Source organism: Perognathus longimembris, chromosome 5 (assembly GCF_023159225.1).
Source record: "Perognathus longimembris pacificus isolate PPM17 chromosome 5, ASM2315922v1, whole genome shotgun sequence".
Lineage (NCBI taxonomy): Eukaryota > Metazoa > Chordata > Mammalia > Rodentia > Heteromyidae > Perognathus > Perognathus longimembris.
In genome coordinates, this window is record NC_063165.1 from 27,184,657 (window position 1) to 27,690,483 (window position 505,827).

The 505,827-nt window shown below is 34.1% G+C and overlaps 1 protein-coding gene across 2 annotated transcripts; it reads left to right on the top strand.

Moving 5' to 3' along the window:
* The first annotated feature begins 193,841 nt into the window (after window positions 1-193,841).
* Window positions 193,842-482,460, top strand: Epha3 (EPH receptor A3). Of its 2 annotated transcripts, none has more exons than XM_048346456.1 (17): window positions 193,842-194,057; window positions 214,195-214,259; window positions 275,336-275,996; window positions 380,125-380,280; window positions 381,006-381,341; window positions 416,798-416,922; window positions 419,733-419,895; window positions 422,276-422,378; window positions 423,066-423,133; window positions 429,435-429,560; window positions 434,746-434,931; window positions 444,521-444,582; window positions 446,108-446,317; window positions 462,457-462,606; window positions 463,311-463,504; window positions 473,971-474,126; window positions 482,211-482,460. In XM_048346456.1, exons 1-17 carry the CDS (start codon window positions 193,970-193,972, stop codon window positions 482,314-482,316), a joined length of 2,955 nt encoding a protein of 984 aa, XP_048202413.1. In that variant the 5' UTR covers window positions 193,842-193,969; the 3' UTR covers window positions 482,317-482,460. The 2 variants fall into 2 exon arrangements, with proteins under 2 accessions (XP_048202413.1, XP_048202414.1); XM_048346457.1 differs by having other exon boundaries at window positions 419,736-419,895.
* The last annotated feature ends 23,367 nt before the right edge of the window (window positions 482,461-505,827 follow it).

Below are 505,827 nucleotides of genomic sequence, written 5' to 3' on the forward strand. Positions count from 1 at the left end.
ATGTTGAAGTTGATTGTTGAAGGGAGAGTCAGTGTTTTCCTATAATGTAAAGCAATTTGGTTTTGGACTCATATTGCTAGAACCTCTTTAATGCTTATATAGTGAGGATAAGCTTTTTAAATCTTTTTTTTTTTTTTGGCCAGTCCTGGGCCTTGGACTCAGGGCCTGAGCACTGTCCCTGGCTTCCTTTCTGCTCAAGGCTAGCACTGTGCCACTTGAGCCACAGCGCCACTTCTGGCCGTTTTCTGTATATGTGGTGCTGGGGAATCGAACCTAGGGCCTCACGTATACGAGGCAGGCACTCTTGCCACTAGGCCATATCCCCAGCCCCTTAATCATTTTTTAATTTGGACTAGTTTGCTACTTGACTTTCAGTAACTCCGAAGCAGGGACACCTTTTAAAAATATTTTATACTACACTACAAAATGTCTCCTATTTTGCTGAACAAAATCAAAAATTCAAGTGATAATTAATAATTTTATATTATAGATCACACACAATCTCTTTCCTACATAGATATCACATATACCTAAATATAAATCTATATGTATACATGTTTTCCTTAAATATTTATATTATAAACAAAGTAATATGTACTATCAAAATATTATGTACTATAAAATATCATTATTGTTTATAAGTTGAATCATTTGAATCATTTGAATCATTGAATCATTGAATCAGTTGAATCATTGAAATTTTTATATATATATATATTTTTATTATCAAACTGAATTACAGATAGGTTACAGTTTCATACATTAGGCATTGGATACATTTCTTGTACTGTTACCTCCCCCCTCACTCCCCCCTCCCCCCTCCCCTTTTCCCTTCCCCCTCCCATGAGTTGATCAGTTCATTTACACCAAACAGTTTTGCAAATATTGCTTTTGTAGTTGTTTGTCTTTTTTTACCCTGTGTCTCTCGATTTAGGTATTCCCTTCCAATTTCCTAGTTCTAATACCATTATACCCGGTTTCCGATATACTCAGATAAGATACAGAGAAAGTGTATGTACAACCATAGGAAGGTGATACAAAATCATCAATAATAGAGGCTACAATTACATATTGCACGTTGAAAGTAGTTACAACAATCGTTTCCATAACATGGAGTTCATTTCACTTAACATAATCTTATGTGTTCATAAGGGTATAGCTATTGGGCTCTTGTGATCCTCTGCTGTGACTTGACTAAATCTGTGCTAATTATTCCCTATAAGGGAGACCATAAAGTTCATATTTCTTTGGGTCTTGCTCAATTCACTTAGTATAACTTTTTCCAGGTCCTTCCATTTCCTTACAAATGAGGCAATGTCATTCTTTCTGATAGAGGCATAAAATTCCATTGTGTATATGTACCACATTTTCCTGATCCATTCTTCGACTGAGGGGCATTTGGGTTGGTTCCAGATTCTAGCTATGACAAATTGTGCTGCGATGAACATTGTTGTGCTGGGGGCTTTAGTGTGTTTTTGTTTGTGGTCTTTTGGATAGATACCCAAAAGTGGTGCTGCTGGGTCATAGGGGAGTTCTATGTTTAGCCTTCTGAGGAATCTCCATACTGCTTGCCAGAGTGGCTGAACCAGTTTACATTCTCACCAACAATGAAGTAGGGTTCCCTTTTGGCCACATCCAATCCAACAGTTGTTATTGTTAGTTTTCTTAATATAGGACATTCTTACTGGGGAGAGATGGAATCTCAATGTTGTTTTGATTTGCATTTCTTTTATGACCAGTGATGTAGAGGACTTTTTCATATACCTCTTGGCCATTCACATTTCCTCATCAGAGAAGTCTGTTTTTAAGTCTCTAGCCCACTTGATGAGGGGGCTATTGGCTCTTTGTGGTTTTGTTTTGGAGGAAGGTAATTTTTTTAGTTCTGCATATATTTTAGATATGAGGCCTTTGTCCGCCAAATGGCCAGTAAAGATCTTCTCCCAATCTGTGGACTTTCTGTTTATCTTGTGTTTTTATGGTGTCTGTTTTGATTTCTTGGTCTTTGAACCATTTGGAATTTATTTTGGTTCAGGGTGATATATAAGGATCTAGTTTTAGTTTGTTAAATGTGTTGAACCAGCTTTGCCAGCACCATTTGTTCAAGAGGCTATCTTTCTTCCAGACTATTGTTTTAGCTCCTTTATCAAAGATTAAGTAGGCGTAGTTCTGTGGGTTCATTTCTGGGTCTTCAATTCTGTTCCATTGGTCTTCAGGCCTGTTCCAATGCCAATACCAAGCTTTTTTTATTACTATAGTTTTAAAGTACAGCTTGAAGTTGGGTATTGTAATTCCTCCAGCACCGTTCTTTCTGCTTAGGATTGTTTTTGTTATTCTAGGTCTTTTATTGTTCCATATGAATATCTGGTTTGCTTCCTCTATTTCATTAAAGAATGGTGTTGGGATATTAATGGGTATTGCATTGAATTTGTAGATAACTTTGGCAATATTGCCATTTTGATTATATTAATCCTCCCAATCCAGGAGCATGGGAGGTTTTTCCATTACGTTAGTTCTGACTTAATTTCATTTTTCATGTTTTTAAAGTTCTCATCATAGAGGTCTTTCACTTCTTTGGTTGAGGTCATTCCTTGGTATTTTATGTTTTTTGAGGTTATTGCAAATGGAGTTGCTTTCCTGGTTTCAGCCTCAGCATTTGGGTCATTAGCATATAGAAATGCCATTGATTTTTGAGGGTTTATTTTATATCCTGCAACTTTGCCAAAATTTTGGATCAGCTCTAGTAGCTTGGGGGTAGAGTCTATGGGGTTCTTTAGGTATAGGATCATATCATCTGCAAAGAGAGAAAGTTTAACTTCAACTTTTCCTATTTGTATCCCCTTTATATTTTCTTCTTGCCTAATTGCTCTGGCTAGGAATTCTAGTACTATGTTGAAGAAAAGGGGAGAGAGTGGACATCCCTGTCTTGTTCCTGATTTTAAAGGGAATGGCTTTAGTTTTTCACCATTTAGAGTTATGCTTACTGTTGTTTTGTCATAAACTGCCTTGATTATATTTAGGAATGCTCCCTGGAATCACAATTTTTCCAGGGCTTTTAGCATAAATGGGTGCTGGATTTTATCAAATGCTTTCTCCGCATCGAGTGATATAACCATGTGGTTCTTTACCTTGCTCCGGTTGATGTGGTGAATTGCATTAATTGACTTGCCTGTATTGAACCAACTTTGCATCCCTGGGATGAATCCAGTTTGATCGTGGTGTATGATTTTTTTGATGACCTGTTGAAGTCTATTGGCCAGAATTTTGTTGAGAATTTTTGAGACTATGTTCATCAGGGAAATTGGTCTATAGTTCTCTTTTCGTGATGAGTCCCTGCCTGGTTTTGGGATGAGGGTTATACTGGCTTCATTGAACGTATCTGGTAGTGAACGTTCTCTTTCAATTTCATTGAAGAGTTTGAGAAATATTGGTGTGAGGTCTGTTTTGAAGGCCTTGTAGAATTCTGCTGTGAATCCATCTGGACCTTGGCTTTTCTTGGATGGGAGATCACTTATTGCCGTTTCTATTTCAAAACTGGATATGGGTCTTTTTAGAAGGTTAATCTTCATGGCTGAGTTTGGGGATATGAATTATTTCTAGAAAATCATCCATTTCTTCCAAGTTCTTGAATTTGTTGGCATAAAGGTTTGCAAAATAGTCCCTTATTATGGTCTGAATTTTGGTTGTTTCTGTGGTGATGTTACCTGATTCATCTCTTATCTTGTTTATTTGAGTGTGCTGCCTTTGTTTTTTGGTCACGTTTGTCAGGGGTCTGTCTATCTTGTTGATTATCTCAAAGAACAAACTCTTTGTTTTGTTGATTCTTTCAATGTTTTTTTCATCTCTAATTGATTTAATTCTGATTTGATTTTAATTATTTGCTTCCGTCTATTGACTTGGGGTTTGGCTTGTTGTTCTCTTTCAAGTAAATTAAGGTGTTTCATTAAATGATTGAGTTGCTGTTTCTCCAGTTTGTTGGAGTATGCATTCAGAGATACAAATGTTCTTCTGAGTACTGCTTTTGTTGTGTCCCAAAGGAGCTGGTACTTTGTGTCTTCAACTTGGTTCAGTTCCATAAACATTTGAATTTCCATTTTAATTTCTTCATTGACCCACTGATGGTTCAGCAGTGTGTTGTTTAGTCTCCATGAACTGTAGGATTTTCTGTCGTGGCTGTTTGAGTTGAGTTCTAATTTTATTCCATTGTGGTCTGAGAGAATGCAGGGAATGGTTTTGATACTTTTTAATTTGTACAGATTTTCTTTGTGACAGAAGATGTGATCTATTTTGGAGAATATTCCATGTGCCGCTGAGAAGAATGTGTATTGTGTTGTTGTTGGTTGGAATATTCTGTAGATGTCGATTAAGTCTAGTTGGTCTATGCAATTGTTTAGTTCTGGGGTTTTTTGTTCAGTTTTTGGCGTGTTGATCTATCCAGAGGTGATAGTGGAGTGTTAAAGTCCCCAACTACCAATGTGTTTGGGTCTATGAGTGTTTTTAGAGTCAGTAGTGTTTGTTTGATGAAGTTGGGTGCTCCTGTATTTGGTGTGTAGATATTTAGGGTGGTTATATCTTCTTGTAGGAGAGATCCCTTTACTAGTATGTAGTAACCTTCTTTGTCTCTTCTTACCATTTTAATTTGAAGTCAATTTTGTCTGATAATAGGATTGCAACTCTGGCCTGCTTATGGGGGCCATTTGCTTGATAGATTTGATTCCAGCCTTTCACTCTTAGAAGATGTTTACTTTTGCTAGATAGATGTGTCTCTTGGAGGCAGCAGAAAGATGGATCTTGATTTTTGATCCAACTTATGAGCCTATGTAGTTTGATTGGTGAATTAAGTCCATTAATGTTGAGAGTTAGGATTGAGAGCTGATCATTTGTTCCTTTCATTATCCTTATCTTGTTAAAGGCTGAGTCTTCCCATTTGTTGATCTGTTATTCTGGTTTACTATTTAGGGTTCATTTCTCTGTCTGCATTGGGATCTTGATTATTTCCCCTGTATAGTACATCTTTGAGGATTTTCTGTAAAGCTGGTTTGGTGGAGATATATTGATTCTGTTTTTCCTTACTGTGTAAGACTTTTATTAGACCTTGGGCTATGAATGAGAATTTGGATGGGTACACTATTCTTGGTTGGTAGTTATTTTTATTTAGGGTTTGGCATACCTCATTCCAGGCTCTCCTTGCTTTCATGGTTTCTGCTGAGAAGTCTGGGGTAATTCTGATGGATTTTCCTTTATATGTGATTTTTTTCTTTTCCCTAACAGCTTTAAGGATTCTTTCCTTGGACTCTATTGATCCTGTTTTGATCACAATGCGTCGGTGGGATGTCCTGTACTGGTCTGGTCGGTTTGGGGTTCTAAATGCTTCTTGTATCTGTATAGGCCTATCCTTCTGGATATTTGGGAACTTCTTGTCTAATATTCTGTTAAATAGTTTACCTATTCCATTAACTTCCTTCTTCAGATTTTCCTCAACACCTATTATCCTTAAATTGGGCTTTCTGGTTGTATCTTGAATCTCCTGGAGCGATCTGTTTTGTCGATTGGATTGGTTTTCTATTGCTTTTTGATCTTTCTCCATAGATTCTAGGGAATCTTCAGCTCCTGAGATTCGATCCTCTGTTTCAGTTAGTCAGGACTGTAGGCTAGCTACTTGATTTCGAATCTCTTTTCCTTCTGACTGGTCTTTCCTGATGATTTCCATGTCCTTGCTATAATTATCTCTTAGGTCCTGCATGGACTTCCTTACTTCATTAACTTCATTAATTTGGTTTTGAGTGCTGTCTTTCAAATCTTTTAGCTGGGTAGTTATCTTTTCATTTGACTCTTGAAGTTCATTTATTTATTTGTGGAGGCCATGAAATTCTCCATTAATTTTTGTCTTGCCTCCACACGCTCTTGAATAATTGTCTGAAGAGATTCAAACTTTTCATTTATCATGTTTATCAGTAAACTTGTAGAGCATTTTGAGGGTTCTCTTCTATGTCTTTGATTGACTGCTCTGCTTCCTGCTTGTTTTGAGTGGGAGATAATACTCCATTTTTTGCCATCTTTCTTGTGTTTCTTCTGTCCATTTGGATTGGGAATGCCAAACTACAAGCACCTGTGAGCACCTTTTATGACCCAAAGCAGACCTTACCAAGCATTGTTGTGTAAATCTCAGAAGTTCACAATTATATATAGATACCTTTTATACCTGTGTATATCATTATATTTGGTATTCCTAAATACAGTTTCAATATAACAATCAATCCTGAGACCTGTAATCAGTAGTTACTTATTTACTGTTACAATCCTATGAGCAATTCTTGTTCTTATATTAAGTTCTTTTTGGACTGGCTTTCTCTATGAACCCCTTTGATTCACTTGGAATAAGCAGGGATACCCTTTATCCAGTAACCAGGAGTCAATGGAATCTGGAGGTCCTAGAAGTAAGTCAGGAGGGTAAGTTAGAGGTAGTAAAGAGAATTGAGTAGAATATATTGGGGGGGGGGTGATGATTTTGGTTTAGTTTCAGTGACATGGAAATGTGGAGGAGGGTAGAATCAATAGAAAGAACAAGGTTAAAATGATAGACAATGGAGAATTAGCAGTAAAGAGTGGAGGTGTTATTCATAGGGAAGTAATTTTTAAAGAAAGAGAATGCAAAGAGAGAAATAAAGAAAAAAATACTGAAAGATGGATGCACCCTGCAGAGAAAAATTATTTTAAAAAAATAGGAAAAAAGAAAAAAAAAAACAGGAAAAAACAAACAAAAAAGAAGTTGATAGAACCAATGGGTAAAAATGGAAAACAAAAACTATCCAATGACGTTTCAGAAATGAAAATATAAAGAAAAAAAAAGAAAGCTTAAAAAACGTTTGAGGAAAAAGAAAAGAAATAAAAAGGAGTCTTCCTTGTTTGGGTGGGCTTTCTACAGTCTCTGGTTTCCTTGTGATGGTCTGCAGTCTATTTTGCCACTTGGCTGGTTTGACTTGCTTTCAGTTTGCAGTGCGTATAACCGCTCTGCCCCTCATCCCCTGTCAGTGAAATCCTGGGGCTCTGTGGTTCACACAGCTTGCAGGTATGACTTGGGCGTCCTCTGTTGATGGGGTCGTGAACAGTCTTGGGAACCGTGGCTCCACCCGTCTGCTGTGGGGCCGCTGCCTTTAATGCCTGGCTTTGAATTGCCTGTGGACTCAGCAGGACTGGGCCGCCTCTGGTCTGGTTCACCCAGCTGAGGCTTGCTCGCCTGGGGGAGGTTCCTCCCTCCTGGGTAGGGTGGCCTCCTGGGTAGAGCAGGGTATGGAATTCAGCTCTGTTTCGGGCTAGGAATTGGGCTTCTAAATGGAACCATTCTCTGTCTCGGGAACTGTTTGATCTCCCGTGTGGCTGTTTTGTGCTGCCGGTACTGTAGCTGCTCGCCATTTTTGCTTTTAATTGAGGAATTCCGGCGTTCTGGGTAGGCCACCTCTAGCTGAGCCGAGGCCCCGGACAAGCCACCCACCCCCAACCTGGGCAGGAGTCATACTCCTGGGTGGAGCTGGCTCTCAATGGTGGGTCCCTCTTGCCCTTCTCAAAGATGGCTGCTTTGTCCTCACTTTCCCCAGGCGGGCTTTAGCTCCATTCTGGTCTGACCCTATGCCAGTGTCAAAGATGGCGCTTTGCTCTGGCACTGGGGGAGGAGCTGCTCTGTGGGCGCGAATGAGAGTGACTTTTGTGGGGGTACTCACGCTTTCTCTGCGATTTCGGCCCGTCAGTGCTCAGCCTGCGATCTGTCTGAATGCCACGGTCTGGAGGATTTTTCCCCAGTCTCCGTTGAGTGCTTGAACAGTGAGGAGTGCGGGGTGCTGTGCCGGCACGGGCACTGGTGTGGCGGTGGAACGCTGCTTGGAGCTCAAATCTGAGTTTTCAGCCAAGCAAAGTCAATTTTTTCTTCCTGGCCAGAACCCCTGTACTGTTATAACTTACTTTTGCTATCTTTCTAGGGGTAAAATTTCTGTTGGATGGGAAAACTGCAATGTCGGAGGGAGCTCAGCTAGGGCTCTGCTGCTCCTCCGCCGTCTTCCCAGAAGTCTGAAATTTTTATATATTAAAATATCTAAAAATAAAATCCTGACTTTTATTTATTCCTAAAAATAAAATGACACTTTGAAATTTCACTGAACTGTGATTATTGTTAATTTATTCTAAGTAGAGAAAGAAGAATGGAGGCCTAATTTTCTTTATGTCTCTAAGGGAAGAGAGATTTTTCCTTTTTTTTTTTTTTTTGCTGGTTCTGGGGTTTAAACTCACGATCTGGATGCTGTTCATGAGCCTCTTTGTGTTCAAGGCTAGTGTGCTACCACTTGAACCAGAATGACACCGCTGGCTTCGAACCACTGTTCTCATATCTCAGCCTACAAAGTAGATAGAATTACAGGTGCGATCTTACTTTTTTTTTGCAGGTTTTTTTTTTTTTTCTATCTTGGATCTTATTTTTATCTTAAACCTCTCATATAATAAGATCATCTTATGATCTTACCATGTATATTATATTTCAGAAATACATTTACAACCACAAATCTTTATGGGCTTTTGTGTTTGGACCTCAGTGATATTAGGATGTTTGAATTTTATTTTTTGACACACTGTGTTAGAAACAATGAAGCTGTGTCAACAATTCTTTCTCCTTCACTGTTCAAGTTTGGCTGAGTCTACAAATGAGCCAACAATGGGCCAACAAGAGTAATAAACTGAAGAGGTACAAAGATGCGGTTTGGTTGATTGTTTGCTATGAACAGCTGTGTTTGGATATGGTGTGCTCTTTGAGAATAGTTTTACTTATTTCATGTGTTTTGTTGGAAGCATAAGGGAATAATAAGGCAGACAAAAATAAGATTGAAAAAAGTCATTAACCATATAATTGCAGTGACAAAGTTAAAAATGAAATCTCTATTCTGAGAAAATGCTTTAAAAATACCTTTAAACCAATTTAAAAACCTAGAGAATTTTTAATGTGAATAATTTGTATCTGTTTTTAAGTTTTAAAATACATTTATTATTAGAAGTATAATAAAGGAAGTTCACAACAAATGAATGTCCTTGTAAACTTTGCAAAGATTTTGAATAGTAAGACAAACTGCAACTTTGCAAATGTAAGACTTGTTAAACATTATCCCACTGCCCCCAACTCTTGTCAGAGATTTTGTGATACAAATTCCTTCAGAATACTTAAATTGTCATGTCATTGGAAATCAAAGAGGCATACTTGTTTTTCTTGCCATTTCCTATGGATGGAGCATTTAAGTAATAAACTCCAGACCCATATACTTAGAAAGTCTTAGAATAAAGTCCAAAGTGGTGATACACATGGAAACAAAATGTGGGTAGTACAAAACAGAGTAAGTGTATATGGCTTAATTCAGAGGCAAGTGCTTGAGAGACTCTTTTCAGGCAAGGTCCCTTGTTAGGCTTTAATAATAATGGTTACAAGTAGCTGTAGAATGTCCGTTCTGTGTACAATCATTAATTCATGTGGTCAAATGTTGTTGCCAAGTCTGCAGATACGATCCCAAAGCCTGACTTTCATAACTCTGGTAATGATCAGTGGGGTGCATAAGTATCTTCAAGTCACATAATTGTGGTGATGTCAGTGTGCTCAGTGCTTGTGGATGGTTGCCCATACCACTAAATCAGTAATCGCAGCACTCTGCACATATGGCCCAGTTGGAGTTCAGTGGGGTCCCGGGACTTTGTTAGTTTGGGGGCCAAGTCACTCTTAACCTCCATAAAAGGCATCCCTTTAAAGAACAGGGTAAAGGTCAGTGAAGCTCATGCCAAGTGTAAAAATGAGAACTACAGACAGGAAACACTGTTCAGATGTTGTAGGGCTTGTAGGCCTGTTTTATGTCTGCTCTGAGCCCTCTGCAGCTACAGGAGACCAAAGACATATTCACCGTCCCCATTTATACCAAGTCAGCAGCCAAATGAGCCCAGACATTAAAAGCAGGACAAATCCAGCAGCTAATCAGAAATTGCTTGTCTCAAAGGTATGACATGAAATACTGCAATAGGACACTGTGTGATTGGACTTGTGATTGTGATGTGTTGCTGTGGATTGTTGATTGAGTGTCCGACATTATGACTATGTGACTGCTGGAGTAGGCTGGAGCATGGCTGCGTAACTGCTTACCCCCAAGTCAGTCATAAAATTGAGATGTGCCTCTCCCGAGGATATCAGGAAGCAAAAATTGTAAATAAAGTAAAGGCTTGGTGTGTCTGAATTAATGAGCATATATTAGGATCATATATAACTTGAGGAAATAAGGAAACAGTACAACTGAGATTTCCATGAGTAATAGGGAGAAATACAGGAAGTTATTTTTATTATCTAAATGGTTAAAAAAAAAGGTCCCCGATTTTTCTGTCAAAGTTTATAAAAGAAAAATATGTACAGGTTCCAAGGTGGGGGAGACTTAATGTTGCAAATGTGGGGAAGGACATTTGTGGGGAAAGTAGATTTCATGCACAAAACTAAAGATCATTTGAGACAAAAGTTGAAATAAAAAACAGATTTATATAGCATGTTTTTTTTTCCAGATACATTTCACTTGTTTGTTAAACTAAAAATGATAACCAGTTCAGTGAGGAAATCAATAGCATGGCTTCTGTGGTTTGATGAACCAATCTTGTGGCAGTCTGTCTACAGACATGCCAGATTCTAGTACCCAACCTTCTCAATTTCATTGTCTTTTCCCTTTTGTCCTCATTCCTTCCTTGCCTTCACCTCCTCTTTCCTCTCCCCCCCCTTTCCCTTTCCCTTCTCCTTTCCTCCTGTCCTGTCCTTTTCCCTCCTCTCTTCTCTTTCCCTCCTGTCCTTTATAACCTCTCCTCCTCCCTCCTTCCTTTCTCTCTCTACCCTTTTCTCTCTTTTCTTCACCATCACATTCTCTTCTTTTCCTTAAAATTCAATAGAAACAAGAGTATTTTTAAATAAGAGAGTCTACTTTTGCTATTCAAAAGTTGAGGGACGATGGGATATATGAATGTTTAAAATGGAGATAGGATATATTTTAATAACTGATTAGTTTGTGGATTGAAATGAAGAAAGTTCACTTCAGCCAAGCAGAGAGGCAGGTGTGTGAATGCAATGCAATTCTAGCCAGCAATGCATCTTCATACGCGACAGCCACACCCTGAAGCTGTGAGGGACAGATACATATTTATTAAAAATTATTTTCCAGCTCACAGACTCATGAAATATGTATACATTTGGGGGAAGAAAGGTTGGTATGCAGTCTTATAACAGGAGATTTTATGTCAGGCTAAAGACATAAGGGATATTTAGTCTAGAGTGAGGTTATAATAGGCCTTCCACTTGTCAAATTTGGTTTGGGTAAGTGTCCTCCTCACACCTATCTCCCTATATGTCTACCATAATCACTATACCCATTATGAAATACTTGAAGATATATTTCAGTTCTTTATTTGTATTCATGCCATATAATCATTATACACATTCTTGATTTTTGAATTCATCAAGAAATTCATTTGAGATTGGGCATGAATATCTCACACCTCCTACCACCTTGGATGCTTAGACCATGATGATTATGGTTTGAGTGCAGTAAGAGGATATATGTGAGACCCTTCTCAACCAGCAATTGCTTGTATGTGGAGCATGCCTATCGTTCCTGCTATTTGGGGAACTGATATCAAGAGCACAGAAGGAAAAGTATATGAAACATCTCAATCAAAGAAATTGACTACAATGGCAGGTACCTGATATCACATCACAATTTTAATAAGAAGCCTATATTATATGGACAAAAGCTCAGTGCATGCTTGGATAAAAAGGGAGATTGTATGTCATATACAAACAGGATTGTGGGTGTGGCCCAGTGGTAGAGCACAAACCTGAGTCACTGAGTTTCAGCCCCAGTACTGCCAATGGAAAAAGAAATGAATACAATAAGAAAGACATTTCATATCATATCACAAAAATATGTATTGTTTGTAATTTATTTACATATATACTAATTTTAAAAGGAGAAAGCAAATAATTATGCATTGTTCTATGTTTTTTCATGCCCCTCCTACTGATGTTAAATTGTGAAACATACTTCAGCTGAAGTATCGCTCAGAACTCTCTATAAGGACATGGAACACAGTGGCCAAGCAACCCACTAGGGCACTTCAAGTCAGCAAAAGCAACTTAAGATGGTTTTGTTGTTGTTTTTGCTGATCCTGGGGCTTCAACTCAGGGCCTATGCACTGTCCTGAGACTCTTTGTGCTTAAGGCTAAAGCTCCACCACTTGAGCCACAGGCTCAGTTCTAACTTTTTGTATGATTAATTGGAGAGAAGTCGCACAGACCTTCCTGCCTGGGCTGGCTTTGCACTGTGATCTTCAGATCTCAGACTCCTGAGTAGCTAGGATCACAGGCTTGAGCCCCTGTCACCCAGTGTAGGATGGTTTGAAACTAAGAGATATGGGAGTCATTCACAGCATGACCTATTATGACTGCTAGAATTGTGGCCTCCGGGGGTTCATGAGATGATAAGATATGATATGACATGATATGATATGATATGATATATATGTATTACTACAACTGATAAAACATATAATATAATTATATTATAGACATAACTAAGATTGTTTTGCAAAAACTATTTTATTCAACTTCATCATTTACAGATAAAGGTAAGGAAAGATAGCATGACTCCTCTAAGACATGTAGAAAATACTGTAGTAATGAAGTTAGAAACCAGATCCTTTGACTTGTGGTTCAATTTTTTTCCATCACTACTTCTAACATATGTTAGTCATTTTGTAGTCAAACATTGTATGCTTCAGTGTAATGTAAATTTACAAATTATTTTTCTAATCTGTGGAGTTTGTATATCACTTTAGTATATCACTTATTTTTATTACTTTTTGTATAAGAGGAAAACGCTATATTTTGATTAAAAGTTTTCATCAAATAGAACATGTACTCAGAAATATTTTTCACTTACATATCATCTAATATACACAAATCTAGACTTCCTTCTACAGAAGGAAATGTCTTGAAACAAAAAAATAAGCTTCCTGGAAATCAAATAGCACTTGCACAAAAAGTTTGATGAGCTAAGTGCATGTTAATCAGAAACATCTGAATTAAATTTCCCTTGAAATATACATAAAATAAAGAGGAACCACTATGGTTTGCAGATTATATTTCAGGTTCTACTCCACTCAAATATTTTTTCCAGCCCCAAATAACTCTAGTTATTTTTTTCCTACTTGGAAGTTTATAAAAATGCTTAGTACACCACAGAAATAAAACAGAATCCATAAGAAATCCAGTGTGAATATTAGACTGATAATAACTGACCTAACTCTTCCTGTTCATATAAAGTATTAGAGATTTTCAAAAGAAGATAATTATATGAAATAGATTATCTCTGAACTATTTGAGGGACAAGGAACAAATACCATGGGTAAATATTCACAACTGTTTCATAATTTACTTGCTAATTTTTATTATATGGATCTCAGAGTTAAATCTTATATATTTCTGTGATTTGTAAGATAGATAATAATTGTGCGGATGAATTCAATGCTAGAGAATAGTTCAAATGGCTAAGATGAACTCATATCTGTCATTTAATGACACATAAAACACTATGATTCTAATTTTGTATTAAAATGATTGCTTGAATTAAGGTTGTCACTTGAATTGGCAACAGCTCACAACAGTGGGAATTTGAAATTTTCTGCAATATAGCATGAAATTTTTAAAGAAACAATAAAACAAACTTAATTTCTCAGTGAAAAGTATATTTCAGTGAAAGAGAATATTATTCACAATGTTTTTTTTTAATTTCTGAGAATTTTTTATTTACATATTTTATCTTATTTTCTCGTTACTTTAATACACCATCAGACATAATCCATGGGAACATTTAGCGTAATTTGATAAAAGTCCATCAATATGAAAATACTTAATATAACCTGATAAGCAGAAGTCCTAGTTCATTTCTAATAACTCTAGTGGCAGCTGAATTTTATTGCCAAGGGAGTTGGATATGTAAATCTGCCTGTTTAAGGCCTGGCTAAATTTTATAATAGCAGAAAACTGTAGAACTTAACATAGTATCTACTGATCTTTGTGCTACCATTTTAACATTGTCTAGTTCTAAAGTTTAAAAATGTGTGTGTGCGTGTGTGTGTGTGTGTGTGTACAAGAAAAATCTGTGTACAAGAAAAATCCTGAGTAAATCTTGGCACTGAAATATTCAAATAAAAAATTGAAACATTGAGTAAATATTATTGTCATGAAAGTAACAAGATCCATAGCCTTCATGAATACAGAAATATAAATTTGTAGTAAAGCCTTCAAAACTAGAAGTGAATTTCACAGACTTACCTAGAAGAAAATCTCATACATGAAATTGGACTAGAAGAATTTCTTCTAGTTGATTATTAAAAACATTAAGGATACTGTGTTTGAGTTTATACATACAGAAAAATCCACTTTGTATTTGTTTAGAATCTGGGGCACAAATGCATGATTAAGAATTTCTTGTTGCTGCAAGATATTAAAATATTTTAGTCTCTGAGTCTCTCTCTAGAATTAATTCTGCAAGTTCTTATAATTTTACAGCATAACAACACTGGTGTATTCTTAGAATATTTATATATATGTATGTATTGTGAAAATGTATGTATTGTGAAAATGCATGTATGTATAAACACACATTGCAGCTGTGTTTAGTATTTGTTAAAGATGATGTTAGTTAACAGAGTGATAATGAAATTATCAGCTCATGACAGTCCTAATATTTCCTTGTTTTTCTTAAAATTCTAAAGACTAAGAAATCAATCAGTCAAATTTATAGAGTAAGTTTGTCCAGATATCTCTTTTCTGCACCTTAGTTCAAAATTAACAGACACCATCAGGAAACTCAAAAAAGGTAACAAAATAATTAAATGTTGCATTTGGTCCTGGTGAGAAGAAAAGGTTTATTATACAAGATTTGGTGATTCCCAGTATTTCCAAAACACAATTCCAGAAGTCCTATCTACACTTATCACTTAGATTAAATGTTTTCTCTGTATTAAGATAGAAATAAGAGAAATCCTAGATGTGGGGAGAGTGAGTTTCCTAGCTGAAAAAATCTAGAAGCATGGTCATGAAAATCACAACCAACCCTTCTCCCCTTTTCTACATATAGAATTTCTTCCCAAATAAGATATTCTAAACCTGTTAGTATTAACCACTTTTGCACTGAGTGATAAAGAAGAAAATAAGTATTTTCATGAAAACTAAAAGGAATTGTTTTTAAGAGTTAAATATTTTTCTTATGGGCCTTTTTCTGTTGTAGAAACAATTGTATTTGAAGTTACAGCAGATGATCAAAGCGGGATTCCAGGGCCCCTGAAAAGAAACTTGCCAGGGTGTTTGTTCATCTTTTTGATAGACAATCAGTAGTGATAGAGACATACAAAGTAAAATTTCATTTTGCATGTGACACTGAAGTCATCCTCGACAGGGTTTTTAAGACTTTATCAGCAATAGACTGTAATTTGGTCTCACCTACTTCTTAGCACTAATTCTTTCTCTGGCTTTCTGAACATTTTCCACTTCCCAAATCACCACTCGTTCTTACCATCCACCAGAAAATTTTGTTTTAAAAATTGTTTTGAAAATGGAAAGTTTTTCAAAAATAAAAATACAACAAACAATAGTTTCAGTGAAATATTTGGAGCAATATTCTGTGTTTGCTTATTGTTTTCTCCTTGATAAACACCAAATGGATGAAGAAATCTGTACTCAGCCAAAACCTAGGACATGACATAAAACATATACATGTGTATACAACTCAGTCCACCAATGTGTTACTTGCACACCCATCATTAGTGCTGTTATCACTTCCTGTTCACTTTCAGATAACACTCTTTCACCATTTCACTGCTGCAGCCTTTCTGAAGGTCAATTCCAAAAGCAAACTTTTGGTCTTTGCTAAGTGTCTTTTTTGTTGTAATATATTGCAAATATCTTATGTAGGTCTTAGTTATTTTTACGTTGTGTTTTCACTATGTATTTATTTTGACATTTATATTATTATATTTATGAATGGCTTAATAGTACTGCAATCTTGGTTGTAGCCCTAGGTGGTTTTCTTTTCCTTTCTATTATCTTACTGGGGGAAAGATAAACTTTTTGAATGTTATAACTTCAGCTACATTTCTTCTGTAAGTGCTTTGGAAGTTACTGTGATGGTTGGCATTAACACATTTTTAGGAATGTATTGGTCTGATGAATACATGAATAGATGAATACATGTCTCTTTGTTATTAGCTCTTTGATCTGCTACAGGTATAGACCATTTCACTGAAACTGATAGCCCATGATTTCCCTTGGCCACACAAACCAGTCCCCATTATTCTTCTGAGTGTTCAGTGTCTATTTTTCACCATTACTTACATAGCTTGACATGATAATACTGAATATCTTTCTACAGACAGTATCTTCTTAATTTCACAAGGAATAGAAAAAGAACCTGTCATGTTATTTTCCTGATATGGTAGGATCAGTCAGAAGCCTGACCAGTTCTCATGCCAGCAGAATCTATTGTATAAACACCTGTCATTGCTACAAGTATTATAGCCTGTGGCTCAAACAAGCAAACAAACAAACAACAACAACAACAACAACAAAAAACAACCCAGATGTCTCAGGAGATTTGTGTTTTGAAGCAAACCAGAGATTTTCTGCATTCACTTATTTTTCCCCACTTAAAAAAAGTGGAAAATGTCTTTTTTTCAATAAATATTCTGTCTGATTGCACTTACATTCCAAAGATTAGTCATATGTTGCATTTAGTCAAATGTTCCCTGATCATCACAGCTGGACCTGATCTGGAACTCCTCTCTCTAAATACAAATTTCCTGCAACTTGAGAAAATATCCAATCTATTTGCCACTTAAAGAGGCTGAGGAAAATAAATACATATAAACAAGTACAAGACAAAACTTTAGTTACTGATTGCAGATCTGGTGATTGAAAGTGGACTTGCAAACAGTTTTGTTTTGCTTTTTTGATATAATAATGAATACAATAATTTGGTTTTTTGAGACAGTAATTTGTTTTTATGTAGTCCAGGATCTCTTGGAATTCACAAACCTCTTATCTTTGCCTCTCGAGTACTAAGATTGCAGGTTTGTACCACCATACCTGTCTTATTATTGCATTGGTTGTTGTCTCATACATATTTACTCTATCAGATATCAGAAGAGCTCTTTTATAGAAATCTGAAAATAATCTGCAGTGACATATCTCAAAAATGTTAATGATTTACATTACAAGCAAAAAGGCTTTCCTCATGCTACAAATTTCACTTACCATTTTTTCTTAATTGTATGACCTCTGGAATAATAGTAATGTATATTACCACTATCAGTATGTAAGAAAAAAGTTCCTCCCCTAGATATAACCTATTTTAATAAATTATTTCTAGATTGAAATGTGAAAAATCAAGTTGACTTTCATTCAGACAGAAATGTTTCCAAATCTTGGCAATGTAGGAAGATTTAGGTGTTGAGGATCTCATTGTTTTACAATGAAATGAGCCACTTATAAATCAAAGGCTTTATTTTCCATTTTGTTAAGTGAAGCAATTTCCCACTTACCACACTTGCTTACTTTACTTGTAAAACTTATGATCTATGTAGAAATAATTCTAATGAATCCGGAAACTCTCAATTATAAAATGACAGACAATGACAGTCATACTTATATTTATGAAGCATATCATCACATTGTGTGTATGATTGCTACTTTTGCTTTGACCCACTTAGATTATGCAGTTGTAGCTCTGATGGTAAGTTTCCAAGTTTAACAAAACATTCAATGTAAAAAATATGAAAGCAGTTATTTTCAAAAGATTGATGGTTCTGATTTATGAGTCACTGGCAAAACAACAAAACCTCAACAATCATACTTTGTCTGCTCATGGCTCATTAACCATAAACATGGATTAAGTCAATAGACAATAAAAATAGAATCTGGAGCCACATTCAGTAGTTATGCTTTATAATTTATGAAGCTATCAAAAGATTTTTTTGACTTTCAAAGAGTTGTTCTTCTGCTAAGCAAATGTAGCCTTAGAGATTATCATTATTGAACACTGAAGTAACTATAAACATAGGTGTCATAGCACCTAAGTTTTATATACTTTCAGTATTTGAATTCTTCTTGATAAATTGACTTGCGGCCAAAAAGTAAAGCAAAAGATGAGAAAAGAAAAGAGAACCTGATTCCTTATTTATAAGAATGTTGAATTGAATACTAATATAACCACTTTAGTGATGATAGTGCAATCATTTTTTAAGAATTTCATCCATTTCTACCATAGGTTTGGACAGTATGCTTAGTTTGTTAATAAAAAAAAATAGCTTTGTCCTTCTTTCCTACCAGTTATCTTCACACGATTAACTAATAATAGTCTCACAATGGCTTCCAGATGTTCCTGACAATGTACGGAGTGCCCTCTTATCTTCCATACAAGTCAGTGTGGGAATTGAGACTCTCTGGCTGCTGTAAGTAGGAATCATAGTAGAAAACACTTCCCACCCAGAATCTGAAAGCCTAAGTGAGAAGAATGATTGCTCATAACTCAAGTAGTTTTTGGATTTAAGGGATTTTAGAGTTAATTGCTTTAGGCTTAAATTCTTGATATGCTAAAAAAAAAAGAGTTGTTTAACAAATATCTTAGAGGAATGCTTCAAATTGTGTTGATTTCCTTTCTAAAGTTTGCATTGTCTTTGTGATTTAAAGACAGCAAGAGATAGCAAAAGATTCCTAGAGGAGAAGAGGGATGCAGGTTCAGACCTGAGGACCTTAATACAATCCTTCCCAAATACAAATTGTGGTCATTAATTTACTGGAATTAACATGTTTTCATTCAAAGATATTTTGAAAAATATTTCACATAATCTTAAGAGGGTGGATGGAGCATGATGGTGCCTGAGTAAAATCTTCTGCTGATCTCTTCCCTACAGATATACCAAGATTAAGATCTATTTATACAATGAAAGATCAAGACAGAGGCTTAGGAAATCTAGTGATAAACAATACTACTTGCTTTTGATATGCCAGAATTAAGACATGTTGCAGAAAGCAGAAGAAAAGAGTTGGTTATATTATTACTCTTTCATCTCCAAGCAGCCCAGCACTGGGGCACTGAGGTAGCTCCTTTTTGAGAATAGGAGGGAGGAAAGACAGAAGAGAGGAAGAAATGGAAGAAAACTGAAATCTACACCTTTGATTTAAAAGTCTAGGACCAAGCCTGTCACAGTGAAATACAGGTCTAGACAAAGATCTAAGACCTCTACTGCCAGATAACTACCTGTTGACTGAGCCCCTGCAACTGAATTAAGTCAGGTGGCAAAGAGATTGCTTCCAACACCTTGTCTCCTCCAGCATGTGGCATACAAGTGGGATTGTAACTTCCTTCTGGGGAACAAGAGATGAAATTTGGGGAAATCTTTGTTTCAGATCCCAGTGTCAGGCCTACCATTGTCACGTATAGCACTCAGTAGGAATTGAAAACTCTATATACACACCAGAGCTACAGACATAACACATGGATTAGCTCCAGTATCAGACTGTGAACTATAACTGATAAGGATGGTAGAATTGAGTTTTGTCCACATATCTTTCAGCCTTTGAGTTGATCTGGGGAATATGTTTCATCTTCCTGACATTTTACAAGCTTCATAGCTATGTAACTCAGAAATTACCCAGCTTAGCATCAGTCTTGGTAACCCAAGGATATTCTCTACAACCCATACCACAACCACTGGCAGAACAGTTATTGCTGAGCCAATACTCTCAAACAGTTTTTAGTACAGTCTCAGCACCAGGCAGAGACAAACCAGTGGCCCAATAGGAGACACTTGTTTTGCCAGTGCTAACATGTCCTGTGCCATGGGAGTTCGTGTATCCCTGAGATTCTTTCTGTTCATGCTGTAGTGAGAATCAGGTTCAGTATCATCTCGAGTAGTCAACTGTTTGCTGTCCCCAGTAACAGTTCAACCATGGGCAGCATACCATAGTGAAAGGTCTCATTCACTGGTATATAGCAAAGGTTAGTAGACATGCAACTTTACTCAAAAAATCAGTACTGAGCTGGTGAAACTTAACGATTAAGACACTCTAGCAGCCTCTATTTTCCAGGACTTCTAAGGCTAGAGCCTCTGGAATATCTCTCTCTGTCAGAGAAAGACTCACAAATTCAGTATATCAGACTTCTTTTCTGGGTATCATATACATATCCTTTATCTGTTCATAGGGATCTTGGCTCATAAGTCCCCATAGGCTATGGGTAGTCCATAAAAGCACAGACATTGGGCTACCCCAGCACTAGGGTGGTCTTCTTGGGCTTAGGAAGTGACATAGCTTTGTGGCTCTGGGAATCACAGGCAAAATACAGGAGCTTAGAGCTGGCAAAGCGATGATAACTCTGACTGGAGGAAGACAGAGTCTTATACTAACTGTAACCAGTAACTGGAGACAACTCATGTGGGCCAGGGAGAAACTTATGGTACTATTTTGTTTCTTTCTGAATAATACAGTAACCAAGTTTTTGAAACAATCTTAGGCTTATATTTCCCTCTCGTATTGAAACACTAGCATTCCTGAAACACTAGATTCCTGAAAACTCCAGATGTGGAGACGGTCTACTTTTTAAATAAAGTAAATGATCATAGGTTCAGGGAAAATTTGCAGCCTATTTAGTATTTCTGGAGCCAAAGCAGATGAGGAAGAATGGATTAAAATCTGATCTTTCGGGGGTTGGGGATATGGCCTAGTGGCAAGAGTGCTTGCCTGGTATACATGAGGCCCTGGGTTCGATTCCCCAGCACTACATATACAGAAAACGGCCAGAAGTGGCACTGTGGCTCAAGTGGCAGAGTGCTAGCCTTGAGCAAAAAGAAGCCAGGGACAGTGCTCAGGCCCTGAGTTCAAGGCCCAGGACTGGCCAAAAAAATAAAAAAAATAAAAAATAATAAAATCTGGTCTTTCAATAGATATCTGACATTGCATGCCAATATGTTTCAAGAGCTTTCAGGTAAGTGAAATTTGAAATACTCAACAGGAGATGCTAGAAGTCGATCAACCAATAATTAATATGGGAAACATATTAAAGAATTTTAAATTCTGGTTTTAAGGAAACTTATTGAACTTAAAGGTAACACAATGAAAATTAACATAGACAAGACAACATTGTGAAAACTACAAAAAAGTTCTTGACCTGACAAATACACACAGTAAAACCAAATCTATGAGAAAATGCATCAATAATGGGATAATTTTTTAAAATAAGTGATCTCAAAGGCAAGCTATGTGAGAATATGCAGTTACAGGGATAAAAGGAAAAATGAATGAAAAGGAATAAGTTTACTCGAATTTAAAACAGTATTAAGAGGAAAACAATTTGGGTTATTGCAGTTCAAGAAGGATATGAGGATATCAAAGAAGTATATGATTCCTTTCTTCAAAGAAATAAAAATAGAATTTCCTGAATATCAAGAATGACACAAATATTCAAGTAAGAAAGATTAAATATAAAACTTAATAGCCAAGTTAACCCCAACACATTTTATATTCAATTAACATAAATGAATGATTAGAAAAAGATTCTTGGGACTGGCTTACTTCACTTAAGAAACATAAGATGTGTGGTTTCCCTCATTTGTAATTAGTAATATATGTCTAGGATAGTCCTAGCAGAGGATTACAATATCCCAATAGCTATGTACATATGACCTGTAAGATGATGGTAATTGAAGTGAACTCCAAGACATGGAAACAAGAGAGTTTTTTTTAAATGTACTGTGTGAAGTTATTTTTATTTTCCTTTCATCCCCCCATTTGTTTTATCCCCTGTTGCCATTATTTTTTTAAAATTTTGATACCATTTGTCATACATTTGGAGAAAGGAAAAGGAACAAGAAAATGGTGAGACAAAGGACAAAGGGTGAAGAAATGCAACAGTGATACTCACAAGATATGGTGTTGGAAGTGAACTTTATCACTTGTGGGGTGGAATGGGGAGTAGGGAAAGTGAGACATAAATGACAGAGAGGGTAACAATGTTCAACAAGAAATCTACACATTACCTTACTATGCAACCGTAACGCTTCTGCACAACACCTTTAGAATAAAATTAAATTCAAAAAAAAGATTCTTAGGACAACAAGAGAAGAAGAGCAAATACATAATTTTTTTTCTACGTCACTTGAAAATTGACTTCTCAGCAACAACCTTACAAGTGCAGAAAGAGTGGCATGAGATTTTCACAAGTACTGAAGGAAAAGATAAAACTATCAACCAATATATTTGATATTAGTTTTTTTTTTCCAAATCAGAATCAACTTTACTATGTTTTGAGAAATGCAGGAAATACAAAAATTGTAGCACATATTTATGTCTGTTTGTAATGCTTTACCAGTCACCCAAAGTTTTTCACATAAATACCCACCTCACACACACGGTTGATTTCCTGTGAATATTAGTTACTTTTGTACAATATGGCCATGCCTTCCAGTAACTATAAGAGATAACCATATAAATACAAGAACTAATCTAAGAAGTATGATTTTTGATGTAAGTAATGTGGAATTATGTGTGGAACTTACAGTATAAGTATATTCCATTGTAACTGTGGTCTTAACTGTTCTGGTGGATCCTGAGCTCTTTGCTTTCCATTTTAGATGCAAACATCAACTTACTAGTACTTGCCCTTGTGCTAAGTTATGGATTAGTGATTCCCCTAATGGATGAGAAAGGGGATATTAATAAGATTTCTTTCACTTTGAGCTTTTTCCAGTCTGGTGAGTTCATTGTTTGGAAAGGGGCATGGATTATATTAATTTCCGATGTGACATTAAAATTCAAGATATGGCATAATGCTTACTAAATGTGTTAAAATATCAGATCCAACAGTTCAACACTTACTAGCACATGGGCTTGAGCTTGAATTATGCATTCCTCAATTTCATTTTACTTAAATAGAGGATAATGATCATACTAACTGTAAAGAATATGAATTTGAAAATGCAATATATTGCATGAAGCCTGGTACTCAGAAATTGTTTAACAAATTATTAAGATTTGATGAGTCATTTGAAGATATGTTATCTTTACCTCATTTCTAGCTATTTCTCTGAATCATTGACTCAAATGTTCTTAGAAAATATTTGCCAATATTCTAATAAATGCCATTTTAGTGTAGAATGAATGATCTTTTGTAAAATACCGAAATCACAACATACAACAAAAAATATCAAGTTAATAGTTATCGCAAACTTTGAAGAATACTAATAAACAATGTAGCTACATGATTGCTACTCTTTATATTAATAATGTAAATATTCTTCACTGGCTCATAAATGTAGCTTACTCACATTGCACATAGTATAAACTGTTCAAAAACATATGCATATTTTTAGTTTTAAAATTCAACTTGACTTCCCCCTTTTTTATGTTTCTTGTTCAGCATACATAATTTATTTTCTTGAGTGTCAATTTACTTCAAATACTCTTTCTAACTAGCATGTGTGTGTTTGTGTGTGTGTGTCTGCATAAAAACGTGCTATCATTGCTTATAGGTTAATATCTGACTTAAAACTGCAATTCTCAGTATCTTGTTCTGAATTAGTTACTGTCATTTTGCATGACCTTTTCAATCTTAGCCATGTCCTTCCTACAAATACAGCAGCAAGAATTAAACAAAGTAGTCAAATTATAGTCTTCTGAAAAGTTAAGAAGTTATGTACTGGTGGGATGACTGTTGAGATTTTTCACTTTGAAATAAATAAACCAAGGACATTTTCACTCTAACCTTGACTTTGTTTCTGTTATGCAGGTGCCTGAAAAAAAAATGCATCTCTGCTTTTAATAAAGTATTGAAACTTTTAAAAGTAACCAAAATGAGTAGAGAGGGTGCTTTTTCAGAAGATAGTTTATGAGCCAATGGGCTGAGAGGATAAGATCCACCATCAGAGTAGATAGGTAGTGTACATTTTGCTCAAAGTGGGAATGTAACAAAGAAAAGGAAGAGGTAGAGGGACGGCTGACCGACTGATTGCATCTCATAGAATTTGGTCACCCTCTGTGCTTCCTTGCGTTAGAATGAAGGCTTTTTGCCTTGGGACTAAAGGACTCTCTCCAGCACCTCTGTTTCTATGGTATTCACTTAGCACATTATAGGACTTCTGACCATTCATAATCATATAAACCTAATATCCTAATAAATCTTCTTTTATATATACTTAGCTTTCTATATCTCTAGATTCTACAACCATGGAATCACTGGCCATGGATCAAAAATAAGAAAAAAAATACATCTGTATTAAAAATACACAGTTTCCCCCCCAAATGTAAACAATCATTTTCAGTGAATTAGGGTTATAAGTAAACTCATAATGATTTACATTGGATGAAAGGATAAATATAAATTATCCACAAATATCCTATCATGTTCTATAGGGGATATGAGAAGATTGTGGTATCTGGGGGTTATGGAATTAATCCATCATTGATATGTCTATTTCTATCTTTATCAGTATAACCTATCTTTCCATCCATGTGTACCATATTATTGGTTTTGTGTCTCTGGAAAATCTTGACTAATACAAATAATCTTAATATTTCTATGACAAAGAATCTTAATTCATTCTTACATTCCAAGCTAGCCATTTGCAAATATCATAGTGATATCTTTCATGAATCACAAACTTAATATGAAACAATGTGATCCAGTTACCTCCAAACCATTTTGAACTCTTTAGTAAATGAAGTTCTTCCAGTTATTCATCAGAGATCTGAAAAAAAAAAAACATGAAATTTGTACATTGCCTTCATTATATCTCTACTTTCTTCTGCCACCATAAGCGCTCTCTGTTGTTCTCAATATCATTATCTTGCCTATTAACCGGATTTCTCTTTTATATTTCAGCTATCATCCCTTAAGGTGTCCAAATGTGACTATGAACTTTTATTCTACAAGATAGAAGAATGCTTAGAATATAGTAAGACTTAGTACATTTAGGGAATTTGAAAATAATTGAATAAATGAGTGTAAAATTCAAATTTCAAAATATTTTACTCATATATGGAAGTTTTCCATATTTATTAAAACTGTTTTTCCCCATTTTTTCAGGAATAGATTTTGATTAACTTCCTAAGGACTTTGTTATCTATTCCAACATTTGCTTTGTGCTGAGTAGTAACATCAAATAGAAGTTAATTTTCTAAAGTTATTCAGTCTGGTCATCTATAATGTTAGAATGATACCAGAATTGATTTTTCTTTGTTGATATAGTACAAGCTGATTACTTAGAAAATTATATAATATTGTGCATTCAGCCTTTCAGAGTTCAATCTTGTAGAGTCAGTTTCAGCTTTAATTTGTCAGCCTTTGAAGATAAAAAAATATAATGCTAGTATGGTGGACCAGACAACCAGAAGGAATTGTACACACAAAAATCATAATAAATACAAAGTAAATGAGAACAGTAATGACATAGTTTTAACATTTCTTTCTTTTTAACAAATACTAACAGCAAGCATTCCTGTTTTGTGAGTTAAGGTATTTGTGAATTAATATATAAAAATGAGTTACAAAATGCTTTTATATTTATTTTTATTGTACAACTGAAAGTCCATCGAAAGTAAAATAAGGGAGCCAAGTAGAGACTGCATGCTTGTAGAGGAATTACTACTTACGTGGGAAAATATTGAACCAGGCATATTGGCTCATGACTGTACTTCTTGCTAGACAGGTAACAGAGATTAACAGTATGACACTGGGCAAAAGGATAGTAAAACTCCCATTTTAATATCAAGCCAGGCATGGTAATTTAAATGTGTAACTCTAGCTATGTGGAAGGCATAAATAAAGGGAGCAGTCTGTGGCCAGCAGGGATATAACCATGAGACCCTCTCAGAAATTTAATGGAAAGCAAAATGAGTAAAGACATTAGTTCAAGTCCTATGTAAGTCCGAGGCTTTTAGTTCAAACCCTAGTTGCTACCAACCCCTCAAAGAAAGTGTGAATGTCAATTCCTATTTTTAGTCTATGAAAATAGGAATTCTTCTCAATACTTATAAGCATTTAGCTATTCCATTACCCATTTCATTTTAAATTCGTTACAAATTGTGTGAAAGAGACCTAAGACTTGTCAATAAGTATAAGAGCTCAAATAATATTTATACAATGTTTTAGAATATTTCTATAAAGCTAAGAATCAGATATGAGATACTTGGTTAACAGTAAGGAGTTTTAATTCCAGCTGTTGTTCATCAACCTGAGTGGTATTTGAAATAGGAGTGCTCTTCTGGCTCATATTTTGCTATTATTTTAAAATTCCTTGTTCTGAACATGAATTAGATGTGAGAAAGTACTTTTTGGCAGCTTATAAAATGCTATCAAAGATTCCAATGAAGTCTTTACAGAAGTTTTAGAAAATAAATAGGCTAAGATTAAGACAGCAGATAAGAATAGATTAGTGACCATTTTGTAATAATTTTTCTTGTATAGGTTAAAATACAATGACATTTGGAATTTTACTCTAAAAAATTCCATAACCACCCATCAACTGCCAATTCATTGCTATTTTTCACAAAAGCCTTGTTATTGTTTGTAATGTATGTTAACAGTATGGTTTATATCAGGTTCATGCCAGTTTTAGTATGTAAAATCAGATAAACTTTTCAGATCATATCCACAAATTAACATACATTGGCTAATTTTGGATGAGAGCTGTAGGTAGAAAAATAGTTGAAAGTCCCTTGGTAATATACATACAACAAATCCACACAACAAATATAAACAGATACATGTGAACCAATACACAAACAAGAGCAAATATAAATTCCATCAGAAGTATTGATAAGGGAACAGTACAAATGTGCCTTAGCTCTTTTATCTGAAAGGAAATTTGTATTGCACGTCTACTGCTCCCATCCCATATTTTTTTTTTGGGGGGGTGGTATGTACCGAGGCATGGACAGAGAGTTTGCATTTTAGTACTTGGAGAAATATATTGAACCTTATTGTGCAGAGACTCTGAAGAGTTCCTACACACTGGTTCGAGTCCAGGATCTTAATGAATGGATCTGTGAGTTATATCCTATGGGAGAGAGAATGGATTTATTTGTAGACAAAAAAGGAAGAAATAAAAGAACAGAGTAGGACATGTTTGCCACTGCATGCTGGGTTTTTGTGACTCAAAAATGATTATATATCTCACCATTTTAGTTCAATTATTCTATCTATGAAATATGAATGAAACTAAGATACAGATTGTTCTGTCTGACACATACTTTTCTGAAGCATTTTTTTCTCTTAGGAGTAAAATATCTAGACACCCAGAGCTGTCTAGAAATCACATGTAGATGGTAGTAGAACCCTTCTCTCTTCAGTACCTGATAGAATGCATAAGGACAAAGTGGCTTTGTTGCCCCACTCAACATGGGCAACTATCATCCTATTTATACTTCCTCATCGCTGGAATGATGACAAGAGTATGCTATTATGTGCACCTTTTTCTGATTTTTTTTTTTTTTAACCAGTGCTAGGGTTTGGGACTCAGGGCCTGAGCACTGTCCTTGGCTTCTTTTTGTTCAAGGCTAGCACTCTGCCACTTGAGCCACAGCACCATTTCTGGCCTTTTCTATATGTGTGGTACTGAGGAATCAAATCCAAGGTTTCATGTATATGAGGCAAGCACTTTACCACTAGGCCATATTCCAAGCCCAGATTTTTCAGTTTTGATAATGTTTCATGAACTTATTTTGGGCTCTAAAATAGTGTATATAACACTAAAATCTTCAGGGGTTCGTGGCTGTAAAAGGATCACGTTTTTAAAATATGACACTAGTCAAGTTATATAATTCAGCTAAAATTCCTTAATATGTCTTATTACAAGTGATATCATATTGATACTAATGATCTTGGAGTTGATCTTTAAGTATCTTCTAGTGAAAAGATTTCAATTACAAAGCAGAGCTGAACCTGTTTTAGAGGAAAAAATATTCCGATGTAGAGAGCTAGTTACAGTGAGGTACAAGGTACAGGAAAAAGCAAAGTCTTGTTTTGTAGGTCTTCAAAGTGAAATGTGCACATCTCTCTGAGCTTCGTATCCAAACATCTAAGGCCATCATGAGAGCATGTTATTTTATATATACAGATTTTATTTCTTTTTGCAGTATCATTTGTAAAAAACTACTTGAGGAGATTCAAATAGGAACAGAAATTAAAACAATATAGTAATATAGAGAGCCTTTCAGTTTTAAATGATCACCATATTGAATAATTGAATATAGATGTACAAGCCATGTTCTTCACACTATTTTTTTTTTGTTCAGCACTGTTTAGATATTGTTTCTTTTTTTATAAAAAAAGGAAGATAGAAGTAGTCAGGAAGGTTAAACTGCCTTAGGGAAACTGAGGTGGATACCTACCTATCTTTACTTAAAGTGAAACTACACCATGTATCAGCCAACACGTTCTTCTCCAAATCTGTTTTGACATATTATAGTTCGAATGTCAGGCATGTGGGAATATACCTCTGTGTTGTTCATGATGTGTATGTACGTGCTGGGACAGCATCAGGGATGGGGTGAGTAATGATACTGCAAATTGAAGTCATCTGCTTACTATCCACATGCTTTCTCAGAGCAAGCAGCTGCACTGGAATTTCTCTCATGTTGCTTTGCTCATGACCTTGACCCCAAGGGTACCATCCTTCAAAGGGAATACAGCATCTCTTGAGACAACTATATTACTAATTTATCTATGTTACGATCCACTAAAATAATGTTATATATTTTATAGTTAAATATCAGTACCATAGTCACATGCTTTTCTTTATCCATGCTATAAATTGGTGTAGGGAAGATAAGGAAGAACAAACATTAGCTCACTTTTGTATGAACCTATTTACCGAATAAAAATGAATTTTGACACCAATCTAAGGAAAAATAAATAAAAGTTTGTTTGGATATTTAATAAATACTTGAGGAATCAAAGATCATATTACTCTCTAGTCCACTGTATTATCAAGGGAAAAAAAGGAATGCAAACATAATTGCCCAGTTCCATTTTTAATTATTCTTTTTCCTTTAGAGATAATAAACTAGTTTCTAATGATCCACAGCACTTGCCAAACTAAATTTCCACCACTGCAGTTACCATATAGGCTATCAGTGAATTAAAAGTGTAAATCTTCATTTGAAAATCATTTAAATAAGGTGAGAGTCTCTGTACCATCTACTTATCTACATATTTTTCTACATTTCTATTGACATCAATTAGATATACAAAGGTGGTTTCATGTTGCTCTGTCCATATAAACATACAATGTACTTTGATCAGACTCACTAACTCCATTGGTCTCCCTTACCTTCTCCCATTCCCAAGACAATCTTAACAAATTTTATTATTCCATTTTCACATATGAGCATAAAGTGTTGCAAGATTTCCATCTTCACTGTCAGCTCCTACCACAAACAATGACTGCTTTACATTCTTTTGTAAAAGTATATTTAGATTATTTAAAGGGATTTCATTATGGTATTTCACTTGTGCATATAAAGTCTTTTAATCATATTGATCACCTTGATTAATAGCTTTCAGTGAGATTAAAAACTGATGATACTTATACGTGTATTTGATATTGTACTGTGTTTTGGCATATGTATATATTCCACCTATTTTAAATATATTACTGATTTTACATAGTTAGTATACTTTACAGACAATTCAAATGAATAGAAAGTTTTGGTTCAGGCCAACTTTGTCTTGCCAAAGACATTTTGTGACCAAAGTAACATTTACCATGCTGTACTATAAACAAAAGCAGTAACATTAAAATGTTTCCTTGCTAATTTGTTTTATGTTTCTACTCTGACCTATAAAGATGTGTATTTTGACTTGGAGTAAGTCTTTTGAACTCTCTGGTTCTCATTTTTTGCCAGTGCATAAATAAACTGGTCATTCTTAAGGTCATTTGTGATGAAACACTTCTATTACCCATTATAACTCACTATAGGGCTATAAATATTTATTTGTCATTCATAGAGAATGAAATTATAATGTATGCTGTCTTATTTTCATGACACAATTTGAAGTAAATTTTGTACTTGTTTATAGAAACACCAAAAGGGTACTGACAAGATATTAAGTTCTTTCTGAATGAATATCATCACTTCTATTATGCCATCACTTCTTGACATTCTGTCTTTGGAAGACTTCTTACAAGGATGATTTGACAGTTCAGCAGGAAGTGCAAAGTTTCTTGGTATTTGAATATTCGCCGAATACATTAAATCCACACACACATATATATGTGTATTATCTGTGTGACCTTGTGATGTTTACTTGATATATCTATTCTTTTATTTTATATCCCATTTCCTTAACTTTTAGTACGTGAGATCATATGAAATATACAAAGATAAGAACATCATTTTTTGCTAAAATTTTATGGCAGGTTTTCATAATAGAAATACTGCCTACTTCTTCAGTGTTCAAGTAATACAACCTCAAGTATCTATCATTCATACTCTATGAAATCATCTGTTCCTGCTTATTCTCAGCCTACATAGATGCTCATCAAACCTGTGAAATCTTTATCATCTTTGAAGCAACCTCACACTACAAAGATAAAACTAAAAATAATAACCACATAACATATAAGATATTACTTCATCATCTCTCCTCTGTCAGTTTACCCTCTCACCAGCCAAATAAAGTCTCTACATTATAGTTTTAATTTTTTTGGAAACATCATCTTGAAAATATACTAATGACATATAGAGTAGCCTACTTCAGCCCAGTGTCATATTTCTGTAAGTACTCTTGTCAGAACACAGTACCCAACCTTTCCCCTAGGAGTAGTTCTATATATGCCATTACTGCATGACAGAGCATGCTATAACATTTGTTCCTATTCTGGATTGTATTATAATGGTTGATTCAAGTTCCCTTAAAGGAAAATTTTATTATTTTATATTTCAGCAGCTTAGGGCATTTCTCTGCCTTTAGTCTGTCACTGATCAGTTGATTCAAGCCTTCAGAGATACGTGCATAAATATCTCATAATTAGATATATTACAAGTCAGTGATTTATTTAAACTGTAAGGCAGGTTTCATTTACTTGGAAAATATTTTAGGCTGGTCAATAGAAAGAAAAAATTAATATAAAATATATGAGTAAAAAATCTATCTCTTACTGAAATCATTCATTTTAGAATCAGCTCACTAATAAAAGAAGGAGACAGGAAATTTCTCACAGCTTTACAGCCCACGAATTGTCATTTGTAAATGACATAGATGAAAAATTCTTCCTGCAATAAACTATGGATATAACCAGTCGTAATGATATGAAGAACATGATAAGTTAGCATAAGAACAGCCAAGGGTCTATTTTTTTCTATGAATATGAATAAATCAATTACTTTTGTTTCTAGTCAAAGTGAAAAAGATATTGACCTAAGTTGTCTTTTCCTAATATTCACATACACATCTGTGTTTGCTGTAGAAAGAGTAAATGAAATGAAAAGCTCTTGTATTCCTTTCCTGTGGTTGTACCCCCACTATCACTGTATCTCATCTGAGTACCCTGGATACTGTATATACATGTATTAGGACCAGGGAAGGGAAAGGGAATATCAAAATTGAGAGACAAAGGATGAAAAGACAAATGATTCTGAAAGCAATACTTACAAAAACATTTTGTATAAACCAACTGTACACTTCATGGGGGGGAGAGGGGAAGAGGTGGGGAGGCAGGGAGGGAAAATGAGGGAGGAGGTAACAAGTTGAACAAGAAATGTACTCACTGCATTACATATGAAACTGTAACCCCTCTGTACTTCACTTTGACAATAAAGGAATACAACACACAAAAAATCCACTATGAGAAGTTGTAAACATCAAAAAAAATTAATTTAATACTAATTGCTAAAAGATATATGAAAATGTTAAAAAAGTGACATTAATAAAGGTACATCATATCTGGGAACTGCTTTGTTAAATAGCAATTCTTTTGTACAACTATTTAAAGTCATTTTTAAAAATTGCTAATCTAAAATTGATCTTAAAAGTAAAAGCAAATGACTATCATTCTGTGGTTTCCTAGAATATTTTTATTTGTTTATTTTTTGTTTGTTTTATATATATATATAGTTCATTTCTTTAGATGAACTGACTACTAATTTTCCGTATCCAGAAATACTTTTGCTCTCTCAGTATATAGTTTAAAAATTCTTAATAAGGCATTATGTCTTTAAAGCTAGTTATCTCCTAATACCTACTAATTTTTTTGTTTCATTATCATATCATCTTGTGTTTTAACCACACTGGAGCTTGAACCTAGAGACTGCACACAGAGTGAGCAGAAATTGGACTATGCCCAAGTTCTATTTGAGAATATTATTCAGCTGTGTTCATTTATTGTTCTTGCTGTTGCAGGTTTTCTAGACTCATTCCCTCTCCTAGGATAGTCCAAGTTTGTCTGAGAAAGATTTTTGTTAGAAATCTCTCTTTTTTCAAACATATACACAGAGGAGATTCTGAGAGGAGCAGCAATGGTGAGAGCATTTATATAGAAAGAAAAAAGAGAGTGTCTATGTTTAGTGAGAGAGAAAGAGAAAGTGTGAAGGTCTATGCACTAACAAGTTCCAAGGTATTTTTTATTTTTATTTTTAATATCAACAAACTATTCTGTTCTGATAAGAAAGGGAAGAATGAATTAAAGTTCAGATAATCCTAAAACCAAGCATGGTCTCAAGTTAATATTTATTAATCATTGTATATAAAGCTTATAAATTGTAAGATTGTATTATATCTATCTGAAAGATAAGGTTGTTAGTGAATAATTTGAGTTTATTAAGGGGTTTGTATGACAATTGGTCCCACAAAAGCCCCAATCTACAAATTATCTTTAAGTCATAGTTACTGTCCACTCAGAAAGCAACAGGCAGGAAAATAAGCAATAGTAATATATATATGTCAAAAGGTAAAGCAGGCTTATACCCAAGAGGCTGTGAAAAACAGTCCATGGGGTATCTACTACGCAGAGAGTTTAAGAAACTTACAGAAACAACCATAGCCAAACTATTTCACAGAATAGCACTGTGAAACATCTTGTATGCATTGCTACTCATAGTCAAGTTAAATTGTACTGTGGTTTTTAATTTGACTTCAATACAGAATGTATTTAATATCCCTTCAAAGTCTATGAGCAAAGCTAAAGAATACATTTTTTTAAATTTTGGAAGCTATATAAGAACTCAGTGAGTTAATTCCCACAGAATACCAAATAATATATAGCACAATGTAGGTGTTCAGTACATATAGAATATATTTCTTTGCAGTCTGATATAAAGTTTTAGATTTATATTCATATTGCATTATAATACAAACAAGATGTATATGCTTATTTTAATATGGGAATAGTGTTCACAATTATTTATAATTTAGAAAAATGAAGTGTCAGGATGCTTAATCATACTTCCTAAGAAGAAAGATATATGGTTTACCTATGCTTCCATTTACTATGTATTTACTATGTTTATTTGAAAGACATTGTTTTGAATTTTGAGAGTATAGCAATGATAAAGAGGTGAACTTATATCTCAGTACAAGTAGAAGTTATTAATTAAATCCTCATATTAATAAATGTTCATTTTCAAACTCATACACATTTTCTGAAGTCAACCATGCTAACAAATATGTAAACACTTTCTAAGGTAGCTGAAGGGATAGAATAAAGGAATCCTGACTTAGAGGAGAAAGAAAGGCATGTGGAGCAGTTTAAAACAGGATAGCCATGGCATAAATAAGTATCATTCCAGAATCTCTGGGAGATATTATTAGTATGATTGAAGTATATCTACAAAAGGAACAAAGAATACTCTGGACTTTGTGAGCTAAGTAAAAGCCTATTATCTTCAGAGAACAGGGAAAGAGGGCTTATGAAATCAGATAAAATTTGAATATGAAAAATGTGACATGGAGTTAGGGAGATGGCCATAGAGTACTTACTAATGAAATAATAAAGGCTCCATCCAGAAAGAAAATGGGCTGACATTTCATGTTATATAATGTATTATCAACAACAGTTCATTGAGCATATATTTTTATCTCTATATTAGAAACATAAACATTTGGACCTGGGAAGGCACAGTGAATCACCTAATGTCACTTTGTGGTACAGTCCTAAGGTATTAGGAATATATGGAATTTATGAAGCAAAAAGTAAAATGTTAAATAAACATTTACTTTTTGCCTATTTGGTTTTGATGGGGATATACATACTTTCTGTTCACTAGTTAATTTCTTTTTGGCAAATTATATTAATATTAGGAAGATCATCTTTAGCAAAAGATGTTATTTTTTAATTTAATTTTATTGTCAAGGTGTTTTACAGAGGGGTTACAGTTATATATGTAAGGTAGTGGATATTTAGAGGATAATGAATGTTCAGTCAAAATAACAATAGTTATGCCTGTAACTACTTTAGTGCACTTACATGATTGCACCCAAAGTTTTCCAGATTAAGGTAAGATTCAGACAAGTCAGAACTGTGTAGAGAAAACATTGTCCTTTCATATACAACTTTATTATTCGTGGTTAAGTGAACATGATATCTATAATGTATTAATCTAGGATTCATTAACACCTAGGAACTTAATGACTTTTTAAATCTATTTTAAGAAGATAGTATTGTCATATATAATTTTGTTCATTCCTTTATTCATCTATGGTGTCTGCTATGAGGAAGGGCAAATGCATATAGCTGCAATTTCTAAAAAGAATTTATCACTTTTCTCCAAAATGTTTCCTTTTTTCTGACTATTAAGGAGATTAATATCCTCCTAATTATAAGATGTAAAGTCTTGCAATTGTCTTTCCCCGCCCCCCACCTTTGCTTCATTTGCTCTATACCCACTCATTGACTACTCACTGTCATTTCTGGCAGGCTGTCATAGCTCCAATTTTGCTGGGATTTTCTTATGCTGCAAGAAAGTAGACTATCATTATATTTTCCATTGGAGACTGTATTGTAGTTTGCCTAATTTCTCTGCCTTGATTTTCCTCTAATAAAACAATCAGTGTAGTTAACAGTTAATTTTGGTAACCTACAACAATTACTGCAGAATAACCAGTACTTGTGTGGAAGTTTCTTCTCAGTCCAAGCACCAAATTTTCCTTTGTCTCCACAGTACACTCTAATTAAGAATTGGAATTTTGCTAACCATACTCTCCTGAAATTCAAGGAATGTGGAACTAAGTAGTGACTCTTGTAGTTTTGTTGGGAATAAACATCTTCCTTCATTTGGCCCACTTCATTCCTCACATTTCATGCCGTATATTCACCCCATCTCAAAATCCCACATTGCCTCTATTTTAAGCACCAAACCCAAGGTCAGTTGCTCCACAAATGGTTCTACTCTCCAAGCTAAATGCTCTCACCCATCCCGTCTGCAGTGCATTTTCCTTAGCCGTCATAGGCAGGCATGTTTATCATTGCAAACACAGATGCTCTTTGACTAACAGTGGGATGATGTCCCTGTGATTTCATTGTAAACTGAACATATTTACAACTGAAAATCTCATTTAATACACCTCACTTGAAAATATAGTCCCCAGCCACACAGAAGAGAAACTACTTCTCCTCATGGTAGCATAGCTGACCTGGAGTTGCAGCTCCTGCTTCTGCCCACCACAGCTCACTAGTGTAGGAGATGAACATCCAGAATACAGGGTCTTCTGAATGTAAATCTATTTTACATGATTGTAAACCCAAAAAGTTATGTAAAGCTTCTACAAGTTCAGGATCATCTGTTGTTTGTGAATGTCATAAGCTTCCAACTATGGTAGGATATCCATGAACAGTGAATCTGAATCTGTTTCATTAATGTTCTCCTTCTGATCTGAACACTTAGTGGCTCACATAGAAAAATTACCCACCGACCTCTACCAGGGTAATGAACTATTTTTCATTTCACACAATAGGAGTGTGTCATTTGTTTATTTGTGTGGATCTGCATTACAATTCAATACACCTATATATAACTGTTTCCTCTAAGAAAAATAAATAAAATTATAGAAACATTTTCAGGAAAAAGGGAACCATTACAACACATGTGGTTCTCAAATTGTTATCAGTTGGGCTTGTTTGTATTTCTTTTGCTATTTCATGCTCAGGGAGAGTGCTTACAGTTTCAACTTATAGTCTTATTCTTCAGAGGAAAGATATTGGAATAAAATCCACTTAAATTCTCAATGGCTATCTAGTTTTAAATCATTTCATTTAAATGCACTTAGAATTCCATGTAGCATGAATATTAAGAAGATTATGTTTTCCCTCAAAGTAAGCTCATCTTCTTCAGGGCAGAACCAATAATCAGCTATCATGGTTTTTAAGCTTCCTAAATTTAGAACGTTTTAAAAGGACCATTTCAGGTTTCTGAAAGATTTATTTTCTAGTAAGAAACCATATATCCCATTCCAATGTTATTTGGAATTATAGTACCAAGAGAACCACTGCAGAATAATAGAGATTTTTTTTTTCATTTTAAAAAGAAACAGTGATGCACATAGGTTAAGTTGTCCCATAAGATTTTGATGTAAACTTTTTAACACTAGCCCCTTGGTACTCTGGTTATGGAAGTGGCATGAAGTATTTGAGATAAACCTGCATAATACAAGATCTATTTTATCCTAAAGCAGGAGCAACTTTAAAGATTTACATATTATGAGAGGGGTACTATTTGCCTTTTTTTCAGTTACAAGATTCTACTGCATATTTTGCTCAAAACATCTAAGTGTTTTCATATTATTATTTATACAAATATTCAGCCGTGTATGTGTGTGAAGAATACTAATGACATTTTATAAAGTTTAAAACCATATTCATTTTTATGGGAATACTAAAAATGATTAGGAGTTCTCCTTTAGGGTTCTCTTCAAGAAATCAGGTGTCTGGATTCTCAGAAATTGGTCCTTAAGGGAAGATCTGTCTGTGGAACGAGAACAAGGTTAGAAAATTATGTGAATTTTATGTCTTCCTCTTCTGATCAGCTGCCAAGATAGCTTCATAAAACTCTGCTAAATAAGCAGCATTAAAAATGCTAACCCTGAGGAGAATGAATTGAAAAGACAGACTGAAGTTATCTACATTAAGTTGTCGAACAATGCAAATATTAGCAAATGTGTGTAGAACTGACATTTACAGGTTGTTCATATTTCTTAATATCAACAAAGCAAGACAGCAGCTACCCCCCTCCCCGCCCCATCAGTCCTGAGGCTTTAACTCAGAGGCTGGGTGCTGTCCTTGAGATTCTTTATGCTCATGGCCAACATCACAAGAGCCACAGAGACATTTTTTTTTTTTTTTTTTTAGTATTTTATTGGAAAGAAGAGTCTGAGAGAGTTTGCTGCTCAGGCTGTCTTTGAACAGTTATGGTCAGATTTCACCCTCTTGAGTAGGTAGGACTACAGGCCTGAGCCATCAGTGCCCATTTCAGTAACTGAGCTTTCTTGTTCTCTACATGTGATATAATACTAATTCAGATGTCCCAAACAGATGTTTGTGTACATGTAGTAACAATAATTCTTCATATATTAAAAAATACTATAGTATGACCAATATAAGCATATCAAAATCGCAAGCTCTACTTAGCAGTACAGTGTGGTAGGGTACAAAACAGAACAGTAAACAAAAATTTTAAAGGTACCCTCTATCATGAAGAATTAAAAAAAATATTGTCAAGGTGATGTACAGAGGAGTTACACTTACATTGGTATGGTAATGAGTATATTTCTTGTCATACTTGTTACCTCCCCCTTCATTTATCTCCCACATGCCTTCCGCTCCATCTCCCCTCTCCCCACCCCCCGCCAGGTTGTGCACATAGTTTACAACATACTTTCTTGTAAATATTGCTGTTGTGTTATTTCACCTTTTACCCTTTTTCTCATCATTTTGATGTTCCCCTTCCCTTCCCTAATTCAGACAAACATATATACAATTTCCATGGTTCCAATAACAAATACCATGACAACAGGGTATAAACCATAGGGAAGATAAACAAAAGAAAAAAATTCATATAGTATGTTAAAGATAACAATAACAATGAAAAACTGCTTGTTTCCACATCTTGGAGTTCATTTAGACTCATGTGGTCATGTGTGCATAGTTATTGAGCTATTGTGATCATCTGCCAGGACTATTCTAGACTTAAAACTAATTATTACCAATGAGGGATCCCATAGAATCTATGTTTCTTTGGGTCTGGCTCACTTTCCTTAGTATGTTGTTTTTTTTTCCAAATCCTTCCATTTCCTTACAAATGAGGTAATGTCATTATTTCCGATAGAAGCACAGAATTCCATTGTGTATATGTATCACATATTCTTGATCCATTCATCTACTGAGGGGCAGCTGGGTTGGTTCCATATTTTAGCTATAGCATAAAGAGCATTAATGAAAGTTTTTTAAAAGCTACTATACTACAAACTAATGATAAGAGTACTCATAATGTCATGCATTTCTTTTTTCTTTATTTTCTATAACATAGTTTTATGATACAATGTATTTATCTTTTAAACTAAACTTAAAGTAACATAAAATCCATGTCAAGAATGTAAGAGACTTGATCATGATGGTATGTGTCTGTGCTCCTAGCACACAGATGGCCGAAGCAGGAAGATTAGGTGTTCAGGGATAATCTGGGCTACATAAGAGGAATTTGTCTAGGCAATAATTTTTTTGAAATGTTTAGGCACTTTTTCTTCTATGTGTTTTTATTTTCAATAATAAAATAATCTCCTCTTGAGAACTAGTTGTATTTCAATGAGAAAAACTTAATCCAACTATATTATTAGAAATTATTTGTAAACTAGGCACAGTAAGTATAACCTAGGCATGAATTTTCTAATAAATATTTGTAAATTGAAAGCTAGCAGTTACACAACTGTGAAATTAATAGAAAACAAAAATATTAGCAGGTGCTATATTATGGCTCAAGAGTAAAGTCTAAAAAAATATGCCCTGACTTGAAGACCTGGAAGAAGTCAGAGAAACTGACCCTCCCACACACACGTGTGTGTGTGTGTGTGTGTGTGTGTGTGCAAGTACAAACATATATTCTATATATTCTTTAGCATCCTACCATTTTAAGCCACAGCTCCCCTTCTGGTTTTGTGGTGGTTAAAGTCTCATGGACTTTCCTAATGGCTTCAAATTGTGACCCTAAGATCTCAGCCTCCTAAATAGCTACGATTACAGGCATGAGCCACCAATGCTGGCTCCACTTTTTTTTTTTTTTTTAACATATTGTTCAGGTGTATACTGTGATCTTCTGAACTTAGAAGTAACCAACCTCCAAAAAATCAATACTATATCAGATATAAGAAACAGAAGTGTTGGTCTGGAGGGAGATGCATGATGCAGTAGTCAAAATCTGAGATCAAAGTGCTTTGTCTCTAGGATGTTGCTAGTTACCACCACCAGAAACAAGTGGTCCCCAGTGACAAAGAAGTATGGTTTCCCATTGCTGCCTTTTCCTTGGTGGGACATGAACATGTGTGTGCATGGTGTATGCTTGGCATCACACCAAGAGTGTTCAGGACATTAGGGAAGAACTTCCCAACTGAGCTATTTCCAGAGGAAATTTACCTTATATGTCTGCCTCAGCCCTAAAATCAGTCATTTTTTTCAAGGAGCCCTAATTTTCTTTCTTAGAAACTGGTATAAGAAAAATTATATAGTCTAGGTGTGCAAGGAAATATGGGTTTAGAGAAAACATTTGTATAAATAAATTTTAAGAAAACCTAATATCCATTTTTGCTTGCCTATATATATATCTTTATAACTCTAATAATAAATCCTAAGGCCTGGAGTCATGTAGACTTTTGTTCATATATTTTCTTTTTTAGGTTTGTGTTTTATCTTTAAGACTATCAAATTAATTGTTTGAGGGTAAATACAGCAGGTCCTTCCTACGTTCTTTTTAAGACTTGTTTGCAAATGGCATGTGACATTATGATAAGGTGATCAACATGTTGACTCACAAACTCATTTCTAAAAATGATAAGGAAAATAATAAATTGCTATACAGTGATATTTCTGAGTTCAGGATAAGGAACTCTGACACAGCTCACACTTCAAAAGACAGGCATTGACAGGAGGATATATAAAATAAAATCTGTCAATCTTATGTGTATGGATACTATAGATAGTTTGTTATATTTTAAAGAATCATAAACCAAGTCAAAAGAATGGGGAAAAGTTGGTTAAACAGTACTGCATTTTAAGTTGCAAAGCGTATTCCAAAGAATATAAACAGTGAAGGCTGAAAGGAACCACAGATTGATAGTAATGACATGATAGAAGAAAAGAATATTAAGCATTAAGAGAACTGCTATTACAGTCATTCAGTGCAGTTGATATGCCCTGTCAGAAGGGAATGCAAATTGAGAAAATGGAAACACAGATAATAAAGGCAAGTTGGTTGATGATGTTAAAATTTAGTCAGACAATATTACAGCGAAATTTGGGGATTATTTACTGAAATTGGAAAGAAAAATGAGCCAGGAATCAATACAAAAAAATTAAAGACAAAAGTATGGAAAATAAACCAATATTTTAATTCATTGAGTTTGAGTTCAGCTCCTGTTTGTTCAGATAACAGGCTATGGTTTAATGATTGAGAGCTCAATAGTACATTGAATTTTTCTGAAGGAACTCATACCATATACACATATATCCAAATAGTATAAACTATGTATCAAAACAGGATTTTCTCAACAGAAAGAAAATGACAGCTCATGGAAGAATTTATGAGCATAATAGAAGCATAGTTGAGGCAGAAAAACGGAAGTGATATACACAAGTGTGAAACTGCACTTTGTGTTCAGAGGTTTATAGATCAGTCAATTTTGAAATATAAAATATAGCAGTTTTTTAAAAGCTTTTTTCCTAATTTTATAATATTTTACAAATACATACCTATGAGGGTCCTTATATCAACGCACCTACAAAAAGAAGTTGCAATTTTCTATTTTAAAAATATGATCACTAAAATACATTCAATGCACTTTTATTTTAACCAAGAAATTTTAAACAACAACAAAAAGATACTTCTGTTTCAACTGTCCACCTCTTGGGAACTTAAAGCTCCAATGAGTCTATTCAGATTTGTTTCTACCCCTCAATTTTAATGCCTATCACATACCATACACAGCTGAAAGACACTGGTTAAAAATTAAAAGAAAACATAAAAACATAGTTTACACATAAATTATTTCAACCATAAAACTGGCATTTCTTCAATGACAACTCACTATAATTACAGTATATTAAGCACCATTATGTGCCATCTACACATTTCTATAACATCATTCATCCAAGTGAAGGATTATCTTTGAGAAGGAAGCTATTTTATAGCACAATGGTACAAAAAGCAATATGACATTGTCAGTTTTTTGCTTGCCAGTACACTTCATGGAAGTCAGTCAGTTATATTCCTTTCCTAACTCAGCCTTTGGTGAAGGCGACTTGAAACTGGTCATAAGAAATGTCAGTGCACCCAAGAAATCAGCAAGTCCAACATATCATTTTCTTTTTCATCTAGAAAAATTTACTGAACATTTATTTATTTATTTATTTATTGGTACTGGGGAATTGAACCCAGGACATTGCACTTGCCAGGCAAACGCTTTGCCACTGAGCTACATCCCAGCCCTTACTGAACATTTATTAACACACTACTAAACCTCACTTTTTAAATCATATACCAGTACTTTGAATATTGGAAAGAAAATTATTTTATCAATTAGATGATGAACTGAGTACATCTTTAGAAAATAATATATTAACATAAATAAAAATGACTTGATTTTTTATCGATTAGATACCTCAGAAATTACTACAACATGTAAGAATGGGAAACTTTCTTCCAACATGAATCCTCAAAGTAGTGCAAGTTTTTATATCAGCCAAATATCTAAAATAGCCATATTCACTATTGTGCTACTTCGATTTTGAAAGAAAATGAGATGATCACATCAAGTCCCTTAATATGAACTCCATTGAGCATCAAAATTAAAGGTAGTATGTATAGGAAAAGGATAGAAAGTCTGTGAATTTCCACCATTTGTCTGTACTTTGTGTATTAAGCTGTCAGGGACTATCTAAATCACTTCCTTTTCTGTCACTCTGTCTTCAGGACAACATCCTTGGAGACACAATAGCATTCAGTAATGACGACCCCCATCCCCAAAGTCTCAAAATGATATGTAAATCCTGCAATTCATCATGCTCTGTGTAGTACAGGTTTAATTCTTCCTCCTAGGCCTCAATCTGCTGAAACATTACTCTGATATACAGTACAAAAGCATTAACAAAGATGTTCATATCAGCCCATTGTGAGGTAGTGGCAGGCAGAGAAATCAATGAAGCCAAGGGGACAATAGCTGGAGTTTAAACAGGCTGTTGAAATTTGCTAAGATGCAGACAAAGGACCCATGCTGAAAGGGGAGCTGCTGTGGAATTCTTCGCCCCCATTATGTGGCTGAAACAATCCTTACTCAGAGAGTGGATTTGCATCTCTAATAGAGTTCAGGCTCTGTTTGTGAAAGGCTTTCCTAGGCCTGACCCCATGTCTCAGGAGCACATTGATACCCAGCACCTAGCCTGTGCCTTGTCCCACACTACAGAGAACAGTATCATGGGAAAATGCACTAACTTAAAAGAAAGCAAAGGAAGGCAAGAGGAAGGGAAAAAAAAATTAAAGGCTTGAGGCAGTTTTGGTGGTACTTAGCAGTGAAAATTACGTTGGCAAATAATAGAACCTACTGCTGGTAATTACTGCTAACAAGCTTCCCCCAGCCCAAATGTGACACTTGGGCTGATGTGAGAAAAGCTGATATTGGCCAAGCTTATTAAGTTTGAATGAAAGGAACCTTTTTTCCTATGAAAATACAGCAACTCCCGGGCTCGAAAATCATGTAATCTAGTGTTACCAATTATTTAGTAAAACAGAAAAATGGTGCTGCAATATTTAAAATCTGCCTTGGACTTAATTCAGTTCAGTGGCCTAATCCCAAGCGACTGTAATCATGAACATCCTTGGTTTTCTAAACATATACTCTTGGTTCCAAACAAAATATTGTGGGTACTTAATGCTAACAATGTTAAGTAGACTTTTCATACTTGATGCCCACCAAGTAACCTGGAAAACCATTTTTCCCCTCTGTGGAAAGAATATATATATATATATATATATATATATATATAATGAGTATATATACTCATAATAAAAATAAAGCAATAGAGTCTTGCCTCAAGTTTGGAGCACAAATTTTCACATTAAATTCCAGTCTTAATTTCAAATTAAATTTAGAATGGTATGATATAATCATCTTCAATCCATTCATTTAAAAATTTCCTTAATTACCATGACCAAATGATTATATGAAATTATAGCATCTATTAATTACCATAAATAAAATATTGTGACTTTTTGAGATTAGATTCATATTTTATAAGTAAAAATGAGCATAGAATCAAAAGACTCTCTAAATGTATTTTATGTATTACTAGTATTGACTACATATAGGAAAAGATCTCAAAACACAGGTAGTTGATAAAAGATATGTTTTCCATTTGTGCAGCAATAATTACATGAAAGAAATATTTCAGCATTTTGAGTTGAAATCTTTAAAAATCTTTTTTTTAAAAGTTTTTATTATCAAACTGATGTACAGAGAGGTTACAGTTTCATACATTAGGCATTGGAAACATTTCTTGTACTGTTTGTTACCTTGTCCCTCATAACCCTCTCCACCCTCCCCCTTACCCTTTCCCCCCTGAGGTGTTCAGTTCACTTACACCAAACAGTTTTGCAAGTATTGCTTTTGTAGTTGTTTCTCTTTTTTTACCCTGTGCCTCTCAATTTTGGTATTCCCTTTCAATTTCCTAGTTCGAATACCAGTATACACGGTTTCCAATATACTCAGATAAGATTACAGAGATAGTGTAGATACAATCACAGGAAGGTGATACAAGAACATCATCAATAGTAGAAGCTACAGATACACATGGGACGTTGAAAGTAGTTACAACTGTGATATAACAATCATTTCCATAACATGGAGTTCATTTCACTTAGCATCTTAAAACACTATTTTCACAGTTTTTGTTATTACAATTGGAATCAAGATTAAAAAGTTTACCTCTATTATCTAGAAAATTGCAGTTATGTTAATTATAAACTCATTTAAGTCAGTGAAACAAAATCATGAGGTTATTTGGACCTAAAAGTTTAATTATGACAATGTTTAACTTCTCTACATGGCTTTCACTTTTTAAATCATCATTAGTTCATTTGCTAACTATACTATTTGTATAGTTCTCATAATTTGCTTTTCTGTATCATAATTACATTGCGTATATAGTAATACCAAGAGATGCTATTCAATTGTACAATTTTAGCTACTATGGAAGATATCAAATCTGTATTTTTAGAGGTAATTTTTTGCAAAATTCTTTAAAATATGTATCTAAACTGTTGAATTAAATAGTAAGTCTCAAAAGCCCTGTTTGTTTAATCGTTTATTTTGAAATATACATTTACTTCTGAAACTCTTCCTTTCATGGTTATAAAGAATTTAAATTTATAGTGTTTCTAAACTAAAATATTGATTGCTTAATTGAATATTAATAACTGATAACTGATTCCTCACGGTAAATTAGAACCATCACTCTGCAATTAGGAAATAAAAACTGAAGTTTGAAATTGTATATTTAATCCCAGGAGCATTTTCAGGCTTTCTTACATAAAACAATGAATTATATATGAGTAAGATGTTTAAGCTGTTTGTTTTGGCTATTGTTGTATACTGTAAAATTTATTTTTAAATATTCTGCATATGACAAACTTCATGTAATGTATTATTAATATAGTGAATAGGCTTAATCAAATCACTTCATAACTCACTAAATGTAATAGACACAGAATTATTTAGTACTTATACAAATGGTTTTCCCCTAAATTAAACAATGTTAGGTATGAAAACTTTCGAAGGTAAATAGAGGATGTGTACAGGAAAATTTTTATAATCAATGACATAAATTATGATATAATATCAAACTTCACAGATGATAAATAACATTTTATAATATAATTATTACGGGAAAAAATCTGTTTTCTTTTCAGTAAGCACTGAGTAGAAATCCACCACAAGCCATACTAAAGAAGTAATACAAATGAGTTTAGGTTTTCTTACTTAATTTTTATTGAATGTGTGTTTTGAAGGAAGATTGTGTGGAATTGGGGGTTGTATAATTCTCTTTGACCTAATGTTTCCTTTGGAGCAAAATAGGGACATTGTTAGTATTTACTTAGATATTTGTTTATTTATTTATTATTCTTGTAGGAGAGTCCTACTAGCCAGTCATTCTACCACTTGAGCTACCTTCATCTTTTTTTTTTTTTTTTGAGGGGGCTTATTTTAAGATAGATTTTTTTTTTAAATGCCTGAGTTACCCTGAGGTGTAATCTTCCTAATTGCCTCTTCATGATTTTGGGATAACAAGCACATGTCACAGTAACTGGCTACTCATTGAATATTTTTGCCTCTTGAATATTTTTGCCTGGACTGGATTCATTCAATGATCCTATCATCTTTACCTTACTACTGATTGAGATTACAGGCATGCAACACCATATCTGTCCAAAATCTACTTAGAAATTAGATGAAAAATCATGCTATAATTAGCCCATATAGTTTCTGCCTAAGGAATTAATAAAATAATAAGACATAATAAAAGCATGCCTATGATCATAGTGGCATTCGATAGTAAAAAAAAAATCATCTAAAAGGAAAGAAGATATTAAAATTAAAAATACAAGCCAAAAATCTCAAAGGGTACTTGAGAAGAAAATACAGGCTAACAAGTTGAGAGAAACAGATGTGGCAAGGGTAGGAAGAAAATCCAGTATATAGAAATAAAGAGAGATAATCCTACACATCGCCAGTATTCAATTTTACTTCATGATACTTCCATAAATGTGTATTCAATACCACAATGATAGAAAAAATATTTTTATTTAGCAATAATTCTTTCTAGATTTAGTATTAAGTATTGTGAAATAATACCAAGATAAAAATGAACATACCCACTACTTCACATATTTACGTGATATCATTATTTCCCTCCAAGAATTCATCTAATACTTTTCACAAAACATTTTTGCTTTATCTCTGGGAAAACTTTTTGTTGAATATAGACTGTATACAAAAAAGCTAACTTTTGGGCTGGGGATATAGCCTAGTGGCAAGAGTGCCTGCCTTGGATACACGAGGCCCTAGGTTCGATTCCCCAGCACCACATATACAGAAAACGGCCAGAAGCGGCACTGTGGCTCAAGTGGCAGAGTGCTAGCCTCGAGCGGGAAGAAGCCAGGGACAGTGCTCAGGCCCTGAGTCCAAGGCCCAGGACTGGCCAAAAAAAAAAAAAAAAAAAAAAAAAAAAAAAAAAAAAAAAAAAAAAAAAAAAAAACAACAACTAACTTTTCAAAACCTGTTAATACATTTCTATGGAGAAACAAGGCTTAATGGTAGACTGTGAAGAGTTTGAAAACTCTGCAAATACATTTGATTGCTCATCATATTCTTGTTCCATACGTTATTATATTTAAGCATATGATAGAGAAGAATAAGGGAAATAATCCAGTTTATGCAGGAGTATTTGGAAAAAGAAATAAAATGTTTTATTTTGTAAAAGCTTATTTCCACATGTGTATATAGATATATATATCTGTATATATATGTTTCTATCCGTATTATATATTATTCATTTTCATATAGAATTATGTATGTGACATATTATATATATGGTAATATATATATACATATATATATATATATATATATATATATAATTCAAAGGTAGGAAAATGATACCGGAAGACATAATAGAAAATTATCAGTGAAAATGGTCAGTCTTTGACCACCTATTTTGAGTTATGTTAAGTGTCATGACTATTATCAGGAATGTAAAGCAACAGGACTAGAATATATCTTATTTCAACAATTTAGGTATCGTGTGTGTATTCAGCAAATTCCTTTATCATGAGATGAAAATACTTTCATTTGAATTTATGTGATCTCTATAAAACCAAGTTAAATTATAGTATGAGTTTCACTACTAGGCTAAGAGAGACCATCTACTAAATTTCAATATTTAACAAACTGCCACAAAAATGTAAGTACTGAAAAAAATCAGAATAAACTTTTCACATTTAAAAAACAGTATTAGAATTCTTTGTGCTCAATAAAACCGAGAGACTTTACTATTTTAATTCCAAGTACAACAGCAGTAATTGAATGTATTATAATAAGAATATAAGGAAGAATGCTTCCTGTTCCACTAATAATTTAAGTTCCCTCTCTATTGAGGATGTCTCATCTGTTCTCACACAACAAAATACATTATGCACTTAGTTTCACTGTAGTCAATAAAAGAGGGAAATACATTTCTGAACTTGAAAATTTCAGACCATAATAGCATCTTGTCTTCCTGGTATTTTTTTTTTTTCTTTTCTCCATTGTCTCAACTGGGTGACTTGTTGAAGGGAATAAAGAGAGAGAGCTACATACAGGGGAAGCCACTGATATCATTGGCAAGTGAAGCTTGCGACAAATGAGATATTGTACAGGCAAACACAAAATGAGCTTTCACGCAGGGCTCTGTCAATGTCATTCAGCTTTGCCTGAATGGATAACCCTCTCATGATTTATCTTCCATTCATCAAGTCAATGCGTGGTATCTTTTCAGTTGTGATGGATAAGACCTTACTAAATTGACTACTGCCTGCTGAGCATTGTGGAGCCTGAGAACTGAACAGAATGGGGAATCCAACCATATTTCATTCATATCGTATGTTAACCATGTTCAGTAGATCTAGCAACAGAATTATAAAGGCCTTGTTTCAGCCGGCCCCTGAGTATGGACCACTGACTGGTCAGGGATACATCTTGTTTTCTGGACTTTATAAAGTAGAAATATAGACCATTAAGGGATGTTACAACAGCCAAAGGTAAAAACTGAAAACCAATTGATGAGCAAGGAACCACTGTTCCTCATACCTTGTCCTAAAGTGTTAATACTTCCCCAAATCTTGCCAAATATCATATTTATCTTCCACAAAAAAGGACTGTGTCATATGTACTTTACTGCCTATGTCTGACTGAAGGAGGCACAAATTTGTTCAGCTCCATCCTTAACACTGCAATGATTCAGTTATATATTCCTCCACTTATAAAGAAAATTATCCCATTCAGTCAATGTCTGTGGGCAGAATGAGCATGTACAGAGTGGTACAAGAAGAAATAGAGGGAAGAAGAAACAGATAAAGGTGGAAAGGTAGAAGAAAAAAATTGAAAATTTCTCAATATTGATTATTAAATTATGGTAATAAAGGTCTACTTGGAAACTTTCTGACATACCTGCTTGAATGTGACATAAGCAAGCATGATGTATGTACCTAAGATTCCTTTACACACACTACAGCTTTTGATTCTCTAGCAAAAATTGTTTTTCCTTTCTGCCTCATAGTAAAAGAGATACTGATGAATTGTTTCATTCAGAAGTGAGGATTTGTAACACAGGCTTTTTAGTAACTGCTTTCTTCTTTGAAGATATCATTTATTAGGCATATGTAACTTAATAGAGTTTTCACTTTAGGAAATTTTGTTAAAATACATTATCAAGTTTGCTTTGCCAATTGCATCATGACTTTAAACTGTTGGCAAATGTACTTAACATTTGTCATGGTATACATACTAGAGAGCAATTCAGAATGCCAATACGAGGATACAAGATATGGATAGCATCTTCACTAAACAGGAACTGTTACTGTGCTGTTGTGCATTGCACAAAGCAAAGAATAAGCAAACAAATAAATACATATATAGCATGAATTTTATCACTAAAAGTGTACTTCAATATCAAGAGATTGAGAAGTTTGACATATTATTTATCTTCTGCCTCCACCAATGACTAAAATGTTAAGTTGAATAGTAATATATATTTTGATTTTTTAAATATTTTGTTTGGTTTTAAGTACTAACAGATATCCTGAGGTTATCTTAGCATATCGTAAAAATTACTAGAAGTTCACAATGCTCACAATGAATTTATATGTATATCACATGTTTCTAAGAACTAATCATGTCAAAATCCTTTTACAAATGGATGTGTCCTCTCTTGAATCTACCATATTTCATTTAACATATTTGTAACCCCTTTCATTCTACCCAGTGTATTTTCGTATAGGGTTTTAGGATAATTCTACCTACCACATATAAGGGAAACCATGCAACCTTTGTCTCTTTAGGCTTGACTTACTTCACTTGATCTATTTTCCAAGTCTTTCCATTTCCAAGTCTTTACAAATGATAAAATATTGTTCCTTTTAATGATGAGTAAAATTCTATTAAGTCAAGTCCAACAAAATAAACATCAGGACAAAGGTACTTTGCAAGAGGGGGCTGGAGTATAGGGAAAAGGAGTAGATGGACGAAGAGGAGAAGGAGGGGAAAATGGAGTCAAGAATTCAATGTATACACTACAAAAATAATAAAAATAAGGCAAGTGGTGAGTTGAGAATGGTGGGTGGGTGAGAATGTTTGGAGGGGTAACATTTATCAAGATGCATTGTATTTATAAACTAATTGATTAAATGTCTACTTTTTTGTTCAACTACCCCAAAATAATTAACAAACAATAAACACATAAATAAAATAATACATACTCTAAAAATGTGTGTGTCCTTTCCCTGTGAAGTTAATCTTCTAAGCATGATACTTATAACCTTTCATTGTATGGGAGACAAGAGTCAAGGACATGAGGAATTAGCAAAAAAATATATCCAATCTTACTATGAGAAACATCATGAGAAAGAAAATGAGTTCTACAAACAGCGGTGTGAGAAGCAAAGTGAAAAGTAAGTACTAAACTTGTTTGTATTTTTTAAAATATTTTCTGGCTAAACTGTCCTTAAATAGATACATTTGCTTTGAATTTTCACCCTTTATTTTTTGGACAAAACCAAATCAAATGTACTTTGTATACCAAGTAAAGTAAACAAAAAATTACCCCCTGTGACAGCTTAAAGCAAAGGAACATTTCAAAATTGTTCAAATGTGTAAGGAATGTCTATAGACAGTGACATGCATGCACATACACATGAACACATAATGAAGAGGTAAATTGAACTGCCTAATTCTTATACTTCCTTTTCCAGTTGGAAAATCTTATTTCTTCATCTTGTTAACTTTTCCAAAGGAATGGACAATAAATTCTATGAAGAAATGAACAACAACCAGCTGTATCCTTTGTGTAAACAATAAAAGAAATGCAGAGAATTTCAACAATAATTCAAAGCTTAAAGTTTTAGAATTGTTTTAGTAAACTAATTCTGCATTCCTCTTCATTATGTTATTAAAATAGTGGAAAATTAGTTTTGTTTTATTACAATGGCATTATAAGAAATTATTGTTATAATGGTATTTTTTCCTAACAACATCCATTGGTAAGGAGAAAAGTGTTAGTGGTCTAAGTTCGTACTTGTGCTCTATTAAAAGAATTAAACTGCTAATATTCATAATTACCAAAAATACACTAAAGATCAGAAACAAGTTTTATTAAAACTTGTTACCCCAAATTTGCTGTTTCCTGTGTGCCAAGTGTTATTAAAGACAGTGCGGCTATATACAAATAAAGATATTGTTCTGAAACTTATACTCTAGGGTTCAAAAGTACTGTAAACTGTGGTGCCTATAAAAACTACATTGATACTATTTCCAGATTTGGAATGTCAGGGTCTGTCAGTATGTCTGGTCACTTATTGATGCATCTGCTCTTCACAAATACTCAGATATCATTTTTCCAAATAGTTCAATTGGTAGCCCTGAACAGTTAAATAATCTGATTGGCCAAATTCACAATTTTTCAAAGTTACTAAAGAACAACACCAACAAAAATATTTCAGACCTAAAGAGATATCATTTCACTGTTTTCTTTCAAGCTCTGTGTAGTGATATAGCTCCCCTAAGTTACAATGGAAAAGTAAATGAGCATTGATATTATTTCTGACGCCGACAAAGTGTTATTATTATCTGTGCAATACTTTTCTTTCTCTACGAAGATGTACGCACCTAGCTTGGCATCTTGATCATAATGACCATACTCACTGAGTACTTCAGATATATAAATGAAATAATGCAAATATTCAGCATTTTTGTACCCTTCTTCAATGAGCCCTGTGGTGAGTATAGTATTTCAACCCAGGCTTAGTTTTACCCAGTGAAAATATCAATTTATTGCAACACTTCAAATAGAACAATGTTTATATTCTCTAAATTCAACTGAGTGCTTTTAGTAAAGTAGTTTTGTTTTAATAAACAAAAACCTAGGCATTCATCATAATTAGCATATTGTTTATTAATTGTGCTAATAGTTTTGGCTTTCATACTTGTGATTATTAAATGACAATAACCAGGATGCTTCTTGAGTACTGTTAGTTCTGCAAAGAGGCTTAACTTGTATATTTCTTAGCATAAGTATCTTTCCATGTCATGCATTCAGAATAAATAAGCAACTAAATTTCGCAGCAGGTAAAAGATTAAAAGTAACACAAAATCTCCATGCAGGAAGGTGCAAAATAAATGCTTCTTTTGGTGTTCTGGTTTTATTTTATGTAAAAATTTAGCCAGTGCGACCAAAGCTTACTACTTTACCTTTGGCTTGCTAGAAGTGAAGAATTAAGTAATTGTTGAGAAATACTTCATTTCCCTAATCAAGTCTCTAAATTAAAAAGACATCTTCACAGAATGGAAAATGGAAGATGGAAAAATCCAGGCTTGGATGCACTGTCACTTAGCTTCAGGCTAAATCTCAGTTATGTGATCAACCACGCATGTGAACAAAAGAGACATTCTAAAAGGGAGGAGGGGTTCTGATGGAAATCACAAAGAAAAAAAAAAAGGAATATAGTTTTGGGGAAAAAAAAGCAAGAAGATGTGTGTCAAGGCCTTGTGAGTTTTACTAAACGGGTAGACGCCCACATGCTCTTCACAACAATTCTTCTCTTCTTAATCTCCATCTTTCTTTTTCAGAGTGCATTAACCCAATCCCAGAATCTCTTATAAAGGAAAGTTTTGTATATTTTTGATGTCTGTGGGAAAGAGGTGCCCCTGGGGAGGCTTTTTTATGAACACACTTTGGGAGAACTTTCAGGGAGGAAAAAAAAGCTTTTAAGGGAAGGCTTACTTTGTCATTTGGCCTGGAGTTCTGGGCCTATGCATTGGATGCTTTTCTTATCAGAAGTAGTATCTGTGTCATTCAAACGATCAGCTCTCCATCTCTCCACCCAGCCAAAAGATGGCTTTTCAAATGAAGCACCATGAACAAAAATGGTACCAGGTTCTTTTGTATTTAGGTAAACTTGTAAAGTAAATAAGGAAATATACTATTGGTAAAAATATTAAAAAAATGTATGGGAAATGTTGAAATTGAAATGATACTATAGATGCATGATCAATTTAACAATGAGAAAAGAATCATACAAAACTAAATAAATTTAGAAATGAGTAGCTGAAAATGGAGGGATATTTGAAATGGAATATAGTTCATTTACTCTAACAATCAACTTAAAGTAATTGGTGTATGTTCATGCATTCAATGTATAGGGTAAAGTAGAATAATATCAAAATGTCAAATGTCTAATTCAATTCTTTCCATGTATACTCAGGATTAGGGTTGGGGACAGTCATTGAAGGACTAGAAACAGGGAAAAAAGGAAATTTTTTATCACTTAGTTCAAGCATACACAACACAAGCACAAAGCATTCTCTATACTAGGTCACTTAGCTATGTGAAATGCTGATTGTAAGATAATAACTTCCCTTTTATACATTAAGAATAAACAATAAGGAATGTTAGCTCATACTAGTCAGACCAAGAGAATTAATTTTTATCTAAACTTTCAGTGTCTTTTAGCTGAGAGCTTTAAACAAAGCATTCTCCATTATCCATTTGTGTACCAGACTAATTATAAGTTTTAATGCTAGCAACCTAATTAAAAATCTTTATAATAGTCTTTGGATAAAAATATTTTTTCACAATATTAAAATAAGCTTGGTTTTATGTTTCAAATCATTTCAAGTTAAATTGCATGCAACTTATTAACAACAACAACAAAAAATCCCAAGGTTTATGTCCAGAGGACAAAAAATTTCTGCGAATGCCATTTGATAAATTATAGTGGTGTTGAAAAACTGAAAAACTGATCATCTTTCTTAGACTTGTCTATGTGGCAAACCCAGACTTTATCTCTTTTCTATAAAATCTCAACTTGTTTCCAAATGAAAGGAACAAATGTAAATACTATTATAATCTATTTTGCATAGTAACTGAGCCTTCACATCCATGTTTATAATTGTCAGGTGAGGATATCTATTTCTTTTTAGAATTTTTAAATTTATTTATTGTCAAAGTAATATATAGAGGAATTACAATTTCCTATAAATCTTTCCTACAAATCTTTGATTTGTACTGGTAAATGCTCTTGTCACATGCCCTGTCAAATGCTCTTGTTAAAATTTTGAAGATGATGATGACATAATAATAACATATTGATTAATGTATGTTCTTTTTTGGTTTGTAAATCTATTTTTTTATTTTATTGTCAAATTGATGTACAGAGAGGTTACAGTTTCATACGTTAGGCCTTGCGTACATTTCTTGTACTTTTTGTTACCTCCTCCCTCATTCCCCCCTCCCCCGTCCCTGGTTCCCTCTTCCCCCATGAGTTGTTCAGCTGGTTTACACCAAATAGTTTTGCAAGTATTGCTTTTGGAGTTGTTTGTGCTTTTATCCTTTTTCTCTCGATTTTGATATTCCCTTTCACTTCCCTAGTTCTAATACCAGTATATACAGATGTATTCAGATGAGATAGTGATAGCAGGAGTGCAACCACATGAAGGGATACAAGAGGATCATCAACAAAAGAAGCTACAGTTTCACAGGGCGTGTTGAAAGTAATTACAACAGTGATAAAACACTTGTTTCCATAACGTGGAGTTCATTTCACTTAGCATCATCTTATGCTTTCTTAGGGGCATAGCTATTAGCCTCTTGTGATCCTCTGCTGTGACTACCCTAAACCTGTGTTAATTATTCCCTATGAGGGAAACCATAGAGTCCATGTTTCTTTCGGTCTGGCTCACTTCACTTATAAGAAGGAGTAGGAGAAACATTTGGGCTCCTTGGCACAGGATGAAACTTCCTTAATGCAGGCCCAGAAATGCTACAAGTCAAAGAAAGGTTGGACAAACGGGACTGCATCAAACTGCAGAGCTTCTGCAGGGCAAAGGACATAGCTTGCAAGATAAACAGAAAGCCCACAGATTGGGAGAAGATCTTTACCAACCATACAACGAACAAAGGCCTCATACCTAAAATATATGCAGAACTAAAAAAATTAAATTCCTCCAAAACAAAACCACAAAAAACCAACAGCCCCCTCAACAAGTGGGCTAAAGACTTAAAAAGAGACTTCTGTGGTGAGGAAATGAGAATGGCCAAGAGACATTTGAAAAAGTGCTGTATGTCACTGGCCATAAAAAAATGTAAATCATAACACCATTGAGATTCCACCTCATCCCAGTAAGAATGTCCTTTATCAAGAAAACTAACAATAAGGAATGTTGGAGGGGATGTGGCCAAAAGGGAACCCTACTTCATTATTGGTGGGATTGTAAACTGGTTCAGCCACTCTGGAAAATGGTATAGAGATTCCTCAGAAGGCTAAACACAGAGCTCCCCTATGACCCAGCAGCCCCATTTTTGGGCATCTACCCAGAAGACCACAAATAAGAACACACTAAAGCCACCAGCACAACAATGTTCATCGCAGCACAATTTGTCATTGCTAAAATATGGAACCAACCCAGATGCCCCTCAGTAGATGATTGGATCAGGAAAATGTGGTACATATACACAATGGAATTCTTTGCCTCTATCAGAAAGAATGACATTTCCCCATTCATAAGGAAATGGAAGGACTTGGAAAAAATTATACTAAGTGATGTGAGCCAGACCCAAAGAAACATGGACTGTATGGTTTCCCTCATAGGTAATAATGTATGTTCTATTCCAGTATTACAACCACTTACACATATTGAGTAATAAAATCTCCTATAACACAAATTAGAGGGTCAACTAGTAATCCCTGTACAATGTGAACAAATAATACTTTCATTTTTAGAGACAGGAAATTATAAATTAGTCAGTTTCATATGGTTCCTCCTATGATGTAGTTTGTGTTTATACTTTATTTTGATTATTAAAAGTATATCATCTACGGAGATAAATATAAAATGAATCATATTCTAGTAAAATTTTATAAGTATTGAAAGTTAATTAGGCAAGAGTTTTATTGACCAATAAATTTCTGAACTTTTTATTTTTGTTTAATGAGATATTTTTAAATACATGATTTTATTGGCTTAAATACAAAACATACGGTATCTTAAATATAGGATTTTATTAAAAAGTTTACATACATAACATATTAATATGAATGATACTGAACTAACTCATTATCCTTTCACTATGTGATAAACACATTTCATTGGATATAAATTTGCAAAATGTCCTCACTAGTTAGTAACAAAATAATTGTCATTCATATTTTCTGTAACCTGTTAATAGTTTGTGCAAATAAACAGATGTCCTGAGTCAGAGAAGAAAATCAAGTAATTAACACATGAATTATCTTACTGTTCTGATAGAGTACTGAAAAATGGACTTCCTTACCAGATAGTAATATTGACAGGAAAGATGGTTTAAAAGAAAGAAAAAAAGGATATTGATTTATTTTCTTCTCAGTCTTTTTTTTCCTTTTCATTATTCATAAATATAAAACCTTTACTTTGTTTTCAGTACATGTGTTTAATTGTTTGTATACAAGCTACTATTTCACTCTGTAGCTAACATCAAAACGATAGCCTTTAAATTCTTCTAAAGAATTATTCTAAGTTGATAATTAAAAACAAAGTCATAAGTGGTTGACTAAACAAAATTTACGGATATTTTAAAGGATTAGATCTGATCTTCTGAGCAAAGGTATTTCAAAAGAAAAAATTGGTTCTAAAGAAAATTTAATACTTTTATTTAGGGAAGAGAAATATTTAACTTTTTAGCATACTCATAAGTTTCAAAAGACAGTATTTTCTATCTTCAATCATTCTCTGTGTTAATGATGAGCCATTTCTAACCATAAAGTTTATATCAGATTTGCTGCCCTCACTTCGAAAGTTTCAGGTTCTTGTCGTGCAGTGATTACAGTATTACCATGCTTAAAGGGGAGGTCTTCAAAGAAAAAAAAAAACAAAAAACAAGGATCCATTAATCATGAATCATTACGTTTTGTCAGTTGGCAAAGAAATACTTTGCTCATTTATCCTTTGAATGAAATTAGTTCTGGCTCAGGCCCCATCGAAGGAAATTCTAAATTGTCTTGGCATCTTCCTATAGCAGTTTGTATATGTGCCATAAAATGGCAGATGGGGTTTATTAATGGCAGATGAGTTTAGTTTGCAAATTTTTTTTTTTTTACTTTTCCTATTTGATCATTTTAATATTGAATCCCAGATAAGACTCATGGATTATTACTGGATATTTATCTATAGATAGATGTTTTATCTGATTTATGAGAGAAAAAGAGGAAGTCTGGCTATGTTTACGTTTCCCAGATAAAGGCAAATACTTCATGCTCCATACCATGCAGTAAATTGCCACACTTTTCCTAAATTTAAGTTTTCTAGCAGAACTAAACAATAAAAATTATTGAAAACATTTGTAATAATATATAATTATATTCATTTGTAATCAGCAATAATCAAAAGTGTTATAAAATTGTAGTCATAATGATTATTATTTAAAAGATATATGATAAAGTCTTGGCAAATAAGATTCCTTTTGTGAATAATAACTATTAAGTTTTACTACCTTTAATCAGTCATGTTAGATAAAACTTGTAAATTTTAATCCTAAATGTTGAAAACTAATCTATATGACTGAGATGAGTGTATGTTACAGGAGTACAAATTAATACTTTAGCTATAACCTATATCACTTATATTATGTTTCAAAAAGACACATATTTTTCTTTTGACTATATTATTTGGCTGGCAGCAATCTATAAAATGAAATATGAGGTCTGTGAATTACCTCTCTAAGCACCTAATTTCACAGAAGCAACACTAGTGGTGGAGGGCATTCATATATAAAAGTGTTTTACAACCTTTTAACATCTATAGACATGAAAGCTATCATTCAGATAGAAGATTTTACCAGTTGTTAATAAAAAAGTTTGTACTGTATATCCATATGTGAGACTAGAATTGATGGTGAAATGTTTATTTCAATGACTTAAAACATAGTTTTGCTGTGCTTTGGGTAAGATTAAAATAAATTAAAAAATCATAAACTGTGTGAAAAATTTCAACCAAAAAAGAAAAAAGAAAAAGGAAAAAAGAAATTGTATTTCTAATAAAATAATTGTTAAAGAAAATCTATGACTTTGTATAGATAACCATATAGGCAAGGACATGCAACATATTTTGTGTTTCCTAGAAAGGGAAAAAAATATGCTATTTATTTTCCTTATGCTACCTGGAGTAGGAATTACTACCTATGATAGAATGCTATTTGTATGGAAATCTGTTTTTATTTTGTAATTTAACTTACCATTAACTAGCTATTTTACTGAGTTTCTTCTTTATCCCTTAAAACAGTTTTACCATATACAATTATTATTTTTTTTTGTTTTAACATAAAGGAAATAGCTAACTTTAAATTTTTTATTCTGATTTTCAAATATCTCTTCTTTTGCACAAGGCCTAAGGATATTAGATTCAATATTTTGGCATTTAGTATAAAACCTAACCATTGGTCACATTAATAGAAAAAGATAACTAAAATCCAGAATTTATGTCTAAATGATAATAAAGCAAATACAACTCGCTCAACAGCATCTTTTTAAAGTTTTTTCTCCACATATTCTGACAGTTTCATGGTGATCAAACACTGTCTGGCTTACCATGGATTGCATTCACAGTATTTCAGTGTAAGAAAGGTGAAGAAGTCATACTTACCCAATAGAAACTGTTTTAAATATTTAGATCTATTCCAGGCAGCAAAACATACAATAGGATATTCCTTTGATATTAGGTCATGGCAGTTAACCCAATGATCAAAACTAGTAAATAAAATAAATAAAAATTTGACAGATTTGTTCAAATAAGTTAATTGTGTTAATCTTAACTTATATTATCTTTTCCTTAAGGCTTATCAGGATGTAACCCTACTATCTGTAAAGGAGCATCTTCATTAATAAAATGACATTTCTTCAATGAGAGGTAGAAATCTAAAAAAAAAAAAAAAATGTAAACATGTGTTCTCTAACACCCCACAAGAAATGTGTCTCTGAGACTGGTGTCTTAATTACAGACATTGATTTAAAGAATGAGAAAAGATCATAGCTTTTTGACATTATTTTATCTCATAATCTCAGAGTGGCAGAAGTCAGATTTTTTTGCTAAAAAAAAGAAAGACAAATTAAACACCAAAAATGTCCCAAGTACTACTCAGAATAATACCATAATAAAGGCAAATGATGATATTTATTGGTGGCATTATAAAATTAGTGACAACTAAACATTACTTTTTCTAATATTATTCACAATGTAATGGGATGAAAATGTTAAAAGAATAACTTACAAAATTCCCTATGAGTGCATGACTTTTTTTAATCGTAGATGTCTTCCTTGGTGTCCTTCAAATCATACCAGATTCATGTTGAGCACATATATAGAGCATCTACGATGAAACATTTCTTACTGAGGATACCTTTGTGAAGTCCAGACCTACAGTGGTAGGCTGATGTGTGCCTGGGTAAATCAGACCACATCTTGAAAATTCAAATGAAGGATCAAGAGGGACAAATTTTTCATGGGATTTTTCCAGCTCCTAAAAGTTAATATGGCCAAGCTTTGACACTAAAAGTAGAAAATGGACTGAAGGGAGTATAAGGGACAAGGAATGGGTATTATTTCTTGTCTTCCCTCTGAAATGGTTTTCAAGTATTATGCTTCTATCAGAAAATAAAAGAACAATAGTTGTTTTAAAATAAAATTTCAAATTATTTTTTTTCTTTTTTAAATTTAATTTAGTTTTATTATCAAGGTGATGTATAGAGGGGTTACAGTTACATACATAAAGTAGTATATTTCTTTTTTTTTTCTCAAATTTTTATTATCAAACTGATGTACAGAGAGGTTACAGTATCATACGTTGGGCATTGGATACATTTCTTGTACTGTTTGTTGCCTTGTCCCTCATGCCCTCCTTCCTCCCCCCTTTTCCCTCCCCCCCCAGGTGTTCAGTTCACTTACACCAAACAGTTTTGCAAGTATTGCTTTTGTAGTTATTTCTCTTTTTTTACCCTGTGTCTCTCAAATTTGGTATTATGTGTTGGAAAACTTGCTTCTTGAAGTATAGAAAGAACATCCAAAATAAAGCAATGTAACAAGAAATAACAAATAATATTAACAATATTACTACTAATAATAAACAACACACCTGTAGTTCACAGGCTGCTAACAGGCTTCTGTCAAAAGGATCAGTGACAGGCTGGGGATATAGTCTAGTGGCAAGAGTGCCTGCCTCGGATACACGAGGCCCTAGGTTCGATTCCCCAGCACCACATATACAGAAAACGGCCAGAAGCGGCGCTGTGGCTTAAGTGGCAGAGTGCTAGCCTTGAGCGGGAAGAAGCCAGAGACAGTGCTCAGGCCCTGAGTTCAAGGCCCAGGACTGGCCAAAAAAAAAAAAAAAAAAAAAAAGGATCAGTGACATTATACTTTAATTTAGATATTTACAATTTCAGCTACACATCAACAATTCATGTCTCTTACACCATCTACCTTTGAAGCTACTTGTAGGAGGCCAGCCCAGACCAAAGGATTAAAATGGAAGTTCACAAGATCCCTCTAGACCAAAAACTGGATGGTGTAACATGGGTCTGTCATCCTACCCCCATGGGAAACCTTCATAGGATGATTGTGCAATCCTAAACAGAAGGAAGACTGAAAGGAAAATTATCCCAGAAGAACCACAGACCATAGGCGAAGACACATAGAGCAAAAGAATTTATTACCAGCAGAACCGGCAAGGCCAAGTTTCCACAGAGGAAAGAAAAATGGCGCCTGAACTGTCTCTCAGGGGTCTTTATACCCTCATGCAACTAAGGTGGGAGGTGCTGCGCCTACCCCTCAGGTATCATCAGCCAAGGGCAGACCTTATGTACGAGCCGGGGGACATTCTATAAGTTTACAAAGACTCTCAAAAAGAACCAGTGCAAAAGAGTCTGGAGTCTTACTGAGTGGTCGAGCTCCCATGCAATATAAAGTATTATTAATACTTAGTATATTACTAATAAGTAGAAATACTGTAGGGACAATGGGCTTATGTAACAATTTGTAAGAATTATGGCTACATATATATATATATATAATTTTTCTGGTTTGAATTTTTGTTTGTTAATTTTAAGGCCTGTGCATCCACTGTGCAGTATCTTCTATTTTATTTATATAATTTTTATGATTTTATTTATGTGTAATAATACTGTGGATTTCTGGGGTTGGTTATATATTTTAACTTTTATCTTCTAGGGAAATTAAATTTTCTAGAAAAATAATTCCTATGAATAAACTACAGGAATACTAAAACAAGAAGATGAAAATTATAAAAGAAATATATATGTATGCATATACATATATTATACATAGTATAAGAAAAAATAAATTATTGTTCATATATGTATAAGTACATTAACTATACATCAACAGTCCAAGATCAGTTGATCCTAAAAGAGGAAGTACAACATTAAAAGCTGTGTTCTTAAATGTAGCCAGGTTATTCATTAGACACTCTATTACAAATGAAATATACAACTGTGGGTGGAGATAGAATGGAAAACTGGGAGAGAGGGAGGGAAATGGTGAGTGTTCAAAATGAAATGTGCTCTTTACTTGACTTATGTAACTTGTAACCCCTATGTACATTGCCTTTGTAATAACTATAAGTAAATTTTAAAAAGCATTGTGTTCTTGCTGAGCACCCGTGGATTACACTATAATCCTAGGTATTCAGGGGGCTGAGATCTGGGGATCATCATTAAAAGTCAGCCCAATGAGGAAAGTCCATGAAATTCTTATCTATGATAAACCATATAAAGCCAGAAATGGAGCTATTGATCACTAGACTTGAGCAAACAGCTCAGGCACAGTAATTGGGTTCTGAATTCAAGTGCTGAGAACCAGAACAGCAACAACAACAATAAAAATTTCATTCTTGATGTCCTCCCCTCTTTCCCAAATCTCATATAGGATATATTCTCTTTTAGGCACGAAAAGGGGAAACATATGTAAATTAACTACCGTTACGTAAATATATTCTTCAATTTCCTTTGAGTTCTATTTTAAAGATTGAACAAAACTCTTGTCTCTAATTGAATGGAGCATTCAAGTAACCTATATTATATCACTGTTGATACCTTCCAATTTAATTATGCAAGTGTAGTGAAGTGTTTTATAGATTTACTGGGTATTATTATAAATGTCATTTGAATCTGATGTTGGACATTAAAATGTCAGTTATTTGCTTTTAGGTTAATAAAATGTTTTACAGGAACAAGGGTGGTGATGTAAAATGCAATGTATAAACCAAGCTTGATATGCACAACGTGTACTCAAACAAGCAACTCCATAAGCAATCTATTTAGCTTGCTGGTTTTGACAAAATTGTCCTTACAACCATTTCCTCCATAATATTCAACCAGATAGCCTTACCACTAGTTTATTCAATATGAGGCAATTTTAAAATCTTGGAAGAATATCGGACGTTTTCCTTCATTTCTAATTCAGCAATCAGATGTTATCATTCATCTGATAGAATGGCTATTATATGGGATAGCAAAGTGGCAAGGGTATCTTTGAGGATGATAAAGCAGAGTAGCGTCAGATAGTAGCTGAACATCATTTTACAAAATTGGAATCCTATACCCCAGAGACCTCTCAGTTTATCTGGCACATATTTATGCCTTCCAGCAACACTTACTTTCCAAATAGGACAGAAAGCTTCAATCAGCCAGGTTATTACAGATTACTTGTGTTTCTGATAAGTAAGCAAGTTTGAGTGCAAACACAACACCAAAATGACAAAGATATTCAAATTCCAAAGAGTTCTGGATTTTGGCGAGCAGTCTCCGTCTCCTTGGGCCTCATTAACTCTCAGGTCAACAATGATTTTGGAAGAGTTAGCCATAACCAAAGGACAGAAGAAGGTGCTATACCAAAGACAAGACTGTAGGGTGGGTAAATACTTTCAAAGAAGGAAAAAAGTGAGCATACTAATGAATATTGGAAACATGTGACAATTAGTGTAGTACATGTGGAGAGAGAAGTACTCTGACCATTTCTTAGTGGTAGTCTTGTTACTTGATGCCCTCGCTTTATGCTTGCTAGCCAGGTATTCTATCACTTCAACCATGTTTCCAAACCCTTTTTGCTCTGCTCAGTTTAGAAACAGGGTCTTAAAAAATCAGGCATGCTTGGACTGAAATCCTCCTATTTGGGCTTTTTTTACTTGCTGATATGGAAGGTGTGCACAACTGTATCCAGCTCTTTGCTGAAATTAGGTTCTCATGAGTTTGTTTATTTATTTTCAAAGTGATACACAGGGGTTACAGTTTCATACATAAGGCAGTGAGTACATTTCTTATCAAATTTGTTAACTCCTCTCTCATTTTTCTCCCTCTTTCAACCCTCCCCAATCCCATCCCATGAGCTGTACTGTTGGATTATGGCAGATAGTTTTGGAAGTACTGTTCTTGCATTAGTTTGCCTTTTACCATTTGTCTCTCCATTTCCATGTTCTCCTTCCCTTCCCTAGTTCCAATAAACATATATACAATACCCATGATACCAAAATCAATAGCAGTGACATCAGGGGTAAAACCCCAGAAGGAAAAAGAGCAAAAAAAAAAAAAAAAAAAGTAAAAAAGTTGCATACCATGGCTGAGATTGAATCGTTGAATTGGATTGTCCTGATCTCTGCCTCCCAAGTAGTTAGGATTGAAAACGTGATCCACTGGTGCCCACCCCATTTTTTGATGACCGTTTGTTGATGACATTCAAGCCTTCTTCCTTTATTCCCTCCTCCTCCTGCTGCTACTGGAAAACCTACCTTAAGACAAAGTAAAGGAAAACAATGAAATGAAACAAAACCCAGATGCTTCCTGGAATGGCAGAAGATGCAAATAACAAAGGTCCCAACTAACCAAGGAAATGGTCATCTACTTCTCAGTCATTTAGAAAACCATATGGCTAGTATTCTGGTTTTAGTATCAGAAAAAATTTGGACCAGGCTGGAAGTCTTCATGGTTCTCCCAAGAAATTGTCATTACATAAATAAGTACGAGCCTTTTGTTGCTCATGGTATGTGCGTAGAATCCTCCTTCCACACATCTAAACCACATTTAGGGCAGGAGGAGGCATTCTAATTACTTTATTATTATTAATTATACATTCTTTTATTATCAAGGTGACTTACAGAGGGGTTACAGTTACATACATAAGGTAGTGAGCACGTTTCTTGTCATACTTGTTACTTTCTCACTCATTTTTCTCTCACCTTATCCTCACCCCATTTCTACCTTTCCCGGGAGTTGTACAGTTAGTTTACAACAGATTTTCTTGAAAGTATCACTGTTGTATTCGTTTGCCATTTATCTTTAGAGTAGCAACAACAGACACAAAGGCTTATGTACAAATGAAATGACCAGAACTAGGTAGACATTTCCTTTAGTGATAAAGGATAGATGATGCCTAAATTATAAATTTCTACACTATTGTCTGTGTACTTAAATGAGTCTTTCCCACATTTCTTTCCAATTTCGGGTAACACTGTTTCATAGTAGCCATACCGGTATTTATTTATTTATTTATTTATTTATTTATTTATTTATTTATTTATTTATTTATTTTTGGCCAGTCGTGGGCCTTGGACTCAGGGCCTGAGCACTGTCCCTGGCTTCTTCCCGCTCAAGGCTAGCACTCTGCCACTTGAGCCACAGCGCCGCTTCTGGCGGTTTTCTGTATATGTGGTGCTGGGGAATCGAACCTAGGGCCTCGTGTATCCGAGGCAGGCACTCTTGCCACTAGGCTATATCCCCAGCCCCTGGTATTTATTTTTATTTATTTATTTTTTTTTGCCATACCTGGGGCTTGGACTCAGGGCCTGAGTACTTCTCTTGGCTTCTTTTTGCTCAAGGCTAGCACTCTGCCACTTGAGCCACAGCACCACTTCTGGCCATTTTCTATACATGTGGTGCTAGGGAATTGAACCCAGGGCTTCATGTATACAAAACAAGCACTTTTGCCACTAGGCTCCAGCCCCTGGTGAGTATTAAAATAGTATCATAAACTAGTCATACAACTTTTAGCACAATGACATTTTTTCTTTCTTTTTCTTCACAGTTTAAGGAGAAAATTTGACATTTTTTCTGCTCTTATTAGTTTTCTAATGGTGCTGTAAGAATTTACAACAAATTTGCTGACTTACAAAAAGGAGTTGTATAAACCAAATGTCCTATGCATAGGCAAGGTTGCTAGGTTCCCAGAGCTATCTAGCAGGAAGAGTATTTCTCCATTGTTTCTTGTAGTTATTAGCATTATTTGGTTTATGAGTCCTTTTTTATATTCATTTTTAATATAGAGATGTCAATTAATACACATATACCTTTGTAACTATAAAACTTACCTTTCCTATTTTTCCCATTTGTAATCCTCTTGAAACTGCTGATACTCTCTGAGCAATTCCTGTATTCTAGCATTCAAAGTCTTTTAAAACACTTTCTTTAGCTCACATTGTCCTTTGAATACTCATATTCTACTAAATTGAGTGGTCTGTTAAAATGTAAATGATCATCAACTTAGTCTAACTAAGCTAGAAATAACCTGAGATACTAAACACATACTGTCCAGTACCAACATAATTCATTTTATATATATTATATATAAGTATTGGGTCAAAAAGTGAATTTTCTTTTTGAAGCTATACATTTATTTTGATTATTAGATCCAAAAGATAAAGGACATTTTATTTCTATTCATGAATACTGAAGTCATGGCATTATTAATTTTATCTCATACTTGTGTTTAGCTTTACTCTTGATCTTAATGATGCTAAATTATATTATTAAAAGTTTTCCTTTTCAAATTCATGTTGTCTGTTGCTATCAAACATTAAGCCCAACTCTGTGAAACTGTGATCTAGTTCATTTAACTTATATACAAGAAGACTTTGAGGCACAAAACTTGCCTGGAATGTTTAAGTGACCTGACGAGACTAATTGTCCATTATCACAGATTCATTTTGTCAGAATTTAGCTAGCTATAATCAAGAATAATAAGTAAAGTACAATAAGGTATCTTACCTCACATACACACAAATGGGAGATAAATAATACCAATTTATTACAAAATGTTTTATTTTAGAAAATTTACAATTGTCCTTGATCTGTGTGTGTGTGTGTGTGTGTGTGTGTGTGTGTGTGTGTGTGCAAATTAAACAATACCATAGTACATGACTTTAGGAAAGCTATAGTTCATGTAAGTTTCAATACTATCCTTGGTTTAAAGAGTCTACCAAAGGTCTTTAACATAACTTCTGAGGATAAGCGGAGAAGACTGTATATTTATTTGAATTGCAACAGGAATGTAATGGGTGTTTTCTAATAAACCAAAGAAGGGACACAGTGAGAATCCTTTTGAACTCTCCCAGGGAAGCAAGCAAACATTTCTAGGCAAGAATTGATTATAATTTGGAAGTGAGAGTAGCAGTGGAGATGGTGACAATTAGTTACATTCTGAGTATATTTTGAAAGTTAAGCCAGCAGGATTTGCCAGTTACATTAGAGGTGCAATAACACCTTTTCTGCTAAATGTGAAGATGCCATGGAAAACTAAATTTAAAGTTGTAGACCCTAGAGAAAGAAAGAAATAGCTTAAAAAATATGATGCCACCATATAAAATAACCTCCTCTTCAAATATAGCTTTGTCTTTGAGGCAAATAAAGTCAATCTGTAGAAATAGATTAGAAACAAAGAATATGGATACAGATGAAGATGGCGATTGAATAGATGAGAAGTGGTCAGTTGGAAGGAGTTATCTTCTGATCACATCCCTTCCCCTAGTAGCATAAGAGCAGTCAGTATTTGAGAGTAAAGACAGAAAGTGGCAAGAAATAAAAGAAATGAAATGATCTAGAGAAATGGGAGAATTAATTTAAAAAATGTAGTATGTGCTTGTTGTGCTGTTGATAAATGTGATAAAAAAATTTTTCTGTACGTGAAAAAAAGCATGAAATACATAAAAGCAGATGTAAATAGAATACAGCACATTCAGGCAACCAGGAAGATGGAAAGAGTAGCAGAGTAATAAGGGCATATTGAAAGAGTAAGAAATAATACTTCATAGAAATAAAACTTTATTTTTACAGGGAAGATATACTATCTTTAAGATAAAACAGTAAAATGGTACCAGATTACTGAATTTCAATCCCTATGGATTGAAATGTTGATGAGGTGAAACACTGGAGGTAGCATGCTGAAAAACTCAAAGAACTTTGATGAGAGTTATCTGGATGACAATCTGTGAATATGATTGGACAACACTCTTTAGAAGGGAACATTTTAATATTCCATATTTCTAGTCTGAATACCTCTCTTCCCATAATGTAGCAACCCTGAAAATATGAGTTGATAAAAGTATGTCTTATAGAGAAGTGACCTAGAAATTTTCCTGAAGACATATAAAAATATTTGTGAGAAATGAACACTTTTTTGCTTAAAAAATATGAAACCTAGGAATTGTTTGTTACTGAATCTAAGTTTGAGTGACATGGATAATGAGTTAGCAGTTTCAACCATGGCAAGTTAACGTTGGAGAAGCATATTATTGGAATAATAGAATTAAGTGGATTGCAACAGCGTGAACATTACAATGCTTATTGAAACCACCAATAACTGAGAATACTGAACAGTTAAGGATATATCATCAATGTTATCAATGAATGAATGGGAATTGTTAAGCTACAATATGGTATGTTGGTAGAAACATATATATGTATATATATATATATAATATGATGAAGTTCAATGTGTCATGAGTTTTAGATAATCCAAATTCATGTCTATATTTAGAAAGATTGTGAACAAAAATATAGAAATAACTTTTGAGAAAAATATAAGGGAAACATAGTCCTCTTGGAATCTCAGTTAGCTAATGGAGATTAAAGGAACTTTCAGAGAAGATGCTGATTAAGTGTTTTATTAAGTTTCAGAGAATAGAGCAGAAAATTTCAATAACAAGTGTAGAGGAGATGACAGATAGTAGACTAGATGTGCATAATTAGTTCAGAAGTTACAATGTGGTATAGTAGACACGAGTTCCTTGGGAATCTGTGGTTTCTTTTAGTGATTGTTAAAATGAGCATAAATGGTACAGTTTTTGATTAAGGCACATGATTTTGGTGAGTGTCAAAGTTTGAGAGGAAAGGTAACATTGATCAAGATGAATTTCTCACACATACATTGATGTGTAGAATTATAGTTCCTTTCTACAACTATTTAACATTCATCAAAATAAATAAAGAAATTTAAAAAATAAATCAATGTTGAGGACTTTCTTTAATTGTTGCAAATAAAAAGAGCTTTTTAGCTGAGAATGGACAATGTTCTATTAAGGCTGAGGGTTCCCCACTTGATCCTTGTGGGTGGACGGTAGAAAATGTGAGACACGACCATGCCCAGCATAGCCTAGATTTTTACAGGTGAGAAAAATGAAGATAACAAACATCCTCAGAGCTGACATTACAGTGATCTTTTTATCCACAGGACTAAATCATCCACAGACAAAAAATAATCAAAAAGGAATCTGTACTGAGGAAGAGCAATTTCTTAAATCATTATTCCTTAAGCTATAAGGTATGGCAACTTTCTCCATAGCATATACATTAAGTGCTAAAAGAATATAGATATGACATAAATATGTGGGAAGATGAGCGTAGATCATAAGCAAACCCTGTGTCATTTTATGTGAGAAATTTGAGCATCTTTAGATTTTGGTATATACGGTAATTCCAGAATATAACATATGGTTATATGTATCTAAGCAAAGAAACCAGGAAGGAAACAATCTACTCTCATTTTGCATATGTCTATACCTCATAATTCCTCCCAAATCATTTATTTTTAGAATAAATTCTGGACATATGCTTATTTCTTAGTTAAATAAAACAATACACCATCTGAGCCTTTATACAAAAAACATTAGATCGATAAACATCTATGCCCTTGTGTACAAAATATGCTCTTCAGTGACCTTGTGGTACAGTTCATAAATGTGAAAGTCATTTGCACACAATATCCTACCTATTCTTGCTGGTTGGCACCAGAGGTTTGCCTAATAATTAAATTGAAAATGTCAATAATGAGTTTCACTGGTTGTAAGACTATAAAAGACAGAGAAAATTAAACAGAAGGCCAAATTTCCCCTGAGTGTGATTAACCCATGCATCAGAGGCTGCAGATAGATACAAGCCAGGACCAAAGCAAGAAATCAGTGTCATTCTAAGCATTGAAATGAACTGTAAAAGAAAAGGAAGACAGTGAATTGTGACAATTTCCCCTAGGATAATTGTGACATTATCCTACTTGGTGTTTTTACAACTCCATGTTCTGGAACTGTACATTACTGCATTACTAACAGCCGTAGACTTGTTGGTGAATTGGTCTTTGAGAGTAGGAAGAAATATTACTAATATTTCAGGCCACTTAGGTTTCCATGACAGTTATCTAATTGTACTGTGCTCAAGTTTTATACAATACTTAAGCATATAAAATAATATTTACTGGGATAGGTTGCTGGGAAAAAGAGAGAAACTTGTGTTCAAATTAAGATGCCAGATAGTGAAGAAAATGATGCAAACATCCCTTTAAACTGAAGTACGTTCTCAATGAATGTATCTTATACTGTCTGTCACATGTTCAATCTTCTTACCATCAGCACTATCCTCAAAGGTTTATTACCACTTTAGTAGGTCAAATTACTTTTACTGGAAATATATTAAATACATCACTCAATTAATATGAAAATGTTCACAAGGTATTTCACTTAAAAAAAGTCTTATAGTTCCCACATATGTATATTTCTTTTCCTCGAAACCACTGGGGGAAAAAATCACTTTCATTAGAAACTTTTAAATTGTTTTTTGTTTCCGAAAGTTCAATTAACAAATCGAGAGTTAAGAAATTGGAGGTAATTTAAAATCTTTTTCAATTTCTGTGTATATCATTTGTGTAAAATAGTGGGTTTTATTGTAACATTTTCATTTATGTAGGTAACACTGTTAGGATTACATGTATCTAGCAATGTTTTCAACACATATTTGGAGATAATTTGAAATTTCAGTGTCCTAATAAGTTGTGAAAATTGTCTGTGTTTCACACACTCAAACACTGATCAAGGAAGCCTTATCTGCTGAAGCTTAGATATCAGCAGTGCTTGCACAATCCTATGGCCCTCCTCTCCTTTCCTCTCACCTCCTCATTCCCTTTTTGTGGTAATGTGGTTTAAACTCAGCGCTTGTTACTTACTAAGCAGGTGATTTACCACTTGAACAACACAACTCAAATCTTTTTTAATTTGTTATTTTTCAGATACTGTCTCAAGTTTTTATTTAGCATACCTCTGACCATGATCCTTCTACCTATGCTTTCCATATACCTGGAATTTAAGTGATATGCCAAAATGTAAGACACTTGGGCCACCCTTCAGTTTCATGAAACAGCTTAGCTGTACATTGTCCCACTTAAGGAGGAAGCATGGTGCCTGCTTTTCCTGAATGAAATCAAGAAATACAAAATGTTCATGGACCAACATGGGAATAGTACCTATTTTAATATGAGTCTCTAATTCACCATTCAACATTTTGATAGAAAACTACTGCTTGGAGAATTCCTCCCGGGGACTAAGCAAAAGTTGTGTCATGAACCAAAGCTATCTTATTCTCAATGAAATCAAGTGCAGATCTCTAATCCCTCCATCAAGAGACTCAGGGAAAGAATTTGCACAAAGAAATAGAACTTGATGCTCTATGGCTGATTTCAGAAAAATGAAGAAATTCTTGGGAGAAGAAATGATATGAAGTGTGACTTAAACATTTTAGTGAAGGGGGAAAGTAGAGTGTCTCATGTGGAAAATGTCCACTTAGCAAGCACAAACTGAGTTCAAACTTCAGTATAGAAAAGTGAAACTTACAGTGAAAAGTAAAAAGCTGGAAGAGGTGGCTACTAGCAGAAAGAGGCACCCCCCCCACACACATATAAAATGCTAAATGTTACAATTAGAATTCTTACCAGTTCCAAATGTAATGCAGTCTTTTCCATTTAGTTATATTTTTTAACAGTGGCACTCATTTTAAGAGAAGTAGTAATTAAATAAAGGGAAAAAACAAAGAGGGAATCTAGAACTTAGTAAAATAACAAGAAAAATAAACTCTGTGTGTGTGTGTGTGTGTGTGTGTGTGTGTGTGTGTGTGTGTGTGTGTGTGTGTGCTGGTACTAGGGCTTAAACTCTTGATTGCTTTAACTGAATTTCTTTTGCTCAAGGCAAATGCCCTATCACCTGAGCCACTGATCCACTTCTGCTTTTATTTTTTTTTTTTTGGTAATATAGTAGTGGAGATAAGAGTCTCATGGACTTTTCTGCCCAGGCTAGCTTTGAACTACAATCCTTAAATTTCAACCTTCTGAGTAGCTAGGATTACAGATGTGAGCAATGGCACTCAGTTTACAAAAATAAAACTTCTAAAACGAAGATTCACGGTACAAGCTGAGAATGTAAGTGAGCTAGATCACTGGAATAATAATATGAACTGAAGAGAAATATAAGCTTTTTTTTCTATTATCAGCAGTATTGGATGGTCAGATGACTTTTTATAGTATATGGAGTTTTGGCTAGTATATCAAAGGCCCACTGAATTCCTACACATTTTCAATAATACATCATTTGAGTCACAGTGATAATTCGACAAGCATGGTCATCTATAAAGCTTTTAGGTATGTTTTTAAAAATTGCATTAGGGAAGATTTCCAGAACTTGAGTTTCTTGTGACAGACAGGAAAGAGCTTAGAAAATCCTGCAACTTTGATGTGTATTTTCTAAATGAGACCCCAAGTTCAATGTCCATTGGATTTGTAATTCTGCCAGCATGCAACTAATCTTTGTTACTTCTAGAGGTCATTTGAAACAGAGATTTTAAAAAAGTAAATCACTAATGATAAGAGGTAATTTGGAACAAGGAGAAAAAATATTAGCTAGCTAGGCTAGAAGTAGAAATTTATGGAAATTTACTTTGTAGTTATGGAGCAGAATTTATACAACCCAAAGTATTTTTCAGGTACAGATTGATACAAATCTCCTTATAAAATGCAAATAAAATTATAGTACAAGAAAGCTAGTTGAATACGAAAAGAAGAGCAAGATATACTTAGATAAATAACATACCTATAATTTATAAGGATTTAAGAAAAACCAACTATCTCTCTGTCTGAACTTCCTGAGCTTTACTGGTTATTGGTACCATTATATAAAATGATACCTCTTCTTGAATAGGATATGAAAAAAGAGAATAATTATTATTTACATTTTTAAAGCTATGTTTTGTTTTTATCCTATTTCAATAGTCAGTGAATATTACCTCTGTAAAGTCTGTTCAGTATACCTGTAACCTTAATGAGTTATTTGAGAAAGCAATGACTTTTGTCATTAAAGAAGCCTAGGTAAAAAGAAATAGATTAAAAATATGTACCTGTTTTTCTTGAAAACAACAATAATACATAAGGATATCAATAGTTTAGCAGCAATATTTCCTAAGAGTATTGTACTGTACTGTGTGCTTGATTAGATAAATGACGCTAGAGACCCATGTCTGTCCATTGAAGGAGGTCAGAATGTGCTTCTCCTCTATTTTTTGTTCGCTTTTGCTCATCTGTGAATTTCTGAATCTCCTCTCTCCTTTCTTACACGCACACACACACACACATGCACACACTTATCTTACACCTACAGAAGAAAAAGAAAACTTTCCTCACATAGGGAATCTGGGTTAAAACCAAATGCTGCACTGTGGAAGTGAGATAGAGTGTTCAGACAATTCCTACGCAGCTGTGACTGTTCAGTAGTGTCTTTTACAGTTATAAAATGCAGTAGTTTACAGCCTGCATTATTCTTATGATCCAAGGTATAATTTTACAAGATAATTACCCCCATAAAACCCTGCACTATTTTAAATTATAGGCTGTTGTATGCTGTTGGGAAAAATATTGAAATTTTTGAAATGAGTCTTTAGGTTAGTGTTTTTAGATCATGAAGAAGCCTGGTTTGAAAAGTATTTAACAGTGATGCCAACTGCAAAGGGCTTATCACAACAGGCAGTGGTGACAAATTATCCTGAAAATAAAGCCTTGAAAATTATTTTGTATCTATGAATGTCTATAATTAGATATTGACCTGACTTGAATATATAAACCTCTGATAGTTTGGCTGTAGTGACCTATGAGGCACATATGCTACACAAAGCTATTCCTCCAAACTCTTGATTTGAAATAATGACTTCAGATTTTATTGACTTCTAGCATTGTTCAGTGTTCACTGAGTGACTGGCACTTTCCTTGTGCATTTACCATGAGATGGAAGTATTAACATGCTGCTTGTCTAGCAAGGTGGTACACTCAGAAATTTTACAATAACCAATGAAGAAGGGCAAATCCTATGAAAGCAAATCACTAACCTTTCATGTCTCTTTCAGCACTCTGTGTGCAGCAATGTTCCCTAGATATTAAAACAAAACAAAACAGTTTATCAAATAAGACTCTGTGCTCCAAGAGAAAAGATCAATAATTTTTTGTAACAGGTTTCTACAGATAGACAAAGAAAACCCACACAGTATATTTTTATATGAATCTCTTAACAGCAATAAGAATTATTTGAAGGGAATATGTGCCCTAAACATTAAGCATTTTGCTTTATATTTCAGAAGTTAACAAGTGATTTCATATATTAATATAGCTTTGGTAGCAAGTTGAAATAGCTTCAATGCCATTACAACATATTACAATTTCATGCACATGTAAAATATTTTAATAATCAATTTTACAACTATTATGTTGAAACAAAGTGTATTTGCTACAGAAAATCCACCATTTTATCCCTGATTTCCTTTCTTGTACTTATTACCTTTACAGTTGTATGTGAAAGAAAGTTTCTATCACTAAGGGTTTAATTCCTTTGGCGTTACAGAAAAAAATGTACTGTTTATATGATCATTTTGCTATACTCTTGTAAGATTGTATAGAACCTGAACTCAGAAATAGCTGTAGGCATAGCATAGAAAACCACGATAAGGTTTCAGCAGCACCATATAAGAATGCCTTGGGTTGGTGACAAAGGCTTTGGCCAAAGTAGAAAGAACTCAATCCTAGAACAAGTTTAGAAAGAGGAAGATGCTTTATAATCTTTGAAAAACTGTTTATTTTCCCTGGGCTTCTTTTCTTTATCTAATGGTGTTGGATGACAGAGTATGGGGAATTGTTTTGATTTGTTTGTTATAACACCTGATTTGGGGAAGCACGAAACATTCTCGGACACAAAAGTACAATTTGAACATTTCCTCTTTCCCTCTTTTGGTGTTAGAAGACAGTGTCTCGAAAGGGAATAGCAAAATCGAGAGACACAGGGTAAAAAAAGACAAACAACTACAAAAGCAATACTTGCAAAACTGTTGGGTGTAAATGAACTGAACAACTCATGGGTGGGCGGGGAAAGGAAAAGGGGGAGGGGGGAGGGGGGAATGAGGGACGAAGTAACAAACAGTACAAGAAATGTATCCAATGCCTAACTTATGAAACTGTAACCTCTCTGTACATCAGTTTGACAATAAAAAATAAAAAAAGAAAAAATAACAAACAATAAACACTCTTCAACATTGCTTCCCCTATTTTTGCTAGAAGACTTTCCATATTCTGGAGCAGTTAATCAAGTTACGGATAGTTTTAAGGGAGGATTTTTAAATTGATAGGTGGGTTCAAGCATTTGGAAGAATACAGTATAATTATAAATTTATTCAGGCACATATTCAGGTGCATATGCATTTTGTATCAGAAACAGTTCCAACACCCGGAATTGCACAGGGAAAAATAGTTATTTAGAGAATGAGAGTCTCTTGTATATCCCCAGCTTCATGTCTATTGGCTGTAAAATTGTAGTGGGCTCAGATTTTTTCAATCTTACAGTCATATCCCAAGGGAGCATTATAGAAAGCCCCAAAGATAAACTATTAAGCTACATTAGTCTGATTTTTGAAAAATGAGTCAAACCTCTTCTCTTTTTGAAACTCTCTGTCTTGACTAGTTTTCAGTTCCTACCAGTCCAGCCATTAGTCTGGCAGAAGAGCACCACTTGAAATATCTAATAATGTATTATGCATACTAAGGCAATATACATGAGACAGCAAGAATATAAAATAATCAGAAATATTAATGAACTTTGTTCAATAAGCTATTATCATTTAAACATTTTTACATGTTCTTAAAATATATTTAAATTGTCTTACTGGAATCTATTTGTTGTACAGGAGTATATCATTGTGATATTTGCATATGTACATACAAACCCTCCAACTCACTTCATCTGTCACTCTCCCTTCTGCATTTAACTCTTCTTAAAATAGTTTCAACAAGTTTCATTGTTCTATTTACATATATTCATATGAAGTACATTGATAATATATATTCTCATTTATGTTCTCTCTTAGCCCTCTGCCATTCTGCTGGTAGCTGTATCCCAAAGCATTTGTTTTTTCTTCTCTGGTATTTATATTTATCAGTTTTTCCATGAATATTAATTGAACAATTGGAATTCTCCTTTCGGTTTATTATAACCATCTCAATTGTCAACAGTAATATGTAGGCTCTCCTCACCTAAGAAAATTCTGGTTATTGTTCTCTTTTTCCTCTCTCACTAGCAGTTCTTTCATCTTAATTGCTGTTCATGACAAGTATGGAAAGTATTATTCTTTGAATTTTGTTTAAATTTTGTGTGGGGAAGATAGTCTGAATGTAAAACTATCTCAATCTCAAATGGAGAAGTTTTAAAATGATCTCTGTGAATTTCAGAATTCACATATTTCCTTTTAAATGAATAACAAGGTAATCTTAGCTTTCATTGTTAATAAATGATACAGGTGAAGAAGTATAGTTCAAAGGAAGTATAAAAATATTCTTTGATTCAAGTTATCTTTCCATGAGTTGTTTTAAGTGGGTTTTCATTAGACTGTTGATGCATTGTTGCTTATCCTTATGTTCAAAACCTAGTAATAACTATTGCAGGTCCGGAGACCTGAAGAACATCATGATAATGGTGGAAGTGACATCATAGATTTGTTTTATAAAACTCCTATTTCTTAATAATAGAAAGCCTCTTGCAGATTATAATGAACACCCAGCCAAAACAGGGAAGTGTTGAAATAAATGATGTTTTAGAAATCCTTCTCTTTCCTCAACACAGAGGAATGACTGCCCCATGTTGGTATGTGCAACCTCAGAAGACAAAATAAAGATGTGGCCAGGAAATAGATAGATCTGGGGAGCTGCTGTCTTTTGCCCTTTCTCAAAATACAGACATCACCGAAGTGTCAAGAATAGAACTGACAGTGACAGTTGAGCATCTGACAGTCCAACACAGCTTGTTTGTCAGTCAGATGCTGCCAGGCTGCAATGGCAGGATTCCACAGTATAAACACATCTGTTACCTTGGGGTTCCGAGGACAGCATTTTGTCTTCATGGGAGTTATAAGCATAACTTAATAACTTCATAAGTATTAAGCATAAACTATCATTAAATCTCCAGCTTCAGGGCCAATATTCAAACTCTCATTTCTCCAAATATATAGGATTCATTTGTAATTTTTTCTCATTTGAGCATAATCAATATGTATATAAATATACATAGAGATATTTTAATGGGTAAGGAGGACTGTATTTCAAAATACTTTTGAAATCTGTCATGTTTCTTCATTTGCAATGCTGTGTACTACAAAATCACGTTTTGGATTCTCATTTTCTGGCTCACTCAGTTGATTTAAACCTGTGATGTCAGCACTTCGTGACGCTGATGCCAAGTGTTGTTTATGCCTTCCTGTCCTCAAGGGACTCGTAAATCTATCCTGCATCCGCAAGCTGTCAGAGGAGAAGAAAAGCACTGGTCACTAATCTTGTCATGATCAACATCATTCTCCGCACTCTGGTTTATGTCTTAGCCTGAATTGGAATGAGCCAGTAATACAAATGTGTACCTTGTATATCCTTTCTGTCTTGGCCATCAATTGGTCTTCCTTTCTTCTGACATTCTCCTAAACTATGTTAGACAGGTGTTACACAAAGTTGAAAACATATCTCTACTAAAGAGTTTTATGTCTCTCTGTTACACAGGCTATTGAAAATTTTATTCAAGTTTCACAGGAGTAAGAAGTCCCTCCAGGTGGCATTTTTCTCTCTGAATTGTACTTTAGTTAACAGGCTGTATATAAAGGAGAAACCATTGCACATTGTAATGTGAACAGCAATATGACTGAAAGTTCCTGGTTGAAATGGCCCCATTAAACCCACCATTGCTCCCTTGATGGTCCATGATGGTTCATTTCTTTCAGCAAAGAATACTTCTAGTGCCAATGGCATGTTCAATAATTTTGGACTGCTGTTCTGGGAAAACGAATATGTCTTTCCCAAACAGTGAATGTTGTGCTTTCAGTATTTCAGAATGTTACTTTCAGTATTCTCAAGCTCAGAATGAATAGACAGATAATTTAATATCTTTTCATTTCTATACTTTTTTATTAGTATACACTCCTGACCATTTTGTCTTTGCATAAAACAATTTGTTTCAGGGATATGTAGATAAATACATTTGTGTACTCACAGATTTATGCACAATTTTACTAGAAGAAGTTTCTATTTTAAAGAAACCAAAAGCATATTTTGTAAAATACGCTAAAATTATTACTTCAGTCTCATTTACAGCCTGTATCACATTAGATAACCTATCTAACTTCTTGCTACTTGGAAATTAATTGTTGGGAGACTTTCTCTTTTTCTACTTTACATTGCTCTGGCATCAAAGAGCTGTGCATGCTTCTGCCTTTATCATGGCAAAAATATACTGATGTTTTGAGATTACTCAACCATTCATTTGTACAAAAGCAAATTAAGAAAAGAGATTTGATGTGTCCCTTCCCTTCGCTAATTCAGATAAACATATATACAATACACAGGGTACCAAAATCAAATACAGTGACAACAGGGGATAAACCATAGGGAAAAAATGAAAGAAAAAGAAAATAATATGTTGGAAATTAATTTTAAAATTTGGGGGGGGTTGTGGAAAAGGGAAAGTTGGAGGAAAATTAGGTAGGGAGTGACAATGTTCAATGAGAAATGTGCTCATTACCTTATGTATGCAACTGTAGCCCATCTGCCCATTTTACCTTAACAGTAAAATTTTATAAAATAATGGTTAAAAAACTTTAAAAAAAAAGGGATTTGGTAAAATAGATTTCAGATGATTTTGAACAAAACAGTCCTGATCACTAAGCCCATTTCTAGTACTTTATAGACAGATGTATTTATACAAAAGACATTTAAAATCTATATGTTTCAATTCTTTCACCGTAATAATAGCAATAATAATATCAGTAAGGATGTAGTATTTTTAAGAAGAAAAGACATTCTATGTAATTACCTAAATAGCCCCCTGTACACAAAAATCTCTACCTCAATATATAGTGGTTATATAATATAGAGTATATATAATAGCAATGTATAGCTATAATGTATATATAGTTTATAGTATATATATACATATATAGTCTATAAGTTTTCTAATAAAAGAACTGTCTTAACCACACATAGAAGCATTCATTCCAAAATCTATGAATCTATCATCTTCTATCTGTCTTCTGGCTGTACTTGCATTGTACTTAGGACCTTTCTTGCTGGACTCAGGATCTACAATTTAAGTGATGCTCCAGTTCTACTTATTTGGAGATAGAGTTTAGCAAATGTTTCTTTTTAGGCTGGCCTAGTGAATCTGTTAATTTGTTACTTAATTCATTAATCCAATCTCATCCATCAATATGATCAGTGATCCATTTTGGTAAGAATATATGCGTTGTTGTTTGAGTTTTTCTTTCCTATTAAACATGAAGATTTTTTCAGGGGCATCTAGTTAAAAAACACACCTCCTTGACGTTCTTCCCATTCATTGTGACCTATTTCAGGCAAATCGGGATTACTTTACCAGTGACCATTCCAGTTTAGTATAGGGTGCTTGAAAATTAAATTTGTATGATTGTATCTTTTCCAACTCTTTTGTTTTCAACCACTAGCTGCATTAATTTCAATTGAAGTGACTCGAAAAGGTAATAATACAAAAGTAACACGATCCTGATTCTTCATGGGCTCACTCAGTTAGACTGAGGCAAAAAGAATGATTTGGGAGACACTATGACTGTAGTCTATTTTGAAAGGTGAAAAAGTTCAGATCATGTAGAAGTACAAACAGAACCGTTGTACTTGCTGTTTCTGGCTTGCTCTCTGATTTTTTGGAGTCTTCTCTCTAAGTTTTCTTCTTGAAAAGAAGCTAAGTTCACCTTATACTGACCACAGTTCAGGTACAGAGTTCACTGTAACATTGCCAGAAAAACCCTTCAGAATATAAAGAGTTTTGGAGAGTTTCTCTGTTTTTCTCATATATTGAAAATAAATGTGTCTATCAGAAAAGACTGAAGAGGCCTTTATGACAATAAATCTGGTGGTTCACAAATATTCATAGCTGTGGTTGCAAGCTCCGGATATGTCATTCTGAGTATAGCTGTCCAAATAAAGTAGTCAGAGCCTGGCATATTTTCTCTGTGTTTCTTGTGGATGCTTTCCTATTGACCTTTCCTTTTTGCTCCAATTTAGAATCAGTTAATCTGCTACTCCTGGGAGGTATGAAATTTCCATATTGTCCTTGATTTATATGGATTTCCTGTAAACTGAAGACTGCAGGATGAAATCAATCACAGGATGCTTAGAGGAGTGGCCCAGCAAAGGACTTAAGAAACACCTGATATTTTCCATTCTTATTAGCAATGAAATGAGAGCACATGATTTTTCCTTATGCTTCTGGTGCTTAGGAGCTTTTTTTTTTTTTTTTTTTGCTAACTTCACACCAATAAGAGAAGAATAGAAACATGCCATTTTGTACCATTAGCTAATTGTTTCTGATACTGATAAAAGAATATCTGAAAGTTTTATCTGACCTTTCCAAGAATTCTTGAGTTTATAAGACTTCAGCAGTTAAGAACATAACTAGGATACTATAATGTATTTACAGATTGTATTAACTCTGTTTAGATACCCTGCCAGTATTCATTAGTAAGTATCATGATTCTGAAATTCTGAATTGCATTCATTTGTTGCAGGGAGGGCTGTTATGACATTTAATTTCTTTTTATTTATTATTTCTTTTATTTATTTTTCTTGAAAATGTGATGAACAGGGAATTACAGTTACATGTAAAGTAATGAGTACATTTGCTTTTAATCATTGTTACCCCATCCCTCTTATCTCCCACTTATCCCTCCTTATTCCCCTCCCCCGTAAAGTTATAAGCTTCACATCCAACATAGGGTCAAGTGAGTACCAATGTTGCATTTTTCTCCTGCTGTTTCTGTGACTTCCCTTCTCTTCCACATATCAAATAATCTTATATGTAAGACCCAAGAAAAATGAAAAAAAAAAGAAAAAGTAAAACACCTGCACACAGGACCTTATGTGTTATTTTTTAGTGTTCTTTTGTACATGAGAAATATTTCATGTGTATTCAGTTACTAGATTCAATTTCCATGATGAGAATCATTTTTGAAAGAATATTGGAGCATTGGGACAGTAGTGTCTAATGTTACCTATTGATGGTTAATCTGTTACCTGTCAAAGAAGAAAAGAGAAAGGAAAATCCTGAGAGAGTCACATTTTGGGCCTTTTCTTTGTAGTTGAACTTTATTTCAATCTTCTTTTTTTTTTAGTGTCCAAATTCCCATTTGTCATGGAAATTTAAAATTAAGCCTTTCCAGTGTGCGCATTTTAATTTAATATGAAGGAATGTAATTTATTATTTGGCACAGATTTATTGTTGTAAAAAGTTCTCACTGATGTCATGGTGAATTCTGTGCATGAAATGAGGGCAAACAAATGATTCATTTTCCATGAATAATAACAATCAGTATTACGTTCTCCCCAAACTGCAGTATAAGGTTCTTTATCAAAATGCTTCACTATATATTATCAAAATGCTTTCACTATATTTGGCTATATTTCTTTTACTGAGGCAGGCCATGAGACTGGGAATATTTTAAAGTAATAATGTGCTTGGTAACAGCATGGTAAATGCTACAGGTTACAAAGTTGCCAAGTCAATTTTAATACAATAGATTCATGAACTTCTATTAGAAAATGATGATAAGAACATGGGTGTGGTCATGGTGTAACCTGTGAAATATTACAATAGATATGTTGACATTCACCTCTATTAGAGAGATAATGTTAACTCTTGTATTCGCATATATTGCATCAAATAAAAAATATCTCTTTTTCATGAATCCTTTCATTCAACAAAACTTATTGAGCAGTTATTATATGCCATGGCTTATAGTAGTACTTGAGTTATAGCAAGAAATAAGATTGATAATGTCACCTATATTTTATCAAGCTAATATTCTACTTGTATTTACTGACAATCAGCAAATTAAAAAATGATGCTTGTAGAGTGTAAGTATTGGAATGTTATATTTCTTTCCTATATTACCTATAGGAATCTCCACCTAATGTGATTAAAAGAGAGAAATGTTATTAAAAAAATCAGGAACTGGTGTTATGAATTATGTTTCATTTAACTCACATACACACACTATCTTTTTAATCTGTTTTGGTTTTCATGTGGGTGTGTTAATAAGGAAATGCTGCATGGATAAGTTTACCTCATCTCTGAGATACATGATCTGCAAGGCAGTTACTGGTTTTTGTGGATTTTTTTTGGTGGGGTGTCATTTTAGACTGCCACAAACTATGTGATTTTAAACAATTGAAGTTCCTTATTTCAATGTTGCAGAAGCCAGAAGTCCAAAATCAATATTAGCAAGGTTGACTATTGCTACTCTTTGTGAGAGAAATTTTGTTCTGTTTCTTTTTCTTAATTTCTGGTGCCCAGAGGAAATGTTAACTGCTCCCTGGCTGATAGCCTCTATCTGTTTACTTCCCAACCTTCTTCTATGTTGCAAATATCCCTATACTTACTCTTATAAAGACAACAATTCCTTGATTTAAGGATCTTCCTAATGGTGATAATCTCATTGAAGTCATTACCTAAGTGAGTACTGAAGATATCATTTCAAACAATATCAAAATTTGAAGTTCTAAATAGATATATTTTCAAGGGAAGATAACATTCGATTCTCGACGTATAAGTCTCAACATTGTTGATTCCTGAACAAAAGACAGGTCCCTATGTTGTTGTTTTTTTAAATATTTATTGTCAAACTGATGTACAGAGAGGTTACAGTTTCATACGTTAGGCATTGGATACATCTCTTCTACTGTTTGTTACCTCCTCCCTCCTTTTCCCCTCCCCCTTCCCCTTTCCCTTCCCCGCCCCCCATGAGTTGTTCAGTTCATTTACACCAAACAGTTTTGCAAGTATTGCTTTTGTAGTCATTTGTCTTTTTTAACCTTGTGTCTCTCGATTTTTGTATTCCCTTTCAGTTTCCTAGTTCTAATACCAGTGTACAAAGTTTCCAATGTACTAGGATAAGATACAGAGATAGTGCAGATACAACCACAGGAAGGGGATACAAGAAGATCATCAACAATAGAAGCTACGGTTACACATAGCACGTTGAGAGTAGTTACAAGAGTGATATAACAATCGTTTCCATAACATGGAGTTCATTTCACTTAGCATCATCTTATGTGTTCATAAGGGTATAGCTATTGGGCTCTTGTGATCCTCTGCTGTGACTTGCCTAAACCTGTGTTAATTATTCCCTGTGAGGGAGACCATAGAGTCCATGTTTCTTTGGGTCTGGCTGGCTCACTTCACTTAGTATAATTTTTTCCAAGTCCTTCCATTTCCTTACAAATGGAGCAATGTCATTCTTTCTGATAGAGGCATAAAATTCCATGGTGTATATGCACCACATTTTCCTGATCCATTTTTCTACTGAGGAGCATCTGGGTTGGTTCCATATTCTAGCTATGACAAATTGTGCTGCTATGAACATTGTTGTGCTGGTGGCTTTAGTGTGTTTTTGTTTGTGGTCTTTTGGTTAGATGTCCAAAAGTGGGGCTGCCAAGTCATAGGGGAGCTCTATGTTTAGCCTTCTGAGGAATCTTCATACCACTTGCCAGAGTGGCTGAACCAGTTTACATTCCCACCAACAATGAAGTAGGTTTTATCTAAGGTCCTATTTTATCGGGAAACTGAGATCTGAAGATCTTGGTTCATAGCCATCCTGAACAGGAAAGCCCTTGACATTTATCTTCAATTAACTACCAGAAAGCCAAAAATAGAGCTGTGGCTCAAGTGCTAAAGCACTAGCCTTGAGCCCAAAAGCTTAGGGACAATACCCAGGCCCAGATGGAGACTGTCAAGTTCTAGGATGAGTGTGTGTAAACGTGCATGCACACACACGTGTGTGTGTGGGTACTCACACACAGATTTCCATAAATTAAGCACCATGAACTGGATCCCTTTATCTTAAAGTATGCATTTACAGCCGTTTGTCCATGGGCAAAGAGTCTCTCTACATATTCTACATTCCCCATGGATATCATAAAAGGAAAATTTTAAAAATAAGAGATTAAAGACTCATTGGGAGAAAATAGAAACCAAGGCTAAAGAAATGTACCATAGCATTATTCCTAATTTTTTATTTAAGAAAAATCTTCCAAATATTTGTTTATAATGATACTTTCAGAACACCATTTCTAGTCCACTAATACTACAACCAACTGTTGCAGATTGGATTTCTTTGGAAAACATTCTGACCCAAAGATTCAATTATTATTGTAATTATTTTATGAAAGCTCATTAGTTCAGCTTCTTTGGAAAGAAGTGAAGCAGCTGAACAGAGATGGAACTTGAAGACAAATCATCCAAACCAACTGCGTTAGACTCTAAGGTGATTCCCATATTTCTGTTGACTTGAGGTGATGGCATTATATCATTATAGGGATGCAATGATTAAAAAAGAAGATCCCTAAAGGAAGGACCTCTGACTGAGCAAGGCACTTGTCTACAACACACATCATACAGTCCTTAATTGACAGATGGTGACTACCAACACACTGACAGCTCTTCTATGAGCTTTAGTCTTGAACAGCACATGACAAAATTTCTTCTACAAATTCAAAGAAAAATTAGAAAAATTAGGTCACGTGTATCCTGTGTTTCTCTGGGGAAACCTTGAATGAAGAGGATTACTGAAAATAATTACATACAACTATGGCAACTGATCTTAGAGCTGTGAACATTGTTTTTGCTTTCTGCTTGTGCTATATATTCTTGATTCCCTTTAACATCAAATATTTCTCTCATCTCAGTGGTGGAAAGTGCTTCATAATGGCTGAGAAATTTCAGCTCTTATTTCTTATGTTCTTAATGAATGAGAATTGTACCATCAAAACGGAACAAGAAAGTATCAGGAGATCATGGTCTTTCTTTAATGTAAACTGTATTTTTTTTTTGTCTCCCTTGTGTAGCCATAGAATCATAGATTCTCTTGTTAACCAGATTAAATTTACAATTCCAAAAACACTGGTTTTCCTTCTTGACTCTTCTTCCCTTAAGTTATGTTTCTGCTTTCCATCCCAAGCAAACTTACACTGACTGAGCCCTTTGTCCCATTGTCCATTTCCTTCATTATCAGATCTTTTACGTTCTGTAGCTCAGTTATGCCTTAATCCTAGACGATGAGAGAAAATGGAACATGAAGTTAGAACACATGTACAAGAGATAACTCTTCATCATATTTGAACAAGGAAGGACTAGTCTTTCTAAATAAGACAAACCAAGCCAGTATTGTCAGACTTCATCAGAATTTACAATTTGAAAGTCCATAGGTTCAATTGATCTAGATGTCTCCATTCTATGTGTCAAGAGCACCCTTTTTTCCTTAAATAGAACCTTGGTATTACATAGCATACCTGTTTAGGTTACAATTGAAACCATTTTTTGTATCTCTGTTATACCTGTGGTTAAGGCTTGGCCACAAATATCTATTGCTATCTAGAGGTCAGTCATGTTACAAGTTACACATCTTTCTAACTTTAACACTTGGCTTTCCTTTGTCAATTAATTGTTCTGAGTATTTTGTTTCCTTAAGGAAATAACATTTCACATATTCATGGAGATATATGTCCTTATAACTACTTTTTATTTCTCACACATTTCTCAGCAGCCCATCTTCCATTCTCTCATCACATTATACCACATCAAGTAAAAATTTCAACAATTGCCTTGGTAAATTATGCTGGGAGTTATCTGGATGCCTACTAGTTTTCAATAAGGAATCATTTCTAAATGGCTAAAGAACAAGTGATCCAGTAACAAAACCCCCATCCTAGTCTGCTTTCTCATGTGAATAATGGCCCCTGTCATTCTTGTTTGAGATTCCTAGAAAGCATGCTTTTTAGATAGTAATTTGGATAAAGGGAATTTACTAACAAGTGCTCTTGAGATTAACTTACTGAGAAAATTTTTAAACAAGTACAAATAATCAAGCAGACAGAGATGTTGAATACTACCCAGCGTGCCCCCAATAGCCCACACCTGGCAGACTAGCCTGTGTTGGCTGTTCTTAGTTACCCTGAGTGGGAGGAATAGACCATTGTAGAAGAACATTAATGAGTCATTGCATTTGAGTAGTGCCAAGTAGGGGCTACACAATGGAGACATGGACTATGTTCAAGCAGGATGATACACAGTGGAGAGTGTGAGTTGAAGTCACCAAGTAGACAGAACAGAATAAATCCATTCTTACAGGACGTTCTGGATGGTATATCATAATGTCCACGAAACTAGTGTATAACATTGCTATTCAGGTTTACTGCCAAAATGAATCTCAGAAAACCCACAAACATGTCATGCATTCTTTTTCTGTCTCTCTTAAATCCTTCACTTGGAAATAAAACATTGGCTTACTCTGATTCTTACTTATGAAACACTTATTGCAGAATATGATGAGCTCGAGTAATCTAATATCGTCCACTATTGCACAAATTAATAGAAGTTGATTGGTTTTGCTCAAGATTATGTTGCTTTTTCAAAAGGAAAAGTTGTAGAAGCATCACTAAATCCTTGACAATTCTATTCTTTTGTTGTTGCCTGATGAAAAATGTCATAAATGGGCACATTGCTCAGGGTTATTATTTTGAACCCCCTTTTGCTTCTGAGTCACTGAATTGTTTCATTTAATGTTCTAAGCTATCGATTATCATTTTCTGCTTTTTAATGGGTAAGAAGAAAATGAGAAATAGACAGTGTTATTGAAATTTTGGCTAAGACAAAAATATAAAGTTTATAAATACTGCATTTGTACTTTGTTGAAGTGGCCATTGCTCAAAGTTAATGATTTTGGCAGTCCTAGAGGGTCCAAAGTTGAGTGAGTGGCATAAAGGTCAACTGTTCATTTATAAGCTGTTCCTCCACAATACAGACACTGGTGCTGACCTGCTGGCAGGGGAAGCTGTCACAGACACAATTGATACAATAGTGATGATAATTTAAAAAGAATCCGCTCACCTTCTTTTGATCCTTGCTTCTTATGATCAATGGCACTTAAGCCAGGTCAGGATCAGGAGTGAATGCCTTTGAGGCTATAGGAAAAAAAAAGTGAAGTTGCTAAGAAGCATTATTAACTTCCTCTGTATTCTCTTTTAACAAACTGAACCAGACAAACATAGATAATTATGAGCTGCCACTTGGACCACAGACAAACTCATTTTCTATGAGTTTTATTTTTTTATTTTTTTCATATTTTTATTATCAAACTGATGTACAGAGAGGTTACAGTTTCATACATTAGGCGCTGGATACATTTCTTATGAGTTTTAAACTGCTCAAAAATGCATTCACTCCACAGATGAAAAATTATTTTAAAATTCCAGTTCTGAAGTTGTTTGTTGAACTATATTACAAGTCCTACTCAACACAGTTTGGGATATTATTATGGAACTGGTTTGTATAATTGGTGGGCAGTGATTAGTAGAACTGTATCAAATTTAATTTCCTGACATAGGAACATAGGTCTGAACTTGTGATTTCTATGTCCAGTCACTAGTGGTATTTTGGTCTAAACAATGCCTGTTGTAGGAGATTGTGCTGTGCATTAAAAGACATTTAACCCTGTCTCTGGCTTCTACTCACTCTGCCAGTAGCAAACCTCCTTAGTTATGGCAACCAAATATGTTTGGAGATATTGCCAAATATCACCATAGGGACCAAATTAAATCAGGCTGGAGCCTACTGATTAAATTGGTCAATATTATGAATTTTATCTTTCTGACAGGAAACGAGTTATGCAGATTCACATTGAATAGAAATGTAGCTTATAAAACATGAACCTTGTAAGCTGGTAAAACAATTTGAATATTTGTAAATACAACCATAAGTTATATATGACTTCTAAAAATTCTATGACTCAAAAATATTTTGTTTAGTAAGACTGTATGTGTTGGACAATTTATTTATCATTAATAGGCCGGATCATTTCTTGTAGAACTTTTTTCTTGAAGAAAAATAGAGAGAATAGAAACGTCATGGGTAATTGATGAGAAATAGAGGCCATGATGGAAGTAAGGTTGAGATGACTAAATAGGTGTCTGAAACTTGACACCTTAGTGTGGAACAAAATCTAATGTTTGAGAAAGAAAGTGATGTTTCTGTCAGGATATTTTATCATTTCAGAAAGGTCTTCAGTGTAAATTTTCAACATCATTGAAATCAAATCTTATGTAACATATATAATCTATATATACACATATTCAATAATATTTGACACATAATTTTTACTACAGAGTCTTCTCATGATACCTTATTTACCCGAGGGTATGAAGCAGACTTTACTGCCATAAGTATAATTACCATCCTTCCTGCCATGTTTGTAAACTCCAAATTAGAAGTCCAACTAAAGCAGTATTTTCCTGAAACTAAGAAAAATTATAAGATAAACTCTAGGAACGATACACAGTATTATGCCAAGGCTGCTGCCACATACCAAATAGATAGGGATGGGTTTTATTTAAAAGTCATGCTTGGAAGGCAGTCGAAACAAATGTAGTGGAACAAGACTAAGCTGAGCGAAATCATCAAAAGAAACCTTTTAATGGAACACACAATTTCTGGTTGTGACAGTTAAATTGAATTAGTACTTGTTATATGGTGAGAAATGCTACTTAATTCAACCATTTTGGGACACTGTCCAGAAAAACCACAAACACGTGCAATTCTACAATAGAAATCAGTAAAATCTATAGCAGATCCCTGTGTGAAGAATCATCATAGTAACTCACCACAAGTCCTAGGATCTGCTCAAGACAGCAGTGAGTTATGTTTAACTGAAAAATTCCTATTTTCAGTAGCAATTAAAGTACACATAGGCAGAGAATAAAGTTATAACTGATACAGAAATACATAAATTATGTGAAATGTAGTATTTTAACTTTAAGAAATGCTACCTAATTGATTGAAAAAGAAAAAATACCCACCATAACAATGTCTATTTTGATGAGCAACAAAATTTGTGAGATCTCAAACTGTGTTTATGAATAGATTATTAAAATTTATGATTAAGTTCAGGTACTAAATGTGAATCAAAGTTAATAAAGAGAAAATCGTTTAATGTACCAAGTAGCATTGATTCCCCTGTCCCTGAATCAACTGAGACTCAAGGATTTAAAAGTCTAAGGTACTTTAGATAGGGAGAATCCACTTTCACCATGAACAACAGTTTTACAAATTGAAGGGGTCATAGTTCAAGCTGAATTCAGTAACAAGCTGCCTTGTCTCCTTGCTCAAGCTAGTTATAAATGGAGATATATCCTTCCCAGGATTATTCAAAACCTGCTAAGCACAAAAGGAAAAGAAAATGAATAGACAAGCTGACAAGTGACCAAAAAGATAATTTTCCCCTTGATTTAAATCAGTTTATGACTCACAACTTAGGCAGCTCTGTGTGAGATGACTCAAAAGTTTTCCAATTGGCATTCACTATTATTTATATATTTCCAACTTAGGAAGATAAATACAGAAGAAATGAATTATAACAGCCTTCATTGAAATACTATTACTATTACTGTATGTATGTATGTATGTATGTATTACTTTATGCATGGAACACTATGGATAATACAAGGATGTAAAATGGAGTTCCCTTTTTCTTAGTTTAAACAGGCATAAGAATTTAATGTATATGTCTAAATTCGCAAAAGTAGACTAAAATAGCTTTATTTTTGTTGATTATTCCATGTTCTTAGTTATAAAGAACAGAAAGCACCCTTAAAAAATGTGTGACTTTGTAAAGGGTGCTTTGAAAATAGTTTCTCTTTTCTCTTTCAACTATTTGGACTTAGCCTAATATTTCCTGTGAAGTTGGTGGTGTTCCAATCAACATTTTAGAAGTATAAGACCAAATGCTAAACATGTCCCAGATGTTATACTAGAAAGCTAAAAATGAGCTCTGTGTGTGTGTCTGTGTGTGTGTGTCTGTGTGTGTGTCTGTGTCTGTGTGCCAGTACTGGGGTGTGAACTTGGGCCTGGTTGCTGTCCCTGAGTTTATTTTTATTTTTTTTTAATTAAAATTTTTTTCTTTATTGTCAAACTGTGGTACAGAGGGGTTACAAATTCATATGTAAGGCAGGAGTACATTACTTAATTCAACTTGTTACCTCCTCCTTTTTGTTCAAGGCCAGTGGCTCTACCACTTGAGAAACTGCTCTACTCTTGGCTTTTTTTAGTGGTTGGTTGAAGATAAGGAAGGATCTTATGACTTTCTTGCCTGGGCTGTCTTGGAACCAAGATCCTCAAATCTCAGCCTCTGAGTAGCTAGGTTCACTTGCATAAGCCACCAATGACTGGTGCCCAGATAAGCATTTTTTAACAAGAATATAGCACAGCAATAACAGCCCCCCAAATTAAGATCCATATGTAATGCAAATTTCTTATATTTATTTCCATACATTTTGTGTGTACATGAATGTGAGATATGAGCTGTGAATGGGCATGTGTTTAATGACACACAGGTTTCAGATTAACAGAGCTGAAAACAAGGGATTCTGTCTATATACTCCATTGGGCTTCCCTTAAATATAAAACAGACTACAGAAGACATAAGAGCATTTTCATTCCAATTCGTATTTTTATTATTGTAATTTACAACAATTTACACTAATCCAATTATTTATTATTCACTATTTTATAAATTTTGATTTTTATGCATTACATAAATTTCAAATAAGAACTCACAGAAATTAAACTGACAAACTATTAAAAAACTGAATAAGTAACTAAAAATAATTTATCTGGGATTTAAAACACATCAAATTAACGATGCCTATTGAACCAGTGTTATTTTTGCTTTCCAGTTCTTAATATATGGCAATTTATATGCCAGAGGATAATCAAGAGGCCGAGATCTGAGGATTCTTGTTCAAATCCACCCCAGGAGGAAAGTTCATGACTTATTCATCTCCAATTCAAAAAACAGGAATTGGAGCTATATCTGAGTAGTAGAAAATCAGCAAAATAGCTAAGAGAGAATGTTCAGTCCCAGAGTTTAATCCCCCAGTAATGGTGTGCACACACACACACACACACACACACACACACACACACACACAAACACACAATATGCTATCCTCTAGGGAGAATTACATAGTGAAGTTTGTAATAGATTATTAAGTTACTGATTTATAAAATTACATGAAGCTTCAATCTGATTTTCTGCATGTGAGCACAGTGTACCTTTTGACTATCATAATTTATCCATAACATGTTTTAAAAGTGAAATAAATGCACTCATATATTTACTAAGAGAACACATTCTAAACACAATCAGTAAAATACTGGGAATGTGCATGAAAAATTCATCCCAGTAGGACTAGGTCCCTTAAGTGACCGTAAAATGATTGACTAACTTGTTATAAGATTCTAACATATTTCCATTTCATTATTAAAGTGAAATCTTTATATCATGCTTGGTCATGGCAATATAGCTAAATATATTACTCAGGGAATTGATACTAAGTGAAATGTTCATAAAGCTGATTGGTCTTTAACCAGTCCTATTTATAAAAAGAAATCAATTGTGGCATAGGAAAAATACCTATGCTACTTTATTGCTGTAGGAAACTGATGTTGTAAAATAGTAATCATGTGTCCACAGACTAGTTTACAAAAACTGCATTTTAAACAATGCTGTCATTATAATAATCATCCGTACACAAAAGAAACATAAATGATCCAGTCATTTCAAATACACACAAAGTGGAATTTTATGGTAGAAATTGCATTGTATTCACATTTTTCCTATTTCATTTTATGCTATTCAGGGAAATAGATTCACCTTAGCAGGTGCTAAATAATAGGCAGAAAATGAGCATTTCTATTAGACACACCTGGGTATTCACAGCAACGATAACAATAACCCAAAGAAAGGCAATCAGTATGGTTTGTATGCAATGAGGCTCTGCTAATCTTCCTTGGAATATTTCATTATTTCATGTCCTATTACATCTTTTCAAATTAAATTGAATATAATTTTCAGTTTTTATACTATGATCCAAGGTGCTGAATATTTATGTATTTATTACTTGTGAAAGTAATTCTGTAGTCCTCTACTAGATACAAAAACACATATTACAAAGACGATTATAATTATTCAGTGACTATCACCAAGTACATTACAAATACTAATTGTTTACTTAGCCTATGCTAGTAAGTTTTTATAGAAATGTTGGCCTTAAGAAATTCCTGGGAGGTATAGTGCACTGAATTTGTGGCATTTCATGCAAGAAGGTAAGCAAAAAGCTTAGTTTGTACATTTTTAACCAGGCAACAAAGAAAGTGAATTTACAGTACAAACTGAGTAATAAAAGAAGATACTGCTATTCCTAGTTAAAATGTCATATACACTACATATTCAGTACATTGAAAATTTGTAAAGTCTACCCTGCTGTTAAGCATTTTACTGGTCTTTAGCAAGTAGTAGATGATAAACAAAGATTTTCCCCCCATTTCTGTTTTGTTTGTTTGTTTGTTTTTTGCTAGCACTCTGCCACTTGAAGCACGGCTCCACTTCTGGCTGTTTTCGATATATATGTGGTGCTGGGGAATCGAACCTAGGGCTTCATGTATATGAGGCAAGCAATCTTACCACTAGGCCATATTCCCAGCCCTCCCCCCATTTCTTTATGGTAAAATTTTCCCTTCCCGAGAAAATGATATAGAGAATCTCAGGGATAATATTCAAGGATCATGTTTTTTTTTTTGGGGGGGGAGGTTGTTTGGTCAGAGAAGTTGAATTGAGCAGAGTAGAGAACAGAGAAAAAGAAAAATAGGATGGAGAAAATGATTGAGATAATGAAAAGATAATGATAATGAAAAAATCAAGTCAATATTGAAGAAAAGTCTAGCTCCCATTTCAGGATATATAGAATGCAGATAAAAAAAATAATAATATAATTATTATATATAATATATATATAGTTTATTATATATAATAAATATATTATAATGTTATATAATACAGTATATGTAATATATATAATATATTGTATTCAATATGTTTTATTACACAATTATTATATAATTATGGAACATATTATATATTGCATGCGATACATATATAGTCAATGCAATATAATAAGTTAATATAATGTACAATTTATATATATTTTAATCTCCATGCATTATATATGTATATTATATTATGTATTATATATAATATATGAATACATATTAGATGTAATATATATGTATGCTAAGGAAACACTAGAAAAAAATCACACACCATATAACTTTCAAAAATTAAAGAAAAACATTACTTCAAAATGAGGAGAGTATGAGATAATTGGAAAAATGAAAGAAAAAGTATTTATAAATTGGTATCAAATTGAATATACATTTATTTGAACTAGGAAAGAGAAAGGGGATACCAAAATTGAGATACAAAGGATAAAAAGACAAACCAATGCAAGAGCAATATTACAAAATTATACGGTATAAACCAATTGTACAACTCATGGTGGGGAAGTGAGGAAGAGGAGGTAACAAGTTGGATAAGAAATGTATTCACTGCCTTACATATAAAACTGTAACCCCTCTGTACTTCACTTTGACAATAAATAAATGAAAAAAATATATCAAATAATAGAGAAATTAATAAATAGATAAATAAGTGAAGATCATATCTGTTTATCCTAGTACTTAGAGAAGAATCTAAACAGAGATTAGATTCCAAACAAAGAATCTAGTCATGTTATTTATGAAATCTAATCTTAAGTACACTTCTCCTCAATGTAGAGAGAATTTAAATAGACTCCATGAAAGTACTCCACAGAGAGAAACTGAAGAAACTTCATAATCAAGAGAATCACGGACAGTGAAATACAGGTAAACACACTGGAGGAAAAAAAACAACTTACTAATTGCTAAAATAAAAATGTAGACAACAAATTCATCAAGGGTGAAGGAAACCAAGTCAACCAAGTCGACTATGGGAATGATGAATGAAACAAGAAAGATAGTTAGAAATGAGATGAGAATGAAGGGGAGCCAGTAGCAATTAGGAAACTGAAGAATGTCTATATAAAAGGATTACATTCCTACGTGCCACAGGCAAGAAATGGACTCGCTATTTGTACTCTAATGAAATGAAGAGGGCATGGAGGCATGGCTCAAGTGGTAGAGCATATTGCTGGCAAGCATGAAGCCATGTGTCTGATCCCTGTCACATACTACATACACATACATGTGCGTGCGCGTACGAGCATACTCTCTCACACACACACACACACACACACACACACACAAAATCATACAAAGGAATAAAAAGAACAAGAGGAGAGTGTTAGAGTTTTTTAAGGATACCAATGTGAGTTGGAGTCAAGTCTCCAAAGAAAAGGAAAAGGAACAGAAATTTCATCATTAGGCAAGCCACCATTAACCTATAAAGCAGCTAAAAGACATTTTGGAATACATGCAAGTTGGGAGATTATTACCTGCAGAGAAAATCTTCACATAATTTATACAACTAAGATAACAAAAACAATGAAATTCTGGGATAAAAACTATCATAACTATATGAAATATAAATGCACAAATGACATAAATTCACTAATAATTTAAAAAACATTATTATTACTTTGTTTCTGTGGTACTGAGGAACTAAAACCAGGGCCTCATGCATGATAAGCAAGCAATCTACCACTAAGCCACATTCCCAGATTCCTCCACCCCAAAAATGTTTTCTTTAAAAGAAAAGAAGCCAATGTTAACATGTATGTTTAAAGTGACTAAAATGAAAAAATAAGTGAACAACATGATTATAACAGATGAATAAATCTCATATAAAACTAAATCAGAAGATAAAAGTATCTGAAAGTGACCCTCAAGAAAAATGTTATCTAGAGATGAGAGATACCATCTAAAAAGAAGACATAATTGTCACTAATATGATTCAAATAATATAGTACAATATATTTGTTAAAACAGATATAAAAGAAATTTAAAATCTAAAATAGAGTCTGTATAGTTATATGAGTATGGATTTCAATCAGTTTTTGAATAAGCAGAGCAAAATAAATAAGGCTCTGACAATGTAATTAATATGGCTGATTTAAAAGAAATGCACCTCATATTTACTGGACAGGAAATACATTACTTCCAGGATCCATGAAATATTTACTCCAAATAGGTTTATATTGACATAGGCAGGGGAGAAAAATAATCTAATCAGAATTATCTAACAACTAAGTAACTGAGAGATACTTCTCTTGAGTTAACTAAACAACGACTAAGAGAATTCCCGAGATGGTCTACTTTATTTTCATAATTATTTCACGCAATAAATATTTGAAAGCTTTGAAAATAAGACATTCTTACCTGCTCGTTTAGTTCTATTGTTTGAGGTTGGTTCAAGTGAGGCATTTGTAAAGAATTCTTTCCAGAATTTAGATTCAAAATACTTGCATATGAGTTTCAAATTCCTGGAAGCAGGGTGGAATGTCAGTGATTGATGAGCTGGTTATTTCAAAACTCCATTTTATGACATTACTTCAGACATATGAAGTCTTATGGCACTTTTGCCAGATCAGAAGGCCATAATTTAGGGAGGACAATAATGCTGGGCAGTTAGTTCTGGCCCTGGAGTTTGATGTCATCTTTATATCTCAGATCAATCCTCCATACACCACTCTCACATAAAAAAAAAAAAGCACACCCAATTGCACTGTACAATTTGTACTGATTGCCTAAGAGGCTTGGATTGAACTGGCATTAATTAGCTATGTCACGCTATTATTCATTCTCCACGAATTTGCTCTTACCATTCAGGTCAGAAATGAATTCACTAGCACAGCAGTATGTAGAAACAATATACGATCCACTTGCTTATGTTTGGTTGAGTGTTCTCCATGAACAGGAAAGTCAGGGGCTGCAGAATTTATAGCTCTGCAAATTTTATCTCATCATTCTTACCCTCTCCTCGTTTTCAGCACAAATAATTCACACATTGCAGACAATCTTCAGCTTAAAAATTGCAAGAAAAGGTCTATTCCTTTTTGCTCTGATTTTTTTTTTGTGTGTCCACTGTGACAGTTCCAGCTCATTCTTTTTTTCAGATTTTCCCTTTACCTATCACATCCTCTTATCTGTCAAAGACTTCTTTTCCTAAACTCAGATATTTGAGCAGTATTTCACCCTGGTTTCTTAGACAAAACTGGATATGTATATCTATTTGTCTTGATTTGAGAGGGAATCTACCTTGTTGATGGCTGTGCATTTAATCAAATAATACAGAAAAATAAGTACTCAGTTACATAAAGCTCACAAAGTGGGCATGTTGGCAATATTTAATTGCCTCTTTTTAAGTCGATGTTTATTTTTAATGTACATGGTTATTGCTAGCAACTAAAATTGATTCTTTTAAAAACTTGTCTAAATTCAGCCAAGACTTTAGGATAGAAATCTTGCTTATAAAATGGTTGAAAGCCACATATTATTTTTTTCTTCTATTGAGTCTGAAATATATTAAAAGCAAAAAAATTCTCCAGAATGTTAAAATGTATTTAGTAAGTAGTATAGCTTAGGTTGCTGGCTCATGCCTATATTCCCAGTTAATGAGGAGGTAGACGGGATGATTAGACATAAAATAGCCACTACAAAAAGTTATCTTGCCCTATCACAGAAAATAAAACTACCTTGTTGACACATGCATGTGATCATAGCTATGTACTAAAGGTGAGTTTTTTCAAACTATTATGCATTTTTCTGAGTTATATACCTATGGACACTTGGTTTTCAAGATGAAACTGGGCTTTCTTTAAAAAAAATCTTACACTAAATAGAAAGTTGATATAAGAAGAGGACCCGAATTTGGGATGGATTAAAACAGGAAATTTCACCTACTCTGCCAGCCAAAATAGCCAATGATCAATTGTAAGGATCAAAGGTGTAACAAATTCTTCAGCTGGCTTTCCAGAAAAGCTATTGATTATTTCGGTGTAATATAGAGAAAGTGCTATCCTTAAACATAATTTTCAATCAATCACTGTGTATTTTTCAGGTCTTTGATGGCTCATTCTTCTTTTATAATTTCTAGGAAACTAACATTTGCTACCTGAGTTATGCAGGTTGGATTTCCTTCATAAAGAGAACAAAATCAATGACTTTGAATCTCCTCTTCATATCCCCATCCTTATACTTAGTTCTCTTAGGTCCACGATAGGTTCCAGACACTGATTGGCAAATTAATTTACGCACATATGTTTATGGATGACAATAAATTTGTGCTAAAGGTTATATAAACTTCAATACAAAGAGAGACATTGAAATGTACCTGGCTTGTGTAACTGAACCTCCTCCATACATGTCCTTTGCAATAAAAAAAATAGATAATTGGAAACTTCAAAAAAACAAAACAAAACATGTAAGTCATGCTTTGGGGAGACTGTGGATAGTAAAAAATTAATTTTTGTTAAGCTTCTGGGATTTCAATGATTATAAGTGGCAATTAAAAACAAATGTATTCATTTTTTGATACTTCAAATTAGTGTTTGGCCTATGAGTTATAAAATGAAAAGTATTTTCTGATACAATTAATTACATCTGTCTGGAGTGGTCCAACTGAAGCCAGGATGCTTGTCCAAATGACTTTTTGGCATCGTTTCCCCACTAAGTCCATGATTTTAATCACAGGCGTGTACTGTTACCAAAGGAATTGCCTGTTCTCTACAGCACATTATTATTCATTATTGATACTTAGTAATTTTTCTGTAAGTCAGCTCCAGTATTTTAGGAATTTTGTTAAGTCTCTAAAGTTAATTATTGAGCAATCATCATGCAATAAACCTTGACGCAATCTTCAAAGAAAGAGACAATTTAAGTGGGAGGATCTAAAGACTGGAAATTACAATAATCAAATTTTATGGTTAGGAGACATTAGCTGTTGCTGTGAGGTCTTCAGAATATAAACATGGCTGAAACCCACACTGGATGAATAGCTGACATCAACAAGTTTTGTACGAGGTCCTACACAAACACATTGGGTGGGAAGAGAAATCATCCAAAATTAAATTAGTTCATCATTTCCAGACAACATTCTTATAATCCTACCACTATTCAACATAGAAAGGAAGTAAAGATGGAAACACTGAAACACTGATAAATCATTTTTCAACCACCAAAATGTCATCTTCTCTTGGTTTGGAATTAAGTGGGATTGGCTCATTTAGCCAGGAATGTTTCTTGGAGTACCCTGGAATATAATAAAAGACCTGGAAAATCTTTTAAGTTATTGACTGATTTTGCTACTATGTTCAGGATGGATTAAAATACTTGATAAAATGTTTGTTTCCATTTTAGTTTTGAAAGCAAGAATTATATAAGTATGTATGTCATGAAAACATGAAATCTAATGTTCATGTGTGAGATAACTATTACAAGCGTAATCCTGTCAGAGCACGTATTCTATGTATATTTTGATAGTTAATGTTATTGAATCCTTTGTTTCACACAAAAATATTGGAAACATCGACGTGCTTCAAAATGAAGGGATGAAAACTTCTCTATAATTTAATACTTACATTAATTTCTCTGTATAAATAATGGAAATATGACCCAGTCCACTAGCTAGAAGATACCCCACTAGGGATGTTTGATGCTCAAGTGATTACCTAATCTAACTAATAATACTGACTAAGGCCAAATTGTTGCTTAAGACATGAAATAAAAATTCCCTACACATGCACATTTCCCCCTTTTCAAGACAAATATTTCTGTTTAAATTCCATTTTTGTTTAATTTAAATATTTATGTAAGCAACATTTACATGCTAACAAATCACAGATTTCAGAATTATGAGAAAATGAAATAACCTTTACTTTGCCTTTCCCTATTACTAACCTAGTTTATTTAAAATCATCAGATAAAAGCTATAGATTTTATTTCATCAGAGTGAAGATTTCTGTGTAATGAAGGATACTATAAGCAAAATCATTAGCTACCTCACAGATAAGAAAATATTTATAATTTACAAATTATTTAAAGTGTTAACACTTATGATATAAAAGGAATTTTTGAAAAATTTACAAGTCACAAATTTTTTTAAAATGTGGAAAAAGGGCTATAGGCTCTCAATAGATGTGTTATATGAAAGGATATTAGAATATCTAAGAAGTAGATGAAAATAGGATTACACTCAATTTTGGTGTGATTTCATTGTTCATTTAGTGCCTCCTCTTCAATTTAGAAACTTACAACAAAAAAATGGAATTTTTTGCCTTCTGTGTTACTGGCTGGAATTCACCTGTATGTGACACATGTCAGAGTATCAAAGCTTCTTCTCTCACATAGCTGAACCATCAGCTAGAGTGGCTTGAACAGCTAAGGGCTGACTGTACATTTGTCTTTAGGTAGTTTCTCTGTGGAAGTAGATAAAACCCTATGTGGTTAATAGGGGTACCAAAGTGCAAGCAAACTTCCAGTTTTCACAGTTTTGTGCAAGTTTTGCATGAGTGATTGGCTGGAACAAGCACAAAGCCAAAAAAAGAGGAGAAGAAATATTGTCACTTTCTTTTTTCCTAGTATTTTTGAATGTTAATATTATGTTTAAGCAGTTACACAGAGGAGTTGCATTTTAACAAAGTAGTTTATGAATATAGTGGGTTTTGATCAATGCCTCCCCCCCCCCCCGTTTAACATTCTCACTCACACCATCCAGTCCACCCCTACTGTCAATTTGGTTAACTTTTTAAGATATTTATTGGGTATTTTTTTTTTTTTTGCCATTCAACAAGGCAGCGTATGTATACAATTCATCTTGATATGTGTCATCCTTTGAGATTCTCAGTTTCTTGATACCAGGAAAAGTCAAAAGCTTGTAATCCTATTTAGCCGAAATAGCAAGTAACTTTTAAACACTTTGTATACTACTTTCCAGCCATCAAAGAAAGCAAAAAAACTTAGGCGTGTACATATATAGTTTATATGAATTGTAGCAACGTTCTGGTGATGAGAAGTAAATACATAAATTCTCTATGACTCAACATTTTAAGTTATATATTTGAGATTTGGAAAACCTTCTATGAAAATATTCATTCTGGGCTGGGAATGTGGCTTAGGGGTAGAATGCTTACCGAGCAAGCATGAAGCCCTGGTTTCAATTCTTCTGTACCACATAAACACAAAAAGCTGGAAGTGGCCCTGTGGCTCAAGTGATCAAATGCTAGCTTTGAGCAAAAGAAGCTCAGGGACAATGTCCAGGCTTTGAGTTCAAGTCTCAGGACTAGCAAAAAAACAAAAAGAAAAAAAAGGAAGGAAGAAGGAAGGAAGGAAGGAAGAAAGGAAGGAAGGAAGGAAGGAAGGAAAGAAGGAAACATTCATTTTGATGTCATTTTTGTAGCATTGTAACAATGAGGACATCACATATGATCATCCCTGTGGAACTAACAAATAGAGCAAAGATTATTTATATAGAATTTCAGGAATCTAGTAGATACTATGAATTAAATACATTTGCAGAATCATGTGACTAGTTTTAAAAATATAATGTAAAACTTTAAAGGCACAAGTGACATTATCACCATGGAAATGGAAAGTAACAACCTCTTAATACTTGTGTTTGGATCTATTGATTTATTTTATTTAGGATTCACTGATAGCACAAGAGATGCTTGTGTGGATTACAAAGATGTCCAGTGTATTCTGAGAAAGTTCACCTTGCTATTTTATTCTGTCCTTCTTCCTTCCTATTATAAATGATATTTAGTAGGTTTCTGTATACCATACATATATTATTTCAATATTCTCCTTTTTTCCTCTCTTGAAAGACAATGTTTGGTCATTTTTTTAAAATGCCTTTACCTCCCAATTTACTCTGTATTTCCCTTTCTGCATTCTATTAAACCCTCCTATTAACAGTGACCTTTATTCATTCAAATATCACTATTTTAGGTCTTGATTTTGTATTTAATAAAAACAAGCAATATTTTTTAGGTTAATTCATATATGTTGACTTCAAGTCCCATTCATTTTCTTCCAACTAACAAAATTTTATTCTTCTTTAGGACTGTTTTGTAGATTGCCACATTTTCCCTCACCATTCATCATTTGCTACATACCTAAGCTGATTTCCCACCTTGGCTGTCGTGAGCAGAGTTTGCTAAATACAAGTGTGCAGTGATTTTTCCTAAATATTGACTCACAGTCTTTGGTTACCTCAAGTGACCCAGCCAAGTGATGTGGTAGTGTTCCTTGTGTGTGTATACACTTTTCTTGTTTAATTTATTTAGTTTTTGTTTGTTTGTTTTTCTGTACTTAATTTAGAACTCAGGGCTTCATGTTTTGTGTGGCAGGTACTGTACCACTTGAGTCAACACAGTCTAGCCATTTGGGCTCTGCTCCATTATGAAATAGCATCTTGCTTTCTTGTCTGGGACATGGGTTGTGATCTTTTCATATACTTTTCTTGCCTTAGCTAAAATGACAAATGTGTATCACTGTGTTGCACTTACTTGTGCCTTTTTAATTAACATTGACACGAATTGCCATAGTGATTGTACTAGTTTACAATACTAAGAACTATGTATAAGAGTTTTTCTTATTCTTCCCCTTCTGCATCCTCTACTGCATTGATTTATTTTCTTGATGATAGCAATTTTGACTGGGGTAAGGTGGAATCCTAATTCTATTTTGATTTGCATTTTATTGATGCTAAGAAATTTGAAAACCTTTAGTGTTGTGTCTATTTGCCAATTTTACTAGTGAGAACTGTCTAGTATGTGTATTCATTTAATGACATTAGTTAATTGGATTATTTGTTCTTTTTGTTTCCTTTCTTTGTGATATAGTGTCTCAGTATATGAATATAGATATAAATATTAGTACCTAGGTCGACTATTTTGCAGTAAGGTATGTATTTTGGTGTGGCGTCATTTAGACAGCTGGCGCCCAATGTGGGGCCCAAGGAAGCGTAGGTTTAGAAACATCCAGCAAGCCGAGTCAAGGGAGTTCCAAGAGGTAAGGGTATCCCCGGAAAAGATGGGGCAATATCAAAGTCAGCATGGTGATCCGGAACTTCGGTTGCTAAGTTTCACGCAGACCATAGGACTATACATTTCAGACTCCCAGACCGAAAGGATCCGGGAGGCCTTGACAAACACCGTGCCCAGGCTGGCGGCTGCCAGCCTTTTCAGCCTGGCTACTTGGGAGGGATCTGCAGGGGAACGTCTTGGATGGGAGGGAAACAGCCTTCCCTCTGCCCAGGAGGAGAGGGGCTCAACACCTCACTCTGATGAGCCCATAGACAAGCCTTGTCCTGATCCCCCAGATCCTGGGCCAAGTGCCTCGGACCCAGGACATGTGCTGGACGAGCGAGGTGCGGGGGGATGGGGAGGGGGCGGTCTCTGCCGCCTCATCACCCCACCTCCACCGGAGGCCGGGGGCTTCCCACCAGCTTGTGTGGACCCGGGAGAGGATCACCCTGGGGACAGTAAAGGCCCTTTTAAGACACTCACTCCTCCTGCTTCTGAGGTGGCCTTAAAGAACGGTGGGAAGCATTTGCTGAGAAATGGATGGAAGGGAGACAGCCCCCTGGCTGCCCAGGAGGAAAAGAGCTTATTTGCTTAACATCTGCTTTGAAAGAGACAAAGAAAGGCTTTCGGTTCTTGTTGTTGATGTTTGCTAAGTTTGGAGATTCAGTTAAATTCTGATTGTTGTTGGCTAAATCCTAAGCTTTCTGTGGAAGTTTTTGGTTGCTGAAAAAGTTTTTTGCTTTCTAACTGACCATGTGGTTCTAAAATATGGGCAAAATAATATCATTTTGCCACTGGAATTCCAGGAAACTCACATGGCCAATTCAAAAAAAGAGGATTTTTCTGGGTGCGCCCAAAGCTTTTGCACAACTGTCTGTCTGTATGTCTGTCTGTCTGTCTGTCTGTTGGTAAAACATGTAAAGACTGGCATCATGGTTTCAAAATTACTTGCTTTTGACTACTATTTTAACTTGCTTTTAAGTCTGATGTTAAACTGTTCCTAGCAGCCTGTGGGTGGAGTCTCAGTGAACAGCCTGGAGGCAATCCTGACTCTTACTGTCAGACTCCAAGGCAAAAAAGATTTTACTTCTCCATTGTTCTCTCCTGTGCTCTCATAAACTTTATAGGATCAAGGGACCAGAGTCATTTTGGAACGAGTGCTCAAATGTGGCTACTAACCTCAATTTTCCTGACCCAGGATTAATATTTTACTCTATAGGATCCAGGTCGACATGTGTGTTAGCTGCGTGGACTGTGGCGTTCGGGGCCACAGGAAGCTGCCTCCACAGTCTGCTCCCAAACTAATATCTTTAACCAGTCTGTATAGAAATTTGCAGGAAACCCAGCAGGAGGTGCCCAACCCATCTCTCCCGCCTGCCTCCATCACACGTGACTAACGAGGCCTGCTGATTTGGGATGGAAGAAGCTGAAGATTGTCCTGACCCTTTGACCGCTTGATTGTTATTCATTTGTGATCTCTAACACCTGCCAGTAAGGTTAAATAATATGATATGATTTGATTTGATGGCACCTATACTTTGGTAGAGTTACGAAAACTGTTAGGTGAGATTAATTGGTGAAGGCCTTGGCTTCACCTGCCTATGGAAGATCTGTTTCCGCTTTTTGACTCTAAAGGATAAAGCCCCCACTGATGTTATTACAATAACTTCATCACATCAAGTAATATTTCAAAAAGTTCAGGCGGCCTTAAATATGGCACAATTGGCTCGTTATAGGCCCGAATGCCCCCTTTGTCTCTGGATCCTTCCCAGCTCAGAGCTTTCCTCAGCCACCATTACTCAGGCGGGCAAGCCTCTCCAATGGGTGCATGCATCAGTAGGAGGGGCTCCCAGGGTTTATTCCCAGCTAGACCAGCTAGCTGACCCGGTAATTAAGGGCAGGGATACTCCCCTGAGACATTATGGGCGGGATCCTGATGTGCTAGTTATTCCCTACCGGCTTTCAGATTTTGAGTGGATTAAAAGAAACCATAACTGGGTGTCTAGTGCCTTAGAGGGTTTTATGGGGAAGTTGGACTGCCATTATGGCACTTCAAGATGGGTAACCTCATTTTCTAGGTTACAGTGGACTCCCCCCATACTTTTCTCTACCAAACCTCTTATTAAGGCTGTAAATGTTTTTACTGACAGAGGAAAAGTGGGATCTGCTGAGGTGATATACTCTACCTCCTCCTCTGCCAATGGAAAACAGGGCACCCACTACTTGGAGCCAGTCACAGGGTCTGCACAGTTTAAGGAGCTGTATGCAGTTGCCCTGGCACTAACCCATGTTCAGCAGCTGATGAACCTGTTTTCTGATCATTTGTATGTAGTTAATTTGTTACCAACCTTAGTGTCCTCATCCATTAAACTAGATAAAAATCTAATTATTCCCTTAATGATCCAAGTTTGGTCTCTACTAAAGGAACGGGCTGAGGCTGTTTTTTACAGCATCTCCGAGTACACCAGAAACTGCCTGGGAATCTGGCACGAGGTAACCAAGGCTGATCACCTGGCCACTAATGGGACTATTGTAGCCACAGCCACTGCACAGTCTCAAAATTTTCAAATGGTTTAAAGACTCCATGAGCTTACGCATTTAAATTGGAGAGGGTTACATCAAAGATTCCCCCTGTTTCCTATAAAGGACTTAAAAGAAGAGATCATAAGGACATGCAAATCATGTATGCCACTTCTGCAGGTCCCGCCTCTGCAATCTCCTGGAGTTAACCCCAGAGGCCTTAAGCTTAATGTTATCTGGCAAGCTGATGTAACCCACTATGCTCCCTTTGGAAAATTAAAATATATATTTATGTACATAGACACCCACTCATATGCTTGTTGGGCAACTGCCCATTTAGGTGAGAGGGCCCAGCATGCTGAAAGCCATTTTCTACAATGTTTTGCCATCCTGGGGCTACCCCTACCAGTAAATACAGACAATGGGCCTTGTTTTATAAGGAAACCATTGCAAACATTTTTTTCAAATATGGAATATTAAACACACCACTGGAATACCGTACAATCCAAGGGGTCAAGCCATAATCGAGAGGCATAACAAGACCCTAAACATCCAATTAATAAAAACAAAAGGGGGAGGCAGCCCCCATGACCAGTTAAGGACAGCCATGCTTACATTAAATATTTTAAATTTCTCCAAAGACCAACCTCTGACAGCTTTGTAGAGGCATTGGTCAAATCAGATACCTTTTTTAAAGGTGGAAATCCTATGGAAGGAACCCCTTACTGGATCATGTGAGGTCCTGACCCACTTACCAGCATGGGAAGGGGCTTTGGATGTCTTTTTCTGATTGGGGAACCAAGCCCAATTTGGATACCTGTTAGAGACTTAAAATACTGTTCACCAGAATAACTACCCAAGAGCACTCTCTCTCTTGAGGTATGTCTTCTTACTTATTCTCTCTAAGAATGAGAAAGACCATGGTGGATTTCTTCCTGCTCCTTCCTGGAAATACAGGAAACCTGTCTGTGTGTATCAGCGGTGGACAACAACTGAGACAGCCAGCCTCCCTTCCTTCCAGTGCCCGGCCCTGCTTGCTTCCTGGACTCTATCTCAACGTCTTTTATGGCACAATGTTCTCCGTGGCGATGTGTCGCCTACAGCTTTGCCAAAGAACTGGAATGGAGTTTGCACTGTTATTTCCTTTTTGCCTTTCCCCTGTTGCTGAGCTTAGGGGTTCCCGTTTGGGGTTGGGGGGTATAGGCATTGAGGGTTTTGGCACCTTGCTTCATGTTTATGATGAACTGTTTACTAACTACATGCATTAAGTTGCTAGCATCTTGGCTGTCGTGGACCTCCAGAATTGCCAGGAGCTGGACCTGCTTCTACCTCACCACCAGAGAAGGGGGAAGCTGCCTGCTTTATCCTGAGCTATGCCGAAACGGACTGAACTCCAATTTTCCCTGGACTGTGCTAAATGGTGGCTCTCTCACCTTATCCCCCTTGTGGGAGAGACCTCCCATGATCCTTGTGTTTACATTTGCCTTGTGTTTACATTTTCCTCTGTGTTTATACTTGACCCTTGCAAGGGTAAATAGGCCTCCCCTATTTCTTAAGCAATGAGCCAGAGCTGTTCAGTTAATGGTGCCTTTAGCTGATCGGGAACCCTGTGAGGTTGGTCACAGCCCCTACCAGAATGTGCAGCTTACCAGGGTGTACAGGCATGAGGCAAAATAATAACAGGGCCTCCTCTTGAGTGTCAATTCTTCCCCCCCCCCAAGTTCTTCCACTGGCCTGGCAAGCTCTGCAGGTAGGTTTGCCTGAAGAGCTAGAGTGGTAGTCAATGACGGGTAAGATTCTCAGAGGGAGACAATCTAAGACAGGCACACTCTCAAGTAGGGCAGCCACCTGATAATAAAAAAAAACAAAAGGGGGAGATGTTGTGCATGCCCAGCTGGCCCCACCTGTGTGTTCCCGCCCTGAGGTCATGTGGGGCGTTTACATGGAACTGGAAAGGTGGTTCTAGCTGGTCCTGCCTCCCAGTCTTGGGACCAAATGTGGTCAAGATGGTGCCTGAAGGTGAATCCTGAGGCAGTCCTGTGGGCTGTGACATACAATTAGGCAGATTGGTCCCTTGGCCCTCCACCCTTGACAGACAGCTCAGGCCGCTTCTCATAGCCCCTAGCTAGGTGCATGCACACCCCTCCCCCTCCTGCTGTTTTAAGGCCGAAGTTCCTCCCAATAAAGTGAGACTATGCCTGACACTCTCCCGGGCTGTCTGATTGTCCTCCAGGGAAAGGGGGGGCTGGGTGCTGGTGGTCCTTCGACTCTTCAACTTTTCTTGGCCCGCCTCGGTCTGGGCGTGCTTCCCCACCTCTCCCACTGTCCACGAGAGCGCTGGGGGTGAAGGACCCCGACACTACCTTAATTCTGTTTTCTAATTTTCTTTCTCTTCAGGATAGATTCAACAAGTACTTTGTAGTAATGACTGTGTTGCCTTCAATTTTGGAGTTCAATAGTGATGTTAAAGATTAACTATTTGGTCTTATTGAAGCCAACATAGAGCTTGCTGCTGTTGTTTTTTTCTTCTTCAATGATACATATAATACAGAATTTGAAAAAAATATAGTTTATTACCATATTAAAATATACTGAAAAGATAATTCCATGCTACTTGAGCTAGAGAAAGGAGGTTCAATATAGATTCAAAGTCTATTCAACTTTCCATTCGTAGGCTACCAATACTTAAGATTATACTACATTCCAATTTGCTCTGTATTTTCCAGTCTTTCATTCTATTGCCTTTTCTTTTTCCTGGGACTTTTGATTGTGTTTCTGTTGGTTGAATTAAAGAAACCTTACACTTGAATTGAGCTTTTATTCCTAAGAACTGGATTTTATAAAATAGTAACTCTATTGGCAAATCTAACATGTCATTGTCAACATTCATTGTATACATACTGCCAAAGACAGAAATAGTCACATGGAAAATATTTTTGGATGCAGAAATAGAAATTAAGTTTATTATTTTTCTAAAAAATAATCTCATCTAAGAAAGTTTAAAAAATATTAGAACATATTAGGAGTTATGAGAAATATTAGAAAATATGACAAATTCATGATTTAGAAATATGAAAAATATTTTAAACCTTTAACACATATGAGAATACAATTTATCATGTTTATGGATATGTATATATGCAGTTATATCATATTATATTCACCTCAAGTGATAATCATTTTGAAATATAACTAGGTCTTACTCTGGATATTACCAGTTCAGGACTCATATACTGAGAAAAATTTGATTTCACCTTAATAATACATCTTTAGAAAATCACAGATGAGTAGTACAAATTAGTCAATTCATTAGGTCAAGAATGCTTTATTCAAGCAGGACATGCACACAAACACATTACGATGCTTGCTGCAATTGAAGGAGCAATGAGTTGGTGGTGACCCTGCAGAGGCCATCACATACTCTTCAGTCATTACTTACTGTTGTCATCTTTTTCTTTGTTGTGGCTCTAGGTGTCTGGTTCTATACTCTAGAATGTATCCACAAAATTATTTTCAATAAATCAAATTATGTGGTATAAAGTGAGAAACATTTTCCATTTCACATGAAAAATTGATTTTGTATTAATCCACAAACTATTATTCCCTAGTTTTCAATTGGGCTTTGGTCTAGCTATTCTACTTCATGTTTCAAAAGTAGGCATGAATCTATGGTTAGTCATCCAGTCATTTTTCTTACACTTTCTCCACAGGATAAGACACGAAGTAAGATGGATGAGCTGCCATTTTCCTCAGAGGGATGCCAGTGAGATACAGACATTCCTGATGTAGATTTTGGCATTAGATCTAGATTGGCATTAAACTCTTCAATGTTTCCTTAAATAACACTGATTAAGGTTTTATATTCTGTGATGAGGCCAATCTCTGCTTCTGAGGAGAAAACTCCTTTGTAATGGATCTCAAATCTTGAATTTAGTTTTTATGTGGCGCTTTCTTCAACCGTAGAAAAAGCAGACCATCCCCCCCATGCATTCTTTCTTTCTCCAAGTCACCACCATCCTCAAACCTCAGAAGGTCATTAGCTTGGGTAACAATCAAGTTCCTAAAAGCAAATCTTAAGAAATAAAAATCAATTTTTCACAGTGATTCAAAAAATGCATAATAATTTGGGCTTTTTTTTTTTTAGGAGGTATTACTTTCACAACCACATGTTCCTTCTCTTTTGCTTGCTCTCCTTGTTAGGAAGTGGGGCATAAACCTTGGGTGCACAATATTATTGAGGTTTACTCTGTGTGAAAGCACAGGGAGAGAGAGTCTTGTCTAAAGTAATTGTTCTGTATTCCTTCGGGAATGACTTTCTTTGTACTTCTTCTAAACTGAAATTATGCTCGAAAGCTTGGTAATTTGATGAATCTTTTAATTGTGTGCTGTAAGTTGTCAACTTGCTTTTTATTTTGGTTTTAACATTATTTGCTCTCTGTGTGATGAGCACAGGAAACGATTAACTAGAAAACACCCTGTCAAAATGGTGGTGATCTCTCTCATAGCATCTTCTCATAACAGCTGAAGAGTATAAGCATTTTGCCTTTATTATAGGAGGCAAAGAAAGATGAAAGACTACCACATGCCTGCTAAGGATCAAACGTCCATTACTTATCTTAAAAACTGGGTTTGTACATTGCTGCTGCTTTTAGGTGTTTCAATCAAAATCAGCATGTATGTTCTTTCATTTCTTGCATATAGTGATGATTTGAACACCATAGAATTTTATTTTCTTTCCTTATGTTGTTACAGTGAGATTCTTGTGTTGGTTCTAATAAGAGATGGTGTTACCTTACTATGAATGTTTTGAAATCAGAGCAGAAATTCTCAACAGGGTGCCACACCAGGGATTTGTGGTGTCCATCTAACAATAGATAAAATATTTCTTCCTGGTACTTATGTTTTCAAAACAGGACTAATATTTTTGTCCAGTTATTTAGGAAAGAGGCCAAAGGCACTTAAATATCCTGGAAGAGTCCCAGGAGGGAGGTTAGGTTATATCATGGGTAAAAAGAAAAGATTTATGAAAACCCCTAAAGCACTTGATATTACATCATAGAAACATCATGCTTAATTTAAATTTATTTAATTTCTAATATTTACTTTTTAACCTTAGTTTATAATATAAGCACAAGATTTTTTTCCAGGAGGCCTTGCACTTTACTTTTTTTTTTTTTTTTTTTTGCATCGAAGACAAACTTTTCTGAGCCTTGACATTTATTTCTTTGCATTCAGTAATACTCTCATCAGTTTCCAAGTGGTGCTATTTTATATCATTTGAAAACTCATGTAGAACAGTTTGTAGTGTGTTACTTACTATTGCTTTCTAAAATTTGTTTCCTTTGTTATAAAATTGACTATTACATTAATTGTGATATTTTTAGTAGTCACATGAAATAATGTGTCAGAAAGTAACATTATATCTAAAATTGTCACATAAAACATAAGGACCTTCTTAATTAAACCTCAAATACACATTCAAGATATAACACAAAAACTAGCCAAGCTTACAAACAGCAAGTAAATTTGTTTGCAGGTAGCTGTGCAAGTAACCTTACTTTCATATCTGGTAATTACAAATAAATTTTTTGAAGAATACAAATAGTCAATTATTCTCAAACACATTTCTGATAGAACATTAGAAAAACTAAGTTGTTGTAATGGTGTGAGCAGATTTATGTCTTTGGTATTCATTTATATTGTTACTATCTACAAGTTTGCTTTATCAGAATGAAAATCGGGTAAAATCTTTTTTCATGGGAATTACTGTATCTCTATCCTCCATAATTGTTTTCTACATGATGTAAAGAATATTATAAATTTCAGTAAAAATTTGAAAATTACCTGTTTAAACTCAACAAAGGACAATAAGTATGCCCTGATGTCCTTTCCCTTCTGGGATTTGGTTCTGTTTCCTAAACTTTGCTGCTACATATTCTTATATGTTCAACACATGTTTCCACAACACAAAGCTGCTTTCTTTATCTAAATATGTCTTGAGTATCCCTACACATTTTTCCTTCAGCCAGACTTCATAATGAGTAATAACTCTACTGAAGATAAAAACCATAGCTTATTTTTATCTGTTTCACAGAATTAGTGACCTTCTTATCCAGCTCAAGTGTGATAAGTTACACAAACATGATCATGATCCCTTATGATCCTGAGATGTTATCCTTTTTTTCCTCTGTGAAATCCACATCTCCTTCTCCCTATATATTGACAAAGGTATGTGTATGTTCTTTCCATATACACACTTGTGTAACTACATATAAGTATAGTCAGTTCATAGAATGCAGCTGATTTTCATATTTTGCATTATTCTTTTTCTAAAAAGATCAAATTAGATACAATATAGTATTTAAAAATTAAATCAATTTTCAAGAAGCAATTAGAGACATAATTATAAATATAAATTCACAGAAATAATAAGTCACAAGTGATATTTCTTGTTAAAATTCAAATTACTTCATATGAGGCAAGTTTTATAATTAATATTCTAAATATATAGTTAATTCAGTTTTAATATATTGTTTTCCATTTAAATCATGTTTATAAGTTATATCTTTATCTTAGATATATGCAATTTGGTATAATCTCAGGAAATAGGATATTCAACACTATTCTCTCACCTTTAGCACGAATTACTGTAGCAAACCCAATGATTTATGAAATAAAATTGGTCAAAAGAAGGAGATCTTGAAACCTTATCAGGGAAGTATCATATTGATTTTTTCCCCAAGTAATTTAGTCCACAACATAAAACTTTCTATATTCTAACCTATACTGTATTAACCTTTAACTGCTTTGGATGAATAAAGAATAAAAATTCAAAATTAGTAGTATTATTTAAAAGACATTGTCATAATATGCCTGAAGTGAATGTAATGAATACAGTGAGATCCTACAAAGGAAATGATACAAAATTAAATGTATGCCCTTATTTCAACTGAGAAGTCTTTGTGTTTGTTGGGAAAGGGCTTGTCTTCTTGTTTCTTGAGTACTTCTAAGGCCTGTTCAACAACAACAACAAAAATCCTGTCAGTATTCACTCTGCTGAAGTGCTATAATTAGAACTTGCTGGAAGCAAAATTACAGTGATAAATAATTATATTTTCTCTACTAACAGCACATGTGGGAATACAATAGAGATACAAACAATGAGAGAAAGAGAGAGACAGAGCACACTGTCTAACATCCTTGATAAAGTGGCACCAGAGACAAGCAATAAACTTAGTATGCAAGTAGTAACTCACTCCCATGAACTCAGAGTTTCCCAGTTTGTCAGTGTCCAGAAAGAAAGAACCCCTGGTATTCAAGGAAAATCAATGACAGTGCCATGCTAAATGCTCCTTTGTGGGTTATTACAGGTCAGTCTGAGAATCCTTTTATCCTCATTCCCATCACTTTGCTATTTTCCTTTCCAGTTTTTAGTTTTCTTTATTGGCACAGCATGATTAAACAAACATCAGAGCTGCCAGATAAATGCAGGTGGATTAAATGGGTAAATGTGGAAAATAGCACGCACTACAAATACTATAAAGGACAAGTTATATAGAATGAACTCCTTCAAAGCAAAGACAACCGACAAAGGCTGAACTGACAATTACATAAAACTATTTTGTGCAACTTGTCTAGGAGAATTACATTATGTGAATGGAAGGCTGTGTTGCTTTTTCTAGAAAGAGTTGTGCCACCAACTCACAGTTACACCCTGTCCCAAAGGTCATCACTGGATCTGTCCAGCATTCCAGCATCCCTGCCCTGCCAATTCATGCAATATGCATTTATGAAGCCTGTTTCCACTAAAAGAAAGTCAAATCTACCAGTAAGGGAATGTTGTTAAAGCTGGAATCTTGGACTCAAGGCTGAGGCTAGATCTAAAGTCATTACTATTATTATGAATTATTATTACATCATTCTGTGTGGAAGATCAAAGTTGTGTAATAACACATGCTAGATGAGAATTTTGCCACTGAGGTGCAAACCAAGCCATAGATCTGAAGTATAAATAAAACAAACGAAGTAAAAGCATCCAAATTATACAGTTTTGAGGACATGGTTCCCCTTTAACTATCTGTGCTGGCTGAGAAATAAAGCGAGAGTAGGTCTTGACTCAAGTCAAGATCTATTAAGATTATTTTAGGTATTAAATGGTAATACTAAAATAGATGTACAATACAACTCCCACTTGTTTAGAAGAGGAATGTGTGTGTGTGTGTGTGTGTGTCTGTGTGTGTGCGTGCGTGTGAAAGAGGGACAGATACAGAGAGGTATAACTGAAGCAAAGAAAGTCATATTACATGATTATAATTCTGTTTAATCAGACAGCAGTAATCTACCATTATATTCTCCAAAGCAATACAATTGGAGTTAATCACTTCAGGAGTTTATCCAATCACAAAGGCAATACTACATTAAATGGTAATGACAATCATCTGGGAGAAGTCTGAGAGACCATTTTCCCTTCTACCACCTGAGGACTCAGTGATAAGTACCCTCTATACATGAGAACATGGAACCTCACCCAGACAGAGAAAGTGTGATGCCTTGATTTTGAACTTTCCAGCATCCAGTACTATGAAAAGCAAGTTCTGTTATATCAAATTCACCCAAGTTAAAATATTTTATTACAGCATCATGAATGGACTACAGCTATCTATTAGAAGTCAGTTATAATTTCAGCCTTATCCTGTGGAATGGGGAAAATTCCTGTTTGCCCACAAGCATGCCAATATAAAAGACCCTCAATTCTGAAAGTTTCGAATTGCATATAGTTGATTGAGGTTACAGAATCCACCAAAACCCAGTACTTTGCAGAGGTTAGAAGAGCTTTAAATCTTACCTGGAAAGAAAAATAGAGGCCCCTCATTAAGAAGCATGGTCTATCTCATCCCTCAAAATACCTTTCTTAAAGATGATAACTTTCCCTAGTGAACAATTATTTCTCATATGATTTTTGTAGTCACAAGAGCCGGAAATATTGCACTCCATATAAGTTATATTCTAATTCAAAGGTTTGGTCATCAATTGAGAGTGGAAGTAGGAAAAACATCTTTGAGGATAAAGAAAGAGAAAGGGAATGAAGTATTTATTTAAGGTATCATAGGCACAGCTGGATTAGGAACTGAAGTCTTGCTTTGGGCAATAGAAGACTATTTACAAACTCTTATCTTGTTTTCATAGTTGAATACATTGATGGTGCATCTTTCTCCAAATATATCCAGTAACATGGGCAAAATGAAGGCCAGACAAAACGTGGAGTTAGGATTACATATGCCCCAATTTATGCTGAATTACTGTCAAAAAAATAAAACAGAGCAAATAACCATATGATGCAAGTGCTGTTTTCCAGAGTTTTTTAGCTTTATTGTTACTTATTGAACTTATTGTTCAATACTTATTGTTACTTAATGGACACTCTCAACTAGTTCTCTCTCTCTCTCTCTCTCTCTCTCTCTCTCTCTCTCTCTCTCTCTGTCTCTCTCATTCTTAACCACACAGTCACATTCTCCTACACCTATACAGTTCCCTCTCTCCACATCTTTCTATTTCTTTCCCTATCATGTGCACAACAAAACATTTATAAAGTTGAAAGCAATAAACTCCCATGTCATTCATCATTCTCCTTCTTTGAAATTAAATGTCTAAATCATTATGGAGCATGCACCAGTTTTTGTTCATCACTTTAGTCTCAGTGCTTAAGATAATGTGTGGCATAGAATAGATAATATTGGATATATGCATGCAATAGATAATGCTAGATAAATGGGATAAATGACTTAAGAAATACATATGAGGAAACATGTTAATAATAAAAGAAGAAAAATACATGGCTATATTATATCAGGAGCTAGAGAAATAAAGTTTGTTCCCCATTAAATCTAAACTACAGTACATAACAATACAAAACTTTATTTTTTAACAATATTTGTTGCTGGCAAATAACTGTGTCAACAGTATTATCATTATCACTAATACTATGCTAGTATGTGGGAATTTAAGCCCTAAGTTGAGGCGATACAACCTGTTATTTTCATCTAAACTGCTTCATGTGAAATGATAATATGATGTGAATTTTCTTTCATTTTCTTCAAGTTTTAAAAAAATTTCTACTGTGGGAAAATCAAACCTACTTTCCTACAGCCTAGGCAATCGAGGTTTTACTCACTTATTCATAGCATAGAGTAAGTGAAGCTTGAAGAACACTTTGGCTTGACTATTCATCGTGATTCAAGTTAGAGAAATTTCAAAACCAAACTCATCTAGATAATTGCCCCAAATTTCTATTTTTTTTTCAGTTTGTGGACACAGTCTATAAGACATTTTGGAAGAGATTGTTCATTTCATTTTAAAGTAGCTGATTCCCAGGATAACTTTAATAAAAGTCATTTGTCATCACCACTGATTCATTGTAAGTGGCTATCCTGGGAGCTTGCCACTACACGCTAGACATTGAATTTCACAAAAATGTATGATTGTTACCTTCAGCAGTTTATCCACTGAAATACATGATGAGAAACTTTTCAGTCTTGGATGGATGATCAAGCAACAGTAATGACATAAGCAAAGACATAGAGAAGACTGTTCGTGGATTACATCTTCGTGAGACTGTTCTTAAAAATATATTCCTAAAAATTATTCAGTATATATGGAACGGTTTTGTTTTATCATTCCTAAATTGTTCTAATAGATATATTTAGAAGAAAAAATATTCAAATAAATTTATACAAATACTTCTTACACATTTCAATCCTGATGGAATTATGCTTTTCATGTTATTATTACTAATTTGTAGTTATTAAGTCATTGTTGAGGCTAAATGAGATGTTGAATTTCACAGTTCTTGAGCTCTTCAGTACAGTGTCTCCAGGAAGTAAGTATGCTTTGATCTTTTCTCAAGATTTACAATCACCATAGACTACAAGATCTGTACACCAAAACACCATGCACTTTGCCAGACTTTGTAAATGGGACAAAGCTGAGGAGAATTTTTTTCTCTTAAATTGCAAAAGGAGGTTTCTTAAATCAAAACTTAAAAAGAATAGGCTACTCCTTATGCAATATTCTTCAGATATTAAGCGAGTGGAGAAACTGAACCCAAACTTCTGTTGAAATGACTGAAAAGATAATGTAACAATTACTAGGAATGTATTAGGAATATATTCCTAATAAAATAATTACACCAGAAAATGATGACAAAAGCAATATCTGTCTGGTAAAACTATTTTGTTTGAGAGTGTATGAAAAATTGATGATTGCCATAGGAAGATTTGTTCAATTAATAGCAGTTAATTTCATTCTTTTCATAGTTAGCAGTTACCAATCCCCTGTTCTTGCCACTCCAATGGTCCTATATCAGACGGATGGGTTACATATATATTCCTAAGGCACCTAGCAGGTATCTACTGGAATCAAGATGGGGCCATCACAAATAAGCTCTCCAAGTATGTGGTGTCTAACTCACATTTTTTATTACTATACAAAAATATTTAAGAGTCAATAATGAGGAATATATATTTTCTCTCAAGTGTTTGAGAAGATTAAATCCATAGCATTTCAATCCATAGCCTTTGTGTCTATGACAAAGAAACAAATCCGAGAAGCCCAGAAGAGGTGTTGCTCTCACTTCATATGGGACAGAAAGCACAGTAGGACAGGAAGGAATCAAGGTCCAAACATCTTCAGAGTTATTCATCCAGGAGCCTACCTTTGTCTCAGGAAGCTCAATTTTCTAAAGGCTCTATCAGTTCTCAGTAATTCCATATGGTGATGTGCAAAACTTTCACATCAACCTCCGGGAAGGCAGCGATACAAATCATAGAGCAAAAATATAATTTGGATATTGCTGTGTTTGGTCACAGATATAGGTTATTATACCCAGTTTATGCTTGCAATTCCTTAACAATATAGCTAACATAACATCTAACATCTGAACCCCTATTTCTTTCTACTACTTTTTTAGTTTTCTCTTGTCCCTGGGTGCCAGGTATTAGGGATCAAATCCCTTAAAAATTTTCACACATACATAGGAAACTAAAAATGTGTATTACTAGGAAAATTACCTAGCTTAGAAAAGAACTGTGAAGAAAGTCTTTAAGTGTACATGAAAAAAATAATAGCAAAATTTGTAAATATGTAAATTTGTAAATATGAAAATATTTGTAAGTACGTAAATTTTAAAACTGAATAAAAACTGCAATATCTGCAGAAAAAGTAAGTGTTGACAGAAGGGAATAATCTAACTTCCAGTTTCCACATTGATAGATAAAAATATCCAGAATTCAATGAATTGAAACTGTCACAAGGCATATGAAAATTAGGGACATTCGGCCCAACTATGAGGAAAATATGATTCGACAGAAATTGCCATATAGAAAGGCTTGATGACATAATTACTAAATACTTAAAAAAATTGTTTGGGGGGCTGGGGATATGGCCTAGTGGCAAGAGTGCTTGCCTCGTATACATGAGGCCCTGGGTTCGATTCCCCAGCACCACATATACAGAAAATGGCCGGAAGGGGCGCTGTGGCTCAAGTGGCAGAGTGCTAGCCTTGAGCAAGAAGAAGCCAGGGACAGTGCTCAGGCCCTGAGTCCAAGCCCCAGGACTGGCCCAAAAAAAAAAAAAAATTGTTTGAAAGCTCTACATAGATTTAAAGGGAGCTATGGAGAAAGTTAAGAAAAAGATATATGAATGCAAATATGCTACATGAAAACATAAGCAATTATTAAAAAATTACTAAAAAGAAAGGAAGGAAGGAAGGAAGAAGAAAGAAAGAGGAAGAAAGAAAGAAAGAAAGAAAGAAAGAAAGAAAGAAAGAAAGAAAGAAAGAAAGTAAGTTTCAGTAAAAAGAACCAAGGAAAATAGAATGGACAGAAAGAAATCTCAGTTAAGTTGAAGAGAGGCACAGGGTAGGCTAAGAATATTAGTTGTGAAGAGAGACTTGAAGAATCTCAAGACTTCTGGGAATTTCAGAGAGTAACTGGTTATTATTTTATTTCCATATTTGGTTTGATTACATGTTGTTATTATCACAGGTTGTCAAAAAGAGTTCTGAATATTGGGGACCAAACCTATGCCTCTGTTTCTGCACAATACCCCCATCCTAGATGTGAGGCTAAACGTCAATCCAACCATAACTTAGTTTCCATTCAAATCTTAGGATATATTCCAATTATGAGAATAATGAGAGACCAAAACAACTGTATAATGATTCAACTGCAGATGTGTAATTCTCGAGGTAGAAAGAGATATGAGTGAACAAAGCCATAAAATGCTTTAAGAGTTAACAATTCCATGGTTAAACTGAAAGTCCTTATGGGTCTATTCTGATTCTAGACCTTTCCATAGCATATCTCACCCGTAATTATCTTACAAGTGTTTTAAATATTTTAGATACCCGCTGCTTCAATATTCTGAATATTGAAAATGCTTCTCTTGTCTGAGTAAAAATACAAAATACTTCCCTTACCTGTCCAAACATCTATTTCAACTTGTTTCACTGGTTACCTTGAATGCCTTTTACAAAACAGACAATAGAAAAGAGAAAATTGTGTTTAGTCTTTTTAAAGGCCATGTGACTTGGGTCTCTGCTTAGGAAATTCTTGTCTTGGATATAGGCAGGGTCATTGTTTTCCTTTATATATCTCTTCCCTACTGTCATCTCAGTGAGCTTTTACCAATCTTCCTTCTTTCTTTTCTTCCTTTTTCTCTTTTCTTTTCTTTTCTTTTCTTTCTTTCTTTCTTTCTTTCTTTCTTCCTTCCTTCCTTCCTTCCTTCCTTCCTTCCTTCCTTCCTTTCTTTCTTTCTTTCTTTCTTTCTTTCTTTCTTTCTTTCTTTCTTTCTTTCTTTCTTTCTTCTTTTTTCTTTCTTCCTTTCCTTTCCTTCCTTCCTTCCTTCCTTCCTTCCTTCCTTCCTTCCTTCCTTCCTTCCTTCCTTCCTTCCTTCCTCCCTCCCTCCCTCCCTCCCTCCCTCCCTCTCCTCTCTCTCTCTCTCTCTCTCTCTCTCTCTCTCTCTCTCTCTCTCTCTCTCTCTTTCTTCCTTTTTGGCATGAGAATTCTCTGAGCAAGTCACTCACTGCTTTCATGATTTTTCTTCTTAATTTTCAACCCTTTACACTAAAGCACATTCATCTTTTTTCTTTATTACATATTTCCCAACAAAACCAGAATCTTTTGTGATTAGGTACTGTTCATTTGTTGCCTCAAGGAGAGAGAACCAGGGACTCAATAATGATCTACTGGATAAATTAATTGCATAACCAATGCATGCACGTACAAGATATTTCTGCCTGCTTTGTGTATTTAAAGAAAGAATAATTTATTAACAGAATGCCTCTTTTCTTTCTTAGTATATCTTGAAATTATATTTGGTAGTAAAAGGTTCAAGTAAAAGAAAATTTTTTTTCCTCAGAAATATGAAATATCTTCCATAACTCAATTTTGGTAACTGACAATGATACAGATGGAGCGTTTGCATGAGACAGTGAATGAAACAGAAGCAATTGCAGTAAGTTAGCTCATTTGCACTTTTTTGTTTTCATAAAACACAGCCATCAATCAAATGAACCAGCTGTTCAGTTCTCAGAATCTCTGGGTAAAATTCTTTATTGTAAAGGACAATAAGCTAAGGATAAAAATTCACAGAAGTCAATAATTTAAAATTGATCTGTCAAGTTTTTAGTAAATTATTACAGAATAGAATAAAAACTTCCATTGCATTTTCTAAAAAAAAAATTTCCAAGGTTTTAAGTACCTTCATTGTTTAGAGAAAAGAAATCTTGTTTGAAACTTTTATTGCGCACACACACAGAGACAGACACACATTTGAGAAGAATTAATTTTCATGTTAAAAATAAAATTTTAATTACAAAAATATATGCCAATGATTTTTTCAGCTGTATAACTATGCTACCCTGTAAACTTTGTGATTCAGAGAGCACTGTACCTACCTACCTTACATCCCACCTGGTCTTCTATTTATTAACTGATATACCAAAAAATTTAAATGTTCTTTTACTATAGCTTATCATCGCACCCTGGATTCAATGGAGATTTAGAATTTTTTTTAATCATTTTAAGTGACACACGAATATGACTAAGTTATATCAGGTTACTACTATGTAACTCACAGAACTCTGGTCTTTGTAAATAGTCTACAATCACAGCTTTAGATAAAAATTTTCCTATACATTCTGACTTATTCCCAGATTGTGAGAATGGAGCATACTGTACCAATTCCATGCCTTACTCTTCATTTATACAATATAATGCATACGGAACCAAACAAAAGTATCCTCTTTCTTTATCCTAGACTTGGATTATCTTTACAGTAGCAACAATCTCCTGCTTTAGATCGTTTTCATATCAAAAGATACTTTATTTAGTAGCACTAATTTGTCATCTAGATTCACATTTTTCTTAAACTAAGTCATTCTATGATGTTGATGGCCCATGTCTAAAACTGGATGCATTATGTTCATTTTAATATATAGACTGCAAATCTCCTTTCTACACAGGGTTTTAGGAATAATTTCATTTTAGCAGTAAATGGTTCTACTAATGTATATTGAACCCCTTGTTAAATATCTGTTGATCTGAAAGGAAAATGCAAAAGTATCCTTGGATTGACATTTTGTTTTATCTATCAGCTTACCATGTAAGATGTCACAAAATAATCGAACAACAGAATAAATTTCAACGGTCAGATCTGAAAGGAATTTGGAACACAAAGTTAATATACAAAATGAAATACACAAAAGCTACATATAAACATTAGTAGGTATTATATAGGATAATGGTATTAACTTAAACTGAAATTCATTGCCCAATAGTAAATAAACTATCTATGAAGAAGGAATAGAAAAAGGAAAGAGATAAGAATATAAAAGCAACTACAAAGTTTGTAGAGTGAAAAATGGTTTTATTTAGGATTGGATCATTGACTAATACTGATACTGTAAATTGTTGTAGCAATCAACTACAATGCAGTCAGGAAATCGATGCATGTCCTACAAAATTAAGTAAAATAAGGGAGTAAGAAATATACATTAACAACAACAACAATAACACAGGAAACTGTCATTTGGATAGTGCATTAGACTGCATTTCCCAAAACTTACTAATCTCTTTTCCAGTGGCAATGGTCAGTTGGACCGACATGACTTATAACAAGGCACAAGGGTGTGTGTGTGTGTGTGTGTGTGTGTGTGTGTGTGTGTGTGTGTGTGTGTGTGCGCACATACCTGAATTTAGGGCATGGTATTGTCCTAAAGCTCCTTTTGCTCCTGGCTAGTGCTCTGCCACTTGAGCCACAGCTCTACTTCCAGCTTTTTGTGTCTGAGTGTAGTTTATTGGAGATAAGAATCTTACAGAATTTCCTGCTAGGTTGCCTTTGAATCATGATCCTTAGATCTCAGCCTTCTCAGTAGCATGGATTCGAGGTGCCTACCAGGTACCTACTTGGTCCTGTTCTAATCTCTCTCTTCAGGCTCCTCTGTAGCACTCACTCAAAATCCTGGGTTATATACACACTCCAAGTAACTTGAGAGTGTATCTATGAGTTAGTCCCACGGTCCCAGTACTAACTCAATGAGGCCATTGTAAGATGGTGATATCATAATAGAAGTGGCACACAGATTTAAGTTGACATGTCACACAAGAATGTCAAACTTTTCAGAATACCCACAGCTCTTACACATAGGCTTGAGAACACTCTATCACTTTATCACCTTTGAGAATTGTGCATCATCAGAATATGACACACAAATTGGCAAATGTGTTGACCTTGCATATACCTCACAACTGAAACCCAGTGAGGGTTTCTCATCACCTCAATCACACTTGCTCCACTAATCAGCAATTCTTTATGAGTAGTCATGTGTAACTTTAAAATATCACTGTGTTATTCTGAATGATTTCTTCTCTTTCTTTACTTAATATAGTCATCTCATACCCTTCTTTGCCACTCTTCACTCATGTCAGTACAAGGATAGAAATTTCAAATATTTCTACACAACACAGAACCACAGAATTACTTGTATCATTGTACTGATTGATTTTCAAGCATAAAGATCATTTAACTCCGAAGTCCTACTTTCAAGACTATCACACTTCATGAGATAGAAACACATTATAAAAAAATAAAAGTGTGGTAGTACATTTTCAAGAATAGAAAGTACAAATCACCAGGAAAACAGAAGGGTGATTAATTCTTCTTGGTTTAGCATTTAAAACAACTCAGGATGTTTTAATTATTCATTCCTTCCTTCCTTCAAACAGTAAAAGTTTTGTGAATGTTTGCATTGTGCCAAAAAATATAGCAGTCACTGAAGATAAAGAATACTGTCAAAGAATGACAGGAATGACACAAATTTACAAACAGACACAAATTGAAAGGCAATTGAACTTTCAGCTGTGGGTTTCCTTCAGTATAACTCTCATCTATTGATTAAGACAAAGACTTTTTTGTTAAGATTGCCGAATAAATAGAAGACTGGGTATCTAGAATTTTTTAAAATAGCATTAACCTCATCTCCTTACTAAAGAAAGAACTCAGCCTTTTGTCTTGAGGTTAGTTTCTTCCTAGTTTCAAGCTACATGCAGGAATTATATGTAGAGCAGGTTCTTGGCCAATACATTTCCAAGTGTCTTGACAAGGTTAGACAAATGCAAATAATTTTACTCTTTTTTAAAGATATGATTTTGCTATGTAGCCAAAGTTGGCCACTTAATTACAACTTTCCAATCTGAGCCTCCTCTGAGTGCTAGGAATACAATATTGTGTCTACTTGAGATATAATCTTAATGACCAAAATCTGTATAAAATACTACTTAAGACCTTGAAGCTTTCTCTGAATTTTGTTGTCAGTGTTTACAAGTCTCTTCACTGAACCCTACATAGGAATGTTCTTGTCATTTTAGTTGATTAACTGTTGGCCTATGTATTATCCCATCATTCATAATTTAAAGGAGTAATTTATTGTACTCATATGTAAGGTCCACATGTCAGTTGGAACCTGAGACGGTGCATATTGGAAGTCATAGCAAGTATTATTTATACTTATAGTATTTTATTTTGTAACTATATTATCCCATGATCTTAGTGTCACAATCAAAAGACATCAGCAGTATCATAGATTTTAGAGCCCTTTAATAATTTACACTGTATGTTTTTCTAAGTGAGATTGTAATGTTTAAAAAATATTGATGGCCCATTTGGATGACTTATGGATCAGAGGATAGAATATACTTGATATGCTAAATTTTTTAATTGAATTAATTTAAGCAATTGCTCTTGATTCATTCCTAAAACATGTGATAAATGATCATGCTTTAAAAAGTGAGACATTTATTTAATGCAAACATGTGTGGAAACCAAAATTATAGTTATGATATAGTATCATCAAAGTCAATCAAGTACAGAATTTGTTAACGATGGTTAGTAATAGTCTTCCTGAAATATTACCATTTATAAGCCTATATATACTAAATGGCTTGCTATTTGTGTGCACAAAGTATGTTCATGTGTATTTCAGTGTATGTCTATGTGTACCCTTCAAGCTTTGGGAGAAAGTTATGTTATACTTTATTATTATTATTAATTTTTTTTCCAGACCTAGGTCTTGCACTCAGAGCCTAAGCACTGTCCCTGGCTTCTTTTTGCTGAAGGCTAGCACTCTGCCACTTGAGCCACAGTGCCGCTTCTGGCCGTTTCCTCTATATGTGGTGTTGAAGAATCAAACCCAGGCTTCATGTATAGGAGGCAAGCACTCTGGCCACTAGGCCATATTCCCAGCCCCAGTATACTATACATATATATGTATATATAGATATGTACATATATATACATATATAAACAAAAAACAAAAAAATTCATTGACTTTATCATTTATTTTCTTATTTATTGTCAAAGTGATGTACAGAGAGGTTACAGTTTCACAAATTAGGCATTGGGTAAATTTCTTGTACTGTTTGTTACGTCCTCCTTCATTCCCCCCCTCCCCTCCCCCTTTCCCTCTCTCCCCATGAGTTGTTCAGTTGGTTTACACCAAACAATTTTGCAAATAATGCTTTTGTAGTTGTTTGTCTTTTTATCCTTTGTCTCTCGATTTTGGTATTCCCTTTCACTTTCCTAGTTCTAATACCAGTATATACAGTTTCCAATGTACTCAGATAAGATACAGTGATAGTGCAGGTACAACCACAGGAAGGGGATACAAGAGGATCATCAACAATAGAATCTAGGGTTTCACATGGCATGTTGAAAGTAATTACAGCAGTGATATAACACTCGTTTCCATAGCATGGAATTATTTCACTTAGCATTATCTTAGGCATTCATAAGGGCATAGGTTTAGGCTAGTCACAGCAGAGGATCAGAACAGCCTAATAGTTAAACTATGACATTTTTCCTTTCTACTATAAATGATCATTTGTGGTTTGATCAGAAAGTACATATTAGTAAAGGCACATATTAGTAAAGTCTTCAAGTTAGCCATTATTGATTAATGTAGAGAGCACAGAAATCTTAATCATCTCAACATTATCACACTAAATTATTTGTGTTAAGAAAAATTGGCATTTGTTTTATTCCAGAACTCTTTAAACACTTTAAAGCAAAGGTTTGTTTTATCTCTCAAGAATCATGTAGGTTTTAATGGATCAGGAAAATGTGATACATATACACAATAGAATTTTATGCCTCTATCAGAAAGAATGACATTGCCCCATTTGTAAGGAAATGTAAGGACTTGGAAAAAATTATACTAAGTGAAGTGAGCCAGACCCAAAGAGACATGGACTCTATGGTCTCCCTCATAGGGAATAATTAGCACAGGTTTAGACTAGTCACAGCAGTGGATCACAAGAGCCCAATAGCTATACCCTTATGAACACATAAGATGATGCTAAGTGAAATGAACTCCATGTTATGGAAGTGACTGTTATATCACTGATGTAATTACTTTCAACATGCGTTGTGAAACCGTAGCTTCTATTATTGATGATCCTCTTGTATCCCCTTCCTGTGGTTGTACCTGCACTATCTCTGTATTTATATGAATACATTGGAAACCGTGTATACTGGTATTAGAACTAGGAAACTGAAGGGGAATACCAAAATCGAGAGACACAGGGTAAAAAGACAAACGACTACAAAAGCAATACTTGCAAAACTGTTTAGTGTAAATGAACTGAACAACTCATGGGGGCGGAAGGGAAAGGGGGAGGGGGGAGGGGGGAATGAGGGAAGAGGTAACAAACAGTACAAGAAATGTATTCAACGTCTAAGGTATGAAACTGTAACCTCTCTGTAAATCAGTTTGACAATAAAAATTTTAAAAAATGGGGAAAAAAATCATGTAGGGGTCTATGAAGCCACTTTGATCCTTGCAAAGATTATGGTCTATTTAGTACAGAGTAAAACTCTGCTATGCTTTGAGATACATTTCCCCATGGTGAAGAGATTTAATGATTAGAACCTAAAATTATAGTGTCTCTTTATATCTGCTGGTAAAATGAATGTTTCCTTGATTAGTAGTCCATCAATTTCATTAATCACATTAAATTCTGGATTTGAATTATGGAGACCAGAGTAAGATCCAGATATTCAAGAGACAATGGTAATACCTTGAAGTATAAGAAAGGATTGGAATTTGAACTTAGAAACATGTTAGTTTTAAATATTTATACACACATACACAAAGGAATATTCTAAAAAATGATGAATACATTTTCTTCACTTGTATGTTACAGACTAGACCATCTTTCATAATAAAATATCATGGAAATATCAGATCATCTGTTCTTTTCTTTGATTTGTTTTGTTTTGTTTTCTGGCCGAGGGGCTTGAACTCTGGACCAGCATGCTGTCCCTGAGCTCTTCAACTCAAGGCTAGCTAGCACTCTACCACTTGAACCAAAGTGTCACTCCTGGTTTTCTGGTGGTTGATAGGAGATGAGAGTCTCATGGACTTTCCTTGTTGGACTGACTTTGAACTGTGAACTTCAGATCTCAGCGTCCTGAGTAGTTAGGATTACAGGCATGAGCCACCATTGTCCAGCTAGGATGCTATTTTTATCTTACACAATGTACCTTAGCTAAGAGAAAATGATGCTCTAAACATTTGCTCTCTTATGTACATGATGTCATACATTTGGGCCGAAAGAAAACAATGGAGAATTATGCCGAACTCATAAACAGACATTCACCTGACGAAGTGCAATTCCAGACCCTTACTACATACATAATACTGGGAAATACACTCCTCCCATGTGCAAGAAATCCTATATAGTTTTATCCCAGGTATAAGCAAGTCTAACATTTGTCACACACTTGAGAAGCAAATTCAACGTGTAATACAATTTTCCAGTTGTAAATAGTTTGTAAATATTCAAACTCACCCTCATATCTGTACACGTTAGTGCTTATCATAGAAATAAATTTATAAATACCTGTATTTATTGTATGATTAAAAGTAATCTTTCTATTTTAATATGCCTCATTTCATAGTAGAACTTATCAACTAATTCTTCCAGGATTTTTTTTTCCACTCAAAAACCATGTACTGCTAAAACATATCAAAGCATTTAATAGGGAAGAATAAAAACATCCCTCTTTTTCCTACTAGAGACAGTGTATAAATAAGCTGAAAACCGCTCACTTTCAGGGTTTTAACCATGTATTTTAGACAGAAGGAAACACATGACTATAGGAAAATAGGGAATTTCACATTCTTGTTTTATAGAAACAAATGAACTTATTTTAAAATGCCAGACAATTTGCTGATTTATATTCTGAAATCCATCAACTTGATGTGATTTAGCTTTTCATGACTGACATGAAATAAAGAATAAACAAAAATACATTGTCTAGTCTGATGTTAGACGTTACAGCTTTTCTTCAAAATTGAGAGACTGGGTTCATTCTTTGGTTTTCCCATTTTGTTAATAAAGAATTTATATTTGCTGTATTTTATCCAGCAGTTCAAAAGATTATGTAGCTTCAATGAAAAAGTGTAATGCTTCAAACTACATAGTAGCTTCATCATCAAATAAGAGTTGGCTTCCTACAATGAAGCCACAAATATGTTGAAAGTCCCTAGCTTACTGCAGGATGTACAAAGATCTCTGTTCCAGTCACTTTTGGACCATTTTCCTTTTTGTGGTGACAGTGGTTGTCTGGCTGTGTGGGTATACATTTAAAACACATCTTACAGATTTTTTAATAATGTGTTTTTGGGGAGAAATGCAAACCGATTTTTTTCCTATGCAGAGAGCTCTTAAAGCACTTCACAGTTGATTTATTGGTTTTCTTTTTTTCTTTAGCAGTTTAAGATTGATTAAATGAAAGAAGAGGGAATTTTTCTTTGAAGGAAAGCAGAAAAAAAGTACCTGAGACTTTTTGTTGATATGAAACTTATTTTCAATTCACTTATTATCAGTGCTTTAAAATCTGAGGGATCAAGCATGGTCTCAAGTAGAATTATCCTAGGGAGTCAAAAAAAGGCAAATTCGTTTCAAGGGTCTTTTTTCCATATAACTATATTAAATTCATTGATTTCAAAGTTTGCTTGTTTATTCATTTTCAACTTCCATTTAATACTCTTAGAGAAGCTGTATGCATAGCTCTATATCATTATTTTTACACACACTTGCGCATGCATACACACATACTTGTACACAGGAACACTCAGAGAACTGTTTTAGGTGAGGTTTTCTAGATGGAAAATATATGGAAGATTTTTGTGACCTACTTATAATTAGATAATGACTTTGGCATATTTATCTCCTTTTCATGTATCTCTTTCATAGCAATTTGAACTTTTGTTAGAGCAAATGATCCTGGTCTATGTCTATTCTTTTTTCTTTCAGAAACTATCTTACTAGGTTATAGAACTTGTTTGATTTGGGGAAATTTGTTCTTCATTAATGATCTAAATAATTCACTTTGAAGTTATATTCTATTTTGTTCTGTTTTACCATGTAATAATAATTTTAGAGACTTTAACATTAGATTGCATCCATTTTTCATCTCAAAGAAAATAACTTTACATTTTTCCTCAATATTTACATTAGGAAAATAATACATTTTTGTGACATAAGTTTTCCATAAGTCTTAATTTGTGAACTCCAGTTTCTGTGAATACTAAGCTGAAAGAGTTTATTTCACAATTCTCAGCACCACACTCGAATGTATTCATGTTAACCTCTTCCATGTAATCTTTTAAGGATTGCTGAATGGAAATCTTAAATCTAGGTTTAAAATCTTATTTTCACACTAAGGAAAAGATAACAAAAGTAATGAGCAATATCTTGCCAACCCATTTAGAAAGTGTTATAATCTTATAGAGGGCTACATAATAAAATTCATATTGAGGCTAAACAGGAAAATACTGTGCTTCATAGGTGAATGTATGGAATCACTAATAGCAACAGTGAGTTGAGGATTGGGACGGACTTTGAAGTCTCTGAATAGGTGGTTATTAATATTACTGTAGGCTTTCAATCCTAAGGTAGTTCATGTAGAGGGTCAGAGGTAACACTGTAGCATGTAGAGGTCAGAAATTTCCCCTTCTTTTCATTGATCACAATTCCAATTTTCAGTGCACACTGACAGAGCTCTAAGTATGTGCAAAATATTATATACAATCATCTAATGTAAAAATTCAGTTCTGACTCCTGTCGTGACCATTGTATGCTCAAACATGACAAAAATAGAAGTTTGAGATACTTTGCTATTCAAGGTCAGAAAACCAGTAGATAGAAGAGTTGAAATGGCTTAATCTATTTGATTTCTGAGTCAGTTTCCACATTGTATGTATCATGGCGTGCTCTCTATGAATGCTGCTTGTGACATGTCAGATTTGACCCTTTCCTCTGCCTTCCATCTACAGATCATATGACAGTGCCAAGAAACTTATTATATGATATCTCCATTGGTTGTAAAGACATAATAACTTTACCAAAATGAATTGAAATATATATATATATATATATATATATATATATATATTTTTTTTTTTGCCAGTCCTGGGCCTTGGACTCAGGGCCTGAGCACTGTCCCTGGCTTCTTCCCGCTCAAGGCTAGCACTGTGCCACTTGAGCCACAGCGCCACTTCTGGCCGTTTTCTGTATATGTGGTGCTGGGGACTCGAACCTAGGGCCTCGTGTATCCGAGGCAGGCACTCTTGCCAGTAGGCTATCTCCCCAGCCCTGAAATATTTTTTAATTTCCCAAGAGTTCTAATTAACACAAATTTAAAAGATAAAATTTAGCTGTTAAAGCATACCACTTGGACTGAAATTGTGGTAGACTTTAGCCTATTCCTAAACTCAAACAAAACCAATTACATTTCCTATTGTAGAGTGCATTATATCTCCAGCTCTTAAACAGTCTTCTTTGATTAGAAGGTATGTTCATGCTTAGATAAACTTTATCTCTTCTATTTAATCATTTTCAATTTTAAATGTATGCCTTAAAGTCAATACAAAGACAAAACATGTAAGATTTTCAAGATTGTGTTTTGGTATTATAAGTTTATATTATTAAGGTTTCTATAAAGCAACATGAAGTTGTAGAGACTTACCCAAATCTCACAACTATGCCTATTTATTAGGCCAGTATCCCTGTAAATGTCTATTTCTAAAGTAGCTGTGGTCATAATTAAAAATTAAATAATTACCTTACAAACAAAGAGCTATACAAAAGAAAAGTATGATTCTGTTTTTAAATATTGTAACTTTATAAATATTTTAGTTTGGCTTGAAGAATGCCAATTTACCAATAATCTAAAGTACAAAATGAGTAAGAATAATTACACAATATGTTTAAACAAAAAGTTAAATTGCAAAAAAAATAATTCCTTTTGGATGCGAATTATTCTTCTTTTTAGGAGAGCAATCTGGACCCCTGTTATAACATTCTGGCTTTTCTTTGAAAAGTACTTATTTGCCTCCTGACTAGAATCATGTGCATTCAATTTTTCTTTTTTCTTTTTTTTTTTTTGCATTTTTACCACCTATTTTCTACAGCATTCTTTTATGGATGAATGGCTGCCTGGCAAAATAGAAACTGAACCACAGTATATAATTAAGTTCTTTGCATAATGGAAGTTAGGCTTTGACACAATTAAACCACTGTCTCTAGGACCCAGCAATGAAGAGTGAACACCATAACCAACAAGCACTCATTCCTACCCTGCTTTCCTGAATCACAGGATTGAAGATTTTGTCCTGTTTTTTCACTGTTTCCACAAGAATCTCAAATTCTCCTTTCTGAAAGGAATGTACATTGAAATAATACCTTTCTCCTTTTATTGTTAAAAATAATTTCTTTTACTATTTCTGAACTGTGAGTAGGTATTTTGAAACACTATTGCAGGACTTAACAATTTATATATTAAGGCTCACTGACTAGAAAAATTGTCTTAAAACACAAATGGACTTTAAGAAGAATAAATAATGAAATCTTTTAATATAGGATACCTCAGGTTGTAATCATAGGATAATAAGAAGTAGTCATGCAAAAAGGTCAGTAACAGGTTATCTTGAAGTTTGGTCAAGACATTGAAATCACGAGTGGATAGTGGAAAAGACAATAGGAGCTGCATTGTTCAAAGCAGCTGCCGGGAACTCTACTGTCCCAGCTCAGGTCTTCTTTGAAATTCAGTGGAAAAAAAAACATGGAGAAATGTACATAACCCATCATATAAACTTTGTGTATGCAATGACTTTGCATTTAGTATAGCTGTTCTTGCATGTACTCTCCTCAGATGAATTACTGGGTAACCATAGCTTCTCATGGACAATAAGAGATAAATTTTTTTTTTTTTTGGCCAGTCCTGGGCCTTGGACTCAGGGCCTGAGCACTGTCCCTGGCTTCTTCCCGCTCAAGGCTAGCACTCTGCCACTTGAGCCACAGTGCCGCTTCTGGCCGTTTTCTGTATATGTGGTGCTGGGGAATCGAACCTAGGGCCTCGTGTATCCGAGGCAGGCACTCTTGCCACTAGGCTATATCCCCAGCCCCAATAAGAGATAAATTTTGATATCTAGGAAGATGTTAAATTCTATCTACAGTGAGAAATAAAGATAAGTTCTTTCACAATATCAAACAAGCATTGTGGGGAGAAAAAGAAGGTACATGTAACACAGGGCAAGAGATTCAGGGAGTTTTCAGAAAGAAAAGTCTGCTCACTGATAATAAAAAATAATAAAGAGAAAATAAAAAGAGATCAGAAGTTAGATCACATGTAGAACATATACAAGCAAAAGATAAGGAATTCTTATACAGAATATACAAGAAGACAGGAAGCCATCAAATGATAAAGGCTATTTAATGGCCTGAATGTCAGATTTAACTTTAATCTTCTAGGTGACCATGGTCTATGAAAGTGTTTCATGTAGTGAGGTAACATGTCTGAACGTTTTTAAAGACCATAGTACTGGACAAGTGAAGAGAACTATTTGGAGGAGGGCAAATATATAAGTAGGAGAAGCCAGTCCAGCAGTGGGAGATAGTAGGAAAATGATAAAAGAATGTATTTTTTTTTTCTTTTTGTTGGTCCTGAGGCTGGAACTCTGGGCCTGGGTGCTGTCCTTCAGCTCCTTTTTGCTCAAAGCCAGCCTTCTATGACTTGAGCCACAGCACCATTTCTGTGGAGTTTTTGTTTTGTTTTGTTTTGTTTTGCTGTGACTGAATTGGAGTTAAGAGTCTCACAAACTTTCCTGCCTTGGATGGCTTCAAACCTTGATCCTCAGATCTCATCCTCCTGAGTAGTGAGGATTTCAGGCATCAGCCACTGGTGCCTGGCTTATAAATATCGTTTTGCATACTTATATCAGTTTGCCTTTTGGTTTCTAAGTACTCATTGCTTAGTAGATTCACCTGTACATTGTTTTCCTTTTTGTCAGTCATGGGGCTTGAACTCAGGGCCTGAACACTAGTGCTCTACCACACTGAGTCATGGTGTCCCTTCAAATTGAGTGGTTGATTGGAGATAATATTGTCATGGGGACATTTCTGCCTCAGCTGGGCTGGCTTGGAATCAAGATCCTTAGATCTCAGCATGCTGAGTAGCTAGGATTGCAGGCATGAACAACCAGTGCCTGGCTCACTTGTATTTTGTAAACTTAAGAAAATGTGATTACCTTTTATGTGGCTTTCAATTAACTCAATTTATGGGCAAGCAATGAAGTCCAATTGTTTCAAATATGGATAAGCCTTACTAAAGCGAAGATATTCTCATCAAAGAAATCTTTGTATTAAGTAGCAAATCAGAAATGAAGCATCATGTTCTAAATATCTTTTTTTTATTAACTGACAGAATGGAATTTTAGAAAAATTCCATCTAGGCTACTCTTTACTTACCAAGCATAAGGAATTACTCATTGCTATTCAGCTATAGGTGTGGTGTTCAGTTTGACAATTTATACAAAACAATTTTCTTCTGTCACTCTGTGTTTCTTCTTAAGAGGTTTTCTCCAATAAGTCTTTTTTATTTATAGAACTAGGATTATTTTAACAAATGAGAGAAGACATTGAAGTAGACATTTTCAAAATATTAACCGAAATAAACATGGTAAATTTTTAGTATCACCTTACAAAAGCATCAATTCAAAATGTATCAAAGACATCAATGTAAGACTAGAAACCATAAAACAATGACAGAAATAGGTATGGGAAATACAATGGCTCTTGGGAACAGGTTGAAACTCTAAATAAACATCAAGAAACACAACAAAGGACAGAACTAACATGCAAAATAGAAAACACTCAGAATGGGAGAATATTTTTAATACCTAAAAGCATAATATCCAGAATATATTTAGAACTCAGAAAAGTAAACACTCAAAAATTAAACCCTCAAAGAAACAACAATCCAAATAATAAATGGGCTAGTGACTTAAAAAGAAACTTCTCGGAAGAAATAAAGATGTCCAAAAGACATAAGAAGAATTGTTTAACATTTCTGGCCATAAAGGCAATTTAAATCTAAACAACACTGAGCTTCCACTTCACCCCAGTTAGAATGGCTACTATCAAGAAAACAAACAATAAATGCCCACAAGGATTCAGCCAAATAAGAACTTTAATACATTGGGTAGTAATGTAAGCTTGTTCAACCACTGTAAAAAGCAGCATGGAGGTTCCTCAGAAGCCTAAACATATAGCTTCCCCATGACCCAGTAATCCCACTCCTGGGCATTTATCCAATAGAACACAAATGAGGTTAAAGTAAAGCCATCAGCATAACCATGACATTCTAGCACCATTTACCATTGCTGTGATATGGATACTCTCAGAATCCCCCAATGGACTAATGGATCCAAAACTGTGATATATATATATATATATATATATATATATATATATATATAATTTATCTGTCTGAAGTGGAAAGTTTTGGAAAAAGTTATATCAAGTGAAGCAAACTATATTCAGAGCACAAAGTTTGCATGGTTTCCTTCATTTGTGGTAGATAAAATGCACTGATAAATCTGTAAGTAAATTTGTTGGGAGTATGCATTCGGTAAAAATGAATTAACTGAAGTATAACAGACTCTATGGAGAACTCAAATAGTATATACTTTTAGAAAGACTAGGTCAATGCCTAACAAAATGAAGCCCAGGAAATGAATATATCCAAGCGGGGGTCAAAGGGCAAGGGATATACTAATGAAGGGAGTAAGGGGGACAAAAGCAGTAAATAATTAATTGCATATATCACAAAATTAAGAAAAGTAAGGGAAGGGGTAGATTGAAGAAGGGTGTGAATGTTGAAGGGGATGACACTGATTAACATTCACAAACTGTTTTTATGTGGCACCTGCTTTGTACAACTACTTAAAGACAGTATAAAAGTTTTACATAAGAAATGAAAATTTACTTCTAGAGTGTAAATGAAACCCTATCTTCAGTTAGATTATTTTACAGTAAAAGCAATAACACTTAAATTATATGTTGTTCACATTGATTAAAGGACTTGGATTTTAAATCAAAATATGTATGCTTCAATTTAGTATATTCTCTTCATTCTGTATATAAAATATGAGGGTAGTTTATGGAATTTCAGATAGGAGATGGGGTAAAATATATTTTCAAATTTCTCTTTAGTTCTTTAGTATTATAAGTGCTTTTATCATAATCATGCATAAATTTGTAAGTTTACATAGCATTTACAAAAGAAAAATCTCACCATGATTCAGTAATCATTTGATTTGATTTGATGTCTAGTTTTCACACATCATAGTTAACTTTATTTTTCTGAGATATTCTTTTTTAAAAATATTTTATTGTTATTGTAAATGTGATGCACAGAGGAGTAATAGCTATATAAGTCATGTAATGGGTACATTTCTTTTTAATTGTGTGACCATTTCTCTCACTCTCTCCCATTTTTCCCTCCAATCTTCACCTACAAGTTGTATAGTTCATTTTCCACATAGTGTCTACAGAGTAATACTGCTGTATTTGTTCCCCTTTTGCCCCAACTTTTCTATTCCCTCCTAAAGTCAAACTAACAAACAAGACAAAAAGAAAAGACAACAAAAACAACAACACAAAAATCCCTTGTTTTCCTTTCTTGGAGTTAATTTCATAAAATATTATTTTATATGATCCTAAGCACAAAGCTATTTGGCCTTTGTGGTTCACTCCTAGAATACCTTATTTGGTATCATTGTGTGACTGTCTAAAGTCCTGCATAATTTATCATGTCCTAATGTATTGGAAAGCAGTATGTAGGTTTCTCAAAAGACTGAATATAGCACTTCCATATGACCCAATAATTCCACCCCTGGGCATTTATCTAACGGGACTTAAACAATGTAACACTAAAGTGACCAGCACAACCTGTTCACTACAGCATTGTTTACCAGAGCCAAGATATGGAACCAATCCAGACTCCCCTCAGTGGATGAACAAAGTGTATGCAAAGATATACCCTGAGATATCCTTTGCTTTATTGAAAACCTAAGTTTTTCTCTCATATTCTTAATCACATAGATTATTTTATAGTGCATGAAATATATGTGTGAATATATCTACTGGGTTTAGATTTGTGATGCAACGAAGAACTAGTCTTCAGACCTTCACATTGGTGAGTTCAAATCAAAATGGAATGATTACCCACTATACCCAGCACTGAGAATATCAAGATCAAGCTAAGTTTCGTAGCTTTCCATGACTCCTCTAACTTCTTTTTAAACGGTATGTAACAATGAACACACACCTAAATCTGAGATACTCATTGAATTCTTGCTTTCCATGACTCCTCTAACTTCTTTTTAAACAGTATGTAACAATGAACACACACCTAAATCTGAGATACTCATTGAATTCTTGTATTCTAACTTCAGTTTGGTTTTTAAATAATTTCATGTTTGAAAGAAGTTTATTGCCTGAGGAAACATAGCATATAACTCTTTGTGCTGTAGAATTTTGAAGTTTAATATGATTTCTGAAGGAACGATATGGTAGTGAAAGTAACTTTATACACACACACACACACACACACACACACACACACACTAAAAAACCTAAGGTGAGGATTGGGAAGGTAGCTTAGTGGTAGAGTGCTTGGCTAGCATGCATAAAGCCCTACTTTTGGTTCCTCAGTACCAAATACACACACACACACACACACACACACACACACACACACACACAATCAGAGTGGCACTGTGGCTCAAGAAGTAGAGTACTAGCCTTGAGTGAAAAAGAACCTCAGGGACTGTGTCCAGGCCCTGAGTTCATGTCCCAGGACTTGCAAAAACAAAACAAAACCACTACCACCACCACCACAACAACAAAAATGTAGGGTGAATCACATAGAAATGTAACCCTCTGGGAGGTTACATTCATCTTTATGAAAAGTAACAGGGTTTTTAAGATTGTGCTTTTACACAATTTTGTTTTGTTTTGTTTTTGTCAAGAGTACACAGTTTCATGACTTATTTTAACCATTGATTTGGAAAATATAAAAATCTGTACAGGCAATTTCATCTATATACATCTACACTGCTATCCCATATTAGCTGTATATAGGGTACATTCTGTTCCTAGACCTAAAGAAGCTCCAAGTAGCCCAGCAATTTTCATGTTTCAATAAAACTACAATGAAGCCTTTCAGAGTCTGTTGACAGCTAGAATCACAGCCAAGATAAATTAAGCTTTTTCATGATCCTTAGAGCTAAGGATTGATGTACATTTCAAAACTATAAATGTGCCTTGGAAAGGTCATATTTTACTATAAAAATAGGAACATTTTGATATTGTATGCTATTTAAAAACTGCAAGTGTGTTCACCATGGTTTCCTGTCTTTAGCAACAAACAACTGTTCCTGATCTTTTAAAAATCCATTATCATTTTCATAATGTAAGTTAAATAAGATCTTATAAAGTAGAGCCAGATCAATTTCGTCAATGGGAGAGTAATGAAATATAGATATCAAATTTAACTTTGCTATTTAACTTCACTAATTAAAATGTGTGGATATATGTTGAAGTATTTCAGGTACTAAAAAAACAAAGCACCTCAAAATTTTGGACAAGCTTCAGTTGAATCTAGGTGTGTGTGTGTGTGTGTGTGTGTGTGTGTGTGTGTGTGTGTGTGTGGTGTGTACTTCCATGGGACTTCAAAGTTTTAAATTTTCAGAAATTTTCTGAAAACCAATTGTGATTTATGGATGCACAGACCTGGAATATTTTTCATCCTATTGGAAGCCTGAGAACTCTTAATAGTACACGTGGATTCCAGATATCTCCATGATTTAAGGAATAATTAAGTATGCCTTACAACTTCTGTTTTCTTTGTTTGAAATTAGTTATTTTTCCACTAATTTGTTCTAAGTAAATAAAATCCTAGAAAGTTAAAGTAGGTAATAGTGATATTACTACACTTTTGAAGTATATTTTTATTGTGATTTCTATTAGACCATAAGTGGCTAGTGTAAACAGGAATAGAATAATATGGGAAGACTTTGGAAATACCATGCTAAAGCTCACTGATAGTTTTCTACTGGTAAATCTAAGGCTGTCGCTCTGAGGAATAATTTCGAAAACTGGTTTTCTTAAGCACATTTATGTAAAGTCTACTCCAGGATAGTTGCAAAGTCTTTTGCAAATTTTATTTTGGAGGAAAATTCACATTAAATTAATATTCTAGGGGACCAGCCAATTGTCATATTATAGAACAATAATGTATCTAACATAATTACACCTTTTGTAAACCTTTGAAATTCTTATACTGCAAATTAAAAATGGGGCAAAGTTTATTGTAAGAGTAGCTAATAGGGGCTGGGAACATGGCCTAGTGGTAGAATACTTACATCACGTATATGAAGCCTTGGGTTCGATTCCTCAGCATCACATAAACAGTAAAAGCCATACATGGAGCTGTGGTTGACGTGGTAGAGTGCTAGCCTTGAGCAAAAAGAAGCCAGAGATAGTGCTCAGCCCCTGAGTTCAAGTCCCAAGGGGGAGCGGGGGGGGGGGACAGAGAGAGAGAGAGAGAGAGAGAGAGAGAGAGACTAATAATTTTGGATTTTACTTGTTCATACTGAATTTGCAGAATGTATTAATATATGGCTCTGAACTTTAAAATTCCTCAAAATGTATTAATAGTAGCCTCTGAATTGTAAAAGTAATGTTATTTCTTAGTTGTTCCCTATTTTCTTTCTTCCTTTTGCTGCCTTCTGTTTTTCTTTTCTCCATCCCTCGCCTTTCTTTGTTCCTCTTTCTTCCTCTCTTTGTTTCTCTTTTTCTTGTGTTTGGTGTTTGTAAAATCATACAATAGTCTAATAATCACCAGGTAGGGTAAAAATATTGTAACAGATTTGTAAGGCATCATAGAAAGTATGTAAGTGCATAAAAATATTTTAAAGTTAGTTATAGAACACTAAAAATCAGGGGGTTTTTTGTCCTATGAAGTTAGTTTTCCAAAAGAATAGGAAATACACACACATATGCACACACACACACACACACAAAACTAAAACAATATTTCATTGTCAGTTTTAAGATAATAATAGGAAACATAATTTTATGAGTCATAGTCTGCTTGACTTTAATCCTTTTAGACATTGCAACCATTTGATTAAGTGCTATTTGAGCTTTCTCTCCCAACACTCTCCAAGTGTCATCTGTCACAGCCTTGCTGTCACAACCATAAAATATGACTGTCTAATGATATTAGAGTCCAGAAATATGATGTTGGGTTTGGCATTTCAGATCACAATGATTCTTTACTGCAAACCCTCAAGGATGTTTTCCCTGTGTACATTATGAAAAAGAAAACATCAATTGAGTACATGAAGAAGGCCGACCCCGGGAAAATAGATGAAGAACTATTTTGTCAGTCTACAATGTTCAGTGTAGAATATGTAGAAATTAAAGACATGTTAACTCATTCTTATTTTTTCCTAAGAAACTTCTACAAATTTATCTTGAGCTTTAAAAAACTTAACGAATTTTGGCAAAATCACAGAACCAGAATATTTACAAATAACTTGTATATCTTAGATGTATACTGTACTTGATTTCCTAGATTACAACTTGTTATATTAGATAACTAAGTAAACCTCAATATACTTCTGACAGTAAATATATCAGCCAAATTAACAACATAATTTTACAGGCCTTGGGATCAAGGCCTGTCCAATTCAGGAGTAAAGGCTTAGATGAGTGATTAGACATTACTGAGCTGTTTTTTTCTTACCTTCTTTCATTGTAAAAATTAGTTAAGCACCTGTGTATCAGAGATTTCTGTGAACTAACTTTAAAAACACAAACAGAATTTAGAATACAATAAACATTTAGCAAAAGACTTACAATGCAGTAAGTGCTCAATAAAAGGAAGTTGTATTGTCATTAAGAAGATTCTCAGAATCATAATAAATCTACCAGTGTACTAAACTTAGATCTCAGATTCTGTGATTCCAAAATTTCTGAACTTAAGTATTAGATCTGTGATTGCAAAGTTTGAATCAATGTTCTTCAAAACATTACAACATTTATAGAGAATGCAAAGAGGTACAGCAGAGCTAAGTGAGAAGATTTCAATTACTTTCAAGAATCATTGTTTTGACTGATGCACCTTTATTAATTTAGGGTCATGTCAGAATACACAAAGAAAAAGAAAACATGGAAAATATAGAGTCCATGTCACAAGGGAGATGTCACTGAGCAAGGGTAAACGTAATATATTTAGTAGAAGATGTTTAGTTAGGCCATTAGATGAGAAGAATATCATCTACTTACTGAACAAATAACCATTGAGAAAGGTGGACAGAATTTAGGGACACAGGATCTACTATCCAAAAACACATGTGCAAGTAGAGGCATTGGAAAATGCATAAATACCATAAATTTTCCAGACTTGGAAAAAAAATGTACAAAGAGCAAGAAACACTTGTGGAATTGTGGTGTGACGATCTCCTAGAACCCTCTTCCAAAACAAAATAACCATGACTTCCAGTGAAATAACCATAACTCTTGAAAATTATATAAAAATAATAACTCTTTACATCTCTGGAAATTGTCCTAAAGGCATAACTCTAATGGAGGACCATTTATTCAAGAAAGTTTATTCAATCTCCATCTGTACTGTTTTGTCCATAACTTGCTCCCTCTCCTTCCACAGGTCAGTTGATAGAAGCCCTACTGTGGAAAGGCAGTGTCAAGATAGAACTCATTCTTTGCCCAGCTCCTAGTCTAAGAAGACAACTTCTGTCTGAGAAAGGAACCATGTGACTGTGATAATACTCCTCTCTTCTCTTCTCACTATACATCTAGAATTTACACAGATGGATGTAATGAATTGAACAAGTATAGACACATTTTAAAGACAAAATTCCATGCTAACAATTTATTTATTCAATAAATACTAAATGACTTTAGGTTGAAAGCAAGTGGCATCAGTGACTGATTTGTATTCATATGTGGTAAAATATAAAGAGCACTGTTACAAATAAACATGAAGAAAGATATTATACTATTATACTTACCTATTTCTTCTTCATTCTTTCCAGATTGATTCTCTAACACCTTAGGTCAAAAATAGAGAAAGATGCTAAAACAACAACAAAAAACTAGACCAATATCTACCTTGATATAGATGCCAAAATAATTCCCAACTAATATTATAAAAATATAACACTATATAAAATTATATTGTGCCATATCAAGTAAGATTTATTCCAGGAAATCAAGGTTAATTTGGCATACAAGATCACACACACATACATATATATATATATATATATACATATACAGGCCTTGGGATCAATATATATATATATATACATGTGTATATATATATATATGTATATTCAGTATTGGGGCTTGAATTTTGAGCATGTGCCCTGTGACTGAGCTCTTCAGCTCAAGGCTAGCCCTCTACCACTTGAGCCACAGTTCCACTTATGATCGTTGTTGTTTTGTGGCTAATTGGAGATAAGAATCTTACAGAGTTTCCTGTTGAGGCTAGCTTTGAACCAAGAACCTCAAATTCTAGCCTCCTGAGTAGCTAGGATTACCAGTGTGAGCCACTTACCCTCGGCTCCATAATCAAATAATTTAACTTGACTACTTTAGGTTCTGTGTGTGAGTGGAATGGCACAGTGTAGATGGCTCTAGTGTTATGGGGTTTTGAATTTAGAGTCATGTGTTTGCTAGAGAGTTGCTTTATTGGGGAAGTCACAGTTCCAGTTCTAGACTTTTACTGGTTAGTCTTGAGCTTTAGCAAGCTGCAGACAATATTCTACTCTTTTACACTTTCTGTCATTGTTGTGATGGCATGAACAAAAAACATTGCATTCAGCTTCCTTCTATTGAAATGGAGTCTTGTGGATGCTGCCCCATGGACTGTCCAGAGACCCCGTACTAGAGCTCTCCCAGGCCAGAGGCTGCTGCTGGGCCAAGGGTAGACCAATACAAAAATGCCCCTTCTGGGTGCCAGTGGCTCACATCTGTAATTCTATTTAGTCAGGAGGCTGAAATCTGAGGGTCTTGGTTCGAAGACAGCCTAGGGGAGTCAAGTCTGTGAGACTTTTATCTACAATAAAATAAAAGGCCAGAAATGGAGCTGTGGTTCAAGTGGTAGAGTGCTAGCCTTGAGCACAAAGAGGCACAGGGACTTTGTCCAGGCCAGGAGTTCAAATCCCACAGCTGACAAAAAATAAAAATATCCTTTAGTGTCAAAAAAAAAAAAAAAGAAAGAATGGAGTCTTGCTGATTTTCTGTCTGTCTGGCCTGGAATTGCAACCCTCCCACTCTCAAGTTTCCTACTAGTTTAGGAAGACAAAAATGTGCAAGCAGGATTCAGTGGTATGCTTTTTATTTTCTTTATTGTCAAAGTCAAATACAGAGGGGTTACAGTTGCATATGTAAGACAGTGAGTACATTTCTTGTTCAACTTGTTACCTCCTCCCTCATCCTCCTCCCTCATCCTCCTCCCTTTCCCTCTCCCATGAGTTGCACAGTTGCTTTATACCAAATGGTTTTGTAAATATTGCTTTTGGTCTCATTAGTCTTTTTATCCTTTGTCTCTCGATTTTGATATTCCTTTTCCCTTCCCTAGTTCTAATACATGGATATACAGTATCCAGGAGTTTCAGGTTGAGATTCAGTGATAGGGGAGGTAGGTACAACCTCCTCTATGAGAGAAACCAACAAAAAAAGTGTACGGTTTCACATGGCATGTTGAAAATAATTCCAACGTTTGTGTTCTGTACTGACTTCTATGGTATATTTGACATCACATCCTCAGTGCTCATTTATATCTCAGTCACAGGACCTCTTTCCTTTTAAAGATTAGACTATACTTCATTGTATACATTTATTTTTATCCATCTATCTGTCCGTGTATATTAGAATTGCTTCCATCCCTTGACTATGATGAATAATTCTGAAGTGAATATTAAAGGTATATAGGTGTAGGTGAGGGGGCTCCAGTGTTAGAGAGCCAGCAGTGACTGAACATCTTAGCAATAGCCTGAGGGCTTCAGTTTAAGTTTTTACACAAATGTGTGTGTACAAACACATGCACACACAAACACATACAAATTGGGTCATGAAAGTCAATGTCTGTTATGTCAGTGATACAGAAGATTACCTTCAACTCCTACAGAGGAAATAGCTAAATAAATGCCAATAATGTTACCCAAAACACAATTTTCGCAGCAAGAGTGAGAATAAATTATTTGCTAGGGTATTTATATTAGAAATAAAATATAATCACAGTATTTTTTCTTACTGAAGAACAATTTGGGGCTGGGAATATGGCCTAGTGGCAAGAGTGCTTGCCTCTGATACATGAAGCCCTGAGTTCAATTCCCCAGCACCACATATACAGAAAATGGCCAGAAGTGGCGCTGTGGCTCAAGTGGCAGAGAGCTAGCCTTGAGCAAAAAGCCAGGGACAGTGCTCAGGCCCAGAGTCCAAGGCCCAGGACTGGCCAAAAAAAAAAAAAGAACAATTTGTACAATACCATTGTACAATACCAGTGCTTAACAACATTTAGCATGTGGCCCCATTTCTGAAATTTCATGTTACAATAGGTTTGTTGAAATTTATCAGAATAATTTTTACTGTTTAAAAGAGATTTTTAACTTAAAATGCAATTTTCAAAACTTATTTTCATTATATATTCTCACCAGATCTTTCATTTTTAAACTTTTTCACCCACAGAAGAATATGCATGACATATTTTCATGGTGTAAGCATCTGAAATACTTAAAAAAAATCTGTCACCAGATTTACTCATTACCATTAGCATACCTCAAAATGCTTTACTAATAAAAATAGAGAAATATGAGAAAACTGTTAATTAGCAATATCCTTTTAAATGATTTAAATTTCAACATTATGAAATCATGTTACTGAAATTCTCTATGTAACATATTGAATTTGCCCTAGAGAGACAGAAGTTAGTATTAGAACAAATATTATACACCTAGCAAAGGAGAAATCCAACTGAAAAGTTTCTTTAGGTTGAATGCTAACTCCTACTGTTAGATCAAATAAATATCTGGTACGTCCACACACAATGAGACAAACCAGATTCCTGTTGACCACCTCCTGTCTCCAGTTTATTATAATCCATTTCCAGTCAGAGTGAAGATGAAGTTCCCAGATAAAAGATGATGAATTGTTGGAGTTTGGAAATGGTGGTATTAGTTTTTGCAGTTTCTCACCATGAGCCAGTGACATGGGCAGATTTATATTAATTCCAGAATTGGCTGGAAGACTTCATTTTAGTATGGGAAGGCGAGTGAGATGTGAGCCACAACCACAAAATGCTTTCTTTCATGTGAACCTAGTGTAAGTGAGAACTTTAAGTGGTATTGACAGCAGTGTGAATTTTTTGGGTGTTTTTTATTTTTTTTAAAGTTCCACCTGCCTAAAAGTAGAAGCATCCCCCGCTGCTGCTCATGCTGTCTTCATTTGAGGGATAAACAGAAGCCTTCTCTCCAAAAGTCTGTCAATCTAGCACTTTGCTGAGGCACTGAATTCATTTAAAGAAAAAAAAAAGTGTTAAATGATACATTGTCAAACCAAAGGAAAAAATAATATTTTTTTTCAAAAAGGAAACTTGGCATTCCAATTATTCTGAGTAATAATCCCGAATAACCTTAGCAATATGTGGCTTTGTGTTATCCACTATCATGTTAGTGAGAAGCCCAATATCAGTTTAGTTCTTCCAAATCGCTATTGGGGGTCGATGTACAATGAATAAGAAATGCTACACAATTCACTTTAAAAAATACTGTGAGTTCAGTAAATATTGAAAAAATGTATTGATAACATTTACCATAGCCTGCTTTTGTTTTCCATAATTCTAAATTGTCTCTAGTGAATCTCTCTCTCTTTCTCTCTCTTTCTCTCTCAAACACACACACACACACATGCACACACACACACACTCTGTTTGCAGATTGTCAGTCATTTGTTTGTGTTAAACAATGGCTATGCACCCAGGGAATAATAATGTATCACTATTTTCCATTTTGAATACTCAGGTTTGAGATGGTTGTCTAAGAGCTCCTGTTGAGTATTGCACTTTAATACCGATTCATAGTTTGTTGCCCAGGACGTGATCAAAGACAAAATATCCTGGATCTATTGTGCTTCCATTCTGGTACTGTGCTCAGGAGCAGAGCACAATCAGTGGCATTTTGGTTTGCATTGTGCATAATTATTAAGGTGTGACAAAAGGATGGAGGAATGGCAGAGGCAATCTGTTCCCCAATCTGGGCTGTCTGAGGAACCTTTCAGAGTAGCAGAGTGCTAATTTCCTGAACACCTTATGATAAGCAAAACAAGGCCTCACTGGCAAGACGATTTCCATACAAAATGCATTGGTGCCTGGCTTATTCTTCAATGTACTATAAATCTCAGTGAAATAAGAAGGCTGATTCTCACAGGTAGAGAAACACTGGCACCTTTACAAATACTTGATATTCTCCTGTCAAGTAAGTAGGAAAAGTATTGTTTATATTTTGAAATAAAATGATTCTCCCAACTCAGGAATTGTTGTTTTATGTAAGGAGTGATGAGAGAAGATCATTTCTGTGACTATTTCTATGACTAGCATTGCTAAGCATCAGTAACTGTTAGGGAAGTAGAGCCTATCTATTTATAAATAGTTTTTTTTCATGCATTTTGATCTAGAGTCCCAATTTATGTATCACATAATAAATTCACCAACTTTGAAAACTAAAAAACTAAGTCTGTTCTAATAGGATGAAATATAACACGGTAATTTTTCATCAGCTTTTAAGGGATCCTCTTTAAAGCAAATGTTGAATTCAGGAGAAAGAAATGAACTGATAATTTACTCTTTGAACTTACTTGAGTGAGAGGGAAAAAATCCTATAATGAATGATACAAAATACCCATTTTACCTTTTAGACAAAACTATCAGGTTATGTTATTCAGCTGTGGCTTGCGAAGTAACCCATCAACTCAGAAGTAAAAGCCACATCTCTGGGACCCCCTGGGAGGCATCAGACCTAAGTTACCTTGGAGATTACTGTCTGTCTCACTCTACACCTCAGGAGTTTCAGAAAGCATCCTGAGAGCTAAAAGCAATGGTCTTCAGTCTGAGCCTTTTGAAAGGAAAGGAAAAAAAAAATCAAGTGCAGAGACAGTCTGGCATGCACTCCTTGATTCTTTCAAGACCTGTTACTATGCTCAGTAGTTCATCTCTGTATGAGTCATTTCTCTACATGTCTTATTAGGGCTTAAAAATAATTTCAAACTTCCTTTTCCCTTCAGCGAGGGGTATAAATCCAAGTCGATCAAATGATCCCATCTCACACTGGGCACCTATTCTATGCGGAATGAAGAAGCAGGGGTCCAGTCAAATTATGACATTCCTTAAGGCAGAAGTTAAGAGTTGTAAGGTGAGATGTGTTGAAAAATAGAAATAGTTTATGTATACTCTGATGACTAATGTTCGTAAAATTTAACATTTTAAAACCAGAAGTGTTCTGAGAGGCAAAATCAAGTCTATGTGTCTGGAAGTGTGTGTGTATGTGTGTGTGTGTGTGTGTGTGTGTGTGTGTGTGTAACAGAGAGAGAGAGATATGTTTTGGTGAATCAGCCTTAAGAACATTCAAATATATTTTCATTAAAATATACAAATGAATGTGGCAATTAGTAAAAATTATAATTTCAAATCACAGTAAGGGGTAAGGATATATATATATATATGTATATATTTATTATTATTTTTTTTTTTTTGCCAGTCCTGGGCCTTGGACTCAGGGCCTGAGCACTGTCCCTGGCTTCTTTTTGCTCAAGGCTAGTATTCTGCCACTTGAGCCACAGTGCCACTTCTGGCTGTTTTCTATATATGTGGTGCTTGGGAATCGAACCCAGGGCTTCATATATGCGAGGCAAGCACTCTTGCCACTAGGCCATATTCCCAGCCCGGGGTAAGGATATTTTGAAAGCTACTTTATTCAGATGTCCTTCACTCTCTTCCCATCCACAATTCAAGGTAGAGAATACAGTTGCTCATGCATGAAAACTATTCAAAATGCAATCAGCCCAAAGTTCAGAAGGTATATTTTAGAGGGTTTGGTAATGTTTTACAGAGCTCTTGATGAATAGACCATTCTGTACTGTAACTTGTTGCTGGGATTAGGTAGCCTCTCAGACAAGCTAAACACAAAAACATAGCTAACATTTTTTTCTTCTTTATTTTGTCCCAAGAACAGGATTCAATCTTGGTACCTGATACTTTCACATACTGACTGGTGATCTACCAATGGAGTTACTCCTCCAACCCCAGCTAACTTGGTACTTTATGGCAATCAAAGTGGTTCTAGAGACAAAAAAGCAGGAAAGAATGGGAGAGAAGGTTAGTTGGATTCCTGTGACTTATGTGACAAATCGTCACAAGCCCCAGTACTGGCAAAAAAAAAAACCACAAACAAACAAAAAACAACAAGAACCAAATCTGCATACCCCTTCACTTTTTTGTCAGTTGTGATTCTTGAACTCAGGGCCCGGGCATGATCCCTGAACCTCTTTGTGCTCAAGGATAGTGCTGTACCGCTTGAGTCACAGCTCCCCTCCTAGTTTTGGGGTGGTTACTTGGAGATAAGAATCTCACAGGGACTTTTATGAAAGGACTGGATTTGAACACCATTTTATCTCCTGAGTAGCTAGGATTACAGGCTTGAGCCACTGGTCTTCCCGTCTCTCAGTGTATATTTACCTGAATTAGGGAAGGGAAGGGGAACATCAAAATGGTGAGACAAAGGACAAAGAGTGAAAGAATGCAACAGTGAAGTGCACAAGACACCATGTTGGACATTAACTCTTTAACTTTGGGGAGGGGGGGAGGGAGGGAGGGAGGGGAGGAAAGTGGGAGAAAATGTCCTCACTACCTTACATATGTAACTGTCACCCCTCTGTACATGACCTTGACAGTATTATTTTTGTAATGGCAGTGCTGGAATTTTGAACTTGTGGCCCTATCTATGCTAAGAATCACTGTAACATTTAAGCTCCAAACCTGTACCTTTTAAATTTGTTTTTTGTTCAAATTGGAGCCATAGCCACAGTCTTCAGATTATGATCTTTTCTTTAGTAGTTAGTAGTTGGAATTATAGACATGAACTACTACTGCCAGCCCTTTTTGCTTCCTAAGGATACAGGTAAAGCCTGTTAAGATGAAATACAATTATAACTCTCCTTCACAAAGGAAACAGTGGGAGATTTCTCGAAACCCAGGATGGCTGCTTACCTCAATACAATAATGTTCCTTTGTCAAGATCCTCAATTTAGTCCTATTTGTCATATTTTGGCAATAGTAAGTTACCATACATAAATTTCTAAGAATAAATATGTGTGTTCTGGTGAGGAAATCGGCATTTTAAAGACTGAACACAGAAACGAAGTCTTTCAGTGCACTGATGCCAGTAAAGAAAGTGATCATTGAACTAATCCTAAATGGGTGAGCAGCCCCAGGCTCCAACAGGAATAGCTAAGATCAATTTTAAGCAGCATGTCTTGCTGAGATAAAATACTATCTTGATCTCCCTCGTTTCCAGTGAAAATTGCTTCAAAAACAAAGCCTTGTGGGGAAAAAAAGCTACAAGAATTCCACAGAGGGAGAAGAAATACCTGTCAAACATGACCACGAGAATTTTTATCCCGGATATATTAAGACACGACTTCCCATAGGATTTGAGAGAGGAGCTTGATCTAATTTTATGTCAATATCCAAGAACAATGTGGGTAGCATTGCATTACTGTGCCTTATGCACGTTTATTTACTGGTTTTAAGCACATTAGCTTAAAATCCATGTCTTCTCATTCCCATTAGTGTGTACTTGGCTTCAGAGGACAACTGACTTCAGAACTTCACATGTGCTGACAGTGCATAATGCTGTCTGCCTTACATCACATTGTCATATGCAAAATGCAAGCCTTCTGTTATTAACGGTGTTATCTACCTACATGAGAGATTTTTTTAGGATGTGGCCAAAAGTCATCAGATTATCAGGGGATGACACTGTAGGAACAGGCTATCAGAAAAATTACTTGCCAGAGATAGAGCTGTCTACAAATGGGTTTCTCATCTTTGTGAAGCAAACACTAGCACTTGAGCTACATACCCAGTCCTTTTACTTTAGTTTGCTTTTAATTAGTCCTGAGCTTCAGCTATGGCCATCTTCAGACTGTAATCCTCATGTCTTGTCAGACTAATCCTCCTATCTTCCTACCTCCTGTGATTACATTTACAGATAAGTACTGCCTTACCAAATCCATCTCTTACATGTAGGTATATAATTGCATTCAAGTACTTGTTATTAGTTGTACACCCTCAGATTTCCATTTCTACAGATGTTCTATAATGCCAAAAAATAAAAAATAAAAAAAAACCCATGAGAAAATGAGAAGTAGCTAATAATAGTGAAGGCAACATTTGCAGAGCAGTCTAACATCAAAGCTGCATGACCTATAAATGAGACTGGACACCCAGGAGGAGGCTGAGAAATCTGGAGCATTAGAAGCATGGAGGGGAGAAGTTATCCCTTCATCTCCATGCACAGAGTGCATGTGTATGGGGGTGGGTTGCCTAAAATTGTTACGTTTCTCCCAGAATGAGGAGCTGTTTTATGATTCCTGCTGAGCAAAGCTTACCACCTGAGGACTATGCCTGGATCTGGTTCTTTCTGACTACACAAGGTGAAGGGTGCAGTGCACAGCTGCCCTGCCTTTTCTGGGTGGACAAGGTTGCTGGCGTTACCTAGGAACTACACTAGACAATGAGAAGAGCAAACTTGACCTTTGTCACACCAGAGGACTGCATTGTCTGGATTTGTGAAAGTGCCTGAAGAGGTGTGCATTTGTATTGGTTAGACAGGCAGAGGGTCTTTGATGTTCTAAGTAGGTTAGATTGGACTAAAGTTATTTAAATAGTTTTTTTAAGAGAATCAAATGGAATATGGATTTTGTAGTTCAGCACATTTGTTTATACAAACCAGATACAAATTTATTTTAAGGACCATTAACAGGTGATTTTACTACACCAAATAGTAAAATTAAAATAAGATATTAAACAACTTAAAATCAGTTTTTATATGTTTTACAAGTTGGTTTCTAATGATTTCTCACATTAATCTATCATACACATAATTTCACAACTGGACAGTTCTAAATATTTTTTCTACATCTGACACTTGAAATATTAAATGTGGATGATTATAAAACTACATACTCCTTCAATCATTCTTTATTTTACCTAGTCATATATGAAATTCTTAATATTTTAATTGATACGTGCAATTTACCTTTACCTTAATATTATATAATCTACTTCAACTTGTAATGTCCTAGTAATTTTCTGGCTAGTTGATTCATTTTTTTTCTTTCATTCATAAAATACTTGTTGTATGCATATTATGCAAAATGACTATGTTGTATTTTTTTTTTACGAAATAGGTAATCTTCAGGCATTTTCTTTGGGAGAGTTGCAAGTAAGTTAATGGTTTTCCAAAGAGATACCGAAAATATCAAAGAAAAAATTACTGTATAAACTTCCTAATGCATGCTGTGGAATAAAATTAAATCTAGTACAAGTTTACCTACAAATAGAGAGATTCGTAGTTATAATACCATGTATAGTAAATTATGAAACATAACAAAAATTCTACATATTTAATCCTATATACAGTCAGCCAATGTCTTGAAATACAGACAAAATTTCTGTTGTTGATTATAAATAAAGAACTTTACAAGTGTTCTATAATCCCAATTAAATGTTCTTATTTTTTGAATAAAACATCACACAAAAGTATACTGCAACTCTATCAGCACTTTACTATATTTTGAAAATGTGAAGACAAATATAATCTAGTCAGTAAGCTCAGAAATGACTTGACCTAAAGGAAGTGGAGATTATCCTGGCAAACTATGTGTGTGTAAGCATGTACAGGTTGCCAAAGCTGGAGTATCTGAAAAGTGCTCAAAATTGTTGAGGGAACTGAAAAATGGTGAAAGACCAAAGAAGGATTTTAGGAAAACCTATAAGGATTTTAAATGTAGAAGCAGGCATTGGGAAAGAAACCACAGTGGCTGACTTAGCATAGGGAGTTAACCATTCTGCCATTGAGAGTGGCACCTTATCAGAACAATATACTCCTCAGGTGTTACCCTTCTGACACAAATGTTTCTGACTCTTCTGACACAAACCCTATGCAGTACATGCAAGAGACACATACTTAAGTCTTAGTATTTGTAGACAAGGGGCGATACTTTCCTTCTCATATGCTGAAGCTTGTGTTGTTGATTTTTTTCCGCAAATACTAAATAGAGATATCTTATAAGCTAACTAAACAAAGTTCTTTATTAGTTTGTCCACATTTGGAACACAGAGAAAGAGGAGTTCTAGAACTTGAAAGCTTTCCATAATCAAATATTAAAAATGGAAGCAGACTCTCCTTTCCTATTCATCTCTGATATTTGACTAAGAGCTGACATGTGCAATCTCTCTGTTTTAAAAATTAGAACTTGTTTAAGTAAATTGTCACTGTGCCCTATAAAGCTAAAAGGAAAAAATCAGGTATAAATATTTTCTTTCAGGAATTCATTATTAAGTAGATTTGTGAAATAAATGTTAAGGTCACTCTCAATAATGCATGGAACTATGATGTGAGTATGTAATATCTTAGTAGATTTAAAAAAATTATCTTCAAGTAGTTGCACAAAGGAGTTGTCATTCAACAAAGCAGTTTGTGAATACAATGCTTCTTGGTCAATGCCATCCTTTTCAACACAGTCATCCATTCCTGCCAACCTACCCCTTCCATTTATTTTATTAATTTTGTAGAATATGTATTGAATTTTTGTCTGTATTTCCTCTCTCCTCTTCATTAGTGGACCACTCTTTCACTGAACTCCTCCCCCCTTTAAAGTACCCGTTTCCTAGTATTTATTTTGTTGAACTTTGATTTAGCCTTTCTTAGGAACTGAATTGTTGTGGCTTGACTATGTGAGGAATGTGTGTGATTTTTATTCCCATGTAGTTATGCTTGTGTCTTTGCAAAGCAGAATGCCACTGGACTTGACGACAAAGTAGCAAAGCTTGACAACAGGTAGCAAATCCAATAAACTAGTCAAGGCAGAGAGGAAAGAGGTCCAGAAGTTCTGTTCTCCATCTAGTCACCTGGACTCGTGTGGAAATGGTGTTACTCCCAACAAGGGAATTAAATTTTGACCTTGAAACTGGTTTAAATATGCAAAGACTGACAATGCTACACAACACACAGCAATTTAGAACGGCTGATTGCTTATAAAATAAGCTTTCCTGAAGAGTGAAAACTGGATTGTTTCTACGAGTTGCAAAAATGGCTTGCAAAAGTGACAGAGAAGACTAGATAAGGAATTTGACAGTGGATGAGGGATGTTGGTGAGTTGAAGGTACCCCTAACTCAGGCTGTTCACTTTCAGTATGCCAAAGGAGAAAGAACCTGAGCTTGCTCGTCACCTTATTCAACTTGGGGGACAGAAGGACAATGGAAAATGAATGGCAGAGTAGTTGAACACCAAGAATGGAGTCAGGTTCTATATGGCTTTGTTATGTAATGTGAGTGCTTGAGTGAGTGTCTTGAGTCAAAATATTACTGTGTTTTGTCTTCACCCAGAATGAAGTACTGATTCACTAGGAGCCAAGGATTCTATAGAAATAGCATGTAGAGTGATGAGTTAAACAACCTTTATTCATACACCTAATATTCTATTATTTATTCTGTGCTCTTGGGAAAGTATACTTTAACTGTCCAGCTCCTCCCTCCACATAAAATTAAATCTTAATAGAACCATTAGGGGAAAGAGCCAAGCAATGTGTGAAAGCTTTTGAACTGTGTGGCAAGACTCTTGGCAAATGGTAAATTGTTATTGATTCAACTTTCACCTCTTCTCCTTCACTCATTTAGTAACTCATGTTTATTTCTGAATTTGAATTTGGCAATAGGAAGGTTTTCCTGGGTAGCCATTCCCCAATTATTCACAAATGAGTTTATCCTCCTTAGGGATAAATGGATGCCGCAGGAGTTTCCTGGCTGGCATTTAAGCTGGCCAGAGTTCTTTATCCTGGGGTAAGTTCTGAGTCACACCAGCTAATTCAATCACATACTAAAATGGATTGTATAAGGTTGCTTTCTCTATAAGGAATCTTTTAACCATAAAAAACTATATTTTAACCCCTATGTTTATTGCAGATTGATTATATTTTAAAGTATGAATTTTAGGATGCTTACTATGTGCAGTGTTAGCACTCTATTCTATCAATAAACAAATATTGTGTACATTGTGGAAGGTCATGGTGAAGTAGTAAGCCTGATGCTGTAGTAAGAAAATAAAAAATAATTTAAAACATGTATATGAAATGAGGCAGAATGTTCTTTATTAGTAGGCAGAATGTATGCTACCATGTCCTAGGCCTTTGCCCTATTATGCCAAAGGTAGCAAACTCATGTCTGTGAACTTCTATAATTAGTCAATTTTTTCACTTCATAAAGGCCATCCATTTTAACACTGTCATGGATGTTCCAAGTATATCACCTGATTAAATAATATCAGGGAACCTAGGTTGAGTTCAGTTCCACTACCTACAGCTCTAAACTTGACATCTTTCACCAAATTTTACAATCACTCTTTCTACTTGCCAGGTATCCTAGAAATCTAAAGGTTTACTGTTCATGAAGCATAGCTCTGAAACATGAGTGATAGAAACTCACATCTTTTTTATTTCTTAGACAAAATCACAGTGAACCACATGCCTTTCATAAGTTTCAAAATTTCCATATGGGATAAAGTTCTCTTCATTCACAGTAATCTCCAGCTTTGGCTCTTCCCACAGTTGACGATCATCTTTGTTTCATTTGTTTATTCCCCTGACACGGTGTCTTAATAATCGCAAGTGAGCTATTGCATTCACAAGCTTGATTTAGAGTTTATGAGAAAACACATATTAAAATTATTACCAGCAAAAATTTAGGTCTGCTTTGTTGAGGAAGTAGGAAAGAATTGAGGTGATATGCATACTCATCTGTATTTATAGTAGCTATGAAATACTTTGATCTTTCCCCTACTTGCAAGCCAATCAGCTAGCCAGTTGCATGTTTCTTGAAACAGTACATGAGACATCTGAGTAGAAACAAGATCTATATTATACATGGTAGAAAAGGAAAGATGAAATTCATGCTGCTCTCTCCAGTTCTGCCCTCCCACCAAGTCAACTGAGAATGATACTGAGATGCCCAGAGGAATGATGGAGATTCCTGTCAGGATCAAAGAATTTTTCTGGCTTTCTAGGGACAGACCAGAAAGACTTTTTTCCCCACCTCAAACAGAACTCTAACAAAATATCTAAGTAGATAAAGGGCCGAATCTTACCTCCAGTTCTATTTGGCAAATACCCAGGAGGACCAAGGGGTCATGAAAAACTGCTTCTCACTAAAGTTTCCTGATCTACGTTCTTTTATTTGTTTTTTACCTATTCATCACTAATTGAAGAGACAGTAAATTAAATTGTGCCTTATTCTAATCTTGAAGTAGCATTATGCTCTGTCCCAGCCTGTACCTATCGTGAGTTAGTTGCTATATTTTTTCTAAGTTGAAGACGTAAGTGGAAAATTCTACATAATAAAATTCAGTACACCCAGGAAAGGAGACATAGACAGGACTGTATAATTCTATGACAGGCTGCACTCAGTTTCTCACTTATTCTAGTGGGAGAGAAGTACACGTAGAGAAAATAGAATAGAGAAAAACTATTAAGGTGTGAAAGGATCACAGTTTATCCAGTGAAGGGAAGTCAAGTCCTACGAAGATTCAGGAAAGAAAGAACATGAGTAAAAGTAGGATGACAACACAGTGTTCAGTAGGTAATTAGGAGCTTGGAGCTATTTTGTTTTTAATAAACAAGTGTTAAGTGCACTTTTACTACATGCTATTTAAACAGAGTAAATGACTCTCAGTGGATCTCAGTATATTCCTTCCCTCATCCTTGCTAAGTAGCAGAATCAGAGTCACAATAGCTAAAGCAAAATCTGTACTTTCTTCTCTCTGTTACCTAGAGGATGCCATCAAGAGCATTCCCTAAGATGACATTATTTATTATAGCCAAGCACAAAAGGTACAGTTTTGACGATTTTTCTGTATTTAGAGAACATGAGGCTATCATGGGAATAGGATGTGTTTAACTGTGTATCAAGCTCTCATAATTCAAACTCTCATCCCCCCAGTCTCATAGGTAAGGCTTTTTAGAAGTATAACCTTAAACTAGCTATATAATATGACTCTATTTCTACCTCTGTAACGGGAATTATATTTTACATTCCTTATGTATATTGTTCTCAGTTTTCTCAATGCGCTATGGTTTAATGTTCTTATCAAATTTTTCAGTTTGATAGTAACAAAGACTCACATCAAATTCTTACTGGCTCAGGTAGTGTCAACTACTTTTCAATTGTGTTAAAAATAGTAATATATATATATATATATATATATATATATATATATATATATCAACTAGAGATAATACATTATCTTCACCCAAATTACTATCATGTGCCTTGGTGGTCTGAAAGAGTTAATATTGTTTTGAAATAGTACTAAGTGGCTGATAAAAGTTTCAATTGGAAGAAAAATCTTTATTGAATTTAATTGCTAACAAATATGAAACAGTACACTTGGCTCAATATCTTGCGTTTTTTCCTATATACTTTGTTTTAATTGGAAATGAAGAAGGATACGTATGTGTATCACTGTTCCCCTGGCATCTGTAGCACTTCTCTTGGCTAGCCTCCAATCCAGAAGCCACAAAATATGCCCTATTACATAAATTTAGGGCTTCCTCACTTACTTGCACTCTGACATAAGTCACAAACAATGCTTGTGCCAACAATTACACAGACTACTTTGTAGCTATAGTAGTCTTGCTTCTTCCTCTCAGAGGTCCATTTAGTCATTCCTCATTTGTCTTGCTTCCTGCTGGTCTGTTCATTTTGTCCAGGCCTTTAAGCCCTGGTACCCAATTCTTCTCCATAGAGCTCACTCTATATAAATTGGCCATGAATCTCTGCACGTTTCAAAAGATTTCCTTTGACTATTCTCCAGCTATGTGACTCTGCCTCTTCTGAGTCTTTTTCAAAACCCTTGTCCTTTCTCTCAGCTTTTGGAATTACTATTATATAATGCCAAGAGATGATAGAGATGATCCTCTAATTCAACCCACTTATTTTACAAAGAATGAAATGATCTCACTTTACTTACATTTAGATTTGAATATTTCTGGTGAGATTTTTTTTTGCAGAAAAACACAACTATAAATAAATTCCAAATGAGAGGCTAATTTCCTTAAGGTTTCTACAGAAGTTAGTCTTTTAGTTAGTAATATATTGATTTCTAATAGTTTATTTGGAGGAAAAAATATTAGATTAGGCTTGTCTTTCAGAGTATGCAAGAGACCCTGTTTTAAAAATGTACTTAAATCCTTTGTAAGAATCATTAATTTATCTATATAAAATCATCTATATGATTTTATACTGGAATCAATTTCTTTTCTCTTGGTAACACTGAAATTACTGTGTTTTTTTTTACAATGTTACAAAGTATACACATTTTACTGCAGATAAATAATACTGTGGATGGACAAATATGTAACTACACTATAAATTATAATTATAAATTATATAAATTATAAATTATAATACATTATAAATGAATAAATTAGGGGCTGGGAATATGACCTAGTGATAAAAGTGCTTGCCTCGTATACATGAAGCCCTGGGTTCGATTCCTCAGCACCACATACATAGAAAGAGCTGAAAGTGGCACTGTGCATCAAGTGGTAGAGTACTAGCCTTGAGCAAAAAGAACCAAGGGACAGTGCTCAGGCCCTGAGTTCAAGCCCCAGGACTGGCAAAAAAAAAAAAAGCAAAACATAAATGAATAAATTATGGATTATTTCTGGCTGGATAGTTGAGACTATTGAAAGAAAAATAAATGGTGAAATTTTCATGGGGAAAAAAAAACTTCTTAAAAATGAAATTTTCTTAGCTGGCGCTGGCTGCTTACACCTATTCTCATAGCTATGCAGGAGGCTGGTATCTGAGGATTATGGTTCAAAACTAGCCCTGGTAGGAAAGTCTATGAGACTTTTATCTCCAATTAACCACCAGAAAGCCAGAAGTGACACTGAGGTTCAAGTGGTAGAGCACTAGCCTTGAGCTAAAGGGACAGCTAACAGGCCCAGAGTTTAAGGCCTATGACTGATTTTTATTTTAAATGGAATGTTTTTATTCTCAAGATTACAAAATCTTTCATTTTATTTCCCTTAAAGTCTAAGTATCTCAAGATAGTTACAGGTGGTAAAAAAAATACTGAAGGCACTGTTGTATAGTATGTCACTAACTAGGTGTGCCAAACCTAAGTCTTAAGACATTTCAGGAGCTAATTCCTTGTGATGAAGCCCATTCAAAATATTTTTGTTTCTCTTTGCTTAACACGTGTTCAAGGTTCTAGTGACTAATGCCTTTAGAGCTAGTTTGGATAAATTATGTGAGCAAAATTAGTTTGAATTCTTTTTGATGTCTAAATACAGCTTAGGGAAAAGAGTTGACAATTTGTTTAAACACTTGTCATGGTATCTTCTCTCCATGTGAGAAAAATTATCCATCAATGTCTTCCCATGAGCAAGAAGACCTGAAATAGAAAAGAAGTTTGATATGATACAATAGTTCAATCTAATTTCTTGGTTCTTCTTATTAGAAACCTTTGCTTAAGCACTCAGGTTAATTTATTAGCTACTTGAGTGACTTAGCCATTTTTGGCAATGAAGACCTTTCCACTGAAATTTCCTATTCTATGTAATCTAGAATTAAGTAACTTCCTCTAACACTATTAAAGAAATTCAATCAAAATGGTCTATTAAGATTTTCTTTGTCCCTCCATATTTTTATTGCTTTCATATTATTTCAAGGTCTTTTTTAAAAAAATACATATCTTCTCTTAAAAATGGTCAACTTATACTACATAAAATACGTCTATAACCACCAGGGTACAAATGACAAATAAGTGGGGTTTTCTTTAAGGAAAGTGCCATCATTCCCCCTGGCACTTCCACCCTATAAAACACAGACTATTCTGTTGAAGAAACAGAACAGTTAAATAGACATGAGTTAAATGGTTGATTACAAAAATATGTTTCAGCCAAGTATTGCTTTCACATAATCTTTTTTTTCTTAAAATTACCAAAATCAATTTATCCACAGTAGGATATAATATAAATTGCAATGTTGTGGTTTTTGTCTGTAAATGGTACAGCTACTCTTTATTAATACAATAATAGAATCATCAGCAATAAAAATCATGAAAATCCTCATGTTAGTGTTCTTTTTTTTCTTTTCTTTTTTCTCTTAACATTTTTTTATTCAAAAAATTTAGCCAGGTATTTGTGTCTCATGCTTACAAGCCTAGTTACTTAGGAGGCTGAGATCTGAGGATCATGGTTTGAAGCCATCTGGAGCAGGAAAGTCCTTTATGACACTCTGTCCAGTTAACCAACAGAAAACAGAAGTGGCACTGTGGCTCCCTAAGAACAGAAAAATTCACTTTGGCACTGGAGTTTCTAGCCAGTGAAATGGCAAAGGGTAAAAAAATGCATTGACATTGGGAAAGAAAAATCCATGTTAGAAAGAAAGAACTGATACCACTGTATTCACTAACAATACAATTATGTGGCAAATTGTAGAATCTACTGAAGGAATACTAGACATATAAATACTTTGAAAAGTTATATACCTTGCCTGTATATTGAACAGCAATATTGTGAACAAATGCAGCAGTGGTACTCAGTAGACATTATGTTGAAAATGAACTATACAACTTGTGGGTGGGGATGGGAGGAGAAAATGGGAGAGTGAAGGAAGAGTGACATTGTCCAAAAAGTAATGTAGTTATTACTTGACATAGGGAATTGTAACATATTAGTGTTCTTGAATCCACTGGAATAGAATCTAATTTAAGGACTTTGAACCTGGATTATGTCTTTTCTCACACATAGATAAGCGAGTACAGGTACATTACATAGCCTTTTGCACCATCCTATAGTGCATAACACATAAATTTATGAATGCGACATGAATGTTATACGCATTTGTGAGCCTATACTGTGAAGGGATATGTAATGGTGAAAGTTTTTGTGCTTACAATTAATCCCAGACAAGGCCACAGATCTTACTAAAGCGACAAAGCATGAGACAAAGCATGCCACTAGGCAAATGGCTAACCTTTTGTAACTTTCCAAAAAGGCCAAGAGCAAACTGTCCTTTTACAATTTACTATGGTAATGTATGTATGTTAATATTTATACACATGCTTTACCAGCTTCATTGGGAATATTGGTCAACTTATTTAAATTGAGGTTTATTTGGTGTGTTATAGAAAAGGAGCCTGCCTAGTAAAATGGTATAAACAAAAAGTAAAATCTCATATGTTGAAAGAGCCAAAGATTTGTGTGGTGGTCAGTTACTTTCAACACATACAAACACATATACATACACATAAGCACACAAATATAAATGCAAATGAATTCATACAAATATATTCACACACTCATACCTTTCCACAGTTTGAAAGTAGTTTCATAATTATGCTCTCATAGTGTTACATATATGAAATGTCTTCAAAAATCCCTGTTGCTTTCAAGATATCTTGTTTTAAACATGTTCATTTTAACTTAGAAAGCAAAGTGGATTTAAATTGTTGCACATTCAGTTGGCTGATTAACAATGCAAAGTCACATTTGCATTGCTATAGAAACCATTGTATTCCTATACAAAGACCTTAGTCATAATACATACTTTTCTCCAAAAAGAAATGGAAATGAAAAGGAAATGCCCCAAAATGATAAAATATTTGTTTGATATGTATTGATTAGTATGGCAGTTAGAGCTGGTAGATTTAGATTTATCTGCCATGAATATTCCATTTTTATATGTCAGTATACATTTGATTGTGGTAACTTAGTCTGTGTGAAAATGGTTTTGGCTCACAGACAATGTTAGACCTCTAAACTATTTCCTGATGGGCTGATTTACATCAGCCCATCTGTCTGCCAACATAATATGAAACACAAGATAGAAAATAAAAACAATAACATAAACAATTGAAAGTCACTAGAGATTTCTGGAAGTTGACTCGAGAAAAATATCTTCTGATAATCTAAAACATTTCTTTGGTACAGAAAACATGCAGTTTGTTTTTAAATCCTTTGCAATAACTTGTTCATTTCTCAAATTTTTCTAAGTATGGTGTAGAGGAATCCTGTTGTAACTCATTACTGACACTTGTATCTTGATTTTTTTATACCAATAATGCCTATTATTTAGCTCATTTTGCATAAATGAGTGATGGTAGATAAGTAATATGAAAAAAGCACAATAATGACCATAAAGGAATTTAGATAAATTCATAGGAAAATATAATTTCCTTCAGTAAAATTAACCTAAACAGAATTATTTAGATGCTCTCTTATAGTAAAAGTTTATTTACTGAGCATTTACTCTTACTAGTCTAGTTACTGAGAACTGAAAAAAATGAAGCATCAGGAAAAACTTCTTTCTTAGAAGTCATAACATAATAAAAATAAGTATATGTTGTTTAAAAATAAGCTGAGAGCTGAGTTATGACTCAAGTTTTAAGGCATTTGTTCAGCCACCAAGAGTCTCTGAGTTCATTCCACAATATAGAGAAAATCCATTATATGCTGCAAGCAAATGCTGTCTACTGAGTTATACATTACTTACTCAGAGGGCTAGAGAAAGCATTGGAAAAGCCCTAAATGTTACTCTGGACTCCAAAGTATACAAGATTCTTTCATAAGTCATTTGACTTCTTTATCTTCAGTTCACTTGCAGGTTAATTATGAATTTAATATAAACGTTCTCATCCTTATACTACTTTCCTCAATTGTGATGATTAGCAAAGTACACCACAGCATGTTATAAAGTTGTATCAAGCACTCCACAGATAGGAAGTAGTGACATCCTAGGTAGATTTGGGTGTGGAGAAAGAAGTAAGTTACAATTCATTTGTAAGATTCCTGGATCTTAACAAGTTCTAGTATTTCACCAGAAAATTAACATAACCTACTTAAGCCACATGAAAGGAGACTGTGAGCGTTTAGGACCAATTTCTATTCTGCTTCACACTCTCAGACCCAACTTCAGGATACAGTTTACCAGAGCCATGTCAGTCCAGTGATCTGAATGGTCCAATTTGCCACTTGACAAATGTCTATGCAACAAGAATTCCAGGAATGGCTACTGGGATAAGCTATATATCATTCTCAAAAACTGTATTGTCATAGGTGACTTCATAATCAGGAAAAGAGAAGTAATTCTCTACCCTTTTGAGGTTTGTTGTTCAGTTTAAACTCAGGTCCTCATACTTGTTAGTCTGGTGCTGGACTTTTTTTGCCAAGCCTCCAGTCCTGTTGGTTGGTTTGTTTGTGTTTTTGCTGAATATTTGAAATTAGATATCATGAACTTTTCTGCTGAGTATGATTTTGAACCATGATTCCAAACTAGTTACAATTACAAGTGTGAGCTACCAACCCCCAGCTTTCATACTTATCATTAAATTTTATTATGTTTAATTAGTTGTACAAAGGAGTTGACAATCAAGTCAGTTTATGAATACAATGCATCTTTGTCAATACTACCATTTTTACTGTTCATGATTTATTTGTGATTTAAATTTTCACTTTAAAACTACCCAAAATATTTTTAAATTGTTTGAGATTTAGACTGGAATCACAGGAAATATTGTAGAGAATATTTTCTTTCTTTGTTTCTATGGTTGCTAGTGGTTCTCAAAATAATGTGGATTGAAGTTAAGTGTTAATCTCTGAAGACCTTGTAAATAATGGACTCTAGTACAAATAATCTGGTATAGTAAGTCTGAAGTATTTCCCAGATTTGTATGTTAACTGATACATAAACTCACTTTCTGGTACAGTGGATTACTATGCAATAAAAGAAGCTCAGGATTGGAGAGCACTAGAGTCTACCTTGTAACTTTGGAATTCTTACAGGTTCTTGTGTATAAGAACTTGTATACAAAAGTATATACATATGTATGTATACACACATGTATATGTGTGTGTTTATTGGCCTGTGTATATGTATTTCATAGACAGATACAAACTGTGTATGTGTGAGAGTACTAAGAACATGCACATTTAATGACCTCAAATGTATACTAATCTTGTTAGGTTTTATTTTTTAAGAAATGCATGCTGTTCTTTCTCTGGAAGACAGATACTTCAAAGACAGCATATGAAAGTATATTTTTCTCTTGAAATACAAATATAACAGAGGAGAAGGAAGGATGGTTTTGATTAAGGATTTCAATTGTCTTATATATGTCAAGAACTTTCTTTTCTCTTCCTAGGTTTTAAGATCTTCGAAACATTTGTTGGGATTTTCTTTTCCCCCCTGAGTATTTTCTTGGATAGTCTCTGGGGTTCTGAGAATCATTAGTCATTAGGATGTGATTGGGGCAAATCCAAAGCTGAAAATAAATAATGAACTTGGGTAAAATCTCAGGAAACTGAATCCATGCTGAATGGGCAATATAACACAAGCAAAATTCGCTTCAGAAGAAAATTTTGTTTCAACCATTTTATTTCCTTTGCCTAAAGGAGAGGAATACCTGGACTAAGTGCTGTATTTGATTGTTTTGGTTGAAATAAAATTGTATCTTTTGAGATACAAAATATATTTTTGAGGCTGGGGATATGGCCTAGTGGCAAGAGTGCCTGCCTCATATACATGAGGCCCTGGGTTCGATTCCCCAGCACCACATATACAGAAAATGGCCAGAAGTGGCGCTGTGGCTCAAATGGCAGAGTGCTAGCCTTGAGCAAAAAGAAGCCAGGGACAGTGCTCAGGCCCTGAGTCCAAGGCCCAGGACTGGCCAAAAAAAAAAAAATATATATATATATATATATTTATATATTTATATATATTTATTTATATATATTTATATATATTTATATATTTATATATTTATATATATATATATTTTTTTTTTGGGGACTAGTAACCAAAAGCCATGTTGGTTTTCGTGGTGGTAGTGATGTTGTCTGTGTGTGTAAGTGTGTGTGTGTGTGTGTGTAACAATAAGAATTTCAAATTGGAATTCTCATTTGTTTTAGACAAGGTTCTATAGGAGAAAAGGAAGTATAAATGTTATTCAAGGATTCATCCTGTACACACCATTCTGTAAGCCAAATCTGAGTTGATATTTCCTTTTTTCAGATAATGTAGTGACACACTGTTGAGTTGAGTAAGGAGAATAACATGCTGAGAATAACTCAATAATTGTGATTGTTTCTGTCTCATTTTTTAGGCCAGTACTAGGACTTGAACTCAGGGCCTAAATGTTGTCCCTGAGCTCTTCAGATCAAGGCTAGCGCTCTAACACTTGAGCCACAGATTCACTTCTAGCTATTTAGTGGTTACTTGGACACAAGAGTCTTAATGACTTTCTGCCTTATCTGGCATTGATCTACAATTTTTAGATCTCAGTCTACAGACTACCTACGATTATAGGAGTCAGCACCTGGATTCTTTCTTATTTGTAGCTCTTCAAATATAAACAAGACATGGAACCAACCATTTTGGATCAATGAAACAGAAACGCATAAAGACAATAGCTCTGTAAAGCACAGGGTATAGAGGAAAGTAAATTTAATGATGGTATAGAGCTGGCAACTAACACTTACATTGCTGATCTCTATGTATAGGCTTAGCAATTTCATATATTTTTAAACAAGTACTGCAAAATTCATGGTTTGTGCAAATCAAAAGAAAGTTAAATTTTTAATTACTTTTTACAGACCACTTTTTCAGAGTAATATGGTAATATAAAATAAGCTATTGATTTATTACTTACAGATGCTGAGACACATAGTTATATACATTTTGAAAGCAACTATTATGTACAGCTAAATGCAAATTTATTCCTTGTATGAAAAATTATTTTTCTGTTTATTTATTTCAAAACAGAAGGTTTATGAGTCCACAAGCGAAAATATCACTCAGTATACAACATTGGGGGATAGATAAAATGAGTGTATTTATAATTCTGATATTCCTTTTTAGTGATCTAAAGTCCTGAAAACATTTTTAAATGAATTCCATTTTCAAAAATTTTGTTTTGTGAATTATAATTGTAGTGCCTAGCTCTTATTGTGATACTTTCTTATGTATTCAAGTTGAAAATTTCTAGGTTCAGTTGGAGCAATGTCTCTATTATAAACATAAGTATGTGAACAATTCTTATTTCCTCTGAAATTAACCTAATATTTTATTTAAGACATACCTAATAAATGTCTTAAGCTTGACTATAAATAACTTGCTTTTAATGCAGACTTAAACGTAACAATTTAAAGCTCTGCCCAAAACTTTATTATACTTGGAAGAGGAGGGAAAAGAAGTGGCCATGCTTAATCAAGCAAGTTCTTTTTAATATGAATACAAATTGTGTCACGTAGAATTCATATTCAGTTGTAATGGGTCAGCATGAATATGTAGTTAAAATGAGTCTCTAATTATTTTCATTGTGTAAGAAATAAAAACATAAACTTTGATATCAAATTCATAGTGCTGTGCCTTCAGAATCAGGAGTTCTGTGACAATGCTTCTTAGGAGTCTTTCTCTTTTATTTTGTCCAAATAAAACCCTTGCACAGGGAACAAAGGAGCCAATGGCTCTCCTCTCATCTTTCCTCTCATCGCTACTGTTTCTAATAACACACAGCCAACACACTAACAATCAAGCACATGTTCTTTCACTATTGTCTGATCTCAGATGGTCTGCTGGTGGCTTAAGAAGAAGGACAAGGGAATCACACATCAAGGGTCTCCTTTGTTGATGCTAGAGCCAGGGGTGTATTTCCAATTCTCAGTTTGGTGCTGTGGCTTTAGAAGTGGCACCTTCACTTGATATCCACTTGATGCTATGCCATTAATCTGCAAACTCAGGGGTCAACTCTCCTGACAATTTGTGAATGAGGAATCAAAGAAAAAGTCTTTATACCACTTAGTAGGGGGAAAATGAAACAGCAGTTTGTTTTTCAGGTTTCATTTCTACATCTCCAAATATAAAATTAAAATATAGTACTCTTAAAGAAATCAAAGTATAGCATATGATAGTATATATATAGGTTCCATACCATTTATAAATTTAACCTCAACAACTATTTCTTATTGTTCATAATGAGTGAAACACTAGTCAGTTCTATGTTTTACAATTTGGAGTTTATCCAAGATCAATTATTGTCTAGATTGGCCTCACAAATATATTTAAGACTCTTACTTGGGGAAAAGGTTCTCCATATTTAAACATTTCCTACCATGACTATGTGTTACTTGCATTATTATAAAAGTAATCATTAAAATAAAAAATACAAATCTGGTGAGTACATTGAAAAAAGTTACTATTGCAAAATTATAAAAGGATTATGTTAGAATAATGGCATGCTATTTTTCATAATGCTCATTTTGTGAAATAATTCCCTCTGATTAATGAAAATATGTTACATTAACAATAGGCATTACTTATAAAATATCCCTTTTTCCACAAATTGATTCTGCTTGAAATTAATACATTTTCTATTGTGGCTCTGTTCATAGTGAAGATGGATTATCATGTATAAAATATTCACTTTCTTAGAATAAATATGTACATATACATGGAAATAGGCAATATTTGCAACTTTCTTCTGGCTTTGCTTTGATTAGGAACAAAGAAGAGCTAAAGTATGTCTCAAATGGTAGAGAGCCTGCTTACCAAATTCAAAACCCTGAGTTCAAACCCAAGTATCTTCAAATAGTACAAACTAAAACAAAAAAATTGCAATTCACATACATATATACATTTTAATTTATATGTGTGTGGCTGTTCTGGGCACTATACATGAGCCTTTTTGCTCAAGGTTAATTCTCTACCATTTCAGGCACAACTCCCCTTCATTTAGTAGTTAATTAAAAACTTTCCTGCTCCAAAAGACATCAATAACTGTTATCCTCGGTTTTTGGCCTTTTGGTAGCTAGGGTTAGAGGCATGTGCTACTAGCATCAGGCATATTTAATACCTTTTCCAAATCAATAATTCATCCTCAGAAAACTAGTAGATAACACACAACACTCTAGCAAAACTCACCATTAATTAAAGTACTTCATATAAAAATTTATTTTAAGTTTAAAGTAAATTGGCATGCAGGTGTATTTTTAAGTTTCTTACATGCAATATGTAGACATGTGCACAATGAGATTCTCTATATACATGGGTTATTTCTACCAGGTTTATAGTTACCTAGTTAATCCATCAACTTTATTTGTGTTATGATTGCTTTTTCATGAACTGTTAGGTATAATAAGGAAGTACCAAAACCACTATGGACAAATTTAGCAAATGCCATTAATTCACATTTGAATTAGTATTTAAAGAGTGAGGAAATGTATAAAAATCTGTGAAATAAATTATGTCATAATGAGTATAAAGAGCCATTAAATTAATGTCTGCTATGCAGTAATTTATGCAAGCTCAATGAAAATGCTTCTTCAATGAATGCTTGCTTACAAAAATCTTGCTTACAAAAATCATTGCCATTTTCATCAAAACCAAAACATTTGGGAAGTCTTGACTGCTCAGTTCTTATAAAAAAAATATCTACTACCTTTAAACTCTTACCCTTAGCAATTCCTTTTAATTCTTTGCTTTCCAACATGCAATTTTTAAGATAGCACGTTCCTTGAAAATTTTTGAATCAGATTGTACATTTTCTCTCTTAAATAATATTTTATTTTATTTATTTTTGACAGTCCGGAGGCTTGAACTCAGGGCTTAAGCACTGCACCTGTGCTTCTTTTGCTCAAGAATAGCACTCTACCACTTGAGCCACAGCATCACTTCCAGTTTTTCCTGTTAATGTGGTACTGAAGAATGGAACCTTCATGCATCCTACCACTAAACACATTCCCAGCCCCTAAATAATATTTTTAAATGCCTTTCAACAAACATATGCAGTCAAAAATATGAGCCTTGAAAATAAAAGTTTAGTAGAACTTATGCACAAACTTATGCAACCCACAGTTGAGCATGAAGTCTGACATGCATATTCTTAAGCAAATCTAACCTTACTGTACTTGAGAGAATGGTGGGTTTGATTGGGGAAAAATAAAGAAAAACATTACATCATTTATTTGGATAAGGTAAAATAACAGCATTATAGCCAACAAATGAAGTTTCTGTGTGAGATGCAAATTCAACAGTTCACGTTTGAAATGATTGCTTCTCAGCTCCTGAACAGAGTTACACTGTCTTTTCTTGGATTACAATGATGCCTCATGATGGACTGTACATCAACTCGAATGTTATTGGGTCTTTTCTTTTTTAATGTTACCCCAGATTCTTTCTGCAAACCCTTTTCTCCCTGCCTGTGATACTTTTAGCAACTAGATTTAGTCCAGAAATCCAAAAACACTGTTAATTTTATTGAATGAACTTTAAGTGATTCAAATTACTACGTGGGTCATAAAGGAGCTATTAAAAAACAGAGAGGATATGGTGACCAATTATTTTAGACTAGAGGACCAAAAAGTGGAGAAGACAAAATTATCAAGTAATAGATTCAAGACTCAAAAGATATAAGCTAGCATCACAGCCAGACTGAAGGATAGAGGCTGGCCTCCATTCATTTCACCATATATATTTCTCCTTAACTGAGCAATGCTACATAATACAAAGGGAAAATGTGAAAAAAAATTACTGGTTCTAATTCTATTCACCTTCCAGTCAGTCACTGGTTCCTTTCACGTACCAAGCCCAACATGAATCATAAATGCCATTGATTAATCTGCAAGAACGGAGCAAGGATAGTAAGTGTATCTGAGAAGTTGAAAAGGCACCCCTTCCAAATGTATGCCCCTATCAGTACTTTCTCTTGAACATCAAATATATGGGTTCAAATGCTTTTGTGATATGAAAACAGCAATTCTACTAAATACGGAAAATATAAAACTTTGCTTACTCCCAGGTAGTCATCTACACTAACATAGCAAAACACACACACACACACACACACACACACACACACACTATACTTTATCACTGTTTATTAAGTACTCAAAGTTTGGTGATCCAGTTTAGTTCATATGGAAAGATGGTTTGAGTTTTGCTTGCTTGGGTTTTGTGTTTTGATCATGGGTCTTGCTATGTTTCCCATGCTCAAGCTATCTTCCTGACTTAGACTCAAAAGAAGCTGATTGACCATCCAACATCCCTGTATAATCCCTTCTAGAACATTATGCTAATCTACATCCTCACAAACAATTTCTAGTCTAAATCACCATTATAGTTACACTGGATTATTTTATGATTAACAGAACAAACAGTAGGGTAAATATTTCCTATTCACCTCACAAGCTCACATGCAAAGCCTCCTCAATTATCAGTGTTCCACAAGCAATAGTGCATTTACTATAACTCATTGACATACTTTGGAATATCATTATCATCTGAATTCTCTAGTTTATGTTAGGATTCATTTTAATATTGTGCATTCCTTGGGCTTGTGCAGATGTATTAACATTATTATATCATACAGAATGTTTTCACTACCCTAAAATATTTTGGTGCCTTACTCTCTCATGCTTCCCTATCACCAACCCCTGCTACTACTGATCTTTGAACAGTCTCTATAATGTTGACTTTTCCAAATGGTCGTATATTGGAAACATATGGGACTGTCATTATATTAGTTTGGCTTCTTTAACCTAGTAGTATATTTTTAGGTTTCCTTTATGACTTGCCTGCGCTTTATATTTTTCCTTTTAACACTGAATACTATTCCCTTTCTGTGTGTGTACCACTTTGTACTCTGTATTTCTCCAATACCTCTTTAGTTAGTCAGATATACATCATTTCCTCTAAATATCTCTATTCCTCAAACATTTCCAACACTTCCAACTAATGACATAATGTTAGTGTTCTATCAATGCATTGATTCATTGATAAAGACAGAGCCTTTATAATCCAATTACTTTCCAAACATTACTTTTGACAACTGCTAATTTAGGAACTAGAATAAAGTACTAAAGGTCCCTTTGGAGGAAATGAAAATGTTCTTAAATGGCTTCCAAGTACTCATGTCATGAAGTCCTTAAATTAGTAAAATTATTTAAATGTGTCTTGTAAATGAAAACAAAATCATATAGTATATAAATTCTATTATGGGAACAAAACCAAAATAAAACTAACACCTCCAGAACGTAATACCCTCTTTTGAAAGTGAAACAACTTTATACTCTCCAGAATAAATTCAAGAATTTTAACTGAGACTTATCATTTTATGAATAAATCTGTCAGGTCATGTCCTTCATCACCAGGCTTGCCTATATCTCCCATGTCCATTCAAGCTCACTTGGTGTATGCATGCTGCATGCTGGCCTTGCTTATTGATTCCCACAGTCTGTGTTTTTCTTTTTCTATCTCTTCACCTGTTATATTCTCTCACTTTCAAGTCTCAGTGCAACAATGTGCTTTTTTAGGATTAAATTACTTAATCAAAATAATGCCTTCGTTACATTTTTTATTTAACATTCTGTTTTGTGTTTACTGTTTTTGACACTATGAGTCATCCTGTGTATTTTATTTGCTTCCTTGAGATAACTTTGTCCCCCACTAGAATTTGAGCTCAGCTCTAATCTTGTGATCTTCACTTTGCAGTGCATGAACATATGTACAGAGTAGAGGTTTGGTAAATATTTGTTCATTGAGGTGTTCTTTGTACATAATTATCTTCTTATGTTTATCATGGTGGAGAAAATAAGAGTTGGGTTTTTCCTAGTACTACATATCATAAAGATAGTCTTTGTAACATTTGTTTTCACTGTTCTCTGCTCACTGCAGCCTTTATATTAGGCTAGTACTGAAGGTGAAGGTACATATCCCACTCTTACTTTCCTCTTTCTTATGCTGTATTATAGGTATGCCCACTGGTTCAAGAAAAATGATAGTCTTATAAATTGTTAATGCAAATATTTTTCATTTAATTTTTAACTACTTATTGTATATGGAGACTGATAAACTCTTAGTATTTTTTTCTGATTTACAAGGTTGATCTACTTTGTCCTTGAAACAATGTGGATATTTCATGTGTTGAGTTGATTCATAGCATTATGGAAGTCCCCAGTGGATCATTTTGTCCCAGTGTTAGAGACAGTTTTGTTGTCACTTCTTCCACTAACTCACCGCCTATTGAGACTACTCATCAATATGAAAGTTGGTAGTCAGCAAGATAAAAATACCAGACAGAAGAGGACAGATATACATGTGAGTAACTCGAGAATATTTCCTTGAGCATCCGTAAATGATGTTGTATTAGTTAGCAATTATTGTTTTACATTTTGCTATCTCTGAGAGCAAGAACTATGAGTTGTTTAATTTTTGACGTTTTGATGACATTACTGGAAATAAAATAAACAAAGGCATATTATCTCTAATACCAAGTATCATATCAGATGCCTTTTCATTTTACAACAAGTTTATGAAACAATTTTTTATGACTTTTTTTTGTACCCCATATCATCAGATTAGAAAATAAGTGATCAATGGATGGAGTTAAGTCACATACATATACCTAATTCATGGAAGGAAAATTGAGATGTTAATATAGTTACACTTCATTACCAATAAAAATAATAACAAGGCATTATAGTTGCAGAATCAATTAGTGAATACATCTTTAGAACTCAGTACTTAAAGGAAGTACTTGAGGTGTAACTCAGGAAGAATTCAGCTTTTCACCTCTGCAGCTTAATGGGTCTGAATGTATTGTCTCAGCCTTCTGGAACTCTGTCTTCATTGCTAATATGTGGATAGATAATAGGTTCTCTATTTTTAGGATTATATGAGATAACTTAGCAAAGAAAGCAGATCATTGGTTGTAGTAATAAAAGATATTTTACATAATTGTATCATTCTTCTAAGGCAGACTATTCTACATTAAACAAATTAGTCACTTAAAATAAGATTTATTCCTTATTCATGATATATCAAACTCAAATTAACAATGGAAGCTCTTACCAACTAGAATTTCAAGGGATTTTCAGGCCTACTAAGTACTTGCTATAAAAAAATATGGCTGAACCAGCACAACAATGTTCATTGCAGCGCAATTTGTCATAGCGAGAATCTGGAACCAACCCAGATGCCCCTCCGTAGACCAATGGATCAGGAAAATGTGGTACATATACACAATGGAATTTTATGCCTCTATAAGAAAGAATGACATTGCCCCATTTGTAAGGAAATGGAAGGACTTGGAAAAAATTATACTAAGTGAAGTGAGCCAGACCCAAAGAAACATGGACTCTATGGTCTCCCTTATTGGGAATAATTAGCAAAGGATTAGGCAAGCCACAGCAGAGGATACAAGAGCCCAATAGCTATACCCTTATGATCACATAAGATGATGCTAAGTGAAATGAACTCCATTTTATGGAAATGATTGTTATATCACAGCTGTAACTACTTTCAACATCCCATGTGTATCTGTAGTTTATACTGTTGATGATGTTCTTGTATCACCTTCTTGGATTGTACCTACACTATCTCTGTAATCTTATCTGAGTATATTGGAAACCGTGTATACTGGTATTAGAATTAGGAAATTGAGAGGGAATACAAAAATTGAGAGACAAAGGGTAAATTAAGAGAAACAACAATAAAAGCAATACTTGCAAAACTGTATGGTGTAAGCGAACTGAACACCTCAGGGGGGGAAAGGGAGAGGGGGGAGGGGGGTATGAGGGACAAGGTAACAAACAGTACAAGAAATGTATCCAATGCCTAACGTATGAAACTGTAACTTCTCTGTACATCAGTTTTATAATAAAAAATTAAAAAAATATGGCTGAATTGTTAATAAACAACACAGTGTTATAAAATGTTTGACATGTTTATATTTGTTTATCATTTTTAATTATTTGAATTGCAGTTATATGTACTCTGTTCAGTGAAATTTAGAGATCTAATTTTGAATCATTCTCTTGAAAATAATAAAGGTCATTTGAAATAAAGCTAGAAAACTCATATGCTTTAAGGTGTTGATAATAAAATGATGAAGACTTAGGTTTATATAGTTAATGGTGATTATGCAATATAAATTGAAAGTATGATTATATAAATGAAATAACATTGAGTCATATAAAGGGCTACACAATGCTAAAGAAAACTTTAGATAGATGACATGACTGGTAAATTATATATGATGCACATACACTGGAGAAAGATAAAAAGTGAGGAAAGCAAAATCAAACAAAGAGGGTGGACAAGTAAAGTAAGTAAAATAATGTGAAGGTGGCTAATGATCAGAGTTCAGCCTGTATCGAGATGTGGAATGTTTAGAAAATGAGTCAATTTAATTTGTTCTGGGAGATTTTGCTATAAAGAAAGACAGAAAAACATGACATAAAAATAATGTTAAAGATTACAGTATGTTTGAAAGCTAATGGAAATAATTCAACAAAGGGGAAAATTGTTAACAGAAGAGAGAAGAGTTAATCAACTGATTGAGTGTGTTTGAACTACCTTAATTATACTAAATATCAATTTTGATAAATATGTTTAATATATTTAATGACTAAATGTTATGTTAATATAACAATAACTAAACAGTAAAAAAAAAAAGAAAAAAAAATGGATCAAGCTTCCTTGAGGACACTGACCATCATAGTAACAGACTTGTACTTTTTTATTCCTTTGGAACTCAAGAAACAACCTAATTTAACATCAGGGGTACAGTTGATCAGACATACATATTACAGATATAGAGAAAAGTCAGAGGAAGTTCTGGATGCAAGAATACAAACACAAATTTTCTCCCAAAGTAACAGAAAACAAATTGGAAATGAAAATAAGGTGCTACAAAGCTAGATTTAAAAATAGCTTCACTATAAACCACATAAGAATGCTGACTGGTCCAGGGAATTTGTTAAGAAGAAAACAACACAAAACATATGTTTAGAGGGAGTCTTAGTGAGCAAGCAGTAGTAATAGGTATCACAACTTGATTATTAGAAAATGATTGGAGTTTATAAAGAAATGGATTCAACTTCCAAAATAGGGCTTAGCGGTATCAGTGTAAATTCCACAGGAACCTGTTTAGTATTTACAGATATTGGCATACAGACCCTATAAAGAAGAGAAAAGTGAAAAGCAAATCAAAAACCAAGGAAAGAGAGACAATGTAAAGATGGAAAAGAAATGTAAATGCGTAGCTGGGCACTACCCCAGGCAGAAAATATTTATTTGGTGATATTGTTTGTTTCTTTGTTTGTTTCATTTTGAAAGAGCAGGGAAACCAACTCGCAGCAAAACAAAAAAAGGAAAAATAAATAAAAAGAAGACAGGAGGAGTATATTGAGGATGACAAAGTTAAGTACATATTTAAGGAATTTGGCTGAAAGAGAAGTGTGCTCACATTACTTCCCTGCCCCAAAACTTGCAGTCATTTCCAATCTTCCTCCAAATAAAATAAGAAGTTCTTGTCACAGGCTACATGCCTCGGGATCACGTGACCATCTCTAAATTCACTCCCCTCTATGGTTCTCTACAGTTAACTGCCATAGTGGCCAAAAGATTGAAAAGGCAGGCAAGCTTTGCACTGTTTCTAGCCTTTATATTTACGATTGATCAAATTTTCCGAGGTATTCACATGACCCTCCATTATTTTTTTTCTGATAAATATCACTTGGAAAGATAGGCTTCTTGACACCCTGTATGTTAATTGTGTACATAATTTGCTACGGTCGTTTCTTGTGCTTAAGACCAGAATGTGAGAGATGGTATAGAGATTTCTCTGCTTGGACAGAGCTATTTTCTGAGCACTCAGAATAATGTCTGGCGCAGACAGGGCTTCATTTTTTTTTTTTTTCTTATCGGTTTTGGGGCTTGAACTCATGGCCTGGGTGCTGTCCCTGGGGTCTTTTGCTCAAGGCTAATGCTCTATCACTTTGAGCCATATCCCCACTTCCAGTTTTCTGGTAGACAATTGGAGATCAGAGGCTCATGGCTGTTCGTGCCTGGGCTGGCTTTGATTCATGATCCTCAGATCTCAGCCTGCTGGGTAACAAGAATTACAGGCATGAGCCTCTAGCACTCAGCAAGCATTTCATTGTTTTTTTGAAAATATTGTAGTACCTGTATATATAACCTACTCAAAAAATTCTCCATGTACTTTAAATCATTTCTAGCTTAGAATAGGCTAAACAATGCAAATTGCTATTGAGACAAGTATTCTTCAGTATTGTCTTTGGAAGGATAACAAGAAAAAATACTCTGTGAATGTTCAGTAGAGGTGCAATTACTTTTACAGCTATTTTCCATCTAATTGAAATAATGTATCTAATATATATTTATATGGTGTATATCTGTATAAGTGTAAATATATGTAAATTGCAGGCTCAATACTGAACACAAATTTACCTGGTTTTAGTTTTCTTAGAATAATCTAATTATCTTGCTAATCTCTAGTAGCCTCCTGCTTAGACACTAAATTTTCTTTTTTATTCCTGGAAGATGTCATCATTTGTGAAGAGAAAAAATTGTTTCAGTTTCAGTGAGATAGACTACAGCGACTTTACTATATGTTGTCATTTATTTGTCACCTCTGTCATTAGCTCGCAAGTGGTAACATTCACTCCCTGAAATATTAGAAGAAAAATGAACATGCAACAATGAACTGAAAATTACTCATGATTTCACTACCCAGTGTAATCGCTTAGTAATTCTCTTGTTTTTTTCTAAACAATTTCTCTGTATTGTATCTAATTTTTGAAGTACTCCAGTTAATAATATGTTTAATTATACAGTCTGAATTTACAGTATTCATATTTTAATAATTAGCTCTTACCCAGATAGTTAAAATATCTTGTGGAAAAAGAATTTTAATAGATACTCAGTATTCTATATCATGTTAGTTATTTAAATATTGCTGTATTTGGGATTTCTTTGAGTCTTTTATTTTGTTGTCACAAATACCACAAAACATTTCTATCCATTCTTCTGTTTCCAGGACATTATTTGAATTGCTATCATACTTTTCTTTTCTACCTTTCCTATTTAAAAGCTAAATATTTTAACTGTTATTAGAAATTTGCTATTAAGTTTATCAGCCAGAAAGCAATACTTAGCACTATATTTACACATTGGTCCCAGTAACTCCAGTAGCTGTGTTTTGTATTACTCAAGTATTACAGTTGTAACTTCTCATGATTTTGTGTTTTAATACTATTTGTATCACACATTTGTTAAACTTAGTTAAGCTAAAAGAAATAAATGTTTGCCATATTTTTTGGGGTTATGCTAAGTTAGGAAAAGCATCATAGTAGGTATTTATATCATATTTTAAATCAACTTCAGAGAAATTTGTATTACATAGTTTTCATTGAATATAGTGGGCACTACTGTCATTCAAATCATAATATGGATATTGGGAGTTTCTTCAAACATTATTTTACTTAACTGGATTTTTCTTTGCTTTAAAATATTCCCTGTTAGTATTAAAGATGACATTTTACAACTTTCGGGACCCACTGAAGATAACTGAATATTTATTTTCTGTTATTTATGAAATAAATCTCTGTGAAGGTTTCCTTTTTCCCTGGGCAGAGATCGTCTCCCCTGTTCCTGTTTCATTTCAAGAGCTCTCTCTTTCTTTTTCTTATTCTTTTTTTCCAGGAACCTAAGTGCTCCTGAGTGGAAGATAATGTGGACTGAGAGAAGAGAACAGAGTAGGATAAATTTCACATGTTTCTATTTGGGATTCATCAATGGTTTCTGCTAATGTTTGAGGCAGACAGAGTTGCTTAAAATGCAGACTTTTTGCTGTTTACCACAATCGATATTGCAATCTTTCATACTTTAAAAGCTGATTTTACTGTAAATCTTCTAGCATTCATTAAATGATAAATGACAGGCTCTTAAGGACCAAGCCATTTTGACTCAGGTGGCAACTTTATTTCTAAGATTATAATTCGTGTGAAACAAACTAGACTTTGTTTCTGATGTAATTGCCAGAGAAAAGGGGGAGAAATATATGCTGAAATCTTACCACTTCTTCTGATATGCCATAGGATAACACATTAGCTGTTTCTTATTGGTCCCTGAAATATCTTTCTCAAAACATTTTAAGATAAAGAATCTTTCAAAAATGTGGTATTTTTCTCTTTTTTTTTCTCCCATAAGGCATATGAGGAAAGTTTATTAAATCCTATTCAGTTTTTTTCTAGTGGGAAAAACTGTAACCAGGTAAAATCTCCAAAGGCAACAGTGTATGATGTGAAAATCATGAAAATTCAGTGGCCCTTGGAAAGTGATGCAAAATTCCATTGACATCACCTCACACCTGAACTCCTCAATGGACATGGAATGAGAATTTTGCCGAACTTCTAAACAGAGATAAATAAGGGAAAATAAACTGTAGCTTGATTAGTAATTCAAGAATAAATGAAATGCACTATCTTTTAAAGGTGGTATAGAATGCAGCTAAAATAAATTAAAATTTCAAACATGAGACTCTCAGTTTACCCATAGGTAGAAAACTTAATTCACTTAAGGATATATTTACTTTTGTTTATCTGTTCTATGCCTAGATTACTTACAAGAGGCATTTGGAGTTGGAAACGGTTGTGTTTTCTATTGTTAGAAACTGGATTTTTTTGGAATCAGATAGGTTGTTTTGTGATTTATGTTGCAAGGAAGCGACATAAATACTTGAAGGAATGTCAGCATGGATAATACCTTGACTGAATGAGAGCAAATGATTAAAGTGGAAGTGATCAGGTTGTGGCTGTATCTTGGTTTTCAGCACTTGTTTAGCATGTGTAAGGCTGGGATTTGATCTCCAGATAAAACTACAAGCCTCAGTAGTTTCTGAGGGAAACTCAATAGTATGACTCCTTAACTAGACAAAATAAAATTTTAATAACAACCACCAAAAAAAATAAAAATAAAACCACAGAGAAGTATTTGAAAGGTTTGGTGGGGTCAAGGGCAGTAGGATAGACAGATGAGGAGAAGAGGCAAAGAAGAATTAAATAAAACATTCAATGAATATCCCACAAAATTAAGACAAATGAGGGGAATGGGTTAGCAGGATGTGCGAGACTGTTGAAAGGGGCGACACTGATCACATTATTGTATTTGAAAATTGCTTTGTTGTGTAACAACTCCTTTCCACATCTACTTTAAAATGATGAAGAATACAAAAAAAGATATAACCCTTCAGGTAGAATAGAAAGATGATTTAGAAAAGAGTAGGAAGATAATAAAATGAGCAAAGAATAATCTTTCCCACAAATGATGTTAAGGTGACTGGACATCCACATGCAAAACAATCCTTATATTCTTGAGTTAGGCTATGTTTGGTGTGTGTGTTTTTTTTTTTTGCTCTTGTTGTTTGTTTGTTTATTTTTCCTGATAGTTCTGGGTATAGCACACAGGGCCCTTGAACTTGCAACACAGATGTTCAATCTCTTGAGCCAGGCCTCTGATATTTTTCTTGCTTTTGAGGTAGGGTCTTGCTTTATGTTTGGTTCTGCCTAGAGTGTGGGTCATTTTCTTGTGCTTCCCTGTGTCATTAAGCCTGACAAATGAACACCAGGCAGCCCAGCCATTATAAAGCTACTCCCCAAACTGTATGCAGTCATGGAGTAAGGTGAAGTCTTATTAACTATTACGGTCAGGCTGGACTAAAACCATAATTCTCTGATCCCAGCCTCCCAAGTAGCTTGAATTACAGTTTGAGCTGCCATGTTTGACTTATATTTTCTTTGATATGAAATAGCAAATTTATAAGAAACAAATTTTAAAAAGCCAAATGGACTTAGAATATTTCAAAAACATCTTTCTCTTGAAAATGATAACATTTAAAAAAGGGAACATACTAGTGGCTAATGACTCCTATCTGTAATCCTACCTGCTCAGTAGGCAGAGACAGGATGATGGAAGTTTAAGGCCAGCCTACATACATGTTTTCAAGTCTACATTTCAATCAACAGCTGGTCATTATGGTGCATGCCTTCATTCCAGCTCAGCAGAAAGCATAAATAGCAGCATCAAATGAGACCTTATCTCAAAAACAACAAGAACAAAACTGGCTCGATGCATAATTCATGGGATAGAGCACCTGCTACAAAGCATGCAAACCTACATTCAGACTCGGGTGCTGACAGAGAGAGAGAGAGAGAGAGACAGACAGACAGACAGACACAGTGACAGAGATACAGAGAGACAGAGACAGTGACAGAGAGAGAAAGAAAGAATGATAAACAGACAGACAGACAGACTAACAGAGAGATAGAGACAGCCCAGATACATTAGTATAGCTATAATAAAAGCATGGAGAATAACAGGTCTTTGGAAGGCTGTGAAAAAATGAAAACTTTCAGATATTGCTGGAGATTTAACAGCCTCTTTAGAAAACATCTCCCAATCCCTCATAAAGTTAATCATAGAATTCCATCTAACCCAGCACTCTCACTGCTAGAAATGCATCCATTGAAAAAACTTAAAAAATCTATACAAAACTTGTGCATGAATGCTTCTAGTAGTATTATTCACAGTCTCTTTAAAGCGCAAATAAGCCCAATGTTGAATAACAGATGAATGACAGGTGGTGAAGCAACACAATAGAAAATCATTTGTTAATAAAAAAGTAAATATTATCATAGGCCACAAGTTGAAAAAATACAAAAAGTATTAAGATAAATGAATGAGTCATTCTCAAAAGAATTAAAAAGTCAGTCACACTAAATATATGATTTCATTTTTTTTGTTAATTTGTAGACTAGGTAAATTTATAGACTGATAAAATAGATTATTGATTGCCTAGAGCTGAGTTTTTTTTTTAATTGGAAAGTGACTAGTAATGGATCTAAAGTTTCGTCCATAAGTTATTAATATGTCCAACTTAGATTTTGGTAATGGTTACCTAAATCTATGAAATATGAAAATATGAAATGAGTTTAAAGCTTTGATATGGGAAAACCATCACGTTTCCCAAGTAAATACCATAATTACAAAATAAACTCAGATAAAATTAGCAAGGAATCCTTGGTTAGAAGACAGTCCAAGTTCAAACTTAGATCCCAATACCTCCATTGGATCCCAAAGGACCTTTCATGTCACAAGTGAACCAATATCAGCTTGTTCATTTGAGAGATGACACTGCCTTGGTCAAGCTGCAAATGGGAAGTCCTGATGTGTCATACTAAGATTGAAATATTTCAAGTTTTCAACAAACAAGGCTCATGATACAGAGCATTACCCTCAGCAAGGATCATGATAAAGCCATCTGTCTGTAGACAGCAGTATATTATTCCTCAATGATTCAAGAGACCCTTCCCTCCTTCCTTTTTGAAAAACAGGAGGAAACCCTGAATGTCCTCATTTCCCTCTTGATAAGGTGAAGGGAAAAAGAATCCTTTTATAGTCTGGTTTCATAAGGAAAATGAAAAATGAAAGATTTCCAGCTAAGAATTTGAATTATATTTTTAAATGTCATCAAAGCATCATCCATGTTTATGTCACATTATAAATAATAATTGTATTTACTGAATAATTTAACTGAATAATTTAATTGTATATCAATGTTGAGGGCTGGAAGTTCTTTTGAAGGGATTATTTTGGGGTTTCTTACCCTGATCAGTGAATTAATGTCCCCATCAAAAAAAGTGATCCCGAGTAAAATGTAAAAGCACACAAAAATGCTATTAACTATAATGATCATTATTCTAGCATAAACATTCAAATTGGTAGCAACTAGAGGTAGATCAATGATTTCCTGTGTCTGATGAACAAAAAATATTGCAAACAAGTTTAAGGAAAGTTTCTGAGCAAAGAATGTACACCTTGATTGGATCAAAATTCTTCCCATTTCAACTTTATGTGGATAGTTGTATGAGAATTATAATCAACTAAAGATGATTTTAAAGAACAAAGTCACACATTGTCAGGTATAGTATTTCCTCAGCTAATTATATATAGAGCCATGAAAATAACTTAAATGTTAACAGTATATTTTATTATTTTTAACTTAGCATAAATGGATATAGGTTTATTTATATTCACCAAAAATACATAATTATATATATAAAAACAAAACAAAAAGATACCTTTTACGAGATTTTGTTTCTATTTTCTGTAACTACTACATATGAAAGAAATGACTCTTTTAATGCTTTATTAATCATCTTACGTAGTATTCTCTGGAATAAAATTTTCACTTTGAAATGAATGAAATGAAATATCCACTAAAATATTTTTTTCTAATGTGATTTGGCATAAACAAGACTTTTTAACCCATTGGCTAAAGCTGATTTTGGATGTAAAGAAAATAAGATATAAGAAGCTTCCTTTTTTCTTTTTCGTTTTTCTTTTTAAGAATCCTACAATTAGTTTGGTCATAAATAAAAAAGAATGCTCCTTAGAACTAGGCTGTTTGCTTTTTTTATTAAATCATGAGTCTCGATCCTCTATGCATATCAATTTCACATTCTTAGTTTTAAATAAGCTTTCATGTTTTCTTCACTAAAAATTTTGAGAGAGTGAAATTTTACTTCATCTATTACTTGCACATATCAGAGTTTCTGTATTTGGGGTACCAAATTACATTACTATATTTTTAAGTGGTTACCAATAATGTATATATAGTTTACATTTACAAAGCAGCTGTCTTTTTTTTTTCTGGTCTTAATTTTTTATTTATGTCCTTAAATTTTGTGACAGGATCTTGTTATGTAGCTTCAAATGGCTTGAAACTCAAATAACAGCTGTTTATTTTTAAGATACTCATTCAGATTAGACAATTCCTACACTCTAGAATAACATCTAAAGCTTATGACCCAATTCCCACCACCACGTCAGTATACTCAAGTCATTTGAGTCTATATTTTTTATCATAGTTCACATCTACAGTCATCCTATTTTTATTCTTAGTGCTATATTTATCATAATACTAAATTATTTGTTTTCATGTACACTATCAAGTAATGATGTATAGTTTATTATTGCAGTCATACATTTACGTCAAGGAAAACAAAAGAAAATATTGGCATCAACATTCTACTGCTGGCATCCAAGCAATTCTCCACTGTTTTTCTCAAGTCATTTTGAAGTTCATTTCACTGGACAAAAGTTCATTTCACTGGACAAAGTTACTAGCTAGTATGTGCTTGTAGGTTCTGATCAAGAATGACGATTTTTCTCTTGGTTTAGCAGATAAAATACCAATATTTTCATAATACAATATTGCTCAATTCCATCAGATCCTGCATGAATGGCTTAAAACTTACATAGTAGCAAAGCCTATCTATGTTGAGGTTTTCCTAGAAATGTAAACATGTAGTACAATTTAATTCAGAAACTTGATGTAGTAATTGATTCATAGTAATGAATCACAAGATAGAAAAATTAATGTCACAATATACAGTTGATTCCTCTTATTTACATATTTGGAAACCTCCAGGTGCCAAAACTTAAAATCCAGAATATCAAATTTCTGGAGTTTTGAAGTCCATGTAGTTCATAATCAAATGACTATATGAATGAAATTGGCGTAAATCAAAGCCACTGATATAGGTGATACATTTCAGAGTAGAGAGGTATTATGTATTTGCTAAATTTACACAGTTCCAGATTGCGTCTATTTATCACCATTATTTGAATAGAAAAACAACACAAGACCACAAAGCCAACATATAAATCACCAACTCAATACACCTATTGATCTTTAACTGTGGCCTGTTTACTAATTATCTTCAGAGAGTTCTGTCTTCTGTAGAGAGTTCACGCCTTCTGTATGTCTTCAGCAGAAACATTCACCCTTGCCCTCCCTTGTAGTAGCTGCCTATCTTGTTAAATTATCCTGTCCACCTTCCTTTAGAAGACATTCTTGAATAGACACTAAGAGATCACTATGAGTTATTGGCCTTCTTCCCAACCTCAGCAACTTTGTGACTTTCCAGACATTAGTTAAAGAGCCACAGATGCAAAATATGTTTCGGGCAGACCTCCTGGAAATGTATAAAACATAGATCAATCAAGAATCTGTAAATTGCTTTTTATTAATTAGTTTATTTATTGTCAAAGTGATGTATAGACAGATTACAATTTCCTATCTCCTCCATAATTTTTCTCTCACCTGTCCCTCTCCCCAATTCCCTTCCCTTGAGTTGTACAGTTGTTGCTTTTTTTACTACATATTATCTTCTAGGTATTGCTGTTGGATTGGTTCACCTTTTACCCTTTGTCTCTCCATTTTGATGTTCCTCTTCCCTTCCTTAGTTCTGATAAATGTGTATACAATACCCAGGGTACAAAAATTAGAACAAAAGAAAAAGGCATAATTTCACATAGTATGTTGAAAATAACAACAACAATGAAAAATTACTCATTTCTACATCTTGGAGTTCATTATTCTTAGCATCATCTTATGTGTTCATATGTACATAGTTATTGAGCTATTGTGCTCTTCTACTAGTACTATCCTAGACATGTACTGATTATTACCAATGAGGGAAACCGTAGAGTCTATGTCTCTTTGAGTCCGTCTCACTTGACTTAGTATGATTTTTTATTAAATCTTTCCATTTCCTTACAAATGAGGCAATATTATTCTTTCTTATAGAAGCATAGAGTTTCTTTGTGTATATGTACTACCTGTTCTTGATCCTTTTATCTACTGAAGGGCATCTGGGTTGGTTCCCTAATTTAGTGAAAGGGCCAAATAAGTAAATTGTGTCAGTTGCTTAAATTACACTTATTCTGTTTGTCTAAGAACTTAATCTTTTGTAGTTATAATAAAATAAAATATATACTGGAAGATTTTCAGTGTAGAGTAATTGAGTAATATTATGATTCTTTCCTTCTCATGATTTATATCAGGGTCTCTCTTTTTAGTTTTTCTCTATTTATTCTATTGTAATATAACCTGGTGAAGTCTGTTTTAAGATTCTGAACTCCTAAGATTTCTTTTAACATCTCTTTAGTGTAGTAAGCCATTCTGAACCATCATTCACTGCCCCCCTCCCAACCACACATCCTCAATGGCTTCAAAACCTCAAAGTATAGAAGCATCCCAGAGAATAAGGACTCATTTTTTTTCTGAGCTGAAAAACTACTCTATAAAACTAAGAAACTATCATTCTGAATTCTGTTTTCAATTCTACTAGAAAGCTTTTCTCACACAAAATTGGCCCTCTTTGGGGCTGGGGATATGGCCTAGTGGCAAGAGTGCTTGCCTCCTATACATGAGGCCCTGGGTTCAATTCCCCAGCACCACATATACAGAAAATGGCCAGAAGTGGCGCTGTAGGTCAGCTGTGTGCTAGCATTGAGCAAAAAGAAGCCAGGACAGTGCTCAGGCCCTGAGTCCAAGCCCCAGGACTGGCAAAAAAAAAAAAAAAAAAAAAAAAAAGTCCCTGTTGATGATTAAATTCTTGAATAACCAAATATGTAAACAAAAACTACAAGGACAGAATATTTTTTATTTCATAAACTATGCATTCATTTTATTTCCTAAATTCTGACCTTAGGAGGACAGATAAAAGACTGATTTTAAAAAATGGCTATAGTAGGGTGACTGAGTCTCAATCCAGTAATCCTAGCTACTCAGGAGGCTGAGATCTGAGGATAACAGTTGAAAGCCATCCCTGTCAGAAAAATCTCCTTGAGACTTTTATCTCCAATTAACCATTCAGAAATGGGAAGTGGCACTATGGCTCAAGGTGGTAGAGACTTAGCCTTGAGTAAAAGAATTCAATGACAGCGCCCAGGCCTTTGGCTCAAGCCCCTTTACCAACAGGCTATAGTAGAATACAGAGTCAATCCATAAGAGAAAAAAACTAAACACTTAGAAGTCATGTAATAAGCATAGAGCAACATCAGTCACCTTACAGACTACTGTCTTTATATATTCTTGGCTTCCTGAGAGGAAAAATAAGGGCTTTATGTCTCACCACTTTCCACCTCTCTCTATAAACCATTTGTCATATCCATTTCATTCCACACTGAGATATTTTGTGCTTAAGAAAAAAATAGTGGTAGTTTTCTGATTAGATGATAAATATAATATATAACAACACAAATCCATCACTAAAAGGCTTGAAAAAAACTGAAGATGGCATTAGAAAGGAATAGATTGAGTTTCAGTAAAAAAAATGAATCTTACACAAGATAAAACATAACACATAATTAATTTGAAATATTATCATGAATTCCAGTTGTAGTTCAAATATTGAAGGCAAACCTACTATGTGTCAGAGACTGTTCTAGGTGTTAGAAACAAATCTATAAACAAAGAAGAGTACATCTTGGTTGTCCTGGCACTGTATTGTACTTGCTTAAACATAAGGTTAGAGATGATGCTGTCTTTTGTCAGGCTCAGATATTGGAAAAAGAGAATATGTGAGTCCTCTTGGTAGTCACTGTTTTCCTTTATCCCCCTATATTCCTAACAGTGTGGTGTGGTAGATTTCACTGGAAACATCATAACACAATATGGCATTTTTTGTTTTATTTTTGCACATTAATGTGATAAAATGTTTTCATGTGGTATGTCCACAGCCTGCACATAAACTGCTTTCACCAAATCTACCCACTCTACTTTCTTTCTCATTCCTCCTCCATACCAGTTATTTTCCCATTTGAGTGGGTTTTATTATTCAATTTTTACACGTTCTTATTCTTTTACCCTCTTCCCTCTTACTAGCTCAACCTTTTCCTCTTAACACGACAATTCAAAGCCTTTGCACATCAAAACAATTCACTAAATGAAGAGTCAATCTATCTACAGAACAGAAAATTCTTAGCAAGCTCTTAATGAAACAAAGGATTAATATTCAGAATATTTAATTTTTGTTGTATCACAAGTGTAACACTGATTTAGGGCATCATTGAACAAAAATACCACTCATTATTATAGACAATGTGCAAATATCTACTACAAAGTATATTTAAATATACAAATAACACAGTAGCTCATGTCTGCAATATCAGTTAGCTAAGAAGGTCTTGATTGGAAACCTGCTACTCTGGGAAACATGAGACCCTACTTGAAGAATAGCTAAAGCAACAAAGGTTGAAGGAACGGCTCCAGATTATCTTCCAAGTGAATTTTGGGCCAGTACCAGAAATTATGTTTATAAAAAAATAGATTCGTTTTTTCTTAGCTCATCATTTTATCCTTTTGAGAATGCCATACTTTCTGAGTTTTCTAGAAGGAATTCAATAATGTACCACGTCCATTTAAAAAATGCTGGGCTAAGTCATTTGTATTGATGTGTACAGGTGACATTTCACAGGCATGATGAGTACTTTCCCCAGAAAAAGTGATTGCAACTTCTGTTTTAGTTTTATTGCTATCCTTCTTGACGTTGTACACTGTCAAGTTACAGTACCAAGAAAAAATACATTGAGTTTATTTTATTTATTTTTAATTTAATTTTATTGCTAACGTGATGTACAAAGGTTACAGTTACATACATAATGTAGTGAGTACATTTCTTGTCAAACTTGTTTCTTCCTCCCTCATTTTTCTCCAACTTTCCCTCCCTCCCAGGACTCCTCCCACCCTTTTCATACCCTGGGAAGCAAAATAAATACAATGACAATAGGGGATTAAACCATACAAAAGAAAAAAAAAGAAGAAAACAATTCCTTCACATAGTACATTAAAACAATAACAACAACAAAGGAAAACCTCTTGTTCCCATATCTTGTGGTTCATTTTGCTTAGCATCATCTTATATGATCATAAATACTTAGCTATTAAGCTATTGTAATGCTCTTCTAGGACTACCCTAGATGTATATTAATTATCTTTGGGTCTGGGTCACTTTACATAGTATAATTTTTTTCTTCAATTTTCTCCATTTCCTTACAAATGGGACAATGTCATTCTTTTTGATGGAAACATAGAATTCCATTGTGTATCTATACCCCCATGTGGTTTCTGATTCACACAAAAAAATACTGTTTTCAGATTTGCTGTGTTCATCTCCCTGAAGTCTGACCTTCACTACTCATTTCAGTGATTCTGCTTCTTTCTTTGTCAATTTTCTCATATTCCCTGTCCTTCAAGGTCCATTCTAGGAGAAAAATAAGTTTAAAGAGAGTATTCTTCGATAGACTTATTATAAATGTTATGTTTATGTCATTTTGATTAAATAACTTAGTGGAAAATTTAATGAGAAATACTGTCTACGGGAGAATGATGAAGAAAATGTTCCAGGTCTCTCAGCTCAACACTGCTTAGTGTGGCGATGGATGGATTTCTCTGGAGTATGATTCAAATGTGACATCTTTTCATGATTCTCAGGTGTATGATAAACTCATCCTGGTGTGATAAAGTACACAACGGTTATGTGAAGGGATAAAGCACATGAATGAGTGTACATTTATACAAATAAATCTTTTTAATTACTACCAATTATAAACTTAGTTAAACTACACCAAAATGAAAAATCTATGCTAATTATGGGAATGGTCTTTTTATCAATGTGTAGGCATTCATCTCAACACCTTAATCTTCTTCAGCTGTCTTGGCTGCTGCCTCTTTCACGCCCTCTTGTGGAGGGCATGGTCAATCGCAGTGTCTCAGACCATGGGCTTAACAAAAATCTTTCCTGAAAGCTGGAGTACTTGCATATGGTGTTTGGTTTTCTATAATGGTGCCTTCCACAGACAGAATTCCTGTGTATGAACTGACTTATACGTCTATTCCAGTTTTTGTACTCTAAAGTGAATGTTTTAAATGATTGAAGTTAAACAATTTAGGAAAAAGAAAAAAAAGTCTACGTTTTTAATTGTGGCTTTACCTAGGCATGTGCTTCAAAAATAATTTCTGAATAATTGAGTGCTTAAACTAAACAAATAATAAAGGTATTGAAGTCAACCTAATAACTACGTAATGAGCATTTTTAATTCTCACATCATTATAATTAAGATTTAAAATAAAAAAAGACATGAAGAGTTTTGCAAAAGGAAGCAAAAAAAGAATTTGCCATTATGACTCTAGTGATCTTAAGTTCCTTTACGTCTTGATTTGTTTTTCAAACAGTTATTCTTCAGTTCCAATTATCTCCTTAAGGCATATTTTTTCAAGAAAATGTATTTAGTTGTATTAAAATTCAGTTTGAAGAAAAATTACTTTGTTTAAATTAGGTAATATTGAAAGGATAAAGATAATTGGATAAAGGATAAAGATAATTGGATAATTGTCACATTTCAAGTTATTTGTCATTTTTTAACCACTGTCTTGACACTCTCTAGTGTCCTGACCCATAGCATAGTTCCAAAGACAAATTGGAAAAGCAGGTGAGGTTTTGGGGGCACTAGTGGCAACAAGAACATCCATGAAAAGAATTACTAATGTTCAACACTGTTCATGATGAGACTTTTATGAGTTGATATGGGTTATTAATCCAGCTCTCAGATGATATTAATGACAAGAGTTAGGCAGACACATAATCAGTTATTTTTTCTATATTGAGTAATGCTACTTTATGTTCAGATTTGAGATGAAATTGAAGACACCTGTTGTCAACTCCACTACTGCCAAGCCTGCAGTAATCCTTTACCACCTTTCTCTTGATGTGAAAAAACAGTTTCAATGAACCCACCTACTTACCTGAGCAGTGAGTACTTATGTCAACGCATATCATTTGATGAGGCCTCCTGAAAACTTCCCTTTCAGTTGAAACGCCTTACTGCTACTTTTTCTTTTACCATATAGTAAAAAAAACAAAAGTGCCATTTCTATTTCTAATAAGGTAACCAGAATTGGATTTTTTTTTTTTTTTTTTGCCAGTCCTGGGCCTTGGACTCAGGGCCTGAGCATTGTTCCTGGCTTCTTCCCGCTCAAGGCTAGCACTGTGCCACCTGAGCCACAGCGCCCCTTCTGGCCATTTTCCATATATGTGGTGCTGGGGAATCGAACCGAGAGCTTCATGTGTAGGAGGCAAGCACTCTTGCCACTAGGCCTTATTCCCAGCCCCAGAATTGGATTTGTTTGCACCATAAGATAAACTTCCTAACACTTGTAAACAAAGTGCTTTTGTAGTTGGTCATAGGTTTCTTTTTTGTTTCTTTGTTTTTAATGGTGTTACATGTTTATTAAGTCTTCACAATCTCCTTCAAATTTGGTTTATTAATACGCATATATCATTTGATGAAAAAACTGTCAAATTCTCATTTTCACATGTTTAGTGTATTTGAAAAAGACCGGTCTAGAGAATTTGGTTTTCCTCATCTAGAAAATTTTAAGTATTCCACTATGAATAACCTTAAAATATTGGGCAGAGTTTCCTTACATTTGAAATGATCTTAACAATGAAGACCAGGAAGTGATAAAAATATTCACAAGAATGATTTATGTAAAAGTTATAGGACTTCATTACTTATATCTTGGTTTTGAATACATGCCTTAGCACTTTCTATTTTATTGCAGGAATAAGTTTCCCTCAAAGCTTACTGGGAAATTTGTTTGGATTGATTGAGCCACTGAGTTCTATGTTTCATCATGTCTGAATATAATGAATGCTTATATTGAAAAAAATGTTCAATTGAAATATATATTTCAATTAAACATGTAGAATTCAATTGAACATATATATATTCATATTCTAGCTCTTTTAGGTACAAATATGAATACATATGTATACAAAGTCATGTATGTGTGTATTTGGATTTATAAGGACTGTAAGTTCTGTCCCAGAGTAAACTCCGTCTTCATTCACACACCCAATGCTCTTGGATTTGCTCAGTGCTTTGGGATATTTCTTTAGCTTTAACAATGAACTCTTGGATTGTCTAGAAGAAATGATCTTGTGCTTGACTAGAAGAAATGATCAGGAAAGGAAGGTGGGAGCAATGTCTGTTATAGCCAAGAAAAACATGTTTCATGACAAATTATAAAAGTTGATAAGAATGTATTTTAAGTTGCTCTGGTCAATTAAACAAGTCACATTTAAGATATATTATTTTCAGCTTTTTTGAGAGCATTAGAAAGAGTTGGATAAAGCCTTTCTAATAAATACTTCACACTTTATTTAAAACATGCTAATCTGTGTAATGATTGCATAAAAGTGTATGTTTATTTTCAAAAGGTATTAGATTAGTGGTTACGATTACAATACAAGGAGTTACAACATATGTCACTCTATGACTGCACTGAAATTGAAATCAAATCCAGTGATGATCGGAACACGCCATTCTTTAAGAAGCTGTCCTAGTTAATGCCATCTTCTCGTCACCTCGAAGCAACTTGGCTGTAGAAGCTTTCCTAAAGAGTTTTCTGTAAGTATTGCTTCTAATATGTAATTTGTACAATGACAAATTCATCAAATTCATTCTCATTATCACTTTTTTCTGTGTAAATATAATGAAGTCACTAATATTTTATTATTTCTCTAGGAAATGCTAGACTCTAAAGTATTTCCTATCTAAAAATCTAATCTTCTAGTAAGATATCCTCAAACCTGTGATCTTTCCACAAGGAAAATGGCTGTTTTATTTCCAAGCATGATCATGGTCCCTTATTTTTGGTTGTCTCCTTCCTGGTTTTTTTCATCTTTCCTATCTTCTCTGACTCACTCTCTTCATGATTTTTATTGCAATACTTACTCCAATATGTCATGATAAATCCAGCTTCCTTCTGTCTTTTGCATATTTTTATTTGACCCAAATTGTATTCTGGGTCCTCATTTCCCCATAGTACTTGTGAGCATTCTGGAAAATATAATTTTACTTTCCTGGGTTACTGCTGCCAGTAATTTCCAAACATGCAGTTTATGATATGACTTTCCACTGGCCTTCTTAATGTATAACCAATTTGTGGCTTGGTTATCTGTGCTTGGATCCCAATGTGTCCTGAAGAGAACTTGCTATTTTGCATGCTTCCATATCCCAGTGTGAGCTATCACATTTTTGTCAATCAATTGCAGTAAAAATCTCTCCATTTTATTAAACTATCATCAGGCCTTCTTCTTCCTCTTTTCTAAGTTTGTCTTTATTAAGCTTACCCTTGTGAAGGGTAACAGATTTATTGCTTCAAATTTCTCACTTTTCCACTAATACATTTTTTTTTTTTTTTTTTGGCCAGTCCTGGGCCTTGGACTCAGGGCCTGAGCACTGTCCCTGGCTTCTTCCCGCTCAAGGCTAGCACTCTGCCACTTGAGCCACAGCGCCGCTTCTGGCCGTTTTCTGCATATGTGGTGCTGGGGAATCGAACCTAGGGCCTCGTGTATCCGAGGCAGGCACTCTTGCCACTAGGCTATATCCCCATCCCACTAATATATTTTTGATATCCAGTTAGTGGCCTGTTGAAACACTTTTACCACCAACATAATCCAATAATCATTCAACAGTTCCAATTCCCAATACTAGGGACACACACACACACACAGTTACATATATATGAGTACATATATATGCATGTAGGTGGACACACACACATATATATCCCATATATATGAAAATATATGCATGCAGTATATGTATATAAATATGTGAATGTATGTATATGTGTATGGATATTATATAGATATACCATATATGTATATGTACTATATATAAATTAATATATGAGAATTATATATGTTAAATTAAAACTTACTAATTATTTACATTGGAATGAATTAATGTACCATACCCATGTTTGTTGTAGAAATAGTCACAATCCTCAAGATATTGGGTCGACTGAGATATCTATAAGAGATAAATAGAATTTCAAAATGTGATATGTGTGTGTATGTGTGTGTGTGTGTGTGTGTGTGTGTGTGTGTGTGTGTGTATTCATTTGAGGCAACACAGAATGAACTGGAAGACATTATGTTGAGAGACATATGCCCGGCATCGAAAGACAAGTGCCTCATGTTCTCATTCTTTTGTGGGAAGTAACAAAACCGATACCATGAAAGTAGCAGGCAGTATAGCAGTCTTTGGAAGCTGGGTAGGGAAAAGATAGTGGGGAATTCTTAGAGGGAGAACAGTGGGCATGGAAACACAGCTAGAGGTAGCAGCTCTGCTGTCCTATACAACTGCAGGCTAAACAGAGTTCATGACAACTACCCCCACATTTCTAAAAGAAGCTTCCCAGCACACAGCAGCAGAAATGTTTGCAAAAAGAGAAATGGCAAACCAATTTGATCATTTCACATTGTATGCATACACTGAATATAATCTTATATATCATAACTCAGTCTATAAGTATACACATCATGTACCAATGATAAGGTAGAAATAAGTAGAGAGGCAAAAGTAGAAAGATCATGAGTTCAACCCAGCAAACTGTCTAAATAAATAAAGAAATCAACAAACAAACAAGAAAATTCAGGACATTAAAAAAAGCAAAGCAAGAAAAAAAAAAAAAACCTATGGGACACATTTGCTGTAACAAGAGCTCCAACTTGTATATAAAGCAATTATGGCCAGGGAATGGAATACACACAGTATAGGATGTCTGAAATGCAGACTACCTATACCTAGACATACTAAACAAGAATTTCCATAGTCTCAACAACTCTCTGAATGGTGAAGTCCCAGACCAGTGAACAAAGGGCAATGGAGAGCTACAATAGAATTTAGCTACAGTAATAGTGAAAAGAACAAAGGAGGGGCTCATAGAGGGAGGGAAGGACTTTCCATGAGAGTTACTTCCAAACAGTATCTTACTGAATATTTGTACATGCACTATTTACATCATATGGTTTGCAACAATAATAAATTAAGCTGCCTTCTAATAAATATCTTTTGTGCTGTTGTTTCTTTTCTACTTCTTTCTGTATTTGAAGTATTTGTACATGCTAGATTTTTATTCTTGGTCAACTGATCTTCCTGCCATCAGTTTTCTCACATGACTCTATCTGTTTATATCTTTCTTAATGAATGACTTCATCATAACACTAGACAAGGTCTTTGTGTCATAAAAGTTCATTTAAGCCAGTCTTTGTGTCATAAAAGTTCATTTAAGTCATCTGATTAAACACAATGTATGCATGATTGTAATACTAAGTGCTCTTACTCTGTCAAATTCTAGACTAAAGCCTATGGAAGTTTCATATCTTCCCTTACAGATAGGATCTCTTATTTCCTGAACTTAACTAAGAATGACTGAGGCCACGTGATCACACCTATAGTCCGAGCTACAGGAGGCTGAAATCTAAGGATTGCAGTTCACAGGGAGCACAGGCAGGAAAATTGGTGAGAGGCCTATCTCCATTTAACCACCAACAAAAGCAGAAAGTAGAGCTGGGGCTCAAGTGATAGAACTCTAGCCTTGAGCAAAAGAGTTCAGGGACAGAGCCCATGACAGAATTAAAGTCCCTGGACTGGCACAATAAAGAAAAAAAATGAATGGCTAAGCCAGGGCAGCCATTACAACTGGTCAGATTCAAGACCTCTACTAATAAACCCTGCATATTGTTTGTCATCCCAGTGAAAAGGATGCTAATTGTGTCAAAGCTCCCAATTGATACATTTTTGTTATTGTTTTATGGTTTTCATCCCCTCTTCTTTTCTTAATTGTGTGCACATGACCTTCCTGAAATGAAAAAGTAAATTGTGTATCTATTCTACCCCAAATTATCCAACAGCCCAAGCTCATGGGAGAGCCAGTCAGGATTTAGGGTTCTCTTAGTTTTGTGTCTCTACTTCCTCATTCCTCAGCATCCATGCACTTGAACTGAAGGAATATCCCCTTTCCTCCAAAAAATTTGTTTTTCAAACCCCTCTTTCCCCCAAGATTTTTCTTTGAAAACATCCCACTCATTCCAACTCATAATTCATATTATATATTAACTCCACTTTTCTTGGAGTAATGATGCTTGTGTAAGCAAAAGAAAATCTTCTCATTTCTTCTTTAATAATCCTTCCTTCTGAACAATAAAATTAGGTTCCTTATAACATTTAATATTACTTAAAAATGGCTTCAAAGTTGATTGGCTGCTTCTGATTTTCTCACCAATAGTGATCCTAAAAGCTAACGGCCAAAAGGATCTTTTACAGAGTGGAGTCATCCATACAAACAAAGAAACTTTCCTGTTAAGAAGAGGGGGTTTCAGGTCCTTCATCAGCCGGTGGCTTGCACACCACAGGGAGAGGTAAGCTGTTCCACCTATCAGTGAAGGGCTTGTTGTTCAAACACATGATATGACCAACTTATTTGCCAGTGTGGTTTGGCTGTTTCCCCTTAGTCTACAATCGTGTTATAGAAATACCTTCAGCTCACTGTCATTTGAAGGACAGGTCCCTGTACTTTCTCTCCTGCCAAATCACTTTCAAAAATACCCTCTGTTTTCTCCATGTCTTATTATTTGCCCTTAGTTGGACACTAGTTCTATGTCATTTTATGCCATCTGCCTGCTTACAGTGCCTCCTGGACTACTCTGTAATTAGGAAACGTTTGCTCATCTTGTAATTCAACTCCCCTTTTCTTGACAAAAATCTTCAGGCTCTACTCCTGCCCTTCACAGTAGTGCTGTGGCCAGATTCACTGTTGGCCTTTGTTGGCTGTACTCTTCTCCACATCCACACAGATTGCTGCTGACAATATGGAAATCTGTCTAGTTTCTTTTGGTTTAGGATGCCCACAACCAAAATGCTTGGTTTTTTGGGCATTATATACCCAGGCCAGTCATTTCTCTCCTTCCTTCCTTCCTTCCTTCCTTCCTTCCTTCCTTCCTTCCTTCCTTCCTTCCTTCCTTCCTTCCCTCCTTATTTTCTTTGTTTTCCTTCCTTCCTTCCTTCCCTCCTTATTTTCTTTGTTTTCCTTCCTTCCTTCCTTCCCTCCTTATTTTCTTTCTTTTCCTTCCTTCCTTACCTTCCTTCCTTTGTTTCCTCTCTCCCTCCCTCCCTCCCTCCTTTCCTTCCTTCCTTCCTTCTTTCCTTCCTTCCTTCCTTCCTTCCTTCCTCCCTCCCTCCCTTCCTTTATTTCTTCCTTCCTTCCTTCCTTCCTTCCTTCCTTCCTTCCTTCCTTCCTTCCTTCCTTCCTTCCTCCCTTCCATATTCCCAGGGTCTCAGCTGGGCATTGTCCATTTTCTTTTCATTTTTTGTTCTTTTTATCTCAAAGTTATTAACCTGAGCCCCAGCTATACTTCCAGCTTTTTGTTGCTTAATGTGAGGTGAAAGTTCCCTGACCTTTTTTGCCTGAGCTGGCTTGAAACCATAATCATGAGATCTCAAACTCCTAAATAAGTTTGCAGGCATGAGTCATAATCGTGGGCACTTTTCACTCATTTTTATTATATTGTATCTTCCTGCAAATGAGAGTCTCTTAGGGACCAATAGTTGTTATATGTGAAAAGGGAAGCAGTGAAAGAACAGTGAATGTTCGTGGCAGCTCACTTGGTATATGCTTTCAATTTTTTAATGTGATTTCAAATAAAATTTTAGTTTTTTTCAAATTTCAGGAAAAAATTATCTGTCCTACAGCTAGAACTTTATAGTTGTTGTATTAGAACTTTAAATATTGCCACAGACTCACCCTTGGCCATACTTCTCTCATTGTTTTCAATTCTCACAGAATTGGCACTTGATGGTTTTCCAGCGTCTGGTGACATAATGTGGGAAGAGTTAGAAATGCAAATAAGACTCAGAGAGAAAGACTGGATGGATCAGTCTCTTCTTCCTGGAATCCCTTACCCATCCACAGCCACTAATCCCAGCCAACAAACTAGATCAAAATACATTAATTTAAATTCAAGGGAAACCACTATTCTGTCATTAAAAGCTGTTTGATTGAATGAATATAGGATCTGGGCCTTCCCAGAGCATAAATTGATCACTGAGTTGTCAATATACTTGTCAATATACTTCTCCCTTCTGGTGTTGTGCTGGAAATAAAAGAATTTTGTCTCTCTGAGACTATGCAGATATTAGATGTTGTGTGGGACGATATGGACTTAATTACCCTGGGGGGAGGGGGAGGGAAGATATTTTGCAAGGTAAAAGAGACTTATTCCTTAAACAGAAGTGTCTCGTTAGCTTTAATAGACTGTAATTATATTTTTCAACAAGAGAACTGGAAATATGAGATCTCTTATAACCGTAATATGAAGTAAGTTCAGAAAGCATAAGGACAGTATTTGTTTTTTAACCCGTGGATTGGGAATGTTGCAGAAAGACAATATTCAGATATTATCAAAATGTTGGTGGCCGAAAAGCTGAGCAGAGAGCAGAGTGTGGTTTGTCTCCCAGATCCCCCAAATTCTTAATGCTGCATCTTGAAGAAGGGAAGGTGCTTTGTGAGGGACTTTCAGGTTTGATTTCTCAAGGGAAGGAGCGCTGACTCCCAGCCACTAAGAGGGCTGTTTGCTTTCTTTGGGATGAAGAAGGTTACTTCCCTTTTGGAAAACCAAACTGTACCATCTGTGCGCAGCCATCTCTGGGCCAAATCTCTGTAAGGACCCAGATACCAGGTGGCACAGAACTGAAGAGACTTTCCGATCTGCTGTGCACCGGCTGACGTCTGCCTCACCCACAAAGTTATGATCGTAGTGAACATAGAAAAAGAAAATCACTCAAACTGACTCCCTCTTTAAAACAAATAAACAACAACAATAACAACAAATCCAAGAATTTCTCTGGCATTTCGGTTTCCCTTCCACTCACACTGCCCTAGGTTGCAGCTCTGTGGGTTACTGGATTCTTTAAGCTTCAGATCTTTTTTAGCAAACAGTAAGAGCAGCTATTCTTTGAAAGGTGGGAGGGGGCTCCTTCCCTCTCCCCCCCCCCCCATTCCCAGTATGACTCTCCATCCACACCGCATCACAACCACTTTTGGGTGTCCTGCGTGGTTGGCGACGGCCCCACCCCATTCCTACCTCCACCCCCTTCCCAGCAGAACAGGGCTCCTGCGCTTGCCTTCCTGCTTGCTCTTCTCCGGCGTTCGCTGGCGACGGCACTAGGACCCAGTGACGCCCCCGAACGAGGATCCCGGAGAGGCAGCCAGACTCCTCCTTATCTCCAGTGTCAAACTTGACATCAGGCTGGGAGCGAGGCATGGTAACTTCTGGAGCATTCAGAGCGCTCCCCCTCACATCAGTGGCATGCTTCATGGAGATATGCTCCTCTCACTGCCCTCTGCACCAGCATCATGGATTGTCACCTCTCCATCCTCCTCCTTCTCAGCTGCGCTGCTCTCAGCTGCTGCGGGGAAATGCTCGTCCAGCCTTCCAATGAAGGTAAGCCAGGCGCAGGACGCGCAGCCGGACTCGGACTCGGGGCTGAGCTCTGCGAAGCACCCGCTGGCTGTGCACCCCTGGCCGCACGGGAGCCTTTGCGCTTCCAGAAGGTGCCTCAGCATCCAGCAGCCTGTTCTCAGAGGAAAGCAAAAGGCATGCTTTTTCTTTGCAGCCGTCTTCTGAAACACTTTGGGAGATAATTTGGGGATCGCTAAAACCTTCAAAATGTGTTTCTAATCTCATAGCAATTCAAGTAATTATCTTGTTTGCCAATTTAAAGCAGAAAGAATGAAAGAAAAAGAAAACCCAGTTTTACAACCCAGTATGTTAATTGCCCAATAACCAAGGTAGTATTTGATTTTTTAATTATGACCATGTGGTGCTCGGAGAAGTTTGAAAGAAAATTCACCCCTTCTCTTGAGATTGTTCATGTGTTTAAACGTAATGACAGGTCGTGCCTACTTGGGATCATAGGCTTTATGAATGGATGGAAGGAAAGACAGTTGGGTGAAGCAGAGGTGTGTGTATTTGTGTGTGTGTGTGTGTGTGTGTGTGTGTGTGTATGTGTGTGTTGCAACTGCTGGGTTGAAGTGTATCCCACCAGGCGATGGTACAGGTTCTAATGAACAGCATATGTCACATTAACATAAGTAATATTTCCAGGAATTTACAATAAGCTTAGGTTGGAAATTTTTGGGGGGTGGGGATCTAAGGGCTTGTGTACATTAGAAGAATGTATTTAGTATGAATGACTAGCTCCTGGGAGATATAGTAAATAATTGAACAACAAATGAAGAATGTTCAGATGCAGCAAATACTATTTCCTTGATGTTGTATTGTTTTCCATGTTAATGGGCTTCCATGCGTTTACAAGGCACTCAAGTATAAGCCTAATATTGAGGACATTTTTTTCCCTTACAAGATAGTGTACTTAACAGATTCATAGGCTGATTCCTGTAGCCTTTGCACAATGTAGTCTTAATGATTAGTGAATACCAGTCACTGACTCTTAACATAAACTTCTTTGACTCATTGATGGCTTTACAGCAACACAACTTTAATTTCCTCCTAATGACGAAAACTTATAGCAATGTCATTTAGCAATTTATTTTGCACATTAGTGACATTGCACAGCTGATGTGTAAACTCCACCTTAGGTAGGCATCACTATATAAAATATTTATAGCCAAGCCAGTGTCTTGTGGACTGTTTATGTTTTTTAAAAAACACAAATGGAAACAAAATGTTTAAAAACTCTTTCATTAAACATATGAACTGCCTCATATTTGGTGACCTACTTTCACTGATATGAGAGCAGCTTAATTTCTTTCCTTCTTTACTGATTGCCTTTATCTGGCAAATTTCATTAAATATTTCTGACATTCAATAAGGAAATTAATAATTTTAATGTGAGAAGAAAAATCATATTGCTCAAAATGACTTATTTTAATTCAACAAAATTAAAGTGCTTATTTTGAAAGTAATGACCAGTTAGTCTTCATTAATGAAAAGTAAGATGAGTTGCTTCTATAAAGGATAACAAATTGATAAATTGTTTTAAAATATTTTTACTTTGAAAATATTAAAATTCTGGCAAAACTAGAAATTATTGTTAATTGTAATCATCGCACTATAATGATAAATTATTTTTCAAGTTATACATATAATTTAACTACTACCTAAATTATATATTTGATTATTAAACAGAAATATATGACTTTTTATTTTCTGTAAAACATAGCCTATACATTAAAAGATGTCCCTTAATCTTTCTCATATCTATGAAAATTTGTGAATATTAGTGAAACAGGTATAATCAAGTACTAATTTTTTAAGCAACATATTTTATATATGGGTATATAATGTACATCCAGAAAGGTTCCACCAACTATATATATATATGTATATATATGCAGAGAGAGAGAGAAGAAGAGAGAGAGACAAGGAAATGAAACTGATACAATTGTGCATAATTTTCTTGAATAAAAGTTCATCTATCTATTGTTTATGAGATTATTGTTTCCTGAATACCTTATGGACTAATATACCCTTTACTTCCTGTGGTTATGGAAGGAAGACTTAAATTAAAAATACTTTAACTTGAGTAATAATTGAATGAGGGTTTAAATTTAATCCAGTAGCTTAGCTTTGACTAGTTTAGTTGAATCTTGAAAAGTGAAATTTCCAAATGTGTGCTAAGATTTTGATGCAGTTCCTCTAACAATGTGATTATGAATTCATATATTTGAATTAAAGTATGACAAAATGACTCATATTAATCTAGGTGCCTGATATGTTTTTCAAACACTGAGATATAAAATACTAGGTTGGATTTAAAGTATTGCATGCAAAACTATATTTCTGTACTCTAAAAATGTGCTAGATATTTACTGAGGTGTGTTTACTAGACTATGTTCTTCAATCTATTAAGAACTCAAGCATAACAAAACTAAAAGAACAAAATCGGGGCATTGAAGAATTTGCAAAGAAACTTTTTATTGATTTTTTCATTTGAGATTTCATCATTATATATCAATATTAAAGGGTCATTAAACCTTGGTGGCAATAATTAACAGTCGTTTACTCTGAATTGTCCATATAGCAATTTAATTACTTCCTAGAGAAAGTATATAATGAAGTATATAAGAACGAGTTGATACTTTCTATCACTGGCCTTCACAGTAATGACAGAGAGTTATGATTTCAAAGGCCACTTAAATTTTTTTTAAAAAACTAATATATTTGAATGGAATGTTATAAAGGCTATATTAAAATTCTATTGCATCTCTCTATTCACATGGCATATACTTCCAATGGAAAAACAACTACTTTTCAAAGAAAAAATTAAGAGTTTCTTTTTGATATGTTAGAGAAGTTCATCTTTTTGTTCCATGCTCCTATCCTAGATGGTTTATGATAATGATAGTGAAAAATAACTTGGGAAGGAGGTTAAACTTGATGTAAAGTGAAATTATCAGTTGTGTTTTGTTCCTCCTTTTTTAGAACTGCAGCAACTACCCTCTTTAACTATATTAGTACATTTGAATGCACTGCTTATTCATTAGTACATTCCACACAATCATTTTTCCATCCAACAATTCATAAACTAGACCAACATTTATCCATAAATTTCTTCCCACTGAAAATCAGAGTTTTCAAAAAAAATTAATAATATTTAAATATATACATTGTTATATTACTTATTTTAGAATATTTTTCTTTGTTTGGAGGGCTGAGACTCTGCTTCTATAAAATGCATTTCCTTGAACATAAATCTTCTAAGTACTAACGACTCTGGTAGGGGTTTCCTTTTTAAAGCTTAAGCGTAAAACTTTCAAATGAATGCTGTATGCTTCTCTTTGAGTAGTAGGCAAATGGTAGAAACCATAAATATTTAAATAATGGATTTCCTCCTTAAAAATCACTATGAACTGGCATCACTTTTTATATATATAAACACTTATCTTCAAAAAGGAACACACTGTGATTGAAACATTAATAGAGAAGTAAGCTATCATATCATCTTTATAGGGGATTTTAAAGAGGTCTTGCATTTGCTTTTAATAGCATTTCTTCATGCTAGACTAAATAATTGAATGCATTATACATTTTTGTAACTTAATAGTTTTCCTAATAGCTTGCCCCTCCACCACTCCCCAACAGTTATAACTGCTATTTGCCTGGAGGTAGGAGAAACTTTAATTTCACTATTTTAGAACCCACAACAGTTAACACTTGACCTAGGTCATTAACAGGATTATCAGCAAATTTGTTTAAGCTTTTACTGACAATCTGAATTGCTAGGATAATATTTTGATTGTGCCAAAAAGAAACTTCTCATAACCTCTCAAAATTGATCATGAAATTAATTCATTTGAATCAATATCTTCCTAAAGAATAATATTGGTAATAATAAATTCAAGTGCAAAGGGGAAACACTCCCTTTGATACCCCATTCTCCTCATTTTTGTCACACCAAATCAGACCAGTTCTTATCATAAATGCCTGTAAAATAAATGTATAAATACAAAACAGCTTCACTGTAACTATCACCATTTTCAATTTCATGCATTTTTTTAGTCTTGATGCTGTGGTTGATAGACTTTTCCTTCCTATGTATAAAACACTTGGTTATATTTGTAATTCAGAAGTGACTAGAACTATGAAAAGGAAACTACTTATAGTAAAACACTACTGCCACATGTTATGTTAGGTCATGGTTGTATTCTATATAAAGTTATTTATTTCCATAAAATGCTAGAAATTGAGGACTATGATGGAAACCTTTTAAAACTAATATGAAATTTAAAACAAAATCTTGTGCACAGTCATAAATTAAATTTTCCCTTTGTTTACTAGCAGGTTTAGAAATTTTAAAGTTTTTATTAGTTGTAATTAATTGCTATTGACTCCTTGATCAAATATTTAATTTTGTCATTTAAACTTAACTATTAACCATATTAATTTTTAAAGAAAGGACGTTAATGACTTTCATTATCTAATGTATATGCTATCCATATTCTAGTATTGACAATTTTGTGTAATCTTTGTTCTTATCATTTAAAAAAACTATTTCACAACAACTTTCTTTAGAAAGTTCCCTGAATGTTACAGAGACTTCAAATATTTTCTGAAATAAAATGTATGCAGTCTTAAAATATCAAATAATTAGTTACATATGCAAAGGATTTTTAAAGGCATAACATATTTCTACAGTACATTTGATTTACCAACTTGACTGGAAATGGAAGCAGCAAGAAGTTTTCTTGAAAGTTATATTTTCCAAGTCATAAAATCTTCAAGAAAACATTAATAAAACTTTCCACAAATCATCAAAACTCGATAACTTCTTACAGACATTTAGTTACTGTGGAATCTGTGATGTGGGTTACCTTTGATTTGAGTCATTTTCCAATGATTTTGTTTGGCATGTATGTTAGATGTAAGAGGAAATCTGTATTTCTTGGAAGGACACTAAGTCTTACAAGTAAATTTCTATCAAGATCATTCACTTTATTCATTTTAGCATTGACCATTTTTTTCCTTTAAAATATTGAATAAACTTTATTTCTTGTTTGGGAAAGGTTTTGAACAACACATTAAGGTGTTCCGTCTTTCCTCTGTGCTCAGAGATCTGGATTTTATCACCAAGGAGGGTCAATAAAGGGCTGTTAACCAAGTGTGCAAGTAGCTTTCCACAGATTTTTCAAATAAAAGGTTGACTGGTGGTGGGAATGTTCATTATATTATCCATCCAGGTAGACAGGAAATCAGGATTAGAACTTTGCTTTCTGAAAACTTTGAAAACCTTAGCTAATTCTTCCAGAATGAATTTAGAAATTAAAAACAAAAGTTGAGATAGTAATAAGATACAACTCTTCCCAGCAAATCTATCCATGCAAGACAGCACTCCTCAGTTCAGGCTGTGGGTCTGATGGCAGCCCTGAATTTCATGCTCAACTTTTGTTACTGGCTTCCTGCACTCAGGTAGTTCTTCAGACCTAGTAGAAGATTTGCTCCTGTAAAAGTCTGGGGACCTGCAAGTTTTATTTTGTTTCCTACTAGTGCTCTTTGAAATAACAAGAGGTTGTCTATTACGAAAGGAAAAAAAGTCTATGAAAGTTAAAAAAAATACCTAAAATGTTTATTGGAAAAATAGACAGAGCAGCCCTTAGATCCTAAAGCCAACAACAATACATTAATCTTTTGCTTAGAAGACATTTATCACTTCAAACATCTGGCTAATCATTTTTTTATTAAATTTCTCAAAAGCTTTCACACTTAAAAAAGAGAAGGGGAGGGTTTGTTTTATTTTTTGTCTCAAGTTAACACACTACTGATCCCCCTTCCCTCGAAAATATTGTATCTAAAAAGTTTGTAAGTGTGTAAGCCTAGAATGCCCTGTCCTTTGACTCTCCGGGTAAATACATGTACAGGAAGGAAAGAATCGAAATCTATTCAGCAAAGAAACCTTCCCACTTGAAGTGCTGTTATTAAACTGGAAGCCCTGGGTGTGTGCTCCCACCCCCTTCATTTTCTAAACCGTGTCCTGCTGTTCCAGTCAAAGCAAAGGGTGAAAATCCACATAATCCAAACCAACATGGTGAAATGAGAATAATAGGTCAAAAAAGAGGTTGGAGGGGGAAACAAGTGAGAGCACTGTACAAACAAACTGTTGTGAGTAATCTTCGCCAGGGACAGGGGTGGTCACAGGAGGAGATGCCTGCATTTCTTTCTGTTGGCATTTCACCGCCCACAGTAGAGAATGAACTATTGATGAAGTTACAAAAGTGTGCCCTGGGAAACTCGAGAGAGAAGCAGTGTGTTACGGGTAGTGACTGTGCTGTGTGGTCAAGGACAGTTGATCAAGAGATCCTGGCTGCCACCACACCCACCACTGGGGCATCTTAAACCCCCTACCTATTTATTCTTCACCACTAGGACCTAAGCTCAGAGGTACACAGGGACAATACAGTGTCCTACCCTCTCTCATGATAATTAAATCCTGTGGTCATCCTGCAACAGATTAAAGATCAGATCTTTGAAATCCACCCATGGGTCCAAAAAGTTTAGTTCCCAGTCTTTGAGAAAAGCAGTTGGCTCTTTGTGCGCCTGTGTCCTGGCTCTGAGCTACCAAAAGCTGGTTCCTGGAGCGCAGCGAGCGTGCCAAGGGCCGCCTGGGGGGACTGCGGAAAGAACCGAGCTGACCTTGGGTTTCTCTACGCTCCTGCCCCTGGGTGGACCGTGCTGCGTCACGGTGCTGTGTGCTCCTCTGCTCTAGGCTGTAAGGTGGGCAGAGAGATTTGGGGAGCAGTTACGCATCGCCTAGGTCCTGGCCGGACAAGCGGCAAACGTGCGCCCTCTGCCTGCTGCCTCTGGGTTGCTGGGGATGGGAAAGCGCGCGGTGCCCTCCTCCCATCCGACCGCTACCTGCGTCTTAGTGCCGCTGCCCAGGAGAGAGGCAGTCAGGGTTTGATGTGGGCAATGGGCTTTGATAGGGAGATCCACGAGTGTGGCCTTGTCTATCCCCTTCCCCTTTGGTGTTGCCCTGACTTTTCAATTTGACGCTCGAAGGTGGCGTGATTTCCTTTACTTACGTGTTCAACCTACCACAAGATGCAGGATGGTGGAGGCTTAGGTCCCAGTTCCCCATAAGGAAGGGATCCTTCCACGTTGGGAAAGTATCTTGTTCTCTCACAGCTGGATTGGAACACACTAGAGGCCGTGGGATAGCCCATTGTTCTGTATATATGTATATGTATATGTATATATACATGTATAAATATAAATATATTCCATATCAAATTCAACACACACACACACACACACAAACATACACACACACACACACAGAGTCTTTAGTACAAGACCAGAATCTTTTTTTTTTTTTCTTTCCACTACTGGTGCTGCCTGGTAGACCCCTCTGCTTGCTAATGTAGTGCTCCATAAAATTCCAACCCAGAGCACAGACCAACGCACTTTCTCCCATAGTTCGGTATTTAACGGGCATGTTTGCATTGATTTGTGTTTTGCTTTGCTTTTTTATTTTTTTTTTCTTGGCTTCCACTTTGGTGATAAGCTTGAAATAGAGAGGGATTTTTGAATTGGGGAAATGGAGGTAGATCAATAGGTGAATGATATTCCTCTTTCTGTGACTATGTGGCCTCCATAACAGTGCAAGTCTGAATGTGTTCCAGGTTCCTAACCTTGAGAAGCTGAGTTTCCACTGATTTACATGAGTTTCCTCTCCCATTGTCAGTCACTCTTTCCTGGAAAGCACTCAACATCAAAGCAGCCCATTCCTAGATACCATGACAGATCATCTTGATACAACCGAGTAAACAGGTCAAAATAGATGTCATAACTGAGCCAACTCCTTCTTGCCTTTGTTTATCCGATGTTCACTTCATTCGTTTTCTCCTCTACACAAAAAGCTGGTGCGTTACGGAAAATTCTTGTCATTCAAAAAACACACTAGTTGTGAACCTCAATCCCAGTAAGTAATTATTTGTCCTGAGACTTTGAAAAATTAGCCTAGAAACACCCAGAATGCTAGCTTGAGAAGTTGAAGCAATGTAGAGATCATATGCACACGGCATGGTCATTTGGGCAGGTAGGAGAACAAAAAAAGGAAGGAAGGAAGGAAGAAAGAAAGAAAAAAGAAAGGAATGAAGGAAAAAAGGAAGGAAAGAAGGAAGGAAGGAAGGGAGAGGGAGAGAGAGAAAGAAGGAAAGAAAGAAAGAAAGAAAGAAAAAGAAAGAAAGAAAGAAAGAAAGAAAGAAAGAAAAGTAAATTGAAGACGATTTGATGTACAGAGAAGAGCAGAACTGTCTGTGATAAATATTATCCATACATTCGGCACCCTTGTTCACATTCTAGGAAAAAAATTCCCCTATATCTCCAGTCAGAGATAGGAAGGAAATCGTCAATACAAGCAGTGTGATTATTTAGGATTTTATGTAACAAAAATGACATTTGACTTAACTATTGGAATTGTCAGAGAAATCAATAAGAAAGAAAATGGAACATGGTCCAAAACGCATGTGGGGTTCTTCTGGAAATTTTCCTCTCTTATAAAGATACTTTTTTTTTTTACATTGTATAAAATGCAAAAGCAATTTTTGTGATTTTTCTTCCTTTTCTTAAAAATATATGCAGTACCTGAAGTTGTGAGAAAAGGTAGCTAGAAGAGGATTTTGAAAAGTAGCAAATTAAGTTGGGTGCAATTATATTTTTCATGTGAATATTTCAGCACATATGTTTTGCATTAATTGTTGCAATAAATTCTGTTAACCTGGCAAAGAGCAAAAATAGCATATTGATGACATCAGGCTTTCAAATCAGAAAGCTGCTTTTAAGTATCTTTCTTTCTTCACCATATTTTTTACTAAAGTGCTATGCTATTTTTTTAATGTGTTAGCTGTTATGTTCCCCAAAAGTTATGAAGCCACTCAATTTAATGGCACATTCTCCATTGAGTAAAAGTGCAAAACTTTGCAGCTCTTTCCCCTTTCCTTCTGGGCAGTGAGTGACTGTCAGTAACTTCTTCCCTCTGCTTTTTGATTTTGTTTAAGTTCATTTAAAATTGTGTTTAACTTTCTAAATCAAGGTAACTAAAAATAAAATAAAAAAGCAAAAGTAACAACAAAAAAACCTAAACAACTTTAAAACTGTAACCCCAAGAAAGAATGTTATGTAAATTCTAAAGTAGTATTTCCATTCTTATTAAAAAGGACACAAGAACAAATCCTATGTAATATAACATGACCCAGAAAAGTTTCCTTTTGAAATACTATTTTAGATGAGTCTTTATACATGTCTAGCATTAACAGATACTCTGCTTACAGAAATAAAATTAAGGACATAACAATATCCCCAATCTGATTTGTCTTTGTTTTAAAACAAATATCTTGATTGATTACATGACAGGACCCAAAAAGGACTTTAGTGAAAGGAGAAACCTGGGCCGTTTTGCTTGCTAAAACTGTCACTCAATGCTTGAAAATTGCTTCCTCATCAGTTTTCCATATATTTATTGTGAAGGGCTTAAATTACCTTTACTTAAATAAAGATGCTCTAATTCAACTAGATAAAAAGCTAAGAACATTAAATGAGTAAATCCTAGTGGTGAAGAGGCAATAAAATTCAGCCTGCCTCATACACATATAAGGTCTTAATTTTTTGACATTTTTCCCTTCTGGAAATGTTGGCTGATTTCTATTCCACATGAAATTGTTCACATTCTCTATCTGCCTCAGAATGACTACAGGAAATATAAAGCATCTTGCTAGTACTTAGCATATACTTATTTTCTGTTGTTGTTTTTTTCAAATAAAGTCAAGCAATTAATAGGTTATCAATAACAGATTCAGGATATAACCTTCTAAGGCATTCATTTTTTTATTGCAAAAGAGGAAGAGGAAGTTATGCTGGGAAGTTAATAAACTATGTCGTCCATGTGGATTACCTAGCCAATCCTTTGGATAAGCACAACACACCAGTAAGGAAAAGTCAGTGCAGCAAGGTATATGAGAGTGTGTGTGTGTACTGACACTACACATCTACACCATTTCCACACTGGGAACAATTTTAAGGATGCATGTCCTCCTTATGGAATTGAGGTGGTATAAAATTCTTTTTCTTCCCTCAATGAAACTCCAATGAGGTAAAAAGAAAAACAATCACTTGTTAATTTTAAACTTTTTCATCTGGCTGGTTTTTCTCACTCTCCTTCCAAATATTTGTAATAATAGTAACTTTTTTCTCCTCAACTATGCCCAAACTGTATAAGGCAGATTTTGCATTTTAATAGACTATTATTACAAAAATAATAAATAGAGAATAAAATGTGCTGCTGTCCTTTCATTAAATATGCAAATCCCACCAAATCCATTGCCAAACAGCAAGTATTTTGAAGAAGTAGAATGGAAAAGAATAGTACTTTCCTTGTGGTTTGCTTTTCCTATCTGTTTTAACATAGACAAATTAAGACTCATTTACATTATATAACTTAAAAAGATAAGTTCAGAGGTTTTTAAAAGTATTCTCAGTGTTTCTGGTATTAAATTACAGTGCTTTCATTGCCCTTTTTCTCTGAAAAAGATTTTCAAGTATAGTTTTTTTTTAAATATTTTATTTGACCCAACTGGTCAATCTAATGCCCACAATTACTATTTTCCTGGATTTTCAGGTACATTTTTTTTTTCCAGTCCTGGGCCTTGGACTGAGGGCCTGAGCACTGTCCCTGGCTTCTTTTTGCTCAAGGCTAGCACTCTGCCACTTGAGTCACAGTGCCACTTCTGGCCATTTTCTGTATATGTGGTGCTGGGGAATTGAACCCAGGGCCTCATGTATAGGAGGCAAGCACTCTTGCCACTAGGCCATATCCCCAGCCCCTACAATTATTTTTTTTTCTTAAATATTTCTACATTCTATAAGGAAAGTATTTGTTACCATAAAATAGCATGTAGAATTTCTGTGAATATTTTAATACCTGAAATATTTTGAAACTTAGTAAACAGTTTGGAAATATGTCAAATTTAAAGTTTATTTCCATTGGTAATCCTCTGGAAATTAAGAATATTTTTTTCTTTGTTTTTCCAGTTTTTTTTTTTTTTGAACCACACTAATCCTAATAACAAAATATTTGCAAATGCTAAATTTAAAGCCACATGCTTAAAAACCACTCAAAGTAGACACAAAAGTGCTATGATATAATTAAATATAATCAGGTCTTTCTTACATAACAACTCATCGTTCACATTAAAATATTTATAAATTATGTTTGCCTGTTTACTGAATATATACAATTGAAGGTTAGTGATTTAGAAAAGAAGGTTCTAATGCCAGATAGTTTTTATCTCCTGGAGACAGCAATTTTGGTGAAAGTGATGAAGCAAAAAATGAATTAATATATAAAAATTTTGTTATATATATGAAGCAATGAGGAATACCAGCAGAGTAGAACAAAACAGAACAAAGAATATTTTTTTCAGACAAAAGTCAATGACAGTATAGTAAGTTCATGAAAACAAGAGGTGAGAGATTAAATGATTTGCATCATTTCCTTTGTAGGAAATGTGTACAACACAGATGTTTCTTTTTTATGTCATCTTTCTAGAAAACTTTATAAATAATATATAAATGTACAATACATACAAATGTATTTTCAAAGCATTTGAATATTATGAAATTGACTTAATAAGCACAGATCACAGGTGAATGTAAATTGTGTTCGTACAAATGTGTGATCTATATGTTTGTATGCTTTGGGACGTAAAAATGTACAGTAAATATTTTTAAACTAAAATTTATTTTATTTTATCACTACTTATTCCATTTCTATGCTATTTTTATTTTTTATTTTTGGCCAGTCCTGGGCCTTGGACTCAGGGCCTGAGCAAGACCTTCCCTGGCTTCTTCCCGCTCAAGGCTAGCACTCTGCCACCTGAGCCACAGCGCCCCTTCTGGCCGTTTTCCATATATGTGGTGCGGGGGAATCAAACCAAGAGCTTCATGTGTAGGAGGCAAGCATTTTTGCCACTAGGCCATATTCCCAGCCCTATGCTATTTTTTTTTAATCCAGGGGATATCTAGGAATACTTTTGTATCCAAAAGTTGTCTGTTAACTTGTCCTAATATCCAGTATAATGCTCTTCCATGTAAATGTTTGATTAATATTTTCAATAACATGATTGAAAATGTACCAACATAGTTGATTTTATGGGACAAAATATAAATGTATATGATAAAGTTTGAACTCCTGTTTTCTTTAATGATTATATTTTCTCATTGAATCATTTATTTATTTTTGCATTAATAAAGTCAGTTTGACTGGAAATATGTAAGTTGTTCTTTTCTAGAACAGTCTAAAAGAAACCATGTGCTGAAAATAGGTTATTAGATTATTACACATATTCTACTTCTGAACATTTTTGGAAACAAATTTCATATGTTGACATGAAATATATATAGATATAGACATATGTGTACATATATCTATTGGCGATGCATGGAAACAAAGATATCCACTATTAGGGCCTAAAATTAAATTTGGGTTTGTTAGGATGCTTAAAAATTCAATGTCAGAAGATAACCTCCTTTAATAACCTCATTAATAACTCAGTAACCTCATTCACTATTGTGAAGGGATTACTTTGTTATAAGAGCACACTCTTGGTTAGTATTTTCATAGTTGTTTTCTTCCATGAGAGAATTTTTCACCAATATTTTCAAAACTTAAAAAGTACACAGTTCTCATTTGCCAGGTTGCTAAGTTTTAATGCAGAATGTGGTCTGCATTGTTTCTTTGAATCCCACTCATCATGAAAACACAGGCATGTGACTGTGAGAATTAGTGTCATTGATTCCAATAAGTTCTTCTACTGCTGGCAAAGATTAACATGAGGCAGCTTATTGCAATTTCTTCTATAATTAAGTTCTGTGTAGAACTAAATCCATAGTTATTAACTAGGAGTAAATGCTAATTAGAATAAATTGATAGTATGCCATCTTGTCCAGATCCTCTTCTCTGACAAAAATAAGGCATTGAGATAGCTTATGGCCAGAGGGGAGCAAACATAACAGTATTATTCACTAGATACTATGCGGAAAATGAACTATGTAACTTATGGGTTGAGGAATGGGTGGAAAAATAGTGACATTGTTCAAAAAGAAATGCATTCTATTCCTGACTTAACTGTGATCCTTCTGTACATCACCTTTATAATAACATTTTTTAAAAAGGTGAACATATATCCAAAGTGATTTCTCAAAAGAGTATCAAGCAAACCTGATTTCTTTTATCCCTGATCTAATTATTTTTGCAGGGCATTTGTTAAATGATTGTACATTAATGATTATATGACTCAACATGTCTGCTAATTTTGACAGTTTACCAGAAATGTACCTTCAAATAATTTATTTATATTCGAAAGAGCTAGATGATATATTTTAAATGGTTAGCCTATTAGCGTTAATGATTTTTGGTCTACTGAAATTATTTTAGTTTGTTTAGATAACAATTAAAAGCTATTGAATTGAAAATATTTAAAGATAGATGATAAAAGTCATGGAGAAATACATCAGTAAACTTTTTTCTACATTTTTTTCTCAGTGGCATTTACCAGTATATACAGAAAAATGGAAAAACCAAACTTTATTCAACTTTTCTCAGAGAATAACTTCTGATTTCTTAATTCTATGTTGTGTGTAAGGAAAAAATAATAACACCAAGAAGAAAATGTGCTTCTTCCTGTATCATTTGCTGCTATTTATGATGCTGAAGTATCATTTAGAAGTAGATTACAGGGTCCTTCTCCTCTCTGTAACTTAGAGTAAAGTTACTCTGTTTATCAAACAGAGTGATGAAAATGATAAAGATAAGACTGTGAGAAATGAGGCCTGTGTGATTACAGTGATGATGTGAATAGAAAAAAAAAAGCCTTTACTCCTTAGTACAAGCAAGCTATAACGAGAGGATGGGCTTGCTTTCTGTTGTAGTGAGTTCATAGTTACTTGAACATGGCTGTATAAGTCACTGAAAGTATTATAGGAAATCATGTCCATTGTAAAAATCTAGAATACTTTCCCTTTGAGGCCTGCTATTCACTTTAAAATGGTTATTTGATAATTATATTTAACTCAATTTTACAAAAGTAAACTATAGCATGATCACCAAGAAGAATATTAATGTAGTCTCATAATAGAGAAAACTGCTTCATAAAAAATGTTTCAGAATATAATTTTCACAATGCATTTAACACCTTATGTGTACAGTCCTTAATGTTTCTAATTGTGGATGTTGATTTAATGGTCAATCTTTCTAAGTGGTAACTACCATAATTTTCAAAAGGTTTTGAAAATTCTTGAAGTGTATATGATTTTTTCAGAGTCAAAACTCAAGAAATGGAAGCCTTTTAATTTGTATTCATAAACACATGATTTGCTTCAAAGTTTCAATAAACTAATTCCTTAGACTGGAGTTAAGTGTAGTAGTAAAGCAATCGCTTAGCATTCATGAAGTCCTGGATCCAATTGCTAGCACTGTACAAAACAAAAGAAAACAAAATTAAAACTGAGTTCTTTCAGAAAATTTGGTGCATTCTTGCTGCTCTTAAGAGAAGATGATGAATGTTCTTAATGTAGGCAATACTTTATGACATCACCAACACAAATGAATTTATTTTTTGTTTCTTTGTTTTGTGTTGTTGAGCCTCAAAGTGGGGAAGTGCTTTACCACTGAGCCAAATCCCAAGAAGGCATTTTAGAGGGAATTGATTCATTGTGATTGAGGATAGGAAAAGAAAGAGGACTGTGACTCTTAGGCATCTTAAGTCCATGATCCATTGCAGTAGTGGGAGCTTTGACAGTGGAAATCAGTGGCAGGAATAACTTAGGTTTCATTTTTTTTCTCACCACCAACTTGGGCCATTTATTCTGCATTGGGTTCTTAGACTGTTTCCCTGTTCAACACAGAAGTATCTCCATCAGACACTACACTTCCTTTTTGCACAGTGAATCCACTTGAGTGCTTACTGAAGACCATGTGAAGAGTTCAAGTGAGAATTGTCCACCTCCTCTAATGAATGCAAACCCCTTCTTTTCTTTTCTTTTTTTTAATTTTTATTATCAAATTGATGTACAGAGAGGTTACAGTTTCATACGTTAGGCACTGGATACATTTCTTGTACAGTTTGTTACCTTGTCCCTCATACCCCCCTCCCTCCTTCCCCTTTCCCTTCCCCCCCCCCACCACGGAGGTGTTCAGCTCACTTACACCAAACAGTTTTGCAAGTATTGCTTTTGTAGTTGTTTGTCTTTTTTTACCCTGTGTCTCCCAAATTTGGTATTCCCTTTCAATTTCCTACTTCCAATACCAGTATACACGGTTTCCAATATACTCAGATAAGATTACAGCGATAGTGTAGCTTCTATTATTGATGATGTTCTTGTATCACCTTCCTGTGGTTGTACCTTCTTCTTTTCATCCATCTCCATACAAGCAATAAGATTAGACACACTAGGGGCTGGGAATACGGCCTAGAGGTAGTGTGCTTGCCTGGCATACATGAAGCCCTGGATTCGATTCCACAGTACCACGTATATAATAAAAGCCAGATCTGGTGCTGTGGCTCATGTGGTAGAGTGCTAGCCTTGAGCAAAAAGAAACCAGGGACAGTGCTCAGGCCCTGAGTTCAAGCTCCAAGACTGGCAAAAATAATAGACACATTTGCAACATCCAGAAACATATCCTCTGGACTTGGATCACTGGTTTTCAATTATAATCTACCTTAAACTCTCATCCATTTACATATCACCTGACTTTTTAACATTTAATAAATGTTTCTAATTTAAAACACTGTATTTGAAATAGTTCATGGATATGCTAGAAAGCATTTTGAATTAGAAACTATTCTGAAGTTGTTGCAGTAATTTGTTTAGTAATACAGACAAAACCTATTCAGAAATCACAACCTCATAATTTGGTCAAACTACTTATAACCTTGGTAAATAACGGGTAGGAGAGAGTCATTAGAGAATTAAAACTATTCATGTGTTCCTGATGACCTCTATGAATAATTTTTTCTAACTCTGTTAAAATTTTTAACAGTAAACACAAGTTTTCCATCCATTGAATTAACCTCTGTTATCTCAAATTGTCTTTAAATCCGGGACTACAGAATCATATAGTATCATTTATATGCCTTTTATCTTCTGGCCTTTGAATAGTGGAAACAGGACAGGATATGATAGTGTCTCCATATGTTTAGACAAATGAAAGCCTTAGTAACTAAGTTTCTTGTTTATATCTCTGTAGATTTATGATGCTTCATTGCAATCGGAGACTTACTCATTGTTCCTCGAGAAATACTTACAGGCTTACTTTCAAATACCAGTACCTCTTCTTTCTCAATTATACTGTAGTCAGACTACACCACAAAAGATTTTAGGACTATTCAAGTTTATCTTTTGTGTAGTTCCAACTCAACAATCACTCAATCTGAAAGATTGAAATTCTCAAATTGTGCTATTCTCATTTGGCTACAAATAAAGGCGCCTTATAAACCCAAACTAAAAAGCATTCTCATACAAGCCATTCCTCTTCTCTAGGTGATGTGTTGATGGGTGACTATAAACACAGTTCAGAAGCCAAAATGGAATTGTTGTTACATGTACTGATTTTACAAGAACACTGTGTCTACAAGTATTATTATAAACTCATGGTGGCCTAAATATTTAAGATATTTATATTATTTGTTCATCTCTACAGTATTGTGAGATAATCATGGTAGTTAAAAAGAAAAGTTTGATAGAAACATAATTGGAGCCACTAATAATACTGTTAATTGTATCATCTTTACACATGCTAAATTCACCAAAATTGTATTCATGAGTAAATATAATAAATTTTACCCAGACTTAGTTTAATTGCCCATGTGCTATAATTCATTTTGGTTTAGTTGTTGTTCTTTGAATAGAGATAGCATGCAGATGTGATTACACCATTACCTCATTGTTATCATAGAGAAAATTTAAATATACATTTTTTTAGTTTACAAATTTCCTTTCAATAGGTTATTTCCTAAGTACATAAAATGTACTAATGATAATGATATCTTCTTTGCCTTGAACACGTTTTTTCTACTGGTTATGAATATTGAAATTAACAGTCATTTATCTTAGCATGTAAGATGGCACATTCATCATTCAGTACATATTCAATTATTACATACACACAATGCTACCTTGACCCACTTAAACACCTAAGGACATTTCCGATAAGATCTAATGATTTATGAACGCCATCAAGGCAAATTTCACTATGCAAGTTCTTTGTGCAACTCAGAGAAATTAACTGATGAATGTGATACAATAAGCAATTAGACTAAGTATATTTTTACCAAAATGTATATCAGTGATATATTTAAATTTAAATTTTAGGGAACATTCTTATATTTTCCAAATTCTTTTAGTGAAAAGTAATATGAAATACAATCTGTAATGTTGATTAATAGGTAAAGTTTTTTTTATCACTTTGGAGATTATAATTACAATATAATTTAACTTTAATTTCCAAAGTGGTATCCTGGGAATCAGTGATGGAATTTATGCTATGTAATTCATACATTGACTATCTTCTCTTATCTAAAGATAATTACTTCTCATTGGAATTAATTTATTCAGAATTTGAGCTTCTTTTTTTGTTGTTGCTGTTTTTTAGTCAGTTGTGAGGCTTGAACTCTTGGCCTGGGCACTGTCTGATCTTTTCAGCTGTAAGCTAAAGCTCTACTACCTGAACCATAGTGCCACTTCCACTTCTTGGGTGGATAATTGGAGATGAGTCTCATAGCCTTCCTTTTCCAGGCTGGCTTTGAACCATGATCCTTAGATCTCAGCCTCTTGAGAAGCTAGGATTACAGGCATGAGACACCAGCACCTGGCTTAGATTCTTAATTATTAAAAATTCTATGGTAATAGATTTTTATATTTTCCTCATTTGCAAAACAGAGAATGCAGTTTTTGGAGTTGACTTTTAAAAATTGTAATAATCAATGACTATTTCTATATTCAGTTTATTTAGCTTCTAACAATCTAAATAATTATAATAATTATTTTTCTTGTAACGTTTGGTCATGTTTGAAAATTAAGATTTTATTGTTCATAAGGTGCTGCACATATTTTTGATAACACTTCATATGATTATTTCTGTGTAAAAACCTATCTGAGGTGCATATAGAAAGGGTGATGGCTGTGCTGTTGTGGATTGTAAAAATGATTTTTTTCTTATTACATTTTAATGGTAACCTGAACTGGTTCATGTTCTTTCACATCTTTTATGGCTCAATAATGGAATTATTTTCTCATTGAAAAGATAGATAAGAGAAATCTCTAGTGACTACTATTGAAACAGATCATATCCACAATCAAAGTGAGTTGTAGGACTGCTAGCATGGTCAGGTTTACAAGCATGCTATTTACAAAACACCAGACCATAAAAACAAATTCTTGTACTATTGAAAAGAACAACAAGGGCTGGGAATATGGCCTAGTGGCAAGAGCGCTTGCCTCGTATACGTGAAGCCCTGGGTTCGATTCCTCAGCACCACATATATAGAAAATGGCCAGAAGTGGCGCTGTGGCTCAATTGGCAGAGTGCTAGCCTTGAGCAAAAAGAAGCCAGGGACAGTGCTCAGGCCCTGGGTCCAAGCCCCTGGACTGGCAAAAAAAAGAAAAAAAGAAAGAAAAAGAACAACAACAAAAATGATATCATTTTGTTAATTGTATTTGCAATGTCCTTTCATAATCTATAAGACTATAATGCTAAGCATCACCTTATGTTCATATATACATAGCTATTGAGCTATTTTGATCTTCTGCTAGGACTATCTTAGATGTGTACTAATTACAAATGAGGGAAACCAAAGAGTCTATGTTTCTTTGGGTTTGGCTCACTTCACTTAGTATGTTTTTTCCAAGTCTTTCCATTTCCTTACAAATATTTTCAACATGCCATGTGAAATTATGAATTTTTCTTTTGCCTTTCTTCCCTATGATTTTACCCCTGATGTACGGTAACTGATTTGGGCACATTTGGTATTGTATATACACCTATCTGAACTAAGGAAGGGAAGGGGAACATGAAGATGGAGAGACAAAGGGTAAAAGGTGAACAGATGCAACAGCAATACTTATAAGACAACATGCTGTAAACCAACTGTACAACTCTGATGGGTAGGATGGAATAGGGAGGGGGGAAGATTGGAGAAAAATGAGGGAGGAGGTAACAAGGTTGATAAGCAATGTATTCACTGTCTTACATCTTGAAACTATAAGCTTTCTGTACATCACTTTGTCAAAAAGATTTATTTATTGTCAATAAATAAATTAATTAAAAATGTAGTTCTTTGCTGAAAAATAATTTATTCTTGTCATTAATAATATATTAAAATGTTATACATATGTGCTATATTTTCCTTTTTGTTTGTAAATAATAATAGGGAATCAGGTACTTTAAAATAATTAATATGTAGTTGTAAATAAAATCATTAAAACTTTAAATTTAATCTTGAGGGAAAGCTTTCCACAAGTGGTAATGTGAAACATTGTTTTCCTTTTTCTCCTCAAGCATGTTTAACATGTTGTTTACTGTATGTAACTAAGCAGTGAGTACATTATTAAAAACATACATTAGAAAGTAGTATTTTTGAATTTAGACAGTTGCTGTATGAAAATGATATATATGAACAGAAATGCTGATTACTTACATAAACATATTTAAGGTCTTACTCAATTATGTAAATTTACCATGTTGTCTGTCATGTTTGCATTACTATTATCCTAGTTTATGCTTTTATTTTGTTTGTTTTTGAAGTTATAGTTATTCAGTCAGAATTTATCAGTATCTATTAATTCACTTTTATAAACAAATAAATGAAAAAGTTATGATCTTCTACACTGCTCTCCCTTCATGCTTGTTTGTGTTTTCAAAAATCCTTCCTATACTTTTATTACACCTTAGTCAAAAAGAACAAACATGTTTATGAAGCAATCATGTTTTAAATAACACTTCATTAACAGAGAAGGATAGAAATAATTCATAGTTTAACTGTGCTTGTATATTTGTGTTTTCTTTTAGTCAATCTACTAGATTCAAAAACAATTCAAGGGGAGCTGGGCTGGATCTCTTACCCATCCCATGGGGTGAGTTCATCAAACTATTTGAAGTATTGTGATTCCTTCATTTTGCTCATTTAAGGAACAGAAGGATGCTTTCCTGTATTCTTTGAGGAAAACAAATTACGTTTATATTCATACTGATCTTTGGTCATGATTTAGCAGAGCTTAGTATTTATGTACTGTGGAGCTACTGGGAATTTCAAAGTGATTTTCTCCTAATTTTATCAATTACTTGAATGGAATAATTAAATATTTAATTTTTATTGGCCATAAATATTATGGGCATATAGTCACTATAAGCTTTAATCATCTACTGCTTCCTTTGCTTTGATCAGAATATGTGAATTGATAAGACATTGTAAATTTTATGTTATATAAAATGTTTGTATTTGGTAATTATAGTGTCCAAACTCCTAGCCTTAAAATCAACCATAGTCACTATTCAAGTAAAACAGAGATACATTTTAATCAATAATATAAACCTATGCCACTTCATTTGTTTTAGTGTCCATAGCTTTTCTAGATTGCCTTAAAAGTGAGAATTTATGTAAAAGATAAAAGTGATATTGTTTCAATTTCAAATTTTTTGGAACTTTGATATTTTACCAAGCCAGGAGCAAATTTTCAGGATTTATACTATTGTAGTGTTTCAAATACTTATCATAAGTCTTTTGTGTGAATTTTTTTTTCAGAAAAAAACTGTGTCAAGCATTAGGGAAATTCTCATTACCAAGCAGACCTTTCGTTAATTGAAAAAATTATTTTGAAATATTTGTCATAGGAGCAAACATATGTATTTGCTTCCTTCTACAGTATATTTTTGAAAAGAATTAATAATTATCTACACTTAGTATTGGTATCCAGTCTTGAGATGTTTGTGCCTGAACACACTAATTTATACAGTACTATCAGTTTCTTCTTCTCCAACAGATGTTTTGTGTCAGGGGTACTTCATCTGTCTGTCATCTCTGTATCTGCTTCTCTTCCTGACACACCTTGACATTGACAAAATGCCAAAACTTTTAACAGGGCCTCCATTCGTTGTTTAGGAAGGGAGAGAATGAAGTAAGCCAGGATTTGATTTTCCCATAGGTGTAAAAGGAATCAAATGCTTGGGAAAAGTGCACATCCTGGGTTGTCATAAAGAGCAAACCAAAAGTCAAGAGTGTGCTGGAAAACTCATTCAAAACTAATCAAGCAAATGCAATCTTAAGTTTAATCTTAGGAATTTGATTTGTTCATTACTCCATCTGATGCTATACCATGGAAACTACTGCTTAAGGGTATAAGAAAATTAAAGAATAGAGGCAATTTTCCTAATAGATACCCAGATAGACCTTCATAACGCACCTATTTGTATACTACAGTGATTGTCTGCTCTATGTTTTCCTTTAATATAAGAAGAATTGGGCAAAGGGATTCTCTCATTTTTATAATCATCTCATACTTAAAATTTTTGATAGATGAATTCCTAGAATTTATAACAAAATAAATTTGTATTCCTAAATCCAGACTTGTGCTGGGTGCAGAAGCTGGGATGTGCTATCTTGATATCCATGTGCCTACTGAATACCTCAACACCCCAGCATTTCCGTATGATTGATCCTTAAGCAACTCCAAAGCACATTACATTGAGAAACACTATGGTCTAATTTCCTAACTCATATTAGCCTAGGGAGCTTTCATAATTTAATCAGCCATGGTTTTCAGTTTCTTCTCTGCTGTCTGATGCTTTAGAGAGTTTCACTTTGGCATTTAGCTTCATCCTCATTGCTTGCTCTGCTCACCTTGCAGCTGTGGTCTCTCAGTTTGTGATGCATAAAGTAGAGCTGGTTGATTTCATCAGATAACTTCCTTGGGAAAATTCCTCCAACAGATCGTTCTTCAAAAAATTCAAAACAGAGAGAGAGAGTGAGGGAGAGAGAGAGGAAGAGAGAGAGAGGGAGAGGGAGGGGGAGGGGGAGGGGGAAAGGGAGGGGGAGGGGGAGGGGGAGGGGGGAGAGAAAGGAGAAGGGGGAAAGAGGAGACGGGGGAGAGAGAGAGGAGAAGGGGAGGGGAGGGGAGGAGAGGGGAGGGGGAAGGGAGGAATAGAGGAAGGAAGGAAGGAAGGAAGGAAGGAAGGAAGGAAGGAAGGAAGGAAGGAAGGAAGGAAGGAAGGAAGGAAGGAAGGAAGGAAGGAAGGAAGGAAGGAAGGAAGGAAGGAAGGAAGAAGGAAAGAAAAAATTAGGGTTATTGACCCATGTGGCTATGAAATTTCTTGCACATATTATGTTACCCACAATGTTTCAAGGAAATAGTAGTGCAGATTTAGGAAATGTTCCATTAATATTCATTCCCTTCTGTGAAACTAATTAAAATATTGGGTAAAAACACTTCAGGAAAAATTAATGGAATTTGAAATCTATGATATACATTTGTTTGTGCCCTAAAATTCATTTTTTTTCTTTGCCTTTTTGGAGATTGTGTCTCAATATCGAGCCCAGGCTAGACTTGGGATACTGCTGTCTCAGACTCCCAAGTGATGGGATTACAGGTGTGAAGCATCATTTGGGGCACAATTGTATTTCTATAGCCTAATCTTTTCTAATTTCTAGACACAAAAGAATCATTTTATGTGTGGCTTTTTTTTAATAAAGGAAATGTATACTAAACAGCATATAATACTAAAATTTGCTGAATTTTATTAATAAAAATTGACATTTAATAGTTGGAAACAACTTTGAGCATCTTGTTAATTAATGGACCTTGATGGAAACAGTGAATCTAATCAATGCTTAATTAAAATGCAGAGGCAATCTTTGCAGGAAAAAATAAAATTAGGCAGGGATGTGAGGAAACGGAACCCTATAGCACGGTTGGCAGGAATGTAACTACTTCAAACTACTCTGGATGGCAGTTTGGAGGTTGCTCAAAAAACTAAACACAGGCTTTCCCTACCACCCATTCATACTACCCCAGAGAATCTATCCTGAATATCATGAGCCAGGATCTGATATGCATACATGCACATCCATGTTTGTTGCTGCACTATTCACAATAGTCAAGATATGAAAACACTCCAGATGCCTGACACTAGATGAGTTTTCCAAATATGTGGTTCATATATACAATGGAATTTTACACTACCTTTAGAAAGAATAAAAATATATCATTTGCAGGGAAATGGGTGGTACTAGAACAAATAGTGTTAAGTTAGGTGAGCCAAGCCCAGAGAGACAAACAGCACGTATCCTCACTGATATGTGGATATTAGATCTAAAATGCACTGGAATGTTATAAATTACACAGGATTCTAGATATTCACACACAGTGAGAACAAAAGAGGATACTCTTAGGAGAGAAACACAGAGGTGCAATGCCTAAGTGCCTCTTCATAGTTCCAAACAATAATATACATACTGAAATTCCAAGATATGGAGGGAAAATACTTTCCTTCTTTCTTTCTTTGCTTTCTTTCTTCCTTTCATTCATTCGTTTGTTTTGTTTTTGTGTGTATGTTTTTCTTTTTGTTTTCATTTTTTGGTGACTTTGTCTTCTTTATGTATGGTATATTCAAGTGCATATCTTCAGAAGAGTTAGGGGGAGTATACAGAACTAGAGGGAAAATAGGGCAAAAAGTGCAGCCATGGAGCTCAGTGGACACTGATGAAAGTGAACTATACAATTCATGTGTGCAAATGGAAGGAAGGAACTGGGAGAGAATATGGGCAGGTGGCACATACTAGAAAAAAGTTTGGATACAGGTAATTATCTTGCAATGAAAATGACAGTCATTATAATAAAGAATTCTCAGGCTGAAAATGGCAGTAACAAGACTGGGAATGTTATAGATTGATTATGATGCTGCCTCAGGAGCTGTGTGTGGCAATGAGATAGATAAGGACCTACCAGCTGCTATCTGATTTTCAGTCATATTTCAGTCTGAAGCTATACATTCCAGATGTACTAAATATAGAAATTGACACATCAAAGCATAATTTATTCCATATTTAAAACAAATAGTTCTTGTAATATTGGCATGGAATATACCTATTTGGAGAACAACTGGCAAGAGGGGTTCATTTCTTCATGTATTTCTGTTTCTTCTCTCTCCTTTCTCCACAGATATATTAACAGTAAAATTTGGCAATTAACCCATGTTATTTTTATATGAGGAATATGTCTGTGTCTATTTTTAAATGGTGATTTGAAAGTTGATGGAAAACCTGGTAGGAATATGTAATATGGTAGGCCAATGGCAAATTTTTAAATACCCTTAGAGAAACTTTAATGAAACTTGATTTTTAAGTGATTTTCATAAAGCTAATAGTCAAGTATGGAAGCTGTAATTTTTTGAGAGGTCATGAATTATCATTTATTTTTTTTAAAAGTTCTGACACAATTTTTTAGTCTATGTTCAGTTTTGTAATGCAGACATGAGCAATTACATTCTCTAGTCCAAGAGTCAATAAATTATATCTGAAACCTGGGCATAATTATGTTAAGAAACTTTGGTAAATAATTCAATACTTTTAATGTGACTTGATTTAAAGAAAGATCAGCACATGTAAAAAAGTGTGTAACTATTGCCGAATTACAAATAAGAAAGAAGCATTTCATTTACAAGCAAGTATTTGAATTGATTGCTTGATAAGGCTAATCCACCAAGTAAACTTTCTTAGTGTATGCATGAGTGTAGAGAAAACATACCAGGAATAGAAATGCATGGCTTTATTTAAGAAAGTGTATATATGCTGAGCAAATCAATCAACTCAGGAAATTCAAATAAACAGAGGAGAATGCGGACAAATAGGATCTGGGCAGTGGGAAAAGTACAGTCTGAAGAAGTGAGGTACATTTGTGATGAAAGAAACAGTATCAGAATTAATATGCAGGGAATTAAAACTTGGTTAAGATAATTATTGGTGACTTAGCAAGAATAACCTACTTCTATAAAACCATTCTCTTGAAATGGAAACCCAGTTAGTTGACCACCCAATCTCTATTCCATGTTTTCTCCCAGCTAGTAGAACAAGCTAGGGGAAAGCAGGTTTAGGCTATTAACCTGTGATGTTCTAGAAACGGAGTCATCTTCCTTGGGTGAGTGCTGATTTGTAGAGAGCCAATCATGAACCATTGAGAGTAGGGAAGAACCCATGTCACTTCTGGTTAAAAAAAAATCCTCCTCATAAAGAGAAATAAGGAGGGGTCCAGAAGCCCTTCCTTCTCAGATCTGCTGAGAAAGCCAGGAAACACAGAAAGCCACAGACCAGAGAGTATCAGAGGAACCATCTTACATCCCAAACCTTACAACCCCACTTAGTTAAGGGAGATAATTCTTTCTTGTTAAAGACACTCTTCATGCTATTTCTTTCTTTTTTTCATGTGAAGGCATCCTTAGAGAATAGACTGTTTTAATTCTGATAAAATATCCTGATTTCTATGTGGAAATCAAAAGAATGTATAATATGGTATTTTACTTGTATTCCACACGGTTGTCTTTATTGTGTGCTCAGCTGAGTAATGGGAAGAGTAGTAAAATTGAATAGACACAGCAATTACAGGCACACCTGCTTCTAAAGTCTGACTCCACCATTTACTGTTATACAATCTGATACAAACCAATTAACCTTTCAAAAGCAAGTGTCCTTTTCCTTTAAAAAAAAAGAGCTAACAATAACTCACAACACTTTAAAGCAAATGGGGTTTGAGCAAATGAGATATTTCTACTTACCTTTGAAGATATCTTCAGATATATATTTACATAGAATGATGTAGATATAATGTGAAATATGAAGGTAAATATCATTTCTTATACAAAGCCAAACTTTGACATCCTCTTATTCTAAACTCCTCAGCTAATGGCCTTGGTTTACCCCTAAATCTCAGTCTATACCTTATATATTGAAAAAGAAAACTGACAGTGTTATGTAAGGAGCCAGCAAAAGTTTCATTACTCTTAAGACCTCAGTGCACTGCCTTTGACATCCCATGATTGTTATTCCATATAATTTGCACAGAATAAAATTTTTATATGACTTTGACATTTGATTTTGAATGGAAGAAGCTGAATTATGATAAATGGGCAGTTTATTTTGAAGTATTATGTTTTCTACAAGTATTGCATCATAGCAAATTTCTTCTTCATGGACGCTCCTTCAGAAGACACTCCTCTGGCATTCTAAGTTCCTCTATCTCTGTGGCTCCATATTGTTTGAGAATTTACTCTGTTTATTGACTGGAAGTTCTATGAAGCTAATTCTTATTCCATTAGTTTCTTTGTTTAAATCATAATTTAAAATTGCTGCATTTATTTTCCATGAATTAATGAAAAGATCTGAATAAATGAATAATAGAAATTCTAAAAGCAAAGGGTGACAAAGCTAACACTAAATTTGTATTTGTTAAAAATAATCTGCCAATTCCTATTCTGTTATCTGAAGTGGTATCTGTTTACAATTTTACTCGTTTTTAAAGCATTAGTTGAAACTATAATATATATGCACATATATGTAATATGTATTTATCATATATAGTATTTACATTTTGTGGTATTGAAATATTTCATTAAATGCTTCAATGAAATATTTCATTTAATACATCTAGAAAAAAAAGACTTCTAGCCTGTGAAGTGGAAATTAATTAGAAATAAAACTAAATTCACCTTTAATTTCAAAATTGTATTATGATGGGATATAGAATATTAATCTTTAAAAATAATGAAAATGTCTTTTGTGGTATACTTATGCTGGATTTAAATCCTCTTCAGGTTGTAATGCAAAATTAAAAAAAAACCTATTCTCTCTCCTACCTATTTTTCCATCTCTTCCTGGATATTTTAAAAGCATATAGACATTATTATGTTCAAATTGAACTCATGGACTTGCACAAGAAATCCAGTATTATTCCAGTGTTGCTATCATTTGACTAGTTAGACATATATTCAAGACACAGCAGCCAGAAATGTATAAAATTTCGAATTCTTTTTCACTCAATGTACATAATAATACACTGTTAAGATTTTTCCAAGCTCAAGATAGCTTTGTCTGAGTGACCTTCCTAACTAGATTTCATGATTGCAGCCACTGAAAATTTTTAAACACAATGTCATGCCAACTTCTGTTAAATATTCCAGTGACTTTCTATTGTGCTTAGAATAAAGATTGTTTTTCCACAAACTATTTTTTTATTCTTTGGTGCAATGTCATATGGTTTGACTTCTTGTTTTCTCTTTTGAAAAGCCAATGGATTTCTTCAATGTTTCAATGCGTGTTATATGCTAACATAATAATATAAATGATCTGGAAATGAACAACTTTGCGATTACATGAAATGCTCTTCGTCTTCCTTGAAGACATTCACTATTTTATTTTGAGAACACACTAAGAATCTACAAGTGAATTATAAAGAACAGTGGAATGTGTATAAATAATCCTTTAAAATAAGTTATTACAATTTCCAGTATAGTGTGATTTGCCCTTACAATTGGAATTTGTGAAGATTGTGAAGTCTGAATTCTAAAAGTCTCATTTCCAGATTTCTAGTATTCACTTGGTGAACAGAGTTTGAAATACAAGGGAAAATGTTTTGACAACTGTGTGTCAGAAATAACCACCTGGGATCCTCCATTTATGAATCTCAGTTCCGATTCTCCTGCTGAATAGATGATCCTTAAATCAACTATCTGGCCCACATGATAGGGGATTCTTGATAATTTGAAAAACTGCCTGGAGTCTCATTTAAATGTGACACTTAAACTATTATACTGGCCTGTCTCCTAAGGAAATCTGATCAAATTATAAAACAATATGGAAAAGTTTTATTGGCTCATTGAAGCCTATCCTGGAATGAAAAATTCACCAAAAAAGAAGGGCAAAGCATACATAAATAGTAGAAAACTGCAAAATTGGAATTTATTTTCATTCGTGAGAATTAAATTTTGTGTTTTAGTGCTTTAAAACATAGAAAACATTTTCCTGTTTATTCCTAAACTTTTCTGTTTCTATGTCAATCATTGTCTCTGTCAAAACACATTGTACTTTGAAATGTTGGATTTGAATTCTTAGAATAGGTAAAACACTTCGCTTTACATTTGCTTTAACTTTGTAGTGTTTAGAGTAAAGGAAATCTGAAACCTATTGAACCAGGTATTAGTCATACTTTACTCAAAAGTTAATTTGTGCTACAAAAATCTCACTTAATGGACATTTGGAAGAAAATTAAATTAAAAATAAATTAAGATGCAGTCATAGTTTCCTATGTTTTGCTTATTTAGATTTTGGTGCTATTCAGGTTTAAACTCAAATCCTCCTGCTTGCTAGGCTGATATTCTTCACTTGAGCTAGCCCTTCAGCCTCCAAAATTCTCATTCTGCTTTGAATACATAAATGTTACATAAATTTACTATGGACCTTCTAAATTATTATAAGTAGCTTTAAAAGTTCACATAAATCTGGGCACATACTTTTAACATTGCTATTCAGAGGCTGAGCTCTGAAGAGCACAGTTTAATGATAGCCAGAACAGGAAAATATGTGAGAATTTTACCTCCAAATAAGCACCCAAGCCAGAAGTGGAGCTGTGGCTCAAGTTGTAAAGTGCTAACCTTGAGCAAAAAGGCTGAGGGACAACATCCAAATCCTGAGTTCAAGTCTCAATTTTAGAACACACACACATATTTCTACCCTTTATCTTTGTCTCTGTCTCTTTTTGTATCTCTGTCTCTGTCTTTCTTTCACGCTCATGTGCGTTTTTTTCTATTTATAACAAAATTTGCTTCTGATAGATTCTTATATTGATAACTTTTTTCCACGAAACTAGGAACATTTTAACATTGAAGTTTGTTAGTGTAATTTCAGATGAGTGTTATATCTTCAAAGAGAAAGCTATTAAGACAAACAAAATAGAGTTGTTATATTTTTAAATAATCATTTTCATGTTCAATTCACTATACATTCAATTTGTACAAACAAAAGAATAGTTACAATATTACAAATTGAATATGATTTACTCAACTGCTGAAAAATGTCTTTTTCCTTTAATATTTTAGAGTAGAATTAGCATGTGCCCTATGTTTTCAAGCTTCTAGGTATTCACTAACAAGTGGGATATAAAAACAGCATATACATCCTAACAGAAAATTGTTTTAATTCAATCATTTCTTGAATGGAGTGATTTATATAATTACATTAGTGGGAATTTATTAAAAAGAACTCATCCAAAATTCTGCTTATTACCTTTTCTTTTTATGTTCAGGAATTAATGGCTCTGCCTCATAATGTTTGTTACACTCTAGTGGATAATTTGTTCTGTAATAACTTTTAATAACTACACGCAGCCTGTAAAAATACAGTGTAAAACAGCATTGTTTTGTTGTTGTTGTTGTTTTGGCAGTCTTAGGGCTTGAACTCAGGCCCTGAGCACTATCCCTGGCTACTTTTTGCTCAAGGCTAGTACTCTACCACTTTAGCCACAGCGCCACTTCTGGCTTTTTCTCTTATATGTGTTGCTGAGGAATTGAACCCAAGGCTTCATGTACATGATGCAGGCACTCTACCACTAGGCTGTATTCTAATCCCGTAAAACAATTTTTATATAAGCTTCATATTACAAATATAATCAGATGTACTTAAAATTATTTAAGCATTATTATATCCACAAACTCCTTTCAGTATTTCTGTCCTATTGATGTTCACTTTTTTTAGGGTGAATCATTTTTACTTTATTCAATAATTATTTCTGAGTAGAATTATTGCCAATATAATACATGAGGTTCACTCCTTGAAAGTTGGTGTAACAAATTCACTTATTCTGTGTTGAATGTATGAGACATTTGAGTATTAAATTTTTTTGTTCTGTTAATAATACAATTTATATTTTTAGTTTGTTTCTTGTAAACAGTAATTTCTAGAAGTGCAAAGGTTTAGGTATTCTATAGGTTATTTATTTATTTTTATTTTTTTCCAATCCTGGGGCTTGAATCAGGGCTTGAGCACTGTCCTTGGCTCCTTTTTGCTCAAGGCCAGCACTCTACCACAAGAGACAAAGTGCCACTTCTGGCCTTTTCTTTTTATGTGGTGCTGAGGAATTGAACCCAGGGGTTCATGCATGCTAGGCAAGCACTGTAACACAAAGACACATTCCCATACCAAGGTTTAGGTATTTTAACCATGCTAATTACAATGAGGTCTCTGCAATTAAAATGTAGTAATTTCATTTCTCACATGTGCTTCTGTGTGATTCTGAGCACAAGTTTTGGAATGTCTATGCTGTAAAATCATTATTTGATATAATGACACATAAATCACTTGCTCAGTTATTCAGGCACTGTTTCACTCAGGCCTACAGTTCATCTGAATTCTTAAACAACTCCATGCATAATTTAGGATTACTATGTCTAATGTTATTTCTAAATATAGAATTTGATGTTTTTTCCTATAACTTTCCAAAATAAGAGAAAATTGCTGTTTTTCTGATAACTTAAGGAATATGGAATATATTACTAGTAATTTGTCACATAGGTTAATTTTGCAATCAGGTTTTTTTACATGACCTTGGAGTTCAGTTAACTATATACTCTAGTTTCAACATTTACAAATGAATACATAATGCTTATATGTGTTACACATGCACACACACAAACACAAACATGCAGGCCAACTACTTCTCGTCATAAAATACATATCACTGCAACCTAAATTTTTGGGAAAATAAACATGAATTAAGTGACCAGGGCATGGAGAAAGACTCTGAAAAACACCCTGAAGTAGTGAGAGGGTCCTAGAAAGTCGTCACTGTCATCAGATTGTGATGGGTTGTATCATACTAAAATATTGGGAATTGTTCAAAACCAGTTGTCTAAGCAGATGATTACAGAGCACAATATAACTGAAGAGTAGGTGGGAGTCAGGGAGAACATAAAATTCTGCTCATGTGTAACATGAAGATATACTAGACATTTTATGTTTATTTTTAATTATTTATTTATTGTCAAAGTAATGTACAGAGGGGTTACAGTTTCATATGTAAGGCAGTGGGTACATTTCTTATATAACTTATGTTTATTTTACCTTCTTGTTATGCTCAATGATCTATTCTATATTCTTATTAAACATCACATCTATTTTTACATGGGCTCATTTCATGCTTGTAATGCTTTAATTTAGGTTTGAACTTTTTCTATTTTTCCAGCCTTTCCAAAAGGAATATTCTTTTTTTTAAATTTTTATTATCAAACTGATGTACAAAGAGGTTACAGTTTCATACGTTAGGCATTGGATACATTTCTTGTACTGTTTCTTGTACTGTTTGTTACCTCTCCCTCATTCCCCCCCTCTCTTCCCCTTTTCCCTCTCTCTCTTCCCCTTTTCTCTTTCCCCACTATGAATTGTTCAGTTCATTCACACCAAACAGATCTGCAAGTATTGCTTTTTTAGTTGTTTATCTTTTTTTACCCTGTGTCTCTTGGTTTTGGTATTCCCTTTCAATTTCCTAATTCTAATACCAGTATACACGGTTTCCAATATAGTCAGATAAGATACAGAGATAGTGTAGGTACAACCACAGGAAGGGGATACAAGAAGATCATCAGTAATAGAAGCGACAGTTACACATAGCACGTTGAAAGTAGTTACAACAGTGATATAACAATCGTTTCCATAAAATGGAGTTCATTTCACTTAATATCATCTTATGTGTTCATAAGGGCATAGCTATTGGGGTCTTGTGATCCTTTGCTGTGACTTGCCTAAACCTGTGCTAATTATTCCCTATAAGGGAGACCATAAAGTCCATGTTTCTTTGGGTCTGGCTCACTTCACTTAGTATAATATTTTCCACATCCTTCCATTTCCTTACAAATGGGGCAATGTCATTCTTTCTGATAGAGGCATAAAATTCCATTGTGTATATGTACCACATTTTCCTGATCCAATCATCTACTCAGGGGAATCTGGGTTGGTTTCATATTTTAGCTATGACAAATTGTGCTGCGATAAATATTGTTGTGCTGGTGGCTAAAAATTTACATTCCTCCAAAACAAAACTGTAAAGAAACAATAGCCCCCTCATCAAGTGGGCTAAAGACTTACAAAGAGACTTCTCTGATTAGGAAATGAGAATGGCCAAGAGACATATGAAAAAGTGCTCTACATCACTGGCCATAAAAGAAATGCAAATCAAAACAACATTGAGATTCCATCTCACCCCAGTTAGAATGTCCTATATCAAGAAATCTAACAATAACAATTGTTGGAGGGGATGTTGCCAAAAGGAATATTCTTCAAGTCAGATCTTCACTGTCCCCTCCTCCCTCCTTTCCTTTTTCTTCTTTTAATCACTTCTTCTTCCTCCATCTTCTTCATCTTATTCTAAGCAGGTTATTTCTCTCTGTCTCCCTCTCTCTCTCTGTGCGTGCGTGTGTGTGTGTGTGTGTGTGTGTGTGTGTGTGTGTGTGTGCTGATCTTGGGGCTTGAAGTAAGAGGCTAAACATTGTCCCTAAGCTTTTGCACTTGAAGCTAATGCTCAACCATGTGAGACAAAGTGCCACATTCATCTTTTTTTGTAGTTATTTGGAAATAAGTGTCTCATTAGCTTTCCTGCCCAGGTTGGCTGTGAATCCTGATTCTCAGATCTCAGCCTGATGAGTAGCTAGGTCATTTTTTTTTCTTACAAACAACACATGAAAAGTCAGATTTGAACACTTAGGGAAGATGAAAGGACTTTTCAAGACTCACTAGAAATGAAAATTACATATTAAATAATAGGCAAAAAATATGTAGATGGTAATAATCTAATGGCAGAAATAATTAACAGCTAGTGTTCACTTAAATAATGATAATAAGGTAAACTTGAAATGAATATAAATGATGACCTTCTATCTCAACATAGGCAGGGAGAGAGGATTGGAGAAATGTGATGATTTAATGGAATATTTATTCACAGTTAGCAAGCTGACTGCCATAAACTTTATAGATTTAATCAGAAGACTTTGACAGCCTTTAAAGTTCATGGGTATCATGGACCAGTTTTGTACATTTTACTCATTCAAGAACTTTCTGCATCTGTATGCTCTTGGGCCCACACTTTACATTGGATATGTTTTGTTGGTTGTTTTAAAGGCAGAATTTGCAACTTTTTGAATACAAATTTTCCCATTCTTTTAAGTGTTCTAGAGACAGTAAAGGATGGCATATTTAGAAAGTATAAAAATACTAAAAATTATAGAGTAGGTTTATAGAAAAAGTTTATAGAAAACATTTCTTAGGGCTGCTTTATATTTTGTACTAAGTACAGCAGACATTTACCTTATTTGAGGCAATATAATACACTAAATGGAGGAGTTCCACTTGAAACTGACAGGAAATTTTAGAGGCAGTACTGATGTAAAAACTACTTATACATTTCCCCAATGATGTAGAGAAATGACTGAGCGTCAGAGAGGCTAAAGGCTTTGCCCAAGGATATGTCATTGCTTTTGGGTCAAATGCTCTCTCTCTCTCTCTCTCTCTCTCTCTCTCTCTCTCTCTCTCTCTCTCTCTCTCTCTCTCTCTCTCTCTCTCTCTCTCTTTCTCTCCTACCTTCTTCTGTGGACATTATCAAACAAGGGTTCAGGATTAAGTGATTTAATATTCATGAATTATAATTAATGGAGTTTCACCCTTGATAACACCATAAATCATAACCAAACCTTGAGACACGTCAGCCAACCTAGAGCCACTGTCACTGAGGCTTAAAAGATGATGTAATTTCACACAGCAACAGGGAAAGTCCTCTTATGGAAAATTCTGATTAGCACTCTAGAATTTTGGATGCATATATCCTCATCACCTGATTTATGATCCAGAGACAACCTGTCATTGAATATTTTTGGAAAGACCAGAAGTAATGGGTAATAGAGTTAGGGTTCTCAATATCATTAGGTAGAAACAGGCATTTTGGAAAAAGTTTAGTTATGCACCACAAGTTTTACCTAAAATTCACAACCACATTTTGTGTTGATAAAGTGAAATTTTCTGTGAATAATATCACGTATGCATGGATACACAGTCGTATGTACATGTATTCATGCATTTACTTGCAGAATAAATTGTATATATATGTATATATATATATTCCCAGTTATATGACTAAATATGTCTATAAGCATTTAGGGAATGTTAGTAACATACCAGGCTGTGACAGCAAGCATCATTTCATGTAATCTTTTTTAAAATATAATAATATTTTTATCTCAGTAGTAACCAAAATTTGGTGTAACTGATGAATGTAAACAAAATTTTCAAGCAACATTTCAAGTTCAATCACTGTACAATTATGATCAATCTATTTTTCAGGGTAGTTTTTGAATCATTAATGGGAATTCTGAATAAAGAAAGGGGCATGATATTTCTCAATGCTGGGCTTTACAAATACTTCTGTTTCACAGTTATGTTTTAATCATTTCAAATTTTCTTTGAATCTTTTTACAGATTTATGTTTTCAGGGCTAAGATTTCTTGAGAAAATACAGTTTTCATTATTTCTTTTGTGAGATTACTCTTTCTCATCTTGGAAAACATTGAGCAGATTAATGCTTTATGTAGTATGCAGTTTAATGTTGGGAACCAACTCTCCAGCAGTGGTAGGAGTAATTACAGCTGTCAGTTCTTTGAACATGAGAAAACAACCTCCTCTCAACTTTACAAGAAACAGATTGTAAGTATTCAAAGGAAAAGAAATAACCATCTTTATGTGCTGAACAGTATGGTGGTTGTTAAGCTAGTAAACTTGGCTATTTTGGAGCTATGTATTTACTAGACTCTCCTGAGAAGAAGGTATAGTTTACATGCAATTTTCAGTGTATTTTATAAATGAACAAACAAAAGCATGAACACAAAATACTTTATGGAGAAGAGGTTAATTGATAATTAGTATATTTTTCAGGACCGAATGGACAAAACTGTGTCTAAATACTTTCAAGTATTTTTTTTGAAAGAATTTTTTTGGAACTGGGTGTTCCTCACAATCTAGTTTATTTGTATGTGAGAAATCCAAGATTTCCTCATACTATACATAAAGAAAGTACATAAATTGGCAAAAAATGGAAATCATGTTATAAAAAGAGGAGTCAGTAACATTTCCAATGCACTGTTGATTTTTGAAGCAATATATGTAGTATATCATGATTCTTCAGTTACTGTGTATATGGAGGGTGATTTGTTATGCTTTGGGCAAAATTATACCTAAATTCCAGTTCAGCAATTTTTATATATTTTTCTGCCTCTACCTAAGAAACTTACAGAAAAACATTATCTACTGTTTTGGTTTTTATTCATCCAGAAGATACACTTCAAGACCTTTTTTTCGGTTTGATCTTTTACTCTTTTTCTTAATTATAATATTTATAATTTTGTCTTAGGCCAGAAAAAATGGTAATAACTGTCAAACTACTTGAAGCAAGTTAGCATGCAAAAGCTAAAATTTTGAGTGTTTTTTCAAGTTAGTACTTAACAGCTATGATTTTCATGAGTGTAGACAGCAACATTTTGTCCTTCTCCTTCTGTTCATGTCTACTACATTTAAAAAAAAATCAAGATAGATTTTAAATAAGGGCAGCCAGATGGCCTGGACAGAAAACAGGACACCTCGAGTTGCCTGGATGGGTTTCAAAACTGACACTGAATCAGTTCACACAGGAATCTGGATAATGGAGCAGGAATAAGGTGTCTGTCTCTTAATGTGTAGAGTCCAAAAATGGTGGAGTTAGAGTAAACTTTCATGGCTTCTCCTGGTTTGCAGATATACACGACTGAAACTGTGATGAAGTGAAGTTTTCTACTGGGAAAAGAGCCAGGATATTAAAGATGTGCAATCCAGAGGTCTTGTCTAAGCCAAGTTCTCCCCTTTTCTGATTCAACCACTTGTACCCAATATTTACCACAAAATAACTAAGAGCAATTGATTTAAAATTTTCTTTTTACAATTGCTAGGTATTCCCTGATGCAGATTTCAAATACTTTTTAAGACTGGGTACTCCAACAAATTCCCTTTGACCTGTATTAGCTATCTTTCTCATTCTTTAGCTGTTATCCTCAACACCTGGAGCGTTCTTTCACGAAACCAGATCCCTTGTAAAATTAATGAAAAAGGAAGATGAACAGGAAGCTCATAGGATCACCTTTCTTTTACCTGATTTTATTCATGATTGCCTCTGGGTTCAGGAATATGTTTGTAAGTTGTTTGCTATCTCAAGAACCAAACTGCTTCCTTCAGAAAGGCCATGTAAAATGAATATGTCCTGGGGGATAAAATCAAAGCAAAGAAACCCAGCCACAGTGATCCAACCATCAGGGACTGATGATGTACTCATATTGATTTCATAATAACCTATAGATCATAATTCCAGGAACTTGTTTCTATATGTCTCTGGAGATATAGCAGTAAATGAAAGAGGACAAATTTTCTTGGGTGGTGAAGGAGAATGGCCATAAACATATTAATAATATATGATAAAATTTGTCATGGAGGCAACCAAAAACTGAAAATACAAGAAAGAAAAAGAAAGAGGGCAGGGAGAGCCTACGTAGGGTTCTTTTAAAAATGGTTTGAAAATAGACAGACTGAAGAGATAAATAGTATTAAAGGTAGTGAGACCTTTTGTGCCAGCCTCAGAAAGAGACTGCTATTATTTGTCTGTTTCTTCAACATATATTTATTTAATTTGAAGTATACCAATATTTTACAAATACTAGTTTATTTAATCTTTTATACAATAAAATGTACAATGATCATATAAGAATTTGCACTGTGTTTACAGCTCATTAATGGTAGAAATGGTCTAAACTATTTAAAAATGCTTTTTATAAAAAATGAATATGGATGTGGTAGACTCTACCACATTATTCAGATTTCTTTTTTATGACTCACTATATGTGGTTAAATGGTTTCTTACTCACCTCTTATAAAGGGTACAATTATACATTGGTGGGATTTTTTCCTGTTTAGTAAAAGGTGATAATTAAAAAAAAAGTATTTTCTGGTTTATTGCTTGATATGGTCAAAATTTGCCACATAAGTAATTGAAACATCAGTTTATTTTCCAAAATCCATTTAAGTTAAATTCTTAAACCAGGAAAAATAATTGGTATTATTTATCACAATAAACAAGATTAATATTATATAGGTTTTCCGAAGAAGCTCTGTTTAGAAGAAACCTGATTTACCTATCCTAATCTATTGTTTCTCACATAGATGTTACAATGAAGCCAGCCTTTTGCTCATATTAAAAGAACTCCAGTGTCACAAGTATTCTTGCTTAATGAATAACATGGAAAGTTTTGGATCAAGGTGCCTTCCACATTCAAATGTGTTTTTAACAGAAAAGAACAAAACTCTAGGAGACCACTATGTACAAATAATAAGAGTAATTGCATACATTCTTAGTTACCTTAGTTTTAAAACTACTATTCATATCATATTGAAAAAAAAGAAAATATCTACATGTTTTGCTCAAATATATAATACCACATTGGGAAGTAAAAGCAATAAATTATACATGACTTTACCCAAATCTCCTTAAGAATATACACTTTGTATATTGAATGCTTGGTGTTTCAGTTCATTGTTTTACTATCACAACTTGTATGTTTTCTTGTATGAGTTTAGTTATTTGATAGTATATTGATCTAAGATATAAGATTATCTAAGATATAATTTTTAGTGTCATTTCTGTAGTTCTGATCATGTCACACCAAACTGTAGTGCTTGTTACTAAAATCAGATACCTAATCCAAGGTCTTAGTTAGAAACATCAGTAACATATGGAAGAGCTTAATCAGCAAACGAAAGTATTGAGAGGAACAGGAGCGACGTAGCTCAGAAAGCAGAAGTATCAAAGTTAGGTAGTACCACAGCAAATATCACCAAAATCCACTGGTTAAATCTTTATAATCATTGGCAGCATCAGTCTCTGGCTTGTAAAAACTGTGTTTGATAAACATTCAAGTAGAACCAAGGTGGCATCATTACAGCTGATGCCATGGAAAAATAATTCCTACCAACTTTTAATCCCATTTCTAAATCTTGGGCAAGAGAAATATTTCATAAATCTTAACCATAGATGCCAACTTCAACCACAAAAAATGAGTGGGTGGAAATTGAGGATTACATACCCCAAATATGACAGGGATGGTTAAATTTTTCAGAATCTGAAGTGGGTAAATACATTTATATTCTCTACTAGTACTACTCTTACTGTTAATGTTTTATTATTTTAATGATTACATTAGTGTACACAAGTATACCATTAGTTGTACATATTGATTTGTTCACTCACTCTTGTCACTTTTTCATTTTAATTTTATAAAGTAATAATAATGGGTCTTACAAGTAGTCAGGAATTTTCTATGTTTTTATAGTCATATGTCTAAAATTGGCACATGACACATCTAGAACAAATAAGTTAATTGCTTAATATATTAAAGTTTCATACACAATATGGAGAAATTGGAAAAGTTATGTAGCCCTTCTTACAGTAAATCATGAAAATATACAATATACCTTTTTATCTAGCTTACTGCAATAAGACTGATGTAAAGAACCTATATGATCTATTTAACATTGTAAAAGTATTAATATGCAAAAATAATAGTAAAAGGATAACTAATAAATAACAACTATGTGTACCACCGATCAGAGAACTAATCTCACATTGGATTTGTATGCATATTGTGGAACTGTTTTTCTGTGCATTTTTCTTAATATAGTTGGATTAAGTTGTCTATGTAAAGTTCTATCTCCCATGGTCCCAACCTTAATGGGTGTAGAATAGCTACATTGCTGAGGTACTGCATGTCTCTTTGGCTACCATTTTTCAGGCTTCTATATGAAACCCACCAACAAAAGTTTCACTTTTTGTCATGCCAAACTTAGTAATTTTCTTTCCCCTTGAAGCATCAGATGATTTTATATTGCAATTTCAAACAAAATCCTTTATCCAAGTGGCTCTCAAAAACGTTTCTCCCAATACTACAGCCCGAAAAATTTGCTTAAAATGTGAAATATGCCCATTAATAATAACCTAATCTGAAAATTTGAAAGATTATTAACTAAATAATTCCAGTCTTGTAAATGGATATTAAAATATAAGCAATAATGTCATCGCACATCATGAAATTCTAGACTGCTTTGTTGGATACTTATACAATTAGTCCAAAAAAGATATAGACTTTCTTGATACAATTAGGCCAGAAAAGATATAAACCTTCCTGATTACATAGCCATACCATTCCTAGGTGGCCTGTGGCTCACACCTGCTGTCCTGGCTATTCAGGATGCTGAGACGTAAGGTTTGCAGTTCCAAGCCAGCACAGGCAAGAACTCTGTGAGATTCTGATCTATAATTAACCATCAGAAAACTGGAAGTGGTGATGTGGCTCAAAGTGGTAGAGTGTTAGCCTTGAGCAAAATAACTCAGGAACAGCGCCCAGGCCCGCTGAGTTCAAGCCCTAGGATTGTAATAAATAAAATAAAATAACAGTTAAGCAGGATATTGGTGGCTCATGCCTCTAATCCTAGCTACTTGGGAGCCTGAGATTTCAGGACTGTTGTTGGAAGTCAGCTTAGGGAGATAAGTCCATGAGCCTCTTAGCTCCAATCAACCTACAAAAAGCTGAAACTGGAGCTCAGTGGCTCAAGTGGTTGACCACTAGCCTTGAGGAAAAAGAAAAAGCTCAAGGAGAGTACCTATGGTCTCAGTACAAGAAAAAGATGCCATGGCGGGTGGGGGTGGGGGGTGGGAGTGCAGTGGTTGGAGGGAGGGATGGAGAAATGAAGGAAGGAAGGAAAGAAAGATGGGAGGAAGGAAAAGAAATAAGAAGCAAAGGAAAGACAGTTAACTATAGTTTCATGTAGCAATTATAAGAAACTTTTAGGAGGAAAGAAAGGTAAGAAAAATGTTAGTTTTGCAAGAAGATCTAATTTATAATTTTTTTATTTCTTAAATTGCTTTCATTACCATACTATTTGAAATACTATAATATATATTTATTGCTTAGGTCATTTCCTTTTGAATTTTTAAAATATTTTAAATTTAACTGAAAAACAATATTTGTACATACTTATGGTGTACAGGATGTTGGTTCACAGTGTGCATGCAATGTATGATGAGTGGATCAAGAAAATGGCACATTCAGGGGCTGGGGATATGGCCTAGTGGCAAGAGTGCTTGCCTCGTATACATGAGGCCCTGGGTTCAATTCCTCAGCACCACATATACAGAAAATGGCCAGAAGTGGTGCTGTGGCTCAATTGGCAGAGTGCTAGCCTTGAGCAAAAAAAAGAAGCCAGGGACAGTGCACAGGCCCTGAGTCCAAGCCCCAGGACTGGCAAAAAAAAAAAAACAAAAAAAAACAAAAAAAAACAAAAAGAAAGAAAATGGCACATTCAGTACATTTAATACCCTAACTATTGTTCTGGAAGCACTCCAAATCCTCTCTCATAACTATTTTGAAATATACAATTTATAATTGTCCACCATACTTAACCAGCCATGTTATAGAACTTTTGAGGATATGTCTCTTTCCCAAATGTATCCAGCGGCACTTTTATAGCAATTAAGTATTTTCCTTCATATGGTGTGCCAAATAATTTATATTACTGTGATACAAAAAAATAAAATTTCATAAGGTTGCTTTATGTGTACTTGTATAGAACAATGGAAGTGAAATTATATACATGGATACTACAAATATCTGAATGACATTTTTGGAAGCTCAGTGACCCTGCCCTCAGATTCCTGGTTTTCCAGTGTGGGTCTTTGTTGCTTGGTAGAGAAAAAATCAACCTTCCTTAACAATTCAAATCACATTTAAAAAAGGACAACTTAAACTGATCCATGTAGAGAAATAATGGATTATGGAGAGACAACAAACCATATTCTAATAGAGGTGAATGAAAGAGGTGAGGTATTTTCATACAGGAAACAAGAAGAAATTTAAGAAATAGGATCTCTTAACAATGGATTATCCTGCGTTTTGGGTGCAGAAGTTAATTGTTTTGTGACCTTATGAGTACAGAAAACAGTATCAATGAGCATCACAAGAATAATAAAAAATTAATCAAGTAATGATTTCAAATTGTCAGAGGTAGCATGTTAGACAGAAATGAACAGAGAAAAGTAATTTGAAAGTAACCTAAAGAACTTTTTTTTAAAAATTAACATCATTTATTTGTTTGTTTGTTATGTGGTACTACAGAATCAAGCCCAGGGCCTCAAGTGTGCTAGGCCAGCACTCTACCACTAAATCACATTCCCAGACCCTAAAACCTTTTTTTTTTTTTTTTTTTTGCCAGTCCTGGGGCTTGAACTCAGGGCCTGAGCACTGTCCCTGGTTTCTTTTGGCTCAAGGCTAGCACAGCATCACTTCTGCCTTTTTCTGTTTATGTGGTGCTGAGGAATGGAACCCAGGGCTTCATGTATGGGAGGCAAGCATTCTACCAGTAGGCCACATTCCCGGCACCCTAAAAACTTTTGTATAATGTTTATTATTTCTTGAGTCAATTTTGAAATCTTTATTGGGGGAAATTTTCCAGTTTCCATTCCCCCATGACCCTTGCCTTATTTTTCCTACCATGTATTTTCTTGCCCACCAGATATATTTTCCAGGAATGCTCTTGAGGGTCAATTTGATGAATTTTTCTGACTCTTTTCTAAACTACCAGAAATCTTTCAACAAGAGAAAGAAAAACAAAAACAAACTCTTGATGTCTTTATGCTTTTCATAGGGCATCATATTAAATAGACAAAAATACAATCTTCATAGCTTTTAAAGAAAGCATTTTTTTCTTCCAATTTAATCTCTTGGGAGCATCACATTAGTACTAATGGGCTATTTCCTGATAGGATAATTGCTTAGAACACCCAGAAACATAGCCATGGAGAGTATCTCAGAGACTAGATGAAACACGTAGTCTGAACAATAGAGGAATTGGTGATTAGGACACGTAATAAGACATTTTAGCTTCATAACTACCCTGAAACTAGTTGAGCACAAATCAGACAAGAGGTATTTGAATATGCTAATATTGCTAACTTGAGGTTCTCAAAGACTTGGACTTTAGAAACAATTTCTTGTATGGCTTTCAGAGATTGCTTCTTATGGTCTATGAGTGATTTTTTTTTTTTTTTTTTGGCCAGTCCTGGGGCTTGGACTCAGGGCCTGAGCACTGTCCCTGGCTTCTTCTTGCTCAAGGCTAGCACTCTGCCACTTGAGCCACAGAGCCACTTCTGGCCATTTTCTGTATATGTGGTGCTGGGGAATCGAACCTGGGGCCTCATGTATATGAGGCAAGCACTCTTGCCACTAGGCCATATCCCCAGCCCCTATGAGTGATTTTTTAATTAAAATAAGTGAATATAAAGCAGATTAGTATGTTTCAAGCATTCCTAATTCCATTGGGATTGGTGAAAAACAACCTAATTTAGTACTCTTTCTTGCCATATCTGAAAAACCTGGAAGGCTGGATGAAAAAGCAAACATTTTCACTTAAAAATAAGAAGATTTACCAATGTCTTAGCTAGCTGTCAAAATCAGGTCTTTCTCAGGATGAAAATAAAATATCAAAGCGCACCTGCCCAACTTGTATTGTCAACAAATTAAACCATCTCTAAGGAAATGATTATTTTTTATAACAATTGTCTTAAAACATACAGTGCAACACATTGTATTTCAAAACAGCCAATTTTCCCCCTTCAATAATAATTACCCATAGTTCAATCAAAGTCTGAATGAAGTAAAAGTTTCTGCACACTTCTGTTGTCTTTCTTAATATTGTCATGTTGTAGCCAAAGCAATTCTTTAAAACTTAAATGCTAATAGTACCATTTTGATGCTATTTCTTCTTTTGTATAATTGTCTTTATTATCTTTAAGTAGTGCACAGGGGTTTCACTTCAACATTTCAGATTATGAATACAATGCATCTTGATGAAGAATAAAGAAACCTTTTCTTGTACTGTTTCCCATCTTGTTTTATCTTGTTATTGTGGAACTCTGCTCTTTCATGTTATCTTATTATGGTGGAACTCTGCTCTTTTATGTGGTGGTTATGTTATTCAGTTTTTATCAGGTAAAACTGTGGAATCTTTATGTTCTTCCAGCACTCCAAATATTTTTCCCCAATATTTTCCTGTGTCTCCAATTTTTTTTTTCTTTTTTTTTGGCCAGTCCTGGGGCTTGGTCTCAGGGCCTGAGCACTGTCCCTGGCTTCTTCTTGCTCAAGGCTAGCACTCTGCCACTTGAGCCACAGCGCCACTTCTGGCCATTTTCTGTATATGTGGTGCTGGGGAATTGAACCCAGGTCCTCATGTATACGAGGCAAGCACTCTTGCCACTAGGCCATATCCCCAGCCTGTCTCCAATTTTTTTCCAGAACATTTCCCCCTAGTATTTTATGCTCCTCATCCATCATGTATTTTGTTTTCAGTACATCTTGTCATTAGTAATAAATATTGTCATTAGTTAAGCTGATACAAAATGAATGGCAGAATAGCCCAATGATGCAACTCCAGATTCTGAACTCTTCACCATCTTATGTTGCCACGTTCCATTGCACCTGAAATGTCAGCAGTTTAACCTGAGCCACTATGTAAAATATATTTAGCAAGCATTTTCTTCACTATTTTTCTGTTTCAGATAATTTATCACTAAGTATAATTATTTATTTGAGTAGCTTGTTCAGTTTTTATAATCACTTTCAATTGTGTAACTTTTCTTAAGTCAAGAGAAGCACATAAACCCTCCTTTAAATCAACTGTCACTCAAGGGAAGAAAGGTCTATATGATTGCATCTGTAGACTGTATGTGTGTGTGTGTGTGTGTGTGTGTGTTACTAATGCAAGGCCTACTGAATGCTACATACATGATCTACAACTGAGCTATTATAAATGAAACTTTTAAATGATATAGTAATCTTAATTGTACATCCACATCAAATATGTATAAAGTTGTATTAACAACATACTCATATATAAATAAAACAAGAAAAAAACACAAGATAACTTAAAAACCAACAACATGAGCAGCAGATAATTTTGAAATGTCAAAGATAAACCTTTTTTTTTTTTCCAGCTGTACCCCTTTTTCTTTTGTCTCCCAAATGCACCAGTTTTCTTTTATGGACTCTCTTTTAAATTTGTTCTTCTTCACACAACCCATTTGTAGCTAGTTTCTAAATTAGTGTTTCATTGGAAATTTCAGTCTCTCAAAATATTTTGGAATGGAATCCTTCAATTGAATTGATCCTGCAATACTGAATGGGTGCTTTGACTGGAAGAGTCACTGAGAGAAAAGTTAACAAATAGTAGAATTACACAATAAAATAAACTCAGCCATTATGGTATGTTATTAAAGGGGAGTGGATGGAATGTTTGTCTGATAGGCCAGATCCAGGAATAACATTCCTGCATTTTGGCTCATTTCTCTTCTAAATGTGTCTGAGGTGCAATGGAGCATCCTTTGTTTTACACAAAGAAAATAATTCAAGAAGATGACAGTTCAGTGTTCTATGTCTTCAAGGCCTAAAGGTCAAAGATGGAGAAAAAACATGAAAGTTTATATAAACATTGAAACATAGGGGTCAGATAATTTAAAATAACATGTCTATTGTACCATAAATTAATGTTGCTCTTCTTTCAATAAGAAAATAATGGGATTAGAAGATGTCCTGTGAGTAGGGATTGGAGAGAAATTATATATATATATATATATATATATATATATATATATATATATATATATAATTAAACCCATAACACACCCCTACATAGGGAAAAGAAACATAACAAAGAATGAATAGATATTGTAACGTATTGTTTTTAGTTGAGTGCTAAGTTTACTGAATAGTGTAAAATGTACAATTTTAGAAATCTTTATATCTGTAGTAAAAATAAGGAGATACAATTTTTTGTCACAAATGAAGTTTAACTGGAGTATAGTGTCTTTCTACTGAAAAACATCACGTGGAGGATGCCTTCATTAATAGTATTGGACCATTTAAGGATTAATATGTGGATGACAGAAATATTCATATGGTTTTAAAACTTTTTTGATCCTTTCCACTGGAGCACAGATAAGATATTAGAGTATTTTAGATACCAAGCTTTGGATTTACACCATTTGTTAACATGTTTAAGACTTGGAAAAAGATTAACAATGCCACCAGTATGTATGTATGTATGTATGTATATATATATATGCATATATATACATATATATATATCAACTTGTGTTTTATTTGAAGTTTTTAAAGTGGCAGAAAGTTACTAAGGTAAAGGTTTGAGTTTGGCACTTCCTAAAAGAACAACCTTGAACTAATTTTAAAGTTCGCAATTAGCACAGATCACAGAGTGGCAAGTAAAGTTTTAATGATAGACTGGCCCAGGCCTTGAGGTAAATTATGCATAATTATTCATAACTGCTATTTTTGGATGGTGTGATTTGTTCTAGACCTCTGGCTGAGGAAACAATTTGAAATAATTAGTGTACTAGTGCATTGACAATGATGAATGAATTGAATATGTCTTGTGCCAAACATAGGTTTTGATATGAAGCAGATAACTTTGGCAACTGGTACTTTGTGATCAGTTTTCTGAAAGTGGAAACATTTGTGTCTGTGTGACTTGTACAGGTTGCTTCTTAAGATACTCTCCACAACCCTCTATAATTAAAGATGGATGGTTGAAAAGGAACAAAAGAGAAAAAGAGAGAGAGAGAGAGAGAATAGTATTTGCTAGCCCCACTGAAGAATTTCTTTCTAATTTTTAGCATATTTAATGTGGAAAGTTGGAATTATGGTAGTAGATATAACTTCACCATATTAAGAAATTCTTCTTTAATTTTAATTTCATAAAAAGTTACCATAATATAATATATTAGATCAAAACTATTAAAGAATATTTATGCTAACGTAACTTTAATAGTTTAAAATCAACATTAAAAATGATTACATGAAGAGAAATTTTCCAAATATTTGCATTAAAAATAATAGAAAAAAATAACTACCAACTTATTGAATTCTTGTTGCAAAACTCTCAGCTTTATCCAACATTAAGACATAAATTCTCAATGTTAAAAATAAGAAAAATACACTGACAAGATTAAAAAGAAATAGTTCCATAATTCTGATGCAACATCAGGTGATAAAGCTAGCAGAAATAAAGCTTGAAAAATATTAGACATCTCTGTGACTCTTGTCTCTCATTTTACAATGCTCATTTCTCAACCAAATACTCAAAGGCATATATAGTCACATTTTTCAGAAGAATAACCACTTACAATTGTTCACCTCTGGATACAACAATTGTCTTGAACTGGAGGTTTGGAGAGCCATCTAATCTTTGTTTTGGTAAACAAAACAAAAGCTACATCTAGTTTAGGTGATCTGAGTAGTAGTTAAACGTGTTAATATTGACTGCACAAATTTTGAAATATATACTGGTTGAATTTAATCACATCATTTTTGTCTATTTTTTAGGCAGCTCATTAGGTATTTAAACGTGCTGTAAAAAAAACAGTATTTTTTAAATTAATACCATAACTACATCTCTAAGTGAAAAGAAAAGTATCCTTTAAATTACACATTCATATAATGGTTGCTCTTAAATTTATAAAATGAAATCTTTTCCCAAATTTCATCACTCTTTTTTTAGCCATGACATAATTAGGTAAATGAGTCTTTTTGTTTATAGACTAAAATATGATCTTAAACACCTTGCACACAAAGTATAACTTGCTTGCTCATAATCATATTTAATGTAAGAATTATTTCATGTATTTTTATTTCTAATGAAGAAGCTGAAAGGAACTTAACAACATCTAGATTTTTTTCATATCCTTAGACATCATATAACTCAATCAGAGAGAACTATTTATGTGAAATCACAGATAAAGGAGAGGCTTATCAATGAAGAGCCAGTGGGTCATATTTCTAAGCCTACCAACTCAAACAGTTGACATAGAATTTTCAAAATTCTAAGCCAACCAAGGCTGAAAAGTCCACAAGACTCAATCAACTTCTAGTTAATCAACAAAAAAAAAAAGCTGTAATGGAAGTGTGGCTCAAGTTATAGACTGTCCAAATCTGAGCAAAAAACCACTCAAGAGAGTGAGGCTGAGTTCAAGCCCACTGACAAGGGATTCTCATAAATTCATTTGCTGCCATAGTGTGTAAAACTGAAATGTGGCAAATCTTCAGATTCATTAAACTAGGATGCAAGCAAGGATGTTTATTATGGTATTTTATTCACATTTTTTGTGCTGATATTTGTGAGATCTGCATTCCTAGAAGAATTTTGTTAATTAGGGCAGCCACAAAATAAGTATGAATGAAGCTCCAGTACATGATTTTCAGAATCAGTAATGTCTTTCTGAGGTGTATGACTCATAAAAGAATGACATAAATACAGAATTAAAATGACTAACGCTTAAAATTAGTGTTGCTTGACTTAGTCTGATAGGCTATTTCAGTTCGTTTGTCTCCAAAGTGTTTCTTTTAAGGGATTATGTTTCACTTACACTTCTGGATCTCAGCTCTGAGTAAGCTAGAACATCAGACTCCTGTCATTGCTGAGTACAAACTACAAGGAAGAGTTAGGGTCTTCTAGAGTTTTCCTCTATGACTGGCCACTGTTACAGCTCTATTAAAAATTTATATATATATATATATACATATATAGAAAGAGAGAGAGAGAGAGAGAGAGAACAGGGACATCTCAAAGACCCCCAAAGGTCATTAAAGAATCGTTAATCCTAAATATGAAAGATTAAAAGACATTTTATACATGCTGTTATTGAAAAGACAAACTTGAAAATTTTGACACCTTTCAGTAAGAAAAAAAATTAAAGATAGTAATTTAAATGTATTTTGCATAATATAGAATCATGTGATGTACTTTCTAAATATTAAATATTACCTAGAGTGAATTCAACTATTGGCTGCTTGTCTAAGAAGACATCAATATTAAGCATATTGCTAAAATCTTCTGATATTTGCAAGTATAAGAAAATAAATACTGCAAATATTTACCATTCATGACATTCATCAAGAAATAGCATTCTGACACTTTTGCTTAGATCTTCAAATGGAACAAAATTTTTGAGAGATTCCATCTAAAATCTTGTGTCTGCTTAACATCATTACATGACATACATTTTTAGATTTTTATGAATTAGTCATGACATTACACACAGATGTTGATGTTCAATTTTACAAAGTTGTTTTAAAAACACCCTATATTTTACTCACTACAATAAAATGAACTGTTTTAGGAGAGGTTTACTTACTTCTGTGATATGTTCCTTGTGACTGTAAAATGAGCACATTCTAGTTTCCAAATGCCTCTTTTCATTGAACGCCTGCAGATTCCATTTTGTGGTAACAGCTCAATATTGAAATCTACAGGAAATTGATTTTTCAATTTCACTTAATATCACAAGTCAGCATTAAAGTAAGAGGTTCTCTTTACAGCAATGAATTCTAGTGAGTGATGTGGCAAAGTGACTCATAAGTTTTTATGTTGATGATGATGGTGGTGACGATGACATGATGATGATGATAACAAAAATTAGTACTTAATTCTGATGCTCATGTTGAATAATTGTGGTGAGAGCTACAGTGCAAATTCTGTCTCATATTTGTACTATTTTCAAGCAACAGCGAATGAGACAATAATTGGGAAGAAAAGTATTTCTATGATTCAGTTGAAGGTTATCTGTCTACTCATTCTTAAATAGTTTCAGGTGCAACTATGCAGATTGTACCCAAAATGTCATGGCTTTCCTGTAGGGGTGTGTGTGTGTGTGTGTGTGTGTGTGTGTGTGTGTGTGTGTGTGTGTGTTTTCACTATCTCTTTTTAAAAGCCTATTTTCAGAGCAAATGTTCAAAGATGTACCTGGCCGACTGTGGACAGCTCTGGAAGAGGAAAATATATAACCACAGATTAAAATTCATTTGAATACTTAGAGGAGATATGAATATTATTGAAGTGTTGGGTGTTATGTAAGCCATGCTATATAATCTCCCTTTAGGCAGAGGCCTCTGTGCCGAATGCTAGAAAAGTCGTATTCTACAAGATAAATTGCAGTTCTTCCCATTCTCCCTTTTTGTTTCTTCCTCCCTTCTAACCAAATGTCCTTTCCTCATTCTTGCCTCACAACCCCTTTTAAGTTTGCAGCCATCAATTCATGTATTTAAATATCCTTAGAAACTGAAAGTAATCTAGAAAGTTATTAGCATATTGTTATAAATGTTAATGGCCTGACACCAAGGATGGGCTTTTTCTTTTATGGGTGTTGTTGCGAACATTCTGAGTTTAAATGGGGAAAATCTTCCCCATTCAGAGCGCAATCCTGGCCCTTCATTCACATGTCAGGAGCCCATTGTGTGCCCAAACCTTGTCAGGGGCTTCGTGATGTTTAGTGGCAGCAGCTTGCCATTGAGAGCTGGGAAGAAGGCTGTTGGGATGAGGGAGAGACGGGCCCAGGCAGCCAGGTGGTGGCCAACTGGCCAGTAACTGACAGACAATTTAACCTAACTAGCCTGTACAGTCAGGCCTGCATGACAAAAGACCCACATGTGTCCTTAGCAAGCTTCATTAACTCTTTTGGCGGTAGCTGTATTCCTGTGACATATTAATTAGTTGCAATGCTTTCACTTGCTCCAACTTAACCTTTCCATTGGTCACTTGATTCAAGTGGATCCATTCAAAGTTATTAGAATAATATGTGTGCAAAAATACTGGAATAAAATAGCTGTAGGAGGAGCAAGATGTTTTATATGAAGCAGTAATGATGAAAAGAAAGTGAATAATTACTAATACTTTAGACAGAAAGTGATCTATTCTATATTGCTAGTAAAATTGGCTATCAGTTACAATATAACTGTATCTTTTGCATAGGTATAGACTATTTTCCTTCTTTTTCATGGAATTGACAATACCATAAATTAATATTTTTAGGAATTGTAGATAATTACAATGACTAGGATGACCTGGCCTTTGATTATAAACTGACTTACATTTTGAGTAACTTTTATAAATTAAAAATTATCGTAAGGAAAGAACAATATTAAAAATATATTTTGCAATTTTCAAAAGTATAACATATTTAAAATGTTTCATTCATAGACACATGTATATGTAAGTACATAGTTATATACATAATACATCTAACCAATGATAAACAAAAGAAAATTTTATGTAGTCTGATTCTTTATCTGTATTAATTAATATCAGGTGAACATTTATCTAGTTATGTCAAGTATTGCACTGATAGATTAACCTAATACATACGTTTTGTTTTGCTTCAAGAATCATTCTTGGAAGAAGTGTTCCATAGATGTAATTTAATTTAATTTTATTTTATTTTATTTATTTTTTTTATTATTATTTTTTTTTTTTTGCCAGTCCTGGGCCTTGGACTCAGGGCCTGAGCACTGTCCCTGGCTTCTTCCCGCTCAAGGCTAGCACTCTGCCACTTGAGCCACAGCGCCGCTTCTGGCCGTTTTCTGTATATGTGGTGCTGGGGAATCGAACCTAGGGCCTCGTGTATCCGAGGCAGGCACTCTTGCCACTAGGCTATATCCCCAGCCCCGTAATTTAATTTTAAAAGTGCAAGGTCCAAAAATTCAGTTCTATATCTACTCCTGGGGATATTAAATCTTCAGGAGTATATTATTTTTAACTTCTCACAGGCAAATAGTTATATGAAGTCCATTGAAGGATTAAATTAAATCTTATTTTATCATTTTATATCTAGTAATTTTTTAAATGGAAGAAAAATTTTATTTTATGATCATGTCAATATTCTGATGTAAAAACAATTCAAAGCAAGTACAATGTTGTAGGTATTTACTTTTTGTTAAATGTACAAGTTATTATTAATTGTAAAATCAGCAAATCTATTTATCTTATACAGCATTGCTAAAGAGAGAGAAGCTATAGATAAAACCTGATGGTAAAGACTCTGCTTCCTATGTTGATTAGCTTGATAATATTTTCCTGGAAGTAGTTTATTCTCTTTGGGAAGACTAAAGTTTGAGCATATACTAGGAAATCCTTAAGGTCTAGTACAATATTGGTTAAGTTTGAACTATTTATAGAATAATATGCCATCTTATTTTTAAGAAAGAAAATACGCTGCCCTCAAGCATTAACTGTCTTTTCATAAACAATGTTAAATAGTTAAGTGTGGTCAAGGGAAAATAAGGTAAATACTGGCAGTCTAGTAGCAAAGATGAGTCCTGTTGTGAAGTTACATATGTGTACTTAAGTGCACGTTTTGAGAATAGAATTAATATTACAGATACAAGAAGAACAATGTCTTTAGCTGTTACAAAGAACAAATTGAAATAGAATGCTACTGTAGATGTAACAAGATATGACTATAAGGATCATACTGCCAATACCCCTATAACAAGCCAGAGGATAAACAAGGAAAATACTCACAAGATTGTTTTTAAAAGGAAGTCATGAGAGCTTTCAGAAACGAAGAACAAAGGCCCAAGACATAATGGTTTTTCTATTTAGGTTCCATGCAGAATGCATCACTATGTGGAAACATGTTTGGATAAAAAAAAAAAAAACAAAGTATCATTTAATGTGCATAGAATAGAAGTGGAAATCCATGCAGATCTCTATACTCAGATCCATCTTGGCCTTTCTCTAGAGCACTTTCTTTCTCAGGGAAAGAAGCAATATACTTCAAAGGAAGAGTAACTAGGTTTTATGGACTTCTTTGGGGGGAAAAAAAAGTGGTTCTATTATTTTAAGGGGGGAAAAATCCATGAATCAGTTCAGAGGGAAAGAAGGGAGAAAACGGTGATACTCAAATGACACTATGTGGGAAATGAACTTTACAACTTGAGAGGGAGGAGAATGGGTGGGAGACAGAAAGTGGAAGAAAATGAGGGAAATGGTAACACTGTTCCTCAAGAAATGTACTCATTACCTTACGTAACCATAACTTCTCTGTACGTCACCTTTACAAATAAAATGGATGTATTTTATTTTTTTTAAGAAAGAAAGGCAAAAGATAGAAAAGCAAGGGAAAAGGGATTTGGGGTTACAAGCTGCTTGAAAACACCTTCTCTTCAAAGTATTCAGCTATGTCATAATAAAATCAGTCACAAATCTCTTAAAAATGGGTGTGGGTTAGAAAAAGAGTAGTAGAAGCAGATATAGTAAGGAAGATTAATAAAAGTGATGAATATCAAACAAAATACATTGTATAAATTATAGAAATATCACAATGATCTAATTTTGAACAACTAGTAAAAATAAATTTATAACACTTGGGAGTGTTTTTTTTCTGATACCAAGATTATATTAAAATTTACTTTTCATGAAAATGTTATTGTGTTTTTAATAAGTTTGATTTTAATTTGTATTTAAATTTGATAAGTACTCTAGAATCATGTACATTTTGTATTAGCAAGAATTGTGCATTAAATAAGAAGGGATCCTGTAATTTTGTGGCAATAGGTGTTCATTATATAAATGTTTATATAAATTTATGCAGCCATAGAATGCTAACAATATGTTTCTCTAAGGGTATAACCTTTCTTCATAATCAGGAAACACTCTGAATAGACTTCTTTAAGACAAAACTATGGGTGTGGTTATTAGAAATATTTCATTATTGATTTTATTAGGGAAATGAGATTATTTGCAGCCACACTGAAGAAGCTCATTATCTGTGGATAGATTGGGTCTGTTTGGGTTTAATCAATTTCTGAACAGCAAGTGCCCTTACATCATTTGCATATTACTCCAGGAAGTAAAATTACATGAAGCGTGATTGATTCTAGCAAGTGCATCATTTTCTTGAGAAGCTCTGCCTTGACTCTAAATCAGAATTAATTAATACCTTTAATTATAGAGTTATTAGATAGAGATCACAGTCTGGGGACTACACATGCTGTTGTAAAGTTATTCAGTCTTTTTTACTAAGCATCCTTAAAATAACAAATATTATAGTACTATAGTAGAAAAGAAAGGATTTTTGGTTTTGTTTTTGTTTTTGCCAGTCTGGGGTTTGAACTCAGGATCTGAACACTATCCCTGACTTTTTTTTTTTTTTTTTTGCTCAAGGCTAGCACTCTACCACCTGAGTCACAGAACCACCACTTCCAACATTTTTCTGATTATGTTGTATTGAGGAATCGAACCCAAGCCTTCATGCATACTAAGCAAACGCTCTACTACTAAACCACATTCCCAGCCCAGGATTTTTTATACATCCAGGAAATTTTGAAATAACTTACATATTGAACTAGATATCAATGATTATATTTTCTGGTCCTACGTTCTTGAAATCAAATGGACTTATGTAAATTTGATGGAAATTTCATTTGTTAAGGGAAGTTCATAATTTATATTATAAGCATATTATAGTTTGGTTATATGTTAAAACCATAATAATCACATTTTCTGGACCTACATTAAACATTATTTTTGAAATTAAACAAAAGTTTGAAAATTGATGACAAAAGGCTTTTTAAGTAGAAACAAATTATGATAACCTTTCTTCTTGACCCTGAATGGACTATACAACTTGTGAGCAGGGACTGGAAGGGAAAACTGAGAGAGAGAGAAAAAAGGGGTAACATCAGCCAAAATATTTAATCTCATATCCTGACAGTAACTCCTATGCAATCATCTTTATAATAACAATGTTTAAAAGAAGCAAAGATCACTCTCTGAAGTTTTCCTCTTCCTTCTGAAGGATGTTTAGTTTATTTATATTTTTATATTTTTCCCGCTTTTATCTAAAAGCAAGAACATTCTATTATCTACTAATTATTTTAATCCTCTGATTAGTTTATTTGCTTATTTGTTTTTGCATAGTTTTAGTTGGCCACCAAATTAAAGTCTCATCTAATATTTTCTCCTTCTGTTTCAATTTTGTGATGGGAATCCCAATAAATTCCAATTAGTGATGTCAGTGTCAAAGTATACTAGAAAATTAATGGTATTGATTTTCAAAAACTTGACTTGCTAATATCTTCCTTCAGTTTATTCTTGTAAATAGTACCTACCTTTCAAACTCTCAGTAATTCATTTGGAGTTTGGGAATAGTAAGAGATTTGTGTTAGGGTTGTTGTATGCAACAATATTTTTGTGAAACACTTTACAAATTTAATCTGTCTTAAGTGTATTTTAGAATAACAGTGTCTCAATTGTAATTAACCATTGGTATATAATTACACAATAAAATAATAAAATTCCTGTCATTATCAACTTTCAGTATATAAATGATTTGAAACTGATATGGGATATAGAGTACTATGGGAAAATGATTCAAGGAGAGGGATGTTAATATATTTTTATTACTTTCAAGATATGCAATCTCAAATAGTTAAAATAACATTTTTCTAAGCAAATCACACCTACAACAAATATTTTAAAACACACGTGCAGACATCCACAGGATACATACTGCAGATAAACATAAACAAGTGTTTTCTAGATAAATGACTAATTTGTAAAGCAAAAACATTTGTTTGTAAACAACATAGCACAAAGGACTCATTGTATATGCTTGTGTGTATTTTTAGGGTATGTTTGTGCTTGTGTTGTTTCTTGGTTTGTGATGTGTGTGTGTGTGTGTGTGTGTGTGTGTGTGAATTTCAGGTCTATAACTTCTCAGAAGTATTAGCATATTTCTAAACATTTTAAGAGTAGTATTTTTTCTGCCTTATTCTAATTTTTATCTTAAAAACATATCTTTTTCCTTAAAAGAGTGTGTGGAATGGCGATCAGTTACCTGCCAGTAGACTATATATCAGATCTGCAAAAGACACTTTTCTGGGTGTTGTGCATGCCTTGGTATACACTGACAACTGAGTGTTGAAATCCCTGGGGATTTCCAGCAGCAACCACAAGTCAGATGCCATGGGTGTCTGTCCACATTTGGAACTCTAGCAATAAAAAAAGATTTATCTTTCATGCATCTGCCTTCTCTCTTCTGATTTGACATTCTGTCTCCCATAGGTAACTTCAAAGACTGACATAAGTTGACAGCACCCTGCACATGCAGAGTTAGTTTTCTCCTTTCTCTTTTAGATTTTTTTCTTTTGGTCAAACTTTGTTTAAAGTATCTATTAGCCTCAAGATTTAGTTTGTTGCAAAAGGAATTTGGAAAACACTCAAACTGCTAGTATATGTAAAAAATAGCAAACCTTGCAGTTGCTAGTTTAAATTATTGACTGCTAATTAAATTCACTGTTTTATCGCAGCACCTTCTATCTCCTCTGATTAATTCCAACTCCAGGCCCTGTGCCTTCCGTGTGTTTTATGTTTGTATTCATTGTTGGTTCTTACTGTACAGCTTCCTTTCCTTTCCCTATCTTGTTTTATTTCTTCAATTAGTAAATGTGTTATTAACATAAATGTCATAGATGATTTTAGTTAGTGTACCTGGAATTTTTAAAGAAGCTTAAGTTATAGAACAAAAATAAAACTCTATAAAAATTTGAAAACAATACCACTCAAAAGACTGAAAGGGGAGGAGGAAGATCTGATCTTAAAATAAGGATTATGCAGATTATATTAAATTCCCTCAAGGAAGAGTTTCTCTAGCATTTTGATTTATGAGCTACTATTAATTAGAAAGAAGCCACATTCCAAAGACTTATAATGACAATACCAAGGTAGCATAAATGATTGTGTGTGTGTTTGTGTATGCATACAAATAGTATTAAAACCTCTAAATATGTTGATGCTCCTCTTTTATTTGCAAGAAGATGGAACTAATATATAAACAAATATTGTTGGGTTTTTTAATTTCATACACATTTTCATTAATGAAGGAATTTAAAATAGGCCTCTATCATTGCAAAGACTCACTGTTTTCTTAAAATCTTTTTTTTAAGCTTTTAAGATTGTGGGAATAAGGACTCCCATCATTTACTATTATGGGTATAGAATATTATCTATGATGTTTGTTCATTAGCACAGGTCTTATATTAGATATTTATGATTCAGAAAGAGATACCATTTAAAATGTTTTGTACATGTTCATTCTAAAGAATGTACCTTAATAATTAAGATATTAATGTTTCTTAGGACTTGTATCTTCAAAAATTCTATGTTTTAAAGCATGTTGAATACATTTTTGAATATTTAATGAAATACCTAACTAGTCCACATGTTTTCAAGATAAGTAAAATAAATTCAAGGAGACATTTTATACTAGCTGCTGCATCTGATTCTTGAGACTTTTATAATTTTTTTAAAAATCTTTACCTAGGATGCATTCTGTATAAGGCAGGCAGACAATATGCAATGTATTGCTGTGTGCAGTTTATTTAAAAGCAATGACCTCAAAATACATCACATATTTAATTATAAAAATAATTTTTATATTCTTGGTTTCAACTGGAAAAAAATAAGTTTTTTTATACCTAACTAACCATCTTGAAGTTGTTATTTGTAATTTCTCACAATGTTAACTTGTTTTGGATGTGTTTTCATATTTTACAATGGAGTCAAATACTGTGCACTAATATGGAAATGGTATTGATTTGGAGGATTTAATTAATACAGTATGAAATCTCTGTCTTTCTGACTTGTATCACTGATCTCTAATCTTCCTACTCTGCCCCTCGTTTATCACACGGGAGTGTGGTGTAGACAGAATTATCAGAGAGGAGAGATTAAACAAGTCTAAAGGAAGAACAAAGAAGAGCATTTTAAGAATGAGTTGTCACACTCTGATTTTATTTTTCATAAATAGGGCGCGTAGTCCATCGAAGAAGAAAAGAGAGCCTGTGATCATAATGTGAGATTGTGTACAATCTTTGGTCCACACCAATGAAAGGGGATGTAAAAGAACACAGTTTGAAAGGTCTCTCATCTTTTCCGTTTGGATTGAGGTCACTGTCAGGGCAGAGCAGGCAACTGTGTGGTTAACGAACGTGAGGAAAACCTTTGCGCCAATGCACCAGTGTATAATGTTCAAACGTTGCCAATATTTTTAAACTCTCTCTAAAAAAAAAAGTCTTCAAAAATGTGGACAATGCGAGTCTTGTCTAGCTCCTTTTTAAATTTTTTTAAACTTTATCCTTTTAACACAGAGAGTCACAAACGCGTGTTACCAAGTCAAACACACTCACACTTGTAGATACATGCTCCCAGCAGGGTTTCATTTGTGCTGAGTGCTGCGGTTTGGTGGAGAAGCCTCTCATGTGTGGAGTTGTTTTCATTTTTGAGCTTGTCACAGCATGAAATCAGTGTCTCACTGAGAACAGCTTTTTGTTTTCTATAATATTCTGAGGCTTAGAAGCTAAATAATTTAAATGTCTGATTATGCAGAAATACAGCTCAAGTGTGGTTTGTATATTCATATCAATTCTGGTTATTGACAAATAGAAAAGTTACAGCTTAACAATGTAATATATGGGAAAGGGTGCAAAGAAACCTGCTCTCTTTGTGTGATTTCTTACAATAGAATGAGCAGTTTTCTCCCTTAAAATTCACAAATGCATATTATTCCAGTTATAACATATTGAAAATACTACATATTAAAAATGATTTCTATTAAAGCCTTCTCTAACTTTTTATAAACCTAAAATATCCTAGATGGACTGGACTTGAATATGAATTTGTTTAAGTTTTGCCTTTTATATAGTTCCAAGACCTGATTTTTTCTTACAACTTTCCCACTGTATCAAAAACAGAGCCAGAGTGCATTTCCATTGATTTTCAAGTCTGTGTACACTAAATTCCCTAAAGAGAAAGACGAGACCATACTGTTCAATTTATGGTGTGTATATTTACTGACTGGCAGGCGACAGAAGCACTGGGTAGAAAGCCACAGCCTTCTGAATGCTCTGGGTCAAATATTGTTTTGACATTAAGCTTATTTTACAGTAATCAGCGTATTAACCTTAGTACCGTTTTCATATATATGTATTTATATATACATATATACATGTATTTATATATAATGATGCTGAATATGAAAAGCAGCAGTTTAGGAGCATTATAAGACCAAAGAGGTTAAGGTTTGCTTGCCATGTGGTGCAGCTGATAAAACAATTGAACTCTTTCCAAGATTCCTTGACTCCAGCTTTGTCATTTATTTTTCTCTGTCATTATTATTATTTTTGGAGGAGGAGGGAGGAGGAGAAACAGACTTGTTTCCATGAAAATCTGAGGTGGTAAACCTGTATTTTACATGGAAGAAAAACACACTTTCATTAAGTGGAATGCCTATGGAAATACTCCTACAAGTTCAGTCTGGGTAATTTGTTAAGATTTACTCATATTAGAAGAGAATATTTTCCACATAATTGAAAAAGCTAAAAATGTAAATGATAAATCAAGAACTTTGTCACATGCTTTGGACCAAAATGTTGACAAACTAGCTGTTTAGCTATTTTTTTAATAAGATTATTTCCATATTCCTTAATATATAGTAATTAAAATTTACTTCCATGCTTTTAAATATTTTATTTAAATGCAAAGCATCCCACATATGCAATTTATGTTTTACAGACTTCAGCTAACCTCTTCATTTTGTTGCTTAAATTGTCGACGCTATCTGTTTCTACTTCTTTTTTTTTTTTTTTTTTCCAGTCGTGGGCCTTGGACTCAGGGCCTGAGTACTGTCCTTGACTTCTTTTGGCTCTGCCACTTGAGCCACAGCACCACTTCTGGCCATTTTCTACATATGATGTTGCGGAATTGAACCCAGGGCTTCCTGTATAGGAAGGAGGCAAGCACTCTTGCCACTAGGCCATATTCCAGCCTGTTTCTACTAATATTTTAATTCATTCTTCATAATATTTCAATGAATTTACATGTATTGACTAGTTACCTGCCTTGGTAAAATTGTATTAGGTTATTTAATAAATAAACAGATAAAAGTAACAAGCATATACTAAACAAATGAATGATATGTCCTATAATGTCTTTTAGTCTCTTTCAAAGATTAGTTTTTCTTATACAAAGATATAGCAATTATACACTGTGCGGTTTAATTCTGGTTTGTGCATTGGCAGAAATATTTGAGGAGACCAGCATTCAACAAGGTAATGAAAAACAACCCCAGAACAAGACACAGCCAAATGAGCACAAAAATAAATAAAAGATAGTCTCGTGGAGATGCTGACCAATGTGTCAGTACTCAGTCCTGAAATGTTCCAGACCTGCCTGCGTTTCTAAGTGTCTAGTATTTTAGTCAATTAATACCAATATCTTGAACATTATAAGGAAAGGAGGTCAGCTACAGAATATGAGGGACTCCAAAATCATGAAAATAATTTACTCACAAATTAGGATTTTAAGAAGATAACTGCAAGATTTTAAGCCAAATTTAGGTCTTTCATGTCCTTCTGAGGTTTGATAACTCAGAGAAGAAACCACCTTTGTGAGCTATGATAATTTAGTTTAACTCTCAGGTGTGTGTGTGTGTGTGTGTGTGTGTGTGTGTGTGTGTGTGTGTGTGTGTGTACCTCTTGGGGTACTGACTGTTCTTGAACATTTTCCTTAAGGCTAGTGCCCTACGACTGGAGATATAGCTCCATTTCAGACTTTTCGGAAGCACATTAGATATGAGTCTCAGGGAATTCCTTTCTTTGGCCTGGCTTTTAACTATGATTCTCAGATCTCAGCCTCCTAAATAGCTAGTAGCACTGGAGACATGAGCCTCCAGAAACCAGCTTTCTTGTCACATTTTTAAAGTGTCAATCCTCACCAAGATACTAGAACCTTCTTTAATAGACAATATGAAGATGAATAAAATATTGCAGGTAAAATAGTGGTGGTCACTTTTGACTATTTGACAAGTTGTACTAATTATTGTCTATAACCAGCTAAACTGTAGTTTTCTTCTCTTATTTACCAACCACATTATCATAACATTCACTACTACTTTATCCTGCCCATTTTCTTCATCAGCTTTCAACACTATTTTTCTCCCTTCTACTGAAAAATAAATGTGGATCTCCTACCAACCTTCAGGTCAATAATAAGGGCATGCCATTACACAGTGGTGCCACAAAGCTGTCCCATCTATATCTCCATGCTGAATATACTTTCACCATCTTTCCTCAACATCTGTGAAACATCAGCCCAGGAATGGATAATTGCCAGTGGTGTATTCTGTACAGTACAGAAAATATGGTTTTTCTTCATGGATTATAGCCAAGTCACTGAAGTTTAAATATATCAGAGTGCCCTTAAAAAAAAAAGGTAGGAATGCATTAATAATTTGGTGTTGGAAAATGTTATAGCTTGAATAGGTGTTCAGTTGACTCTCCGTGTGTGTGTGTGTGTGTGTGTGTGTGTGTGTGTGTGTGTATTCCATACAGATTTTACCAATTCCAATAGATAATTTTCTAAAATTCAGTAGATATCTTTAAAGAACTATAGCTTATAATACTAGGTTAAAAATAAGTCAAAATTCTAGAATTGATAAATGAAAAATAGTCTGTGATTTTCATACACAGTGTGTTGGAAATGATCTTTACAGCTTGCGGGGGGGGGGGATTGGGGGGAGGGAAAGTGGGAGAAAAACAAAGGAGGAGGTAACAATGTTTTCCAAGAAGTGTACTCATTACCTTATGTATTTAATTTTAACCCCTCTGTACATCACCTTGACAATAAAATTAAATTTTAAAAAAAGAAAATGTCTCTGTGAAAATTGAAAAAGTGAACAGAGATAATATAGTTTGAGTGAAAAGAGGCTTTTTCCACTTGTGTTAGAATATGACATATATATCAATGTATGTGATGAATGTGTTTTACCTGGAAAATTCTATATAAGTAAATTTGTGATAGAAGTTTCAAGATTCTAAACCACTTCTATTTAATATAAAAATTCATGAAATCACACGGTATATCATTTCACTAAATACCAAAAATTTTATGTCAACATTAAATATTTGCAGTATATATAAAGCCAATGGAACTGTAACATTCTAATATTTTCAACATAGGGCCTCTGCTTTCTCTCTTAGTGCACACCACACACACACACACACACACACACACACACACACACACACAGTGAGCCACTACTATTATCACCACCATCATCACCACCAGTACCACATTTTTTCCCCTCTGTCCATTTAACCTACCTATCCCCTCTCCCTAAAAGTTTGGATTAAATTAAAAAAAATATGATGAATTTAAGGTGTTTGCTGTTAATATTAGTACAAAATTACTTTTAAAAACTTTTGAACAAAATGCTTACTTGTGCAACATACTCTGTTTCTTTAACATTTCATGAAAAATCTATTACTTTTCAAAAGTGTGGAAGTATTAACAATCTTTTATACATGAATGCATAAAGCAAATACTAAGTCTTGTTAGAGTGTGAGACATTCTTACATAAAATTGCTTAATAAACCACTAATATTGAACATCATCATAATCCTTAGGGTCCAGAAGATTCTGTGAATTAAACAATATTTGAATTTAAGTGATCAATTAAATACCCTATAAATATAAAATCTATTAATTGTATAATTTTAATGAAGTTTTCTTGGCCCTCTTTAAAGATTTGACCTGCCTTTTAACTTTCTTAATTTTTTTAAATTTTTGCTAGCCCTGAGGCTTGAACTCAGAGCCTGAGCACTGTCCCTGGCTTCTTTTGCTCAAGATTAGGATTCTACCACTTGAGCCATAGCACCACTTCCAGCTTTTTCTGTATATGTGGTGCTGAGGAATCGAACCCGGGGCTTTATGCATGCTAGGCAGGCACTCTACCAATAGGCCACATTCCCAGCCCTTAACCTTCCTTTTAATGTTTTCACTTGACTCAGTAATATTTGGAATTCGGGAACCTTGATATTCTTCAACTATTTCAAGGACCAAGAAATTGCTGAGATACTGGCAAAGGATTATGGTCATCCCTGCTTGAGTTACTCTGTGACAGAAATTAATAATAAAGAAGTTGTCCAAAGGGAAACTATTGTTTTCTTTTGTGCTCATGAAAGGAAGGTAGACTACACATAGAGAAGGAGTTGAGTGCTTGTTTGATATGTTTAACTGACTTCATCAAAATGGAGGCCTCTGTACAATGTAGCATTGTACAGGAGATTCCAGGCCAGAGATTTCTTGGCATCCAAACCATTGTGTTCTACTTGTACTTTAAAGACCTCCTTTCATTGACTTGGTAGTTTACAGTAACATTAATCTAATTACATTCCGGTTGTTTTGAATTTAGTTTAGATATGCCATAAGTGATTCTACTTTCAATAATAATATGCAGAAATTACAAAGTAGCAGTCAACGGAGAAATTTCTAAATAAACGGTCCCTGGAACAACCAAACTCTTGTGATTTTTAGTAGTATGATCCTAAATATAAACACACACTGAAAAGCTTTTAAAAAATCAATGAAAGATATTGTATTCATGGAACTCAATCATTTTCATGCCAGAATTGCTAGTATTCTTGTGATTGCTGAAACAAAGATATTTAGATGGAAGTTTTACCGTTTCTTCCTGCCTCTAATGAAATTAAATGAAGTTGCTATATTTTATAGCAAGGTAATGAGGAATCAAGTTGGGGGATGGGGAGGTGGAGTAAAGAAAGGAAAACCAACAGTGGTTTGAGGATGTAAAGCTGGAAAGTAGTGTTTCCAGCACTAAATCACTAAACACTCCAAATTCTTGTGACGACTATCAGCAAGGAGATAGAGATCCGCAGCAAACAAGTCTGTTTTTTTTTTTCAGTTCTCTGTCTGTAAAACAGAAAATCAAATGTTTGTTTTCAGTTTGTTGAGTAAAGTACTCTCATATAGCCCAGTCTGACCTTGAACTGTCAATGCAGCTGTCTCCATGTAGAAAGTGCTGGGATTCCAAGTATGTGCAACTATACCTGGCAAAAGCCAATCTTATGTTAAATTCCTCCCTATTTCTGTTGAGGATAGTATGTAACTGTGCACTTACAATACTGATTTTTTTTCAAAAATGAAATTATTGTTTTCTATCAGAAATTTCAGATTTTTTAACCTAACAATAGTGGGGATAAGGCCTTTTTACTAAAAGTAAAATTTATTAGCTCAAAAGCAAAATATAAAAATCATTAGACTAAGGGGGCAGAGGAGGGGAATGTCAGCATTAATGTTGGTGTAAGGAAGCTTTCTAAAGTTCTGGCAATTTTCCTCTCTCTCTGGATTTCTTTGTGAATATATCAATCAGTCAAGCAGTTGTGTTGTGTATGCATTTGTTTATTTTTTAAGTTTAGTGAATTATGTAACAAAGTAAAAAAAAGAGTGATGACCTTGCTGCCCATTAATTATATGTGGGTAGTGAAAAAAGTTGGGGATCTGGAGAATGCATTGATTCTGCCATTTTACCCCCTTATTTATCATCTTAGTTCCTTACTTCTGCACACAACACTTCTATTCTGTCTGATACTATCAGAGACAGGGTTTACCATCCACACATGTGCAAAAGACTTGTTTAAATTGAATATTCTCATTTACAGTGATCATTTCCAGGAAAAATATGCTATTTAGAAAAATATATTGTCCAGAGCATAGAACATAATCTTTTGAAAATAATAATTTTCTAAGAACATCTTGCTGCCTGTTATTAAAACGTAAGAATTTAAAAACTAACTCTGTACCATTTTTACTTTGCTTCCCTTCATTTCCCTCTTCCTCCTTTCCTCCCTCATTCCCTCTTCCTTCTCCTCCCTTCCCTTTCCCTCCCTCCCTCCCTCTCTTCCTCTCTTCCTTCCTTCCTTCCTTCCTTCCTTCCTTCCTTCCTTCCTTCCTTCCTTCCTTCCTTCCTTCCTGCTTTCCTTCCTTCCCTCCTTCCTTCCTTCTCCCTTCCTTCTTCCCTTATTGTAATAGTGAGTGTTTGGTTTTAGAAATAAAATCTAAATAACAATATGGCATCATTTTTGCTTATAGTATGTTAGTGATTCCATCATACAAGAAACTCTCTTGGTAAAATCTTACTGTATGTTCATGAGGTATTAATCTCTCTTGACACTATACTGTGACTTCCTCAAGATTCTACTACCCCTTGCCTTCTCAGAGATGCCTAGGGACCTGTTTAAATATCCCTGTACATGGATATAATGGTGTGAGTCCTATCTGTCAGTATATGCCCCCCACATTCATAAAACACAGATCAAAACCTACCTATAACATATATTTCTTTCTTTAAAAAATATTGGTGTTTTTCTTAAGTTATTTCAAACAGCAACACTTTAAATTCATTTTGCCCTGCCACAAATTCAATTATGTGAAATGCGAACAAGTGAAAGTTGTTATTGAAAAGTATTTTTCTGATATTTATTGGAAAAGAATTTCTGTTGTTACTTGTGATTGTGCTGTGCTGCTTATTACATTTATTAGCCCTCAATATTAAACAGCTGGCACAATTCCACTGTATATAAATAAGACATTTGAAACCTGGACAAGTGCCATTTTGAATGTAGCCAGCTGGAGCTTTTTACAGTTTCATTCAGCCTAGTATTCTGATTCCACAAAATAGTTGGTGTTTAGGTAAATGACAATAGAAAAACATATTGTGGATTGGGAATTCTATAGGAAATTCCATTGCATTGGAATATCACATTACAAAGACTTGTTAAACCAAGGAAACGATATGGGATGCACCTGCTTGCTAAAATGGTTGACTTTGTTACAAGAGCTGTGTTTTTCATCTTCAATTTTCTGTGTGTCCACTTTCTGAACTTCGAGTTAAGCCATTCAAACAATTGTTTCTGTGTTTATTTTTCCTTTTCAAATGAAATTAGAACTCCTCTACTCAAATTTATATTAATCACAAAAATATATTGTACATAATATGTGATGAATATACTTTCCAGACAGTATATCCTTAACTTTTACCTTCATTGATGTTTTTAGATGCATGTGCTTCTATTGGTAAATCATAAAAGTGTCTTTTCATAATAATACATCAAAGTAGAGTTTTCAAAAAGTGAATATATTTAGAGTAAACTTATTTAATATATATTAGTCATTAATTTGTAACATTTATTGCACTTACAACAAAGAGATAAATGCTTAAAAAGTGAATTCTACAGTCACCAAAGTACTGTATATAAACTATTAGTTAAAATGACTTATTTTGAGGTAGGCTCTTGCTGTAATGTCCTGCAGGACTTGAACTTGTGAATATCCTGCCTCTGCCTTCTGAACCTTAGAAGTGATGATATGCACAAGCACATCTGGCTAATTAATTTATGTTTCATAAATTTAGTCTGATAAATGTCATTATAAAGGTAAAAATGCCTCTATTTTGATTTACCATGTGTTTTCCTAGAATTGATTGTTGTCATAGAAAATATGTTTTATATATGATATACATATATGAGAAAATTGCCTATGATACATATCTGTGATATCACTACATAAACTGAGTTCAGGTGGAAGAACAAGAAACAGCAACTATTGTAGATATGGAAGGCTAATATTTACTAATGACACAAAATCTTTTAACCTCCCAATTCATGTTATCTGCCAACTTTATGAAACTTTATAAGTTTATAATTCATATATTGCAATTGAAATGAAGAAAACTTAAAACAGTAATATTTTAATCAGCAATACAAAAATAGGTTATTATGTGGCACTTTTGTCTTTACTTTAATATGATTAGTTATTTGCTGGGATAATAGGTGTGACTAATTATAAATGACACAAAATCTTTTAACCTCCCAATTCATGTTATCTGCCAACTTTATGAAACTTTATAAGTTTATAATTCATATATTGCAATTGAAATGAAGAAAACTTAAAACAGTAATATTTTAATCAGCAATACAAAAATAGGTTATTATGTGGCACTTTTGTCTTTACTTTAATATGATTAGTTATTTGCTGGGATAATAGGTGTGACTAATTATAAATGAAAACTTCCAGAGCTGCTTCTTCAATTTATTCTGTTTTTAGAGTCATTTACTCGTAATCGCTATATATACATTGCCATCTTCATTTTTGTGTCTACTGGGCATTAATTAATAATACATTCAAAAATACTTTGACATTCCTTTCCAAACCTGTTCTTCCTGAAGTGAATGTTTCTCTCTCCTATCTGTAATTCATACCTCAGATTCTACTTGGATATCAGCATAGAGGTTCTTAACTACAAAATCTACTCCCTCCTTTCACTTTCTATTATATTCCTCTCTTCCTCTGTGAAAGCTTTATCTACTAGCTTAAGACATAGCTGTCTGTGTTTTGAATGGGTCTTATCCTAGGCTCAAAACAAACCATTAATAAATTGTTTTGAATAGATTGATTATAAAAGTTTAGTAATTCCTTCTGTCATTTCCTGTCTAGACCAGATGCCTACATATGGACTGTAATAATTAAATGGGTTCTAGTAAGACTACAAAGTGTTTCTTTAAAATAATCAAAGAAGTAAGTGTAAGCCTTTCTCGAGTATAAAGACTAAAATAGACTGTTCTTATCTCATGAAGTGAAACTTACAGTAGAAAAAGCATGATATTCATGTCTAAACCTTCATTGCGATAAGATGAATACCAAATCATTCAATGAAAGTATCAAAAACTATACTATACCTACATTCAAGACATAATTATCTTCTTGAAAAGTCTTGATTTCCATACCAAATGGAGTTATGTGAAATTATTCATTGATGCATATCCAAAATTCCTGACAAAAAAGAAAAAAGTTTGCTTTCTTTTGAAGTATTTTAACACCAATAACTATTTATGAAAAGAGAAACATACACCAGTGGCTAACTTCTGCAATCTTGATACATAGGAAGCTGAGATCTGAGGATTATGGTTCCAGACAGTGCAGACAGGAAAGTATATGAAGCACTTCTTCAATTAACCACCAAAAATCTAGAAATGTAGCTAAGCCTGAAGTAGTAGAGCCCAAAACTTGAACCAAAAATAGCTCAAGGACAATACCCATGTCCTGAGTTCAAGTCTTAGCACAGGCAACACAAAAAATGAGTAAATAAAATATTGTGAGTACAGTATTTTAAACAACAAATTGGTAAGAAGACATTAATATTGTCCAGTGTTGTCTATAATGCTATTATTGTCCTTTGTTCAAAATTTCTGTTGTTTTTCAACCAGAATTAGTCATGAGAAACAAATCTTAAATTCAGCTACTGTAATTTGGAAGTATATTTCTGCAATAGATCTGAGTTGAAAACAGATAAATTATTGTGCAGAAATGTGAGCTGTAAGAGACTTCTATACTATTAAGTATTTGCCATCTGTAATAGTTTAAGGTTTTACTGCTAAACCTTAACCATTTTATGTGGATGGAGCCAAATGGGATGTCCTTAGCTCATGGAGAAGATGCCATTGAAAAGACTGGATCACTATCTATCCCCATTATCTTCTGTTTCCTGGCAATGAAATGAGTGGTTTTATTCTGTATGCCTCCAACTCAGTGTCATCACAGGCTTAATGCAGAAGAGCCTATTAATAATGGACTAGAAGTCTTCAGGCTGTAAACCAAAATCTCTTCACAGGGTGATTGTCTTTTGTAATTATTTCTGTGAAAGAATACTAGTCATGAAGAACTTAAAATCCTTTCCTCTACTCTTTTGAATTATACACTACTTTACAGTATCTGTAGTCTACTAGGTATTCAAAGCACAGCCAGAGAGCTTTACATTCCTAGTTACTAACTTGTATCATATTATTCTGATCTCTCACATTTAATGATACTCCACATACCTGGGACCATTGCTGATTTAATTTATGCCATTGTTTTGTATTGTTTTACACTGTATGTAAAACCCAGGGCACTGTATATTGTGGAACATGTCTGATCATTATAACACAATGGAAGTTTTTATTATTATTTATTATTCACCATAAGGTGCTGTTCCTTTTGAGCCATGCCGCTATCCCCTAACACCTACTCTTTTTTCTTTTTTTTTTTTTTCAGTTTTTTTTTTTTGCCAGTCCTGGGCCTTGAACTCAGGGCCTGAGCACTGTCCCTGGCTTCTTTTTGCTCAAGGCTAGCACTCTGCCACTTGAGCCACAGCGCCACTTCTGGCCGTTTTCTGTATATGTGGTACTGGGGAATCGAACCCAGGGCCTCATGTATATGAGGCAGGCACTCTTGCCACTAGGCCATATCCCCAGCCCCAACACCTACTCTTTATAAGACATAAGTTGACATGCTAATAATTTGGAGCTATAGATAACTAGTCTCACCTAAAAGCTAGTTTGTTATATTTATTATAATTTTATTGATCTATGTTCATACTGAGGGAGCTTTTCAGTTAAAATGTCACACTGATTGCTAGCATATCAAGGGTGTACCATAGCTATCACCCTTTCCAACAGACTAAGAGTAACAAGATTTATGTCCAGGTTGTATCCTTATTAGCATGTGGGCACTGAAGGCATTTCTGTTCTGTCTGCCTCTGTCTTTGTTTCTGTCTGTCTGTCTCTATCTCTCTCTGTTTCTCTGTCTCTTCATGTCAAATTCTTTTTTTTTAATTTTTATTATCAAACTGATGTACAGAAAGGTTACAGTTTCATATATTAGGCATTGGATACATTTCTTGTACAGTTTGTTACCTTGTCCCTCATACCTCCCTCCCTCCTCCTCCTTTCCCTTCCCCCCACCCCAGGTGTTCAGCTCACTTACACCAAACAGTTTTGCAAGTATTGCTTTTGTAGTTGTTTGTTTATTTTTACCCTGTGTCTCTCAAATTTGGTATTCCCTTTCAATTTCCTACTTCCAATACCAGTATACGCGGTTTCCAATATACTCAGATAAGATTACAGAGATAGTTGTTCAATAAAGAAAGTTACTAAGTCCCCTGGTAAAGTCTATTGTCACCTGTAACCTCTTTGGTTTCATATAACTGGAGGTGTGTGTGGGGGGGTGTGTGGAAATCAATGCTACCTAAGAAAATAGTATTTATAACTATCAATATCCCTTCTTGCCAGTTTATTCTTCTCATACTATATATTCTCTAAATAATTACTCTGTTCTTAAAATTATGCCCTATGGCCTCTTTCACATTGGTTCTCCAAGCTCTACTCCCACCTCTGTACTTGTTCATTTCCAGAAGCAAATGCCACATTTAACTCCAAACACAGGCTTGGTGTGGGAACATTTCAATATGGATACTTACAAAGAACAATTTCATAGTATTTCCTTTTATTTTACTAGCCCTTCTTTCTCCCTCTACTAAGTTAAATATATCAAATATAGTCTGAAAATAGAATTCTCTTATTTTCTTTTTTAAATTATTTTAAAATTTTCCCAAAGCTTTAATTATGTGGATGTAAATTTTGAATTTTTACTTTTAAGATTTTTGACGTCTAGATAATTTCCTAACTTTTACAAATATACTTTCTGTGTTTCATGTTGAGAAATTAGTCTGTGCTTATACTAAACAAAACAACTTCCCCTTTTCTTTTGTCTTTTCTCTACAGTTTTCTTTTCTGTTTCTCCCTGATAATGACATTATTTCCAAATGTCTAAGTGTAATCCATGGAAAACAAAAAAAGTTTTGTAATCACAGTCCTATAATTGAGATCAGATGCTCTATTGATAGCTTACTGGGGCAATTGTTTATGCCCTTTCTAAATTTTATTTGTCTTATGTGTATAATTGTTTCAACAGTATCAACTACACAGAAATATTCAGGGATAATATAATTCAGTGTTAAAAAAAATCTCCTCACCTTGAACATAAAATAAGGTTAAAACGAGCCACTAGAGACTCTTACTTTTCTCAAGGCAAATATCAGTTTTCAGATTCTAGTTCTACTCTTGAATATATTTCAAAAGTTAATCTGTTTCTTCATCCAGTGATTATGGGGCACTGTCCTGGGGGCTGGATGACAATAAAGAACAAAAACACAAAACAAAACAAACAAACATAAAACCCCCCAAAAGCCCACAAGTTCATTCCTCCTACAATATCTCCTCAGTGCACTTAGTCTAGTCCAGAGCTTTCTTCTTTTTTTTTTTTTTTTTTTTTTCGGTACTAGAGTAATTAAAAGCAAAGTTCTCAATTATGTTTGGAAACACATACAGAATCATACTCCAATCCTCCAATTTTCTATATTTATATTAGAACACCCCCCACGGATGCTATGAAAAAATCCACTCAATCCTCTGCTCAGATCTCAACACTCAACACAACTTCCTCCTATGCTTCCCCTCCTTTTTCTCTCCAGCCATACCCTTTATCTTGTCTCTCTTGTCTGCTTTGATTGTTACTTCCTAATGTAGCCATATTCTTTATCAAAGTACTTCCAAGGCATCCATCCACTGTCCCCATTATTTCAGATTTTCATTTAAATTTCAACATTAGGTGAATCATCTTTTGCCAAAACTTCCACTTAATTTAAAAGAATAACTTTACTCTAAATAGGAAAAGATAGACAAATATCGAATGCAAATGTACTGCAGCCAATATTCAGATGACTTGCATCTTTCACTATGCTTACTAAAGTCTTAAACAATAATACAGAACTAAGATAAATTTATACTTGTCATAAATTGTAGTAGCCTTAGATAAATTTAAAGAGCCTCTACACGAAATGTATCCAAAGCCTAACGTATGAAACTGTAAACTCTTAGTACATCAGTTTGACAATACATTTTTTTTAAAAAAGAGATATATCCTGTAAAATACAAATTAATCCAGTGTGTTTCAATGATGTCTCTGATCAACACAATAAAAGTAGTGTTTATTTACTTTTTGACCTATGATATACAGTTATAATCCACTTTAAGAAGTCAATATACTTTCTCATACACATGTCTAGAAAGTATTGAATAGTTTGTTTACCATTTAACAGATAAGTAAATTAAACTGTAGTCTTTTTCTCTTATTTATTATCAGAGTGATGTACAGAGAGGTTACAGTATCATAGGTTAGGCATTGGATACATTTCTTGTACTGTTTGTTACCTCCTCCCTCATTCCCCCCTTCTCCCTCCCCCTTTCCCTTTGGCCCCCATGAATTGTTCAGTTTATTTACACTAAACAGTTTTTCAAGTGTTGCTTTTGTAGTCGTTTGTCTTTTTATCCTGTACATCTCAATTTTGGTATTCCCTTTCACTTCCCTAGTTCTATTACCAGTATATATAGTTTCCAATGTACTCAAAGATACTGTGATAGTGCGGGTACAGCCACAGGAAGGGGATACAAAAGGATCATCAACAATAGAAGCTACGGTTTCTCATGCCATGTTGAAAGTAATTAAAACAGTGATATAAGAGTCGTTTCCATAACATGGAGTTCATTTCACTTAGAATTATCTTATACATTCATTAGGGGATAGCTATTAGGCTCTTGTGATCCCCTGCTGTGACTAGCCTAAACCTGTGCTAATTATTCCCTATAAAGGACACCATAGAGTCCATGTTTCTTTGGGTCTGGCTCACTTCACTTAGTATAATTTTTTTCCAAGTCCTTCCATTTCCTTATGAACGGGGCAATGTCATTCTTTCTGACAGAGGCATAAAATCCCATTGTGTATATGTACCACATTTTCCAATTGTCTACTCAGGGGAATCTGGGTTGGTTCCTTATTTTAGCTATGACAAATTGTACTGCGATGAACATTGTTGTGCTGGTGGCTTTAGTGTGTTCTTGTTTGTGGTCTTTTGGGTAGATGCCCAAAAGTGGGGCTGCTGGGTCATAGGGGAGCTCTATGTTTAGTCTTTTGAGGAATCTCCATCCTGCTTTCCAGAGTGGCTGAACCTGTTTACATTCCCACCAACAATGAAGTAGGGTTCCCTTTTGGCTACATCCCTTCCAAAACTTATTATTGTTAGTTTTCTTGATATAGGACATTCTTACTAGGGTGAGATGGAATCTCAATGTTGTTTTGATTTGTATTTCTTTTATAGCCAGTGTTGTAGAGCACTTTTTCATATGTCTCTTGGCCATTCTCATTTCCTCATCAGAGAAGTCTCTTTTTAAGTCTTTAGCCCACTTGTTGAGGGGGCTCCTGGTTCTTTGCGGTTCTGTTTTGGAGGAATTTTATTTTTTTAGTTCTGCATATATTTTAGATATGAGGCATTTGTTCATTGTATGGCTGGTAAAGATCTTTTCCCAAACTTTGGGCTTGCTGTTTATCTTGCGATGTGCTTTGCGCTGCAGAAGCTCTGCAGTTTGATGCAGTCCCATTTATCGATCCTTTCTTTGATTTGTAGCATTTCTGGGTCTTCGTTAAGGAAGACCCGTCCTGTGCCAAGGAGCCCAAGTGTATCTCCTACTCCTTCTTTTAGTGTTTTCAGGGTATCTGTTTTAATTTGGCAAAGTTACAGGATATAAAATAAATCCTCAAAAGTCAAAGGCCTTTCTATATGCTAATGACCTGAAGATCGAGGCTAAAATCAGGAAAGCAATTCCTTTTGCAATAGTCTCAAAAAACATAAAATACCTAGGAATTACCTTAACCAAGAACGTGAAAGACCTCTATGATGAGAACTTTAAAAACATGAAAAACGAAATTAAGGCAGAACTATGGAAATGGAAAAACCTCCCATGCTCCTGGATTGGGAGGATTAATATAGTCAAAATGGCAATATTGCCAAAGGCTATCTACAAATTCAATGCAATACCCATTAATATCCCAACACCATTTTTTAATGAAAAGAAGAAGCAATCCAAAAATTCATATGGAACAATAAAAGACCCAGAATAGCAAAAACAATCCTAAGCAGAAAGAACAGTGCTGGAGGAATTACAATACCCAACTTCAAGCTGTATTATAAAACTATAGTAACAAAAACAGCTTGGTATTGGCACTGGAACAGGTCTGAAGACCAATGGAACAGAATTGAAGACTGAAAATCGAACCCACAGAACTATGCCTACTTAATCTTTGATAAAGGAGCTAAAACAATAGTCTGGATGAAAGATAGCCTCTTTAACAAATGCTGCTGGCAAAACTGGCTCAACACATGCAACAAACTAAAAGTAGATCCTTATATATCACCCTGCACCAAAATCAATTCCAAATGGATCAAAGACCTCGAAATTAAATTGTAGTCTTTTAATTTTCCAAACTATTGGGTACCAGATCTAAGTTTCAAACCTAGGGTCAATAATATCTTTAGAAATTAAGCCCCTAGGTTCAGAGTTTCTTGGACATTCAGTAGATAAATAATTTAAAATGGTACCTTTGTAGAAAAAGGAGCAGCTAAAGAAGTCTGTAGTTTTACAAAGTGTGCTGTAAAGGAGCTTATATTTCAAAGAAATGTTCTTAAGAATCACACTCATTTTGTTAAAATGTGAACTTGCTCTCTGAGATCTGTAAAACTTAGCTTATGTTGCATGGTGACAGGAGTTAATTCCACTTCCGTCGATGTGAGTGCTTCACAGGTATATTGTAAATTGCTATGAATTACTTTGGCTGTGACCCATTATCATAGCAGGAAATTGCATGAATCTCACAGCTGATATGAAATGTACTTTTGTCATTGCCATGCATTAATTTCTAAGTAGTTGGCCATTTGTAATAATTCTGTGAATGTCCGTCTTAGCAGTTTTCAGTCTAGACAAGTTAAGCCAGTGTGCATGGAATTTTCTCCCATTATTTTCAAGCAGTTATGTTGAATTCTAAAATGAACACTTTATTGGGCAATTTCACCTTGAAGATATTTCCAAGAATTAGAAACATGATAGTCTCATTGTCCCGCTCCCTAATATTTGAGGGAAATTTATTTTTGTAGAGAGCTCTATCACTGAGAGAAGACAGAGTGAAAAAAAAATCTGAATAAGGTTAACAATGTTATTTTTCCTTTGTAACTTGAATGGAGTAAATAATAAATTACTATATACTTTTAAATATTTTGACTTTTATCTTTGATGAAGTAGTTTTTACATAATGGTAATCTTTATGATTGTACTTTTAAGAATAATATTTTAAACACACAAACTTCATATATTCATTATATTACAAATAAAAGCTTCAATCTAAACATTTTAAACTGAGTACTTGTTAAATTTTACTTCAAATTAAACATTTCCTGTCCATTCTTTGATATTGTCATCACTTACATCCAAATAAAAAATTGACAATGTTGAGTCTAGATATGATCCTCTGAGGACAAATTTTATATTTGAGAGTTTATACTAGCTGTACACTTAGGAAACTAGGAATTAGTTTTTCTTGGGGTAGAGCTTTAATTTACATCATTTAAAAATGTGATTTTCCCCTATACTATCATGACATGTCCTAGGCTTTCAAATTATCTTGACAAAGTTATTCACCTCAATTCTAATAATCTGTCTTCTAAGTTTAGTAGCACATTTTCTATAAATTTAACTTCCCTCTTTTTTCTTTTCATGTAAGTTACATGAGGTCTGACCATCATTTAGTCCAAATCGTTGTCTCAGATATAACTATACAAAGTTATTTGTGGATTTAAGTTTGATGAAAAATGTAACTCTAAGCATACTTTTCACCTGGTTTATTACAGTTGTTCACTATTTGCTTCATCATTTAGATTAGTAAACCGCTATAGGCTGCTAAATTGTTTTTCAGCACACATATTTGGGAGGTGAAGCTGATTCAAACTAGAAAAAAATAATAAAAAAACAATTTACATGACTAATCTAAAACAATAATGTATATAAGTAGTAGATTTTATATTCCTTATTAGTAAGTATCCTATTTATTTTGATAATGAATATCACTATGCACTTGTCACATTTGTAGACATATCTTATGAAGAGTCTTGAAAGGGTATTTAAAGAGTGAAATCAGGACAGTATTTAAAATAGAAATATTAAGGAAATCAGCTTACTTACCTTTACATGTTATTATCTTTTTGTTTTTTATTGGCATTGTGCCTTTAAGAATGAATATATTTTTTCTGAAATGTTTTTAAAAATTGTAATAAGCTGTGTTACTTTCTGCACATATATGTATATACACACAACATGATTTCCTAAAATAAACAGAATAATTGTGGGAAATATTGTGTGGGTATTGAATCAATAAAGGTTATTTTCCTGATAATTATGCTGGATTTACTTGCAATATTTTTTTCTAAAGCTATTCTCGTTTCTATATTGCCATCTCCCCCTGCAGTGCTATCTGCCTCATTATCACTTTCTCAGAGTAGGAAATAGAGACTTCATTCAGTATTTCCAAAATTACCCCAGAATGCAAAGATATTCTAATTGCTCAACTTCCACCTCTAGTACCCTATCTTTCATCTGGAACTGAGTTAGTGAAAAAGTCTATCCTTGCTCATCTGGTCATACCTATTTTCTCTCTGAATATACTCCCATATTCCCACTTGTGTTAGTTCTAGCTATCACACTTTTTTTCTTCCTTAGTGCCTTTTTAGGATATTCATTTTTCTTCCAGTGACAATCCACATCCAAATATGTTTTTGCTTTGATTCAAATATAAAGCATATCATCTTCATATGACAATAATTCTATGCATTCAGAATCAATTTTGGGGGAAAAAAAAGTAGGACTGTTGTTGCATGCCTGGAATCCTAAGCTATTAAGGAGGCTGAAATACAAGGATCTCTTAGCAAATTACCTCTTAGCAAAGCCAGGCAGGAAATGTGTAAGACTCAATGGAGCTGTAGTTCAAGTGATAGAGCACAAGATTTAAGCACAAAACACAAGAAGAATCACCAGATCTGAAGTTTAAGCTCCAGGGCAAACACCAAAACAAACAAAAAATCAAATCAGAGAACTCCAGAGGCTCACCCCTGAATTACTAGCTACTCAGGAGGTTGAGAACTAAGGATGATGGTTTGAAGCTAACCCAGACAGTAAAGTGAGTGAGACTCTTACTTTTAACTGCAAAAAAAAAAAAAAAAAAAAAAAAAAAAAAAAAAAAAAAAAAAAAAAGTTGGAGAGATGTAGTTCAGGTTGTAGAATGTTAGCCTTGAATAATAAACACAAGCTAAGTCTTGAATTCAAACCCAAGTTCCAAACAAACACCCTCCACATTTTATATTTTACTTACAATTTTGTTGCCCATTTTCTAACCTAGATTTTTATATATTATAGATAGACACACATCCACAGAATATCAAATATGAAACTTCAGCAAACTATAAAATGAGTAACATATCCAAAAGCAGGTGTGTTTTAGTCATATTTGTATGAATATGTTGTTGAAAGTAACACACCTAACATAGTTTTTAATGTTTACATTTTACATATGCATATTTTGTATTTACCCCAGTTATAAATGAAATGCTATGATTAAATGCCTAGTATACATGAAGCCCTGGGTTCAATTCCCCAGCACCACATATATAGAAAATGGCCAGAAGTGGCGCTGCGGCTCAAGTGGCAGAGTGCTAGCCTTGAGCAAAAAGAAGCCAGGACAGTGCTCAGGCCCTGAGTCCAAGGCCCAGGACTGGTAAAAAACAAAACAAAACAAAACAAAAAAACAACTCAAGTGGTCAAATAGTGAACAGAAACCCTAATGGTTTCTTAGAATCACCTAGACAGAATAAAGCAAAAAAAAATGTAGGTATACAGTATATATGTTTATCTGAATTAGGGAAGGGAAGGGGAACAATAACATGGTGAGACCAAGGACAAAGTGGGAACCAATGCAACGGCAAACTCACAGGACAATATGTTGGAAATGAACTGTGCAACTTGGTGGGGCAGGCAACAGATGGGAGGAAGGGTAGTAGAAAAATGAGGGAGAAGGTAGCAATGTTCCACAAGAAATGAACTCAGTACCTTGTGTATGTAACTGCAACTGCTCTATACATCACCTTGACAATTAAATTAATTGTTTTTAAATATAGGTAGTGATCCATTAAGCAGGATTATTCCAAGGTTTCCTGAAAGCAAAGAATCATATATAGTACTAGTAGAGAAATTGAGCATATGGCCAAACAGAATTAGAAAGCAGAGTCATGACAGCATCCCTAACGCAGTAGTCTAGTGGAGCTGCGACTTCTACAACACAGGACTCTTTCAATGTTCACATACAAAACTTACAAAGAGGGGCTGGGGATATAGCCTAGTGGCAAGAGTGCCTGCCTCAGATACACGAGGCCCTAGGTTCGATTCCCCAGCACCACATATACAGAAAACGGCCAGAAGCGGCGCTGTGGCTCAAGTGGCAGAGTGCTAGCTTTGAGCGGGAAGAAGCCAGGGACAGTGCTCAGGCCCTGAGTCCAAGGCCCAGGACTGGCCAAAAAAAAAAAAAAAAAAAAAAAAAAAAAAAAAAAACTTACAAAGAAAAACATTTAATAAATATATTACTCATTTGTCTCATGTTTTACATTCTTCAAACTCTTGTAATTTATTGTTAAAAATATTGTTTTCTTGTGTGTGTGTGTATTCATAATGTATAACAGAATTTGAGATTAGAAAACTATGAGTAAATAGAGACAAAACAATGTTTGTGGACATGCCTGTGTCTGAAGTTTAACAGTGTCATTCACACTATAAAAGATTATCCATTTGGGGATGAGGGAGGGTGCGAGAAAATAAGGGACGAGTTAACAAGTTTGACAAAAAATGTGCTCACTACCTTACTTATGTAACTAAAACTCCTCTGTATATCACCTTGACAATAAAAATTAAAATAAAGAAATAAAACAGAATCATCAATCTTCACATTTCAAATAATTTTTACAGTACTGAAATTTAAACTAGAACCACTAGACCCTGTGCTGCCACCACTTAAACCACAATGCTGATCCTGCATGTTCATACCTGAGCAGTTCCATCATGGTAAACACTCAGATATTCCTAGGATGAACACTCACGTGAGAGAGTGCAAAAAAAAAAAAAAAAAAAGGGAATAGGAAACATGATTGAGAAAGAATAACAGAAATCACCTTAATATCATAATCATTAGATGGAAAGTTAATCAAATTAAGGGTTCCTTATTGATCATTGGAGTATAAAACTAATGTAAGAATATTATTGGTGATATTTCCATTTGTTGCCATCTGCAAGTTTCTTAGAAAATGGTTTTGTCTTTACAAAGTAAGTCAGGAAGTAATTTTTTTCACCTTCTTGATATTTTTCATTCACATTAGACTATGCATTTAATATTGCTTCCCTTCAGCATAAAGAAATTATGAGCTTTATTTTTGTATTTATCCCATTAACAATGAGATAAATATTATTCATAAAACCACTACTATCAATAACAAAATAAATAATCACTATAAATTGTAATCTAAAAGAATCACCTAAAATCACCTAAAATTATTTCTTTCTCAAAAGTACATATTTTATTCTAGTAAAAGGGAATCTGCTTCCTAGAAAAATATTGACAGAGAATCTCTATTTTCCACTCCTCTTAATAAGGATTATGCCACTGGGTCTAAATTTTGGTATGGATTGTCTAGGGAGAAATCTAGGTACATAAATTTTTTTATAGTTGTAGTAATTTGGATCAAGAAAAGAAAGGACTCAGATGTGGCCTCAGTGATAATAATAAAAGCTTTGATTAAGAAATAGAAACCGGGCTAAATCTCAGAATTGTTGATATTTTAGCAAACCCAAAACAGCACAATTTACAATTTTCTTGAAGTCATCAATCTGCTGAAGGTAGTGTGACATCCTTCTCGAGACTTCTTTAGGAAGTGTTGAGGAAATGAAGATTAAGATGCTCCATACTGACAAATCCTATTAAATACCATATATATATCACTACTTCCTTGTCCCAAGTCTACTTTAGGACAATCACTGTAACAATACAATATCTCGAATAATTTATGAGCATTACACATTAGTTCTGCGAGTAGGAAGTAAATCTGAGCATTTTTCAAATTTATAAGGCATATGGTTATACCAACTATTTAGTTAATGGTTTTTTGTTGCTGCTACTATCAAAAATGCTCTTTTAGGCATTTTATTTCTGTCTCGAGTCCTCTAAATGCTAGCTTTAGAAACGCTGCTTGCAAGTGGCCAGTGATGGCAAACCACCATCACTTACAGGCAATTTGGTTTCCATTACAAATTAATGAAGTGATAATTGCTCTGTGTAATCTTTTATGTGCAAAGCAAGCTGGTGTTGTTTGCATTGTCTTCCTGCAATTTATACTTCTGTTTTCAAGGACTTGTGAAAGCTTGCCAAAGTTAATTCTACAATGAGAATACCATAATTAAAATCATATTTTACATCAAATTATGAATCTCTCCACATAATGGACTCTATTTAATGTCTAGCAGTGTTATGCTGATAGCAAAATAAATGGATAGGAGATTCATCACTTGGTACAAACTACTCCAAATCTGTTCCTTTTTAAGGGCTGACCTTGGTTATAGCCATTTTTGACTTAAGAAAATAAGCACCTATTTGTGATCCTATATTCTAATAAACATTAAAGCAAGTAGTACTTTTAACTTGTTTTGTTTTCTAACTTTGTTAGGTGAATGAAGGAGAAAAAGTTTCTAAAATTAATTTCTGACACTGTTGAACTTCATACATTGTTTTGTGAATTCACACACCCTAAAGTAGATGACTTATTTTCCCTAATGAAATTTTAAAGTCAAATAAGCAACATGTTCCTTTACTTGTGATTACCAAAATTAATTTTATAAATTAACATTTTGTCTAGTTTTGTGACATGGATTTGAATTCCTTTGATTCTGATAAATAATGCCAATAGGCTTTAAATGCTTCTTGTTTATTTAAATCATATTAAAATATATTATAGCTGCTAAAAGTAATTAGTGGAGAAAATTTTCACAGCATATTTATACAAGGCCTCTCAAAATGAATATTTTCTTATTATTCTGTAACTATACAATATTATGTCTTAATCACATGTTTTATTGCTAAGAATTACTATCATGAATGATTCTTCCACATCTCCCTTCTTTCATTTTCTAAGAAGTGGTACTTTGTCAGATAGAAGAAAAATGAAGTCAAAACTTAAGTGTATATGGTGTAAAAGTGTTAGTATGTATTCTATGATCCTATCAGGTATTTAGTGAGGGATAGATGATAAAAAAAAATTCCTAAGAACAGCAGAATCAGAGGAAGACATGGAGAAGAAAAGAAACAGTAACAAAGGAATAAAGGACAAAGTATTCTATACTCCTGAAAACAACAAAATTATTCACATTGATACAAACACAGAATATACCTAAGTGAAACATAATGTGTCATCTAATCTGATCTAACTCTAATATGAAATGAAGAGTTTCAAAAAATTTGAATTCAAAGACATCGAGGTAAAATAAATGCTATTTTTAAATCAGTAGGCAAAATTAAGCATATAGAAAAAGTAAACATAAGGATGACAGTTGGAAACAGCTGTAATTTCTCATAAGTCACATAAACAGTATGATTGATCTGAAGTTAAAAGTTTCTCCAAGTTTGCTGTAGGGATAAATATTAACAGCTCTAAAACATCTTGAAAGTTTCAAAGTATTCTTCTGTAATGAGAAAAGGTATTCATGTAATCTTAACCATTTTAAAAATAACAGCAAATTCAAGTATTTTTATATAATTTCTTTTATCATCTGATGTCCAAAATGAATAAAAAACTAAGTTGAATTGATTGATTCACCATATTGTCTGTTTTATATGCATCACTCTCAAGTTAGTACTTTGGAGGAGAAATCAGGTATATTTTTAGTTTTATTTCAACTCTGCCCATCACCCAATGTGGGCCTAATAGAATGCCGGAGTATCTATGAAAATGTCATGCATGTAGACACATAGTATCGACATCATTTATGTTGATTTCTTTTTTACTATATATTCAAATTCATTATAAGCCATCCCAAACTGGGTGAAGAGTAATAAACATCAAATTTAGACAGCATTTTTTTTCTTTTTAAACAGGTACAAAAAAAAAGCAACAAACCATAGCATAATGTTATTGGAAACAGATCTCTTGAGGTTTTGGGTTGGAATGTTGACTAGGCATAATCACTTACAAAGTGACTGTTTATTCCACAGAGCCAAGAAATTGCAATGCAATCCAAGCAAGTTCACCAACATTATGTATTTCCTTGTGTCTAATAATTCCTACAACACTGCAAATAACCAAAACTATAAACAAGGATGATACAGACTTTTATGCTGAGTAATAATGTTGTGCTTGTTGATTTATTGTGTAATTCTTATGATGCCTTTTGTATTCTGGTAATCGTTATTATTCCACATGCTTAACTCATTCATTCTATCTTCTTTGCTTTGATTCTTCAGTGGGAAGAGATCAGTGGTGTGGATGAGCACTACACACCCATCAGGACTTACCAGGTTTGCAATGTCATGGATCACAGTCAAAATAATTGGCTGAGGACAAACTGGGTCCCCCGGAACTCAGCTCAGAAGATTTATGTGGAGCTAAAGTTCACTCTACGGGACTGTAATAGTATTCCACTGGTTTTGGGAACTTGCAAGGAGACTTTCAATTTGTACTACATGGAATCTGACGAGGATCACGGGGTTAAATTCCGAGAGCATCAGTTTACAAAGATTGACACCATTGCCGCTGATGAAAGTTTTACTCAGATGGATCTTGGGGACCGTATTCTTAAACTCAACACTGAGATTAGAGAAGTAGGCCCTGTCAATAAGAAGGGATTTTACCTAGCATTTCAAGATGTTGGTGCTTGTGTTGCCTTGGTGTCTGTGAGGGTGTACTTCAAAAAGTGCCCATTTACAGTGAAGAATCTGGCGATGTTTCCCGACACGGTACCCATGGACTCCCAGTCTCTGGTGGAAGTGAGAGGTTCTTGTGTCAATAACTCGAAGGAGGAAGATCCTCCCCGGATGTACTGTAGCACAGAAGGAGAATGGCTCGTGCCCATTGGCAAGTGCTCCTGCAATACTGGATATGAAGAGAGAGGTTTCATGTGTCAAGGTAAGAGCCTTTAAAAAAAAATATTTTCTAGTTCTCCCTTTCTAGAAAGAAATGAAACCAACCTGGAAAAAATTGGCAAAGAAATTTGGCTTTAACCAACCTGTGTATAGATTATATCCATCCCACTTGTTTTGTTGGTTTATTGTAGCTTGTAGACATACTAGTGTGTTTGTTCATGCAGTTTGCGCTTGAATCTGACAGAGGTGTCATGCGTGGTATTTTATTTTTTTCTTCTATTTAATGACATAAGAGAGTCTTAAGAGAGTAACAACTCAAAAGAAAAGAAATCTCTCCCTTTTCAGTAGAAGGTAAATATATCTGGAATTCAGCTAATCTAAGATGGAAAATTGGTTAATGTATTGACCCTATTTGTGATCATGTATCTTAAAGTAGCTTAAGCTTAATTGCTATAAAATATGGTCTGTTCTTTAATGATACTTAACTATCTAATGAATAAGAAAATCATTCACTTAAGAGAAAATAAAGGGTGGCTGGATACTCCTGAATCAGGCCTCTAATTTTAGCTCCTCAGGAAGCTCAGATCTGAGAACTGGGGATGTTTTCAGCCCAGGTAGGAAAGTCCATGAGCCTTGACTACCAAAATGATGGAAATGGACCTGTCACTCAACTGGTACAGCACTAGGCTCAAGCAAGTTTGACGATAAACTAGCCAAAACATAATTTGAGGAAATGGGGAGGGAGTTAGTATAGCCATAGGATATCTAATAAAATTTCAACATGTGCAAGGGTGACACAAGCATCCTAGGTCTGCAAAACAGTCTCAAAATTTAATTCCATGTTCCCTGCTATCAAGTAGTACAAAATAATCAGTCACATGAGAAAAATAGAGGTATAAGCATTCTATAAGACTTCCAAAGTTCAGAAATCCATTATAAAAAGAAAAATTGATACATGAGTAATTTTAATGGAAGGCATACCAGTAAATAGTCTATCATAGGTAAAAAGCATATTGCCAGTTCATTGAAAGAAATTTTTATTGTGAAGATTTTAAAATAAATCATGAGATTAATGTTATTTACCAGATATTCTTTTAACAAGTCTTCAACTTAAGGAAATTATCTCATATTTAACAAATAGGGGAAAGAAAGTTAATCTCTTATAGTTTGCTGTGTAGGGCTTAAGACTTATTTAAGTCATGATCTAGGAACTTGAATAATTTGATGGATAGTCAACAATAGATTGAGTTTTTACAGGATATCAAAAATTTATTTTTAAAATATTATATTGAAAATTCAAAATTATAACATGACTTTAAAAACCTAACAACTCTACCACTTGGATTCAATCATAGATCACTGGGTTTACATAGTTATTTTTATCTGTTGTATCATTAATATTTTGTACTCTTGCTGGCCACAAGTAAGACTGTGAGGAAATTTTTCATTAATTTCAAGGGAACCACGTGATCATGTTTTTCCCTTTTCATTCCCGACTAATGAATTATGTTAACTCACTCTGGAAAGAAGAAATTAGCTGGCTAATGGATTTTTATATAGTCAATTAATTACATTTGAGAGAGATGGCAAGAGGTTACTATAAATATTCCTGTTCATGCAAAATTAGTTTAGACATTGTATACTAAATATCCTATCAATGTCACTTAAGAATCTGTTGTTCTTTTCACTATGTCTACATAGTCATTGTGGAATGTTATATATTGGTTATTCTTTTACATTAGTAGCGGAATAGCAAAGCATGTTTGATGAGATACATAAAGGCAGGTAGACCTTTAGATTATTATAAGAAATTATATTTTTTCGCTTATTAACTTTCCATAGCAATTATTACTTTCTTTATTGCTCTATATCAATTCAGAAGATCTTAAAGCACAAGTTTCATAGGCAGGGTTATTTTAGAATGTTTGCTTGTTTTGACAAAAAAGCTAGAAAAAACTATAAACCTCTAAGGAAGTGTTTCAGCACCTATTGCATCTGTATGCAAAAGCTATACAATGTTTACATATTTGAATGAATTTAGAATAACTTCCTTCCATTTTTTTCTTTGATAAATGTTGCTGAGGATATGAACCACATTTTCCTGATCCACTCATCTACTGAGGAACATCAGGGTTGGTTCCATGTTTTAGCAATGACAAATTGTGCTGCAATGAACATAGCTGTGCTGGTGGCTTTAGTGTGGCATTGCTTGTAATCTTTTGGGTAGATGTCCAAAAGTAGGGCTGCTGGGTCGTAGGAAATTTATGTTTAGCCTTCTTAGGAACCGCCACACTGCTTTACAGAGGGGTTGAACCAAATTGCATTCCCACCAGCAATGCAGTAGTGTTCCCTTTGGCCACCTCTCCTTTGGCATTTGTTATTATTAGATTTTCTGATAATGGACATTCTTACTGTGGTGAGGTGGAATCTCAATGTTATTTTGATTTGCATTTCTTTTATGGCCAGTGATGTAGAACATTTTTTCATGTGTCTCTTGGCCATTCTCATTTCCTCTTCAGAAAAGTCTCTTTTTAAGTCTGTAGCTCATTTGTTGAGGGGGATGTTGGTTCTTTGATTTTTTTTTTTTTGACGAATTTAACTTTTTGAGTTCTGCATATATTTTAGATATCAGGCCTTTGTCCATTGTAAAGATATTCTCCCAATCTGTGGGCTTTCTGTTTATCTTGCAAGCTATGTCCTTTGCCCTGCAGAAGCTCTGCAGTTTGGTACACTCCCACTCTTCCAGCCTGTCTTTAATTTGTTGTATTTGGAATTCTATGCCTCTGTCAGAAGGAATAATACTACCCTATTTGTAAGGAAATGTAAGGACTCAGAAATAATCATCCTGAGTGAAGCAATCCAGACCCAAAGAAACATAAACCCTATGGTGTCCCTCATAGGGAATAGCTAGTACATGATTAGGCTACTCATAGAAAAAGATCAAAACAGCCCAATTGCTACATCCATATGATGACATAAGATGATGCTAAGTGAAATGAACTCCATGCTATGGAAACAAGTGTTATAACACTGTTGTAACTTGCAACATGTGAAACTGTACCTTTTTTTTTTTTCCTTGTCTGTCTGACCGATTGATTGCTTTGTTTTGTTTTGTTTTTCTTGCATTCCCTCCCTGTGGTTTTACCCCGGCTATCACTGTATCTCATCTGAGTACCCTGGACACTGTTTATACAGGTATTAGAACTATGGAAGGGAAACAGAATATCAAATTCGAGAGCAAAGGATAAAAAGACAAACTATTCCAAAAGCAATACTTACAAAACCATTTGGTGTGGACCAACTGTACAAGTCATGGGGAAGAGGGAAAAGGGGAGCGAGGAAGGGGGGAAATGAGGGAGGTGGTAATAAGTTGAACAAGAAATGTACTCACTGTCTTACATATGAATCTATAACCTCTCTGTACTGCACTTTGACAATAAAGGAAAAAAAAATGTTGCTGAGGAGAAAGGCCATTGTTGGCTTTTCAGAAACAACATTACTAGAACACAGTAGATTCAGTAGATTTTCCATTACAAATTTAGTAAATGATCAATTACTATGAGATTTCTATGTCATCTACACATTTTTAGGATGTAAGTACTGGGAGAACCTAGATTAGTTTTCCATCTTAAATCCACTGAGTCTGTTCAGAAAATCAAATAATTTTTTCTCATTTGAGAAGAACACATTTGATTATTATGTTACATATAGTTGCAACCAGTAAAGAATAGATTCATTTAAACTCCCATTAGGGAATGTTGAAGGAAAGGAATAACAATACTTTATCTTGCATGAGATTGTTTCCTATTTTATTAATTTATCTTATTTTCTTTATTATAAAAGTAAATTGATATAAAACTCACATATACAATAAAAAAGTGATTCAGTAGATTTTTGAAATATTGAGATCGTTGAAATTCTTGTTGCCTAAACTCAAAACAGTCACAGCATAGATTCATCTTGCATTATTTTATCGAAATATAAACTTTACATTATTTATCACTCCAGTTTTTCCTTGAATTATAAAAATGAATTTCTTGATTTTAAAATGATAGTTCTCCTTTTCTACTTTGCTTCATAAAAAATCTTTAAGTATTGTACAAATTGTTTCAATTCAATATGTCAATTAGTAAGTTCAATACAACTTGATAAATGTCATCCCTTCCACCAATCTTCCACAACTCTCCCAACACCACTCTTTCCTTTTAATAGTTGTACATTCATGGTTCATCAAATCAGTGAGGTTTTTTTTTTTAATGAAAATATGCCACTTGTAAGTTATAATGTAAATGAATTTTAAAATGTTAAATTAAACAGATGTGCTATGACAGTTTTGTAGTAGCTATAAAATCTGTGATTTCTGCAATCTTTTATGTCTTCTCATAAATTTATATAAATTGTTGGAACACTGAGTTGATATTACACTGAGTTTGTCCTCAAATTTATTTTGATTTTATTGTCCTGGTTAGCAAAAGCTCTTGTCACTACCAAGTATTTAATGCTGCTTATCAATTTTGTGTTCAAACACTTTGAACTTCCATAAATTGCTTCCTCCTCAAAACTGATGGCTTTCAGAATAGCCAGTGCATTGCATAACTAGTATTACCTAAACGTTCTTGAATATCATGGTTTTAGGTCATCATCATCATTGAAAAGGTTACTTTCCTTGTTTCGTCACTTAAATATTATATAGTTTTATATTAGCTTTTCATTTAGACATCTTGAACAAGAGAAAATGTCCATAGTGTATATGTTTATATATGTCTTTATTATCCACATATTGATTCTCCTGTTCTTTTGAATAATAGCCTTTTCTTTCCAAAAGATATTTTCTTTCTTTAATTTTGGTAAGGCATGTAGCTGAGTGGTAGAGACAGGACTTCCCTTGGATGCACAAAAGTACAATTCTGACACCTTAAAAGACAGAAAAGAGGAAGACTTGAAATTTAGTTTCATTTAATTTCCAGTCTACTTTATCACAAGTGACATTTACTGTTATTGATAGCTTTTCTCTTCCCTCTTGCCATCAGTCACTCTTGAGTTTTCCCATGTGGTGTTTAACCCTTTCCATTATTTTTATTTGTTTATCATGTATCTTTTCTATTGATTCCTGTAAATAATCTATATTTATAGGTGCACATTTTATATTATATATCAAGAAAGGCAAACATTTTAAGAGATTAAAGTTTAGGAAAGGCAACAAAATGTAAGAGTGCAAATTTTTAAATGTCACATTTCAAACAATTAAACCTGTTTCTTTTTACACTGCATTTATGTAGTACCATAGGTTTATTAAAATATAGTGTAAATGGCATTGTCTTAAAGGAATTATGCAATAAAAATAATAAATAAAGGTAACATCTCTTTACCTGTTGTTTCTGATTGGGTAAGTTACTGTATCTAATTGTGTTGTTTGAGTAGGTATACATATATAATTTACAACCATCTACATAATACCTCAGTGGAAAAATTCTAACTTATATAAAATATGTGACAAACATTCTTCCATGAATGTGATATTTCTGTAGATTCTTAATCAAATTATGCCAATATAAAAATCTAAACTATCATTAAACATCTTATTTAAATAGAAAAAGATAGGCAAATAAATGGAATATATTTGATTTATGACTTCTTTAGCTATCATAGTATTTTTTTCAGTCTGTACCAAAGCCAACAGTGTAAATTTAAAGCATAAATTTGTAGGTTAAAATACTAAAAAGAAATGTGAATTCTTTCTTCTGTAGATGCTACAGACCAGATTATTTTCAACTTTCAGAGACAATTTAACTGCAAACATATTTAGGAAATATATGATCATGGATAAATTTAGGGAGTAGTATGGATATATCTAGCTACTTAAAAACCTCACAATGAGCTCTTAAATTCAATGATCAGAAATTAAGCACAATAAACACTCTTAAAAATCATAAATACTACTATAAAGGGTACTCACATATTTACAAAGAATTATAATAACACAGGAATTCAGTAAAATGTGTAGACTGTTTTACCTTGTATAGGGTAATTTATATGATTTATTATTAATTCACAGAAAAAATGAGATATTTAAGTTATTTTTAATTAAATTATTTCCCTTAATTTTATCCCAACCTAGCAGTGATTTTAAAGGTCAAATTAAATAACATTTCTGGGCTAAGGATGTAACTCAGTCACATAGCACTTGCCTGCCACACACAGAATACAATGTATTTTCCTGAAGGCAGTTCAAATATCCCTTATAAAATGGCTGTAGGAAATCCGTGAATATACTCTAAGTATATTCACTACATTTCCCAGGACAGTGTTCTCTAATAGAATAAAAAATGGGAAACTCATTTCTGTTACAGAAGGAATAGTAGCTGTGACACTACTTAAAATATTTCACTTTTTACCTTGTCAGTTTTATTTCCAGTGGTAGATCAGAACTTTGTTTGGCTGGACAATCTACATACCATGTAAATGTAAATTTACCTATAAAGTGATTAGAATTTTCTATGACAACAACCTAAGTACAATGTCCATTGAAAATTGTAATGTTGGTTTTGAGGAATATGTAAATCTTAGTTCTTTTGCTATCTTAATGAATGACAGTCAGATTGTTTAAGTATCTGTCATGGTAACAACATCAAACTTAGTTAAATGCGGAGGAACGTCCTGAAATTTCATTTATTTAACTTAAGCCATATTATATGAACCATCTTCTTTGTTTCTAATTTGCTTCCTATCACTAAGTTAAACAACTTCTCGTTTTAAAATTTTTTAAATTTAATTTTATTGTCAAAGTGATGGATAGAGAGGTTACAGTTACATATGCAAGGTAATGAGTATATTTCTTCTCAAACTTTTTACCTCCTCCCTCCTTTATCTCCCAACTATCCTCTTCCCCAACTCCCCTGCTGAGTTTTACAGTTAATTTCCAACATAAAAAACAATTTTCTTATTATTTTGTAATGCACATATTATTTTTATGTATCCAACTTATACCTCTTTCTTCTCATATCAAATTTTCAAATATCATCAAAACTCCAATATATATAGGAAATATAAGCCCTATTTAAAAATTAAACAGAAAGAATTGATATTTCCTCAACTTTTCCAACCTATTTGTCTTTTGATTCTGTCCTTCATAAATAAACTAAAACCCTAAATAAATGGATGATGCTATATTTTATTTTTCCTCTTGAGATATGTAGGTTCTGAGTTGTGAATAGTTTCACTAAAATTGCTTGTGTTGACAAAGTTTCACTTAGTGTTTTCCACCTTCCTTTCCTGTGATTTCTCCTCTAGTGCAGGCTGTGTTTAGAATTTTGACATTCCCTTGTTAGTTCCAGGATAGAACTTATAAGAGTTAATAATGGTTTACATTACAGCTTTGACAGCTGGCACTGAACTTTAATAGGGGACAATTGTAAAGAGAAGCATAAGTTTTGATATTGTTTGATGAAAGTGTTCTTCAAGTAAGAGCCATGTGGAAAGAATCAGATGACAAGTAAAGTTGCATACATGCTCTTCTGCTGTTGCTTCTCATCTGCCAGGATGTGGACAAAACATCCTGTTGGCAGATAACTCTATAATCACTTATGGATGCCTCTCTTTAGAACAGAATCTGGAAAAAAAAAGACAGAAACTCTGCCCATATTACTATTGCTACTCATTTAACTCTATGCAATGTGTAATTTTTGGTTGCACTTTAGAAATACGATCACAGTTTGGATGTCCAATCACAGAGTGCCTCTCTGAGAAGAGAACCAAAGATCACAAAGGCAAATCACCAAAATAAACACCCATACCCTCCTTAGGGAAGTGTTTTTTTTTCTATTACAGACCATTGCAAGATTTTTTTTTTAATATAGTACCAATAGTTGAAGAATAAGAATACCTTCAAATTCTGTGAGATCCTGAATGCAAAATGTTCCTGAATGGGATGTGCAGTGGTCAGTTGCAGTGCACTGAAAGGTTAAAAGCAAATGCTGTGACTGAGAACAGCTGCAGCCTTTTGATATGAAGACTTATTTTCAGCAAAGAAAGCCATGTTCTGATGTGAGGGAATATCATTCCTGAATATGTGTGATGTAATATGTAAAGTTTTGAGAAATTCAGAAACAAATTTTAGTATAAAAATAGTGATTGGAAAGGAACATTTTCCTTTCCTGGGAGTTACTGAAAAAGAGAGGCAGGATATACAATACTTAAAGTCATTTAGTACATACCTCAAGCTACTTTACTAAAGATATAATAGTTTAATATTCTAATCATGATGCATGAATGTTTTGAGGTATGTCAACTGATGTGGCATATAATGGGTTATTGTGAGGAACTGGAAGGAAGTTGCTCTTGAACACCTTGGATTCTAAAGGGGTTATGAAATTAATTTCCTCTACAGGGATCAATCATGCTGTTCAATAATAGGTCCTATTGGCTCAAGCCAGTACTCCTCACTACTCAGTAGGCTGAGATCTGGGGATTGTAGTTCAAAGCTAGCCCTAGCAAAAATATCCATTGGAGTGGTGTCTCCAATTAACCAGCAAAAAGTTCAGTTGACATGTGACTCAAGTGGTAAAGCATCAGTCTTGAGCAAAATAACCAGCCCCCCAAAAAATCCAAACAAACAAACAAAAACAAATCAACAGGAGTGTGAGGTCCTAAATTGAAACATCAGTTCTGCCACAAAAGAAATAAAAGAAGCAAAAGAAAAAACTGTACAAATCATACAAGGAGAATACTGTTTACAGAATCAAGAAGATGTGCTGCTAAGCTCAAGTGAAAATTTATGAATGAGTCCTATATAATATATCCACTGGAAAAGTGTCATCGAGCAAACCAAAATTATCAAACTCTTGATCTCAGAAATTTCATAAGAGTTTAGGAGAAATATCCTTAAACAAAATGTGGATTTATCTTCTTTTAGTCAATCAAACAAGGATTTTGCCTCAAAGGGAGATAGAGCAATATCTGATAGCAGCTCTGGAAATCACCAATGCAGGAGAAGGTTGCTACTAATATTTGATGTTCAGGAGGCAGAGATGTTGCTACATGTCCCCCAGTGCCTATGACAGAATGCACCAGAAAGAATTATCCAGGCAAACTTATATAGAGACAAGTTGGAAACACCTTTATTTTCACCTGGAACAAAACCTTTACATTTCCAAAAAAAGGATAATTAAGGATAAGTAATCAAATTATATATAAGCGTAGCCTAAATAGAACAAGGCTTGCATTTATGAGATGGTACACCAAGTTTTTCTTCTGGATTTTCTTAGAAATTTATATAACTTCTGAAGTGATATGAAGACCTGTTATCTAATAAACATTTGAAGAGTGATTCTAAACATGCTTTTTAACTTTTTAGGAGAAATAATAAAGATTTCAAGAATTGTCACATCAAATAGATGTTTGAAAACACTGGCAAAAATTTATTAGCGAAGACCTATGTAAAACAATAAGGAACCCTAGTTATTTTACTACTTTAAGATCTGAAAATTTTAAGAGAATAGGAAAAGAGATATCAATGTTATCTGGAGATGGAGTGTTTTCCTTATGCAAAAAGTTTTAGAGAGTGGTTTTAAATTTACTTTCTGGATAGGATAATCTGATAGATTTACATGAAATCAAATCTGATTCCTTTTTTCACTATAATATGATAGCATTTTATTTTACTTTTCTAGAGCTAAGGACAAAACTCAGGGCCTTCCTCTGAGCTAAATCCCCCATGTCCTGATATGTTAATAATACAAACATGGAAAGCATATGGCAGTATATCATAGGATTTTATTGTATGAGTAACCTTTTATTCATAGTTCCCATATTCTAGTTTAGAAGTAGCCCATTGAAAATTAGAACAACACTTCCATATTAGCTGCAACTTCTTTCTTTCTTTCTTTCTTTCTTTCTTTCTTTCTTTCTTTCTTTCTTTCTTTCTTTCTTTCTTTCTTTCTTTCTTTCTTTCATCACCATTAATTCCTTTGGCATGAGACTAAGCTAGACATGTCATTTACTTTCCACCAGTCACCACCCAGGTAGAGAATGTCATACCCACATATGATAGAAGTGCAAAGTGGAGGTTAGATGAAGTTAAACCACTGATGCAAATTGTAGTTGATCAATGAAGAAATTAGGATTTGAAATGGTAAACATTCCTGTGTATAAACACTAATTTCTACCTAATTTTGGCATAGGCTAGCAGAAGTTAGAACACTGATACCTCACTGCCTGTTCAGAAGGAGCCTGGTAAAGGTCAAAGCTATGCTACTGCCAGGATCCTTCTGAGAATGATGTTCAGCACACTTCAATGTATCCTGTGACATCCTTAATGGAGCTATATTCTTGGCTCCGATGACAAGAGTCGTGTGTTCCTTGCACAAGTGGTTTGTTTGTACTCATAAGTGCATTGATTAATTGAACTGTCATAGTATTGTAATCTTTCTTTTAAAAATAGCAAAGAATTAATGTCTGTTTGTATCAGACAGTCATATGTACATACACCTTCACAATATGTCTTATGAAGACACTGAAAATGTTCTACTTTCATTTATGTGGTCCTTTAGCTCTATTCTTCAATTTAAAAATCTAATTTATAATAATCTATTCCATCTTGAATTATAAGAATCTTGACTCAAGTATGAACTCATAAATATATTTAAATTGCCAGTTATTGGTGGCCTAGTAGGCATCTAGTGATTAGTATGATGTATCATTTATTCCAACAAAGGTCTTATAATGTAAATATTATTAAGGATCTTTCATCAGAAAAATTCTAAGAGCATTCATTGATTTTTCATGTCACAGTATCAACAGAAATTCTGGTCTGTCAGAAACCAATAAATTTAATAAAATAAAATAAATAATAAGCTAATATGTTTTGTTTATTAATGCTTTTTCATGTCACCATAATGTGAAAATTTGCAAGCTCTTGCTGAAACTGAGGACTTACTAGATTTTTTAAATTTGGATTTATAGCAGTGCATGTCTTCTATACTTATCTACAAAAGACTTACTGGATATTTTATATCTATTTTTGAGAAAACATATTGATGTTGGTTATGCAAGGAAGCCAGAACTCCAAATTCATTGACATTTTACCTCTTTCTTCACTACAAAATTAGGCAAGACTACAACACAAAAAGATTTTCACAGGGTATCTCTGGCCTTTAGTTCTAGGCATGTGGAATAGAGTAACGCCTCTAATTACCTCTGCTTCTATTTCCATTACCCCTGCTGTTGCCAAGAACATGATTGATAGGAGATGATGGTGAGTGGAGAACCAGGGCTCAGAAAGACGCTCACTCTGCCCAATGTGTATCCCTGCACAATATGCCTCATTATGAGCTTGACAGATTCCAAGTGGCAGATTGGGAATGAGTTTTGGAGACGCTGACATATCTGTTCCACTCACCGTATTTTTAAAAAACTCTTAAGTACTATTATATGTAAGACTATACACATGCATGAAGATATAGATATAGATATAGATATATTTGTGGATATAGACATGTATAAATGTACAAAATACATATATGATATATAAGTGTATGTATGGTTGTACTGTACATATGTGACATATATTTACATAGGGGTATAGATGTACATATGCAATTAGAGTTGGCACTATATACTTAGTGTATATAAGACATCATAGGATATTAAGAAGAAAAATTATTTTAATTAAATATGTGTCAGCTTCAATGATACCTTGGTGTTGTAAACGTCCTTAAATTACTTTGTATTGCTTTTAGTCTGAGAACAAATAAGAGGTTTCTAAGTACAATATGACCAACTTTCAGACTTGGAGGAATACCTTATAATAATGGGTATTTGTAGTTTGCATAGTAAATCAATGTGGCTTAAAATATTCATATTTCCTACTTTACAGAGAGGTGGTTTATGAGCTGGTGTCATAGCTCAGGGACTCTTTGCTCCCATCAGGAATCTCTTAGCCTTAACCATCCTAGAATCTAAAGACTTTCAATGACTATTCAAATAATACAGTGAAACTTTTTCTTTACTGGTAATATTCAAAAAGAAGATTAGATTAGTTTCTAAGGGCTTTTCTTGCTTATGGTTGTGTTTTTGTTCAAGAAGAACTCTGTTTCATGCCCAAATCTGTGCAATGGTGATTGGTGGGATAATAGGATCCTATCAGTGTTGGAGGCAGAGAAATGGGACAGAGGAAGCTGAAAGTGAAAGCCAACTGTCCTTCCTGATGTTGATGGTTGCTGTCATTAGTGATGAAAAGGAACTGAGAAAATACATTAGATTGCTCCTTATTAAGCACAGTAGGTAAAGCTAATGAAGGCTTGAAAGCTCAATGAGCTGCCATAAAGTAATTTAAACGTTGTTCACATTGGCAAGTAGCCAAGTTCACGCTGCAAACTGTAGACAAGGGTTATGATTTCAGGGGAATTGTCAGTCCCATTGGTAAAGGACAGTTTCTTCACATTCTTAAAAGAGTCATAAGCATTGGAGTTACCCAGCAAGGCTGGTGGGATTACACTTGTGCTGCATGAATTTCCTCAGACTCTTGTAATTCCTTAGCATAAAGTCATTCTGTGTCTTGAATTCCCATCTTGTGTTTTGTTTATTTCAATAGGTTATATCTATGAGTAAGTGTGTTAACAACCTGGTTTGTTTATTTTGTAAATTTAAGACCTTCCAAAGAGTTATAAACTATTGTGATGAAATATGGTTAGTAAATATGATTGATCTTCAATATGAACACAAACCTTTAAGTGTGAAAACAACAAATTTTGTTATTATTATAAGTTCAGATCTTTCTAATATAATTGACTAGGTTTTCTCCTTTTGTAAATGATGTTGGAACCTGTCTCAAAATCTGTACACAATTGGTGTATCTTTTAGATAGGATTTACTTGAATAATTAAATAAAAAGATTTACATTCTGATAAATTAGTTAACATCTGAGTTACACCATGATACCACATACTCATTTTTTTTCTTATTTTATATTTTATTTTTATTTTCAAGGTGATATACAGAAGGATTACAGTTAAATACATAGTGAGTGCATTTCTTGTCAAGTGTGTTACCTCCTCCTTCATTTTTCCTACCCTCCCTCCTCCCCATTCCCTCCCCAAATTTTACAGTTAGTTGTAACTTACTTTCTCTCTCTCTCTTTTGCACCTAAGAACAGCAACAAAAGGAAGTAACACTAATGTAATTGCTTTTATTTCTGAAGACTGAAACATGCCAGATGTAGCCATTCATTTATATTAAAAAGATAGACACACTTATAAAATGTAATCTTCCTAAATACTTACTGGTTACTAAAAGTGATTCAAAAATTAAAACAGGTAATGTCTGCTTAATACTCATACTCAATTGAAAAAGTCTATGATTTGCAAAAATACCTTCACAGTTTGAAGAAAATATAATAATAACTTTAAAAGGCAATCATTTATTTATTTATTTATTTATTTATTAATACAAAGTAAGAAAAGGACTTGGAAATTATCAAATTACCTACAACTGAAATTATACTGCTTGGGATGTCTATTTTATGATGTAAAGACCTGAAGGGTCATAACCTTCCACAGATTTTACTTGCTATTATTTGTTCTCTGCGTTCACAAGCATAATTCCATGGGGCTCCTTTAATTATTACAAGGAAAGCCTATCACTTAGTAGGCTCTTTGTTTGAGGAAGTCAGTGGAAATACTCTAAGAATGCCTTAGGAATATATTTTTCTCAAAGCCTTTGGTCTGTTAAAAACAGTTTTCTAATTAAATTGGATGGCAGTGTTACATTTCTACCAACTGAGCAATTTTATACATCTAGAATATGCACCAATTTCTAAATATCCTTTTTAATTATAGTGTTTTAAAGATAGCTGTTGCTTTTAAAATCATATCATAAATGTCTAATAGATTTTCTAAAAAAAGTTGCAGGGGTTTTCCAAAAACAAAAAATGTACAGGAAACACCATTGCTGTCTGTCAAGGTGAGTGAATACACAAATTAATGTAGCCAGGAGATGCCTTTTCGATCTTACAACAATTCCAAAGCTCTAATTATCATCCACTCAAATTCACACTCATTGTAACTTGTTCTTAGCTCTTAAGAGATAAAAATCTTATCTTTGGAAGGGGGAAAGAAGAACACATTAGGCTGGGAATGTGGACTCGTGGTAGAGTGCTTGCCTAGCATGCATGAAGCATTGGGTTCAATTCCTCAGCACCACATATACAGAAAAAGCCAGAAGTGGCACTGTGGCTCAAGTGGTAGAGCGCTAGCCTTGAACAAAAAGAAGCCAGGGACAGTGCTCAGGCCCTGAGTCCAAACCCCAGGACTGGCAAAACAAAAAAGAAGAACACTATTAGTATGTTAAATATTATAAATGACCACCTGAAAATAGAACAAGAGCCCAAGTGGCTATGAGAGCAAACAGGTATGTTCAAGTACCCAGGTTGGCGCCACAGAGGGACAAGAATTTCTGTGCCTAAGTAAAACCCTAGTGTACAAAGAAGGTAGCAAAATATTTGAAGCAAGTGAGATGTACATTGCCATGAACTAAAGATTTCAATAAGTATGTGAATTGCCTTTACACTGTTTCTTTTGAGCCATTATATAGTATCTTTTATAGTATTTTCATCATAGGAAAAAAGAATAGGTTTATTTCTTTGATCAGTGTAGATGGTCTAAACCAGACTACTGATTTTATTATGGCACTTTTCTTAGTCACTAAGCCACTATGGATAAACTACTGACCCACTTTGAATTCTAGAGTTTTAGTGTGCAAATATAATATAACTATGGAGAATATATGTCTGCAGCTTGTGGAGAGGGAGACATCAGTAAGGACACATATTCTAGCACACAGCAATCACTTAATAAATACTGACATTTTCCTTATTTTTTCCAGAAATCCACAGATCCAAGAGTTTACTGTGCCACAACAATATTAAAATTAAACTTAACTCACTCATGAACATTTTGTATTACAATATATAATACTTCTATACTCTAAATTGAGAAATCATGAATTCTAAAACAAATTTACAATTTTACAATTTTAATTGATCCTTGTTTGAGTAGCATTCCAAAATCACATAATTTTCTAAGTTCAATCATTGGTTTTGATGGTCTGTCGAACATGGTTCAGGGTTATTTCTTTTAAAATAAGGTAAATCATACCATTCTTAATTCTTCATACATTCAGAATTACCTTGCTGTGACAGTGTTGTTTTTAAATAATGTAGAGAACCTGATCTTCTCCAATACTAGATAATTAACTACTCCTCAAGTTTGAAACTTAAGCATGGTTACTGAGTCTGAATCACATATAAGGCCTTCATGTTAATTTTGTACGATTATAAGAATAAAAGGAATAGAAACATAGAAATGTTTATGGTGAAGCAAAGATGAACAGGAAAGAGAACAAAAGAAAGGATATAATAAGTCAGAGAGAGACACAGAGCTACAGAAAGACAGGGAAAGACAGGGAGAGAGAGAGAAAGAGAGAGAGAGAAAGAGAGAGAGAGAACATGCATGGTCTATAATAAGCTTGTCTAAAACTAGCAACTCACCCAAAGAGTTAATTCAGAGACGATCTGGAATTTAAGAGTCCAGGTCTACATGTGTAGTCATTGAATATATGACTGATACCTATTTTGAAAACCATGTGTACTCCTATTTCTAGTGCTTTTTAATATTTTTTCTAAGGGCTTTTTATGTCTACCCTTATTAATTTCCAAATAGTTTTTCTGACATTAGGAAACACATTGTGGATAGTAATATTAAGTACTTTTTTAAAGTGATTTGTTCAAACTGCTGTTGAGAAATAAATAATGGATTATCTCTTGGAAATTCTGAACACTGAATTCACTCAGACTTTAGAACATTTTAACCCCAGGGATTATTTTAGATCCCTCCTAATTTATAAGTCCTAATTTATTTCTTGTATGTTACTTTAGTAAATACAAAATTATCTATACATGAAACTTGAGTATTTAAGGTAATGTTTGGTACATTAAGAAAAACATTTATGTGCCATGATATAATTGTTAATCCAGACTCCACCCTTTCAAGAATAATGTGACTCCTCTTAATCATGAGTAGTCACCTACCAGAGGAGAAGATTTACCTACGATTTTAAGACAGTGAATATTATTATTAAGTTAATTTATTTAAACACCTCAGGGAAATTTAACCTAGTAATTCAGAGTTAAGGATATCCCAGAACATGCGGGCTATTATTCTGGTCAGTTTATTTATAATGTCCCAGATCCAAGAATGACTAACTCTTATTTAAGCTGAAAAAGCTAAATGACTTAAGCATTCAAAAATTTATTTAGCCAATTTCACATTTACTCTCAGCACTGTGGTTCCTTTCTTAAAGTACCTACATGTTTGGGTTTCAAGTACATTGAATTTACAAGGTTAATTATAGTGTATTCTGCATAACACAGCCATTTTGTTGGTAGTTCAATATTATGTTTGGCATGTGTGATAACATTATAAAGTTGATTTGCTGTAACTTTGATTTGGATATTCTGTCAGAAATGACTACTTTTTTAGACACTGAGCCCCAGATAAAAATCTCTCCTAAGATTCACTTAAGTTTTATGAACCAAAGAAATTCTGTGATGAAATACTTCACTTTTTGGTTAATATTCATGGCCAGAATATATATATATATATATATATATGTACATTCTAATGGCAATGTATACTTACACAAAATAAGAAAAAAAAAAGACCTACAATTTTGAAGGTGAAGACTGGGTGGATAAAAGTGTGCTTGAAAGCAATTATGGAAAACAAGCATAAAGAAGCCAGATAAGACAGTTAAATTATATTGATTTTCCAATTTTTACTTACAGCCTATGTAAGCATGCTTCTTTATGTGCAATGATCTTTCCATTCAACATGTTAGGAAACAAATTTTGAGAAGCATAGTAACAATGTTATGTTTATTTAAATAAAATTATGTAGAGAGAATGATTTGAAACACTCTTTAGGCATGACACAGGCAAAATGAATCTTATACATGATCATGAGTTTATTACATTTATATAGATGTAGTAGGTGAACTATTAAATTCAAGACATTACAAAGAACACTACAAAGGAATATTTACAAAATATACTACACTTTTGAAAAGTTGTGAGTTTTTTTTAAGACTTAAATGTCCAGAGTGTGAATTTATTCCTCTAGTAAAATTATTTTAAGGGTAATATAGATTAGAAGCATACAAGAGAAACAAAGAGAAGACATAAAATGTAAGACCACTGAGGAAGAGCCTGATCATTTATTTTACTTGAATGTTTAGTAGTAAATCCCTATGGTATTTTGATTCCATACAGTAAATACATTTTTATTTTATAATATTTTATTTTATTGTAAAAGTAATGTACAGAGGGGTTAGTTACATAAGTAATGAGTACATATATGGTGAACTTTTTAAATTACAGCTTTATTTTAAAGTGTAAATGTTTACAACATGCTGAAAATTATATCATTGTGAGGAAATGCTAAAGTATATGAATTGGCATTTACAGATTTTAATTTACAGATTTTAAATGTTTATTTCAGAGTATTTGTGCATAATAAAACTATTACATTTATGAAGTTAGACAAACCAATTTATGTTACCTGTGGAAAGAGAAAGGCATACAGCAGTCAAGTAAATTAATCAAGCTTATCAAAGTTAGTTAATAGCAGACGCTTGTTAGAAGGATGTTCCATATTGACTTGAAAAGAGACATACATGGGCATAATATTTAAATTCATATTTTCCTGTGTGAAAATAAGTGTTTCAAGCACTAGAATGTTTTTAATGTAGGAATTTTGCCTAGACTTATCACCTTTGTCACCTGATCATAACAGATCATGTACTGGCATAGAAGAGAATACAGTCATGCTGGGACTGGGCAGCTCACATCAAAGATTTGTTAATTTTCTTCATGCATTGCATTTGGGATTTATTGTTGAGAGTTTTTAAGTAGAGTGAAAAAGGAAAGTGTATAGAGCTACTATAAACCCTTTAGGTAAAGCCTGATACCAGATTCATACCTGTAATCCTACTTACTCAAGAGGCTGAGATCTGAGGACAGTTGTTCAAAGTCAGCCCTGGTAGGAAAGTCTTTGAGACTATTCCCGATTAACTACTCCCCACTAAAGAAGCCAGAAGTGAAGCTGTGGCTCAAATGGTAGAGTGCTAGTTTTGAGCAAAATGCTTAGGGACAGCACACAGGCCCTGAGTTCAAGCCTGAAGATTAGCACGAATAATTAAAAACAACAAAAACAAACCCAAGAGTATAAAACAAAACTTACTGGTAAGAAATAAGTCATATGGTTGTGTCATAAAGCCATAATATTAGGATTATTCTAAATTTAAAAAGATGTTCATTTTTTTTTCCTTTGACAGTATAGCACAATGGTTCTCAAAAGTTAATGTGCACATTGAATGAAATGACTCCTTCTACTTCCAGGGTTTTTATTTTCTTTTTCCAAGTGTAAAAGCCAATGTGTGGTACTATTATTTTATATTCTATCTTATTTCACTTGACATGATGCTCTCTATTTCCTCATTTTGGGGGATGACATAATTTCATTCCTCTTTGTTGCTGAATAGTGCACCTCATTTTCTTGATCCACTCATCTGTGGGTAGGTGCCTATGCTTATTCCATAGGTTCGCTATTGTGACTAATGTTATAATAAACATAAGTGGACAGGTCTCTATTATATGCTGAGTTGAATTAGTTTGGCTATAATCCCAGTAGCGGTATGGCAGCACTGTATAAAAGTTTTGTTTTGTTCCTATCTAAATATGTTCACACTGAGATTTTAATAGACTAGAGTTATTATCCCAATATGCAATCATATATTGCATGGTAGAATGGTTATCTGGTACATGTGACAACCTGGATTCAATCACCAGCATTAGAAGAAAAAAAGAAAAAGTTAAATATTGGTTATTAAGAAATACAGTGACAAGCAGTATTAGAATTTCAGAGAATACTTTTTTTAACCTAAATATTTGTCATATATTGGTTTGCATCTGAAAATAAACTGATGGAAAATGGAAACTACTAAACAACAAAAATGAAAACAGAGGCCTTATTTATTGATAGCAATGCTTTTGTGAATCAATTCAATGATAGTGTTCTCAAAAAAAGCTGCATTTTCCCCCAAAGCTTGTCATTGTTTCTCCACTTTTCTGTCTTTGGCAATGAAGAAACATTTGTAATCAGGATGCCTGCTCTTTTTGCCCAGTTGTTAAGACTGGAACAGCAGGCCTTGCCTTTGGAACTGAGGCAATTCATAAGATCAAAGCTTTAAAAAATGTTTTCATTGTTATTGTTGTTGAAATGACTTTCTGCTTCATCCTCCCCTGCTGAGCCAGACCCTAAGAACTTTGCCTTGACTGCTGCTGTTACTCATGTGGAGAAAGAATTGAGAGTGTTCCTTAACTCCTCTCAAGGAAGAAGTATAGGATAAGACACATACATTATGTACTTTTAAGTTTGCTGGAAAAAGGTGAAAATTAGTAAAAGTATCTTTTATTTTGCTTCTTTTTTCTTTTTGTAGACATTCAGTTAACATTTTCCATTGAGCAAAGAAGACATTAAGGTTCTTTCAGAAGACCTAGGACTCAGACAATAAGAATAATAATCTACATTTATATGTCAAGGAGAGTAAATTAATAATATTAAAAAAGGTCTGAATGTAGCCAGGTGTCAGTAGTTTATGTCTATAATCCTTGTTAACTCAAGCAGATGAGATCTGAAGATGAAAATTCAAATCCAGCCTGAGCAGGAAAGTCAGTATGACTACTGCAAATTAAATACTGATCAACTGGAAGTGAAGCTGTGGCTATGCCTCAAATGTAGAGCTGTAGACTGCTAGTACTGAGCAAAATTTCTCAGGGACAGGGCCCAGGCCCTGAGTTTGAGTTCACAACCTACAAGCAGCGTGCATGCTTGCATGCACACAGATGTGTGCATACATACACACACACACACACACACACACAGTATGAATGTATCACTAAAAGAATAGATCAGATTCCTTATTTTCAATCTAAATACATACAAGTATAACGGTGCCTTATTAAAGAGAACAGGAAAGGAAACAAACCAGTTAACGGTGCCTTATAAAGAGAACAGGAAAGGAAACAAACCAGTATACAGAGTGCTTTTAGAATAAAATATATTTTTGTTAAAGTTTATCTGTTGATGAGAGTTCTTTCTCTACAGAGATCCCTGTAAAATTTACAGATATCCTGACGGGTTTTCAAGTCTCAGTTTTCAGTGCATACCCATCCAGTCAATAGAGTATGCAGTTATTTGGCCCTGTTTGGCCTCCAAGATGGTGAATTGTTTGTTAAAAATATGAGCTCATAAAAAATGTTGATAATTTGTGCCAAGATTTCAATATCTTTTTAACTTTTGAAGCCTTATTTGTAAAAAATATGAATAAAAAAGATTAAAAAGCCTTATTAGTGAAATCACTATGTACTTTTACAGATATATTCATGTGAAGAAACTTTGGTATTTGAAACTTTCATAGTTCTATAATGGTGATTTCCCCTTTTTAAAACATGATAAAATAAAGGAATTTTATTTTACTTTTAATGAATTATTTTCCAGGTTCATATATTTATTAGTCTTTTTAGGAGACATAAATTCATATGACTTGCTCATAAGTAAAATCAATGCCTACAACCATAATTATTTTCTATTTTCCTATCTTTTATGGTATTTTAGGGCCATACCTGAGGTTTAGATAAGTAAAATGCAGAAAATGGAAGATCCTATTTGGAGGATACAAATTTGTGTGAAAAAATTATAGTTGTATGAGTTTCACTTCTTAGGCAAACACTATGAAGTACAAATGTATCTTGTTTATTGTTTATTTTCTGTCAATTTTTGATAGGTAAGGTAATTTGGGTGGGTTATGACTTGAATCTATATGAACCAATAAGATCTGCCACTTTTTTTTGGTGATAAGGATTACTTATGACTACAAGTGAATTTCAGTAGTGAACATGAATTATAATGTAGCTTTCTATTGGGTTCTAACGAAAGTATTTTCCTTAGATTTTGTTAAAGATAAAAAGTTCAGTTAAAATTTACTACAAGCTATGTAAATTTAAAAAAAATAGCACTGACAAGAGATAAAACTTAATGACTTGATTATAATGCGTTGTTTTAAGCCTAGGATGAAATATATTTTGCATAAATACATTTACTCCTATGACAACACTTCCCTTTCTTTCTTTCTTTCTTTCTTTCTTTCTTTCTTTCTTTCTTTCTTTCTTTCTTTCTTTCTTTTTTTTTTTTTTAACAGTCCTGGGGCTTGGACTCAGGTCCTGAGCACTGTCTCTGTTTTTGTTGTTGTTGTTGCTTTTTGTTTGTTTTGTTTTAGCTTTTGTTCTCTTTCCTCAATGCTAGCACTCTAACATTTGAGCTTCCCTCCTATTTCTGGCTTTTTTTTCTGTATATGTGTTGCTGAGGAATCAAACCCAGGGTTTTAAGTATGTTAGGCAAGCACTCCACTAGGCCACATTTCCAGCCACATTACTTCCCTTTCTTAATTACTACCTTACTGAGTACTGATCTGAAAAGTAAAGATTCATTTCTGCCCTTACCATTAGTGAAATGTATTGTCTTTATTCTTATACCACACCAAAGCAATGCCATTAAGGGTCAAGAACGATTTCTTTGATAGTATTCAATTTTCCAAGGAGAAGATACATTTATTAAAAATGACACTTTCTATATATTATTCTTCTCCATGAACATAATAGTAACTAGTGTGCTTTTTATACAGTCATGCCATTATCCTTTTAAGAACCTTTCTTAATAATTAATGCTAAAATATTTATATATATTAGAATATATCTAGCTTATGAACATTTATTTTTAGAAGTGAAAATATTATAAGGTGAAATTACTTTTGACACATAAAACTGAAAGCTATATGTACTAATATTATAAAAAAGAATAAGTGTTGATAAGCAAAGAAAAGAATAACAAAATCATAAACTGGAACTTCTCAAAGAGTGGTAAGTGAAGCAAGAAATGTTAGTTATTACTTTAACTATTTACATTTTCTTCTATAAAAATCAAAAGAATTAACTAATATATTTTCAAAATTAAAAGCAAAATCATGGTGGAAAAAGGGAAGGGGTCAAGGATAAAGTGAGAGAGAAAATCTGGCTCCTAGTGTATAGTTATTTTGATGAATTTATACACACTTATTATGTATCCTATTCTGGGTGCTGGATTGATATATACTTAGAACAGGATAATAATCAGACAAGAAAATGAATGAGGGGCTGGGAATATGGCCTAGTGGCAAGAGTGCTTGCCTTGTATACATGAAGCTCTGGGTTCAATTCCCCAGCACCACACTGGTATTGGAATAAGGAAATTGAAAGGGAATACCAAACTTGAGAGACACAGGGTAAAAAAAAAAAAAAAAAAAAAAAAAAAAAAAAAAAAAAAAAAAAAAAAGACAAACAACTACAAAAGCAATACTTGCAAAACTGTTTGGTATAAGTGAACTGAACACCTCAGTGGGGGAAAAGGTAAGGGGGAGGGGTGAGGGGGGTATGAGGTACAAGGTAGCAAACAGTACAAGAAATGTATCCAATGCCTAAGGTATGAAACTGTAACCTCTCTGTACATCAGTTTGATAATAAAAATTGGAAAAAAAATGGCCAGAAGTGGCGCTGTGGCTCAAGTGGTAGAGTGCTAACCTTGAGCAAAAAGAAACCAGGGACAGTGCTCAGGCCCTGAGTCCAAGCCCAGGACTGGCAAAAAAAATGAAGTAATGAATGACCAAATTAATGAAATTCTTTGCAAATATACAAAAGCATATGTGATGGCCATAGATGACTAAATTAAAAACAAAAACAAAGGTTATGACTTGATTGAAAATCCAGTTTTAAGAAAAGGGTAATATCCATAAATGCCACATGATTTTTATCTTCTTTTTTTTTTTTTTTTTTTGGCCAGTCCTGGGCCTTGGACTCAGGGCCTGAGCACTGTCCCTGGCTTCTTCCCGCTCAAGGCTAGCACTCTGCCACTTGAGCCACAGCGCCGCTTCTGGCCGTTTTCTGCATATGTGGTGCTGGGGAATCGAACCTAGGGCCTCGTGTATCCGAGGCAGGCACTCTTGCCACTAGGCTATATCCCCAGCCCCGATTTTTATCTTCTTGACATGTTTCATCTTGTTGACTTTTTTCTAATCATTTCTACCTGTAATTTAAACTAATTAATATAAAAATAATTGGTAATGGGCAGATATTACTTATGTATAAGAATAATTTTGATTTTAACTTAATCATGCCCATTTCAGATGTTTATATGATTATATTAGAATAAAGATCATTTAAGGGTGGGCATGGTAGTACACGCTTATAATATCAACTTCTACCTACACAAAGAACTGAGGATCCTTGTAGAGTCCAGGCCTGACCAAAATTTAGCAAGATTCTATCTAAAATACAGCCAAGTGAGGTAGAACAGACCTGTGGTCACAGCCACTACAGAAACAGAAGTACAATGGCAAGTCATAGGGAATGCATGCTCAGTCAACTGTGTCAGATCATACCTGCAAAAGCAATTACTAAAAGCAGAACATTGTAAGAGTGAATCAAGTACCCAAAATGCACAAGTTCCCTGAGTTTAAACTCTAGAACTGATAAATAAATCAGTGGATGAATAAATAAATAAATAGGTAAATAAATAAAATAGGGTTTAATTTTTGTACTGAAAAAAATTGATTTCTAAGTTGATTACATGATAATTTGATGGACAATCTTTCATGGTGAGAGACTGAAAGAGCAGCAATAATGTCACTAAGCATGTGACAAGTCAGTAGCTAATACTAATAATTAGGATATGGGGTATCTTCTCAGGTACGGAGAAGAAAGGTACATTTTGAAGAGGGGAGATTATACAGAGTAAGGTTGACAGATGAAAATGTGAAGCCCACTTCTATTCAATTTGTGGGTTGATTCAACAAGCTCTGCCAAAAATCCAACTGGAAGAATTTGCATGACAATCTCAATGAAAACAATAGACAACCAGGAAACCTGAGGGGGGGGGGCGGGGGGGGCAGGGGGGGAGGGGGGCAGGGAATGGTAGTAATTTACAGCCTTACTGTTCCTAACTGAGCCCACTTTTCAAGGTGATTACTATATTTGTTTCCTAAGAATTTGGATATTATGCCTTATATTTTCTTCCTTTATTTAGAAACAGGATTAATTCTGTTTCAGTATCAAGAATCTATTCTATTTTGAACTTGAGACTGAACAAAAGAAATCTATTCTTAGATTTAATATTTTTCAAATTAGAGAAATAACTTATCATTTTGTATATTTAGATAGGGCTTGTGATTACTGATGACAGTTTATTTGTAAGCACTATAGCTTTTCCAAAACAGAATTGTCCAGGGAAATTTGTGGAATGATTATCTAAAATTAGGGAGTTGATCTCACTCCTTTCTTACATCACTAACTTCATAAAATTATTTCACTTCTAAAATGTGAAAGTGTTAAATGTTTGTAAAATTACATAAATATACATAATGTAATCCCTTCATAAATACAATTAATTAAACCATGGAACTGGATTATATTTCAGAGGAAAACTGGACTTTCTAAGAGAATTATTTGGCAGGCATGAATTTACTCTTTGTTGTTCTCAGAAACAGAAACCAACTGTATTTTCTTTCAAACAACAAGGTTTATTTTAGGCTAAAAAATACCAACGTAGTATAAACACATCTTAAATTTGTTCATTTTCCTTGTTAAAAAATATGATGATAAGCATTTACACAGTGTGAAGGAATAATTAAATACCTTTGACATGTCTTTCCAGAATTTGTAGCCTAAAGTAAAAATGAAAACGCATGGTATTGGATCTTTAACTATGTATATTTTACTAAACTATATATGATTACAACAATCAGTACTCATGCAAAAACACAAAATTTTACTATTTAAAGTAAGGCCTTTACTATGAGTTTTATGCCTGGACCAATTCAATTAAGTAAATTAGAGTTAAAGGAATGTTTGCTAATCATTTCAGAGATTTCCATAGTCCAAAACAGACTCTATTTTAGAGGATGCTGTTTTAAAAAATAATATAACTGAACATACAAAATACTATTACTATTAATGATAATAAAGATGATGATGATGATGATGATGATGAATATTACATTTTAGGAACATTATATAGTTACAGCAATTACTCCCAATTTCATACCAAAGCTATCTTTTTTCAACATCTCTTTTATGATTAAATAAAATGCTACGTTTAAATATACTGGAAACTCATGGGAGCATTTGTTTAAATCAACTAACCTTTATGAATATATAACTTGTGTCTATAGATCTAAAAACATGACATTGATCAATACTACAATTTTTGGGGGCAATTTGAAAGGAGCATAATTCATCAAGAAAATGCTTATTTATAATCTCTGCACAGAGTAATTTGCCTTTTCTCTGATCTTTAAAGTGACAAATTGCATAGGTGGAGCCTTTGTAACTTAGTCTTGTGGCAGTTTCTTGTTTCAATGCGCTTTGCTGTCTCTCTGACTGACTTGATTTATAGCAGTAGAGATAGTGCAAAATTAAAAATTAATTAATTTGAGTGAACTGCTCATAAAGGGACCTGAGTGGTGGTATTGAGATGTTAATAGGTCTATTGCAGACCCCTTCTGGCCATCTGATCTTCTGGAATATCCAACAGCTGTGGTAGGCAATTCTGACAACTGAACACATTCAAGGGTAAGGGTCAAGAGTGTGTCATCCAAATTCAGTGGGGGCAAGGCAGTCTAGTTCTGACATAAAAGCCAGTCCGATGGCTGAAATCCCATATTTGTTATGTGGCATGACAAAGATTCTGCATGTACGTTTTGGCAGTTCAGAATGTACTTATCTGTTTCTTATGCAAGAAGATTTTTTGAGCATTTTCCTTCAGGGCTTCCAGTCACAACAATACCTATCATGCTTGCTTTCTTGACTATTGTATTTGAGAGACCTTATAGAGAATGCAATCAAAATTTGCATAGTTGTTAGTATTAGTATATGTAGCAGTTGAGACACTTGCATATATGCATATTTATGAATGACTGGCATTTATTGGTATCCCTTAAGAAGTGAGAGTTACTACTGAATAGAAAATAATACCCTGTTTTATTTTAGGCCGACAAATAAATCATGCATACTTTGTTATAGGATATTATATGATTATTATTCAGGGAAATGTTAAAGTCACACACATACACACACACACATATACTGTATGGCTTTAAAATTAAACACAGGAATAAAAACAACAAAAATATTGATTTTTTAATTCACATTTACTAATCATTCATTCATTCATTTATTTATTTTCCTGAAGAACATATTATATACCTATAGCATCACAAAGGTGGTATTCCTCATGTGTTAATTGGATTTAATTTAATCCAATGCATTTATGAAAATATACATACATTTTTTAAGTCATTGGGTAATAATGTAATTATTAGTGTTTCTCCTGTGGGACTCTTCCCCCTCCCCCCGCGGCAATAGGAAATTGTGATTAGCTTTTTTACACAGAACCTAATTGACTTCATGCCTCTAGGGCCAATTTCCATACCACATACTAATCAGTAAATCAGCCAATCACTTTGACACCCTGTAGCTAATTGCTAGTTAATTGAATATTGATAGGCAACTGTTCCTGACTCATACATTTGGCTAAAATTTACTATGATAGTGATGGTTTTCATGTAATTGTTAGCAACTCTGAAGTAACTATTTCCATTATATTGACAAATAGCATCAACATAATATCTGCAATGTGTGGGCTGGGAATATGGCCTAGTGGCAAGAGCACTTTCCTCGTATACATGAAGCCCTGGGTTCAATTCCCAGCACCACATATATAGAAAATGGCCAGAAGTGACGCTGTGGCTCAAGGGGCAGAGTGCTAGCCTTGAGCAAAAAGAAGCCAGGGACAGTGCTCAGGCCCTGAGTACTAGGCCCAGGACTGGCAAAAAACAAAACAAAACAACAACAAAAGAAAGAAATGTGTGTACTTGAATTAAACCTACTACAACCTGCTAACTAATATTTTATCATATTTCTCCATTTCTTTATTGTTAAGGTGATGTACAGAGGGATTACAGTTTCATATGGAAGGCAGTGCATATATTTAACACATACCATTTATTGGCTTTTTATTTGTGCTAAGTATTATACTAATTTGATATATAGAAAGATGATCTAGTTAGCTAACTAGATGATAAATAAATACCTAGGTAGATCAAATGACAATATATGCATATGCATGCATATATATACATGCACATAATAATCATAACAATCATCTTTTCCAAATTTTTACCTGTTGTGAATATGGACATATATAAATAGTTTATCTATCAACTCCTTTTTAGTAATTAATTCATATTTTACATGATTTTTAAGATCACAATTCATATTTATTTTATTGCCTACATATTGTATTATGCTTTGGAACATAATGAACATAAAATATTTCACTATGTGTTTGGGTCTTTCAAACAGAACATACAATATATATATGAAAAGCAAATTAAATATTTCCTGCAATAGTAGAATACTTTGATATATATTTCTCCCTAGAGATAAACTAAAGGGGTTATCAAGAAGAATTATGAATCTCAAGCCTTTGTCTTTACTGATGGATCAGCAAATGAAATTATGCTTTTCTACTTCTGAGAATAAGATTAGGTTTTCCTAGATTGGTTCTTTAAAGGTGCTTTCTAATCAATGAGGATATGAAAGGAAGGCACAGTTGGCAGAATTACTAAGCCAACTCAAAGCCTGAAAGGAATGTCTTTTATAATTGCTCCAAAAATTGCAATATGAGCTAAAGAGTGTCAAAACAATTTTAAGTAAGAAAAGTAATTCTACTAAGAAAACATAGTTGCTACAAGTTACAGTCTATGAACTCATACCTATTAAAATAGCAATAATTTATTTGGAAACTCACATTGATAAAGCTTCAAATAACATACAAATTGCTGTGAAGTTCAGGGTAAAAGAAATGTCTAATTGTGCACTACAACATTATGTTTTTTGTATTTCTTTAATAAAACCTATTTTCTGTAGGTAACACTCAATATACTTGCAAATGATGAGTTCAAAATCACTAGGCTAGATAGGTAAATATATTCTTAGTCCCAATTTTCATTCATTATACCACTTATTCTTTCATGTTTATGTATTAATTTAATTCAGTAAAGTGTAAATTTTTTTCCATTAATAAAATGAGCCTTCCTTTTTCAAAGCAATGGTTATCTTTGAGATTCTGTGCTTCCTACCTGAGGATTTTCATAATTTTCTGCCTAGAAATGTATTACTTTTCTCTTTTGCAGTACTAATTTTCATCACATTATTGAAACACAAGCTTTAGTTCCAGAAAAATTACCAGGAGAATGTAAAGCTTTAATGATAAATCTGAAACACTAGATAGAGTTTTATGTCAGTTGTCTTTCCAAGAATATCTAGGTTTAGAAAAGCAGAAGACCAATTGATAACTTTGTAAATATTTAATGATTATTTGTTTTTAAATTCTACCCAAGTTGCAAAGCATGGTGATATCATTTAAATATGCTCATATATACTCACATATTTTATAAATACAACATAGTATAATATCATGAGAGTAAAGGAGTATAAAATATTTAATATTTTTAAATCAGGCATAAATTCTTGAACTATTTCAGTCTGTGCTTTTATTTCTGGTTTACACATATATGAATTGAATAATTATGAAGTTTATATTGCACAAATAATAACAGAAATACTGAGTGAAGTAGAGATACAGAAAATAAAGGAAAATAGTTAAAATTCTGCTTTCTTTTAACACCACAGTATTAATATTAGCAATACTGATGCTCTCATGCAATTATATGGGTGACTCTCAGGGAGACAGTTTGTCATCTAAATGCTGCACAGTTGAATGGTCTTGCTGGAGATCTCTGCTTCCCCCCCCCCCCCCCGCCTAAATAATGGCTTTTGTGTTAAGTATTTGTTTTTAGACATGAAGTGACACTTTTTTTTTTCTGAAAATGCAGTTGAACTGATTGTTTTGGGGGAAAGTTCAACTGCAGTTAACCCCACAGATGAACAGTTATGCTCCCATTACTTTTTGTCAGTCAGGTCAGTATGAATTATTAAGGAGGATTGCAGAACAACTAAATAAGGTTGCCCATTCTCATAGAAACATTAAATAATGATAAATTTCCAAACTGGAAATTCCCATCAGTGTCCAATGGAGCTTTTATTCACATCTGTATTATTATCTTATAAATAGGACAAATTATCCTATTGTCATGATAGTGCATAACTCTTTAACTTAGTCTAAGTCACTTGAATATATCATTTATATTCCTATTTTAAGAGTTAATTTCAATTTTCTAATTTGAAATGTTAATGCAGCATACTTCACCGATAACTTCTAGACTATATATACACACATATATATATATATATTTGAAAAATATTTTACAGAACAAGTACAAAACAGTCTAAGATGTGATAGTAATTTATCTTTCTCTTAAAATTTTTCTCTTGTACCAATTCATAGTTAAAAATAATCTCAAAATAAGCATTGTTTGATGTTCAACACTGATAATCAACACTTATAAAAAGGCTTTATATGTATTATAGTTGATTGAAATTATAAATATGATAAATAATTTTGCATATCACCAAAGGCTTGTTTTGCACTTTGATTTCATGAAAGGAGAAAGGAAAATTCAAAGCTTCTTTGTATTGCTTGCAGTATTAAAATGGAACAAATATAAGAGTTTAGCCAACTCACATAATTGTGAATTCCACTTCCACAGGCAAGATTGTTCCTCAACACCTTAGGTGAAGTGTGAATTAAGTCTCATGTTTCAGATCATCTGGAGCTGATGCGGATGCCTGAGTACTTGATGGAACTGGCCAGCCAGCTGGCATCTATTGTTATCACAGTGCTAGCCTTAGTTAGCTAAATGGATTCTGCTTTAGGTTAAAAAGCCTTTAGGGAGATGGGTCAAATTGTACATGGACAGCATTTCAAATTTCTTGTCTGTAGTAGAAAAAGAGAATCATACAGTTACTTAAAGCCTTGCAAGTTATAAGATCATTTAGAAATACGATCATGGAGAATTTCCGGAGAATAAATTAGATCTATAGTAGGTACTGGCAAAAGTCTTTTACTGAATTCCCAGTTTTTTGCCAATTTTTATTATGTGTATGACTTAGGTATGCTCAATATAATCTAGAATCGCTGAGTGTTGAAAAGGAAAACCGTTGAGGCAACGGCATGTATTTTTGATATGATATTAGACTGCTCTACTTTTACTACTTGAAGCCTGGCAGTTCTGAACATTGTTACATGGCCGTGAAACACCATCAATGCTGTCATGACATTTGAACTTTATGCTACATTTGTAAAAGACGATATGGTGGTTTAGACATGCAAACTTTTAAAGAAATCCTTTGAGCTAAATACAAATACACTGACAAGTCATTCAATCCTATTATGGGCTCTATTTGATATGCTTTAATATTTAGAACAAAAAGTAAGGCATGACATTGAAAGGTTTTACCTTTAAATAAAACTTTGAAGTTTATGAAGCTATTCCTTTGGAAGACCTACTGACATTTTCATGGCTCCCACGTTACTTTAATGTGACACAGGACACAACGGTCTGTACCATGAGCTTCTATTGAATATGTCTCGACCCTGTTGGTTTAGAGTTGTTTCTTTTTTTCTTCCTTTCTCAGTAGGTTGTGTCAAGGAGCTCACATGGAAGACAATGGAGTTGCCATCACTTGCATGGTCAGTGGCAGTTTATTTAGTGTGCGAATAAATTGCTACACTGTGCTTTCTATGAGATATTTGACATACTTTCACTTTTCCTGTCAGAGCTTTGTTTCCGAGTTAAGAAAGTGACATTTGAGTGGTGGTAAATTTTCCAGGTTCCATTAGAAATCCGTGGAAAATATTTTAAAAAGGACTTTTGTTCATTTTTACCCTACTGCCTATGAGTTAATCAGAAGTTATATTGGTTTTAATATTCTTTGGAAAGATTTCCCTCTTTGACAATAGGAATCAGGTATTCTCCTAGGAGTTCTTGCTAATTGTTGTTGGTCACTTACTTTACATAGTGTACATTATATACTATATAGTATGTACTATTTGTTGGTTCAATAATAATTGTTGGTTGCTGAATAAGAAATATTCATTGTTCATCTTCTCTGAGAGTATTCTTGAGTGACTTGAGATATTTTCAAAGGTAAGTTGATGTCCAAGGTGTTTACCAAGGTGCTCATGGTTAAGGAGTTAAAGAATAGGAAAGACTAGCCTTTCTAAGGAATTATACAGTTGAGTTCTCCCCTGAAACTACCTTGTATCTGCTAATACATTTGTGTATCCTTGCATAACTTCAAAGTATTTACTTATATATTTATAAACTAATTCTAGCTTCAACACATGAAGAAAACATGTAAACTTTGGCTCTCTGGGTCTGACTTACTTCACTCAACACAGACTCCAAGAAATACATACTTGAAAAGGTGGGGAAGAGCTAAGGGGAGGAGGGGGTAGAAAATGAACAAAAGAAAGAGAAGAAACTCCAAGAAAATGAGAAAAACGAGGGGAGGGATTTGGGGAGGGAGGAATGAGAATGTTAAATGGCAATTACTTTGCACAACCACTAAAGATATTTTTCAAAGGATAGGGAAATTATAGATATGTTTAATCTAATCAAATATATAATCTCATCAGTTTCTTAAATCAGCTGATGAGCAATAACTAATAGCGTCCCTTTTATACTATAAGATATGTGCTCAGTTTTCCTTGTGCTACTGCATGGAATAACTTTCTACAATAATCTGGAATCTCATAGTTACCATGATCCCTTTTCTCAATTCTCTTGCCTATCTCCCTAAAGCAAGATCTTTGTTGATCACCAGGCTCAAATAGGAAACTCACTTTCACACAACACAGTAATTTCTTATCTTCAGTCCTTTTCCAATCTCCATCAATCTAGGTTTCCATGGCTATTTTTTGTTGAAGACAGATATTTGTTCATGTCTCTATCTTCTGTATCCATGAGTATTTGAAATGCACTTGGATATAATAATCGAACAAATACTCAAATGATCTGGCACAGCCAAAAGGGAAAAATTCATACTGTTGCACAAATCAAGGTCAGGCAGTTTGAGTTTCAGTATGGATTGTTACAGAAGCTAAAGTATACTCTAAGCAACACATATGCCTTCTCTACTCTGCTGTAATATCCATAGCTTCATAGTTGGAGGCTAGTAATAATTTGCTGATATTTGTTTTCTTTTTTGTCAAGTGAAGTACAGAGGGGTTACAGTTTCATATGTAAGGCAGTCAGTACATTTCTTATCCAACATGTTACCTTGTCCCTCATTTTTCCTCTGCCTTCCCTCTCACCATTTCCCTCCCCACCATGAGTTGTACAGTTGGTTTACACCAAGTGGTTTTGTAAGTATTGCTTTTAGAATGGTTTGTCTTTTTATCCTTTGTCTCTCTATTTTGGTATTCCCTTTCTCTTCCCTATGGTTTCCTTCATAGGGAATAATTAGTACATGTTTAGGTTAGTCATAGCTGAAGAACACAAGAGCCTAATAGCTATGCCGATATGAACACATAAGATGATGCTAAGCGAAATGAACTCCACATTATGGAAACAAGTAGTATATCATTGTTGTAATTGTTTTCAATATTGCTTATGGTTTAAACCTAGAAAAACTGACTGATTTTATCCAAAACAAAAGTCAGCATCTTTCCTACTAAATCAGCTTTTCTGAACCATTTCTTCATTTCTTCTTTGTATGGAACCACTAAAGCTTTACTAACTTATTAACTGCCAGCACACGTTCACTCACTTGTTTTCTTTGGTTGAATTTATTGCTCTTCCTGCATAACTTCTGCATAACCTCTTTAAAGAATTTTCTCATGAAATAAAGTAGTACTACTGTATTTCTTTAACTTTATTTGTTGAAGAAGTACAAAAGTAAGTATACTAATTTTTAATTCTATTTGAATTACTTTTTCAAGTCGCCAGTGTTTTCCATTGCACATCAAATTCCTCAATTTGGTTCCCAAGAATCTGCTTTCCATTTTCTTCTGGTCTTATTTTTTATTGATATCTTGCATTGAATGACCTCATACAGCCATCTATTGGTAACTGCAGAATTAGGGCATAGAATCATTGCAAATACCAAAATCTAGATGTTCTCAGTGCCCTTGTAGAAAGTAGCTCACTATTTGTTTATAACCTATATACATCCACTAATGTACATTTTGAACACAATAGAAGTACTATGTAATAATTGCTCTGCTATTTTACCTTGGAGAGTAATAAATAGAAAAGCAAATCTATGCCCATTCAATACAATTCCTTCCAAATATTTTCTATCCTAGCCTGGTATATCCATGGAATAGGAACCTGTGGATATTGAGAACTAACTATATGAAAACCAAACTAGAGGTCCCCTGAGTTTACCGAATTGATATACTTACTACATTAGAATTCCTTAAAATTTCTCAGTTATCTCATTTTTTTCCACTAGCTAGCCTCATTCCTACTTTTACCTACACAATTTGGATTGTTAATATTTTAGGATTTGGCCATATTTTTTTCATTATTTTGTCTCTAATTATCACTTCTGTTTGAAGTCTCAAATGAACTCTGTAAGTCCTATAACTAGGTAAAATTTCATTCTATTGAGTATGTGCTGACAGGTGAATCTAACACCAAGAGCATCACAAGAATTGGTAAGCATCATCTATAAAAGTTTTGATACCTTTTAGGCATTAATAAGGAAATGGTAACATTGATCTTTCATGGAGCTTCTAAAAATGTTAGATGATGACTTCTTTTTCTTGAATTTTGAAACAGGGTTCAGCCTTAGATCCAGCAACTACATAAGTGGAACCACAAGTGATGATTTTTGTTCTTGAAAACCTTTAAGTCTTGGGAAAGTGAATAATCAAGGATCTGAGTCTTCTCTCACCAAATACTAGGTTTTGTTTAAATTATAGATTTTCTCAAACTAAAAAGAGAGAAAAAAATCACAAAACAAAAGTAAAAACTTCTAAAGCATAACATGTTGGAAAACAGTCTTTTTATGTTTAAAAAGTGTTTCTAATGATTCTAATTATGTTTTTCAGTTAAAGTGATTTACATAATAACATAGAAAGTGATACATGTTTTAATCACAGTAACAATTCTGAACCAAATTAATTTTCCTTACATAACATTGAAAATGGTGGATAAGGAAGATTATTAACAATTAGGACAGCATATTATGTGTACAATATGTTGTAGTTAATTTCTGAACATTGTAAGTAGGTGACAATTTCATTAATACACATAAAGCATATTTCAGAGATATTAAGAAAATCCTACTGTGTAACATCATCAATTTGATGTATAACTCTTATTTAAACAAAAATCAATCTGATTACTGAGCCCATGTTCATTCAACTTCCATATGACTGTAAAGATAAATTATATCATGATGTAAAGAACAAATTTACAATAGTATCTAACTAAAATTTTTATTTTATAGCTTCTTGATTTTCAGTAATCCATTGGTTTATTCTGCTTTACTTGAGAATCTATTTTGAATGAAAATTACAATTAATCAAATATGTATTCACATCTTTTAGGTGATAGAACTAGGTACTTTGTTATTCAAAATATCTCAGAGCATGTCCCTATTTTAATAAAGAGCTACTCTTCATTGTTAACCACCATATGCCCTTTTGTTTTACTTTTGGAAAAAATACATGAATAAAAATAATTATGCTATTTATCGTCAAAGAAATTACAAATTCTGAATTACACATTGAGTCTTAGATTCTGCATATCACACATTTCAGTAATAATAAATTATGCAGGAAAATATGTCATGGTTTAGGAACATTTCTTTAAAGAAAGAACTAGACAATATTTTTGAGTTAATGGGATTCTATGTATTTCTCATACTACAACAATTCCCAAATTTCCATATGTGCTTGCCAAGAATGATGATAATTAATGTTACATTGAATTCTTTGAGAAATGTTGAAACCCAAGACTAGTTTAGACCATATTTAAACATATATCATGGTAGACTGTATTCCAAAGAAAGAGAGATATTTTATATTTTTGGCTATTTATGTTAGAAAAAATTCCTGAGTATAGTAGAGGTGGAAAATACATTTCTTAAAACTATCTGTTTAACATTTACTAGTTTTACCTTCAGCATTTTTTTAAAATTTTATTTATTTATTTATTTATTTTGCCAGTCCTGGGCCTTGGACTCAGGGCCTGAGCACTGTCCCTGGCTTCCTTTTGCTCAAGGCTAACACTCTGCCACTTGAGCCACAGCGCCACTTCTGGCCATTTTCCATATATGTGGTACTGGGGAATTTAACCCAGGGCTTCATGTATAGGAGGCAAGCTCTCTTGCCACTAGGCCATATTCCCAGTCCAGCATTTTATTTTTATTTGAACTACTTTTTAAAATCCCTAACAGTTAGCAACATTACATTTTTGTCCTCTATTATTCCCAAGAATTGTTCAAGTCTACTAGATTATAACCTTAATAAATGACTACCTAGGGCTTCAACAGCTAGAAATTCTATATTCCTCATTAAGACTTTAGATAAATATGTATGTAGGTGTATAAATATGTGTGTATATATGCAAATACATATTTACATGTATACACACATATTTATACACTTACATACATATAGATAGAGTAGAGGAGGAAGACAAGTATATAATCTTTAAATAGTTAAAGGAATATGATATACATGTTTATATAATTCCTTTTATTTAATGTAATATTTTAAAACGATAAAATGGTTTAGAAAAACATTGATTGAAGTTCACTCCTGTAACTGCTTTACTTCAGACTTAGTTTCCTTCTTCCTGACCCCAGCTTAGTCATTCCTCATTGCCAGATGTCGTTTAGTTATTCCTAGCAATAGAAAAAGATTTATACATTGACAAGTGGAGAGGTGAAACACTGGTTACAAGAGTTCTGCAAATGATACTTTTGATCCCAGTAGGAGTTATAGGTCTACATTAAAAAAAGAAAAAAAAGCAAATATTTCCCTGTTAATAACTGTAATTTATATGGTACAGTATTTTATCCTTTTTTTTTCCAATGGTATCTATACCTACTTCAGGGATACATTCCTTCCCTCAAGTACAGGACTAAGAGGGCTCCAGTACCCATAATATGTTGTAATTTGGGGAACTCTTGAGATTTTCTTTGAAAAGTATGGATTTATGAAATTGAAAGATAAACAAATTCAAACTGATTCTACAGCCACCTTGCCACTTCAGTGTTACACATTTTTTTATATAAATAAAAGAATGAAAATCTTCAAAGCTTTTTTTTTTTGGCTTGGGGAAGCCTTTAGTCATTAGAAAACACTCCACCATTCCCTTAGGCTCCCATAACATATGGGTTTTGGCTTGGACTTTAAAGTACATGCATATATATGGGGGGAAGGAATACTGACTCAGGAAGTGGAGATTAATTCTCAACTTCTCACAAAAATGCAAACTTCAAAATATTATTTTAAGTAAACAGGTTTTATTTATGGATTCAATATTTCTGTAAAATGTATTAAACACCAACTGCATTTCATATTGACTTAGACACTGGGTAGAGTCAGTTATTACAGATGTTTCAAACTAAAGAAAAGTTTAAGGATAAAATGATAGCCATTTGCTTTACCATCTACAATTTGGTAGAAAAATATTCTAAAACTGATAAAGAGTTATTTTCACTTATCCTATCAGCATTTGTTTAAGTGTTTGTTTTTATTCCTTGAGATTGTATGTTTCCCCATCACAGAATTATCTGGCTATTTCATATTTAGGCTCCCATACTTTGTAACCTTGGAATTTAATTCTAATAGCTGATCTTAGCATTTAATATATGCCCGAAGTCACTTTTCTTTTACAGTGATCAAATAGAGAATTATCTTTACATCTTTGATTTAGGATTACTAATTTTTATGTTAGTTATTTAACAATCTAAGAGAGGTCTCATCTAACATTATAATTGAATTTCTTATGAATCTTAAATTTGTTTGCTATAAGTTTAGAATCTCCCATCTATATTACCCCAACTCTATGTAAGTAAAACAAAACCTTTTTAAGAACTTACATATTGATTTATTTAATATACTAAGGCCAAGTTCCAAAGTGTGAATACATCATTTATGAATATCCTTTAATTACTAATGCCCAGGAAAGCTGGAGATTTTAGGGCCAAGTACAATTGAAAAAAGTTTACTTCATTTGAACTCATGAAGAGTAGTCTATATATAAGGTAGGTATAATTTAAATACCATTCAAAAACTTAAGTTGAAATTTTTCTACTGCCTGGGCAACATGATATGACACAGGAGGAGATGACATGAAGAAGGAACAAGAGGAGGAAGAAAATCTTATTTTATATGTATAGTTTGAATATATAAGATGCTCCCACAGAATTTTAGTAAACCAATTCTTCATGCTAGTCAATCTATAGGTAATAATATATACACATGCATGTCAATACACACACATACATATATATAATTTACTCTAGGTAATTGCCATCAAAGAACTAGTTAACAGTGGTGACAAACAAAATATGAACCTGGACTCCATCATCACACACGTGTTTTAAAAATTAAGAAGGATGGGGTGAATCATCTTGTACGAGGGAGACATAAGGAGCAGTACCTAAATAATTGATATTAGTTATCACCATTAATGAGATCTTTGTGACATATGGTCACTATACAACTTATAATATGGTGCCTCAGAAGTACCTAATTCCTTATCTCACATTCTTGCAGAAATGGACAGTTGAAATTGAACTCCAATCACCATACTTGCTTAAAAACACAACAAGGCAACAACAGAAACAAAAACCCAACAAACTTCTCTGGACCAAGTTATGCTTTCATCTCATATAAATTTAAATATCTTATGTGCAAAAGCATAAAAACTATAGATGTATATATAAATATGCATCTACAGAATATATGTATATGTTACACTCTATCATACATGTATGTACTTTTCATAGTAACCCACTCCAATCTAGCCATTTAACAAAATTCTCTAACACAATATGTTTCCCTAACTGAGGTACTGACACTGTTTCTTTCATCTCTTTTTCAGTTTAATTTTATTGTTGAGGTGATGTACAGAGGAGTTACAGATGCATAGATAAGGTAGTGAGTATAGCACATCAAACTTGTTACCCCTTCCCTCATTTTTCTCTGATTTTCTCCTTATCCCCAAACCCCTTTCCCCAAAGGTGTAAACTGAGTTTCCAACATGTTGTCTTACATCACTGTGGCATCGGCTCATTGTCTCATCAGATTGTTGTTCTCCTTACCTTCTCTAGTTCAGATAAATGTATATACAATAACCTGGTACTAAAATGAAATACAGTGACAACAGGGGGTAAGCCTTGGGGGGGGTAGAAAACTACAGAAAAAGCAATAACTTTGCATAGTACATTAAACAAAAACAGCAACAAAGAAAAAACTGCTTGTTTCCATAACTTGCAGTCATTTCACTTAGCATCATCATATATGATCATAATTACAAAGTTATTGTGCTATTGTGGTTCTATGCTAGGCCTATACTAGACATATACTAATTATTACAAATTAGGGAAAACATGGAATCTATGTTTCTTTGTGTCTGGCTTACTTCTCTTAATACGATTTTTTCCAGTCTTTCATTTTCTTACAAATGGGGCAATGCCATTTGGTCTGATGGAAGCACAGAGTTCCACTGTGCATTTATACCACATTTTCTTGATATATTCATCTACTGAGGGGCATCTGGGTCGGTTCCTCTTTAAATTTGTTCTTTCTACATATCAAACACTTTGTATCCTTACAACGCCATATCTACCCTACTACTCCTACCTTCCTTATAGGTACTATTTTATTCTCTGCTTCTGTAACATTTTACTTTTGTTAGAGAAAACACAATATTTTTCTTTAGAGTTCAGTTTAGTTAACATAGGGCAATGTCTTTTAGGTCAAGTCTATATTATGGCAAACAGGAAGATCTCCTCTTATTGGCAAGTATGTAGTATATATTAGGCTTTTTCTACATGCTAATCAGCATTTGTTACCTATGATCTCTTTGTAGCAAATAGGAGGCAATATCCCATAGCTGTGCTTTAATTTCCTTGAGGAATATGCTTACTCTCTTTTCATAAATCTGTTGGCCATGTTATGTTCTCTTTAGCTAACTATCAGAATCTTGGCTATTTTTTATTTATGTTATTTTTATCTGGTATTATGTTGTAAGAGTTCTTTTTTAATTTTGGAAATTCATGCCTTGCCAGATATGCAATTTGCACATATCTTCCAGTCCATAGTTTAACTTTATCTTTTATCAACTTTTTTTCCTTTGATGTACACAAGCTTGATTTGTATTCATTACATAGCTAAAGTTCCTCAAAGAAGCACACAAAGAGACAAATAGGAAAGTGATATTCCTCAGCTTGCTGCTATGGGCAGTATTTACAGATCGTAATGTTGCTTCTTTCTTTGCTTTTATTTTTACTTTACACACAGTCAGAGTCCTCTCTCTGTGCTGACACCAGGACCATTCATGAAAGACTGCTGTCTACCATTGTTCCAGTTAGAATCCTTCAGGCATCCACACTTCAGATTCTCTGAGGCTGTCCTGCGATTGCCCAATGCACTGCAGCTGCTAAGGTGTCCCGCTGTCATCCACTCTCTGCATGCTCCCTTCTGTGACATTGTATTTCCACAAAAGACACTTGCATGCTGGCTGAGCTTGCTCTGCATCTTGCCATGCCATTCGTCTTTCTGTGAGGTTCACTGGGAGATGATGAAATGGCACAGAGAAGCAGTGAGGGTGTTTGCCATCAGACCCTCAGTCCTCAGGAGCCTGTTAAGAACATTCTCGTCCTCCAAAGATGCTTTTACTTTTGATTTTTTTAGAAGTATCTTATCCCATTATTTTAATATTTGTACATTCTTTCTTCTTGGTGCATTTAGAAATAAATACAGATTTTTTTTTCAGAATTCCCATCTCATTCCTTACCGTTTACCTTTTCAGCACCTCTGAATACTTCACCATGCAGTTAAAAGCTATCCACAAAGAGAGGTGACACTTGACCCTGAATTGAAAATTCACTCTTCCTTGTTCCTCTCACTGACCATACTGTGTAGAACTTATTACTTATGTGCACTTTTTAAAAATTCTGTATCTATTGTCTCTTTTCTACTTTCCTCTATGCTCTGTGAAAGCCATGGTGAAAATTTGTTTCAATTCTCTTCTAGTCTCATATCAATATATCATAAATGCTAAAAATTGTAAATAACTGACAAAATAAAATTTCAATTGCTATTAGAGTAAATTCACCCACCCTGAAAATAATTATTGTTGTGCATTGTACTTAAATTATTCTTTGAAAGGCATTTTCAGTCATTGTAAACTTTCAAGTTGTTAATCAAAATATTATACCGTCAAGCATCAAGCACAGAAAATCCGATATATACAGATAATGCACACATGGTTAGTATAATCAATAAACTATTGATGTTTCATGCATTTATTTTTGAAACAGATAACATATGAGGAAATAACATAGAACCAGATAACACATAAAATATGTAACATATTAAAGCTGCAATATTGATTTTCCTCTGGGAAGAACTCAATTAATATTATAGCCAACCTCAGAAGAAACTTGCATGTTTCCACCTATGTAGTCTCCCTAAACATGAAAATCAATTCTAAGTTTCCAAAGACCCCTTATATCAGTACCTACTCTGAGACCAACCAAAATATCTGAGTTTTTTCATTAGATGAGCAGCTTATTGATAGGAAAAGTTGTGTGTGTGTGTTTGTGTGTGTGTGTGTGTGTTTGTGTGTATGTGTGTGTGTGCGTTTACCAAGAGATGCTGTAGTAGTAATCACTATAACCTAGTTAGCATAAAACAGGTCTCTATTTCCAAATATAAAGCATTTTTTAATTATATTTAGTTATGAAGCTGGGGGTGGATGACATTATTTAAAGTAATAGCATCTTCTTCCTAGCCCTCAAATTCAACATCTATAGCCATTAGCAAACCAGGACAACTCAAAGAATTCTAACATTAGCTCTACATCAATTCAGAATTTTAAAAAATACAAATATCCTTGTCATCTAGCACAAGTATGTCTAAAACTCTGCAAATGATCTATCCTGAAGGAAAAAAAAATATCTGTGAAACTAGCAAACTGATTCCTATATACAATATTGGGCCAGGCAGAGGAAGGCATTTCCATTCTCCTAGGAAAAAAAAGTGAGGAAATGGAGGGGTCAGGTCATTGCTCCCAGGCAAGTCCAAAACCGATCAGGAAAATTTCATAGGATTTCAAAGCCTGCAATCCTGTGTGGTTTTAGTTTGATTTGATGATGACCTTGACTACCTTAAAGCTTGCATCTTGTAAGATATTTCAGGTAAGATGTGAATAATAGTAATGAGAATATTATCAACATTTTTTAGAGATAGTATAAAGTTTATACAGGAAAGGACTTACATGAGTGAAAGTGGATCATCTATCAAAAAAGATGGAGATGACTATAATTTCTTCCTCCAGCCTAGATTTGCTGGCATATAAGGCACTTAAAGTGTTAAGTTTCTTCCTAAAACCAGCCTACAGAGCGTGATTGACATTATCGTGAAAAAACTGCAACATGCTTCAAGAGTCATTCTGCACATACAACTACCTATGACCACCCAAGTAATAACTCAAGGGGAGGAAGCAGAAAATTTCAAGACATAGTAAGAAAGGCAACTCTTTGTCAAGTAGCTCAACTTAGCATATTTAGATAGGAGCTTGTCTTTTACATGGAATAGGTGCAGTGCATATGCATTCCAGAGCAGGGTTAATCTTGAGCAGGATCAGCAGTATCTGTCCTTCTTCTTACCTGGTCACACTAGAAAATCTCCCTAGGGATATTGGAGGCCTTGGTCTCTAGCTTGCAGCTTGTAAGCAGGCAGAGAAGGGAGGGGAGAGGGAAAGAAGGGTTATGTGTATATCTTTGTTACTATGTGCAAAAGCTCCTGACTGTCGTGAGGATATATATGTCTAGTCAGTCCTGGTTTCTCTTCTTTTCCCAAACCTACTTCTATATCCACTCTATTTCTTATCTGGTGACCTCCTGCTCTCTTTTTTAGTCTTATTTTTAACTATTGCTTCCACATTTTGATGTAGATGAGACTCCTTTGTCACAAGTTCTCATGTAAATTTTGAGCTCCATTTTCGATTCTTGAAAGGGATAATGTTAAATTATTTGTGAAATATATTTGTGAATGTCAAGATTCCTAGGTGGAATCTACACTATGAGCAAAAGTAGTATATTTAGTAGGTAGAATGTCATGAACTCCTCTGCCTGGGATGGCTTAGACTGAGATCCACCAAGTTTCAGCCTCTTGAATAACCAGAATTGCAGGTATGAGCCACCTGCACCCAGATTGATTGAAATTTCGTTTTGGTTTTAGGATTTTGTTGCTGTTGTTGTTTGTTTGTTTGTTTGTATTTGAGATAGATCTTCTTGTCTGTAACCCAGTTTAGTCTTGAACTCCATTTTCTAATCTCAGATTCTCTTGATTAAAGGTGTGCACTGTCATACCCAACTTACTCCCTTGTTTTTTATCTAATTTAATTTTGTCAGGGTCATTATTTTCTTTTGCAAATATAGCTCAAAATTATAATATTTGAAATATGAAGAAAAATATTGCTGCTTTGACTAAAATTCTCAAAATTAGTATCCAAGGAATAGTTTTTTTTTTCCTTTATGGCTTTATCAAAAAAAAGTGGAAAACTCATAGACAAATAATCTTAGAAATTTTGTATTCAATAACCTCCTTCAAATATCAGCTTGTATAAAAATAAATTCATCAACTAACAGCTCTGATAGAAATTCTATGAAATAGGTATTTTTTTGTTAATACAACTTTGTGGAAAGGAAACCCAGGTTTAATGCTGATGTCATTTATTCTTAGTCAAACAGTACTTAGTAGTGAAACACATGGGACTTGAATTCAGATGGACTGGCTCCCTATAGCTTCTCTAAATGACTATACCATGCAGCCATCAGGTTCACTAGAGATTACTGTTTTATTAAAACCAGCTTAGCTAGCCCCCATATAGTTGAATTCATCTTCACTGCTGTAGAATTTTAAAAGTTCTTTTCCTCATTGTTGGTGTATCATCCTTAAATTGAGGGTTTAGTTTGACTATAGCACAACTTGATAGCAAACTACCATTAAGCTTGCAGATTCTAACAAAAAGAATTTTTAATATACAAGTATTTCTAAATGCTCTCTATCTCTCTGTCTCCCTCTTTCTGTTTTGTGCCTGTCCTGGGGCTTGAATTCAGGGCATGGGTGCTGTCCCTGAACTTTTTTGCTCAAAGGTAGTGTTCTTCCATTTGAGCCATAGCTCTACTTCTGGCTTTTCAGTGGTAATTTGGAGATAAGAATCTCACAGACTTTGTTGCTCAGGCTAGCTTCAAACAATGAGCCTCAGATCTCAGCCTCCTGTGTATCTAGGAACCATAGGTAACTGACTGACTCTATATGATATCTTAATTCACCCTATCTCTAACTATATCATATATTCATGTATACAAACATATATAGACACACAAATATATGTGTATATATATATATTTACGCATAGATAATTTTAATTTTTTGTGTCTTTGTATTTTTTCTCTTGTAATCTTTAATCTTTATTAATGTTCTATTACAAAAATGATGATATTAATGAGTATTCATTAAAACAAAATCAATTTAAAAAATACATAGAGTAAACTAGGAAAAGAAATTTGGTAATTGTTACTAGAAAGCTAGAGAAGCTATGTACAGCTTGGTCCTCACATCAAGGAAAGATAAAAATGAAAGTGGTAGGAAAAAACATGAAAGTGGTAGGAAAGTCAACTAGGAAAGCATTACCAGTTCTGACTTTTCACCCTTATGTAGCATGAAGAAAATCTGAGGAAGGCAATTTATTATGTGGCCTAAAATTACATATGAAGACTATATCTCAGATCACCTTCAGCCATGTTTGGGTTACAGGCATAAACATTAGGTTTAAATATAAGCAAGTGATATGCCAGAAGCAAAAGGTAATCATAATTGAAGAGTTGCAGTTTATGGAACCGACCTGGTTTGTATGGCTGACATTACTTGAGAAGCAACCTTCCCATAAGATAATTTCTCCTGCTCCTATGCTATAGAGGCTATAGGTACTTATGCTATAGGTAATTGTCCTCATTGAGGGGTTGTCTGTACTTCAAGTCTCTTCTGTTCTACAGAGATAGTTTCATTACCTTCTCATCTTTATGGATGTTATGGATAAGTCTTATATTTTCTGGAACCCAGAGTGATTGTAATGTGACTGTTGAGAGACTATCTTAGACAAAATATAAACAAAATGGAGACAGAGGTGCCCGGCTTCTTTCTTGCTTTAGTTAATTTATGGGTCCAGTTAAGGAATAGATGATTTCAGGGAAAACAGTTTAACTTCCTGTTACACATACACTTCAAAGTGTTTGGGATTTAGCTCAGTGGAAGAGTCCTTGCCAGGCAAAGGTGAAATATTAGTTTGGTACTCAGCTCTGCTGCATTGTTGATTGCCTTTACCCTTTGTTTTTTAGTACTTACTGAGACTGCTTTTGAGAAATCCATACCCCTGTGTCCTGTCTACAGGGTGAAATCACTTGTGAGTTGGGATTTTTTAAATATTGTAGTCTTTTCTCCCAAAGACCTTTGGTCTCTTCCTCCAAAGGTCATTGCTTAATTCTCTATACTAACAGTTAATAGCCCTTGAAGAAATTTCTGTTTTAGCTTTTATTTGCATATCTCAATTTTCTCATTCCATAAATGATCATTTACCAAACACAAAATAATTTCCCAATACTTACTTTAATATTTTTCATATATTCTTCCATTACAAACAGAGATTCAAATATTGAACCCTGAGATGAATAAAACTTTTGGAAGGAACTAGACCTTTATAAACCTATTCCTCTTAAAACATACAATTATCTTTCCTATAATTTCTTCATATATTCTGCTTAGGTTTCTTTTTACTTCTCAATTACAGAATATAACTAAACTGGCTGAAGCAAAACACAAAGTGTTTTCTAAACTAGACATAGAATTAAGATGACATAAGATATCTACCAGAAGCTGAGTGGTAACAAAATAGAATTCATGGGTAAAATAAGTTTATCCACCAAACATTATATTATAAAACTACCTTTTTAATAGTCATGAGAAAATAAAAACAAATATAAATGTGAGCATCATTGTAAGTTACTCTGTAACTACATTTAACCAAGATATCTGGGCTCTTGAATTGAAAGTCAATGAGGGTCTTAAAGCATAGAATTAATTATCCTTGTTTATTTTACACTATGACTAATTCAAATGTTAACTCTCTCAGCAGACAGACAGGAACATGATTTATTCAGTCTGGAATCCTATTCTAATTAAAAAAAGAAAAGCTTTGGCAGCCACTGGCTGACACTTAGAAGAAGTCACAACCCTACATTCCTCTTAAAAACCAGGATACTGGGTAACAAAGAACGGATGTTTCTAAATGTATGTCTAAAATCATTCTTGGAGGAGGAGGGTACATTATAGGTAAAGACTGAGAAGAGAAATTCAATTGTTGAGTCAATGAATGTTGTTTTTAAATTATATTAAGGAAATATTCTTATACATCCAAATACCGCCACGTCAGTCATTGGCTTATTTCTGTTCATCTTTGATTTAGTTTTTAACAACCAAGAGAATTTGCTTTATTTAAAGACTATTTTTTGTAATCCTAGAAAAAAATTAAAACAGGAAAAGAAGCAAAGATTTAACATATTTATACTAGACTGTAAGTCGTTTCTCAGATGACTCTGAGTTTTGACTTTACAGGAAGAACATCAGATAAACTGATCTGATCATGTTTTTTTTAAAAACACTGTAACTCCATTAGGTTATAAGTATATTTTGCTAGCAACTGTAACTGGTTTGTAGTCCTCTTTGATTAGTTTTATTTTACATTACCCTTCAGTAAAGTTTTCCAAAAATTTTCAGTGATGGAAAAGATATGTGCAATTCCTAATGTCTAGGATGTACTTATTAGTGTAGATAAAGGAACATTACAAAGTTAAGAGATTTGTGGAAGGTTGATGTAATATTATCCATACTTTCATCAAGATGTATTTAAAAGCCAAAAGAAACAACCCCTTTGCCGTAGGCCACACAAGTCAGTGGCACAGGGTGATGTTGGGAAGGGATTAAAATTCACTACTTCTGACACCTCTACTAAACCACACCAGAGCCAAAGTGCCCCCAGTAGATCAGCTTTCTTCTTTCTGGAAGCACATGTTTCTTAATACTATTGCTGCTGAAAGATGTGTTTGTTCATGTGGCTAATCTTTACTTCTTACACTGGGATCTCAAATAATTACAGAGATGAATCAAGTTTCTAACAATTTTGAATTATATTTTCCTTTTCATAAGATGTCTTTATTTTTGTGATCTATCTCATCTTTCATGCTCTTTTTAATTAGCTTTTAAGCACTAAATATTTCATTGCATAAACTATACATTCAAATGTTTGCAAATTAAATGTTTTTTTTTTCAGTTTGGTAAACAATAAGGCTAATATAAATTATATTCAAGGCACATTAAAAGAGAAAACCTAACTGCTGGTTTCTCAGGAAAAAAAAATTCTTTTGTATACCTTCAGCACTTTAGCTATGGCAGTAAATTAGCTGAGGTATTAGAATTTTACAGTGTTCTTTGAGGAAGGTGAAATTTATGATTAGCTTTTATATACTCCATTATTTTCACAAAGTGCTATAAAATAATTTTACAAGTTATTTTTTTCAGCCTTCCTGTGTTGTGGTAAATGATATAATTTTTCTCCTTTACAAGTAACAGAAAGAAACCATCAGGTCAAAGGAAGGTTGTTGTTCTTAAACAAGTTTATAGGAAAAACCCAAGAGCATTCGAGTTGAAAAATAAACAGCTTTGTGCCTTGATTATTCCTACTATTCTATGCCTTCAAGAATCATAATCTAATTAAAATAATTTAGTTTTTACCTTCAATAATTAGATGTAGCCATTTAGTATTTATATACAAGATCTGGTTTTAAATGTTTTACAAGAAGTAAATTACTTACTCCTCCTAATATGGCTATAAGAAAGATATACTTCCCTCATTTTATAAAAAGAAACTGAAGCAGAGAGAATTCAAATACATGATTATACTCAAGAAAGAATACAGAACATTGGAGCTTTGGTCTCAAAGTATGAATCCCACACCAGCAGTATTGGCATTGTCCTGGAATATAATAAAGTTCCAAATGCTTGGCTTCCACCCTAGACAGACTGTTAGAAATTCTGTGCATATGGCCAAGCCATATGTGTTTTAACAAGTTATTTTGACAGGCTGCAGTCTGGGAATTTGCCCATGGAAAAGAATGAGGAGGTCTTAGAGAGAGATGTAGAGAACAGGTAGAGAACTTAATCCTACTCTATTCTGTATTCCAAGATTTTGTCACCATCAGAGAAAGTCTTTCAAGAGAGGACAAAGTTTATCAAGTGGGAGAACTTTTATTACAGGGTTAACAGAAAAACACACAAGAGTCAGGGACGGTTTCTCAAAATGAGTCAAACCTACTGGATTGTTTTGGACAGCTATTTTATGGTCCCATTTAATGAAGATGAGCAATAAGCATGAGCGCTAAGACGAGGAAAAGGAGACATACTCAGTTTCTGCCCTTCAATGTTCTGTTTTGTGATTACACATAATACACATGGATGTATCATGGAACTGACGCCATGACATCCATATATGATGTGAACAGCCAATCGTGCAAGGTTAATGGATTGAAAACACCACTGTAAGGAAACATAAGGCAGATAGAGCCTATCTTAGCCATCTTGGTGCCAGCTAGTTTGGGGAATGCTGCTTTCTGAGGTTTGTGCCTGCTTGAGAGGTCACATAATGTCCTGCTGTAATGTAGTCCTGATGTTGTACCAGCCATTAGCTACTGTGTGGTTGCTTCTTCCTCTTGCTCTAGAGACTTTCTCAGTACCACTGATCCAGGACATTCATTTTAGATATCACTGCCTGGGTTTGAGCCACCAGGCTTTGACCTATCAAGGCAGTGATCTTTCAGCTTCCAGGTTGGATGTGACTCTGAACTTCTTTAGAATGCCACTGCCAGTGAAAATACCACATCAATTTATACTATGAAGAGGAATTAAAAAATATATATACCAACATCAGACAAGAAGTAAGGGTTATGAGAGCTAAATCCCAAATCCTGTTTTATTATCTATTGGACTGGAATAAATTATGTGAAGACTCATTCATTTATTTAACAGATTTAAATGTTATTCATGGTATCTGAAAGTTCATACATGGTCAAGAAGTAAGGTCTGATTATTATTGCTAGTAATGCTACTATTATTAATCATTATCACTGTCAATCATTATTTGACTTACAGGAGATTAAGTTATCGGTTTACCTATGACCTTATCCTTGGAAATCCCTTTCCACCTTATTTGACAGGGCTTTTCTCCATTTTTGTGCCTCTCTGTTTGGGCCAGCTGTTGTCTCACCTGTTCTTGATGACTAACAGTGTTAACGATGTGGACAGCTTCTCTTGTTCTACAGCCAGCAATAATGTGTTAAATTATGTAGTTCTGGGAATGACTGCATCTCACCATAACCATTTAAATGGGAACTGCCTCTTATTGACTGTCTTTTAGTTAAAGTCAATACAATGTCAGGACTGTGCTACATATGTCATTGCAAATTTTTTCAGTAAAGTCAGTGTCAACTTTAAGTGTTATTTCTACCGTATTTTCCTTGCATATAATTATATCTTCTTTAACTTTGTTTTTCATCTTCACCCCCATTCCTTATTTTCCTGATACTCAGCAAGGGCTCAACTACTTACTTTCCTTTTGAGAACTTCTTTAATATTTTTAAAGAAATGTTTGTGTTCTATTTAAGAAAGAAAGGATAACTCCAGGCTCCTTTGCCAGAGTATTTATTAAGATGTTTTACTTTAATCAAGTTATAAAAATAATATGCAAAGAAAAAAATCCCTTTCTTCAGTGTGTTTATAGGTCTTGAATACACAAAATATAAATTACACTAACCATGTATCACTACTATATTGATATTATTATATGCTCTGGAGCACTGAAACAAAGGACTCTTTTCATTCTAATCCTTATACACATGTAAGTTCAATTATATTGAGTGCATTGTATCTAAATATAAAGTCACTGTATTATCTTTTATAACTCTGAAAAGATACAATTAAGACAAAAGAAAGTAAAGACCTAGTTACGAATGATAGTCTAGGCTAATATTTTGCAAACCTCTAAAGAAATGTTTATTCATAACCATAGCAAATGGCTTGTTAAACTATTTTAATAGGTAAACTTCTACAAACTTCAATTTTATGTGACGAAGTCCAGAAAATGACAAGAGCTTGGTGTTATCTTGTCTCCAGTGTTCTTTAAATTGATAATTTATCTCTGGATTTCTGCTCAAATTTTCAATTTAACTAAGAACACATAGAAAAAAATATGTCCTTGTTATCCACTTCCAATTTTCCCATATATCCTGATAGCTGATAGTTGACTATGCCATGTTGAAATACAAGAGTAAAAACAAAATCACAAGGACTAGGAGAAGAGAAGAAAAAGTAGAGTAAGTAAGGACCAAGAACAATGAGGATGTATTTTTTTATGAACATAAGGGCAGCTGGAAAATACTTGAAGAACATATAACCGAATTATTGGGGCAAATGAACAGAATAGGCAGTTCTCAAAGGAAGGAATGCAAATGGCCAATAAGCACATGAAGAAATGTTCACCATTCTTAGTTATAAAGGGAATGCAAATCAACATGACTGAGACACCATCTCTCTAGTCAGAATGGTCATCTGCAAGAAAATGAACAATAAATGCTGGCAAAAAACAATGAAAAAGGAATATTCATGCAACACTGTTGGGTATGTAAATTACTACAACCATTATGGATATCAATGTGGAAAATACCATCTTTTTATACTAACCCTGGGCCTATAATATAGATTGCAGCACTATTTAACAATAGTCATGCTTTGGAATCATCCTATCTACTCATCAACTGAAGCCTGGACAAAGAAACAGTATATAAATACAACTGACTAGTATTCACAAAGAGAAAAATGAAATGTATGCCATTTTCAGGCAAATGTCTGCCAATGGAGATCATTATGTTAAGTCAGTCTATAAAAGATATTACATGTTTTCTCTCATGTTCATAATCTAAACCTAAAAATAATAATATTTTGACATATTGATATAGATGTAAAGGATTTTTTAAATTTTTTTGTTGTATAGCAAACTGGGGTGTTATTTACAATAAATTAATACAGATTGTTATGAACATGGAATAATATACTAATCTGAAAATGACAAATATCAATGAAGTAGTAGAGAAGAGAAAAGAAAACATGGAAGAGGTAACAGTGGTATCATAATAGAAATGTGGAAGTGAAAATCAATTCCCTTGCTAGGGCCATCATTTTGATATACTTAATTGTATGTTGGCCTTGAAACTCTATGTGTCAATTTTATTTGCATTGAAGATGAAACAGTAATATTCAATGATAAACACAGAGAAGGTTTTGACTAAGAAAATTTAATAACTGAAGCCCAATGATCATACATAATCTCTACCAAGCCTCTCTGCCCAATACAAATTTCAACTGAGTAATATTTTCTTTCCTTCCTTGTTTCTTTCTGTTCTCTCTCTCTTCTCTCTCTCCCTATCCTTCCTTCTCCCTCTCTCCTCCCTCCCTCCCTCCTCTCTCTCTTCTTTCTTTCTTTCTTTCTTTCTTTCTTTCTTTCTTTCTTTCTTTCTTTCTTTCTTTCTTTCTTTCTTTCTTTCCTTTCTTTCTTTCTTTCTTTCTTTCTTTCTTTCTTTCTTTCTTTCTTTCTTTCTTTCTTTCTTCCTTCCTTCCTTCCTTCCTTCCTTCCTTCCCTCCTTTCTTCCTTTCTTCCTTTCTTTCTTTTTCTTTGTACGAGTCTTAGGGCTTAAACACAACCCCTGGGTACAGTTCCTGAGCATGTTTGCTCACAATTAGAACCATTTGTACCATAGCTCAATTACAAACTTTTTTGATAATTAAATGATATAAAAATGACACCAACATTCTTACCTGGGCTGACTTTGAGTCATGATCCTCAGATCTCAGCTTCCCGAGTAACTAGGGTTACAGTCATGAGCTACTGGTACGAAGAAAAGGTAACATTTTTCATTTTTCCTTTTCATATGTATCAGTCATATTTCATGCTACCACTTAAAATGCATGGCACATATATCGGGCACTTTGGAATTACATTACAATTCTAATTTACTTAAAGCTTTGTTCCATGAGCATTAATAAGCTCTGAATTTTACTAATGATAAATTTGAAGCTTTAAATGGTTGTGAATTATTCAAGGTTGAATAGTTCAAAAGTAGTTTAATTAAAACTTAACTTGAAGTCAGAATGACTCCAAAATCTATATTTTAAAAAAATTATATCAATATATATTCTTAATAATAAGTATACTATGAGATAGTTCTGGGGGCACTGTGCCAATTTTACACATTTTCTCCTGGAGATGTATGCTCTTCAAAGGGCTTTTCTGATACAACCTATTATAAAGAAACCAGGACAAAAGAAAGTAAAACACATCAGCAACAGAACTGATTTTTCCTGACACTCAGTATGTCATGACTGGACAAAGTAGATTTCCCACTCTAACACAGTGCTGTCTAAATCTGCATAGTGTGCAGCTGGAAAACTTGAAGTTGTCATACTAACGAAGTTTAACCTGTCAGCACACCAAACCCTCATCTCTGAAAAAAAGAGCAAAGGATCGTATCTTTCTTAGATGCTAAGACATTCAAATGACATAATATTAGAGAAAATGCCTTTCTTATTAATGTGATCACTTTCATCAAGTTCTTGGGCAACTGCAAAGTTTCTCAGAAATATTAAAATACTTCAAAATTCTCCACAATTGATGGTGGACAGGGTAAAAGACATAGTTTACCTGCAGCTTTGTGAGTCTCTTTAAGATTTTGAAGGTCTGGATCATGCAAAAATTTTGATTTCTTTGATTCATTGAATAATTAGCTATTAGAGCCATACTAAGAGTGATAGACTTTGCTGGGGACTGCTACTAAAATAATGAATGTAGGAATCCTCTCAGCAAAGAGTAGTATAGTCCAGTTTAATACAAGACAATAGATACTAGTTTTATCCCAGAGGATAAGTTTAGGTTTTAGGGTGTTGTGAAAGGTGTCTGAACTGGTACCCACAGCATAAGCATTAACCAGCAAGACAAAGAACCACAAAGAAAAAAGAACAGGAAAAAACCTCTCATAGGGACCACAAGGCAAGAGAGCATATTCAGGAGATCAAATGATGGCAGTGCCTACAATTCTAAAATTGAGGCCTTTGTGGTTATGCATCTTCTAAAAATGGTCTCTGATTGTGAGTAGGTAGTTTCTACTGCAGAATATGTTCTGAGTGATTTATCAGTGTTCCAGCAAGCCATCCATAAAAATATTTCAGCTTTTTCAGAATAAGCTCAAGTATGCAAAGGGCTCTTTAGTGCCCTTTTCCACAGTAAAGCACTGAGACTATCTTTGCCTATGTGCCTGCATTATTGTCCAAATCTATCACCAGCAAATTTCTTAAACTGCATGCATTTTGAGTGAGTAGGAATTAGTGTTTGGGTGGACATATGACTGTGAAGAGAATGATTTTTGTAAATTTCTCTAGAGTTCTCTTAAAGCTCAGATAGCCCTGTATTGCAAGATAACTTATAATCTTCTATTTTAGCATATTTTTATTTAAAACATGCATATCAATTAAAAATACAAAAACCAAAAGTACCAGAAATTGGTAATGGTCCATTCTCTTCTTCTTAGATATTATTTGGGGAAAACCATGAAATAGGTTTGATTGAGTGAGAAAGTAAGTTTTACCAGTCTTTCTGTGTTCAAGAGAAAGATTTATGATTCCAATCTGAATAACCCTCTCAGGAAGCCCAGGTTCCCACAGAACACAGGAAATGATGTCCATTTCTATAGCACTAAAGGACACATTATGTATTAAAAAGGACATCTGAAAGTCAGTCAGTTTTGAAGCTGTGCAGCTGTAGCATTAACCTAAATAGATCATAGCAACTTTTATAGTTTCCAAAGTGATATTATGGATCAATTTAACAGTTTTCAACAAGTACATCCTTTTAAAGATGTCATCCTGTAAAGCTCATGATGAATTGCCTGGATATAAAATAGCATTGCCTTTCCTATTACCCATCTTCCTAAGAAAACCCTAGAAGCATGTGGAATAGGCAGAATTTCAGAAGCCATACTATTTTTCACTTTGCTGCTACATTGCCAACTTTTACCTCCCAGAAATAATCGAGTAAAAAAAAAGTCATATATTTTTTAATAACTGATTCTGTTCCTTTATTTAAATAATTACTAATGTTTATAATCTAAGTATGAAAGATTAGTTAAGCACTGAAATGCATTTGTTACCAACACAATTAGTATTTTATTAATTGATCACACTTTATTTTCATAGTAGATGAGTATATTTGACATATAAATTTAATATTAAGTCAAATTGGTTTGAAAATTTGAAGCACACACAAAGATAAATTCACCACAACAGTTCAGATGAGAGTTCAATGGGAATGAAAAGTTGCGGGTAACCAGAAATATGATGTCTTTAAATAAATTATGTATTCTCATTTATGCACTTCAAAAGATGTTACTATGGCTTTAGCACACTGTAGATTGCATTTATTTTATAGGTTTAACTCTAAACCACTCATTTTTAATGGAAAAAATGATCCTAGTGTATTCTACTTGTTGTCAAAATATAATACCTATGTGTTCTGTGACCTTTCCCTTAAAAACTTCCTAAGACTTGACTTTCCAGAGTGTGCTCATTCTTTTTTATTTAGGAAAATTCCCTGTGCATTAGCTAATATGAACTAAAACTTTTTTTTCTTTGTTTTTCCTTTTAAAAACTCATTTATACAATGAGACTCTATTGGAACCTCCTTGAGAAGCAAATAGTTTCAGTGGGGTGTTTAACTCTTCCTTCTCAGCCTATAGTCAGGATTGTGGCTGCAGCTGCCTTTTCTGAATAGTTCATGAGGTTTGCCTTCGATGTATTTTATTTTTTAACAAAGATCTTTGCTTTTACACATTTTATGATGGGTTTATACTTTTTACAAGATGCCTTTCTAAAAACATGCATAATTCCCCAGCAGTCCTTTAAAATACTTTCCTTTTGGTGGAGTTTTACCCCAAAGGCTAGTATGTTTTATATATTTCCTGCCTTACTTTTCATTTTAAAAGATTTATTCTTAATCCCAGGCATATTGGAACATTATTCAGACAGAGTATCAAGTTTGCTAGGCCTCAGTGGCACATTGGCAGCCTGCATTTTGCCACAAGAGCCCAAGAGGAGGAGGTCTCAGCCCTGCAGGTAGTGGAATCCGGAGAAGCTTGACTCTTCCAGGTGGGAAATCAACCTGTCAGGAAGAGTCATTGGAAACATGATTAGTTTACTAACTTCATTAAATAATAAAAAAAAAAAAATGCTCTCCACACAGGGTTCCCTTTGCTCTCAGTGCCTGCCATTGCTAAACAATCCTGTGCTTCATGGACTGAGTGGAACGGCATGTGGAGCCCCAGCAGGAGGACATTCCAGAGGGCTGGGGGCTTCCTTTACTTGTCATCTGTGGACTTCTTTATGCAATGTCCTATTTCTGTGACTCCTACTCGCCCTTACTCAATAACCCCAACTATGAAATAAAATCAAGTAGAAATTAGTCTGTTGTTTTCAGAACTTGATCGATTTGACCTAAGATTTCAAACAATCAGCAATTTGCTTTTTGAGTAGAGATTTGCTTAATGACTAGGCTCATTGCCCCCAGTGGTTGGCCTTAATTTCCCAAAAGAAATGTCTTAAAATGAATGCATATTAACTTTTTAAGAAAGGATAGATTTTATTTGTTTTAGCTCCTTACACAGAGGGGAGGGTGCTGTAAATCTCAGAATGTGTATGATCACAAACACATTCTTATAACTTGATGACTCCTTAGGATGCTGTTAACTTGTTTGGTGGTCGTTTAAAATATGGAAAATTTGAACCAAATGTTTATATCATTATTTTTTTTCTTCTGTCTTATTTTGCATTTAAAATATGAGACTAGAGATCACTGCAGTTCTTTGAAGAGTCTTTTAACTTTAAAATTGTTTATTTACAAGTAAATAGCTATATCAAATGAATTAAATTGTTTTGGAATTATGTTATTGTTTATTAGTGTTTTGGGTTTTTGATTTCTTTTTAGATTTACATGCACCTAATTTTGTTCAGGTAGGAAGAAATTTGAAGAAGTTTGTTCTCTTGCCTTCCTGGATACATTTTAAAGAAATAGCACCCTTCCTCCCCCCCACACACACACTATTTTTGTTTTGGTTTTATTTTTTGAAAATTCTAAAAGCAGGGATTGCAGTTACATAAATGAAAAGTCATTTTCCTTTTTATATTTACATGCCTAAATTATCTTTTGAGCTACTGACTTGGAAATGTGTTTAAGAAATGTTAAAAATATATGTTAAATTTTCAAATACAATACCCACTACATTTCAGTTTAATGTTTGCTAAAAAGACAACCAACTACAAAAGCAATACTTGCAAAACTGTTTGGTGTAAATGAACTGAACAATTCATGGGGGGAAGGGGAAAGGGGGAAGGCGGAGGGGGGAATGAGGGACAAGGTAACAAACTACAAGAAATGTATCCAATGCCTAATGTATGAAACTAACCTCTCTGTACATCAGTTTGATAATAAAAAAATTTTAAAAAGAAATGAACTAATCTGTGAATTGATATTTAACGTAAAACTTTGTCTAGTACTTTTTTTTTTCCAAAAATAACTTCTTCAATAAGGCAATCTGAAGACTGTACTCTTCTGCACTTACTTGGTACCATTTTAAACTAAGAGTAGGTAGCTTTTTACTACATTTGGCTATGTGTAACATATTTGGGTGATAGAGATATAGTAGTGAACAGATAGTTATTTTCTTGTATGCAAGTCATTCATCTTCTTGTGGAGTAATTATAAGGAATTTTCCTTTGGGTACATATATAAAGCATACATCATCAGCAAACATCTTGCTTTTCAAATAAGAGGGCTTTTTTTTCAGCTTATTTCATCTGCCATATCTGTATTATCTTACTCTATGATAGAAGCATAATTCTCTATTACCCATTCTTATGGCATAATAGCTCACTGTCTTTAATGACAGATTATGATCTGCAATGTTTCTCTACTGTATTTATTTATTATACTCATAATTTTTAAAGGTGCACAGTCAGTGGGAATGTTAATGTTTTAATTTAAATGTAATAAGTAAAAATCTGAAGCAAAAGTAAGTTACTTAACCATACATCACAGGAAGTTAACAGTCACTTTTCTCTATGGAGAAAAATAATGCAATACACTATAATGGAAATTTGTTTTGACTTTCTAAATATGATATTATAAATTACTGCTAGCAATGCTAAATTTTGTGATTATATTCATTGGTATGTGAGTAATACAGCCATTGAAAAGCTTTGCTTTCATTTCATGCAAGATATACCCATCTTTGTGTAAATGCCAGTTTGACAATTGGCAGTTTCAATATTTTATTTGACACTGAATTAGTGAGGCAAAAGAATGATTGCAAATCCAATCAATACAAATCACTGCTTTTGGAGTGCAGTATAAGGAATTTGCTTTTAGATGAAGAAATAAGGAACTCACGCACACACACACACACACACACACACACACACACACGTTTTAACTTGTAATTACAGGTAACCACAAGAGATTGTTGTATATAAAATAGAATCAACAGCAAAATGAAAAACACTTAATATGGTAAGTGTCATCAGGCATACTGATGATATGAGCTCTTGCACGTTTGAGTCATCATGGAATTGCAAGTAGGGAGCTTCCTAAATCACACTTAATCACATGGAAACCATGCTTTCACAGTTACTACCATATGTCCACTGTTGGTGGGGGAAGAAAGGAGTGGAGAAATAGAGCACTAGAATATTAGATAAAAGCAGAATAATCTCTCTATTTTTTTTACTGATATTCACTATGTACAAATAATAATAACACTAGCAAAGGAAAATTGAATTATATTACTTTTACTTTGCAGAAAACATTGATACTAATTTTCAGGTAGGAAAGTAAGTAACCCATATTAAAATGTCAGATCCCTTTCTAATCTATACATGAATTCTAACATAATAAAGAAAAAATTCATGCTTTAATCTCAGAAATATAATTTTAAATCAGTTTAAATTAATACTGGAGTACAAGTAGAAATTAGGGTCAAGCACTGAAATGAGGTTGCTGGAAAAATACACAATTTCTTTTCTGAACCCCTTGATGCAGATTATCTCCAAGATGTATGGAAAGCTTCCTTGATGCTGAATTGGTCTAAAAGGGAATTTATAGTCTGGCTCTGAATACAAATCTTATTATATAGCATAGTGAAATACAAAATAAAAAGAAGTAACCTTACATGAACACATACCTGTTTATTTAGCTACCTCTACAAACTCAAGAATTCTGTAGCCCTATTAAATTGAATAAAGAAAATAATTAATATTTAACAAATAAAATATGCATAGTCTTTTCTTCTCTAGTTTTGAAAGTAAAGCTTTGGTTTTTTCAATTTTAATGCTTTCATTGAGAAACAATAGGATATTAAATGAATTTTTCATGTCATATTTATAAAGAGATATTGTATTTCTCATAATTTACTAGCATACATCAGGGTACCTGTTGTACACAAATATTTAAGTGTATGTTGATGTACTATTAAATATTAGAACTACTGATAACATAACTTTTTACTTGTATATAATAAACATCACAACTCTTTATCAAAGTAATACTAAATAAACTGTTAGATTTTTATCCAAATCCCATATATAGGACTGGTAATATGGCCTAGTGGCAAGAGTGCTTGACTCTTATACATGAAGCACTGGGTTCAATTCCCCAGCACCACATATATAGAAAACGGCCAGAAGTGGCGCTGTGGCTCAAGTGGCAGAGTGCTAGCCTTGAGCAAAGAGAAGCCAGGGGCAGTGCTCAGGCCCTGAGTCCAAGGCCCAGGACTGGAAAAAACAAAAACAAGAACAAAACCCATATATAACAGTATGTATTCTCTATGTCTAATGACTGACAATGGTTGTGGTTGCTTCCCATTGTCCACTGCTCTTTCTCTTTCTCTCTCTCTCTTTCTCTCTCATCTACATATATGTATATGAATTCATGTATATGTATAGACTATGAACAAAGTTTATTCTTTTGAAGATCTTTCTTGGCCTAACTTCATTCATTATTTCACATAAAAAAGTATTGAATTGCTAGCAATTACCTGAACAATTGGAATTAGCTTTGAATGACTCTAGGCAAACATCTCTGTGTTTAATATATTTATGCCCTAAAGAAGAATGAATAATAAAACCAAAATAAATAATTTTGAGAAACAAAGCTAAAATGAAAACTGGAAAGTTCTAGGAATTTGGAGTGGAATTTAAAAGACATTATTAAGGAAGGCCTGACAGAGAAGATGACATATGGATAAAGACCTGAAGAAATGAAGGGCTAAAGCAAGTTGATGAGGAATGGTGAAATCCATTTGCAGAGCAATATGGATGCTGAGCCCTCATCATTGCTGTTGTCCTTTTGAATATTATGGAGCCCAACTTCCCTGGTGCAAAATGAAGTAGGGAGAAAGGAATGAGATGTGTAAATTAAGATGAGAGAACTGAAAGAGAATAGGAACAACTTACAATCTAGACAGAGATTTGCATTTTTTTTCTGAGTAAAATCAGAGCAAGTGAGGGACTTTTGAATAGAGGAGGAAAATCATCAGATTTCTGTTTAGTCTAGCTGGTCTACTGGAATTAAGCTGTATGCAAGAAAAGCCAAAGTTGACAGAAGAGTTAGGAAGGTTTTTCTGTCATCTACCAAGAGATGATCGTGTGTTAGTCCATTATTGTGGTAGTAGCAATGGGAATGTGGGAAATGGTTAAAATATTGTGAGGAATTGGCTTCTTTCTTTCTTTTTTTTTTTTTTTTTTTTTGCCAGTCCTGGGGCTTGGACTCAGGGCCTGAGCACTGTCCCTGGCTTCTTCTAGCTCAAGGCTAGCACTCTGCCACTTGAGCCACAGCGCCACTTCTGTTCATTTTCTGTATATGTGGTGCTGGGGAATCGAACCCAGGGCTTCATGTATACGAGGCAAACGCTCTTGCCATTAGGCCATATCCCCAGCCCGGAATTGGCTTTTTCTCCTGGATGTAAGATGACAAAGAGGAAGCAAAATAATGACATAAAATGTTGTTTATTGAAAAGGAGAGTTTGACAAAGAAACAGATTTATGAAGAGAAAAAAATAAAGGATATATCTTGGAGTCATCTTTAAACTCTGAATATAGGTAAAGTACTGAAAGAAATGTATAAAAAGAAGCCCATGGCTAGGTGCCAGTGGCTCATGCCTGTATTCTTAGCTACTCAAGAGGCTGACATCTGACAATTGCACTCAGAATCCATCTGGGGCAGAAAAGTCCCCATGATACTCTTATTTCCAATTAACCACTCAAAAGGCAGAGGATATTGAGTGGTGGCTCAAGTGGGACAGTGCTAATCTTGAGTCAAACAGCTCGTGGACAGAATCAAAGCACTGAGTTCAAATCTCAAAACAACAATAACAAAGCCCAGGCAACATGCTGCAACTGAGCACGTGTTTAGTTCAACAGCAAAAGTTTATGTGCATGAGCACATGACAGCCATCTTTTTCACCCAACTCTCCTGCACTATTAATTGCTATTCATGTTCTCCTTTTATTTTCTTGATATTTCCTATCTCTTCTGGAAACATATCTTACATATTATCTTAACCTCACCCTTACTAAAATACAAACTTTACAGGATCAGCAACATGATCTCTCTTATTCTCAAAACTTGATTCCTAATTAGTGCTAAAAACAAATAAAAAACAGACAAAAACAACAACAAACAAAGCACTTGGTAAATGGATTCGTTAATTTAGCTTGATTCTAACAGAAAAGACAGATGCAAGACAATTACAAACAACAAAATAAAAGCTAATGTTTATTGCCAGCCACAGTTCATTATTACATGTAATATCCTTGTTACATGTAATAGTATGTATTAGAATGACTTTGGAGGGTAACCATTGTTATCTTCATTTTACAGACAGGAAATCTGAGGTTTAGAAATTCTAAATCTATGTGGAGAACTAGGAGAAGAGTGTAATTATAAGCAATCTCATTTATGCTGATGTTTATTCAGAACTGAAGTTAGTGTCTTTTAATGGTTTTACTGATACATCCTTGTAGAAAGAAGTTTTAACTAGAAGGCCACTGAAGGTATGACACCTGTTTCAGAGGAGTTCACTCAGAGACACAACGGGGCGGTGGTCAGCTAAGAACAGTACCATCACCACCTGGAGTAAATATACTAAATTAGTGTTCTATACTTAGTATAATAACTAGCTAAACTGTTAGAGTATAAATATTGTTCTGCCCAGCATATTTGTTTACTAAACATGCTCTCAAAACAGCCAAACCATGTGAAATTAGCCATTTTCTTTTGTCTTTTTATCTTTTGTCTGTTTTACCCCTCATGTCACTGTACCTGATTTTGGTAGCCTGGATATTGTATATGCATTTATCAGAACTAGGGAAAAGAAGGGAACCAAAATGGAGAGACAAAGAGTAAAAGGTGAACCAATGCAACAGCAATACTTACAAAACTATATTCTGTAAACCAATTATATAACTCGGGGGATTGAGAGGATTCGGGATGGGGGAAGGTGGGAGAAAAATGAGGGAGGAGGTAACAAGTTTGATAAGAAATGTACTCATTGCCTTATGTATGAGGCTGTAACCCATCACTTTGACAATAAATACATTAATTACTTAAAAAGCAACCAAATTTAAAAGAAAGAAAAAGTGAGAAAGGATACTTGAATGCAACATTGCATGTGTTTTCAGAAGTAGAATTTTAAAACATATATGGAAGTCAACACGTTTATTTACTTTTACATTTCTTTATTTTCTGGTTGAGAAAACCAAAAAGATTTTTAACTAAATCAGAAATGACCCAAATTCATCTGGAATCCTACCTACTGCTTTTCCTATGCAAGATTCTGACTGGGGTGGGGGGCGGGTGCGGGGCGGCCAAGAGCATTGACCTTGAGTTTTCCATAAGAGTAGAAGACACTATTGTCCATTTTCCGTTTATTTTCCTGACAGCTTCTGAATATGGTAATATAGCTTAGATTACCATTGTAGCTAGACAGAGATATGTCTTACTTGACAGAAAAACATATCAGAAATGAAAAAAAAAGTCACAAATAGCTTAGAAGGTGTCTCCTTGCTAACAAAAAATAATTTCCAATAGCTACAAGACTAAAACAGAAGAGTTTAATGTGGATGTATATTAGTTTCTACGATGCAAAACAACTTCTCCCATACATAGTCAGTGTTTTGTATTCAGGCTAGAGTACATTCTTTTTTCCCCTTAATATAGCATTTTCTATGAGAAAACCATCTTCCTAAATGGATGTGTCATACCGTTACTTGATAGAACATGAGTGATTACAAGCTTACAATGGTAGCATGCTTTCCTGACACAAATAGAGCATTATGATTCAGTGCAATGCTGACATTTATAGCAACTTTTATAGACTTTATCTCAAATCCTTGAGTGGATGTAGTGTGTACTGTATATCTACTTCAAACTGTGTGTGGACAAGCACAGAAACACCTAAGCAAAGAAAAGTGTGTCCGACTTCAGTATTATATTACTCTAGGGATTTTAGAGCCAATGAAGATGGAGACTTGAACCAATATTTCTTTGTCAGTGGCAAATGGCTGCTCCTTATAGTGATTGTTGCAAATTGCAGCCCCAACTAAAGAGCTGTATAATTAGCTTCATAATAAATACTGTTTTTATAAGCCTTTCAACATTACTAGGCACATTAAACTCAGAAGCACCATAAGGTTCACATAAATGATATTATATTTCTTTAGCATTACAAGAAAATGATGAGTTATGGTTTAGAATTGTGTCAAGATAATTAAAATTTAAGTCATATCGTTTATTTAGTCTAAGATGGATGAAAATGCTTCTGAACTGTTTTAAATGTTCTTCTGTTTTATTACTATTACTGTTTTATTACTATTACTGTTTTATTACTATTTCTTTTGGAAAATCCTGGGGCCATGTCATTGGCAAGCACTCTGCCACTGAGCTACATGTCTACCCTTTACAAATAATTCTAAAGACACATTCAGTATAGGATGATAAGAAATTCTCATTTACAAATGTATTCACTATGACTTTATAATTACTACAGTATAGCTAGTATTAAAATAACACCAATGTTGTGGCCTATAAGATCCTATATCTTTTTTTTTTCTTTTAAAGGTGGGATCTCACTACATTTTGCAGGCTGAATTCCATGCTCTAATAATCTTGACCTCTCAGCCTCCTGTGTACTGGGGACGATACATGTACTGTACTATGTGTACTTAAGTTTTCAAGTCTTTACAGGATTTAATCCAGAGCAAGCATAAGTTAACCATCATTATGAGAACCATTTTAGAAGTTAACTGAGTCGATGACATGTTCATGAGCATAGTTAGGAGGTGTTTTCCCCATTGCATTAGGATAATTGAAGTGTAGAGTCTAACTTTTCTGTAACTGATTTTTCTTTTTTAAATTTTTTAAATTTTATTTATTTCTTTATTGTCAAAGTGATGTAAAGAGGGCTTACAGTTTCATACATAAGGTGGCGTGTACATTTCTGATTTCTGATCCAACTTGTTACCTCCTCCCTCAGACTTACCCCCCCAACTGCCTGCGCCCCTCACATTTCCCTCCCCCCATGAGTTGTATAGTTGGTTTATAGCATATAGTTTTGTAAATATTGCAGCTGCTTTGGTTTGTATTTTTATCGTTTGTCTCTCCATTTTGATATTTCCCTTCCCTTCCCTAGTTCCAATACAAGTATGTGAGGAATCTAGGCTGGGATGGAGAAGCTGAAGACTGGTTCTTTTTGTTTCTATTTAATCATTTTGAAAACCTAGAATATGAATTGTCTTACTGCTGCCTAAAGTTGGCCTTAAAGTTGCCATTCCTGGTACACTAAAAGTTTGTAATTGCTAAATTTACTCCTATGAGTATTCTATAAAAATGTAGTATATTGTAAAGGAATAAGCCCTTCATGTGATCCTAAAGCAAACAGATTAGGCACATACTGGGCACATTTATTTGTGAGCCTTCAAAATTTTTGCTAAATTTCTTTAATTTTTTATTTGTACTGCTTCTTCTGAATTATTCTCAGGAACAGAGTATTCAAAAGGTTAAGTATGTGTATGCATACACTTGTATTATGAAGTGACAGAGATCTGAGATTCATAGAAAAACATGCAGAAGAAAAGTAATATACCGAATGGACTAAAAATATAGTTCTACCCCTTGTCTTTTTCCTATTTCTCCCATTTCCATTCAGGATTGAGAAATGGAAATGAATCTCTCTGTACTACATTTTAGTGAATAGTCTTTCTGGTGAGTGAAGCCATTTTAGGTAATATTTAAGTTTCTAGATTCAAGGCATCACAGAGAATTCGGTCTGAGAAATCCTGACATAAAAGATCATGATGTGTTGTATTACTCAGGACTCAACCTCAGTATACTCAATGTCAAATAATATAAGTTACGAGGCAGTTAGCATCTTTTTGTTGGGAAATTCTTTTGTTTTGTTCTAAAAGTTTCTGTAAGTTGTTTTTTTTTTTTAATTCTTAGTAGCCTTTTATCCTGAGGCTTTATTTTGCAGATATCGATAAGAAACCATTGTAAATTCCTTTTTAAACTTATCAAAGCAATATTATTTAATTACCAATTCTGTCATTACTTTCAACATGATTTTGGTAGTTTCTGCCAATAAAAAAATATACTTCTTATAATGGACATTCTTACTGGGTGAGGTGAAATCACAGTGTAATAATAACAAATGCTGGAGGGGATGTGGCCAAAAGAGAACCCGCCTATGTTGTTGGTGGGAATGTAAACTTGTTCAGCCACTCTGGAAAACAGTGTGGAGGTTCCTCAGAAGACTAAACATAAGAGCTCTCCATGACCCAGCAGCCCCAAGCCCTAGGAACTCGGGAAGGGAAAAGTAATGCCAAAATCAAAAGATGAAGGATAAAAAGACAAACCATTCCAAAAGCAATACTTCCAAAACCATTTGTTGTAAACCAACTGTACAACTCAGCCACAACCACTACTATGTTCATTGCAGCACAATTTGTCACTGCTAAAATATTGAACCAATCCAAATGCCCCTCAGTAGATGAGTGGATCAAGAAAATGTGGTACATATACACAATGGAATTCTATGCCTCTATCAGAAAGAATGACACTGCCTCATTCATAAGGAAATGGAAGGACTTGGAAAAAAATTATACTAAGTGAAGTGAGCCAGACCCAAAGAAGCATGAACTCTATGGTTTCTCTTATAGGGAATAATTAGTGCATCTCCAGGATAGTCATAGCAGAGGATCACAATAGCTCAATCGCTATACGCCTATGAACATAGAAGAAAATGTTAAGAGAAATGAACTCCAAGTTATGGAAGTGTTATATCAATGTTGTAGTTTTTTTCAACATGCCATATGAAATCATACATTTTTTTCTCTCATATTCCCTTCCTGTGGTTTTACCCTTGCAATTATAGTGTAACGTAACTAATCTTAGTACCCCGGCTACTCTGTGTGTGTGTGTGTGTGTGTGTGTGTGTGTGTGTGTGTGTGTGTGTGTGTGTATGGATTGGAACTAGGGAAGTGAAAAGAAATACCAAAATAGAGAGACAAAGGATAAAAAGACAAATCATTGCAATAGTGATACTTACAAAACCGTACAACTCATGAGGGGAGGGAAGGGGGAAAGGGAGATGGGGGAAAATGCGGGAGGAGGTAACAACCTGGGTAAGAAATGTACTTACCATATACATAAAACTGTAACCCCTCTGTACTTCACTTTGACAATAAAAAAGAAGAAAAAAACTTGTTTATATTATTATCTTTAAGTACTTGTACAAAGGCATTGCCATTTAACAAAGGAGTTTATGAATATGATGCATCTTGATCAGTATCACCCCTGTTCAACATTCTTACTCTGAAATACTTATTATTAAATCTCTCTGATGGATTAATGAAAAATAATAGTAAAAATGTAGTATCATCACATTTATATGTCCAGGAAAATATTATTAAGCAAACAATATAATAGTTGTAAAACAGACCCAAGTAGTTAAAAGTCCATACACTCTGCCAGTCTTTTCTGGTACAAGTTAAAGAAAGTAGAACTACTTCAATTAGAAATAAACCTTCCCTCTACAAACATGTTGAAAACATATCTGTAAATAAGAATCAAAATCAGGGGGCTGGGACTATAGCCTAGTGGCAAGAGTGCTTGCCTTGTATACATGAAGCCCTGGATTCAATTCCTCAGCACCACATATATAGAAAATGACCAGAAGTGGCGCTGTGGCTCAAGTGGCAGATTGCTGGCCTTGAGCAAAAAGAAGCCAGGGACAGTACTCAGGCCTTGAGTTCAAGGCCCAGGACTGGCAAAAAAAAAAAGAATCAAAGTCAATCACCAGTTGTAGGTCCTGATTTCCTGATTTTTAGTACTGCATGTTAAATCAGTTTCTGTGTTACTGTGTGAAACAGATGTGCGGGTTAGATTAAAAGCTAGACAAAGGAAGTTAGCAGGCAGTTTGCCTTATTTTTTAGATTTATAGACTGCATTTTGTAATTGAAATAAATTACATCCACAGCTATGTATTGTAATGTTAGATGTATTATCATGAATATAAGTGTGTATTTGTATATTTGATGTTATATATAGTATATTATGTTAAATATTATTGTAAGTATTATGTTAAAATATTTAAATATATTAAATACATACACATATATATGTATATTTGTATAATTCTATCTATTTATCTATCTATCTATCTACCTATCTATCTATCTATCAGAGCAGCCTTTTTCCCCCCTGAAGGTTTTATTTTATGCTTTTAAAAATTTTATTGTTATCTTTCCCTCCCTTATTGTCAAAGTGAAGTATAGAAGGCTTACAGTTTCATATTTCAGGCAGTGAGTACGTTTCTTGTTCAACTTGTTACCTCTTTCCTCATTTTCCCCCACCTCCCCCTCCCTCTCTCCTTTTCCCCCATCCCATGAGTTGTACAGTTAATTACAACAAATGGTTTTGCAAGGATTGCTTTTGGAATGGTTTGTCTTTCGATTCTTTGTCTCATGATTTTGGTATTATCTTTCTGTTCCCTAGTTCTAATAAACATATATACAGTATACAGGATACAAAGATTTGGAGAAACTAGTATAACAGGGAACATTTCTGAATATAATTAAGGCTGTCTACACAAACCCACAGTGAGCATTATTCTTAATGGTGAAAAGTTAAAATCATTTCCTCTAAAAAAGGAGCAAGACAATGTTGTCCACTCTCTCCTCTTCTCTTCAACATAGCACTAGTATTCCTAGCCAGAGCAATAAGGCAAGAGGAAGACATAAAGGGGATCCAAATAGGAAAAGATGAAGTTAAACTCTCCCTCTTGGCAGATAACATGATCCTGTATCTAAAGAACCCTGTATACTCTACTCCCAAGTTACCTGAGCTGATAGAAAACTTTAGCAAAGTAGTAGGATATAAAATAAATCCTCAAAAATCAATGGCTTTTCTCTATGCTAACAATGTGAAAAGCGAGGCTGAAATCAAGAAAGCAACTCCTTTTCCAATAGCCTACAAAAACCTAAAATACTTAGGAATAATCCTAACCAAAGCATGAAAGACCTCTATGACAAGAACTTCACAGCAGTCTTGCTTGAGGAAAAAAGTCTGGATTCCAAGGTCAATGGAACTGAATGATGTTTGGAATTGTTTATTTGCTGCCAGTCTCAATGTCCTTATGTACCCAAATTTGCCACTTTTCCTATAGCCTTGTAGCTAGCATAACTTGTACTTAATCTATAGAAGTTTTCATTAATGGAAAAACAAATAAAAGGATCCAATTTCAGCTGCATCATGTAGTTATTCTAAATTAACCCATATGTAAGCAGTTAATGATCCTGACTATGTCACTAAAACTCTATATACCTTCAATTGTCTTTTAAATATTATGGGGTTGTTATAGGTTACTTTGAATATCTCCAAATATTCAAATACTTTGATTATGAATGAAATAATTTTTTTCTTCTTTATTGTCAAAGTGAAGTACAAAGTTACATATGTATGGTAAGTACATTTCTAACCCAACTTGTTACCTCCTCCCTCATTTTTTCCTGTCCTCCCCTCATTATTTCCCCCCCCATGTGTTGTAAAGTTGGTTTACAACAATTGGTTTTATAAATACCACTATTGAAATGGTTTGTCTTTTTATCATTTTTCTTTTTATTTTGGTATTACTTTTCCCTTCCCTAGTTCCAATACACGTATATACAGTATCTGGGGTACTATGATCTGTTACAGTAATAGCAGGGGTAAAACCACAGGATGGGAATATGAGAGCAAAAAAGCTATGGTTTCTCATGGCATGTTGAAAATAACTACGGAAATGATATACCACTTGTTTTCATAACTTGTGTTTCATTTTACTTCGCATCATCTATGTGTTCATAAGGGCATAGCTATTGAGCTATTGTGATCTTCTGCTATGACTATCCTAGACATGTACTAATTATTCCCTATGAGGGAAACTTCAAGCTGTATAACAAAACTATAAAAATAATAATAATAAAAAGCTTAATATTGGCACAAGAACAGGCGTGAGGACCAATGGAACAGAACTGAAGACCCAGAAATGAACCCTCAGACCTATGGCTACTTTTAACCTTTGATAAAGGGGCTAAAAAAAAATAGGATGGAAGAAAGACAGCCTCTTCAACAAATGTTGCTGGCAAAACTGGTTCAATACCTGTAACAAACTAAATCTAGATCCTTATATATTACTCTGCACCAAAATCAATTCCAAATAGATCAAAGACCTCGAAGTAAAATCAGTAGTTAAAGAAGAAGTAAAACCTTGTAGTGAAAACACTACAAGAAGGAATAGGAGAAACACTTGGGCTCCTGGGCACAGGATGAAACTTCCTTAATAAAGGCCCAGAAACGGAACAAATCAAAGAAAGGTTGGATACATGGGACTGCATCAAACTGCAGAGCTTCTGCATGGGAAATGGCATAGCTTGCAAGATAAATAGAAAGCCCACAGACTGGGAGAATATCTTTACCGGCCATAAAACCCACAAAGGCCTCATATCTGAAATATACATAGAACTCAAAAAATTAAATCCCTCCCAAACAAATCCTCAAAGAACCAACTGCCCTGTCAACAAATGGGCTAAAGACCTAAAAAGAGACTTCTCTGAAGAGGAAACAAGAATGGCCAAGAGACACACAAAGGAGTGCTCTACATCACTGGCCATAAAAGAAATGCAAATTGAAACAACACTGAGAACCGACCTCACCCCACTAAGAATGTCCATTATCAGCAAAACTATTAATAACAAATGGCGATGTGGCCAAAAGGAAACCCTACTACACTGTTGGTGGGAATGTAAACTTGTTCAGACACTCTGGAACGCAGTATAGAGGTTGCTCAGAAGGCTCAAGTTCACCTATCATGCAGCAGCCCACTTTGGGGCCTCTATCCAAAAGAGTACAAGCAAGTCTCAACTAAAGCAACCAGAGCATCTATGCTCATCGCAGCACAATTTGTCATTGATAAAATATGGAACCAACCCAGATGCCCCTCAGTACATGAATGGATCAGGAAAATGTAGTACATTTACACAATGGAATTTTATGCCTCTGTCAGAAAGAATGACACTGCCCCATTTGTAAGGAAATGGAAGGACTTGGAAAAAAATTATACTAAGTGAAGTGAGCCAGACACAAAGAAATACTTTTATTTTATACATAAAAATCTAATAAATAGTATTCAGTTGAATAATTTTACTGTACATAACTTATTTTTGTTTTATAGAGAAAATTCTGTACCATATTCATTATACATTATAAAAATTTGTAAGCCTTTTTACACAAAAACAGTCTCCAAAATTATGCATAATGAAACAGAGAAGAGAGAGAACATTTTACATATTTCATACATTAATACTTGGTTAGAGTCATCCTCTGTAGTAATAAGCAGTTGAGAAAAGAGCAAAGTTATTAACAAGATTGTTAGGTAGTAAAATTGATAGGCAATGTCAGATATAGATAACTTATGGATAATTGTGAATACTAAAACTCAGGAATTATTACTAAATTGCTGTCTTAGGACCTTTCTGTGTGATGTTGCATGAGATTACATGTAAGGATCGTTTGCTCTACTTTATGACTCTGTCACTAACAGGATCAGAGCATTCCATCCAGTGAAACTAAAGTTTGGTCTGGTGTATGGGATATATATCAGCTAGAAAAGCCAGGAAAAAATATATGCATGGAGCAGTAGTTTAAAATCCTACAATTCCGACTAAAACTCCCCCAAAAGAGTGATGAGAAACAAATATTAGGGGAAGTAATACAACCACAATTTAAATCATATTAAATGATGTGAGCCAGACCCCTGCCCCCCAAAAGACCATCGTCTCCATGGTTTCCCTCATTTGTAATAATTACTATGTCTAGGATAGTCCTAGCAGAGATCATAAAAACTCAATAGTTATGTACATATGACCACATAAAATGATGCTAATTTAAATGAACTCCAACTCCAAGATATGGAAACAGGAGGAGTGTGTGTGTGTGTGTGTGTGTGTGTGTGTGTGTGTGTGTTTAAGTGTTTGATGATGTTGTTGTTTTTAATGTACCATATGAAGTTCTTGTTTTTGCTTTGATTTATCCCTGTAGTCACTGTTTTTGATTCTGTTCCCATGTGTCTTGTATAATATACATTTATCTAATTTGAGGGAATGAATGGGAATCACCAAATGGTGAAAGAAGGACAAAGGGTGAACCAATGTAACAGTGGTACTCACAAAACACTAGGTTTGAAACGAACTTTGCAACTTGACGTAGAGGGTTCCGGAGGAAGGGTTCGTGGAAGAAAAATGAGGGAGGGGCTAAAATGTTTGACAAGAAATGTACTCATTGCCTTACTTATGTAAATGTAACTCCTCTGTGCATTACCTTTACAACAAAATTAATTAAATAAATAAATGAAATCAATTGCTTGATACGCAAGAGGAAAAGAAAAGTCAGATGGGAAGAGGTTTCACATGATATAAATTGATAGTAATTGTCATTTTATGTAGGAATAAGAAAAAGGAAGCGGCTAACAGGCAGGATTAACATATTGACAAAAAAAGGCAGAATAGCATAATGAAGGTATCAACTGGAAATGAGATATGCAGGGAACTCTGCATGGAAAGTAGACAAAATGAACCAAAGAAGAAATATTGTTAGCACAATAAAATAACAAATGAAAAACAATTTAATGATGATGCAAAAGGCTTTTCAGGGTCTATCTCATGTCCTCATTGTAGCATTGGTACGCTTGTGTGGTTGACTACCATTTCCACTTAAGAATATTGACATAGATCTTCTACCTAATGTTATGGACAGTGTTAGATTGATTTTTAATATTAAAGACAACATGTTGAAAATATATCCAACATCCAATAGGAAATATAAAATTGACTGCTATCAATATCCATAAGGAAAAAGTTTAATATCCTTAAGTAACAACTTTTCTCTTGGTTGTATATATTTACAATCTAGCATAGTGATTCCAGTGTGACCATTATGATTCACTCAAAAGATTTTATCTTGAGCATAAGAAGAGTATTTTCATGTTATGTCATATCATTACCTCTAATCTCAACTCCCAAAACATATTCAAAATATTAGTAAATATTAGTATTATTTCTTATGATCCATAGTAGTATCCATAGTAGTATCTCTTGATTAATTGTAATTACCTCATTTTGTTTATTATTTAGTTACTCAGGAAGTTTTAGGAATGACTACAAACTATTAAAACCTCTACCCTTATGGTATCATTAATGTCTTTTCTACAAAGTGGATTCCTTTTTTATTTCTAGAAAGAAGACAGTTTTTACTGTAATTCTTTTTTAATATAATGCTTACAGTTCATGTAAACTGCTCTCCTAGCCTATTTATCATTGCCAGCTTTTGTAAAGTTTGATAAATCTTCAGTGCTATCCACAGACATTCAAAACACACATATCTACACATATAAGAAGCAAAGAGAAAAAGGCAGGACTAAGTTACTTGGTGCATATTATGTTTCCAGATACCATGCTAAGCAGTTTTATTTAAAAAAGTCTTATTTCATATTCTGAACAACTATCTCCATTGTTTGCAATCTGCCCCGAGTCACTCAGCTAATGCTCTGTGGAGCCAAATTTCATTCTGAAATGTCTGACTTCAGAGATCAGGTTTTTGACCACAGTGTCATACTGTTCTGCACTGAAATATAGAGTCCACAAAGTGCCTGCCATTTATTTTAGTAAAGAAATCCTAAGTAGCAAAGCTGCTTTCTGAAAATGGAAATATCTCAAATAAAATTCATAGTATATCTCTTCTACCATGAAGCCTTACCTTATGTCTTACTCTTATGTCTCTCAGCATCTCCTTCTGTTCTTTTCCTTGAGGGTCCTGAAACATGTCTTCAGAACTAATGACCAACATTTGAATAAATGAAATAGTTGGAGTTTTAAGAAAAATATTTTTTAAGATGAAGTTCATTTTATATTGTGGTTAAGAATTTTTTAGGGTCAAACCTATTGACTAAAATGAGTCATTAAACAATAAAGGCTAACTGGGTATTTTTTAAGGGCATAAAGCACTGAGGGAAATTTTTTTCTATGTTTTATAAAATGTCTCTAATGGCAATGTGCAAAAAGAGTTTTCAAAATATTTCTTAGCTTTAAGCTGTGTGGTAGGATAAAATGGGCAAACATTTAAACTGTTGAAATAGTTTGGAATGATATATAAAGAGGGTTTTCTGAGAGAAAACTTAAAAGTGTCACTTTACAATAATTATAGAACTTCTTCAAATTAGTTTAATTAAGTCATGTAGATCTTAATTTACATAAAAAGTATTTTTATGTCATCATACATTCCTAACTTGTGGAAATTTATTATAGTTTTAGCAACTATAGTAAGAGAATAATTTCAGTTGTCTGAATTCTACTGTAAACATAAATTGTTACATGACTAGAAAGTGACATAAATTGAGGAAAGCATAAAATACCAGATAGAGTTGAAATCAAATTCCTTTCTCAATGTATTTATGAATGAGAATGTATCATTTTTATCCTCCATAAAGTGCAGCAAAAAAGAATGGAATACCACTGAAAAATAGCCTAGCATACTGGGTTCACGTGTATTAATAAACTTTCCTAAAGAGTATGTAAAGCTTAGTAAAACAGCAAGAGCAGGAAACAAAAAATAATATGGTATGTTGACATGATGAATGCTGACCTCATAACACTAAGTATTCAAGTAAGTGTAAAAGCAAATACATAAATGAGACCACCTCATCCCCTTAGAAAGGTTGTTCAATCCCCGTGAAGGGGTAGGAGGGTGGGTTGTTTTATATTCTTAGTAGGAAAATGTGTTTTATAAATAAATGATTCCATAAATATTTCCCCAGGAATTTCATCTTAAAGCATGGAATAGTCTCATCTTTTAAGTTTTATTTTTAACTTACAGAATTCAAAACCTTGTGTCATCCATAGTTGAGAGCAGGGGCTGGGGATATGGCCTAGTGGCAAGAGTGCTTGCCTTGTATACATGAGGCCCTGGGTTCGATTCCCCAGCACCACATACACAGAAAACGGCCAGAAGTGGTGCTGTGGCTCAAGTGGCAGAGTGCTAGCCTTGAGCAAAAAGAAGCCAGGGACAGTGCTCAGGCCCTGAGTTCAAGGCCCAGGACTGGCCAAAAAAAATCCATAGTTGAAAGCAAACTACTTAGTCCATACTCTATAGCTAGATATATATACTGTAACATGATTATAAATTAAGTCTTTATCTATGGTGATATGATTTTTCCTAATTACAATCTCTTCACCCTTTCAGATAACCTTTTAATCTGATTTATAGCAGTCTCTATATTTTATTTGATATGAAGTATCAAAGAGGATGCTAATATGTTAATTGTTTTGTAGGAGATGCAAAATCTCTTCATTTAATATCCATTTGAGTGGTCTGACTCTGTTCTAACTCTCTAGAAGTTGAGACTAAGGAGCTGAGGAGGTGGAAATGATTAGAGGATTACAGTCAGAGCAAGGTGATGAGAGATATTTTATGTGAATGAAGAATACCATATGGCATTCATTTCATGTCTACATTGTGGCTGCTTATTTTTCTACTAGCCTTCTTCCCACTTGGTTTCAGATACCAGAAAAAATATTCAAAATGTCTTTATACTTCTTTAAACTTAGAATTCATGGTGGTTTTTTTCTTGCTAATAGTCTTCAATACGCTTTTATTATAATTTTTTGTACCTGTTGTTCTAAGTGATGTTAGTGTTTCATAAACTGTATTTTATTGCATAATTCAGTAGCAACATTTATTACAGGATTACATATGACATCATTGAAACTAATTCTTTCATCTTTACTTTTGTTTAGCCTCTATCACATGACTTCAAAAATAATTTTATTAAGGGCATGTGCCTTTGATATTCCATATTTCATTTTTGTTTGTATTTCTCATAGTTACTCTTTTCTGTCTTTGCTCCCATGTCATAAAAAATCTCCCTTACTCGTACAGGTTTATCTAAATATTATCTCTTAAATTCAAAAGGGCAGGCTTAAAGTTTAAGCTTTGAAATCTAGGAGAAGGGAAGAAATAAAAGGAAGGGAAAGAGGAAAGACTGAAAATGTAAGAGAGAAGGGAGGTTTTTTAAATTGGTCTAGGTTGCTTTGCCTTTTATTTACTTTTATATTTGAGCATAAACTATCCATTCCTTATTGAATAATAGGAAAGCTAGTCCACATTTTGAAAATATATTTAAGAAAATACCTTAATTATCTATGAATTTTCTGATAATTTACTGTGTCACATTATGTTTGAGTACTCTGTCTTCAGCACAGACAAATAAATATAGACTCGGCTGTATTTTATGAGTATTTTCCTTGTTTTAGAAATAAGCAGCTCTTTTCTCAAACAAAGAAATGAGTAAGTTCAGAACACAGAAGTTTCTACACACACAACACGCACACACACACACACACACACACACACACACACACACACACACACACACTTCAGATGGCTCTCTGTGGACCTTTGTGTTTTCATCCAAAATGACTAATGGGAATTTGAGCTTCTATTCCTTATGTATTTCCACTAATAAGGTAGATCCTGTGAATGTTTTAAAACATAGCTACATTTCCTTTATTTGCTGATTATTAAACTTTTGAAAATCTTAAGAACATTTTCTTCTACATGGATGATCTATTGAAGCCTATCATTAAGGGAATTTTTCATCTTTTATAGTCTCCCCTAACCCTGCTTTGAAACTCACTTGTGTGTGCAAAGTTAAAGGATCTTGAATACTTGGGACCAAATGTGGTTTTGGTAAATTTTTCATCACCAGCACTGTGACTAGACTCTAGTAACAAACCCTAATAGTGTCACCTCCTTTAAATGTTTACTCATCAGTGACAAGCTCTCTTTTTTATTCAAAGTATTTCCATCCTTTCGTATTTAGCTTCCTATTTTAGTGTTCATTTTCTTATTTTAATTTTCACAGGTTTATTATGATCATGAGTTATTTATTTCCTTTTCTTTGACTCTTTTCCCTGTCTATTGCCCACTAAATGAAATAGCCAATAAAAATCTTATTTTGTACAAGTCATGCCATCTGATAATAATTCCTCAAGTTTGATTCTGTGAAGAATTTGTTGTTATTTATAAGTACTGGTATTTTTTTCATTTACCTTGCAGTGTAGAGGAAATAATTTAAGAAACAATACATATTCTCACTGTTACTATCTTCTTTTGTTTTTCTTATTTATTGTCAAAGTGATGTACAGAGAGGTTACAGTTTCATACATTAGGCCTTGGGTACATTTCTTGTACTGTTTGTTAATTCCTCCCTCATTCCCCCCTCCCCCCTCCCCCTCTTCTTCTCCCACCATGAGTTGTTCAGTTGGTTTACACCAAATTGTTTTGCAAGTATTGCTTTTGGAGTTGTTTGTCTTTTTATCCTTTGTCTCTCAATTTAGATATGCCCTTTCACTTCCCTAGTTCTAATACCAGTATATCCAGTTTCCAGATGCTAAGTGAAATGAACTCCATGTTATGGAAACGACTGATATATCACTGTTGTAATTACTTTCAACATGCCATGTGAAACCGTAGCTTCTATTGTTGATGATCCTCTTGTATCCCCTTCCTGTGGCTGTACCCGCACTATCACTGTACCTTATCTGAGTACACTGGAAACTGTTACTATCTTCTTACTGTACAACATTTTTGCACATCCTCAAACTAACAAAATACATCTTTAATATTTTCTTTGCTCTCAAAGCCTATCATTCTACTATGTATCTTGGAATCTTTTTGTTAAAAGAATAACTCTGACATGCTTTTCTGATTCTAGTACTTGCCACTATTCATTATATAAAATAGACAAGCTCTTGGCTACTCCAGGTTTCATATTCCTGTTGTCCTTAGATTTAACTCCAGTTTACACTCGTGTTAAATGACAATAACTAATGCAGTATAAATTTATCTCAAGTGGTAGAGCAGCAGCTTTGGGTGGGAAAAGATAAGCAAGGGCACAGGTTCTGAATTCCAGACCTATGCTGGAGCATGCAGACAGACAGATAGACAGACACACATCTTTTAAACACACTATCTAAAGCAATTTCATAATTCAGAGAAGAAAAGTTTAGAGAGAAATCTATTTCACTTTGTCTCTACTTTTCTAACAAATTATTAATAAAACATCAAATCAAGTATCACATACAATGAATGCAATTTACTTGAAAATTGCATTTCCTAAATTATATAAAAAAGGGAGTACAATGACTGTGCATAGTTATCACTGATTGAATCATTACACTATTTTGATGTAGCTAAAACATCATCATCATCATAATAATCATCATCATCATTGTCATCATCAGCTCAATGCCAATATATGTTGATTGATTATCATTTGCTCTCTACATGCAAAGATTAGTATCCATAGTTCCAGTGTGAGGGTATTACCACTTCTTTCCCATCATACAGATGTCACATGCAAGGCATAATCTTTCTGCATTTCTAAGACGTTATAAATGATGACACCAAATGCTAACTGAAATGCCTAGCTTTTATTTTCTTCACCAGTATTATTTTATATTATGATATCCTATCCATGAAATTTGGAGAAGAGCATGGAAGATACCTCACAATAGGATAATTATCTCAGTTGAAATTGTAATGTAAATGTAGAGGGTGTTCAATGAAATTGTAAATATTTTGTGGTTAGTATGGAATTCCTCTAACCTGTGGCTTTCAGAAAGTTGAATTTTCCCATTTTAACTCTCTCAACAAAGTACTCCAAATAGTACTTACTGAACATATTAAATTTGGGAATGACAAATTATAGTTGAATTTTGGATCAGACCTTTGGGACACAAACATATGAGCTGTATGATGGCAGTAAAATTAATGATCGAAAAATCTGGTCTGATATATTATCAGAGACTCCAGCCTTTCCTGGCTGGCTCACCTAAGCCCAGTCTAGCCATGCATTCATAGCAATTTGTGAATAATATTCAAAAAAGCCCTATGGGCTGGAATCTATTTGATCAGAGCCATGCTGTGGTTTAGCTGGCCTGCAAGCAGAGAGTAGGAGATGGTGTCTACTACTTGTCACATGGACATTTGCCAGCTGTGAAGTTAGGCCTATTGAATTGGATATAATCCTTTGTAAATGAAGCACCTTTCAGGATTGCTTAACAAAACAGGAATGAAGTAAGGAATATAAGAACTGGACACTCACAGTACAACATGGTCTTATTTTCTTAGAAATTGCAAGAGTTTGACTTGCATATTAAAAATGTAAGGAACAGGAATTTGATAATAAAATATATATTGATACAGAGAAAGTATAGCTTATGAGAAAATCTAAAATCTTTAGTGCTATAAAATGTGAAAGTTTCAGAGACATGACTCCACAATTCCACGCCTTATGTGATAGATCTCAGTCAAAATAAAGGCATACAATCTTATTATATTATATAAAATTACCTTCAGGTTATGTTGATAAAGTATATGTTAAACATTAATAAACATGAAATATATTTATGTTTAACCTTAGATTAAACATAATATACATGAAATATTCATGTATAACCTTAGGTTCTATACCAGTGTTATCTCATTGTATATACATAAGTATTCCAGTGTCTGAAAGAGACCTGAAAGCCAAGACACTTCTGGTACCAAATACTTTGGATAAGAGATATCCCACCTGAACATGAGGAAGGGTGAAAATGTTTTGTTTTTCCTATATTTCATAAAGCTTAATAAATTTGAATTCACATAAAACACTGTTGACCTTAATTTTCAGAGTTTGTTATGTTTATATTGTGCTTGCTTGAGATTGTTTTTATTCATTACACTAAAATAAAAATTAAAATAGTAAAAATAAACACAGATAATATGACAAGATAGCTTAAAAGTGCTTTATCCATTTTGCAGAAATTAACCAAAAGTCTTACTAGACATCATCCAAAGACACTTTTGAAGTAGCATAGCGATTTTCAAGTGAACAGGATCTGAGTTTGAAAAATTAATTGAGCAAAGTTTTGAAGGCAGAGAACATCACATGGAGGATTCATGCTTTGTATTTTGCAACTGGAAGAGTGTTCTTGGCATTATTGAGGGGTTTTCCTTGAACAAACAAGAGTTAGAGTATGAATGGGTGAAAGAGTGGAAAAAGACAGTAGAATGATCTTCCCATACCTCCCTTTGAGAGGAAGAAAATATAGCTACATTAGCATTTTCCTATAGAGAAGAGTACTCTGAGAGTTCATTGTTGTGTTGGATGCTTTATGAGAAAGTTATACTTTTACATAAACCACGAGAGTGAAGATTAACAAATGTGAGACACATCACCATTGCAAGCTTCTTCAAAGATGAAGTGGAAAGAACCAAGGATGTAGTTGGGAAGAATGTGGAGGAACAGATGAAGAGCGCTTGATTTGACTGAACTTTGAATTGAATTTTAAATAAAATGCCAGAGGGACAAATGGTAAATTTTGACCATTCTGTAATGAACATTATTACTTACTGACTTTTTAACAGGAAAAGTTACATATGTATGTAATAGCCTTCTCTATGTAAAAAATAATAATATCTTACATAATAATAATGTCTTACATTCCATATGTAGGAAGACATAAAATAAGAAGAAATATAGAAAGGAAAGTATTTAACATCAACATATTTACCTTTGTTCTCTTAAGTACTAATTTTGATAGAGGAGTGCTGACACTTTGGGAAAAAAATGTGCTTTCTGTTCCTATTTGACCTATGTGGTAGCACCCAATGATTTTAAGTGAAACCATGCATGGCTCAGTGTCCAAAGTGAGAAAAAAGGTGATTTTGTGATTTGAATAATAGAAGCAGATTTTTTAATTCTGTATTTCATTTTCATGTGTATCATGTACTTGGGCTGGAAAGAAACAAATGGCAACCATAACTGAGTCAAGAATTTTCAGATGTGCTCAAGTTTAACATTCTTTTCCAAAAGACCCAATGGATTTATGAGCTCCACGATCCAAGCCATCAAATGTCTCTTAAAATTAGTGTTTATTATTCTGCTTTACTGACTATGGGTTTTCCTTCTTCAGAAAATGCCAACTCTGGACTTGCTTATTAAGTGTCTACATCATTAATACCTCCCAGGGACTCTTTGACCTCGGCGTTTGCTTCCTTAGCACATGCATTTGCATTTTCAACACTTCATAGCTGGCAAGGCAACTGGATATTTTCTTCTCATGTCTGAGAAATATTGATGTGAAATGATGAAAGATATTGAAGATTTATGAAGCAAGTAGGGGCTGGGAATATGGCCTACTGGTAGAGTGCTTGCCTCCCATACATGAAGCACTGGGTTCTATTCTTCAGCACCACATATATAGAAAAATCCAGAAATGGCACTTTGGCTCAAGAGGTACAGTGCTAGCCTTGAGCAAAAGGAAGCCAAGGACAGTGCTCAGGCCCTGAGTCCAATCCCCAGGACTGCCAAAAAAAAAAATGACGCAAGTAGGCATGATTTTGTTGAAAACGAAAGGAAAAGAGGGTTACAGAAATTGGAGTGTTTTAAAGAAAATTAAATACCAATCAAGAGCATCTGATTGGAGATATGAAATCTATGTAGTTCATCCAAATATTGGCACTTCAATGTCCTATAGATCACACTCATTGCTCGAGGTAGCTTTTTTAATTTCATTTCTTTCAGTCCTTTCAGTCACAGACATCTGTGACTGCTGACAAGTACAAATTAATATGTGAAACAAATACTATTCCTAAAGAATTGATTGTGCTTCACAATTATAATGATTCATGTCTTATTTTTGTTTACTTGTTTTAATTAGAAAGCTCACAGATTCTAAAAAGAATTTTGAAGAAGTTTTGGAAGGTGCTTTTGAGAGACTAAAGTATCAAAGCTCATCCATAGTGATGCAATACTGGTTCTTGTCTGGGTATGGGCTTTTAAATAAATTCTCAGGATTTTCTAGTTGAACATTCAGATGATCAATGCATAAAGTAAGTTTTTTAATCATTAATTTTAAATCTTACCTATATCCTTTACATTCTATTAATTTCACCCATTTTTGACATGCTTTGGGTTCAGATGAGAGTATGAGTGTTTTTAATTCTTAGTGCATCAATGATCCTTTTATTTCAAATAATATAATTTCCTCAGTTTATCTACCTCATGATACTACAACTATTATAATTCTACTATGCTACAGTCACTATAGTGCATATTCCTCTGCTATTTTTTTAAATTTTTATTAAAAGTAAGTTTTGAGGCTGGGTATGTGGCTTAGTGGTAGAGTGCTTGCCAGCATGCATGAAGCCCTGGGTTCAGTTCCTCTGTCCAACATAAACAGAAAAAAGCCTGAAGTGGCACTGTGGCTCAAGTGGTAGAGCACTAGCCTTGAGCACAGAGATGCTCTGGGACAGAGCCCAAACCCTAAATTCAAGGCCCAGGACTAGCAAAAAAAAAAAAAAAAAGTTTTGAAATTAAAGTGATTTGACTATGTGTAAGGTAGAGTTGTATTTGGATTTTAAACCAATCTAGCAAATTCACCTTATCAAGTATTTAGTTCATTCAAATTTGATGTAAATGAAAGTATTGATGCCACTAGGCTTGTCATTGTGTTTATTTTCTAGTTCTGCAATTGTGCTATTACCCTTCAGTTACGATTACAATTTTTTCTGATTTTGTTGCCACTGTAATTTTAGAAAGACATTAGTTCAAATCACACTTTGGTTCCACTATCATCTTATGTAAAACATTTTTTCTCTATTATCTTTTGAACCATATTTCTTTGGGTATTTTCAATAACTTCAGTGTGCACTCTAATTTCCTGCAGCCTATTTTAAGTCAGTATAGAATTATTCCTTTGAAGATGGCACTGAATTATATCTGATGTAATGTAGGGAATTTTCATACATCTACCCCTCCCCAGACCCAAGCTTTAGTTGTTGTAACTTTTGAAAAGTACACAATCTATTAGTCATCTTAAGTAGTTAATAATTACATTAAATAAATTGAGAAATAAATCTATATTGATAAATGTAACCAGAGAAAAAATTTCCAAAATTATTATTTTTAACTCAGTATTCTTGCCATTCTGCCATTTGAAAGTCCATCTATTATTGTTGTTTACAGTGGCTAACAACAAAATACATATTCTCTTAATCATGGTTTTTTTATGCTTTTTGACATAAATAATACTTATCAGAATTCCAAATGCAACTTTATGGATTTATCAAGTTTTATTGAGCTAACTTTACTATTAATTCTTTGCTACATATGCATACAAAGACATATATATTATTATTCTTTATTTCACTACACGTTTTAACATTCTCTTTGCTCATTTATTTATATTTGAGGGATCTACTGTCCTAGAAATTTCATGTGAATGAAATATGTTCTTATATTTAAATTTCTTATCTCAAATCTTATAGTGGAAAAATTCAATTTTTAATTGTCCCAGTTGTCTCCGTCACCATAAATTATAAGCACATTGTCAAATTCACTTCTAAGCCTATACTAAAATTCTACTTTTCTAATGGTAAAGTACTTTTAAATTTGTCATTTTTATTGTGCTTTGTTTTTGATAGCTCTTAAAATATTTGACTGATTTGTTCTATAAGTTATTATGATCATCTGAGTATGAATAAAATATTTGATCCACAAAAGATCTTTATTATAGAGGGAAGCTGTGTTGACAGAATGCAAAACAATTTATAATGTGTTAATCAAAGATCTGAAACAGTATTGGCAGAGTGAAAGCTCCTGGACATAAATATGAAAAAACAGAAATGAAGACCCATGATTCAATGGCTACCTCATTTCCAGAGTCTGATGATGGTCCTGCTGTTCCCAGCATGCTACTTAATGGTGACCTCATCTGTAACATAAGACACATTAAACTATCTGGCACCTACATGGCAGCTTACAAAATGTAAACATAGTGCTTTTAAATGGACCATAAAGCTTGACTAAAATCTTATAAATTAGTAACAGAAATACCTGCTACATCATTACATCACTTGTGTATACCCAGAAAATTATTCCCGAATGGCAGTTTGTGGGGAAAAAAATGTTGTGTGTGTGTGTGTGTGTGTGTGTGTGTGTGTGTGTATAAATGTCCATGTGTATATGTGTGTGTAAGTGAGAGCATTTGATATCCATATATTGGCACATATACACATTGGGATTGTTTAATATGTATGAATGTGTTTTTAAATATATCTCTATTCATACTGTAGTTTTAGTTTGCTTAAATGTAATATGATAGGATTTTATGCCAACAAGATAGAGGTGAATAGGCCAATAATTGGGAAGCAGGCTTTGTTTGTGCATTCAGCAGTACTGTGTAATAAGACATTTGAAGTGAGTGGTACAGTTCATATCTCAGTGAACAAAAACACTTGAATGCACCTTCAGGAAAGAATAAAGTCTATTTTGTCCCATGGATAATAGTAACTCACAGAAATGTGTTACCTTGATCTGTTTTAGCAATTACATTTAATCTTGTTTCAAGAGAATCTTTTCTAAAGTTGAATGATTTCAGTATTTCTTAATTTAAGTGCTTGAAACGTGAAATGCCTTTAAAAAGAAAACAAAGAAACAACCAAAGAAGTAAAAGCCAGTGTTTTCTTCCTATCCAGCTAAGCATAGCAGTTCTGGCAAGTTTTCCTTATCATACCTCACGCTGTATTTGCCTGGCAGGTAGCTTCATGGAGAAAGTATAATGGCAGTAAAGTGGTAGGCACCAACAAGTCTAGTGCTAACTGATGAGACACAGTCTGAGATAAAAGGAGTTTTGTCATATCAGAACTTCATTTTCTACTTGAATATTCTTTAAGAACACAAATCAGAAAGTACCATCCTAAGGATGTGCCCATGGAGATGTTTGTCAGTCAGCAGACAGATTTACTGTGGTGTCTGGCAACCTACAAAGGGAGACAGGAAAAATAGATGAGCTATGGTTTTGTGCCCACTTGAGATATCTTTTTGATGTGTAGGATAAATGTCAGATGAATTTCTTTAAAGGAAGCATACAGAAAGGGAAGTCATCCTATTACCTTCTTCTTCTTGGGAGATATTAAGCAAGCGAAAATGATTATTGGTATGAGTGTTTCAGATATTATAGCTGGCACAAAAGTAAGCTCAGGAGGAAAAAAATCACCCTGAAGTATGGATGCTGTGTGCTATTTTCATGGCACCAGGTGGAAATGTTAGCACTTAATCAGTCTCTCTGGCATTATTTCCCGTCCATATTGCCAGCTTTATCAGCATGAAAGATGCTTTGATCTTCTACTGTGGTGTCAAGAATAACAGGCCACAGTATTAGTCCCATTCCAATCTGTAGGGCATCATATCACATTAGTTGTTATCAGACACCGTATTTCACTAATGTCTCTTTACAACATTCAGCATGTGCAGATCTTTCTCTCTCCTTTCTTTTTCTATTTGTCTCCACTCCATCCATATATATGTAAATGTGTATATACATATGTATATATATATATATATAAAACATGTGCATTGTTTTCCTTACGAGGAGAAAATATTCAATTTAAAATATGCTTCAGCTTTATGCTAGATGGCCTACAATTCCCTTTTATGGAAATTGGAATTATTACATTTCTAACACACCTGGTAGCTCCTCAACTGTAAAACAATCCCATGGAAAACATTAATATTCCACAGACATCAATTGTGAAATATAATGGTTGCTTAACAATAAAACTCTTGATTAGCGATTAACTCCTTTGTGGTAGACAAATATAGCTTTAAGTATGCCTAAGTTTTACATATGGCTTTCTCAATATCCACAACCCCTTCCTGCTTTGCAACACACTTAACTTATTGTTTTTAGCCAGTATTATTAGGTATTCAGATAGATTTCAAACTTGTGATCTTTCTACATTGCTCCTTGAGCGCGGGGATTACAGCTGTGTGCAAGCATCCCTGGCTAAGTTAGACCTTTTCAAACTCATTATGCTTATGGGAAAACTAAGTTCGGAGAGCTTGAATGACTATTCCAAAATGCCCTACAAAATGGGAAGTCTTCATTCTCCCTGAGATGCAGTTCCCTGCACAATGCATTTTGACCATCATTCACAGTGACACTCCTTTTGCAATCTATTTAGACTAAAAAGTATTCTAAAATCAGAAATTAGAAAATTTGATGGAAATTAAAGAAAGCCTGTTGCAATGCGACATCCAATGAAAGTCACAGGAAACCAGATTGAAATATTTCAACGTGGCTTTCCAATGAGATTTCTGTTTAGAATAGCTACTTCTTTTGTTGTTCTGTGGCAGGCAAACTAGAAAGAATACTTACTTTTCTCCACTACTAGGAAGGAAAAGACTGATAAATATTGATGTGGGCAGATAACAGACAGATTTGGAGCAGGAAAAATTCAGATCTGATGTGTTAAAACTAGCCTATACTGCCAGAGGGAATAGCCCACCACTAGTGACAAATAGTGAGGAAAAGATATGTGTACAGAGAGACACAGAGATTACCAAAATATCATAAAAGCAATTTACACCCTATGTACTGATTTCATAAAGTCAAGTCCTAACACACACACACACACACACATGATTAACCATATTTATAGGCATATATATATATATATATATATATGAAAATCCAGAATGATGCAGTCCTTTGGAAATAAAACAATCATTTATGCACTGTAACATCTAAACAAATGTAAGGCTTCCTCACTTCCTACACTAGAAGTATACATATTTTCAAAATGTCATCTAGTCATATTAATGCACTTTCACCATTAAATTAGAAAAATCAGAGCAGATCTTGTAAAATTATCATTAGTTTTATTGGTACTGGGGATTGAACCCAGGACATTGCACTTGCTAGGCAAGAGCTTTGCCACTGAGCAACATCCCAGACCTTGTAAAATTATTTTTACCGTTAAAAATGTCAGAGAACATTTTGCATTACACTCCACCCCCCAAATCAAACAGATGAGATAGTGCATTCTTGTGCCTTACTTCTTCATAAAAAATATTCTTGGAGGTTTTTAAGTGGTTTGAAAGGCAATTTTATGGATTGAAATATTGTCATTTCTAGTTTTATGGCAAGAGCAAAACAGGGCTCCTCAGGAATGAATATAATATTGCACACGGGGTTAATTAGGTTAGGGATGAATTAATTTGTAACAATTTCCGTTATTTGACAGGCATCAATACTATATTATATTACTTGCATTCCTGACATCAGCCAACTGCCCTGACCCAGTCAGAACCAATTTGGGAAAATCTTAGATCAAATGAATATTTTATTATTGATTTTATACTGTCGTATTTTACAATCAGATTTGGTCATAAAGGACTATAATGAATTGAAGTGTTATTTTATAAAACCACACCACTGATTAATGGAAATCAGGTTTTCTGCCATGAATAGAAAATTCACCATCTTCTTTCTGAGATGAGATATAATGATATAATTTTGAGTTTAAATAACAACTATTAAGGAAGTTATTTTTCTATGCAACCTCCTCATACTCTGACTTGATATTTTTTGTTGAGGATATGAGTGCAATTACAGTTTATATTGTCTAGCCCATCCACCTTCTTTCTAGCTGTTTTTACATCAGATCACTTTCAATGGAGTGTCAGGTTTTCATAGAAATCTCTCCATGTAACCCCTGCCTCATTCATGTGCCCAGAAATCACAGGAAAGCTACTAGTTTGCATACAAAAGTTGAGGTGTCAGCCAAGCTCAATGGAAAAAAAATGCCCAATAATGAAATATAGCACTAAATTTATTTTATTTATAAGCAGGGGTCTCCATTCCTCTGTGATATGGAAATTTTGATTGAGGAGAGGTTAAGCAGAATCTATTTATATCATGAAAAAAGAAACCAAAATAATAGCTATAAAAATGGTTGAGGTAGTTATAAAATATACAATCGTTTACATTTTTTAAAAATTGTTTTTTTTCCAGTTAGAATCATACACTTACCCTCCACCTGAGAAATAATAAATGTTGAGAGACTATTTCAAAAGACTAATTACCAACTGATTTTAGTACTCTGGATATTGAATATACATGTATTGGAACCAGGAAAGGGAAGGGGAATATCAAAATTGAGAGAGAAGGATAAAAAGACAAACCAACGCAACAGCAATACTTAGAAAACTATATAGTATAAACTAACTGTACAACTCATGGGGTGGGAGGGAATAGGGAGGAGGAAGGCAGGGAAAAAATGAGGGAGGAGGTAACAAGTTGGATAAGAAATGTACTCATTGCCTTACATATGCAGCTGTAACGCCTCTGTACTTCACTTTGACAATAAAGGTGGAAAAAAAGACTAATTACCTAGTACTAGCCACATTTCTTATACTTATCATATTTTATTCAGTATATCTTCCTCATAATCATGCTTTCATTGAAATTATTGACCTTTAATATTTCTATACCTCATTCATCACTTACTCTTTCTGCCAGATGTCTTTCTCTAGTTTTGAGAACAAAGACAAATTTCTGAATTTTTATTCACAATTTTTATTTCTCCTTCCACTACATTCTTCTAGCCAGTGATATTTTAAGGAGAAAGGCTCAGAATGTGAGAAGATTGGAGGAGAGTCTTAGAAAGAAGTCAACAGAGACATGGATACTAGGTATTACAATTGAACACATAAACTTACACCACATATATGTTCTGTGTATGTCTTGCTGTTACTTCATTTTGATAAACATTACTTTCAATTTCACATTAGACTCTGGTAAGTAATCAAATATTCGAAGATATTTATGATAGGATTTGTCTTCTCAATGAATGTGCAGTGTAGAGCCAATAGCCAACAGAGATAATGAAAATACAGAATACTAAATATACACATAAGTGTTAAAATTACAGTGGGCTGGGCACATAGGAAGAGGCCAGGCAATCAGAATGGATGGAGATTAAACATAATAACGTTACCTATTAAGAAAAAACAGGACAAAGTATAAATGTAGTCCTGTACTGTGAGGAGAGAAACTTGAGCAAAAACAAGAGTCTCAAATGGCCAAAACTGATTCCAGGGTACATTAAAATACCTTTGTTCACTTTCAAATCCAAGCTTTCATGCAAATTAAAGGCTATTAGTTGCTTTCAGGAGAATCACTTTGTATGACATCCTACATTTAATATACTTCCTATAAATATTTGTGAAAAAGAATTTAAAATATTTTATCCAATAATGATGCATACATACCTATATTCCAAGTTATTCAGTTGTTATAAAATTGTGTATTTAAATAATAGTTGCAATTCAAAATGGACTGAATTCTGGCCATGAGAAAATTTCTCACATTGAAAACAATGTATATTTCTAAGCAGAGTGAATCATTTGTTTCATTCCTAGTGACATATTGTTAATCAGATTAGTAATGTTTGGAAGGCAAGCATAAGTACATGCACATTGGACAGAAGTAGAAAATAGCAATAAAATAATGGGGAATCCAGATGAAAGTGCCAGTTCCCTGCTGTCCTCATCCTGTGATGCCTAGGCTTCACTGCATCTGGTTCTGCAAGCCTTTCAGTGGACTCCAGCTGTGGTCAGAATAGTGTTCATCTTGTGCTATTCCCTTGGGTCCCAAAGGTGTTTAATTTTCACGTTGTAGTTCACACAGAGGAATAGAAAAATCAGCAAATGAAAGAGGAACTTGAGATAAGAAACCAAAGGTGACTGCAGGGATTTATCTTTGCTTTAGGGGAAACATATTCTCCAATATCATCACTGAAGCATTTTGTAACATGCTCTACTCTAGGGAGACCAATGCTAAATAGATAAAGTCTGTTTTCAGATACAGGATTTCTAAATAAAATAATTCCATGAACTTTTATTGAGACATGTGGCTACATCACAAGGGATTTTCTTCTTCTTTCAACTTAACTATGGATGTATTGAAAGTCTTGATTAGCAATAATCAGACATTAGGTAACTGTCAATGTATATAAATCTACATTGTCATAAGTATATATCAGTGTATTAGCTGAACTATCATAGATTCAAGAGAGAACTCAAATAGTATAATTCTTAGAAAGACAAAGTAAAAGTGTGACAGAATACCAATAAATATGTACTTGAAATGGTGGCTAGAGACCATGGGAAAGGAGGAAAATGAAGAGAAGAGGGAGATGATGCAGATACGAATTCAATGTATAGTCTAAAAAATTAAGAAAAACAAGGGAAGGGTGGTTTAGGGAGGAATGGGTAATAACATTGAAAGGGGTAATGTTGATCAAGATGTATTGGATTCACAAACTGTTTTGATAAATGGCAACTCCTACAACTACTTGAATATTTCTCATGACTAAAAAATTTACGTTTGCAGCATTCAAAAATGTTACTATTAACTAAACGTTCATAGACAAGTTAGTATGATCTGAATAATTGCTATATATTTATCTATAAAGTAAAAATCTAAAAATTATTTCTAAAACAGAATCAATATCCTCTCAGGTATTTAAAAATCAGTCATATCTATAAGAAGGTATAGAAAAAGGAAGGCTAGATAATATAAATTATTGGGGCGGGGGGGAAGGTGTCAGCTTGTCTTCTTTCTACTTCTTCCTACTTCTCCACTGGGAAATTCTTGTCACTGTCATCTGATGTGTTTCCCAGACTTCATTCTACCCACATGTGTGTATGGAGTCAAATATTATCAAAAGCATATGTATTGCAGGTTAAACTGATCCAGAAGCAATTTGTTAGCTTTTCTTATAATTTTATGCTGACAGTATAACGTTAGTAGCAGGTGAGATTGTGAGAGATCTGGTGTCAAGCCTACCTGGGATCTGGTTGAATTTATTTTGTTTTTAATTTTTATTTGTTTTTAATTTATTGTCAAGATGATGTACAGAGAGGTTACAGTTACATATGTAAGGTAGTGAGTACATTTCTTGTTGATTGTTGTGACCCTCGCCCTTGTTTTTCTCCCACTTCCCCTCCCACCCAATCCTCCCTGCAAGTTGTAAAGTTAATTTCCAACATAATTGTCTGTGAGTAGCTCTGTTGCATTGGTTTGCGCTTTGTCCTTTCTCTCTCCATTTTTTTTTGTTCCCCTATAACATTACTCAGCATAGCAATAATCAGGACTAAAACACAGGTCTTCTGCCTCCCAATTTCAGGCTACTCTTCCTCCTAAATGAAAGAATACATTTCAATGAAGAAGCTATGCCTACAGTTCAAGCCAAGTAATTTTTAAATTATTTATTTATTGTCAAAGTAATGTACAGAGGAGTTAGAGTTTCATACATAAGGCAATGAGTACATTTCTTATCAAACTTATTACCTCTTCCTTCATTTTTCTCCCACCTTTTCCCCTCCTGGGCTCCCTCCCCACCCAACCCAGAGTGGTACATTTGGTTTTACAGTATGTTGTCTTGTAAGTATTGCTGTTGCTTGGTTGGTCTTTTGCCCTTTGTCTTTCCATTTTCCCTAGTTCCAATAAACATTCGTACAATACCCAGTGTATCAAAATCAATTACAATGACATCAGGAGTAAAGCCTTGGGGAAGAAAGACAAAATAAAAAGGCATAATTTCATATGGTATGTTGAAAATAACAAGAACAAAGATACACCACTTATTTCCAAGTCTCGTAGTTAATTTTGCTTAGCATCTTTAGTCTCAAGAAATGTTTTGATTTCACTTGTTTTGATTTCTAGACTATGTATGTGGATAAAATACTTCCTGCAAGTATGTGCAGTCTTAAGAGCTCCATAGTAACTCTCCTCCTGAAAGTCTAAACAGCTTCTATCTTATTACCAAGTATGAACAAAAAGAATCATTGCTACTTTCCATAAATGAAAAGGAAAGTAACTTTATTTAAATATCATTTTATAAATGCTATGAAGGTTCTAGATGGAAGTTCACTAACCAATCTGAGATGGGGTACCAAGAGTTATGCTATTTAAATATTAAAACATATTGTTTCTCACAGTTTAAATCTATATGCAGTGGGACAAATTTATTACAGTCTTGGTAGCTGCAGTTGATGTAAGTCTAGCATTTTAGTAGAATTATGTAAATCATGGCACATATTACTCATATAAATCTGCATTATTGGAAAAGACTCGCAGGGAAGTAACTACACACACACACATAAACACACACACACACACACACACACACATACACACACACACTCTACACCAGGATCCAGGATACACTTAGCATACTCAAGAGTTTTTTGTATTTGACACCAAAGAATTATGCAAGTATCCACTGAGTCTTTGGAAATAATAGTAGGATCACCTAAAAGAGTCTGCCAATTACTGCCATATGTGAATGTGGTTTCTGTAATCTAGACACTTCGCCCCCAGGATTTTTACTAATTGCTCTATCCTTTTGCTTATCTTTAGCTGCCAGAAAATACATCAGATGGAGGAGACATTGGTCAGTGCCAACATGATAGGCATTAGGACAAAAGGTTGAAAGCTAAAAGGATCAGTATCATCTAACCAACTACTCTGGGCTAGCTGAGAAAGACTCAGAAAACAAAGGAATTGCAAGGGCATAAGCATTTTTAAAATGTAGTAAAAGAAGTCTTAATCCAGATGTGAGGCAAGATATCCAAGGAAGACATCCAAGTTTAGAAATGTTTGCTGGTGCATGTGGCAACCCCAGAAATAAAAGTTAAAAAGTGACCATATTAAGAGTTGGAAGAGCTAATGTAAATAAAGAACAGGAGGCTTTGAGCTACTATGTCAGGGGTAATCATATCAATTACCTCAGAGCAATCTATTCAACTTCAGTCCTTCAAATAAATATATGGATTTTAGGAGAAAGTAAAGATGGTAGTGAATTTTGTATGACCAGATGCATGGACAAATCAGCCAAGAACCAAGAATTTCTCTAATGTCTACTTTTAGTAACACTTTATATTGATATTAAACATCAAAGAATGAAAATATCATGAGGCACAAAATGATCATTGGAGTTCTTGAGAAATTGTGCAAAATAGGCTTGGAAAAGATGTAGTTTTTTTTCATATTTCTGTGAAATGTAAGCACAAATATGTTTGCACCAGAGAATGACAGTAGTATAATATTCCAGGGAGAAATAAATATTGCATCTCTGAAAGGAGAAAACTATGAAAAGGGAATGTATTTTAAAGTTGCCTGTATGTATTGACAACTCAGTGTCATGGATTTTAGAAGTAATTGTAAATGGTATTCAAACATCTAATTAGTTAGATAAGTATGTGTAAATATTGTTCAATTTTAATGTGAGACTTCCACTAACATTTAATACTCTAGAATTAAGTTAGGGTTAGAGTTCTTTTGTCCCCATTTATGGAGAATAAACTTGATTTCTGTAGACCCTTGGAAATTTGTTCAGTTACATAGTGGAAATGGGCAGTGCTAATATTTGTACGGAAAGTTTGAACCTGTGTTGCCAATCAGAGTAATATTTCCTTATAGCTTTATTAGCACTGAAATTTTAGTTTAAATAATTGCCCAAGAGGGATCATGCATTTTTTTATCTACCCATGAAGAATCTTTTTTCTACTTTGTCACAAATAGTGTATTAGCAACAGTAACAACAAATAAAAGAACCCACTTTTGTGTATTTATGATGACTCTGGAGCTTGAACTCGGGGCCTGGGTGCTATCTATGAGTTCTTTTGCTCAAGTCTAGCACTCTAATACTTGAGCCACAGCTCAAGTTCTGGTATTGGAAGTGGTTAGTTAGAGATGATAGTCTCACAGACTTTCTTGCCTGTGCTGGCTTTGAACAGTTATCCTCTGGTCTCAGCCTCCTGAGTAGTTAGACTAACAAGTGTGAGCCACCAGTACCTGGCCATAAAGTGACTTTGATAAAGGCCATACAGCATGTTATCTGGTTTTGGAGCCAACTATCTGGTTCATGTAGAAAAAAACAATTAGAATTCTAGTTTGATCACTGCCATATTCTAAAATTAATCATCCAACTCATAAAAGACACTTTGATTTTCTCATGTGACTGACTTCACAAATATTATTGCATTGTATATCAAAAACTATATATGACTTGATTGTGTTTGTCTGAACATTCATATTTGTGGTAACAAAACTTTGCTTGGTATCAATAAACAAAAGTATATATGACAAAAAAAACTGTGACATTTTTTCTCTCACATGAAAATAAAAGAAGCAGCATTTTCCCTTTCAGTACAAATATTGCAAATGTCACACAATTTACCATAACAAAAGTTCTGCCAGCATTTTTGTACCCAAACTATAACTCCTATTTACCACTTTTATATCCATGCTTTCCTGAAATCAGGAAATAAGAATGGCATCCAACTGCCCAACAAAATTTAGATGTAACTCTTTTCTTCAGAGATTGTATAAGTTTATTTCTGCCAGATTTATTGGGGTATAATGAATGAATAACATTACATATATTTGTGGTAAATATTATAATGGTATGTATGTACATCACATATGTATTTATATCATTATGTATGACATATTTATATATGACATACTTATATAGTTATACTCATATATGGCATACATATACATATATGACCTAAATAGAAGGCATATATATGCATATATATGGTGTGAAATAACCTCAATCACACAAACACATTTGTCACTTCTATAACTACCTGCTTTATGATGACAGTCTTCAGGCTTTTCCACCTTATTATTAGTACCTATCAATGTTATATACAAATGTACCTCAAATTGATGACTATAATAATTTCCCTGCATATGCCACATTATCTCTAATGTGGATTATTCAGCAGTCTCCCATCTGTTGCATTCCTCACTAGTTCATTGCACTTTCCCCATAGGAGCAAGAAGGAGCCTTTGAAATGTAAATCTGATTATAGTGTAGCTCATGCATGAAACCTTTCAATCACTTCCAGCAACACTTAATAAATTTAAAACCAACTTTTAATATCTAATTTCCCAGTTGCTCATGTTCTAATGGGTCTGTATGCCTCCCCAAATTAATTTGAGGCTCACATATCCTCTGTTCTATCTCCATTCTTTCTTCTTTTAATTTTATACCTTTTTAAACTTTTTCCTACCTCAAAGTCACATTCAAATACTTACCCTTCCAATCTTCTGTATTGTTGTTGCTGTTAGAATGTTATCTCCAGGATTCAATCGTTTGTACATACACAGAAAATGACAGCCCACATTTTAAGATTAGCAGGTGTAAAAATCACAAATATTACTACTCAATTGGAGATTTATGTACCCCTTGCTTTTTCTAATTTAAGTTAAAATATTTATTTTGGAGGCTTCTTTAATTAATATAGTTAGCGTTTATTTTATGTCATTGAACTACTTGCTTGAATTCCAAGATTTTATTGAAGAAATATTCAGAAGAAACAAGAGTCTTGTTTATAATTTCAAACAGCACATGCTTATTTTCCATTAAATAGTGTTACATGATATCTGTAGGTTACTTAAGTTATACATTTCTAGACACAGCACTAAATGGCATGCATATATATGTTTCAAAATGTGTTTATGTTCTTCCTCCTATTTCATTTTAAATTTCATGATTGATTTTTCTAAGAGTAATTGTGTTTAGGAATAGTCTATGTTTTGCTGAACCTAGTAATTGGACATAGGGCATATGATAATGGGGTGTTGCTGTGGAGAGATGGAAGATGCTTCTAGTCTTCCCTTAAAATTCAGTGGTTGCCTTACAGAAGCCCATCATGTGAATATTTGTCAGAGAAATAAAGACAAAGCTACCACGATGTATTCATGACCCATCTTTCATAATATAAGCACACACACACACACACACACACACACACACTCGAAAAGATTTACACAAGTGATAATTGATCCACCGTAAAGTAGAATTGTGATTTAAATGACAAGACCTCATGCACATTCTTATACAGACATATACATGGTCTAGTTATATGAATTTAGCATGAAGATACACTCACACTCTATCCTTCTTACAGTAGAAGCATTGTAGCAAATCTGAGGTTGTAGAAAATGAAAATTATCAGATATCTTTCTTGGTTTTTGTTTGTTTTTTTAAATTTTTGACTCTGTCTGTCCTGGGGATTAAACTCAGGACCATGGTGCTGATACTGAGGTTTTTGTTATTGTTTATTTGTTTGTTTTGTTCAAGGCTAGCACTCTACCACTTGAGCCTCAGCAGAATTTCTGGTTTTCTGGTGGTTACTTGGAGATAATAGTCTAATGGAGATTAACTGGAGATAAGAGTCTCCAGTGTTTTCCTGCCCTTGGCTGGCTTTGCACCATCATCCTCAGATCTCAACCTCCAGACTAGGAAGAATAAAATCACAGGATATGGCACCTGGCCTGATACTTTCTACTATTGTACTTCTTCATTTCAATATGTCCCAGATCTTTGGAATACAAGAATGGAATTCACTTGCCAACAATAAGGGGCACAAGGTAGGAAATTTGGCCTAATGGTAGAACACTTGTCTCCCCTACATGAAGCCCTGGGTTCTATTCCTCAGCACCACATATATAGAAAAGGCCAGAAGTGGCGCTGTAGCTCAAGTGGTAGAGTGCAGGCCTTGGGCAAAAAGAAGCCAGGGACAGTGCCCAGAGTTCAAGGCCCAGGACTGGTAAAAGAAAAGAAAAAGAAATCAATAAGTGGAACATTTTTTCCTTTTATATTATTTTCTTGTAGTTCTAGTCTTTCATATGTTTAGTGTTCTCCTCTTATATGACTTTAACCTTTGTATCCTTTTCATTATAGTACATTCTCAAATTAAGTTATAGGATGATATAATCATGACTATAAAGAGAACTATCTTCATCTCTATGCCACTTTAAACAATTTGAATGCACTCAAAGTGCATCACAATCAACACTTGTCCAAGACAGTCATTTAATTGTTTGAAAAGTTTCTTTGCATCTTAATTAGAAAAGGAAGCTTTTGTTTTATATTTCTAGCAGACAATTTTGAAATGTATAAATTTTAACTCCTCTACCCCCGCCCCCCCAAACAAACCCTGGTGTTCCACAGTTCAATACCATGAGATTTCATATGTACCATAATAGCATTTCAGTCATTTTACTAATGACAAGAATTAAAAATCAATAGTAACTTTGTGGGATTCAGTTTGAATTAAGGTAAAATTGAAAGTTGGATAGTTATTTCTTTAGAATAAGAATTGACAATTTAAATTTTAAAAAAACACCTCATCTTAAGAATAATGATAAGTTAAGGATTTCTACTAAATTATGAAGATGTTATCTTTCATCCAATCTCCAGATGGTCACCTTCTTTGAAAAGCAGATAATTAACAATCTAACAAAGACAGCAAGTATTTCTGCATGTGTCTTAGTCTTCATATAACTTTGTCTATACTTCAAGTTACATCATTCATAGTTTTTTTTTCTTTTAAATCCTGGATTTAAAACGTTGTTCTGTTTTCTCTGTAAGTTTTTACAACTAGAGATAAATCATTTGAGGCAAAATGTGAAAAATTCAAATTAGTGTCCATAATTTCTTCCTTTTTTGCACTTTTTTATGAAAAAGGCTAGGAAAAAATGAGTGAACCGGAGCAAATGCTAGTAAAACTATAATCTGTGTATGTTTGTGCATCTGAATATGTGTGTAAACAGCCTCAAGTGAAGAAATTATGTCCAGAGTTTAGCTGCACAAAGCATGCATATTTAGTTAGATACTTCAGATTTTCATGACAGATACCCACAGCTGAAATCACACACACACACACACACACACACACACACACACACACACACACACATACACATCAACTAAAATGTTGGATTTTAATTGTTTATATGCAGTAACTTTGCCTCTAAGACCTCTAATTTTCCATCATTAGATAAACGCAATATCCATTTCCGAATTAAAAAATTCAGATCAATAACATTTATATCTATCTCTATATATAATTTGCACGATTTTTCTGCAACAAACATTAGGAAAATGTATAGTATTAACATAATTTATTCACAAAAAATAACTATGTTATTCATTTAACTACTTTTCAAGTTTAAGTAATTGCATCTCTTCTAATTTTATAGTATGATAATTGTCATTGAGAGCATGTCTTTGCATAGATGAAAATACATAAGATTATGCTGTTCTTTGTATATTTGTATACAATAAGCCCTTTGGAAATCAGAGCATTTAAGATTTTCAGACACTTCTATCTCAAAGTTTACTCTATATTATTGGATTTTCCAAAATTTGATTAATGATATTAGTTCTGTCTTTCTAAAGTTAAATTATAAAGATGAGCATATTATTCTTTACCCATCTCCATGCTCTAGTGATGATTTAAGAATGGAGAGAGGGAAGCTTAGCCAAAGAAGTGAGTTTTACATACAGAAGTGACTTACCTTCTCCAAGAACCCTGGTAGTAATAATTTCCTGGCACTTTCCAGTTATGCTATGGTATAAAGGAAATTTTTCTGACTACTCGGAAAAGTTCTTCAAGGATTTTTGTTGTTGTTGTTGTTAATTTTAAATCAATCCTGAGTATAGCCCTGGGTCCTAGGCATTTTGATATTCATTTTTACATCTCATAAGAATGATCTCTTCCCTCTTCTCTCCTTCCCTCATCTCTCCTTCCCTTGCCTCTATTCCCTTCCTCTTTACTCTCCTTTCTTTTCCACATCCTTTCATCATCTACTCATTATGTACTACTTATTTCCATCAATATATACCATGCTATTCATGTTGATAATAAAGAATTTAAATCTCTGTAGGTGCCACTCTGAGGCTCTCGAGTTCTTTGAATGTGGCCAGTAGAAAAATTTCCAAACAACAAAATTTAGGACCAGAGTATCTAAGTATTCTCTTCATGGTAAATGTGCACTATTGCACTGTTATTGTCTTGCTAAATCTGATGGGACACCACCCACCACACAGAAAGGTTTTGTTACTATGCTATCTTTAAGCCACACCAGATTGTGATTGATTGTGTTGTGTTAGTGGTGTGGTGGCATTTTGCCTTGGGGCTCTTTCATTGAACAGAAGAAGGAACACAAGAAGGAAACACTTGATCATTTTGTAAATTCTGCACATTGCAGGCTGGGTCTAATGACTGAACATAGCCACTTCCAGTGTATTGAAAAGCCTGAGCCTTGCCTCAAAGCCTTGTACCTCTATTCAGATGGCGAAGAATAGAGTTCCTGTAAGATTGTGGAGTTAAGCTCATTTTTGGAATAAACAGTTGCTTTGACCTTGTACAGGGAAATAAACCCTGTCAGTTTTGGAATTCCAAGACCAGGAAATCATCTGTTTAGCTAGTGCTGATTCTGGTCATTACTTTGTGTTTATGGCTGGGAATTGGCCATATAGCCCTGTGTTTAGGAGCTAAGTTCTGAATGCTTAAAAGAACCCTATTTACCAACAGCTTTATTTTTTTTAATTTAAAGTTAATTCAAATTGAAATGAGCCTTTTAACCCTTAATTAGGAACATGTTTCTTCTAAAAGTCAACCACATTAGTCAACTGGAGACAAAATTCACTTTGCAATTGAAAGGCTGTCTACTCTCTTTCAACAGTAGCCACCACAGTTTACTAATAGCATTTGTTTTCCTTTCACTATGGAAACTTTATCCATTCCCTGTATCAGTAGCTAAAACCCATCAATTACAACCTGGGAGAAAAGTGTGCTGCTACTTACTTTGGAAGGAAGCCAAGATTCTATCCTGGATCGCTTCCATAATTATTATTCACTGTAGAAGTCATATTCCTCATTCTCCTTGTTTCATACTTTCCTTTATTATTTTCCAGAGTTGTCAATGTGTTTGTTACTTTACCCCCACTCTCAATCCCCCTCTGCCAAAAATGGCTCACAGTTTAGTTCCGGCTTTATTGTTTCCCATTTATAAAGATAGAATCAGCAAGCTCCAAAAATATCTTTAATTCATCACCTACCAATTGGTGTTATTTTGGCTTCCGCCTATTATTGTATTGAAAATTTTTTAGTGTTTTTTAATGTGAGATGAAAGTTTTTCAGGGACCTTGTCCTATTTGTTCTATAGTGACTTATCTTGTGGGTTTTCATTAAGTTTGAGAGTTTGTTCAATAATTGAGCAATCATACTCTCACTAATTCTGCACAATTTTTTTTAAAAAAAACATGAAATTATGAAAACAGGCAAATAAATCCTTAGTCCAAACTAACATCAAGAAATTGCATTCTTTTGAGTTCTATTTTCTTTGCTGTTTAAAGAGTATAAACTCATGTATCATCTTATATTTTTGTAATTAAAGTAATTAGTGTCAACATTTTGATTCATGTTCATAAGATTTGATTTTATATCTTTTGATTCCCATATGATACTCAAGATTCAAATGGTTTTGTTGTATCTACAATGTACAACTTTGGTAGAGTACCATCAAGAATAATTTCACAAAGTTATTTGTAAACTAGATTTTTCTCTTTCTAATTAAGAATCAATAGCACAAGGATATTTTATGATGGAATTTATATAATTGAGGACAGTCTACTTAGGATCTACATTATGACCCCCACCCCCATACCACTCTTGGGTTGATTTCTAGAGGAGATTAATCAAAATTAAAGAAAAAATAGAGCACCCCATTTCTATCAGAGTACTATTTACATATCTAAATTGTAGAATTAGCCTGGGTGCCCAACAATCCATGATAAAGAATATGTGAAAATGTGATGTGGGTGAGTGTGTGTGTGGTTTGGTGTGTGTGTGCATGTGTTTGTGTGTGTAGAAAAATGGATGGAGGTGAAAATAATCAATTTTTACAATAAGCCTCAAATCTTAGCCTCTTGAGCAGCTAAGATTACAAAAATGAACCACCAGCACTCAGATTCTGATAGAGTTTATGTAAGAAGGGTGTGTGTGTGTGTGTGTGTGTGTGTGTGTGTATGTGTGTGTTTGTGACAGAGAGACAGAGAGAAAGACACAGTGATCTTTAGGGGTGATAACACATTGAGGAAGACAACATTTTAATATTATGGATTTATTTGTTTGGAAATCAGTTTATTTTTCAATCCCTTCAATGACAAAAACTATCCAATCCTTGAATATTTCCTTCTTGAGCACAGAAAAACACTAAAAATCTGTCATTGTGTTTCCAAATGGATATTTTTAGTTCAAGAAAGAATGTCACTGCCTTTCCTGTTAAATATATAGTTTTATATTTTTGATCGTTAATTTTAATTCTTACAGAATATAAAGTTTTTTTCCCCTCCTATTTAGAAAGTTTAAGAAGTCCTACAATTCTGGACATGTGAAAAATTTTGCATTTTATAGTGTCTGTCCTGAAGATAATATTGAGGCAACTTAGTCAAAACCAGTTATACCTCAGGCAAGACAGTAGGAGTCTTTAGAGGACCAGTAGTTGCATGCTAGTCATATAACTAAGGAGCCCATCACCTGCTTAGTGGTAGACACTGCTAGATATGGTGCATACAAAATTGATTGGAAAGAACTCCCATCAGTGAACTGCTTGGGATCTGAGCTAGCAATGCATAGTTACTGAAAATAGCCAGGATTTATTTATAGAAGAGGGAGTCACTAAGCCATCAGCCACATTAAAGTTTGCAGATGCAAACTTTAGGAGTTCAAGATAGCATCTATTTAGTATAAAGATAAGATTAGAACTTGCATTTTTATAACACTCCATGACTTCTCTCACATGCAGGAAATTAGATGAAGTACTTGGATAAAAGGAAAAAAAATCAAGGACCAGTTTATGAAGATAAAAACCATATGAGATTCCAAAATCATCATGTTCAATTCCTAGGAAATACATCATAATAGCAAATAGGATTTGAGAGTGTGCTATCTCACTTTTTTTAATGGTTATTAATTTAAACCTATGGATTATGCCTTATTGATTTATCAACATAAAATTAAAGATATAAGATTACCAAACTTTGGTTAAAAGCCCATCTTTTATACTTGAAAACCTCGCAGCTTCAGAGATGTAAATCAGAATTCTTTAATTTTTCCAGTAAGGTTTGAATACATGTGTACTGTATTCAATTTAGTTAAGTATTATTTTAGTAGCATATACAAAGTGGGAAACCTGAACTTTTAAATTCTTTCTTAGCACTTTATCCTAAGATGTGTTAGTAATTTGCTGTAGGTAGGAAAATAAAATCATGTTTATCAAGAGCAACTTGCTCTATTTTTAAAATTAGAAGTAAAAAATAGTCTCTTCTTTCAACTATATTTCTAGATTTCTTTATTTTAAGCATATTTCTTTTTTATATTTCTCTTTTAACTCTCCAGGTTGTAAAATAAGTACATTCTACCCTGAAAACACAACTGTTTGATTAAGTAAATGCATGTGAAACTCAAATTAAAATATCTAAAAAAAACCCTAAAATGTTATTATAGTCTTTCATAGTTTGGTGTTTGGCGTGTGAATTAGTGGTTGAAGCCTATTAGCCGGCTACTAAATATCACAAGATACAAGTCTATCTTTAAGTTTGTGTCTGCTTAACTTTCTAACCTTCATTCCGCTGGGTATAAAACATACATACTGGCCAATGTGATTTCTCAGGATCTTTTTAGCTCTGTTGTGGCTGCTAGTCTTCCTAATTAGAATTTTCTGTCTGGTTGTAGCACTTAAAAATATTTTCGACTACAAATGAAAGCACACATAGTCAAAATGTCTTAAGCAAAAATATATTCCTGAGGCAAGAAACTTTGAGTCTGCTTGGCATGGAAATCATTGTCCTTTTCAAACTGCTATGATTTCAGCCACTCTGTTTATAATCAGGCTAGAGTCATTTAGTGTGACCTTAGATGTATGCGTCCATAAGAAAAGAAAAAGATATGCTGATGACATACATTACAGCTTCCTTCTATTTTTTTCAGCCATAATTTTGGATATTGATTTCTAGATAAGTAGGAGAGCACTTCTTGTGTACAGTATTGAACCAACACAATTCCAATAACTACCAGGAACCAAGGTTTTGATATTGGGTAAATAATCAATAGTGGTAGCCACATTTCTTCAGATAACAGTATGCGTTTTCATATTCATCTATTTGTACATTTAATTCACATTCTTGTGGCATCTTCTACTGTCTTCATGATCTATTTCAAACGGCACTCCTTTGGGATCCTGTTCCAGTCCCCACTAAGAATAGTATGTCTCTTCAACATAGCCCCTTAAATGTCTCTTTCCTGTTTCTGTTTCAAAAGCTCTTTTTTGTTATGAAGAAAATTATTATTTTTAATTATACACAAACATTTTCTAATATTACTAGGATTTGAACCCAGGATCTCTCACTTATAAGTGAAGTGGTCTACCACTTGAGCCATGCCTTCTCTCTGTTTTCTTTAAATGATTTGACATTGTCACAGTGATTTTTTTTTCACACAGTTTTGCACAGAGTAGCCTTATTCTACTTATTCCTTCCTAAACTAGGATAACAGGATTATATAACCATGCTTTGTTTACTGCTTCTGTTGAGGTCCAGAAAACTTTTTGTCTGTGTTGGCCTCAAATGAATTCTCCAAATCGGTACTCTGGAGTAACTGAGCTTATATGTCTGAGATTATTGAAATCTGAATTAGATATTACCTTGACTAAAGTAGAACTAACAAAATAGTTATTAAACTATCTCAACATAGTTCTAACTAACTTTATCATCATTTCTAAAGTTACTTATCATATTTTAATAAACTATAGTTAGTAGTTTGGCTCAACATTTTTTTCTCTCTTTTATCTTTCTTTTTTTTCTTCTTTCCTTTCTTTATTCCCTTCTTTCTTTCTTTTATTTTTTTCCTTCTTTTTCTTTTTCTTTGTGCAGGATCTGAGGCTTGATCAGAAGTCTTCAAGCTCTTACTGAGCTTTCTTGCTCTATCACGTGAACCACACCTTCAGTTTGGTATTTGTTTGTTAATTTATGATTAGAGTCTCAAAAATTTTTGCCTGTTCTGGATTCAATTCTTCCCCTAAATCCTTTTCAACTTCCATCTCATGAGTACCAAGCCATACGCCACTGATACCTGGCATAATATTCTCACCTTGTTGATTTATTAAAAATATCTAATATCAGCACTACAAAAAAATCCTGCAAAGCCAAAAAGTGGTTATGGCATTCTCTTAGTCTTTTATTAAAACTATCGCATAGCCCTCTGTAATATGAACAAACACAAATGAGTGCTTAGTGAATATCTTTGCACTGATTTTTTAAACTGCAGTTATTTCAACAATACTATGTAGGCAAAATTTATAAGCATACACAATAACACATACATCAGAGCACTTCGTTTTCTATAGATATAGCTTTGCCCTCTTGAAAAATAAGATAAAAGGCACTTAGAGTATGAATGAAATTAAAAGCAAAAGTGCATAGTTTATTCATATACTTTACATCCTTCCCCCCATGGCAATATGAAATGAGGTAGGAGTAGGAGTTTCTGACCAATGTGTAAGAACAAAGCAAAAACATTTAGAATCCTAATCTTAATCTACATTTGATTGGGCAGTAGAATTTATTCAAGTGGATCTCAATGTGACACCGACGGTTGTTCAGTTCTCTCTCCCTTTCTCTCTTTGATTCCTTAGCTATTTACATTCATTAAAAACTACATTTATTTCTCTTTTTAAATAAGGAAACTTATCTGCAGTTTCCTTCCTCAAGCTGTGCCTCGCTCATGATCCTGCACTGGCTGCCTGAATGGCTTTGTTCAATTCTCTTGCAGCAACAATTTTTATTAGGAACCTGAAAACATTGAGTCTAGATTGGTGATGACCATCATTTTATGTCATTCTAGTGGTCAATTTTACCAATGCCATTTCCATGTTTTATTTCTAGAAGTGTTTTGCAAGTCGCTATTCTAATATGTGTGTAATGTGTTTCCTTTCAGAAATTCATTTAGTGATTACAAATATTAAGATTGTCACTTAGTTCTTTTATAATTAAAAAAAAAACACCTTATTTCCAATATGTAATGAAGTTGGTGAAAAAAAGTTCTGGAAACCAGTGACAAACTATAGTGAATACTTTCTGTATAAATATTAACCTTTGTCACTGAAATATGAATCTGAGTTTCATAAATTTCAGCAATTATTGGCTTCCAAAATGAAATCTAAAAATCAAATCCTAAATTATTAATGTGGAAATTTCTTTTTAGGATTACTCATTACTACTTTAGCTCCCGATATTGTACAAAAATGAATTAAATGAAAGAGCTCAGCATTTTACTTTTCCTTTTGGAGTGATTTATATGAGAACAGATGCTTACTAGAGAGATCAATGACAAGATAAAAATCAATGTCTGATAAAACTCGCTCACTGAGTTTACTGAGAACATGTTATGCAAAAACATGGCCAGAAAAAAAAAACATGCAGAAGATGAGCTCTCAAACTATTTCCAATATGGATAGGGAATATATTTAAATCTTTATTGTAAGCTATTATGACAAAAGGTAAGAAATACTTTGTAAACAATCAAACATGTGAATCATCTATCAAGAACTTTAAAATATATACAAAGCCATGATGTTTCCCTCTTTACTTGATTATACTTTGCAGGACAAAGCTGTGTACTCATAGAATCGTTAGGAAACTAGTCAATAAGCAATATTCTGCCCACTGCAGGGTAGAGAGTACCCACATTGCATCATGTTTTAAAAAGGGAATGAAAACAAACAAACAAACAAAAAGGCTGAGGGCAAGAAATGACTGCATAGCAACATGGTTTCACTTTATTTTTTCCACAAATAGTCCAATGCCAAGCAAAGCTGTCAAAACACAAGTTGGAAATTTCATCATACTGTAGTGCCAAAATAATCTAAATAGTGTATGTGCATGTGTGTGTGTGTGTGTGTGTGTGTGTGTGTGTGTGTGTGTGTGTGTGTGTTGGGAGAGGTCCTTAACATTTGGTACAAATTGAAATGTATATGGGGAGAATGATAGTTGGTCCTATTATTTGCTTCTGTAAATTCTGGGAGAAAACAAATTGATTTTGATTCATAAGGCATTCCTCCTGAAATCAGTTTTATTTGTTTTCTATATACACCTACTAGATTATCTTCAGAAACTTAAAATGATCCCTTTTGTTTGTAGCTTGTCGACCAGGCTTCTACAAGGCTTTGGATGGTAACACGAAATGTGCCAAATGTCCACCTCACAGTTCTACCTATGAAGATGGTTCAGTGCACTGCAGGTGTGAGAATAATTACTTCCGAGCAGACAAAGACCCTCCATCCATGGCTTGTACCCGTGAGTAGTTCTGCTGCAACCCATGCTTCTACATTTGGTTTGGTTTATTTCCTTGTTTCCTGTGCTGGATTTTGTTGGTATTGCTTAGTTTTGCTTTTTTTCCCCCTTTGGTTTCTGTGTGTATATGTATTTTAAGCATTTATCCATTTCCTTTCCTTATCCACGTGCAATTGAAAGCTTCCTCTGCTTCCCTTTTCATGCTTTGCTCATCCCAAATGCAACATCGATCACACAAAATGAATTGTTGTTTAGAAGGACTTCCTGCAATGCAACCCTGAGAAAAAGAACATTTCTGTACCTTCTTTAAGTATCTTGCAATACATTTGACAGGGTGGGGAGGTTATAGACAGTGAATTTATGTTCTTACATTTCTATTGCCTCTTATTATCTCTTGGTTATAGGTCACAGGGAGAAAATGATTAAGATTTATAAAAGCAATACCGAAGTTTTCTTAACTATTCACATGGGTATTGAATTTAGTGGTGAGTTCCTTTGTTGGACAATCCTCAACCAGGACACAAAACTCCCCCATTGATATTTCAGGGAGGACAGGGGTCTTGAGTGCATGTGTCTATAATCTCATGGTTCCTCTAAGGATGAATTAAAAGTAGATAATAAAGACAGAATGGTTATTTACCTCTTTCAGTTCCATTGTAAATTATCATTTGCCCTTGTAGTGGAAAGCAGAAGTGAAGCTCATTAATCTTTGTTGAACTACTTTGCAGGACCTCCATCTGCACCAAGAAATGTTATCTCTAATATAAACGAGACCTCCGTTATCTTGGACTGGAGCTGGCCTCTGGACACAGGAGGCCGGAAAGATGTTACTTTCAACATCGTGTGTAAGAAATGTGGGTGGAATGTGAAGGAGTGTGAGCCATGCAGCCCAAATGTTCACTTCCTCCCTCGACAGTTTGGACTCACCAACACCACGGTGACAGTGACAGACCTCCTGGCACACACCAACTACACCTTTGAAATTGATGCTATTAATGGGGTTTCAGAGCTGAGCTCCCCACCAAGACAGTTTGCTGCAGTGAGCATCACAACTAATCAGGCTGGTGAGTACACCTTTCCAGTTGTTTCTAGTTCCTGTATGCCACATCCAACTCATCAATGTTTGGGCAACAAGTATATGGCAAAGTGATGGAGTGAAAATATTCCAATGAACCCTTGGCTTTTTCCTACTATTATGCTTTGTCAATTATATCATGTCAAATGAATAACTCAATTTTTCAGATGAGAATAAACTATCTACCTATGTTCTCACTTTGGGATGACAACCAGATTATTTTACATTGTCTTTTAGTCATGTAAACTTTATTTGTGGAGATTATGTGACCTAAACTAATATATATATATATATACATATATATGTGTGTGTATGTACACATATATATACATATATTATAGAAATAGTTTTTTTCTCATATATAGTACATATACTCTTCATTCTCATATATATGTATATATATATATACATATTCATATGTATTTAAAAAGCAGGTTCTTCCCATTTTTCCCAAAAGAAATTGGGGCTTTGAAGTAGTAGTTATGGAGTGACATTTTCAAATTGTGAAGAACTTACCAAGTTTCTGGTTGAGTTTTGCTTTAAAATGGAAGCTCATATGCTTTCAATGGGAGTCATCCTTTGCTTTGAAGTTAGGAGAATGTGCTGTTGTCTGTATAAAAAGGAGGAGCAGGGATTGGGAAAGTCTATCAGCTGGAAGAAGTATAGTAGCAGCAAATAATAGCTGAATCTGTCACCAGTAGTTTCATTTTCTTCGTTAACTCAGGAAAGTAAACTCAGATCCCAAGGATACACAAGACATGTCATTCAAGCTTGATATTCAATAGTATGCATTAGGAGAACCCTTGAAATTGTTAATTTTAAATATGTTTTGGTACTGGTAGTGCTAACAAATCCTTCAGATTAGAATAGAAATGTGTCTATACTGGATAATTTCTCAACTATGTTGTGTGGTGCCTGAGCTCAGTGTTTCATGTCTGCCTTCATCTGTGCCATAATGCAGCAACCAAGAAAGTAATCTTAGCACAATTGCAATCTCTAGAGTCATGTACAAGCACCCCCACTCCTTTGAGGGAACCCTACCTCTCCTATGTTAATGAAAACTATTTCCATCCCTGTCAGAATCTATGTTCAGGTATATTTGTGTGTGTTATGTGTGTATGATTACATATATGTACAAATACATATACACTTAAATACGTATATGCACATGCATATAAATATATAAGAATATATATGCTTGTCTATCTATCTATCTATCTATCTGTCTGTCTTTCAGATTCTAAATTAATATACATACGTTGTTCCGCTTTATTTCTTGTCATATATTGATAACAATCATGTTGTTCAAAATTATCTTAATAGTCTTATGTAAACTTTCTTTGTGCAGAAGATGTGACTTAAATGAAGTAGCACTGGTTCCTTAATCTTATTTACTGATTTGTATTCCCCCACTTGAAGCTAGATCCCAGTGCCAAAAACATATGTTGTTTCTTTGCATCAGTAAATGATGTTGAACCTTTGTAACTAATGATATTTAAAATTCTGTATGAAGTTTATTTAATTGCCTTGAGTGAGAAAAATCACAAATACTCTAGTATTCTTGCTACCTATTGTATGATTATGGATGCTCATATCCACTGAACACAAGGATTCTAAGAAGTTGTAATGATGTGGTAAATTGTTTTTCTGAATTTTTATACTTTAAGCTGATTTATTACCTTGTTTAAAATGAAATCAACAATCTATGTAATAATTATCTCTTAAGTCAAACAAAATCATATAAAAACAAGCAAAACATCTTTATTTCTTATTCCCCTCTTGCTTTCTGGCAATACATTTATCAGGAAACTAATAGTTCCATGTACATATAGTGAATGAATCTAGGTAAATTTGGCAGCCAAGATCAGGGCAAGACCTTAAAAAATAAATGAGGTTGATGCTTTGGCCCTCCAACTTACAAATTGCTTTGGATGACAGATTCAGCAAAGATGATCTCAGTTGCTTTCCCTAGCCATACATATACTCATTTAGAAGAAAAATCATAAATTTGTCTACCATGTGTACCACTTGGTGTTTGACATATTTGTTTTGTTTTAAATGCCTGGGGAGATAGAAATATCTGTTCCATTTTCAGATCTTTAGGGTAAGATATCCAAACACCATTTTAAGCAATGCTATTTCCATTGGAACTGTTTCTTTGTTTTGCCTTATATTTGTTCTCATAAAGGTTAATGGACTGGTAACCTAAAAAATATATAAAAATAAAAATAACATCTCTACTACTAGAAGGCTATGGCCATGATAGATAGGATAGCACAGTGTTTAAATTCCTTCTAGTCTCTTTATCTCTGACATGGATATAAAGGGCAAATGTGAATGTGTCCTTTTAATTTAGTTTGTGAGATTGAGTTTGCTGATTCTTGTCTGGATTACACTGTAAAAGCTTTGTGATACCCACTTGATAAGGTGCCTTCTAAATTGTAAAGGATCAAGTGGTAAATTTGGATATTAGTTCTTAGCTCTCAAAGCTAGCACAGAAAAAAAGCATGGCTTCCATATGGAGATTATGTCCATTATTTCATAAGTCAGAGATGAAGGAAGAATTGTAAATTGCAAAACAAAAATCCTAAAAGTTATAACTTCTTTTAACTTGTTACTTTTTCTTTCTTAGAATAGGTACATTTACCTTGCAGTTTCAGGTGTAATCCACCTCCATTATTGAATCTGCTTTTTCCCCCCCAATGTCCTGTACTAAGAGTGATCTCAGACAATACAAAAGAGAACAAAGAATTATAACATTTGTAGGTGTACCTCTGCTACTAAATTATGCTGGAAAACTTTATAATCCCAGAAGCTTTCCTAATATTTCATGAAGAGACCTAGCTCTTGAGATGTTCCCCACTCCAGCTGCACTTTCATCACTAAATCCTATTCTTTCTGTTGTTCTGTGACTCATACTTTGAATCTAAGAAAAGAAATTCATCTTAGGAAGGAGAGCAGAATCTTGCTTGGAATTCTGTTATAATTTAAGTGAGCTAGAATAAGCCTGCTCTTGGATGCCCACAAGGCTTCTGCAAGAAATTCTCTTTATAATCTCCATTCTTCCCTAGACCTAAACCCTTTCTTTACTTTCTCATATTCATGGACTACTAATTCTTCATGACAATGAAAATTAAGAGTGAAAGGAAAATTTTATCTCCCTTTCCTTTACATGTAATTTTCCCCATCTGTCCTCAACTCATTACCATTGTTTTCAGTCTGGAAAAGAATGCTTTCTCAGGCAAATCTTCCTTCTAACATTCTTAACAAGCACTCTGTCTCCTGCTTTCTGTCATGAATTTTTCTTTTTCCCTGAGAAAGATACAAATAATTCAATGATAGCAGCCTGTACAAAAATACGCAGAGAGAATTGCATGTGCCCATTATAAATGATTGACTCTTCAAGATCTCATTCTATTATTTATTTAATTTTCAATCAAACCTTAGATTTTTCATAATCTTTGGTTCTCATTTTGTTCTCTCATTCATACTCCCTTTCTTCAGTGGCACACTGATTTCTTCTTTCACAAGAACCAGTAATAATTCCTTATTTGGTCCTTTATTTTCCACTGAATGCAAATGTTAGGAAGAATGTAAATTTCATGAGGGCCTGGAAGTTGTCCAAATGCTCACATTTGTATTTGCAAAATTTAGTACAAGACCTTCTTGTCATTATTCAAATATTTATTGGATGAATCAATGATTAGTGGTAAAAATCTCATCATTCAACATAAAAACATATAATCCCTCAGTCTTCTTTTTATTATTTTTTTCTTTTGCTAATTGACCTATTCTCTGACACCAAGCCTTGCCTCTAAATAACTTATTAGGAGACACTTTGGTTATCATTGGTATATTGTCTACATTGAAGAAGTAGTCACATTTGCTGATTTTTCTTTTCAATTGTTTTGATCCATATAGTATCTTCTCCACATTATGGGAATCAAAAATTCCTAATAATATATGAACAAAAAAGTAATTTCATCCAGGTTGAGACCTCAGGATCAAAGTTTGACGCCAACCTGGGCAGGAAAGTTCATGAGACTGTTATCTCCATTAAACTAGATACCAATTTAAAAAACACCCTATGAATCAAATAAAGTTACATAAAATAGAATTAATTACATACTTTTAAAGTTGAGGAATTTAAAGAAATATGTTGGAAAAAAAGACATGAAATTTAATTTGAGAAATATAGATAGATATACAGAAATGAGCAGCTATGTAAAAAACAACCTTGAAATTGAGTTGAACAAATAGCAAGAAGACTAGGCAGTGAAGAAAGGATCATTTTTGTTAATAAATAAAAGGAAACTAATTTATCTAAGCAAAGAAGATCAAGCAACTTGAATAATAGATCGTGGAATATCCAATGAGTAACTTCAATCTGTTTTAGGAATTTTAAATTGAAAATAATGGTGAGTGTTACCGTAAGTACAATTCTTGGATCAAGTGAATTTCTGAATAATGACAAAAGTGAAATAATACAAATGACATTAGTCAACAAAACGAGTGCTAGGATTATCTCCAATTTCCAGTCCTTAAATAGTATTTTTAAATGTATGAGTCATATATTCAATTCAAAAATAAGTTTTAGCTATCTGGGATCTTTCCTATTTGAATTCTTGATTGCTCTGATTGTTGATATTAAAGTACTACCAGTCTCAGAAATGTTTTGTCTTGGAACTCTGCAATAAGATAAACTTTGGCTTGAAACTCAGGTAAAGGCCATCATGTTTCTTTCAGTTTACATTAGATGAAAGAAGTCCCTCTCTCTCCTCAGGCTTTTAGGAATATATGTGTATATATATATATATATATATATATATATATATCACTCCATATCAAAGTAGCATTTTCTTTTTTCATGATCTCTCCTCCTTAAAATTTTTGCTCTAAATAAACATATTTCGTGCATTTTTGAACTCTAATTTATTCTCTTCCAACCTCTGTGAACACTATTCTAACCTCAGCAAGTTCCAAAGTAAACTGACCTTTTTACTTTTCTTCTGAATGTATGTATATGATTTTATATGATACAATTTTATTTCATGTGTAAAAACATTATAAAATATTATTTGTATACCTTCTGATTTTTTTTTAAATTCAGCAATTACTACACGTTATCCTCATTCCATATCTTCATAAAAAAATTAACGCACTACTTATGTATTGGCCAATTGATCCTCGACTTCAGGTGATGGGTGTGTGAGGCTGATATCTACAGCTGCTAAAGAATATATTAAGAAAGGAGAATAGAAGAAACAAAGATGTATTAGGACACTTGTATGAGAGAGATAGAGACAACACCTAGATAGACAGAGACACTGGATCATATATAGAGGGGCAGAAATGGAGTTTATATCTCTACATTTTATTGGCTATTTTCTATTTTGTTGAACCTACTGATTGTCTTCTTGCAGCATGATTACATTTTCTTCTGGTGGGAAGATCATGAATCCTTGGCTTTCCTATTTGTTATATCTGGTTAATTTCCCAGCTTTAACTCACTTCTTCAGTTCACATGGACCTTGGTATTTCTCTGTCTTTCATGCCACCATAAATGTGGCCTGCTCTATAGTGTAGGTTTTATATCTTCTTGCTCCTAAACAATTCAGTAGGGATTTCCTTATACATGAAAGTTTGTATAATCTCAACAGATTTACCAATTTCAGAACAATGACAATTTTCATACAAAGGCTTTACCTTCAGGTATTTTCCAATCTTTGTAAATTATTTCACTACAATCCCTATGGCACAAACAAATGGGTGTCTGTTTGCTTTCAATTATTATCTCCAATATAGTTCTAATCTATAATAACAAATGAATACATTCTGCACAATCTAATCAGATACAAAGATATGAAGGGAAGAAGATCAATTCACACTTACAAGCCTTTATCAATGACTTAAAACAAAAAAGTAAGTTAAAAAGGAACTTTTATTTTCTCCTGAAATCCCATTAACTTATGCAAAAGCAGATATTTACTAAATCTTAAATAAACACATATTTTTTAAATAAACCCAATGGCTAGAAATAAAAAATAAAGAAGTTTATTATTCTTACTCCTATTATTATTAAATAATAAAAGGATTATTTCTAAGTTTGGTGCTTTCCTATTCCAAAATATGTTTTCCTCACCCACCTTAATTTTGTTTTGGAATTTAGTCTACATAGACATGGTAGATGATTGCTTCATGTCAATGGTATTCAGGCTTTGAACTTTTTGAGGTAGCTGCTTATCTTTAAGGTATTAGTTATACTCTTAAGTAAATCAGACTCTAGAACAATCTCTATGAACTTTCCAGAACACAAAGAAAAGCATTTTGTAGCAATAATTTAGTGAATTAGAAAATTAAAACATAAAGAAAAATCAACTTCCTAATTAGTTAAAAATTTGAAGATTCCGCAAATGTGCCCTGCTGCCTATTCATCCTTCTTGTTTCCTTGTGTGGCTGACAAATCCTAACTCTTGAAATGTTAACCTTATATTTCTTTCTTTCTGTAATCAAGTGAGTCTAAATGAGCATGCATGTTACAGTGGCCACAGTGCATGTCGTTTCTTCTTTTCTATTTTGAACTTGAGGCCAATACCTGTGCATCTGGGAATATCCCCCTGTAGTGACAGTGTGTCAGAGCATTCCATGCCATTTAACACATTAATGATGCCTTTCAGTCATCATATCCTGGCATAGAGGCATGCTCCATATCTACAGGAGAAGCAATAAGCACAACAGGAGCAAAACCATATATTGTCCTGACAGTTATTCAGAACCATTATATGAGCATAAAGCCATAACAATATGAAACATGCAGTATTAGGAACAAGTGGGAGCTTCCAAAATCTAACCTGAATTCTTGAATAGTCTTCTTTTGTGATTTTTAATACAATTCTGAGTAACATAACTTTTGTGTCTCGAGGTATATAGTTAGTCTTTTGATTATTGCTACCAAACTGTATTCTCAAGAAAAAGAATACAAATAGCCAACTACAGTGAAAAATGCTATTTTTAATTGTGGTATACAGCAATCAAGAAAGAAATAGCCATTAAATTCTGACTTGTATCTTTTTAAATTGAAAAATGTTAGGCATCACTTTCTCATGGAACTTTATACTTATCTACCAAAAATGTGTAATACATATGTAAATTACAAGAGCAATGATGTATCTCCCTTCAGTGGCAGGAGCTCTGAAATTCTACCACATTCACAGCAATCGTTCACAGCAATCAAATAACATGAAAGCCAACAGATAGGATGTTTGCACTTACTTCCTTTTTCCATCTTAACATTATTGACCGGTGCCTCTTGAAATGATTACCACTTACAAAACATAATTTACATGATTATATTGGTTAATAATTACAAAAACTTCAGATTACTGGAAGCAAATAAATGTCTTGTCCATAACTACGGTATACAAAGAATCCTATTCTTAACCAGGATGGTTCCTGTTCACATATGTGTACTAGTCAGACTGGCATCAATGTAACAAAAATCCTGACACAGGCTACTTACAAACTTAAAAAAAAAAAAGACTTTGGTTTGCAATGCTGGAGGTTCAAATCCAATATCACAGGGGTCTTACTGGTTTGGGAGTGTAGTACAGGTCATCATCTATCATGGATGCGGCATGTCAGAAAGGTGAAGTCACATCTCAAGCTGGGAAGCAGAAAAAGACTGAGATCACAATCCAAAAATGCCCTTCAGGAATATGCCTTCAGTGTGTTCAAAGGATGGCCTTCTCTCCTCTCCTCCTCCTCCTCCCCTCCCCCCACCCTTTCTTCCTACTTGTCTTCCTTTTCTTTCTTCTTCCTTTACCTAGTATTACTATTCAATTCAAGTCTTCCCATATAATAGCCAGGTACTGTACCACTTAAACTCCTTCCCTTCTGCCTCTGTTTATTTAATATAATTCTGTCCCTTTCTTTCCCTTAAACTTTAGAGATACATTTTGATTTTCCCTTTATTAATATGATCTCAGAGGTTCAGATTTCTCTTGAGGGAGTTTTACTTGTACCTCTGAGATCATATTAATAAAGGGAAAATCAAAAGGTATCTCTGGGGCTGTGAATATGGCCTAGTGGCAAGAGCGCTTGCCTCCTACACATGAAGCTCTCGGTTTGATTCCCCAGCACCACATATATGGAAAACGGCCAGAAGGGGCGCTTGTGGCTCAAGTGGCAGAGTGCTAGCCTTGAGCGGGAAGAAGCCAGGTATGGTGCTCAGGCCCTGAGTCCAAGGCCCAGGACTGGCCAAAAAAAAAAAAAAAAAAAAAAAAAAAAAAAGGGGTATCTCTACTGTTTAAGGAAAGGGACAGAATTACCAAAAAAAAAAAAAAAAAAAAAAAAAAAAAAAAAAAGAAAAAAAAAAAAGAGGCAAAAACTTATTTTCACATTTGTTCTGGAAAAATATGTAAAATAATAAACTCTTACCAAGAACCATATTATTACATCAGACAAAGATTTTTCAATCACAGAGGAAATGCTCACCTTCTACTTTTCATTATCATCCATTGTTTTTTAAGAGATATATTTTAGTAAGTTTACTATACAGGAAATATGTACAAATTCTAAATACCCTCAAAATAATTTTAAAAAGTAATTATGTTTTCCATATTCCCATCTTTGTGTGCAATTGCCAGTGATGTTTGCATGTACTTTTTGAGCAAAGCAGGCTCACGTTTTTCCATCTCTGCAGAGCAACTGTGTAAATAATGAAGAGAGCACATTACAGTTATTTACAGTCAAATGATCGTATTGACTATTTCTCTTTTGTTAAGGGAACCTTATTTTATTTCCCATATATTAAAATGCTTTCAAAAAGAGTTTTCTTAGTTGACATTTGATAGATTAAGCTTTTATTAACCCTCAGTTAATGACTATGCCTTAGAATGTAGTGTAATTCTTTCTTGATTCGAAGTGACCTGGTTAAAAATTTAGATTCAGCTGGATTGGAAAATAAGGTTTTCAACCAACTAGAAGTTACCTGTGTATATGCTAGGCGTTTGGATGCTAAAGTTCTAGGAAAAATAAGGCCCTAAAAGTTTAAAGTGTAACAGATCTAAGATGACACATTTCTTTACAACTATTTTAATTAAATGTGGTAATAATGCTCTGAACCATTTCATCTATTTAGTACATTTGAATATTGTAAACACAGTACAAATTCACACATATTTCATATGCCTACTTATTTTTGTTGAATTTAGTAAATATTTTTCTTTTATAATTGCTTTTATTTTATTGTTAAGTAACTATACAAATGGATTACAATTCCAAATCTAGGTTATAAATACAAAGCTTCTTGAGCAATGTCACCCTTTCTTTGTTCTCCCTCATTTCTCCCCTCCTGTCCTTACCAACAAGTTACATATGCTTACTTATTAAGTGATCGGTCCATGCAGTGTCTTTAATGAACATTTGGAACATTTAGCAACAAATGAACTTTCAAAGATAAAAATAAATTTAAGTAGCTACTGGTTTTCTTTGGCAATGAATAGAACATTTGATTAATGTCTGTCTTCTGAGCATTGACTGTGTACTTAGTATGAGCCAACCACTGTGCTGAATGCATGTTGGGCAACTTTATGATTAAGATGTGGTTTCTATCTTCAGGAGCCCTTCGGATAGGAGATCAGAAAAGTTTTAAGAACCTAGCATGAAATTGATTGGTTTGGCCATGAAAAATACAGTCAGGGCCACCTGCCAAAAGACTTCAACAAGCACCAGTAGCTCAATAAGGACCCTCAATGAAATAGATTTACCTTGAATTCACAGAGAATACCAAATTACATATAATAATGTCATCATTTTTTCAACTACTAAGGACAGGAGAAAAATGATTATAGAATAGTAAAATCCCATATATGTATATATACACGTATGCATAGATAGATGGATAGATACATAGATAAACAGTAAACATTTCTGTTTGTAGCTGGGCATTAAATATTATGAGTATGATGTCATATGGATATGATTATGGGTTTGGATTGTTCTAAGTAGCCTAAGAAACCATTGAGTAACAGAAATTTATCCATTGAAAGAAGCAACCAAGTGCAGAGTTCATGGGTTTTGTACACGATGATGAATATTTTAGAGAAACTACTTAAACCTAAATTAGTTTATACCATAGGTTATCATGTTTAGTGATAGAAGAAATTTCTTTTTCAAAGAGTGATTAACTCACACTATCTATCAAAAGTGGATGGCTGAAGGGAAATTAAACTAAATCTTTGCAATACTACTATAGCATTAATAATCATATTTTCTAACTTCTAGTAAAAAACAATATTTCCAGTAAAACTCACCATTGGCAAACTACATCTCTAAGTTAGGAGAAGTCTATGGCTTAACAATAAGCATCAATCAAGCCTCCTTGTTTTATTTTTCTGAGAAAGTTATTTGAAAGTTTACTTCAATAAATAGGAATGTAATATCATTTGCCAAAACACTATTGGCTAATACTGTAGGAAATGCTTTCCATGTAAAATCTAAGGTTCTTAAACCAACTATGGAGGGGAATCTTGGAGTTATATGAGGAATATGCTATTGCCCATCAATATCACCTCCCGAGAGCAATTGCTAATATAACATTAATAACTGTGGGCCAATCCACTTCTGGTATGGTCACCTGCATTTCTCATCATTTAAATGGAAGCTGTTGAATTCCTCTCACTCTCTTTTACCTGAGCTACTGACCTATTCTGTAAAATAGATTTTCAAAATATAAAAGATAATCAGACAACTTCTAGCCAGATCCCTTGCTACCGGCTCCCTGGCCTTATGTCTTGCCTGGATTGTTGAAAATTCCTCCTAACTAGATTCTTCACTTTCACCTTTTCCCTTTCTACAGTTCAAGTTTCTTATTACTACACCCATGTTTATTATCATTAATTATTTAATTGCATAGATTTATAGATGTTCTCCAAATATATTTTATAGCTAAAATTTCCTACTGATTTCAAATATTTACTACATTTCTTACCATCCTTTTAAATGATATTTGATCAGTGAAAAGATAAAATACCCTATCATAGAATTAGATAGATTTCTTTTCTAAAAAGAGTATGGCAACATACTAAATTTTATGACTTGAGGACTTGGCTTTATTTTCCTCCTCAGTGGCCATGAAATAATGCAACATAAACTTTCAGAATCTATGTATATATTTGTTTTTCAACTTAAAAGATGATACTAAAAAAATTAAAATGACTGCATTTGTGCTACCCAAGGCTTAATCCAAGCATTCCTTTACTGTATGGAAATAAAGACCTTTAGTGCCTAATCTACATTTTCAGTTATGATCCATTTTAAAGGGTGTTATATATAGCCTAAGATATAGCTTGAAAATTGATATGAGTAGTGCTTTGTGACAGAACCACAGATGTTCAGTACATGATATATTTATTTTTTACCCCAGTGGCCCTTATAAAAAGGGCTTGGTGATTGGCTTATAACAAGTCAACTAATGACATGATATAGAGAGGCCCCTGGTTCAGTGGCTGTTATTACAGCTGTGTCCCATTACATATTAGATACCTAGAACATGCTTGCATTCCAAATGGCATTTATCTTTTGAATTTCAAACATTCCTTCCATAAATAAGGATTTTATGCTTTTCAAAAATGTTTCACAGTTTAGCATAGGGAATACCAGGGGCTTTCTTTTACTTAATGAAATTCCCTTTTTAAGGACTCCACAAGCAAAGATGAACATTTTCTGAACACTAACCTCCACAGACTTGGGTCATTCTTTTTAGTGTCCATTTCCTGCTAGTCCCTGAGCCTGTAGAGGTGATAATAACTTGAATTTCACAAAATAACCAGTGGGGGGCCATATGAGAGCTGGCCCTTTCAACATGTCTTAATAATTCTCTTTCTTACTCTAAAATCTAGTACAGCATGACAACCATTATGCTGGTGGAACAGTTAGATTGCTATTTGTATTTGGTTTCCCAAGTTAAAATTAACTCTTAGAAATATTTAAAGTAAACCTACAAAAAACGGCAATCCTGCAAGCTCCTAAATATAACATCAAGGATCTAATGACTCATATTTTCAAAAGAGAATGTCATGAAAGCTTAACAAAAAAGAATATGTGAGATGACTCCACTAATGGATTAATGATGATCACATTTATTCTTAAAAAAGAAAGAAAGAAAGAAATGTATGTGACGGTCCTTTGCAATTACAACTCGGTCTGATTCTTCCAATGTATATGCTCACCATTTTTTTAAAGGTGAACATGTCTTCTTACCTGAAAATAGTAAATTTGTCATATGTGTCCTTGACTGAGGAGGAAAACAGCCACTTTTCTGTTTGTTCTTCAAAGAATTGTTGAGGTGATGGAAGATTATCCTAGTAGCTATTTCTGCTAACAAATGTTCCTGGGAGTGCCCTATTGTGCCCTGTAGAGAAAGCAGCTGGCTTTCTCCTGCAGTTGGTACCAGGCAGCTGTTTTTATAGTCTATATATAATTTTTAGACTGTCTCATCCTAACTTCATTCACCTGCACACAGCTTACAGGTTTTTGCTTTGTGTTTTTTTTTTAATTTTCTTCCACTCCCAAAAGCTACAACCAGAAACCTTCTTAAGACCACTATAATGAGAAATGCAGAAAGGAAAGTGGAAGAACATATTGCTGAACACTGTATAACAAATGTACGTGTGTATGTGTGTCAATGGTGGTGTTGGAAAGGGAAGCAGAGGAGAAGATACTTAACATGTGTGATTGAGTGTTTGTGAAAAGCACCAGAGTGACATCTGGCAAATTAATTTGTACACAGTTTGAGATGAATGAAAGCTAAGGTTCTAGACCTCAGTCCTTGTCTCAAACAGAATTACTAGCACAAGCATATATATGCTCAAGGAATGAAGCCTACAATTCTTCACAGCTAAAAGATAACATTTGTGTTTGCTTTGACAGGGTAATATTTATTATCTCAAACTAAGACTTATCTTGGTATATATTTTAATTTCTACATTCCTCCTAGATTGTTACTTAGAGAATTTAAGCAAACCCAAGCTGTGATGAGATTTTTAAGATTTTTTCCTAACCACAAAGAAAATAACGCTAATAATTCATCTTCAACAAGGTTATGTATCTATACTCTTTTTAAAAACATTGCTTTTAGCTTTCCTAGCATAAGGTTGTGTGCATGTGTAATAGGAAGAGTGTGGAGAGAGGGAGAGAGAGAGAGAGAGAGAGACAGAGAGAGAAAGAGAGAGAGAGAGAGGAGATGGGCAGAGAGACACAGAGAGAGCAACTGAGACAGAGACAGAATCCATGTCACATTCAGACTGGATTCAGATTTTTTCCCCCTTGGGATATCAATACCTTTTAATATGAATGTCTACTGACTGACTGGATGGAGCCCATCCGTTTTGTACAAGAGAGCATGATTCAGAGTCCACTTTCATCTGGAAAGCACTTTCATATTCACATATAGACTGGTGTTTGACAAAAAAAAAATCTGGTACCACGTTTCAGCTAATTTGAAACAGTGACATTTACAGTGTCAGAAGTATTGGTGTAGATGTGTGTGTGTGTGTGTCTTGGTGTGTGTGTTTGTGTCTGTGTAAAGCGTATTTGCTATCTTTCTTTTGGATGTGCTTCTAGATCGTACAATGAAGAGACATTTCAAGATGAACGATAACACTGACAGTGCTAATTTTGATTTGTACCCACTGGGCATATCTGAGCTTTCTTTCTGTGAATCTTGATTCTGCCTAAGGTTTTACTTGGAGATAATGCCTAGTGCATGAAAGAATGGCCACTCTCCACAACCCTATCTTAGGTAGGATTGAAAACTGACTTTTAATTAACACTATAAATAAATTATGTAATTAGGAAGAAAACCACATGATAGCATTCTTATTGGTCAATATGTTAATGACAACACTACCCTTCTGGGGTAAACTTTCAGGAGTCCTGTCATGCCGAATGAGACAGCGTTTTCGGTATGCCTCGATTCTAGGCTTCCAGGGACTTATATCCAGGACAGTGCAGTGACCAGCACAACCCAGTGGTATTGTCAATCACCTTTGAGTATTACTATGCACTATTCACTGGAAATCTCATCTCATTGACTTTAAACCCAGAATGACTAAAATGTCATTCAAAGGGTCTTCAGCACAGATGTACATACCTACTCCAAGCCAGTACTTACAGACTGGTTTGCTTTCCTCACAGCCTCACTCTGTGTGTGCAGCAACAGTCCTGTCAAACATGGCAATATAGACCAATTTTACTGACCCATTATTCTTCAGTACTCAATTCTGTGTCATACATTCTAGGGGAAAAATAATACCAAGAATGTGTGCACTTCTATTTAAGGGAATAACTACAAACTTGAACCCCTTTGGGTTCCAACCCATCAGAGTACCCCTAGTTCTCATGGGTGGAAAGGAAATTGGGACGAAGCAAAGGCAAGTATCCTGGAATCTTCAATCTGTGTCTCTGTCTCCTACTTTCCTGAGACACAGAAGCTTCTCTCCCTGCAAGCGGCCATTCAATTTCTCTTGTTTAGGCATGTGTGCTTATTTTTCTCCATTTTATAAGCATTGCACTGCCTTTTTTATAGATAGTTTACAAGGAGGTAGAGAGAAAGGAATGCTTATGCTTTTTATAGTAGAATGAAATGATTTAGCCTAAGGCTTAGAAAAAATAAATGAAGCTACAAGAAAATATACCTGCTTAAGAATAACAATAAACTAAAAGAGGGATAAGAAATATTTTATCTAAACTCTAGGAAAAGAAAGATTAAATCTTCTAGAGATTAAAATTTAACTGACTACATGAATTTGTCAGGTGTGCCTTAAAGAGTAAAGGTGAGTTGCAGCTCTTTAAACTTGGAAATTACTTAAGCAAAAATTATAAAGCGAGGGCTGGGAATATGGCCTAGTGGTAGAGTGTTTGCCTTACATACATGAAGCCCTAGGTTCGATTCCTCAGCACCACATATACAGAAAAAGCCAGAATTGGCACTGTGGCTCAGGTGGTAGAGTGCTAGCCCTGAGCAAAAAGAAGCCAGGGACAGTGCTCAGGCCCTGAGTTGAAGCCCCAGGATTGTGTGTGTGTGTGTGTGTGTGTGTGTGTGTGTGTGTGTGTGTGTGTATAGATAGATAGATAGATTGATTGATTCAGGTCACAATCAGGAAAAAGTGTTTCAGCAACAACTAAGTGAAGTGAGCCAGACCCAAAGAAACATGGACTCTATGTCTCCCTCATAGGGAATAATTAGCACAGGTTTAGCCAAGTGACAGCAGAGGATCACAAGAGCCCAATAGCTATACCGTTATGAACACATAAGATGATGCTAAGTGAAATGAACTCCATGTTATGGAAACAACTGTTATATCACTGTTGTAATTACTTTCAACATGTGATGTGAAACCGTAGCTTCTATTATTGATGACCCTCTTCTATCCCCTTCCTGTGGTTGTACCTGCACTATCTCTGTATCTTATCTGAGTACATTGGAAACTGTATATACTGGTATTAGAACTAGGAAACTGAAAGGGGATACCAAAATCGAGAGACACAGGATAAAAAGACAAACGACTGACTACAAAAGCAATACTTGCAAAACTGGTGCAAATGAACCAAACAACTCATTGGGGGAAAGGAAAAGGGGGAGAGGGAGGGGGGAATGAGGGAGGAGGTAACAAATAGTACAACAAATGTATGCACTGCCTAATGTATGAAACTGTAACCTCTCTGTACATCAGTTTGACAATAAAAAATTAAAAAATAAACCAAAATATGGGCTGCTGTAGTACATTATAGAGAATAAACAGATGTCAAGTAATATCTGATTCATCAGGCTAAAAGAAAATAAAACTTAAATATATGTTTCATAATTGGGAAATTCGAGCTTTGAATAGTAGTAGAATAGATAGATACAGAGTATAGAATCCTTTTTTAAATAGCATCAAAGAAAAAGGTTCTAGAAAAAAATAACAAGTGGATTCTGAGCATAGATAAATGAACCTGCTCTGGAAGCAAAGCTGAGCCTAACCAGGAAATGGTCATAGTAAAAGATAATATTGAATTTTGTTTTCATTTTGTCTCTTCAATTAGTCCTGCTCAAGAAGTATAATCTCTATGAGAGCAGGGGAAATTTGTTTACTTTCTTTTTAAATTTAATTTGATGCATTTCAGTATTTACAATGTTCTGGATACTAAATAATAGTCTAGCAAATGCATATTTAGTGAGTTATCATGGCATTTGCATTCAACCAGCATATACTCTTTATTTCCATAATATCCTTTTTGTCTTCATTGATGACATGTTCTTCATTGAGTTCTTATCATCTCATCTGAATCATCACCATCAGTATAGCCTAGAGTCACTTCTGTACTTAGTTTCTTATGTAAAGGATCCAAATAACAGTGATTTGCTATGACTTAAATAGTTCTCCGTGATCTGTTCCATACCTGACTGCTATTTAATTCCTTTCTACATTGTAATATAAATACAGATTCTTAAAATCCTCCATGAACACTGTATACCTCATATCTTTATAACTCTATTTAATCTGTATCCACTTGTAGAGAATTCTGCCTCTTTGCTTAGTTTATTCTTTTTCTCTTGAATCCATTCATGATTCAGTTTCAGCAGACAAGTATCTCATTTCCCAAGTAGTGTACACTAGCCCACTCTCTCACTCTCATAGGAATCTGTTTCTAGCTCTTCCAGTGTTCTTCACATATATGTGATTCTTCAAAGACAAGAATCAACTCTTACTCACCTCTGCTGAACACTGATGAAATCTTTGCAAGGTTAATTGTAGTGTCCTACAGTTTGATCATGTTACTCAGCTGCTCTAAATAATCGGTCACCATAATACACAGAAATAGTCACATTTCATAGGCTATAAATGAAATCCCTTCATAAGTGTCTTTACAGTAATCTATAAACATAATTTACCAACAATTAAAAAGACTATTTTAACTGTTTCCAATTCTCTAGGAAATTTTTGAAAATTTGATAACCTTCACCAAAATATAATTATTCTATATTTATACATTCAAATGTCTTCCATTCTTCAAGGCTCACCTTAAATGCAAGCACTTATATTAATCTTTCTCTGATTCTACTTACTTACTCAGTTGGAAGTAATTGTGCTCTCCTCTGAACACCCATAACACTACTTTATCAGTTATCTGTATCTCTTTTATGGAACTCCTTTATTCTAATTTGTCTTATAGTGGTATTTTATATGCCTTTAATCTTCTCTACTGTGCTCTTAAGTTCCCTAAGGGTATGATCCAAGCATGGCCCACATTTGTTTCCTTCATATTGGCTAGCTTGGGTCTTATCCAAATGGGCACTTTTAGATTTATTTTAAACAAGGTTTAAGCAGGGAGTACTGAGTTGAAGATTTGAACAATATGTTTTACAGAATTCAATCTCAATACAATAAACAGTATAGTTGGCAGTTGGAATGACAATATCATTTGGGGGGGAACAATATAGAGTAAAATTGGAAAACAAATTTTAATTGTTAAAGTATATTATGGGTGCTGGAAATTTATTTATTGTCTTTTATATGTCACTCAATGCAGCTAAAAAATAAAACAATGTTATGGAACTTTATCAGTCATGATTCCTAGAGCTGTATGTGTGTTTGTGTGTTATAATTATATTACATACTAAATAACTATTATAGTAAATATACGTGAAGAGATTTATTATGAATATTGTCTCATGATTTTAAGGGGCAAAGCTCCCACCCTCTGATTTCTACAAGCTAAAGAATCAGAAAAGCTGGCTTGCAGGACTGAGAGCCAAGCTGTTCTGATATATTAAGCCAGCAAAATAATTTTTTAAGGGATATCTTAGGTTATAAAGAAAGAACACAAATATACCTTTCCCTCTCTGTTTATTCAATTCAGGTGCTCCATAAATTCCCACAGTCCTGTTCTCCTTGATGAGAATTGGATCATTTTTCTTCTGTTTACTGACTCAATTTCTAATCACTTATAAAACATTCACATGGACGTGCAAAAAAGTAATAATTTTCCTGGTATCTCTAGCCCAGTCAAGGTTACATAAACGTAACTGTTTTAGATAGAAATGAATATTTCCTCCTGTTTTCAATAGTGAAAACTGAGTCATGCTTATAAAACACTATGACTAGTTTCATACAAGTATTACTGAATCATGATTTAAATTCAGTTTTCAATAAACGCAGTCCCTTTTAACCATGTTTTCTCCTTTATTGAAGCTCACTAATGGAGATAAGTGTATATGGATACGTATATGTGTGTATACATACATGTGTGTACCCACGTACATATTTGCACATGTGTGTACATATACACATATTTATACTTATACGTACATGTATGTATGTGTAAATTAACATCAAGACAGGCATTGTCTGAGGATTGAAAGAGTGGACTACCTAATAGGTCATATTCTTAGAAACAAAGGAGGAACACCGTATGCACACCAAGAGGAAAGGACAGTATGGTAGTGTTAACATTTCACTTTGCCACAACTTTAACTCAAATTGGATAAACACTAGAAGTTGTGATTTAAAATGTGATATGGCATTTTGGAAAAAACATTTTTGCAGAAAAGTAAGAGCATAGGATTTATGCAAGTCACAAACTTCTTTAAAGATGTTACCAGTTACTTTTAGCTCTTGAGCTCAAATTGAGTATTTTGTGTGTACATGTGTGTGCTTTGTAGCTAATGGAATCTTTATTTTAGAAAAGTGATTACTTATATATATATATATTTTTCCCCAGCCATTTGTCAAATCCTAGGTCAAAGTAATTGAATAAAAGCACAAAACATTTTCCTGTCTTAGGTAGGCCATTTGTAGATAAACTGGTACATTTCTTTCCAAAACTATGTTTGCTAATGAAATAAAGCTTTGGAAGTAGTAATTGTGAAGTGGCAATCCAAGTAGATTTTGATGACAGCAAATGTGAACTGAGGGAGTAATGGAAACCATTTGTCTTGTTTCCTATGTGACAGGTATCTTTTTTGGTGAAGGCTGCTAGAGAGTGGGATATGAGGGTAACATCACCCTGATGTGAATGAGTCTCTCCCAGGTGGAACTTGCTTATTTGCCTTTTTTTCTGATTCCTCTAGACTTTTCACTGTCCATGTACATTTACAGGAAAGATTTATTCATAGATGTGCTTTAAACCACTGTCAATCCTAGTCCAAGCTTCTGGGAGTTCTGCAACATGCTCACTAGCAGCACCAAATTGAATTTTATAAGGATTTATGAGGTAAAGAATGGAGAATATATCATTATGTGGTTTCCTAAACCTTGGTACTAGAACTTCATTTGAAGGGTCCAATGGAATCCATTTGACCCAATTACTATGATATTAATTACTTATATATAATCAATATCAGGGTTTATTCAGAGAACGAAAGGATTTGTTAAGCATGTAGTTCTGATTTAATAATAAAACTTAAGGTCCATTTATTTCACATACATGTCCTTAGGTATAAGGTATAAATGAAATGGAAGTTGCTAGCTTGGAAAGTGGCAACATGGATCACAGAAAAGAATAACAGTGTTTTAAGAATCCCCTCACAAAGAGAACAAAATATTTGCAATAAGATCCTCTAGGTCATTATGTTAAGGGGCACACCATTGTCTCTGAAGTGTTCAGGACTCAACTGTAATTTAGGCGATTGATCATTCATCAATATCCCAGATTTCTTAGAGGTGTAAGATATGCTCATCTGCATTCTAGAGGAAGTAGTTGCTGTGATAAGAATTTGAATACCAGTGATTAACTAGGGGCAATGATCCTGGGAATCACAAATAGGACAGTAGAAACATGAAACAAGGAAAGAAAGGATACTACCCAGAGAAAAGAAATTGATTAGTTGCATCCTCAGAAGTATTGCTACACTGTAGGAAGCCAAGTAAATATGTCTTTAGAATCATGTCTTCTACAAGAAGAAAAGGAGGAATATTAACCTATGAATGTCCATTAGCATAGACTGAGGTCTGAAATAAGGATGACGGGAAATGGAGGAATTTCTTAAAACTCATGGACAGAAGTGACTGAAGACAAATCAAACCCCTTGAAGTCAAACTGCCTTGAAGCTCAGTTTAGAATTGGAAAGTTGCCTTCCAAAGAGAAATACCCATGTTTGTCAACTATGACCATTAGGTATGGGGTTATTAGGGGACTTCAAATCCCTCAGAGATGAAACGAAATGGTGGGCTCCAAATGCATTTGCAGTAACATTGATAAAACAGATTAATTTTTGAACTATTTCAACTCAAAAGATTTTCAGTCTTTATAAAATAGGCTCAATATCTGCTTTTTCTACCCCTCTAATTGCGATCTGTTGTAATATTTTTTTATAAATTCTAATATACAAAATAACTAGAAATTTAACTTGATGTGGAATATGGATATGGATATATGATAGTAGATGTATATATACATACACATATATGAATATAAGTGTCTTTAAAATTTGACTTTTGAAAGTAGAACAGTCATGTTTGCATGAATATGCAATTTTTTATTTTTTGCCAGTCCTGGGCCTTGGTCTCAGGGCCTGGCTTCTTTTTACTCAAGGCTACGCACTCTGCCACTTGAGCCACAGCGCCCCTTCTGGCCCTTTTCCATATATGTGGTGCTGGGGAATCGAACCTAGGGCTTCATGTATACGAGGTAGGCACTCTTGCCACTAGGCCACTCTGCGTGAGTATGCAATTTTTAACTGGTATAGATTTTGTGATGATTTATATATACATATAAACTATGTAAATATAATAAATTTTATGTTACATTTAATTTTACATTCCAGTTTTATTACATATCCCTACTCACCAAATATTTTATAACTGTAGATTTATATCTTTGAATAAAGTCTTCTCATTACTGAATATTTTCCACATACCTTTGGGTTAAAAATGTGTTGATCTGAGATTTGACAATCATCAAAATAGTTCAATGCTAAGTGTTCAGTAGCCAGATTTTGCAACAGCCACTCCTGCGGTCATTTGTCATTGAGTCTATCATCATTTTTAAATGAACATTAACAGTTATTAATTTGCGGGCCACACTCACAAACTTGAAACAGCGGTTCTGCAAAAGGTGATTTTGTTCTTCTGATTATCAAAAAGTGACTCTGAGTATATATTTTATGGATGTTAATTGAATAAAATATTGATTTGCACTTTTTATTTCTATAATCAATTTATTATGAAAATCTTGCTCACATTCCAAGCAAAATTACAGAAAATTTCTCATAAATTTCCTTTGGGGAATAACTCCTTCCTTTATTTTAAGCAATGATTTCCAGTAGTTTTGTAGCAAGGCCATAATCTCTTCATCTCTTTATTTTAATTGTATTGCTTTTTTTTTTTACGTGATTCCTGTAGAACTAAAGATTAACTACCTGATTCCAACCTATCTCTACATATTATGGTTTACATTTCTTCAACCAAAGATATAACCATTGTATTGATTACATGCAATTGTCCATACATTTGGCTCTTTATTATGGATGCAATATTATTAGTTCAATGTTTAGTCCACATTTATTCATTTGAAAATTTTACACATTGTTTAGGGCCCAGTGTTTGGTTTTATAGGACTTGTATGTCAACATCCCAATGCATAAATTAAAACAACCCATTAGAGACTAAGATAATATGACAATCAGTTATTGGTAATGCTAACAAACAGTCTCAAGACTATATACTTCTGTGATACAGGAATATATATGTATAAACACACACATATATATGTATACACACACACACACACACACACACATATATTTACTGTGTGAGCCTTTCTAACAGGTAGGAAAATCCTACCTTAATTGCCTCTGCATCTCGCACTAGCTAGATGGGGTTTGAAGAAAATTTAACTTGAAAAGCATGTTTCTGAAGCTGAAATACAGACTGTGTACTGTGAATAATAGCTATTCTTGGTTTACTATTTTCCATTTCCTAGAGAAATTTGACAAAGCAGTCCAGTAACACTTTATAATGTTATATAATAGTTTCATGCAAATTTTCTTCTATAACAGCCTGAAATTAAAAGAAATACAGATCACAGAGGAAAAAAATTAAATTTATTCAACTCACATATAATACATATGCACATATAAACCATATGTAATACTATTTAGCTCAGGTTTTTCTTGCTTAAAACAATTTCACTGATACTTATTATGTCCTTTAAAATGTACAAATTTCATATGTATATCATCATACATTAGTTTTATAACATTTTATCACTATTAAGTAAAAAATGAGTCCATTGCTGAATTTTAACAGTATGTTTAAAATAAATTCTAACTTAAGAATATATGAAGTTAGTTTTTCAATAATAAACTAAGGCAAATGATTTTTATTTATTTTACAACTTGGGGAGTGAGTTCAAATTTTTCCATATATTCACTAAAAGGCTGTGTCTCCCTGTTAAAAACTTCAGTCTACACAACTCTGCCTGAGAATTCATGATCTATGTAGACTAATCACAATTTCCTATTAGCCATTTGGGAAAAAGAACAAAAAATATAAAAACCTAAATACGCACATGGAAACTAAAGCCAAAAGTTGAATGTATTACTATATTTGTATCCACATAACTTTCATTTTAGCTTTTCTCATGCAATCCAAAAATGGAACAATTTAAGATTATTTTTCTAGTGTGTTAAATTTTTTATGGTGCATGTAAGGATTAATCAGCTCCAGCTCTCAAACTTCCAAGGTCAATTATGTGACATATTCATAATTATAAAAATATGTACTGATACATTTCCCTATTTGGATAGTCATGAAAACTAGAATTCTTTTAAAAATACATGGCTAAATACAAAGATATTTGACCAACATTCTCCAGTTAAACTGATCTTCTGTCTGGAACTAAAGAGGTGAAGGCATAGGCATTATGGACATTAGGCAGCAGGTAGTCCACTTCTGTAATTTGACTCATTTTGCTTTCTGCTTGGATTTTCAAATTCCTGCTTTGTAGGGAATATAGTAAATATTGCAATTAAATGTTTGCATTTCGTAGTCAAATGATACTGGGCAGAGAAGGAAGGAATTCGAGACATAGTTTTGGGAAAGTTTTAGTATGCATAGAGACCACAAGTTTTACAACTAAAACTAAAATTTTGTTAGCATGTTGGCTATTGAAAAATCACTAAGTTTCAGCTGGTGTTTATTTTGTTCATATAAAATTGCAAAAATATCCAAACTGACCTGTATCTTAAGAATTAGATGGGAAAGTGAAAAGGGGAGAAATAAGGGAAGAGGTAACAAATTGTACATGAAATGTACCCACTGCCTTACATATGAAACGGTAACCCCTGTGTATATCACTTTGACAATAAATATGTAATTATTCAGAAAAAAAGAACTAGATGAAAAATAAAGTTACTTAACACAATCACTTTCCATAGTGCTTAATTTGTTAAATTTTAATTGAAATTTGAGCCTTGGTTTGGAGTGGGACAGATACAGAAATTGAATGTTACAATTCATATTGTACTTTTAAATTGATTTATTTATTGCCAAAGTAATACACAGAGGGGTACAGTTTCATATGTACATTTCTTATCAAACTTGTTACCACCTCCCTCATTTTTCGCCCCCTTTCCCCCATCCCCAGTCCCTCCTCCCATTGTGCAGTTAGTTTACAGCATATAGTTTCATAAGTTTTGCTGTTGCATTGGTTTGCTTTTTACTATTTGTCTCTCCATTTTGATATTCCTCTTCCTTTCCCTACTTCCGAACATATATACAATACCCAGGGTACCAAAAATCAGTTACAGTGACATCAGGGGTAAAACCTTGGGGAAGAAAGACAAAAAAGAAAAAGGCATAATTTCACATGGTACATTGAAAATAACAACAATGACAAAGCCCTTATTTCCATAACTTGGAGTTCATTTCACTTAACATCATCTTATGTGTTCGCATGCACATAGCTATTAAGCTATCATCATCTTCTGCTAGGACTATCCTAGATGTGTACAAATTATTACCAGTGAGGGAAACCATAGAGTCTATGTTTCTTTGTTCTGGATCACTTCACTTAGTATGATTTTTTCCAAGTCTTTTCATTTCCTTAAGAACGGGGCAATGCCATTCTTTTGGATAGAGGCATAGAATTCCATTTTCTTCATCCACTCATCTACTGAAGGGCATCTGAGTTGCTTCCATATTTTATCTATGGCAAATTGTGCTGTGATGATCATAGTTGGCTGGTGGCTTTAGTGTGGTCTTGCTTGTAATCTTTTGGGTAGATGCTCAAAAGTGAGGTTTCTGGGTTATAGGGGAGTTCTATGTTTAACCTTTTGAGGAACCTCCATACTTCTTTCCAATTGTCAATCACTTTAACCTTTTTAAAATTGATTTTTAAAAATTCAGATGATATTCCCAAAGGATAAAAAGATAATTCCAAAAACAATACTTACCAAACCATTTGGTGTAAACCAACTCTACAACTTATGGGGGATGGGGGAAGGGAATGGGGAAGGGAGGAGGGGGGATGAGGGAGCAGGTAACAAGTTGAACAAGAAATATACTCACTGTAACCCCTCTGTAATTCACTTTGAAAAGAAAAAAATTCAGATTTCTTTTGAATTAACAAATTAGATACTCTTGTTTTCTAAGAAAGTACTTATGTTACAAATAAGTTTCTGGTATTATAGTAACATGAAATTAGGGTTTGTCAGAAAGATGGTAGTTAAAATAGTTAACATTGTATACAGTGCTCCAATGGAATTACTATATTTTGTTGAAAACTCAAAACTCCAATGAGCACTTCTATATGTGAGTAAACTTGGTTTCGATGAGCTTATTTCCAAATATCAAACTTTCAAATGTTAGACCAGACTTCCTGCTATAAGAAGTTTTCACATCTCCAAAAGAAATAATGGCTGTATCACTTCTCAGAGGACCTCCCTCTTGGCCACAGTTAGTCTCTCATATACTTGGCGTATCTTAGTTCTAGGAATACCTAAGCCATATACTGCATTAAATCATCCAACATCCCTGTTCCTATACCTGCCAAGTAATACATAAATGCAATAGATATCCACCATTTAAAAACAGAAGTGAGATGATGTACCATAAAATTTCAAGATTCATATAGCTGTCAAGAGTTAAGCAAAGATTGCATAAAATATTGGTGCAGACAACTATGTTTATAAAATTAAATCAATTTCTTTCTTATTCTCCCTATAATGTTTCAAGTGAACATCAAGTTGCTGTGTAGCCATAGATAAGTTCAAATCTATACATCTGTATACATAATCATTTCAAATATTGGTACTTCAATTAAAGTTAGCAGGTTATTGTTTGCAATACAGATCCCAAACGATCATGCCAAACAGAGTAAGTATGGTGATTGAGAGAACTCTGGTCTGAGATAACCATGGCTTTATTTTCTCCTTGAAATTTAATAAAGTGACTGATTTGGGACCTCAACACTAACAACCAGAACAGGTTGTTCAGATACATTTGTTAGATTGTGATTTACGTAGCCCTTTAAGTAACAATGTAATCTGAGCAAAATCTTTGAAACTAATCTTGTGGAGACATTGGAGACTCAAAGTGTAAGTTTGTAAGTGTAGCAGTACCTGCCTGTTAAAAGCCATAAGTACCTAATCTACATTTTATAATAGCTTTTATAGTCTATTTCTCAACTTCAGGATGAATGAAACATCAAAGTCGTAGCATCATGGAGGTTTGCTATGATGTAGGAGATTGTATTCCCTAAAAATTCTCATGCTGAAACCTAATGTCGACAGTGTAATGCTATGAAGAAGTGGGCCTTTAGGAATGATTAAGTACTGAGTCTGGGATTCACAGGCATGGGAGTAGTACCTTCCTAAAAAGTGGCTTAAAAGCTGGGCACCAATGCTCATGCCATTAATATTAACTACTGAGTAAGCTGAGATTTGAGGATCACGATTCAAAACCAGCCCAGGCAGGAAAATACAAGAGACTTTTATCTCCAATTGATTACCAAAAAGCCTGAAGTAGAGCTGTGGCCGTAGTGATAAAGCACAGGCCTTGAACAAAAACTCTCTGAACTAATGTGCGCGCGCGCACACACACACACACACACAGCTTCAGAGTTACCTTGTACTTCTATCACATAAAGACATAGCTAATGGGTATGCCTTCATCAGATATCAAATCTATGGACACCTTTATATTATATTACCTATTATTTCTGCCAGCTTCCAGAAGTATAAGGAATTTTCTGTTGCTGTATGTTTGTAGAATTTCATAGAAGCCCCAAAAGATTTAGTCAAAAGCTGATTTTGGAGGACTGAGAACATGGCTTAGTGGTAGAATGCTTGTGTAGCATGCATGAAGCCCTAGGTTCAATTCCTTAGTACCACATAAACAGAAAAAGCCAGAAGTGGTGCTGTGGCTCACTCAAGTGGTTGAGTGCTAGCCTTGAGCAAAAGGAAGTCAGGGACAGTACTCAGGCCATGAGTTCAAAGCCTCAGGACTGGCAAAAACAAACAAACAAAAAAACTGATTTTGGTGACTAAGGGGATGTATATTGAGCCTTTAATCATCTAAAATATACCGGAATATGATAAAATATCCAGAACTGTAAATATTCACACACAGTGAGAAATCAGCAGTGGTACTCATTAAACTCTATATTGAAAGTAACTATATTATGTGTTGTAGGTAAAGGTAGGAGGGGAAACTGGGAGAAAGCTAGGGAATAGGTGATGTTGACCAAAAAGAAATGTACTCATTTCCTGACTATGTAACCATAACTCCTTTGTACATTACATTTATTATACCAATGAAAAATTGAAATAAAAATAATTTCTAATCTATGCAAAAAATACTTTATTCATGTTAAGTATCTCTGCCAGTAGCTCATGCTTTATGAAACAGAATTATTACTTTTTGTTTGGTTTTGTTTTTTTGCCAGTTCTGGGGCTTGAACTCAGGGCCTGAGCACTGTCCCTGGCTTCTTTTTGCTCAAGGCTAGAACTCTACCACTTGAGCCACAGCACCACTTCTGGCCTTTTCTATATATGTGGTACTGAGGAATCAAACCCAGGGCTTCATGTATACAAGATGAGCACTTTACCACTAGGCCACATACCCAGCCCTGAATTATTATTCTTGATTGTAAACTTTCTGGATGATATTTACTACTTCAATTATTTTTAAAACATGTTTAGTGTTGTTCGTGTATGATGAGATCCAGATACCAGGAGAAATTACCAATGGGGGAAAGAAAAAACAAACAAAACATTTTGATTCCATCTGGGAGAAATAAGTAAACTAGCTAGAGGTTGATGACAATAGCTACTAAATTTCAGTGAGGTACCTTTTAGAAGTTGTAATGCTCAATTGTACAGTTGGGCTTCTGGTAATAATGATATGATGACGTACTATCTATGTCAAAAAGTTATGAGATGGAAGTTTGAATATTCTCACCATAAAGAAGTAGTAAATATTTTAAGAGTTACATATCTTTAACCTGATGTAAACATTGCACGTTGTAAACATGTACTAAAGTATCACATGATACCCAATAAATATATATAAATTTGGTTTTCATCTGTAAATGAAAAACTAAGCTTATGCTTAAATAAAAACAGAAACAGAGAAAATTTAGTTTGTTATTAAAGTTCCCAGGAGGAGGGGTAAGGCCAAGTCACCTAGCAAAACTGAGAGTTTCTGGTAGAAGTGAGGGAAAAATATAGACAGTAGCTTTTTATTGTGGTTTCAATGGTAAAGACAGGGGCTATTTGTATAGGTTTAGGGGTGGTGAGTTTGAGTAATTTAAACAGAACCTATAGAAGGAGTACAAAGTCACTGTTTATCTGATAACTGGCCCTGAAGTGATTAGGACACCAATAAGTCCTGCAGGAATTTTGGTGGCTACATTGGAGATTGTTTCATTTGTTTGTTCAAAGCTGGCTCTAGGCTAGTCTTTTATTCTCTCTAGTTGTCTACTTATGTCAGAAGCTTTCTCTTCAAAATGAAAGAGGCTTAAATTCTAAACTTAGAGAATACAGAAAGTAATGTTTAGGGGTAATACAGTGAAATACTGAACACTGATTATACAAACTACAATTTCAATGCAGTTTAAAATCGAAACAATATTTGCATTTATATAATCAGTGTATATGTCTTTGAAAGCATATCTACTGAATAAAAATAGATTATTTCTTTCACAGTAAAATGTTCTCTGATGTCCCATTCCTGTCCATAGTAATAATGTCCACTGAAGTTTAATTTATTCGATTGGTGTACATTTGTTTTCCTTTCAAAAATGCAGTTTTTAAAATCCTCTGACTGACTGGTACATAGGAGTTAAACAACACAAAGCCTAAACAACTAAACCTTACATGATTTTTTTTGTCATAATCTGAAAAATAAAAGGAAAGACCAAAAGAGAGAAAGAGAAGGAGGGAAAGGAAGGAAGGAGGTAGGAGGGAGGGGGAGGGAAGGAAAGAAGGAAGGAAGGAAGGAAGGAAGGAAGGAAGGAAGGAAGGAAGGAAGGAAGGAAGGAAGGAAGGAAGGGAAGGAAGGAAAGAAGAAAGGGAGGGGAGGGGAGGAAGGAAGAAGGGGGAAAGGAGGAAAAGAAGGAAAGGAGGGAGGGAGGAAGAAAGGAAAATGACACTAAAATTCAGTGGACTAATTAGCAGGGAAATATATTACTTTAATATCCTCTCATCCAACATACCACAGTTTCAATATTCTGCTGGTGACTTGTGTAAAATTATTAATGACAATTTGCATAAACAATTCATAAGATAAAATTGCGCACAGTACTTGTTCATGGCCTGAAGTGTCATAGTTCCTCATTCTTGCCCACACAGGCCTTAAATCAATATTTTTGTTAAACATCTGCATAGCTTAATAAACTACCTGCTTAGTAGTTGCCAGGGTTATAATATCAACTAGAATATTACATTGACCATGCTTGAGTTAAACTAATCTTTACAAGTAACCCAAACTTTATTGTTAGTTGTAACTAATCCTTTTGTGTTTGCTTAATTTTGTTTTTACTAATTTATTAATTCACTAAAGTTTAGTGTATGTGTGTGTGTGAGAGAGTGTGTGTGTGTATGTAGGAAAATACTGTATAGGATTTTCAGTACTTCAGGATTCTATGCATCTGTAGAAGATCTTGAAATGTCTCTTTACTATGTAATAGTAGACTATTATGAAATGCAGAGGAATATATTGATTTTGTATAGTCCAAGACTTAGGAAAAGCTTTAGGGAGATTATAGTAGTTATGACTTTTGAAGAACAATAAGCAGTTGTCATTTTTAAGTGGAGAAATTAATGAGCTCCAGACAATGTTCGGCATATGGAAGGTAGACTGATTATTCACACACACACATACACACACACACAGTGTTTAGAATTACTATAGATTTTAAAGAAGAAGAATAAACACGAACCCTATATGTATGGTGGTAGTTATATTTAGTATTAAATAAAAGTGAAATAAACTTCAAATTATATATCCTACTGAAATCTAGATTTTTCACAGTCATTGTAATCCTGGGTCTTTTAATATCCAGTCTTAAAACTAGATTCACAGCATTTTTTTAGGGACTGTTATTTACTTAATAATTAGAAACTCTAGATTTTAAATTATGAGACTTTGAGGAAGATAATCTGTGTTTCATTTGCTTTATAGCATGATAAACCATGAACATGAAAAGTTGCAGATTGAAATGAAAGACCTTGAATCCAATACAGGTGGAAAATGGCAAATTGTAAACTACTGCAGTAAAACTAGAATTAAGTAGAAAGAAAATGTCTAGTTTTTACAAGGAGCCTTGGATATGCATACTGTGAGAATATACAAATATTTGTAACTATAATATTTTTAAACTGAGTTTATTCTCCCCATCCTTAAACAAATGAACAAAAAGAACCTTTGGCTCAAATGAGAAATTCTCAAGAATACTGGGTTTGGGGAACTCAGGGTGGGGTGATGAGATGGAGAACATTAAGCTATGAATGATTATGCTAACCACCCCCCAAAAAAAATTTCCTGGATTTTAATAGAAATGTTCTGGAAAAAAAAACTGAGAATGAAATGTTAAGTGGGCATTGTAGTAAATGGGAGAGAGATAGAGAGAGAGAGAGAGAGAGAGAGACAGAGAGAGAGAGAGAGAGAGAGAGAGAGAGAGAGCAATGCTTTTAAAAGCATTGGCTGATTCAAAAGGGGGGGGGGAAAGAAAACAAATACTCTTCCAAGCATCTACTTCATGACATTTTCCCATGGAGATAATTTTTTAAAGCTTTGGCTTACATAGAAAGAAAAAACTGAGCTCTTTTTGTTATTACTTTAACTTGTCTAATCTGGAAACCACAGATATACCTCAGAGGTTCATTAAAAATTCCCAAATCCAGAAAGAGGAAGGTCCCACTAAAAACAAACAAAACAAACCAGATCCTCTGGAGTCAGATTCTTAAGTTTTTACTTCCTAATTTTGATTTTACTTTCAGAATAATAGTAAATATAGCTTTTTAAAACCCTTATAAATGATTTCTCTCTTCCAAGTCTATCAGTAGATTTGGCATACACAAGTAGTAATCAAGATCCAAATGCAAATTATGAACTAGAAAGCTCCATCCGTAGCCAAATCAATTGACACAGAAAGTTGTGTGTTTGTGTGTGTGTGTGTGTGTGTGTGTGTGTGTTTTAAAAACCCAATAGGTTTTTTTGGTTGTGACTTATTTGGTTGTAATTTTTTTTAATTCATTAAATGTAGTCAATAACCCATGTTAACAAAGAGAGGAAACTTAAATAAATGAGGAAACATTTGTTTTATAAAAAAATATTATTTTCAACTTCTAGGCAGGGATTAGATTATCAACTAATAAAACTTATACTTCTCTGCCTGGCTGTTATTCTTGAAGATTTCCTGGGGCCAGCTAAACATTCCCAGCAAGTTATACTTTTATAAAGCAGACATTGAATAGTAATCTGCTGTTAGGCTTTGTAGGATACTTACTACCAAGTAGTACAGGGTAGAGTATTTATGTGCTCATCTGTCGAAAATAAGAAGTACTTTCAACACTGATGAATTTCAAGTGCCATGAAGAAATCCACTGTGATTCACCAATTATTTCCCCAGTTTTTTGGCAAGTGTTTTATGGAATGACTTGTATCCTCAGAAGCTTCACAGCAGGAAATTAACTGTATAATTCACAAATTACTCCTTCATTCTCCACCTTCATTTCTTCTCTCTTGTCTTGTAAGAATATTGTAAGAATATTCTTGTAAGAATATTTTACCTAAAATATAATCGATGCCATTTTTCCACATACGTCTGGTCTACTTTCTATTTTGTCTTTAAAGAGATGCATCTATCAGTTGTTTCTAGAAAAGCAAAAGCTAAGATTAAATATGATCTTGCTCAAATACCAGTAAAAAGAAAATGCATCTTATGTATGAAAGCATTTTTTTATTATTATTTTTTTGCCAGTCCTGGAGCTTGGACTCATGGCCTGAGCACTGTCCCTGGCTTCTTTTTGCTCAAGGCTAGCACTCTAACACTTGAGCCACAGCGCCACTCTGTCCGTTTCCTATATATGTGGCCTGAGGATTCGAACCCAGGGCTTGATGTATACAAGGCAAGCAGTCTTGCCACTAGGCCATATTCCCAGCCCTGAAAGCACTATTTTTAACTTCCTAATTTTACTATCACCTACTTCAGAAGTTCTTTTTACTGGTGTTCTTAGGGTTTCCACCTACAAACTTTACTAAACTTTAGTCTATAAATGGATATGAAGTTGTTTAAATATCACACAGAGTTATAAGCATCCTCAACATCTTCCTCTGAATAAAAGAGCAATCTTAGAATGTTATGGTTTAAGGTGTGTTAAAGGCTTATAATTAAAATAAAATCTTTAATTATAAAAGTGTTCACTCCAAACTACTATTTTAGCTAATGCAGTAGAGGCTTGCAAGGAAAATCCTGTGCTTTCTCTGCCTCCCAACTTCATCCTTACTTCCCATTGTTTCTTGAGTTTTATTGTATGTTTTCATTCCATATTGCAATTACACTCATACTTTCAAATCAGAAGCTCAAAAGACAAAGGAACGAAAATAAAATACATTGTTTATCACTCAGTGTACATTACAATATACTGTTATTTGTAGAAAAAAATTAATGGATTTCTTAGGACTTGGGAATTAGTAATTTGGAAAAATCACTGTTTAATACCTGAAAGCTAAAACCAATATATTTCATATAATTTTTTTCATTAATATTATGTTTTATAGCATATTGATGTATGGATAAATTATAAATTTTAAGGTGTGACTACAAAGATACAACATGGTGCCTTTAAAATTTTTCTCATTCTGTAGTGTCATTATGTTGTAAAATTATTTATGTAGGGGGAGAGAAAAACAGTTTCTGTTAATTATGTTTTAATATTAACATATTGCAGAGCATTATCTAGAATCAGGGGCTACCAGCTGGTGTACTGGGTTGAACATGCTGAAAAGCAGCCAGCATAAGGGGCATGCATTAAAAGAGCAGAACAAATGACTTAAAGGGGTCCTAAAGGCAGCAATCAGAAAAGGTTCATTTAACATAGAGATGGCACAAGCTTTAAGCAATTGCCTCTACTTAAGTAAGTGTGGAATTACAAAAGGCTATTTATTACAGTCCAAGGGGCCCTGCAGCTTGTTCAAAGACCTTTGAAGAAATGCAACAGTTATAAAGTCTTACTAAGTGCAGAAGCAGTAAAACTTCGGCAGACCCCCAAAAGTGCCTGCAAAGCATTTATTAAAAAGTTAATACAATCCTCATCACAATTGTTCTTCAAAATAAATTCTTTTCTCTCTGTACTTTTTAAAAGGAGAGATATTGCATCTGGCTCTTTACCACAACTTCTTCAAAATGTATTTTAACCACTATGTAAAATAAACTAGCTTGATGATGGCAATTAAATATGGGACTTCATGGATTTAAAAAGGAAATAGTTTCAATGTTAAGCTTCTTTGAAATGCCCTGGAAGCACATATTAAAAGTTACTCTATTAGTGAATTTGCCTTTGGTGAAAAGTTAGTGATATTTCCCAACTGTTCGTATGAGAAGCAATGACCTGTCATGGAGGTCTACTTAAATCTTTTTATTAAGTATTAAATGTGTTGATTTTTCTAACTGAAAGAAAATAGTTATTATACACTTAGTTTATCTGTTATTAATGCCACTTGTAATCATTGAATATGTTGATCAAGCTCCAACTAGAATATAAAGAAAACAACTTACCTTCTTAAAAACCAACTACAGGGCAGCAAACTATAGGTGCTGCAGATGAGACTAATATGAGAACTAAAACAGCAGGGTTCTGAATAGGGAAAGACTAGTGATGGAAGACCAATCGATGCCTTTAAAACAAAAGTGTATGCCGTAGGCTCAAAATTCAGGGACTTTTTATGTCAGGCTTGGGAATTCCACCCATTATGCCAAATACAGAGTTGAGCAATGGTTAAAGAGGGAGAAAAATGATTTACTCTGAGGCATGAGCAACTACAAGTAATCACTTGAACCCATCTTCAACAATCTTCTGAAAGTGCAGACATAGACAGGAGTTTTAGTTTTAAGTAAAAAAAAAAAAAGACTTTGTACAGAAATGAAAGGAAACATGCATAGGTAATCAGTCCCAGTTGAAAGTGTAGCCTGGTGGAGCATTATCTCAGTCTTCTATTAGGGCAAGTTGTTCTTACCCTAATTACTGGTTATCTGGCAGGTGGTCTGTCCTGAAGAGAATATCTTCAATTCTTTTGGAAATATTTTCATCCATCTGGTTGTAAAGAGACTTATGGTGATCATTTTTGTCTTTCTTGATTTTAAAGGAGATCGCAAAGTGACTGCAGAGAAATAGCTAAGAGCAAAAATATAAAGAAAAAAATTGTAGACAGGAATGCCCATCCTCTCTTGCTCTTAGTTAATCCATGGGCCCCAGTAAGAGATCAATACTTTTCAGCAAAATCAATGTAAGCACTTGTTACCATTTCACATCAGAAGATGTTAACTTCTTCACTTCTAATAAAAGCAAGTGGGAAAAAAAAAGAAAATAACATTATATTTTCTATAATTTTTTTCTTAAGTCCATTCCCAAGCTAGTTAGGGCAGCCTTGCTTTAATTAGAAAAGAGTTCATATGTGGATTTTATAGATATTTGAAATGGGAAGGGAAATTTATTATAGTGGATGCTAACTTAAGTGGTAGGTGTCATGATCAGGAAAATAAAACTATTTTTAAGGGAGAAATAAAAATGAATGGCATTGATAGACTGGAACAGTTTATATGTAAGGCTGGTTGCATATATCCTGTAGGAATCATAAAACATCAAAGCCACAAATATAGAAGCTGTGTTTCTAGCCCTTCTGGGGCAGAAAAATATACAGGATACAGATAACTCTTCATCTGAGGGGGGAAATATAGGGAAATATTTTTACATTGGAAACAAATCAAAGGTTAATTTATCTAAATCTTCTTATGCTTATAACTTGATTTGCTGCATCCCATTTAGAGCATAATACTAATGTACTTCAGTGATATATTTTAATTAACTAATGCAACATGACTGGAATTTGAAAACACAAGTATATTGAGGGACACTGTGATTACTTTTTGAAGAATTTGAAATGGGAAATCATGAAATATAAAATTGATATTGGGTTTAAAATGGAGGTGACCTTATGATACCTCATCCATACTAATAATTTTTATTCATGAAATATACTTCCAATGAGTAGAATATAGAGAACTATTGTAAAATGAGATACCCCAAAATATGTCTAGATAATGTTATTTTACATAGCAGCCATTTCTGTATATTTCTCAATAAACATTTAAGAAATAAAAAGCATAAGTTGTTATTTTCTTAATCAATATTTATTGGTAGGAGATTTTTGTTAGAAGTCAAGTTCTACCGTAAAATATCCTAAAACCTATCTGTTTTTTACAATATGCTAAATATTATTATTACCTCAGGTTATCATAGGACTTCTTGTATGTAATGGATTCCAGTACTCTTGCAAAGCTGCATATGAAAATGCTATCAATGCACTGAAGAATCTGGCATTAATAACTGTATTATAACAAATAGGTAGTCCTGGTATTTTGTTCTTTTTTAATATATCAAATATATTTCACTGCTTACATTATAGTGGCAGATTGAAAACATCTGCTCACTTGCCACTAGTCCACCAGCAGCAGAAATTTCAGCTCATTCTCTGTAGGTTTGCACATTTGAAGGCCATAATCCAGCTGTTGGGGCTGCATGTGAGGCCAGGTTAATACTCAGGAGCCTTGGAAATGGAAATAATGCTTTCTTGCCAAAGATAAAAACAATGATTAACTCCATTTATTCCGCTCTTCTATCTGCCCTTATGCACTGCATCCCCAGCCTTCATCTCTTCTCCATTCATCTTTTCACAGCCCCATCACCTGTGATAACGATTAAAAAAGATCGAACATCCAGAAACAGTATCTCTTTATCCTGGCAAGAACCTGAACACCCTAATGGGATCATACTGGACTACGAGGTCAAATACTATGAAAAGGTGGGGCAACATGTAGGATTGATGGGGTATATATATAGAGAGAGAGACACCCTGTTCACATGGGCTATATCCTTGCAATGAAATGGATAGCATTGCTGGTAAATAGTAGAGTTCTATTTAGAACACTGCTCATGTGACTCCTTTTGTGATTACAGTTGGTAGAGAGATATTTCTAAATCAGCTTTTCAAATCTCTTCTATAGCATTAAGCAACATGAACAATGTCACTATCAAATTTAAGTCAGTTAATTATGAAATTGGCAGAATATTCATGACCTTTAACACCCTACTCCACTAATAATTTTACCTGAACCATTGGTGTTTTGATGAACTATTTCTTAGATCACTGACTGGAGTATCATTTTCTGACTTTCACATTCAGGTGGAAATTCAGACAGGAACATTGGCATTAATAACAAAAAAAAGTATTATTGCACTGATATTGAAAGTTTCCTTGACTGTCTAGGGGAAAATTTAAAAACTGGATATGTAAATGTACTTCTTATCATAAAACTGCATTTCAATAATGCTATTATAAAAGTGAATACTTGGTTATTTTTATATGGAATTTAGGAAGTAAAGATTTATCACCTTTGATGGTTCTATGTGGCTATAAATTTCAGGAATGTTTGAAAGCAAAGTATCTTCCAATTTGACCATTAAAGTTAAATGATTTTAGGGTTGCTAATGTTAACAAATATATTTGTAAACCTACTTCAATTTACAAAGTATTTGCAAGTAAATTAAAAACAAGTTGTACATTGAAATGTTTTCATTTACATAATATATCTACACATAATATTTAAATAACAGCAAGATGATATTCTTATGGAAGTAGGATAAAATAATTACTGATATTAGATAAATTTCCTGTAATCTCACTGCAAATAGCTAATAAATACATTTTCTATTTCAAATCCTTATTGATCTACATTTTGATTAATCTATATCCCCTCATCTGTTATGTATCTCCTTCCTGAGAATAGGATAGAGTTATGAGAATCGTTGCTATGTTCGGTTGTCTACAAAGGCATAATTTACAAGTTTACTTTTATATTATGTAGTTATTTCCTTTGTGAAAATGAATGTGCTTTACAAATATGAGTTTCTTTTTTCATTAGAAGAAAGCTTTATCTATTTTGGGAAAAATAGTGATTCTTACCAGGCTCCAATTGTGCATGCCTGTAATCCTGGCTACTCAGGAGGCTGAGATCTGAGTATCACGGTTCAAATCCAGCCTTGGCAGGAAAGTCCGTGAGACTCTTATCTCCAAGATAACACCAGAAAACTAGACATGGCATTGTGTCTCGAGGTGGTAGAGGGCTAGCCATGATCTGACGAGCTCAGGGACAGTGCCTACACCCCGTGACACACACAAACAACAACAAAAAATAGTGATTCCTAATAAATATAATTGTGCCAAAAATCAGAGCATAGATTAAATTTCCCCATAAATTTTGGTCATCTGCATTGGTAAAGTAATACATGTGCATGTAATCTATTTTTAAAAGTATGATAAGTCTCTTTTGCAGATAAGAGAATACATGTTTTGTTGATTCTAAAGAATAAAGAAATAATGATGTGCTTTGGTTCTGACTGGACAGTAGAAGTGAAAGAACACATGACAATCTGTAGGATTGATTCCAAAATATAATTGACTATGGTCAAAACTTTGACAAATTTACAAACTTTTCTGAATTTATTTTAAACTTTTCAATTAAATTATAATACACAACATTATTTCAAGCAATGGCAATGTAGAATAAAAATCTGCATGATTAAACCTGATATAAACAGCCAGTGTTATTATTATGTTATCATATATATACTGATTTTATCATACCAATATAATTTTCAAAATGATTCCCAAACACTCAATATTTTAAATATTTTACAAGAATTTTGGTTTTTGCAAATTTGCACTTCTTTGACTGCTTAAGTCTTATCATGATGAAGAAAGAACCAGACTTTGAATATATACTCAAGAGTTTCATTTTCTTATGAGTAAAATATTTGTAATATTAAATGAATACATTTAACTTCCTTCATTATAATGTAGTTATTCAGGTGGTAGCAAATACCTAATCAGAATCTTTAGTGGAATAGCATTTGTAAATGTATATCAGATTAATAAATGCTGGAAATATAATTCTATGTGAATTCCATTTTAATAAACAAGACTTTTCACAAGAGACTCTATTTTTCATGTGCAGTGTTTGGCCTCTGTGGTATGTGAATTTTCTCAAAGAAGTCTCCAGGAGAAATTATTTCTAGATTTTGATCTGAATATATTTGTCCGTACTAAGTATAGGGACTGGGATTTGTTACAATGCTAGTACAGATATTTGAGAAAGCAAGAACCACATATAAAAGCTTAGCTTTTTATTTAAAATATATAAAGATTAATTGAAGTATTTTTGAATTGAGATTTAACAATACATTGCTATTAGGATTCATCCAAAGGGTCAGTCCCTTCTTTATAAGTATATTCTTGAAATATATTTGCAAAACTTTTTGCTTTAACATTAAAGAGAAGTTATTTTCACTCATATATTAGTAATGAGGAAGGATGCAACCTGATGTTTTCTACGTTATCTTTAGGGCATCAATCTATACAAATTAGGAACTTGGTCCATATCTTCATCTTCTGAAAGTGCCTCCATCTTACCCAAGGAGTGAATAATTCCTTGACATTTCATCCGTCCGATTATGTATGAGGACATCGTGAAGAATCAGCTTTGAGTGTTTTGTTAACATTTGCTTGCATTGCAAAGATCTGATGTTAACATGACATTTTATCTTACCTCAAAGCAGGAGCAAGAGACGAGTTATACCATTTTGAGGGCCAGAGGCACTAATGTTACCATTAGTAGCCTCAAACCGGATACTATCTATGTGTTCCAAATTCGAGCCAGGACAGCAGCTGGATATGGGACCAACAGCCGCAAATTCGAGTTTGAAACTAGCCCGGATTGTATGTATTCTTTTTATTTAATCTATACGTGAAGATTATTAGGAAAAAAAACGTGTGATAGTTTATTCTCACTGTCAAATACGACACATTGAGTTTCCATTGTTTGGAAACATCTGTAACCCGCACAGCATTCTGTATGGGTATTTCTCGTGTGTGTGTGTGTGTGTGTGTGTGTGTGAAGGTAGGCATTCAGGAGTACTTGGACAAACTACTCATAGGTGGCAAAATGGCTAATATCCACTGGTGACCAAAAAAAGTAATAACCTGGGTCATCTTCACCACAAAAAAAATGAACGAATTATATACCCAGTGCATAACTGAGATAAAATTTTAACAGGAAAAAATATATTAAATCGCTGAAAGTTTTCTTCATCCCAAATCTGCAGTTATAAAATAGACTATAAAGGTAAGTTTTCTAAATATGTTATTTCTGACAAAAAATCGTGTTATTTTTGGTATGGTATAAGAAAGCATAGAGTCTCAAAGTGAGATGTAGATGGATGGATGGATGGATGGATGGATGGATGGATGGATGGATAGATGGATGGGCCACCTACGAAAGAGAGAAGGAAAGAAGGGCCAGGGAAAGGGAACCACAAGCGACAGTGCAGAGCCAGAGTGTTGGCTGCACCAATGGGGAACCACAGAGGGCAAGTTGACAATTTGGGGACCCATGCATTGGGCAAGAATAATCAGATGCCATACCTCCTGCCCCTGTTTAGTAACCAAGAACATAGCCATTGCTTGAAGGCTGGGATGGCTCCTGAGTGAGCAGCAGCTGCTGCACTCTTGGCAACCGGAACATCTGAAGCCAATAGTGCCGCACCACCATAGTATCCTAAACGATTTCTAGTAGCACTAATTTATATTATGGTGTGCCATCCGGTCCATTCAGAGCTTCTTTTTTTCAGATTCTTTGGAAAGAAAGAGTGTTAATTATGTTAAATTTCCAATTTTGTATTATTTTCGATTTTAGACTTCCGATTTTTGTAGAAAAAATTCCTTCAGTTTTATTAGCCAAGTTAAAGACACTTCCGAATAGTATTCAAATAAGTTTTCAGTTTGTTTTTTTAAATTTATCCCCGTGTTCATTTGGCATTCATAGGTACATTGTATGCAAATAGAGCATACATGTTATAGAAAGTCTAGAGATCAGATTCTTCTGGAGCTTATGATAATGATGCTAAACATCTCAACAGGAAATCAGTCCTAACTGGCTTTCTTTGCCCTGCTATAGAGTGTGCTCCTCCTCCCTCCTCCTCCTCCTCCTCCTCCTCCTCCTCCTCCTCCTCCTCCTCCTCCTCCTCCTCCTCCTCCTCCTCCTCCCCCTCCCCCTCCCCTCCCCCCTCCTCCTCCTCCTCTTCCCCCTTGTTTTATTCTGTTCACTTTTGTATGTAAATGAATAGATGAATGAATGAGTGAATAACGGATAGAGACATTGTCCTGGAAAATACCAAGAGAGCTTGTTGGTGGTATGTTTTTTTGAAGTGCATAAGACAAATATTTTAATTTATTTTAATGTATAAACAACAAATGATAATTAAGCACAATTAGCCCAATGTTACATTTACAAAAACATATATTGTAATATGATTTTAGCAATCTAATTAATATATATCCTATATCATTGTAGTGAAAAAAAATTAATCTTGCCAAATACAGTTTGTTATAACCTTGCTTTTCAGTAAATTTGGAAAACTTACTCTTGTCTAGCTGTATCTTTGTATAATTTGGTCTTTTTTAAAAAAAAAAATTCTATTTCCCTTCCCCAGTTTTTGACAATCACAAATCTCCTCTTTTCTTCCACAAGATGATTACTTAAATAAAATCAAAAAGTAGTAATCTTTCTGTGCTTATCTTATTTCAGTTAGCATATGTTCTCCACATTCATCCATATTTTTACAAATAATGCATTATTTTTAAAAGTAAATACCAACATTGGAGGCAAAAGAATATTAATTTGGAAGTTTATGCAATTTTATATTGGGAATTCTTCTTGTGTTCCCTTTGTTTTTCTAGAATTTCTGATTTATCCCATGAATTTTGAGAAGAAAAAAAAAGTCCTGTATAGTTTCCATCATAAATAAGCAAGTAATAATGTAAACTGATGATGCTGAAACCAACTATTTGATTTATAAATGCTAACTATATTTATTCAGTAGAAATTTCAAGCAAGATTATGGAAATGTTTTACATTAAATGAAGAATACTTGGGGTGCATTCTTACATAACAAGACACAATTCCCTTAAAAGCAGGATATAGCACTTAATTTCTAAGTACTTCCATGTAAATGTTAAAACACAAAATATAATGCCTCTCTTTTTCTTCTTTTTCTTTCTTTTTTTGTTTTTGTTTTGTTTTCTTTCTTCAATCTCACAGCTTTCTCCATCTCTGGTGAAAATAGCCAAGTGGTGATGATTGCCATTTCAGCAGCAGTAGCAATTATTCTCCTTACAGTTGTTATCTATGTTTTGATTGGAAGGTGAGTTCACTGTCTGCCTCCTACTTACTTTCATTGCTACTTGCCTTACTGGCTTTCATTGCTCTTAAACTTTGAAGAATGTGGGCATCAAATTATTTTCACAAGTTAAGAACGTCTCCATTTATATTCTGTGTCTTTTTCTCCTCCCTTTCTTCCCCCTCTCTACCTTTTGCTCTCCTTTTCTTTTCCCTAATATTTCTTATCTTCACTCTCTAACACATACCATTTCTTTGTGGCCCCTGTTTCTAGTTTCTGCCTTCTTTTTCCAATTATCCCCCCACTCTTCAAACAATCCCAAATTTCCTTGGTATTTTCTCACCCCAAAACACTTCGCAGAACTAATTGTTACCAATGGAGACTTTACCCCCTCCATTCATTCCAACAGTAGTTGTTAAAACATACTATAAACACATTCTAAGGCCATTGTAAAAACCAACCTGGTGAGGTCTGCACAGGAGGGAGGCGGAGAGGACATAGCTCATTAGGCAATTCTCCAGGGACCCCCGGAATATATGAAGTAAACAAGCTTTCCCTAAAGCATTTAACTGTGAAAAAAATAAGTCTCCCCCTTTTGTGTGTTTTTCATATTCTAGACCTAGCTAATGGTTTTAATTGCACTTTCCATATATATACACATATATGTATATATATATATATATATTTTTTTTTCCCCTGATTTACCTCTAGGTTCTGTGGCTTTAACAAGTCAAAGCATGGTGCAGATGAAAAGAGACTTCACTTTGGGAATGGACATTGTAAGTTTTTGAACTTTGAACATTTCAGTTTCATCAGCAGTTGATTTATATTGGATAACTTACTCCTTGATGAAGAGGATTCAAGAGTAGATTTTACAGGAAAAAGATGAGTAAACTAAATTTATATTAGAAAAAGAAGAAAATGCATGGCTCTGCATTAAGTAGTTTTTTTTTTTAAACATGGCTGCAGTTCAGCATACTTAAGTTCAAGCAAAGAGTAACCTGTTGTTTATATTCAAATAATGCCATGATGAGTACCAGGAACTACAGTCAGCTCTGCATGGCTGAAATGCAAAGCGTATCTTCAATTTCCTTATTACTAGTCCTTTGCTAAAAATCTAAATAGGACACTTCTCTTTTTCCTCTCAAGTAAATATAAACAACCTGTGTTTATATAAAAATGCCTTACTCCATTTTGTCAACCAACCAGGAAAGAGCCTGCAGAATAAATTGTTTATTTTGGAGTTATTTGATATCCAATCACTAGGAAAGCCAGTAAACCAGGAAAGCGCCCCCCACACCCCCACCATCTTAATACCAACTAATTTGGCCTCTTTTTATATTTTCTAAAAGAAATACCCCTTTAGGTAAAAACTGTTCACATTTAACAAAAAGACTTTTTTTTTTCTTCTTGGTGAAACAAATCATCCCATGTGTTTTTGCTTTTCCAAACTGTGGCTCAGCTCAGTTCAGCGATTACTGTTCTGTAGACTTAAGAGGAATAGCATGTTCTCACAGAAATTAGTACAAAGACCCTGCTCATGCTCATAAGCTCTAAAATACTTCCCTATAAGTAATGCAGGCTTATAGGCATTACTATCTTGGTATTTAGTCTTGTGTTCTAAAACTGTTTTCAGATCATCATTCTTATTCCCAATTAGATTTGAGTCTACCATCCATACCTGAAGTTGTAACTAAAGTAAAGGAAAAAAACAAACTTGATTACTCTTTGCTAATATGCAAAATGCATACAAAAACCTGGGGGAAAGAGAAGTTAATCTTTTCAAATGTTTAAATTTTAATATGCTATGGAAATGATGCATGCAATTTCAGAATCAGCTCTTGTTTTTCCACCTCATTGGTAGAGTCATTATGAGATAACTCATTTTGTAAAAATCCAGGGTACTACCCTCCTAATATCAATATCACATCAATTCAAATTGGTTTTTTTTTAAACTCTTAAGTTCTAAAAGAACACAAAAGAATATCTGTTCTTACTTCTTTCATGCCTCCAAGCAAATGTCTTACAATCCTTATGCATATCATCTTCAGTAGCTTAAATCTTTCTTTTAATTTGAGATGGAAATTAATTTAAATATCATTTTATTGATAATGAGATCATAGTCATTTAGTTATGTTTAAGGGAGTTACAAATTGTGAGTTATTAATATGGGCTTTTGATAAATTTCTGCATGCTGATTCTAATCAGGATCTTAAAGCCACTCCCCCCATCTGTTTTACTGTTTGTTTATGGCAGAGTTTGTTAAAACCTTAATATGTGTTCAGTGTGCAGCATTCTTGGTAGACAAATAAACAAAATGCTGTACATTTTAATCCTAGCTTCAAAAGCATTAAGTAACTTATTTGTTGTCATCAACTCGCTGCCTCCCAATACTACAGCTGGTTTATTTCAGCCTATTTATTTGGTACTACTTTAGAAAGCTCGAGCTATGAACTATTCCCTCTAGCCTTGTTACAAATCCTATAATATTGCTTCAAAAGGAAAGAAATGTGTTTTACCTCCTAAGATCCTGTCCCTTTGCCCTCTGTAGCTGGACCTTTTTTACATTTTTTTTCTTTTTTACTCTCCTTAGGGCAACTCATGCTGGTAAAATGGAAATGTAAATTATTGTGTTTGCGCAGAATGAGCTGTAAAGTAGTTCAGCTTAACACGTGTGCATGTGTTTATTATCTGGGTTCCATGACAGAGCCCAGTGACTCTGCGTGTTGCCCTTAATTATTGGTGTGAAGGGATTATGGGCCTTGAAGCCTGAATCTCCCAATTGCCAGGACCTCTGGTGTAAGCAGTTAAAATCAGCAGCCACAGCCCTCAAAGAACACAGACCCTTTCACTTGGTGTGGATGTGGGCGTGTACTTGTATTGATAATTTTCTCCAAAACAGTCATGTGGTGGAAAAGCCATTTGTTTGTTTGGTTTTTAGGGGAATAATGTTCTAAGTGTACTGTTATTTAGTAATAGGGTTAATTCTAAACTCTAAAGCACATTTGACATTGTAAAGCCAATGCCTATTTAAAGTATTGAAGACACTGTTCCTGACAGTTCATTTCATACTCTTGGTTAATTCAAATGTCAGCAAATAGACCCCTGGTGATTCCTTTGCAAAGTAAATTATTCTAATTATTCACCAAACAACTCAACTTTATATTACAGTTAATGTGTCATTTTTTTTTACTTAAAGAGGAATGCTAGACCTCTTTATCTTACTACTAACAAGTAGAGAAAAATTAGAATATGTTACATATTGTTAATCTGAAGCAAGCTTTTATGTAAATATAACAAAATTGACCATAGAAAAAGTTATTAGGTTAATTCTGTGGTGTTACTTTTATGTTTTTTTAATAGCCTAAAGCAAGAAATGTATGATAGCTTTCCTTAGTATGCTTCTTGTTTAAAGATAAAGTATTTTAGTATTAATAATTAGAAATTGCTGTAGTATAAAAATAGATATGCTGGAGCTCTATAGTCAAAAAGACTATAACACCTGCTTTTACAGAACTGAATAATGTATCAATGAAATAATAATGTATTAGCTCTAAAGGAAGAGTGCTACTCAGCTTCAAATTTAAATTATATTAATAATTTAAATAGGACTAGGCATATTTATCAGTAGTAGAGTGCTTGCTGCCTAGCCCAGCTTGTGTGAAGCCCTGGGGTTGAACTTTAGTTATGGGCAAAGAAAAATTGCAAATAAATATGCTTTTAAACTTGTGGCTGTGTGCTTGCTGGACAGGAACTCTATTACTTGAGCCACACCTCCAATCATTTTTGCTCTAGTTATTGTTGTTGTTTTGGTAGGTCATGGGGCTTGAACTCTGGGCCTGAGCACTATCCCTGACCTCATCAGCTCAAGGCTAGCGCTCTGCCACTATGAGCCATAGCGCAACTTCAGGTTTTCTGGTGATTAATTGGAGATAAGAGTCTCACAGACTTTTCTGTCCCTGATTGCTGTGAAACATGATCCTCACATCTCATCCTCTTGAGGAGCTAGGATTATAGGTGTTAGCCACTGGCACTGGGCCTGCTCTGGTTATTTTTGAGGTAGGGTTTTGCCTTGGCTAGCCTGGAATAAGTCTTACTATGTACTCACAATAGCTGGCAACTGTACTCACTATTGTCTGTTGAGATGTGGGTTGAGTAAACATTCTTCCAAGGAGAAGTCTAGAATCACTACCTCCCCAAAACTCGTCCTCTGGGTATCTGGTAGGGCAGATATGTACTACTGTGCCCCGCTATTAATTAAGACAGGACCTTTGGAATTTTTTCCCGAAGCTGGCCATAAACCATGATCCCCCAAATCTCTACCTCCCAGGAGGTAAACTTTCCTACCAATGAAAATATTAATTACAGTAATACTTTCTTTCTTCCTTCCTTCCTTTCTTCCTTTCTTTCCTTCCCTTCCTTCCTTCCTTCCTTCCTTCCTTTCTTCCTTTCTTTCTTCCTTTCTTTCTTCCTTTCTTTCTTCCTTTCTTCCTTCCTTCCTTCCTTCCTTCCTTCCTTCCTTCCATTCTTCTTTCTTTCTTTCTTTCTTTCTTTCTTTCTTTCTTTCTTTCTTTCTTTCTTTCTTTCTTTCTTTCTTTCTTTCTTTCTTTCTTTCTTTCTTTCTTTCTTTCTTTCTTTCTTTCCTTTCTTTCTTTCTTCCTTGCCAATCCTGGGGCTTGAACTCAGGGCCTGAACACTATCCCTGACTTCTTTTCACTCAAGGCTAGCACTCTACCACTTAAGCCACAGAGCCCCTCTGGCTTTTTCTATATATGTGATACAGAGGATTCGAACCCAGGGCTTCATGCATACTAGGCAAACAATCTACCACTAAGCCACATTCCCAGTCCCTGTATATTATTTCTTAGACTTGAGATCTCAAGAAAAACTCAAAATTGACTTTCCTCAAATGCTTCTCCAATCCCAGTCTACCCAATGCAAAGAAGATGCCTTAAGTTTCCACATTTGTATGAATTTAATTTACTCTTTGATGGTTTATTTTCAAGTTGTTCATACTCTGACCAAAGCTAGAGTCTTGCTCCATGTTGGTAGTAGCTGGTCAACCGGAAGCAATTTGTTCCTCTTCCCTCCCTATGCACTTCTTGAGCTTCTGGTCCCTCAAAGGTTTGTCAGTCAGCTGCAGAAGTAGCTGAGCAGAGGAGCTTCTAACTCTGCCAACCACCTTTTCTTTTATAACTCGCTCATTTTCACTTGATTTCTTCACTTGAATATCTATGAAACCCTAATAGGAGTACACATTACAATAAACTGTTAAGAGGACATTCATAAAGTTGTCTTGAAATTCAAGGAACTTCTCATTTATTAACAGAAACTCTGAAATCCTTAATTGGCCAAATTCCATTGTGCTGAAAGCTGTAGGGACAACCATTTCAAACTCTAAAACTAGTTCAAATGAAGCTTTGGTCAACACAGTAGTCAATTATTTTTGTGCCAAAGAGATTCTTCCATTATGAAGTCTATAATGTATGACTTTATTTTTATAAAATTCAGAGAAAACATATCCTTCAATAATTTTGTATATAAAAGAAACATTTAAGTTAAACACTAAAACCTGCTAAACCAATGTTATCAATGGTACTAAGACTGAAGGCATAATAAAAAATATTTGTAGCTATACTATGAAGATTAAACATTAAAGTTACTTTTAAAGAATGTTTAGGAAATTTAATTATCATTTGATTCTTCTTTTTAGAGACTCAAGGTGTTTTAAATAAAATTTATTGAGAGACAAATGCAAATTGTCTCTCATTTGAAATATTTTCCTAAATGATAGGAATTTCACAAATATTAAAACAAATTCAAAAGAGTTTTCTGTTGTTCATAATATTTTAATAACAGAACATTATAAAATTATCACTTTTAGAATATAATGAATAAATTCTAACAAGACTTATAGTTAAGAAATTATATTATGTTTGGAACTTAAATTCTTAGTACTATCACTAAACTTTTATTTTGCCAGTTCTGGGGCTTGAACTCAGGGCCTGAGCACTGTCCGTGCTTTTTTTTTGCTCAAGGCTAGCACTCTGCCACTTGAGCCACAGTGCCCCTTCTGGCTTTTTCTATATATGTGGTGCTGGGGAATCGTATGCTAGGCGAGCACTCTACCACTAGGCCATGTTCCCAGCCCCATCACTAAGCTTTTAAACACAATTATAAATATTGCTTTTAAATTGTAAAAATACAGAAGAAAATGCTATCAACTTGATATTATGTTAGTTACTACTTATGTGTAACAAATTAGATGTGTGTTTGGGTAGGATAATTTAATTGTAACTATTACTAAAAGCAGTGTAGCTTCAGATAGAAGTTATGCATTTATATTTTCAAATATTTTTTCATAACTGTAGCCACTATTCTGCCTTATGGAATTCTGTCAGTTCAATGTATCAGTTTATAAGTACAGCACTTCTTGATCAAGCCCAGCACTTCAATTTTTCTTTCTCATTTCTCCCAAGCGCACCTGCTCCTAGTTACCTCATTCTGTTTTTTCATATGTACATTGAATATTATTTACACATACTTCCTTAAACTCCTTGGGTTCAACTGTATAAAGGTAATTTTTTAAAAAACTTACATAAATAAAATAAAATGAAATAATAAAAAGAGAAGGAATTGTTAAAATATATCTCATATTTTTGATTAATTGACAGATGTTGCATTATAATAACTATATGGTTACTGTATTGCTTTGTAATCAATGACGTTTGTACTGTATTTGAAAGGATATATCCTGAAATGCTAACAGAATTGCTTGTACAATAACATGACAGCACGTATATAATAGCAATTATATTGCTTAATAATCTCAAAAGCATCTTCATTCCTAAGGTCTATATTATGGTGTGTCTATTTTCTTTTGTTTGTCCTCATTGAAAGCTTTAAGAAAGCTTTTTCCAACATTTAAGCTAACATCTCTGTCAGTTTCTGTGATATCATAAAATAAACATTGATGTATTTTATTGAGTTAAAATTTGTTTTTCAGGCAATATTATCCTAAATTTTTCCTCAATAAAAGCTTTATAAATAATGTCTTTGTTCTTTTCCTTAATCAATCAGTAAAACTCCCAGGACTTCGGACTTACGTGGACCCACATACCTATGAAGACCCTACACAAGCAGTGCATGAATTTGCTAAGGAGTTAGATGCCAGCAATATATCCATTGACAAAGTAGTGGGAGCAGGTAACTCATTTACCCTATGGCAATAGTATTGTGCAAGTTTCCAACTATGACTAAGAATGCTAACTGAGATTGCTCTATTTTCTGAGGCTTAAGTATATTTCTATAGGTGGGGACATTTTTCTAATTTCATGATCAAAGACAAGCTGTAAACGAGATATTTAATGGAATGTAGTGATTTCAAAGGTGCTAGACTTACAGACTCTGAGGCGATGGCTGCTTTTTATTTATTGGCTTTCAGAGGTAGCCTCAGTTACTATTCAATCTTCCCATAGCTATGCTCATCGCATGTCAAAAAGCTATTTGAGTAAGTGGGGATAAAAGAATGCCTCACTTTAAACTAGACCGGTAATTGAAGAATCTTGATTTGAATTTTAATACCCTCTTTGGAATTCAAAGAACAATAAAATTTTGATACATGATACATAAATTTCATCACAACAATTTTGACAGGATGTCTTAAATAAACTAAAATGTTTTAATTAGTTTATTTACTCCCCTATAAATTCATGCATAAACAGTTATGGAGCTATTGCTGAAAGAAGTTGCATTTTTTAATATAACTTTTAGATAAGTATTAAATAAAAATGTTTTACACAGTTACACATAAGCATATGAACATCTATAATATGTGGAATCATACACATCTGTAGAGCTACTATTCAGATTAAAACTGAACTATACACAATTGTAGTAAATTAATAATCTCACTCTTAGATATTGTTCTAAAAGCAAAACAATTTTATGTTGACATAGAAATTACAGTGGATAGAAAAATTAATTTATTGAATCATTAATAATTTGTCTGATCCAGTTTTTTCAACTGTCATATTTATGAATTTATGACTATCTTCCTTATACAAATGTGCATGTAATTGTCAGTATTTCTTCTGTAGACCAAAGCAGTATATAAAGTTCAATAAGTAGTTAGTATTTGATTAATTTCTATTATCTCAATAATATAAGTTTTCTAAACTTTCTATTGCTGTTCCAAGTGAAATGTCTTCCTAAAAACTCAAGAATCCATGTAATAATAAATTATGAACCTGGTATTTATAAGATGATGCTCATTTATATAATTTTTTTGGACAAGGTACTATAAATTCATGGTAATCTAGTGTCAGAACAAATGTATGTTTATTATCCAGTTTCATTGCTTTAGTCTTGTTTTGTGAATAGCTCTGTGATATGGAAGGTTTATATCTGGCATGGTTTTAATGTTGATCCACAGAGCATGATGCTCTCCAGCATGGAATTTCCAGAAGCACAAGCAGTACTTGGTATTTTGACACTAATCTGAATCCCAATGAGAGAAAGAATAACTCACCCACAACCAATATCCAGAAGGTCAAATAGCAATCATCATGGCCTTGAAATTTGAGGTCCTCCGCATTGGTAAAGAGCATTACATGGAGACATTATCTAGAACATAGAGTTGTGAGGCAAAGCATACTTTTAGTAAATCGTGATACTTGTGAAAAATTAGACTAGATCCCCTTTGTGTTTTCTATCTTATATCACACATCTAAACAATGAAGCCTAACCTCATATTTGGAGATACTTTTGCCAAAACTCTTGATTATCATTTTTAAGGACAATAATGCTATGCTTTTTTTTATTTTCAAATATTTGTATCATTAGTTGGTGACATATCTCCTGGAAAAATTCAACATATTATATACATACAGTATTGAAATCCTTGACTACAATGTTTGCCATCACCAAAAATACAATATAGAATCAAGACTTTAAAAGATACAATTTTTAAACATTTTTTGTAACATTCAATTTGTGTGTGAAATAGTGTACTAATATAACGAATATGTGTATGCCCATTTCTAAAATAACTTTAGTAACAATCAATGTAGGCTAACATAACATAAAATTTTAAATTTACTGTAATTTGTTTGTTTTAAATTGGAACTCAGAGTCTCACAACATGCTAGGCAAGTGCTCCATAAGTGCCTTTAACATCAAATTTGCTTTAACAACCCATTTACTTTCTTTATAAATCACTCTTAATAAAAATCAAAAAAAGAATTTAATTGTTCTATCAAAGTTCAATAATAATAAATCTAAAGATAGGAGTATTTTTAGGAAGCCTAATCTTGTTCACAAATAATAGTACTTTCGTAGTTATTTGAATTTGCAGAAAAATCATATATGTTATAAATATGACTACATGTGTTCCAGTTCTCTAATTTCATGTCAGAGAATTTATTTGGCTAAATGTTAAAGAAATTCTCATTAACATATGACATCCTTAGAAAAATTATACCCAGTGAAAATGATCAAACTAATGTTGAGTCCCGAATTATTACCTCAAATCAGTACATTTCTATGGTGAGGAATGCATAATGAATAACAATTCTAATTTAATTTTGGAAAATGACTATATTTTTTCAAATTTAAATACTTGAAACTTCTGAAGAAATAAAATAACTTCCATGTTTCAATTATGCTAACCATTCACATCATATTTAATTTCATTAGCTTTTAAGATATACATTTTTTTCTCCATTCTAGTAGGTAGGAAAAACTTGATGGATATTTGAATGTCCGTTATCACACCATAACCAGAAATCATAGCTTGGATCCTTTATTTTCCAAAGTCAAAGTCCATACTGGACAATAATTATCAGAGTGGTACATCTTTTGTAAGATTTTTGTAGCTGTTAATGAGATCATTCTTGTAGAAAAGCATGATTCTGACTTATAAGCATTGTTCAATAGATATTGAAGTAGGAGAAAGCTTTGCACAAATGTGAGAAATGATCAGTCTACTTTTCACAAATTCTGAGGGTTTTTAGTCTGTAAATTTGTCCACGAATCCCACTTAAAGAAAAGAATCTCTGGCTCACTTAAAATGTCAAATCTTAACCTAAATCTTTCTAGAACAGTCCTCTTAGAAAATGTTTTCTTTTGCAAATACCTATTCAGTAAGATATGAACCTTGTTATCATCACCATCACATTAACTTCTCTTATTTTAATATGGAATTTGGAAACTTCTCTTACAGTCATATAGAATCTGGTAGTTTCCAAAGCACATTTATATTCATTTGTCAATTTGATCAAAATAGAAACATTAGTGTGGATAGATAATCTAACCTCCTAAAGTAGGTCTAAACTAAGAGGAATAAATAGTACTAACATACAAATGCTACTTATCATGTATTTGATCCTGTATCTGTTGCCTTATATATACTAAATTCTTTAACTGTACAACAGTCTTATCAGATAAGCACAATTGTCAAACCTATGTTATAGATAAGGAAAGGGAGGCACAGAGAGGTGAACACACTCACATAAAATCACAAAACCAGTAAGTAACAGAGTAAGAATAAACCCTGAGCTATTTGGCACTGGGATTGATGTTCTCAAACACAGCTCTGTACTGTCTCTCCTATAAACTGACAAGTGATACATTGCTAAATGGTGATGGCATCTGAATTTAAAACATGATCCTTTATACCATGTTGACTCATGAGAATGGCAAAACTGGCAGGAAATGAAAGTTCATTATGAATACCTCTCTGGTTTACTCAGATGCAATGTTTATACAAAGTGAACTGGAGATCTCTGGCAATGTTCAAATAACTGTGGGCAAGGCAAGAAACTCTTACGCTTGCTTCAAATTCTAATTTTTCATCATAACATCTCCTTCTCCTAATAGTCCTATGTCTGTAGTCATACGTTCTGACTTGGTTTTAACAAGACCAGAGATTTTTCTCATGATCTCTCGCTCATTCTTTCCATAATCCTAAGGATATCATAACTATAAAAATTGCTAACCTTTCTCTACTTTGTCAAAAGCAAAAAGCAAAATCAACAAAACTAATTTTGATTTGTTTACCATTTTATTACTGTGCTTTTCTCAGTGTCTGCCCAACTGTTGCCAATTGATGAGTATCTGTTAAATAATTACATGTGCTTCTACTTTTGGATTTTAAATGACTTTGCCAAGTTATAACAGAAATCATTGCTTTGGAAGGAGAAGCAAGACTGGACTGCTGTTGAAGGGTCAAGTTGGGGGGATGGTAGAGCTTCCTGGAGAGAGACAACGATTTTTTTGTCCTAGAGCAAGAAGCTCTAGCAGGACAATTTGCCACTTCTGTGGCTCAAACCATTTATGTGGGGATGGGAGTGGGGAGTTAAGAAAACCATCTCACTTCTCTCTGTTGAAACCAAATACTAAAACTGAGTTTTCCAATCCATAGGGACATTAGCCCAAGAATATAACTCTATTCCAAAGGGAAACAAATGATTATGATGTAATTCATCCTAGAATATTTCAGGGAAACACTTTTGTTCAATTTAAAACCTTCTTCAGTATTAAAATGTGTGTGTGTGTGTGTGTGTGTGTGTGTGTGTGTGTGTAGAGAAATAAAGAAATGGATATAAAGACTGTTCTAATCCAGCTGAAAATCTGATGAAAGAGTGGTAGGTAAAGCTCCTTAATAACAATGTATATAAAAATAATGTTTAGTTCTAAATAATTTTATACATATATTGGATTCAATTTCTCAATAGTAAACAATACTTTGTATTCATCTTCTGGATTAATCCCCCATTTTGAAAATAACATTTTCATGTATGACATTAAATGTAAGAAAATGTTTCTACAATAACTTTTAGACAAGACAAGCTGTTTAATTTGATACCCTTATGCAATTGGTCTTCTCCCAGAAGCCCAGAAAACTTTGTAATGCAACAAACCAATACTCCAATAAACAGAATTGATAGCAGATGTTTTTGTTCTTATTTTCAGAGTGTTAGAGTGCATAGCCCAATTGGTCCTCATAGTAAAAATAGAATAGTTAAAAACATCTGAAATTTTACCCAATATTCAACTCATAATATCTTTGCCAGCCTGTTATATAATAATATTAGCTATTAAAACAAAGGGTAAAAGATCTGACAGATGCAGCTTTTAACTTCACTCTTATTTTCTAGTGTTGCATTTTTCATAGTGTGATATTTAAGATTCCATGGGAGTTCTCACAAGGTCTATTTTAGGATGTGAGCTCCATGGGCTTTTCTGGATAGCTTCGTTTTCTCATCTTCTGAAGTAATTTGGAGACCTATGAAAAACTACAACTGCTCACTCTTTTACATACCTGCTCTCTGTGGAGGATAGTTTTGTTATGCAATTACTTGCATTTTGTTGCTTTTCTGCATTCCACCAGGTGAATTTGGAGAAGTTTGCAGTGGTCGCTTAAAACTCCCTTCCAAAAAAGAGATTTCAGTGGCCATCAAAACCCTGAAAGTAGGCTACACGGAGAAACAGAGGCGGGATTTCCTGGGAGAAGCAAGCATAATGGGACAGTTCGACCATCCCAATATCATTCGGCTGGAGGGGGTTGTTACTAAAAGTAAGTGAATCTCGAACACCTGCTTTCCTGCCTTTCTAGAGAGCAAGTATATTTAAGTAATTGTATTTTGGACATGTTTTTCAAAGTCTTAACAATTCTTGAGTTTTTAATATTAGATATCGAGTTAGATATCAGGCTGCTTAAAAGTCTGCTGATTCTAAGACTGCGAAGAGAATTGTGGGAACAAGTCCAGCAGCAAAGGAAAAACTAAGGCTCGATTTTGACAGGAACTCCCAGCTAGTTGCCTTTTCTTTTATTCTTCACCAGCTTTGTTTAAGCTCCCAAATCTTTACCCCTGTTGTCCTCCCTGCCCTAGGAAAATTACAGGCATCTTGGGAATGCTTCTGAGTTGGAAACCTTGATTCACAAGTAGACCCAAGGCCTTCCCTCATTCCACTCCCCCTTCTCTTCTCTGTGGATTCCAAACAGTTCTGCTCTAGGGTCCCAGGTGGATTTTTGATTGCTCTGGGAGAAGTTCTGGCATTCAGCCCACTGTAGGGATCTGAATTTATTTCCGTGATGGTTTCTCCAGCCACGCTCAAAAGGGATCCTGTGAGGTAGATCTGTGAGTTTTGGCTCCCATTCCAATGAAAACCCCTTGAGAGACCATTGGGACCTTTTCTTTTTCTTTTTTTTCCTATTTGAGGTTTGGAGCATAGAATGCAGAATAAGTGAAATTGGCAGCAAATTCCTTACAGTGAAAGACAACATATGGCAGAGAGTTTGGCATCCTTTAGGGGATAATTCATTGGCACCACATTTACATACCCTATGGTTACCAACAGACATTACTCATTATATTTTTCACAATGTTGTTCTTCTTTTACATTACATGAACCAGTTTCCAAATGGCAGTGATACTGAGTCTCACTGTAGTGTGACTAAAAGGGAATTTCCTTCTTCATGAGGGTATGGTATAATTGAAATATACTTTGATTTCCTTTGGAGTGTTCATGTAAAATAAATTAAATTAAGAACTTAACAATGTGGAATTATTTAAACGTGTGCTATAGGCCCATGTTAAGTATTTTAAAAAGTGTTTCTGCATTGAATATTGTGACTGTATTTGCCACCATTCCTCCCACCCAGTCCCCTCAAGACCCACCCTTCTTGCACCAAACTTATTTCAGCTTCCTAGTCATAATATTCTTCATACATTGTTAAAATAGAACAGAGTGATTTGAGGAGGTGGGTGAGGCCAGGGTGCTGGAAGAAAATGCTGGAAGGGAAGACACTGATCAAGATATATGAAACTCATATCTAAAATGTTGAATTTAAATTCCTTTGTTGGTTAAAAAATACTTGTTTGTTTCCTCTACCCTCTTAAAATTCATGCCATACTGGTAGTTATATTATTCATTCTTGCCAAATTCTCAGATTATAAGATGATATGAGCACACTTGCTCAATTTGCTTGGTTTACAGGTATCCTACCACTTGAGCCAAATCTCCAGCCATGTTTTTTGCTGCTTATTTTATAAATGGAATCTTTTAGATTTTTCTGCACAGATTGGCCTCAAATTACAATCTTCCAAATCTCTTCTTACTGAATAGTTATTATTACAGATGTAAACCACTGGCACCAAGCATCTTTCTAATATTTTTTTCATCATTAGGACTGGTTTGGGAAATGAATAAATCTACTCATCTTTCAAGAAAAGGTGGTATTTGTGTCTGTAGAGTTTCAGTGTCATGTTTCACTGAGAGTTTGGACTGGAGATTCACTGGAGGAAAAAAAAGCATTTGTGCTTTGTAGACAGTCTTCTAAAATACACTTTTCATGATGAAAACTTTTCATCTTCCTTACTGAAATATCTGTTATCTTTCTGACTTGGTACTATGGCATAATTTTATTGTCATTTGTTGCTACTTTGTGAATTAGATATAACCACTTTTGTTACCTTTGAACAAACAATTGTAAGTCATGAGTACATTGTCTGGCTAGAAAGTGCTAATTACAACATGGAGAATTTGGACTTTTCACTTACACTCTGCACCCATATCTGAACAAAAGCATGTTTCTATATTTTATTCTCAGATTGTAATTATTTCCTGATTTTTAAAAGTACTCCCTCACAACCTCATCAGAGCAACATTCATGTTTCAAAAGAAAATTTTGGAGATAATCCATTACTGTTAGAATCTGAAACAAAATATTTCTCAAAGATAGCAAGAATGGTGACTAATATAGAACCTGATCAAAATTAGTACTTATTTCACTACTGTTGAGAAACCAAAAATTGACTTACTAAGTGAGAGAGAGCAAGAGAGAGAAGAAAATGGAAAGCATGGAGAGAGGGAGGGAGAGGAGAGAGGGTTAAAAAAATGGGAGCAGTAGGAGCTGGGGATATGGCCTAGTGGCAAGAGTGCTTGCCTCGTATACATGAGGCACTGGGTTCAATTCCCCAGCACCACATATACAGAAAATGGCCAGAAGTGGCGCTGTGGCTCAAGTGGCAGAGTGCTAGACTTGAGCTAGAAGAAGCCAGGGACAATGCTCAGGCCCTGAGTCCAAGCCCCAGGACTGGCAAAAAAATAAAAATAAAAAAAAAAAAAAAAAAAAATGGGAGCAGTATCACAGTAGATCACCCAGTGCTTTGCTGAATGCATTGTTTAAGAAATACAATTACATAAATGATTGCATTAGTCAGGAAGTATTTTAAAATGGACTGAGGCATCACTTAAATTCTTCAATGCCTACAAGTAAAAGGTAATAGGTAAAAATGACTATCAAACTAATCATTTTGTTTAAATTTGAGCTTACAGATAGGTTCTAGTATTCTATACAGTAAGTGTTGATTTTATTTGTTCTAGTCTTCTAAATGACAAAAGCAACCCAATATATCAAAATTTATCTTGAAACTTTAATAAAAGCAAATATTAAAGCATAATTGCTGTGATAAATTTTCTTCAAATGTAAAAACTAAAATAATAAAATATGAGCTGTGGCCACAAACAAACATATAAAACATTCTTTGGGACAAAAATTCTCTAAACAATAAGTAAAAATTTTTAATGGAAGATATAATACTTAAACATCTTATTTACATCTAATTCTCTAGCAGTCTGCTAGGGATTACAAGTGGCTTAGTCTTGAAGTGAGAATTCTAAATTTAATATATCTCCCTGGCCAAATAAATATGTAACAAACTGCCAAACTTGACTCTATAAATCCCCATCATCCCACATATTGTAAATATAACAGAGGAGTAGACCCAGAATTAGATTTCAAACTCCTTAGTGGCCTATTCAAAAGCTCTAAATATGGTACCTTATTCTAACAAAAAGGAAATAGAAGCTCCATACACAAAGTTAATATGTTACATTTAATACATAAGTATGACATGTTGTTGTCAAAAGAAGTTATTTATTCTGCTGCTAATATTTTACATTCTAAAACATTTGACTTCTAAATGAAAGCTCATGTATACATGTGCACATATATATATATATATGTGGACAATTAGAGTGACACGGAATTTACAGCTTGTCTAATTTGAAATTTTAAAAATGAGCATATCAGTATCAGTGCATCTGAGATCAAATACTGACACAAGCATACTGATGCTGAGACTTCATAAATCAAACCACCCACAGCTAGCTCTTATTCTGTAACACGGAATTACGAGTAAAGCCTTACTATTTGAACAACATAAAGAGATGAGATGAGAACTGGGCATTGGTGACTCAAACCTGGGATCCTAGATGTTCAGAAGGCTGAGATCTGATGGTCACAGTTTGAAACTAGCCCCGGCAGCAAAGTTCATGAGACAGTTATCTTCAATAAACTACTCAGAAAATGCCAGAAGTGGCATTGTTTCTCAAGTGGTAGAATGCTACCCTTCAGCAAAAGAAGCTCAGAGGCAGCATCCAGAACTTAAGAGCAAGCCATAGGACTGGTATGTGATGTGCAGGCATGCGTGCACACACACACACACACACACACACACACACACACACAGTATGAGAATGTGTAAGAATACATTGGCAAAGAATTATGCAAATCTAAATTACCTCTTTTGGCTAAGAGTGAGATGACCAGTTAATTTATGTGTATACAAAATAATTATTGAAAAAAATCATTTCTTCTCTTTTGTCTCAGAGGTAAGCCTTAAAAATAATAAAATAATAAAATTATTGCTATTAATTGTGTACTTGGAAACATTGGGTCTATTATAATGTATCATTTTCAAATCATTTTGAGAAGGGCCTTTATGTGATCATTACTTTTCATTTGTTTGAATCGAACCATAAACAATTTTAATGGCATGTCATGAGCCTGAAAGTCTTAAACACGAGAAGGTGATAGAGTCTCTGATCTTCAAAGTAGCAGCAAGCTGGGCGGCAGTCTTTGTCCAGAATGAGGTACTCACATGTGTTATCAATTTTAGTTGAAGTTCAAAAGGATAAAACTTGATTTTAACAAATATATGATATTTCTGCCATCACACCATTAGTTAAATGATGTTTAGATTCCAACAGTAATTTCCATTGACAACATTTTACCTAGTGAAATAGAAGGAATTATATTTGATCAGATTGATGTGTTTTTCCCTGTTTAGATTATGTGGAAATTTAAAAATTGACCAGGACCCTTAACTGTAATCTTGTATTGTTGAGGAATGTCATGGACAGAGTACTCAGAGAATTTCTCATAATTAAAACAGACTTCTCTCTGTATGAGTGTCTACTTTGCCCCATGGCTGACATTGATTTGTTCTTCCTTATTCCCAGCATATAGAATAAAGGAAAATTGTTGGAATAAAATGTCATACTTTATTAACAATCCCAAAAGCTTGTTATTTCCTTTTCTCTCTGCATCTTCTGAACTTTCTTCATGGGTATTATAATTCATGTCAAATTCTTAATCTTTTTTTATGGTTGTACTCGAGTTTGATCATAGGGCCTGTGCTTACTAGGCAGACATTCACTTAGGCCATACTCCAACTACTTTCTCAGCCTAACTTATCTGTTACAAGCGATAGATATTTTAAAATAAAGACCTAATTAAATTATTTCTAACTTGCACAGTGTTGAATAGTTAAGTTAGAAGTACAAATGGAGCTATCCACAGCTTTCATTAAACTAATAGAGCAATAGATGTAACTGTAGTCAATTCAACACAACAATGCCTTGATTAAAATGGAATTAGAGAAACATTGCCCTGTATTTTATAATAACTAAGGCAGAAAAAATATCCTGCTTCATTTTGTTACAATATTTCTAGCAGTTAACTAGGTGTAGCATGGAAAATTAATACCAAATAGTTTGATTCATCAGTTGATACATTTTTTTTTTCTTTTTGGTTATTGTGGGCTTGAACTCTGGGCCTAGGCAATGTCCCTGAGCTAAAGACTAGCAATCTACCACTTGAGCCACAGCACCACTTCAGGTTTTCTGATGGTTAATTGGAGAAAAGAGATTCATGGACTTCCCTGCCTGGGATGGCTTTGAACCAGGATCCTCAGATCTCATCCTGCTGAGTAGCTACTATTACAGGCATGAGCCACTGGAGCCCAGTTCATACATTTTCTTAAAATATAGAGTTAATAAAGAAAATTGTTTCATGTTTGTTCAAATTTCATTTGTTTCTGCTTCTATTTTCTTCCACCATGATTCTGATTACATAATAACCATAAAATACTAGTAACTGCTAAATGATTTTGATTTTAGAAGACATGTCCTCATATTAGGTCTTTGGAAAATAAGATGTAGAGTTTCAGACAACATTGTTATTGTCAATAGGATTTAATGTTATTTCCCTTTGAAAATGAGTTAAATATGCATAATTTTAGATATCTTAAAAAGTGATTATATTCACTGTTTGAAAGTGGATACTATTATCAAAGAACTAACATTAGAAATTTGTAAAGAAAAATATCTCTATGACTATGTTCCTATCTTATCACTTACTCTCCTTTTTGTAGAAAATGTGATGGCAAAGTTTGTAGTGAAAACAGCAAGGCTTAATTGGAATTCTTAGTCCTTTTAAATTGCACATGCACTGTCATTGGGCAGTGATTAGAAATACCTCTGAATCAGTATGGATAGTTGGAAAAAAAGGCTCATTTTAGTAGACTGACTCACTTGTTCTTACTATGTCAAAGATCACCATTTCTTCCTTGTATTCATAACTTAATATAGAAACAAGATGGAGTCTGGTGTAGATGGCTCATGCTTGCAATCTAGCTACTTGGGAGACTATGATCTGAGGATCATTATTTAAAGCAAGCTTTGGAAGAAATCTATGAACCTCATCTCCAATTTTCCACCAAAAAGCAGAAAGTAGAACTTTGGCTCAAATGGTAGAATGCTAGCCTTGAGGAAAATATTGTTCAGGGACATTGTCCAGTGCCCAAGCCCCAGAACTGGCATGTATGCATGCATACGCACGCGCACACACGCACACACACACACACACACACACACACACACACAGAGACAAAGTCCCATGAAAAATCTATTTTGTTCATTATTGTTAGTTTTATTGCATCAAGTTATAGAATGTATTATGGAGCTTATCATAAATGCCAGATAGATTTTGGAATCTCTGTTGGTAATGAATTGATATAGGCTTGTTTTGATGACAAATGTCATGTTCTTTGTAAATCAAAATGCATATGAAAGAGCATGCATATTTGAGTATTAGTATTGCATACTATGAAGATGAGTTGCCATTTTATAATTTCCTACTACATTTTATGCATTTTAGAAATGTGGCCACTATTCCAGAGTGTTTTTCTTTAGCCATATTTATCAAAATTAAGATCACAAGGGAAACTCTTAAATTAAAATACTGATTTCCAAGGTAGAATATTTTGATTCTGTTTACTCTTTGTCTGTACATTTGGTTTCCTGAATCTTTGAACTTAATGCAAAGCACATTTCCCAGCTTGCCCATTTTAACTGAAGTGTTTACAAATACCAAAATTACAGAGTTAAAGACAGCCTGATCTGATTTCTGAATGGTCATGGAGCTTTGGCTTAATTGACTGGGTTGATTTTTAGCTACTTTTATTTCCCTTGCCAAACATTCTACTCTATCAGCTAATGGGAAATGAAATGGTCACAAGGCTGAAAGCCAGAGGAAGTGAGTGATAAGTAGAGGACTGAGTAGTATACAAATACAATAACTGTCAGTGTAAAACAAGGTAGTTGTAACTACCTTGGAAGCATGCATTTGTAACATGTTATGCTCCTCAATGTTATATTAGGGAAGGAAACAGACACTGGAGATGATCTACAGAGGGCACATTCACTAATTCACTCATATATTTACAGATTCACTCATACCTTCATTTAAATGCAAGCCATATCCCTGATAAAGTAGAATAGGAAAAAAAGATGAATCTTCCATTTTCCTTAAATACTGTGAAATTGAAATTTAACTAGAACTTGTAAAGAGCAAATTCAGATAGTTCAAGATTCAAAGTAAACTAATTTTTTACATACTACTAGATCACAAAGTTATATGTGATATGATACCCAGAGAATATAAATAAATCAACATATTGGTTAAATTGATCAATGCATTAACTGATGATAATATATATGAAAATTATGAGAGATTTTATAGAATTTATATATTTTTTCCTCACCTCAATAAACAAGAAATCTCTCCTACGATATATTCAAATGACTAAATGTAGTATGGGCAACTTTCATGATTCTAATTTGTAATTCTCAACCAGTATAGACTCAGAGTTATTACATAGAAAAAGAAATAGGAAGTAAAGTAAGATATTCTCCAGCATAAAAATGCAAACTAATCTTCATAAGATTTAAGGCAAAATATAATTGTGTTATGATAAATGAACATGTTTCTTGAAATCATCCATGCTTAAAGACTTTCAGTAAAATTCAACCCAGAACTTCTGAATGTGGAAGAAGATTAACTTTCTGGTAGTATGAAAGGCTTGTCATCAAGACATCTTGGCATCAACAAAGCAGAGTTAAAATGTGTTGATACATACAAGTTTTGAATTCAGATAGATTATTTCAGAGATTTTGTTTATTACCAAATTTTTTAAAAATGAAAATAGCTTATTTCAATGTACAATGTTTTCTATGGAAGAAGAAAAAGGAAAAGAATGCCTATTACTCCAGTGTAAGTATGCCATGGGAATTAAGTGATAGAACATGTGTGAAATACTTGATGCAGTGTTATAAAATTTGTTTTCAAAGAGAAAACATTGAGATTTCCCATATATCAGGAAGTATCTATTTCCTAAATTTATTTTTTCTGTAATATTGGTCTTCCAAATTAAATTCCTAGCTATTGGTGTAATGTATCTAGAGTAATGTTTTACCTTTGTTCATATAGCATTATACTTTAATTATTATTAGTGCTACAGTCCTCAGCATTACACACACACACACACACACAATTTTAATTCAAAATGCCCTATAGAATTGACATGAAACATTTGGCTAAATAATGACTTGTTATTGAACATTTATTCTAACTATAGCTGCATATATCCATAATACTTAGCATTATTGTGTTTGGTATTTTAATGCTTTATATGTCTACCTCATGAACAACACAATATATAGGCTGCAACTCTTGACTTTACAACTTGTTTACTTCATGACATTGGGCCACTTATCTTTGCTATCTCAAATTTCTTAAGTGCAAACTATAAATTATAATTACTAACTTAATAAATGCTATATACATACATTAAAATGTGGGATCTGCATAGTTTAATCATATTGAAGTGTATAGATTTCCCAAGTTACAAATTAGTGGTTTCATCAATTTTTATTTTAGTTTTATTTTCCTTTTAAATATAACATGAGTTTTATAATTCTGTTTATTTTTTCTTCCAAGTCTCTTGTACACTTCATGAAAGTAGGAATTTTTTTAAAAGATTCATTAAGTAGTTGCAAAGGAATTACAATTCAACAAAACAGTTCTCGAATGTTCAATACATCTTGATCATTCTTTAATCATTCTTGTCCATCCTTCCCAAGCCCACCCATTCCCACAAAATTTTTAATTTTGTAGCATATGCATTGAATTTTATGACTGTGTATGGATTTTTCTCCCTCCTTCTGTTCTTCATTCCCCTTGATCCTATATCATCATCTTTTTGGACAATGGGGATTTTGATTTAGCATGCCTCTAACTAACCAGCACAAAAGAGAACATTAGGTACCGTGTGAATGTACATGCTTATAGAGTAAGTGGATATTGGGTTCCTCATGCTGTCTTGTACTTGTAGGCAAAATGTTATTTTTGAAAAATAGCTAAGATGCAGGTAAATGAAGAAAATGGACATACTTTGACATTTACATTTACTGGAAACAAATGCCAAATATGTTAGATACTCTAGATTTAAGGCTTTTAATCTAAAAACTAGTCTTCTCCATTTTCTCTTAGTTTCATTTATTTACTTTTCATTTTTTTAATTTAATTTTTTTTTCTGTGTTATTTTTTTCTAATTGAAGCTTGGCAAATATTGGAGCGTGAATTTTCTTGAATCTTTGTATTCATTAAGTTTCCCAAAGTATTATATGTAAGTTTACTGTATGGTATTTGTTGCACAGCTCTGATAATTTCCAATTTATTATTTGCCATTACATAGGTAAGCCAGTTATGATTGTCACAGAATACATGGAGAATGGTTCCTTGGACAGTTTCTTACGTGTAAGTAAATATCTATATATGTGCATACATTTGAATTCATGAATGAGCTGCTGAAATGGTTAGAAATGCCTTCTCATATTATGCCAAGCAATTAGATCACCTCCATATCAAGGAAAGATGAAAATTTCTGGGACTAAATATCAAGGAGAAAAGTTATTCTGCATGTTTAGTTTCAGTATTCAAATGTAAAGAGTACATAGTTGTTGTTTTTTTGCAATCTTCTTCAAGTTTTTGTCATTTTCAAGATTCACATTATTAACATAAAACTAAAATAAAAATTCTAAATCAGGATATAACTAATATATATATTAGGCAATAATATTCCCTTTGACTGTGAAGAGTAACCTCAAGCTGTTATAAGATGGACTATCTACCTCTCATGTATTTTACTCAAAAAATAAGCATGCCCTATAACCTATAATATTAAAGAATATTTGTATTGCAACATACATTTGGCAATGTGTGATTATATATACACACATATATGGTCTTTAAACATATGTTTTTATTTGAAACACTTAATATAACGTATTTTAATGTGGTTTAGCAAACACTGTTCTCAAATAAATAAAGAAATGTTTGACATTCAAGACATTAACAATCATCATTAGTCATGTTTAGGGTCTTTAAAATGCTTTTATTATTTTCTGTCCTGAGAGAGGTAGATAATAGTAGAGCAGACATAGAAAATATTATATGCCATTCATAATTATGTTGTTCATAGTTATGGCATTCGTAATCATGAGAGAAAATTCTAAATTTTCTATGAAGAAGTGGTTATTTTAAAAGATAAAAGTTATGTTAATATAAATTATTTTTATCGATCACAAAATATTTAAAATTAATTTAAATTGTTATAAGTATTTTCCTTTAAAATTCTGTGTTAGATATATTTAGAGGTGGATATAGTATTAACTCATTGCTTTTAACATATTTCTATTTAAGTTAAAATGGTGGACTACATATGTGGCTCAGATACAAGTTTACCTGGGGGTTTTCATAATACAGAAGTCTTTATTTCTTTGTCTTCTTTTTCTTTCTATTTTGTGATCTAACATGCTGGATTAGGTTAAAAAAAAAAAGTAACATTCACTTCTAGCAGCATACTATCCATGAATGAATTGTATTGATAATTAACATTTTGGTGCTACTTAATTCTAAGCAATTCATAAAATATCAAAGGAAACCAAGAAAGGAGAAAACAACCAAGAAAATAATTATTAACCTGGCATAGAGTCACAAGACCCATTTCATTTGTTTGTTCTTGTTCATGTTTCCAAGGAAACATTATATAAGTATATCACACAAAGATCAGCAGAGTCCTACTTTTGAACTTGGTTCTGATTGTATGGTGTTTTACTTGGCAATGCATCTGTTGATCCACTGACCTCGTTAGTCTTAAGTGCTTTGAGCTAACATATCTCCAGTTGGCTTTGTTACAACTTTTGGTGTATAAAATTTTAAAGGAAAGACAAGAAAGGATGTGTTTCTAGGTTCTGAATTCTACATTGGGATTGTCTTCCAGAAACACGACGCCCAGTTTACCGTCATCCAGCTGGTGGGGATGCTCCGCGGGATAGCGTCTGGCATGAAGTACTTGTCAGATATGGGATATGTTCATAGAGACCTCGCCGCTCGGAACATTTTGATCAACAGTAATTTGGTGTGCAAGGTTTCTGATTTTGGACTTTCACGTGTTCTGGAGGATGACCCTGAAGCTGCTTACACCACAAGAGTGAGTAACCAAGATTCTCCTACCCCCTACATTGCAAGCTGGTCGATATAGAAATGGACCCAAACTGAAATGTTGGTTAAGTTTCTTCAAGAGACAGCATCTCATAAAGATGAAATATTTCTACTGATTCTGGGGAACATGCACAGTCACTGTTTTGAAAAGGTGACTAACAGATTTTAACTAGTTTGATGATGTTTTCCCAAAGCATCTAGACTTTCACACTTCTAAAATTGTTGACAATTTGATTGATTTATTTTTGTGTTCATGGTTGAGACACATTTGATAAGCAAATGTAATAAGTTCTCAGGATTGACAGCCTACTAGATCAATATGAAAACATTTAAAAATCTGTATTTACATAAATAATGTGAAACTGTCATACAAACAGGCCAAGCATGTCAGCTACTCAGAAGGTAAAGGCAGAAGACATGAAAATTGGGAAGATAGCACAAGCAGTTATTAAGATTTTATCATGTTTTATTTAAAATTTATTTTAAAGGTGATTACATGAATAAGGCCAGGGTTATCGATCAAGTGGCAAAATACTAGTCTACTGCGTATGATACCTTGGGCTTAATGCCTAGTACTGTAGAAGCAAAAGAGAAACAAACGCAATAAAATGAAGAGTAGTCCATAATTTTTCTACCTTCAGAGAATATTCATGTTTGTGAATCAACTTTCCAGATTCTTATTTAATCTTTGTGAGTGATGTATTACTAAAATAGGATTATTCTTTTACTTTGTGAATACCAGTACTGTAGCTTGAACTCAGTGCTTCTTACTCCTGCTTAGCTTTTTTGCTCTACCACCTGATCCACAAATACACTTCCCCCTTTTGTGCTGGTTAAATGAAGATAAGAATCTCTTTGATTTTTCTACCTAGGTTTGCTTCAAATAGTTCTCAAATGTCAGCCTTCTGAGTACCAAGGATTATAAGTGTGAACCACTGGCACTTGTATATGATTATTCTTAATACTACTTAATGTGGATTTTTTTTTAAAACCATGAAGCTACTTGAATGCATCCATAAAGATGACTACTATAGGGCTCGGAATATGGCTTAGTGGTAGAGTGCTTGCCAAGCATGCCTGAAGTCCTGGGTTCCAGTCCTCAGTACCACATAAACAGAAAAAGTTGGAAGTGATACTGTGGCTCAAGTGGTAGAGTGATAGATATCCTTGAGCAAAAAGAAACCAGGAACAGTGGTCAGGCCCTGAATTCAAGCCGCAAGACTAGCAAAAAATTACTATGTAATTGTTGTGAATATTTTATGAAATTGTAACAGAGATAAGAATCATAAGGCTTTCTCCCTAATCACTACAAAACCCATTTGGCAAATGTTCTACTCTCTCTCTCTCTCTCTCTCTCTCTCTCTCTCTCTCTCTCTCTCTCTCTCTCTCTCTCTCTTTCTCTCTCTCTCTTTACTAAAGAGTCATTTTAGAGGACTACATATGTAGTTCTCTAAATATATTTATTTTCTCATGAAACATCTCTATTCTTTTTGCTATTCTTCTTAATGACAATATCTTTCATAAATTTACTACTGTATTTACTACTCTAAAACTTACTCTAGTATGTGAACCTCTAATGTAGGCCATGAAATGTATTATTCTTGTTGCATTGCTCTTGTTATAATAGTCACATCATTAAAATTCCTTCAGCTTTGATAAAAATATTTGATAATGTTTATAATTGTTATAATTTTTTTACTGTAATTGAACTTCTTTTAAAATGATGTAGAAGTTCAAAGGTGTTTTAACTATGTGAAACAAACAATTATTAAGTGTGAACAGACTTAATATTATTTTTGATGTCTATAATAATCAAAGAAAAGTTCATTAGGATTGTGAGAGACTCATTGAAATCTAGATCATGTGCTCACTAAAAATACATATTTGCATGGAGAAAATACTTAAAAATTCACAGTAATCAAATGGATTTACACGTAGCCAACACACAGTTCTCTGTAGTTCCTCTGTGTTTATTCTTGCATTCTTTTGGAAGTCTCTGAAATCATCTGAGGTAGTCCTAGATTCTTTCTGTGGAGTACCAGCATTGCTAGAGTACTTTGGAAATCATTGATTTACTCACACATAGTAAGCCTTGTTTAGTATCGTTATTTTATAATTTACTCAAAAAATAAGGTTATAAAGGGTTACTATTTTTTTAAGTAATCCCAAGATGCCTGAGTTGCCATTCTAAGTTGCTATATTATAAATATGTATTTATAGGAACACTTTTGGAATTATCTTTTGGGAATTAACTTTCAAATAGATTGTGGCTGATAGCTTCTCTCTATCTCAAAATACAGTATTTTGGAAATAGATTTGATTCAGATTAAGTTATCTTTATGATATGCTAATAAATATAGGCTTATAATCACTGTATATGTTTATATTCATGCTTTCTATATGCTAAATACATAGTAAGTTTGTGTATTTGTCTAACCAAAAGTGGTTTTACTCACTTTAGATATCTATCATTTATTTGGGTTTGTATACTATAGCTATTTCAGATAAACAAGTTTACTAATTAAGGAAGTATTATTTTGATTAAACACTTTCTGGTTTATCTATATTAGTTATATTGTCAGAGTAACACTTAAAATATTTTTTACCTAGTGTCTGCAATTCCTATAATTCAAGATATTGATATTCAGTATTTCAGTGCATTATCCTTTCCCAGTTGCTCCTTTGAAATTTTCCTAGGAAATATTTTCACTACAGCCTTGATTCAATATCATTAACATAGAAGGTCCTATTGTGCTTATTTTTCATGTGAGTCCAATTGCATGAGTTCCGGGCCTATACGCTGTCTCTATACTTTTTTGCTCAAGGCTAGCATTTTATCACTGAGTCACAGCTTCAGTTTTGGATTTTTGGGTTAATTGGAGGTAAGAATATTTCAGACTTTTCCCGGCCAGACTGGCTTCAAACTGTGATTCTCACATGTAAGCTAGTTGATTAGCTAGGATTAGTTGCCTTTAAAATACTTCTGTGATGGGGCTGGGGATATGGCCTAGTGGCCTCAGTGCCTGCCTCGTAGTCATGAGGCCCTGGGTTCAATTCCCCAGCACCACATATACAGAAAATGGCCAGAAGTGGCGCTGTGGCTCAAGTGGCAGAGTGCTAGCCTTGAGCAAAAAGAAGCCAGGGACAGTGCTCAGGCCTGAGTCCAAGGACCAGGACTGGCAAAAAGAAAAAAAAAAAAAAACTTCTGTGAGTGGCAGGTGGAATAAGGAGAGTGATATAAACATTATATCAACTAGTTATGAAGTTAAAAACCTAAACCTGGAAATAGTATTTGAGAAGTTGAGAAAATATGTTCTTTCAACTCTAAAAACAGTTTATCTTACAAAACTCCTTTCTTTCTTTTTTTCTTTTGTTTCTCGTTTTGTTTTGTTTTTTTGTGCAAGTACTGTAGCTTAAAGGCTGGTCTTTGGCTCTCACATGGCTTTTTTCTTCAAGTTGGTTCTTCACTATTTGAGTCACACTTCTTTTTCTGGTCTTTTGCTAGTTAGGTGGAGACAGAGTCACTCAGGCTGGCTTCAAACTCAAATTCTGACATTGCAGCCTTTTGAATAGCTAAGATCATAAACATGATACAACAGCATCACACCCCAGATCACTTTCATGCTGTCTTAAGGATAAAACATTATTTTTATGTTCAAAATAGTGTAACTGATAAGGAAACATTGCCCAAATAATCATAAGCTGTGTGTGTGTCTGTGTGTATACACCCACACTTGTGTGTGTTTTCCATAAAGCTATTGCAGAGGAAACCTGATTTTTAAAATTACTTGCTTGGAATTATTTTTCACCATTTCTCACTACTGAGTTATGGAAAAAAATCCAAGATGTTGAGATTTTACACAACATTATATGCTTCCTGCAAATTCTGTGAAATTCCAGTGTGCACTCCTGGGATGTTGAAAGTGAAAAGGCTATAAAGTTCTAGTATTATTATGAAAATAGTTTACAACTCAAATACTCCCTGAAATGTTCTTGTGGACCCTCTGATATTGGATGGCATTTTGATAACCACTGTTATAGGTGCTTTATCAAAAACAGAATCTTAAAAACTAAATAAATATGTCAGTAGTTATCCAATGATAAAAATAAAATTATGAGATAGTCTGCCATGATATGATAGGATATAATATGATTTAAAGAAATTGCCATAGAGCAGGACTGCAGCTATACTGTAAAGGCTACAAACCATAGTAAGAGTTCCAAGATTAACCTGGTGATGGGTAAGATTGGAACAGTTAGCCCTACAAAGTTAAATCATCAAATCATTTTTGTTACTGTAAAAAGAAACAAATTGAATTCCAATTCTTGGGTTTCACAGCATGTGCATTTCAATGTATAATTATGATATTTTGTTTTGCTTGCCCTGGAGTATTGATTTACTTCATTCTAACCATGTTAGAATCATTTGCCACTGAATGAGATTTTTAGTTTTTCTTTCTATGAATTTTGTTGCAAATAGGTGAACAGTTTTATATACAGTCATGCATGTGTACATGGATGCATATGAGCATTATATAATCATGTTGAAATGGAATCCAACATTTTAGCATAATAGTCCTCAACTTATTGTTTCGTGTAGGATGAAATTACGCAAAGTGTGGACTTTTACCTAATTTCTGTGTAACATGTTCTGTCATGATTCTTCTATATAAAGTACGTGGGCAATTTGAGGAAGCCAATAGCTCTTGGTTATATGCTACACTCTTAGGTCTTTTCCTCTTTATTTCAGTCTTGAAGTTGTAAACCAAGTGATGCCCAGCAAAACCTTTTTTGTTTGTTTTGTTTTTTGTTTGTTTTTAATTTGGAAGCAACAGGGCTTGGGTTTAAGACTTCATGTTTGCCAGGCAGGTGTTCTATCATTTGTGACATGCCCCCTGCAGTTTTCTGCTTTGGTTATTTTTCAAGATGGGATTGAATGTTAATGTATTACTCAGGAATCACTTGGACTTCATCCTGTATTTACCTCCTTTATAGCTGGGATTAGAACTGACAATATACAGTCAATTAGACTGCATATTGGTTGACAGAATTTTGTCTTTGGTCAGAAAGAACATTAATTCCCCCTCTTATTTTCTTCTACCAAGTTATTATTATAAATATTAAAGTATAGAGGTCTTATGTAAGTTTACTCTAAGAACAAAAACAAGAGATTAGAAAGTGTACCTGGGAATATGGCCTAGTGGTAAAGTGCTCATCTCGTATACATGAAGCCCTGGGTTTGATTCCTCAGCACCACATTTATAGAAAAAGCCAGAAGTGGCGCTGTGCTCAAGTGTCAGAGTGCTAGCCTTGAGCATAAAGAAGGCAGAGTCAGTGCTCAGGCCCTGAGTTCAAGCCCCAGGACTGGCAAAAAAAAAAAAAAAAAAAAAAAAAAAAAACACAACAACAAAAAAACAAAAAGAGATTAGAAAGTGATAAAGCTAAGTGATTAAATAATCTTGAAAAATCATATGTAATAGCAAGAATGAATCTTTCTTTTGAATAATTTTGGAGGCCTAAAATCTATGTATGCCATGATGGTCCTATGCAAAAATATTGTGTATTAAATATTACATGATATATATATAACACATTTCATAAAATATAACATAACTAATTAGTAGACTTTACATATTAAGAACATTTTAAGCATTCCAATAATAATAGCTCATATATTTAGTCCCTATTCTTTACATGATTCTTTCCTTCCCTCTCTTCCCTTCTTTCTATCCCTAACTTTATTCCCTTTAACCCGTCCCTTCATCCCTCCTTCTATATTTTCCTTCCTTTCTTCCTTCAACACATCCCCCTCCATTATCTCTTTCCTCCTTACATTCATTTGCCAAATATATTAGTATCTATTTACATTATACCAGTTTCTGTCAGGGGCTAAAAATCTATAAATGAGTCAAACCAAGCTTTGATCATGTGAGTTTTCTCTCTTATGCAGGAAATCAAATCATAAAAAAAGTAAGTGAAGGTCTAGCAAGGCTGAGTAGTTGAGACTTTGGCAGTGTGTGAATAGACACATTTCACAGAATTCTGAGAGATTAATTGATTAAAGGATACTTACCCAGCAAATTAATGACAAAAGGAAACAATATAAATATTAAGGGTAAAAAAGCAGGCTTAGTTATGCCTTAAGTAATTTTTAATTGAACACAGTCATTACTTCAATATTACATGGCTTTACTTTGCAAAAAGACAATTAAAGTAATTGCATTAGTGAATAACTCAGGATATACATTTGGGGAATAATAAACAATACTCTTTCCTACTGTGTTGGTTCAGTCTGTAGTGTTGGTAACCCTAGAAACTCAGTTAAAATTATGTTCTATTGTTATTCCCATTCCACCTGTGAATGCTCTACATTTTCAAACATGTGATAACACCTTCTTTGACTGTTTTTTCCTGTGTCCTCATGACTTTGACTAGGCCAAACCTCCTCTGGCACTGAGTAAACAACCATCCCAATGACCTACAGCAGTCTGATCCCTTGATGTTTGTGATGACTGAGAATTGGAATCTCTTCTTTTCTGTCATCCTTTTAAAACCCTAATTCTCTATGTCATGGTTCAAACTCATTCCCACGCTTTTTCCCCTTTGATTTACTAACCTTCGCTATGGAATTGCCACATTTTTCAAGCAGTAATTATCTAAATAGAGACATTAAAGAGACCATTTCCATGATCTCTGATGGCCTCAACTGTCTCAAAAGTGTCTCAGTGGTGGCTACATCTGATAATGTCCCTGAGCGTTAGAGCTAATATTTCATTTTTCCCTTAATCCTCAATCACCCATATTAACCATAGTAGTATTACCACAAGTTTTGTTCTTTTAAAAATATTAAGGTAATGTTATTTTTATTACTTTACTGAAAATATCCAATATTCCTGCTAAATAAAATGCACCATTATAATGTATTTATTACATTTCCTTTTTGGTAAATTACATTCACAGTGCTAAAAGTTCAGAATGAATTTCAGATTTCAATTTAATTTTGTAACCTTTTTAATAAGCTATAACTCATACATAAAAACCTAAAAGTTGTACTCTTTTATGGGATACCACATGATTTTTTTAATGCTTGTATGCATTGTATAATGTTTAAACCAATAAACAATGATACCTCCTTGTACATATACTGTTACCTTTTGGTAAGAACTTTCAAAGTCATTTCTTATATTACTTTTAATAGAACAAGATATAATTAGTATGTATAATCAGCAGGTTGTGCTACAATGTACTAGAACTTCTTGTTCTATCTTACTGTAACATAGGACCCACTGGAAAAACCCTTCTGATTCTTCCCTATTCTCCACTCCCCTCAGCTTCTGTTAACCATTTTTATATGCCCAACTTTTATGAGCTCAATGTTTGAGATATTTATGAATATGAGTGAGATTATTCATGCTTGATTTTCTTGGCCTGTTTTTTTTCCCACTTATTATTGACCTTCTAACCGTTTTGTCACAAGTGACGAGATTTTATTCTTTGTAAAGGCTGAATATCATTCAATTGTGTGTGTGTGTGTGTGTGTGTGTGTGTGTGTGTGTGAAACTGCATATCTTCTAGTTTACATGACGATTGGAGAGTAACAGATATACTATAAATCTTCAGAAGTGACAAATTAATTTCCTTTCTTGTCATTGGATCTGCTAAGTCTTCTTGGAGAACCTAAAATGACGAAAAACATAATTTAAAAACTACATGATAATTTAAATCTTAACTTATAACCATGAGTGATTATACTGATGTGATTTTAATGTGGTTTGTGTCCCAAAGGTTGTGTGGTCCCCTGTATAGCAATGTTGTGGGGCAGAATCATTTGAGAAGTAAGGCTTGTGTGGAGCATCTGTAGCTTATGATTGTAATCCTAGCTACTCAGGAGGCTGTAATACCTGAAATTATATATATATATGTGTGTGTGTGTGTGTGTGTGTGTGTGTGTGTACATATATGTGTGTGTTATAGTATATGTAATATATAGTACTTATATATAGAAATATATGTATATATACTTATATATCAATTCATATGTTGTTGACGGAGCTCATTTCCTTTAGATATAAACCCAGAGATGGGAATTACTGGATCATATGATAGTTCAAATGATTTGATGACCTCTATATTGTTTTTCATAAAGACGATAAGAATTTACATTCACACCGGCAATGTGCTAATGCCATCCCTTGACCACATTCCTACCCATAGAAGATAATATCTCAGAATGTTTGGGGTTTGCATTTCTCTGATGATCAATGATTTTAAGTATTTTCTTTTAGAAGTGTTTGCCATTTGTAAGTTTTCCTTTGAAAGATATCTGTGAATCAATTGCCAATACTGAAGTCAGGTTACAGTCTCCAATGAATATTCCTACCACATTTATTAATAATCAGTTAGTTGTGTATCAGGTGATTTACATCTCACACTCTTGTCTGTTTCACTGTTCTATGTGTCTGTTTATAGACCAACATGGAATCAGGAGTGCTTTTTGTTTTGTTTTCTTTATTGGTTTTGTTTGTTTTCCTTTGGAGGTATAGGGGAAGCACAGAAAAGGAGGGACAAAGGGTGAACAAATGGAGCAGTGGTACTCACTAGACACTATGTAAAGTTCAACTTCAGTGAATTTTACAACTTGTTCATGGGGACAGGGAGGAAAAACTGGGAGAGAGCAAAGGAAGAGGTGAAATTGTCCAAAAGAAATGTACTCATTGCCTGACTTATGAAGCATTAACTCCTCTGTACCTCAACTTTGTGATAAAAAATACTTGATAATTTTCATTGATAAAAGTTCATATATATGTATATATATGCATATATACATATATGCACATAGAACTAGGATACTGGAGGAGATAGGCGGGATTAAGAGTTGTTAGGGAAATGAAAATAAGGAGGTACTGATCAAGATACATTGTGTTTATAAATGGACTCATTGAATGGTAACCCCTTTTTAAATCTACTTAAAGACTATAAAAATATAATTAAGAAAAGGCACATATTTAGGCATATCCTTATATTTTCTTTTTATTTCCATTGAAGTTATACATCACACATCAGTTTACTTAGGTTTTATACTGGTTTATGTGATCATGGAAGTAAACAGAAATTATTTAAATCCATCAATTTTTCCATAGACTCCATTAGCTTAGAATACAAATATTTTCCTATAATCAACACATTTCCAATTTTCCCACATAATGGTGGGAAAAATGTTCATGTGGTGGGTTTTTGCTACCTAAAGGATTATGTACCCCTGATGTCTATAGCAAACAACATCTGCTAAAACTATTCTCTCAGTGGCTGCTCTAGTTGAACTACTGGGGATTAGAACAGATGTTTCCTCTGGGAATCTTCTTGTGCTCCCCTTCACCTTGTCTTCTGCACTGAGTGAAGTTGAGACCCTGACAACAGATAGATACCAAATCCTTTAGCAAAATGATTTATCTCGATTGTTCCACTCTTAACCTGAGAGGCCAATATTTTCTTTCAGGTTAAATACTCAATAAACTCTGATAAACTCTCTAAAGTATTTTGTCACTCTAAGTATGACCTGACAGAGCTCACAGGTAGACAGTGAACTCAGAATCCATGAAATAATTCCTAAATCAGCAGGGAAAGATTTGTACAAAGGATCAGAGAAAGAAAAAATTGGGGTAAGTATGCCATGTTATGTCTCAATGTTCAGACATTTCAGCATTTATATTCTTTCTTAAAAAAATAGCAACAGCCACAAGAAACACAAGCTTGAAACCCTAAATCCAATGAGATTTTAACTAAGCTCCTGAAAACTTCAAGTGTCTAGCTCAATACCTAATTTGAATTATCTAAATATACTTTACAACTGAGTTGTGGGATCTTTCAAGGACAAGTTCACTGCATGACTTCTCTAGCTGTTGTTTCTTACCAAAATCAAATGGTTTTGAACTTCCAATTCTTGGACTGAAATTAACAGCTATGGAATGTTTCTGTCCCTAGATTATAGTGTTTTGGTGTGTACAACTTCATTCATCTATTCTAAATCTTCTATAAACATTCTACAGAAGTAAATCTAGGCGGGAGACTCAATAATTATTTTCTTTTGTCAGTTGTGGGGCTTGAACTCAGGGCCTGGGTGCTGTCCCTAAGACTCTTTGTGCTCAAGCTAGTGCTCTACCACTTGATCCATAGAGCCACTTCTGGTTTTCTTGTCGTTAATAGGAGACGAGTCTCATGGGCTTTGCGGCCCAGCCTGGCTTCGAACTGCTATCCTCAGATTTCAGCCTCCTTAGTAGCAAAGATTACAGGCATGAGCCAACAGCACCCAGAAGGATACTCAATTATATACTCAGTTTAACCCAAAGTTAATACAAGCTTAAAATCCCTGAATAATTAATATTGGAAACATTAGTAGCTTTGCTATTCTTGTAGCTTTAACCTAAAATAAAATTAAAATTGAGGTGAATGAGCTAAGGTATATAAGACAACCAACCTGGAAAAAAATAGATAAAAATGAGCATATAGTTAATTTCCATATTCCTCATGGCCCTTGGTTCAAGAGTGACAAAATAGGTGCACAGAAAAATCAAGAAACTTTAGGGAAATTAAATAGGAGGGTAAAAACTAGGCCCAGGAACCAAGATTGCAGATTCCTGCTAGGTCTAAAAATTCAAATAAAAACAAACAAACATTACCTATGTCCCCAGTTACAAGCTGATACGCAGATGAATGTTAAAAGGACCTTGGCTCTAGGTTTGGCATTATAAATACAGGGAACCAACATTAATTTCTGATTCTTTTGAGCTTGAATTGTAGGTTCCTCTGCAGTTGAGGTTTTAGATATACTCAATATGTTGTGTCTCTATGCTTGCTCCAAGAACTAGAAACGTTTCTTAAGTATGTAAATATATGAGGAATTGACAGGTGAAGGTAGACAACATTCAAGAAAATATTCACCTAAAAATCTGGTAAAGTACATCTTCACACATTATTTTTATATATCCTTTTACTTATACAATATCTGATATTCCATTACCAACAAAAATTCATTCAATTTTGACCAGCTCCAGTGCCCATGCTAATCAATAAAATTTGCAACGGAATGTCGGGGTTTCTAGCCTCCCATGCTCTCCTGACATGCTGGGGAGATGGGGAAACATGCCCCAACCCAGCCAGCCAAGAAGAGGAAAGGGTCGATGGATCGCCTGAACCCAGCCCTCCCTCACTGGAGGACAACAGACAGTCCAGGAGCTAAGTCAGTGCAAAGTCTCATTTATTGAGGTAGATCCTTCTCTTAAATAAGGCACAGGAGCCAATCAGGTCAAAGATTGGCAGGAAGGGGAGGGGTGTATGTACCCCTATCTAGGGACTGTGAGGGGCAGCCTTAGCTGTCTGTCAAGGGTGGAGGGCCCAGGGACCAATCCTGAGAGGCAGCCTTATTTTATGTCACAGCCCATAGGACTGTCTCCAGGTTCACAATCAGGCACCATCTTGGCCACACGTGGTCCCAAGGCTGGGAGGCGGTGCTGGCTAGAACTACCTTTCCAGGGTATTAGCCACAAATGACCCTGGGGCTGGGAAACAGGCGGGGCCAGCTGGAACTTCCTCTGAGGCAAGGCATCTGGGCATGCCCCACAATGGAATAGGTTCACTGTAGCAGAAACAAACAAACAAAAACAAATAGGGAAGTGTGTTGTTGCATCAAATTTGAGTTTTTCCATGCCTCCTAGAAAGATCTGTTTGTCAACTAGTCTTCCAACATAAAAAAGCAATTTCTAAAACTAAATGAAATTAACATTACCTTAAGGAATATGAGTTTAACTGTTAAGGAGGTAGTAGGGAGAGGAAAAAGAAGATTAATGTTCAAAATTAACAACAGTATAATAGATAAATTCTGTATCTCTCCCTGTAGAAACTTAATAGAGTCAAGCTTCTGTGTATTCAATTAATTTTGGTTTTATAAATTTAGACTTGTAGCCTAACTTGTAGCCTAACTGCCAAAAGCTCTATTGTAAAGTATGACTAAATTAAAATTTATGGGTCCCAGGTTCTGTTACTCATATTACAAAAGTGAACAGGATGCTAAGGACACTTATCTAATATCATACTATGAAGATTGCATTTATGAATTAACATCTGGAGATTATATTTGCTCATATTTTACTAAAATTATAAATTAATAACAGTGCTGTCTGATTAAGAAGTTGTAGTTTATAAGAAAGAACTTCATTAGCAATAGAAAATCATCCTGTTTTCAAATAAAAATTGGTGTTGGGGAAGCAAAAAAGAGGGAAAAAGGGAAACAAAAAAGGGAAAACAATTTTTTAAAAAGAGGAAAAATAAAGATGTCTTTGCTAGATCAACAAAATGCCATAATTAGATTTGTTTGAGTTAGTTTACCTTTTACTACTTTGTAAAGTCAAAGCATAGAACAGAAATGAAATCCTCCCTGGAAATAGTAAGTATATGTATATATAGATGTGTGCACACACACATACACACACATATCCACAGATAAATCCCGTAACTCACTTGGATTATTTTATTTTACTGCTCAATATTTTTACATACAGCTTAAAATGGCAATGATGCTTAACTAGGGAGGATCTTGTAACCTTTTGAAAACTGATATAGCCTGAAGGCATTTTCGGCTGTCATGTCAGAGGAATAATATATGTAACCTAGATGAGGAAGGCCAGAAGTGCTACTAAACATTTCACAGTGCCCAAGACAGCCCCCATCACAAGAATAATCTCATCTGAAATGTGAATAATGCTCCTCCCCAAAAATCTGGCTCTAAAAATATAAAAGTCCACATATGTAAAGAATGTGAGTAGGAGGGTGGGTATATTTGTTTATTGGTGATGAATAGATGAATAATATGTGGCCTGTATAAATAGGTAAACAGATGCTGCTCCAAAATATAGAAATTCCTCCATTTGTAACCCTATGGATTAACCTACAGTGAAATGAATTCAGCATAGAAAGATAGACACCAAACGATCTTACTCTTATAGACTCAAAAGAAGTTGATTAATAGAAGTTGAGAGGCTAACAGTAATGGAAGCTGGAAAGAACAGAGTGGACAAGGAAGGTGGTAAGGTCGATCAATGGATGTTAAGTTACCATTAGATGATAGCATGAAGCTCTTGTATTCTATCATAATGTGAGAGTAGTTAACTGTAGGTAAACTTTTAAAAAGCCTGAAGAGAGGATTTTGGTAGTGCCAAAACCAATAAATGTTTGAAGAAAAGATTTGTCTGGACTAATTGAAACATATGCTGTATATAGTTATCAAAATATCACATTAACCCATTAATATATAATATTTATGCTTTTATTTACCTGTTGAAGTGAACATTTTTTGGAAGTAGGGATTATAATGGGAGTTACTGAGGCCAGCTATGCAGGCAGATATGTGAATAAAGAGAAGCTGGTTTAAATATATAATTCTACTTGCATAAGAGGAATATGTTTCAATTGATCATTTTGTGAGCATTGTAACTACACTTGTTGGCAATGTATTGTGATTGAAAATTGTAAAAAGAATAGATTTGACCTATATTCACCATTAAATTATGACTGTCTGAGGTGAGGTCACAAATTTATTGTATAGTTATATGCAACAATTAAACAAAACACATATACTTGAAACATAAGTTACACTATGAAATGGGTGTGTGTGTGTGTGTGTGCATGTGTGCTTAGTAGGATGCAACAGTTATAAAATATGTCGGGGGGACAAGAATTTTAAAAAATAAATGTTTTAAATAAAATAATTCATCATAGATTTATTTCCACACATGTTTCAAATTTGTATATGTTTAAAGCAAGTTTTCAGTAAGACTTTCACAGGTGAAAGCAAATAGACAGCTCATGATTGGAAAGTCTTTCTGGAAATAATTTGCTTGAATCTATATCCACATAGTCTGCAGTAGAAAACATGCTGTACAAACTCCCTTTAGGAATTCTGGACTACAGAATTTCCTTCAATAGAAGTGTTACTATATCTACAACAGCTCAGCAAAAGATTTTCTGTCTAAGATTAAACATAGATGTAGCTCTCTTCTTAAAGAACAATCATCATCATCATCATTTATATTACTCTTATTGTTATTATTTTTTATTTTTGCTATGTAACTGTTTAAAAATATTTGAATAGAGTTCTCCTCAGAAAATAGTATGAAAGCACTTAAAATTAAGCACCTTTAGTGTATTCTATTTTAATTCACTTTAATAAAACCAAACAGGATTCTCTTTAGTGAGACCATTGGTATTTTATACTAGATTGTTTTAATAGGAAAGGACTTTGTTTGGGTGACAAATATTTAACTTTTACATTTAAGTGAATATAAATAGACCTTAGTAGGGAGAAAAAAAAAGAATCTGTGTCTTTTCATTATAAATGCATGTACTATTTTCAACAGGCAGAGAGATCATTTCTCTTCATTTTAATGCTATTTATATAGTTTCAATTATTTGTGCTTAGTCAAAGAAAGGAGCACTAAGAACATGCCAAAATATCTGTAGCAGATTTAAAAACATGACACTACTATTATCCCTTGAATATGCTTCATTGAACTTCTGTTGACTTTCTTTTTTTTTTTTTTTTTCTCAAATTTTTATTTTCAAACTGACGTACAGAGAGGTTACAGTATCATACGTTGGGCGTTGGATACATTTCTTGTACTGTTTGTTGCCTTGTCCCTCATGTCCCCCTCCCTCCCCCCCTTCCCTCCCCCCCGCCCAGTTGTTCAGTTCACTTACACCAAACAGTTTTGCAAGTCTGTTGACTTTCTTTATGCATCAGTGAAGATAGATTTTGTCTAGGGGCTGTGTTTAGCATTCAGTTTGGATTTCATTAAGCGCCACTCATGTAAGTCTATTGTCACAATCAAGGGGCAATACTTGAAATCCAGGATCCTAACACACAACTGGATCTGAGCATCCATCACAGCTGCTGCTGCTTCCTTGCTACTCAGCGGAAAGTCTCTGGACTGGAAAAGTCAACATCACCTGAAGTTTGTTAGAAATGCAGACACTGCTTACACATTGGAACTCCTGAATCAGAATTTCCATTTTAACAGAAATAAACTTGCAATGATTCATAGAAATTGTAAAGTTTGAAATGTAATATTTAGTTTTTCCTGTATTTTTTCATAGCAAGTAATGATCATTCCCCTTCGCCTGACATTTTCCAAACAAAAGAGCTATCATTTTTAATTGTCTCATCCAAAGTGCCAAGCATAGTACATTCCATATGGTTAGCAACTGGTACATCATTTTTGTTGTTGTTTTCTTTTTATTATTACCTTGAAGTAGTTCAACAAAGGAGGTGTCATTTAACAATATTCATTTAACAATGAATACAATACATCTTGATTAATATTGCCCATTTTTATGTCTTTATTAAACCTATTTAGTGCACTGAGCAAATTCCATGCAATATATACTTTTAAAGTCCCCATAATGCAATCTTTTTTTTCTTCTACACTATAAGTTCAGGGAAAGTAATTATTATATCTAATAATAATTTTTATAAATTTTCAATCAATACACAAGTATATATTACATATAAATGAAACTGTGAAATTCAAATGTAAGCATACAGTGTGAAATGAGCAAATTAGTGTACTTGCAATATTTGACTTCTTAAATATTTTCAGTTCCTTGTGTTGGTAACACACCAAATGAATGTTTAATGTAGCAGTGTGTCATTTTAAGTATAATTCTATCCTTAATTTATTTAGTTTACAAATGCCTATCCATATTTATGTAGCAAGAGATGGTTTGTGTTGTTTACTAGTATTAGCTTAAAAGTGTTGGTCTATGTGAATCTGTAGAAATCCTTCAATCCTAAGGTAATTTTCATCACAGCAGCAATAGGCTTAGTAATTGATGATTAATGTGCTTCAGTTTATTTAAACTGTCAATATTTAATCAATCATCTATTTTTTCCTGACATACAATTCTTTTTTTCTTTAAATAAATTTTGCTAAAAAGGTTAGATCCTGCCTGGTATTGATATAGGAGCTTGTCAAGATAGTCCATTGCATAATAGAATATCCTGACAGATTTCAAATTAGATGTATGGTGTATATTCAATGCACTGCTAATTTGTTTCCTATTATGATTTTATATTTAAAGGGAGGGAAGATCCCAATTCGATGGACATCACCAGAAGCAATAGCCTACCGCAAGTTCACATCTGCCAGTGATGTATGGAGTTATGGAATTGTTCTCTGGGAGGTGATGTCTTATGGAGAGAGGCCCTACTGGGAGATGTCCAATCAGGATGTAAGTTTGCATATGTAGTTTATGAGTCATAAGTTCAGATTAAAAGTTCAAGCTGCACAGGGAAGTGGCGCATAAGGAAACCAGGTGTCTTCTACTTGGTGACTTTGAAGGGGAGCTCTTAAGAACTTTTTCTTTTTTTTGGTTGAGAACTTTTTGATGGATTTATTGGTCATTAGTACTTTTAAGAAATCACACAGTACGTTAAAAATAACAACATCAATGAAACACCACTTGTTTCCATATCTTGGAGTTCATTTCATTTCATATCATTTTATATGATCATATGTGCATAGCTATTGAGCTAGCCTATATTGAATATATAGCAGAGGATCGTTTAAACAAGGCCTGAGGATCATGAAGTCTCAGAACTTATCGCAGATCAATGAAACAAAACACTCAGTGACTGAGAGAATAGTAGTCTTTATATTTGTAATTGCTGCAGATATTGTTAATACATATTAATATTTGAAAATCACTAGTCTGTATTTTATAAACACTAATGGACTAACAGCTACTTATTTGCATAGTATATAGGATTTTACCAAGGAGAATTAGTATGCTGTGGAGGATCCATTTAAACTGAGATTTCATGGAAGTCTGTATATTCCATAACTTTAAAACATGCATGTCTATGTCAATGTTAATGAAGAAGTAAAACCAGCCTTGTCACTTAAGTCCCTGGGAACTTTGCTTTTCTCACACAGGTAATTAAAGCTGTGGATGAGGGCTATCGCCTGCCACCCCCCATGGACTGCCCAGCTGCCTTGTATCAGCTGATGCTGGACTGCTGGCAGAAAGACAGGAACAACAGACCCAAGTTCGAGCAGATTGTCAGCATTCTGGACAAGCTCATCCGGAATCCTGGCAGTCTGAAGATCATCACCAGTGCGGCAGCAAGGTGATATTCTGAAATGCATGTGTTTTCCTGTCTCCAACATGCCCACCTTGTTCTTTTCCTCCCAATCCTTCAGGTGCATTATTTTAATGTTGAGTTTCACAAAACTAGAGAGATGTTCTATCCGTTCTTGGGGAAGGATTCTCAAGCCTCTTGTTAATCATCATGAAAATTCTGAGATTTAACTTTAAAATCATTTTGTTGTCTAGAAGTATCTCTATATCCAGGCTTATGTCTAGAAAGTAAGAGATCCGGACACGTACATTTTCCATTGTAATAAAGAAGGAAAGAGAGGGAGAAGGCAGAGGACAGGAGAGCAATAGGAAGGGGGAAAAGGGAGAGGGGAGAAAGATGGAGCACAGCCTTTGTTTAATAGCTTGCAACTTTCAGTCCATTCTTAGGAAAGAATGGTAAATACTGTTCTACTATCTGTTTCTGTGTTAGATTTTTTTTTAATTTCATATGTAAATGAGTTCATACAGCAATTTTCTCTATCTGGATTATTTCACTTTATATAATGATCTCACAATGTATCTGAGTTTTCCTACATACATTATGTATAATATATACACATGTATGTATATAAAAATAAACATAAATATATGAATGTATATATACTTATATATGTCACATATATTATGTGATAAGGAAATAGTAATAAGATACATCACATTTTCTTTATCCATTCATTTTTTGTTGATATTCAGGCCATTTCTTCCTTTGATTGTTATGTGTAAGGCAATGAATGCATGGACACAGAGATAGGTATTTTGAAACTAATTCTTTTATTTATTTATTATTTAAATTTTATTGTAAAGGTTATGTACAGAGAGGGTACGGTTACATAAATGAGACAATGAGTACAGTTTTGGGGGGGGCAGTGTCACTTCTTCCCTCATTTTCTGATTTTTTTTGTTTGTTTTTGGGTGTCTACCCAGCATTGGTTTCACTGAGTCATATGCACGTACCACTTTTTATTCTCATTAAGGCAGCTGTGAACTCACATTACCCCAACAATATCTACATCTTAATTACTTCTTACTGTCTCTTGCTTTTTTATAATATCATGTCACGTACACTGGGTGGGACATAATTTTGCTTTGCACGTTCTTGGTGATTAGTGATATTCGGCAACTTTTTATGTACTTAATAACCAACTCTGTGTCTCCTTTGGCAGAATATCCATTTCAGTCCTGTATCAATTTTATAATGTGGGGGTTGTTTCTTTTTTTTTGCCTCTAACTTATATGAATAATATATGTTGTGCACATTAGCCTTATGTTTTGTAAATGTTTCTCCATTATGTTGATTGCTTTTTCATCGTTTTCTCTGTTATATAGAACTCTTTAGTTTGACAGAATCTCACCTATTTGTGGCCATACTCCCCAAAAGAAGTTATTGCTAAGACTAACAATATAATACTTTTTCTATATATTTTCTTCAATGAGTTTTATAGTTCTGTTATTAAGATCCAGATACAATCTATTTTTAGAATACAGGCGCATCCATCATCCACTTTTTATAGTTGAATAAAATGATTAAGGACAATCTAAACCAAGTTCTCAGTATCAGAATGTGACCATGACAGTTTATTTCTTGATTATAATATTTATAGGTCTCTAAGACAGAATTTAATAATAGAAGTATAGATAAAATGTCTCATAAGTTATTCCATCAGGAGGAGTCTCTTTCCTAAACTTCACTGGGAGAGACAATGCAGACTTTTTTTGGAAATCCACATGACAGTTTAACAACTAACAGGGCAACAAACCTGTCCTTTGCAGGGCCATATGGACCTCATTTAACACCTTGAAGCCATTTCTTTTGATCTTCACTGAATACCATCATAGTAAAACAAAGCAAATTTCCAATTCTTTTTATATCATAAAAATACTTTTAAACCATTTACATAAAATGGAATTGTCAAAATAAAGCTCAGTTGCATGTGTTATGATCTGGAGTATTTAACCTCAATTTTATGGATAAAAATAATTTTAATACAATCATGGCATTTAGAATGTGTTCTCGCATCAAAATATTAATATGCTTTCTTAGTTGATTTTTCTATTATACATAGGTTTTTCTCTAATGTATATTCTTAACACTTTAATGAAACACTTGAATGAAAATTCATTTTAGATAAATCATAAATATTTTCTACAAAGTGCTACTGGCCTTAAGTCCCTAAATGTAAAAGTTTGAAGCACTACTTATGCTTATTTATTGACATTATGATGTTTTACTCCATTGATCATTATAAAATTATTATCACCCATGTCACATACCATTCAAGAATTCCAGGAAACACTGTTCCCTTCTGAAAGAAAATTCATTTTCCCATTGTTGACAACGATTAGTCATTATTTTTGCAACTCAGTCCCTAATAATGCCCTTGCAGTATCCTTAATGTCAGACATGCAAGCCTTTCAAATGGAAATTGATTAACAATAAAATGAACAGCAACTCTCTGTACAACTCTTTAAAGACAAAGCATATTTAAAAAAATGAGAAATAACAGGTAGAAGATATTCTCTGTTAGTTAACACCTGATGGATAATAATGAAACAGTTGTTTTAAAATTCCCGTTATGCCTAAAAAACATTTTTTTTTTTTTTTGCCAGTCCTGGGGCTTGGACTCAGGGCCTGAGCACTGTCCCTGGCTTCTTTTTGCTCAAGGCTAGCACTCTGCCACTTGAGCCACAGCACCACTTCTGGCCATTTTCTGTATATGTGGTGCTGGGGAATCGAACCAGGGCCTCATGTATATGAGGCAGGCACTCTTGCCACTAGGCCATATCCCCAGCCCCCCTAAAAAACATTTTTGACCTAGGTAAATATGCTGAAAACATATTCAAATAAGAAAAGTGTGGGATTTTCTAAGCAGTGCAGATGACAATGTGATGGAAAATAAATGACAAATCATAGCCTAGGGAGGAGAACAGAAGCCAGGGCATCTGAGGCTATGCAAGCCCCCATGAAGATTTTTCTATTTCTTCTCTAAGTGCATGCAAAATCTATTAAAGCATTTGAAGCTCAGAAGTGAAATTATTTGATTTACACAATGGCTTTGTGGAGGGAGGAGTGCTTGTGTCAAGAGCAGGAAGGGCCACTTTAACTTGTCAGTAGTACTATTTCCATTTAAACAATATAATAGCCTGTGTTCAGTTCTGGTGACTTCAGAAAAGCAAGGATTGAAAGAGATGTGGGCACCTGCTGGTCCCCTTGCCTAGGATTTTCCTGTACGTTATATATTCATTGAACTGTTCTCTGGCAACACAGCTTTAAAGTTTGATACCATCATTCTTCTACAAAGTGCCACTTGTATCTTCCTTATTGCATTTTAATCCTGATTACTGTGGTTGCATACATGCACATTGATTTTTTTAAAGTATCTATTTGCACCTAAAACTGGAAGCCCTGTGAGAGAGGATGGTGTGCTTCTCTTGTATGGCCAGTATGTCAGTATTGAATGCTCAATGCATGAGTCAATACTTTCTGACACATTAAAATTCACCTGACCAGAAAACAGTTTTCAGAAAGTTCTAATAATTACCCTTTTACAACACTGATTTATTAAGACAGATTTCTGTCTAAATAAATAAATTGGTAAAGAAATTGCTAAAATGTGGTAGAAGCTTAAATTGTTTTTCTAAGCAAAATTCCCCACATCCCTTATATGTCAGTTCAATTGGAACAATATATTCCTCAACTCCATGGCAGGAAACTCTCCCAATGTTAATTTATGCTTATTAATAAGAATTTAAGATTCTGACTAACACACTTCAATCAGTATAGAGAATTGTGTGTATTCACAGACCACACAGTGGGTTTTTGGTTTTTTTGTTTTAGAAAATTAGCATTATTCTTAAAGTGATAATGTTTTTCAAAGTCTTCTTGGATCTACTTACCTTTATGGTAAAAATTTAATTTATCCTATTGTACTATCTAACTTGTAAAAGCAATTGCTTTAGACAAAATAATTTATTTTATATACTATGACAGAGCCATTTTATAGTATATCTCTTCACTCTTGATTATTCACTTGAGGTGATGATTTATAAAAGAATCATTCTCAAAAGTTCTAATGAGAGTGACTGAATAATTGCCCCTGGGGGGGGGGGGGGCTGGGAACATGGCCTAGTGGTAAAGTGCTTGCCTCGTACACATGAAGCCCTGGGTTCGATTCCTCAGCACCACATATATAGAAAAAGCTGGAAGTGGTGCTGTGGCTCCAGTGGTAGAGTGCTAGCCTTGAGCAAAAAGAAGCCAGGGACCAGTGCTCAGGCCCTGAGTTTAAGCCCCAGGGCTGGCCAAAAAAAAAAAAAAAAAAAGCTAATAATTGCCCCTGTACTTGGGTGAAGTGGGGGGTAATGAAAAAGCAGCTGGACAGGATATGCCCAAACATTCTAGAACAAAAGCTCTTTTAGTTCTTTTATGCAGTAATGAAAATGGAAGGAAAAATAAGCTGAGTTTAATGGTAGCTTGTTTCAAATAATAAATTTATTTCCTTAAAAGTAGAACCAATCACAGAGGTTGAATTTTTGACTCTACATTAATATTGGGCTACAAAATTTTATTTAATAACAACACTGAACAAGGCACTAAGCCATTCCCCATGGTTACAATACAGGTAACAGGTACAGCCTCTATTCTCAGCTATAGGAGAGAAAATGAAAGTACCTTCTGAAATACTATAATATTCTCCAGAATGTTTAATCGCTGAAGAAAAAGAACAGTGTTCAAGAATTGTGAAGGGAGGTGAATTACTTTTATTCTTGGGATTCCCTGGAAGTTGTTTGTGAGAAGTGGGTTTGGGATGGTGAGTTAGATTTTTACTATAACAGGATAAAACTTTACCAGGCTAAAAGCACTTTATTACAAACCATCCCTAATACATTAGGGATGTCCAAATGATATTGTAGTGTATATTTCTGAGAGTATTTAGGATTTCAATAAAGGAAATCATGAGAAAAGACTCCGGGAGATGATCTTGCTTTCTTAACTATGGTCAGTAAGCCTAACATAGCAGATTGTGTATGCCTGCAGAGAGAGTGAGGCCCTATCGCAAAAATAGCTGTTGCTACTCACAACATGGAACAGCACAACTGAATACCAGAGCTGAAGAAATGAGACCTGAAGATAAATAGTAATCCAAGTGGGAACTACAGGAATCACCAGCTCTTGGAAACTGAGCTCCTGGAAGCCAGCATATTTATTTAGTTCAGTACAGGGATGATTGCTATTGGTACATGCAGAAAATAAGGTACCAATCTATCTTATGGTTACAGTCATTAACATGAGGCATAGTTTGTGTATAGAGTAATAATTGACTTCCTTCTTGTTAGGGAACAGAAGGAAACTGTGAACATTTTCAAGACCCATAACTGTAACATAAAAATTTCATCTTATCCCTGATGTCTCAAGCTTCATATGGTCAGCCAAGTGTGACACAGACATCAAAGGATCCAATTAATAGCAACTTAGACATTTGTTTTTTCTTGTCTGTTTTGACCTTTCCAGGTACAGTCCTTAGACTTCTGAGTACTGACGAGGCAGCTTTCCAACCTCTTACTCTTTTCCTGGTCTCGCAGATCATCCTATAAATAGCTTTCAAAATAACAGGGTTTGAGGTATGGTTCCATGTTAAATGCCTGCTTAACAAAATGTAAGGCTTGAGTTCAATCTCCAGTCCCATTAAAATGAATTAATTAACATGGGGTCAGATGTGGCCAACCACTTCTGTAATTACAGCTACATGCGAACCATAGATAGGAGAATGACATTCCAACAACTGCCCAGGCAAAAGCACAAGACTATGGCTAAGCAAAACAAACAAACAAATAAATAAATGCAAAGAAATTGAAAGTGAATGGAGCAGAGCATGGCTCAAATGGTAAAGTATATATCTCTTGCCTAGAAACCAAGCAGCCTTGAATTCAATCCTGAGAAATGACCCCCCAAAAAGTGATTATTCCAAATAGACTAAGAAAAAAACTTAAGCTGGGCTACAGCAGAGGAAGCAAAAGAGTGCAAATAAAATTAAATAAATATTTTGAGCTATCATGAATAATGAGATATGCATTGTAGCAGTGGTTGTATTGGCATGTATTTCTAGGTTTTTGTATGTGGTAGAACTGTAAGGCCAACATGCTCTATGTGAAAAATATTAAAGTAGGTAGAGATAGGTCTGGGAGGGAGGTGAATATACTGGACACAATAAAACTAAGTTACATAGGAATCTAAAGTTTAAACTGTGAGTTGGTGTCTCATGTCTGTAATCCTAGCTGCTCAGGAAGCTGAGATCTGAAGACTGTGGTTCAAAGAGAGCCCAGGAAGGAAAGTCCATGAAACACTTAACCTCCAATTAACCACCAGAAAACTGGAAAGGGCCCTGTGGCTCAAAGTGATATGTGTAGATAGATAGGTAGATAGATAGATAGATAGATAGATAGATAGATAGATAGATAGATTCCACCCCTTTCTTTTTAAAAATCTGAGAAAAATTTCTGAAGGATATTGTTCATAGAAAACACTGCTACATGAATCAGTTACAAAAAATGATATAATTATCTGATTCCATAGACCCAAAGTGTAGACTGATAGAAAGAAAACTAGAATTTTGAGTGCTGGGAGCATGGGGTATGTCCCTGGAATAGGTACAGATATTCATCTTTCAAATGTACATGAATACTCTATAGGAGGTGGGAATGATGAGCTCACAAGAGTGAGCTGCATGTAGTTTGTAAAATGATCGAAGTCATGAATTTTACTACGCATATAATATCTGATTTTTTTTCTTTAAAGTAAATCAATGTGGTCTTATAATAGCAATTTTAGCCTATTTTGAAACACATTTTATTTGACATATGGGAGTATGAGAGTTAATCAAAGGCATTTTTGACTAGGGATAATATAAAAATGAAAAACTAATGGAGAAAAATGAGGATGATTTAATTCTATTCAAGAAGTAAGGTACTACTTTATTGTAGGTATTTATACATACATGTTTATAAATTTGGATAAGATATGAATTTTAATATAATCAAATTCCAGTGTGTATATAATATAAAGGAAGTAAATAATTGGTTCTTAATCCACAGAATTTGTAAAATGTAAGTCTTTATCAATAAAACCATAAATTCATGTAATCCAAATTCTTGGAAGCAAAATTAAATAGTGCACTCAAAATCTTTAGACTGAGATTTTATAGTGTAGATTACATATATTGTGACAAAAATTTTAACAGTGTACTTAATGCATGATAATTTGCAGTCAATTACATATAGTTATTTAAAATTATATATATATATATCTTCCACTGCATTGATTACTAAGGTTTATAATAAATAATCAGAAACATAAATAGGAAAAAATACAAATAACCCCCATAATTTCTCCTCCTAATAGCAATTAAAATGTTGACTTAAGATCTTTGAATTTCAAGGGGTATGTAATATAAGAAATCATTTTCAGATAAAGGGCTATTTACTCAAATATTTATCCTTTGTGATAAATCTCTGGGCCAAAAAGCAGTCTACCTATTTCTCAAAATGACTTTTACCTCAAAATCATAAACTAACTGGGCTACTTGCTCACTGAACAAATATAATGCACGATGGTTGTACAGGGAAGCAAATATGCTAAATATCCAGGAAATTTCTTTTATTTAAAAATATGTAAAAATCAAAGTAACTTTTACTTCATGGGGCAATTAAAGTAGATATAGTACTTATTACTAAGTACTAAAAGTCTTGTTCCAAAGAGGTAAAGATAATTAAAATAAACATGATGACTTTACTTCTTTAAAGTGTCACATTTGTACTAGTTTCCTGGTGGGAATAAATTGGTTCAAAATTAGATTAGTTACTAATTAAATGTTGAGTTTATTTAATGTTGTGTTCAAGATCAAAGTCCACATCAATTTACTTTAAAAAACACATTGACAAGTATTAAACTTATGTCCTGAAATATCGTGAGAAGTCATCATTTGCAATTAAGAAATAAACATAAATTACAAAAATAAATATATTATATTCCCAGACAACAAGAAAAGTAGATATCAGGGCTTGCCACATGTACCTCAGATTTAGCAGCAGGCCAGTTCTCCCTTCTACCTGAAAAAAAAAAAGTAGATATCATTAGCCTTATGAAATTACTCTTTAGATTTACTATAGTCCCTGAAACTAATTACAACAAATAAGTAATTACAGAGATCAATGCTATTGATTTCTCCTTTTAGAATTCATTGACACCGACTTGGTCAAGAAGTGTGCATTAATCATTATTCTACTACATGAAAATGAAGTCTTTTGTAAAGAGCAGTTATAAAATGGATGGCTATTCTTCAGTCTTAATGATTCAGGGTCTAAATGTTAAGGTCATTTTCAGAAAGTATTCTTGGCATTGTTAATTGACATTTGTTACCCCACTACCTGGTGCTAATTGGTCTGCAACCATTTAAGGCTACGAAAGAGATTGATAGGAAGAAAAATATGTATTCCTCTTTAATGGCCATAAAAGAATTATTCACCCAAATACAAGGAGGGAGAGAAAAAGGGAGGAAAGTTATTTTTTGCTTCCCCTGAGCAAACATGTAATTTCCATGATTTCTTTTTAATGACTGCGGTCTGTGGCCAGTAGGCACTGATTTATGAAAAGCTGTAAAAGATCAGGTGGAACTCTGTAGGACATCATTTACAGCTGCACGGATTGAAACCTATCTAATTTGTCTAGTAAAAGTGTGAGCTCACGGTGCACATCACCCGGCCTATAAATTTCCCCTTCAGACCCAGCGTCTGGGGCTAGGGCTGAACAAAAAAATAAACGCCTCTGCCTGCAGCTGCTCAGTAAGCCCAGATTCCCTTGGTGCGCATGAAGAGACATCAGAGGCTCTTCGCAGTAAGAGACAAATTCCTATCCATTGATAAACTCTCCAGATGTCCTCTCAGAGGAGGAAAGGAACCAATTTTTATTTGAAATCCCCAGAGAAATCCTGGAAGTGGAAAAATGATACTTTGCAGAACTGGTTATTCTGAGGTCACTGGCATTAAAATTAGGTTTTTCTTTTCTTTCTTTCTCTTTTCTTTCTTTTTTCCTTGGTCGTCATTGTACTTTGATCCAAGTAATAACCAGAAGAACTCAGTTGGAATCACTCTAATCCCTAATCCACAAGTCCTGTTCTATTTCAATTTGTGTATACTAATTTTTGCCAAACTGTCGTTGTGTCTGGCTAACATGTTGAGTTAAAACTACAGGCGATTTGGAGTTAAGAAAAAAAAATCTGAACAGTGCTATTACGCACACTTCATAAACATTCTGAATAAATATCCTGGGGTTTGAATATTTATACCCACAAACCCATAAATAAAAAAGTATTACTAGTCATTGAACCAGGAGTTGACATCAGGGTTTGTGCTATGGCTACTGTTGACATGGAAAGTATGAGGTGAATGTGTGTGTGTGTGTGTTTGTGTGCACATGCACATGTGTATGCGTGTGAAATTTAACATCACTTCATCCTAACTCACTTAATTTTTCTCAAGAACTTTTGTCACACAGGATTTAAAAATATTTCTGTCATGTTTATTTCCTAGTAAGTAAGTAAACACTGAAGAAATGTAGTATTATACAGTGTTATACATAATGCACCTATTGAAGACTATATTACTTAAGATAGCTTTAGCCAAACAATAATAGTCCAGCTATTGACAAGTTCCAATCAAAGAAAGTTAAAGAGGTCACTGAGAATAGAAACAAAACAAACAAACAAACAAAAAACATAAAACCAGTTTACTAATAAGCTACTCTTTGAGCTATACAGAGTAGGAAGATACTGTCCTCCGTTTTCTTTGTCATTTTTTTTCTTTTAATAAATCGGGACTTAGGAATGTTCCTTCCTAGATCTGCAATCAGGCCTGGAATTATATAAAATAATCCTAGCAGTCCCTCTTGTTAATGATGAATTGGGTTGTAAATATAAATCAATATCCCAATCCATATCTGAAGAACTATAACTACATGTATGAGAGATTTGCCACTCGATGTCAAATAAGCAAGAACTTATTACTCAACAGGTTTTGCATTAATTTTTGCAATGCTTACAACTAATCACAGGTTTTGCATTTATTTTGCAATTCTTACATCTAATCACATGTGTAGCATTATTTACATCTGGGTTGGAATTACAACCTACTGTAAAAGTAGCTTAGATTGTCCAAAGTGTTCTGTTGAAGCAATCTAAGCAGTGTCTATGAACAAACAACCAGTGGATAGAATTTAAAGTTGAAACGGAATCCATTAATAAAACAGTAAAATATTCACCATGCCAAATCTACTATCACAGTGCCTTGAATTGCCACTATTTTTTGTGACTACTAAACAAATTATGCAAAAAAGTATGGGTGTACTTTTGCTATACACTGTCTGCCGAATCCTGATCTCTTTCCTTTTCCTGATTTCTGTTCCTGCAGGCCATCAAACCTTCTCCTGGACCAAAGCAATGTCGACATCGCTACCTTCCGCACAACAGGCGATTGGCTCAATGGGGTCCGGACAGCGCACTGCAAGGAAATCTTCACCGGCGTGGAGTACAGCTCTTGCGACACCATCGCCAAGATTTCCACAGAGTAAGGAAACACAAGACACGATTGAAAACAATGATAGATTGTGAACGTTCTACAAACCCTATCTGGTTTAATGAACATGCTCTAGATATCATTCACACTTCTGAGTGAGTGAGCTGTGGATTCTGTAACCAAATCTTTAAGATGTTTGGGACTTACTCTCTCATGTAGAACCCCCAAACAAGTGTCTTCACTGATATTATATGCTGAAATACACTAATACTCACACCCATATATCCAGCTCCAATTTTAACACGTAAGTAGACATGGTATATATTCCTGATGTTTGATTTTTTGTTTTGTTTTTGCAATACCAGGGTTACCTCAGGATTTTAATTTTAGATTTATTTCAATACGTTATACTTCCTTGGCAAGGACTCTACACTTGACCCATGTATTTAGTTATTTTTCAGATAGGATCTTCCTCCTACAGCTTTTTATCACAGGTGCACAACACTGAAGCTCCCAGCTATTGGTTGAGAGGGGTTATCTTGAACTCTTCTCTCCTCACCATGATGGCTTCGAATCATAATCTTCACAATATTTTTCTTACATGTATTGTATTAAAATCTTGTCTTACAAGCATTATAGGCAGGAACCACAGGTGTCTGGCCTTTTTCTCTTATTTTTTAAGCTTCACTGTATAAATACAAAATTTGAGATGTGAGTGCAATAATCTGGTGCACACAGAAACATGTCAAAAAGTCTAAAAGTGACTTTCTCAACTATTAAATATTTTACATCATTATTACTAAGTGTCTCCTCTGTAAAATATAATGTTATGTGTGAAAGCAAAAGACAGAGACTTTTGTATTTTCTTCTTAAAAGATTGATAAATGGGGCAGATAATATACATCAAAATATTAATTTATGGATTCATGTGGAAAATACCACAATCATCAAGTATATTATACTCAATTTCTTAGACAATAGTCATTTGTTAGCAGGAATTTGTTTATTTGAAAACATCCTAGACTAAAGGAAGTTTTATAAAGAAGCAAGTGAATCAAGTGAATATTTATGGAAATTATCCTTTATCCACAAGATATGTTTTTTGGCAACTGTAAAGAGTTGAACTCATATATTCACCTCTCCAGGAAAGAAGCCCAATTGACTTCACTCTTCCTGCATGACTATTTCTGTATTCCCATGTGCATAGCTAAATTTATTTTTTCTCAACTCTCACCATTTCACTCAGCTGACCAGGGATCAACTCTTTTATTCTAAATCCCCAGAAGAGAAAATAGGGCTGGCTCAGTTCCATTTCTAGAATGACACCTCTAAAAGTATAAAATTGTTACCATTTTTCACTTCTATTCAAAGAAAGTGAGGTGACATTGGTTCTAGGGTATTTTCCTGATTGTAATAGAGAGAATTCTCTCAAAGAAAAGTACTTGTGGGACTGGGGATGTAGCTTAGTGGTAGAGTACTTGCCTAGCAATCATGAAGCCCTGGGTTCAATTCCTCAGCATCACATAAACAGAAAAAGCCAGAAGAGGCGCTGTGGCTCAAGTGGTAGAGTGCTAGCCTTGAGCAAAAAGAAGCCAGGGACAATGCTCAGACCCTGAGTCCAAGCCCCAAGACTGTCCAAAAAAAAAAAAAAAAAAAGTAGAAAAGTGTTTGTGCTGACAGATACACCAAAAGTTGTCCAGAATATTGTAGCCTGCAGCATCTTTGCCTTTCTTCCTTTGCTCTTTGTTCTATTATTTCCTCTAACTTCCTTTAAGTCTTATGCCTTCTAATATCTGAACATTTTAATGTGTTGAATATATAAAGCATTTATTTTCACCTGTCAATTATAAACAAAGCCACTGTGTTGTATAGAAAAGTAAACTTTAGGAGCTGGGAATATAGCCTAGTGGCAAGAGTGCTTGCCTCCAATACATGAAGCCATCAGCACCCACATATATAGAAAACGGCCAGAAGTGGCGCTGTGGCTCAAGTGGCAGAGTGCTAGCCTTCAGCAAAAAGAATCCAGGGACAGTGCCCAGGCCCTGAGTCCAAGTCCCTGGACTGGGGAGAAAAAAAAAAAAAGGAAAAGGGAAACTTCATATCAAAAAGGAGTAATCAGTATAAACATGAAAATTAGTAAGATACAATTAAATGTATTAAAATTAAAACATTTTAAATTGCTAAGGTGTTAATTTATGATATAACTTCCAATAAGAAATATTTTGAAAAATGAAAGGACCTACAGGAAGAGTTTATTGCTGAAGAGGAGAACTTGTTCTTAGAAAATAACTTTCATAGTCTATTTAGCATGTATTGACTTTCCTATTTGAAGTCGAAATTAATATTTATTGTCAAGACTTCTGACTCAATAAATTTCTGTGGTAGTTACATTGATTAGACATAGTCATAGGTTATAGTTATCAATTCAAACATTTTTATACATCCATATTTTAGTAATATAAATAGGATTGTGATAGGCAAGACACTTTCTTTAAAGCACAACCTGTAACAAGGAACAGCACAATTTTGAAAATGTCCATACCCTGGCCAGAGTTTCAAAGGCCAAGTTATGCCAATGTCTATTCTCGGTAAAATATCAACACTCAGAACTATTGGATACAAAAGCTCTACATTGACATGGATGATACATAAAAATGCAGTTAAAAATGAACTGCAAGTTTATAATTTAAATAGAGGAAGCTGTGGGTGTGGTAAGAAAAGGTGAAATGACAATATTTTTAACTTCCAAGCTATTAGTTTTGTGTTAATAACTTGGTTTTGAACACCAAACTCCTTTTGGCTAAGTAGACTATTTCACTTCGTTTTTATTTTCATTTGAGAAATCTGCAAGTATGTATCCAAGATGAGAGTCATCTATTTTCTGACAGACTGGGTTCTTTTAGCTTTGTCTTTCACACTCTGGGGAATGGTGTTACATGGTTCCGTATTCCCTGGCTCACATTGGTGTTTCTTCTCTTCCTGTTCCATTTAGATTCACTATAAGATTAGCATCTGTTCCCTTAAAACTCCTTGAAATAAATTACTTCCTTAGGTCACCACAGTGTCTTATATACTCATGTCCTGAGTTTGTAATACAAAGGCAAGGATTTATAAAATGTCTTAAATACAGTAATATATTGAGCAATATTTTCACATTATGTGCTATAAAACATTTAGCTACCTATTTCATATCATTTTATACTCTTAGACACATCAAACTTAAGTCAGCCTCCATTTTCTTTCTTTTATCCCATAACTTAGAGTGCATTTCACTTAGCATCATGATATGTGATCATATATATGTACATAGCTATTGAGCTATTGTGATCATCTTCCAGGATTATCCTAGACATATACTAATTATTACCAAAGAGAGAAACCATAAAGTCTCTGTTTCTTTGGGTCTGGCTCACTTCACTTACCATGATTTTTTCAAAGTCTTTCCATTTCTTTATGAAAGAGGCAATGTCATTCTTTTTGATAGAAGCATAATTTCTTGAGCCATTCATCTACTGAGGGTTATCTGGGTTGGTTGCTATTTTCAGTATGGTAAATTGTGCTGCAATAAACACAGTAGTGCTTGTAGATTTAGTGTCATCTTGCTGGGTCATAATGTAGGTCTATGTTTAGCCTTTTGAAGAACCTCCATACTGCTTTCCAGAGTGGTTGAACAAGTTTACACTCCCAACAACAGTGTAGAAGATTTCCTTTTTGGCCACATGACCACCAGTATCTGTTATTAGTTTTCTTGATAATGGCCATTCTTACTGGTGTGAGGTGGAATCTCAATGTTGTTTTGATTTGCATTTCTTTTTTGGCCAGTAATATTGAGCACTTCTTCATGTTCCTCTTGGCCATTCTCATTTCCTCTTCAGAGAAGTGTCTATGTAAGTCTTTAGTTCACTTATTAAGGAGGCAGTTGTTTTTGTGAGGATTTGTTTTGGGGGAATTTAATTTTTTGAGTTCTAAGTATATTTTAGACATACTGTCTGTTGTATAGCCAGTGAAGAACTTCTCCCAATCTGAGGGCTTTCTGCTTCTCTTGCAAGGTTTGTCTTTGTCATGCAGAAATGGCAATACTGCCAGAGGCTCTCTACAAATTCAAAGCAATACCCAGCAATATTCCAACACCATTCTTTAATGAAATAGAGGAAGCAATCCAAAAATTCATTTGGAAAAATAAATGACCCTTAATAGCAAAAAGAATCCTTAGCAGGAAGAACAATGTGGGAGGAATACCAATACCAAAGTTCAAACTTACAAAGCTATGGTAATAAGTTTTAAAAAAGCTTGGTGTTGGCACAAGAACAGATCTGAGGACCAGTGACATAGAACTGAAGAAACAGAAATAAACCTGCAGACTTATATCCACTTAATCTTTGATAGCTAAGCTAAAAATGTAGGATGGAAGAAAGACAGCCTCTTCAACAAATGGTGCTGGCAAAATTGCTTAAACAATTGTAAAAAACTAAAGCTACATACTAATATATCACCCTGTACCAGGATGGAGCAGTGGTCTTGAGGAGGTAAAATCAGATACCCTGAAAACATTGAGGAATGTATTAGAGAAACACTTGCACTCCTTTGCACAGGTAACTTTTTTAATGAAGTCCCAGAAACAACCCCCCGCCCCCATACACACAAATCAAAGAAAGGTTTGGACAAATGGGATTGCATGAAACTGAAGAGCTTCTATTTTCTTTCTGGCATTAAGATTCTATTCAAAATGATTCACTTGACCACATACCCTAGAGATTATTGTAGTAAACATAGATACCTAAGTGGATATTGATTTTTTTTTCCTTTTCAAACTGAGTTACAGTAGAAGCCAATAGAATTTTGCCCCAGAGTAACTATTTGTTTGGGGGGGAATATTAGCAAAATACAAGCTACTCCAACCATCCAAATTTCAAATGAACCCCACAAAACACATATTTTACTTCAATAATCATAGTTTGAAATAATATTTCATGATGATGATGAATTTTGAAAGGTTACTGAAAGAAGAGAGAAATGAAAAGGGCATAGCTTCTAGGGTTGTGAAAGTTGGAGAGAGAATTAAATGTACAGATGCATATGAAGTAGATTAATTGTTACATGCCATTATCTTGCACCTTCAAATGCCATTTTCATAGTGTCATCACCTGTCCCTTTGCCTTTAAGGTGGCAGATAACACATTAACCTCTACATTCAATTTGCAGTTGCTCTTTAATCTTGAACTTTTCTATCCCTCTTCTGTGGAGGGTAATCTAAATGAAATGAGTACACAGTAAGTGTTTCTGAGACCAGCAGTTGGATAGACCTATTTTGAACATGGCAGAATGAGGGACAGAAATCCTGGACAGCATAGACAGAGGAAAGGGTAATAAAGACAAGCAAGAAATAACTACAAAGAATAATTTCTTTAACTTACTCAAATATGATAGAAGCCTACCTATTAAACAAAATTATATATGTTTGCTTATGTTGTTTTTTCTGAGTGTGAGATGGCTTTATGCTGATTTCCTATGCAGTAGCGTACAGAGATTATAAATTAAAGTATGTCACAAATTGGAATGTGATCTCTCAGTTTCTGATGTATATTTTCCTTCCACTTGAGAATGAATGCTTCAGTTTCAAAAAGGAAGCCAGAGCTAAGCATCAAGATCATCAATCAAAAAGTGAACTTACATTTTTTAAACATCTCAGGAAATTACCATACTAATTTGGGATATTTTTCTGCTTTCTATGACTACCATTTGTACAGAAGAAAAGGAAAAGATAGAATAAAATCCCCATATCATAAAACATAATACAGAACTGAGATAAAATATAAAAAGAGAGAGAATCTAGCAGTTTGCATACCTGCATTTTGTATAACCTTTGTGGTGAGTTTTATATTCAAGTAAATAATTTATATATTCAGTAAATAATTTACCACAGTTTCATAATGGTTCTGCTGTAGTTGGAGGATGAATGGTAAAAGAAATATATGTTTTACAACTTAAATATTGATTCATAGAAATGGTATTGTAATGAATTGTGAGATCAACAGAATTAGCATACATTTCTGTAAGTGATATATTTCAATTTCCACAGTGACTCAGAAAACGCCAAGCCTGATACTGTATGCGTTTTACTAGCCTTTCCTAGGAAAGAAAAGAAAGCTGAAACATGTACTCAGAGAAGACCTCGGGCTAGACCCGAATTTCTTTAGAACTGTTATCAGCATAGAGGAAAACCCTAAGTCATCAGGAATGTGATTCACTGTCAGGATGACAGAGATGAAGATTAGTCTTGGCTAATATTATTGAGCTGATGCAAAGTTCATATTGTGTCTCAAATACTTAAGTAGTGTTTGTTTTGTACACTTTTATAACTTTTGAACCTACATTTTAGGAGCTCAAATAATGTATTTTGATGTACTTGTACTCTCAGTCTTTCTTTCCTTTACATGTATCAAGGAATTGTTCTGTGTGTATGTTTGGTGAGTGGATTATCACACACATATGTGCTCTTTGTTCATACAATTCTCAATTTGCTTGGTTTCCTTTGCCAGATGGTACTTTGCTCTTTAACCACTTAAACATGTTTCTACATTTATCTTCTTAGTAACTATGGATTAAGCTCATTGAATGTATGCTATTGTTCAGGGTACTGTTGCTTAGTGGAGCTCGAAATTAACAAGAGTTGCCTTTCATGTGGTTATTTAACTGCTCCTGACACAATGTGGAGAATAAAGAAATACTTTAGAAAGAAATAATCTTGCTTAAGGACAGAAAAGGAAAGGACTAAGTGCAGAAAGAATGAAGTATAGATAGAGTTTGCAATATTACTCAAGAAGTTCTTGGTAGTAGAGCAACAAACTTGAGTAGAGACCCAAAGAGGTGAACTAATGAAGAAGTAACATGAAACAAGAATGAATAATGCACTTGTTAAATTAATTCCTTTACCTTAAAAAGTCATTACCTATATTCTAATAATCTAAATTTTCATGCCTAATTTCTGAGTTTACACTAATTTTCAATTAATAGAGATATGTCCCCTCACCTAGTTTCTTTTTCTATTTTGTGTTTTCCTTTATTTTAAAGATATGCCTCTTATCTATGGTTTATAAACTTAAAATCTGATAATTAAAAAAAACAGCAATGTTTTATACTTCCTAATTCTGTAGGTCATTTGGCAGAGTTCAATAGTTGAGTCTGTGTTTATCAGTATCAATATTATGGAAGCCTTTAGGGAACAAATGGCCTAATCTGGTTTGGAGAGATGGAAGTGCCTTCATTTCAATATCTGTCTTCTGCAGATGACTGCCCAGCTGGTCTCAGCTAGACTGTAGACCAAAGTGCTTACACCTGTCCTCTCTCAAACTACACTCTTTGGGCCAAGGGATTTATATAACAGAATTATAGTCTCAGAGACATGTTTCAAAAAATAAGAAACAGAAACCTTTTAACTTCTTGATACCTGAAAATTTAAAAAACAACAACAATACAATGCCAGTTTTTACTTCCAACCTTTATAGTCAAAGCAGTCCACAAGCTATTCCTGATTGAATAAAGCCCCACAAAAAAACTGTGTGACTATCTAAAAAATGGATCCGGCTGTTACTACAAATTACCCCAAAGTTATTAGCTTAAATAATAGCAGTTTATTCTTACCAACTCTGGAGGCAGAAATATGAGATCTATATGTTGGCAAGAGTATACACACTTATCTCCAGAGGAGAAAGCTTTCTTATCTATTGTAGCTCCTGGTAAATACTGACAGTTTTGGGTTGTGGCAATATAACTTAAACCTTACATGAACCTTTCTCTGTGTTATTGTGTGGTCTTTGCTGTCTCTTACCTATCATGTGATTTAGGACCTTAAAGTAGATAGATAAAAAAGATCCAATTCCAAATTCCAAAAACATCCAAATTCCAAATGGTTATTTTTTGAGGTTTGGGGAAGATGATATTGAACCCATTGTACTATTCATATTCTCCCACAAAACATAGCAAGACAAGTCTATAAAATGTATGAATGGTTCTAAAATAGAAAGTTAGGTCTGAAGTACTGGGATATAATCATGTAAGTTTTACTAATTAAAAATCTTGCATACACACTACCCAGGAAATTGTGACTCTCATGAGATATGTTCTCTTTCTTACAGTGACATGAAGAAGGTTGGCGTTACTGTTGTTGGGCCACAGAAGAAGATCATCAGTAGCATAAAAGCTCTAGAAACACAATCCAAGAATGGGCCAGTTCCAGTGTGATTGCTGGAAGGAAGCAGTAGCTGTGGATAAGGAAACATCCTTTGGTGGGCTGATTAGATTTTGGAAACACTAGTGGAAGTTCCAAGTCCAATAAGACACTCAGATATGAGTACACATGCCTTAAAATGAAATTGAAAAACTATTTTCCCCTATCATTTAGTGGATGAGTGGGTGGGTGGGCATATTTTGTTTCGTAATTGCTTTAAAAAATATTAGTTGATGGATTAAATTAAACTTTTCAACTCAAAACAGTGAAGAACTAGCATGGAACCATTGATCAGAGATGGTTAAAGAAGCAAAACAAGAAAACAAAATGGACATAATGGTGGTGTTTATGAATAACCACAAATGAAAAAAAACTTGTGATATTTTTATACACAAAAGAAATCTGTAACAGGTATTTTGTTTCTTTAAAAGCAAGCAAAATAGAGGAGTTTATACCTCAAGCTATCTGGCCATATTTACTACCTTTTCATTGTATTAGTCTTATTTTTCAATCTATGTTTAAAGCATATAGAGATGAAGTTTGTAGTTGTTTAAGTACTATACTTTTTAAAACTGTTAGCCTCCTTAAGTGTATCATGTAAAATGTGTTTTAATTTTTGAAAAAAATGTATGTATTTATTTCCTTTTGATTTTTTTTTGTTTTCTATTTATGCCTTGCTGATTTAATTTGGAGTTGTCAACAGCCAAGTGCCAAATGCTTTCTCAAATGTGAGCTGTAGGAAACATTAATGAGACAAAGATAATGAATGATGTTTCCTTCTGAATTATCATGAATCATTTACTATTAGGTCATGAAAACATCAAATACTTTTCCTATTCATATAGCAACAAACTCACAGTCTGAATTATCTCATTTATGTTTGCCTCTGCACTTCATAAAAACTATATGCTCCTGAAGAGAATAATACCCTTGTTTGTACATGATAGCTTTTTAACCAGATAGCATACTATCCCTCCAGCAATAAGGCAACTGTATTAGAGCTCCTAAAATAGTTACACTGGAAAGAATTGATATGCTATTTGGGTTGTTGCATTAACTGAACCACAGATAGGTCAATGCATGAGTCAAATAATCACTTAATGACTTTGAAAAGTCATCTAGTAGCTTTGATTAAACTTACTAAGCTGTTTATAGGTAATGATGATAGCTGAATCATTCATCCATATCTCTGAAGTTTAGGTCAATTAATTAAACATCTTGATCACCAATATACAATATCATTGTCCCTAGGAGCTTTCCACATCAACACAACTATTGTAATTTTGGTATATAATTTAGAAGCCTTGAAATTCATCATGTTTAGTGAGTATACCATATTTGCAATAGTCATCTAGCAAATGACTCAAAATGTGTAGATATTAGAGATTTGTCTTACTGCAGGGATTTGGATTTGCTGACATATGAAGGACAACTCTGGGCACGTTATTTAGTATTTCAAACAATGTACTTGCTGGAGATCTAGGTGTTAATACATTCTGAGGCAACACATAGTTATGCTTCATCATGCTGAGGAGATTGTGTCATGGATATAAAATATGCATTCAATTTAATGCATATTTATGTTGATGTGCAAAACAAGTCAGCTTCCAGCCACAAGTCAAAACTTGCAATTGTTAATCTGTTATAGGGTTAGTATAAGAAGATATAGTTATGTTCTTTCAGACATGAGAATGTTTCCCAAATTTGGACATTTCTTCTAGTCAAATCACACTACTAGAATTCAGCTTTTTTAAATCCATAAGGGATTATGAAATTAATCACAAACTTCATGTATCCATACTAGAAGCCACCAGAAAATCCTCCAGTGAAATATTTTCTGTTTTGAAATGTTGAGATTTAATTTTGGTTTTCATTTCATACCCCCGCCCTGCCCAAACTCATACTTAATTTCTTAAACATTTGTCTGGGTATGCTCAACAGAATCATAAATTTCATAAACAGTAAATGATAATATTGTTGAATCAATTGCACTTATTTTGGCTGTTTTTGTTGTTGTTACTGTTGGAAAGTAGAGGCTGTACACACAGTATCTTGTCTTTTTTTCAATATTTTCCTACCTTGCCTCTTTTAAAGTTACTTTACATGATTCTCATCCTGTATATATGTAAACATAACAGTGTACGATTCCTAACTGTGGAGTAGAGGTACTAGAATATCTAGCTCATGGCCATCTCTTTGTACAGAAACTGCATTGATGTTCAATAAACAATGTTTTACAACTCCTTCTAAATATATGTACCATATAATCTGTTTGTATCTTAAACCTGATTTATACATATTATTTATTTCTGATAATACACCCATTTTATGCTGTATTAAATACCTATTAAGCCATGTACAAATGTGATATGATTGGCAATATGTGTTTACTATAAGCTTGATTTTTTTAAAACATCATTCATTTAGTTTATGTTGTACAATGTAGATGGCCTCTTACTAATGTAAAGTGATTTGTAGTGGAAACATTTATATTTTTATAATAAACATAATGAAAATATTTTTACAGATTGGAATAGAGAACTGGTCCTTGAAACTTTTTTATACATTAATACATGTTGCTTTTTAATAACAAGATATTGAAATTTATATAAGGAACAAAGAATATGATTCAATTATTTTTCTTCCAGGAGTGAGGAGGATTCATGCTCTATAATTCACTTTTTTGGATCCAAGTCTCATTCTCTATATACTAGAAAAATAATCAATATATGTGATCTTCATAGTTAATAAATATTAACTATATGAAGCCATTCTGTGTTCATTACTAGTGTGAAATTTTAAATACATAAGCCTCAGGTGGAATCAAACTGTTGGCCCACATGTCTGTTCATAAAATGATAGATAAAGCCAACGTGGAAGCAGACATTCAGAAAATAATCTCATGACTTTGTCACTATTCCCTCTTTGCCTTCACCCTACTTTTCTCCCATCTGAAAGTAAACAAGATAAGGGTAGGAATGTTAACAAGCTGCAAATGTTTACACATGGAAAATAGTGTTTTGGTAAATAGAGTTCGATACTGTATTTCCTATGAAATAATTTCTGCTCCTTAAATGTTGGAGTGGACATTCTGAGGCATTGTATTGGATCATAAGCCCCATCAGAATAATTTTTAACAGAATATTGTGCTACTTAGAAGGTAGATCGTGTATGGGGAAATGATGCATGCTGCATTGATTACAGATGTCACAGCGGTTCAGGCCCCAAAGAAAAATATTCATTATGAAAAAAGGCAAGGAATTCTGCAAGGGCAAGTAAATGAAAATGAAAAATAAGTAACCTCAATTACCAACTACATGTTAAAACACACTTGATTTTTGACAAAAAGTGGAGCCTTGTCATTTGCAGTCTAATTAAAGAAACGGAAGTTAAAAATGGCAACTCAAAATAGAAACAAATTAACGGACCAAGTTTCCGGTATAAATAGAAGCAATACAAAGAGATTGCAGGCGTTCTGTTATGTTAATTGGAAAAGAGAATATGTAATAACAGACTTGCTAAGAGAAATCGGTGAAAAGATATGTATTTATTTATACAGTATGCCTAGTAATGGAAATTACAATTGTAAGAGTCTGTCCTCTCTCTGTGTCTCTCTGTGTCTGTTTCTCTCTGCCTCTGTCTCTCATCCTATCTCAACCTCATGAATAATAGGATTACATGTATACACACGCACTCCCAGCTGCATCTATGTACTTTACTAGCAACACTTATAAATTTTTCATTGAAATATTTGTAACAATTTGTGAAAAATTATCACCTAATTTTAGTAGATGGGGAACTCTAGGCTCAAAATGTTCAAATCACCTTCATTTAAAAGTATACATCAACTTACTAAACAGGTGATATTTCAATTTTGTTTGTTTTTTGTTTTGTTTTTGGGAAAAAATTATTAGAAAGAAAGTAGAAAAACTTCCCATTAGAAGAGGGACTAAAAGAGGAGTTTTTTTGTATTTATTTATTTAATTTTATTATTAAGGTGCTGTACAGAGGGTTTACAGTTACATATGTAAAGTAGTGAGTACATTTATTGTCAAACTTGTTACCCCCTCCCTTATTTTTCAACCACTTTTCCTCCTCCTCTGAACTGCCCCCCATAGTTGTAGCCTTCATTTCCAACATATTGTCTTGTGAGTATTGCTGTTGAATTTGTTTGCCCTTTGTCTCACCATTTTGTTGTTCCTGTTCCCTTCCCTAATTCAAATAAATATATACACAATACCAGGGTACAAAAATCAAATACAGTGATAACAGGGGACAGACCCTGGGGGGTGGGAATGAAAGAAAAAAGAAAGAACTTCATATAGTACATTAAAAACAAGAAATTTCTAATTATGTCTAATTATATTTTTGTTCATACTATGAAGACTATGATTCCTGAAATGCTCTGAGAATAGCTCTGAGGATTTTTGTGGTTTGCAGCTTGGAAACTCAGTTGGTTTTAAGTTCAATAAACTACATAATGTTGACATTTCTTCTAGGTATGAAGCTTTATGTTTTCCCTAATATCATCATAGTTTAAGAAGAGTGTGAAATGATGGAAATCATACAAAAGGCATAAGAATCAGAGAAATAAATAAAATGTACTAGTCTGAGAACTTTTTTTTAAATAAAAACTCAAGGCCTCAAACACTCACTTGACATTTTTCACTCAAGGCCATCACTCTACCATTAAGTCATATATCTACTTCCTGATACTTGGTTGTTAATTGGAGATGAGTCTATCAGATTTGTCTTCCCAGACTGGAATTAAACTGTGATCCTCAGATCTTAGGCTTCTGAGAAGCTAAGATTACAGATGTGCCAGGTTTAAAGGATATACATTTTGACTAAAACAGAGATCATAAAGGCTTCTGAAAATATTGTTATTGTTATATTGTTAGAAGTCAGAAATAAGGTGAAGTGAGTTTGATATCATGAATTTGCTAAACTTACCTTGTTAGAAAATTATAATAAGTTGATCTGGTTCTGAGGATATAGAAAAATAATCACAAGGCAAAAAGAGTTTTAAAAAATATCTCTGATGAAGGTTTTCTTCTATATATACAAACACAAATTTGTGTAGAACCACAAATTTTGGAATAATGCTGTAATACGTAAGTGCCAAAATATCATCAAATAGAAATAATGAAAAATAAAGTCTTTCATGCAGACTACTCTAAGGTAATTATTTTTCCTTAAGTGATGTTTGCAATGAGTTAAGGCCTGTACTCTTCTCAAAAGTATATAAGGCTGTGGAATAGTGAAACAAAGCAGATGATAGTTGGGGGGGGGGTGAATAATTGAGGCCGTAGAGCATTTTTCTCACTATCATCTAGTACTCAGGGACATTGCTGTAGTTAGCTACAGGCGAACATGGAAAAAGGAATTTAATAATGTGTCAATACTGAATAAAAGTTTAAGGAGTTCACATAGCCATTTCTTCTACAGTACCTTTTTTCCTTCCATGGATAATGTGTAATACAGTTAGTTGCAAAAGACTTACTGGAAAAGTGTATCTTGCTAAGTCCACCCACTTCTTATTCTCTACAGACAACTATTTTAAACTATTTTCTCTAATGAGATGAATCTAGTACTTTCACTAGTGCTGCCGGTTTCAGCTATGGGACTGCTCTGCTCAGATCTCCTTTCAAGAGAGCTTAATAGAAGAAATTAACTGACAACTGTGTGCTGCTGTACTTGCAAAATCCCCAGCACGGTTTTCAGGAAGCCACGTTGTATCTTGGTCGATCCCAGTCAGTGACTCAGCACAGTGGGTGTATTGGAGTGGAGCCACTTCTCAAATGGTTATGGCCTTTAATAAACAATCATCAGTCTTGTTCTAATTATCCTAGCTGAGAGTTGTCCCAGGATGCACTGTGATCTGAGCTCCTTCCTATTCAATCATTCTTTCTTCACTCTCTTTCTTCATAGGGTGTTAGGTTATGTATACTGCTATTACTCACACAAACACAGACACATACACACACAGTCCTGGAAACTAAGAAGTTCAAGGTCAAGACATAAGCACTTGTAGTCTGGTGATGTCCTTCACATTAAGAGGGAGTGAATTCTTCGGGTACACCTGGAGTCAGGAAAGAGGGGGAACTAAATGGATCTAAGCTATTTCTTTCCAGAATTTTTACAAGGCAGGTCCAATGTTTTACCACTTGTTGAAATGCCTATCCTTTCAATACCACCAAAAGGAGAATAAACCTTGACCACATTTACTTTTGGAGAAAATCAAATCGTACCAACAGAAGTCGGGATGTGCTTTGTTTAGTGGTACAGGAATTGAATCCAAGACCTGTGCTAGCATTTGTGCTCTACCATTAGCACTATGTCCTAAGTCTTTTTGTTTATTAGATAGGATCTCATTTACTTTTCCTAGGCTAGCCTTCTTCCTGTCATCCTCCTGCCACCTGAGTAGCAGGAATTGTAGGTATGAGCCACCAAGACTGGATTTGGGATCTTAATTTTAATCTGAAAGTTCTCTGTGTTTTCTCTAGTTCCCTGTCCAAATGCTTCCTAGACATGTCTATCAGAAATATGCTTGCTAGTCTAATTCTTTTTGTGTCTTCTTCTTAAAGATCCTAAAGAAAGTCAACTGTCAAGCTGACTGGCCTGGCAACTAGTATGTTACAGTTATATATGAACTGTGCTCACTTCCAACCCTTTACTTTATTGCCCCTGCTCCAATCTCTACTGAGCCCTCATTAACTTGTCTGGATTTCTGTAAGAATCTCCTAAATTGGGCTGTTTCACACTCCAGTCCTGATATCTCCAACACATTCTTCAATGTACAGCCAGACTAATGTAGTGGAGTGAATTTAATTTTGTAGTTTCTCCTCAGGAGACCCACAAACTCAAATGCCTCAAGGACCTGGCAGGTTATACAAACATGTGAAGCAAGTGAAGACTGTGGTGAACCATTAAAACACCTTTCTTTCCTCCAAACATGAGTGAGGTACAAAGCAACACCAACTTAATGTGAATTCAAATATTTCAAAGGTTTGTTTTAATCTTGTGAAAATTGTTCTCACATTTTAAGTATGACAATGCATCTAAATAAAGAAGGAAACATATTCATGAGCTGAATTTAGCCTGCAACTGTGAACTTTTCATTTGTAGAGTACAGAACACTCTGGTTTGGCACATGAAACCTGTCTTTAATAAAGTTTTGCTTTGTTTCTTGCTTTCCCATTCATACATTGTATCTATGCATTGTACCAAATGACACACTGCTCTTGGAATATGCTACAATCTTTTATTGTATAAGAGCCACTGACCTTTCTGATCTTCTGTCTAGAATCCCTTTGCGAGTATTTATTCATTCTTCAGACTTCCTTATCTCTGACACTGGGTCAAGTGATCTTTTCTTGTACAGCAACAGACGCTTGTACTTAGTACTGACATAACACTTTACATCTGATGTTGAATTTGCTGTTCTTTTGTCCCATCTTCATTGCTACCTGAGTTTGCCCCAAGTCACAAACATATCTTGGAAACCACCATAGCAATGTTATCCATTGCTATATCTCTGGGAGGTAATAAGCATACACATACATTTGTGTTGAATTAATATATTGAAACAATTTTTGATAACCTAATGAAGTATGGTATTCCTGATTCTTTTCCTGTAGGGAAAAGTGTAAATTTCCTTCAGGTCAATAAAAGCACTTCATGTTCTAGTTATATTTCTTGGATCATTGACTCCACCGACCACAGCTAGAGCTTGTTCATTTTCATAGAATTTTTGTGGACTCATTTCACTGGTCTCCGTGCTCCCATTTTTCTCAGTGCAGTTAAGTCATTTAAGTAGATCCTTGAACCAGAGCTTAACTATAAAATTTAACAAGGTAAATGCCAAAGCTTTTCTGATCCTTTCTACTTTCTTAGTAAGTACAAATAATATCAACATGTCTACTAAAAACAAACTTTCATATGGGGCATAAGGGATTCACATTCTACTGACCCGGAGACTCTAGATACAATTTGAGAAAATAAGTTGTAGAGTTAAATACACCATAAAATGAAGATTTTGGAGATTACATAAGTCCTCACTCTCAAATTCTTTGGGAAAACTCAGTTGCAAGTTGATGAAGAAGAGGTAAAATTTATCACAATTTCTTGCTATGTGGTATAGAACCTTTCTCCATGAAAAATAATCTTATATTAGAAACAATTGACACTAAAATATCCACAAATGCAGAATAAAATGAACTTGCTTAATGATGTCTATTATATTTATATTCAGACACATATATGAACTTCATATTTAACTATTCTAAAGAACTTTCACTGTTACTTGAGCATTGTACAAAACTCTAGTATATATTATTTATTTTACTTTTTAAACAACTCTATGATATGAGCTCTTAATATATACTATTTATTTTATTTCTTAATAACAAATACATATTATTTATTTTACTTGTTCAAACCACTCTATGACATATGTATGTTGCTATTGTTTTTGACAAGGCTAACAAATAAAACAAGTCAAAACCAATTCCAAACTTTTTTATCAGATTCACTCCTCTCTCAGAGTTATTCGTGTTAAATTACAGTGAAGGATAAAATCTAAAGGAAAATTAGGAAATACTTTCTGGAGTTCAGGGCCTCAATAATCTTCCTTTTGCTACTTCTCAATGTGTATGTTATTCTGTAACTCTGCTAGTAAGACATTTTTCTATTTATTTATTTATTTATTTATTTATTTATTTATTTATTTATTTATTTATTGCTGCTAATGCCATGGGGAAAAGAAACAGGTACCTTTCATTTCTTTAGTGCCATAGAAAAGCATTCAGGTACCTTTTATTTCATATCTATAAACTCCATGTCAATAGCATGAGGTTTGTCTAATGCAATGATAAACCTTTGTAACAAACATGTTCCCTTCAACATTAACAAATAATCTCATTTGGACACTCCAAATACCAGAGAGTAAAAGTAGGATTCATGTTATTTTCTGATGGATTCCTACACCAGTGATTTATGGAAGTCAGTGAAACTTGGGGTTCTTAAATAAAGCCAAGAAAGACCAGCACATATTTGAAACGCATCACCTTCAGTGATGGAAGCCAAAACCTTGGAATCCTTGCTAAACTAAAGGATGAGAGAATACAAAAAGTCATGTACTATCAAGAGCTTATTGACTTTCATATGGTTCTCATTTATTCTCATACATGGCAAACCAAAAGCCTTGGGAAAAAGCCAATACAAATTGTTATAGATAGCACTATCTGAACTTAACTTCTATAGGCATGCTTCATGTAATAAATATATATATATATATGTATTTCATATCAGCAACTCAGCAACACAAACACTGAAAAAGTTTAGTAAAATTTCATTTGGACTTATTCAGAAGACACTCCACTTGCCAGTATGACTACTTTTTCCTGAAAATCCCATAATATACAAATTGTTTCATGTTCTGAATTTATTATAAATACTCTATGGTCACTAAAGTATTAGTCAAAAAAGAGAGAGATTTTAGGACAATGAAATGCAATTTTAATACACAAAATGTTGGAAATGCCTGTAGAGTAAACACTATCAAACTAAACATGGACCACAGTAGAATGCCACTTGCAATTAGTTCTTGTTAAATAACTATTAAATGATTGTCAGATAAAATGACCAATATTTACCTTTGTTAACTAATATGACAGGAATATTTGGCTGTGATTTACTTAGCTGATATCTTCCTCAATCTGTAGAGATTTTTTCAAATTATTTATTTACTTATTTAATATTATAATCATTACTTTTCTACTGGTCCTGGGGGTTAGAATTTATGGTCTGTGTGCTGACTTGAGGCCTAGGCCCTTTCAATGAGCTCAAATCTCTCTCTCTCTCTCTCTCTCTCTCTCTCTCTCTCTCTCTCTCTCTCTCTCTCTCTCTCTTTCTCTCATCTAGAGCTCTACTACTTCAACTATAGCTCCACTCCCTGCTTTTTGGTACTTAATTAAAGAGAAGAGATCCATGGGCTTTATTTCTGTGGCTGCCTTTGAATCATGATTCTTGAATTTCAGTCTTCTCAGTAGCTGTAGTACACACTTGAGCCACCACTTGCACATTTTTTAGTTTGTTAAGGCAAATGTCTTTTAGAGTTTTCAGGGTATCTGTTTTAATTTCGTGGTGTTTGATCCATTTGGAATTGATTTTGGTGTCAGGTGATATATAAGGATTGAGTTTGTTTGTTGCAGTTGTTGAACCAGTTTTGCCAGCACCATTTGTTAAAGAGGCTATTTTCTTCTAGACTATTGTTTTAGCTCCTTTAACAAAGATTGAGTAGGCATAGTTCTATGGGTTCATTTGTTCCATTGGTCTTCAGGCCTGTCCCAGTGCCAATACCAAGCTGTTTTTATTACTATAGCTTTATAATACAGCTTGAAGTTGGGTATTGTAATTCCTCCAGCACTGTTCTTTCTGCTTAGGATTGTTTTTGCTATTCTGGGTCTTTTATTGTTCCATATGAATTTCTGGATTGCTTCCTCTATTTCATTAAAAAAATGGTGCTGGGATATTGATGGGTATTGCATTGAATTTGTAGAGAGCTTTTGGCAATATTGCCATTTTGAATATATTAATCTCCCAATCCAGGAGCATGGGAGGTTTTTCCATTTCCTTAGTTCTCCCTTAATTTCATTTTTTAATGTTTTTAAAGTTCTCATCATAGAGGTCTTTCAGTTGTTTGGTTAAGGTTATTCCTAGGTATTTGATGTTTTTTGAGGCTATTGTAAAAGTTGTTGCTTTCCAGATTTCAGCCTCAATCTTCGGGTCATTAACATATAAAAAGGCCATTGATTTTTCAGGGTTTATTTTATATCCTGCAACTTTGCCAAAGTTTTGGATCAGCTGTAGTAGCTTGGGGGTAGAGTCTATGGGGTTCTTTAGGTATAGGATCATATCATCTGCAAAGAGAGAAAGTTTAACTTCATCTTTTCCTATTTGGATCCCCTTTATATTCTCTTCTAAACTTCGAAACTCAAAAAGAAGGAGTAGGAGAAACACTTGGGCTCCTTGGCACAGGATGGAATTTCCTTAACAAAGACCCAGAAATATACAAATCAAAGAAAGGATGGACATGGGACTGCATCAAACTGCAGAGATTCTGCAGGGCAAAGGACATAGCTCGCAAGATAAACAGAAAGCCCACAGATTGGGAAAAGATCTTTACCGGCCATTCACCAGACAAAGGCCTAATATCTAAAATAAATGCGGAGCTCAAAAAATTACATTCTTCCAGAACTAAACTGCAAAGAACCAATAGCCCCCTCAACAAGTGGTCTAAAGGCTTAAAAAGAAACTTCTCTGATGAGGAAATGAGAATGGCCAAGAGACATATGAAAAAGTGCTCTACATCACTGGCCATAAAAGAAATGCAAATCAAAACAACATTGAAATTCCACCTCATCCCAGTAAGAATGTCCTACATCAAGAAAACTAACAATATAAATGTTGGAGGGGATGTGGCCAAAAGGGAACCCTACTTCATTGTTGGTGGCAATGTAACCTGGTTCAGCCACTCTGGAAAACAGTATGGAGATTCCTTAGAAAGCTAAACATAGAGCTCCCCTATGACCCGGCAGCCCTACTTTTGGGCATCTACCCAAAAGACCACAAACAAAAACACACTAAAGCCACCAACACAACAATATTCATCGCAGCACAATTTGTAGTAGCTAAAATATGGAACCAACCCAGATGCCCCTCAGTAGACAAATGAATCAGGAAAATATGGTACATAGACACAATGGAATTTTATGCCTCTTATCAGAAAGAATGACATTGCCCCATTCATAAGGAAATGGAAGTTCTTGGAAAAAATTATATTAAGTGAAGTGAGCCAGACCCAAAGAAACATGGACTCTATGGTCTCCCTCATGGGGAATAATTAGCACAGGTTTAGGCTAGTCACAGCAGAGGATCACAAGAGCCCAATAGCTATGCCCTTATGAACACATAAGATTACTCTAAGAGAAATGAACTCCATGTTATGGAAATGACTGTCATATCACTGTTGTAATTATTTTCTACAAGCCATGTGAACTGTAGCTTCTATTGTTGATGATCCTCTTGTATCCCCTTCCTGTGGTTGTACCTGAACTATCACTGTATCTTATCTGAATACATTGGAAACTGTGTATACTGGTATTAGAACTAGGAAAGTGAAAGTGAATACCCAAATCGAGAGACACAGGATAAAAAGACAAACGACTACAAAAGCAATGCTTGCAAAACTGTTTGATGTAAACCAACTGAACAACTAACTCATGGGTAGAGAGGGAAAGAGAGAGGGGAGGGGGAATGAGGGAGGAGGTAATAAACAGTACAAGAAATGTATCCGTCGCCTAACGTATGAAACTGTAACCTCTCTGTACATCACTTTGACAATAAAAAAATAAAATTAATTAAAAAAAGGCAAATGTCATTTAATGTATGGATTGGTTTTTGGCCTGTCATAAAGAATAAACTCACAATTTGTCAAGTGATATAAAATTTTAAAGCAATAATATTAGGTTTAACAAATATCCTACCATGCATTTTCTTGCTGTGAAGGGTAAAGTATATGGCAAATAGCTCACTATATTTCAGGCATTATTAGTGCAACATGGAAAAAAGTACTAAAATACTTTGAGAAACATTTTCCTGTGCAGGTAGATTATACATGAAAGAGATTTTTGTCTGTTTATATGAATAATATGCTGGTTTTATAATATCACTTTGTGACTTATAAAGCATTCTTTACTCATGTTTTCTGTGGTTAGGAATTCATGCATGGCATCACTTTCCTCCCCCCCATGTTGCCTAGACCATTGTTGGAATATTCTAGGCCGACATCACTGAAGATAAAAGAAATGCAAATCAAAACACCATTGAGATCCCCCATTATTGAGAAAAGTAATAACAACAGATGCTGGAGGGACTGTGGCCAAAAAGGAACCCTACTACACTGTTGTTGGGAGTGTAAACTTGTTCAACCACTCTGGAAAGCAGTATGGAGGTTCCTCAAAAGGCTAAATACAGAACTTCCCTATCACCCAGCAGCCCTACTTTTGGGCATCTACCCAAAGATTACAAGCAAGACCACACTAAAGCCATCAGCACAACTATATTCATTGCAGCAGAATTTGCCTTTGCTAAAATCTGGAACTAACCCAGATACCCATCAATAGATGAATGGCTCAAGAAAATGTGGTACATATACACAAATGAATTCTTTGCCTCTATCAGAAAGTATGACATTGTCCCATTCATAAGGAAATGAAAGGACTTGGAAAAAAATTATACTAAATGAAGTGAGCCAGACCCAAAGAAATATAGACTTTATGGTTTCCCTCATTGGTAATAATTAGTACACATCTATGATAATCCTACCAGTAGATCATAATCATAATAGCTCATTGCTAGTACATATGAATACATAAGATGGTGCTAAATGAAATGAACTCCAAGTTATGAAAATAGTGTTTTTTCTCATTGTCGTTATTTTCAATGTAACATGTGCAATGATGCCATTTTCTTTTGTCTTTCTTCCACAGGGTTTTACTCCTGATGTCACTGTTACTGCTCTTGGTACCCTGAGTATTGTATATACATTTATTGAAACTAGGGAATGGAAGGGTAATATAAAAATGGAGAGACAAAGGATGAAAGATGAACCAATGCAACAGCAATACTCATAAGACAAATGCAATAAGCCATCTGTACAACTCCTAGGGAGGGGAGAGAGGAAAATGTGGAGGGAGGAAGATGGGAGAAAAATGAGGGAGGAGGTAACAAGTTGTATAAAAATGTATTTACTGCCTTACTATGAAAGTGTAACCCCTCTGTACATCACTTTGACAATAAATGCAATTTTTAAAAAGAGAAAAGATTTGAAGCCTAGTTTTAGAGCCATGTAATGGTTCATTCAGTCATGTATTTGGTTATATGTATTTGCTGTCATCTAAGGACTTAACCTGGCTGTAAGCTGGGAGAGTCGTGCTTTTTTTTTTTTTTTTTAATTTGACTCTGGTTTGACCTACTTTACAACATAGTATATAATTTCATAAAGTCACTCTTGGATATAAGGTGGGTTTGAGAGAAAAAGAAATATCAACAGCTGTGAGATTTTTACTCATTTACCATTCATCAGTTCAGCCTGTCATACTTTCCCCGTGGCTGGCAGAGGATATGAGATTTGGAGATCGAGAGAAAGCACAGCCTGCCTCAATTAGCAATAATAGTATACAGAGTGTCATCATTTTTATTCTCAAGTTCTCCAAACTCAATTTATCTGTTTATGAAGCAATCCAATCATGCATACATATCCAGTGGCTTTATTGAAGGAAAGAAAACCACATTTAAAAGGGTTTCAATCTTTCATAGTGGACTAAAAGTAAACCTGCCTAACATTTGCCACAGAGGGTAAACAAACCTACCACTGGCTCCAAAAGGAAGAAAGTATATATTTGAAAGTTATTCATTAAAAAAAATTCAGTGAAAAGATAGTACAGAGGAACACAAGCAATTTGGGCTTCTGCTTGCAGTACATTCAGTAATACAATTACCCACAGAAACATTTTTTTCCTCCAAAACCTCTTTTCAGTCTTTTTTGATAACAGCAATATAAACTCATCAAAAATTGCACTGTCACACATTAAAGACTTTACATAGTAAGAGGAGACCAGCTCTTTGCACTCATATATAATGGGAAAAAAGTATTTCTTTGGTAGATTTTGATTAGGTTTTTACTAACCTTATCATTGTGGTAGAACTGAGGTCTTTACAAGGTAATTTTCTAATCTATGAGTATTATATGATGACATATATGTTCAATTATCAGTCTTCCTATCTTTCATCAATATGTGCAATAGCTAAGAACTTGAATTTTTAGTAAAATCATAAATTATACTCTATTTTCAATTCTATTTCTCCAAGTTAACACTTGTTATCTAGAAGTGTAACTACTACAATTTTTTTCACTATTTTCTTGTATTCACATATTGTGTATAGTTTGAGATTTTGAGATGGTTTGAGAACATATCATGCTTTCCAAAAACTGTGGGCGCAGTTTTGTAAAATTTAATATGGGAGCAATTTAGTCTCAAATAATTTATAAGTTTCTATTTCCTGGTTTTAAGTTCTAAGTCATATTTTGCTTGCATACAATGGGGCTACTACATACACGTAGAACCCTAGAAGCATTTCAAAACAAGAGTGTAATGAATATCTGCTCCGTGAACATGGCTTCCTGCTATGTAAGACACATGGACTATTAGATTTAGTTTGAAGTGATTGAAAATTTATAGAAAAATATGTGTGAGTCTCTGAGATCTGGTTCAGTCAGCAGATTCATGTTCTATGGAAGAGTGCTTCAATGTGGTTGCTATAGAAGAAAGTATATTTATGTGGAGTTTAAGCTTTATGTAGATTGCAATTGCATTTGTATACCCACTGTGAAAATTCTCTTATTAAATTGTGGGCATGAGGCACTTTTATTGCTTTCCTAACAGTTAACTGCTTATTTCAGGAAGCATCAGATTAAAATACTAGAAGCAGATCTCTGGAATTGATCTTACAACAAAGCTGGAGCCCATTGAGTTGGTATTGTGACATATACGAGAGAAAATTTCCTAAAGGGCTGGATATAATTGCTTCTATGAGATATAAAACTATTTTTAAAAATAACTTTCTACTTTCACTAAAGTTGTAAGCATAATACCTAATGAAGAAGTGATTATATATTCTCTTCACATTACTTTTTTATATATGGGACAATGAAGATAATGTGGCTACAAAGCATTACTTCAAAATAAAACTCCCAATCCCTATAAGAATGTTTTGCATTGTTGTTATGCTCTCATTAGCCATGTAGTATCAACACTATATCAGCATGATGTTGATCTCATATTGTCTCCTCTACCACGGGTGCGTGTTCTTGTATTTGGGCCAGTTGAGCCACACATCTTTTGATTCTTAAACCAGATGGAGCATGTTTTTGTATGAACTTTCGTGATTGAGGACATCTGTCTCAGCCTCTACATTTGCCTTCAGGGGATCTTTGCATCATTTAATGGTACAGTTTAACAGCATGTTTTGTGTCATGTAGTTCACTGTACATAGTTTTGTGTTTTTTTTTTTCCTGGGGATTCCATTGTTTTCATTCCTTAAAAAAAACACATGGAGTACTACAATATTTTTTTCTCTTTGTTTTCTGCTTCTTTCTTTTTTTCTTCTCAGATTCTTTCTTTCTTTCCTTCCTTCTTTCTTTCTTCCTTTTTTCATGTTTGCAATTCCTAGACAATGGGCCTAGGCATTGTATCTGAGCTCCACTTTGCTTAAGGCTTGGTGCTCTAACACTACCACTTGTGCCACAGCAGGCCTCTACTTGTTTTGCTTTTGACTAATTGGAGATAAGAGTCCCACAGACTCTCCTTCCCAGGTTGGTTTCAAGCCCAGATCCTCAGAGCTCAGCCTCCAGAGTAGCTACGATTACAGGCATGAGACACTTGCACCCAACTCTCTCATTTTTTCTTCCTTTTAAAAAATTAAATTAAATAGGTGTGTCCCAAGTGATAGGCAGGTCCTACAGTATTATAAGTTACACTGTATATTTTTAATATTATAATAAGCTGAAATGTTATTTTCCATTCTTTCTTAATGGGTTCTTGTTTAAATTCCCTAAAAATGGTATTTTCCTAACCTATTTGGAAATATGTGATATGGTTCAGATTTCACTGAGAATTATTCTTCAATGAAACTCTGCATTCTCCCTATCATGGTTCCTTAAATTTACTACTTGAATTGTTGCTAATTCTATACTGAAATTCTATTAATTCTTCCAAAGATTATGGTTCAAGGTAGGCTTGGGTGCAAAGGTTTGGGTGATACTACCTCAAACATAACCAGCAGGGAGGTAGAGGTTATGGCTTAATTGGTAGCACCTTTCCTAGCAAGTACAGTCTTGAATTCAAACTATAGTACTGTCAAAAAATACAAAAATATCTCATTTTCTAGGCTCAGTGATTCATTCTTATATTCTTACGAAAGGAGAGACTGAGATCTGAATGATGGTGTTTCAAAACCAGTCCAGACAGAGAAGTCCATGAGATTCTTGTCTCCAAGTTAAAGCAAGGCTGGGACCATGGCTCAGGTGGTAGAAAACAGAGGGATCATGGTTCTGAATTGAGGCCATCCTGGGCTGTCATAGTGATTTGCAAGTTATCTAGGTTACCTAGTAAGATGCTGCCCACAAATAGCAACAGTAACAAAAATCCCAGTGACATATCTCAAACATAAAATACACCTCCCATCTGTGAAGAGTCACTGTTGTTGAACTATGTGTCTTCTCTGAGGCAGAATTTCTGCCCCTATGCTCTATCAATTGTTTTCAATTCTCTTTAATAACTACATTGGGATGAGTTAATTTTGGGTAGAACAAAATATTTAATGAGTAAGCTAGTTTAAAGTAACACCTACAAATTTTTTTTCATTTTTTCCTTTATTGTCAAATGTTACCTGCTCCCTCATTTTCCCCTACCTATCCCCTCCCCCTTTCCATCTCCTCCCTCATGAGTTGTACAGTTGGTTTACACCAAATGGTTTTGCAAGTACTGCTTTTGGAATGGTTTGTCTTTTTATCCTTTTTGTCTCTTGATTTTGGTATTCCCTTTTCCTTCCCTAGTTCTAATACACATATATACAGTAACCAGGGTACTAAGATCAGATACAGTGACAGCAGGGGTAAAACCATAGGAAGGTAATATGAGAGGGGAAAAAAAAGGGTATGGTTTCACACGTCATGTTGAAAATAATTAGAACAATGATATAACACTTGTTTCCATAACGTGGACTTCATTTCTCTTAGCATCATCTTATGTTTTCATAAGGGCATAAAGTAAATGCAATTTTAATGTATCAATCTAAAGCTTTGCTTGGCTAGGATGTAATAATTTAAGAGCAAATTTTGTGTTTGTTTTACTAGAAAATTTTAGCAATATGTAACATTTTAATGTGTTTCCATTTACAACACATTTATACACTTTTTATAAGGTACTAACAAAACATTGTATACTAACACCATCAAATTTGGCAGAGTTAGTGCAATATATCATTTCTTTCATATAAAAGATTTCCTTTACTAACCTCACCAGAAATAGTTGTGTTTCTGTAGATCATAACAATGTCAAAGCCAGGAGAGTTATATCAAATTACAATCAAAATAAAAATCAATGTTTTAATAAAGGAAAAATAAAATGAGTTATTAAAATGCTTCACTTTTAACTTAAAAACTTCAGTTATGAAGCAATATGTGTGTGTGTGTGTGTGTGTGTGTGTGTGTGTATAAATACATCTTTGCTGCAAGACAAGCATGAGTTGAATTTGACTTGCTCTTAAATTTTCTGTTATAGGTCTGCTTAATTAATGCCACAAATTATATGTACTTGTTAATACAAATTATACTATCTTGCATTTGAATTGTTCTTTGTAAAATTATTTTCCTTTTGTCTATTATTACAATAGTAATCATTTCGAGATTGGGTAATTTGACCATAGCATTCAATCTATCACTCAAATGTTATCAGGAAATTGGAAATTTAAAAATGACTTATGTATGGGATTTGGTGCCACAGGCTAGGCATAAGATGAAGGAGTGTTCTAAATTTCTTCCAATAACAATGAAAAAACGGAAGTTATTTGTGATCTTAGAAGATGGTTAAGGAAAAAGTGAAACCTGAAACTAAGGAAACACAAGTTTAGACAAGATAATCCCAACATCAGAGAGAGCATTTGTCATTGTCAGAACTCCAAAGAGCAATAAAGCTTTAATCCATTTCATGGACCCCAGGACTCATGGTCGAGTAATTCTTATGTCACCAAACCATCTTATGATCTGTATGAAATTACAGTGTGTCACCACTCTGTGTCTGCAGTCTTAATGTTTCCGTCCTTTGATTGCATGACAAGGAAACTCTTGAACCAGATCACTACACATCACAGGACTTCCATAGAGCCAGCTGCTCATAATTTTGGACTTTTATAGGTTTGCTTTAGGGCCCCAAATCCCTGTCTGACATTGTCCATACCTTGAATCCATTCATAAAAAAAGAAAATTTGACTATTTTTAATAGCTAAAAGAATTTTTAAATACTGGCAAACAATTTCATGATTACTCATGAACTCACCCTCTTCTTCCACCAAGAAACAGTTATAAAACTGCAAAGACGTTTTATATTATATTAACTGATTTTTGAAAACAAAAGCTTTCTAGGTGCTTAATCATTTCCTTAAGTAGGAACCTTGCTTGCTAGGATTAACATTTACAAACATGGATGTCTTATTGAATTTTGTGGGTAGATATTTTAATGGTTTGTGGGAGAATATCACAGGGATTGTTGATTGCTTTCACTTAATGAAAACAAGATGGAGTTTTCAAATATAATGATGAGCAAAGCACATCAACTTACTTATAGAACTGTAAAATTTTATGTATCCATTTTTATCCTCTGATAATGTAGACATTTATTAAGCTGGTAGCTTTTTACATAGTCAATGACATGTTCTTTGGCATAATATTTTTTCTGACAACAGCAAATAAATTGTATAACTTACTGTTTTGTTAAGAATAACAGATCTGAATTACAGATTATGATAGATTACATAGCTAATATGTTATGCTTATTTTCAATGTAATATTTATATTTTTTTCTAAGCCAAAAGTGTTGAAGAATAGAAAAGAAAAGAAAACAAGAAAATTAAAGCTGTGTCCCTTTTAAAAAGTGCTGTTTCATGCCAAGTTTTTTTCTTTCTTTTGTTTTTTCTTTTGGACTTGAACTCTGTACTTGGGCGCTGTCTTTGAACTCTTCAGCGCAAGGCTAGCACTGTGCCACTTGAGACACAGCACCACTTCCACATACCAAGTTTTAATTTTCTTTTTTTCTCAGATGCAGATATACTGTTGTCATCTGACCAGTTTGAAATGGTCTTTTTTTTCCCCTTTCAGAACTGAGGAATGAACTTAAAACCTTACAAACAGGAAGCAAGTACTCTTCTACTGATCTAAATCCTTAATTGTAGTTGATTTATTTTTAAGCATCACAATGAATGGTATATCTAATCATTATTCCTATGACTATATATGTTTAAAATGACACAAGCATAAAAGTTGTTGGTGAAAACATAATCAGATCCTGAAGTGGGGAAAATTAAGTGTGTACAGAAAACACTCTGCTTTAGGGATTGTTATAGTCCATATTCTTCATTGGTGAATCTCTAAGCTTGTCTTTTGTTAAACAGAAACTGTCTCTAAAACAAAACTGTTAAATTGTCTTCATTCTACAACATCCAAATTTATTTGCCCAGAGGATGCCTTTCACTACATATCTGTTTTGCAGAACAGAACACATCCTAGGAAGTGCTATTGTTTATAGCAATGATCTACAAGACAACATGCTGTGTTAACATGAAGGCCAGAAATTGAAATGCTTTCTTTGCTCATTTTATTTTATTCTATTTTTTCATATTTAAAATTTTTAATTTAATCTTGTTATCAAGGTTATGTATAATGAGGTTACAGTTACATAAGGTGGCGAGTACATTTTTTGTCATAATTGTTACCCCCTCCCTAATTTTCTCCCACCCCCTCTTTCCCCCACCCGGCCACCATCCAGTTGTACAGTTAATTTCCAATATAGTGTCTTGTGAATGTCGCTGTTGGACTGATTAGCCCTTTATCTCACCATTTTGATGTTTCACTTCCCTTTCCTAATATAGGTAACATTATACACACATATCATGACTTCCTGAAGGAGGAAAATTGTAAACTGAAAATAATATTTTCAAAGTGATTTTTGTTTTTCCCCCAATTAATTAAAGAGAAATTCTCTCTTGGTCTATTTAGGAGTTTAGGGGGTTAATGACTATCCAGATTTCTGTTAAGTCATAATATCTTTTTGTAATGAAATTTGAGTATGTTCCAATTCTCATGTCTCCAGGGATTACCCTTTCATTTGCAATGCAGGTAACACATAATATGATCTGGAATGGACTTCTTATTTTATTTTTAACATTTAAACTTTTATGGCAAAAAGAGATAAGCCAATATGATCAAAAACCTTGTAATTCAGTGTGTACACATTTTTGTTTCTTTTCTTAAGACACTGCACTTGCCTCTTCTATTGATTCAACATGCCATTTTATGACGTTTTTCTTTAGTTATATTCAAGTATATGGAAGTTAAGGTTATTAGAAGAGCAAATTAAAAATCCATATTTCTCATGAGTCAGTTGGCTTGAAACTCAATTTTTATTTCATCAATTTAATGATATATATAATACAAAATTAAGTTATTTAGGAAGAATATACATTTTTCTTAGACTTGATTGCTGTTATGAGATTTTCTGATTTGATGCTAGGAAAGAAGGAGGCTCTCTTGCAAATAACCAGTCATAACAAAGATTGACCTTTCCTCTGATCATACTGTACTATTATTAAAATTAACATTGAAAATAAAACACTTTCTCCAAATAACAAGGAATAAATTTTCTTTGGAGTGACTAATTTTATGCTGAAATAGTATCCAGAAGCAATAGAGGCATGTGGTGCCAAACAGATGTTTGCAATGTTTTTGAAATCATTAAGATTCAACATACCCAGTAACTGTGCCTGGTATGATGTTTCCTCGATAATTTGAAGTTTCTCATCCACTCTTTTAAGGTATGAAACATTATTATCTTTAGAGTTGAGTGAAATTCCAATTTACTTCCTCTCTCTACATTTCTCTCTACTTTGTGCTTTTATGGGCCCAGCGTTTCATTGATAACCCAACTGGATATCAATAAGCCTGTGAAGGACAGTTAATATTCTGTCATCCCAGAACACTTGGAGAAGGGAAAAGGAAGCAAGAAACAAAGCTGTTGAGTCTGGATTTACCTCTGTTTTGCTTCTACAACGATATAGATTAATAACATATCTGCCAGGGCAATCAACAGGTAATAGCACTCTCCTGTTAATCAGTTAGACCTGCCATGGTCATTGTCACCTGGGTCATTTCAGAGGTCTTCACTGAATGCCAGTGTGTGAGACATAGGGAATGTGTCAACATCTTGGACCACCATTCAGAGACACTCACAGTCCTTGTTCATTGGTTGCCAATATACACTAGTATACTGGCATGTTCTTAATTATCCAAAATGTGACACACAAAATTGAAAACACTGACATATATTAATGTATTTGGGAGAAAAAATATTTATATACACAGATATTATTCCTTAAAGACTCACATCATGCAGGGCATTGATGTCTCACACATGCAATTGTCAGAAGGTTGAGATCCAGGTATCATGGCCCATAGCCAGCCCCATAAACAAATCTAAGCTACCCTTATTTCTGATTAACTACCCAAAAGCTGGAAGAGTTATATAGCTCAGGTAGTAAAGTGCCAGCCTTGAGTAGAAAAAGCTAGGGGCAATGTCCAAGCCTTTAGTTCAATACCTACTAATAAGACAAAAATAAGGTATGCTAACTCTATTTACCTAACAGTTTGGGCCTTAACATGGTCTCTTTTTAAAATCCTTTTACCAAAGATTGAAACAATGAGGTTGCATAGCTCTTCCTTGACTGCTCTTGTTAATAGTTTTCATCATTAAATACTTCTGTATGTTTCTCTATCTTGTTTTAACCAGAAAAAATTCTCCTCTTAGATATACAACGTGGATGTGGATGCCATATTAAGGTTCTTTATGTCCAGAAAAAAATGACACAGCTGAAATGAATGAAAAAAATGACAGGTGAAATACATTAAACCTAGTGACAAAGTTTGGCCAAATGACTATTGAACAACTTCAATGAGATGTTAGAGCTTATGAATTGAGCCTCTAACTGGGCCATAGTCAGTATTAGAAGTATGACTGAATGAAGAAAAGATGTAGAAATGTTAATTTGCATTTTAAAATATGTTTGTGTAAGTGTTTTCAGACAAAATACTTTATTGAGAGTATCTCATGGCATAAAGTGAGGACCTGTATTAATCTTTTCACTGAAGCTCATTCTATCTTATTCTTGGTACATATCCTCAGGCAATGAATACAGCTGTCTAGTGACCTCGTGGAGAAATAATGAACGGAGTTCTTCATTTGTCTAATATAAGAGAGTGTGTTATGTAGGAGTAGAGAAAATTTATCATTGTGACAGGAAAAGATAAAACATCTAATATGTGAATGATACCATATGTAGAATCTTTCCAAAAATGTTTAGTATTTGCTGCACTATTTAACAACCATGTCAGTGTTGTCTGTATCCAGTATTTTTAGTGTCTTGTTGAAATCAACAATATAAATTCAGCAGCTTCTGAACCTTAGCGAGCCTGGGAGCAAAGATATGATTGATGGTTCTAACTGGGAATGGGCATGTGCAGGCAGGAGCCAAGTCTTTATTTTCACATAGCATTAAGTCAGACACAAATCAGTCAAATGAGTTCCTTGGGCTACCCAGACCAGAAACTGTTTATAGATAATAATATTCTTCCA

What these genes read in the sequence shown, in the direction of transcription:
- Epha3 (XM_048346456.1), top strand. Translation starts at nt 193,970, where the DNA reads ATGGATTGTCACCTCTCCATCCTCCTCCTTCTCAGCTGCGCTGCTCTC. An exon ending in TCTCTTACCCATCCCATGGG is followed by an intron (nt 214,260 to 275,335) that starts GTGAGTTCATCA and finishes TTGATTCTTCAG; the next exon opens with TGGGAAGAGATCAGTGGTGT. An exon ending in GGAGGGGGTTGTTACTAAAA is followed by an intron (nt 434,932 to 444,520) that starts GTAAGTGAATCT and finishes GCCATTACATAG; the next exon opens with GTAAGCCAGTTATGATTGTC.